At 40.7% G+C, this 576,716-nt stretch overlaps 3 protein-coding genes across 14 annotated transcripts; 2 read left to right on the top strand and 1 right to left on the bottom strand.

The window, feature by feature from the left end:
- On the top strand, window positions 105,644-258,755 carry ATP2C1 (ATPase secretory pathway Ca2+ transporting 1). 5 transcript variants are annotated; one of them, XM_018051417.1, is made up of 29 exons: window positions 135,709-135,824; window positions 136,092-136,270; window positions 180,137-180,200; window positions 181,382-181,492; window positions 182,781-182,897; window positions 186,584-186,673; window positions 188,890-188,925; window positions 192,489-192,550; window positions 192,904-193,012; window positions 210,012-210,167; window positions 211,694-211,762; window positions 212,684-212,759; window positions 215,166-215,232; window positions 221,932-222,056; window positions 227,224-227,321; window positions 229,364-229,459; window positions 229,548-229,637; window positions 231,404-231,508; window positions 237,241-237,397; window positions 240,065-240,235; window positions 242,318-242,415; window positions 248,958-249,008; window positions 249,889-250,055; window positions 251,234-251,302; window positions 251,952-252,068; window positions 252,868-253,015; window positions 253,959-254,054; window positions 254,976-255,117; window positions 256,603-257,689. In XM_018051417.1, exons 3-29 carry the CDS (start codon window positions 180,189-180,191, stop codon window positions 256,731-256,733), a joined length of 2,766 nt encoding a protein of 921 aa, XP_017906906.1. In that variant the 5' UTR covers window positions 135,709-135,824; window positions 136,092-136,270; window positions 180,137-180,188; the 3' UTR covers window positions 256,734-257,689. The 5 variants fall into 5 exon arrangements, with proteins under 5 accessions (XP_017906898.1, XP_017906925.1, XP_017906906.1 ...); XM_018051427.1 differs by having other exon boundaries at window positions 135,757-135,824; window positions 136,203-136,270; XM_018051432.1 differs by lacking the exon at window positions 180,137-180,200.
- Window positions 267,121-289,299, bottom strand: ASTE1 (asteroid homolog 1 (Drosophila)). 7 transcript variants are annotated; one of them, XR_001918374.1, is made up of 8 exons: window positions 288,776-289,293; window positions 288,106-288,277; window positions 286,639-287,961; window positions 279,239-279,449; window positions 277,291-277,480; window positions 267,927-267,993; window positions 267,493-267,729; window positions 267,173-267,210 (listed from the first exon to the last, which is right to left on the bottom strand). XR_001918374.1 is itself a non-coding variant. In XM_005675619.3 (7 exons), the coding sequence occupies exons 3-6, from the start codon at window positions 287,941-287,943 to the stop codon at window positions 267,939-267,941; spliced, it is 1,761 nt and encodes a 586-aa protein (XP_005675676.2). In that variant the 5' UTR covers window positions 287,944-287,961; window positions 288,106-288,277; window positions 288,776-289,293; the 3' UTR covers window positions 267,121-267,729; window positions 267,927-267,938. The 7 variants fall into 7 exon arrangements, 5 of the variants coding, with proteins under 5 accessions (XP_005675676.2, XP_005675674.2, XP_005675673.2 ...); XR_001918375.1 differs by having other exon boundaries at window positions 267,179-267,213; XM_005675619.3 differs by having other exon boundaries at window positions 267,121-267,729.
- On the top strand, window positions 289,386-576,294 carry NEK11 (NIMA related kinase 11). 2 transcript variants are annotated; one of them, XM_018051495.1, is made up of 17 exons: window positions 289,386-289,600; window positions 292,382-292,657; window positions 357,141-357,306; window positions 371,566-371,684; window positions 384,856-384,920; window positions 385,878-386,004; window positions 404,931-405,080; window positions 405,174-405,252; window positions 409,440-409,525; window positions 421,656-421,775; window positions 424,787-424,884; window positions 427,657-427,754; window positions 429,587-429,701; window positions 485,029-485,192; window positions 508,996-509,056; window positions 528,115-528,211; window positions 575,528-576,294. In XM_018051495.1, the coding sequence occupies exons 2-17, from the start codon at window positions 292,488-292,490 to the stop codon at window positions 575,817-575,819; spliced, it is 2,007 nt and encodes a 668-aa protein (XP_017906984.1). In that variant the 5' UTR covers window positions 289,386-289,600; window positions 292,382-292,487; the 3' UTR covers window positions 575,820-576,294. The 2 variants fall into 2 exon arrangements, with proteins under 2 accessions (XP_017906984.1, XP_017906975.1); XM_018051486.1 differs by lacking the exons at window positions 289,386-289,600; window positions 292,382-292,657; window positions 357,141-357,306; window positions 427,657-427,754 and having other exon boundaries at window positions 371,581-371,684; window positions 424,787-424,880.

The raw sequence follows: 576,716 nt of genomic DNA, 5'->3' as shown, positions 1-576,716 counted from the left end.
ATTGGACATTTTATATTCAAGCTTGTGTTAGGGATCCATATGTGATTATGATTGGCACTATAACCATTAATCAAACAGAAAGGAACCTGTCCTTCCAGGATTGCAAACTATGTACCTGCTTGAACTGTTCATTATTTAACTCTAACTATTGAGAGAGTCAATTCCTAGGCAGGTTGATAAGAAGCCCGGGGCCCCTGAGAAGAAGAAAGGGGTCTGAGGTTCTCAAGGAGAAGGTAGGGGTTTGGAATTCTCAAGGAGCAGGAAAGGACAAATGCCTTTTTCCCCCTCTACTTTCCTTAGTCTTAGTCACATAAAACGGTTTTTTCTTTAAGCGCAGAACTGATGATTACACAACAAACAACTCAGTTCAAACTCTGTACTAGGGATTATAGAACAGATGACTGGATTATAGTATAGGACTGGAAAAGGCCCAGTTTTCATTCCAGTCCCAAAGAAAGAGAATGCCAAAGAATGTTCAAACTACTGCACAATTACACTCATCTCTCATGCTAGCAAAGTGATGCTCAAAATTCTTCAAGCCAGGCTTCAACAGTACATGAACTGTGAACTTCCAGATGTTCAAACTGGATTTAGAAAAGGCAGAGGAAACAGAGATCAAATTGCCAACATCAGCTGGATCATCGAGGAAGCAAGAGAGTTCCAGAAAAACATCTACTTCTGCTTTATTGACTACACCAAAGTCTTTGACTGTGTGGATCACAATAAACTGTGGAAAATTCTTCAAGAGCTGGGAATACCAGACCACCTTACCTGCCTCTTGAGAAATCTGTATGCAGGTCAGGAAGCAACAGTTATAACAGGACATGAAACAACAGACTGGTTCCAAATTGGGAAAGGAGTACGTCAAGGCTGTATATTGTCACGCTGCTTATTTAACTTATATGCAGAGTAAATCACGAGAAATGCTGGACTGGATGAAGCACAAGCTGGAATCAAGATTGCTGGCAGAAATATCAATAAGCTCAGATATGCAGATGACACCACCCTTATGGCAGAAAGTGAAGAAGAACTAAAGAGCCTCTTGATGAAAGTCTTTCTCCTTTTTCAGGAGAGTGAAAAAGTTAGCTAGAAACTCAACATTCAGAAAGCTAAGATCATGGCATCTGGTCCCATCACTTCATGGCAAATAGATGGGGAAACAGTGGAAACAGTGGCTGACTTTATTTTTTGGGGCTCCAAAATCACTGTAGATGGTGACTGCAGCCATGAAATTAAAAGATGTTCGCTCCTTGGATGAAAAGCTATGACTAACCTAGATAGTTTATTAAAAAGCAGAGACATTACTTTACCAACAAAAGTCCATCTAGTCAAAGCTATGGTTTTTCCAGTAGTCATGTATGGATGTGAGGGTTGGACTATAAAGAATGTTGAGCGCCGAAAAATTGATGCTTCTGAACTGTGGTGTTGGAGAAAACTCTCAAGAATCCCTTGAACAGCAGTGAGATCCAACCAGTTCATCCAAAAGGAAATCAGTCCTGAATATTCATTGGTAGGACTGATGCTGAAGCTGAAACTCCAATACTTTGGCCATCTGATGCTAAGAACTGACTCCTTGGAAAAGACCACGATGCTGGGAAAGATTGAAGGCAAGAGGAGAAGGAGATGATGGCTGAGATGCTTGGATGGCATCACCGATTCTATGGAGATGAGTTTGAGTAAACTCAAGGAGTTGGTGATGGACAGGGAGGCTTAGCGTGCTGCAGTCCATGGGGCTGCAAAGAGCCAGACACAACTGAGTGACTGAACTGAACTGAACTAAACTCAAAACAGGCCTTGGGAACTCTCCCCTGACATGCACACTTTGCTCACAGTACTAAATACCATTTTGAAAAGATCTGAATGTTTTACTGGGCTCCATATTGCCACCATAATGGGCATGATTGCCGTCACCACCACAGCGGCAGTGGCGGGACTAGCTCTCCATCAGGTGGTACAAACTACCACCTTTGTTCAGGAGTGGCATAAAAATGCCAGTTCCACTTGGGGAGCCCAAACTCATGTAGATGAGGAGATTAACAGCAGGTTGGTGGATGTAGAAAGGAACCTACATCCTGCACTGCTACTCTTAGAAGAAGTATAAAATCTTAAATTAAAATACATTTAAAGTGTGACTGGAACTTTACTACTTTTTGCGTGACCTCCCCAGGAATATGACCAAACTGAACACTCCTGGGAAAAAGTTAGATGGCACTTACAGGACCATACAGCCAACAGCCTTACTCTAGATATTAAAAAGCTAAAAGTAAAAATCATTGGCATGCAGGATGCTTCTCTTAGACTATTATCAGGTACAGATAAACTTCAAGGAATAGCAGAGGCCCTTAACTCATTGAGTCTTCCTGAGTGAACCAAAGGCATCTGAGGTGGTCTCATTGGAACACTAGCTATGTTTTGCTGTTTCACTATAATATTCTGTTTTGTCCTCAGATGCACACGAAAAATCCTCTGAGAACTAATGAAGAAAGAGGTTGCGAGATCAGCATATCTTCTACTACAAAAACAAAAAGGGGAATATGCAGGAGTTAATATAATGGTTAGCCAGCTATTGCTCTGGCTATGCCATGAGAAAACCACCACAGGAAAAGACTAAAAGCAAAATATAGCAATACAGCATAACCCAAATAAAAGTAAATCAGGTTGATTAGTTGGGATCGTCATGCCCTGCTAAGCTAAGGAAAAACAGTGTGGACCTTGGAACGCGAGGTCAGCTCAAGTTCAGAATGCTGCTTGTGCACACACCAAGATGCTTTCCCAAGGCATGTGCAGGTCTATGGCCTCCAGCTAGGTGATACCCGTTGTACAAGAAAATAACAAAGATAGTTAAAAAATAGTCAATAAAATGGGAGACGTGATTGGAGACACAGGAGGCTGACTTCACTGTAGCACAACAGATCCTTTCTGCTTGCCAAGACACTAAATAAAAGTGATACGACTCCGAGGAATGTGGCTCTTGATCCAAGGAGGTCTTGAGTCCACCGGTCTCATCTTTAAATCTTTAATTCTGTCTCTAGTTTCTTTTTCCTAAATTGTGCTGTTGACCACTTTCCATCCCTACCTGCTGCCCTGGCTGCTGTACTGCGAAAACAACCTAACAGAATTTAAGCCCCGAGATCCAACGCCTGTGTACAGGGGCACAGAGGGCAGAGGAACATGCTAGGAGGGAAATATATCCAGAAAATTCAGGCTGTGGAAGCTACAGGAGGAATCAGCATGTTTCTACAATAAATAATTACGAAGGGGAAAAAAGAGTTGAAGAGGAAATCTGTAAATTAAGAGGCTCAAAGACAAATCTTAGAAAAAAAAGTAGGCCAAACTAAAGAGTTTAGTTCAGCACCAATGGGCTATGAAACTGTCCAAAAAAATAATTAAGTAAATATCATGAGGTCAAGATATTTGCTTGGTATAAGTGTTACAAGTTTGGTACAAACTTGGTATATGTGTTATAAGTTTGGTACAGCGTTTGGTATAAGTATTAGTCATTCAGTTGTGCCCAACTCTTTGTGACCCCATGGACTGTAGCCGGCCAGGCCCCTCAGTCCATGGAATTCTCTAGGCAAGACTACCGGAGTGGGTTGCTATTCCCTTCTCCAGGGGATCTTCCCAACCAGGGATCAAACCTGGGTCTCCGGACTTGCAGGCAGATTCTTTACTAACTGAGCTACCAGGGAAGGTGTTTAGTTGAGGTAAGGATGAGCTGAGATTGAACAGGACATATGTTAGAAAGTCTGTCTTCTGACATAAATGGTGGTTTCAAGGATACTTGCCCCATTATAATTCATCAAGTTACAATGACCATTGGTTAAAGACAGATAGCCTACAGAACTTAAGTCTTGAAATACAGTAAGATGATAAGAGGGAAAATAAAACTGCTACTAATTCACCTCAAGTGGAACTTCAGTAAACTGCCTGATTCTCATCAAAAACTTTAACATCATGTCAAGTAATTACAAAAATAGTATTAAAACAGGGAATATAGTGGCAGTTATATTCCATTTGGCTTTTAATTTGCTAGATATAAAAAGCATGCATATGTGTTATGTACTAAGAAAAATCTTAAACCTTGTCTCTTACGTCATTTAAAAAGTCAAACATAAAAAGATAAACATAAACCTATTGATATTTCAAACTGTAAAAAAGCAAGAATTCTAAACATCAGATCATGAGAAGAATTTTAAGTCTTTCTGATGCCATAGAACAAAATTAAATTTCATTTCCACGTTTTAGTGTCCTCAGACACAGTACAATAGGTTATATTGGTACCAGCCAGGGTTCTTGGCCTTCTCCAATCAATAGAACCTGATCAGAGACCAGACAAGAAATTCAGGCAAGACTTTACTGGGGCCCCTACTGCAGCAGGGGAGAGTGAAAACAAGATTTCTTTGCTGGCTCACTTCTTAAGTGGGGGTGTGAGCTGTTTCCTTGTATGGTATTAGGGCAGGGGTGTGTCCAGGGGTTGGCCTGAGGGGTGAATTAGATGTTTTGCCCACCCATTTGGTGGAATTGAGTATAAAGTCCGTGCACTGTATACCCTTTTGCTCCAGACACTCTGTTTTTGCTCCAGCCTCTTCAGAAATGGCAGTTAGGCTTTTTGGTCTTTGCATCTTTTGTCCAGAATTTGCCCCAACTGCATGTGTGCACAGTTGCTTTTAGTCCTTTGTAGCTCCTTTGAATTTTACAGCTCAAGGAGATGTTTGTCCTGACACAATTGCAGCACCACAGCAAAAGGTCCTCGATCCCTGCTGCTGCTGCTAAGTCGCATCAGTCATGTCCGACTGTGCGACCCCACAGACGGCAGCCCACCAGGCTCCCGTCCCTGGGATTCTCCAGGCAAGAGCACTGGAGTGGGTTGCCATTGCCTTCTCCGATGCATGAAAGTGAAAAGTGCAGGTGAAGTCACTCAGTCGTGTCCGACTCTTGGCGGCCCCGTGGACTGTAACCTACCAGGCTCCTCCGTCCACGGGATTTTTCAGGCAACAGTACTGGAGTGGGGTGCCATTGCCTTCTCTGGTCCTAGATCCCAGCCTGTCTCAAAATCCTATTTATTAAGTGATAAATCACACTTCTTATATTAAACAGCATGGGAGACAGCCAAGATTCGTCTTTGTATATTACTGTTATTAAGGAGTGTATTTAAAATAAACTTTATAACACAATAGTTATATGTTTTTGTTTTTGCTCATTCAGTTACATTATACCATAAAAACAATTTAAAAAATGAATCCCCAAAAGACTAGCAAGTTTATACACTTCTGTGAAAGGGATTCCAGAGTTTCTTTTTAAAAGATGGAGGTAGGAAGAGGCTGGCAAATACTGGTGTCCTGGGTAAAAACTCCTCTTGGCAGCCTGTATGCAGGATCCTTCTTTGTCTGACGCTGCTTGCGGTCTCATTTCTTCCTGCTCCAGATACTGTGTCCCCACAGAGTTCTCAGGCACTAAAGCCTCCATGACACTAAAGGTCATCCTATTTTCCAAACCCACCCAAATCTTTCCACAATTCTATCCTTTGTATATTCCCATTCCTTCCATTTTCTCTAATTCCAACTGTCAGACTCCTATTCATACACTGAGTCCCTGGGCAGATGTCTGCTTTGTAAGCTTTTCCTGATTCTGCCTGGTGAACTGTCAGTTTCTACCCTGTCGTCCTTTGACCTGTGCCCTGGCTTCCATGACTGCAGACCCAGTACAAGATTGTAGCACATCATTCTCAATGTCTGCCTTCACCCAGGGCTGGCAGAAAACACACAGGGTACCCAGTTAAATATGATGTCTAGAGAAGCAAATAAACATTTAGAAGTATATTAATGCAATATTTGGGCACACGTACACCAAAATATTTTACTTGCTTATTTGAAATCCATATTTAACTGGACTCTGCATTTTTATTTCCTAAATCTGGCAATCTTACTCTCTACCATGAGATCATAAGCAACTTAAAAGTGTATGTTTTCTATGATGCCGTTTGTGTGTGTGCGTGTATGTTTGTATGTGTGTATGACTGTCTAAATTCTGGAAGGATACAGAAAAGCTACTACTAATAGTTATTCCTAAGAAGTCTTGGTCTTGGAGAAGCAGCGACTTTCTCTTCTGTACTGTTTAACTTTCTATCATTAACATGTATTAATTTTGTGATAAAAGTCCATATTTCAAAATGATCATAAACAACTTGAGTGTAGGAATAATTATTCTTCTTTATATCCTCATAAAGCTTGGAATATTTTCATAGTTCTTAGTAAATGTGCATTGAATAAATGAATGACGGAAGTGAAACTCCTTGAGAGCACTTCGTAAAATCTATACTGCTGTTTGCTCAGCAAATACCTATTAAGAACCTACAGTGTTCCATGCACTTTACTAATAGTAGCAATAAAGCTCTTTTACATATGTATCAATAATCTAATATGCAGCTTTTAAATATTATTTCCTAGGCTTTTGACTAATGGTTTTCAGGAGGTCAAATCATTGTGTCTAGCCCTTGATCTATACTGCTAAAATGTCTGTATTGACTATGAACCAAACAAACAAAAGATCCACTCTTTGGAGTCTATATTCCAACAGAGATGAACAGATGATAAGAAGATAAGCAGGGACTTCCCTGGTGGTCCAGTGGTTAAGACTCCATGATTCCAGTGCAGGGGAGGCTGGGCTCAATCCCTGGTCTCGAGCCTAATATCCCAGAAGGTGCATGACATGGCCAGAAAATAAAAATGAATAAAATAACAATAAGAATAATAAAATATTTTTGAAGATGATAAGCAAATGCGTAAGTAAAATAATTTCAGACAGAAGTTATATAAGTGTTATGAAGGCAACCAGACAGGATAAGATGCTGAAGAGTAGCTGAAGGCTTCTCAGAGGAGGTGACATTCATGGTTTCACTGATGAGAAGGAGCCAGTCTGTGACAATCTGGGGAAAGAACTTCAAAGCAAACGCATTGCAAGGTAATGAGAGTGCGGAGGAACCAATCAGGAGTGTTTAAAAAATAGAAAAAAGGCCCTGAGCTACAAAACAAAACAGTGCTAGAGCTTCACAAAGAAGATATATGCATATGAAAACACGCCCTCCTCAGCATTCAGGCAAATCAAATTAAGACCACAATAAGATATCCCTAGTCCATGAGGTTGCAAAGAGTTGGACAAGACTGAGCGACTAAGCACAATACAGCACAGGATAACAAAAATTTAAATAACTGATAAAACCAAGTGTTGAGGATGTGAAAGGAATGTCTTGTCCACAGCTGGTGGAGTTGAAAATGGTACAATCACTTCTTTCAGCAGTTTTCTTATAAAATTAAACATATGGTTACCATATAATCATATTTTTGTGTCTGTGTACGTGTGTATATACCAAAGAGAAATAAAAATATATATCCACACAAATGTTCATGGGAGCTTTATTCACAATAGCGGAAAAATGGTACCAGCTCAAATCTCCAACAACAGGTAATTGGACCAACTAATTGTGTATATTTGTACAATGGAATACGACTTAGCCATCAAAAGGAACAAAATACCGACACACACAAAGACATAGATAAATCTCAGGAATATTATGCTGAGCACATGAACTGGATACGGAAGTATATACTACATGCTTCCATTTATGTGAAACTTGGAAACAGGGAAAACTCATTTATAGTGACAGACAACTGATCATAAGGGGACTTTCTGAGACGATGGAAATATTTTCTACTTTTATTACTATGGTGGTTGTAGTGATGGATACATTTGTCAAACATGTCAAACTTACATTCAGTATGGGTGCATTTTTATTATACATGAATTATAGTTCAGGGAAGTCAATATTTTTTAAATGTGCCATCAGAAACTATGTATTAATAATGCTAAAAGGATTTAGGATTTATGAGGCCAGTGGGTGCAGGGGGAAGCGGGAGGGTGGTAGTGGGTGGCTGGCATGGAGTTGGCATGCTCCAATCTCCAGAGAGGGCTTCCTGAAACAAGTATTTTGAGAGGAGAAAAGGCAGACCAGGGAGAAGAAACCGCAGGAGTAAAGCAGAAAAGTGGGGAATTCACATATTGAGAAAAAAGAAAGCTCATCACTATATTTTGAAGCTTTTTTTTTTTTTTGACAAATTAATGTTGCTAAGGATTTGACTTTTATTATTTTTTCAACATTATTTAGCACATTTTAAAATGCACCAATGATTAAATATTGCCGCTTTTAAATAATGTTTCTTAAGATTTTGCCTAATGGATTTGCAGGAAGTTGAATGGTTGTGTCTAGTCCTTGACCTACACTGTTTAATTATCCTTATCGACTGACTCATGAAATTCTATTGTGCGCAGGGCTGTGCTGTAAATGAGCTTTGTTCCTTTTGTGAAATTGAGTGCACACTGCGTTTTCTTCTGGCCTGTGACCAAGAATTGAGCTGCATCTTCTCTCGCCACCTGAGACAGAAACCTAGCAAAACAAATGACCACGAAAATGGCATCTGATGATCTTCTATCAGAAAGTCACACTAGCACCTCTCATTTGAGATTTTTTAAAATTAAGCAATGAAACCAGATTCCAGAATCAGGGCCAACCACACCAGTAGGAAGAGAGGTGGCTGAGATGGGGTGATTTCTGGACATTTGGAAGAACAGGCTGTCTCTTAAAATGTATTCCCGCTGAGTGGTGGCCAAGAATCCATAAGAAAGTGCTATTCCTGTAGCTTGAGAGATTTTTTAACTAGATGATCTTTGAGGTCCCTTAATTATTCTAAATCAGCACTTGAAAACTAAAGGTTCATGGATTAAAACAGGATTATATCTATGTTTTATCAGGCTTCCTAGTGTTAAATTTATGTGTGTGTGTGCATGTATGTACTTTTTATAGATGTGTGTGTGTGTGTGTGTGTATATATATATGTATATACTCAGAGAAAGTTTAAAAGATTAAACAGTGGTATCTTCTGTAGCTCACTCACCCAGGTTAACTCATCCTTTCACCATATTTGTTTAGTTTTAAAAATAATTCTGTTAGTAGAAAACTGATAATATAAGTGATTCTTGTCTAGAGAAAGGCAAAATAATTGTGTCCAGTGAAATGCACTAATACTACATAGATGAATAGATAGACCCATTCTGTGGATAGAACTATTTTGTATTAACTTAGAAATCCATTGCAGAGTTCTTTATTCCCTATAGGTCTCTACTCTTTAAATTGACTTTCAAACTGCTTGTAATTCTTACTGGGTACCTCATTAATGAGTTCAATGAAGTAGTATTTGATGGCTTTTCTTTTTCATTGTCTTTTCATTATCTTTTCATTTCTTCTCAATATATATATTTTGTTGATGTATGGTTGACTTACAATGTTTCAGGTGTACAGCAAAGTGATCAGTTACATATATACACATATATTATTTTGAAATTATTTTCCATTATGAGCTTCCCTTATAACTCAGTTGGTAAAGAATCTGGCTGCAATGCAGGAGACCCGGGTTTGATTCCTGGGTTGGGAAGATACGCTGGAGAAAGAAATGGCAACCCACTCCAGGATTCTTGCCTGGAGAATCCCATGGACAGAGGAGCCTGCTGGGCTACAGGCCATGGGGTCACAAGAGCTGGACACGACTTAGCAACCAAACCACCACCACCAAAAGATACTGATTATAGTCCCCTGTGCTCTACAGTAAACCTTTGTTGCTTATCTACTTTTTAAACTAGCAATCTAGAATTCTACTCATACTAAGTCAAACAAGTGAAATTAATGTCATAGTTAGGAAAAATCCATAAGTTTTCTAAAATATTTATATAATACATATTATTTATATACATGTAATCAAGATTGCTGGGAGAAATATCAATAACATCAGATATGCAGATGACACCACCCTTATGGCAGAAAGTGAAGAGGAACTAAAAAGCCTCTTAATGAAAGTGAAAGAGGAGAGTGAAAAAGTTGGCTTAAAGCTCAACATTCAGAAAACGAAGATCATGGCATCTGGTCCCATCACTTCATGGGAAATAGATGGGGAAACAGTGGAAACAGTGTCAGACTTTATTTTTTGGGGCTCCAAAATCACTGCAGATGGTGACTGCAACCATGAAATTAAAATATGCTTACTCCTTGAAGAAAAGTTATGACCAACATAGACAGCATATTCAAAAGCAGAGACGTCACTTTGCCGACTAATGTCCGTCTAATCAAGGCTATGGTTTTTCCTGTGGTCATGTATGGATGTGAGAGTTGGACTGTGAAGAAGGCTGAGCACCGAAGAATTGATGCTTCTGAACTGTGGTGTTGGAGAAGACTCTTGAGAGTCCCTTGGACTGCAAGGAGATCCAACCAGTCCATTCTGAAGGAGATCAACCCTGGGATTTCTTTGGAAGGAATGATGCTAAAGCTGAAACTCCAGTACTTTGGCCACCTCATGCGAAGAGTTGACTCATTGGAAAAAACTTTGATGCTGCGAGGGATTGGGGGCAGGAGAAGAAGCGGATGACGGAGGATGAGATGGCTGGATGGCATCACTGACTCTATGGACACGAGTCCGAGTGAACTCTGGGAGTTGGTGATGGACAGGGGGGCCTGTCGTGCTGCGATTCATGGGGTCGCAAAGAGTCAGACACGACTGAGCTGAACATCTGTATTTTTCAAAAAAATTCCAAGATAATTCTGATATGCCTCTGAATTTTAGAAAATGATTGCAGGTTTTTCTAATAAATCATAGTTTTGGTGATATAGAATTCTATTACTTTTCTGCTGACCAATCATGATACAATGGTATTAAGTGAGTAGTTGCATAATCACAATAGTAAAATATGTTTATCAGTTTTCACAATCAAAATTAAAAAAGAATAGTTTTCACAATCAATAGCCAGACAAAAAATAAAAGATCCTTTTATTTCTTTTTCTGCCCTGATTTCTGTGGCCAAAACTTCCAGAACTATGTTGAATAGTATGCAAACTAGTACAGCCACTATGGAGAACAGTGTGGAGATTCCTTAAAAAACTGCAAAAAGAACTGCCTTATGACCCAGCAATCCCACTGCTGGCCATACACACCGAGGAAACCAGAATTGAAAGAGACACATGTACCCCAATGTTCATTGCAGCACTGTTTATAATAGCCAGGACATGGAAGCAACCTAGATGTCCATCAGCAGATGAATGGATAAGAAAGCTGTGGTACATATACACAATGGAGTATTACTCAGCCATTAAAAAGAATACATTTGAATCAATTCTAATGAGGTGGATGAAACTGGAGCCGATTACACAGAGTGAAGTAAGCCAGAAAGAAAAACACCCAAACAGTATACTAATGCATATATATGGAATTTAGAAAGATGGTAATGATAACCCTGTATGCGAGACAGCAAAAGATACACAGATGTATAGAATAGTCTTTTGGATTCTGTGGGAGAGGGAGAGGGTGGGATGATTTGGGAGAATGGCATTGAAACATGTATACTATCATGTAAGAAACGAATCACCAGTCTAGGTTCGATGCAGGGTTTAGGATGCTTGGGGCTGGTGCACTGGGATGACCGGGAGGGATGGTGTGGGGGGTGAGGTGGGAGGGGGTTTCGGGATTGGGAACACGTGTACACCCGTGGCGGATTCATGTTGATGTGTGGCAAAACCAATACAATATTGTAAAATAAAAAAAAATAATAATAATAATTAAAAAAAGAAAAATAGGAGAGGAAAGAAAAAAAAAGATCATTACAATTGCAAGCCACTATGGGAACATGAGTAACTTAACAGTATAAAATAATTACATACAATTTTGGGGGGTGGTCAAGCAGAGTGATGTGGTAAGTGGAAGAGCATACATGCACAAGTTTTCATCCACCCAGCCAGCCTATGTCTTTTGGTTGGTGCATTTAATCCATTTATAAGGTGATTATTGCTATGTATGATCCTATTTACCATTTTCTTAATTGTTTTGGGTTTCTTTTCTGTAAGTCTTTTCCTTCTCTTGTATTTCCTGCCTAGGAAATTCCTTTAGCATTTGTTGTAAAGCTGGGTTGATGGTGTTGAATTCTCTTAATTTTTGCTTGTGAAAGCTTTTGATTTCTCCATCAAATCTGAAGGAGAATCTTGCTAGGTAGAGTATTCTTGGTTGTAGATTCTTCCCTTTTGTCATTTTAAATATGGTGCCATTCCCTTCTGGCTTGTATAGTTTCTGTTTAGATATCAGCCGATAGCTTGATGGGAGTTCCTTTATGTTATTTATCATTTTCCCTATGTTGCTTTTAATATTTTATATCTTTCTTTATTTTTTGTCAGTTTGATTACTATGTGTCTCTGTGTGTCCCTCCTTGGGTTTATCCTGCCCGGGACTCTCTGCGCTTCCTGGACTTGGTTGAATATCTCCTTTCCCATGTTAGGGAAGTTTTCAGCTATTATTTCTTCAAATATTTTCTCAGGTCCTTTCTCTCTTCCTTCTCCTTTTGGGACCCCTGTAATGAGAATGTTGGTACATTTAAGTTGTCCCAGAGATCTCTTAGGCTGTCTTTATTTCTTTTCATTTTTTTTTCTGTATTCTGTTCTGAAGCAGTGATTTCCACCATTCTGTCCTCCAGGACATTTAATCATTCTTCTGCCTCAGTTATTCTGTTATTGATTCCTTCTAGTGTATTATTCATCTTGGTTTGCTTGTTCTCTAGTTCTTCCAGGTCTTTGGTAAACATTTCTTGCATCTTCTCCATTGTTTTCCCGAGATCCTGGATTATCTTCACTATCATTATTCTGAAATCTTTTTCTGGAAGATTGCCTATCTCCACTTCATTTAGTTGTTTTTCTGGGATTTTATCTTGTCCTTTCATCTGGGACATAACTTTCTACTTTTTCATCCTAACTTTCTGTAAAATGGTTTTTGTTTTAGCCACTGTGGGAGTGTGGTTTTTCTTGCTTCTTCTGTCTGCCTATTGATGGAAGAGGCTAAGAGGCTTGTGTAAGCTTCTTGATGGGAGGGACTGGCTGTGGGAAAACTGGGTCTTGCTCTGGTGGGCAGGGCCTTGCTCAGTAAAGCATTAATCCAATTATCTGCTGATGGGTGGGATTATCTCCCTTCCTGGTAGTTGTTTGGCCTGAAGTGACCCAGTCCTAGGGTCTAAGGACTCTATGGTTGGGTTAATAGTGACCTCCGAGAGGGATTAGCCAAAGGGGGACCTTCCTGGACTGTTACTACCAGTGTCCCCATCCCTGTGGTGAGCCCCCACCCACACCTCCACAGGAGACCCTTCAACACTAGCAGGTATTTTTGGTTCAGTCTCCTGTGGGGTCACTGCTCCTTTCCTTTGGGTCTTGGTACAGGCAAGATTTTGTTTATGCCTTCCAAGTCTGAAGTCTCTCTTTCCCCCAGTCCTGTAGAAGTCCTATAATCCTGTAGAAATTCCTCTGGCCTACAAGGTCAGATTCCCTGGGGATTCCCAGTCCGTTTGTCAGATTGCCAGGCTGGGAAGCCTGACATAGTGTTCAGAACCTTCACAACAATGGGAGAATGTCTGTGGTATTATTGTTCTCCAGTTCATGGGTCACTCACCTAGCAGGTATGGGATTTGATTTTATCATGATTGATCCCCTCCTACTGTTCTGCTGCAGTTTCTTTTTTTGTCTTTGGACTTGGGGTATCCTTTTTCTGGTGGGTTCCAGCATCCTCCTGTCAATGGTTGTTCCACAGCTGGTTGCAATTTTGATGATTTCACAGGAGGAGATGAGCACACATCCTTCTATCTCCACCATCTTGAACAGGAGTCCACAGACATATATTTAAAAATAGCTTCTTGTTGATGGTCCCAGTTCTCCTGAGTCTTGGCTTCCAGCTTCACTAGGAATGTTCAGTGATTTCAAGGAAACAGACACAGTGATTTGGACTAGAGAGGGGGCCAGTCAGACCCTGATTCTTTGCAGCAGGGCCTCTGACTCTTGGCATTTACAATCCAGGTCAGAGTCATCCTGAACAGGTTCTTTATTCAGCTGCATGTCAGCCTCTTTCTTTTTGCTCCTCTTCCTACTTTATCTGCTCCTCTTCCTTCTTTATCTGCTCCTCTTCCTCACAATTTTACTTTTTCTTAAAACTCATCTTTTGAAAGTGTATAATTTTGGATCTCAAGAGGAGACAGTTGAGTGGACCATTATGCTGCTGTAGTTCTGGATGCACTGTCCTCTTTGATTCTTACAGGTCTCTTTTTTGTTTCCATGGTTTCCTTCTATCCACATACTTCACTCCTATTCCTTTCTTACCTGCACCATGGACAACTGTTTTCATGTATATACTGCATATTTTATCTTTGAATGTGTTCATATGTTTTAAAATTGAAGTTAAAACATATAAATTAAATGAAAAATATACTGAACTGAACTGAATACTAATCTTAGGTATGGAGCTCAATGGATCTTCATCTAATCGCCATCCAGACATAGAATGTTTCCAACACCCTGTAAGAAACATTCCCAGATGAGACTATGACTATCAGCTGTTCCTCTCCCACAGGGGCTAGTTTTCTCTATAGCTTAGTTGTGCCTGTTCTTGAACTTCTAATATATTCTTAAACATATCATACAATATATTCTCTTCTGCATCTGCCTTCTTTCCCATGTTATTGTATGTAGAAGTCGTTTATTCACTTTTTATTGCTGAGTAGTATTCCTGTTGGTGTCTCAGATGGTAAAGAATCTGCTTCTTTTTTCAGTCCCCAGCAGTGTCTTCCCAGGTTTCTGCTGTGCCAATCAATCTCCAACTTCAGCTTTTCAGTCAAACTGGACCCTCATGTTTCAGCTCACAGATGTCTTCTAGAGCATCACCATCTCCTTTATCGTGGGTTCACGTTCCAAGATGTCTACCAGTCAGCTTGACCTCCTTGGATCTCCTGTTGAGAATTATCTCAATCAGCAGCCAAATCAAGCTTCCTGCTTCCCATGTAGCAGGAAAAAATTTTAAATGAACAGCACCTCCAACCTAAATCAGAAGTCTATGATCCTTTATATAGTTTTTGCTAATGCTTAAAAAGTTTATTGGCTGCTTTTTTTTTTACACCAAGTGCAGGACTAAATGTTGGTTTGGGCATTATCTCATTGAATTGGCATTTCCATGTTTCTAGGGATGTATTCCCAACCCACTTCAGTATTCTTGCCTGGGAAATCCAAGGAAAAAGGAGACTGGAGTGCTGCAGTCCATAGGGTCTCAAAAGAGTTGGACATGACTGAGCAACTGAACAACATGATCCTATTTGACTGAGTGTTCTAAACACTTTTGAAATTTATTGATAAAACTTTCTAAATCAAAATTTAATAAAGTCCTTTGATCTCTAGTTAACTTTGAGATTAGGTTCATTTGATATGTTGAATTACATGGGAAGTAGTGTCAAATGTGGAGAAGGCAATGGTACCCCACTCCAGTTTTCTTGCCTGGAAAATCCCATGGACAGGAGAGCCTGGTGGGCTGCAGTCCATGAGGTTGCTAAGAGTTGGAAATGACTGAGCAACTTCACTTTCACTTTTCACTTTCATGAATTGGAGAAGGAAATGGCAACCCACTCCAGTGTTCCTGCCTGGAGAATCCCATGGACGGGGGAGTCTGGTGGGCTGCTGTCTATGGGGTCGCACAGAGTCGGACACGACTGAAGTGACTTAGCAGCAGCAGCAGCAGTGTCAAATGAGTAATAAATCTTCTTAGGTTAGGTTCAGTTCAGTTCAGTTCAGTTCAGTTGCTCAGTCGTATCTGACTCTTTGTGACTCCATGAATCGCAGCACGCCAGGCCTCCCTGTCCATCACCATCTCCCAGAGTTCACTCAGACTCACGTCCATTGAGTCAGTGATGCCATCCAGCCATCTCATCCTGGGTCGTCCCCTTCTCCTCCTGCCCCCAATCTCTCCCAGCATCAGAGTCTTTTCCAATCAGTCAACTCTTCACATGTGGCCAGAGTACTGAAGCTTTAGCCTTAGCATCATTCCTTCCAAAGAAATCCCAGGGTTGATCTCCTTCAGAATGGACTGGTTGGATCTCCTTGCAGTCCAAGGGACTCTCAAGAGTCTTCTCCAATACCACAGTTCAAACGCATCAATTCTTCGGCACTCAGCCTTCTTCACAGTCCAACTCTCACATCCATACATGACTACTGGAAAAACCATAGCCTTGATTAGACGGACCTTAGTCGGCAAAGTAATGTCTCTGCTTTTGAATATACTATCTAGGTTGGTCATAACTTTCCTCCCAAGGAGTAAGCGTCTTTTAATTTCATGGCTGCAGTCACCATCTGCAGTGATTTTGGAGCCCCCCAAAATAGTCTGTAGGTTAGGTTATATTATACGGTAAATGTTACTAATATAAATATCATAGAGGGTTTCCCAGGTGGTGCTAGTGGTAAAGAACCCGCCTGTCAATGCAGGAGACATAAGAGATAAGGGTTTGATCTCTGAGTTGGGAAGATGCCCTAGAAGAAGGCACAGCAACCCACTCCAGGTTTCTTACCTGGGAAATCCTGCGGACAGAGGAGCCTGGCAGGCTACAGTCCATAGGGTCGCAAAGAATCGGACACGACTGAAGCTACTTAGTACACAGGCATAGCATGAATTCTCCACAAACTAATGCTTGGAATAGTTGAGACGTTTACAGTGATGGAAACGTTTACATTTTTAAAATGTGGAGAATAAGCCAATTTCCTAAGCTACCTCAGTCATCATCTCCAGTGGACTAAAATCAAGCAAGGCCTTTATGGATGAGTTTGTGGGAAAGGATACAAAACACATTTGGGAGAGATGAGAGGCATCATAGAGAGAATTAGGTTTAATGTCCTTCATTTTCTGTGTAATAATCTAGCTTCTGCCCCTCAAAACTCATCAGGTTTCAGCAGGACCAGATAATTCTCGAGATCATAATCACACTTAAACATTTACATTGTGCTCTGCAATTTAATAAGTTCGCCCCCCTCATTTCCCTGTGGAGTCAGCCTACTGACCCACAAGTTAAGGTGCTGGATGAAGCAGCTTCCCAGACTAAGCAACCCATAGAGAGAAGAGACTTGGGTGCTACCTGCTCTCTCTCATGACTAGCTCTGAGATCTCAAGAAAGTCATAACTGCTTGGAACATCCTTTCAAAATCTGTGAAGTTAAGTGAGGGGGCCAAAACTCTAAGTCTCTTTAGATCTGACATTTTATGGTGCCGTTAATCTTCCATCATACAATTATGAAATTGCCAAAATGAAATGGCTGTAGGGATCAGGCCAAATAAATGAAGTGCCAAATAAAATGGCGAAGAGAAGGGTGAGTCTTGGGAAGAGAGTACTTTAATCCCAACTCCCATGATCTCCATTGCATGAACAGTCAATGTTTTTTTCATCTTGTAATGTAATGTTGTATAACTTGTATTGTCATGCCAAGCAAGCAGAGCCTCAAGTTGGGGGTCCTGACTCAAGCACCCCACTTCCAACCTGTCTATTATAGAAACCTTGGTACTGCAGCTAGCCAAGGACAAGTGTTGGACTTTGGCAAACTGGAAAGCATGCATCCTATTTGTAATGGACTCTTGCTAACGCTGTAACAGGAACCCCCAGATCACTTTTACCAGCTCTGTGTGCCCATCTCCCAGCTCCTACATGATTGGCTACTAGAGTTTCGCCTCTGTGACCTTGAGAGATTTGTTCTTGGGCCTTAGGGTTAATCCCTGATAAGGATAGAAGTGCCTAGAGGTGATGGCCTCCCCTCTTTCTGGTCATCCATAGCCAATGGGGTGAGTGTATAAAAGCCCACCTCCTTTACCTCTGGGAGGTGTAAACCCTAGATGAGAAAAACATCAGTTCTGCTCTACTGTGCCCTGTGGGGTCAGGCTGAACATGGGGTGCCACCTGAAATCACACCTAATTTGGCTTTTTCTATTGCTTTCTTCTGCTTCCTGACCCCATTGGTTTCTGTTGGAAACATGTTCTTAGTAATTTACCTGTACCCAAACCCTTGGGACTTCCCAGGTTGCTCAGTGGTAAAGAATCCACCTGCTAATGTAGGAAACGCAAGTTGGATCCCTGGGTCAGGAAGATCCCCTGGAAAAGGAAATGGAAACCCTCTCCAGTATTCCTGTCTGGGAGATTCCATGGAAAGAGAAGCCTGGTGGGCTACATTCCATGGGGTCACAAAAGAGTCGAACATGATACCAACTAAACAACAACAACAACCCAAATCCTTGGCTAAGATACTGCTTCTGGAAAAATCCAACCTACAATATTATCTAAATGTATTCACATGTAATTTTTAAAAAGGTCATTTTTCTGTCAAACAAAATATATTAGAATGCCAGAGCTAGCCAGTAAACCACCAGTTTGCAATCTATGGTTTAATCTTTTATTCCCAGTCTAGTGAAAAAAGCAGGAACTTGAAGAGAGTGCAAAAGATTTTAACAAAAATGCTGAAAAAGTGCAGAGACCTATGTGTATAATGCCTGCAGCTATTATATGCTCTGTTTTCCTAATGTACTTGCTTCTTTCTGCTCTATATAGCAACACTGGCTATAAAGATTAAAGAACAGGAACAAAGTGGCTAATTCTTGGGCTGGTTTACAATGCACAGTGGAACTCACTTATTCTTTCCATATTTTAAAGACACCCTAGTGTTCTCTGTACTAATAATGCCTAACATTTGTTTAGCGTCACATAGTCCTCAAAGTGCTTACCAATGCGTGATCTTGTATGACTCCTACTGTCCTTATTTCACAGATGAGGAAACTGAAGTTCTGAAAGTTCCAAATCAGACAAATATAACTCTAAAATGTGGATGTTTTTCTAGCATATAGAGAGTTGGTGAAAGATCTTTTATCTTAGAAAACTGGTGATTCCAAACCAGATAGTAACAGGAGAAAAGTGTGTAAAAATAGAGATAAACAGGGCACTGCAATGCAAAAGTAGGAAGTCAGCCACTTTCTGCCATTTGAGTGGCATCATCTGCATATATGAGGTTGTTGATATTTCTCCCCACAATCTTGATTCCAGCTTGTGATTCATCCAGCCAGCATTTTGCATAACATGCTCTACATAGAAGTTAAATAAACAGGGGGACAATATACAGTCTTGTTGTACTCCTTTCCAAATTTTGAACCAGTCAGTTTTTCCATGTCTGGTTCTACCTCGTTTTTTGCAGGTAAGGTGGTCTGGTATTCCCATCTCTTAAAGAATTTTTCACAGTTTGTTGTGATCCACACAGTCAAAGCTGTAGCATAGTGAGTGAAACAGAAGTAGATGTTCCTCTGGAATTCTTTGCTTTCTCTATTAATCCAACGGATGTTGGCAATTTGATCTCTGGTTCCTCTGCCTTTTCTAAACTCAGCTTGCTCATCAGGAAGTTCTCAGTTCACATACTGCTGAAGTGTAGCTTGAAGAATTTTGAACATAAATTTACTAACATGTGAAATGAGCACAATTGTACAGCAGTTTGAACATTCTCTGGCATTGCCCTTCTCTGGGATTGGAATTAAAACTGACCTTTTCCAGTCTTGTGGCCACTGATGAGTTTTCCAAATTTGCTGACATCTTGAGTTCAGCACTTGAAGAGCATCATCTTTTAGGATGCTGGAAATCCATCACCTCCCCTAGCTATGTTTATAGTAATGCTCCCTAAGTCCCACTTGATTTCACATTCCAGGATATCTGATTCTAGGTGAGTAGTGACCACATCATCGTGGTTATCTGGGTCATTAAGATCTTTTTTCTTCCATTGTATAATCGTAAGGAATTTGATTTAGGTCATACCTGAATGGTCTAGTGGTTTTCCCTACTTTCTTCAATTTAAGCTTAAATTTGGCAATAAGGAGTTCATTATCTGAGCCAGTCAGCTCCTGGTCTTGATTTTGCTGACTGTATGGATCTTCTCCATCTTTGGCTGCAAAGAATGTAATCAATCAGATTTTGGTATTGACCATCTAGTAATGTCCATATATAGAGTCATCTCTTGTGTTGCTGGAAGAGGGTGTTTGCTATAACTAGTGTGTTCTCTTGGCAAAACTCTGTTAGCCTTTGCCCTGCTTCATTTTGTACTCCAAGGCCAAATTTGCCTGTTACAAGTATCTCTTGACTTCCTACTTTTGCATTCCAGTGCCCTATGATGAAATGGACATCGTTTTGGCGTGTTTGCTCTAGAAGGTCTTGTAAGTCTTCATAAAACTGTTCAACCTCAGCTTCTTCAGCATTACTGGTTGGGGCAAAGACTTGGATTACTGTGATATTGAATGGTTTGCCTTGGAAATGAACAGAGATCATTTTGTAGTTTTTGAGACTGCATCCAAGTACTGCATTTCAGACTCTTTTGTTGACTATGATGGCTACTCCATTTCTTCTAAGGGATTCTTGCCCACAGTCGTAGATATAATGGTCATGTGAATTAAATTTGCCCATTCCAATCCCTTTTAGTTCACCGATTCCTAAAAAGTTGATATTCACTCTTGCTATCTCCTGTTTGACCACTTCCAATTTACCTTGATTCATGGACCTAACATTCCAGGTTCCTATGCAATATTGTTCTTTACAGCATCAGACTTTACTTCCATCACCAGTCACGTCCACAACTGGGTGTTGGTTTTGCTTTGGCTCCATCTCTTCATTCTTTCTGGAGTTATTTAACCACTGTTCCCCAGTAGCATATTGGGCACCTACCTATCTGGGGAGTTCATCTTTCAGTGTCATATCTTTTTGCCTTTGTATACTGTTCATGGGGTTCTCAAGGCAAGAATACTGAAGTGGTTTGCCATTCTCTTCTCCAGTGGGCCACGTTTTGTCAGAACTCTCCACCATAACCTGTCCATCTTGGGCGGCCCTACATGGCATGCTCATAGTTTCATTGAGTTAGACAAGGCTGTGATCCATGTGATCTTTTTGATTAGTTTTCTATGATTATGGTTTTCCTTCTGTCTGCCCTCTGATGAGGAAGGATAAGAGGCTTATGGAAGCTTCCTGATGGGAGAGACTGACTGAGGGGGAAACTGGGTCTTGTTCTGATGGGCGTGGCCATGCTCAGTAAATCTTTAATCTAATTTTTTGTTGATGGGCGGGGCTGTGTTCCCTCCCTGTTGTTTGACCTGAGACTAAACTGTGGTGGGGGAAATGAATATAATGGCGACCTCTTTCAAAAGGTCTTGTGCCTGCACTATTGTATTCAATGCTCCTGACCCTGCCACTGTTGACCCACACCTCCACTAGAGACTTCTGGACACTCACAGGCAAGTCTGGGTCAGTCTCTTGTGGGGTCACTGCCCCTTTCCCCTGGGTCCTGGTGTGCACAAGGTTTTGTTTATGCCCCCCAGGAGTTTCCCCAGTCCTGGGTAAGTTCTGTAATTAAATCCCCCCTGGGGGTTCTCAGTCCCTTTGCCAGATTTCTAGGTTGGGAAATCTGTTGTGGGTCCTAAAACTTTCTTAACAGTGAGAGAATTTATTTGGTATAATTGTTCTGCAGTTTGTGGGCCACCTGCTCAGTGGCTCTATGATGGGGTTAATGGTGACTTCCTCCAAGAGAGCTTATGCCACATGCTGTGTGACCCAGGTCTGCTGCACCAAGAGCCCCTGACCGGGAGACAGGCCACTGCTGACCTGTGCCTCCACTGGAGATACTCAAACACTCAAAGGCAGGTCTGTCTCAGTCTCTGTGGGGTGTCTACATCCAGATGCACACCAGGTTTTACTTGAGCCCTCCAAGCCTCTCTGGCAGGTATGGGGTTTGATTCTAAACATGATATCATCCCTCCTACCAGCTTGCTGGGGCTTCTCCTTTGCCCTTGGATGTGGGGTATCTTTGTTTGCTGGGATCCAACATTCTCTTGTCAATGGTTGTTTAGCAGCGAGTTGCAATTTTGGCTTTCTCGTAGGAGAAGATGAGCACATAAGATCTGATAGACAGAGTGCCTGAAGAATTATGGACAGAGGTTCACGACATTGTATAGGAGGCAGTGATCAAGACCATTCCAAAGAAAAAGAAATGCAAAAAGGCAAAATGGCTGTCTGATGAGCCCTTACAAAAAGCTGAGAAAAGAAGAGAATCAAAAGGCAAAGGAGAAAAGGAGAGATATACCCATCTGAAACCAGAGTTCCAAAGAATAGCAAGGAGACATAAGAAAGTCTTCCAAGGTGATCAGTGCAAAAAAATAGAGGAAAATAATGGAATGGGAAATACTAGAGATTTCTTCAAGAAAATTAGAGATATCAAGGGAAATTTTCATGCAAAGATGGGCTCAATAAAGGACAGAAATTGTATGGACCTAAGAGAAGTGGATGATATTAAGAAGAGGTGGCAAGAATACACAGAAGAACCATAAAGAAAAGATCTTCATGATGCAGATAATCACAATGGTGTGATCCTTCACCTAGAGCCAGACATCCTGGAGTGCGAAGTCAAGTGGGCCTTGGGAAGAAGCATCACTATGAACAAAGCTAGTGGAGGCGAAGGAATTTCAATTGAGCCATTTCAAATCCTAAAAGATGATGCTCTTAAAGTGCTGCACTCACTATGCCAGCAAATTTGGAAAACTCAGCAGTGGCCACAGGACTGGAAAAGGTCAGTTTCATTGCAATCTCAAAGAAAGGCAATGGCAAAGAATGTTCAAACTACTGCACAATTGCACTCATTTCACATGCTAGCAAAGTAATCCTCAAGATTCTCCAAGTGAGGTTTCAATAGTATGTGAACTGTGAACTTCCAGATGCTCAAGCTGGATTTAGGGAAGGCAGAGGAACCAGAGATAAAAATGCCAACATTTGCTGGATCATCAAAAAAACAAGAGAGTTTCAGAAAAACATCTACTTCTGCTTTATTGACTATGCCAAAGACTTTGATTGTATAAGCTGTGGAAAATTCTGAAAGAGATGGGAATACCAGACCACCTGACCTGCCTCCTGAGAAATCTATATGCAGTTCAAGAAGCAACAGTTAGAACTAGACATGGAACAACAGACTGGTTCCAAATTGGGAAAGGAGTATGTCAAGGCTGTATATTGTCACCCTGCTTATTTAACTTATATGCAGAGTACATTATGTGAAATGCTGGGCTGGATGAAGCACGAGCTGGAATCAGGACTGCCAGAAGAAACATGAATAACCTCATATATGCAGATAACACCACCCTTATGGCAGAAAGCAAAGAGGAACTAAAGAGCCTCCTGATGAAAGTGAAAGAGGAGAGTGAGAAAGTTGGCTTAAAACTCATCTTTCAAAAGACAAAGATCATGGAATCTGGTCCCATCATTTCATGGCAAATAGATGACAAAACAATGGAAACCATGACATACTTTATGTTTTCAGGCTCAAAAATTACTGCAGATGGTGACTGAAGCCATGAAACTAAAAGACATTTCCTCCTTGGAAGAAAAGTTATGACCAACCTAGACAGCATATTAAAAAGCAGAGACATTACTTTGCCAGCAAAGGTCCATATAGTCAAGGCTATGGTTTTTCCAGTAGTCATGTATGGTGGTGAGTGTTGGACCATAAAGAAAGTTGAGTGCTGAAGAATTGATCCTTTTGAACTGTGGTGTTGGAGAAGACTCTTGAGAGTCTCTTGGACAGCAAGGAGATCCAACCAGTCAATCCTAAAGGAAATCATTCCTGAATATTCATTGGAAGGACTGATGCTGAGGCCTAAACTCCAATCCTTTGGCCACCTGATGCAAAGAACTGACTCATTGGAAAAGACCCTGATGCTGGGAAAGATTGAAGATGGGTGGAGAAAGGGAGGACAGAGGATGATACGATTGGATGGCATCACGGACCCGATGGACATGAGTTAGAGTAAGCTCCGGGAGCTGGTAATGGGTAGGGAAACCTGGCATGCTGCAGTCCATGGGGTCACAAAGAGTCGGACACGATTGAGAGACTGAACTGAACTGAAGATCTTTTTTTGTATAGTTCTTCTTGTCACCTCTTATTAATCTCTTCTGCCTCTGTTAGGTCCTTATCATTTCTGTCCTTTATCATGCCTAATCTTGTATGCAATGTTGGCTTGATATCTCTAATTTTCTTGATAGCTCTCTATTCTCTCTCATTCTACTGGTTTCCTCTATGACTTTTCACTGTTCCTGTAAGAAGGCCTTCTTATCTCTCCTTGCTATTCTCTGGAAACCTGTATTCAGTTGGATTTATCTTTCCCTTTCTCCCTTACCTTTTGCTTCTCTTCTTCCTCAGCTTTTTGTAAAGGCTCTTCAGGCAACCACTTTGCCTTATTGCATTTCTTTTCCTTTGGGATGGTTTTGGTCACCACCTCCTGTACAATGTTACAGACCTCCATCCATAGTTCTTCAGGTTCTCTGTCTACCAGATCTAATCCCTTGAATCTTCTCATCACCTCCACTGTATAATCACAAAGTATTTGATTTAGGTCTGGCCTGAATGGCCTAGTGGTTTTCCCTACTTTCTTTAATTTAAGCCTGAATTTTGCAATAAGGAGTTCATGATCTGAGCCACAGTCAGCTCACAGTCTTGTTTTTGCTGACTTTGTAGAGTTTCTCCATCTTTGGCTGCAAAAAATATAATCAATCTGATTTATGTGTTGACCATATGGTGATGTCCATGTGTAAAGTCATCTCTTGTGTTACTGGGAGAAAGTGTATGTTCTCTTGGCAAAACCCTGTTAGCCTTTGCCCTGCTTCATTTTGTACCCCAGGGCCAAACTTGGTATCTTTTGACTTCTACTTTTGCATTCCAGTACCCCACGATGATTGCACTCATTGCACACATCATCACATGCTAGTAAAGTAATTGCACTGATCTCACATGCTAGTAAAGTAATGCTCAAAATTCTCCAAGCCAGGCTTCAGCAATACATGAACCGTGAAATTCCTGATGTTCAAGCTGGTTTTAGAAAAGGCAGAGGAACTAGGGATCAAAATGTCAACATCCGTTGGATCATGGAAAAAGCAAGAGAGTTCCAGAAAAACATCTATTTCTGCTTTATTGACTATGCCAAAGCCTTTGACTGTGTGGATCACAAGAAACTGTGGAAAATTCTGAAAGAGATGGGAATACCAGACCACCTGACCTGCCTCTTAAGAAACCTATATGCAGGTCAGGAAGCAACAGTTAGAACTGGATATGGAACAACAGACTGGTTCCAAATAGGAAAAGGAGTACGTCAAGGCTGTATATTGTCACCCTGCTTATTTAACTTATATGCAGAGAACATCATGAAAAACACTGGGCTGGAAGAAACACAAGCTGGAATCAAGATTGCTGGGAGAAATACCAATAACCTCAGATATGCAGATGACACCACCCTTATGGCAGAAAGCTAGAGGAACTAAAAAGCCTCTTGATGAAAGTGAAAAGAGGAGAGTGAAAAAGTTGGCTTAAAGCTCAACATTCAGAAAACGAAGATCATGGCATCTGGTCCCATCACTTCATGGGAAATAGATGGGGAAACAGTGGAAACAGTGTCAGACTTTATTTTTCTGGGCTCCAAAATCACCGAAGATGGTGATTGCAGCCATGAAATTAAAAGATGCTTACTCCTTGGAAGGAAAGTTATGACCAACCTAGATAGCATATTAAAAAGCAGAGACATTACTTTGCCAACAAAGGTCCATCTAGTCAAGGCTATGGTTTTTCCTGTGGTCATGTATGGATGTTGAGAGTTGGACTGCGAAGAAAGCTGAGGGCCGAAGAATTGATGCTTTTGAACTTTGGTGCTGGAGAAGACTCTTAAGAGTCCCTGGACTGCAAGGATATCCAACCAGTCCATTCTGAAGGAGATCAATCCTGGGTGTTCTTTGGAAGGACTGATGCTAAAGCTGAAACTCCAATACTTTGGCCACCTGATGCGAAGAGTTGACTCATTGGAAAAGACCCTGATGCTGGGAGGGATTGAGGGCAGGAGGAGAAGGGGATGACAGAGGATGAGATGGCTGGATGGCATCACCAACTTGGTGGACATGCATTTGGGTGAACTCTGGGAGATGGTGATGGACAGGGAGGCCTGATGTGCTGTAATTCATGGGTCGCAAAGAGTTGGACACAACTGAGCAACTGAACTGAACTGAACTGAACCCTACAATGAAAAGAACATCTTTTTTTTCTTTTGGTGTTAGTTATAAAAGGACTTATAGGTCTTCACAGAACTGGTCAACTTCATCTTCTTTGGCATCAGTGGTTGGGGCATAGACTTGGATTACTGTGATGTTGAATGCTTTGCCTTGGAAATGATCTGAGATCATTCTGACATTTTTGAAATTTGCACTCACATACTGTGTTTCAGACTCTTTTGTTGACTATCAGGGTTACTCCATTTCTTCTAAAATGTTCTTGCTCACTGTAATAGACATAGTGGTTGTCTGAATTAAGTTCGCCTATTCCAGTCCATTATAATTCACTGATTCCTAAGATGTCAGTGTTTACTCTTGCGTCTCCTGCCTGACCACATCCAATTTACCTTGATTCATGGATTTAACTTTCCAACTTCCTATGCAATATCATTCTTTACAGCATCAGTCTTTATTTTCATCACCAGTCACATCCACAACTGAGTGTCATTTATGCTTTGGCCATCTCTTCTTTCTTTCTGGGAGCTAGTATTATTATGCTCTTCTCTATTAGTATATTGGATACCTTCTGACTTGGGAGGTGCTCATCTTTCAGTATCATATCGTTTTGCCTTTTCATATTGTTCATGGGGTTCTTGTGGCAAGAATCTTGGAATGTTTTGCCATTTCATTCTGCAGGTGAACCATGTTTTGTCAGAACTCTCCACTACGACCTGTTCATCTTGGGTGTCCCTGCTTCTTAGAGTTATGCAAGTCCCTTCACCATAACATGGCTGTGATCCATGAAGGAGAGGATTTGGGTGGTACATGCATATTCAGGAGGGGGCTTGAGCAGAGCAGAATTCAGTTTAGAATTAGGGCAAATTTCAACAGAGTCCAAGCTATGGTTGACTGAAGCCACAAGGCTAAGAAAATATTATCATTACCATCCCTTAGGTTTCAGTGGATCTGGATGGTTGAGCTCAGACAAATCTTTTTCTTTGAAATAGAACTGGAAGCCTTTATACTTGTTCTGTTATCTTTGCTATTATTACTTCTCTTGCCTGATTTTGTCCATTGTTTACACAGTCCTTTGTTCCCTAAGTTCATTACTTACTGAGACCTGTTCAAGGGCAAGTACTGTGGCCAGGCTTAGATCCCAAAACGGTTTAGGCCAAAAATGGCTTCTCTATTGTCAAGAAAGCTGTTCATGGTTCTCTTTTTCTGGAGACTCTCTACTCTTTCTGCTTACAATTAGGCAGACAGCCATCAAGAATTTCCCAGCATAAACTTGAAAGAATCCCAGAGAGTTGTCCTCCATCCCTGAGAATGATAGATGCTAACAAATTGGGTAAATCAGGCACAGAGAGGCCTGGTGGTGAGCCACAGGCAGAAGTAAGCAGCAGAATCTGCAAAGTGGTGTCAGCTTATAAAAGGCACAAAGTGAGTCACGTTGTATCTGGGGCAAAGTGAATACTGCATCATGGGAGACAGCACCTCAGATGGCTCTGAGAAACTGCTCCCAAGAGGCAGGGAGGAAAGTCAGAATATATGTGATTTGGGGGAAGGGGGAGTACACGCAATCAAGCACATATTGTTTTGCAGAAGGTTTCTGCTAGTCACGAGGAACAGATGTCACCATGGAGGATTTTAGTGTTTTTCTAGACATGAGGAGATACAAGAATTGGGCTCATAAAATCAGCTCCTGAAAATATCTAACTGAAGACCTATTTTGCCAGTTTTTCCAGAGCAGAGTCCCTCATGTCTGCTCTTCAGCCTGAACTCCTTTCAGAGGATGTTGAATGTCAACAGCTGCAGCAGCACATGATTTAATTCTTGCAGAAGTGGATGGCAAATGCCAATTTGTAGTTGACAGTGGTAAGGAGGTAAAAAGTGCTCAGCAGGCTAGGGTCAGGCAGCTTCCACGTCAAGTCTTGGGGATTTTATCCAAAACATTATTTCTAAAGGATTGGAAATATTAGGCAAAGACCATGGCTTGGGAAAGAAAGCAGTGATGTTGAAGTACTGACCTGATAATGGAAACTGAGCTCCAAGGCAAAACTGCAGCCTTGACAGATTGCTGATCTGGCCTTAGAATTGTTCCTATTTGATGGTCAGTTTGAGTCTCAACCCTGAGGTTAGCTGTGAGACAGTGGAACATGGTGATTTAAGTATAGACTCCTAGAGCTAGTCTTACTGGGCTCAAACCCTGATCCTACCACTTGCTAGCTCTATGATCTCAGACAAACCAACAGTTTCCCTATCTGTGAACTGAGGCTAATAAAATAGTATTTACTTCTCAGGGTTATTAGGAGAATTGAATTAATATATGCAAAGTGTCTAGAGTGGTTCATATATAATAGAATTTGCTTAGTCCAACTGTTTACAACCCTATTGACTAGCCAGCCAGGCTCCTCTGTCCATGGGATTTTCCAGGCAAGAATACTGGAGTGGCTTGCCATTCCTTTCTCTAGGGGCTCTTTCTGGCCCAGGGATCTAACCTGAGTGTTCTGCATCCCCTGCACTGCAGGCAGGGTCTTTACCACTGAGCCACTGGGGAAGTCCATGGTAAGGATTCAGGTCAGTTCAGTTCAGTTCAGTTCAGTCGCTCAGTCGCATCCGACTCTTTGCGACCCCATGAATCGCAGCATGCCAGGGCTCCCTGTCCATCACCATCTCCTTATGTAAGTGTTATTGAGGGTGGAGGCTGAAGCTATTGGGTTGGCCAAAAAGTTCATTCTGATTTTTCTGTAGCATCTTACGAACAAGCTTTTTGGCCAACATAATAGCATGGGAGAGGGGCAACATGGCCAGGAAATCAAGTGAGTTATTTCAAGTGAGGAGTTAGGAAAAATGCTTAAGAGCAGAATTAATATGGTATCTTACCAAAGTTTGTTAGATGGCTTCAGAAAAGTATTGTGGACACTGTGATGAAAAATCAGTCAGATTTGATAGTTTCATTTTTCTTTGTGACCTTGATTCCACTATTTGAGAACATGGTCTCATCTTTGCAAGTTTTAAAATAATCAGAAACTTGGCCACGAGCCTGAACTCTGTCAGCCCTGGCTCTTTATTCTATGTTAACACAAAGAACTTTAATTCTATTAATATCGTGAGTCCTGCAAACCAGGACATTTTTTATAACCTGTCCTGAGTCCTACAAGCTCCCACCTGGAACTAGAGAAGCCTCTCATTTTGGAAAGAACAGAAAGGTGCTTTCAGTGTCAGTGGTGTGTGTTGGTTTCATGGGGGAAATGATGGAGGCAGTTTTTGTTATGTCAAGGTAACTTTAGATAAATGAAAAGAGTTAGCTAAATTATTATTACATATTGCATAAATTAATTACAAAAGCTTTTGGTCATGAACTTTCTTGGAAGGAGAGAAAGAGAGCCTTCTACATGATGGAACATCCAGCAATAGCAGGACATTTTAGGAACCACATTGGGCTTGCCAGGTGGCACTAGATGTAAAGAACCCACCTTCCAATGCAGGAAACATAAGAGAAGTGGGCTTGATCCCTGGGTTGGGAAGATCCCCTGGAGGTAGGCATGGCAGTCCACTCCAGTATTCTTGCCTAGAGAATCCCAAGGACAGAGGAGCCTGGCAAGCTACAGTCCATGGGGTCACAAAGAGTTGGACATGACTGAAGCATCTTAGCATGCACGCACACACATAGGAACCAGTAGGATTAGTATCTGACATTCACCCAATACTGATTTTTGGAGCCCATGGTATGTGATAAACTATGCTAATCACACATATGCCACACATAATTTCTGCTGCCATAGACATTTTAAACACTCATGTCACAAGCCATTTGAAGGAGAATTAATGGCTCAGCTTTTCTATTTATATATAATATGGCAATAGCAAGCCATGCATAAAGTTGAATTAAAATACTAATTTTCCAAGAGTTCTGGGAATTGTAAATTTCATTTCTATAGATATTTAGCACATTCTGAAAATGAGCTGTGACTATGGTGAAGGCTTTAGTAGAATTCTCCTAAAAAATTTTGTTTTTTCCAGACAGTCCAAGTTTTGGCTAACACTGGAGGAGCAGAGAACTCAATGAGAGGCCAAAACTCATTTGCTGAAACCATTTTCCCATCAGAAAAATAATGACAGTGAGAGCCCAAGGTGGGAAGAGGGTTTGAAGATAAGCTAAAAATTAATCTGTGCTCCTGCTGAGATTTGTAGGACACAATATGATTTGAAGATAGGCCAGACAGCCACAATCCTCAGTAAACAAACATTTCCAGAGGGTCTACTGCACAAAGGGCAGGATATTAGATATGACAGGAAATCCAAAATAACTCATAACTGCTACTCTGGAGGATGCCTGTAGCCCATTTGGAGGCAAAGAAACACACTTGAGAATGAGATAAACCTTCAGAAAGGATGCCACCATGCCACTTTTAGGACATTCTCTGCTGCAGTAAGACAAAAACCACTGGAGTAGTCAAGGGAATTTGGGGTCATGTACCTGCCAAGACTGAAGGTCTTTGGGGCTACTATTGATTTGGCTGGTCAGTGATGCAATGTCATCAGAGTCCTAATTTCTTCTGACCTCTCCCCACTCTTACTCTCTTAGGCTGTCCTCTCTCATAATCCTGAGATGGTTGCCACAGTTCCAGGCTTCCCATCTGAATGTCAAAATGACTGTTAAATTAAAAAAAATTTTTAAATATGAGAGTATAATAACACATTTACAGGAAACTTGGAAAATACAGAACAAAGTTACATATAGTTCCACTATATAAATTATTAAAAAATTTTATTGACATATTATTGATATAAAATGCCATATTAATTTTGGGAGTATAGTATAGTGATTCAGAGCTATATATATGTGTGTGTGTGTTTTATATATTATATATATATCTATTATATCATAAGGTATGCAATGACTATTCTTGAAGAAAGAATTTATTTCCCAGCAGTTTAAGTAGAGTTCTAAACTTTGCTTTTAGGCATGTTAACTCCCATTACTCCTTGGGTGATAGATATGTCCATTATCATAAGGCAATTGCAAATCTACTCTTAGAAATAGGAGAAGAGCGACCTTCTCTTCCCAAAACTTTCAGGTTGCATGAAGGAGAGTTAGAAAAGCAGAAGAGAACCTGGACACTGTTAAGAAATGGGGAGGGGAAATGGACATCATGTAGGCAACTGCTCATATCCACCCAGGAAATTCTGAAACCTCTCAAAATTGATTCTAACACAAGGATCTACTGTACAGCACAGGCAACTACATTCAATATCTTATGATAACTTATAATGGGAGGACTTCCTTGGTGGCCCAGTGTTAAGAATCCGCCTGCCAATGTGGGGGAAATGGGTTCAGTCCCTGGTACAGGACGATCCCATTTGCTGAAGGGCACCTGGGCCCACGTTCTAGGAACAAGAGAAGTCAACCACAGTGAGAAGCCCACACAAGGCAACAAAGAGTAGCCCCTGTTTGCTGCAACTAGAGAGAACCTGTGCATAGCAAGCAAGATCCAGTGCAGCCTAAAATTAATTAGTTAATTAATTTTTAAAAACTTATAATGGAAAAAAATTCTAAAAGTTATATATATATATATATATATATATATATACATGTATCAGTTCAGTTCAGTTCAGTTCAATCGATCAGTCTTGTCCAACTCTTTGTGACCCCATGAATCGCAGCACGCTAGGCCTCCCTGTCCATCACCAACTCCTGGAGTTCACTCAGACTTGTGTCCATCGAGTCAGTGATGCCATCCAGCCATCTTATCCTCTGTTGTCCCCTTCTCCTCCTGCCCCCAATCCCTCCCAGCATCAGAGTCTTTTCCAATGAGTCAACTCTTCACATGAGGTGGCCAAAGTACTGGAGTTTCAGCTTTAGCATCATAACTTCCAAAGAAATCCCAGGGTTGATCTCCTTCAGAATGGGCTGGTTGGATCTCCTTGCAGTCCAAGGGACTCTCAAGAGTCTTCTCCAACACCACAGTTCAAAAGCATCAATTCTTTGGTGCTCAGCCTTCTTCACAGTCCAACTCTCACATCCATACACGACTACTGGAAAAACCATAGCCTTGACTAGACAGACCTTAGTCGGCAAAGTAATGTCTCTGCTTTTGAATATGCTATCTAGGTTGGTCATAACTTTTCTTCCAAGGAGTAAGCGTCTTTTAATTTCATGGCTGCAGACACCATCTGCAGTGATTTTGGAGCCCCAGAAAATAAAGTCTGACACTGTTTCCATTGTTTCCCCATCTATTTCCCATGAAGTGATGGGATTGGATGCCATGATCTTCGTTTTCTGAATGTTGAGCTTTAAGCCAACTTTTTCACTCTCCTCTTTCACTTTCATTAAGAGGCTTTTTAGTTCCTCTTCACTTTCTGCCATAAGGGTGGTGTCATCTGCATATCTGATGTTATTGATATTTCTCCCAGCAATCTTGATTCCAGCTTGTGTTTCTTGCAGTCCCACATTTCTCATGATGTACTCTGCATAGAAGTTAAATAAGCAGGTTGACAATATACAGCCTTGACGTACTCCTTTTCCTATTTGGAACCAGTCTGTTGTTCCATGTCCAGTTCTCACTGTTGCTTCCTGACCTGCATACAGATTTCTCAAGAGGCAGGTCAGGTCGTCTGGTATTCTCATCTCTTTCAGAATTTTCCACAGTTTCTTGTGATCCACACAGTCAAAGGCTTTGGCATAGTCAATAAAGCAGAAATAGATGTTTTTCTGGAACTCTCTTGCTTTTTCGATGATCCAGCAGATGTTGGCAATTTGATCTCTGGTTCCTCTGCCTTTTCTAAAGCCAGCTTGAACATCAGGAAGTTCACGGTTCACGTATTGCTGAAGCCTGGCTTGGAGAATTTTGAGCATTATTTTACTAGCATGTGAGATGAGTGCAATTGTGCGGTAGCTTCAGCATTCTTTGGCATTGCCTTTCTTTGGAATTGGAATGAAAACGGACCTTTTCCAGTCCTGTGGCCACTGCTGAGTTTTCCAAATTTTCTGGCATATTGAGTGCAGCACTTTCACAGCATCATCTTTCAGGATTTGAAATAGCTCCTCTGGAATTCCATCACTTCCACTAGCTTTGTTCGTAGTGATGCTTTCTAAGGCCCACTTGACTTCACATTCCAGGATGTCTGGCTCTAAGTGAGTGATCACACCATCGTGATTATCCGGGTCATGAAGATCTTTTTTGTACAGTTCTTCTGTGTATTCTTGCCACCTCTTCTTAATATCTTCTGCTTACAATTTCTGTCCTTTATTGAGCCCATCTTTGCATGAAATGTTCCCTTGGTATCTCTAATTTTCTCGAAGAGATCTCTATAGTCTTTCCCATTCTGTTGTTTTCCTCTATTTCTTTGCATTGATCACTGAAGAAGGCTTTCTTATCTCTTCTTTATGTGTATATATATAAAATTATATATATGATTGAATCACTTTGCTGTATCCCTGAAACTAGCAAAACAGTTTAAATCAACTATACTTCTATTTTTAAAAAATATTAGTTCTAACACTTCACAGTTAAGATGGTAGTCTGACCATTTCATTTTATTTATTTATTTTAATTGGAGGTTAGAAACACAGATGTATAGAACAGTCTTTTGGACTCTGTGGGAGAGGGAGAGGGTGACCATTTTATTGAAGCCAAATCACTTGTTGAAATTACAACTAATTTATTTTTCTGAAAAATCTATCTGTAAAAACATGAACTTCTTTTTTTCCTTCTTTGATATCCTTCATGTATCTGAAGTTAAGCAGGGTGACAATATACAGCCTTAACATACTCCTTTTCCTATTATGGAACCAGTCTATTGTTCCATGGCCAGTTCTAACTGTTGCTTCCTGACCTGCATACAGGTTTCTCAAGAGGCAGTTCAGGTGGTCTGGTATTCCCAGCTCTTGAAGAATTTTCCACAGTTTATTGTGATCCACACAGTTAAAGGCTTTGGCATAGTCAATAAAGCAGAATAGATGTTTTTCTGGAACTCTCTTGCTTTTTCGATGATCCAGCAGATGTTGGCAATTTGATCTCTGGTTCCTCTGCTTTTTCTAAAACGAGCTTGAACATCTGGGAAGTTCACGGTTCATGTATTGTTGAAGCCTGGCTTAGAGTATTTTGAGCATTACTTTACTAGTGTGTGACACTGCAGATGGTGACTGCAGCAATGAAATTAAAAGACGCTTACTCCTTGGAAGGAAAGTTATGACCAACCTAGATAGCATATTCAAAAGCAGAGACATTACTTTACCAGCAAAGGTCTGTCTAGTCAAGGCTATGGTTTTTCCAGTGGTCATGTATGGATGTGAGGGTTGGACTATAAAGAAAGCTGAGTGCCGAAGAATTGATGCTTTTGAACTGTGGTGTTGGAGAAGACTCTTGAGAGTCCCTTGGACTGCAAGGAGAGCCAACCAGTCCATTCTGAAGATCAGCCCTGGGATTTCTTTGGAAGGAATGATGCTAAAGCTGAAACTCCAGTACTTTGGCCACCTCATGCGAAGAGCTGACTCATTGGAAAAGACTCTGATGCTGGGAGGGATTGGGGGCAGGAGGAGAAGGGTATGACAGAGGATAAGATGGCTGGATGGCATCACAGACTCGATGGACGTGAGTCTGAGTGAACTCCAGGAGTTGGTGATGGACAGGGAGGCCTGGCGTGCTGCGATTCATGGGGTCGCAAAGAATCAAACATGACTGAGCGACTGAACTGAACTGAACTGAACTGATGTACCTGAAGAGGGCTATGACAATGCACGCAGTTGTCACACACCCTTTCCAAATAATTTGAGTTCCTCTTATCTTAAAGCCTGCTTAAGAATTACCTATTTTTCCACTTCAGGATTTTTATTTCTCTTATCCAAATGCTCATCAGTGTTTCAGAATATCTTGTTAAAGCAGAAGAACAATCTCATAGGGCTAGTGGAGCCCAATGCTTGCTATCGCTGCCATTAATCGAGAACCTATTACATGCCAGTAAGATATATGTGTTTTCCATTCTTTAGCTAATTAGCTAATTCTTTAGTTAATTTCATTCTTTAGCTAATTTTCATTCTTTTCATTCTTTAGCTAATTGGTAACAACAATGCAATGAGATATGTGATGTTACTTTTATTCAAGTTTAGGAACCTGGAGTTCAAAGAGGTTAAGTAACTTACTATAAAGCATGGCATAGTAGGGACTAGATTAGAACCCACTGTTCTATGATTGCAAGGCCTGCTTTCTTTTTGTGAAGTCAAACAGTCTCTAAAACACCGCTAGTCTAGCTTGAGCAATGCTGAGTATAATTGGTGAATAAAAGTTATTCTACACATTATGTAACTATAAAGTCAGTATAAATGTCAGCACCAGCACTAGTAAGTCTATCAGTTGAAAATTATTCCAAGGTTAATATATTAAGACAAACAAACTATCCTTCTTCAGTATTCAGCTTTTGTTCCACCCAAATCACTTAATTTTCCTCTATAGCCAAGTTTATGAACTGATAAAGGTCAAATGTATTACAATATAGAAACTGTTAATGATTTGCATATGCTAATAACATGCTTATAACTCCAAACCTTGCTTATTAACTAATCTTAGATAAGGTTGTATAGATTTCAAAATACAGAAAAACGAATACCTTTTGCTTTCAAAGTGAGTAGACATTCACTAACTAAAGCAATCTTGGAAGGAGTTAAAAGGGAAAAAAATGCAAGCAATTATGTAAGGTTGAGTTTAAGGGACAAAGGGCCTCAAATTAAAGCCATGCTCAAAAAGGTAATTAGGCTGCACATCATTACCAGAATGAACTGCAACAAGAAAAATGAAAAATCTGGCCAGGAAAAAAGAGGGAAGTGCCATGGTGTTGTCACCCAACATTAGCACAAAATTATTCTCTTGGTGACAGTTTTTTCTTTTCTCTTTGGGTGCAATGCATTCACACATTTGCAAATGTTTCTGACAGTCTTAACCAGGTCTTTCTTCCAACAATCAGAGAACTCATTTCATTTCCAAATGCCTTTCTGATCTCTTTTTCCCTAAAGCCACCAGCAGAATATAGAGTTAGTAGGATATGTGGCCCTAAGGAAAACACTTGGCCTTGGTACAATTTTAGATGGAAAAGAAGTTTTACCCTATATTACATGGATACCCAGTTAATTCAATCCAAGTATTGTAATTTACTGATATAATTTTCATTCACTAAAAGAAAATTTTAAATGTTTCCACTCTCTAACATGCTTTTCTAGTTCACTGTATATTTATTTATCATACAAACATAATAAATCATAATACTCATAATATAATAACTGTTCATTATAGAATCAGAGAAGGCAATGGCACCCCACTCCGGTACTCTTGCCTGGAAAGTCCCATGGATGGAGGAGCCTGGGGGGCTGCAGTCCATGGGGTCACTAAGAGTCTGACACGACTGAGCGACTTCATTTTCACTTTTCACTTTCATGCATTGGAGAAGGAAATGGCAACCCACTCCAGTGTTCTTGCCTGGAGAATCCCAGGGACGGGGGAGCCTGGTGGGTTGCCGTCTATGGGGTTGCACAGAGTTGGACACGACTGAAGCGACTTAGCAGCATTACAGAATAATTATACAACATAATGTCCCCTTTTTGTTAAGTAAACACATTTACATTTCCACTAGTGTAACAAATAAACAATTTTTCTTTTTTATGTTCATTTCCAGTTCATGTCTATATGTATACATAATTTAAAATTTGTTCTAACTGTATACGAACATCATTTTGTATACTGCTTTATTCATTTAATATTGGGTGGCAAACAGTTTACATATTGTTATGTGAGCATCATTAGTATTTTTAATAATATCATGATATTCAATTAAGACTATCCTTTCACTTTTTCAAGCATTTTCTGCTGTTCTATATACAAATTATTTTAAATACTTTCCTAATTATAAATTAAATTGCCATGAATTTCATCTAGCATAAAACTTTCTCTGTATTTTGAGATTTTCTTACAGCAAATTCCCAAATATCCCACTGTAATTTATTTTAAATGTGCCTGATTCAAGCAGTCACTATCAAAATGTCTTCAAAATTAGCACAATGACTTTAAATTTCACTATCTTGACATAAAATAATAACCATCTTGCTTTTTTATCTCTTTACATAGTAGTTTTGATAGATTTCAATGAATCTTGGAACATAAATATAAAAACATAATGTAAGCTACAAGTGTACCTAGAATATTTCCAGTAGCCACCTTAAAAAAGCCAAAAAGAAATAGGTGAAATTAATTTTAATAATATATATTACTTAACCCCATATATTCAAATGATTATCATTTTGACATGTAGTGAGTATGAAATACTATTAATGAGATATTATACATTCTTTTTCATAACAAGTCTTCAAAACCCATTGTTTATCTTATACTTACAGCACCTCTTAATTTAGGTGCTAATTTTCATAAAAAATTCTTGATCTGTATTTATAGTACATAAAACTTACAGTTAAAAAAAGTAAATTTACCTACTCTAGTTGTTCAAAACTTAAGTTCTTTAAATTTAAATTAATGAATATTGAAAGTGAAAGTGAAAAGTGAAAGTGAAGTCACTCAGTCGTGTCCGACTCTTCGAGACCCCATGAACTGTAGCCTATCAGGCTTCTCCGTCCATGGGATTTTCCAGGCAAGAGTGCTTGAGTGGATTGCCATTTCCTTCTCCAGGGGATCTTCCCGACCCAGGAATTGAACCCTGGTCTCCCACATTGCGGGCAGACGCTTTACCGTCTGAGCCACCAGGGAAGCTTAATGAATATTAAATACAATTAAAAATTCAGTTCTTTGGTTGCACTAGCCATATTTCATTGTGACTAAAGTATTGGACAGCACAATGTAGATAGAGGTCTTATAACTCATGGTTTTTCTGAATAAGGTCTATAGTATACTGAACCAGTAATATTTATTTCTTCCTAGAAAAATAATTTATATTGACTTTCTCAAAAGCATTTCCCCTCTCTCTCAACAAGAAAAATCACTCAATCATTTGCATTCATTTCAGTCAAAATGGCTCCAGTAAGTGGAATACCAAACTCTGCTTAATGAATTGACTAGATGGATAGTCACTAAAATAAGATTTTTGTGAATAAAATGTTCCCATTTGAGAAGAAAATGGGCTCTTTTAGAAGCTTTTTCTGAGGGAGGTGGAAAAATTCAATTAACTGTTTTCGTAGCACCAGCTGGCTTTTTGGAGCAGAAAGAAATAACACCTCCCAGGAGTGAACATTTATTTCACTTATAGTCAGAAACTCAGTCACCCTGATTCCCTAGGAAATCAGACTACCTGTTAAATATTGATGGTAATTAGGATGACAAATAACAACACATAATAAAGACATGAATTCTCACCCCTGTGACTCTCCTCTAATCTTTGTCTATGTTTTTTTCTCTTTTTTTGTTATCTAATGAGATTTTTAAAAAATCTATTTCAAGTCCAGGCTCACTTCCTGTCTTGTAAGAGTGCAGCATTTGCGACAGTTACATAATGCTAAGAATAATAATGAAAGCTTCTATTTAATTTCAAGAAATTTCATTTTAAAATGCTTACTATGCCCTAGATACTATTATACGTATTTCATAGTGTATTAGAGTATTGATATTCACAACTACTAGATGATGTAGAGGTTAGGTGACTGTTATGTTCTTAATTGACATTTTAGGTGGGAAAGTTGTCATTGAACACTATATATTGCTTTATTATTTATTTGGCCACACCAGGTCTTAGTTGCAGCTTGCAAATCTTTCATTGCAGCATGCGAACTCTTAGTTGCAGTATGTAGAATCTATTTCCCTGACCAGGGATCTAATCCAGGCCACCTGCATTGGGAATGTGGAATCTTAGCCACTGGACGACCAGGGACATGCATGCTTAGTCACTGAGTCATGTTTGACTCTTCGTAACTATAGTCTGCCAGGCTCCTCTGCCCATGGGACTTCCAAGGCAAGAATACTGGAGTGGGTTGCCATTCCCTCTTTCAGGGGATCTTCCTGAACCAGAGATTGAACCCACATCTCCTACATTGGCAGGCAGATTCTCTACCACTGAGCCGCCTGAGAATCCCAGACCACCAGGGAAATCCCCATATATTTCTTTCTAAATGACTTCTTTCCACACACACCATACTCATCTTCCCTTCCTCCCTCACTAGCTTTCATCTTCCTTCCTTCCCTCCCTTCCTTCCTCCCTTTCTCTCTTCCTTTCTTCTCTCCCCACTTTCACTTTTCAGTCCACCGCAGTGTGGTCTCTACTATCCTATGCTGCTCTTGTTTAGGCCATGAATGACCTCAGTGCCAAGACCCAGGGCTCAGCTTCCTGTTCTCAGGAGCAGTTGGTCTGGATTTCTAGAGCACTCTTTTCCCCTCATTGTCTCCACACTCCTATTCAATCGCTTTTGCTGTGCTCTTCTCCATCTCCCCATTAAAGGCAAATGTCTCACTTTTACTTTAAAAGTTCAAGTTTCATTTATTCATAGATATTTATTAATATATATATAAATAAATGCCAAAGAATGCTCAAACTACCACACAATTGCACTCATCTCACACGCTAGCAAAGTAAAGTTCAAAATTCTTCAAGCTAGGCTTCAACAGTACATGAACCATGAACTTCCAGATGTTAAAGCTGGATTTAGGAAAGGCAGAGGAAGCAGAGATCAAATTACCAACATCCTCTGGATCATCAAAAAAGCAAGAGTTCCAGAGAAACATCTACTTCTGCTTTATTGACTATGCCAAAGCCTTTGACTGTGTGGATCACAATAAACTGTGGAAAATTCTGAAAGAGATGGGAATATCAGACCACCTGACCTGCCTCCTGAGAAACCTGTATGCAGGTTAGGAAGCAACAGTTAGAACTGGACATGGAACAACAGACTGTTTCCAAATTGGAAAAGTAGTATGTTAAGGCTGTATATTGTCACCTTGCTTATTTAACTTAAATGCAGAGTTCCTATTTCATGGGAAATGCTGGGCTGGACGAAGCACAAGCTGGAATCAAGATTGCTGGGAGAAATACCAATAACCTCAGATATGCAGATGACACCACCCTTATGGCAGAAAGTGAAGAACTAAAGAGCCTCCTGATGAAAATGAAAGAGAAGAGTGAAAAAGCTGGCTTAAAACTCAACATTCAGAAAACTAAGATCATGGCATCTGGTCTCATTACTTCATGGCAAGTAAATGGGGAAACAGTGGAAACAGTAACAGACTTTCTTTTCTTATGGTCCAAAATCACTGCAGATGGTGACTGAAGCCATGAAATGAAAAGACACCTGCTTCTTGGGAGAAAAGTTATGACCAACCTAGGCAGCATATTAAAAAGCAGAGACATTGCTTTGCCAAAAAAGTCTGTTTAGTCAAAGCTATGGTTTTTCCAGTAGTCATGTATAGATGTGAGAGTTGGACCATAAAGAAAGCTGAGCACTGAAGAATTGATGCTTTTGAACTGTGGTGTTGGAGAAGACTCTTGAGAGTCCCTTGGACTGCAAGGAGATCCAACCAGTCCATCCCAGAGGAAATCAATGCTGAATATTCATTGGAAGGACTGATGCTAAAGTTGAACCTCTGATACTTTGGCCACCTGATTTGAAGAAGTGACTTCTTGGAAAAGACCCTGATGCTGGGAAACATTGAAGGCAGAAACAGGAAGGGATGACAGAGGATGAGATGGTTGGATGGCATGAGTTTGAGTAAACTCTGGGAGTTGGTGGTGGACAGGGAGGCCTGGCATGCTGCAGTCCATGGGGTAGCAAAGAGTCGGACACGACTGAGCAACCGAACACAACTCAACTCAACTCATATAAATAAAATGACTGGTCTGTCAGTCCTCAGGGTAATCACAAGGGAAAATTTTACCATCAACATTAATTTCCTAAAATCATCTAATCTGTCTTTAAATAACACAGACACAATGTCAGCTCAATGCTCAGTTCAGACTGAATCCAAAACTTACATATCCAACTGCTTATTTGACAGCTTCACTTGGATTTTGACTAGGAATTTCCCCAGCTTAATATATTCAAACCCAATTCTTGAAAGCATGCCCACTACTTACATACAAACAAACCCAAATCTGCCTCTCCTCCCACGTCTGATTCAAATTGCTGCATTGGATTAACATTATCTCACAAATCTGTTTCCCATGTCTGTTATCTCTGTCTTACCCCAAGACACTGTTGGCTCTTGCTGGGACCAGAATAACAGCGTCCTAACTGGTGTTGGAGAAGACTCTTAAGAGTCCCTTAGACTGCAAGGAGATCCAACCAGTCCATTCTAAAGGAGATCAGCCCCGGGATTTCTTTGGAAGGACTGATGCTAAAGCTGAAACTCCAGTACTTTGGCCACCTCATGTGAAGAGTTGGCTCATTGGAAAAGACTCTGATGCTGGGAGGGATTGGGGGCAGGAGGGGAAGGGGACAACAGAGGATGAGATGGCTGGATGACATCACCACCGACTCGATGGATGTGAGTTTGAGTGAACTCCGGGAGTTGGTGATGGACAGGGAGGCCTGGCGAACTGCGATTCATGGGGTTGCAAAGAGTCAGACACAACTGAGCGACAGACCTGAACTGAACTGGTCCCAGGGCTCAGTCATGCTACAAGCTTCTCCCGGTTCCATCTTAATTCTCTTGCCTCATCTCTGTTTTTTTCTTTTTTTTTTTTTTTTCCACTCACACTATGCACTTCTATTGTCCTGTATATTGTGTGTGTAATGTGAATTTTAAAAATACTCCAAATCCTCTCTTGCCCCTGGAACTTCAAATGCAATTTTCTTTACCTGGGAGATTCTTTCTTGAGTTTCTTTCTACTCTTCTTGGGCTGGGCACAGGAAAAGCACCTATACATAAAGACCTTAGAACTGTTCTTTGTACATAGTAAATGCTATATACTTGTAACCTTTTATCACTACTATTAGTATTTTCAGAGCTCTTTCCATGTCAGTTGTAATTCTCTTCAGAAGCCACATGGTTTATTTCACCAGTCCTCTACTGCGGGCATTTAAGTTGTTAATCTTTTGCTATTATAAATCTTTGTGCGTGTGTTGTTTCAAACATGCCTTAGATTCATTCTCAGGAAATTGGCTGTCAGATGGAGAGTTGTGTGTGAAAGGTACATTAAGGTATTCTCAAGAGCTACACCTATAAGGGAGTAAGGAAAGTACAGGCAGACCTCATTTTATTGTATTTTGAAGATACTGTGCTTTTCACAAATTGGTGAAAATTTGCATCAAGCAAGTCTATGAGTACCATTTTTCCATGAGCATTTACTCACTTCATGTCTCTGTGTCATTTTTGATTATTCTCACAATATTTCAGACTTTTTCATTATTATTATATTTGCTATGATGCTCTGTGATCAGTGATCTTTGATGTTACAACTATGACTTGCTAAAGGCTCAGAAAATGGTTGGCACTTTTTAGCAATAAAGTATTTTTCGTTAGTGTATGTATGTTTTTAAAGACATAACTCTATTTCACACTTAATAGGCTACAGTATAGGGACTTCCCTAGTGGTTCAGTGGTTAAGAATCCACCTTCCAATGCAGGGGACGCTGATTTGATACCTGGTTGGGGAACTAAGAACCCACATGCCTCAGAGCAATTAAGCCCTCATGCCGCAACAAAGACCCAGCACAACCAAAAAAAAATGATTAAAAAAATTACTTTAAAAAATAGACCACACCGAATGGTCTGGGAAACCGAAAAAATTCATGTGACTGATTTATTGTGACACATGTTTTATTGCAAGTGGCCTGGAACCAAACCTTCAATATCTCCATGGTACGCCTGCAAAATTGGGCAGACAAAGATGCTGACTTGCAATGTGGTGACCACTGAGGCTTTAGCTGATCCATGGAGAACTCTGGAGTTGAGAAAGCTCTTTAGAATTGTCCCAATTTGAGACAAGAGGTTGGATATTTGTATCCTTATGTCAGCCAGCTATTGGTCATGGACCACATGCTGGTAGGGAGTGTAACTTTGGGCAAGGTGGGTCCCTGATGTTGAGGGAGTTTCCAGTGAGGAACACAGCTATGTCAGCAGCCAAGATTCCCTGCAGCTTGAGGATGGGTGCCTTGGCCCTTAAGAAGAGATTTGTGCCCAGTAGTGCCATATTTAATAGAGCATGGTTCTCAAACTCTAGGTTGAATCAGAATCACCAGTGCAGCTTGTTAAAATACACATTGCAGGGCCCCACTCCAGGTCCCTGATTCATTAGAGCTAGAGTGAACTGAAATGCAGATATGACACTCACGAGATGGCTTCAACAGTATGGAAGAGGAAGACTGCAATAGCCACAAATGTATCCCACCTGTATATGGATGCCTTTTTGTAATATGATTTTGCTGCTTCTCCTGTCAAAAGGTGAAGTCTCTTTCTCCTTTTTAATCTTCTTTGGAAAATACAACGGTGTACAAGTGATAATATCAGCTTCCTAAGCCTAGGTCTTAAGGTGCTATTCAATTTTTAGGTTTTTTTTTTTCCTTATAATGCTGTGACCACCATTTAAACATACTGGGGTTAGCCTCCTTGGCAATAAAGACACCATGTGGAGAGAGATGCCCAGTTGACAAGTGAGTAGGCGATCTTGGACTACACAATCCCAATCAGGCTACCAGGTGACCATTTCTGCATGAGTGATCCCAGGTGAGACCAGTGGAAGAAACGTCCATCTGAGCACAAACCAATTTGCCGATTCTAAGAACCATGAACAAAAATTAAGTGTTTTAAGCCATAAAGTTCTGGGGTAGCTTTTTATGCATCAATAGTTAACTGATATAGGGAACAATATTCTAAGAGGCGGAAGAAGAACAAGATGAAAGAAATGTAATGCCTAGTTCTCCTCATGGAGCAGAAAGACCTGAATGTTCAAAGTATTATGTGAGAAATAAACTTCTATCTAGTTTGAATCACATGTTATATACATTATTTCATTGCATACTCATAACATCTATGGAGAAAACATTAAGATATTATTTTTTTTACTTTATAAATGATGAAACAAGAACTCCTAAAGATGAAGGGTAAAATACTGAGGCACCTCAGAAGCCTCTTTGGCAAATGTCTTTGGATTGGACTGAAAGGACGATTTTAGCACTATGTTTTGAATTGCATCTTCCATGCAGGAAAAACAACAAAAACAACTTATTTAGCAGTAACTGTTTGAGTAATAGATTAACATATTCATCCAACAAATATTTATTGAACAGTGGCTATACGTGCCTAGGTACTTGGGATACATCATCAGACAAGATAGAAAAAGATGTCTGGTCTTGTAGAGATCATATTTTAGCAAAGGGACACTGTAAACAATAAACATAATGTATGGATAAGAATAAAATATTTGCAAATCATATATACCTGAACTACAATTCAATAACAAAAAAACAAACCACACAATTAAAAATGGGTGAACAAGTTGAATACGCATTTCTCCCAAGAAGGAACACAAATGGCCAACAAGCACGTAGGTGTAAAAGATATCTAACATCATGGGTCATTAAAGACAGGCAATTCAAAACCACAATAAGAGACTACTTCCCACTCACTAGTATGACTAGAATCAAAAAGTCAGACAAGAATAAACGCTGGAGATAATGTAGAGAAATTGGAACCATCATACTTTGCTGCCGGGAACGTAAAATGGTGCCTACAATCTGGGTAATATTAGGTTGGTGCAAAATTAATTGCAGTTTTGCATTGCTGAATTTTGCTGTTTGATATCAGAATATATTCTTAAATAAATGCACTAATGTTATACATCATTTTACTGTGCACTTCTTGCTTTATTTTTTGCTAGTGACTCATTACTTGCTGTGTATTTTATATTTATTTTAGACTAGGGAAATGATGTTAGACAAAAGCCAATTTGAGCAATTTTCTTTCTTGAGTTCAAAATGGGACGTAGAGCAGCAGAGACAACTTGCAACATCAACAACGCATTTGGCTCAGGAACTGCTAACGAATGTACAGTGCAGCGGTGGTTTAAGAAGTTTTGCAAAGGAGACAAGAGCCTTGAAGATGAGGAGTGGAGTGGACAGCCATTGGAAGCTAACAATGACAAAGTGGGAGGATCATCAGAGCTGATCCTCTTACGACTACACGAGAAGTTGGTGAAGAACTCAGCATCGACCATCCTATGGTTGGTTGGTATTTGAAGCAAATTGGAAATGTGAAAAATCTCTATAAGTGGGTGCCTCATAAGCTGAACAAACCATTTCTTGATTGGGTTGTGACATGCAATAAAAAGTGGATTTTATATGACAACTAGTGATGACCAGCTCAGTAGGTGGACCGAGGAGAAACTCCAAAGCACTTCCCAAAGCCAAACTTCACCAAGGAAAGGTCATGCTCACTGCTTGGTGCTCTGCTGCCCTTCTGATCCACTACAACTTTCTGAATCCCAGCTAAACCATTACATCTGAGAAGTATGCTCAGCAAACCCAAGGGATGCACTGAAAATTTCAATGACTACAGCTAGAATTGGTCAACAGAGACAGCCCAGTTCTTCTGCATGACAACACCTGGCTCAAAGTGGTACAACCAATGCTTCAAAAGCTGAAGGAATTGGGCTACAAAGTTTTGCCTCATCTGCCATATCCACCTGACCTCTCGCCAACTGACTGCCATTTCTTCAGGCATCTCAACAACTTTTTGCAGGGAAAATGCTTCCACATCCAGCAGGAGACAGATAATTCTTTCCAAGAGTTCGTCAAATCCTGAAGCATGGATTTATATGCTACAGAATTGAACAAACATTATTTCTCATTGGCAAAATTTGTTGATTATAATGGCTCTTTTTTTGCCTAATAAAGATGTGTCTGAGTCTAGCTATAATGAGTTAGAATTCACAGTCCAAAACTGTAATTACTTTTTCACCAACCTAATAACGGGACACTTCCTCAAAAGGTTAAATAGAGAACTACCATGTGACCCAACAGTTCCTTCTCTAGTTATATTCCCTGGACAACTGAAAATATCCGTGCATACATAAACCTATACACAAAGTCCATAGTAGCATTAGCCATAACAGTCGAATGAACTGATTAATGAATAAATTGTGGCGTATCCATATAATGAAATATTGTTTAGCAATGAAAAGGAATGAAGTACTGATACATACTACAACATAAATGAACCTTAAAAACATGCTAAGTCATGTTTTTGTATGACTTTATTTACATAAAGTGTCCAGAACAGGCATACTCATACACACACACATATATACATGTACATATATATGCAGAAAATGGATTAAACATTGTATGGGGATGGGATGGATGAGGAAATAGAAGAATGATATCTAAAATGTACAGTGTTCCTTTTGAGTTGATGAATATATTTTAAAATGGATCAAAGGGAAATTTCCCCTCTCCTCATGAGTTCTTAACAATAAAATTTATACAAGACAGGCTAACAGGAAAAAAAGAAACAAATTTTACTCTGTGCGTGGAGGACTCACAGAAAAGGGAGCACAGAAGTGGCCAAAGCATGCAGCTCTTATACTTTTTAGACAGAGAAACAATACATTGGTGAAGATTGACTGGACAGTGACACAGATTTTTGGGTGTGCAGCCAGTGACTAAGAATCTGCCTTGAAATGCAGGGGACACTGGTTCAATCCCTGGTCAATCCCTCCTCAGGGAACTAAGATTCCACATGCCGTGGAGCAAGCACAAGGGCCACAATTACAGAATCTATGGGCCACAGCAGAGGATTCCACATGATGCAATGAAGATCTTAAGTGCTGCAACTAAGACCTGAAGCAGTCAAATAGATACTGCAAAAGAAAAACCCTCTGCTTGTAAACTGCCTTATTAATGAAAACTTCCTGTAGTTATTTTTTCTTTCTTCCTTTTTCCCCCTCTCTTTAATTGGGTATCTTGCCAGCTTCACCATGCCCACTTGTTTTATAGGAACTTGGATTCAGCTCTTGTCCAGTGCAAGCCAAGTAAGACTGGCTGGGACTATCAACCCCAAAACTGGACCTGCATAGGTGTCTGAACAATGGCCTTTTGAAGTCAGAAGGCCAGGAACCTTCACCCTCAGATCATGTTAAGGGCCTCCACTTTTGAATGTGCAGAAGCATCTAACGCAGATGTAGCAACACAAAACACTGATTCCCTCACCCTTCCCCCATGTTTGTCCTATAGCGATCCCAACCCCTTTGCCTTCAGGGAGGCAGACTTGTTCTCCCATCTCATCTCTCGCCTGCCTCAGGAACAAACACTTTCTCAACTGCAACCTCGGTGTCTCAGTGTTTGGCTTGTTGTGCACTGAGTAAATGGACCTGGTTCAATAACAGGAGGGCACTTTTCACATGAGAGATTTATTTCCTGCTTTCACAGAGACAGAAAGAAGGGTTAGAGTGTCCCTCTTGGCCATTTCTTAAGTACTTTACTTAAAATAATCCACATACCATTAAGGCACATTTTGGGGCCCTGGGTCCCAACAGAGTGATGGCTGCACAACTCTGTAAATATACTATAAGCCAGGGGTCCCCCAGCCTCCAGGATCTAATGTCTGATGATCTGAAGTGGAGTTGATAAAAATAATAATAGAAATAAATGGCTGAATAAATGCAATGGATTTGAATCATCCTGAAAACACTTCCCCCTTCCCCCTGCTCATGGGAAAATTGTCACCCATGAAATCAGTCCCTGGTGCCTAAAAGGCTGGGGACCACTGCTATAAGCCACTGAAGTGTGTAAAACAGGTAAATTTTACGGCATGTGTCAACTGAAAAAGTACCCAACTTAAAGCTGAGAATTCTGTTTTATTTGGCAGACACTGAGGATTTAGGCCCAGAACACAACCTCTCAAATAGCTCTCAAGGATTGTTGTGAAAAGATAAGGGAGGATCCAGGATATATAGGAGTCTTTTGCAAAAGAAAACAAACAAACAAATAGAAAAAAGTTATTTGGAACATCCAAACGTTACTGTTAATTAGAAAAAAAAGAATCAGCTATCTCAAGTTAATGAATTTAGCACTTTGCAGGGCCAGTAACCCACTTTTCCGAATCCTGAATTCCTTCAAATTAGATCACGAGATACAGTTATGGTGGCTGATAACTTGACGACCACAACACCTATTGTTACTGATATGGCTGGTGACCCTCCTGGTTCACAGTGCCTCCTCTTGGTCATGCATTTGACCAACATTTGGGAGGCAATTTATGGGCATTTGGGCATATTGTCCCATTCTGCTAGGAAGGTTCATTCCTAGATCAGGTAGAGATTCTGTTAATAGGCTGCTCAAGGTGCTAATTCTTTGAATCAGAACTTTTTGAAATCTAAAATTCTCTGGGTCATCTGTCTTACTAGTTTATTATGATCTAGGAAATGTTCTCCCTTGTTGCTTCTTCCCATATTTAAGGTTGCACTATTACAATTAGGGGGCTTTCCAGGTGGCACTAGTAGTAAGGAACCCACCTGCCAATGCAGAAGATGTTAACAATTACATGTTAAGAGTTATATGATCAACTGCCTCAAGACTTTTAGCCATCATTAATTTTACTAAAGACCTGGCCCCAGTGGGTAATGAAAGAGATAGCCTTATTTAGGTGAGGGAGCCTTTCCAGTGGTTTGAGTTTAAAAAAGATCTGCCCTCCCCTCCCTCTTCCACCCTCCCCCATTTTTTCTCCCTGAATTTCAGGTTTTATTTGATCCACCTAATTAGGCTCTGACAGATTAAAGTAGGCTGTATTTACATTTCTAATTTGTTGAGATTTGCAAGACAAAGATAGTTGCCTTTAATTTCCCAAAGGATTGGTCTGCTACCTAAATGATATTAAAAGATTGATTGGCTCAATTCTACTTTCTTCAATTTGTTTTTTATATTGGTAAGAATATTTCCAACTAAACAGAAAATTAAAAGTTCCATGTTCTAGAATTTTAGGGTTTGATTTACCATGTTTTCAAAGGCTTGTATAAGACATTCAACAAAGGCCCTCTTTCTAAGTGCATAGGTTAGACACGGAGTAAAATCTCTATTAATTTTTGTATTAGCCCTTGAACATTGGCTCTCAGTTTTACTTCACAGGTTCGGGTAACTCTATTGGATTTCTTTAGCATGTTTAGTTGATATTTCCTGAGGGGTAGATTCAAATGACCTGTTTTATAACACCAAGCAAATGAAGCATTCCCCAGTGAAACATGTCTATCCTATAATATAACTAAGCAAAAGAGTTGTAACTATCTTGTATAAAGCTTATTTAAATTTTTATAAACTTTCATCTCAATTCTATCAATGTTTATAGCTTTGCCTCTAGTTTCCCTTAAGAACCAATCAACAAATCTTGGTCTTATAAGGAGTCCTGGAAGCTTTCCTTACTTTTTATCACCCAATTATTAAATCTATGTTGTATCAAAGGCTCTGGGGGCCCCATTGAAGGGTTGAGCCAAGGAACTCAGACCCTTTTGTCAATAGTTTAACTTGAATAATTGGCCTGTTGCTTCAAGTAATTGTTGTTGAGGTATTTCGCTCAGCCTTTTAAATGTAATTGGATTGCTTTATTTTTTAACTTTTTATTTTGTATTGGGGTATAGCTGATTAATAAACAATGTTATGATAGTTTCAAGTGATCAGCAAAGGGACTCAGCCATACATATACATGTAAACTTTCTCCCCCAAACTCCTCTCCCATGTAGGCTGCCACATAACATTGAGGAGAGTTCCAAGTGCTATGCAGTAGGTTCTTGCTGGTTATCCATTTTAAATATAGCTGTATGTACATGTCCATTCCAAACTCCCTAACTACCCCTTCCCCCTGGCAACCATAAGTTCGTTCTCTACGTCTGTGCTTCTCTTTCTGCTTTGTAAGTTCATTTGCATCATTTCTTTTTATATTCCAGGTATAAGGAACGTCATATGATATTTGTCTTTCTCTGTGTGACTTAACTTCATTCAGAATGACAATCTCTAGTCCATCCACGTTACTGCAAATAATATTATTTCATTTCTTTTTTCACGCTGAGGAGTATTCCATTGTGTCTATGCACCACATCTTTATCCATTCCTCTGTCAATGGATATTTAGGTTGTTTCCATGTCTTGGCCACTGTGAACAATGCTGCAGTGAACACTGGGGTACAGTCATCCTTCCATATCATGTTTTTCTTCAGATATATGTGCAGGAGTGGGCTTGCTGGATCATATGGTATCTCTATTTTTAGTTTTTTAAGTAATCTCCATACTGTTCTCTATGGTATTAAACTAAAGGAGTTCTTAGGTTAACAATTATATATATATAATATATATATTATATATATATATATATATATAATGGTTCTCCAATTTAAAGGATCCATCATCTATCCTTGAGAGTTGGCAAGTAAGACAAAAGCCTGCTCAGAATCAGTTGACTGCCAAATGTACACTATATATGTATCCTCCAGATAGCAGAGATCAAGTTGTCAACACACACACACAACACCTATGAAAATCAGGTAGACCGTTTATATCTCAAAGGCACAGGGAGAGAAATGAGAGTTCCCACTTAGAAGTGCTTTTGTTTCTTTAAGAAGTCAGAATTTTGAAAAGATGTTTTAACCAAGCTAGGGTTCTCTAACTTAACTGCATATGCGATAAAAGAGCCACATCTTAGTCATTTTCAGGGCAAGATTTCCTTGAATTCCCAGTTAACTGAGGATAACCTACTCAATGTCCAAAGTGAGCAAAATCTCCCTAGAGCCTTTCAACTGAGGCTCGGTTACCTCTTCTTGAAACTGTTTCAATGATAACGTATTCTTCCAGAGAGAAGTTTAACATCACCATATAAAACTTTGGATCAGCAGCCAGTAATGGGAGATCCAAGAACCAGGAAAGACTTGCTGAAATTTGTCTGGACTCTCAGAAGACACAGAAGGACGCAAGAGGTCTCTTTTGGTACCACACTCTGGATCCTCACATGCAAAGGAGAGAAGACTGCTCTCTTCATAGTCTCTAAAACTGTCAACTGAAAAAAAAAAAAAGCACAACCTAAAGATTGAGAATTATGTGTTATTTGGCAGACATACTGAGGACTTAAGCCCGAAAGACAGATTCTCAGAGAACTCTGAGGGACTGCTCTGAAGAGGTACAGGAAGAGCCAGGATATATAGGAGTTTTTGCAAAAAAAAAAAAAAAAACAGAACACCCCAATGGCAGAGATAAGAGATTCCTGTTAATTAAAGAAAACCAGACAGCTCAAGTTAATTGATTTGGCCCTTTTCTTTGTGTGGGAAGATGCAAGAGTCTGGGTCCATTGAAATCAGTCCTTTGATATGCACCTTAACAGTATCTTACTCTTTGACATCCTGAATCTCCTTAGGGTGCACATTTGGGTTTGGGTGCAGTGGATGATGGCATGATAGCTGTAACATCCTTTGTTTACTGACACGGTAGGTGACATTCTCCAAATACATATGTAAATTGTATCTCAATAAAACTGTTTTTAAAAAAGAGAAGGGGTGATGAACAGTGCAGGTATCTGAAGGAAGAACATTTGCTACCCTCAAACCTAGTTTGCCTGGGTGTGTGTCAAGCCAAAAGACACAACCAAGCCAAAGAGCAGGAAATGGAAGGATTTATTATTTGCAGCAAGTTAGGAAAACTCGAGGGATCTTTCTCAAAGCAGCAAAACTGGGGAAGTTTTAAGCTAAATGTATATACATATTCATGAAGAGGCTTGGGTGGTATATACATATTCATGAAGGGGTTTGAGCTGAAGAGAATTCAGCATAGAATTGGGACAAAAGTCAAGAGAGTCCAAGCTTTAGTTGATTGAAGTCACAAGGCTCAGAAAATGTCAGCAGCAGCATCCCTTAGGTTCCAGTATATCTGGTGGTGGAGCTGCTGGAGGAGGGTTTAAATTCTGCAAAATGGCGCAGGAAAGTGCTTCAGACTAGTCTTTACCATTAAAACAGAACTGAGAGTCTTTACAGCTGATTCGTATCTTTGCTATTGTTACTTGTCTTTCCTGTTTCTTTGTTCTTTTGTTTCCTTACTGCTACTGCTAAGTCGCTTCAGTCGCATCCGACTCTGTGTGATCCCATAGACGGCAGCATTCCAGGCTTCCCTGTCCCTGGGATTCTCCAGGCAAGAACACTGGAGTGGGTTGCCATTTGCTTCTCCAATGCATGAAAGTGAAAAGTGAAAGTGAAGTCTCTCAGTCATGTCCAACTCTTCTCAACCCCATGGACGGCAGCTTAGGACCGTTAATTACTGAGAATTGTTCAAGGGCTAGCACTGTGGCCAGGCTTAGATTCCAAAATGGTTTAGGCCAAAAATGGCTTATCTTATGTCAAGAAAGCTGTGCCTGATTCCCTTTCTCTTTTTTCTGACCCTGACTTCAATGAACTAACACTTGGTTTCTGTCCATCTTTGTCCAAATTCTATGCTGAATTCTCCTCTGCTCAAGCCCCTTCATGAATATGTATATCGTCCTAGCCTAAAACTTCCCTAAGTTTGCTGTTCAGGGAGACACTGCTTTGAGAAAAATCCCAGGTGTTCTCCTTACTTGCTGCAAGAAATAAACCATTCCTTCTCCCCTTCTTTGGCTTGGGTATTTCTTTTTTTTTTTTTTTTTTTTTTTTACTTTATTTTACTTTACAATACTGTATTGGTTTTGCCACACATTGACATGAATCCACCACGGGTGTACATGCGTTCCCAAACATGAACCCCCCCTCCCACTTCCCTCCCCACAACATCCCTCTGGGTCATCCCCTTGCACCAGCCCCAAGCATGCTGTATCCTGCTTCGGACATAGACTGGTGATTCGATTCTTACATGATAGTATACATGTTTCAATGCCATTCTCCCAAATCATCCCACCCTCTCCCTCTCCCTCTGAGTCCAAAAGTCTGTTATACACATCTGTGTCTTTTTTTTGGTATTTCTTTTGACTCAACACCCATCAAGAGGGAAACCCCGTTTCAGAACACATGCTGTACTGGGAAATAAACCATGGCCTGGCAGGGCAAAAGCTGAGAGAGAGTCTGGTTGGGAGACTGTAATCGGTAAAGAGATTGTAGGGGAGCAGAATTTGCCAACCCCAAAATATATCTGTTTGGAATGACATATTTTAAGCTGGTTATCATTATTATTTTAAGCCAGTTATTGTCTAAGAAGCAACAGACATGGAGGAAAATCTGGAAACCCAATAGGAGTTACCCTTTTGTGAGAAACACTCACATTTGTAAGGGAAACCTCCATTTGTAAGAGTCTCTCTTGCTGTATCAGGAAGAGAAGGATGATAAATCTCTAGAAACTCTTAATAGAGAAGGCTTTGACTTAAATCTGAATAACAATTTTACTCTTGTTTACTGTGCTTTTCCTGGTCATCTTTCCAAAATGACTATGCCCACTCCCAACATTCTCTTCTGTCTTTAGCTGAGGATGGTATTTAAGGTGAGGGCTTTGGCTGTTTTGGCATACTACAAAGTTTTTTGGGTCTTTCCCTTGTATACATGTTATTCAAATTTTATTTAATTTTTTCCTGTTAATATAGATATGTATTATAATATATGTGTCAGTTTAACTCATAGAGCAGCTAGAAGAACCTAGAAGGGTAAAGGAAAATTTTTTCTTTCCTGATAAGGTGATGGTGAACTCAGGCAATGTTGATAGACAGTAATGGAGATAGTAAGTAGCTGGATTCTGGAAACATTAATTCATTTAATCCTCACAATAATCCTGCTGCTACTGTTGCTAAGTCGCTTCAGTCGTGTCCAACTCTGTGTGACCACATAGATGGCAGCCCCACCAGGCTCCCCCGTCCCTGGGATTCTCCAAGCAAGAACACTGGAGTGGGTTGCCATTTCCTTCTCCAATGCATGAAAGTGAAAAGTGAAAGTGAAGTTGCTTAGTCGTGTCTGACTCTTAGCGACCCCATGGACTGCAGCCCACCAGGCTCCTCTGTCCATGGGATTTTCCAGGCAAGAGTACCTGAGTGGGGTGCCATTGCCTTCTCCGCATGATAACCCTAGGAGATATCTAATAACATCATGCCTACTTTTCTGATGAGGAAACTGAGACACTGTAATTTCATAGCTTCCAATGGCAAGTAAGGAATAATTGGTGAAACTGGGAGTTAAACCCAGGCAGTCTGGGTGTGAAGTCTGTGCTTTTTCATCACCCTATTCTTTCCCTCCGACAGCTCATCTATGGTCACCTGTGCTTTTCAGTTCCTGTATGTGAAAATACGGAAAATTTTAAAGGCATGAAGGCCACAGCTGCATGCTAGACTTCTCTTTCCTATAATGATCAGTGTTCCTGGGGCTTGGTTTAGCAACTTAGTACCTGTATGCTAAGTCAAGTCACTTCAGTCGTGTCCAACTCTGTGTGACCGTATGAATTGTAGCCTGCCAGGCTTCTTTATCCATGGGATTCTCCAGGCAAGAATTTGTCCAGTTTCTCAGTTGTGTCTGACTCTTTGTGATTCCATGGACTGCAGCATGCAAAGCTTCCCTGTCCTTCACCATCTCCCAGAGTTTGCTCAAACTTATGTCCATTGAGTAAGTGACGCCATCCAACCATCTCATCCTCTGTTGCCTGCTTCTCCTCCTTCCTTTCACCTTTCCCAGAATCAGGGTCTTTTCCAATGAGTTGGCTCTTCATATCAGGTGGCCAAAGTACTGGAGCTTCAGCTTCAGCATCAGTCCTTCCAATGAATATTCAGGGCTGATTTCTTCAGGATTGACTGGTTTGATCTCCTTGAAGTCTAAGGGACTCTCAAGAGTCTTCTTCAACACCACAGTTCGAAAGCAACAATTCTTCAGTGCTAGAATGCTGGAGTGGATTGCCATGCCCTCCTCCAGGGGATCTACCTGAGCCAGGGATAGAACTAGCATCTCTTATGTCTCTTGCACTGGCTGAGGAGGGGGGGCGGTTCTTTACCACTAGCACCACCTATATGGAAACAATTTTTTTCCATGAAAAATGAGCCAGCATCACTATTAAACTAGGCAGGAAAAGAGCTGAGGTCTAAAATTAGAATTAAAAAAAAATGTTGAAAAATAGGCAGTGCTCTAACAAGGAATAAGAAAATAAACGTCATGGAAAGAGAAACTGACAAGTAACACAATTTAAAATTAAACTGTGAGCCTTTGTGAATCAGAAGTTTTAGTTCTACTAAAAGCCTAGATAATGGGAGTGAAATCCTTTTCACTTTTTAAAGCTGTTTGAGTTGAGCCATTGTGTAGCTCTTACTATTTGCTCTGATGACATACCTTAACTGCAATCCTGTCAGCTCATTCTGGCTCCAGGCTGGCCCATGTCCAAGTTTTCTATTAATCCAAATTTTTGAATTGGAAGGAAATTGCATGTGATTGTTTTCTCTTTTGCTTCCTGTAAACAACGGTCTACCAAAGAGAAATCAGAGCATTTCACCAGAATCTGTACATTGCTCCTCCTTCTTCTCCTCCTTTTTCCCTCATCCTCTTTGAGTCTCATCCATACTCCCTCCATTTGAAAAAGAATACTCCATTTCCAATTCTGCTCTGTGTTTCAGCTCCTCTTGGTCATGTGAGACTCACCTCTGTTACTATTTCCGTGTATCCCTTCCCCCATACCCAGGGTAGCAAGTGCCATCTTGCAGCTGGAGGGGAAAGCCAAGAAGAAACCTGACCTCCGTCCTCTACACTTGTATGTTCATTATTTATTATTTTTAAAAAATATTTTAAAAATATTTATTTGTGTTTATTTATTTTGTTGTGCCAGCTCTTAGTTGTGGCATGTGGGATCTTTTAACTGCAGCATGCGAACTCTTTGTTGCATGCAGAATCTAATTTCCTGATGAGGGATTGAACCCAGACCCCCTGCATTGGAAGTGCAGAGTCTTAGCCACTGGACCACCAAGAAAGTTCCCAGATGTTTCAATTATTTCACTGCTTCAATTTAGCTTTCTACTAGATAAGAAGGTATCTTCAGGGATTAAGTAATTAGCAACTTCACCTCCTTTCTTTCTTTTCCCTGGTGTTGGGCTAGGAAAGGGGTGGGATGAAAATAGATGATGGTTTTACCTCCAGTTCACCTGGTACCCAGCTGCAGTGGGTCTGAAACCAAATTCCCTTATTGAGCTTATGATTAATCTCTCTATCCAAAACTATTCCTTTTCTTGACCTCTCTAATCTCAATCCTGTGCTGACTGAACGCGAATTAGAATCTAGTGAGTAAAAATGCTGTTGTAATCATCACATTTTAATTCAAACTCAGAGCTTGTTCCTCCAAGGCAAGACAAGCTAACAGACCCTAGAGCCACGGACCACCTGGCCAGAGAACCCTGAACTGAGACATCCTCATTCTCAAAACTAAGATTAAGAAATGTCACAAGATGATGAGTAACCCCAGCTACTTTGTTCTTCCCCTTTAAAAACCTGCAAACTCAAAGACAGTCTGAGTGGATCTGAGGCTTGTCTCCCATTCTCTCGCTTAACCTCCTGCAACAAACCCTCACTTTGCTGCAAACACCTGCTGTCAAGAGTTGGACTTTCTATGCTGTGGACATGAAACTGCACACATCAGATTGAGACTCAAGCCCAGTTACACTTTAGATGAAACTTGTACCCCAATCTCTAGCTTAGAAGGGGACTCAAACCCACAATCTCCCAGCTGAAATTGCATGGACACCTGGTCTCGGGACTTAATGAAACTCAGTTCCTGCATGTCTCAGTGCAGAAGGAATTCAGCAAGAGGCAAATGATAAGCAAGAAGTAAATTTATTAATATAGGATACTTGTGAGGGATACAAGCAGGCGGCCAAGGGAGTTCTGTCCCAAGAACTAAGTGGGAAAGCAAGTTTATTGAAAAAGATCCACACTCCATAGACAGAATGCAGTCTGTCTCAGTGGGCGAGAGGCCTTGGGAGAAACACACTGTACAGAATGTGGGCCATCTCAAAATATGAGGTGATTCGTTTTTGTGGTCAAGGTTATCTTATAGGCTAATGTGTTTGAGAGGATAATTCCAACTATTTTGCAGAGGGGAGGTGATTTCCAGGAATTGGGCCGCAGCCCAACTAACTGCTCTTTTATGATAAGCCTTGGAACTAACATGGTGCCTATGGAAATGTCATTTAGCTAATGTAGTACAGTGAACATATATTGAGGCTTAAGTTCTCTGGAAGTTGATTCTTCTGCCATCTTGGGCCTAATCAGTTCTAACCAGTTTATGTCATATTCTCAATGGCTATGTCATTCTGGAAGAAACACAAGCTGGAATCAAGATTGCCGGGAGAAATATCAATAACCTCAGATATGCAGATAACACCACCCTTATGGCAGAAAGTGAAGAGAAGCTAAAAAGCCTCTTGATGAAAGTGAAAGAGGAGAGCAAAAATGTTGGCTTAAAGCTCAACATTCAGAAAACGAAGATCATAGCATCTGGTCCCATCACTTCATGGGAAATAGATGGGGAAACAGTGGAAACAGTGTCAGACTTTATTTTTTGGGGCTCCAAAATCACTGCAGATGGTGTCTGCAGTCATGAAATTAAAAGACGCTTACTCCTTGGAAGAAAAGTTATGACCAACCTAGATAGTATATTCAAAAGCAGAGACATTACTTTGCCAACTAAGATCCGTCTAGTCAAGGCTATGGTTTTTCCTGTGGTCATGTATGGATGTGAGAGTTGAACTGTGAAGAAGGCTGAGTGCTGAAGAATGGATGCTTCTGAACTGTGGTGTTGGAGAAGACTCTGGAGAGTCCCTGGACTGCAAGGAGATCCAACCAGTCCATTCTGAAGATCAACCCTGGGATTTCTTTGGAAGGAATGATGCTAAAGCTGAAGCTCCAGTACTTTGGCCACCTCATGTGAAGAGTTGACTCATTGGAAAAGACACTGATGCTGGGAGGGATTGGGGGCAGGAGGAGAAGGGGATGACCGAGGATGAGATGGCTGGATGGCATCACTGACTTGATGGACGTGAGTCTGAGTGAACTACGGGAGATGGTGATGGACAGGGAGGCCTGGTGTGCTGCGATTCATGGGGTCGCAAAGAGTCAGACACGACTGAGCGACTGAACTGACTGACGTCATTCTTTTAAAGGTTGCACCCTCCCTCTTTCCTTCTTGTCTCAGGCACAAGAGCCCATTGCTCAATTGCAAGTTTCTCTACATTTGAATTCGCTTGATTTCACTGTCCTCAAGCAATCAAGCCCTGCCCTCCAGAGTTCAGAAAACAAAGAACCCTGTAGGAATCAGGAACGACTTTCCAAAATAAAAGCTACATTTTCCCATTGTGACCTGAGGTCATGGTAACGGTAACCTCAACACCACCATTAGTCACTAATCTTCCTTCTTTATGGAACTGAATCCAGTTTCTAGTTTTATAAAATACTGTAGATACTTTTGTCATTTATTTCCTTAGTTTAACCTGTTTAAATATTTTCCCTGTTCAAAATAAATAAATAAAGCAGTACAATTTTGTCAGTGGAATATATATATATATATATTTTAGTTGGGTGGCAAAATATAAATATCTTGTCTTCTCTTGCATGTATGTGTTTTTGAGGCTAGAGCTTTGCATGCACAGCTGATATCTGCTTCTACAGCTTTTGTTAAATTCAGTTCAGCTGAAGTCCTTGCTTTCTCCAAGCTCTTTCTTTATGGTGACATTATTCTGCTGTGATTGATGGAAGCACCCAGCAATGTGCTGGTATATTAAAAAAAATTGTATTTGGGAAGCCTAACTTACTCTGATTTAAAAACAAAACAAAACACAGTATGTCTACTAAAGCAATTCAATTCTCTGACACATCTGGCTTATGTTGCTATTGCTTTCTTGAGTTTTTTAAAAATGCATTTGCCTGCATTTAGAATCTATCTCAGACTCAGGAGGAGAACATACTTTATGTTTCTGCAGAGTTGTGTTTCATCACAAACTAAAAAAACAGTAGACAGAACTCTGTGGTATCTGCTCACCATATCAAATCTCTACTGTATTAATTGGAATTAAAGGAGGGCCAAGAAATCAGGCACAGCCATCGACACATGGCTGCCTCTGTGATAAAGTTGTTTTATGAGATTGATAACAGGGCCTGTTTCCTCAGAAATAAAAGGACGACGTGACACTGTGACAGACAAGTGTCTGATCTGTTGACAATTTTCTTCATGGATGCTGAAGATCTGATCTATCTCCTTTGCATTTCACTGAGAAAGGAATTTAAGTTTTATCCAGATATAGCATTTCTGAATTGATTAAAATTGAAAAACAGCATTACATCTTTTTGTTCTACTTTGGATATTTTTAAAATCTTTGTTTGCATGTAGAGAAGCTGTCCTTAAGAGAAGCAGAATTCAGCACCATGTACCACTGTACTGAGTTAATACATGGTCTGCTCCACTGGCTCTGCTGGGGTTTTTCTTACTGTCATAAACCATATAGAATCTCCCAACAAGACTGAATATTGTGTAAATGGCATTTCAAAACAAGCAGGTCTGCTTTAAACCCACTTTAAGATGGTTTGTACTGGAAAACTGAAAGATTGCTGCTGTCGTTTTTGTTCAGTTGCTAAGTCGTGTCTGGCTCTGTGTGACCCCATGTACTGCAGCATGCCAGACTCCTCTGTCCTTCACTGTCTCCCAGAGTTTGCTCAAATACATGTCCATTGAATCACTGATGTTATATAACCATCTCATCCTCTGCCACCCTCTTCTACTTTTGCCTTCACTCTTTCAGGTGACTGAACTATTGGAGCTTCAGCATCAGCATCAGTTCTTCCAATGAATATTCAGGATTGATTTCCTTTAGATTGACTGGTTTGATCTCCTTGCAGTCCAGCGACTCTCAAGAGTCTTCTCCAGCACCACAGTTGGAAAGCATCAGTTCTTCGGTGCTCAGCCTTCTTTATAGTCCAACTCTCACATCTGTACATGACTAGTGGAAAAACCATAGCTTTGACTATACGGACCTTTGTTGGCAAAATGATGTCTCTGCCTTTTAATACATTGTCTCGGTTTGTCATAGCTTTCCTTCCAAGGAGCAAGGGTCTTTTAATTTCATGTCTGCAGTTACCATCTGCAGTGACTCTGGAACTCAAGAAAATAAAATCTGTCACTGCTTCCACTTTTTCCCCATCTATTTGCCATGAAGTGATGGGACCAGATGCCATGATCTTTGTGAATTTTTCACTCTCCTCTTTCACCATCATCAAGAGGCTCTTTAGTTCCTCTTCATTTTCTGCCATTACATTGGTATCATCTGCATAACATTTCTCCTGGCAATCTTGATTGCAGTTTGTGATTCGTCCAGCCTGGCACTGGTCATAGCAAACACCCTCTTCCAACAACACAAGAGAACAGTCTACACATGGCCATCACCAAAGTGTCTTTACTGAAAGCAGATTGATTATATTCTTTGCAGTTGAAGATGGAGAAACTCTATACAATCAGAAAAAACAAAACCTGGACCTGACTGTGGCTCAAATCATGAGCTCCTTATTGAAAATTCAGGCTTACATTGAATAAAGTAGAGAAAACTGAAAGGACTTGATCATACAAAACTGTGAACCGGACCCTGAGGGTAAGGTCAAAAGTATTTCCAATCTTCATAACTTAAGACCCATGAGACAGAACAATTCCATGTGGCAACAATGGCAGCTGGAGAAGGAAGGTGCCTGGGCCGCAGGGAGGCAGTGTGGCAGGGCTCTAGCCCCTACTTGCCACTTAGCAGCTCTGTGGCACATCCTCCAGTAACACCTGTAAGATCCTCTCCCCTGGAGGGTAGGGATGATCTATGACTTACTTGTAATCCATTAAACATGGTAAACATGATGAGATGTCAATTATGGCACATTATATGGTGAAGGTGATATGATGTCACCTTTAGGGACTTCTCTGGTGGCTCAGAGGTTAAAGCATCTGCCTGCAATGCGGGAGACCTGGGTTTGATCCCTGGGTTGGGAAGATCCCCTGGAGAAGGAAATGGCAACAGACTCCAGTATTCTTGCTTGGAGAATCCCATGGACAGAGGAGCCTGAGAGGATACAGTCCATGGGATTGCAAAGAGTTGGACACGACTGAGCAACTTCACTTTCACTTAAGACTACTTGAGTAGACTGGAGTTTTATAGTGTTAGGTTCCCTTTCAGGCCTTGAAAAAATGAACAGTCATCTGAGCTGCCTATGTGGTGGCCTTGAGTGAAGCCTTGAGTGAGGGTGGCCTTCAGCTAATGTCCAGGAAGAAGCTGAGGCCCTGCCTCAAGTTTGCAAGGAAATGAACTTTGTCAACAAAGAGACTGAGCTTGGAGGTGGAGTCTTCCCCAGGCAAGAATCCAGACAGGAATGTGGCCCATCTGACACTGTGACACAGCCTTGTGAGACCCTGAGTAGTAGACCCTGGGCACAGCCTCCAACCCAGCTGTGCCCAGACCCCCACCTCCCTGGGAAATTTAAGGTAGCTAGTGTGTTGTTGAAAGGCACTGTTTGTGGTCATTCTTCATGTAGCAACAGAAAATTAATCGTCCAGACCAAGTATTTTCCAAGTCTCAGTTTCCTCATTAATGTAATAGGGATGACAGTACCTACTTATAGATAGGTTTAACCAGCAAGTGAAATAATGGCTGTTGATAACATGTCCCTGTTTTGTGGTATTATTAGTAATCTCGTTGTTTTTCTGGGTCAGTCAATTTAGTTCCGTCACTCAGTCGTGTCTGACTCTTTGTGACCCCATGGACTGCAGCATGCCCGGCTTCCCTGTCCATCACCAACTACTGGAGCTTACTCAAACTCATGTCCATCAAGTCGGTGATGCCATCCAACCATCTCATCCTCTGTCTTCCCCTTCTCCTCCCACCTTCAATCTTTCCCAGCATCAGGGTCTTTTCCAATGAGTCAGTTCTTCCCATCAGGTGGCCAAACGATTGGGGTTTCAGCTTCAGCATCAGTCCTTCCAATGAATATTTAGGACTGATTTCCTTTAGGGTGGACTGGTTGGATCTCCTTGCTGTCCAAGGGACTCTCAAGTCTTCTCCAACACCACATTTCAAAAGCATCAATTCTTCGGTGCTCAACTTTCTTTAGATGGACCTTTGTTGGCAAAGTAATGTCTCTGCTTTTTAATATGCTGTCTAGGTTGTTCACAGCTTTTCTTCCAAGGAGCAAGCCTCTTTTAATTTGATGGCTTCAGTCACCATCTGCAGTGATTTTGGAGTTCCCCCCAAAAAAGTCTGTCACTGTTTCCACTGTTTCCACATCTGTTTGCCATGAAGTAATGAGACCAGATGCCATGATCTTAGTTTTGTCAATGTTGAGTTTTAAGCCAACTTTTTCACTCTCCTCTTTCACTTTCATCAAGAGCCTCTTTAGTTCTTCTTTGCTTTCTGCCATAAGGGTGGTGTCATCTGCATATCTGAGGTTAATATTTCTCCTGGCAATCTTGATTCCAGCTTGTGCTTCATCCATCTCAGCATTTCTCATGATGTACTGTGTGTATAAGTTAAATAAGCAGGGTGACAATATACAGCCTTGACGTACTCCTTTCCCAATTTGGAACCAGTCTGTTGTTCCATGTCCAGTGCTAACTGTCACTTCCTGACCTGCATACAGATTTCTCAGGAGGCAAATCAAGTGGTCTGGTATTCCCATCTCTTGAAGAATTTTCCACAGTTTGTTGTGATCCACACAAAGGCTTTGGCATAGTCAATAAAGCAGAATTAGATGTTTCTCTGGAACTCCTTTGCTTTTTCGATGATCCAACGGATGTTGGTAATTTGATCTCTGGTTCCTCTGCCTTTTCTAAATCCAGTTTGAACATCTGGAAGTTCATGGTGTACATACTGTTGAACCCTGGCTTGGAGAATTTTGAGCATTATTTGCTAGCGTGTGAGATGAGTGCAATCGTGTGGTAGTTTGAGTATTCTTTGACATTGTCTTTCTTTGGGATTGGAATGAAAAATGACCTTTTCCATACCTTTGGCCACTGCTGAATTTTCCAAATTTGCTGGCATATTGAGTGCAGCACTTTCACAGAATCAGCTTTTAGGATTTGAACTAGCTCAACTGGAATTCCATCACCTCCACTAGCTTTGTTCAGTGATGGTTCATATGGCCCACTTGATTTCACATTCCAGGATGTCTGGCTCTAGGTGAGTGATCACACCATTGTGATTATCTGGGTCATGAAGATCTTTCCTTTATAGTTCTTCTGTATATCCTTGCCACATCTTCTTAATATCTTCTGCTTCTGTTAGGTCCATACCATTTCTGTCCTTTATTGAGCCTATCTTTGCATGAAATGCTCCCTTGGTCTCTCTGATTTTCTTGAAGAGATCTCTAGTCTTTCCCATTCTGTTGTTTCCCTCTATTTCTTTGCACTGATCACTGAGGAAGGCTTTCTTGTCTCTCCTTGCTCTTCTTTGGAACTCTGCATTCAAAAGGGTCTATCTTTCCTTTTCTCCTTTGCCTTTCACTTCTGTTGTCTTCACAGCTATTTGTAAAGCCTCCCCAGACAACCATTTTGCCTTTTTGCATATCTTTTTTCTTGGAGATGGTCTTGATCCCTGTCTCCTGTACAATGTCATGACCTCTGTCCATAGTACTTCAGGCACTCTATCAGATCTAACCCCTTGAATCTATTTCTCACTTCTACTGTCCATCAAATCCTACAAAGGGATTTGATTTTGTTCATACCTGAATGGTCTAGTGGTTTTCCCTACTTTCTTGAATTTAAGTCTGAATTTGGCAAGAAGATGTTTATGATCTGAGCCACAGTCAGCTCCTGGTCTTATTTTTGCTGACTGTATAGAGCTTCTCCATCTTTGGCTGCAAAGAATATAATCAATCTGATTTCAGTATTGATTATCTGGTAATGTCCATGTGTAGAGTCTTCTCTTGTGTTGTTGGAAGAGGGTGTTTGCTATGATCAGTGCATTCTCTTGGCAAAACTCTGTAAGCCTTTGCCCTGCTTCATTCTGTACTCCATGGCCAAATTTGCCTGTCACTCCAGGTGTTTCTTGACTTCCTACTTTTGCATTCCAGTCCCCTATAATGAAAAGGACGTCTTTTTGGGTGTTAGTTCTAGACGGTCTTGTCGGTCTTCATAGAACCACTCAACTTCAGCTTCTTTGGCATTACTGGTTGGGGCATAGACTTGAATTACTGTAATATTGAATGGTTTGCCTCAGAAATGAACAGAGATCATTCTGTAATTTTTGAGATTGCATCCAAGTACTGCATTTCAGACTCTTTTATTGACTATAAGGGCAACCCCATTTCTTCTACAGGATTCCTGCCAACAAGAGTAGATATAATGGTCATATGAATGGTCATCTAAATTCACCCATTCTAGTCCATTGTAGTTTGCTGATTCCTAAAATATCAATGTTCACTCTTGTCATCTCCTCTTTGACCACTTCCAATTTGCCCTGATTCATGGACCTAGCATTCCAGGTTCCTATGTAATATTGCTCTTTACAGCATCGGACTTTACTTCCATCACCAGTCACATCCACAACTGGGTGTTGTTTTTGTTTTAGCTCCATCTCTTCATTCTTCCTGGAGTTATTTCTCCACTGATCTCCCGTAGCATATTGGGAACCTACCGAGGGGGGAGTTCATCTTTCAGTGTCCTATCTTTTTGCCTTTTCATACTGTTCATGGGGTTCTCAAGGCAAGAATACTGAAATGGTTTGCCATTCCCTTCTCCAGTGGACCACGTTTTGTCAGAATTCTCCACCATGACCCATCTGTCTTGGGTGGCCCTACACAACATGGCTTATAATTTCACTGAGTTAGACAAGGCTGTAGTCCATGTGATCAGATTGGTTAGTTTTCTGTGATTGTGGTTTTCAGTCTCTCTGCCCTCTGATGGAGAAGGATAAGAGCCTTATGGAATCTTCCTGATGGGAGAGACTGACTGTGGGGGACACTGGGTCTTGTTCTGATGGGCGTGGCCATGCTCAGTAAATCTTTAATCCAATTTTCTGTTTTCAGGGTACATGACCCTATTAGACATACCGTACGGCTGGACAGGCATTAGAGGAAATGACCCAACTCCTGGGCCAATCGAAGAAGTTGAGGAAGAGGCAAAGCATGGGGCCAACACACCCAACAGGTAATGCTGAAGACTGGAAAGGCTAGGGTTGAAGCCTGACAGGTGGATGAAACACTGAGTCAGATCAGAATTCCAAATGGGTGATGCTGAAAAATCTCATAGCAGGCAGTTAGGTGAGCTGTGGCCAGACCAGGGCAGAATAATGAGGCCCAGAGCACCAGGCTGGGTGTCAGGAACTGAAGTCTGCCCTGGGCCCTAGTCCTCAGGCACCCAGGGAAAACCGTGATGAGTTAAGGGAGATACGGCCAGCTGTCCTTCAGATTCAGCTCCCTCTAAGGCTGATGAGGTGGTCTTCAAAATCTTTTTCTGACCACCTATTGTATGCCCAGCAGTGTGTTAAGCACAGACCACACGGAGAGGAGGTAGAGGGTTCCCCCCACTGGAGATGGCCCAGGCTGGTGGACACAAGTTAGATTCCAAGACTAACATTGCAGTTCTATGTTCAGGGCTGGGAGGCCAAAATCTGAGGGCAACCAATGGTCCAGCATATTTGGGTTGCAGCAGAGGTTTTCAGGATGCTTGCATCCTTGGCTGTCTGACACCTGGAATAGGTAAGGCTGAGCTTCCTGGTAGAACATGAGTGACCTTCCTGGAAGGAGCAGGTCAGGGATAAAGCCAAGGGGATCAGGTGATACCAACAGGTAGGACCTCTTATCAGCTAGAATCTCCCAATGAAGGCGGGAACTGTGTAAACCACATTCCAAGACAAGGCAGGTGTGTTTTAAACCATCTTTAAGAGGACTCACCTCTTACTTCTTTGCTGTGCTGTGGGGCAAAAAGCAGGTTTACTCTTCATTTTGAAAATGAAAGTGTTATTCACTCAGTCATATCTGACTCTTTGTGATCCCATGGACTGTAGTCTGTCAGGCTCCTCTGTCCATGGAATTCTCTAGGCAAGAATATTGGAATGGGTTGCCATTTCCTTCTCCAGGTGGTCTTCCTGACCCAGGGATCAAACCCAGGTCTCCCACATAGCAAGAAGATTTTTTACTATCCGAGTCCTTGCTGGAGTTATAAGGGCTTGAGAGGTTGGTCATTCAAAACATCACAAAATAGAAAAGTTCAGAAACTCTTGAAATTCAAATGTTAGTGGGTATGGAACTAGCAGCTTTGTGAGGTGCCTACAATAAATCTTGAGAGTTGTCAACATATTCCATGGAAAAAATAGAAAGCAGCACGTAATTACAAGTGGAATCTTGACAACTTGAGAGACAGACGTGCCTGTCACAACCAGACCCTCCTGCTCTGGGTAAGCCGACATCTCCTGTCTCATTAACATCAACTTCTTGAGATGTTCTTGGTTATCTGTCTGTCTCCACAGAGCCATAGAAAATTTACCTTTTTCCTGACTTCTTCTTCATGATAGATGTGAAGGCTGCGACATGTGGGGGTTAAGAGCCCAGCCTCTAGAGACTGCATGCAGGATAAATCTAGCTCTGCCATGACCAGTCCTCTGCGCCTACACAAGTCGACTTAATCTTTCTGAATTTGGCATCAGGCTGGTAGAAGAAAAACATTCATCACATGAATATAGAGCCTTCATTAATGACGGTTGCTGTTATAATTATCATTAAAATGACTATTGCTTTGTACTTAGATTTCCGTTTACTGTGTAATCATTAATGTCTCTAAGACTGTGCAGACCAAGTGACACCAGGACTCCCAGAAGCTTGATTCCATGAAGCGAAATTGTTTATAATTATGCCCTAGCCCAGGGGTTTGCAAACTTTCTCTACAAAAAGCCAAGTAGTAAATATTTTATGCTTGGAATCCATATGGTCTGTGTTACAACTACTCAACTCTTTGGTCACAGCTCAGAAACAACCATAGACAATATATATGCAAATGGATGCGGCTGTGATCCAATTAAACGTTATCTACACAAAGAATTGGCTGATTGGACTTGAGCCATAATTTGTCAACCCCTGCTGCAGCCCTTGCCCATGTGCAGCGAGGCATTCCTAAACAGAGCTCTGAAGGCAAGGGCACACGACAGAGTTGGACGCAATGACACTTGAGTCTCCATTTTGTCATTCTGAAAATATGATTTATTTTCTCCATGGGTCAGCTTCTTCTTCTGCAAAACCTACAGAATAATACCTCCCATACAAGGTTATTGAAGATAAAAGATCTCAAGTATATAAGAGATAAATGGGTAAAAGATGTAATGTATGTAAATAAGGTGAAATAAGTGGGTTTATTTCAGGTATTTTCACATGAATTTACTTCTTCCCTGTCCAGCTGGATTGTGAGTTTGTTGAAGGCTGAACGCTTGTCATCTGCTTCCTTTGTTTTTCTCAGCCTCCTCTCTAGATCCTAGAAAAGTCCTCTGCACAAAGCAGGGCATTGTCTGCATTCAAACTCTGGTAATTCTGTGAAGATCAATTGTTCTTAGTTGCAGACAATAGGAACCAGCACTTGCTAAGTGAAAGAAAATGCATTTGTTGGAGGAACATGTACAAACCAGGGGAGTTAGGCTGGAGCAAGGCAGGGATTCAGGCTACATCTGTACATGGACTCCTCTGCTCCTGAACTGCAGCATCAAGAACAATTCCCCACAGTTCCTGCATCTCCAGAAGATTAGCAGTCTATCATGACCTGAATGTTTACATCCTCCCAAATTCATATGTTGAAATTCTAACCCCCAAATGTGATGGTATTAGGAGCTGAGGTCTTTGGGGTGGTTAGATCATGAGAGTGGGGCCTCAATGAACAGGATTAGTGCCCTTATTTCCCCCATTTTTTCCACCATGTGAAGATATAAGAGGAAGACTACAGTCTGACATTCAGAAGAGGATTCTAACCAGAACTCAGCCGTCTGGCACCCTGATCTTGGAGTGTCAGTGTCCAGAATTATGAGAAATAAAAATCTATTGTTTATAAGCCACTCAGGCTGTGGTTCTTCATTATGGCAACCCGAAACTGACTAAGAAGAAATCCCAGGCAGGAATCTCTGAATGGCTAATCTCTGCCAATACCCTGGCTAGAAGGAGACAAAGAAAGAAAACTTTATTCAGACATTTTGACCTCTGGAATGAAAGCACTTTACCAAGTCCCTTAATGACAGAGTCCTCCAAATGAGAAAGATTTGGGGGAATGGACAACCAGAAGAATGGCAAATGTCTACTGTACTGATTATCCATTAACCTCAGCACTAGTTTGTGGGGAATTTTTGGATCACAACAAGGGCTACTACCACTGTGAATTTCAAAGTGGTTGCTCATCAGGTAGTTGATGGGATGAACTAAGTCCTCTGAGCTCTCACCTTTGGTCTCTTATGGCAGTTTTCACAATGCCCTCACTCTTGTGCATGTCAGACTGATTTCTAACAGCCAGAACCTACAACATTGTCAGAGGGTTGTCCTTGGGACAGCCTGGAACCCATCCTGCCTACATGTAAGGTTAACTCAAGGTGCCTGGGTAATTTAAACCCACAGGACCATCCCTTAACCAATAATTTATAGGGTTTGAATGTAAAAATACTTCAGCTCCCTTGCCCCTTGAATAAGATCATAACGGAGTATTCATTTTACATCATTTCTTCTTCAAAGGATTTCACTTTAGTTGCACACTATGGTAGCTGCCTTAATAGTGTACCCCTTACAGACTGCATTCCCTTCCTTATATTACTATTAATACACACATTCTTCTGCCCACATCTCCCAAGATTGCAAATAAACTGTGTACTCAATCTGTGTCTCTATATATGAATGTTGGCACACTATTTTACAGACATACCAGGAATGTTGAAGTGACTCACCACAAAGCTTTGCAGTCTGCAAGAACAATTGCAGATGCCTAACTAGACAAATCAGAGAATGCTATTTCTTTTCCCTATTAAAGAATTAGCATTAGAATTAGAGTGTCTGTGTTCATTAAAAAAAATGATGCTATGATGCAAACACTGATGTTAGGAAGAAAGGAAAAGAAAGAGGAAGGATATTCAGCAGAATCAGAAGGACAAAAAAGAATAGGTCTTGGACTTCTGAAAGATGATAAGGCAAGTTGCTTTGAGGCAACAGGGTAAGAGGGAACTCCCTAAACCCCAGAAAAACAAGATACGAGGAGCAAATGAGAAGGGCTGAAAACCACTGGGTAATCAAAGCCAAAGTTATTCTTCAAGGCCCTTCAGAAGAAGCAGTCAGGTCAACTCTGGGACTAAAAAAGCACAAAGCTGTCAAGTCCCCAAACTGAAGGGATTCATCTCCATGTTTCTGACGGTACGCAGCAGCTTTTAGGGCTGCTATTTTCTCCTGGGAATTAGGAAGAATAAGAGGCTCTTGTTAGATGTTCCTGTACCAGAAGACTGATAACGTGAACATATTTTCTCTCTCCACTGCATCCTGAAAATTGAATTGTAACAATAACGATCAGATAATTGTGCTAAAGCACTGAACTCTTTATGAAATAATAGCCTGAGTGTTGAACTCTAATCTCATTCCCCGCTTTGTTGTAAAAGGCAAGGATTTGGCTGTCACCTGACTCTGAACAGGTAGGAGGACGGAGCATTAGCCAATGTGTGCTCTGAGGTCAAATTTCCCTCTGGTGAAGGGAGTCATTACGGAAGGGCAAAGGTGACCATTTCTCAGAGGAGAGAAAGGTGCTTGGAATTGAAGGAGGGCTAAGAATAGAGGTGGAGAAGGAATAATGAATAATGAACTGGTTGGCTGTGGAGATGAAAGGCACCAAACAATAGCTGGATTCTTGCTTTCACCCAAAAAGCATTTAGGAAGGAAAAAACTTGGAACCAAGTTTGGGTGAGCAATCCTTAAAGCTGTTGGTGTCCCATCCTCCTGCAGAAGTAAAGTAAATAAATTTGGGCAGCAGAGACAATCTGGTTAATACAGGAAAATCTGACTAGTTGTTATTGTTCAGTCACTAAGTTGTGTTCGACTCTTTGCAACCCCATGGACTACAGCAGCCAGGCTACCCTGTCCTTCACTATCTCCCAGAGTTTGCTCAAACTCGTCCATTGAATTGGTGTGGGTGATGCCATCCAACCATCTCATCCTCAGTCATCACCTTCTCCTCCCACCTTCAATCCTTCCCAGCGTCAGGGTCTTTTCCAATGAGTAGGGTCTTTGCATCAGGTGGCTAAAGTATTGGAGCTTTAGCATCAGTCCTTCCAGTGAATATTCAGGACTGATTTCCTTTAGGATTGACTGGCTTGATCTCCTTGCTGTCCAAAGGATTCTCAAGAGTGTTCTCCAGCACCACAGTTTAAAAGCATCAATTCTTCAGTGCTCAGCATTCTTTATGGTCCAACTCTCACATCCAGACATGACTACTGGAAAAATTGTGGCTAAAACATATTTATTTGTGGACTTAGAACTGAACAATGTCATTGTCATAATGTACAATTTATATTTTGGACTAGATGCAAGGGCTGCAGGGATATATCACAGTGGTCCCAGCTAAAACATGCAAGGCTGATTACAGATAGATTTTTTCCACTGATGATAAAGACCATGATTCCCTTTCCTGAGTCATAGCTGAGGCCTCATTAGCACTTCTGATGGAGAGGAGAGCAGAAATCCATCTTGAGTCTTCTTGAATGCCAAGAAGTTCTCATGGAAAGAGGTGTGATCCAGGTGCCCTAGGTCATATTAGTTCACCTATGGGTGCAGGTAGCAACTTTTTTTTTGGCATCGTTGTGTGGCTTGCAAGATTTCAGTTTTCAAAATAGGGATTAAAACCAGGTCACTGCTGTGAAAGTACCAAGTCCTAGCCACTTGAACACCAGGGAACTCCCCCAGTAAATATTTTTTATAAAGATTCAAAAACGTGGTTGACTCTCTCCCTAGGCTGGTCACTTCTCTTTCTGAAATCCAGGCATGATTTCTCCCAAAGTTTAGGTGGAGTGGTTTTATATTCTGGTCAATACATGCACAGGTATGCAAATGCAATGCAAATCATACTAGGTCATTAATAACTGTAGGCACTGGTGGGTGACAGATGGGAAACAAATGAGTTCCTGCACATTTCTTTACTTAATCTTTAAAAATGAGTTCTGAACTTTCTGTAAGCTACACTTCAAAATGTGTCTTCTCTTCTGAACTTAAGGTAGTGTTTATAAGAATATTCTACTAATATGAATGTGCAGTTACTCAATAATTACTCAAAGAATTGTATATATTCATGTAATTCTAGAGAATTATTTGCCTAATCAAATATGGAAAATTTGATTCCATATTTAAACATTTGTTTAAATGTTTAAAACATCAAAATGTTTAAAATGTTTAAACAAAATGTTTAAAATATCAAATGTCAATGTCTAAACTCCAGTGAAACTTTAGTTAGTTCAGTTGCTCAGTCATGTCTGACTTTTCGCAGCCTCATGGACTGCAGGATGCCAGGTTTCCCTGTCCATCACCAACTCCTGGAGCCTACTCAACCTTATGTCCATCACGTCGGTGATGCTATCTGACCATCTCATCCTCTTTCGTCCCCTTCTTCTCCTGCCTCAATCTTTCCCAGCATCAGGATCTTTTCCAATGAGTCAGTTCTTCACACCAGGTGGCCAAAGTACTGGAGTTTCAGCTTCAGCATCAGTCCTTCCAGTGAATATTCAGGACTGATTTCCTTTAGGATTGACTGAAACCTTAGAGAAGAGATTAAATAGATCACAGACCAAAAAGCACCAGTGACAAGGAAGACAGACATCATCTTTGAAGAAAAGGATGAAGAAATGAAAAGTGCAAAAGAAATGAAGAGTGAACACAGTTTTCTCTGAGAGTTCCTGTATTAACCAGGCTGTCTTTGCTGCCCAATTTCATGTTGACTGGGGCATGAAGAGCTTTTACTGTTGTTCACCTGAACTTGGTTCTAGACCTTTTTTCTTCCCTAAATCCCCTTTGGGTAAGAGCTGGAATCCATCTATAGATAACCAAATAGAAAGAATGAATTTGAATAACCAACAAACAGTAATCAACAGAGGTGCCATTAACATTAGGAAGTGGCAACAAATGGGAAGGCTTCAATGAACTTGTTCTCTTTCCTACAGCATCCCCTTTAGTTCAACTTATTAAAAAAATAAATCCCTTTCCTGTATAGAATAGAGCACTTCCCTGGTGGCTCAGACAGTAAAGAATCCATCTGCAATTCAGGATACCTGGGTTCAGTCTCTGGGTTGGGAAGATTCACCTGGAGAAGGGAACAGCTACCCACTCCAGTATTCTTGCCTGGAGAATTCCATGGACAGAGGAGCCTGGCAGGTTATAGTCCATGGGGTCGCAGAGTCAGACACGACTGAGTAACTTTCACTTCATTTCAATGTCCCATTACCTTAGCCTTTTCATTGTCATGAACAAATTATAGGAAGAAAAAACCCACTTTGACAGAATCTGCTTATTCTGAAATGCTATGGCGCTTACTCAAAGCAGTCAACCATGGGTCTCATTCAGTGCTGTTATTTAAGAATAGAATTGTCTGTTAAACTTACAATTAAGCTTATGGATCAGTAGGTAGAATATGTGAATTCATTAATTTTCAGTTGTTGCGTGACAAATTGCCACAAGCTCAGTGACTTGTGGCACACGTTTCTTATAGTTTCTTGGGTCAGGATTCCTGGCATAGCTTAACTAGGTCCTCTGTTTGGGATGTTACAAAGCTTCACTCAAGGTGTTGGGTAAGGCTGTCTGGAAGTTCAACTGGGAAAGATTCCATTTTCAATCAGAATTGACAGAATTCATCTACTTGTGATAGGAAAGATAATCCTGGTTTCTTGCTGGCCATTGACTGGAGGACATTCTCAATCCTAGAGGCTAATACCTGCAGATCTCTATCATGCGGATTTTCCAATATGGCCATTTACTTCATCAAGCCAGCAAGGAGCATCTCTAGAACAAATCTGCTTGCAAGACAGAGGCTTATCCAACATAACATAATCATGAGAGTGACATCTCATTACTTTTACCATATTGATCAGAAGCATATCCCAGGCCTCGTTTTCACTCAACGGGAGAAGATTACACATAGTTGTGAATGTCAGGAGATCTAAATCATGGAGGGCCATCTTAGACTCTGTCTGCACAATAAATACTCAACTGCTAAATACTGAGATCTTCTGAAAGGATGTATATTCTTCTCAGGAGTTAAGTAGGGTCATCTGATGGCATGAACCCCAAGCAGCAATGACTGCTCTCCTCCAGTGCTCTCTCATACCTCTGTGATCTGCATTTCCATAGTTCAACTTGGAAAGCATTCACTTTCTTAGACATCAGTACCTGCAGTTTCAGTATCTGTAGCAAACAAATCAACCTCTGGATGGCATCTTAGCAGATGCTAGGTCAACACAGAGAAAGACCAAAGAGGCTTCCTTTATCCCTGTATTTGAAAGTGTATAAGTAGCAAAATCCATAAAAACTAAGCTGTTTTAGATCCACAGACATGGAGAATAGACTTCTGGTTGGCAAGGGAGAGGGTGGGTGGAGGAGGGAAGGATTGGGAATTTAGGGTTAACAAATGTAAACTATTACACATAGGGTGGATAAACACCAAGATCCAACTGTATAGTATAGGGGATGATATTCAACATGCTGTGATGAACCGTAACGGAAAAGACTATTTAAAAAAAGAATGAATGTATATGTACAACTGAATCACTCTGCTGTGCAGCAGAAATTGACATTAAAAGTCAACATACTTCGAAAGAAAACACCATGCTTTAAAAAAAGAAGCTGTTTTTGCCTGAGAAGAAAGCTAAACAAACAACTATTGGAATCAATTCATCCATTGATTTGTGAGTAATATAGACTTACTATGGCATCAACTTCACCTTATTTTTACCTTTTCTTCAAAGAAACTCTTGTTTCTGATTTTTTCCGTGAAAATTTTTCACAGAAGTGCTTCATGACTGGCTTTACATGGGTCTGGCTCCAAACTTGTTTTATCCTTGAAAACATTCTCAAGTGTCAAGTAAACCAACAGTCTAAAGTCGGGAAAGATTCTAGCCCCAACAATGCCAAGATTGTTAATAAAAAAGAGATTGCTGACTGGAACTGCCATAGATTTCTGGAGTCATTACATGGTTGTGCTTCAGTGATCTGAAATAATGGTACTTTAATCTCAGGTTCACTCATCACCATCTGAAGAAGAAAAAAAATGCTAAAGATATAAAATACTCAGGAAAGCTTAAGGTGCTGCCTCTTTGCAATAAAATATGGTCTTATTTCAACACAGCAATGTAATTTTTTTTTTCCCTTTTCAACACAGCAATGTAATTTTTTTTTCCCTTCTAGTACTGAGTTACTTAGTCTTACGCACTCAAACTTTGATTCATGGCTTAATGTGAGAAAGTCTCACTTTGCTTTGAAATTCCAGCTTTTGTGAAACTGTTTTCTCTATAAATAATGGGTTTTCTTACTTCTTCCGAAATGCACTTATTGTCTATAATAGAGATTCAGTTGTGTCCTTGGTGCTCTGCAGAGGGAAATGCGTGCAGGCCAGCGACATGTAGCCCAGGCCGCATTAAAGTCTGAATAGGAAACATCCCAAGGAATGTAATGGATCAGAAATGAGATAATTGGATATTCTTATGTGCATATGTTTTGCATTTAATTGACCCCTTTGTGACAGTTGGCATATTTGACAACCTCCTAAACAAAGAACAAACAAACAACTCTCTCTTATTCTGGAACACTATGTGTTGTCTATCCCATCCTGTTACAATTAATAGTATTCTCTTTTTAAAAATCTACCTCTAATCCCTTACATTTTTCTCAGTTTGTATTAAGGTTGCATTAAGGTGGTCTGACTTCCCTGGTGGCTCAGATGATAAAGCATCTGTCTACAATGCGGGAGACCTGGGTTCGATCCCTGGGTTGGGAAGTTCCCTGGAGAAGGAAAAGGCAACCCACTCCGGTACTCTTGCCTAGAAAATCCCATGGACAGAGGAGCCTGGTGTCTATGGGGTTACAAAGAGTTGGATACGGCTGAACGAACTCACTTCAAGCCAACATTAAGTCCTGGCCCTGTTATATACCAGTTCACATGCTTAACCTCGGTGGGCCTCAGTAGCCCCATCTACAAAATGGGGCTAATAGCAACCACTCAACTGTGAGGTGGTGATTATATTGGCGGCACAGCTAACTCACAATCCTAGATAGTGTTTGGCTTATGATATGCCTCTTGTATTCCCTTCTTTCCATCTGTTATCATCCTCAGAAACTTATCTCCCAGCAACGTTAACAGTCACTGCATTTGGATGATGGCCGAGTGGAAATATCTAACTTTGGCATCTCGTCTGGGCACTACTGCTGCACCTTCAGCTTTATGGTGGGCATTTCTCCCTGACAATTCAGCTGCCCCTCAACAACAGTATGTCTGAGAGCAATCTTACCATCCTACTCTTAGAAAAAACTCTGGGAAACCTTTGGCAGTTCCTTAAAAAGTTAAACATAGAGATACCATATGATCCTACAATTCTACTCTTGGGTATATAGCCAAAAGAACTGAAAACATATCCAAACAAAAACTTTTACATGAATATTCATAGCAGTATTATTCATAAAAGTAAAAAATGGAAATAATCCAAATGTCCATTAACTGATGAATTGATACACAAAATGTGGTCTACCCATACGGTGCAGTAATATTCAGTTAGGTAGAGGAATGGAAGCCTGATTCATGCTACAACACGAATGATCTTTGAAGACATGCTAGGAAGCCAGTCACATTGTTCGTTTATTATATGATTCCATTTACGTGAATGCTGCTGCTGCTGCTGCTAAGTCGCTTCAGTCATGTCCGACTCTGTGCGACCCCAGAGACAGCAGCCCACCAGGCTCCTCCGTCCATGGGGTTTTCCAGGCAAGAGTACTGGAGTGGGGTGCCATTGCCTTCTCCGATTTACAGGAATAGTCAAATTCAAAGTAGGCAAATGCACACAGACAAAAAGCATACCAGTGGCCTGGAGAAGATGGGGGAGTTGGGAGGCGACAGATGATGGTTACAAGTTTTCATTCACAGTGATGGAATGTTCAGGAATTAGTTCTAATAGCTGCACAACGGTGAACATGTTAAAACCCACTGAAGTGCATGCTGTAAAAACACTCAAATGGTGAATTTTCAGTTATGTGAATTTCATCTCAATTTTAAAAGAGCAACCTCTTTTAAAGGTGGTCAGAGCAGTGTCACTAGTCCCTGGAAGCAAAAGGAAGTGAACCAAAGAGGCAAAAGGGTCTCTCGGCCACCAGCAAACCAAAATGTTCTTTAACGTTACCAGAGCAAGTCCCTGAGGGAAAGTCACCACATTCACCTCCAGGTAGAATCTGACCCCTGAGGCTCAACCAAGTGGGTCGAGCACTTAATCATTAATGCAGATTTATTGAAATATATTCAAATCCAGACTTAAAAGTCCAAAAAATTGGGGGGAAGAATTGAAGCAGGAAAATAGCCCAAGGAGGGACTTGAAATAGAAGAGAAGTTCCTCGTGGGACACATTTACTATATTCTTTATTGCCAGGTTCAGCTGGAAGAGCAATAAATCATGGTCTCTGAATCCATTTAAGATTCCCAAAGTACTTTCTGTTTATGTCATTCTCTTTCTTCCTGTTTTTCCCTCTTTAATCAAAAGTTTGACCATCAAGACAAGTAGGAGTTCTGAAACTTCACAGCATTTTGCAAATAAAGCAAAATGCAGTCCTCACAAGGACTCAGCTTGAAGTTGGTTCTTTGAAGGTTATCTGCCGGGTTATCCGATTAATGGTGATGAGTATACTTCAGGGAGGTTTCAAGACATGCTGTACTGCCTCTATCAAAATTGTATTAATCTTCTGGTTTTGGAAAAGTTCCCAAGAAAAGGGCCTGAGAGAAAAACATTCCCAAATGCACCCCCCCTCCCCAAGACTGTGGAAGAGACCTTAATAGCCACTAACTGAAGCAGTTCATGCGTTCTCACAGATGGCTAAGAAGTGAATCAGGCTTATCAATTTGTGAAAACAGAAAGAACAAGGAGTATAGAACTCCACTATGTAGCCAGGTCTTGTTCAAGGTCTCGTGAATGGCCAGATAATCTGGAGTTAGTGTGTTGTTCTCCAGTTCTTCTCTCCCCAGCCTCGGTTTTTGCAGCAGGGTTTCTGAAAGGGCAGCCACTGCACTCTGATCTGCTGTCATACTCCATGTGATCTGAAGACCATTAGGAAAAGCTGACGCACCCCACCTGGTTGTTAGTTTGCGAGGGCTGCTCTAACAAAGTAGCACTAACTGAATGAATCGCTTCAGCAGAAATTGATCGACTCAGAGTTCTGGAGACTGGAAGTTCAAAGTCAAGGCGTCAGCAGAGTTGATTCCTCCAGAGGGCTGTAAGAGAAGGGTCTGTTCCAGGCCTCTCTCCCTGACTTATATGTAGCCACCTTCTTCCTATGTCTCTGTGTTGTCCTCTCTGCATTAGTGTCCTTGTGTCCAAATTTCTCCCGCCTCTTTTTAAAAATATCTGCTCTTTTATTTTTCACTTAATGGTTGCACTGCACAGCATATGGGATCCTAGTTCCCTGACCAGGGATCATACTGGCTCCCCCTGCATTAAGAGCCTGGAGTCCCAACCACTGGACCACCAAGGAAGTCCTCCCCTTTTATAAGACCATAATGTTATTGGATTAGGGCCAGCTCTTAATGATGACATTTTAACTTGATTACCTCCATAAAGGCCCTATTTCCAAATATATTCACATTCTAAGGAACTAGAGGTTAAGACTCCAACATATCTTTTTTTGGGAGAGGACACAATTCAACCCATAATAGTGGTCTATGCAACTTAAAATCTAAGGGAGAGGCCCTTTCTCTTAACACTAGGAAACCATCTGTTGGAATTGGGCCTCAGGGAGTTTGGTTCTATGCCAATCAGGAAGGACTAGGACCAGAACTATAGGGGTTCAAAAAAAGAGTGTTCAAAGAATAGGGGATAAAAGGAAATGTGGAATTACCAGGAATTCTGAGGACAAAGCTGCAATCAGAGGACCTGGAGTCGAGCTGAACTGACTCACACAGGCAAAGGTCAGGGTCTGCGTTCCTAGCACAGATTGTAGATACCTAGCAAGCATCTAGCAAAATAAAAAGAAATGCAGAAGACCAAGCTGGACACAAAGACAAAAATATAAAATGGGGTTATAGCAACTAGCAAGTCTCATTCGTAAACAATAGACACTAACTCTGGCTAATTTAAATAGAAAACAGATTCATTAAGAGAATTTGGGACCTAGAGATTATCATACTAAGTGAAGTAAGTCAGACAGAGAAAGACAAATATCATGTGATACCACTTACATGAGGAAACTAAAAAACTGATATAAATGAACTTATTTACAAAATAGAAATAGATTCACAGACAGGAAACAAATTTGTTACCAGAGGGGAAAAGGTGGGGGAGGGATAAACTAGGAGTTTGAGATGAAAGTATACATATTACTAAACATAAAATCAATAACCAACAAAGATCTCCTGTATAACACAGGGAACTATACTCAATATCTTGTAATAACCCATAATGGGAAAGAGTCTTAAAAAATAATATGAATATAACTGGGGCTTCCCTAGTGGCTCAGCAAGTAAAGAATCTGTCTGCAATGCAGGAGACCGGGATTCGATCCGTGGGTTGGGAAGATCCCCTGGAGAAGGAAATTTCTACCCACTCCAGTATTCTTGCCTGGGAAATACCATGGACAGAGGAGCCTGGAGGGCTGCAGGTAGTCAAACTGTGAAATTTGGCACTTTGCTATGTTTGAGAAAATGCAAGAGTCTCAGCTCACTGAAATCATTCCTTTGATATTCACCTCAGCTATCCCCTCAGGGCTCACCATCAAGGACTGCTGTGGTGGTTGATGGCTATAACATCCTTTGTTTACTGATCTGGCAGGCAGCGTTTTTAGTTCACAGTTCCCTCAACACAAGTACATAAATGTATTATAGTATACTTATAAAATGGAATGCTTTACTATTCCAATAAGAATAAACAAGCTACAACTACACAAAACAATAAGAATGAATTTCATAAGTTTAATGGTGGATGTGAAAAGGAAAGATATACCCATTTGAATTCAGAGTTCCAAAGAATAGCAAGGAGAGATAAGAAAGCCTTCTTCAGTGATCAGTGCAAAGAAATAGAGGAAAACAATAGAATGGAAAAGACTAGAGATCTCTTCAAGAAAATTAGAGACACCAAGGGAACATTTCATGCAAAGATGGGCTCAATAAAGGACAGAAATGGTCTGGACCTAACAGAAGCAGAAGATATTAAGAAGAGGTGGCAACGATACACAGAAGAGCTATGAAGAAAAGATCTTCACGACTCAGATAATCACAGCGGTGTGATCACTAATCTAGAGCCAGACATTCTGGAATGTGAAGTCAAGTGGGCCTTAGGAACCATCACTATGAATAAAGCTAGTGGAGGTGATGGAATTCAAGTTCAGCTGTTTCGAATCCTAAAAGATGATACTGTGAAAGTGCTGCATTCAATATGCCAGAAAATTTGGAAAACTCAGCAGTGGACACAGGACTGGAAAAGGTGTTTTCATTCCAATTCCAAAGAAAAGCAATGCCAAAGAATGTTCAAACTACTGCACAATTTCACTCATCTCACACGCTAGTAAAGTAATGCTCAAAATCCTCCAAGCCAGGCTTCAACAGATGTAAACCATGAACTTCCAGATATTCAAGCTGAAAACTTCCAAAAATTCAAAAAAATGCAGAGGAACCAGAGATCAAATTGCCAACATCTGTTGGATTATCAAAAAAGTGAGAGAATTCCCGGAAAGCATCTACTTCTGCTTCACTGACTGTGACAAAACCTTTGACTGTGTGGGTCACAACAAACTGTGGAAAATTCTGAAAGAGATGGGAATACCAGACCACCTGACCTGCCTCTTGAGAAATCTGTATGCACAGGAAGCAACAGTTAGAAGTGGACATGGAACGACAGACTGGTTCCAAATAGGGAAAGGAGTACGTCAAGGCTGTATATTCTGACCCTGCTTATTTAACTTATACGCAGAGGACATCATGAGAAATGCTGGGCTGGATGAAGCACACGCTGGGATCAAGATTGCTGGAAGAAATCAATAACCTCGGATATGCAGGTGATATCACCCTTATGGCAGAAAGTGAAGAAGAACTAAAGAGGCTCTTGGTGAAAGTGAAAGAGGAGAGTGAAAAAGTTGGCTTAAAGCTCAACATTCAGAAAACTAAGATCATGGTATCTGGTCCCATCACTTCATGGGAAATAGATGGGGAAACAATGGAAACAGTGGCTGACTTTATTTTGGGGGGCTTCCAAAATCACTGTAGATGGTGACTGCAGCCATGAAATTAAAATATGCTTACTCCTTGGAAGAAAAGCTATGACCAACCTAGACAGCATATTAAAAAGCAGAGACATTTCTTTGCCAACACGGGTCTGTCTAGTCAAGGCTATTGTTTTTCCAGTGGTCATGTATGGGTGTGAGAGTTGGACTATAGAGAAAGCTGAGTGCCGAAGAATTGATGCTTTTGAAACATGGTGTTGGAGAAGACTCTTGAGAGTCCTTTGGACCGCAAAGAGATCCAACCAGTCCATCCTAAAGGAGATCAGTCCTGAGTGTTCATTGGAAGGACTGATGCTAAAGCTGAAACTCCAATCCTTTGGCCACCTGATGGGAAGAATTGACTCATTTGAAAAGACCCTGATGCTGGGAAAGATTGAAGGTGGGAGGAGAAGGGGAAGACAGAGGATGAGATGGCTGGATCGCATCATCAACTCAGTGGACATGAGTTTGAGTAAACTCTGGGAGTTGGTGATAGACAGGGAGGCCTGGTGTGCTGCAGTCCATGGGGTCTCAAAGAGTTGGACACGACTAAGTGACTGAACTGAACTGACACATAAGAATATGTGGTATGATTCAATTTTTACAAAGTTAAAAAAACCTGCACAGCTAGTCTTTGATTTAGGAGTCATGATTATAGTTATCCTTGGATGGCAGAGGGTAATGACTGGGAGGGAAATAAGGAAGTTTGTAGGATGTTGCTAATATTCTGTTTCTTGACTTGGGCACATGTTTGGCTGATGAAAATTCAGGTTGTGAAAAATCATCACTTATGTGAGATATATATTTATAAACACAATAATGTAACATGCACACCACACACACATATACTTCAATTGTCAACTAAATAAAACGCATAACCTAAAAGTTGAGAATTATGTTTTATTTGGCAGACTTGCTAAAGAACTTAATCCCGGGAGGCAATCTCTCAAATTGCTCTGAGGGACTGCTCTGAAGAGGTAGTGGGGAGCCAGGCTACATAGGAGTTTTTACAAAACAAAACAAGCAAACAAAAAACAGGTAGTCAGAACATCAAAAAGTTATTGTTAGTGAGAGAAAATCAAACATGTTGCACAAAAGACATTCTTTGTCCACATGATCCCTGGGTTGGGAAGATCCCCTGGAGAAGGAGATGGCAACCTACTCCCGTATTCTGATCTGAAGGATTCCATGGACAGAGAAGCCTAGTAGGCTACAGTCTACGGGGTTGCAAAGAGTTGGACACGACAAAGCAACTTTCGCTCACTCCTTGTCCATGGAATAATTTAAAATGTTAAAGAATATTGGATGGCATGTAGTATCTTTAGAAAAAACCAGACAACCAGGTTGGCAGACTACACAGTTGGAAAAGAGCCCAAAATCTCACCACAGAGCAGGTTTAGTGAAAATCCCACTGGTATGCTCCTGGGTCCCAGATGGCCAACTGCACTGTTACTATGACCACTGGGAATGCAGCCTCTAAAGACTGCCTGTAGCTGCTCCCACTGCTGCTACTGCTTTCTGTTCCTAGTAGGTATGAGAAGTGTGTTTCTTCACTGAACCTGCTTCTTCTTTAAAGTGTAGAACAGGTATGGGTATGGGTCATCATCACGGCTAGGGCAAGGCCTTTCCTCCACACTGAAAGGATGCTAGAAAAAATGAGTCTGGCATTTTCAGTTTCTATGATGGGATACAAACTCTGCCTCATTAGAAGGCAGATGCTGGGTAGTCAAAAGAATAACCGTGAATACAAAAATATTCAGCATCCAACAAGGTAAACTTTACATTGTCTGGTATCCAAACAAAGATTACCAGGCAAAGAAGTAGGAAAGCATGATCCATAATAAGGAAAATAATCAATTAAATGAAACTGACTCAACCGACATAGACCCAAGATACGAGATGAGGACATTTAAACAATTGTTTTAACTATATTCCACATGCTCAAAATCTAAAACACGAAGAAAATCTAAAAATATAATAAAAGTAGAATTTCTAGAGAGGAAAACTATAATTACTGAGAAAAAAAGCGTTTTTGTATGAATGACTGATTAAATATGACAAAACAGAAGACTCAGTTCGACTCAGTTCAGTTCAGTTCAGTTCAGTTGCTCAGTTGTGTCCGACTCCTTGCGACCCCATGAATCACAGCAAGCCAGGCCTCCCTGTCCATCACCATCTCCCGGAGTTCACTCAGACTCATGTCCATTGAGTCAGTGATGCCATCCAGCCATCTCATTCTCTGTTGTCCCCTTCTCCTCCTGCCCCCAATCCCTCCCAGCATCAGAGTCTTTTCCAATGAGTCAACTCTTTGCATGAGGTGGCCAAAGTACTGGAGTTTCAGCTTTAGCGTCATTCCTTCCAAAGAAATCCTAGGGCTGATCTCCTTTAGAATGGACTGGTTGGATCTCCTTGGAGTCCAAGGGACTCTCAGGAGTCTTCTCCAACACCACACTTCAAAAGCATCAATTCTTCAGCACTCAGCCTTCTTCACAGTCCAACTCTCACATCCATACATGACCACAGGAAAAACCATAGCCTTGACTAGACGGACCTTAGTCGGCAAAGTAATGTCTCTGCTTTTGAATATCCTATCTAGGTTGGTCATAACTTTTCTTCCAAGGAGTAAGCATCTTTTAATTTCATGGCTGCAGTCACCATCTGCAGTGATTTTGGAGCCCCCAAAAATAAAGTCTGACACTGTTTCCACTGTTTCCCCATCTATTTCCCATGAAGTGATGGGACCAGATGCCATGATCTTCGTTTTCTGAATGTTGAGCTTTAAGCCAACTTTTTCACTCTCCTCTTTCACTTTCATCAAGAGGCTTTTTAGCTCCTCTTCACTTTCTGCCATAAGGGTGGTGTCATCTGCATATCTGAGGTTATTGATATTTCTCCTAGCAGTCTTGATTCCAGCTTGTGTTTCTTCCAGTCCAGCGTTTCTCATGATGTACTCTGCATAGAAGTTAAATAAGCAGGGTGACAATATACAGCCTTGATGGACTCCTTTTCCTATTTGGAACCAGTCTGTTGTTCCATGTCCAGTTCTAACTGTTGCTTCCTCACCTGCATACAGGTCTGGTATTCCCATCTCTCAGAATTTTCCACAGTTTATTGTGACCCACACAGTTAAAGGCTGTGGCATAGTCAATAAGGCAGAAATAGATGTTTTTCTGGAACTCTCTTGCTTTTCCCATGATCCAGCAGAGGTTGGCAATTTGATCTCTGGTTCCTCTGCCTTTTCTAAAACCAGCTTGAACTTCAGGGAGTTCACGGTTCATGTATTGCTAAAGCCTGGCTTGGAGAATTTTGAGCATTACTTTACTAGCATGCGAGATGAGTGCAATTGTGTGGTAGTTTGAGCATTCTTTTGCATTGCCTTTCTTTGGCATTGGGATGAAAACTGACCTTTTCCAGTCCTGTGGCCACTGCTGAGTTTTCCAAATTTTCTGGCATATTGAGTCCAGCACTTTCACAGCATCATCTTTCAGGATTTGAAAGAGCTCAACTGGAATTCCATCACCTCCACTAGCTTTGTTCGTAGTGATGCTTTCTAAGGCCCATTTGACTTCTAGAACCTGGAATGTCAGGTCCATGAATCAAGGCAAATTGGAAGTGGTCAAACAAGAGATGACAAGGGTGAACATCGACATTCTAGGAATCAGCGAACTAAAATGGACTGGAATGGGTGAATTTAATTCAGATGACCATTATATCTACTACTGTGGGCAGGAATCCCTCAGAAGAAATGGAGTAGCCATCATGGTCAACAAAAGAGTCCGAAATGCAGTACTTGGATGCAATCTCAAAAATTACAGAATGATCTCTGTTCGTCTCCAAGGCAAACCATTCACTATCACAGTTATCCAAGTCTATGCCCCAACCAGTAACGCTGAAGAAACTGAAGTTGAATGGTTTTATGAAGACCTACAAGACCTTTTAAAACTAACACCCAAAAAAGATGTCCTTTTCATTATAGGGGACTGGAATGCAAAAGTAGGAAGCCAAGAAACACCTGGAGTAACAGGCAAATTTGGCCTTGGAATGCGGAATGAAGCAGGGCAAAGGCTAACAGAGTTTTGCCAAGAGAATGCACTGGTCATAGCAAACACCCTCTTCCAACAACACAAGAGAAGACTCTACACATGGACATCACCAGATGGTCAACACTGAAATCAGACTGATTATATTCTTTGCAGCCAAAGATGGAGAAGCTCTATACAGTCAGCAAAAACAAGACCAGGAGCTGACTGTGGCTCAGATCATAAACACCTTCTTGCCAAATTCAGACTTAAATTGAAGAAAGTAGGGAAAAGCGCTAGACCATTCAGGTATGACCTAAATCAAATCCCTTATGATTATACAGTGGAAGTGAGAAATAGATTTAAGGGCCTAGATCTGATAGATAGAGTGCCTGATGAACTATGGAATGAGGTTCTTGACATTGTACAGGAGACAGGTATCAAGACCATCCCTATGGAAAAGAAATGCAAAAAAGCAAAATGGCTGTCTGGGGAGGCCTTACAAATAGCTGTGAAAAGAAGAGAGGTGAAAAGCAAAGGAGAAAAGGAAAGATATAAGCATCTGAATGCAGAGTTCCAAAGAATAGCAAGAAGAGATAAGAAAGCCTTCTTCAGGGATCAATGCAAATAAATAGAAGAAAACAACACAATGGGAAAGACTAAAGATCTCTTTAAGAAAATTAGAGATACTAAGGGAAATTTCATGCAAAGATGGGCTCGATAAAGGACAGAAATGATCTGGACCTAACAGAAGCAGAAGATATTAAGAAGAGGTGGCAAGAATACACAGAAGAACTGTACAAAAAAGATCTTCACGACCCAGATAATCAAAAGGAAAGACTACTGAATTTAAAACATAGCACTTGGAACTCAGACTCTGTGCTCACAGTGCAGGAGATCCACTTTGATTCCTGGTCAGGGATCCCTGGTTTAATCCCACATGCTGCAACTAAAGACCCCACAGAGCCAAATAAATAAAGAAATATCTAAAAAATAGCATTAGAAGGTGTACAAAGTGAAACTCTGGGAGAAAGAGAATGAAAAATGTTGAATCAGTGTGCTGTGAGACAAAAAGTGGCCCAATATATCTTGGGGTCCCTGAAAGTAGATGCAGAAGAAATATTGGAAGAAATGATGGCCCCCAAATTTCCAAACTATGAAAACTATAAATCCAGAGATCCAAGCTCAGTGGAAAATAGGCATAAGAAACCTGAGGTAAACAGCACAAAACACACCATCAAGTTGCTCATCAGTTCAGTTCAGTTCAGTACTCATTCGTGTCTGACTAGTTGTGACCCCAAGGACTGCACAGCACACCAGGCCTCCCTGTCCAAAACCAACTCCCAGAGCTTATTCAAACTCATGTCCACTGATTCGGTGATGCCATCCAGACGTCTCATCCTCTGTCGTTCCCTTGTCCTCCCACCTTCAATCTTTCCCAGCATCAAGGTCTTTTCAAATGAATCAATTCTTCCCATCAGGTGGCCAAAGGATTGGAGTTTCAGCTTCAGCATCAGTCCTTCCAATGAATACTCAGGACTGATCTCCTTTAGGATGGACTGGTTGGATTTCTTTGCAGTCCAAGGGACTCTCAAGAGTCTTCTCCAACACCACAGTTTAAAAGCATCAATTCTTCGGCACTCAGCTTTCTTTATAGTCCAACTCTCACATCCATACATGACTACTGGAAAAACCATAGCCTTGACTAGATGAACCTTTGTTGGCAAAGAAATGTCTCTGCTTTTTAATATGCTGCCTAGGCTGGTCAGCACTTTCCTTCCAAGAGGTAAGCATCTTTTAATTTCATGGCTGCAATCACCATCTGCAGTGATTTTGGAGCCCCCCAAAATAAAGTCAGCCATTTTTTCCACTGTTTCCCATCTATTTGCCATAAAGTGATGGGACCAGATGCCATGATCTTAGTTTTCTGAATGTTGAGCTTTAAGCCAACTTTTTCACTCTCCTTTCACTTTCATCAAGAGGCTCTTTAGTTCTTCTTCACTTTCTGACATAAGGGTTGTGTCATCTGCATGTCTGAGGTTATTGATATTTCTCCCAGCAATCTTGATTCCAGTTTGTGCTTCATCCAACCCAGCATTTTTCATGACGTCCTCTGCATATAAGTTAAATAAGCAGGGTGACAATATACAGCCTTGATGTACTCCTTTCCCTATTTGAAACTGGTCTGTTGTTCCATGTCCAGTTCTAACTGTTGCTTCCTGACCTGCATAAAGATTTCTCAAGAGGCAGGTCAGGTGGTCTGGTATTCTCATCTCTTGCAGAATTTTCCATGGTTCACGTATGGCTGAAGCCTGGCTTGGAGAATTTTGAGCATTACTTTACTAGTGTGTGAGATGAGTTTAATTGTGCAGTAGTTTGAACATTCTTTGGCATTGCCTTTCCTTGTGATTGGAATGAAAACTGACCTTTTCCAGTCCTGTGGCCACCGTTGAGTTTTCCAAATTTGCTGGCATACTGAGTGCAGCGCTTTCACAGCATCATCTTTTAGAGTTTGAAATAGCTCAACTGGAATTTCATCACCTCCACTAGCTTTGTTCATAGTGATGGTTCCTAAGGCTCCCTTGACTTCACATTCCAGGATGTTTGGCCCTAGATGAGTGATCACACCATTGTGATTATTGGGTCATGAAGATCTTTTCTTCATAGTTGTGCTGTGTATTCTTGCCACCTGTTCTTAATATCTTCTGCTTCCATTAGGTCCATACCATTTCTGTCCTTTATTGAACTCATCTTTGCATGAAATGCTCCCTTGGTATCTCTGATTTTCTTGAAGAGATCTCTAGTCTTTCCCATTCTACTGTTTTCCTCTATTTCTTTGCACTGATCACTGAGGAAGGCTTTCTTGTCTCTCCTTGCTATTCTCTGGAACTCTGCATTCAGATGGGTATATCTCTCCTTTTCTCCTTTGCTTTTCGCTTCTCTCCTTTTCACAGCTATTAAAGGCCTCCCCAGACAGCCATTTTGCCTTGCTTGCATTTCTTTTTCTTGGGGACGGTCTTGATCCCTGTCTCCTATAGGATGTCATGAACCTCTGTCCATCCTTTTTCTGGCACTCTATCAGATCTAGGCCCTTAAATCTATTTCCCACTTCCACTGTATAATCATTAGGGATTTGATTTTGTTCATACCTGAATGGTCTACTTTTTTCAATCTAAGTCTGAATTTGGCAATAAGGTGTTCATGATCTGAGCCACAGTCAGCTCCTGGTCTTGTTTTGGCTGACTGTATAGAGCTTCTCCATCTTTGGTTGCAAAGAAGATAATCAATCTGATTTTGGTGTTGACCATCTGGTGATGTCCATGTGTAGAGTCTTCTCTTGTGTTGTTGGAAGAAGGTGTTTGCTATGATCAGTGTGTTCTCTTGGCAAAACTCTGTTAGCCCTTGCCTTGCTTCATTCTGTACTCCAAGGCCAAATTTGCCTGTTACTCCAGGTGTTTCTTGACTTCCTGCTTTTGCATTCCAGTCCCCTATAATGAAAAGGACGTCTTTTGGGGTGTTAGTTCTAGAAGGTCTTGTCGGTCTTCATAGAACCACTCAACTTCAGCTTCTTCGGCATTACTGGTTGGGGCATAAACTTGGCTTACTGTGATATTGAATGGTTTATCTTGGAAATGAACAGAGATCATTCTGTAATTTTTGAGATTGCATCCAAGTACTGTATTTCAGACTCTTTTGTTGACTATGATGGCTATTCCATTTCTTCTAAGGGATTCCTGCCCGCAGTAGTAGATATAATGGTCATCTGAGTTAAATTCACCCATTCCAGTCCATTTTAGTTCACTGATTTCTAAAATGTTGACATTCCCATCTTGCCATCTCCTGTTTGACTACTTCCAATTTGCCTTGATTATAACCAGTGATAAAAAGAAAAATCTTAAATGATTCACAGTTGCAGGAGAGTCTTTCAGATTTGCTGGATAGATCTGGGATTATGTCCTGAAAATGACATGTTTTACTTATCTTTTTAGTTTATTTAAGAGCCAAATACACTCAAGAAAGATTATATTGAGAGGGAAAGACTTGGAAGCAAGGAGACAATAGGAGGGTTTTATAGTAATGCAATGAGATCAGTGGACCTGAAACAGGGTCATGAAATACGTCTGGAGAGTAGGAAACATTTTGGGAAATAAAATGCTAATTCGCTTCAGTCATGTCTGACTCTTTGCAGTGCTATGGACCGTGGCCCACCATGTTTCTCTGTCCATGGGACTCTCCAGGCAAAAATACAGTGGGTTTCCATGTCCTCCTCCAAGGTATCTTCCCAACCCAGGGATCAAATTTGCATCTCTTAAATCTCCTGCATTGACAGGTGGGTTCTTTACCACTAGCGCCACCTGGGAAGCCCCAAATTGACAGTATTTGGAGACTGAGAAAGTAAAAGGTAGTTCTTGCTGGAAAGTGGTAGATGCTGTCAACATTCACCGAGTTAAGGAAGAAGACAATAATTTAACTGTAGACATTCTGAGTTTGAGGCACATACAGGCTCTCTGCTTAAACCTGAGGAAAATGTCTGGCCTACGGATACAGTTTTGTGAGATATTAACAAGTAATCTGAATGTTCCCAAGTCCTCCAGTCTTCCTGTGGTGCCTTTACTCTTAACATTCAAATAAAATGACCTGAATTTCAATTCCATGCATGCAAATGCAAGGAGTCTGGGCCCACTAAATATTCTTAGTACCAAGTGAGGAAAGAGGCTGGAATGCAGCCAGCTGGTTCTTTTGTCTTTGGGCTCAGAGGAAGGTCCTGGGGGCTGGGCCTCTGACCTCGGAGGACAGGGCACTAACTGGATGTGCTGGTACCACTGAGACGGAAAATAATGCTGGCTCTGAGAGTGACGGAAATCTGCAAGCTGGATTCAACCTCCACCATAGAAATAATAGAAATAAATGCTGCTGCCAGGGTGAGGGAGCATCCCTGGTGTGATTCTCAAGAACAGGAAGCAAAACTGAAACAGAAAGGAGCAAGTCCCTTTTCATTCCTTCAACCTTGCAGTCATCCTCTACTTGAAAAGCCTAAAGAAGGAGCAGCTGGCAAAGTGGTAAATGATTTGTAGAAACCAAGCATCACTGAAGAGGGTAGAGAATGATGTGTTTGGAGTTGAGAGGCAATTGCATAATAACTAGCACACTCTGCCTGGGCGAAAGGGGGAGTCTGCTCGCTCTTTTCCTGTGACTCTGTTAGAAACTGCGGTCCCAAGGAATGGTTGTGTTAATTCTTGCCTGGTGATATTATGGAGCTGGTTGTGTGACCCTATGGGACCTTCCTGGAATAGACCCCCACCCCCATGTCCTCTGCCTACCTCTTGCCTGTAGAAAAACTTTAGCCTCCTAGGCTTTTCCTGAATTCCAAACAGTACATTTAATCATAGAAATGAGAAAATGCAGGAAGATGGGAAACCAGGCAAGCTAAAATAATATTAGCAATTTAGCCATTAGACAAAGTCAAGGACCCTAGTTCCTCCTAGATAATATTCTGAGCCATGTCCTTTGAGCTGTTTTGCAGATACTGAAACCCTCACCAAGAAGAAAAAGTTAAGTGTCTGCTGCCCACAAGCACATAGACCCCAGACAGATTGGAACCAGAAGGTTGATGATGTTGATTAATCTCACCATCAAACAACCAGAAAAATGTCCATGAGCTGACCACATGTCCCACAACACCCCTCTTTCTCACTCTGTCTTTAAAAACCTTTTCTTGAAAGTCTTTGGGGAGTTCGGGCCTTTTAAGCGTTAGCCACCTGGACTCCTGCTTGGCACCTGTGATAAACCCTCTACTTTCCTGCGCCACAACCTGGTGTCAGTAGATTGACTTTACTGAGTGCAAGCAAGTGGACTCAGGTTTGGTTAAAACTTGCAGAAAAATAGGCAGAATGTGAACTCTGTTAGAATGCCTCTTCCTCTTCTAGGGACAAGGTGAACTCTCTATATTTCAGGAGACAGAGGGAGAGAAGCGGGAGAGAAGACCTCAGCTATCCTGAAAGGATGTTATCCCGTAAAAAATTTAATTGTGTTATTGAACTCAAATGTTTAAAATTAGAAAAATGAAATTTTTCTTTCAGACGTTATATCCAGTCCAGTGCATACTGAATTTCAAATGGTAGTCTCAGCATTGCATCTGCTTCCACCATAGCAAGAAACCCAGCCACAAGTTTCCGCGGACTCAGTAGCTCTGGCAATCTAAAGCTGCAGAGTGAGGGCACCTGTTACAAGTTTGGCTCTTTGGAAAACAGAAAAGACTCTCCTAACAAGGACAGAAGTGTAAGAAACTGTGCAGACGGAGGTGGAGAGTTGAGCACCTGCTGTTAAGGGGCTGGAGAGTCACTTTGTACAGATAAGATATGTATGGTAGAAAGCCATCCAAAACACTTGGGGGAAAAATCTTGGGTAGGAGGAAACCTTAGCATGCTCTTGGAAAACAACTTGTTTATGAGTTTACAGCGACATGAAGGAAGGTGACTCAACTGTGCTGTCATTTTGAACTACTTTCACAATTTTACAGAACAGTAACCATAACAACACTTCCATTGCTCTCTTTATTGCTTCATCATTATATTCTTTTTGCACTCGACACGTCTAGAGTTTAAAACATTGCTTTCATCATGGAGCATCTCCGAATTGTAGGATGTCAGATCCAGACAGGACCTCAGCAAGAGAAATCACAGAGCCAAAAGGAATTCTGTAGCAATAAAGATTTTATAACTGTAAACAAAGGCTTCTGGGAAGATAGAGTTATATGTAATTGTCTGAAAACTGATATTAAGAAAGGAATGAGATTGTGTTACCATCCAGGGTTCTTGGCCTCTTTAATCAATAGAAATTGATTAAAGGCCAGACAAGAAATGTAGGCAAGGCTTTATTGGGGCCACTGCTGCAGCAGGGAGTATGAAAACAAGTAACAGCTTCCCTTGCTTGCCCCTGAGGGGATGTGAGCTAGTTCCTTATCTAGAGGGTAGGGATGTGTCCAGGGGTCAGGCTGGAAGGGTGGCTTAGGTGGTCTACCCACCCGCTTGGTGGTGCTGTTTGCAGGGGGCATGTGCAGTACTCTGATTTTGCTCCTGAAACGCTGTTTTTGTTGGTCTTTTTGTATCACAATGTTCATAATTTGCCCCAGTTATGCATGCACGTGGCTATTTTTAATCCCTTATAGTTTTTTTTTTATTATTATTATATTGCTTGAGGAGACGTTTATCCAGGTGCAAGCACTTCAGCAAAGGTCCCAGTCTGTCTCAATTGTTTAGGATAGTTCAAGGAAAGAACTCAAAATAACAATTTTAAATAAAGCAACTGTGAATGAGGATGAGAATTCTATTTAATGCTGAAGATAGTAATGGAGACTTTATTCATTTTGATTAAATTTTTATTGCATTAAATAATACAGAGATCTTTCATCCAGAAAACTCAAGCATTGCAAATAAACCCTGAGTAGGCAATATTGTTCCAAACTTTGTAGAGATGTAGGTCCTCATATGTAGGAAAGAGGAAACAGTTTAAGCAGAAACAGGCATTGTTCTGACCGTACTTCCTGCGCCCAACAATGTACTGAGATCCTCAATGGCTTGTTTCTATCCTGAGGAAACTTGACCCATCATTATGGGCTGAATATTTCTTCTGTCTGCCCCTAAATTAAAATGTTGAAAGCCTAACCTTAAGATGGAGTCTTAAAGTTTTGTTGAGGTCAAAAGTGTGGGGCCCAAATCCAATAGGATTAGTGTTCTTCTAAGACGAGACCCCAGATGCCCTCAGTGTCTTTCTGTCTCTGTGTGCACCAGCCAAGGAATGACCATGTGCGGACCATAGTGAGAAGGTGGCTGTTTGCAAGCCAGGAAGAGAGCTTTGACCAGACACCAGATTTGTTATCCCTTTGATCTTGGATTTCTCAGCCTGCAGATCTGTGAGAATATAAAGATCTGTTGTTTAAACTACCCAATCTGTGGTTATTTTGTTACAGCAGCCCAAGCTGACTAAGATACCCACCAAATCATATACATCGTTATGCAGTACACTGCTCTAGGTAAAGTGAAAGTGTTAGTCGCTCAGTCGTGTCTGACTCTTTGTGACCCCATGGACTGTAGCCTGCCAGGCTCCTCTGTCCATGGAATTCTCTAGGGAAGAATACTGGAGTGGGTTGCCATGCTCTCCTCTAGGGGATCTTCCCAATCCAGGGATTGAACCCAAACAGGGCCTCCTGCATTGCAGGCGGATTCTTTACCACCATAGCCTCCAGGGAAGCTCGTAGATAAACCAGTGTATAAATTCTCTAGTCATAAAGGAGAATTATCATTTGTTGACTGCCAGTATGATAATCTTCACAACGGTTGTTTTATTTCTGACCTTTCAGTAAGAACTTTTTATGGCATTAGCTTGGTGTTCTAAGGAATGGTAGCATTAAGTGAACAGCTATAATGGAACTTGGTTTGAGCAAAGTTATGTTAAAGACCTAGAGTACACAGGCTGGAAAAGATGACAGTCTTTATTTGGAAGTACAGGCTCCATGTGTAATGGGAATGGAGAGATCTCTGACCACATATCTGTTACTTCAACCACCATAATCCAGACCTAAAACAGCTCACTAGTCACAGGGCTTTACATGGAATGGATGACATTAATGTTGATGGGTGTGCTCTTCAGCTTAGTTCATTCTATAAGCACATTCTGTGCACCAAGCATTCTGCTTGGAGATGGAGGAAGATATTAAATAGCTATGAAGGCAATATTGTGTAATAGTTAAGAGTTTGGGATTTGGAGTTAAATAGAACTGGACTGGAACTGTCAATTGGTCACTTAAATGCTGTATTCCCTCAGGCAAGTAACTACTTCTTTGAGCCTTATTCCTACTCTCAGATCAGTTCAGTTCAGTCACTCAGTTGTGTCTGACTATTTGCGACCCCATGGACTGCAGCACGTCACACTTCCCTGTCCATTACCAACGCCCAGAGCTTGTTCAAACCTATGTCTATCTAGTCAGTGATGCCATCCAACCATCTCATCCTCTGTCTTCCCCTTCTCCTCCTGCCTTCAGTCTTTCCCAGCATCAGGGTCTTTTCAAATGAGTCAGTTCTTTGCATCAGGTGGCCAAAGTATTGGAGTTTCAGCTTCAGCATCAGTGCTTCCAGTGAATATTCAGGACTGATCTCCTTTAGGATGGACTGGTTGGATCTCCTTGCAGTCCAGGGACTCTTAAGAGTCTTCTCCAGCACCAAAGTTCAAAAGCATTAATTCTTCATTGCTCAGCTTTCTTATAATTGAACTCTCACATACATACATGACTACTGCAAAAAACATAGCTTTGATTAGATGGACCTTTGTGAGCAAAGTAATGTCTCTGCTTTTTAATATTCTGTCTAGGTTGGTCATAACTTTTCTTCCAAAGAGCAAGTGTCTTTTAATTTCATGGCTGCAGGCACCATCTGCAGTGATTTTGGAGCCCAAGAAAATAAAGTCTATCTGTTTCCATTGTTTCCCCATCTATTGGTGATGAAGTGATGGGACTGGATGCCATGATTTTAGTTTTCTGAATGTTGAGCTTTAAACAAGCTTTTTCATTCTCCTCTTTTACTTTCATCAAAAGGCTCTTCAGTTCCTCTTTGCTTTCTGCCATAAAGGTGGTGTCATCTGGATATCTGAGGTTATTGATATTTCTTCCAGCAATCTCGATTCCAGCTTGTGCTTCATCCAGCCAGGCATTTCACATGATGTACTCTGCATGTAAGTTAAATAAGCAGGATGACAATATACAGCTTGGACTTACTCTTTTCCCAATTTGCAACCAGTCTGTTGTTCCATGTCCAGTTCTAATTGTTGCTTCTTGACCTGCATACAGATTTCTCAGGAGGCAGGTCAGGTGGTCTGGTATTCCCATCTCTTGAAGAATTTTCCACAGTTTGTTGTAATACACAGTCAAAGGCTTTGGCATAGTCAACAAAGCAGAAGTAGATGCTTTTCTGGAATTCTCTTGCTTTTCCTATGATCCAGGGGATGTTGGCAATTTGAGCTCTGGTTCCTCTACCTTTTCTAAATCCAGCTTGAACATCTGGAAATCCTCAGTTCATGTACAACTGAAGCCTGGCTTGGAGTATTTTGAGCATTACTTTGCTAGCATGTAAAATGAGTGGCATTGTGTGGTAGTTTGAACATTCTTTGGCATTGCCTTTCTTTGGGATTGCAATGACAACTGACCTTTTCCAGTCCTGCGGCCACTGCTGAGTTTTCCAAATTTGCTGGCATATTGAGTGCAGCACTTTCACAGCATCATCTTTTAGGGTTTGAAATAACTTAACTGGAATTCCATCACTTCCACTAGCTTTGTTCATAGTTATGCTTCCTAAAGCCCAGTTGACTTTGCACTCCAGGATGTCTGGCTCTAGGTGAGTGATCATACCATCATGGTTATCTGGGTCATGAGAATTTTTTTGTGTAGTACTTCTGTGTATTCTTGCCACCTCTTCTTAATATCTTCTGTTTCTGTTAAGTCCATGCTGTTTCTGTCCTTTATTGAGTCCATCTTTGCATGAAATGTTCCCTTGATATTTCTAATTTTCTTGAAGAGATCTCTAGTCTTTCCCATTCTATTGCTTTCCTCTATTTCTTTGCATTGATTATTGAGGAAGGCTTTCTTATCTCTCCTTGCTATTCTTTGTAACTCTACATTCAAGTGAGTATATCTTTCTTCTCCTTTGCCTTCTTAGATTCTCTTTTTTTCTCAGCTATTTGTAAGTCCTCCTCAGACAACCATTTTGCCTTTTTGCACTCCTTTTTCTTGGGGATGGTCTTGATCACTGCCTCCTCTACAATGTTACAAACCCCTGTCTATAGTTCTTCAGGCACTCTGTCTGTCAGATCTAATCCCTTGAATCTGTATGCCACTTGCACTGTATAATCATAAGGGATTTGATTTAGGTCATACCTGAATGGTCTAGTGGCTTTCCTTACTTTCTTCAATTTAAATCTGAATTTGCAATAAGGAGTTCATGATCTGGGCCACAGTCAGCTCCCTGTCTTGCTTTTGCAGACTGTATAGAGCTTCTTCATCTTCAGCTGCAATGAATATAATCAATCTGATTTCGGTGTTGACCATCTGGTGATGTCTATGTGTAGAGTCGTCTCTTGTGTTGTTGGAAGAGGGTGTTTACCATGACCCAGTGCATTCTCTTGGAAAAACTCTGTTAGCCTTTGCTCTGCTTTATTTTGTACACCAGGGCCAAACTTGCCTGTTACTCCAGGTATCTCTTGACTTTCTACTTCTTTACTCCAGTCCCCTATGATGAAAAGGACATCTTTTTTGGGTGATAGTTCTAGAAGGTCTTGTAGGTCTTCATAGAACCGTTCAACTTTAGCTTCTTCAGCATTAGTGGTTGGGCATAGACTTGGATTACTGTGATATTGTGTCCTACTCTACAGGGTACTTAGGAGACGTTGCAAGCAAAACTCACAACACAGTCTTTGAAGTACTGTAAGTCATTAAAAAACTGTTAACAATGTCAGATATGAATTTTCAAATGATAATTTTTGGATGTTAAGTATTTGAGCCCTAGGAGTTTGCAGTTGAGTTTTGTATTGTTGACCCTGTTTGTGATGCCAGTTGTCTTGCCGTTCACACTGTCAGCTGAACCCAGGGTAGGCAAGGCACAAGTTTAAGAGTCTGGAGGAAGAGTTGAGGAGCCATAGGAACTGCAGACACGTTTATCCTCTCCTGGCTGATGCAGCAGCCATAGCAGCTACCATAGCCTAGCCTAACCCAGCACAACCTCTCTTCTGGCTGGCACAGTGGCCAGAGACTTGATGCAGTGTAATGCTGCTGCTTTCTGGGTGGAGCTCATATATCCATACAGCACAGAGTAGCCCATGATCGTAGCCGTCACAGGTAGCTGTCATGAGTACTTCATGACGCACATGCGCGGTGCTGTAACAGGATCTCAGTTGTTACATAGTCATTATTTACAAAGCATGGGACGAGAGAGTCTGAACACGCCAACTTGGCTAATTTGTTCTCTTCCCACAAGTTTGAAGCAAGAAGTGGACACATCTCTTTATGAAGGGAATATTGTTATCACATGTATTCAAGTAAAATCCAGTGGAAGATATTTGTTTCCAGTAGGAGAAGGAAGGGATTGGAGAAAGTTTTAGGAATGCTGTAAACCATTAAGACAAGTTACTTTCTATGTAAAACAGATAGCCAACAGGAATTTGCTGTATGGCTCAGGAAACTCACACAGGGGCTCTGTATCAACCTAGAGGGGTGGGATGGGGAGGGAGATGGGAGGGAGGTTCAAGAGGGAGGGGATATATGTATACCTATGGCTGATTCATGCTGAGGTTTGACAGAAAACAACAAAATTATGTAAAACAATTATCCTTTGATTAAAAAGTAAATTAATTTTAAAAAGAGAAAAGTTAATTTCTAATAGTATGTTGTTTATACCTGTGATAACATAGAAATGGATAAGTAGAGCATCTGAAAATAGATCCAAGTTGTTACTGACTGAATTAAGTCTCCCCACCCTCACCCAGACCTTCCCAAGTTCATTTGTTAGAGTCCTAATCCTTTGTCCTGCGGAATGTGTTTGTATTTGGAGATAAGTACATATAAGTGTTAGTTAGTTTACAATGAGATCATTAGGGTGGGTACTAATACAATATGACCAGGGTCTTTACAAAAGAGGAAGTTTGGACACAGGTCATGTGCAGAAGGAACCCCATGTGGACAGAGTGACGATGGCCGTCTATAAGCCAAAGAGAAAGGCTTCGAAGAAACCAGCCCTGCTGACACTTTGATCCCAACTTCTAGCCTCCAGAGCTGTGAGAAAATACTTTTCTTTTGTTTAAGGCACCTGGTCTGCGGTACTTCATTGTGGCAGGCCTAGTAAACTAGTAAACAGCATAAATTAGAACTGAATACAGCCGTCCCTCAGGATCCACAGGAGTTTGTTTCCGGGTCCCTGAAGACACCGAGATATGCAGATTTTATAAAACTGTAATATACAAAATAACATAACCACGGTTGGTTGAAAATGCAGATACAGAGTGCATGGATGTGGAGGGCTGATGGTACTATACCATTATAAACATATAAGAGTCTTGGGCATTCACAAATTTTGGTATTTGAGGTGGCTTCTGGAACCAATCCTTCATAGATGCCAAGGGATGACTGTACAAAATAAAATTTTAATGGTATTAAGTATCTAAATGTAAAAATTAAAGCACACTAGAAAATATATAGAAATACTTTATATATCTAAAAAGGGCCATAGAAGTCTCATTAAGCAATTTAGTAAGTCTTGACATCTGTTACAAGATGGTGGCAGGCCTGGGGTAGAGAGGAGAACTTGAGCTGGTGCTAAAGGCTTTAATGAATGAAAAACCATCAGGGGAAGATAAAGTTCTAAACAACTCCCAGGCCCAGAGAGATAAGGAAATCTTACAGCAGCATCAGCCAAGAAAGAACTTTCCATCCATATTACTTCTCTTTCTATCCCCTGCCTTTGCACTGGCAGATCCAGAAATCTCAGCAATCAGAGGGATGAGGAGAAATGCTAGACTGGGAACACGAGCAGGAGGACCACTCCTCTCTCTTCTACTGCAAATAGTCAGTGCTTAGCGGGTCTCAGCTGGAGGGAGGGGAGAAGACTGAGATAAATCAGGTTGAAAATATTTTCCTGAGATGAGGCAGTATAAAATTGAAACTGTGCTTGTGACTTAAAGTTATTGTAGGAATTTCCAGTTCCTAAAAACATCCTGGGGAGGGCCCAAAAGTTTACTCCTGTATAGAGGAAGGTAAGGCTGCGCGCGCGCGCGCACACGCACACACACACACACTCCTCATAGAACACATTTAAAGGGACAGTAGGCATCTAAAATAATGTTTATTTTTATGTCACCCTATGAGTTCACTGTGTTCAGTGAACCAGTTACACCAGAAAGGACTCAGCTAGTGAGAAAAGTCAGGGGAAACTTAGTCTAGGTATTCCACAGAACATAGATTCTCTATGAAAACCCTCTCCAAGGAGGTGTTATTTAAGCTGAGATGTAAAGAATGAAAAAGGTGGCAGCTGCACACAGGGAGAATTGGTCTTCACCTTTGTGTCTTTCCAAATGACAGTCAACGTCTTAAAAAAAAAAAAAAAAAAAAAAAGGAGGGGCACAAACCCAAAGAACCAAATGAACAGGAGAGAAGATAGACACCAATCTTCTGAAAGGAAATTTCAGTCCCCTCCTTAAGGAAGCAAGAAGGGGTCTGGTCCAAATGCTGCTTCTTCCTCTTCTTTTAAAAGGGCTATTATTTATTTATTTATGGCTGTGCTGGGTTTTTGTTGCTGCAAGCAGGGTCTAGTTGTGGCGAGTGGGGGCTCCTCTTGGTGGCTGTGCTCGGGTTTCTCATTGCAGAGACTTCTTGTGGTTGACCATGGGCTCCAGATCTCAGGCTCAGTAGTTGTGGTGCACAGGCTTGGTTCTTCCCGGACCAGGGATCGAACCTGTGTCCCCTGCATTGGCAGGTAGATTCTCAACCACTAGACCACCAGGGAGGCCCCCCCAAATGCTTCTTAAAGCTTTCCAATTGACCTTCCTATGTCCATTCCCATTTCCAAAGTTACTCACTCTGCCAATTCCTGAGCCTCTGGGGAATTCTGCAGACCATGTTGGATTTCTTCTCAGTTTTCTGTGTTGTCTCAGGCTTCAGCTCCTCTATTCTCTAAAGTCAGAGGCCACTTGTTCTGTGCTCTGGCTTCCAATTTGTTGCTGTTTGTTCTGGGTGTTAGGAATGACTGATATGTGGGTGTGTTTCTTATCCTCACGGAACTTACATTGCAAGGGAGGAGATAATAAAAGAAACAAATGAATAGAAAAAGAGCAAACTGCGATGAACATAATGGGGGAAACTCACCTGACAGGACATCAGAATGGAAGTTTCCAATGGAGGCTCTGAGATAGTGTTGGTTGTGTATTCCAGGACAGGTGCTGGAATCTCGCCAGCCAGAATGGCGGCGGGGGTGGGGGGCGGTGTTGGGGAGGGGGATGCGGAACATTGGCATCACCCTGCAACTTGTTAGAAGTGTAGAATCTTGTACTCATGCCAGGCTTACCAGGTGGTTTATATGCATATGAAAGATTGAGAAGCACTGTACTAGAATCATGTAAAAAGTTCGGAAGACATTAACCCAAACATGTGTTACAACTCTCTTGAGCCTCTTACCTACACTGTGATAGAGAAAAAAATTATTCATGACTTGTTAAAGATGATAAAGGAGACTTTATTCAAGAGGGACTACCACAAGGGAGGCCTGACCGTGGGGCAGAGAGATTGCACTCAACTCTGAAATTACCAAGTACAAGCGGAGACTGCAGGATGGTCAGGTCATACAAGATGGCAGTTCTCTTGTTCTCTGTAATACCCTGCTTGACCAAGCCCTGTTCCACTCAAATGACTCTCCAAATCCTCTTAATTATAGGATATCTGTCTTTGTGCTTGTCCCCTGCCCTTGATGTTGATTTCCCTGGTAACTGATGAGTCAACCTGGCATCAACTGCCCCTAAGAATGGTAGCCTCCTATCCCAATCGTGAAGATTGCTGTCACGTCTTGCCTCCCATCTGCCATACATGATGGGGTGTTGCCCCAGGACCTTTTGTTTCAGTCTCATAAGATCCAATAAACTATTGATGTCTTTGTCACTGACCCTGGGCTCTTTCTTTGGTCTGAAGGCTGAGCAATGAGAAGGCTTGCAGGCCCTCAGGGTGCAGCCCAACAGCAGCCAAAGAGCAGGGTTGGGGGTCAATGGATGGAAAATTACTAAGAGGAAATATCAAGGCTAGGAGAGTCTTACTAGACCAACTCAATAGGATTCTTCCTGAAGACAAGTCATGGTGATCAGATATGAAGGTGAAAGATTTAATCTAAACTGACCCAGCAGGACTTTTGCCAAAACTAAGCAGTCAATCTTGGGACATAGTTAAAAAGAAAACTCAAAGGAGCTGACCCAGGTTTGGCCAAGATGAGTTCCCCAAGCCAACAGCATCAGCGTCATCAGGGAGGCCAGCCCAACCGCGGGAGGCAGCAGACCTACTACTCTCTCCTAAGAGAGTGTCACCACTGTGGAAGGCAGGCCAAGACTTTTCGAACTTCTAATCTTTCAAAAGAAATCAGAAACTCAAATATTTATGTCAAATCTGACTTTAAACGCTTGCATTTAATTTTTAAAATGTTACCAACCAAATTGTTTTATAAACAAAATTAGCCTGTGATGGCTAGTTTGCAACTCTTTTCTAATCTGGAAAATGAGAAAGTTTACCAACAGAGAGAGATATACTAAAGTTGCAAAGAGGCTCCTGGGACTTCCCTGGTGGTCCAGTAGCTAAGACTACAAACTCCCAATGCAGAGGACCTGGGTTCAATCCCAGGTCAGAGAACTAGATCCCACGTGGTGCAGCTAAAGATCCTGCATGGTGCAATGAAGATCAAAGGCCCCTAAGTTCTACAACTTAGACCCAGCACAGCCAAAATTAAATAAATAAAAATAAATACTAAAAAAAGTAAAAGCACTCCATTTCCATTTGGTAGAAATTAAGGAACAACTCTCATGGAAAAAGTAGATGATTTTTATGACCTTGGGGTAAAGGACCAGAGAGTAAATATCTTAGGAGTTCTGAGCCCTGCTGCTGTAGCAGGAAAGTGATCACAGACAACACGTGAAAGAATGAGCATATCTATGTCCTGATAAAACTTTATTTACAAAAATAGGCAGTAAGTCTGCTTTGAACCGTGCACCCTCGTTCATAGAACCCTGAGGTAATTCATAAAGGAAAAGACTGGTACATAACAAAATTAAAATTAAGAACTCTTCATCAAAACAAGCAAATAAAAAACTCCATCTCCCTCTGGAAAACAAACGTCAAACCAACAGTGAAGTGAGCCACAAACTAGGAGAACATATTTGCAATAATTGACAAAGAATGTATCGATAAAAGATTAGCACCTATAAAAAAGTACATATGTGAAAGTGTTATTTGCTTAGTCATGTCTGACTCTTTGCAACCCTGTGGACTCTAGCCTTCCAGGCTCCTCTGGCCATGGAATTCCCCAGGCAAGAATACTGGAGTGGGTAGCCATTCCCTTCTCCAGGGGATCGTCTGGACCCAGGTATTGAACCCAAGTCTTCTGCACTGGCTGAACTGTGGTTATAATAGGAACTTGGGTGGGAGTTGAACATGCATTCTGGGAAAGTAAGAATGTACCATCAGGCGTGTGTGCTAAGTTGTTATGGACTGAAGCCTTTCAGGATCCTCTAACCACGGGACTCTCCAGGCAAGAATACTGGAGTTGCCATGCCCTCTTTCAGGGGATCTTCCTGATCCAGAGATCAAACCTGTGTGTCCTGCAGCTCTTGCATTGCAGGTAGATTCTTTACTGCTGAGCCACTGGTGAAGTGAGTGAAGTCACTCAGTTGTGTCTGACTCTTTGCGACCCCGTGGATTGTAGCCTGCCAGGCTCCTCTGTCCAGGCAACAGGGATTTTCCAGGGATTTTCCAGGCAACAGTACTGGAGTGGGTTGCCATTTCCTTCTCCAGGGGATCTTCCTGACCCAGGGGTTGAACCCGGGTCTCCCGCGTTGTAGGCAGACACTTTACCATCTGAGCCACCAGGGAAATCCTCAAATGCACCATTCAGTTCAGGAGGCCTGCAGCACCTCAGGCCTCCCTGTCCATCACCATCTTCTGGAGTTTACTCAAGCTCATGTCCATTGAGTCAGTGACGCCATCCAACCATCTCATCCTCTGTCGTCCCGCCTTCAATCTTCCCCAGCATGAGGATCTTTTCAAGTGAGTCAGTTCTTTGCATCAGATGAACCATAAACAGATACAATTACCCCTGCATGGTGGGGGCACCGAGAAAATGTCATAGGAAGTGGTGCAAGTGCTTTAAGAAAAGCTTTAAGAAAGTGCATAGAAAAGCAGACTTTGGTGCTGTGTACTTGTCCTGATGACCAATGGTAAATGCCTCCCTTTCCTCTCTTCTGATTTCATGTAAGACTGTCTTTGGGGGACGAGGAGGCTGGGCCAGTTTCCACAGACCTAGTTGGAAGAGTGATTTCTCAGTGGTATTCATTATAAAAAATGGTTTCTGTTTCTAGGGCTAGCTGCTTCTCCATCATCCAAACTGCCTGCCGGTCACTTGGTATCTGGGCTGGAGTAGCTCCCAGATAACGAAACTCTCAACTCTGATGGTTTTAAAAGAAAAAGAGAAAGAAATTGATGCGGTTTTAGTTTTGTCCTGATGCAATTGGGAAACTCCGCCCACTTAAAGGTATCCTGGAGATATGTTTTCTGTTTTCCTTTCCTGTTTCTCATCAGAAATTTAACACTTGGGTCCCATTCTTTCCTTTTTGCCTTTCCCCTTTAACAAATTACATTGGCATGCATTAATGAAATACCTAATGTTTGCAATGCATGCTGCTAGGTGGCTTCACAAACCCGCATTTTTATCTCATCTTCTCCGATGTTTGAAAAGGAATAAACTAAAATCTCTCTCTTCACCACATTGTCACCATTTTTTCTGGCTTTGGTTTTGCCTCTTTATATTCCTCTTCAAGTGAAGAGACTGAGATTCCCCATATTTTAAGCTGCTTATGAAAAACCAGGTAGTTCTTAGAAATCAAAGAGAACACATGAATATCCTTTCCTAGTGAGACTGCAGCCTCCATCAGTACCTTTCCTGATCTGTGATTTCTGCTGGTTATTTTTCTGTTGAATAGAGGACAAGGGGTGGGAGGGAGTCCAAACAGGTCGTCATTCCGCTCTTTATTGTGTTCTTTGCAGGGAGTGGAATAAACCTCTTATCACTTGAAGCAGCTACACAGAGTTCTTCTGGTTCTTGCAGACACACTGCAGACATCAGCACTCTGACCGACCGCCTTTCGCCAAGGCAGCTGAGTCATGGTGGTGATCAACATGGAACCCCTCCAGGCTGAGATGCCAGGGGTGGACACTGTGAACACAAAGGGATGATGACATTTACCTGAGAAACTGGGTGTGTCAAATCCCATACCATGTTTGTGTTAAATATTCAGAGAAATGGACCACTGCAGCCTATGTCAAACAGAAACAGATTATAGCAGTTTTCAACATTTGCAAAGCAGAAAACCTGTATCCATGGATACAAACTCTTTAAGATCACCAGAATCATTTCACAAAGAAATCTTGAAGAGGTAAATAATAATTCTCTCTTATTTATAGAGAATCCAGGGTAGGAAGGTGTATGATTCTTCACGAAGATGCACCTGGTCTCAAACCTTGTCATCTTGGTCTGTAAATTCCCACAGTTGACATTTGTGTTTTCCTTTTACAAGGCATAGCCACACCTTCCCTTTTTCAGTTAATCCTTAGAGGAGTCCTCAGAATCCATTTCTGTAATGGGCTGAGAGGCTGTGCATTGTGCTAATTGGGAATCGATATTCTGGGGTCAGACTATTTGATTGGAATCTCTTCTCTACTTTGTAGCTGTGTGACCTCAGCAAGTTGTTTATCCTCTCTGAGCTTCAGTTACCCCATAGAGGGTTATAGGATTATATGAGATGATACATGTAAGGAATCTAGCACAGTACCCAACCCAAAGGCCTAGTAAATGTTAGACACAATTTGTATTTATTACCAACTAAACACCTAAGGGAATTTTAATTGCATTTGCTTCACCAGTTTTTCTTTTCATGCTCAATCTAGTCAGGATAGTTTTTGGTTTGGAGGTTTTTTTCCTCCCTCCCCATCTCTTTTCATCACTCTCCTCAATCCAGGAAAAGATGACCGTGAAACAACCATTTGAAATGAGGTCTGCTTTGCGCTGCTCCATTGGGAAGAGGCTTTGATCACCAGCCGTGCTGTGGGGGTGTGGCCCTGCCCGCATAAGAGGCCTCTGTGAAGCTTTTGATAGTTTCAAAAAGAGAAGCCAAAGGGCAGCTTGTGGCTTCCTGGAGCATGTGTATAAATGGACCTATGCCTGTGCCCAGTGCCCTGAGGGCCACCCCTCTTCCCGGGGCCAGACCAGGCTGGGAGGGCACAATACACATGCCCTTAGCCTTCTGGTGGCTCAAAAGCATGGTGCTTCTCTGCAACTATTAGAGTGGGCTGTCCCCAGCCTGTGAAGGAAGAGGGCTGCAAGAGCCTCCGTGAGTATGTAGCAGTGCACCTGGAGGGGGGTCATGAGGGCAGGGCCTCCTCCGAGGAGCCAGCCTTAGCAGTATTATGCAAGGGACCTCTTGGAATTGCCAGCCTGGCCCTGGCGAGACTGGAAGATCACCTTGCAAGTGGGCTGACGCCAGCCTGACAGATGGCCTGGCTGCTCACAGCACAGCCCATGTTAGCTGATCGAGTGTGTTCCCTGAAGGCAAGTAGCCCAACCAGGATGTCAGGGAGGCTATGCAGGGGAAAGGCGCAGGCTGCAAAATGAGTTCCCCAAGCTCTGCTTGACCTCCGCACTCTGGCCTTCAGTGTTCTCTCTGAAGGGGAAAAGACCAGCTTTCCTCTTTCACCTGAAAGCAAATCACTGGCTGATGTATACTCTGGATTATGTATGACTGCCCCTCAGAAAAGTGGCCAAATGTTTCATCAAATAAACCAGCTACTGCAAAGATAAAAAGGGTAATAAAATAGCAAAGCCTACTAGGGAACTTTGTTCAGAAACCCTGTGACTTCCATAGAGAATTAAGAAAATATTGAACTACAAATTTTAAGATTTCATGTCCTTTATGACCACAGACCTCTTACCATGTTCTCTTTTTTAAGCATGAATCCTTTTCATAAGAGTTAGAAAGTAAATTTATAACATTTTTCTTCCTTAAGCTCAGAATAAAGTCTGGAGAAATTTAATGTTCCAGGATTCAGCCTGTGAGTATGTGATAAGGATTCATGGAGAGAAGCCTTTTAACTCAAAACAAAATCTGTTTGCAGCTATTGTTCAGCTGACATAAAGTATCTGGTTACTGGGCAAGTTGCATAATGCATGATAGTGTAAACCAACCGTTTTAAGTGCTGACATTGAACTCCTTGATAAGGATGAAGACTGAAGTAATTTGTTAATTTTTTTTTTAGAAATCCTCTGAAACAATGCTTCTCAAGGCTGAATGATTCAACACTTTAGAACTGAGATGCCGCCGAGGGTGTGTGTGTGTGTGCTCATGCTGATAAGAATTCTGGAAAGAAACAGGAAAAAACCATGTCATGTCCTCTTTAAGAGCTAGAAAAGCTGTCAGAAGAATTAAGATTAAACCTCATGAGAGTCTGTGGGTGTGGAAAGTCACCAGCTACCTAATATTAACATAGCTTGCAACAGAACGCTGTTGCTAGAAATAGGACAGTCACATCACTACCACTAAGCAATTTGCATCCGGCAGACCAGCCCCTGGATTCCTCCTGGCTCCTGCTGCCCTCTGGGTATTGCATTTCTGGAAGCTTTCAGGCGGCCCTGGGACTCGGCTCTTTGCTTTCACCATGAATTCCACCTGAAAGAGGAAGCAGCAAGGAGAACATCTGCTTTGTTTGCAGGAAAGTGGTCAAGCTACAAGCAAATCTCTAGGCATCTGAGGAATTGTGAAGCTTCTAGATTTCATGTGGTTGCTGACAGGGAGGGGCAAATAAGGATCTTCGTGATCTCCTCATCATGGATAATCTTTTGCCTCAGTCAAGATTCTCTTATTTCAAAAAATATCCTCTCCATGCAATTAGAAAATATTTATCGATGCTGAGAAACCAAAGAGAGGAAGAACAGGTACCATTTTGTTTATTTTACCTTTAAGGTTAATGGGGGTTTGCTTCTGGGTGTTGCTTTTATGTCACTTGGTGATTTAGGTTCTGCTAATTTACCTGTTTGTAGGCGCAAGTCGGCATTTGCTTTCAGCTGTTCAGACTTGGCAGAGGAGCGAACAGGCATGTGGGGGGTTTATTTGAACTTGGAACATTTGGATCCCGAGATTAAGCTCAAGTTCGGTAATAAAACCTTGTGCTTTCTTTTTTTTCAGAATAGCTAGACTAAACTACTCTGAGTTAAATTGTGTGGATTCCTTGATAATTTTCTAGGGCCTCAAACACAAATTTTGAAACTGTTAATATTTTGACAGACAATAATATCAGGCCCCAGAAATATACTTGGCTTTTTGTATATATTTATATCTAGGTGAATATCACCAGGATTTGCCAAACAAAGAAACATTTCGTAGACTGTAAGGATGATAGCCTCAAACAGATCACTAATTGTGAGGATCTTTCAGAGCAATTAGTCACTTTTTTGGTGGAAGTCAATCGAAAGTACTTCTAGCAGTGCATGTGGGAGTTTAAACACAAAAAAACAAAACCAAAAAAAAAAAAAACCTGCTAAAATGTTTGATCATTTCTTTTTAAAAACCATGCATTCATTTTACTGTTTTGAGATTTATCTTATTCTATCCCTTATAATCTATGAAAAGGCATTTCCTAAAACTATTTTTCTGAATCATACCAAAGTGTAAGAAGAAATAGCTGTGTTTGATTCACTTAAATCTAGTTTAGGAAAAAGGATGGTAGTGGTAAAGGACAAATGTGGAGCCACATCGAAGACCCCAAAAAGTCATAAATTGTGTATGTATCACGCTAGTAACTAGAACTGCAAAACCTCATGGGAGATAGGAGCAGTGACCTGTATTTAAACAAGGTGCCCTACTTAATAAAACACTTCCAAGATGAGAAAGCAAAGGTCAGCAGACAGAAAATCCTCTAATGATAGGTTTCCCCAAAAGTTGATGCATAATTCAGAAAAATAAGAATTATTATTACTGTTTGAGGGGAAACTGCTCTTATGCAGTTCCTTTAAAGATTTTACAAGTGCTGGAAATTCAGACCGTGCTAACTAAGAGGGTTAGGCTGGTCTAGATTATCTCTTATTTAGGCAAGGTGTTGGCATTACAAGGAGATCTCTTGGTTTCCAAGTCTCAGTATATGCTTGCTTTTTAAGTGGAAAGCCAGAAACACAAGTGCTGTTTCTGGGTTAGCCACATTGGCTAAGTCCACACCCACAGGCTTCTTCAGGCCTCATGAAGCGGGGAGGGGAGGGAGAGGAGGCTAAAAGGATGGGGCTGGAACTGTGGAATGTGGATTAGGTAATTGCCGCGCCCTTTTCTCAGTATCTGTAAATTTTTAGACATGTGGCTATATGGCTTGTATATTTTTTTTTCTTTAAGTTTATTTTTTAAATGCTGCAAAATACATTCAGAGGACTGTTAGAATTTAATAGGATCCTCTGTCTTGGGCTGAGTGGATGGTCCCCTCCCCAGTTGACAACCATTTGGGATGACCTGAAATAGCAACGAGCATTGTGCTGATTTCTTAACTCACTATGTAAACTAATGGAGACAGTAAGAAAAATAACATATTCAGTTCCTTTCTGAAACCAGTTAACAGCTCTGCAGCATAAGGTCTCACAGAATTAGAGAAATGAGGTCAAAGTCAGTCATGGCTAACCTTGGAAAGCTCATTGGAAAGTTAGAAAGGAGGTTGCTAATGTGTATAGTTTTAGGACCTGCATTAGCTATCTCTAATCCTTATATTCCCATAGGATGGATCCTCAATACAAAGGTGAGGGAAGGCAGACTTTCAGACTGTAAGAGGCCTTGCCCAAGGCCACCAGCCAGCAAGTGCTGAAGGCAAATTGGAACTCTCATACGCTTGGCTTTAAACTGATCCATTTTACCATGCTTGATCTCTTAACGATCTAGTGATAGCAACACAGATTATACTGCCCTGAGGTGGCTTCATCAACTTGAATCTCTTCTTCCATGTATCCTACAGATGAGGGATCAGGACATAGAGGATGACTGCGAAGAGTTGACTCATTGGAAAAAACTCTGATGCTGGGAGGGATTGGGGGCAGGAGGAGGAGGGGACGACAGAGGATGAGATGGCTGGATGGCATCACTGACTCGATGGACGTGGGTCTGAGTGAACTCCGGGAGTTGGTGATGGACAGAGAGGCCTGGCGTGCTGTGATTCATGGGGTCGCAAAGAGTCGGACACGATTGATTGAGTGACTGAACTGAACTGAACTGAATAGACAAGAACTTGGGAAATGACCTGGGGCCTTCCTGTCTCTTGAACAGAAAGACTTCTTTCTGAACAAGAAATTAGATCTAAGAGCTGACCTGACAGGTCTTGCCTATTTAATGGCAAATTTGCTTAGGAGAAGGAGAGTGATCTTGGGGGCCAGAGGGCACTTACAATAGCTATAAATAAATATACTTTTTGGAATTAGACCCTTGAACTAGTATAATATCATCTTCCAACAAAATTAATACCCATAATTTTTTTGCTATCTCTCCATATTCTTGTTATCTGAAAATGTAACCATGTCACCAATGATGTCCTCATATATAAATATGAATACAAATGGTGACCTAGCGAGGACTGACTGCCATGTTAACAGAGCTCTGCTTTGTCATCTTGTTTTGTGGAATTCTTTTGATGATTAGGCAAGTTTCTCATATATATTGTGTGTGGAGCATTTTTATGGGTGATGAGGATCAGGTGTAGTATACCCCCTCTGTGATGTTTGCAGTCTTAATTAGTAGAAAGAGCTGTTCTCAAGTGTTTATAATATGAGGCAAAAACCATACACTGCTATCATAGCAAGTATTTTGTGGCTCAAGACCTGCCCTGATTAGTTTGTTTAAAATGAGGAGAATGGTCTTTGGAGGGGGGGTCAGGGGTTATGCGCAATATCTATACTGTACAGATTAGAACCGGATTTTGTTTTGTAGGCTGTTCTAAAGTTTCTCTTCAGTGGCTTAAGGAAAGTTTTCCAGTTAAACAGGATCACTCAAGTTTTATTTCTTGCTTTGTTTCTTAGTAAATACCAACCTTCTTGGTGGGTTGTTAAATAAATATTTGGATTTAATTTGAATCTTAGAAACTTAGTTCCTCATTTTGGCTCTTATGTCTGTTCTGAATGACAGAATAAAAATTAAGGAGTCTCCTCAGATGCCCCCAAAAAGCTATGTTGAGATTTGGAACACTGCATAGGGTGTTGGGTTGCTGATGCAGGCTTTCCTCTCTAGGTAAAATGATAGAAACTTTACTACAGCTTGGTTTAAGAAATATTAAGAATTGTTAGCTTCTTAAGTAAGTATATTATTATATTTTGATAGTATACCAAAGTTATCCATTTTTAAAAGCCTCCAAAAAAATTCATGAATTGCTATTGGTACTTCAAATGACATCTCAGGGGAAAACTAAAGCCATTTCCTCCTTGTCCTTGTGCTTGGGTAGAGAAAAAGTTTTAATACTTTAAAAGCAGGAAGAAAAGATGATCCTTGTAGAATTTAAGGTAGAGGGCAGAGACTCTACCCCATTTCTGTAGAGGAATTTGCATGATTGTATACAAAGCAACACTGATAGTTAAATTAAGCAACATTGACAGTTAAATTGCTGTGATAATATGAAGCGGAACCTTAATATTTGGGACTATTAAATATGACATCAAAAGTTGAACTAGTTTATCATGGTAAATTCAACAGTCTGTATCTGAAGGGAGAAATTTTAAAAAGAGAGCTGTTTATTCACCAAATAAAAAGTCTCCAGTGGTTTTCTTCATGCCTCAGTCTGTTTGGGCTGCTGTAACAAAATATCATACACTTATAAACAGCAGAAGTTTATTTCTCACAGTTCCGGAGGCTGAACGTACAAGATCCAGGTGCCAGCTAATCTGGTATCTGGTGAGACCCGCTTCCCACGTTCAGATGCTGACTTCTAGGCTGTGTCCTCACATCGCAGAAAGAGAGGAGGGAGCTTTCCAGCTTCTCTTTAATAAGGTCACTAATGCCATTCATGTGGGCTCTCTTCTCATGACCTGTCACCTACCAAAGGCCCCTCTCCTAATGCCATCACACTGGGGTTAGGGTTTCAGCATACAGGCTTGGGGGACACAAACAAGTGTGTCTGCAGCACTTCAGAGCCTATAAACACCCAAGGACTGTGATTGATGGCTTGGATGAAGATGAATCTTCTTCTGGTCATGGCACACACTCTCATACTCTCTCTCCCAAACCTGTCTTCTCTGAGAGAATGTACCACCATCCATCCTGCTACTCAGGCAGAGACCTAGGAGTCATCTCCAGCACTTTCTGCTCCCTCAGTCAATATCTAACTTATCAGCAAATCCTTTCAGTCTTATCCCCAAGTATGCCCTCAATTCAGAGAAGGCAATGGCACCCCACTCCAGTACTCTTGCCTGGAAAATCCCATGGATGGAGGAGCCTGGTAGGCTGCAGTCCATGGGGTCACGAAGAGTCGGACATGACTGAGTGACTTCACTTTCACTTTTCCCTTTCATGCCTTGGAGAAGGAAATGGCAACCCACTCCAGTGTTCTTGCCTGGAGAATCCAAGGGACAGGGGAGCCTGGTGGGCTGCCGTCTATGGGGTCACACAGAGTCGGACACGACTGAAGCGACTTAGCAGCAGCAGCAGCAGCAGCAGCATGCCCCCAGTTATTCAATCTACTTCTTCCTCTTGCCACCCTAGCCCAGGAGGCCAGCTCTCTTCTTATCTGAAATATTGCGACAGCCGTTTCATTGGTCTCCCTCCAGCCACTGCTCTCCTGTCTAATGGGTTCTTCTCACTGCAGTTAGGGGGTCTTCCAGAGACAAACTGACTGTGAAACTCCCAGCCTCACCACGCTGCCAGCCCCCATGCGCTTTCCTGCTGTGAGCCTGCCTTTGGTCTCTGCACCCCAACTCCAGGCTCCTTCTCCACTCTCTGCATCCCTGTCACATCCTGGTTAGGCCTTGGTCCCAACTGTTACTCATTATCTTCCCATAGTTAATACCTACCCTCCGTCAGGTGTTAATTCAATATGCGGTCCCTGAGGGCAGCCTTTTCTGACTCTCTTACCTTGTCCCCTCTCCTCAGCATGTATTACTTTGGAGGCACCTTATAGCTCCCTGTTGCTGTGCTCATCCCAGTAGCAACTGAGCACCTATTTGGCGGCCACTTGCTTCCCAGTATGTCCTGGAGGGCAAATAAAGTGCCTTTTGCCTGGAAGGCACTAAGAACTCATTTGTGGAATTGGTTCTCAGGGGCTGGGTGGTGAGGGTGGCAGTGGGGAGGGGTCTAGGCAGATAATGAATGCTATTCTGAGCTGTTGGAAGGAATCCTGAATTTTAGGCTCTGTGAGGAAGAAATGTAAGGGGTGATTGTTCTGTGTATGGACTTGTTCCTTGTGTGTTTCACAAGACACATAGGGCCAATTTGTGGAGGAAAATGGAGGTGGTCTTTGGGAGGTCCCAGAGGAAATAACCATAACTAATGAGTAGAACCGTAGGGAGAGTTGGGATACAATAAAAAGGATGAACTTTCTAAAAAAGTGAGGCAAAACAAGGGGCCACCTTTTGCGGAGTGCAGGGTATGTGACCCTCCTTGAGAGATGGTGTAGTGATGGTTTCTGCATCATGAAAGAGAAGAGTGAATGACACATGAGGCCCATATCAGCACCACTATTCTGATGCAGTGAATAGAAAGATGATTCAGACCCCTTAGGAATGAAGGTGACTCATGCAAAATGCTGGAATCTAGCATTGCCGGGAGAAATATCAATAACCTCAGATCTGCAGATGACACCACCCTAAGGGCAGAAAGTGAAGAGGAACTAAAGAATCTCTTGATGAAAGTGAAAACAGGAGAGTGAAAAAGCTGGCCTAAAACCCAACATTTAAAAAACCTAGATCATGGCATTTGGTCCCATCACTTCATGGCAAATAGATGGGGAAACAATGGAAACAGTGACAGACTTTATTTTCTTGGGCTCCAAAATCACTGCAGATGGTGACTGCAGCCATGAAATTTAAAAAACCCTTGCTCCTTGGAAGAAAAGCTATAACAATCCAAGATAGCATATTAAAAAGCAGAGACCTTTGCCAACAAAGGTCCAAATTGTCCAAGCTATGGTTTTTCCAGTAGTCATGTATGGATGTGAGAGTTGGTTCATAAAGAAGGTTGAGTACCGAAGAACTGATGGTTTCAAACTGTGGTTTTGGAGAAGACTCTTGAGAGTCCTTTGGACAGCAAAGAGCTCAAACCAGTCAATCCTAAAGGAAATCAACCCTGAATATTCTTCAGAAGGACTGATGCTGAAGCTGAAGCTCCAATACTTTGGCCACCTGATATGAAAAGCTGGCTCATTGGAAAAGATCCTGATGCTGGGAAAGACAAAAGGCAGGAGGAGAAGGGGATGACAGAGGATGATATGGTTGGATGGCATCACTGACTCAATGGACGTGAGTTTGGGCAGACTCCAGGAGATAGTGGAGGACAGGGAAGCCTGATATGCTGCAATCCATTGGGCTGCAAAGGGTTGGACACGACTGAGCAACTGAACAACAAGGAACAAAGACGATGCAGGTACACAAGCTAGAGTTCATTTGTTTGACTCAGTGGTAAATACTCCACAGTCTGAGCATGCCACTCTGGAATCAAAAGCCGAAGAAAACAGAATCCAACATCTTTGGAGATTCATGTAGCGTGTAATCCTCCATTAAGGAAGGGAAATATAGCTACATCCAGAAAACACCTCAGGGGAAAAGCTTAGGCACCAATGACTAGCTTTTCTGAGCCTGATCCACCACTGAACTACCTGCACCCATAGTTTTACAGGTTTTATAACCTCTTCAGTATAAAGATAAATAACTAAGTATACTTCTGCAGTCATTGATGAATGGGTACATGGAAAAATTTTAGTTATTGCATGACATTTTAATGGAGAAGGCAATGGCACCCCACTCCAGTACTCTTGCCTGGAAAATCCCATGGGCAGAGGAGCCTGGTAGGCTGCAGTCCATGGGGTCGCAAAGAGTCGGACACGACTGAGCGACTTCACTTTCACTTTTCACTTTCATGCATTGGAGAAGGAAATGGCAACCCACTCCAGTGTTCTTGCCTGGAAAATCCCAGGGACGGGGGAGCCTGGTAGGCTGCCATCTATGGGGTCGCACAGAGTCGGACACAACTGAAGTGACTTAGCAGTACATTTTAACCACTTTCCCCGCTTGATATCAAGCCTCTTTTACCTTCCTTTTTTTCTGCATTTAGTGCTGAAAATCAGTTGCTTATTATGGTCTCTTTGGAAAGTGTTCCTCTCTTCTTGTCCATGTTGTCATAGCTGTGGAGTTTTAGACACGCCTGGGAGACACCTGGACCCTGAGTTAACTTCTGAGTTACTTCTAATCTTGTTATCTGCTTCTAAACTTTCCTAATCTACTGTGCTCAGATGTCTTTGAACCATAGGATGAAATGGATAAACACCAAATCCTTTGCTTTTGAAAAAAATCACATTAACTCAAATATGAAGCCCTTTTTTTTTAAACTACAATGTAGCTTTTTTTAATGCAGATTCCTAAATTTGCTATCCTATCCCACTTCTCAGACAGTTTGTAACATTTTATTTGCTAACTTTTGTTCAGAATGAAAGATGACATATTTTCTCACCTTGTACAAATAGTTTCATGCTTTAGCAGAAAAAGAAATGAGCTTCCCACATGTGTTGTACTGCTCATAGTGTGCTGTGAAGAGAGCAGGAAAAATGCTGAAATTATCTCTTTCCTGTGCATCCTAAAGGTAGCATATTAGTAAGATTATTTCAAGAAATACAACTTGGATTATTCATTCAAGAATAAGGAATTTAGGGATGTCCCTGGTGGTCCAGTGGCTAAGATTCCAGGTTCCAACTGCAGGGGGTCCAGGTTCCATGCCTGGTCAGGGAACTAAGATCCAGCTTTCCCTGTGGTACAGCCAAAAAGTTAAAAAAAAATAAGAAGAAATTAAAAATTTCTACTAAATGTCTTATGTGCCAGGCACTTGGCAATATACTTTATATATGTTGTCATTTATTATCCTCACTTTATGAGTGAGAAAACTGAGGTTTCAGGAGGTGAGGTTAGGGTTAGCATATAGCTTGGCACATAGCTTACACATGATTGCAGTAAGATTTCAGCTCCAGGTTTGCCTGTCTGACTCCACAGTCTGGTTCACTGCCTCATACTGAGATACCTCCATCAGTAAGGGCCCTTTCTTCCCTTCTTTCCCTTGCCTCTTCCTTTCTTTTCGTCCTTTTTCTCCTGGTGTTTTCTCTCATTAATTGAGAATAAAGGAGTTAAAAAATAAAACCATCATAACTACGGTGTAGGAAAGACACATTAAATCCCTTTAGGTAGAGATCTATGTTTTTGAAAGGTTTGAAGGTTAGTCAATTTGGGGAAGCTTCTTTTAAGAAAAAGAATACAAAATTATAGTATTAAATCGGATATAAAGTGAAGACTTAGAATGGAATAAGAAACCTCAATGAATTACAGATTTGGGTGACAAATATAATAAACATCACAAAATCTAAAAAAAAATATGCATTTTTGCTAAATCATGGATACATCCTAAGATGTTTTGTTCCTACATTTTTAGACTACAGAGTTTTTGATCACCACTTTGTGTGAAAATGATTTTCTAATATTTTCTAAAGAGATCATCAAAAGATAATTCAGATATTCCTAACAGGGTTAATTTATATTTGGTTTTTATTAGAGTCTAGAAAAGTTGATTAGTTTCTGGCTCTGTTTCTCCTTTACCACCCATACACTTCAGGTGCTGGGCACCACTGGACACACTTATGTAAAGATTTCAGGTCTTGTGATTTAGGATTATAGGTAGTGAGAATATTCCTAGATGTCCTACCAGGACAGCTACCAATGACTTAACCATACACAGACATGACTACAAACCACATTTATATGTCACTAAATCCAAATACAATCTAAATGTCTCCTCATCTCAACTTCCTTTAAGCCAGATTCAGAATTTTGCCCTTGGCTGCATCAGTGCTATGACAGGAGACATGTGAAGGGAGAAAAGTCAGCAAAAAGAGTGGTCTAAAGTCATTTGCAGTTAAAATATCTTTTGTAAATTTTACCAAACCATGAGACCTAGCAGTCTTTTAGGACCTTAAAAGGTACATCTGCAAGCGAGGGGCCCTCAAACTTAATTTTTTTCTTGGTTTCCAAGAAAATCCAGCTCTGGAAAGATGGTATAACAAACAGGCAAAAGAAACAAAATAGTGTTTTACTACAATATGCAAGAGTATATGCCATAGGGTATATGCTTCCATAGGGTATAGGCTTCCAAAGTAATGAATGAGGTCCTGTTCTGAACAGCCTGAGCTCCCCAAATCATTGAATGAGGCAAAGGATATTCTTTCAGTGTATTTTGTACTATAGTAAATAGTACCATGGAGATGAAGATGTTCTGGAACTGCTCAAACTCAAAGATTTCCTCACCCCCACCCCCATTTATATTTGCAAAAGACATTATTTGTAATGGGGTTATATGTTTTACAATAGATCTCAAAACTCCCATTTTGGTCTAATTAATATTAAATACACCATTTGCTATCCTTCCAAGCAGGCCAGTTAATACACATAGAGAAAGAACATGTTATTGCTGTTAAAGATGACACAGTAGAAAAATTATAGGAACACTAAAGAAAGTCTTTAAGATTTCACTGAGATGTAATCAAGCTTTTGTAAACTCACTGTTATATGCAGTTATAACATAGTTACTCTAATTTGTGTCTGGATAAAATCACCTTTATGTTGGGTCTCTTTACTGAATTGTTCTCACTGGTAATGTATTTGAACACCTAGCTTTCTTGGGTATGTTTTCCTTTTAGTGGAAACTGTTGACTCATCTTGCTTCTTTTCCGTTGTTCTAAATGAGTAACTGTTCTTATAACTGTGTCCTGTACCATTAAGTTTATTATAATATTTATCACTAAACTAGAGTATGGCCTATAAGTACACCTTAAAATAAGTTTATTATCATTTTTTTTACTGTTAATATAATCTTTGTTTTTACCAGAATGATTTTGGTAATCCATTGTGAACAATATCATTAATAGATTATATTATTGAAGTATTTTGGTCTTATATAATGAATACATAGTTTATAATCAAATTGTTTAAAGTGATTGATTAGTGTCAAATCCTATTTCACCAAAGCTGAAAAATTACACTTTTGCTCTGTATCCACCATATAATTTCTGTATAATGTACCGAAAATTTTTTTTATAACCTCTGAAATACTACATAGTTTTTTGTTGCTGTTGTTTTGTTTTTGAGGGATGAAACTGTTTCTCTGACGAACACACCATTTCAAGAGTAACGGCATTTTTGTCTATGAAACTTCCCCCACTTTATAACTGGTGGTGCTAAAACCTGATACACCTGGTCAAAGAAGCGTTGTTCCAGAGGTCTTCAAACCTGAAATAGGAGAACAAGGGTTGAATTCATAGCTGAGAACCCAACCATAGCTCCCCTGCCGCTGCACTGTGCTTCAGTTCTGTCCCATATGAAAGTTCTATCGCTATACACATGCGATGCTCAGCGTTACTTAAGAGGGGAGAAGAATCATCTCTTCTGTGCCCTTTCCCTTAGTCTTTTAAAATAACTGGTCTTAGGCCAACAGATAACTAATCAAAGGTCAAAGCCATATATGATTTAAGAGTGCTGGAAGAGGTTTACGGATTTCCCTGGTGGTCTAGTGGTTAAGATTCTGAGCTTCCACTGAGGGGAGTTCAGTTCTGATCCCTGGTTGGGGTACTAAGGTCCTGCATGCCACATGGCCAAAAAAAAAAAAGAGTGCTGGAGGAGGCTTAAAATTCAGATATACATTCTCAGCTGTTCTTTGGAATTGAGGACTTTTTTACACAGAAGTTTTATATTTCTTGTATATCAGTACTTAAACCTAAAATACCATAATACAGACTGCAGGGCCCTACCCGTACTGTTGCTAATTCAGCAGGTCTGAGGGCAGAGCCCCAAATCTGCATTTCTGAGAAGTTCTAAGGTGACAAGGAACATAGTTTGAGAACTACTGATATAGATCATTTGATGACATGTATTTCCAAAATCAAGGTTGACAGGGGTTGCTCTACTTTTTCAAGAACAGCACATGTGCCCTTTAGAAGATGGAGAGTCATTGCTAAAGCCAGGGGGATAGTGATGATGACTTACAGCTTCACAGGTTTCTGTCGAAATCTCCAGCTACAGTTGTCCCAGCCCTACTAGTTCAGTTCAGTTGCTCAGTTGGGTCCGACTCTGCGACCCCATGAATCGCAGCACGCCAGGCTTCCCTGTCCAACACCAACTCCTGGAGTTCACTCAGACTTGCGTCCAACGAGTCAGTGATGCCATCCAGCCCTCTCATCCTCTGTCGTCCCCTTCTCCTCCTGCCCTCAATCCCTTTCAGCATCAGAGCCTTTTCCAATGAGTCAACTCTTCGCATGAGATGGCCAAAGTACTGGAGCTTCAGCTTTAGCATCATTCCTTCCAAAGAAATCCCAGGGCTGATCTCCTTCAGAATGGACTGGTTGGGTCTCCTTGCAGTCCAAGGGACTCTCAAGAGTCTTCTCCAACACCACAGTTCAAAAGCAGCAATTTTTGGCGCTCAGCCTTCTTCACAGTCCAACTCTCACATCCATACATGACCACAGGAAAAACCATAGCCTTGCCTAGACGGACCTTAGTGGGCAAAGTAATGTCTCTGTTTTTGAATATGCTATCTAGGTTGGTCATAACTTTTCTTCCAAGGAGTAAGCGTCTTTTAATTTCATGGCTGCAGTCACCATCTGCAGTGATTTTGGAGCCCAAAAAAATAAAGTCTGACACTGATTCTACTGTTTCCCCATCTATTTCCCATGAAGTGATGGGACCAGATGCCATGATCTTCGTTTTCTGAATGCTGAGCTTTAAGCCAACTTTTTCACTCTCCACTTTCACTTTCATCAAGAGGCTCTTTAGTTCCTCTTCACTTTCTACCATAAGGGTGGTGTCATCTGCATATCTGAGGTTATTGATATTTCTCCCGGCAATCTTGATTCCAGCTTGTGCTTCCTCCAGCCCAGCGTTTCTCATGATGTACTCTGCATATAAGTTAAATGAGTAGGGTGACAATATACAGTCTTGACGTACTCCTTTTCCTATTTGGAACCAGTCTGTTGTTCCATGTCCAGTTCAAATTATTGCTTCCTGACCTGCATACAGATTTCTCAAGAGGCAGGTTAGGTGGTCTGGTATTCCCATCTCTTTCAGAATTGTCCACAGTTTCTTGTGATCCACACAGTCAAAGACTTTGGCCTAGTCAATAAAGCAGAAATGGATGTTTTTCTGGAACTCTCTTGCTTTTATCATGATCCAGAGGATGTTGGCAATTTGATCTCTGGTTCCTCTGCCTTTTCTAAAACCAGCTTGAACATCTGGAAGTTCATGGTTCACGTATTGCTGAAGTCTGGCTTGGAGAATTGAGCATTACTTTACTAGCATGTGAGATGAATGCAATTGTGCAGTAGTTTGAGCATTCTGTGGCATTGCCTTTCTTTGGGATTGGAATGAAAACGGACCTTTTCCAGTCCTGTATCCACTGCTGAGTTTTCCAAATTTTCTGGCATATTGAGTGCAGCACTTTCACAGCATCATCTTTCAGGATTTGAGATAGCTCCACTGGAATTCCATCACCTCCACTAGCTTTGTTCATAGTGATGCTTTCTAAGGCCCACTTGACTTCACATTCCAGGATGTCTGGCTCTAGATGAGTGATCACACCATCGTGATTATCTGGGTCGTGAAGATCTTTTTTGTATAGTTCTTCTGTGTATTCTTGCCACCTCTTCTTAATATCTTCTGCTTCTGTTAGGTCCATACCATTTCTGTCCTTTATTGAGCCCATCTTTGCATGAAATGTTCCCTTGGTATCTCTAATTTTCTTGAAGAGATCTCTAGTCTTTCCCATTCTGTTATTTTCCTCTATTTCTTTGCATTGATCACTGAAGAAGGCTTTCTTATCTCTTCTTGCTATTCTTTGGAACTCTGCATTCAGACGCTTATATCTTTCCTTTTCTCCTTTGCTTTTTGCCTCTCTTCTTTTCACAGCTATTTGTAAGGGCTCCCCAGATAGCCATTTTGCTTTTTTGCATTTCTGTTCCATGGGGATGGTCTTGATCCCTGTCTCCTGTACAATGTCATGAACCTCATTCCATAGTTCATCATGCACTCTATCTATCAGATCTAGGCCCTTAAATCTATTTCTCACTTACACTGTATAATCATAAGGGATTTGATTGAGGTCATACCTGAATAGTCTAGCAGTTTTCCCTACTTTCTTCAATTTGAGTCTGAATTTGATAATAAGGAGTTCATGATCTGAGCCACAGTCAGCTCCTGGTCTTGTTTTTGTTGACTGTATAGAGCGTCTCCATCTTTGGCTGCAAAGAATATAATCAGTCTGATTTCGGTGTTGACCATCTGGTGATGTCCATGTGTAGAGTCTTCTCTTGTGTTGTTGGAAGAGGGGGTTTGCTATGACCAGTGCATTTTCTTGGCAGAACTCTATTAGTCTTTGCCCTGCTTCATTCCTCATTCCAAGGCCAAATTTGCCTGTTACTCCAGGTGTTTCTTGACTTCCTACTTTTGCATTCCAGTCCCCTATAATGAAAAGGACACAGGGACCACAGCCTTGTCTAACTCAATGAAACTAAGCCATGCCCACGGGGCAACCCAAGATGGGCGGATCATGGTGGAGAGGTCTGACAGAATGTGGTTCACTGGAGAAGGGAATGGCAAACCACTTCAGTATTCTTGCCTTGAGAACCCCATGAACAGTATGAAAAAGCAAAATGATAGGATACTGAAAGAGGAACTCCCCAGGTCAGTAGGTGCCCAACACGCTACTGGAGATCAGTGGAGAAATGACTCCAGAAAGAAAGAAGGGATGGAGCCAAAGCAAAAACAATACCCAGTTGTGGATGTGACTGGTGATAGAAGCAAGGTCCGTTGCTGTAAAGAGCAATATTGCATAGGAACCTGGAATGTCAGGTCCATGAATCAAGGCAAATTGGAAGTGGTCAAACAAGAGATGGCAAGAATGAATGTTGACATTCTAGGAATCAGCGAACTAAAATGAAATGGAATGGGTGAATTTAACTCAGATGACCATTATATCTACTACTGCGGGCAGGAATCTCTCAGAAGGAATGGAGTAACCATCATGGTCAACAAAAGATCCTGAAATGCAGTACTTGGACGCAATCTCAAAAATGACAGAATGATCTCTGTTCGTCTCCAAGGCAAACCATTCAGTATCACAGTAATCCAAGTCTGTGCTCCAACCAGTAACGCTGAAGAAGCTGATGTTGCACGGTTCTATGAAGACCTACAAGTCCTACTAGTGTGATACAATACTTTAATGGAAGACATCATTAAACCGTGTCTTTGTCTTATTCTTTTAAGAAAATAATTGAAAATACATTTTATCTATAGTTCTTTTGTAGCTATTTACTGGCTGAACTGATACAGCAACTGACACCTTTAATTGTTGGTTTAAACTGCAGAATATAGAAAAGGTATAATAGTTGTTATGTCCTTCATGCTATCTGAAGCCATTATGAGGTCTTAGCATTTAAAAATATATCTCTCAGTTTTTTCGTTACCCCTACTCTGGTAAATATGTAAGTATAATTATAAATACTAAGGACAAAGGAACATTTTACAAGTTGGAAAGATGAAATTAGTATTCCTAATACTATTTAGTGCCTCTTGTTTAGATCCTTAGAACACATGCTTAAAATGTATTCTGTTGATTTTCCAATACAGCATGTTAATGAACATGTCTCAGTTACTTATTGAATAATCTCTCTAAAATGCCTGTTTGTGATTATTATAACAGTTTCATTTTAATAGTAATTTTCAACTGTGAGAAGATAAATCCAAGGAATTCTAAAACATCTTCTACTTGGAGCATGATTTTCCCGTTGATGGTGTCTGAAGGTTAGATAAGAACAAATGAATAAATGTAGACAATGACCAAGAATGTTCTAGAATCAAGTCCCTATTAATTAATGCACTCTTGAATGTCTCCAAATGAGCTATGAAAGTGAAACTGTTAGCCGCTCAGTCATGTCTGACTCTTTGCAGCCCCATGGACTCTACTCTGCCAGTCTCCTCTGTTCATGGGAATTCTCCAGCAAGAATAGTGGAGTGGGTTGCCATGCCCTTCTCCAGGGGATCTTCCCAACCTAGGGGTCGAATCTGAGTCTCCTGCATCGCAGGCAGATTCTTTACTGACTGAGCCACCAGGGAAGTCCCTGGTGAGATATTCTAGGCTCAGGATTAATGGGCTTGAAAGATGCCAATAATTTAATGAAACAAAATGATAAACTATAAAAGATAATTCAATAGAGAGGATACCTTCTTCTGTATTTCTAATGGCCACTGTGGAATTTTTAAGGAAATTGAAGCCAAGGTGGATATTTGGCTCCTGGCTTTGACATTAAATAGTGAGAAATTCTTTATACAAGAAACTTCACCTATGAGTCTCAGACTTGTCAGCTATAAAAAAAATAGAGCTAGTCTGCTAACATCGTAGGGTTGTGAGGATTAAATTTAATAATGTACATGAAACGTTATGTCGACTGAAAAATACTAAACAGATGTGTAGTTTTGATGGCTGTTCAGTGAAAATTGATTCTAATTTTCTTAAAAGCAATTTAAATTCTCTAATCAAATGTGCAATGTTGGCATCTTTACCTTGGCAGCATTTTTCCAGGATTCAAATGAGCAGTTTAATCATGTAAATTAGTTCAGTTCAGTTCAGTTGCTCAGATGTATCTGACTCTTTGCAACCCCATGGACTGTAGCACACCAGGCTTCCCTGTTCACCACCAACTCCCAGAGTTTAATCAAACCCAGGTCTATTGAGTCGGTTATGCCATCCAACCATCTCATCCTCTCTCCTCCCCTTCTTCTCATGCCTTCAATCTTTCCCAGTATCCAGGTCTTTTCAAATGAGTCAGTTCTTAGCACCAGGTGGCCAAAGGATTGGAGTTTTAGCTTCAGCATCAGTCCTTCCAATGAATATTCAGAACTGATTTCCTTTAGAATGGACTGGTTGGATCTCCTTGTGGTCCAAGGGACTCTCAAGAGTCTTCAACACCACAGTTCAAAAGCATCAATTCCTTGGCACTCAGCTTTCTTTATAGTCCAACTCTCACATCCATACACGACTATTGGAAAAACCATAGCTTTGACTAGATGGACCTTTGTGGCAAAATAATGTCTCTGCTTTTTAATATGTTGTTTATGTTGGTCATAGCTTTTCTTCCAAGGAGCAAGCTCCTTTTAATTTTATGGCTGAAGTCACCATCTGCAGTGATTTGGGAGCCCCCCAAAATAAAGTCTCTCACCATTTCCATTATTTCCCCCATCGATTGACCATGAAGTGATGGGACCAGATTCCATGAGCTTAGTTTTCTGAATGTTGAGTTTTAAGCCAACTTTTTCACTCTCCTCTTTCACTTTCATCAAGAGGCTCTTTAGTTCTTCTTCACTTTCTGCCGTAAGGGTGGTATCATCTGCATATCTGAGGTTATTGGTATTTCTCCCAGCAATCTTGATTTCAGCTTGTGCTTCATCCAGCCCAGCGTTTCTCATGATGTACTCTGCATAGAAGTTAAATAAGTAGGGTGACAATATACAGCCTTGACGTATTCCTTTCCCGATTTGGAACCAGTCTGTTGTTCCATGTCCAGTTCTAACTGTTGCTTCCTGACCTGCATACAGATTTCTCAGGAGGCAGGTCAGGTGGTCTGGTATTCCCACCTCTTTGAGAATTGTCCACAGTTTATTGTGATCCACACAGTCAAAGGCTTTGGCCTAGTCAATAAAGCAGAAATAGATGTTTTCCTGGAACTCTCGTACTTTTTTGATGATTCAATAGATGTTGGCAATTTGATCTCTGGTTCCTCTGCTTTTCTAAATCCAGTTTGAACATCTGGATGTTCATGATTCACGTATTGTTAAAGCCTGACTTGTAGAATGTTGAGCATTACTTTGCTAGCATGTGAAATGCGTGCAATTGTGTGGTACTTTGAATATTCTTTGGCATTGCCTTTCTTTGGGATTGGAATGAAAACTGACCTTTCCAAGTCCTGTATCCACTGCTGAGTTTTCTAAATTTGCTGGCATATTGAGTGCAGCACTTTCACAGCATCAGCTTTCAGGGTTTGAAATAGCTCAATTGGAATTGCATTACTTCCACTATCTTTGTTCACAGTGATGCTTCTTAAGGCCCACTTGACTTTGCATTCCAGGATGTCTGTCTCTAGGTGAAGGATCACACCCTCGTGGTTATCTGGGACATGAAGAACTTTTTTGTATAGTTCTTCTGTGTATTCTTGCCACTTGTTCTTAATATGTTCTGGTTCTGTTAGGTGCATACCATTTCTGTTCTTTATTGTTTCCATCTTTGCATGAAATGTTCCCTTGGTATCTCTAAATTTCTGGAAGAGATCTCTAGTCTTACCCATTCTATTGTTTTCCTGTATTTCTTTGCATTGACCATTGAGGAAGGCTTTCTTATGTCTCCTTGTTATTCTTTGGAACTCTGCATTCAAATGGGCATATCTTTCCATTTCTCCTTTGCCTGTTGCTTCTCTTCTTTTCTCAGCTATTTGTAAGGCCTCCTCAGACAACCATTTTGCCTTTTGCATTTCTTTTTCTTGGGTATGGTCTTGATCCCTGCCTCCTCTACCATGTCACAATGCTCCGTCCATAGTTCTTCAAGCATTCTGTCCATCAGATTGAATCCTTTGAATCTGTTTGTCACTTCCACTTTATAATCATAAGGGATTTGATTTAGGTCATACCTGAATGGTCTAGTGGTTTTCCCTATGTTTTTAACATTAAGTCTGAATCTTGCAACAAGGAGTTCGGGATCTGAGCCACAGTCAGCTCCTGGTCTTGTTTTTGCTGATTGCATAGAGCTTCTCCATCTTTGGCTGCAAAGAATATAATCAATCTGATTTCAGTATAGACCATCTGGTGATGTCCATGTGTAGAGTCTTCTCTTGTGTTGTTGGAAGAGGGCTTTTTAAACTAGAGAAGAATATAAATAGATTTTTTTTTAATGTCACATCTTTTTAACTTTTAATTTTATACTTTGAGTCATAAAATGGAAAAAAGATGGTGTCCAAACTTTAAAGTAATAAATATCTTTTTTCAAGATTTTTTTCAAGTGTGTGAAAAAAAATGACTGTCATACTTTAAGAAGGTGTAAACTTAATTTTTAACAATTTCCTAGTAGAATCTTTCACTTGGTAGTTATTCGTTGAAGAATTAAACAAGAAAAAGTCTATGTTAGGAAACACAACTACATTAAAAAAATAAAAATTCTAAGATATAATGTTTCCAAATATAATGCGTAGCTGCATAATTTTAAAATACTCCTAACCAGTAATAAGAAAAACTTCCCAAAGCAGTTTCTGCAATCAACAGCTATTTTAAAACTTTCTACACTAGTATGGAAATCTGTTAAAAAAACAGATGTCACTCTTGTTCAGTGGTTTTTACTTACATCTTATTCTGTAGCTTCCTATTAATTAACACTGCCTTTAGCATTTTAAGTAATTTATTTAACATTTTATCATTTAAATATGTCATATGATATTGAATTTTTAAAAATTTGTATAGGAGCAGTCTCGGAAAAGGCAATGGCACCCCACTCTAGTACTCTTGCCTGGAAAATCCCATGGACGGAGGAGCCTGGTAGGCTGCAGTCCATGGGGTCACGAAGAGTCGGACACCACTGGGCGACTTCACTTTCACTTTTCAGTTTCATGCATTAGAGAAGGAAATGGCAACCCACTCCAGTATTTTTGCCTGGAGAATCCCAGGGACGGGGGAGCCTGGTGGGCTGCTGTCTACGGGGTTGCACAGAGTCGGACACGACTGAAGTGACTTAGCAGCAGCAGCAGCAGCATAGGAGCAGCCTAAGCCTCAACCAACTAACTTTTACCTACTTATTTAAAGTAAAATATGTTTTCTCATTTAGCTTCCCAGGTGGCGCTAGTGGTAAAGAATCTATCTGCCAAAGCAGGAGATGTAAGAGACATGGGTTTGATCCCTGGTTTGGGAAGATCCTCTGGAGGAGGGCATGGCCACCATTCCAGTATTCTTGCTTAGAGGATCCCATGGACAGAGGAGCCTGGGGGCTACAGTCCATAGGATCGCAAAGAGTCGGACGGTACTGAAGTGACTTAACTTGCACAGGCATCAATGACTATCTTTTAACTTATGTATATGAGGTAAACTATTTTTTCTCATTTAAGATTCTATCAAGTAGGATGTTTCTAGCTGAAAGTAGCTGAAAAGGTTTATTATCTTGTAGTAATGGAAGTCTTGTGGTAGGACAGGCTCCAGGGTTGGCTGATTGATAGCTTGATTATGCATTAAAGGCCTTGACTTCCTTGGTATTGGCTTTTCCATGAAGAAGAATGGTAATAAGAAGGCTATAGTACTTCCAAGCATTCAGAATCATGGGGAAAATAGGAAGGCTTGTTAAGTCATTTATTGCTGAGCCCAATACCCAGAATTTCTGATCCAGTAGGTCTCAGTTCAGTTGCTTAGTCGTGTCCGACTCTTTGCGACCCCATGGACTGTAACACATCAGGCCTCCCTGTCCATCACCAACTCTCACAGTTTATTCAATGGACTCAATGGCTCAATGGACATGAGTCAGTGATGCCATCCAACCATCTCATCCTCTGTCCTCCCCTTTTTCTCCTGCCTTCAATCTTTCCCAGCATCAGGGTCTTTTCAAATGAGTCAGTTCTTAGCATCAGGTGGCCAAAGGATTGGAGTTTCAGCTTCAGCATCAGTCCTTCCAATGAATATTCAGGACTGATTTCCTTTAGGATGGACTGGTTGGATCTCCTTGTGGTCCCAGGGACTCTCAAGAGTCTTCTTCAACACCACAGTTCAAAAGCATCAATTCTTTGGTGTTCAGCTTTCTTTTCAGTCCAACTCTCACATCCATACATGACTACTGGAAAAACCTACACTTTGACTAGATGGACATTTGTTGGCAAAGTAATGTCTCTGCTTTTTAATATGCTATCTATGTTGGTCAGAACTTTTCTTCAAGGAGCAAGTGTCTTTTAATTTCATGGCTGAAGTCACCATCTGCAGTGATTTGGGAGCCCCAAAATATAAAGTCTGTTGCTGTTTCCACTGTTCCCCCATCTATTCGCCATGAAGTGATGAGACCATATGCCATGATCTTCGTTTTCTGAATGTCGAGCTTTAAGCCAACTTTTTCACTCTCCTCTTTCACTTTCATCAAGAGGCTTTTGAGTTCTTCTTCACTTTCTGCCATAAGGGTGGTATCATCTGCATATCTGAGGTTATTGGTATTTCTCCCAGTAATCTTGATTCCAGCTTGTGCTTCATCCTATCTAGCATTTCTCATGATGTCTTCTGCATATAAGTTAAATAAGCAGGGTGACAATATACACCCTTGATGTACTCCTTTCCTGATTCGGAACCAATCTGTTGTTCCATGCCCAGTTTTAACTGTTACTTCTTGAGCTGCATACAGATTTCTCAGGAGGCAGGTCAGGTGGTCTGGTATGCCCATCTCTTGAAGAATTTTTCACAGTTTGTTGTGATCCACACAGTCAAAGGCTTTGGCATAGTCAATAAAGCAGAAGTAGATGTTTTTCTGGAACTCTCTCGAGTTTTCAACGATCCAACCTATGTTGGCAATTTGATCTCTGGTTCCTCTGCCTTTACTAAATCTGGCTTGAATGTCTGGAATTTCACGGTTCATGTATTGTTGAAGCCTGGCTTGGAGAATTTTGAGCATTACTAGTAGGTCTGGGCAGGATCTAAAAATCTGCATTTCTTATAACTCTACAAGTGATGCTGAAACTGCTGGTAGGTGGATGTTTGAGGATCACTGTAACACTCATTACAAGATGTGCTTTATCATTTGGAGTAGAACAAAGCTCTTTTTACTCTCCTCATGGTGCCTGATGCCATTTCTAGTTTGTCAGCTCACTGTTAAATATTTTGTTAGGTTGGTGCAAATGTAACTGAAGTTTCAGACTGTGAATTTTAAATAATCTAAACGAGTCTCAAATGCATCTTTATTAATCAAGATAGGAATAATTACAATTCACAAATTTCTGCCAGACAACATGTTTGTTTATTCCCAGAGCATAAAAACTGTGCTTTGGAATTTGACAAACGCTTGGAAAGCATTTTCTGCCTCCTGATGGTTCTGGAAGAATCTTCGCTGCAAGAAGTTGTCAAGATGCTTGAAGAAGCGGTAGTCAGTTTGCAAGAGTTCTGGTGAATATAGCAGATTAGGCCAAACTTCATACTCCAATTCCTTCAACTTTTGAAGGCTGGCTGTGCCGTATGCGGTCAGGCTTTGTCGTGGAGAATTGGGCACTTTCTGCTGAGCAATGCCGGTTGCAGGGGTTGCAGTTTTCAGGACATCTCATCAAGTTGCTGGGCTTCCCTGGTGGCTCAGATGGTAAAGAATCTGCCTGCAAGACAGGAGGCTCAGTTTCGATCCCGGGGTCGGGAAGATCCCCGGAAAAGGGAATGCCCACCCCCTGTAGTAGCCTTTCTTGGAGAATCCCCATGGATAGAGGAGCCTGGTGGGCTTTGGTCCATGGGGTCACACAGAGTTGGGCATGACTGAGTGACTAACACTTTCACTTTCACTTTCCATCAATTTGCTGAGCATACCTCTCAGATATAATGGTTTTACCAGGATTTAGAAAGCTGTAGTGGGTCAGACGGGCAGCAGACCAACAAAGAGTGACCATGCCCTTTTTGGGTGCATGTTTGGCTTTGGGAAGTGGTTTGAAGTTTCTTCTTGGTCCAACCACAGAGCTATTCATAACCAGTTGCTGTATAAAATCCACTTTTCATCGCACATCAAGAGCTGATTGAGAAATGGTCCATTGTTGTTGTTTAGACGATTTTTGTTTATTTGCAGTCAGCTCATGAGGCACCCACTTATGGGGCCTTTTCACCTTCCCAATTTGCTTCAAATACTGAATGACCATGGAATGGTTGACATCGAGTTCTTAGGCAGCTTCTTGTGTAGTTGTAAGGGGATCAGCTTTTGATAATACTCTCAGTTGGTTGTTGTCAACTTCCAATCACCCACCACTGCTGCACTCCTCATCTTCAAGGCTTTTTTCTCCTTCGCAAAAGTTATTGAACCACCACTGCACTGTATATTCATTAGCAGTTCCTGGGCCAAAGGCACTTTGATGTTGTGAGTTGTCTCTGCTGCTTTACAACCCATTTTGAATCTGAATAAGAAAATCACTCAAATTTGCTTTTTGTCCAACATCCTTTCCCTAGTCTAAAACAAAGTAAACAGCAAATAATAATGAGGAAATGAGCGGAAAAAAAAAGCCATAAAGTGAGAAATGTGCATTAAAATGATGTATAACAAAACCACATTTATTCAAGAATGTATTTCAATATCAAATGGCAAAATTCAACAATGCAAAACCTCAATTACTCTGCACCAAACTAGTAGAGTGGACCACTGCCCAGTATTCCCAGTAGTTGTGAAGCATGTTTCTTAGAAAATAGTTTGGGTCTCAACTCTTTGAACTGAGGACTGGTAGGATTGGTTCAAGCCACCAGTCTGTACTTCAGTTTACTTGTTCCTGTCTTGTAGAGAGCTCTTTTTCTTTCTAGAATCTGCATTTTCCTACTCTCCCAAATAAAGGGGGATAATTTGGCAATATTAAATTATTTAAAATACCTTCTGAAAGATGCTACGTGATCATTGTCTTTTATAATGAAAAAAGCAAAAATAAAGTTGTCTGAGCTTATATTGTAAGTGCTGCTAATCTAATTTTCCATCTGATCTTTTTTTTAAATATTTAAATATTTTTTTTACTGCATTAGTTGTGGCACATGGGATCTTGGTTGTCCCATGTGGTATATTTCGTTGCATTGTCCAGGCTCCAGAGTATGTGGGCTAAGTAGTTGCAGCATGGCATGTGGGATCTTCATTCCCTGTCTGGGATCTAACCCATGCAGGTGGATTCTTAGCCACTGGACTACCAGGAGAGTCCCTGGTCTTTATTTGTAGTGACAGATTTTCTAACCTGAAGTTTTTATTCTTTAAAAGTTTGTTTGTATTGTTAAAGCTTCTTCCTGCCAATTGGCAATTCTCCTCCTCTATCACCCATCTTGCACCATCCCTTTGGTGTGGGTCCTCCATTTTGTGTAGGATGCTCAACAGAAACATGGTCTGTTTGTTTGATTGTCCTAGGCTAACCTTCAGCATCTTCATAAAGCTTTGGGAAATTTCTGGGCTGTGGATTTCTCTTTCATTTATTATCATAATGGCATTTTGGTGCCCTTTTTCTCATTTGTTCTCCCAATGGGAAGCACAGTGGAGGGAAATAATTTCTGTGGGTGGCCTGGAAAGACAGGGGACAAGTTCAGGTAAAGATGCAAGCTTTGCAAAAGTGTTTCACTTCTAGAAAATGGTTGGGTAGAAAACTTTATGTGTAAAATGAATCATTTTGAAGGTCTGAAGAAAGCAGCCTTTCCTAAGGCTTTCTCAGATCCCAGTGTGCAGCAGAGTAAAGAGAGATTGAAGGTGTTACTGATGTGAAATTGAGGAAGCTTTTAAATGGAGGGGGGAGGCCGAGGCTATTACTGCTAACACAGCAGGGGCCTGGCAGACACACTATGGAATCTGTCCAATAATTTCAACTACTTATGACGTCCAACCCATAAGCAAGGCTTTCAAAGTTAGTAGGAGGTATTGGCCAATAGCAATTTAAGTTTCTTGGTTTTTCTAAGTCCTATGGCTTACACCTCATCTCTGAGTCGTCTTTTCCAAGAATTAAGAGTAGATGCAGTGGATCTAAGAAAATAACTGATGAGTAGATGTCTCTAAAGAATTAACTGAAGATTGTACTGAGAATTTGAGTGTTTTTGGCTTTCTCAGGCATTGATATGCATGCCATTAGAATCTAAAGCACAAGCTCAGCTGAAATTTCCTACTTGCACAGAAGAAGCCACCTCAACATTGATATTTTTAAATTTCAAATGGTTACCTGAGTTCAAAATCCAAGTGTGAAATTTCACCTGTTCTGGGCAGTACTCAATACTTAATACTCATGTTAATGATTAGTACCTCTTTCCTTTAGATCAAGTTGTCCTGGCTAACACTTTCGTGGTTTGGAGATGTGAGTTCATTTTTAAACCTTTGAACCATGTTTTTTTTTTTTTTGCTTTAAAGGAAAGCAGAGACTCATGTTTTTGTTTGTTCATAGAAAACAAGAAGCAAAGTAACAGTGGGATTATGTTTATTCACTCAACAATGAAATTTTTTTATGATGACTCTTTTCCAGATATTCACAGTTTGTTGTGATCCACACAGTCAAAGGCTTTAGCATAGTCAGTGAAGCAGAAGTAGATGCTTTTCTGGAATTCTCTTGGTTTTTCTATGATCCAATGGATATTGGCAATTTGATCTCTGGTTCCTCTGCCTTTTCTAAATCGAGCTTTAACATTTGGGAGTTCTTGGTTCACATACTGTTGAAGCCTAACTTGGAGAATTTTGAGCATTACCTTGCTAGCTTGTGAAATGAGTGTAATTGTGCATTAGTTTGAACATTCTTTGGCATTGCCATTCTTTGGGATTGGAATGAAAAGTGATCTTTTCTAGTCTTGTGGCCACTGCTGAGTTCCAAATTTGCTGGCATATTGAGTGCAACACTTTCACAGCATCATCTTTTAGGATTTGAAGTAGCTCAGCTGGAATTCCATCACCTCCACTAGCTTTGTTCACAGTGTGGAAAATTCTTAAATAGATGGGAATACCAGACCACTTTATCTGTCTCCTGAGAAACCTGTATGCAGGTCAAGAAGCAACAGTTAGAATTGGATGTGGAACAACGGACTGGTTCCAAATTGGGAAAGCAGTACATCAAGGCTATATATTGTCACCCTGCTTACTTAACTTATATGCAGAATACATCATGCAAAATGCCAGGCTGGATGAAGCACAAACTGGCAACAATGGAAACAGTGACAGACTTTATTTTGGGGGGCTCCAAAATCACTGCAGATGGTGACTGCAGCCATGAAATTAAAAGACACTAGTTCCTTGGAAGAAAAGCTAAGGCAAAGCTAGATAGCATATTGAAGAGCAAAGACATTACTTTGCTGACAAAAGTCTATTTGGTCAAAGCTATGTTTTTTTCAGTAGTCATGTATGGATGTCTGAGTTGGACCATAAAAAAGGCTGAGCACCAAAGAACTGATGCTTTTGGACTGTGGTTTTGGAGAAGACTCTTGAGAGTCCTCTGGACTGCAAGGAGATCAAACCAGTCAGTCCTAAATGAAATCAACCCTGAATATTCATTGGGAGAACTAATGCTGTAGCTGAAGCTTCAGTCCTTTGGCCACCTGATGCAAAGAACTGACTCATTGGAAAAGACCCTGAAGCTGGGAAAGATTGAAGGCAGGAGGAGAAAGGGATGACAGAGAACGAGATGGTTGGATGAAATCATCAACTCAATGGACATGAATTTGAGCAAGCTCCTGGAGATGGTGAAGGACAGGGAAGCCTGGGGTGCTGCAGTCCATGGGGTTGCAAAGAGTAGGACACAACTGAGTGACTGAACAACAACAAAAGTTTTCAGATTATCCATTTATTCAATAGGTCTTTTAATATATATTTACTATAAACAATATGTTTTGGGACTAGAGATGAACTATGCTAGCCTGAAAACTGGACAGAGTGGCTTTTAAACGGGTACATTTGAATCTCAGATCTTACATTGTATAGGTAATGTAGAATATTCTATGGATATTTTCCATGGAAATAATCAAGTGCAGAGTTGGTTCTTGGACGTGAAGTCACACTCACTTTTCCTCCCTCTCTTTCTTTCCTCATTCACCTGCATCCCGACCTGCCCTTATCTCCAACCCAGGAGATTGGTAGTACTATGTACCAAAGATCCCAAATATCACTGCATGCTCAGAACCCTTGAACAAGGGACCTGAGTCATATTTGGAATAAACTGCTTTAAAAATTAAAAGAATATACTTTAGATTCCCTTGTTTCTACTGCTCATTTTTGAGCCCATTTGATTTTTATTCTTGCTTCCAGCTTTTACACTTCTCCTACTGCTAAAACATAGAACCAAGGAGATCTATAGCAATATTGGCAGGTTGTTGTTATGACATTCATTTCATAGGACATTTCTTGGAATAAGACTGTATTTTCTCAAATGTGACCCTTAGCATGTCCTTTAGTGTGTTCTTTATCCTGTAAGAAGAAAAATACTTCTCTTGTGCTGTTGGAGTGGATCAACTTACAAAAATAAAGTATTGTCTTTATAAGCTTTTAAAAGATTCAGTTTCAAATATGACAGCTTTTTCTTCCAGCAGTTATGTATAATTTCTTAGTTACTAACTTTAAGTAGTTTAAACAAGTTAAAAGTCAAGACATTGAGGAGAGATTTAAAAAAATAACCTTTCCTAAGTTAATTTTAAATCCTAAAGGCCACATATATCTTTATAATCCAGGTTTATAAAAATGCCAGCTATCAAATTTGATACTGAAAACAGGATACCTCACAACCTTTGTGTAATACGGTACAGTATAAATAAAATTAGAACATCATGTCTGTCCTTCCTCAACATTCCCTCTTTGTAATACTCCCCAAAGAAGAGATGTCTGACAAATTTCCCCTCTATTGCTCATGTACGACCACCTTTTGCATTAGACATATTTAATTTTATAGGTTAAATATTTTAACAAAATGGGGGTAAAGATTTTTAGAACATTTATTTCTAAAGAAGAATTAAGAGGAAACTTGAACATAATACCTTTTGTTGCCATCAATCTTATTTTAGCTCCTTATAGTCCATACTTTAGCTGGTTTTTCTGTATGATAATCTTAAACTTTCATAGCTCATAATTCACAACCTGTCTTCATCTTTATCAGATAGTCACAATGATCTTTTGAGGGAAAAAAAGGGTGGATATTATGTCTAGATCTAGAAAGTCTCATAATATATATGCATGTTGTGTGTATATACACACATAAATGTAGGTAATGCAGTGTTCCTACATTTTAGTCCCCTTCCTGCAGAGATGAGGAAGTGAAGACTGCTACATCAAAGTTTCATGCAGGTTAATTTATCAGAGGAGATGCTGAGAGAAGGGAGATTGCTGAAGCTTGTGGCCAAAGCATTCCCTATTGATCCTATTTGAATATCGTTAACAAATGATACTTTTCATATACACAGGAAGTCAAAGTTGGTGTTACCAATATTGGCCAGCTTGGTGGAGGTGGTGTACAGGCATAGAATAGAGGATGGGAAGGACTGATGTTAAAGCTGAAACTCCAATATTTTGGCCACCTGATGTGAAGAGCTGACTCATTTGAAAAGACCCTGATGTTGGGAAAGATTTAAGGCAGGAGAAGGGGACGACAGAGGATGAGATGGTTAGATGGCATCACCGACTCAATGGACATGAGTTTGGGTAAACTCTCAGAGTTGGTGATGGACAGGGAGGCCTGGCATGCTGTGGTTCATGGGGTCACAGAGTCAGACATGAACTGAACATGAGCGACTGAACTGACTGACTGTAGAGATATGTTGATGAAGCTTAAGAATCAGCTTAGTGGTTGAAAGCTACCCTTTACAGGTTTTTCTTATTGCCATGCCCGGGAATTCGTGAGATAACTGCCAATGGGTTAAGAATGAAGTATGTAACAATTTTTCTGGACAACGCTGGTGTTAATCAGGTTTTTTGTCTTGGCAATACAGATAATAGCTTTTACAACTGAGGCAACCAAAGAGTAAAATTCCATTGTAAGTTACTTTAGTTATAAACCATGGAGTGATAAATCTATGGAGGAGGTATTAACTAGGAATTCAGTAGCAATGCAGGAGTATTGCAGTTTACAACAGATAACTGTGAAAAGTTGCCTTCGAAAAAATTTTTCAGCTCATCAAAGCAATTTAATGGAGAATTACCTTCTATTTTGTAAGATCACACGTTAATAACAAATAATGTCTATACCTGTGCATTTCCTACTTTAGATATAGGTCCACAGTAACAATCATTCCAAACTGATTAAAACATTGAGTTAAGAGATAGAACTTTCATTGTTGTACCGATCATAATCTTACACGTATCAGCCCTAAACAAACAAAAAGCATACAAGCCAAAGATGGCTATATATATAGTGTGATTTTAGGGTTTCACTTTTGAAATTTTAAAGTGACCTCACAGAATAAAATCGCGATGTTTCTTCAATCTATCCTTCAATCAGGATTTTTGATCCTAGACTAGTTCCACTTATCCTGGGGCCAAACAGAATAGGTAACCCTGTCCCTTTGTTTATTTTGATGCTGAACATGTGGTAAGAGCACATAAGGACATGTTACAGGACCTGAGCGGTAAGGGGCAAAATTTTCAACAGGCCTAAGTGTAGATGAAGAAAAACACTTCTAAGTATACAAGGAAAGACGTTTCTTTTGCCATCTCCTGAGTTCTTTGCAGGATGCGCTGGAACTCAGCAGGTATAGACCTGCCCTCTAGTGGATTTGGGGGCGAGAGGATTTAGGTTCAACTTCTGCTATGTCAGACTTGACAAGGATTACTAAACTCAACTGTCCATCAAAACTGACTTGATGGGGGTCTAGGTTAGGTGCTGAGCAAGCGGAAATTTCAAGTGCCAAAAGAGGCTGAAGGTAACGGCCGGTTCCTTAGCTTCCATCTGGGGGCGCGAGGCCTTTAGCTGTTCTAGCCTCTCCGGTTGCACACTGGAACCGATGATCTCGGCTCCTCTGCCCGAGTGCGCTGAGGCTGAACCCCATCGGGATGGAACTTGGAGACGTGACCCCGCGGGGACCTGTCCCACGGTCAGCGGAAAGCAGCCGTGACAAGCCTGCAAGCGAGGCTGCGGGTCCGCGCGTCGCCCGCCCAGATTGTGACGGCCGCCCGGGGCGGGGGGGGGGGGGGGGGGCTCCCTGTCTCATCGTCCGGGCGCTCAAACATCTCGTGGGCCACGAACATGGCTGCGCCTGCCCGCTCGGACCGACCCCGCGGCTGCCTCTTGAGAAGGCGCGGCAGGCGCGGGGGAGCGAGTGGCTCTCCCACACTTGCGCCCGGCAGGTGCGTGGAAAGGCCGAGCACGTCTCCGGGGTAGGATAGGGGTGAGAGCGGGAGAGATGGGATCGGAGCGGGCGCCCCTAGCCGCAGCCCCCTCCGGACCGGCAACCTGGCCTCCGCTCACTTCCGCCGTCCCCGCCCGGGCGTGCTAGTGCGCCTGCGCCCGCGCCCCTCACGGCGGAAGTGGTGCGACAAAGCTCGGTCCGCGGGCGCCCGGGGGTGCGGGGCGGACCCGGGGTGCGGGGCGCGCCGGGGCGGCGGGCGGCGGGGAGGGCGGAGCCCAGGAGGCGGAGGCGGGAGCGGACCGGCACGGCCGCATCGAGCCCAGGCCGGCTCGAGACCGGTCTCCTCACCTGCTCCCCTTCCCGGCCCGCCCGCCCTCCCGGTCACCGCCCTCACGCCGGGAGAGGCGCCCGTACGGCGCCGCCGCTTGGCAAGCCGCTCCCGCGAGCTTGCGGGTGAGTACCCGCAGCCCAGAGAGGGGTCTGGGGCTTTGAGGGGGAGGGCGCCCGGATTACCCACTGTCCCCCCGTTTCCGGAAACTTCTAGGTCCGGGGGGGCGTCCATAGTACCCGGCTGGGGGCGTCTCCGGGGCGCTGCCCGGCCGGCGTGAGTTGGGGGATGCGGGCGGCCAGGGCGCGGGCGCGGGGCCTGGAGCTCCTGGGGCGGTGGGCGGTGGTCCCTCCCCGCCCCCGTCAGCGCTGCTTCTCCGGTTTCTCTTGCAGATGCTGCTGCTAGGGGTGGTGGGCGCAGCCGCGGGCCGCGTGGCCGGGAGCGGGGGTGACAGCCTGGGATTCCGGGGGCTTCTCTTGTTCTCCTCCTCTCCTTCTTCCCAGTGTGGCCGTGGCTGACACTAAAGACTTTGTAGCCATCAACCCAAGTGCAGTTTCGATGGAAGATGAAGGTAAAGGCCCCCCGGCAGGCGGGTTGCAGCGCGGAGTTGAGGGTGTGGTGGTTGGCTTTTAAGTTGTCTTTTCCCACGGTTTTGGTTCCGATTTTATTTTTTTCCTTCGATTGTGAAGTGTCCAAGGAATCGCCTTCCTGAGATATCTAGCTTGTATTTTCGTAACATAGGGAGTTTCAGAAATTAAGGTTCTGTAGGGTGACTGAGCTTGATAATGCTTTCCGGAGGAACCTGCTTTCTTTAGCTTGGGGTTTGGAAGGGAAGTTTTCATTTCAGATGGCATCTCTGCTGTTTCCATAGCTCTCAGAGAGGAATCACTCCAGGGGAGGTGGAGATGGGAAGGGAAGGCTCTGCACTGCATCCCTCTGTATTTGCCTTTATTTGATTTAACTGGATTTCTTTATAAGAAAGAAATAATTTTTTTTTATTAAGTTCAGTTTTGGGGAAAAAAATTCAGTGTTTTTCAGTTCACAAAAATCAACTCTGACTTTAGCTAAATATTATGAGGTGATTTCCTTTCTTTAAAAAGTTCCTCCTCGTTTCAAAACATGCTTTATAGGAGGTTGACAGTGGAACCTGTTCGTCCACTGGACCCTGCAAATACACCGGATTATCATTCACATGTTACTTGATTCCTTTGGCCTTATAAAGTATCTAGTGCTTTCATACACAGCACTGTTTTTGTTTTTTTTTTTTTTAAATCGTTGAACAACTCTAAATAAATGTCGTTGTTTTTTCTCTCTTGAAAGAACCACACTATTTGGACTGACTTGTGTGTGATCATCTTTTTAAATTTATTCCTTTTTTTTTCTTTAAATAAAGTGGGGCTGCAAGATGCTATGAAAGATGTTTACAGATCACATTTTGTCCTCATGTATCTTTGGTTTTTAAAATCTGCACCTGGTACAGTGGAGCTGCAATTGGGCTTTCTGGCTGCTTTCTAATTTGTTTTTCCATTGTTGAAAACCTAAGGTTGATTGTACTAAGTAGGACTAGTTATTTTAAAATAGACGTTTCTTATATGTGATAATCTATTTTGTTGTCTGAGACCCTTGGGATGTGAGAGAAATATGACAAAAGGCATGATTATCTTGCTTGATTAATTTTACTCTGGATGGATAATTGGTAGAAGACATTTTCTGAAATACTAATGTAAATAACTGCAGAGGATGTTTACTGTCTAATTGGATCTTTAGAAACAGCATTTGAAAGCAGTGATTTTTGCTGGTAGTATGGAAAATCACCTTTCTGAATTTTTTCTGCCTTGTCTGTATTAGTAGCTTTAAGGAAGGCAGATCTTTTCCTCACAAGAGACAAAGAATATTAAATGCATTGACATACCTGTTTGTTGGTAGTTGCATCTTAAATAACATGTGAAACTTGAGCTTCTGCTTTTAGAATGTTACCAGAATTAAGAGTATAGCCTAAAGTCAGTGGATTGTTACATGTTGCTTTTCTGTTTCTTGCTCTTTCTTGAAAAGGAGTATGACTAATAAAGCTGATTCTCATTGTCTGTTGGGGTGGGAGGGAGTGGTTGTGAGATGGGATGAGGTGGGAGGGAGTGGTTGTGGGTTGGAAGCTTGGTGTACACTTGTGGCTGACTGAGTCTTGGTTACTTTATGGTTAAATAATGATTTGGCGTCACAGTAAAAGGTTATTCAGTTCTTAAAAACTGGTGGTGGTTTCTGCCTCATAATAATCGAGGCCATTTTTGTCAGCTTTTCATTCCCATAACACTGTTTTTTCCTTTTTCTTAAAACATTTTTAAGAACTTGTATATAGCCTAGAAATTTTCAAAACCGATTGGCTGTTTTGAAATACATAGATCGCTTTCCTTTTTATAGACAGTGTTCTCTGTCAGATAAGATATATTAGCATCTTATGGGTGTGAAACAAATGAATTGGAATTATACCTTAACCACTAAAAGTTGTGTGACTTTTAAGTAAATTCATCTTTCTGAGCCCCTTTGGAAACATCTATAAATGGGATTGATAATATTTAGCTTACATATTTCGGAGAAGGCAATGGCACCCTACTCCAGTACTCTTGCCTGGAAAATCCCATGGACAGAGGAGCCTGGTAGGCTGCAGTCCATGGGGTCGCTGAGGGCTGGACACGGCTGAGAAACTTCACTTTCACTTTTCACTTTTATGCATTGGAGAAGGAAATGGCAACCCACTCCAGAGAGAGAAAGGCTAACATTGAAGATATGCATTGTGGAACCAGACAACTTGATTTGAATGCTGGATCCCCACTTACCATCATGTGGCCTTGTGCACATTAATACAGCTGGTTTTATTTCGGTTTCTTTATCTGTGAAATAAAGATATTGATAAGAGTTTACCCAGGTGATGCAGTGGTAGAGAATCCGCCTGCCAGTGCAGAAGTGCAGAAGATGCCGGTTCGATCCCTGGTAGGGTAGATGCCGTAGAGTAGGAAATGGCAACCCACTCCGGTATTCTTTCCTAGAAAACCCCATGGACTGAGGAGCCTGGTAGGCTACAGTTCATGGGGTCTCAAAGGATTGAATATGACTGAGCCACTGAGCATACACACCACACCATTTGAGTAGCATTTAGGTTGTTAGTGTTTAGAAAAAGTATGTGGCAGTGCTCAGTAAATGTTAATTGTAAGTAGCCTTGCCTAGTGTTTACATAGTAATGTTGTTATAACATTGAATATTGAAAGGGGGTACAGTTGTGGCCAGAATGCTCTGTATGAAGTTGTCATTATTGTTACGGAATGGGTAGAGTTAAGGGCAGAATTTTCTTTAGTGTTAAGGCCTTAAGCCCATAGAGAAAAATTGGAGCTCTGCCAACAAACCAGGGGCCAGTGTAAAAAGAGGCAGGCTTAGATTTGAATCCTGTCAGGTACTTTTTTTCCCTCTCCTAAAAGTCTCACGAGTTACTCAGTTTCTAAAGCTTTCTTAGGTGCTAAGTTTTTCCATCTGTAAATGGGCTAAATGCCTTTTTTTGGAAGGTTAGTTTAAGGAGAGAATGAAGCCTGGTATGTAAAGTGCCCAGGAGGATGGCTGATACACAGCCTGGTGAGTGTGTGAGTGATTGCTTGCTGCTGTTCCCCAGAAACAGAGATAACTCTGGTTGGTGTGTAGGTAAGTTCCCCCTACCTCTAGGTGTGCGCAGGATGGAATTGCCAGTGGCCCCGAGCAGGAGCCTTGAGGTCCTAGGGCGTGTGCCATGTCTACAACTTCATCTGTTTGACTCCTTTCAGCCATGGTGCTCATTTCTTTCTGTACTTCAGTTTTGATTCTTCTGGACCTTTCTCCCACTTTATCGGCAAATCTTGACCAGTTTTTAGCCTTAGCCTCCAGGATGAATACTCCAGTCAGTCACTGGAAGTATCTGAAGTGTCAGTTTCCTGGAATTTCAAGGACTGATCCTATACTTCCCTTCGTGGGTTAGGATTTTATCCACATCCTAGATCAAAGCAGATAGCATGTAGGAATTGAAGATGCACAAATAAATGGCTCTTTTTTTGATTTTTAAAAAATTTATCATTTGGATGTTTAAAAGGATGATTTATTAGACAAGCTATTTCTAGCTGGATAATTTGCAAATCCTTCCCAATAATGGATTTTTTTCCTTTGGAACAGAGCTGGTCTTTTCTATAGAAAAACCACTATAAATTTAATATACATGAAACTATTTAACATAACCTTAAATATAGAGATTAATAACCTTCAAGATTTTAGGACATGCTTAATTTAAGGTTAGAGGATAGGCTAGTCCATCTAGAATAAAATCACTTGAGCTTTTTGGATAGCATTTGAAAATGTTAGTATGTTTCTTTGCACTTTTTAAAATAGTTTCTTATTCAAGTTCAAATTGTTAATCGCTGGAAATGTGTTAAGAAAAGATTGTGTTAGGATCGTTGGAGGAACTGTAAAGAAAAAGGGATGAGAAGCCATGTTAATTGTATTTCTTTAATAGGAAATAATAGAAAACCAAGTTGTAAAAATATTTCATATCTTTAGCTGTGGAAAATAATTTATTATGTTTGTCATTTTGTTAACAAAATAAATTAGTATTTCTAGAAAAGAGTTGAAACTAAAAGAGATCATGTGGTAGAATTTTATAAACTCTAGTAATTTAACCCAGAGTTAGGATGCTGCAGAAAACATTGGTAAAATGTAGTCTTCTGACAATTCAGCCCTAAAGACATGATTTGTCTTAATGTTTTTATTATTCATTTAATGTCAGTAGAATTCAACTCTGTTAAATGAAGCAGTGTCAATCAAAATATTCTAGGGAACATCCCCCTTGAACCTCAGGGCTGATTTTGTTTTGTGATCTTGGTTAACCATAATCTGTTTAAATTTCATAATCAAGTTTAAATTTTGTTTTAAAGTAGGAAGGAACACCTTGGTGATGGTTTAGTCGCTAAGTTGTGTCTGACTCTTTGTAACCCCATGGACTGTAGTCTGCCAGGCTCCCCTCTGTCCATGGGATTCTCCAGGCAAGAATACTGGAGTGGGTTGCCATTTCCTTCTCCAGGGGATCTTCCCAACCCAGGAATTGAATCCAGGTCTCCTACAATCAGGCAGATTCTTTACCAACTGAGCTACAAGGGAAGCTCTAAGAACACCTTAGCTTGATGGTAAAATTAGCTGGGATAATTTTAAATTACACCATTGTTACATGTAACATCTTAAAGATCTCTTTCTACGTTCAAAAGTTCTTCCCACCTTTACTTTGTTAAAAGATAGATTTTCTTTATAGTAATTTCAGGCATCAGTTGTGACAAGATTATTTTTACAGTTTTCATGAGGACAAGTGTTGGTAAAAGACAGTAAAGTAAAAACTTGTTGGGTGAACTCTTGGTTAATGCCATTGTTTCTTGCAGGAAAAGATTTCTCAAAAAAAAAAAAAAAAAGGCCTTTAGTGCAATTTCGTCTTGAATTTATATGGCTGGTATTTATATGCATTGGTTAATATGTCTTCCAGCTTTAAGGTTTTCAGTTAATACCGACAAAGGTATACATCTTAGAACTTGTCTTTTCTTAGTATCTGGGGATTGGTTCCAGGAACCCAACAGATATCAAAATCTGAGGATGCTCAAGTCCATGATCCAGAATGGTGTCATAATTTACATATAGCCTGTGTACATGCTCCCTTACACTTGTAAGTTATCTCTAGACTGATTATAATACCTGCTAAGTCGCTTCAGTCGTGTCCGACTCTGTGCGACCCATAGAAGGCAGCCCACCAGGCTCCCCGGTCCCTGGGATTCTCCAGGTAAGAACACTGGAGTGGGTTGCCATTTCCTTCTCCAATGCTGGAAAGTGAAAAGTGAAAGTGAAGTTGCTCAGTTGTGTCCGACTCAGCGACCCCATGGACTGCAGCCTACCAGGCTCCTCCGTCCATGGGATTTTCCAGGCAAGAGTGCTGGAGTGGGTTGCCATTGCCTTCTCTGTTATAATACCTAATGCAATCTAAATGTTATATAAGTACCTGTAGAAACAATGCAAATAGTTGCTAACATGCAACAAATTCAAGTTTTGCTTTGTGAAACTTTCTGAAATTTTTTTTTTTTTGATATGCAGTTGGTTGAATCTGCCATACAGAACCTGTGGATAAGGCGAGTCGACTGTACAAGGCAATTACTCATATTAGGTTAGTTTAGGCTAAGCTTACTGGATACATTTAGGAAAAAATGGAATGAAATAGAGATGGGAATACCAGACCACCTGACCTGCCTCTTGAGAAATCTGTATGCAGGTCAGGAAGCAACAGTTAGAACTGGACATGGAACAACAGACTGGTTCCAAATAGGAAAAGGAGTACGTCAGGGCTGTATATTGTCACCCTGCTTATTTAACTTCTATGCAGAGTACATCATGAGAAACGCTGGACTGGAAGAAACACAAGCTGGAATCAAGATTGCCGGCAGAAATATCAATAACCTCAGATATGCAGATGACACCACCCTTATGGCAGAAAGTGAAGAGGAGCTAAAGAGCCTCTTGATGCAAGTGAAAGAGGAGAGTGAAAAAGTTGGCTTAAAGCTCAACATTCAGAAAACGAAGATCATGGCATCAGGTCCCATCACTTCATGGGAAATAGATGGGGAAACAGTGGAAACAGTGTCAGACTTTATTTTTCTGGGCTCCAAAATCACTGCAGATGGTGACTGCAGCCATGAAATTAAAAGACGCTTACTCCTTGGAAGAAAAGTTATGACCAACCTAGATAGTATATTGAAAGGCAGAGACATTACTTTGCCGACTAAGGTCCGTCTAGTCAAGGCTATGGTTTTTCCAGTAGACATGTATAGATGTGAGAGTTGGATTGTGAAGAAAGCTGAGCGCTGAAGAATTGATGCTTTTGAACTGTGGTGTTGGAGAAGACTTTTGAGAGTCTCTTGCACTGCAAGGAGATCCAACCAGTCCATTCTAAAGGAGATCAGTCCTGGGTGTTCTTTGGAAGGAATGATGATAAAGCTGAAACTCCAGTACTTTGGCCACCTCATGGGAAGAGTTGACTCATTGGAAAAGACTCTGATGCTGGGAGGGATTGGGGGCAGGAGGAAAAGAGGATGACAGAGGATGAGATGGCTGGATGGCATCATGGACTCGATGGACATGAGTTTGAGTGAACTCTGGGAGTTGGTGATGGGCAGGGAGGCCTGGTGTGCTGCGATTCATGGGGTCGCAAAGAGTTGGACACGAGTGAGCAACTGAACTGAACTGAGAGAGGTTTTCATTGATCACAACCGTAGGAGGATGCTTTTGCCATGCAGTGGATAGAGGCTAGTGATTCTGGTACACATCCTGTGATTTACAGGACAGTCCCCCTGTCCCTACCAGAACAAATAATTACCTGGCCCCAAATGTCAGTGCTGCTGAGATTGAGAAACATTGTTCTAGCCAAAGCCAAGGAAGTTAACTCCTCTAAGCCTTGGTATCCTCACTTGTGAAGGGAGAATGATGACTCTACCTCAGACTTGTTTGGATCCAGTAGGGCAAGATGTGTAAGTCCTTGGCATGAAAAAGCTGCTCAACAAATACAAATTTCCTTTACCTTGGTTGGTAAATAGAATTGAGGACATTACTTTTGGCATTGATCTTTCTTCTAATTTCAAAGCTTCACATATTTTTCTGTGAGATGAGTGGTATGCCTAGCAAACTATAGCCGCTTTTATTATCTTAATGCTTTTCTCGTAGTTTCTTCAAATTATGTTGTTTTTGACTCTGTTGGCTTGGGGTTTGAGTATTTCATGGTTTGTTTCTATTAGTAGGCAAAAGTGTTAAAATCGGGATTAAAAGTTTTTAATCTAGGTTAAATTCATTATTTCACTAGCTTTCAGAAATTCTACTGTTTGAAAGCATTATTACTGTTGTTTGAAGTGCTCTGAGTTATTTGTTTCAGAAAATGGCAGGCCTCCTGTCTGTGATGTCCTTTTCCTTTTTATCCAGTTACAAAATTTCAAGTAGCCTCCTCTTAGAAGTCAGTGATTTCTTTCAGATTTGATTATTTAGGTTTGGATAGGTGGGACTTTCATTTGCTTGTCAGGTATCCTTTTATTCTCTTTTGTTAAGTGTGGACATTACCACCAGCTCATCCACACATGTTTGGGACAGGAAACATGTATTTTCAGTTCTAATGCAAGGGACCATTCTGATATTCTCACTGTGTTTAATGTTTCTTTACGTGTATATAGTTGTGTGGCATTGTCATTTTTGAGGAATCTTTTACTGGTATCTCTGTAGGAAAAATGGAGAAGGTAATGGCAACCCACCCCAGTGTTCTTGCCTGGAGAATCCCAGGGACGGCGGAGCCTGGCGGGCTGCCGTCTGTGGGGTCGCACAGAGTTGGATACGACTGAAGTGACTTAGCAGCAGCTGTAGGAAGAAAAACAGTTCTGTTTTCCTATACATTAATTTCCCCATTTGTCACAAGAGATTAATAAAGCAAAGGTGACTTTCTGGTAGCAAAGTAATTGTCATTCAGCTTTTAAATCTTAAGATTCAAAGTTGGTAGCTTTTGATGCTATTGTATCTGACCACAAATTGCCGAAAGGGCTTTTACACCTCCCTGCTGTACCTATAGCCATTTAAGTCAGGTAAGTACAGAGTGTGAAGAAGGCTACAGTCATGTCTTTGATTTCATAAGTGATTGGTTTGCCATAGCCTGTAAAATTAAGTCCATCGGTTGACTACTGTGTGAAATGAGTGTCATTGACATAGGAGGAAGGAGGAGAAGGAATCTACCATTTGTCTGTAAATTCCAAGGAAAGTGATTCCTTTAAAAAAGGAGGGCTGCAGTCTGTTTTTAAACTCTTGTTATTACGGTAAAAAGTTGGATGTTTTATAATCTGTGATTTTTCTTCGTAATGTAATAATTCAATTGTAATTAATACCTTCCTTGTGTGAGGAGGTACTTTGAAACTGCAAGCATCCTGCATCTCATCATACTTTTCACAGGTCAATTTTTGCCTCTGTTGGAGGCTCTTGCTGGCGGCAGTTAATACTGTGGTGATTATTTAATGATGATTTTCTGTTTCTTCTGTCAGAAAGGAAGAACACTTTACCCTTCTAGGTTTTTCTGGCTGGTCTAAGAATTAGAATGGCATGAGACAGATTAACAGGAGAAAATCAAATTTTAATTTGTATGTACAGGAACCCCACAAACAGAGACTGCACATATATGAGAGGTTCAAAGACAGGAAAGTAAAATGAGATGAGTATGCCATTCTGAGCCAAGGAATGGGGTTAGGGGCCTGGGGCTTCCAAGGACAAGAGGGTCATGTTTGGTAATTAGATATTCGCTTTGCCATATTGATAAAGCAACTTAATCTCTGGTTGTAACTCTTTTTCTGGGTAAAATCGCTAGTTCAGATTTAGTAGTAGGTTGTCAAGGGTTGAGCAGTAGTATCCTTTGAGCATACTGGATTGCATTTGCCTTTAGCTCAAAAAAACCCACATGCCAAAGTGGAATATCTTGGGGAGACCTGTTCTGAGCTCCTGTAGTCTCATTCCATCTATATTTGTTAATTGCAGTTCTGTGTTAAGAAAGAATTGATCTTTTCCCTCCATTTACTAATTGCCCAATTATTTGTTTACATGGATCTGTGGATATTTATTTTTACTGTATGAGTTAAAACATAATGCTTTGTTGCTCAGATCATTCCAGCTTTTGTTTTTGAGAACAATTACAAATTTGCCTGCTGTGTCCTTTATACAATGCATCTGTAATTTTGTGAGTACTAATTCACTTTCTGATACCACAGTTTCTAGGTACATTTCATGTTTTACCTGTTGGCAACAGCCATGGAATCAAACCATTTTTTCAAAGAAGGCAGATTCATTTTATTGGAGATTGGTGTCTAGACGCCAAGATCTGGGGCCAGGTGTGCTCAGTACTGTTGGGATGTTAACTGTTTCTAGGTCCTCTCAGTAGACAGAGCTAGCACACATATGTATAGTAATACACATTTGTATAATAAACATACATTTTTATTTCCTTATCTATCAATATGTAAATAAAAATCACGAGTTCTTACTGATGCTGCCACTTCCCATCCCATACCTCAAGCCTCATTTAGTTCCACTACCCTCTGGCCAGCTTTTTTCTCCCCTTTCATTTCCTTCTCCAAAGGTAGGAACCCAGATTCTTATCCACAATATATTGGCTTCTTTGCTCAGTCCTTGTGCGCACAAGGTACCCACAAAAGTAGTTTCAGAATTGCTAACCTTTCCCCGTGTGAGAAACATTAATTTCTTTTTCCTGCTAAGATGAAATAATCACCTACATAGTTTCCATCCTTTTTTTCATTGTGTTTTTGTTGTCTCTGATTTTCTCTGTTTATGTTGCGTTTGTTAGTAAATTGAAGTTTCTGTAGTTATTTTTTGTTTTTTTCCCCCTTTAACCTTTATGATACAGTGAAGTGTTAAAGAACGTATGCTCATGAAGAGTTGCACTTTTCTGAGTTTGTTGCCTTACTCAAAGTTCTGTGTATTTATGCCTTTTTGTTTCTGGTAGATGCAGGTCTAGTGTAGGTGAACTCCCTCAACTTTACTTGTCTGGGAAAGTATTTCTCCTTCACATGTGAATGATAACTTTGCTGGCTAGAATACTCCTGAGTGACAGGTTTTATCTTTCAGTATTTTGAGAATGTTATTCTACTTCCTCCTGACCTTTCTCTGCTGAGAAATCTGCAGGAAGCCTTACGGGTTTTTTTGGTAGGTTAGCATCCTTTTATTCCTGGCTGCCTTTAAAATACCTGGCTTTTGGCAATTTTAATAAAGAGTGTCTTGGAGAAGGTCTTTTTGCATTGAGCTAATTAGGTGTTCTCTTAGTTTCATGGACTTGTTTATCTAGTTCCTTCTCCAGGCTTGGGAAGTTCTCACCTATTATTTCTTTAAATAAACTCTGCTCCCTTCTCCCTCTCTTCTCGTTGGATGCCTATTATCCTAATGTTGCCCTTCCTGAAAGATTCTGATAGCTCTTACAGAATTTCCTTTTTTTTTAGAGTACCTCATTTCTGTTTCCTCTTCTCGTATCATTTCTAGGTTTCTGTCTTCAAGTTGGCTAATTCCTCTTCCATATGGTCTGCTCTATTTCCGTTTTAGAATTCATTCTTCGTCGTGTTTGTTGAGTTGTTCTTGGCTCCAGAATTTCTGTTTGGTTCCTGTTTAGAGTTTTAGTCTCTTTGGTTAAGTGTTCCTTCTGTTCATTAATTTTATTCTTGAGCTCATTGAACTGCTTTGATTTTTCTCATAGCTTGTTGGTGTGTTGGGCGGAATCACGTTTTGTTGGATTGTGTAACTGTCTAGTGGTTGTAGATTGAAGGGGAGAAGCAAAGGTAGCTTTTCACTCTGATGTCTGAGAAATACATTTTTAAACTACAGTATAGCATTTTTCTTAGGTTTACAGTACATGGTCTAAATCTGTTTTCCAAAGTTCCTTAGGCAAGTTCTTTTCTTCCCTGCATAATTTTGTGCAGTTGGGTCACCCATTTGCAATAAAATTCGGTTCGTTTATTAACTGTTTGTATTCTCTTTAGTTTCTTTTTACATCCTGTTTGATTTTTAATTTTTAAAAATCTTTTGAAGTAAATGGTGATTTTATCCCTCTTCTATATATCTGTAATGAAGATACGTTCATGAAAAGGACTGGATTTGATTAAAGTTAGGTACAGCTATAGTGCGCGTTGACTCATAGCAGTTTATCTCAAAGGAACTGTGCTCTGGAAATAACTACCTTGTATTTGCTCATCTGGTTTCTTAGTTACAAGTTTCATTTCTCTATCTTCTACACTTGGGAAATTGTACTGTCTATGGTCCCATGACTATAAATGCTTGAAGTAAGTCCCCCAATTAATCTTTATTCAGGTTGTGTAGTTTTAAACCCAAAGTCACCTAGAAACTGAATACTAACTCTGTTTTTGCTGAGGTAAATCATGACAAATTATTTAGCAGATCCTGTCCTTTACTTTTTTTTGAGATATAATTCATATACTGTAGAATTTGCCATTTTAAAGTACACAATTAAGTGTTTTTAGCATAGTCACAAAGTCTACATTAATCTAATTCCAGAACATTTCCATCACCTCCAAAAGAAACCCCTTTCCCATTAGTAATCACTTCTGTTTTCTCCTTTCCCCACCCTCTGGCAGCTATTAGACCACTTTTTGTCTCTGAGTTTGCCTGTTCTGAATATTGCATGTAAATGGATAAATGTGACGTTTTGTGTCTGACTTTTTTCATTTTAGGGTGTTTCCAGTATTTAGCCATGTTATAGAATGTCATTTCATTCTTTTTTTTTGGTTGTTGTATGCATATGCCATGTTTTGTTTATCCATGTATCAACTGAGGGACATTTGGGTTGTTTCTGATTTTTTTTTTGCTAATATGAATAATAATGCTGTGAACTTTCTTATACAAGAAAGTTATTATATTAATTTCTTCTCTGCCTTTCCAATACTTGTTATTTTCTTTCTTTTTTTTTTTAAATTGCCATCCCGTGGGTTATGAAATGGTATTGTTTGATTTTGATTTCTATTTTCCTAATGACTGGTGATATCAAGCATCCTTTCATGTGCTTTTTGACTGTTTGCATACCTTTGGAGACATGTTTATTCACATCCTTTGCCTCTTTCATGATTTTGGTATTTGGTTTTTTATTGTTGAGTTTTAAGATTCTCTCTGTATTTTAGATCCTTCATAACAATATGTACTATGCCTCTACTTGCACAATCATACAAACAGGTTGATGTGAAAGTGTTTATTGCAGCATTTATAAGACCCTTTTAAGAGGGTTTTCAGATATTTCTCTCATTTTATATTGTCTTTTCACTTTCTTTGGGGTCTTTGGTGTTTTGTAGCACAAGCTTTTAAAATTTTGATGGAGTCCAGTTTATCTGTTTCCTTTCTTTTGTTGTTTGTGCTTTAGATGTTATATCTAAGAAACCACTGCCTGCTTCAAGGTGACAAAGATCTGTGTTTTCTTCTAGGAGGCTTATAGCTTTCAGTCTTGATCCATTTTGAGTTAATTTTCATATATGTGTTAGATGAGGGTCCTGCTTCATTCTTTTGCATGGAATATCCAGTTACCCAGCACTATTTGTTGAAGACTATTTTTTTCTCCATTGAATTGCCTTGGTACCTTTGTTACAAATCGTTTGACCATGGATGTATGAATTTATTTCTAGATTCTCAGTCCTGTGGCATTGATCCATATGTCTGTTTTGATACCTGTACCTCACTGTTTTGATTTTTGTAACTTTTGTACTGAGTTTTGAAAGAGATTGTGAACCTGTCAACTTTTAAAAACAAATTATTATTATTATTTATATTTTGGCTGCACTGAATCTTCATTGTTGTGCACAGGCTTTCCCTAGTTGTGGCTAGCAGGGACTACTCTCTAATTGTGGAGCATGGGCTCAAGGGTGCTTGGGGTTCAGTAGTTTTGGCTCCTGGGCTCCAGAGTGCAGGCTCAGTAGGTGTGGTGCATGGGCTTGGTGGTTTTGTGGCATGTGGAATCTTCCTGAACCAGGGATGGAACCAGTGTCCCTTACATTGGCAGCAGATTCTTAACCACTGGACTACCAGGGAAGTCCTGTTCTTCTTTTTTGAGATTGTTTTGTTTAGCCTTAGCCCCTTGCATTCCCATATGAATTTAAGAATCAGTTTGTCCATTGCTGTAAAAAAGACAGAATTTTCATAGGCATTGCCCTGAATTGTCCTTTACTATGAAGATATAATGTTCTTTTATAGGTGCAAACATAATAAGATTTTTTTGAACATTTGGGTATCATTTTATTCTAGCTAACGTTACAAAGTGGCTTTAAAAGTTTGAGTTAGTAATATCTTATTCTTTGCCCTTCTCTCCAGAGAATCACTTAGTGCTTGGGGAGCAGTGAGGGAAGCTGTATTATTCAGTAAATGGTGTTGGGGCTATTAGCTTACTTTTGGCAAAAAATAAAAAACAAAACAGTAAAGCTGGAATAAGAAAGACTTTTTATAAAAAACTAAGCATGAGATAAATATCAAAAACGTAGTGCAAAAGGGTAATCATATAAAATTTTAAAAAGAAAGAAAAAAGTAAATACACTGTAAATCAGTGATAAAAACACTTGAAACAAATGATAAAAGTTTACTTTGTGCAGATTGCTCTTTAAATCTATAAGAAATAGGCAGTAACTTTTAGGAGAAAGTGGCCAAAGGATATGGACAAGTGTTTTACTGCAGAAGTCCAATAGATACGTGAAAAGGTCCCCAACTTCAGTAATGAAGAAATGCAAATTAAAATAATGTTTTCCACTCATCAGACTGGCAAAGATTTCAAAATGTGGCTATGCTTAATCTTGGCTAGATTGCAGGGGAAATAGAATCTCCTGACAGGTGTTGGCGGAGAAGGCGATGGCATCCCACTCCAGTACTCTTGCCTGGAAAATCCCATGGATGGAAAAGCCTGGTAGGCTACAGTCCATGGGGTCGCGAAGAGTCGGACACGACTGAGCGACCTCACTTTCACTTTTCATTTTCATGCATTGGAGAAGGAAATGGCAACCCACTCCAGTGTTCTTGCCTGGAGAATCCCAGGGACAGCGGGGCCTGGTGGGCTGTCTATGGGGTTGCACAGAGTTGGACATGACTGAAGCGACTTAACAGCAGCAGCAGACAGGTGTTAGGAGTTCATTCAAAAAAATTCTTTTGAGAGCAACTTAGTGATAGTTGTCAGAATAAAAAATATACCCAGCAATTTCACATTCAGGAATTTATCTTCTATTTGTACTTGCATAAGCACTTCATGGGAAATAGATGGGGAAACAGTAGAATCAGTGTCAGACTTTATTTTTTTGGGCTCCAAAATCACTGCAGATGGTGACTGCAGCCATGAAATTAAAAGACGCTTACTCCTTGGAAGAAAAGTTATGACCAACCTAGATAGTATATTCAAAAGCAGAGACATTACTTTGCCGACTAAGGTCTGTCTAGTCAAGGCTATGGTTTTTCCAGTAGACATGTATGGATGTGAGAGTTGGATTGTGAAGAAGGCTGAGTGCCAAAGAATTGATGCTTTTGAAGTGTGGTGTTGGAGAAGACTCTTGAGAGTCCCTTGGACTGCAAGGAGATCCAACCAGTCCATTCTGAAGGAGATCAACCCTGGAATTTCTTTGGAAGGAATGATGCTAAAGCTGAAACTCCAGTACTTTGGTCACCTCATGTGAAGAGTTGACTCATTGGAAAAGACTGATGCTGGGAGGGATTGGGGGCAGGAGGAGAAGGGGACGACAGAGGATGAGATGGCTGGATGGCATCATGGACTCGATGGACGTGAGTCTGAGTGAACTCCAGGAGATGGTGATGGACAAGGAGGCCTGGTGTGCTGCGATTCATGGGGTCGCAAAGAGTTGGACGCGACTGAACTGAACTGAACTGAAGCATATAAAGAGATTTGTGTAAAGATATTATGTAAATATAATACAGCATTTATAATAGCAAAAGGTGGGAATGACCTAAACATCTGTCATCAGGAGGACTAAACTGGGGCACTACCGTATAATGAAGTGCTTTGTGAGCCATTAAAAAAAAAAAAATGGAGCAGATCAGTGTGTGTGTGTATGTGTGTGTGTGAAGTCACATTAGTTGTGTCCTACTCTTTGCTACCCTGTGGACCATACCTCTGTCCATGGGGTGCTCCAGGCAAGAATACTGGAGTGGGTTGCCATTTCCTTCTCCAGGGGATCTTCCTGACCCAGGGATTGAACCCGCGTCCCTTAAGTCTTATGCATTGTTAGGCAGGTTCTTTACCACTAGCGTCACTTGGGGCAGATCAGTATGTATGGTGAAATAGAAAGAGGTCCAAGATGTATTGAGTGAATGTATTGTAGTTATGTGATTCCATTTGTAATTAAAACAAAACTTGTAACATGGGCATAGAATGGCTGGCAGTGTACACAGAGTTAACAGAGGTTACTCCTGGGCAGTGGGATTGGGGAGATGTACTAGTTACATTAAACCCTTTCTTATTACTTGATTCTTAAAAACCAATGAGCAGGTTTTAATTTTTTTAAAAAAATAATTAAAAATGACTTAGTAATATAATTAGGAATTCATACTATGCTAGTAACAAAATATTTGTTTTTTTCTCTCAAGTTGATTATTTTGTGTATTATCCCTGTTGGTCTGCAGAGGTAAATGGATTTGTGTGTGTGTGTAATTTATATTGCTTTACTCAAAATGAATTAGAATTAGCTCTTGGATGCAAATATTTAATAGCATTTAGAACCTACTGTTTCATTCCCCAAGTATTCTAAGTATGGGAGAAAAACAGGATTTGCAGTTGTACTAGTTTTTGTCAAATGAGGAATGTTTAAGTGTTGGTCTACATTGGAGCCAGATTATGCTCTGTTCTTTGGGTCCATGTTCTGGAACTTAAAGCTCAGTGTGGGAGATAACCATTTCACAGTATTTTCGTTAACTGAGGTTACCTATTCATTGTTGGAAACCCCACAGGCATTAAGAGCCAGTGGAATCTCCCTGCACTGAGGGGACCAACTTCCCACCCTGTGTAAAAATCACCAATGTTCACTACCAGAAGGTTTTGATGATCGGAAACTACGCTTTTGTCTGTTGGTACTAGTTCTTTCCTTAATCTCAGCAGAATGTTGTATTTCGTGTAACAGCCTTAAAATATTTGAAGGTGCCTGTCATATCCTTTATTAATATTTAGAAACTTTTATTGAAGTTCAGTTAATGTCATGCACTGCTCCTTCATAATTTTCTTCTCTAGGCCAAATATTCCCAACTTATTCCACTAGTTGTTTTAAGACCTCATTTCCATAGTATGTCACCACAGTATGCACACTTTTGGGCAGACCGTAATGATGGTGTAACTGCATATAGAGTTGTTAGGGTGTGGTTGGATCAGATAGTACTCTGGGGTTCTTACTCCCTTGACTTAAAAGTTGTATTTCTCTTAATGCGGTTTAAGATGTTGCTTACCTTTTCAGCAGTTATAGAGCTTTAGTAGTTGCTTTTTGAGTTTTGGTTTTTACATTTATCTCTATAAAGTATATATATGTATATGCTTTTGTAAACGTGAAGATGGTGGCATATTGTCTCTACCTATCAGTTTATTAGCCTGATTAGTTTGTTTGAATTATGGGGCAGAGTGGCTAACCCTCTCTGGCTTCGCATTGGTGTCATCTTGGATAAGCATGCTATTTAGGTCTCTGAGTTGTTGATACACTATTAAACAGGATAGAGCCTAGTGGTACACTTGGTGGCACTGACTTGTTAATACTTTTGGCCCACCTAGCCAGGAGTCTACCTAGATTATTAGCCCATGTGTTTTCTGTTTTTGTCATGTGACAGAATTTAAATCCTGTCTTTTGGTATCAGGAGATTGTACGATCTTAGTGTTCCTTGTGAGAAATGTTCAGATAGACACTGGTCATTGTTTTCTCTTTTCCACTGTTTTCAAAATTGTCTCTATATCTCTTCAAGATTTTTTTGAGCATGTGTTGGGAGGGGGAAGATGAAAAGCTTCTTTACACCTAGATTGTTTTTAGTTAAAAAGAAGCTTTGTTAGATTTTAAGTGTGCAGTTCAGTGGCATTAAGAATATTTGCAGTGTTGGACAACCATCACCACTGTCCATTTCCAACATTTTTTCATCACTCCAGAATGAAACTTGTATCAGTGAAACAATAATTTCCTGTTCCATCCCTTCTTCCAGCCACTGGTATAACCCCTAATCTACTTTCACTATGAATTTACTTATTTTAGGTACATCATATAAGTGGAATCATTTATTGTGACTGGGTTGCTTTGCTTAGCATAATGTCCTCAGTTCAGTTCAGTTCAGTTGCTCAGTTGTGTCCGACTCTTTGTGACTCCATGAATTGCAGCACGCCAGGCCTCCCTGTTCATCACCATCTCCCGGAGTTCACTCAGACTCACGTCCATCGAGTCCGTGATGCCATCCAGCCATCTCATCCTCGGTCGTCCCCTTCTCCTCCTGCCCCCAGTCCCTCCCAGCATCAGAGTCTTTTCCAGTGAGTCAACTCTTCACATGAGGTGGCCAAAGTACTGGAGCTTCAGCTTTAGCATCATTCCTTCCAAAGAAATCCCAGGGTTGATCTCCTTCAGAATGGACTGGTTGGATCTCCTTGCAGTGCAAGGGACTCTCAGGAGTCTTCTCCAACACCACACTTCAAAAGCATCAATTCTTCGGACCTCAGCCTTTTTCACAGTCCAACTCTCACATCCATACATGACCACAGGAAAAACCATAGCCTTGCCTAGACGGACCTTAGTCGGCAAAGTAATGTCTCCGCTTTTGAATACACTATCTAGGTTGGTCATAACTTTTCTTCCAAGGAGTAAGCGTCTTTTAATTTCATGGCTGCAGTCACCATCTGCAGTGATTTTGGAGCCCAAAAAATAAAGTCTGACATTGTTTCTACTGTTTCCCCATCTATTTCCCATGAAGTGATGGGATTGGATGCCATGATCTTCGTTTTCTGAATGTTGAGCTTTAAGCCAACTTTCTCACTCTCCTCTTTCACTTCCATCAAGAGGCTTTTTAGCTTCTCCTCACTTTCTGCCATAAGGGTGGTGTCATCTGCATGTCTGAGGTTATTGATATTTCTCCCAGCAGTCTTGATTCCAGCTTGTGTTTCTTCCAGTCCAGCGTTTCTCATGATGTACTCTGCATAGAAGTTAAATAAGCAGGGTGACAATATACAGCCTTGACGTATTCCTTTTCCTATTTGGAACCAGTCTGTTGTTCCATGTCCAGTTCTAACTGTTGCTTCCTGACCTGCATACAGATTTCTCAAGAGGCAGGTCAGGTCGTCTGGTATTCTCATCTCTTTCAGAATTTTCCACAGTTTCTTGTGATCCACACAGTCAAAGGCTTTGGCATAGTCAATAAAGCAAACATCCTCAGAGTTCAGCTATCTTGTAGCATACTTTAGAACTTCTTTTTTAAGAATGGTGATGAAAGTAAAATCTGATGCTACAAAGAACAGTATTGCATAGGAACCTGGAAGGTTAGGTCTATGAATCAAGATAAATTGGACCTGGTCACCCAGGAGATGGTAAGAATAAACATCAACATCTTAGGTATCAGTGGACTGAAATGGATGGGAATGGGCAAATTTAATTCAGATGACCATTATTTCTACATTTTGGACAAGACTTCCTTAGAAGAAATGGAGTAGCCCTCATAATCAACAAAAGATTCCAAAATGCAGTACTTGGGTGCAACCTCAAAAAAAAAGTTCTATTCATCATTGGGTATTTGGAATGCAAAAGTAAGAAATCAAGAGATACCTGGAGTAACAGGCAAGTTTGGCCTTGGAGAACAAAATGAAGCAGGGCAAAGCTTAACTGAATTCTGCCAAGAGAATTTGTCACAGCAAATACCATTTTTCAACAATACAAGAGATGCCTTTATGCATGGACATCACCAAATGGTCAATACCAAAATCAAATTGATTACATTCTTTGTAGCCAATGGAGAAGCTGTATACAGTCAGCAAAAACAAGACCTGGAGCTGACTGTGCCTTCAGTCATCAGCTTCTCACAGCAAAATTCAGTTGTAACCTAAAGAAAGCTGGGAAAACCACTAGGCCAGTCAAGTATGACTTAAATCCCCTATAAATATGCAGTGGAGGTACAAATAGATTCAAGGGATTAGATCTAGTAAACTTTGGCTGAAGAACTATGGACAAAGGTGTGTAATATTGTACAGGAGGGAGTGAATAAAACCATCTCAAAGAAAAAGAAATGCAAGAAGGCGAGTGGTTATCTGAGGAGGCCTTACAAATAGTTAAAGAAGAGAAGCGAAAAGCAAGGCATAAAGGGAGAGATCTATCCAGCTAAACACAGAGTTCCAAAGAACAGCATGGTGAGACAAGAAGGCCTCCTTCAATGAACAGTATATAAAACTAGAAGAAAACAACAGAAGGGAAAAGACTAGAGAACTCATCAGGAAAATTAGAGATATCAAGGGAACATTTTGCCCAAGTATGGGTGTAGTAAAGGATGGAAACTGTAGAGACCTAGTAGACACTGAAAAGATCAAGAAGAGATGGAAAGAATACACAGAAGAACTGAACAAAAAAGACCTTAATCAACCAGATTACTATGATGGTGTGGTCAGTCACCCAGAGCCAGGCATTCTGGAGAATGAAGTCAGTGGGCCTTAGGAAGCACTGCTGCTAGTGGATGTTACGGAATTCCAGTAGAACTATCCAGAACCTTAAAGGATGATGCCATCAAGGTGTTGCATTCAATATGTCAGCAAATTTGGAAGACCCAGCAGTGGCCACAGGACTAGAAAAGGTCAATCCTCATCCCAGTTCTCAAGAAGGGTAGTAAAGAACATGCTAACCATGAGGCAGTTGCACTCATCTCCCATGCTTGTAAGTTCATACTTAAAATCTTGCATACTAGGCTTTAGCATTGTGTGAACCAGGAACTTCCAGAGGTCCAAGCTGGGTTTAGAAAAGGAAGAGGAAACAGATCAAATTGCCAACAGTGGCTGGATCATAGAGAAAGCTAGGGAATTTCAGGAAAACATCTGCTTCTGTTTCATTGACTCTGCCAAAGCCTTTGACTGTGTGGATCATAATAAACTGTGGAAAGCTCTTAAAGAGATTTGAATACCAGACCATCTTAACCTGTCTCCTGAGAAAGCTGTATGCAGGTCAAGAAGCAATAGTTAGAACCCTGTATGAAAGAACTGATTGGTTCAAAATTGAGAAAGGAGGATGACAGGGCTGTCTGCTGTCACCCTGTTTGTTTAACCTGTATGCAGAGCACATGGTGAGAAATGCCAGGCTGAATGAGTTACAAGCTGAAATCAAGATAGGCAGGAGAAACACCAACAACCTCAGATATGCGGATGATACTACTCTAATTGCAGAAAGCGAAGAGGAACTAAAGAGTCTCTTGATGAAAGAGCCAGCTTGAAATGAAATAGTAAAAAGAACTAAGATGGTATCTGGCCTCATTACTTCATGGCAAATAAGAAGGGGAAAAGGTGGAAGAAGTGACAGATTTCCTCTTCTTGGGCTCTAAAATCACTACGGATGGTGACTGCAGCCATGAAATCAGAAGATGTTTGCTTCTTGGGAGGAAAGCTCTGACAAACCTAGATAATGTGCTGAAAAGCAGAGTCATTGCCCTGCCAACAAAGGTCCATATAGTCAAGGCTTTGGTCTTCCCAGTGGCCACATATGGTTGAGAGAGCCAGACTGTAAAGAAGACAGAGCGCCTGGAGATTGATGCCTTCAAACTGTGGTGCCAGAGAAGACTCCTGAGATTCCCTTGGATAGCATGGAGATCAAACCAGTCAGTCTTAAGGGAAATCAACCCTGAATACTCGTTGGAAAGACTGATCCTGAAGTTGAAGCTCCAGTATTTTGGTCATCTGATACGAACAGCTGACTCATTGGAAAAGTCCCTGAAGCTGGGAAAGATTGAGGGCACTAGGTTCTAGAAGGGGGCGTCAAGAGGATGAGATGGCTGGATAGCATCACTGATGCAATGGACATGAACTTGGGCAAACTTCAGGAGATGGTGAGGGACAACGAGGCCTGAAGTGCTGCAGTTCATGGGGTCACAAAGAATCGGACATGACTGGGCGACTGAACAACAAATAACCTCTAATCTGCTTTCACTATGAATTTACTTAATTTAGGTATATCATATAGGTGGAAAGGGCTTCCCTGATGGCTCAGAGGGTCAGGAAGATCCCCTGGAGAAGGAAATGGCAACCCACTCCAGTACTCTTGCCTGGAAAATCCCATGGACAGAGAAGCCTGGTAGGCCACAGTCCACGGGGTCGCAAAGAGTGACACAACTGAGCGACTTCACTTTCACTTTTATAAGTGGAATCATTTATTGTGACTGGCTTGATCCACATCATACTTTAGAACTTCTTTTTTAAGCCTGACTGATGAGCCTTCGGTTCTTTTCCTGTTTATTTTCTGTATGTCATTACTTCCTGTGTTTAGTTGATTTGTTTGTTTGTTTTGTAATGAAGCATTTACGTTCTTATCTTACTGACTGTTTTGTATTTTTTTGACTATTTTCTTTGTGCTTATCATCAACATTGCATTTAACTTTCTGAAGTACTACACTGTGATTTGGATTTGTACCAGTTTAACTTCAGTAACATAGAAAGTCTGTTCTTCTGTATCTCTGCCCTCATTCCTTTTAGTTGTTACGTACCCAAATCACATTTTTATACATTGTGTGTCCACAGGCTTAATTAAAAAAATACATTAGTGTCTTAAATCACGTAGAATATAAAATGTGGGGTTACAAACCAAAGTTTTAACAATACTAGATTTTACTGTTTTCTGTATATTTATTTTTACTCAGATTTTTATTTTTTCATATGACTTCAGGTTACTGTCAAGTGTCGTTTTATTTTAACCTGCAGGAACCTCCAGCATTTCTTGTCAGGCAAGCCTAGTGGTAATGAACTCCATCAACTTTTGTTTATCTGGGAATATCTTAATTTCTCCCTCACTTTTGAAGGACAGGTTTTCCAGATATTGGATTCTTAGTTAACTTTTTTTCTTTTAACACTTTAAATACATGTCTGCTTTCCTTTGGCCTCCATACTCTGTGATGAGAAATCTGATTATATTATTGCTGATCCCTTGTATGTGATGAATCACTTATCTCTTGCTGCTTTCAAGATTCTTTATCATGTCTTCTGATTATAATGTGTTTTGGTGTAGGTCCCTTGGAGTTCTTTCTGCTTGGAGGTTATTGAGCTCCTTGGATGTGTTTGATCAAATTTGCAAAGTTTTTGGTCATTAAGTCTTCAGATATTCCCTCTGATCTTTCTTTTTCGTTCTTGTTGGTGTCCCACACGTCATTTATGCTTTGTTCACTTCAATTATTTTTCTTTCTTTCCTCAAATTCTAAATTTCTAATTTCATATCTTGAAGTTTGCTGGTACCTACTGTCAGTTCAAGTGAGTTTTTGAGTCCTCTTGATGAATTTTTAATTTCAGTTACTGTACTCTGCAGCTCTTGGATTTCCTTTTGGTTTCTTCCTGTGTTTTGTATCACCTACTGTTTCTACTACTAGTTCTTTATCATATCTCTTCCAACTACTTCTGTGGTAACATTTATTAACTACTATTATGCTGAATCAGTTTTTAGGCTTTTTCTTCTTTTAAAATCAAAGCTTCAAAGTAGTAAAAACACCATATTTCTTGTAGATCTTTCAAGGACAAATAATTTGTCTTTCAATGTGAGAATGCACTGCATAGTCTTGTAACTGGAAATTTTGGTTTTTTATAGTTTAGGGCTAAAGTCCTGAATATTCGTTAGAAGGACTGATGCTGAAGCTGACACTCCAATACTTTGGCCACCTGATGGGAAGAGCTGACTCATTTGAAAAGACCCTGCTGGGAAAGATTGAAGGCGGGAGGAGAAGGGGATGACAGAGGATGAGATGGTTGGATGGTATCACTGACTCAATGGGCATGAGTTTGAGTAAACTCTGGGAGTTGGTGATGGACAGGGAGGCCTGGCATGCTGCAGTCCATGGAGTTGCAAAGAGTCAGACAAGACTGAGCAACTGAACTGAACGGAACTGAAAGGCATTAGGTTTACAACCGAAAATTCATTCAAGTTAGTGATTCATGCCAAGTTACTTTTTGCCACATTGGGTTCAGTGGTATCATTTTGAAGTGTCTTTGATTATACCTTAATAAAAGAATTGGAAATTGAAGCAAGGAGTTAAAAACATACATGTGAGTTACTGATGAAGTTATTAAAGTTTTATAGAAGTAGATGCTGAGGGATGAATACTTCAGAGACTTTACATTGCTCTTCTATCTTTCACCTTTCTTTTCCAGGGCATACTTTTAGCCTGAAGACATGCATTTCAATAGAAAGAAGCTTCAGTTCAGTTCAGTCCCTCAGTCATGTCCGATTCTTTGCTACCCCATGGACTGTAGCATGCCAGGCCTCTCTGTGAATCACCAACTCTTGACGTTTACTCAAACTCATGTCTGTTGAGTCGATGATGCCATCCAACCATCTCATCCTCTGTTGTCCCCTTGTCCTCCCGCCCTCAATCTTTCCCAGCATCAGGGTCTTTTCAAATGAGTCAGCTCTTTGTATCAGGTGGCCAAAGTATAGGAGTTTCAGCTTCAGCATCAGTCTTTCCAATGAACATTCAGGACTGATTTCCTGAAGGATGAACTGGTTGGACCTCCTTGCAGTCTAAGGGACTCTCAAGAGTCTTTTCCAACACCACAGTTCAAAAGCATCAATTCTTCGGTGCTCAGCTTTCTTTATAGTCCAGCTCTCACATCCGCACATGACTATTGGAGAAATCTAAGCTTTGACTAGACTGACCTTTGTTGGCAAAGTAATGTCTCTGCTTTTTAATATGCTGTCCAGGTTGGTCATAACTTTTCTTCCAAGGAGCAAGCATCTTCTAATGTCATGGCTGCAGTCACCATCTGCAGTGATTTTGGAGCCCAAAAAAATAAAGTCCGTCACTGTTTCCCCATCTGTTTGCCATGAAGTGATGGGACAAGATGCCACCGTCTTAGTTTTCTGAATGTTGAGTTCTAACCAACTTTTCACTCTCCTCTTTCACTTTCATCAAGAGTCTCTTTAGTTCTTCTTCACTTTCAGCCATAAGGGTGGTGTCATCTGCATATCTGAGGTTATTGATATTTCTCCCGGCAATCTTGATTCCAGCTTGTGCTTCTTCCAGCCCAGCATTTCTCATGATGTACTCTTCATAGAAGTTAAATAAGCAGGGTGACAATGTACAGCCTTGACATACTCCTTTTCCTATTTGGAACCAGTCTGTTGTTCCATGTCCAGTTCTAACTGTTGCTTCCTCACCTGCATACAGATTTCTCAAGAGGCAGGTCAGGTGGTCTGGTATTCTCATCTCTAAGAATTTTCCACCATTTGTTGTGATCCACACAGTCAAAGGCTTTGGCATAGTCAATAAAGCAGACGTAGATATTTTTTTTGAACTCTCTTGCTTTTTTGATGATCCAACAGATGTTGACAATTTGATCTCTGGTTCCTCTGCCTTTTCTAAAACCAGCTTGAACATCTGGATGTTTACAGTTCATGTACTGTTGAGGCCTGGCTTGGAGAATTTTGAGCATTACTTTACTAGCGTGTGAGATGAGTGCAATTGTGTGGTAGTTTGAGCATTCTTTGGCATTGCCTTTCTTTGGGATTGGAATGAAAACTGACCTTTTTCCAGTCCTGTGTCCACTGCTGAGCTTTCCAAATTTGCTGGCATATTGAGTGCAGCAGTTTCACAGCATCACCTTTTAGGATTTGAAATAGCTCAACTGGAATTCCATCATCTCCACTAGCTTTGTTCATAGTGATGCTTCCTAAGGCCCACTTGACTTCTCATTCCAGAATATCTAGCTCTAGGTAAGTGATCATACCATTGTGATTATCTGGGTCATGAAGATCTTTTTTGTATAGTTCTTCTGTGTATTCTTGCCACCTCTTCTTAATATCTTCTGATTCTGTAAGTCCGTACCGTTTCTGTGCTTTTTGTGTCTGTCTTTGCATGAAATGTTCCCTTAGTATCTCCAATTTTCTTGAAGAGCTCTAGTCTTTGCCATTCTGTTGTTTTCCATTTCTTCCCTGAGGAAGGCTTTCTTATCTCTCCTTGCTGTTCTTTGTAACTCTGCATTCAAATGGGTATATCTTTCCTTTTCTCCTTTGCCTGTGGCTTCTTTTCACAGTTATTTGTAGGGCCTCCCTCATATAACCATTTTGTTTTTTTGCATTTCTTTTTCTTGGTGATGGTGGTACCTCTGTCCATAGTTTTTCAGGCATTCTATCAGATCTAATCCCTTGAATCTATTTCTCACTTCCAGTTTGTAATCGTAAGGGATTTGATTTAGGTCATACATGAAAGAAGCCTATTCATTCATAAACTTAGGAATCATCTAAATACTCTGCAGTTTTATGTAATAAAAATTTGTCACTGAATAAATCAATAATAGAGGATACACCATTCCTGCATGGTGCAGGATTATTGGGACAGGTAAAGAAAACTTATTTGTGTCTCAAGCAATGAAATATTTAAGAATAGCTAATAGTATTCTTTCGGTCCTATTGGGTAACATTCCTTTTAGAGATACTTATGGGTTGTGAGTGTTTAAAGTGATGTAGGAACTATGATTTCCTTGGGGGTTGGGTTAGAATGTGATTGTTTAATAGAGTTAGTCAGAGCTTAGACTCGTATTATTATTATTTTTCTTTGTTTTTCAAACCATTGTGTATTACTTCAGTACCAGTTTCTTTTGGCTTGGAAAAGAAGTAGCTGTTACCAGTGCAGAATTCACGTTGTCTGGCTAATGAAGTGGGAGACTGAATCTGTGATATCTTAGCTTTTGGTGTAACTTAATCCCCTGATTATCTTTATGTTTTGATTGTCTGTATACAAAAGTGGTATTTTCTTGCCTGCTCTTTTCATTAATGTTGGGGATTGGATTTTCGAAACATGGCTTTTGTTAGTGTATACTGATTATGAATTCATTCCTCCTAATTTTGTTGGTAGAAAGCAGCTGAGGTCATTAGTTAGCAGAAACAAAGTATTGAGCAGTGGATTTTACAAAAAATAAACCTAACTAACTTGGAAAGAGGGTTTTTTTTTAAAGGTGGCATATTAAAAATGTGCGCTTTTTTGGATTGTTCATTTTATGTAATACTTTAGTCTCAGTTGGATTACAGATGGTTTACAACTGTATTCAACAGACAACAGTTGGGATTGAATGCCAGAATGTATTTCTGTATCTTGCTTAAAGAGTTCTGTGTGCTGAAAATTAAAATGAAACACTTCTGCTTTATTTTACTTGAATATGTTAAAAAAAAAAAGTGCTGAAACTTGGGATCAGATGGATGAAATTTGGCAAGAGAATCTGTGTGATTATTTTTTCTTTAAATGGCATTGTTGAAGGAGAAAAGCTACACATATACCTTACAAAGCACTTTAAGAAGGACTTTTGTTCAAAGAAGTATGTATATTGGAGTTTTTTTCAAGTTGAAGGTAATATGGCTAATATAAACTTGAAAAGGGTCAGTGATCCTGTTCTTTACCCCTGTGTGTATACAATAAGAAATATTTGCCAGAGAAAGGAGGGAAGAACCAAGAATTCTGTCTGGTGGGTCAGAGGAATTCCAGAGGGCTGCCAGCATTAATACCAAAGTTAAACATTGACTGCTGCTGCTGCTAAGTCGCTTCAGTCGTGTCCGACTCTGTGCGACCATAGACGGCAGCCCACCAGGCCCCGCTGTCCCTGGGATTCTCCAGGCAAGAACACTGGAGTGGGTTGCCATTTCCTTCTCCAATGGATGAAAGTGAAAAGTGAAAGTGAAGTCACTCAGTCATGTCCGACTCTTAGCGACCCCATGGACTGCGGCCTACCAGGCTCCTCTGTCCATGGGATTTTCCAGCCAAGAGTACTGGAGTGGGTGGCCATCGCCTTCTCCAAAACATTGACTAAATGGCCCCAAAAAAGAATGCCATCATGTAAAACATGATTGAATATATAATGAACTAGATATATAGCAAGGTAGGTAGGTGGGATTGTAGCTGTCATATTCTTTACTGTTTTTACATTTTTTAATTTAAGGAACTATTTGGCAGTCCTAGCCCGCCCTTGCAAGTTGGAGCTGGCTGCCCTATTGTGAAACCTTCTTGACCCTTGGGTCTGCTGTTTCTGTCTGAACTTGGCTTCCCTGGTGGTTCAGGTGGTAAAAAATATGCCCTGTGTCTGGAAGATCCCCTGGAGAAAGGAATGGCAACCTATTCCAGTATTCTTGCCCGGGAAATCCCATGGACAGAGGAGCCTGGCAGCCTACAGTCGTGGGGCTGCAGAATTGGACATGACTGAGTGGCTAACACACACACATAAGCATGAATTAATAGATAAGCATGATGATGAAAATGTTTTCCTTGGGAGAGGCAGAAAGTTGTAATATGTGGGGCAAAAACAGATTGAGAACATAGATTTAAATTATCAATAAAACACTTAATTGTAAGCAATAGGATTAGGGAAGGAAATACCAGGACTTTGATGGAAACTGTTTCAGACTGTGCTTTCATTTTGAAGAACAACCTTCACCTTTGCATTTTCTCTCAAGACTAGGAATATATGAGGAACAAACCTTTACGTTTCAGCTCTTGGTAACAGTGATCATGGTGTGGGAAGTCTGCATTGCAGGTTTCAGCTTTAGGGAGTTGACCAAACCATCCTTCTCTGTTGCTTGTATAGTGGTAATCCTGATTTGAAACATTCGTGGCATTGTGTTCCAGAGTAGTAAACTAGATTCACTTGATTAATTTGTAAATGTCATAACCTAGTACTATAGATTGGGAGGGATAGTAACATTGAAATATTTTTATGTATGAAGCATTTTTAAAATCGTGAAATATATTTAATATAAAATTTGCTATTTTAACCATTTTTAAGTCTACAATACAGTGACATTCATTACATTCACAGCATTTTACAACCATTATCACTGTGTATTTCCCAAACTTTTTCCTTAAATGAAAACTGTATATATATTAAATAATAAATTACCCATTTTCTCTTTATTGCTACCTGTGGTTACTACTGATCTACTTTCTTCCTCTGAATTTGCCTGTTCTATTTCACCTAAGTGGACTCTTATAGTATTTGTACTTTTGTTTCTGGCTTATTTCAGTTAGCATATTTTCAGGCTTTATCTGTGTTGTGTATGTATCAATTTCATTTCATTTTGTGGCTGAAGAATAATCCATTGTATGTTTATACCACATTTTGTTTATCTTCATCTGTGGATGGATTCTTGAGTTGTTTCCACCTTTTGGCTATTGTGAATAATATTGCATTAGACATTGGCCCTATTTTAGTGTCTGTTTTTAATTATATTGGATATATATCTGAGAGTCAAATTGCTGGGTCATATCATTATTCTATATTTAGCTTTTTGAGGAACTATAAAACTGTTATCCACAGTAGCTGCATTATTTTACAGTCCCACCAGCAATAAACAAGAGTTTCAGTTTCTCTGCGTCTTTACTGGCAGAGTAAATCTTTTATCATTTTTCTTTTTTTAGGAAAAAAATTCTTGCTGCCTTAGTATATATGAAGAAGGATGTCATTATGGTTTTGATTTCCATTCCTTTATGTCTAATTATGTTGAAGATCTTTATATGTGCTTATTGGCCATTTGTACATATACAAATGGAGGAATGTCTATTCAGGTCCTTTGACCATATTCTAATTGGGTTTTTGTGTTTTTGTTGTTTAGTTTCAGAAGTCCTTTATATATTCTGGATATTAAACTCTGATAATCTGTAATGACATCTATAGATTCTCTTTTCATTGATAAGAGAATAATATATCTTCTCTTTTGATAATATCTTTTGATGCACAAAAGATTTAAAGTTTGATGAAGTCCAGTTTATCTAGTTTTTCTCCTTTTATCGATTGTGATTGTACTTTTGGTATCAAGAGTCAGGAATCCAAGGTCATGAAGATTCATTCTTTTTTCTCTGACAGTTTTATGGCTTTTAGTGCTTATATTTAGGTAGTTGATCCATTTTGAGCTAAAAGTTGTAGAATTATGTGAGATTGATCACTGAATTTTGTAGTTATGAATAAGACATACTGGTTTTTTTTTCTTTAACGATTTTGCATTGTTAAATTTGGTAGTTACTTTCTAAGTTCTACTTGTGTAATGGTTAGTCATTATATATACCCTAGTTATGGAGTATCACCTAGTTAATGGAATTGATAATTTTAGCTCTTAAAATACAGAGACAGTAAGAGGATTGAGAAATTTTGTTGCATGAAAATGAAATTTTTTTTTGCATGACAAAAAACATAGTCAAGACAGTTGGTAGACTAGAAGAAAATATCTGCAGTATATCAAGATAAAGGTTTGAGATCTGTAATATATAAATAACTCTTAAAAATTGAGAGAATAGACTGCAGTAATCTGATAGAAAAGTGATCAAAATACAGTAAGGACAGTCCCCCCAAAATGTATGAAGATGGCTCCATATGCCATTTTTTAAGCTGTTGGATAGACAGAAGTTAAAGTATAGCAGTTGATGAGGGTGTGGGGAAACTGACGCATGCATTGCTGACGAGGCAGACTGGTGCAACTCACTGACGATCTGGCAAAGCCCTGCCTATGCATTTGCCTTTTGACCTATCAGTTTCAGTTATAGGAATTTTTCTTGAAGGTACAAGTCCAATGATATGAAAATCCATATACAGGGTTATTTATGGGTCATTGTTTTCAATCTCCTACATAAAAGAGTAGTTGAATAAACTATGGTATATATATAATGTGTGTATGTATACGTGTGTGTGTGTGTGTGTCTGTAAGTGTGTGTATGCAGCTGTGAAAAGAATGAAGAAGATATCTGAACTGGACTCTGATGAACTGATCTCCAGGATATATTGTTAAGTGACAAAGAGAATATCTATAGGTTGTTCATGTTCAGTCCGCCCAGTTGTGTCTGACTCTTTGACCCCATGGACTGCAGCACCCCAGGCCTCTCTGTCCCTCACCATCTCCCGAAGTTGGCCAAGTTCATGTCCATTGCATTGGTGATGCTATCCAGCCATCTCATCCTCTGGTGCCATCTTCTAGAACCTTCTGCCTTCAGTCTTTCCCAGCATCAGGGACTTTTCCAATGAGTCAGCTGTTTGCATCAGATGACCAAAATACTGGAGCTTCAACTTCAGGATCAGTCCTTCCAGCGAGTATTCAGGGTTGATTTCCCTTAAGATTGACTGGTTTGATCTTTGTGCTATCTGAGGGACTCTCAGGAGTCTTCTCCAGCACCACAGTTCAAAGGCATCAATTCTTTGGCGCTCTGCCTTCTATACAGTCCAGCTTTCACGACCATATATGACTACTGGGAAGAACATAGCCTTGACTATGTGGACCTTTGTCGGCATACTAATGTCTTTGCTTTTCAGCACACCATCTAGGTTTGTCATAGTTTTCCTTCCAAGAAGCAAATGGTTTTCTGATTTCATGGCTGCAGTCACCATCCGCAGTGGTTTTAGAGCCCAAGAAGAGGAAATCTGTCACTACCTCCACCTTTTCCCCTTCAATTTGCCAGAAGTAATAAGGCCGGATGCCATGATCTTAGTTTTTTTTAGCTTTTTAAGTTGACTCTTTCACTCTCCTCCTTCACCCTTATCAAGAGGCTCTTAAGTTCCTCTTTGCTTTCTGTCATCAGAGTGTTATCATCAACCTTTCTTCTAGGTTATGTTACTATAAGCAGAAGAGGAGGAAATAAAATACAAACACATAATGATCATTTGAACAGAAGGAAATATAGGAAAGACCCACTGGAAAGGAGATGGTTACATAAAGATGGTGGGGTAGAGAGAGAATGAAAGGATGGAATGGCCTGACGCTTGTCTGTGTTTACCTCTTTGACTAGTTTTAACTGTTAGAACTAAATTAATGTTTCATATTCTCAAATAAACAAGATTTACAAGGATAGGGGAGAGAAGGGGAGAAAATAACCTTCAAATTCTAAATGAAATAATAAACACAGAAGCAAATGAACCTAACTATATTTCAAATGAATAACATAACTCTCTGAAGGATGACCATGGGAAGAACTAGTCTAAATACTTTGGGAATACAGGGGTTTGACTCTGTAACACTATTGACAAAGAACTCTAAACAAACCTGAGACTAAAGACAAAAAAAGCTGCACACAAATATTGTACTTGACTTAGTAGATTTTTGTTTTTTACAGTGATAATAGTCAGAACTCCCAAAACTACTCTGTGTATTCTAGATTAGAGCAAGTAAATATGTATAAGGGTGATTATAAAAGTCAGATGTTTCAGTGTAAGAGAAAAGTGTTCAGATAAGGAAAGGGAAAAGGTAGAAATGAACTTCTGTAGAGTTAGATTGGCATTGGCAGTTTCAGTATGGACTCACGGTTTTTAACATATTTACAGATAAACATAAAAGTAGATACAGACATGAGTTTGTGCATATATGTATCTATTCCTTAACTCAGTCTGTTGATAAGGCCTTAAAGCTGTGATGCTTCAAATAATACTTGTCAATGAAAGGAACTAAGGTTCCATGGAGAAATGATTGATTCTAATGTAGGGGCAGAGGAGATACAAAGATAAGCTTGGAACGTATTTTGGTTGCCAGAAAGTTGTGCTGAATCACTCATCGTGTGTGACTCTTTGTGACCCCATGGACTACAGCCTGTCATGCTTCTCTGTCCATGGGGATTCTCCAGGCAAGCATACTGGAGTGAGTTGTCCTCCCCTCTTTGAATGTTGAGTTTCAAGCCAGCTTTTTTGCTCTCCTCTTTAATCTTCATCAAGAAGCTCTTTAGTTCCTCTTTGCTTTCTGCCATTAGAGTGGTATTACCTGCATATCTGAAGTTGTTGATATTTCTCCTGGCCATCTTGATGCCAGCTTGTGGTTCACCTAGCCTGGCATTTTGCATGTTGTGCTGTGCAGAGCAGTTAAATAAACAGGGTGGCAATATACAACCTTGACATACTCCTTTCCCAGTTTTGAACCATTCTGTTGTCCCATGTCTGGTTCTAAACTGTTGCATCGTGACCTGCATAGAGGTTTCTCCGGAGGCAGGTAAGGTGGTCTGGTATTCCCATCTCTTTAAACATTTTCCACAGTTTGTTGTATTCCACACAGTTAAAGGCTTTAGCGTAGTCAGTGAAGCAGAAATGGATGTTTTTCTGGAATTGTCTAGCTTTTTCGATGATCCAGTGAATGTTGGCAATTTGATCTCTGATTCCTTTGCCTTTTCTAAATCCAGCTTGTACATCTGGAAGTTGTTACATACGAATTAAATTACCATTACTGTGACCTTTAGTAGTGTTCATCTCTTGTTGGAAGTACTTCCTTGGCATGTCTTAGACATTCTCTGCCATCCATTCTTCATGGCTTAACTCAGGAAAGTTTTCCTTGAAACCTGAGTCTGCAGACATGAATTCCTAAGTAACATGTAAAAGACATATTATGTCTTAAAATGGTTTACTTTTAGATGATTCAGATGGTTACATTCGACTAAACTTCTGTGAACTTATTTGCATTTTGTAATTGTCAAATTGAAGCATTATTAAGTGGCTCAAAAGTTTTTAAGCTGAAATGTTTGCATAATAACATAATAATAATATGTAGTAGCTGCCAAACTTTTCCATAGTGGTTGTAACTTTAAGCACTTCACCAACAGTGTATGAGGGCTCCAGTTTTTATGCATTCTCTCCAGCATTTCTTATTGTCTGTTTTTTTAAGTGTAGCTATCCTAGTGGTTGTGATGTTACCTCATTGTGGTTCTGATATCTATTTGCCTCATGACCGTATGACCTAAATCAAATCCCTTATGATTATACAGTGGAAGTGAGAAATAGATTTAAGGGACTAGATCTGATAGATAGAGTGCCTGATGAACTATGGACGGAGGTTCATGACATTGTACAGGAGACAGGGGTCAAGACCATCCTCATGGAAAAGAAATGCAAAAAAGCAAAATGGCTGTTGAAAGAAGAGAGGTGAAAAGCAAAGGAGAAAATGAAAGATATACGCATCTGAATGCAGAGTTCCAAAGAATAGCAAGAAGAGATAAGAAAGCCTTCCTCAGTGATCAATGCAAAGAAATAGAGGAAAACGACAGAATGGGAAAGACTAGAGATCTCTTCAAGAAAATTAGAGATACCAAGGGAATATTTCATGCAAAGATGGGCTCAATAAAGGACAGAAATGGTATGGACCTAACAGAAGCAGAAGATACTAAGAGGTGGCAAGAATACACAGAAGAACTGTGCAAACAAGGTCTGCGACCCAGATAATCGTGATGGTGTGATCACTCACCTAGAGCCAGACATCCTGGAATGTGAAGTCAAGTGGGCCTTAGAAAGCATCACTACGAACAAAGCTAGTGGAGGTGATGGAATTCCAGTTGAGCTATTTCAAATCCTAAAAGGTGATGCTGTAAAACTGCTGCACTCAATATGCCAGCAAATTTGGAAAACTCAGCAGTGGCCACAGGACTGGAAAAGGTCCGTTTTCATTCCAATTCCAAAGAAAGGCAATGCCAAAGAATGCTCAGACTACCGCACAGTTGCACTCATCTCACATGCTAGTAAAGTAATGCTCAAAATTTTGGAAGCCAGACTTCAGCGATACGTGAACCGTGAACTTTCAGATGTTCAAGCTGGTTTTAGAAAAGACAGAGGAACCAGAGATCAAATTGCCAACATCTGCTGGATCATGGAAAAAGCAAGAAAGTTCCAAAAAAATATCTACTTCTGCTTTATTGACTATGCCAAAGCCTTTGACTGTGTGGATCACAATAAACTGTGGAAAATTCTGAAAGAGACAGGAATACCAGACCACCTGACCTGCCTCTTGAGAAATCTGCATGGAGGTCAGGAAGCAACAGTGAGAACTGGACATGGAACAACAGACTGGTTCCAAATAGGAAAAGCAGTATGTCAAGGCTGTATATTGTCACCCTGCTTATTTAACTTACATGCGGAGTACATCATGAGAAACGCTGAGCTGGAAGAAGCACAAGCTGGAATCAAGATTGCCGGGAGAAATATCAATAACCTCAGATATGCAGATGACACCACCCTTATGGCAGAAAGTGAAGAGGAACTAAAAAGCCTCTTGACAGAATGAAAGTGGAGAGTGAAAAAGTTGGCTTAAAGCTCAACATTCAGAAAATGAAGATCATGGCATCTGGTCCCATCCCTTCATGGGAAATAGATGGGGAAACAGTGGAAACAGTGTCAGACTTTATTTTTTGGGGCTCCAAAATCACTGCAGATGGTGACTGCAGCCATGAAATTAAAAGACGTTTACTCCTTGGAAGAAAAGTTATGAGCAACCTAGATAGTATATTGAAAAACAGAGACATTACTTTGCCAACAAAGGTCCGTTTAGTCAAGGCTATGGTTTTTCCTGTGGTCATGTATGGATTTGAGAGTCGGACTGTGAAGAAAGCTGAGCACTGAAGAATTGATGCTTTTGAACTGTGGTGTTGGAGAAGACTCTTGAGAGTTCCCTGGACTGCAAGGAGATCCAACCAATCCATCCTAAAGGAGACAGTCCTGGGTGTTCATTGGAAGGACTGATGTTGAAGCTAAACTCCAATACTTTGGTTACTTGATGTGGAGAGCTAACTCGTTTGAAAAGATCCTGATGCTAGGAAAGATTGAGGGCAGGAGGAGGAGGAGAAGACGGCATCACTGACTCAGTGGACATGAGTTTGGGTAAACTCCGGTAGTTGGTGATGGACAGGGAGACCTGGTTGCTGGGACTCATGGGATTGCAGAGTCAGCCATGAGTGAGGGACTGAACTGAACTGTATGGTGTTGAGGGAGCTCTCATGCTTATTGCTCATTTGTATATCTTCTTTGTAGGAATATATGTTCAAATGTTTTACTCATTTTTAATTGGATTATTGGTCCTTTTATTATTGAATTGTAATAGTTTAATTATTGAGATATAAACCCCTTAACAGATGAATGACTTACAGCTATTTTCCCCCATTTTGTGAATTATCTTTTTAAATAACTTTCTTGATGATGTCCTTTGCAGTACAAAACTTTACAGTTTTTCTTGTTTCTTGTACTTTTTGTGTTATGTCTACGGCATCGTGATCAAGAAGATTTAAGTCTTTGTCTTCTAAGAGTTTTATAGTTTGAGCTCTTACATTTAAGTCTTTGATCAATTTGAGTTAACTTTTCTATGTGGTTGGAGGAGGGGTACAGAATTATTTTATTTTTTTGTATGGTTTGCCAGTTGTCCCAGCACCATTTGTTATAAAGAGTCTCTTACTATTTTTTAGCATGATGAATAGTGCTACTATTTACCATATAAGACAAACTAGAAATCTAGTTCATCATTATGGGGAGGTCTGGTATTCCCATCTCTTGAAGAATTTTCCACAGTTGCTTTAGCCTAGTCAATAAGGAGAAGTAGATGGTTTTCTGGAACTCTCTTGCTTTTTCTATGATCCAGCGGATGTTGGCAATTTGATATTTGATTCCTCTGCCTTTTCTAAATCTAGCTTGAACATCTGGGAGTTCTTGGTTGATGTACTGTTGAAGCCTCACTTGGAAAATTTTGAGCATTACTTTGCTAGCGTGTGAGATGAGTGCAATTGTGCGGTAGTTTGAACATTCTTTGGCATTACCCTTCTTTGGGATTTGAATGAAAACTGACCTTTTCCAATCCTGTGGCCACTGCTGAGTTTTCCAAATTTGCTGGCACATTGAGTGCAGCACTTTCACAGCATCATCCTTTAGGATTTGAAATAGCTCAACTGGAATTCTATCACCTCCACTAGCTTTGTTTGTCGTGATGCTTCCTATGGCCCACCTGACTTCACATTCCAGGATGTCTGGCTCTAGGTGAGTGATCACACCATTGTGGTTATCTGGTCATTAAGATCTTTTTTGTATACTTCTTCTGTATATTCTTGCCACCTTTTCTTAATATCTTCTGCTTCTGTTAAGTCCATATGTTTCTTTCCTTTATCGAGCCCATCTTTGCATGAAATGTTCCCTTGGTATCTCTAATTTTCTTGAAGAGATCTCTAGTCTTTCCCATTCTGTTGTTTTCCTCTATATCTCTGCATTGATTGCTGAGGAAGGCTTTCTTACCTCTCCTTGCAAGTCTTTTGAACTCTGCTTTCAGATGCTTATATCTTTCCTTTTCTCCTTTGTCTTTAGCTTCTCTTCTTTTCTCAGCTATTTGGAAGGCCTCCCCAGACAGCCATTTTGCCTTTTTGCATTTCTTTTCCATGGGGATGGTCTTGATCCCAGCTTCCTGTAGAATATCATGAATCTCCACCCATAGTTCTTCAGGCGCTCTGTCTGTCAAATCTGATCCCTTGAATCTATTTGTCACTTCCACTGTATAATCATAGGGAATTTGATTTAGGTCATACCTGAATGGTCTAGTGGTTTTCCCTACTTTCTTCAATTTAAGTCTGAATTTGGCAATAAGGAGTTCATGATCTGAGCCACAGTCAGCTCCCGGTCTTGTTTTTTGCTGACTGTATAGAGATTCTCCATCTTTGGCTGCAAAAAATGTAAACAGTCTGATTTCAGTATCAACCATCCGGTGACGTCCATGTGTAGAGCTGTCTCTGTGGTAGGCTTAATGGTGAACTCCCAAGAGGTTTTACACCAAGTGGGACCTTCCAGTGCCCCTGTCTCTGTGGTGAGCCCCTCCCGACCCATGTCTCCACAGGAGGCTGTCCCACTACTAGCAGGTAGTTTTGGTTCATTCTCCTGTGGGGTTGCTGCTCCTCTCCTCTGGGTCTTGGTGCATGCAGAAGTTTGTTTGTGCCTCCAAGACTGGAGTCACTTTTTCCCCAGTCCCCGGGAAGTCCTGTAATCAAATCCTGCTGACACTCAAGGCCGGATTCCCTGGGAAATGCCAGTCCGTTTGTCAGATCCGCAGGCTTAGAAGCCTGACATGGGGTGCAGAACCTTTTCAACAGTATGAGAACTTCTTTGCTATGACTGTTCTCTAGTCTTTGGGTCACCCATCCAGCAAGTATGTATTCGATTTTATTGTGATTGTACTCCTCCCGCCGTCTCGCTCCGGCCTCTTCTTTGTCTTTGGACGTGGAGTATCATTTTTTGGTGGGTTCCAGTGTCCTCCCGGAGAAGGCAATGGCACCCCACTCCAGTACTCTTGCCTGTAAAATCCCGTGGATGGAGGAGCTTGGTAGACTGCAGTCCGTGGGGTCGCCAAGAGTCAGACATGACTGAGCGACTTCTCTTTCACTTTTCACTTTCATGCATTGGAGAAGGAAGTGGCAACCCACTCCAGTGTTCCTGCCTGGAGAATCCCAGGGATGGCGGAGCCTGGTGGGCTGCCGTCTCTAGGGTGGCACAGAATCGGACACGACTGAAGTGACTTAGCAGCAGCAGCAGTGTCCTCCTGTTGATGGTTGTTTAGTAGCTAGTCGCACTTCTGGTGCTTTTGCAGGAGGGGATGAGCTCATGTCTTTCTACTCTGCCATCTTGAACCAGAAGTCCAGCCTGTTAATTTGTTAATTGCTTTCATGTTTGTTTTCCACACAAGTGGAAAAAGCCTTCCTATTTCCTCATGCAGTTCTCTACTGTAATGAAAATGTTTCATTTTTACAACAAATTGTGATGGGTGAGGAAAAGTGAATATTGTACAATAATGTGGAACAGAAGAGGCCATGGGGCAAATGAAATGGACCATGACCAACCACACCAGCGGCCAGTCTTCATCCAAAGAAGGTGATGTTGTATGTGATGGGATTGGAAGGGAGTTCTCTATTATGAACTCCTTCTGGAAAACCAAATGATTCATTGCAACAAGTACTGTTCCCAATTAGACCAACTGAAAACAGCACGGAGTGAAACATGTCTGAAATTAGTGAACAGAAAATGCATAATCTTCTATCAGGATAGCACAGAACAATGTTTCTTTGATGACCGGGGGAAAAAAAGTGTTACATCTTGGCGGAGACGTTCTGATTTGTCCCTGGTATTCACCAGATGTTGCACCTTCAGATTTCTATCTGTTTCAGTCTTTAAAAAATTCTCTTAATGGAAAAAATTTCAGTTCCGTTTTTTCAAAAGACAAAAAGTTTTGGGAAGATGGAATTATGAAGTTGCCTGAAAAATGGCATCACCTTACTGGAAGGTTCGTGCCCTGCCATGTCCCACTTCCCCTCATGTAAAGTGAAACAGTTCCCCTGCTTATCCTTCTTTTCTTGTTCCCTAGAACATTTATTGTGTAACGTATCATTCATGGTCTTTTGCTCCCTGTTGGTATGTGCTCCACGAGGCCAGAGTTCTTACCTCTTCAGTCACTTTTGTGTCGCTAGGAGCAAGAATAATAAGCATTGATGATGTGTCAAGGATCTGAGTGAGTGAGTGGATGAATGCTGACTCACTCTCGCAGTGCTCCCCCTTCCTCCCGTGCTTAGTTCCCTCTGTTCTAACCATCCTCTGCCTCAGGCAGCTTCTTGCCGCTCAGGTCCACAAGCATCACTTCCTCATCAGACCTTACCTGCCTAGGTTGGAGTTCCTTATGTCTCTGCTTGCAAGTGCCCTTAGCTGTGGACTTCTCCTTCATGTGTGTGTGTTAATCACGCGGTCGTGTCTCACTCTTTGTGACCCCATGGGACTATAGCCCATCAGGCTACTCCGTGTGTGGATTCTCCAGGCAAGAATACTGGCGTGAGTAGCTATTCCCTCCTCTGGGGATCTTCATGACCCAGGGATTGAAGTCCCTGCATTGCAGGGAGACTCATTACCCTGTGAGCCACCAGGGGAGTCTTCTTCTTGTTGTTTTTTGGTCACTCAGTTGTGTCCGACTCTTTGCGACCCCACACACTGCAATATGCAGGCTTCTCTGTCCTTCACTGTCTACTGGAGTTCATTCAGACTTATGTCCATTGAGTTGGTGATGCCAACCAACCATCTTATCCTCTGTTTCCTCTTTCTGCTGCCTTCAGTCTTGCCTGGCCTTAGGGTATTTTCCAGTGATTAAGCTCTTCCCATCAGGTGGCCAAAGTATTGGAGCTTCAGCTTCAGCATCAGTCCTTCCAGTGGATATTCAGAGTTGATTTCCTTTAGGATTGACTGGTTTGATCACCTTGCTGTCCAAGGGACTCTCAAGAGTCTTGTCCAGCATCACAGTTTGAAAGCATCAATTCTTCGGCCCTCAGCCGTCCTTATGGTCCAACTCTCACATCCATACATGACTGCTGGAAAAACCATAGCTTTACGTATACGGACCTGTGTAGGCAAAGTGATGTCTCTGCTTTTTAATACAGTTTAGGTTTGTCATAGCTCTTCTTCCAAGGAGCAAGCATCTTTTAATTTTTTGGCTAGTCACCATCTACATTGATTTTGGAGACGAAGAAAAAGTCTGTCACTGTTTGCATTTTTTCCTCATCTGTTTGCCATGAAGTGATAGGACCATTATCTTGGTTTTTTAAATGTTGAGTTTTAAGTCTGCTTTTTCGCTCTCCTCTTTAATCTTCATCAAGAGGTTCTTTAGTTCCTCTTCACTTTCTGCCATAAGGGTGGTGTCATCTGCGTATCTGAGGATATTGATACTTATCCCAGCAATTTTGATTTCAGCTTGTGATTTATCCAGCCTGGCATTTCTCATGATGTACTCTGCATAAAAATTAAATAAGCAGGGTGACAATATACAGCCTTGATGTACTCATTTCCCAATTTTGAACCAGTCTTTTGTTCGATGTCTAATTCTAACTATTGCTTCTTGACCTTGCATACAGGTTTCTCAGGGGGCAAATAAGGTGGTCTGATATTCCCATCTCTTGAAGAATTTTCCACAGTTTGTTGTGATCCACAGTGTCCAAGGCTTTAGCATAGTCAGTGAAGCAGAGGTAGGTGTTTCTCAGGAATTCTTTTGCTTTTTCTGTGCTTCAACGCTTGTTGGCAATTTGATCTCTTGTTCCTCTGCCCTTTCTAAATCCAGCTTGAACATTTGGAAGTTCACAGTTCACATACTGTTGAAGCCTAGGGTGAAGGATTTTGATCATTACCTTGCTAACATGTGAAATGAGTACAATTGTCCAGTAGTCTGAAGATTCTTTGGCATTACCCTTCTTTGGGATTGGAATGAAAACTGATCTTTTCCAGGGCTGTGGCCACTGCTGAGTTTTCCAAAGTTGCTGGCATATTGAGTGCAGCACTTTCATAGCATCATCTTTTAGGATTTGAAACAGCTCAGCTGGAATTTCATCACCTCCATTAGCTTTGTTTGTAGTAATGCTTCCTAAGGCCCACTTCACTTTACACTCCAGGATGTCTGGTTCTAGGTGAGTGATTACAGCATTGTGGTTTTCCACGTCATTAAGACCTTTTTGTACAGTTCTTTGTATTCATACCTCTTCTTAATCTCTTCTGCTTCTGCTAGGTACTTGCGTTTCAGTCCTTTCTTGTGTCCATCTTTGCATGAAATGTTCCCTTGGTATCTCCGATTTTCTTGATGAGATCTTTAGTCTTTCCCATTCTATTGTATTCCTCTATTCCTTTGCATTGTTCACTTAAGGCTTTCTTACCTCTCTTTGCTGTTCTTTGGAACTCTGGGTTCAGATGGGTGTATCTTCCCCTTTCTCCTTTGCCTTTTGCTTCTCTTCTTTTCTCAGCTATTTGTAAGGCCTCATCAGGCAACTTTTGCCTTTTTTGCATTTCTTTTTCTTAGGAATGGTTTTGGTCACCGCTTCCTGTACAGTGTTATGAACCTCCGTCCATAGTTCTTCAGGCATTCCATCAGATATAATCCCTTGAATTTATTTGTCATTTCCAGTGTATAATCGTAGAGGATTTGATTTAGGTCGTACTTGAATGGCCTAGTGGTTTTCCTTACTTTCTTCAATTCCAAATCTGAATTTTGCAGTAAGTCATGATCTGAGCCACAGTCAGCTCCCAGTCTTGTTTTTGCTGACTGTTTAGAGCTTCTCCATCTTTGTCTCAAAAGAATATAATCAATCTGATTTCAGTGTTAACCATTTGGTGATGTCCATGAGTTGCCTCATGTCGTTGGAAGATGTTTGCTATGACAGTGTGCTTTCTTGGCAAAATTCTGTTAACCTTTGCCTGTTCATTTTGTACCCCATGGCCAAACTTGCCTGCTACTCCAGGTATCTCTTGACTTCCTGCTTTTGCATTCCAGTCCCCTATGATGAAAAGGACATCTTTTTTTGATGTTAGTTCTGGAAGGTCTTGTAGGTCTTCATAGAACCATTTAGCTTCAGCTTCTTTGGCGGTAGTGGTTGGGGCATAGACTTGGATACTGTGATGGTGAATGTTCTGTGTTGGAAATGAACCAAGGTCATTCTGTAATTTTTGAGATTGCACCCAGGTACTGCATTTCGGACTCTGTTGGCTATGAGGGCTACTCCATTTCTTCTAAGGGATTCTTGCCCACAGTAGTAGATATAACCGTTATCTGAATTAAATCCACCCTTTCCCATCCAGTTTAGTTCAGTGATCCTGAAATGTTGATCTTCACTCTTGCCATCTCTTGTTTGACCACTCCGATTTACCTTGACTCATGGACCTAACATTCCAGTGTTCCTATGCAGTATTGGTTTCTTTACAGCATCAGACTTGACTTTCTCCATCAGATGCATCCACAGCTGGGTGTCATTTAGGCTTTGGCGCAGCATTAATGACTATTTCAGTTTCTCTTCCTTTGTGCTATTCTTGTTAATGTCTGTCTTCCCTCCAACTGTCCTCCCCCTCATTTTGCTCTTTGTTAAATCTAAGGGCCGAGCACAGTGTCAGATTCTCAATAAATGCAAATGTTTGTTGAAAGAGTAATAAATTAAAATATTCTTTTTTTAAATTGAAGGATAATTGATTTACAGAATTTTGTTTTCTGTCAAACCTCTACATGAATCAGCCATAGGTATACATATATCTCCTGCCTTTTTGAACCTCGCTCCCATCTCCCTCCCCATCCCACCCCTCTAGGCTGACACAGAGCCTCTGTTTGAGTTTCCTGAGCTCTACGGCAAATTCCCATCCACTGTCTGTTTTACACATGGTAATGTAAGTTTCTGTATTACTCTGTCCATACATCTTGCCCTCTCCTCTCCTCTCCCCATGTCCACAAGTCGGTTTTCCATGTCTGTCCCTCTATTGCTACCCCACATATAAATCCCTCAGGACCATTTTTCTAGATTCCACATATATGCACTAGGATACAATACTTACCTTTCTCTTTCTGACTCACTTCACTCTGTATAATAGGTTCTAGGTTCATCCACCTTATCAGAACTGACTCAAAGGAGTTCCTTTTATGTCTGAGTAACATTCTATGGTGTATATGTACCACACCTTCTTTATCCATTCATCTGTTAATGGACATCTAGGTTGCTTTCTAGCCATTGTAAATAGTGCTGCAGTGAGCAGTGGGATACATGTGTCTTTTTCAATTTGGTTTCCCCAGGGTGTATGCCTAGGAGTGGGATTGTTGGGTCATATGGTGGTTTTATTTTATTCCTAGGTTTTTAAGGAATCTCCATACCATCTTCCATAATGGCTGTATCAATTTACATTCCCACCAACAGTGCAAGAGCGTTCCCTTTTCTCTACACCCTCTCCAGCATTTATTGTTTGTAGACTTTTTGATGATGGCCATTCTTACTGGGGTGAGGTGATATCATTGTAGTTTTCGATTTGCAGTTCTCTAATAATGAGCGATGTTGAGTATGTTTTCATGTTTGTTAGCCGTCTGTATGTCTTCTTTGGAAAAATGTTCTTTTTCCCACTTTTTGATTGGGCTGTTTGTTTTTCTGGTATTGAGTTGTATGAGCTGCTTGTATATTTTGGAAATTAATCATTTATCCGTTGTTTCAGTTGCTATTATTTTTTCCCATTGTGAGGGATGTCTTTTCACCCTGCTTATAGTTTCCTTTGCTGTGCAAAAGCTTTTCAGTTTAACCAGGTTTGACTTGTTTACTTTTGTTTTTATTTCCATTACTGTAGTAGGTGGGTCATAGAGGATCTTGCTTTGATAAAATATTCCTATGATCTATATAACTAACAATCCATCAAAGTTGGTCATTGTCAGTAACATTTGCTTAAAAAGATTATAGGATTAAAACTTAATGAACTCATAGTTTTAAGTTGACCTGGAGTCTAGGGAGCATAAATACAGTTAGCATCATTGCCTTTCAGCAAGAGTTTTCTGTGCTGTATCCCCTATGTGTTGTGGAAACCGGTTCTTACCGTGGATGGCCATCCAGTTCTGCCACCATCCCTAGCATCGGGCACTCTTCCTTCTAAGTCTGATGTTGGTCTTCTGTACAGTCACCCTTTGGTTTTTGGTTGACCTCTTCCTTTCTTATATTTAGAGAATTATCTTATCCTTTATTAAATGAAATAGTCTCACTTCTTTCTTTTGACCTCTTTTGGGCCCATGTAATGCTCCTGAGTGGTTTTATGTAGTGTATTCCAACATAGACCCTATTTATGTATCAAATACCAAAGGATAACTTTTTAAAAAGTGTTTTTATGAGTAGTGATATATTTAATAGAAGAACTGTTGCAAATCTAGCTTTATTAACTTTAATGATTTGCTTCTTTACTGAGCTCATTATATTATTGTGAATGTACATATAAATATTAGTTTTGGGAAAAACAGCTATTTCAGTGCATATTACTAGTTGGGTGAATACTCCATAAATGGATGTAATCCTCAAACAACTTTAGGCACTATTTATCCTCATATGTGAAGAAACTGACATATATGAACCTTAGAAATAAAAGATTTTCTTAATCTCATTGTCACTGCAGGCAACGGAAACCTATTTGATCCTTCTTAATTATTTCACAAGATAAAATAACCATGTTGAGAAAGGTAATCTGTTTTCAATTTCTTAAGAATTTTTGGTCACTAATATCTTATCATTAAAGAAAAAATTATTATGGTCTTTTCTTTAAAATAGTTAAATATTTATTGCCTTTGTAATAGGTGGGATTAGAAAACATGCATATGATTGTTCCAAAACTTGGTTGTTTACATTGCTATTGCTATTTACTACTAGAGTAAGTACAGCTTTTTTTTTTTAAATGAATAGAGGCCTCTATAGTGACCCTTTATGATAGTAGAAACTTAAATTATTATTCTTTGACCTTATATGTTGTCTTAAAATTGTCTTTAGGGGAATATTTTATCCTAAGTTTGTTGATTATTCAAGATTGAAAACATTTCACCTGATAGCTTAAAGATTTGTGTCTTGGCATTAAGATGATCACTTCATTCTCAGTATTGTTTAAATCAGTGGATGTGGGGCAGGCAACTGAATTCTTTTCTTCTCTAAAGTTTCAGTGTGTAGCTTTTGTCTCTTTTTCACATACTTTGTCAAAACTTTGTCTACAAAGAAGTGTGGATTGGGGATTTATTTCTAGAACTGTGTTAAAACACTTTCTGTAGATACTTGTTTATGAAGCTACGTCAAATAGGTGTCATGGTTACCATCGTCTCTAAGACTCATTCTGCTTGTCCCTTCACTCTCACCTATGTGTCCTCTGCTTGTCTGGTCTGTCTGCTTTCCATTTTCTCTAGTTTGGGAATGGATCTATAAGTCTCACGTTCTGTGTTGGTGCTTTGGCAGAGTAGCCTGGTGTCTGGATAGTTAAGAAATGAGCTGATCAACAGTAGTGTTAAAATGGAACAAGCTTAGCTGTTCCTTGTACCTCATGTTAAACGTAATGAGTTTAGAGGATTATGACTCTAATGATTGGAATCTGCTAGACAGGACATCTGTTTTACTTTTTACTGATTAATTTGGTGTAGAAATAGCATCCTTTTTTGCAGTATGAAAATTATTTTGTATTCTAGCTTTCACTGGTAGCTTATTTTCTGAAATGTACTTTTTAGAATAGCATAATAGGACTCACTGGATACTCTTTATTAGTCTGAAAATATTTGTTTTCTGTGATAAAAGTTTCTGGGAACATATGAATTTTCATTTATTCTGGACAGCATTAGAATTGTTTAGTATATGCAAATATTTTTCCTTTGGTTTTGTTTCCTAGGTTGCACGTTTTCAAAAAATTCCTAATTCTGAAAATGAGACAATGATTCCGGTATTGACATCAAAAAAAGCAAGTGAATTACCAGTCAGTGAAGTTGCAAGCATTCTCCAAGTAAGTTCTTGGTGGGGAGGAAGGGAGTGTGTAGTAGAATGAGCCACTTAGCTAAGTGCTATCTAGTAGAGTTTTCTTTTCTGCAGGTGTGTGTGGCTAGTGGTTCCCTGATAGGACGGTGCAGCTCTGGATCATTAGTGTTGCGGAAACTGTTAGTGCTCTGTGAGGATTAGTTGGATTAGGAAAGTGATCAATTTAATTATTAACATAAGTGGAGTTAGGAGTTTTATCCTTTTTTATGTTTTCTACTGTAAAAGCTAAATATAAGTTCAGAACTGTGAGTAAATTTTGCTTATGTAATTCAGTCTCTTCCTAGTTTTTCACAGTCTAATGGAACACGAGGAAAAGAATATTTAAAATTTTCTCTTCAGAATTCACATATTTTAATGATGGCATTAAAAGCATTGCATACCCCCCCCCCCCACCGCCTTTTTTTTAAGGTTTTTTTGGGGCGGGTTGTATTTATACTCTTTGTTTTAAAGCCACTTACTCTAAATATATTTAGGTATCACAAGACTATTATTGACCTCTATTATAAAGCTTTTGGTCAGAGAAACTACTTCAGAGATGCAAGTAATTTCATTCTTTAATGATAGTTTCAAATAACAAGTCATGAGAGGTAGTGACTGAAGAATGTAGGTGGTGTTTGAGGACTTAACTTCATTATTTTCAGTAATTTAGGAACTGCAGATTTTCTCTTTGGAATAAATGTACAGTCTAAGAACAAAAGGTAATACCAACCTCAGTTTTGATAGGCTCAGAGAACAAGAAAGATGCATAATCTTTTGGAGAAACTAACTTTAGAAGACAGTAAGACAACAGTGGGAACCAAGAAAACTAGTTAAAATGTACTTATAATTTGCTTTCTGTACATTGTCACTTTTGTGTTACTCCTCTTTCCGCATAAAAATCATAATTTTTTGTTTATTAATCTAGTTGCTTACATTAACATGTTTTATTGAGGTTTAATTTATATAGACTACAATTAATATACAATTTATATAGACTACAATTAAATATACACTTGGATTTTGGCACATATAGCCATCATCACAATGAAGATGTAGAAAATTTTCATCACTCTATATAGATTCCACGTGTCTTTTTTGTAGCTAATCCTTCCATTGCTCTTGGCCCCAGGCACTCACTGATATGCTTTGTCCCCATAGATTAATTTTGATTGTCACAGAAGTTCCTATAAATACGACCATACATATGTACTTTTTTGTGTTTTCTCATTTGTTTTCTGCTAATATTTTCAGTAACTTTTATATATAAAATCTCATAGGCTGATCTTCAGAATGGTCTAAACAAATGTGAAGTAAGTCATAGGAGAGCCTTCCATGGCTGGAATGAGTTTGATATCAGTGAAGATGAGCCACTATGGAAGAAGTATATTTCTCAGGTATATTTTTATTTTCTCATGCTGTGTAGTTTAATTGTATTTTTGTTAATGTAGTTTTTTACTTTTGTGAAGTTATTTATGGAGAAATGAAATAATATTAAAAAAATTTTTTTTTAACTAGTTTCATTTGTTAGAGTTTACTATTAGGTTGGAATTTCTATAATTTTTAGTGTGTAAATCTTTAAGGGCTTATATCACATGGAGGTGATAATAGTAGTTTCCTTTGGAAGTGTCTTATATATATATATTTTATTACAGAAATGCTAGTATTTTTTAAAGTAATATGACTAGTTTAGAAAATTAGCAAAAGGTCATTTGAATCCAGACTGCCTGGTTACAAATTCCACCTTTCTTTATTACTGTTAATAGCTTGTGTGTACCTTATTATCCTCTGAGTCTTAACTAGAAAATGGAGATAATAATCTTAGGCGATAGTAGCTAATAGAAAATAGCTATTTTAAATTATTAGGTTGGTGAAAAAGTAATTGCGGTTTCAGACTGTGAATATCAAATCATTATAACTAGGCTCAAACACATCTTTATTAATCAAAATAGGAACTATTGCAATCAACACATTTTTTTCAATGAGAAATGTTTGTTTATTCTTGTAACATAAAAATCTATGCTTTGGGATTTGACAAACTCTTGGAAAGCATTTTCTCCTTCCTGCTGGTTGTGGAAGCATTTGTCCTTCAAAAACTTGTTGAGTTGCTTGAAGAAGTGTCGTCAGTTGATGAGTGGTCAGGTGAATATGGCGGATGAGGCAAAATTTTGTAGCCTAATTTGTTCAACTTTTGAAGTGTTGCTTGTGCTCTGTGAGGTCGGGTGTTGTTGTGCAGAAAAATTGGGCCCTTTCTTCTGACAGATGCTGGCTTTAGGCAGTGGTTTTTGGTGTGTCTCATGGATTTGCGGAGCATACCTCTCAGATGTACTGATTTAGCCAGGATTCAGAAAGCTGTAGTGAGTCATACCTGTAGCAGACCAGCAAACAGTGGCCATGACCTTGTTTTGGTCCGAGTTTGGCTTTGGGAAGTGCTTTGGAGTTTCTTGTGTCTTCCCTGGTAGTTTCTTCTTGGTCCATCACTGAGCTGATTGTTGCCAGTTGTCATATAAAATCCGCTTTTTGTTACACATCACAGTCAGATCAAGAAATGGTTTGTTTTCATTGCGTAAGAAAGAGAAGATGACACTTCAAAATGATGATTTTTTGATTTGCCGTCAGCTCATGAGGCACCCACTTACGGAGTTTTTTTCACCTTTCCAATTTGCTTCAAATGCTGCATGACCATAGGATGGTCAGTGTTGAGTTCTTTGGCAATTTCTTGTGTAGGATCACCTTTAATGATCCTCTCAGTTGGTTGTTGTCAACTTCTGATGACCAGTCACTGTGCTCCTCACCTTCAAGGATCTTGTCTCCTTTGCGAAACTTCTTGATCCACCTCTGCACTGTACATTCATTAGCAGTTCTTGGGTCAAATGCATCACTGATGTTGTGAGCTATCTCCGCTGCTTTACATTTTGAACTCAAGAAAATTGCTCGAATTTGCTTTTTGTCTAACATCATTTCCCTAGTCTAAAATAAACATAAACAGCAAGTAATAAGTCATTGGCAGAAAAACAAAGTGAAATGTGTATTAAAATGATGTATAACATAACCACATTTATTTAAGAATGTATTCCAATATCAAATGGCAAAGTTAAGCAGTGTAAAACTGCATTTACTTTTGCACCAACCTATTATATTTTATTAATATTTTAATCTTTTCAGAAAGATTTGCTGTAGGATTTTTCTTATCTTGATAATAAGCATGTTAGTGAAAAGCTACAAACTTCCTGTGGCCAATTTTTAGCTAGTAGAGTTAGTTTGTCAAACAGATTCTTTTTAGTAAAGAAACTTTGTAATGCCTTCTAATCTTCAGATTCTTTTTTAAAAAAGATCTATGTTTAACTTTTCTAAGGGGGCTTGCTTGTTAATGAAGCAAAAGTTACCATGTTGTTAAATGAATTTGTCTAAAGTAGAAAAACTGAATTTTTAGGGACGAACTTTGTGTCCATCTTGTTTTTAATGTAATAATTTGTATGTGTATTTTTGTATTCTCACCTTTACCGTATTTCCACATCATCCAGAACTTCAGAAGTTTATTCTGGATTTATAAATTACAGTGATTTGACTTATCACTGGGTAATATGATTTAATGTTTTACTTTCTTGATCCTGTTTCAAAGCCGGAGTACTTGCATCATGGTATTGCTGTGAGAATGAAATGAAATATAGTGCCTGTAATATAGTTAAGTAATAATTAGCATTAATTATTAATGCTATTAATTATTGCTAAGCAGTAATTAGCATTAAATATCAGTTTTAAATCATAAAGCACTGAACGACTCTTCACTCCTCTACAGAGAACAGCATCTTTGTTGTTCTACAGACATTTGTCTAGAGGCTGCCATCTATCAGGTAGTGTCCTTAGTACCACGGCACAGCTCTTTTAGGGGCAAATAAAATGATTGTGAAGCTTGCTTTCAGAGTGTGATAATAACAGCTAACGTTGGCGGGTTTTATAGTATACACAGTGCTTTAATATAAATTCTTGGTTAATCCTTACACAGTTTTTAGTACAAGGTAGTATTTTAGTAGATGAAGCACCTCTGGGGCTTAAAAAATTAAGGAATTGGATTCAAAACAGGTATTCTGACTCAGTTTGTGTGTGGTTTGTCAACCCTGAACCACATTGCAGTTTTAGTTTGAGTTTGTTAGAGCAGTGATTTTCAATCCTCTGTGCATTAGAGTCACTTGGGGGAATGCTTTAAAAATGCTAAAACCTGGGTCCTGTGCCCAGAGATTCTGATTTGATTGCTGTGGTGTGAGTGTGGACATTTGTTGGAAGCCCTTCACAAGATTCTGATGTGAAGCAGAGTTGTAGACGCTGTGCCAGAGAATGGAACCATAAAGAAAGTAGGAGGTGGTGGTGTCTAATTTGAGAGTTAATGATATCCAGAGGCTGAGGCTATCCGCTGTGATGGATTCTTTGCAAAGTGACCTTGCAGCTTTGACGGCTATTGGGAGCATTTCATCAGAGGAAGGCACTCCAGCAATGGAGCTCTGACGTTTAACTGGGATGTCCAACTGGAAGGATTTGGGGTTGTTCTGATGCTTGTTTGTTTTAAGAGCTTCTTGATTGAGTTGGTACTGTGGTTTTTATTTCTTTAGATACTGTTGTCTCTGCTAGCTAGATGTCAGGGAAACCAGTGTTGGGAAAATATTCAGCTTCTTCTGTGGCGAACGAGGATCTTACTGTATGCTCTTAGTTGCACTGGTGGGTGGGATCTAGTTGTTCCTATGGTGGGTGGGTCAACCACAGAATTGTAATTTATGCCCATTTACTTAAAATATAGGAATGATGAGAGTGTTTGAAGTTCATAATTTAGGTATTCTAACCAGTGCTTAATATAAATCTTTATTAAAGTCATTTTCCATTTATTCTAGACCCAGTAGAGATTCAGAACAGCTTATTGGTTAAATTAATAAGTACTAAAAATACATGTGTATTCTAAGAATTGGTCAGTTCTTAGTTTTACATAGTAATGCCCTGATAGTTGTTTTCTTTTTTTAAGGCTTTTGTTGTGATGGTATACAACTGTCATTCATGCAAAACTGTTTGAATTGCTGTTTGTTTTCACTTTCAGTTTAAAAATCCCCTTATTATGCTGCTTCTGGCTTCTGCAGTCATCAGTGTTTTAATGCATCAGTTTGATGATGCTGTCAGTATCACTGTGGTAAGAAAAATATATGTATTTTTAACTTGTTAGTTAATTGTATAAATTAGGATTGGCTTTTATTTTAGAATATGAATTGAGGGATGCCTTATTGTTTTCTTCAGGTTTGCTTTTTTTTTTTTTTTAGATTCTGGTTTTAGTTGCAGTGATCTCAAGTAATGTTCAAGGGTCTGTGATTGGCACCCTTGGGAATTATTTAACAACCTGATAATTTCATAGATGTGAAACATTTTATAATAATTTTCCAATTAAATATTTAATTTCTTTTACTTTCCAATTCAGAGTATGTTTGACTAGTTGTGAACTGAAGCCTGACATTTTTGAAATTAAAAATATTTAACAATGCACTGTATGTTTACTATGTAAGATTTTGTTCTCTCCAGCTAGGTTATTCTAGTTTTCATCTTTTTTTTCCTTGCCCTCTGCTTCATTGTAGTATAAAAATTTATAGTAAGTCTAGGCATTGATTAAAGCAAATGTGTTTTGCTTAACTGCACAGGAGAAATGAACACAGAGCTTCAAAGTCTCCAGCTTTTGCTTGTGGACTCCTGGGAGTCTATGAGATTATTTTAGGGAGATGTGAGGCCAAAACTACTTTCATAAAGCTAAAATGTTATTTGTCTTTTTGCTGTAGACATTTGCATTAATGGAGCAAAAGTGATGTGGGTAAAACCATTTGGTCTGAGTCAAGATAGTGGCACCTATCTAGTAAACTGTCTAGTACTTAATGTTTTTTTTCACTGTTTCTCTTAGTAATGTTTTCGATAAAACAGTAAAAAATAATTTTACTAAATCTTGATCCTTAGGTATATAGGTTTTAATGTTCTGTATGATGAAATAGGAAGTACTGATTGAAGTATGGTGATTGTCCCAAGGAAAGGCTGTGTGCTGAAGTGAACTAGCCTTTTACTCCAAAGAATGACTGATACACAAACTATGGGTATTAAGACTTGAATAATTGGCATACTTTTTTTTGAAAGTGAGTGAAATAACCTTTCACTACAAGAGAAACAACTGACAGAATTTGTTACCAATGGTAAACTTCAAGCTTTCAGTAGTAACTAGAACTTTGCAAAATTTTTATGCTGGATAGCTCCCCTATTTTAAGACCTTATTCTAATGAGATCAGTAGTGATTTCAGTGAATGTGATTTTTTGGGAACAATTATAAAATGTGTCAACACTTGGAAGATTTGAATAACCCAGTGAATCAACCTTTTCTAAATGACCTGTGCATGATGATACAAAATATTCATTCACAATAGTAAGGAGACTGATTCTAATATAACAGACTATGAAAAGTTCACTGATCTAGTTTTAGATTCTACATTGCAAATTACTTTTAAAGTTAGTAGCAGTTGTCTAATTTTGCTGTAGTAGCTAAGAATAAAAACCACAATTATTTGAAAAGGCTTTTAAAATAAACTCCTCCCTTTCCAACAGTATCTGTATGAGGTTGAATTTTTTTCATAAACTTTAGCCAAATTAACATGTCAATAAATTAAATGCAGAAGCAGATAGGAGAATGGAAAAACCCAAATTTTTTGGCCAACCCAGTATTAAAGCGAACACCAAAGATAGAAAAATTGAAAACACTGCCACTTTTCTCACAATTTTGAGGAGTGATATATTTTTCATACGGCTTCCCTGGTGGCTCAGTGAGTGGTAAGGAATCCCACCTGCCAATTCAGGAGACATGAGTTTGATCCTGAGTCGGGAAGATCCTCTGGAGAAGGAATTGGTAACCCACTCCAGTATTCTGGCTGGGAAGTTCCATGGACAGAGGAGCCTGGTTGGCCACAATCTGTGGGATTGCAAAAGAGTTTTTCATAAAAAATATTGTACGTGTTAACATGTAATGCACTTACGTTTTTTTGATGAAAGTGGAAGTTAAAACCCAGTAATTAAAGAAGTATTTAATATGGTAAATATCAGTAGCTATTAGTCACATAAACGAAAGCTGGTCCTCAGTTTGTAAAGGGATCCTGAGATCAGAGCGTTTAAGAAACAATCCTGGGGAGGCAGACTCCTGTCGGCTTTGGGTTTTTCCACCCCTAGGCCTCAAGGCAGAATTGTGATTCCTTCCCTGGCTGTCCTGCGCTTAGTGTCTGGTGTCTTGGGGCTGCAGATAGAGTCAGAAAAATAAAATACGATTTAATAATTATTTCAGAAGCTGCAGTGTCTGATTTAAAAAACTTGTTTCTTTGTTTTGTTTAGGCAATACTTATCGTTGTTACGGTCGCCTTCGTTCAGGTGAGTAAGTCCATTTTGATAACATTATAAAGTGGTATTTTAGTTAATTGCTTCAAAAAATCAAGTTGGTTTATGTTAAAATGTTTACTTATTGGGGGATGGGTATGTTCAGAATAATTTGCTCTATGTTTTTGAAATGATTTCAGAAACAATAACTCTTAAAGGAAGTTTGTGGAACCAACACGACTGCTTTGATTTAGTCAGTGGCATGAAGAAAATCTAGTTTTCTATTTGATAGTGTTTCTATTTAAAGTTGACTGAAGCAGATGGAAACAAAAAGTACAGAAACAGAAATAAAATCCAGCAGTAGACTTTTAAATTTTTTCTAGTTAAAAAATTGGGTCAGGGTTCAGGCTCCTTGTTCATCCATGGAAGGGATGTTCCGATCTGGATCAAACTTCCCCATTCAGCACAGGCACTGAGACAGTAAAGAAAATTTATGAAAAGGAACCCTGTTTAAAAAAATTAATAATGTAGAGATAATGTCTGAATTTCTATTGACTAGTGTAGACATAAATAAAAACATGGGCTTAGTTTTATGTTTCTTTAAATATCTGATAACTTCTGCAGGTTTTAGAACAATGTTGGCAGGTGTCATTTGATGGTTAAAAATTTGAAGCACTGTTAATAAAACTAGAAGAATTATTCTAATTTAAGGAAAACTGTAATATGTCATTTGAAGTTCATGTTTATAATTGAAAGAGCATATTTTAAGTGGCTGTGGTTATTTTCACATCTGTGATATATTCCTTGGATATTTCCTGTCATCATCCAGGTGTCCTGTGATAATTTCTAATTTAGTAATTTGTTTTATAGCCACCCAGTGTAAAACAGTCGGTTGGAATCAGATTATCTGCAACAACTTTGTGAGTTGCATTAGTACACCATCAGGGATCCTGTATGTAGGAAATGCTCTTTTATGTTTTAACATAAAAATTACCTTAAGGCAGGTTGAGGGCTAGTTTAGCAGAGGTCATTCCAGGCTGGGTCTCATTCATGGTCACTTGCATGGTATGCCCGACCCATTGGACCAGTAGCTGGAATGCTTTTGCATCACTAGTAGTGCTACAGATGTGTGGAGTGGCTTGCTTCATAAGAATTCTTAGAGAATTATCATTTTGTATGGAAGACCTTATGGGCTTACCTGGTGACTCACTGGTAAGAGAATATGCCCGCCAATGCAGGAGATGCAGGGTTTGATCTCTGGGTTGGGAAGATCCCCTGGAGAAGGGAGTGACAACCCACTCCAGTAGTCTTGCCCGAGAAATCCCATGGAGGAGCCTGGCGGGCTACAGTCCATAGGATTGCAGAAGAGTTGGACATGACTTAGTGACTAAACAACAACAAAATCGAAGACCTTAGTAGCTTGGTAAATAACTCCCACCCTCAAAAAAAGTTCCACAAAATGACAATTTTAACATTGTATGGACTTTTACTAAAAATGGTGTTGCACACCTTAAATCTTAATGGCTGAAACCATCTGCCAAGTATCTTTATGATAGGTCCGTTTGAAGGAAAACTCAAGAACAAATTGAAACATTTATGAAAAGCCCAGTTTCAGATTGGCAGTTCTGATTTTTTTATGCAGATGTGAGCCTTTTCCCCAAATGTGCTTATGACAGAACAAAATATTCTGCAAGTGACAATTAAAAATCCTCTCTACACGGGTCTTATTTACTCTTTGTTGAATTTACATTAATGCTTTGTCAGAAAACTGTCAGAAATCTTTCAGAAAGTCGTCATTTTTTAGTATTATTTATATTTGTGTTTTTACCTGTATTTTTGAAGAGTGCTTTTTATAGTCCTTTAATGTTTGTATCTGACTCCACTATCCTTTCTAATCTCCATTTCCCATCCCTCTTATACCTCCTTGCAGCCATAAAAATAGCTAATTGTTCTGTATAATTACATATTGATGCTGCCTTTACAATAAATTTAAAATTTAACTTTTAGGTGTTCATTTGAGATGGCTGTCAAGTTTTTGGTGGTATGTTGAAGGATCATTTTGATACAGGGGCTTCCCTGGTGGCTCAGAGGTTAAAGCGTCTGCCTACAATGAGGGAGACCTGGGTTTGATCCCTGGGTCGGGAAGATCCCCTGGAGAAGGAAATGGCAACCCATTCCAGTACTCTTGCCTGGAGAATCCCATGGACGGAGGAGCCTGGTGGGCTACAGTCCATGGGATCGCAAAGAGTCGGACACGACTGAGCGACTTCACTTTGTAGTTGTAGGGAGTAAAGGCTAAGAAGTTTAAAGAGGGAGGTAAAAATTGGGCAGCTTTTATGTTTTACATGGCTAGGATCTAGGACTGGTGAGTATTTTCTAGCCTTTTATGGAATTTTTGGAAAACTTCTAAACTCCTTAATATCCTTGATATAGTTAGGGGAAGGGTGTCTAATTTTTTTTTTAAATTGAGGTATAGTTAACATACAATGTTGTTAGTTTCAGGTACCCTACATAGTGATTTGATACTTGTATGCCTTATGAAGTGATCACCATGATAAGTCTAGTAACCATCTGTCCCCATACAAAATTATAATGTTCCTTATGCTGTATATTGCACTGGGTGTCTTGTGATTTTTATATTTACAGATTTACCTTACTCTCACATTTGTTCCTCTTGTCTTAGTAGTAAAGACAGATTTATTTCTAAGTTATTCTTATATAGCTTTGCATTTTCTATTTGAAAATGTTTGTGATGGATGTGCAGTTTTGATTTTTGCTAGAACTGCAGTCATTTCAGAACTCCCCCCACCCCAACTTTCACTTCCATTACTCTCCCTACTCCTCCTCCTCCCTTTTTAACCTTAGATCAAAAAGTTGGTGTACTTAGTGCAGAATGAGACAAAAATAGCAGTGACGTTGCATGAAGTGAGACAGTCCATTGAAGTTGGACTAAATAGGATAGTGTGTTGAAGGATGTCTCTGACTGTCAGCTGTGATTATATGGATGGAGGAAGACTGAGCCTCACAGAGTTAGGGCTCCTGAGAATTTCCCCTTTGGGTGAATCAGAGTCTTGGGAAACATGTCTTTTGGGGTAGGGCAGCCATGTCTCACTCCTTGTTTAATTCATGTTTCTCCCACAGACATATTTCACAAACCTTTACAGTTGCCATGGCATGAATCTTCAGTGCCAGTGTTATTTGCATTTAATTGTTTGACTTCCTTGGTCATTAAACACTGAAAGTAAAATTATCTTAATTATGAGGCTCAGTAATCTTAACTTTTTAATGACTGAAAATTACATACTCTTTGGTTATACTAATATTAGTTTTCTTCACTTTATCAGTAACTTGACCTTAGGTTTGTACACTGAATATTGAAATACAGAATTGAGAATATATAATTATAAAAGATTGTTTGGTCCCTATAATATAACATTTAATAAAGGACAAGTGTTTTTGCATGGGAGTATAAGTAAACAAAAAGATAAAAATTTCGAGAAATGTTAAAATAATGGTTTATGTAAATGTTTAAGTCTAACATAGCATATGTTCTTAAGAATGTGCTTATTGCGTTTCTTTGTAAATATTGTTTACTAATATTCTTTTTTTTTAAATAGGAATATCGTTCAGAAAAATCTCTTGAAGAACTAAGTAAACTTATGCCACCAGAATGCCATTGGTATGATCCTTGTTTCTGATAACGGATTTCTACTCTTAAAAGTAGAAATTAAATGTGACTAGTACAATATACCTTGTGGCCCAAGATTTGTCTGAACATAAGGTAGAAACCATTAATCTGACATGAAAAATTCATGGTCTATTCATTATAGCAAGTTGTACTATTAAAACTTTTGTTACTTCTGATTTTATTGAGATTATTGAGACATGGATTTATTTAGCAGATACCTTTTGTATGTGACTGTGTGATAATGCAATATATTTTTCCCAGGCAAGCCCACTGGAAGGAATTTCTTAAAGTAAGGGGTCTTGCTTGCTTTCTTCAGCTGTGGCTATTTCTGTTTTATGTTACAGTGTGCGTGAAGGAAAATTGGAGCATACGCTTGCACGAGACTTAGTTCCAGGTGATACAGTTTGCCTTTCAGTTGGGGACAGGGTTCCTGCTGACTTGCGCTTGTTTGAGGTGAGTTTGATGTCTTAGTCTGTTTGAGCAGCTCTAACAAACTACCACAGAGATAAATTTACTTCTTATAGTTCTGGCATCTGGAAGTCCAAGATCAAGGGGACCAGCATGGTTGCGTCCTGGTGAGGACCCTCTTTCTTGTTCATTGCTGGTGCCTTCTTGCTATCTCCTCATGGAGGAAGGGGCTAAAAAATATATCCAGATAAACCTATAATTCAAAAAGATACATGCACCCCTGTGATCATACATCACTATTCACAATAGCCAAGACATGGAATCAACCCAAATGTCCATTGACAGGAGTGGATAAAGAAGATACTTGTTCACAATGAAGGTACATATATACAAGAAAATACTACTCAGCCATGAAAAAGAATGAAATAATGCCATTCGCAGCAAAAAGAAAGACAGATAACCCCATGTGATATTGCTTATATGTGGAATTTAAAATATGACCCAAATGAACCTACCTTTGAAATAAACAGACTCAAACAGAAAACATACTTGTATTTGCCAAGGGCATGGGGATTAGGGAAGGGATGGAACAGGAGGTTGGGGTTAGCAGATGTGAACTATGATATGCAGAATGGGTAAATAGCAAGGTCCTACTGTATAGCACAGGGAACTATATTCAGTATCCTGTGATAAATCGTAATGGAAAAGAATAGGAAAAACAATAGAATGTATAACTGAATCACTGTTGTATAGCAGAAATGAAAACAACATTAAAATCAACTGTGTTGTTGTTCAGTCACTAAGTCATGTCTGACTTTTTGTGATGCCATGGACTGCAGCATCCCAGGCTTCCCTGTCCTTCATTATCTCCTAGAGTTTGCTGAAACTCATGTCCATTGAGTTGGTGATGCCATCCAACCGTCTCATCCTCTGTCTCCCCCTTCACCTCTTGCCCCAATCATTCCCAGCATCAGAGTCTTTTTCAATGAGTTGCACTTCACATAAGTTGGCCAAAGGATTGGAGCTTCAGCTTCAGCATCAGTCCTTCTAATGAATATTCAGGGTTGATTTCCTTTAGGATTGACTGGTTTGATCTTAACTGTTCTTTGAAATCAACTATACTATTTTTTGGGGCTCCAAAATCACTGCAGATGGTGATTGCAGCCATGAAATTAAAAGACGCTTACTCCTTGGAAGGAAAGTTATGACCAACCTAGATAGCATATTCAAAAGCAGGGACATTACTTTGCCAACAAAGGTCTGTCTAGTCAAGGCTATGGTTTTTCCAGTGGTCATATATGGATGTGAGAGTTGGACTGTGAAGAAAGCTGAGCCCCGAAGAATTGATGTTTTTGAACTGTGGTGTTGGAGAAGACTCTTGAGAGTCCTTTGGGCTGCAAGGAGATCCAACCAGTCCATCCTAAAGGAGATCAGCCCTGGGTGTTCATTGAAGCTAAAGATGAAACTCCAATACTTTGGCCGCCTCATGAGAACGGTTGACTCATTGGAAAAGACTCTGATGCTGGGAGGGATTGGGGGCAGGAGGAGAAGGGGACGACAGAGGATGAGATGGCTGGATGGCATCACCGACTTGATGGACGTGAGTTTGGGTAAACTCTGGGAGTTGGTGATGGATAGGGAGGCCTGGCGTGCTGCGATTCATAGGTTCGCAAAGAGTTGGACACGACTGAGTGACTGAACCGAACTGAACTGATACTACAATTTGAAATCAACTATAGTTAAAATTTTAAAAAATGTATAAGAAAAGAAACAACTTTTAAAATTTAAATGAAGGCAAAAAAAAAAAGAACAGAAATAGGAATAGAATAAGTAGTTGGCTCAAGTGGAGAACAAATAGTAGGAAGATGTATAGAATCCCATTGTATTAGTGCTTATTTTAATTGTAAATGTGTTAAATATTTACTGAAAATACTGAGATTATCAAAGTAGATATAAAGAAGTGACATATCTAAACATGTTTAAAAATTTTTTTCCTTTAAATATACATCTTTCTCATAGAGTCTTTTGAGGTGTCCCTGTAGTGAATTGGTAGATCTTTATGGGAGTATTATGTATTGTGGGAAACACAGAGAAGGTGTGATAGAGTTCATACCCTCAGAGATCTCACCATAAGATTTAAAACTGGGTGAATGAAACAGAAGTACAAAAAATGGAGTAGAAAATTTCGGTAAGGGAGAGGTTACTTTAGACTGGAGTGAAACGAGAGAATGCCTCAAGACAGCGATTGGTCTGGTGGTGATAACTGACAGGTGGTGGTGGTGGTTTAGTTGCTCAGTCATGCATGGACTGTAGCTCATCAGGCTCCTCTGTCCATGGGGATTTCCAGGCAAAAATACTGGAGCGGGTTGCCATTTTCTTCTCGAGGGGCCTTTTGCAAGCCAGGAATTGAACCTGAGTCTCCTGCAAGTCACCTGTGCTACAGATGGATTCTTTACCATTAAGCCAGAGCCACTGGGGAAGCCCAGTCAGAGGGTAGTACTGGGTAGAGATGGAGCAGCTGCAGAATTTAGAATCTGCAGAGTCACTGTGAGTGTTCTGGTATGTGATCCAGAGCTGGAGTAGTTAGGAGTAGATAGAACATATCTGGTGGGATCAGAATCCAGTGGAGTGTTGGAAACCAAGCTCTGCTTCAGATGTTATTGGTTGGGATTTGTCTTTGAAGGTCATAACCAGCTGGCAATGGTGTTACCTTTAATCTTGCCACTAGGTGTAGGATACATTGAAGGGGCAGAGTTAGACACCTAGTGAAAGGAGACCAGAGTCCATGAGCCATACCAGTCTCATCGATAGGAATTGACGTGTCTGCAGCTTTCATTCTTTGAATGCCTACTGTGTCCCAAAACATGGGTTCTCATATGGAGGTTATGGAAAGCCTGAAGGACATTTGGAATTATAATAAGTACAAGCTTCATTTAATCTTGGAATAGAGAGAAGTCTTTTTTCCAAATACTTAAAAATTTATCCTTTGAAAGATACCAGATTGCTTTAATTGTTGAGTGGAAATAATACAATACAGTAAGTATTGGGAATGTTAATTTTACTTTATTACCTTCTTTCTCCCCTTAGTAGGTCTTTCTATATCTTTCTTACTCATTCTTGTCCCTTCCTCCTATCCCTGATACTTAGTTACTGACAAGACCTTGAATTATTTTTCCTTAGAGATGTAGTAGGCCTGTCACTTAATATAAATCCTCTTCTCCTCTGCCTAAGAACCCTTATTTGAATCTGGGAAGTTTTTGTTACCATTTATTCTGGAGTGCTTCTTTTATTCAGAAGCAGGCTTCCTCACTCGGATAGATAGAAGAAAATGTTTCCCATTACAGTATAATGACATAGAGACTTCAGAACACCATTTGATTTGGTCAGGTATTTAAGGGCTTTCATTTACACAAGGGTGGTGCAGTGGTGAAGAATCCACCTGCCAGTGCAGGAGACACCAGGGATGCAGGTTCAGTCCCTGAATTGGGAAGATTCCCTTTGAGTGGGAAACGGAAACCCACTCAGGTTTTCTTGCCTGGAAAATTCCATGGACAGAGGAGCCTGGTGGGCTACAGTTCATGGTGCTGAGAAGAGTCAGACACAACTGAGCACACAAGGGCAGCAGCACTTGAGAATTATTTCAGATAACTAACATTATCTCATGCATGTAGAAGAAAAATTGTCAGAATGTGGATTAGTACATATTTTATCCATTCAGCAAATATGTATTAAAAGATACAGTGTGAATTTAATAGGAGAATATTTTCTACTTTTTAATGCTTGATGCTGTGAAATTTAGAAATATATACTTTGTGGAGTATTTGATTAGTTGTGATTGTTTCCCCCCTATCTGTTAGCTTTTCAGCACTTCATCAGCACATGTTTTATTTGGCAGTGTTGTGCTGCTTAGGTTGATTTTGTTTTGGTTAATCCACTTTACATGTATAGTTGACCATCTTTAATTCCTTCTGATAACTTCTTTCTCCTATTCATTTTACCTACTACTTGGTACCACAGGCAGGTTTTTACAACTACTTTGACAGTAGATTGAGGCAATTTTACTGAAAGAGTTGAGCCTTTTTTTTTTTTTCTAGACTTAAATGTGTTGACTGAAGACATAAGAAAGCTAATGAGGTACATTTCTTTTCTAGACACAGGTTACTACCTTTGATGTAATTAAATTGGCTTATTGGAGTGTTGTTGTTTGCTGAATATGGTTATGGTGAAAGATTATCTAAGGCTAGCTGGTTGGTACAAATGTAATGTGGTTTCGGACCGTGAATTTTAAATCCTCGTAACTAGACTCAGATACATCTTTATTAATCAAAATAGGAACCATTACAATCAACACATTTTTGCCAAGGAGAAATAAGTTTGTTTATTCCTGTTGCAAAATGTTGGACTGAGAAATGCCAGGCTAGATGACTCAAGCTGAAATCAAAATTGCCAGGAGAAATATCAGCAATCTCAGGTATGCAGATGATATCATTTTAATGGCAGAAAGTGAAGAGCAACTAAAGAGCCTGTTGATAAGGGTGAAAGAGGAGAGTAGGAACTAAGATCCTGGCATCCAGTCCCATCACTTCATGGCAAATAGATGGGGGAAAAGGTGGAAACAATGACAAATTTTCTTTTCTTGGGTTCCAAAATCACTGTGGACTGTGATTGCAGCCATTAAAAGACACTTGCTCCTTGGTAGAAAAGCTATGACAAACCTAGACAGTGTATTAAAAAGCAGAGATACCACTCTGCCAACAAACACTCATGTAGTCAAAGCTATGTTTTTCCAGTAGTCATATATGGATGTGAGAGTTGGACCATAAGGAAGGCTGAGCACTGAAGAACTGATTCTTTTGAATTGTGGTGTTGGAGAAAACTGTTGAGAGTCCCTCGGACTGCAAGGAGGTCAGACCAGTCAATCTTAAAGGAAATCAACCCTGAATATATTCATTGGAAGGACTGATGTGCTGAAGCTCCAGTACTTTGGTCACCTGATGCAAAGAGCTGACACTATAGAAAAGACCCTGATGCTGAGAAAAATAGAGAGCACGAGGAGAAGAGGATGGCAGAGGAGGAGATGTTTAGATAGCATCACCGACTCAATGGCCATGAATTTGAGCAAACTCTGGGAAATAATGAAGGCCAGGGAAATCTGGCATGCTGCAGTTCATGGAGTTGCACAGAGTCAGGCAGGACTTAGCGACTGAACAAGAAAAATGAAAATGTTCCTTTGCATAAAAATCTGTGCTTTGGGATTTGACGAACTCTGAAGAAAGCATTTTCTGTCTTCTGCTCGTTGTGGAAGCATTTTCTCTGCAAAAAGTTGTCGAGATGCTTGAAGATGTGGTAGTCGGTTGATGAGAGGTCAGGTGAATATGGCAGATGAGGCAAAACTTTGTAGCCCAGTTCATTCAATTTTTGAAGTGTTGGTTGTGTGACCTGTGCTCGGGCGTTGTCATGGAGCTTGGTTCCTTTCTGTTGACCAGTGCCAGCTGCAAGCCTTGGAGTTTTCTGTGCATCTCATGGATTTGCTGAGCATACTTCTCAGATGTAATTGTTTTACCAGGATTCAGAAAGCTGTAGTGGACCAGACAGGCAGCAGGCTATTAGACAGTGACTATGACCTTTTTTTGGTGAAAGTTTGTTTTTGAGAAGTGCGTTGGGGCTTCTTCTAGGTCTGACCACTGTGTTGGTCATCACCAGTTGTTATGTAAAATCCACTTTTTGTTGCATGTCGCAGTCCAATAGAGAAATGATTCATTGTTGTTGTGTAGAATAAGAGAAGATGACATTTGAAAACGATGATTTTTTTTTTTTTTTGATTTGTGGTTAGCTCAAGAGGCACCCATGAACTTTTATTGGAGTTTTTTTCAGATTCCAGTTTTTTTCACATTCCAAATGACTGTCAAATGGTTGACATTGATTTCTTCAGCAACTTCTCATGTAGTTGTAAGAGGATCCGCTTCTATGATCCTCTCAGTTGGTCACTTTCAACTTCTGATGGCCAGCCACTAAGCTTCTCATCTTCAAGGCTCTTGTCTCCTTTGCAAAACTTCTTGAGTTACCATTGCACTGTATGTTCATTAGCAATTCCTGGGCCAAATGCATTGTTGATGTTGCTTTATGACCCATTTTGAACTCAGAAAATCCCTTGAATTTGCTTTTTATCTAACACAAATCCCTAGTTTAAGATAAAATAAACACCAAATAATGTCACTAACAAGAAAGCATAAAGCAAGAAATGTGCATTAAAATAATGCATAACAGTCACTTTTATTCAGAATGTATTCCAAATGTATATCAAATGAGAAATTAGAACAGTACAAAAACCGCAGTTACTTTTGCACCAACTTTATATATGAAACAAACTTTTCATTAAAGTGTAAGGGAAACAGAAGACTCCTCAGCCTTGGGATATTATTAATTTCTCACAATAAAGAACTTGGATTTCACTTAGGAAAAAAAAAGCCCAGGACTTCTGCTGTATAATTTTTTTCTTGTGGACGTGGACTGTGGCCAGGGTTGCTACTTCAGCATTGTCACTGCTGCAACTCCGGGGTTCCTGTCATAATTTCTTTGGTTCATATTTTAGCTATAATTCTTACGTGGGCCTGCAGTAGCATCTTGTCAGTATGTTCAGTGACCTGACTGCTATATAACTTTTTTCCGGTGTGTTTTGGCTGTGTCTTAAGTCAGTTTAGGCTGCTGTAATAAATATGACATACTTGGTGGCTTATACGACAGACATTTATTTTGTTTGTTTCTGGGCAATGGGAAGTCCACAGTCAAGGTCTGGCAGAATTGGGTTGTTGGTGAGGGCTCTCTTTGTCTTTAAACCTTTCTGCTATATCTTCATATGGTACAAAGAGTGATCTCCATTCAGTGCCACTGATCCCATTATGTGGGCCTCACCCACGTGACCTTCTCTAACCCTGATCACCTCCCAAGGCCTCATTTCCAGTTACCATCACTTCACATTGGCGTTCAGGTCTTCAACATGAATTTTAGGGGGACAGAATTCAGTCCATAGCAGGATGAGCCTATCTTTTGTAAAACCCTTTTTAAAGAAGATTAATATTGATAACTTAAAGATTTTTGTATTGTGTTTTCTTGCTTGAGTCAGTTTCCCATAGCCAGGGAAAGAGCGAGTATGTGTTGGTGACAGTAACCTTATCAGCATAGGAAGCTTAGAATCATTCATGGAGCTGGGATAGTAAGACCTAGAGGAATTGAGTTATGGGCATGTTTTCTAGTCTTTTTACCAAAGGATTTTTATTTTAATTTTTAAATAGTAATTGAAAAGAGGTACCCTGGCCAGTTAATTGGTGGCTGCCAAAGGATTGGGCTTCCCTGGTTACTCAGATGGTAAAGAATCTGCCTGCAGTGTAGGAGATTTAGGTTTGATCCCTCAGTAGAGAATATCCCCTGGAGAAGGGAATGGCTACCCACTCCAGTATTCTTACCTGGAGAATTCCATGAAGAGAGGAGCCTGACAGTCTATAGTCCATAAGGTCACAAAGAGTCAGACACAACTGAGTAATCAACACTTTAGAGGGATTGGTCCCATAGCGACTTTAGATAAAGCAATCTTATAGACTGCATGTACTTGTATAGTAGTACATTTTGCCTTTTTGGAAGCATAAAATATTTTCCATAATCTTCCAGGTATAGTCTATATCAGTATTTGAATAAGGAATTCTTTGTAAGAGAAAACAATGTAATAGAGGAAAAGCAGATTTGTTTTGACTGTTGAAAATATTTTACCTCTTAGCTGAAAATTTCTAACTAAACCCAAAATGTTGACTGAAATAAACCAAGATTTTTCTTTACTTGGAGTTCGGAAAGATTAATTCTGTTGACACTTTCTTTTGTGGCTCATGTGCTGCATATCATTCTTTGAAACTGTCCTCACAATCTACACACAGGGTACAGTTGCTACTTCTTTTTTTCCTAATCCCAATTTTTGATAGAATGTTTTTCTAAATGTATCAAACTTCTATTAGATAACTACCACTTATGTGGTTGAGAGCCACGAAGCCATTTTTATGACACTAGATCAGACCTTTCAAATCTGTGCAGAAAGGCTGTTTCCACTAGGAGTCAAGATTGACTTGGGCCAGGCTTGGAAGTCTAAATGTAGAACCAGCCAGTTGGCATTGTGTAGAGACCCTTTTTACTTCAGGAATCCACGCAGTTTGTTATAGGACAATAGTTCGGCTCACTGAGTAGATTCTGGTGTCTTTAGGGTTGTTCCTTAGTACCCAGGGCGAGTAAAAACCAGAGACGATGAGCATGATTGAATAAGCACAGACCTCCCTTGGCTATAGTCAGAGGTAGTCTCTGGCTGAAACCTCAGTTATGCATTATGTCCCTTTCTGTAAGGCTCACGTTCTTGCCTGCTCTTTTGTTAATACCCACTAGCAAGCAGGTTCCTCTGTGTTGGGTAACTCCATTAGTGGAGCCATCTTTCTATGTCAGAGCATCTGACTTCCTGAGTTACTAAGTAAATTCTCCATTTACTCAGTGGAAAACTTGATATTCTGACAAAACAGATTCTGCTTTGATTTGCTATTCTTTTTCAAAAGAGATTTTTTTCTGACATTTGCTAGCATATTTAGGCAAAATGTTGTCCCTCTTTTCAGAAATCAGTCTGTGTTACGAAGTCATTTTTTTAGCCATTCAACAAATGGTTAAGTACTGTGTATAGACTGCTATACCAGGTTTCAAAGTTAGGAAATGCAAAAGACAGTTTTTTGCCCTTTCTACTGGGAGACACCAACTTGCAAGCAAAGTAATTAAAAGAATAAAATGTGTCTTCTTATGTAATGAATTAACTGTGTGAGCTTTCAGGGCTGTTTTCTTTCTGTAGCATAGAATGGCCCTAGGGGAGTGCATCCTAACTTTCAATATGAGCAGGACTCATCTGGGTTCTGTTTTGGCAGATCTGAGGTGGGGCATTCATAACTAGCTCTTAGTCTGTGCCAAAAGTACTGGTGCTTTTACCACATGTAAAAATATATATATTTTAAAAGACAGCTTGATTGAGATATATAGTTCACATACCAAACAATTAACCATTTGAAATGTACAGTTCAGTAGTTTTCAGAGTTGTACAGCCATTACCACAAGTGTATAACATTCTCATCATTTCCAAAAGAAAACCCTTACCTTTTAGCCTTCACCAACTTTGTCTCCTTGCCCCAGAGCCTGGTAGCTACCAATCTACTTGTTCTGTTTGAATAAATGTGCCTATTATGGACATTTCATATAAATGGAAGTATACACTGTGCAGTCTTTTGTGTCTTGCCTCTTTCAGTTAACATAATGTTTTCATGGTTCATTATATTGTAGCGTGTATCAGTACATCACTGCTTTTTATTGTCAAATAATAATATTTTGTTGTATGACTGTATTACACCATTGTGAATCTATTTACATTTAAAGAATTGATTACTGGCAGAGAACGACTTTTTTGTGCCATTTTGCTGTTTGTTTTCTGTGTGTGCTTTATTTTTTATGTTTCTGATTTTCTCCAGTCTCCCCTTTTTAAATTGCTTGATTCACTTAAAAATTATTTATCTATTTATTCAGCTATATCAGGTCTTAGTTGCACTGCAGCATGGGGGCTTCTCTCTAGTTGTGGCGTGTCAGCTCCAGAGCATGTGGGCTCAACATTTGCTGAGGGCCACTCACTAGTTGCAGTGTGTGGACTTAGTTGCCCCGTGGCATGTGGGATCTTACTTCCCTTAATCAGGGACTGAACCCGTGCCCCATGCATTGGAAGGCAGATCTTAACCACTGGACCACCAGGAAAGTCCCTGACGTGTTGATTCATTTCGCTCATTCATTTATTTTACTTAAACACACAGCATTCTTTATTGTAAATTTCAAATAGCAAATTGGTTTTCATTGATTTTTGGGGGGTCTTAATTGAAGTAAAATTTGTATGTAATGTTTTTTAAGTTTCAGCTGTATATCATTATAATTTGATACCTGTATATACTACAAAATGATCACCACAAAAGGTCTAGTTACCATCCATTACCATACAGTTGACCCCTTCATCCCTTTTGCCCACTCTCAAACCTCCTTTCCTTCTGTTGACCACCAGTCTGTTCTCTATGAGTTTGAATTTATTTTATTTATTTTAGTGTGTGTGTTAAATTTCATATATGAGTGAAATAATACGCTATTTGTCTATCTCTGTCTTATTTTACTTAATACTCTCAGAGATGATATGCATTGTTGCAAATGGCAAATTTCATTTATTTTTATGGCTGAGTAGTAGTCCATTGTGTGTGCATATGTATGTGTGTAATCATTTTTATCCACTTATCTATCAGTGGATGCTTAATTTTGTTTCCATGTCTTGGCTATTGTAAATAATGATGTAGGGAACACATATGGGTGCATATATCTTTTCAAATTAATGTCTTTTGTATTCTTTGGATAAATACCAAATATGGAATAGTTGCGTTTATGTGGTAATTCTATTCTGAATTTTTGAGAAATCTTCATACTGTTTTCCATAGTGCCTGCACCAAGTTACATTCCCACCAATAGTGTATGAGGGTTCCTTTTTCTCCCAAATCCTTGTCAAGGCTTGTTATTTTTTGTCGTTTTGATAATAGGCATTCTTATAGGTGTGAGGTGATATCTCATTGAGGTTTTGATTTGCATTTCCCTAACAATTATTGAAACAGCTGGCTTGAAACAGCATTAAAAAAACTAAGATCATGACATTCAGTCTCATCAATTCATGGCAAATAGAAGGGGAAAAAGTGGAAACAGTGACAGATTTTATTTCCTTGGGATCCAAAATCACTGCAGATAGTGACTACAGCCATAAAATTAAAAGATGCTTGCTCCTTGAAAGAAAAGCTATGACAAACCAAGACAGCTTATTAAAAAGCAGAGAACTCACTTTGCTGGAAGGTCCATTTAGTCAAAGCTGTGATTTTTTTAGTAGTCATGTATGGATACGAGAGTTGGACCATAAAGAAGGCTGAGCACTGAAGGATTGATGCCTTTGAACTATGGTGCTGGAGAAAACTCTTGAGAGTCCCTTGGATTGCAAGGAGATCAAACCAGTCAATCCTAAAGGAAATCAGCCCTTAATATTCATTGGAAGGACTGAAGCTGAAACTATGATACTTTGGCCACCTGATGTGAAGAGTCACTTATTGGAAAATAGCCTGATACTGGGAAAGATTGAAGGCAAACGGAGAAGGGGCTGCCAGAGAATGGGATGGTTAGATAGCATCACCGACTCTATGGCCATGAGTTTGAGCAAACTCTGGGAGAGTGAAGGACAGGGAAGTCTGGTGTGCTGTAGTTGATGGGGTTGCAAAGAGTCAGACTGGACTTAGCAGCGGAACAACAGCAGCAGTTAGTGGTGATGATCTTTTCATGTGCCTGTTGGCCACCAGTATTTCTTCTTGGGAGACTGTGTATTCAGATGGTTTGTTCATTTATTTTTGTTGTTATTATTTTTACTGAAATCTTTATTTCTTGACATGGCTTTAGTATTTTATTTTATAAATTCTTTCATTTTATCTGGAAGGACTTAGTATTTCTTGTTGACATTTCTAGTAGTGATGAATTGTCTTAGCTATCTAAAAAATAGGAATGTCTTAAATTTTCATTTTTGAAAGATAATTTTGCTGGATATATAATTCTGTTTGATTTTTTTCCCCCTCAGTGCTTTAAATATGTCATTCTACTGGTCCTATCCTCCATGGTTTCTGATAAGAAATGGGATGTTAATCTTACTGAGACTTCATTGTACATGTTGAATTGCTTTGTTGTTGCTGTTTTCAAGATTCTGTCTTTGTCTTTCAGCAGTTTGGTTATAATATCTCTCCGTATAGATGTCTTTGAGTTTATCCTGTTTGGTGTGTATTTGTCTTCTTTGATGTGTAAATTCCTGTCTTTCATTCAGTTTAGGAAGTTTTCATCTAATATTTCTTCAGATATTCTTTCTGCCCATTTCTAGGTTATTTTCCCCCCCCCTTCTTTTGGGATTCTTCTAATGCTGAAATTGATATGTTTGATAGTGTTCCACAGATAGTTACGTTCTGATCATTTTCCTTCATTTTCTTTCTCTGCCTTTCAGACTGGTTAATTTCAATTGTCCTATCTTCAGATTTGCTCACTTCACCCCCCACCCCCCCACCACCTTGTTCAGACCTGCTGCTGAGCCCCTCTAGTGAAATTTTCATTTATTGTACTTTTCAGCATCAGGATTTCTTATTTTGACCATACCACACTGCTTGTGCGATCTTAGTTCCCTGACCAGGGATCAAACCCAGGCCTCTGGCAGTGGAAGTGCAAAGTCCTAACCGTCAGGTCACCAAGGAATTCCTAGATTTCTTTTTTTTTTCTTTTACAGTTTTTAAATTTCTTTATTGATATTCTCTTTTTCATTAATTGCTTTTCTGATTTATTTTGATACTTCATCCATCCTTTTTGAGCACATTTAAGACAGGTGACTTAAGGTTTTTCTAGTAAGTCTAATGTCTGGCCTGCCTCAGGGATAGTTTCTGTCAATTTAGTATTTCCTGTGAAAGGACCATACTTCCCTATTTCTTTGTATTTATAATTATTTGTTGAAAAGTAGGTATTTGGGGTATTATGACGTTGTAACTCTGTACATCAGATTTGCTCCCTTCTTAGGGTTTGTTCGTAGTAATGCTTTCATCCTGGAATGTGAAGTCAAGTGGGCCTTAGAAAGCATCACTATGAACAAAGCTAGTGGAGGTGATGGAATTCCAGTTGAGCTGTTTCAAATCCTGAAAGATGATGCTGTGAAAGTGCTGCACTCAATATGCCAGCGAATTTGGAAAACTTAGCAGTGGCCACAGGACTGGAAAAGGTCCGTTTTCATTCCAATTCCAAAGAAAGGCAATGCCAAAGAATGCTCAGACTACTGCACAGTTGCACTCATCTCACATGCTAGTACAGTAATGCTCAAAATTCTCGAAGCCAGGCTTCAGCAATACATGAACCGTGAACTTCCTGATGTTCAAGCTGGTTTTAGAAAAGGCAGAGGAACCAGAGATCAAATTGCCAGCATCCGCTGGATCGTGGAAAAAGCAAGAGAGTTCAGAAAAACATCTATTTCTGCTTTATTGACTATGCCAAAGCCTTTGACTGTGTGTATCACAATAAATTGTGGGAAATTCTGAAAGAGATGGGAATACCAGACCACCTGACCTGCCTCTTGAGAAATTTGTATGTAGGTCAGGAAGCAACAGTTAGAACTGGACATGGAACAACAGACTGGTTCCAAATAGGAAAAGGAGTACATCAAGGCTGTATACTGTCACCCTGCTTATTTAACTTCTATGCAGAGTACATCATGAGAAACACTGGACTGGAAGAAACACATGCTGGAATCAAGATTGCCAGGAGAAATATCAATAACCTCAGATATGCAGATGACACCACCCTTATGGCAGAAAGTGAAGAGGAACTAAAAAGCCTCTTGATGAAAGTGAGAGAGGAGAGTGAAAAAGTTGGCTTAAACCTCAACATTCAGAAAATGAAGATCATGGCATCTGGTCCCATAGATGGGGAAACAGTGGAAACAGTGTCAGGCTTTATTTTTGGGGGCTCCCAAATCACTGCAGATGCTGACTGCAGCCATGAAGTTAAAAGACGCTTACTCCTTGGAAGAAAAGTTTTGACCAACCTAGATAGTATATTCAAAAGCAGAGACATTACTTTGCCGACTAAGGTCCGTCTAGTCAAGGCTATGGTTTTTCCTGTGGTCGTATATGGATGTGAGAGTTGGACTGTGAAGAAGGCAGAGCACCGAAGAATTGATGATTTTGAGCTGTAGTGTTGGAGAAGACTCTTGAGAGTCCCTTCGACTGCAAGGAGATCCAACCAGTCCATTCTGAAGGAGATCAGTTCTGGGATTTCTTTGGAAGGAATGATGCTAAAGCTGAAACTCCAGTACTTTGGCCACCTCATGCGAAGAGTTGACTCATTGGAAAAGACTGTGATGCTGGGAGGGATTGGGGGCAGGAGGAGAAGGGGACGACAGAGGATGAGATAGTTGGATGACATCACCGACATGATGGACATGAGTTTGAGTAGGCTCTGGGAGTTGGTGATGGACAGGGAAGCCTGGTGTGCTACATTCCGTGGGGTTGCAAAGAGTTGGACACGACTGAGCGACTGAACTAAACTACTGGTGCTTGCCTTGTTGGAGTTGCTAGTAGCTAAGTAACTGTTTGTAGTTTATTTGGTATAAGTATGTTGCTTTGTGCCTACCAGAGAGTGAGCAGCAAAGTGTCAGCTGGCTATTTTTAGTGTTAGTATCATCTTTGAAGACAAAGACCTAACTTTTTTCTTAGTCTCTTAGTCACTCAGTTGTGTCTGACTCTGACCCCATGGACCTTAACCTGCCAGGCTCCTTTGTCCATGGGATTCTTCAACCAAGAATGCTGGAGTGGGCTGCCATGCCCTCCTCCAGGAGGTCTTCCCTACCCGGGGATTGAACTCATGTCTCTTACTTCTCCTGCGTTGGCAGGTGGGTTCTTTACCATTAGTGCCACCTGGGCATCTGTACTTTTTTCTTACTTATTAATAAAGTATGAAAAATCAAACAGTCCTAAGATTAATTTGGGAAGAAAAGTCAAATAAATGTGTTCTTTTAATTTCAAAAATTGAAATAAAAAGTCCATTACCTTTTAGCATGGCAGGTGTTTTTTTTATTTGTAGTTGAGGTGAAGTAATGAACCCAAATTTGGGGCTTCCCTGCTGGCTCAGATGGAAAGAATACGCCTGCAATTCAAGAGACCTAAGTTTGATCCCTGGGTCAGGAAGATCCCCTGGAGAAGGAAATTAGGGCTCTGCAAAAGGCTCATCTGCCTTTAGAGCTTTTCTCTATCTAAAGTGCCACTCTCCATTTTTATCATGTTATTTCCCCCCACTATCAGGCATTATATTATATATACACTTGTTTATTTTTTCAAATCATTTTCCCATTAGATTAAAAGCTGAGGACAGGACCTTTGTTTTGTTTACATGCTGATTCCCATTGGATGTGATATACTATAGGGCCTGAGACATTATAAGCATTCGTAAATAACTTTTTAAATGAATAAGTCAAAGTTTTATTATGTAGGTGGGAGGAAATAATCCATGAACTCAATTTTTAATAATTATTTTCCATGAGATTTTTTCTAAGGTATTTGTGCTCATAACAGAATGACTCATTTAAAAAGATGAGATTTATTCCCCTTCCCCACCCTCTAAGAAAAGAAAAAACACAGGATTTAAATTTAGAATGGGCTTCCCAGGGGACTCAGTGGTAAAGAATCTGTGTGCCAGTGCAGGAGTTGAAAGAGACATAGGTTTGATCCCTGGGTTAGGAAGATCCCCTGGAGTAGGAAATAACAACTGGGAAAATTTCATGGGCAGAGGAGCCTGGCAGACTACAGTCCATAGGATTGCAGAGTCAGACACGATTGAGCACACAGATTTAGAGTACTTTGTACATAGTATGAATTGTCAATCAGGAGGCCTGATTCAGAACACCAGCTCAGTTGATAATAGCGGTGAGACTGCACAATCATCTAATTGCTCTGGATTCATTTTCTTATTTTCTTTCTTGGATCTAACTCAGTGTCTGGTACATAGTTAAGGTAGTCAGTAAATGTTGGTTGGGTGAATGAGTAAAGTCATGAACCAGGTTGTAGTTTTCTGGAGATTGTCCTACTGATCCTTGAACAAGAGCTTTTGGAAAATAGATCAGAGATGTTTGCTGCTACTGTTGCTGCTAAGTCGCTTCAGTCGTGTCTGACTCTGTGTGGCCCCATAGATGGCAGCCCACCAGGCTCCTCCGTCCCTGGGATTCTCCAGGCAAGAATACTGGAGTGGGTTGCCATTTCCTTCTCCATCAGAGATGTTTGGGAAACACTGTTCTATTGATTCTCAGGCTTGAGCTTGCATCAGAATTATGTGGAGGGCTTGTAAAGGCAGTCTGTTAGGTTCACTCTCCCAACTCTGCGGTAGGGCAGTAAATGTCTTAATAAGCTCTGAGGTGTTAGAGGTGTTGCTGGTTCTGCTAAGGTCACTCTTCCACAATTCCTGCTATATCTGTATTCCTTTTGAGGTGATTGACACTGATGCCTTGCAAGTTTTGAGAAACAGTACCGTAGGGGAAGCTGTTTACCTCTTAATACAGTGTTTCTAAAACTTACTTAACCATAGTACTCCTCCCTTGTGTGTATGTGTAAATATGTGTGTGCTGGTTTAATCAATGATCATCTGTCTATAACATTATATACAATGCCTATTAATATCCTTGGAATTATTGTTCTGTGGGCCATACTCATAAACAGAGCCAGGTCATATCTGCAGTATTTTCCACATATAAAATGATGTTTGTATTTTTCATGCTTGGATAGGTGAATTCTTAATTGTGTTAGAAGTGCAGCCCTCAGTATTGAACCCTGTTGCAGAGTTGGATGATGATATGATATTCATGATCTATTTGGAAACATTTATGTGCATTTTTGATTCTTGCTGACATAAATTTAAAATAAATATTAGGAGTGTATAGCAAGAATCATGAAAATTAAACCCAAATTATGAAAGTATTTATTTCTTTGTACCTTTTATACCTTTTTAGTTATATTTCTCTTCTTGTTACAGTTGGTTTAAACCTGCCAAATCCATTTTCAGGACTTTAGGATATGGCAAAATTAGGAAATAATTTTAGAAAACTCATGAGGGTTGAGTCTTCTCTAGATAGAGATTGTTTTAGCTAATGTCTCCTTATTCCTACTTGTATTTTGAAGTTCAGGCTAATTTTGTCTCATGGGTCTGTCAGCCTTGCAAGTCAGATTTTTTTGACTTAGCTTCATTTTTAAATATGATTGTTGAATAATGTATATGGTAAAAGTTTTGGCTAATTTGTAATGGGGAGGATATTTGCAGAAGAAATGGTGATTACAGACTCCTTAGATTTTAATTTTAGCAGAAAGAGTTTTCAGACTTGAACTGACTAGAGTGCTTTATGTTCCCCAAGGCTGTGGATCTTTCTGTTGATGAGTCCAGCTTGACAGGAGAGACAACACCTTGTTCTAAGGTGACAGCTCCTCAGCCTGCTGCTACTAATGGAGATCTTGCATCAAGAAGTAACATTGCCTTCATGGGAACACTGGTCAGATGTGGCAAAGCAAAGGTAAATTTCCGTTCTTGTTTTGAAGATAACAGTTCCATCATTTTCAACCATTTTCTCAGTTCTTTTTTTGGCTAATTTTACACAATGGAGTATTACTCAGCCGTTAAAAAGAATTCATTTGAATCAGTTCTGATGAGATGGATGAAACTGGAGCCGATTATACAGAGTGAAGTAAGCCAGAAAGAAAAACACCAATACAATATACTAACACATATATATGGAATTTAGGAAGATGGCAATGACGACCCTGTATGCAAGACAGGGAAAGAGACACAGATGTGTATAATGGACTTTTGAACTCAGAGGGAGAGGGAGAGGGTGGGATGATTTGGGAGAATGACATTCTAACATGTATACTATCATGTAAGAATTGAATCGCCAGTCTGTGTCTGATGCAGGATACAGCATGCTTGGAGCTGGTGCATGGGGATGACCCAGAGAGATGTTATGGGGAGGGAGGTGGGAGGGGGGTTCATGTTTGGGAACGCATGTAAGAATTAAAGATTTTAAAATTAAAAAAAAAAAAAAAATTAAAAAAAAAAAAAAAGGTAAAAAAAAAAAAAACAAAAAAAACATATGAGGAAGAAATAGTAGAATTGAACATAGTCCTTGGCAGCTCTTTGTGTAACTAGGGGTAAGCTGTGTCCCTGAGATAAAATACAACCATAGTTCTTTTATTTACCAGGCAATTTTTTTTTTAAAGATAGAAACAGTGGCTTGTGGATATGTTCACCGTTGGTTGAATAAAATTTCAATTTAGTTGATATGGTACTAGCTATAATATTCTGACTGTATATCACTCACCTACTAATTGATTTCAAATACTGTATTTACTGGATTCTGTGTTGTGCTGTGGTTAGTCGCTCAGTTGTGTCTGACTCTTTGTAACCCCATGGACTATAGCCCGCCAGGCTTCTCTGTCAGTGGGGATTCTCCAGGCAGGAATGCTGGAGTTGGTTGCCATGCCCTTCTTTGGGGGATCTTCCCAACTCAGGGATTGAACCCAGGTCTGTTGCACTGCAGGCAGATCCTTTACCATCTGAGCCACCAGGGAAGCCCAGGAACACTAGAGTGGGTAGTCTGTCTCTCCTCCAGGGGATCTTCCCAACCCAGGACTCTTAACTGGGGTCTCTTGCGTTAAAGGCAGATTTTTTACCAGCTGAACTACTAGAGAAGCCCTTACTGGATTCTAATGTTTCACAAATATAAAAGGCATTATTCAGTAGTATTTGGTGGGGAAACTACGTTAAATGTCTGAGTAATAAGAAAGGTTCAAATTTCAGAAATATTAATATAGACCAGAAAATGGGCCTCAGAACTGAGTCATTGATAAGTTTAATGAGGGGTTTGTTTTTAGGGATCTATAGTAACATCGGAAGTAAATTTCTGGAGGGAATCCTGGATATATTATGTCAGACATGTTGACTATGGGTAGCTTTGGAGAAAAGAAATGAAGGGGTTTTGTTTTCATTTGAGAAAGGTGATTCCATCTGAATGTAAATATGATTTCTTGTTTTTTCCTTTAGGGTATTGTCATTGGAACAGGAGAAAATTCTGAATTCGGAGAAGTTTTTAAAATGATGCAAGCAGAAGAAGTGAGTATTTCGTTTGTTGATATTTTGGTTTCAAATCTGAAATATTCTCCATTTTAAGTAGGGGAAAAGAGAACATTGGAGGATTATTTTATTACTTTCAAAAGTAGTATTTTATTCAGAATATCAATTGTCTGTGCTTAAAAGCATAATTGGAAAGCCTGTAATTGGAAGGGCTTGAATTAATATTGTTAATATTTTGAAACATTCTGATATTTATTCATTGTTTATAGGAGAAGATTTATGGCCAGTTATTTATAAGGTTTATTATTTTTAAAATTACTTTTATCATATTGATTTTAAAGATTACTAAATAGTATAGTTGTGCTTTAGAATATATCTTCTACCAAAATTCCCATCTTGACATAATTCCAGGTATCTGGAGAAAAAAATGATTGCAAAGTGAAATAAATAACTTGTACGATATCCTTGTTTAAGGTTATTGAAAATCAGTTCTATCATTTAAAATACCTCCTTATATATAAAAAAGAAAGTGCATTTTACAATATCATTTTCTCAGGTAACCTTCTGAGATTCCCAGATATGATGCAGTGTGTAAAATCATCTCAACCTTGGCAGTAGAGGGATTGCCAGAGACCAGGGAGCCAACAGGATAAAAAGATGGGTTACAAGCACGTTTGTGGATCTAGAAAGGAGAAAGAGTAGAAAAGTGAGGAGCAGCTGATGCTATTGAAATCCTGGGGAAGCTGCTAGGGAGAATAGATTTTTCTCCAAAGAGGCATAGAGAGCACAGACCTTTTCAAATAAACAGGTTTTTAAAAGTCTAGGTCTCTAGGCCTCCCAGTTTCCTTGCTGAAGGAGTTGTGCATGTCATGAGTGTGTTAAGCACTTAGAGTCCCTGGCACGTGGTAAAGCTGACTAAATTTAGATAATTGTGGTGACACTCTTCTCCAATTTGTCAAGGCACCGAAAACCCCTCTGCAGAAGAGCATGGACCTCTTAGGAAAACAACTCTCCTTTTACTCCTTTGGTATAATAGGTAAGAGAAGAGTGAGTATGTATATCTCATAATATTTACTTAGGTTTTCTTTTGAGTGGGAAGTGGGAGTTAGGTACATACTTAAAAAATCCATTAATTCATTCATGTGTTAAGCTACTATTACTTTTTTTAAACTATTAAACTAATCCCCAGCCATTGTCCTTTTCTGCAAAGATAGAAAGCTGTAATTCCTGTAATCAAAGAACCTTTCCATAAACATTTTAGTATGTCTTTCTAGTCTTCAATAAAATATGATAGTATTGTGTTATGACTGCTTTTCTTTTTTGTTTCATGTATACCATCATAAACATCTTATCATTAAATAGATGCTCACCTTAAATAAATTTAAAGATTATGTAGTATTATGAGTGTATGTATACATATGTAAAAAGTCAGCACTCTTTTTAGATGTTTGTGTAGGGCTTTAAAAATTTTTTAAATTGTATAAGTGATTGTTCAGTGCAGCTATCTTATTATAAACTACTCTTATTTCCTTAGGATAAATTCCTAAAAGTGATATTATTGGGTCAAAGCGTGGTGGTTTTAAAATTTTTGGCATGTTTTTAAAGGCTTTTCTTTCCTGTTGCTAAGTAATACCCTCCTTCAACAACAACAAAAAAGTGTTGAAACGCGCTCTTGCCTGAGATTCTGATTGCACCCTCCTGTTGATAATCTCTGCAGTTAGGTTTCTGTGTTCCATTCACAAAGGCTTTTCCAACTCCATGTGGGAAAATGTTTATGTTTATTTAAACCTCACTATTACTTTTTACTTTTGACACTTAATTTTACTATTTTATTTAGAATTTATTTTAGTATAAGATTTAAGGTAGAATTGGTACTGTTTTACTCAAAAATTATTTATGCTGGTACCAGCAGTTTTATATTCCATTCTTTATTCATGGAGTTGAAATGACATCTTTATCATAGCATTAAACACATCAATTTTGGAGTCTTTTTCTTTAATTCTTCCACAATATTATTTTACTTTTTCTTGCTAACTTAAAAATAATGCAATTTTAAGACATTTCTGCTGTACAGGTGCAAGAAAATAATTCTTTAAGTGTTAATTCTGTGATCCATTTTTTATTACTGTAAGCAAAGTAAAAAGTGGGAAGGTTATTTTATTCATTTGTTTAAATGGTATGTCTCATAGCTTCCTTCATTTGGTTACTGCTGTTTATTTTTCTAGAATTTATAGTTTGATAAATTGAAAGGCAGTTTAGCCAATTAAACCTTTCCAGTTTATAGTAACACTTTACCATGAAACCACGTCAAATTTTTTGAAAAAAATTTTTCAGCTTTTTGATTCCATGGTTCTAATATGATGCATTGGGCATATTTTTTCTTATTAGGATGGAATAGGAGAAGGGTCAAGATCAAAATCAAGGGTCAGCAGACTTTTTGGTAAAGGGACAGATTGTAAATATTTTAGCCTTTGGTTCATACTTTCAATGATGGAAATACTCAGCTCTTTTGTCAGCACAAAAGCAACCACAACACAAATGGATATGGCTGTGTTCCAAAAAACTATTTACAAAAACACATAGGAGGGGCACAGATTGTAGTTTGTTTGACCCTGGTATAATTCATCAGACACAATTCCTTTTATCAGGGTAGTATTTGGGATGGGATCTAAGAAGATCACAATCTGGATCATTATTTTTATAATTGCAGAAAGAGGAAGGAAATCTTGTTTTAAATGTACATGTTGATCTAGAATACAAAGTTACTTTGTTTTATTAAAACTCTGATGCTGTGTTTTTCCTCACAAAACCAGTGGTACATCCCTTCCCCTTACCTTCTTTTTCAAAGATAAAGATTAAAAAAGAGAGTAAAGAATCAGTTGTTTCGTTTATATTAATTGCTTTTTAACTTTCAAATGCTGCAAAGGTAGTAATTTTTAAATATTAATTACTATTTTAGCTGTCTTACATCATCTTTGGGCTAAGTCCTAAATACTTCTTGGTTTGCAGTACAAATTTAATATGTAGTATCTGGGTATTGAGTTATGAGAAGTAAAGTTCTAGGGTTTATTTTTGCAAACCTCACAGTTAGTAGAAAACCTACATGTATGTGCCGCCTTCTTTTTTTCCCCCATTGTACAAAAATACTGGTAATGTTCTCTTATATTGGGAATTCTCAGATATTATTGCTTTAAAGGATGGGTGGCAGCAGTGGCAGCAAAAGGTAAAACTGTAGGTGTGTGCATGCACACACAGCTTTAACCTTAATATTAATTTAATCTTCCCTGTTTAATGGAGTTTTGTAAAATCTTGCAGCTGTGATCTGATAAACTTTCCCTTTTATATCAAGGAACTTTTGCTGCCCTCAGCTTGTTGTTCTATCCCTTGTATGCTCAGGTGATTTTATATAAAAGGGGAAAATAGCTGTTTGATTCTGTTACAGGTATCATCATGTTAGTTGGCTGGTTACTAGGAAAAGACATACTGGAAATGTTTACTATTAGTGTAAGGTAAGTTCTAATTGTTTGTTTATAATTTCAAGTCTTTTGACTCATTTTTTTGTTTGGCATAGCTTATGTTTCATTATGGGTTTTATATGAGCACATAAGAGTATATTAACTGTACTTAAATAGTTCAGAATTCATATATTGAAATGAGCTCTAGGAAAATGAAAACCTACATGTATGCAGTGGAGAAACTCCACACTACCTATCTGGTATTACCAACCAAATATGCATACTTAGACAATTAAGGATTACCAAACTGAAAACTAGGAGCATGAGAAAGAAAGACCACAATATGGAAACTCAGAGGAAAACCAAATATGTAGGAATAGAAGAAAAATTGAAAATGAACAGAAAAGTATTCATATTTTCAGAGATTTGCAAAGAAATTGCATTTGTGATAAATTGTTGTAGAAAAGGATCACAGGACCCACGTTATTTTTCTTTTTTAGTTATTAAGTTTATGATTTTTAAGAGGCATCCCTGGTGGTCCAGTCATTAAGACTTTGCCTTCCAATGCAGGAGGTACGAGTTCGATCCCTGGTTGGGTGGCTAAGATCCCACATGCCTTGTGGCCAAAAAACCAGAACAGAAACAATAGAAGCAATATAGAACAAATTCAATAAAGGCTTTAGAAATGGTCTACATCAAAAAAAATCTTAAAAAGTAATGATTACTGAAATTAAAAACTCAGCTTAAAAATTGTGAGTCAAAATGGTCTCCCCAAAATAGAATAAAATGTCCAAAACAGAGGAGATAGAAGTGTCAAAGAGAATAATTCAATAAATGCCATATCTCAGTAAAAGGAGTTTTAAAAAGAGATAAGAAATTATATAAGAAATGAAGCAAGACATGAATCTTTATAGATCGAAGGGATCCTCCAGATGCCAAGCAGGAGGGCCAAAACTCCAGCCTAGAAACATCATTGTGAAAGTCAGGAAAACAGGTCAGGTCATGTGTAAAGGAAGGAAAATTTGACTGGTATCATACTTCTCATTAGCAACTGCAGTTTCCATCACAGGGTGCTTCTAGTCTCCACTAAGATTTCAGCTCACCAGACTTCCCTAGGTCATACCTGGTACCTGTGTCCTGAACACCACAGGGCAACTTCCTCTCCTGAGAGTGTCCCTGCAGCAGTTCCTGCAGCAGTTCAGACAAGCAGGTGAGATGACCATGTGAGAGCAGGAGCTGTCCTGGGTTAAAATGCCTCACATTCTGTAGGAGCCAACATCTCTGGAAACATACACTTTCCAGGATGCCTGATAGGACCATGTCCAGTTATGAGAGTCACCACAATCAGGAAACCCAAAGCTATGGCTTCCTATAAGATAATTATAATTCTTCCAGTCCGTAGATAATTTATTGGTCAGGAGATCCTTTTATCATAATCAGTGTTGCCTAGCAACATAGTTGCTGTACTGTCACCACTAAGGGAACAAAGCTAGAGATTTAACCAAATAGAGAAGGGAAAAAGGATTTTTTAAAAACCTTCATCCGCAACCACTTTGAATTAAATTAGAAGACAGTGGGGCAGTACAATTAAAACATGGGGGGAAGTGATTTTAAATCTATAAATCTAGGACTAGCCAAAGTATCAATTCAGGGTAAGCAAGTAGTCAGAAAATATATTCCTTACCTACTCTTGTACGAATTCTAGCAAATCAAGAGTGAAAAAAAGGAAAAGAGTGTTGTATAGGGTGTAAGAAAAAGTGGGACTCACTCAGTCCTCTGTGGAGAAATTCTGGATGACAGCTCTGTGATAGGTCTAGCAAGTAATAGTTCAACTTTTAGAATAAAAACCAGTGGATTAAAAAAAAATCAAATGGAGTATAAGGAATAACTAGGATGAATAAGAAGTTAAAAGATATTTGTGATAGAGTGAAGGAGTATAGTTTTTCCTTGGAGGAGCAAAAATGCAACTTGAAATTCTTGGCTTCAATATATGTAAAAAAGTATTGGGTTAAATATGAAATGAATTTAAAATTGGGCATACATTTTATTAATCATTGGCATATCATCTATTGGACTCATGTTTTTTAGAGTATTTTTTAAAGAGTACTTCATGAAGATTAACACATCATGACTTTTATTCCTACCTCGGGGTCATCCAAGAGATCAAACATTTAAACAGTTTTTTAATAGAAAACTCATTCTATTTCACAATGACCGTATGGGTCCATTGCATTTTTATAAATTTTAAAATACACATAGGATCTTTAGTGACTTTATTTTTCCTATGTCTTGAAATATCTTGCTTTCTTATTACCCTAACAGTAATTTTAACAAGTATTTCCAACTGTGCTAAAAATGAGTAAAACAATGAGAAAGCAGAAATCAGTCAGTTCAGTTCAGACGCTCAGTCATGTCCGACTCTTTGCGACCTCATGAATCGCAGCACGCCAGGCCTCCCTGTCCATCACCAACTCCTGGAGTTCGCTCAGACTCATGTCCATCGAGTCCGTGATGCCATCCAGCCATCTCATCCTCTGTTGTCCCCTTCTCCTCCTGCCCCCAATCCCTCCCAGCATCACAGTCTTTTCCAGTGAGTCAACTCTTCGCATGAGGTGGCCAAGGTACTGGAGTTTCAGCTTCAGTATCATTCCCTCCAAAGAAATCCCAGGGCCGATCTCCTTCAGAATGGACTGGTTGGCTCTCCTTGCAGTCCAAGGGACTCTCAAGAGTCTTCTCCAACACCACAGTTCAAAACCATCAATTCTTCGGCGCTCAGCCTTCTTCACAGTCCAACTCTCACATCCGTACATGACCACTGGAAAATCCATAGCCTTGACTATACGGACCTTAGTCGGCAAAGTAATGTCTCTGCTTTTGAATATGCTATCTAGGTTGGTCATAACTTTTCTTCCAAGGAGTAAGCGTCTTTTAATTTCGTGGCTGCAATCACCATCTGCAGTGATTCTGGAGCCCAGAAAAATAAAGTCTGACAGTGTTTCCACTGTTTCCCCATCTATTTCCCATGAAGTGATGAGACCAGATGCCATGATCTTCGTTTTCTGAATGTTGAGCTTTAAGCCAACTTTTTCACTCTCCTCTTTCACTTTCATCAAGAGGCTTTTTAGTTCCTCTTCACTTTCTGCCATAAGAGTGGTGTCATCTGCATATCTGAGGTTCTTGATATTTCTCCCGGCAATCTTGATTCCAGCTTGTGCTTCTTCCAGCCCAGCGTTTCTCATGATGTACTCCGCATAGAAATTGAATAAGCAGGGTGACAGTATACAGCCTTGACGTACTCCTTTTCCTATTTGGAACCATTCTGTTGCTCCATGTTCAGTTCTAACTGTTGTTTCCTGACCTGCATATAGGTTTCTCAAGAGGCAGGTCAGGTGGTCTGGTATTCCCATCTCTCTCAGAATTTTCCACAGTTTATTGTGATCCACACAGTCAAAGACTTTGGTATAGTCAATAAAGCAGAAATAGATGTTTTTCTGGAACTCTCTTGCTTTTTCCATGATCCAGCGGATGTTGGCAATTTGATCTCTGGTTCCTCTGCCTTTTCTAAAACCGGCTTGAACATCTGGAAGTTCACGGTTCACCTATTGCTGAAGCCTGGCTTGGAGAATTTTGAGCATTACTTAACTAGCGTGTGAGATGAGTGCAATTGTGTGGTAGTTTGAGCATTCTTTGGCATTGCCTTTCTTTGGGAAGAGAAGAAAGAAGAGAAGCAGAAGAACAAATAGCTTTTAAAGCTACTGTCCAACTCTTTGTGACCCCATGGACTGTTAATCCAAGCCAGAATATTGGAATGGCCTTTTGCTTCTTCAGGGGATCTTCCCAACCCGGGGATCTAACCTAGGTCTCCCACATTACAGGTGGATTCTTTACCAGCTGAACCACAAGGGGAGCCCTAAATGGAGTGGGTAGCCTATCCCTTCTGTAATAATAAATAAATCATTATTATTCTTTTATCCTTTAATTTTCTTGTTATTTTGCCCAAAGTATCATTTAAAAAGGTATAAAAGGAGTCTGGGGATAAAATTTTGGGTTTTTTTTTTGCATTCATTAAATAAAATTGAGAAATTGAGGTTTTTTTTTTTTTTTTTTTTTTACCATAATGACAAATAAGAATTGACAGAAGAGTTTTCATATTTATTACACAAACCAGAAGATGAATGCAAAGCAGCAACCACTCTAAGCTATAACAATGAAGGTGAAATTGAATCATTATATAAGTGAAATCTCGGTACCAAACCCTTGGATGATGAAACTATAGGTTTTCTCAGACTCCTGAATTACTGACTAAACTTTTTTTTTTTTTAATCTGCACTGTGTGGCTTGTGGGATCTTAGTTCCCTGACCAGAGATTAAACCTGGGCCATGGCAGTGAAAGCGCTGTGTCCTAACCACTGGACCACCAGGGAATTGACTGAACTGCTTTATTTTTAAGGATAAAAGGAGAGGGATAGGCATTCTCTTATAGGTAATCATTCTATAGCAAGGAATTTGTTGTGTGGTATTGTGTTACAAAGAAGATGACTATCCTAAAAGTTACGAGTCATCAGCATTTTCAGAAGTGTTACATTTTAGATGCAAACAGAGGAACCAGAATTGATAAACCTACAACCTGTTAAAAATGGTTTTTAAATTTGAAATCACTATTTTGTAAGGTAAATATGTTCTGGGTTTATTCATGACAGTTCATGAGCAGTTGCATTCAGAGGACATTATCCAGTTCAGATATATATACTTTCAAATCCAAGAGTATAGTTTGGGGTGAAAATTCAAATAAAAATTTATGAAGTTTTTCATAATCCATTCTGTTTCTTTGTAAGTTATTTATAAAATGATTTTAATACAAAAGAATGAGAAGGTCCATTGGATCTAAGTTATAAATGATGATAGCTGTCTTTGCTGATACAGTGAGAGTTAATGGAAGCATAAGTAAAGAAGTTTCTATTTGTACTTAGAGGTTCAAAAGAGAAAATGAAGTATTAATGATAACACATCTTTCTTGGTTATACAGTGTCTGTACTATTCAGCCAGTAATTATAAATATTATTTATTGGATTTTAGCTTTTAGAATCAACCTATAAAAAATTGATGATGGTTGTGGAACACGATGTAATGATAGGCAGGTTAAAAGTGTGAAAGTGAAGTTGCTCAGTTGTGTCCAACTCTTTGCGACCCCGTGGACTGTAGCCTACCAGGTTCCTTTGTCCATGGGATTTTTCAGGCAAGAATACTGGAGTGGGTTGCCATTTCCTTCTCCAGGAGATCTTCCCGACCAGGGATAGAACCAGGGTCTCCCGCATTGTAGGCAGACATTTTACTGTCTAAGCCACCAGGGAAGTCCATTGGCAGGTCGGTATAAACCCCCGACAGGGTTTCTGCTATAAGCCAGATGAGGTCACTGCGGAACCGCTGAGCAGGGCTCCTCATTTGCTTCGGGCAGAGTCTGTGGTTCATTCACACAAGCACACTGTAGAGTTAGTAAAGTACGGCAGAAAACATGTTTGTTAGGAGAATAAAGAACTAGAGCTCCAAGCCTCCTTTCCTTTTCCTGAAGAATCTCAGATGAGCCCTCAAGATGAAAGGTTGCTGCTGAACCACAAATGACGCCAGGATTCTTGGCCTCCGGAGGAGAAGAATTAAATCTGGGGCCAGTGACCAGGCTTGATTGCTCAGAGCTTTTGTGTAATAAAGTTTTATTAGAGTATAAAAGAGATAGAGAAAACTTCTGACACAGACATCAGAAGGGGGCAGAAACAAGTTAGATCATGCTAAAGAAAAAGTTGGTAATAGAAATTGAGCAGTAGAGGGGAGTGCAGGGAACAGTGTTAGAACGAAGGATGGATGTGTACCTGTCCTCATCTGTACCAGAGTCGGGATATTACCTGGAATGGGACAAGTAGAGTTTTAATTTGAAGATTTTTAAAAAATATTTTGAAGGGAATTAATTAATTTTTTGTGATAAAATGCACATACCAATAAAATATTTCTTTTTAAAGTATGCAGTTCAGTGGTGTTAAGTACATTCATTCGTATTGTTAGCACCATCACCAACATCTAGTGTTGGAACTTTTAAATCACCCCTGAAAGAAAACCCTGTGCCTGTTCATTCCCCATTCTGCCTTCTCCTTGCCCACTGGTAGCCACTAAACAGTGGCTGTCTTTTTGGATTTGCTTATTCCTGACATCTCATATAAGTGAAATCTTGCAACATGTGTCCTGCTGCTTTCCTTAGCATGATGTTTTCAAGGTTTTTCCATTTGTAGCATGAATCAGTACTCTATTCTTTTTTATGTGCTCCTTTGTATGGGCACACATCACAGTTTAACATTCATCAATTGATGAACATTTGGGCTCTTTCCATCTTTAGAGTGTGAATAATGCTGCTCTGAACATTCATGTACAAGTTTTTGTGTGAACACCTGTTACTATATTTATGGATGAGGAAACTAAACTACAGGGGTGGTAGAATAATAGCTTAAGGTCACACAGGTAAAAATTGAAGCTTGGAGTAGAAATCTAGGCAGTGTGATGTAAGAATGTATATTTTTTTTAATCACTGTGCTTAATCTGGTAGCTTGTAGGTGGTCAATGTTAATCAATTTTTCCTCACACTAAGGCCTTTTATGGGTTTGATAGCATTGATTTTACATTATTTAGTCTTAAGTAACAGCTAATTGAAATTGTTGTTGTGGGTACAACTGAATTTATACTTAAATGCTGTGTCTTTATTGGCTACAGTTTGGCTGTAGCAGCAATTCCTGAAGGTCTTCCCATTGTGGTCACAGTGACTCTAGCCCTTGGTGTTATGAGAATGGTGAAGAAGAGGGCGATTGTGAAAAAACTACCTATTGTTGAAACTCTGGGTAAGTCTCTGGTTAGAGCATACTTGTCCATTGACATGTTAGTTTACATTAGCAGAGATCTTGGGGTTTTATAGCTTTTGTCTTAGAGGTTTACATGGTACTGGTGGACATACAGCAGTATGGTTTTACTAGCCAAAAAAGGTCATTAAAAATTCATATCACTCAAGTAAGGGAACTTTAAATCTTTCTGCATCATGGAGTGTTCTAATGCTCAAATCATGTTTAAAAAAATAAAGTGACTTTCAGTTCAAGATGGCAGAGTAGAAGAAAATGCACATGCTCATCTCCTGTGTGAGCACCAGAATTGCAACTAGCTGTTGAAGGAGAACACTGGAACCCACCAAAAAATGATATCCCATGTTCAAAGGCAAACAAGAAGCCACAATGAGATGGTAGGATGGCACAATCACGATAAAAACCAGAGCCCATACCTGCTGTGTGAGTGATGCACAGTCTAGAGAACAATAATACCAAAGAAGTCCTTGCACTGTTGTGAAGGTTCTGAACCCCACATCAGGCTTCTGACCCTGGGGATCCAACGAAGGGATGGGAATTGATAGCTTATGGTGAACAGTTCAGATTCGTGATCTCTGAAGGAGACAGTTTTGCTTTGGGACCAGAGACTTGGCTTCAGTCACTCAAAACTTGGTGTGGCAAAAGATTTATTACAGTAAAAAAGCGATAGAGAAAGCTTCTGACACAGACATCAGAAGGGGGCAGAGAGTGCCTCTCAGGCTAGTCTTGTCAAGGCCTTACATACTTTCTGGTTACTTTTAAACCAGAGGTCAAATTGCCAACATCTGCTGGATCATGGAAAAAGCAAGAGAGTTCCAGAAAAACATCTATTTTTGCTTTATTGACTATGCCATAGCCTTCGACTGTGTGGATCACAATAAACTGTGGACAATTCTAAAAGATGGGAATACCAGACCACCTGACCTGCCTCTTGAGAAATCTGTATGCAGGTCAGGAAGCAACAGTTAGAACTGGACATGGAACAACAGACTGGTTGCAAATAGGAAAAGGAGTACATCAAGGCTGTATATTGTCACCCTGCTTATTTAACTTCTATGCAGAGTACATCATGAGAAACGCTGGACTGGAAGAAACACAAGCTGGAATCAAGATTGCCGGGAGAAATATCAAGAACCTCAGATATGCAGATGACACCACTCTTATGGCAGAAAGTGAAGAGGAACTAAAAAGTCTCTTGATGAAAGTGAAAGAGGAGAGTGAAAAAGTTGGCTTAAAGCTCAACATTCAGAAAACGAAGATCATGGCATCCGGTCCCATCACTTCATGGGAAATAGATGGGGAAACAGTGGAAACAGTGTCAGACTTTATTTTTTGGGCTACAGAATCACTGCAGATGGTGACTGCAGCCATGAAATTAAAAGATGCTTACTCCTTGGAAGAAAAGTTATGACCAACCTAGATAGTATATTGAAAAGCAGAGACATTACTTTGCCGACTGAGGTCCGTCTAGTCAAGGCTATGGTATTTCCTGTAGTCATGTATGGATGTGAGAGTTGGACTGTGAAGAAGGCTGAGCGCCGAAGAATTGATGCTTTTGAAGTGTGGTGTTGGAGAAGACTCTTGAGTGTCCCTTGGACTGCAGGGAGATCCAACCAGTCCATTCTGAAGGAGATCAACCCTGGGATTTCTTTGGAAGGAATGATGCTAAAGCTGAAGCTCCAGTACTTTGGCCACCTCATGCGAAGAGTTGACTCATTGGAAAAGACTCTGAGCAACTGAACTGAACGGAACTGAACTAACAACCAACAATAGAAAGGTCTTACCGGACCCACTCCCACAACATATATCTTAAGATAATAGGATTAGTCAGAAGGTTCTTAAGAAGAAACATGTTCTGGAGCAACATGCATTGTTATTATATAATCATTTGTACAGAGTTTAAGGAAAAACATACCCTTGAGTAAGATGAGTTGTTTTCTTGTGTAATCATTAGCTCTGGGGTTAAAGAAAGTTAGTCTTAGAAGAAATAGATTGTTGCCGTAAAAACTCAAAGCTTAAGAAAAAAACGTGACTATGATGAAGGAATGTAGAGGGAAAAAAAGTTTGTCCCTTTTTCCTCTTTGAGGGCCCTGGACTCCTTATAACTTACCTAGGAATTAACCCTTTCAGAATCCCCAGGTAATCTGACCTTGAAGGCCAGAATAATTTGATTGTAGTACTTCCACAAAACTGAGGGAAAGAGAGAGACTCCAGTTTTGGAGGGCACACAGAAAATCTTGCCTGCACCAAGACCCAGAGGAAAGGAACAGTGACCCCACAGGAGACAACCAAAAATACCCACTAGCGTTGGAGGGTCTCTTGTGGAGGTGTGGGTCGGGGCTCATCACAGGGATGGGGCCCCTGGTAGTAGCTGTCCGGGAATGTCCCCTCTTGGGTTAATTCCTCTTGGAGGTCACTATTAACCCTACCATAGAGTCCTTAGATCCTAGGCTGGGTCACCTCAGGCCAGATAACTACCAGGAAGGGAGACAACCCCAACTGTCAGCAGATAATTGGATTAATGCTTTCCTCAACAAGGTCCTGCCCACCAGAGCAAGACCCAGTTTTTCCCACTGCCAGTCCCTCCCATCAGGAAGCTTACACAAGCTTCTTAGCCTCTTCTGTCAGTAGGTAGACAGAAGAAGCAAGAACAGCCACAGTCCCACAGCAGCTAAAACAAAAATCACCTTAGAGAAAGTTAGGATGAGAAAGTAGAAAGTTGTGTCCCAGATGAAGGGACAAGGTAAAATCCCAGAAAAACAACTAAGTGAAGTGGAGATAGGCAGTCTTCCAGAAAAAGATTTCAAAATAATGATAGTGAAGATTCTCCAGGATCTCGGGAAAACAATGGAGGAGATGCAAGAAATGTTTACCAAAGACCTGGAAGAACTAGAGAACAAGCAAACCAAGATGAATAATACACTAGAAGGAATCAACAGCAGAATGACTGAGGCAGAAGAATGGATAAATGACCTGGAGGACAGAATGGTGGAAATCACTGCCACAGAACAGAATACAGAAAAAAGAATAAAAAGAAATAAGTACAGCCTAAGAGACTTCTGGGACAACTTAAATGCACCAACATTCTCACTACAGGGGTCCTAGAGGGAGAAGGAAGAGAGAAAGGACCTGAGAAAATATTTGAAGAGATAATAGCTGAAAACTTCCCTAATATGGGAAAGGAGATATTCAACCAAGTCCAGGAAGCACAGACAGGATAAAGCCAAGGAGGAACACACCAAGACAGACAAAAAGACATAGATCAAATATATTAAAAGCAACAAGGGAAAAATGACAAATATCACACAAAGGAACTCCCATCAGGCTATCAGCTGAAATTCTCAAAATTTCTCAAGCCAGGAGGGAATGGCACCACATTTAAAATGATGAAAGGGAAGAACTTGCAACCAAGAATACCCAGCAAGTTTCCCCTTCAGATTTGAAGGCGAAATCAAAAGCTTTCCCAGACAAGCAAAAGTTAAAAGAATTCAGCACCACCAATCCAACTTAACAACAAATACTAAAGGAACTTCTCTAGGCAGGAAACACAAGAGAAGGAAAATACCTACAGAAAATAAATTCAAAACAGTTAAGAAAACGGTAATAGGTTTATACATATCAATAATTACCTTAAATATAGATGGATTAAATGCACCAACCAAAAGACATAGACTGGCTGGGTGGATGAAAACATGTGCATGTATGCACTTCCACTTACCACATCACTCTGCTTGACTCCCCACCCGCAAATTGTATGTAATAATTTTATATTGTTAATCATGTTCCTATTATGGCTTGCAGTTGTAGTTATCTTTTATTTTTTGTCTGGCTATTGAGTGAAAACTGATAAACATCTTTTACTGTTGTGATTATGCAAAACTGTTACTTAATACCCTTGTCTCATGATTGGTCAGCAGAAGAATAGTAGAACTCTGTATCACCAACATTAGGCTCTATTAGAAAAACCTATGACCACTTTTTGAAATCCAGATGTATATCAGAATTATCTTGAAATGTTTTGAAAAGTCCAAATGCTCAGGTATTGCTTTCTGTCTCCAGAGCTCGAGATAAATTTCAAATGAGCAGTCATCTTTAAAAACAACCTGACTATATGATGATCTTACCTAGTTTGTTTCACTTTTTCTAATTCACATTCAGTGCCCTCATTTCATTTAGTTTATGTTCTCCAATGTATCCAGTATTTTTTGGATGTTCTTTTTCAAGTCTTTATCAAGCAGTGTAGAAAAGTTTTGGTATACATAATATATAATATATATGCTTTATAGTTTTTTGAACATAACATGAATTTTTGCCCAGTTAAAAAAATTAACAACATTTTAGTTCTGCTTGTTTGACTTATTATGAATAGAATGCTAGATTTCTAATTAAAAAATAGTGTACAACAAGCAGCAAAGGTGTACTATATAGCATAAGGAACCGTGGTCAATATCTTGTAACAACCTATGATGGACAATAATTTCAAAATAATAAATATGTATTTGTATAACTGAACCTCCTTGCTATGTGCTTGAAACATTGTAAGTCAGCAATAAAAAAATATATATATAAAAATGAAGTAACATGAAACTGTGGAATTAGAGAATTGTTTGACATCTCAAGAAAAATAATTGATAATGATAGATCCTAAATTGACATTCTTGAGTTGAATTTATTAAGAACAGTAAGTATACAGTAGTCATATTGCTCTAGTGTAATTTTATGTATGAATGAAAATTTTGGTAACTTTATGTATAGTATGAAGCTTCTTATTTAGGAATTCAAAAATGTTAAATTTAGCTTCTAGTTTGTAGTTTAATATTGAGAAGGCAAAAGTTGCTTAAAATACTTGCTGAAAAAATTACATGAGTTTATATGTATTATATAAAGTTGCTATATAGAGTTGACATCAAGTAGCTTTGTAGAAATTCAACTAAATAAAAAGTCAGCATGTATCAGTATCTTTTTAATTCCAGAAACTACCTTATGATAAAGTAAACACGATTAGAGGAAACAACCTAAAATTATCCATGAGCTTGAGTTTTACAATATTCAGAGAAGCAAGGCAGTTTTCTAGAGTCTTTAATTTGTTTTCAGTGTTAACTTTCATTTTAAAAAAATGATTTTTGGTAACTTGTAGTGATTTATTCTTCAGGTTGCTGTAATGTGATTTGTTCAGATAAGACTGGAACCCTGACCAAGAATGAAATGACTGTTACCCACATATTTACTTCGGATGGCCTGCGTGCTGAGGTACTCTGTAGATGTTTTTTTTAACAGCAGAATTCCTTTTTAGGAGTCTTGGTGTTTAGAATTCCTAACCATTCCAGTGTCTTCACAAGGGTGCAAGTTAGTTGACAGCTGAGTATTTTTCCATCCCGTGTGATTCTCCCAAGTCTTGATCCTGCTCCAGCTGTGCAGTGCAGAAATGTTGATCTCTCTCAACACCTGTCTGTCTGTCTCTCTACATCCATCTGTTACCAGACTCTGGACCCTTGCTCTATCTGCAGCAAGGGAACCTCTCAGAATTCCCTAAATGAAGATGCTTTAGTGGCTTCCCATTATAACCAGGGTCCTGAAGTGGGGCTGCTTACGGCTCTGTGGGTTCTGTCCCATACTTCCTTCCTCAGTCTGTATCTCTCCTTGGCTTTCGATAGACCAGGTACACTGACTGTATGGTTCTTGCAGTCTGACAGAATTCCTCCTACTTAAGGACCTTTGGTGCTGTTCTCACTGTTTAGGACAGTGTAATGCCTCTTCATCCTTTGCACCTCATTTCTAACCCATTTCTTCAGAAAAGCTTTGCTGATCAGTTAGAACTCATCCTGTGTTACATGTTTTCATAGCTCCCTACCTCTTTGTTTAGGTGAAATCCTCTGTCTCTCTTTCCATGATACCCTGAGCATAATAGAGCAGAAATTCTGGTGCCCAACACAGGGTCTGCTTTGTAGCAGTACATACTTGTTGAAAGAATAAATGAATGCCTGAATTATTCTACTTTAAAAATTGTATATGAATGGCCCTGAAGTGCAGGTTAATGTATGTGCATTGTTTAATTTTGAAGCTGTATGAGGACAAGTTTCAATCTCAGCTAGTCGTGGCAGAATTTCTGACTGGAATTTTTATTAATACTCTTTGTTATGGGAACAGTATATTAAAATGTGTTTATAGCTAGTTCTGTGACCAAAGGAAGAATTTCAGAAATTAACAGAAGTTGTACTTGGGTCTGTTTATCCTGTTTTACTAGGCATTAAAATGAGACTGTATATTTAGGGTGTTAGATTTGGTTAGGATACCCAGTGCTGTGTTGTTGGATGTGTCTTTTCTGGATGATTCAGAAGGGTCATTGGGTTTACATGTGCTTATACGGTCTAGGTATGAAAGGTAGGATATAAATTTATCTTTTGTTCTAAGCCCAGAATTTTGTATGTCAAGCATAACTCTTAAACTGCCTTATTTTTATCGTGAAATTTAGCTTGTATTTGGCTTGGCTTGTTGTCACCATTGTCTCTGTCTCTGATTTTTAAAATTGATGTGTAGCATACTATGTTAAAGAACTTGGTAAGTGCTAGGGTAAATCACTTATCTCTGAGCTTTGCATATTTACAAAAAGAACTCTGTTTTTGTTTAGGTCATAGATTTGTCACGAATGTCAAATGTAATAGATTGCAATTCTTTGCAAATTGTAGTGTTACATACATGTAGGACTTCCCTGGTGGTTCAGATGGTAAAGAATCTTCCTCCAGTGCAGGAGACCTGAGTTCGATCCTTGGGTCGGGAAGGTCTCCTAGAGAAGGGAATGGCAACCCACTCCAGTATTCTTGCTTGGAGAATTCCATAGACAGAGGAACCTGATGGGCTACAGTTCATGAGTCACAAAGAGCTGGACACGACTGAGAAACTAACACACACACACACCTATAAATGTAATGTTATGTAAATTTAAACTCATTTATATAGAGAGATTTTCATGGTTTATTTTCCCTTTTTATAGTGGGTTGTAAGTAGAAGCAATAGAAGGTTATATTAGCAATTATATTGTTTACTTACAATGTACTATGTATTATAATTACTAGCATAATAGTTAATTATTTGTATGGAATTAACTGTGGGTTTATCATTGTAGTGAAAATTACTATCTGTTCCTTTTACTATTAAATATTCTTTTAGATAAATTTAAATGCTTCTCTGCTTTTAATAGTATCATGATGAACACAGCCCATCAGTTTTCTGTTTTCATAAGTATTGTCACTGCCTACTGTAGTGTATTATTAACTCTACTTTATGTTCTGTAGGTTACTGGAGTTGGCTACAATCCATTTGGGGAAGTGATTGTTGATGGTGATGTTGTTCATGGATTCTATAACCCATCTGTTAGCAGAATTGTTGAGGTAAATCCTGCTTTCTTTATAAGAAAGTGGCTTTCTTCATAATGACTTAGGATGATGTGATGGGTTCACAGTTGTGTATTTCTCTTAGGCTGGCTGTGTGTGCAATGATGCTGTAATTAGAAATAACACTCTAATGGGGAAACCAACGGAAGGAGCCTTAATTGCTCTTGCAATGAAGGTATGTGCCTGGTCCTCTCTTTGACATTTGAAAACTTCACTCTCACAAGAGAATATGAAGCCATGGATTTGAGTATTGCTGGCTTTTAGGTGTGGAGTGAAGAAGATGCACAGGATTTCATAGTTTGTACTGCCTTTTGGGAACCAATTGTAGTCTTTCTGGAAATACAGAGCATGAGGGTTTTCCCTATAACTTTCTATCTCCTACATGCAGCATACAAACTAATGACCAGTGATGGGTTTATTCTTACAAAGAAATGTTGTTGTTTTTCATAATATTCAGAGTGTTGTATGAAAAGTTTTATAAATATGTGTAATTGCTGATAAATGCCAATTTTCAAACATGAAATAGGCAACATTTGTAAAGATATCAAGGCCAAGATGAGAAGTCAGCTTTTCTTTTTCCAGTCTTCCCTTTCCTTCCATTATTAATTTCTTAAAATGAATGTAGAGATAGCGTTTCTGTTGGGAAGATAGGGTGCTAATCTCAGTGACTCTACCCTAGTTGATCTCCTTTTCTAAGGCCTATAGTTGAATAAATGAGAAACCTAAAAGTCCAACCTGACACTCCCATAACAAAAGTAAAACTGCTTTTAAGAGCGGTTTTAGGAAACACGTATAAAATAGGATACCTCTGAATGAGGTTGCTTCTGTTGAGATTCAGTATAGAAATGTAGGTTGTTATAATAGTAATTTGATAAAGTCAAATTGGTGGGTTTATAATGTATATACTTCTTTAACGAGAAGTCACTTTCCTTTTTCCTTTACCATTTGTTTTTCTTGTAACTAAAAATAGCATAGTATCACTTTTTAAAAGATATTGAAAAGTTAAATAATGAGTGTTTATTGTGTTTGACTTTTTGAGAAATAAAGAACATGAAACCACCTCTTTATGGGTGGGGACCTCACAGTTTAGGTAGGAAGTCAACAGTGACAGACTGGAACAAACAAAAGGCAGACCAAGGTAGTGGACAGTCTTAACACTGAGCCACGTATAAGAAGAGTGCACTTTAAGACCTGGAACCTGAACTTTGAAAGGAAGGAGGGATGGAGGCGGGTGTAAGCTAGGGGAAGAGCAAGAATAAAAGCTTGAGGGATACGTAAAGGTAGATTGGATTGTGACTTTTGAATTGGTTAGCCTAGGTGAAATGAACAGTTTGAGTGGCCTAGCAGCTTGTTGAGTTGGCTGTGTGGTGGGTTACTGCCGGACCTTTAAAAGCCAGGAAGGAGCAGTAACCTTGATTTTTGAAAATTTGAAGAATATTTTTGAGTGTTTGCTGGGAAATGAAAAGGGTACTAGGAAGTAGAGCTGCATGGCATTAGTAGGAGTCAGCGTGTCAGTGGTGGGGTGAGAAGGGGGTAGGATGGCAGCAGCAGGCAGGGTAGATTTGAGTATCTACCCTGTTTTAGAATCGAGGAGTTGAGTTTGAAACTTCTGTTGATTATATAGTATGTATTGGCTGGACACCTTTATTTCTTACCCTACTTCCTCCCAGAGTTTGATCCAGTTGAGATTTTAATATAGTCAGTGTTGAAGTTTTGCTCTGCACATAGTTCAGTAGTGTGCCCTGGACTATCTGTATACCCAGGCTTCCACACTGAACATGTGTGCTGCTTTTCAGAGAAGTATGGTATGTATAGGTGGAGTGCTGCTGTTTGAAAATAAACCAGGTATCTCTAACCTGCTTCCCTGCAAGTTGTGACTCTTGTTTCTTTGTTAAAGGAAAAAAAATTAGTGAGAATTAACTTTTCTTTTGTGCCATATAGATGGGTCTTGATGGACTTCAACAGGATTATATCAGAAAAGCTGAATACCCTTTTAGCTCTGAGCAGAAGTGGATGGCTGTTAAGTGTGTACACCGAACACAGCAGGTATCCTTCCGTTTACAGAAAACTACTCTGTATTGTTTAACTAGACTACTATTTTTCATTTACTATGCACCTTTAGAGTTAAGCTGTCATAGACCATAACTCAGACCCGCTCTGAAGTGTGTGTCATTCATAGTAGACTCAGCCCTGGTTGTTTTGTGTTCCCTTTGAATTTATGCACAAACATGTCAGTTTTGCTACGTGAGCAAACCACTGAAATGAGCTGGAGCCTGGTCTCAGTGTCCTGGAGCTTGTGACATCAGTCTTTTGACAACGTTTTTTATTCTTGGTGACAGGTCTGCTGACTGACTGTTGTCTGTGTTTTTCCACTGAAGAATGTCTTGTCTTCTGACTGAACAGAACCACATTCTCTTGTGGAAAAGTGGTTACCAAATGTGTATGATTCATGTTAGTTGGTCCAGCTTACAAACTGGCAAAATGAAATACACTGATATATCAAAATTCTACCGTATTTCTAGGTGCTTTAGAAATTTTTACACAATGTAAGTCATGAAATCTACAGTGTATAATCATCACTTATAGTTCCTATTACCAGCTTCATGTGTAAACTTACTTTGCCCTGAAAAATATATAGTTGTTATTTTTACATTTTCTTTATTAGGAGTTAGTAATTGGTTATGTTTCTACCTGTGAACAAACATTTGAAACCAATTACATCTCTGAAGATGGGAATTAGGGAGAGGATTTCCTCTAACTTATAATAAGTAGGAAACTTTGGTTTTAAATTGCCCAACACTAAACTTGTGCCAGAAACTGATGAGGAGGGGAAGAATAAATTTCTGTTTAGTGTTTAAAGGAACTTCTATGAACCTAAGAGAAGGGGGACAATTGGAAACAAAACTATAAAAAAATAAAATGTCTGTTACTTTAAGCTTTGTAATCTAAGCTTTCAAAATTGCATCAGAATTAGGTAATTTTCAGTTGATGTCCCTTGTCCATAAAGTGATATAGAGAGAATATGTATATGAGTTTATTTGGAAGGTCTGTTTTTTATCTTTTATGTATGATCACACACTACTTCAAGGTAATGTGGCCCATGTGAAGTTTTAAGATTTGACTTCAGCAATTTAAAATGTACTAGCCTCACTTGTATATTAAATCTTTTCAGTTGGGGGATAGAAGTATGGAGTGGCAGATAATAAATCTGGACAGATTGCTTGACTTTTCTTCCTATTTGTTGATGAGTTTTTCCTGTAAAACAAAATTAACCAGTGTAACTAACAGAACCCAAATCCATTGACCCGACTCAGGTTCTAGAAGAAGTCAGCCTGGCATAGACAGGAAAAACTTGCCAATTTAAAAGCTGCCCAGGATCAAGTAGTTTGTCTTCAGAGGACTTTCACTTGAATTCAACAGCCTGCATTTCCTCTTCACGGATCACAGCCTTATTGTGGTGAAGGGGCTTGCATAACTCAAAGAAGCTATGAGCCATGCTTTGCAGGGCCACCCAAGATGGACGAGTAATAGTGAAGAGTTCTGTCAAAACATGGTCCACTGGAGGAAGAAATGGAAACCACTCCAGTATTTTTGCTGCAAGAACCCCATGAACAGTTTGAAAGGGCAAAAAGATATTACACTGGAAGATGAGCACCACCCGCCCCCACCCCAGGTGGGAAGGTGTCCAGTATGCTACTGGGGAAAAGCAGAGTACAATTCCAGCTCAGCTATTTAAAATCCTAAAAGATAATGATATTAAAGTGCTGCACCCAGTATGTCAGCAAATTTGGAAAACTCAGCAGTGGCCACAGGAATGGAAAAGATCACTTTTCATTCCAGTCCCAAATGCCAAAGAATATTCAAACTACTGCACAATTGTACTCATCTCACACACTAGCAAAGTAATGCTCAAATTCTCCAAGCTAGGCTTCAGTAGTACATGCACCAAAAATTTCCAGATGTTCAAGCTAGATTTAGAAAAGGCAGAGGAACTAGAGATCAAATTGCCAACATCCATTGGATCATCAAAAAAACAAGAGAGTTCCAGAAAAACATCTATATGTGCTTCATTGACTGCATATGCTAAAGCCTTTGACTGTGTGGGTCACAACAAACTGGAAAATTCTGAAAGAGATGGGAATACCAGATCACCTTACTTGCCTCCTGAGAAACTTGTATGCAAGTCAAGAAGAAACGGTTTGAACCAGGCATGGAACAATGGACTGGTTCCAAATTGGGAAAAGAGTGCATCAAGGCTATATATTGTCACCCTGCTTATTTAACTTATCTAGGGTACATCATGCGAAATGCCAGGCTGGATGAATCACAAGCTGGAATCAAGATAGTGGGGAATAGTATCAATAGCCTCAGATAGATGATACCACTCTAATGGCAGAAAGTTAAGAGGAACTAAAGAACCTCTTGATGAGGGTGAAAGAGGAGAGTGGAAAAACTGGCTTAAAACTCAGCATTCAAAAAAACTAAGATCATGGCATCCAGTCCCATCACTTTAGGGCAGATAGTTGGGGGAAAACTAGAAACAGTGACAGATTTTCTTTTCCTGGGCTCCAAAATCACTGAGGACAGTGACTGCTGCCATGAAATTAAAAGACGCTTGCTCCTTAGAAGCAAAGCTATGATAAACCTAGACAGCGTATTAAAAAGTAGAGACATCACTTTGCCTGCAAAGTGCTGTATAGTCAGAGCTATGGTTTTTCCAGTAGTCATTTACTGATGTGAAAGTAGAACCATAAAGAAGTCTGAGTGCTGAAGAATTGATGCTTTTGAAATGTTGTGCTAGAGAACATGTTTGAGAGTCCCTTGGACTGTAAAGAGGTCAAACCAGTCAATCCTGAAGGAAATAAACCCTGAATATTCATCAGAAGGACTGATACTGAAGTTGAAGCTCCAGTATTTTTGGCCATGTGATGCGAAGAGCAGACTCATTGAAAAAGATGATGCTGGGAAAGATGGAAGGCAAATGGAGAAGAAGGTGACAGACACTGAGATGATTATATGGCATTACTGACTCAGTGGCCATGAATTTGAACAAACTCTGGGAGACAGTGCAGGACAGGGAAACCTGGCATGTTGTAGTCCAGAGGGTCACAAAGAGTCGGACACAACTTAGTGACTGAACAACAGTCAGTCTGTATTTATCTCTGCTCTCTCCCTGGAACCTACCAAAATGACAACCAGTGAATAAAAGATAAGACTTTCCTATACTTCCTCTTTTATTAGTTTATCTTTTAAAGGTGGGGCCTAAAATACAGAGCTAAAAACAAGAGATCAGGTTGAAATTCTTTGTAAGGAGCCCGTAGAAATGTTCCTCGTACCTTTTCTATTTTTTGAGGCCAGACTAGAAATCTATCCAGAACACAAGCATAGAAGGCAGAATTAAGCTTTAAGACTAAACACAGGATGATTAAGGGAAAGTTGTTGTCCTGGCTACTAACTCTACATTCTCAGAATGCCTGCAGGGGATTCCCCATATCCTCATTCTCTGTGTCAGAAGATGGGAGAGTTTCAGAGAAGCTGACTGGTTCTGGGGAGATCCCTACAGTATGGAGTGGTCCTGCGTAAGCTCTTTGTTCACCAGAAGAGTCTCCCTGCTCCTGGCCTTTGTCTCGTCACTGTGAGGGCCATCAGTTGATAAACCCTGCAGTACCCATGGAGTTTCTAGACCTTTATTTGCTTCGGTCTTGAATGTAAACAGACAGACAGGGGTTGTGAGAGCCTTGGGGAGAGTCTTCAGCATAAAAGAAGCAGACCAAGCCAACAGAGAAAGGGGTCTCAGAGAAACAAAGGTTCCAGGACCATGAAAAAGGACAACAAAATACTTTAAACGGATTGTATTTCAAGTAAAGTCGAGGAGTCTATCAGAAAGTAGAGAAGTCAAAAAGGTGGACAATATAAAAGATGAGGTGTGAAAATCAGAAAATAGATGTAGGAGTTCCAGCATCCACATAATAGTGGTGACAGAAGATGACAAGAGTTTAACAGATAACACCAGGAGATTTTCTAGAGGAAGAGCTTTAGCTTCCAGAATAAAATTGCCCACTGGTGGCTTTGCACAGTGGGTGGGTTACAAAGGGGTGGGGGGGGGAGGAAATAAACACACCAAAGCCCCTGATTCACGTAATTTGAGGGCACTGAGAGAGAATTCTGAACAATTTCAGAGGTTGTTAGGGTGGGGAGGAAGGGCAAGGGGGAGGGAGTATACACAAAGATTAGGAATTAAGTGGCTTCTTAGGCTTTCCAGATGCAACTCTGCACACTAGAGGCTGGAAGGTGATAGAGCCTTCAACTGAGAGGAAGTCTCTTCGCAGCTGAACTTACATATGTGGGGGATGAAATAAAAATGTTTTCACATAGGTCTCAAAATGCATAGCCCACATACCTTTTCTTAGAGCGATATTGACGGATAAGTTATTCCAAGGTAAGAGTATACACTAAAGGAAAGGGAGACTTAGAACCTAGTGAGCTCTGACCAGCGGAGGGGTGAAGGGAGCTCCAAGATGCCAGTTGTGTAGCAAGCCTGGAAATGAGCTAGAAAAGGAAAGGCGGGAGGTCCTCATACGGGAGGAGTAATAGCTTACCTGCTCATTGGATCATGTGCAGAATACGTTGAGAGGTGCTTCATAATATGACATGGAAGAGCTTGGAATTAATTAGTAATAAGAATAAAGAAAACTAAGCAAATAAAGGCAATTATTAACTGTATGAAAGACAAAACTTGAACAGGAAGAAATGTATTTGGCTTATATAGGCCATGGAAAGAACATTATACCTTTCTGCTGCATCTGCTTACCTGGGGACCAGGGAGGTGGATGCTCCTCTCAGTGTCAGCTCACAGGGTTGTACCAGGGACAGAGGAGGCCCACATTATGGACTGGTTCATAAATCACCACTTGGAAGAGACACAAGTACTGCTTATGTTTATTCGCCAAAGCAAATCACATCTGACTTCAGAGCAGTACAGAGGGGCAAGGAAATACATTTCTGCCACGTGCCTCCAAGGAGAGCTGAGACATTTGTGAACTGTTCTGGTGGCCGCTTGGCTCAGCAGTGAAGAGTTAGAACGTGAGCAGAACACTGGTGATTCTTGTTCTGTGTGTGTTAGAACAATGGAGAGAGAAGGAATAGGCAGTGGGGGTGGCCAGACTATCACTTGTCACAGCAGACAGTATAAAATTGACAAGTAGAAAAGTAGCTATAAAAACGTAATTAAAAACATGATGAAAAGTACCCAGGACAACAGCCGGAAGAGTTAAAATTGGTTTGCCTCTGTGGAGCATAGGACTGGAAGTGAGGTTGGGCAGGGGACTGCAGGTTTTCATTGTAAGCTTTTGAATATTACATAACCAAGATAAAAAGTCTACTAATACCCACAATTGCAAGCTTGTTGTGAGCATTAAATGAAGTCACATATATGCATGTAATAGCATTGTAGAAAGCCTGAACCATTGTTTGTGGGCTGATGTTAGACCTCTTTTGTTTTCTTATTATGCCATGAGCTTAGATCTCAGAGTATGGAGCTGAGTGTAGACGTACCTTCAGTATGGAGGTTGAAGGGGTAGAGTAGATGCTGTGTTCTAAAATGGATGCAGAAAGCTCTCTCATGAACTTTTAATCATCAGAGTTCAAGTGCTATTCAAAGCCTTAGGTTTGAGTTACTTCTGTGTATTATGGGAATCCATGCTGCTTATTTTTGACCCCAATGGCTGATATATACGAATTAAAACTAACTTGAATTTATTTGCTCTGTTTTTTCTTAGGACAGACCAGAGATTTGTTTTATGAAGGGTGCTTATGAACAGGTGATTAAGTATTGCACTACATATCACAGCAAAGGGCAGACCTTGACACTCACCCAGCAGCAGAGAGATCTGTACCAGCAAGAGAAGGCCCAGATGGGCTCTGCAGGGCTCAGAGGTAAGGCCATGTCAGCACAGTCACCTCGGTGGAGAGGTAGTGCTGCTAACTGCAGATGGATTCGTGCTTCACATCTGAGCTGCCCAGCTCTACCCAGGCTTCGTAGAGCCCTGCCATTTCTGAAATGCTAGGTTTTAGTTGACTAATTGTCCCCCAGAACATAGAAAGTTGGAAACATAGCTAAATATGAAACTTCTAGTTGTTAGAGATCTGCCGTGGTCTCTGAGCAGCTGACAGAAATTTCATTTTAGACGTTTATCTTGTGAGAATGGTAATGAACGGAAGTAGAGCGATGTTTCTCCTTCCTTATGTCATCACTTGGTCTTGTTTATTAATCTGAAATTCTTTACTAAACATCAAGAGACTTAAGTCTGTAATTCTTTAAATTGAGGTAGTTGCTGACTCCTTCCCGTCTATCACCAGAGAGGAAAGAGGTGTCCAGACTTGGCTTTGTGAAATGCTGCTGACTGGACATTGATAGGGAGAGGGGGTCAGCTGGGCACACAGCAGCATGGGTAGGGTTGAAGATCAGCGGTCAGGGCCATACCTGGTCTTTATGTTCTGGCTTGTGGGGAATATGTGCCCACGGGTGCATGCACACATACATGCATGTACTTCTGTAGTCTCTCAAGGAAATTAGAAGAGTTGGCTTCCTTAATTTTATTATTATTTACAAAATGAAAGTCAAGCACCACAGTTCTGGGAGCAGGAAACAAGTAGGTAAAAACTATTATTCATGGTTTACTTAAGCAGGGTGAACCATAGATTTACAGGACTTCTGTTCGTATAATGTAGGTTTAGAAAGATATTCTTGTGGCTTCCTTTGATGGCAGTGTTTTGTTATTCTTAGTAGCTCACAGCTAGAAGGTTTTGAATTGACTTGCATTTATAGTCTTAAAAGTATGATATGTGCTCCCTGTTTTCCTTAATTCTTTTTAACAGAAGCTTCACACTCTTTTTTTTTTTTTTTTTTTTGGCCTAGTTCTCTTAATCTGAAAGATTGTGGAGCTTTGTGTATGTGTGGTTTGGTGTGGTAACTTTGTGAAATAGACCAGACATGGTGTGGAGCACATCTTTGTTTCACAGGCTCTGGGAAACATTCTGGGCATCTATCTCTTGCTTCACATCTCTTCTTCTTCTTATGCTCCATTTTCCTCCCCCTGCTGAAATTGCCATGATGAAGAGTAAAGAATAAATGAATAAAGATTTGAAGTTTACCTTGATAGGAACTTATCTTATACCTTATAAAACCTGAGTTTCTTAAAATACATGTGGTTGTTAATTTTAAAATTGGAATATACTTTGTTTTTATGTTTCAAATATAAAGGAGGGAGTTAGAGATCCTTCACATGAAAAGGTCTACATACCTATGTCCCATACAGTAGCATTAGATCTTCATTTATGCTAAAGAAGCAAACAAATAAATACAAAATACTGACCTCTGGGCTGATACCACCCGTCCACTGAGGGTGCCAGGAGCTGGTGTCCCTTGCTTAGAATTTGTTGACACATGGGTTGATACTCGCTTCCCCCTTCTATTGCCATCTTCCTCTGTTCCAACACAGGAACTGTCAGGTGGCTTATTCCCTCCAGAGTGAAAGCTTTTGGTGGGGCTCATATCTCCATAGATTTTGTGTTGGAAAAAGAAGTAATTTGCCTCTAACCATGGTTTTCCAAATGTATCTTATCCTTCATACCTTCTGCTTGAGTAAGAATGGATACTTCCTGTGGTCTCTGGGGCTTTTTAGTTATCCCACGAGGTACATATGTTTAGTTTGTGTGCTGTGTGTGTGTGTGTGTGTGTGTGTGTGTGGTAGGCTGTTCAGTCTTTTAGTATAATATCCCAGATGTAGACACATCCCTCTGGCTTAAAAGGTAGCTACTGCTAAAGTTCTGGAATTCTGAGAATAAAGCTTAATGATATTTGGAAATGAATAGTACTTTGTCCTGTATCTTAAGTTCCTAAGGGTGATAGGAAACTAACTATAAAGGGTGGTATGGTGGTATTATTCACGTAGTTTTAAGAGAACCAAAGGTACAAATAAGAAATACCTGTTAATACAGAAAGAATGAAAGAATATACACTCTTGTTGGTATTAGTGGTTTTACAGTTACTTTACAGATTAACTACCTTCCAGAGTTTGTTGTGTATAAAATTGTTACATGTTGTCTAATTAATATAGCCTTCTAGAACTTCAAGCTATTGAATTATTCTGGAGGCCTCCAAGATGGAAAGATGAAGATACAGTAGTGGAAATCACCTTCAAAGGTGTCTGTTTAAAATTGACTTTAAAGCTCAACAAACCTATACTTTTCCAAATAATTAATTGTATTTTGTTAAGAGTCAATAGTTTCTACTGAAAGGAGCTGCAGGTTTGCTATGTGAAAACATTCCTATTTGTTCCTCTCCTGCTTTCTCTACTTAACAGTTCTGTAGTCTTATTCCTTTTAATTTTTAATAATTTAAAGCAATCCCATACAAGAACCATTAAACTGTAGTATCTTTGCATGTAATAATTTTTGATTTTTAAAATTTGTTATTACTGCAATGACATTCTAGTCCTAAGTGATTTATCTGAGTGAGAAGTGTTATGGCCTCCAGATTTCGTAAAGTAAATTTTGATGTTTTTGTGATTCACATTTTCTTTTTGGATTTTATCTTCCAAGTTCTTGCTTTGGCTTCTGGTCCTGAATTGGGACAACTGACGTTCCTTGGCCTGGTGGGAATCATTGATCCTCCTAGAACTGGTGTGAAAGAAGCTGTTACAACACTCATTGCCTCGGGAGTGTCGATAAAAATGATTACTGGAGACTCACAGGAGACTGCAGTTGCCATCGGTATAACTAGGCTGCTTCCTTTGTTTTTGTTAGTTTTTCTTAAATTACTGCAGTGCATAGAGGAGCATTAGACGTGAAGTGTGTTTACAAAACATCGAGCTATACAGTAAAAAGTGATGCTTTTGTTTGCTCATACACTATAAAATTGTGGGTGAAATTTTAGTTAAAAAAATACTTTTAGTTGAAAATAGCTAAAATCATTGTGAAATCAATTATTATATTCATAAAAGGATAGTTGATTATTTTTAGTCTCATAGGACACCATTCTGATGACTAAAAGCACTAGATCATGGATGTGAACGAATGCATGAGATGACGATACTTAGTTTTTCTTTCAACTTGAATATAATTTTTTAAAAGCAGACTTTGTACCTAACTTGAAAGAAGATAGCTTGTATCTATATTTCCATCGTCTGATCACATATATGCCTATGTTGTTTGAATGCCATTTAAGATTCAGTTCAGTTCAGTCACTCAGTCGTGTCCGACTCTTTGCAACCCCATGAATCGCAGCACACCAGGCCTCCCTGTCCATCACCATCTCCCGGAGTTCACTCAGACTCATGTCCATCGAGTCCGTAATGCCATCCAGCCATCTCATCCTCTGTTGTCCCCTTCTCCTCCTGCCCCCAATCCCTCCCAGCATCAGAGTCTTTTCCAGAGTCAGCTCTTCGCATAAAGTGGCCAAAGTACTGGAGCTTCAGCTTTAGTATCATTCCTTCCAAAGAAATCCCAGGGTTGATCTCCTTCAGAATGGACTGGTTGGAGCTCCTTGCAGTCCAAGGGACTCTCAAGTGTCTTCTCCAACACCACACTTCAAAAGCATCAATTCTTCGGCGCTCAGCCTTCTTCACAGTCCAACTCTCACATCTGTACATGACCACTGGAAAAACCATAGCCTTGACTATATGGACCTTAGTTGGCAAAGTAATGTCTCTGCTTTTGAATATACTATCTAGGTTGGTCATAACTTTTCTTCCAAGGAGTAAGCGTCTTTTAATTTCATGGCTGCAGTCACCATCTGCAGTGATTTTGGAGCCCCCCAAAATAAAGTCTGACACTGTTTCCACTGTTTCCCCATCTGTTTCCCATGAAGTTATGGGACTGGATGCCATGATCTTCGTTTTCTGAATGTTAAGGTTTAAGCCAACTTTTTCATTCTCCTCTTTCACTTTAATCAAGAGGCTTTTAAGTTCCTCTTCACTTTCTGCCATAAGGGTTACTTTACCAAATATTAGGGGAAAATAATGGACATGGAAGTTAATCTTCCAGAACCTGTAAACTGTAATTCATACTGATAAATTTAAAATGTGCTAAAGTTCATTAATTCTTCTAATATGGAAAGAGACTGAAACTAGAATTTCACACTTTAAGAGGAATACGTCACTGAAAACATACCATTGTTGGGAAGATTAATTCTAGAGAAATTTCTCAATGTTTATTTTCATTTACATAAAACTACATGATACCTCATGGGATTCCCAGGTGGCATGGCACAGTGGTAAAGAATCTGCCTGTCATTGCAGGAGAGGTGGGTTCCATCCCTGGGTTGGAAAGAGCCCCTGGAGGAGGAAATGGCAACCCACTCCAGTATTCTTGCCAGGAAAATCCTGTGGACAGAGCAGCGTGGTGGGCCTCAGTCTTTGAGGTCGTAAAGAGTTGGATATGACTGAGCGACTGAGCAGACACGCACATAATACCTCAGATGAGCCACCGTCTTGCCTGGTTTTTAGTTAAAAAGCACTCTTGATCTTCATTAAAATTGAGCTCCTGAGTAGAACCCACATGGCCTTGTTTAAATTCTTAGGTATGGTACCTGAGTTTAAATGCTTAGGGTTGAATTGAGAAAACTGTGTATTCTTGAATTTAAGCAAAAATACTCAGACAGAAAACTCAAGACTTTTTACTAAATCAGTTTGATCTGTCTTACCATAGTCTTGTCTTGTAATCCCTTGATGTAAGGACATTTTATACTTTAAAGAGAAAGTGAGTTAATAACATCATTAAGTGAGCATTATGTTGACTAGCCTATCAAGCAAAAGCAGTTTGGTTAATTATGTTTTCTTTCCCATTTCACTTTAGCTAGTCGTCTGGGATTATATTCCAAAACCTCCCAGTCAGTCTCAGGAGAAGAAATAGATGCAATGGATGTCCAGCAGCTTTCACAAATAGTGCCAAAGGTAGGCGTGAACCAGAGCCTTTCAGACTAAGGCTTTATTGTAGGCATTACCTCTTCTCCTGCAGTGTTAATGAAGCTATTCATTTGAAAACAGTTGGGACATGGCCACCACATTTGTTGGTCTAAATCATGAGGCAGAATCTTATCATTGAGATCTGTCTTATCGTTGAGAGTATCTATGAGGTGATCATTATGAATATCAGTGCAGATTTGTTAACTTCAGCAAGAGCTCAGTTTCCTCTGAGAAAGATACTATGGAAAGTTAACAGTGGTGCTTGTATTTATAAAGTACAGAATGGAGACAGATCATTACTTTATACTTCTTATCCTTGTGTTCTGTTTTAATTGAATGTGGGAATGATTTTTTAAAGAGCTGTCATTTGCATACAGTAAACTTTTCCCTTGTTAATGTACAGCTCTTATGTTTTGATGGATGCCTGTGGTCCTTGTAACTACCACACAGGTTCCTCCCATGCCAGATCCTCCTGTGGTCAGTTCCTCCCTCTGCTTCCAGTACTTGGCAACAACCATTGCTTTTGTTTTCTGTCCCTGTAGTTTTGTCTTTGCAGAATGCTGAAAATGGAATCATACAGCATGAGGCCTTTGAATCTGCTTTTTTTGATTTAACATAATTTATTTTTAATTGCTGAGTAGGATTCCACTGCAGTGAGTGTATGTTACCAATGCACCAGTTTAAAGACATTTGGATTATTTTCCATTTTTGCTGATGATGGTTAAAACTACTAAAAACATTTGTGCATAAGCTCTGTAAGAAAATAAACATTCATTTCTCTTAGATAAATACGTGAGAGTAATTGCTGGGTCATATGGTTAATGTATGTTTAACTTTGTAAGAAAATGCCAGATTGTTTTACTTGGTGGCTTTATTGTTTTGCATTCCCATCAGCAGTGTTTGAAAAGTGGTTACCAGCACGTGGCATTGTTAGTTTCCCCATGCCCATTCTAATAGGTATTCATGGAGTCCTGTTGTGGTTTCAATTTGCCTTTCCCTCACAACTAATGATTTTGTGTACTTTTTCATGTGCTTATTTGCCATTCATATATTTTCTTTAGTGAACTGTCTAACCATCCTATTTTTAAAAAATTTTTATTTTTGGATTTTGGAAGTTATTTTGTGGATAAAAGTGGATATATTGTGGATAAAAGTCTTATCAGATATTTGACTGGAAGAAAGTTTTTTCCATTTTGGTTTATCTTTTTAGTCTATTACCATTTTACTTTAAAAAACAGTTTTCAATTTTGGTGAAATCTAGTTTATCATTTTTTTCTTTTATGGATCATGCTTTTGATGTGTTATCTAAGGACTCTTTCTAACCCAAGGTCACAAAGATTTTTTCCTATTTTTTAAAATAACAGTCTCATACTTTTAGGTTTTATACTAATGTTTCTGATCTATTTTGAATTATTTTTGTCTGTGAGAAGTGGGTTAAGGTTCATTATTTTAATGTATGGGTATTTAGTGATTTTAGTTCCGTTTGTCGAAAAGACAGTGCTTTTTTCATTGAAATGCCTTTTTAGAGCATCTGGGAGCAGTATGGATGTGTGTCGTCCCCGGATAGTTTTTACATTTATTTCTAAAAGAATAAATCCTGTAGTAAGTTCTCTGAGGGTATTGAGACAGAATGTACAATAGCAAATATATATGAAATCTGCAGTTAATTAAACATTTTCCCATTAAATCTTTGTTTAGCCTTTTCCCAGAGATGCTAATAAGTAGTGACATCAGACAGACTGGAAGTTTCATTTTATTTGCTTTCTTCAGTTCACTGTCCGGCTTTCTGATAAAAATGCTAATGAACTCTGGAAACCAACCTAAAGGCAGTTAGAGAAGGAAGAAAGGCAGTTAGAGAAGTAAGTTATAAATTGCAGTATTAGCATGAGAAATTACATCATTGGTCATTTCCAAATAAGAGTTTTTTGCATCAGTTGTGGCAGATGCTCTGATGTTATTCCAAAGAGAGAAGCTCATTGAATTGCTTGGAGTCATCCTATTCCATAAATACTGGAGCTTCTTTCAGGTTTACCATGTCTTTTGAAAACACAAGTCTGTTCTTCAAATACGATCAATGAATTATTTCAGTCGTTTCAGCTGAGCTGAGCTGGACTTCTCCCCATGACCCCCCGTGCCCTTTGGCCTTTTCCCCCATTTTTATTGTGCATTCATGTAACTCTTTAATCATGGTCTTAGGCTTTTACTTTAGAGCAATTTGAAAAGCTTTTCATTTATTAGTGTTAGAAGCAAAACAAAACTTTTTTGTAAATTGCCAGCTCAGTGAGGTTTTCCTACATGTACTAAAATCATATTAATTGATTATTTTCCTTTATAAAAGGTTTTTTGGCTCTCTTCCCATAATTCAATCAATTCCCAATCCCTTAACATTTTTCTGTCCTTTTTGACCTAGGACAATTAAAAAATAGTATGGAAATGGAATTTCCATATGGGAATTGTCCATGTTTTTTAATTTATGATTTCTTGGGTGTGTTTGCTATTGGTAAAAATGGATGTTCTCTTTTCTCGTTTGTTTTTTATAGCACTGCCTCCATTTGTATTTTTACTAAACTAATCAACCAGGTCCCTATAATAAAATCCCAGTTCATGTGATCTTTAATTTTTGGTACGTTGTCAATACTTATTACAACACATCAGGTATTTTTAAATCTATACTGGAAGATTTGGAGATCTTTGGGAGATTATTTTAATGCCAAAAATAATATTTCTTTCATTAGCCTCTCCTATTTGTATTTACCTACTTTCTTCTCTTTATAACTTTATTTCTGTTAATGTTGATCACAAGAACTATGAGTATGGACCACAAATATGACACTGAAAAGGCAGATCCATGAGAAGAGAAAAACCCTTTTGTGGGTTCCTTTGAAAGTACGCAGCCTTTCTCCATTTCCCTCCACATTATTCCCTGAACTTTCTGCTGACAAAGAGTGCTGCTTCTTTCCTGTTGTCCTTGTGCTGGTCTGCTGTGCTCATTCTGATTTGCCCTTCCTGCTCCTATACTGAGTGATTGTATTCTGTGCCTATTCACCCCCTTTCAGATAGAGAAACAGACATAAATGTTAAAAAGATTATAATAGAGGAATTTCAGTTACCCCCAGTTTAGTCCTAGCTCTGTGATAAGTACTTCAGTTTTTACTCACTTCTAGTTTCTTTTTAATACCTAATTTCTTCAGGCCATAATTTTGTGTCACTAAATTTCAGTATTTTTACTCAACCAAAAAGATTGATGCGCTAATCTTGGTGCTTTAAGGAGACTTTACTCTGTGTTGCATTATATTCCATGTAAGTCTTCAGCTTTGTATTGGAGATCTGCTTAGTCTCAAGGAAGCTGCTTTTGTTTTTGATTTTCCATCAAAGCTTTGAAATGCTGAAATATCTACATCAAGCGATAGGTGTACTGGATGCATGCCAAAGTAATTTGTGACTATACAAAAGAAGTATGTTTTCAGCCCAACAGTTGATCTGTTATCCTCACTGCCATTGTTAGTGATAACCTGTAGTGGCTGTGAAGGGGTGATTTGAATGTTTTGAATGATTTGCTGTGAAACAAAGGCAAATTTTTACTCTGTATGACCTGAGTGTTTGTAATTAGTAATGAGTCTTTTATTTAAAAATTCTGTAAAATCTGTAGTCTTTGCTAAATGCTCTTGTACTCCGTGCTGTGTGCTACATGATTAAATTTTTGCAATAATGTAGAATTTTCACTTAGAAGGTAACTGGTACATTTTAAATACGTATGTAGCTGAGTCCTTTTTATTTTATTAAAAAATTGTTTTTAATTGAAGTGTAGTTGATTTGCAGTGTTGTGTTAGTTTCAGGTGTACAGCAGAGTGGTTCATTTTATATATGTGTGTGTGTGTAAGATTCTTTTCCCTTATAGATTATTAGAAAATACTGAGTATAGTTCCCTGTGCTGTAGAAGTAGGTCCTTGTTTATCTGTTTTGTATATAGCAGTGTGTATTTGTTAATCCCAAACTCCTAATTTACTCTCCTTCCCTTTTCCAGGTGGCACTAGTGGTACAGAACTCACCTGCCCAGTGCAGGAGACACAAGAAATGTGGGTTTGATCCCTGGGTCAGGACGATCCACTGGAGGAGGAAATGGCAACCCACTCCAGTATTCTTGCCTGGAAAATCCCATGGACAGAGGAGCCTGGTGGGCTACAGTCCGTGGGGTCACAGAGAGTTGGACACGACTGAGCACACACACATCAGCACCCTTCCCCTTTGGTAACAAGTTTATTTTTTATGTTGTTGGGTCTGTTTCTGTTTTCATATAAGTTCTTCTTATATAAGTTCATTTGTATCATTTTTTGGTTTTAGATTCTACATGTAAGCAATATAATGTGATACTTGTCTTTGTCTAGCTTACTTCACTTAGTAGGATCATCTCTAGGTCCATTCATTTTGCTGCAGATGGTATTATTTCATTCTTTTTTTATGGCTGAGTGACTGAGTATTTCTCTGTGTGTGTGTGTGTGTGTGTGTGAATATATGTATGCACTCATTCACGTTTGACTCTTTGCAAACCTCATGGACTGTAGCTCGCCAGGCTCCTCTGTCCATGGGATTTTATAGGTGAGAATACTGGAGTGGATTGCTGTTCACTTCTCCAGGAATCTTCCTGACCTAGGGATCAAACACGTGTCTCTTGCATTGGCGGGTGGATTCTTTACCACTACACCACCTGGGAAGCCCCATATATGTCTATGTGTGTGTGTATGTGTGTGTGTGTGTGTGTGTGTGTGTGTGTATACCCCAAGTGGCACATATTTATATATACTATATCTTCTTTATCCATTCAACTATTGATGGACATTTAGGTTGATTCCATATTTTGGCTATTACTAATAGTGCTGCAGTGAATATTAGGGTACAGTTGCCCAGAAGTGGGATTAAAGGATCATATGTTAGCTCTGTTTTGTTTTTTTTAGGGAACGTTCATACTGTTCCCCATAGTGGCTGTATCGGTTTACATTCCCACCAACAATGTAGGGAGGGTTCCCTTTTTCCCACACCTTTTCCATCATTTATTATTTGTAGACCTTATAGTGATGGCCATTCTGACTGGTGTGAGGTGATAACCTCACAGTAGTTTTTATTTGCATTTTTCTAATAATTAGCAATGTTGAGCATCTTTTCACGTGCTTTTTGACCATCTGTGTGTATAGTACTTTAAAGACACACTAAAGAATTTCCAAATGGATTTTGAACCTTTTTAAAGGAAGAATGCTTTCCACATATGTTATGTGATTCATGGTACCTAGAGGATATAAGGGTAATCAATAATGTGATAGTATAGTTAACCCCTGAGAAAGTTTTAGACCTTTATTAAAATTCAGAGAGAACCTGGGAATTGTCTTTATTGGTGATCCTAAGATTCAGTCACTTATTCATTCATTTCACACGTGTTTATTGAGCACCAGAGGTACAGGGCCAAATCTCTGCTTCATGGAGCTTTTAGTCTTAAGTAGATGTATATATTATGTTGCTGGTAGGAATTGTGGAAGCTTTCTCCTGACTCTGTTGCTTTGAAATAGGAAATGAGGTTGTTAACTGAGAGTGGGACTAGGAAAGGGATACATTGGGAGCATGAGGAGAGAAGGCTAGTGTAGACATATCCTCTGGGAGAGTAGGAGAGAGAATGGTGAGTCCCGTAGGTGTTAAAGTCACCTGGCTTGGGTGTGTTGGAAAGAGTGATCGGGAGGCAGTGGTTAAAAATCCTTGTGAACCATGGCAGGTAGCCCCCGGAGCAGCATTGGCTGCAGGTAAGATTTGTCACTAAAGAAGGGAATGGAAGACACCTACCCCTCTCCTCTCCTCATGGTGCTGTTGGGGAGGACTGGGGAACAGCCATGTCTTGTGGATGAGCAAGTTAGAGCAGTGTGGGAGGGAGTGGGCGTACAGGTGATTTGTGGATGACTAGCTGGGGCACAGTTGGGAGCATTTAGGAGACCGGGAGGTGGCATGAGGAAAAGGGATTAAATACATTCTTTGGAGAGAAGATCATATAAGCAAGTGGAGACACAAAGGAAGACAGCCTAATGAATCAAACTAAGTAGAAGAGCATAAGCAGTCACTTCATACTGTTTAACAGAAAAAAGGGCTCAACAGACATTGAGAAGCAGCTGTTCTTTAAATCTCATGAAGACAGAAGAAGGGAAAAGGCCATATTGAGTGTCAGTGTTAAGGAAACATGCAAGAGAGCTTTTCCTTACTCTGTTTCTGCAGTGTTTCAAGAATAAAGCTATTTTCTTTTCAGAGCTTAAACATGGTTGGGATAAACTGGGTGAATTGTTTAGATTGTGTATTTCCTTTAGTACCTAAAAGTTTGAAATGGCCCTGTCGAATGAGTGTCCTAACAAGTGTATGGCATTTTCTTGAGTTTGATCTCTATGACAAAACAGACAGTTCAAATTGGTAATTTAAAAAACATTCTTAGTTATATGTACATAGGATATTCTGATAATTCTTAATGTTGAAGATTTTTAGTATATCTTGTGTTTTAACAGGTTGCAGTATTTTACAGAGCTAGCCCAAGGCACAAGATGAAAATTATCAAGGTGGGTCTTTAAGAATCACAAATGCTTCTGTCGGTCTGCTTTACTACTGGGAATATGTCGAGTACTAAAGTCAGAAGTGTTGTGAAGCAAAACAGGTTTTTTTTAAAGCCTGAGATGGAAACATTAACAGAATTTTGTTAGCAAAGGAAGATGTAGAAGAAAGCTTTAAGGAAATATCTGCAAATATAATCTTCTTTTAACATTTGAATAGTGTCAGTCTGTTCTGATAAGAGTCTACAGCCAGATCACTCCAGTGTGAATAGGAATAATTACTATAAATACAAAAAGAAAAAAATGTTTTGAGATTGTGTATAGTTTTAAAGGGGTATGATATTTATATTAGTCAAATATATACAAAGCAGCTGACATGGTATCCATACATTCATCGGCTTATTACATATAATAGTGCCCCATTGTAGTAAGGTCAGGGTTTCTCGCCTTGGCAGTGTGACACTTGGGGGCTGGATAAGTCTTCATTGCAGGAGGCTATCCTCTGTGTTTTAGGTTTAGCAGCACCCTTGGCGCCTGTCCTCTAGATGCCAGTAGTGTCCACAAAGTCATGACACTCAAAAATGTCTCCAGACATTGCCAGATGTGCCCTGGGAGACACAATTGCCCTGAGAACCACTGTGTAATTGACTGTACATCAGGCTTTACACTTAAGAGTTCTCACACATGGGAATATTAATGGCAGCTTTTTCTAAGCTTTATCCTAAGACCTCCATATACTGAAGTTTTTTGAAAAAGTGATGGTCTATATTATTTCCAGTCTTTGATTATGTGGGAAAGAAAAAGAGGGGATTTGTATACCTCCTTATCTGTGTGAAAGCAGCATTCTAATCAGAACGCCTCCCTCCCACTTCACCCCTCCTACCCCCAGTCTCTGCAGAAGAACGGGTCGGTTGTGGCCATGACAGGAGATGGAGTAAATGACGCAGTTGCTCTGAAGGCTGCAGACATTGGAGTTGCGATGGGTCAGACTGGCACAGATGTTTGCAAAGAGGCAGCTGACATGATCCTGGTGGATGACGATTTTCAAACCATCATGTAAGTTTTCCTTCACTGAACGCACATCAGAGAGTTTCTGCCTATCCTTTTCTGCACCTCATTGCAGAAAAGTGTTTAGCAGTTTTAGATGTTGGATGAGCTAAACTATTTTACTAAACTAAGCAATTTTGTTTTGTGTCCTGCTGTGTAGTTTTGGGGGAAATTATTTGTATGGAATGGACTTTAAAAATGGCAGGGCTATTCATTTAAGAAATATTACTGAGTACCAGCCAAGTTTCACGTTTCCTTGCCATTAGTGTGGTGGTACAGCAGTGGACCTTCATGTGGTTTTATTCAAGTTAAATTCAGGCTCTCAGGAATAAGCATGTGCCTGGCTTTATGAAAAGATTATAAATAAAGATCCCATCCATATCTGTTTGCTTATGTCAGGAATTCTTCACATTGTCAATGATGCAGTTTATCATTTGAATTGATTTATTTCATCCATAGTTTCTAATTGATTTAAGATTCTTCCATAATAACCTGCTGGTGTCATTAACCCATGTGGCCTCAGGTGGAACATGTGGGCCCTCAGGACGCAGAATTGCAAGGTTCTTCTAAGGATAGAAGATACTTAATTTCCATTCTTAGAACTGTATAAAAATCTCAGAAGATAGGATAGTTTGTTTATAAAATACATGTTTTCCTAGACTGAGCAAAGTGAGTGAGAGGATTTTCATGAATCTTTGTAAAATATATTCTTTTTATAATTCTGGTACAACATATACCTAATTGTATCTAGGAATAACAGATAAGTTAAATTCTGTAATTCTTATGTCATTGCCATTTAATTTCTGACCTGCATTAACTTAACCCCTTAACATATATACATCTGTACCTTTAAGAAAAATAAGCTTGGGAGGGTTAAAGAAGATAATTGTTTTAGTATTATAAATGTGTATTATTATCTTGTATAGAAATACAGTATGTGATTTTAATGTTGAAATGTCTTTAAGAATAAAAATTGTTATGAAATTAGTTCAGGTACAGTAGGAGGCTTGATTTTAATGCCTTGCCAGATAGTGTTTCTGTATTTTAATTATGTAAGTAAAATTGTTTTATTAATGTATGAGTTTTATCAGTTGGGAGCTTGTTTTCAAAATTAGTTCCACAGTACTGCTGTATCCTTATTTTTTTGTGATTATATTTTCTCACCTAATTTTATTTTTAACTTTCAGGTCTGCAATTGAAGAGGGTAAAGGGATTTATAATAATATTAAAAATTTTGTTAGATTCCAGCTGAGCACGTAAGTTTGTAAGAAATTGTGACAAACTTATGGGTCTTATAGATAAATGATTCAAAAAGTAGAATTGAAACAGAATGCCTATAAGCTTCTGGGCTCTGTTTCTCGTATATAAGTTTTCCAGTGTGAAAACTGAATTCTGTCCTAAAACTAAACATGGCATGATAAAGAGGTTCTAAATATAATTACTTGTCTATATCATCATCAAAATATATTAACTATTGTGGCTTATTTAATACCTTCTGAAGTAACTAAGAAAGAGGTGTCAAATTTTAATTTTTCTTCTTGGTATCTTTTTCCAAAAGCAGTGGCTTTTATTGTAGTCTATTACAAAACACAGTTATGAAAATATCATTGAAACTCTTAACTGTTATCTGAACTCAGTTAAAAAAATCTTCCTCTATTTGTTGTTGTTATCTAAACGCTTTGCAAATCCTTTATTAGATTGCTGTGGATTTTAAGGGCTAACTCTTTAGATCATAAGGGCTAAATGTCCACACTAGTGAAGCAGTAGCTTACTTGGAGATACAGGCTTCCTTTAAAAGAACAGTAGTAACGTGAGAGTTTTAAATGCTAAGAAAGTGATTTCATAAAATTAGCAAGAATTATACAATGTTGATCCATTTTAAAAAATAACTCTTTCTTTCGATAGGAGTATAGCAGCATTAACTTTAATCTCACTGGCTACATTAATGAACTTTCCCAATCCTCTCAATGCCATGCAGATTTTGTGGATCAATATTATTATGGATGGACCTCCAGCTCAGAGGTAAGAGTTTCCTCATTTGTAAACTAGAAGGACAGAGATGGCCTTATATCCTGATAGTTAAGCTCTAAGACTTCATTCCCGGGCAGCATCAGAAATCTCTGCAGCATCATGTTTGTTTTAAGTCGTGTGATGTGAGCATATCATTTATTCTTCTGGGATGCTCATTCATGCATTATGATATGGGCTTTTACACTGAGATCAGAGCAGGGAATAGGTATAGTCCCTGTCCTTGAAGTAAGCTGTTTGTTTCTTAGAATAGAATGTAATGGAGAAATCTCTCTTTGGCTTTAGTGCTATTACCAAGGTTCCACAATTCTTAGAGACTCCGGGAAAGTATTGAAGGACTACTTCAATACTGTAGTATTGAGCATCTAATGTTTTCTTTTATAATAACCGGGCCCTAGATACAGCTTTCTTAACAGAGTAATTAATATGTATCAGTGTATAACAAATTATCCTAGTTGAAACTTCCTTGCATGAAAGATACTTCAAAATCCAGTTGGTTAGTCATGTATTTCAGGCCATATTTGAAATAAGTTATATAAATGAAATGGGGCAGTTTTTTGAAATTTGATTATCAGGCCTCTACCAAACTGTGGCAAATAAACAAAACAGCCAAGAGTGATAAAATTTATGGGTGTTTTTGAGTGATCGTAGCCAAGGTTTTCTTCATAATTCAACATTTTGTTTCCATAAGAAGGCATTTAGTTTCTGGGATAATTGAGGTCAATGAACTTGTGAAAGTAATAAATCCAAATTTTACTTAAAACTTTAATTCACTTTTCTGTTTGTTTTGAAGCCTTGGAGTAGAACCAGTGGATAAAGATGTCATTCGTAAACCTCCACGCAACTGGAAAGACAGCATTTTGACCAAAAACCTGATACTTAAAATACTTGTTTCCTCAATAATCATTGTTTGTGGGACTTTGTTTGTCTTCTGGCGGGAGGTATACTCACTGGATAAGTTGTTATATTAAATGCATTCTGTATGACACGATTCCATTATTTTTGTATATTAAACAGAAGGCTGGAAGTTAGGATAACCTTCAAAAATAGAATAAAACATTTAAAAATAGTTTGATTTCAGTATTTATGGGTTAATAGAATTCCTGATTCATATTTTAGAATTATTTAAATATGCAGAGAAATATCAAATACAATAAAAATCAGCATGAATATTTGGGTAGAAGTTAGAAAATCTGAGCCTTTAGTATAGCTATTTTAATGTCATTAAAAAGGAAAGTTGTTTTTAATGTCCAGTTTACAGTTTGGGAGAAGACTTTTTTCTTTATGTAGACTACAGTCCATGGGGTCGCTGAGGGTCGGACACGACTGAGCGACTTCACTTTCACTTTTATGCACTGGAGAAGGAAATGGCAACCCACTCGAGTGTTCTTGCCTGGAGAATCCCAGGGATGGGGAAGCCTGGTGGGCTGCCGTCTGTGGGGTTGCACAGAGTCGGACACGACTGAAGTGACTTAGCAGCAGACTACAGCTATTCTTTAGGTGACTTATTTAAAGGGTGTATGGGAAATTTAAGTTGCTTATATGACTTATGGGCTTCCCTGGTGGCTCAGAGGTTAAAGCATCTGCCTGCAATGCAGGAGACCTGGGTTCGATCCCTGGGTCGGGAAGATCCCCTGGAGAAGGAAATGGCAACCAACTCCAGTATTCTTGCCTGGAGAACCCCATGGACGGAGGAGCCTGGTAGGCTTCAGTCCATGGGATCACAAAGAATCGGACACGACTGAGCGACTTCACTTCACTTTCACTTATATGGCTTATATCTTAGACTAAAGCTTTTTTAAGAGAAAGAAAATATTAGCCCTTTAAAAGCATGTAGTATTTGTCCATTAAATTCAGCCAACTGAAAATCTTTTTCTCTAACAGCTGCGAGACAATGTGATAACACCTCGGGACACAACAATGACTTTCACGTGCTTTGTGTTTTTTGACATGTTCAATGCACTGAGTTCCAGATCTCAGGTACGCTTGAGTGATTGTAGCTGGCTAATTCAATTGGGTAGAGTACTCTCTGTAAGTGGGCAAGGTTTTTAGCTTTGCTTGCTTTTGTAGCCTTGATTACGGGTCCAGATATAGCCTTCCTACAGACATGTGTTCTAACAGGGGTAGGAGATTTGGGGAGATAAGCCTTAACCTTGGCCAGAAGATTAAAGTAACTCACAGATGTCATCACCTGATTTTTCCTCCTCTCATTTTCTTATTGTCTGTAGCTACGTGATAGGTTCAAGTTAACATTATCTGAGCATAGGACAAAGTTCATGGCCACTATTAAGATGGTGTACTTTCTTAACTATTTATTACCATTCACCATGCTTGAACTTTCCAAGTACAATGCATTAATTTAGACTAATTTTTAAAGAAGCTATAGTATTTGGGTTTTGTTCTGTGAAAGGCATTTTTACTTTTTCAGTATACATGTAACTAAGTCCAATCTTCAAGAAAGTTTCTTAGATTATGTACCTTAATGAAATGATTTAGAAAAGAATCATATACAAAGAAAGTTTTATGCTCTGGAATGCTAAAGGGAGTTTCTGTGGCCTTTATTTTTTAATAGAATCACTTTTCTGGGGGGGCGTGCTATGTGGCATGTGGGATTTTTAGTTCCCCAACAAGGGATCAAACCCAGGACCCTTGCATTGGGAGCATAGAGTCTTAACCACTGGGCAGCCAGAAAAGACCTAGTATCACTTTTAAAGAAAGTCCTTGATAAAGGAAAGGTGCTTTAAAATTCACCCTACTCCATGTGAATTATTTCAAAATATAATTAAGAAATTTCATATACTAGTATTGTAGAATTCAGTCCAGCTTACTAAAAATTAGAGGTGAATATAATAGTAAAGAAGTTGTTTCTAGTAATAACTGAACTCTCTGCTCTGCCAACAGACCAAATCTGTGTTTGAGATTGGACTCTGCAGTAATAAAATGTTTTGCTATGCAGTTCTTGGATCCATCATGGGACAGTTATTAGTTATTTACTTTCCTCCACTTCAGAAAGTTTTTCAGACTGAGAGCCTAAGTATACTGGGTAAAAAAAATGTTATGTTTTATAATTTATAAATGAGTTGTAAATATTTTCTAATGCATTTAAGAAAACTTTTTAAAAAGTGAAATAAGTGGCTTGCTTTGAAAAATATGTGTGCTGTTTCTATTTGGAATCACATTTAGGGGAGTCACTCCCCCAAATCTGGTTTTAAACTTTTCTGGTAATTTTTTTCTTGTTAATTTTTTATAGGTTATCACTCATCAAAATCATATTTGGTGATTCTGAAAGAGTAATTGTAGTTGATAACTTTTTAATTTTGTGTGAAGAAAAAACTAGATTTAAGCTCACTAAAAACCAGATGGCTCGTCTTTAAAATTACCATTTTGGTTGTTAAGCTAACATTTTCCTATTTGCATGTCTTATTTTATGAAATAACAGCCCTAAAAACAGAGTTTTACTAAGTTGATGTGGAAAGTGAAAGTGAAAGTCACTCAGTTGTGTCTGACTCTTTGCAACCCCATAGACTATGTCCTTGGAATTCTCTAGGACAGAATACTGGAGTGGGTAGCCCTTCCCTTCTCCAGGGTATCTTCCCAACCCAGGGATTGAACCCAGGTCTTACGCATTGTGGGTGGATTATTAACCAGCTGAGGGCCACAAAGGAAGCCCAAGAATACTGGAGTGAGTAACCTATCCCTTCTCCAGCAGATCTTCCTGACCCAGGAATTGAACTGGGGTCTCCTGCATTGCAGGCGGATTCTTTACCAACTGAGCTATCAGGGAAGCCTGATGTTGGAAAACAGACATTATTTTTTCATACACTGTGGGTGAAATGTATCATCATATAGTACATTTAAAAGTTAATCTTCCTGTGTAAGTGTGAGGATGGATGCATTTTATTATAATGCTAGTTCTCACTCTTGGGTTTTTAAAGTTAATTTGGATATTTTTGATCACTATTTTTTGCTGTAAGTTAATCTTAATGTCGAACTAGTTTAATTTCAGGATTTTAATTTCATACTCATATTCTTTCCTCTTTTTAAAAAAATGGAGTTTTAGGAAGACAGGTGAAATTTTTTGGAGCAGTAAATAAGAATGAGCTAGTGTGAAACACCATTGTAAAGACATGGTCTTTTAACAGTAACTTGCAAGTGGAATACATGCAGATTTCAATCAAGTTATTCCCCACTGCTTGAACAGCCTTTAAAAAACAGGAAACTCTTGGTTGTGTTGCTGTTAAAGTTTGTGATTCTCAGGTTATTGTTCAGGGAAAGCAGTCAGAGGACTTGTTCTCTGGGTTCTAGTTCTCTGGTGCTGCTTGTCCTTGCTGTGTGACTTTGCCTAAGTCATTTGGTGCATTTGAGCTTTACTTTCCTTATTTTTAAACTGAGGCTAATTGTGGCTACTCAAGGAATGGTTGAGAAATAATGTATTTTAAAAGCTGTGGTAAAATGCTAGAAAAACATAAGCTATTAACCTCTGAAATTATAAGTTCAAAGAATTGTAAAACTCTGTTTTTTCTTGCAGATTTACTGTTTCTTCTGGGTCTCACCTCATCAGTGTGCATAGTGGCAGAAATTATCAAGAAGGTTGAAAGGAGCAGAGAGAAGATCCAGAAGCCTGCTAGCTCAACATCGTCGTCTTTTCTTGAAGTATGATGCATATTGCATTCTTTTATTTGCAAACTAGGAATTGCAGTCTGAGGATCATTTAGAAGGGCAAGTTCAAGAGGATAAAATGAAGATTTGAGAACTTTTGAACTTTTTATTGACTAAAAATGAGTGTTAAAGACTTGAGACTTTAACCTGCTGAGAGTCCCAAATGAAATTATGCAACTTTGGTAACATTTTCCTTGATTTAAATTGGCTTTTGCAATTGAATGGAACTTCATAAAGTGTATGGGCAGTTATTTAATTTAAAAAAAAAAAAAAAAAGGTAAAACCTGAACCACCTTCTGCACTTAAAAGAGGTCTAACAGTTCAAATACACTATCTATTCTAGATAGACATGATTTTTTTTTTTAATTTTTAAATATTGTACTATTTATGGTGATGGGGCTTTCTTACTAATACACAAATAAATTTAATCATTTCAAAGGCATTCTGTTTGGTTTAGGAAGTTAATTCCCAGGAGTGCCATATTTCAGCTACTGTATGTCCTTTTCCCTGCAGTGTAAGCAGTTCAGCTACCTTGTGTTATCATTTTTGTATCTCACGTTTTTTTGCACAGGATGTGACCACTGTCAGATCACTGTTCTTTTCTTTCTTTTTGTGATTGAAAAGCCTATACTGCAATTTGAAGTAAATGTTTGCTTTTCTTAGTAAGTGTAAATGGTTGCCTTTTTTCTTCCTTTTTTTATTTTTGGTATGAGTCTTTGGTCTAGCAAAATTAATAAATATAGAGCTGTTGAGTAGCTTTCTAGGTAGGGTAGCTAGGGTAGGGTAGTAATTAACATTTAGTCATGGAGTTAAAAATATTTAAGACTGTTTGGGCTGAAATTGATAGCAGATTTATATTAACTTGTTATGCCTTTTTTTAGAGTTAATGTAAATACATATTTTGTCAAGTATCATCTTGACGAAGTCACCTCCTAAATATAAATCCAAGTACCTCACCTGAATATCTGAATTGTATTATTTCAATGTCTTTTTATGTGTACTTTAAAGAATCTTTTTTAGAAAGTATAGAGTGGGAAACCAAGAATTGAAAAGCCTCAAACTTAACTAAACAGACAGTTTATGGACCAGAGTATAAGTGGGAGATTCTGTGCTGACCTTGGTTTCCGTGAATCTGCAGCTTTGGGGCCTAGGTGGAGCACAGCCCAGAGTCTGTCCCTCTCCTGCTTCCACCAGTATCTTCTGTCTTCTTTCTGCTTTACTGGGCAAGCTAAAGAAATAGATAGATTTGCTCGGAATGCCATCAGTTTTTGTAATAGCTGGATGGGGTGTAGGTAATTTGTTTTGAGCGTGTGGCAAATTTGGGCCAGAAATTCAGAATTAGAAATACATTTTCTGTTGAGTATTTCTCTCTGAAACAGAAACGGGTCTCAACTTCTTACATGTTTAATTCTTCCTAAAGGTTACTGAATTTTGTATTTTATAATTATACTCTCCAGTTTTTATCTCGAATATTAAACTGCACTGTTAGCAACACAGTACTTTTGTTGGCGATAGGAAAGATACCTGTTCTGTGAGTCTGTGGGGATATAACTGAAACAATTTAGTATAAGGACCTGAAATGTCTGCAGTTTATTCTACTTTACTCTTTAAGGCTTGATAGTCAAATGTACATGGAAGCCATTGTCTAATCAACTTTTTCTTTAGTGATGGTGATGTTTCATATCTAAATTTTGTAATAAGTTTTCTTCTCTGTTACAAAGACTTCAAATACGTATTAAGTGCACGTCAATCTTTTGCTTTGCATTTTAGGTTCATATGAAATAAATGTGCCTATTCCGATATATAAGATTTTAAACCTCCCCCCAGAATGATTTATTTTCAAAAGTTAAGGTTCTTCCAGTTGGGACTGTTAATGTTAAAATCATATGGATGTTGAAGATACAGAAATTGCACAGTACTCATAGGACACTGAATCTGTGATTTAAAAAGAAGTGAAATGTATAATACAGATATCCATCTGTATAACAGATTTCCCACAGTAAAACAACAAATTAGTCTGTCTCTGTGTGTATTTCATATAGCATATTATCTGAATTAGCATGGATAATCCAAATGCACTAGTTATCTAAATTTTTATTTTTTCCCCCATTTCTTGGCCCTAAGACCTGCTAGATGTAGCCCCTAACAACACTAACTTGATTTTTCCATGTTAGACTACCTCATGAAGTTTTTTGTCCTCAAAGTGATTAAATGTCAGGGAAGAAAAGGAACTTTAATTCACCAACTAGGTAGACAGTCCTCAGAGGAGTCACACTGACTGCAGAGGAACGAGACTTAGCATGTTCTCTCAGATTTGTGCTTAGCATCGCATGACCCGGCGATGAAACAGTGTGAGACGAGGCAGACTACACAGCCTCCCCCCAGGACACAGACTTCTTTTAATAGCAGTAACTTCACTGACAAGAATAAAGCACATTTTTGTGTCTCTTGCCCTAGCAAGGCATACCTGTTACACTGAAAGTCTTTCTGAGTCATTGCACATTTTGATCTGTTTCATGTAGCACCTAGTAAAGTGAACACTGGCCATACTCACAACAGATTCTCAGTGACAGGATCTGGTTTGTGGCAAACAATAAATATAAGATCTAAGAACCTCAGTTAACTTTACCTTGCTTTCTGCCTCTGTCACTCGGCAATTTGTGTGCATTTTATTTCTACATATGACTCCCCTGAACTTAGATGGATGAATTGACTGTCATTTGAGAAAACTTTTCTTTAGTACTTAGACGTACTAGGAATAGAAAGGTGGTGGCATCTGTGCCCTTCAGGAGTTCATGCAACAGGTTAGCTGAGGATATAACGTTAACAGGCTGTCTGATCAAAGTTCATAGTGGTATTTGCATGTTTATTTTGAAAATACACATACATTAAAAATGAATACAGTGCACATTTTACTGAAAGTTTCCGTTGACACTGACTTTTGGAAATCTTTGAAATGCCTTTTTAGAGTAAGCTGCGACCCAAATAGTAGCTGATTTGCATACTAAAACATGGTGTGGATAAATGTTAATCCTAACTGGTATATGGGTAGACAGACAGATTATCCTGATAATTAAGCTCGCTTGAGCTCAGTTAGTACTTGCAATGACTATGAACTCTTGTTGGGTTTGGGGGTTTGGTTTTCAGAGTTGGTGGTTATTAATAATGGATAATGGTTAACCAGTCCTTGATATTAATGTAGGTATAATAGTCTTCAAATAGTTTGGTAGGTTTCTGTTTGGGAAGTTCTCAGTCTTAACTTGGAGACGAAAGTGAAATACATTAAGTACAGTGGTTAAGTGCTACCCCAAGAGCTACAGCAGCAAAAGGAGAAAAATAACTTCATTGGAAGATGTGATCAACGAAACTACCTGGAACTAGTGGCATCTTAATCATACCGTAAGTTGAGAAACTCCAGTCAAGGACAGCAGGATGTGGCAACCAAAAGGCATAACGTCTGCAGAGCGTTGGTGGAGTCTGGAAGGGACGGATGAAAATCACAGGAGTTTAGGGCTACGGTAAGGCCTAGCCTAATTGGAGGGCAGGACAGACAGGCTGGAGCCTCGTGAAGGAGGTGAAGGAGAAGAATCTGAGTTATAGCCTGCTGGAAGATTTCAAGAGTGTGGAGTTGGGGTTTTTGTCTTGTAACATGCTGAGGGGGGAGTTCAGAGGGTAAAGACAAAACAGAGAGACTGATTAGAGAACTATAGATGCTTAAGGCTTAGAGGGACCAATTGAGATGTGGCAATTAGTATGGAGAGGAGAACATGGAATTTCTGCCTTCTAAGAGCATTTGACATGACCTGATAGGGGGACGAGAAGACACTACATCTTCTAGCTTTTCGGCTTGGGTACTAGAGTGTTGGGAAAATTTCCAGAGCTGAGCAGCTTTTAGTGGGACACAGGTTGATTTGAAGTGTGAAGTCTGTGATGTTCTTTTCATATTAGATGAGGTTTCTAGCTTGGGATGAATTAAACCATGGCTGACTAATTATAGGTAATAGGAAAATAATTTCTTGTTACACACATTGATTTTATACGTATGTGTATGTGTAAGTAAAATGATTTCATTCCAATCCTAAAGAAAGGAAAAGTCAAAGAGTGTTCAAACTACCACACAGTTGCACTCATCTCACACATCAGCAAAGTAATGCTCAAAATTCTTCAAGCTAGGCTTCAACAGTATGTGAATGGAGAATTTCCAGATGTTCAAGCTGGATTTAGAAAAGGCAGAGGAATCAGGGATCAAATTGCCAACATTCGTTAGATCATAGAAAAAGCAAGAGAATTTCAGAAAAACATCTGCTTCATTGAAGACTATGCTAACGCCTTTGACTTTGTGGAACACAACAAACTGTGGAAAACTCTTCAAGAGACGGAAATACCAGACCACCTTACCTGCCTCCAGGGAAATCTGTATGTAGCTCAAGAAGCAACAGTTAGAACCAGACATGGAACAATGGACTGGTTCAAAATTGGGAAAGGAATATATCAAGGCTGTATATTGTCACCCTGCTCATTTAACTTATATGCAGAATACATCATGCGAAACGCTGGGCTGGATGAACCACAAGCTGGAATCAAGATTGCTGGGAGAAAAATCAATAACCTCAGATATGCAGATGACACCACCCTTATGGGAGAGGGTGAAGAAAAACTAAAGAGCATCTTAATAAAGGTGAAAGAAGAGAGTGAAAAAGCTGACTTAAAACTCAACATTCAAAAAACTTAGATCATGGCATCTGTTCCTATCACTTCACTATGGCATCTGTTCCCATCACTATGGCAAATAAATGGGATGCAATGGAAACAGTGACAGACTTTATTTTCTTGGGCTCCAAAGTCACTGCAGATGGTGACTGCAGTCACTAAATTAAAAGATGCTTGCTCCTTGGAAGAAAAGCTATGACCAACCTAGACAGCATATTAAAAAGCAGAGACATTGCTTTGCTGACCAAGGTCCGTATAGTTAAAGCTATGGTTTTTCCAGTAGTCATGTATGGATGTGAGAGTTGGACCATAAAGATAGCTGAGAATTGATGCTTTTGAACTGTGGTGTTGAAGAAGACTCCTGAGAGTCCCTTGGGCTGCAAGGAGATCAAACCAGTCAATACTAAAGGAAATCAGTCTTGAATATTCATTGGAAGGACTGATGCTGTATCTGAAGTCCCAATATTTTGGCCACCTGATGTGAAGAACTGACTCATGTGAAAAGACCCTTATGCTGGGAAAGATTGAAGGCAGGGAAGGGGACAACAGAGGCTGGATGGCATCACTGACTTGATGGATATGAATTTGAGCAAACTCTGAGAGTTGGTGATAGACAGGGAGCCTGGCATGCTGCAGTCCATGGGGTCACAAAGAGTCGGGCACGACTTTACAACTGAACTGAAATAAAGCGATAGGAATCTAGAAAAATGTAGTGATGAACCTATTTGCAAGGCAGGAATAGGAAATAAGTAAGTGTATGGAGTGATAAATACGTCCATAGAGAATGGACTTGTGGACACAGTGGGGGAAGGAGGGCTGGGATGAAGTGAGCAAGTAACAGTGACATATATACACTACCATGTGTAAAACAGGCTGCTGGTGAGTGCCTGTGATAAAGCGCAGGAAGCTAAGCTTGGGGCTCTGTGAGGACCTAAAGGGGTGGGATGTGGGGAGTTGAGAGGGTGGCTCAAGCAGAGGGGTATATGTATACATATCACTGATTCACACTGTTGTACAGAAGAAACTAATACAACATTGTAAAGCAGTTATTCTCCAATTAAAAACACATTATAAAAAAGCAATAAATGAATGTAACCTCAGCTTTGAGAGAGTAAGATACTTTTTGAAAGTAATTTCTTTAGTTATTAAGAGTTATGGTAAGAGTAGAAAATAGTGCTGATTTTTGTTTTTGTTTGCATTTTATGCATAGTTCTTCTTTGGATCTCGAACCTCATATCTCAGTGTTTCAACACAATCCACTTACTGGTCTTTTTGGACAGTAGTTCTTCAACTTGAAATCCTTTTTGCTCTGTTTTAATTTGAGAATCAGAGATTTTACCTGTTCTTCAAAGCCCAGTTGAAGAGCCAAACAGGATGGCCTTTTTAAATGGCTCTAATGGTATGTGTATGTATGTGTGTGTGAGGTAAATACTGGTTAAAATAAATGCAGCCATAAGTTTGCATATACAACTGTGGGATTTTATTTTTTAGAAAGCATTACAATTTTAAGTACAAGTCACTTAAGTGATAAATGAAGACAGAAATTTGCTATAATCTTCTCTTTTCATTCAGAGTAAATTTAGGTGGTGGAAGTTTGGGTAGGAAAAACATTTTGAGGCTTTAGTTTTGATCCTTATAAATTCCTCTCTGATGTAGACCTGCCAGCACTCCATGTATCTGAGAGTGTGGGGCCTGCTCGTGTCTGCACTGCTCCAGGTAGGCAGTGTTTCCTGTGTGGATCACAGGATGTACCTGGTTCTGCCATTCTGTTCCCTTTGTGTTTGAGTCTAGCCAAATTGGCAGATATCCTGGCAAAGGCCTATACATCTACAGTGGCCCCATGGCTGCTGGCCTGGCTGAACTGCCTTTATACATCAGTCCCAGTTGCCCCATCACCATTATTACTTCAGCAGTAATTGCATTCTTACTACTTAGATGAGGGTAGAAATTATATCTCACAGTATTAAGAGCACACAGTGTGGGAAATTGGGCACACTGTCCTGCATGACCCTAAAGATCTATTTTTGTTTTCTGAGTATTTTCAGCCTTTGAATTAAAAAAAAAAATTCGCTCTTTGATACAGGTTTTTTCTTTTTTTTAAATACCAATTCACTCAGCTATACTAAAATAGTTTTCTATTGAGGCCTTCCCTGTTATACAGTTAGAAGTGACAATTTGGTGTCATCTGTGGTTATAAAATACCATAATGCCTTGACCATTTGCTCTTTTTCATCAAGTCTGCATCTTAAAAGCCAATATGAAACAACTGGTTATGTGAGTCTCACAAAATATTATCTTTGAGCAGTACAGAGCAGACCCCAACCAAAGGGCAGAAAAACGTATGCTTGGTAAAAAGGACACAACAGATTTCATATTGAAGCATTGCTAATGGATTTTCAGTTTAGTTCTGTCACTCAGTCATGTCCAACTCTTTGTGACCCCATGATTGCAGCACGCCAGGCCTCTGACCATCAGCAACTCCCGGAGTTCACTCAAACTCACGTCCACTGAGTCAGTGATGCCATCCAGCCATCTCATCCTCTGTCATCCCCTTCTGCCCCGAATCCCTGCCAGCATCAGAGTCCTTTCCACAGTCACCTCTTCGTATGAGGTGGCGAAAGTACTGGAGTTTCAGCTTGAGCATTGTTCCTTCCAAAGAACACCCAGGACTGATCTCCTTTAGAATGGACTGGTTGGAACTCCTTGTAGTCTAAGAAACTCTCAAGAGTCTTCTCCAACACCACAGTTCAAAAGAATCAATTCTTCGGCGCTCAGCCTTCTTCACAGTCCAACTCTCAACAACCATACATGACTACTGGAAAAACCATAGCTCTGACTAGACGGACCTTTGTTGGCAAAGTAATGTCTCTGCTTTTGAATATACTATCTAGGTTGGTTGTAACTTTCCTAGAAGTAAGCATCGTTTAATTTCATGGCTGCAGTCACCATCTGCAGTGATTTGGGAGCCCAAAGTCTGACACTGTTTCCACTGTTTCCCCATCTATTTCCCATGAAGTGATGGGACCGGATGCCATGATCTTCGTTTTCTTAATGTTGAGCTTTAAGCCAACTTTTTCACTCTCCACTTTCAGTTTCATCAAGAGGCTTTTTAGTTCCTCTTCACTTTCTGCCATAAGGGTGGTGTCATCTGCGTATCTGAGGTTATTGGTATTTCTCCTGGCAATCTTGATTCCAGCTTGTGCTTTTTCCAGCCCAGCGTTTCTCATGATGTACTCTGCATGGAAGTTAAATAAGCAGGGTGACAGTATACAGCCTTGACGTACTCCTTTTCCTGTTTGGAACCAGTCTGTTGTTCCGTGTCCAGTTCTAACTGTTGCTTCCTGACCTGCATATAGGTTTCTCAAGAGGCAGGTCAGGTGGTCTGGTATTCGCATCTCTTGAAGAATTTTCCACAGTTTATTGTGATCCACATAGTCAAAGGCTTTGGCATAGTCAATAAAGCAGAAATAGATGTTTTTCTGGAACACTCTTGCTTTTTCCATAATCCAGCGGATGTTGGCAATTTGACCTCTGGTGGTTCTGCCTTTTTTAAAACTAGCTTGAACATCTGGAAGTGCATGGTTCACGTACTGCTGAAGCCTGGCTTGGAGAATTTTGAGCATTACTCTACTAGCGTGTGAGATGAGTGCAGCTGTGCGGTAGTTTGAGCATTCTTTGGCATTGCCTTTCTTTGGGATGGGCGTGAAAACTGACCTTTTCCAGTCCTGTGGCCACTGCTGAGTTTTCCAAATTTCCTGGCATACGTAGTCCAGCACTTTCACAGCATCATCTTTCAGGGTTTGAAATAGCTCAACTGGAATCCATCACCTCCACTAGCTTTGTTCGTAATGATGCTTTCTAAGGTCCACTTGCCTTCACATTCCAGGATGTCTGGCTCTAGGCGAGTGATCACACCATCATGATTATCTGGGTCGTGAAGCTCTTTTATGTACAGTTCTTCCAGGTATTCTTGCTACCTCTTCTTAATATCTTCTGCTTCTGTTAGGTCCAGACCATTTCTGTCCTTTATTGAGCCTATCTTTGCATGAAATGTTCCCTTGGTATCTCTAATTTTCTTGAAGAGATCTCTAGTCGTTCCCATTCTGTTGTTTTCCTCTATTTCTTTGTATTGATGGCTGAGGAACACTTTCTTATGTCTCCTGGCTATTCTCTGGAACTCTGCAGATGCTTATATCTTTTGTTTTCTCCTTTGCTTTTTGCTTCTCTCCTTTTCACAGCTATTTGTAAGGCCTCCCCAGATAGCCATTTTGCTTTTCTGCCTTTTTTTCCATGGGGATGGTCTTGATCCCTGTCTCCTGTACAATGTCATGAACCTCTGTCCATAGTTCATCAGGCACTCTATCAGATCTAGTCCCTTAAATCTATTTCTCACTTCCACTGTATAATCATAAGGGATTTGATTTAGGTCATATCTGAACGGTCTAGTGGTTTTCCCTACTTTCTTCAATTTCAGTGTGAATTTGGCAATAAGGAATTCATGATCTGAGCTGCAGTCAGCTCCTGGTCTTGTTTTTGCTGACTGTATAGAGCTTCTCCATCTTTATTAGCTGCAAAGAATATAATCAATCTGATTTCGGTGTCAACCATCTGGTGATGTCCATGTGTAGAGTCTTCTCTGGTGGTGTTGGAAGAGGGTGTTTGCTATGACCAGTGCATTCTCTTGGCAACGCTCTATTAGCCTTTGCCCAGCTTCATTCTGTATTTCAAGGCCAAATTTGCCTGTTACTCCAGGTGTTTCTTGACTTCTGACTTTTGCATTCCAGTCCCCTATAATGAAAAGGACATCTTTATTGGGTGTTAGTTCTAAAAGGTCTTGTAGGTCTTCATAGAACCATTCAACTTCAGCTTCTTCAGCGTTACTGGTTGGGGCATAGATTTGGATTACCATGATATTGAATGGTTTGCCTTGGAAATGAACAGAGATCATTCTGTTGTTTTTGAGTTTGCATCCAAGTACTGCATTTCGGACTCTTTTGCTGACATGATGGCTACACCATTTCTTCTAAGGGATTCCTGCCCGCAGTAGTAGATATAATGGTCATCTGAGTTAAATTCACCCATTCCAGTCCATTTTAGTTTGCTGATTCCTAGAATGTCAGCGTTCACTCTTGCCATCTCCTGTTTCACCACTTCCAGTTTGCCTTGATTCATGGACCTGACATTCCAGGTTCCTGTGCAATATTGCTCTTTACAGCATCGGACCTTGCTTCTATCACCAGTCACATCCATAACCGGGTATTGATTTTGCTTTGGCTCTGTCCCTTCATTCTTTCTGGAGTTATTTCTCCACTGATCTCTAGTAGCATATTGGGCACCTACTGACCTGGGAAGTTCCTCTTTCAGTATCCTATCATTTTGCCTTTTCGTACTATTCATGGGGTTCTCAAGGCAAGAATACTGGTTTGCCATTCCCTTCTTCAGTGGACCACATTCTGTCAGACCTCTCCACCATGACCCACCTGTCTTGGGTGGCCCCACATGGCATGGCTTAGTTTCATTGAGTTAGCTAAGGCTGTGGTCTGTGTGATTAGATTGACTAGTTTTCTGTGAGTATGGTTTCAGTGTGTCTGCCCTCTGATGCCCTCTAGCAACACCTACTGTCTTACTTCGGTTTCTCTTACCTTGGACGTGGTGTATCTCTTCACGGCTGCTCCAGCAAAGTGCATCCGCTGCTCCTTACCTTGGACGAGGGATATCTCCTCACTGCCACCTCTCCTGACCTTGGATGTGGGGTTGCTCCTCTCGGCTGCTGCCCCGGATTGATGGATTTTAGGGAGTTATTATAAATGAGTGTGTCTTCATGGTCCTTTATCATACTCATCCATATAGTTGCATAATATGACTGCATTGGAATTTATAAGCATGTTTCTCATGGAGTAGATCTAGGTAGCTAGCCCATGAATTAGAGGTGCTAAAAATTAAGAGATACTGTTTAATGTCTTCCTAACTCACCCACATAGGGCTGTTAATTTAAACTAGGGGATGAGAGACCATGGCCCAGAAATTTTATTGGCACACAAGTACTCACATTCACTTCCATATTGTTTCCACTGCATTCGTGTTGGTCTTTCATAGAAGGTTGTCTCTGATGTAGCTGTTCACAAAGAGCAGAATAAGGCCTCTGCAGTGTGTTCAGTGGACCAGAAAGGAGGAGGCATCAATCTTCTCTATCCTCCAGTTTCTCAACAAAGTGTTCTGTCTGATATGGATGCAGCTGATACCAGATTTGCTGTCGTGACTCCTGGGTCTCCACCAAGGCTCCTGTCTGTGGAAAAAGTCAGAGACGCAGTCTGTTCTCAGAAGATCATCAACAGGAAGGACATGGCAGCTGTTACGGGTCCACCTCATCACCAAGGCTCCCTCTTACAATGGGCTGGGCAGTTCTGATCTGCTGTCCCATCTGAGTTAGGCTTTTTCATACACACAGGGCCTCCTCCCCTGCCCTACACACACCCCACTCACCTGCTCCTCTGTCTACTTGTCCTTCTCACCCCCTTGGATGGACTTCCTTCTTGTCAGTTGTTTCCTCCTAACACAAACACAAAAACGGGCATCATTGTTTGAGCAGGCTGAAGTATATTATCCAAAATATACTATCAGTCCAGTCTTACAGAGAAAGAACATTCTAAACCAACATGTTTGCAAAATATATTTCTACAGTAAAGTTATGACAGGATTTCTTAGTGAGTTCTCCTTGGCTGTTCGACTTACCAAAATAGCTTTACAAAATGATTTATGATGATCATAATAGGGTCAGTGTGTTTAAAGAAAACTTGCATAAATCTGGGAGCTTACAGAGCTATAGTGCTTTGATTGGGAACTTGGATTTGTGAATGTCACCATTCCCAGGTTTCAGGGCCAAAGGCCCCCTGCCCACGATTTTTGCCTCGTTTTCCTCAGTTTTGGGGGGCTAGACAAGGGACTGTCAGAAGCTTGCTTTCTTAATGGCATCCTTCCTAGAATCTTAACTGTTACAAACAGTTCTCTAATTATAATAGTTGCTGTTGTTCAGTCACCCAGTCATGTCCAACACTTTCCGACCCCATGGACTGCAGCATGCCAGGCGTCCCTGTCTTTCACCATCTCCGAGAGCTTGCCCAAACTCATGCCTGTTGGGTCCGTGATGCCATTCAGCCATCTTTCCCATCATCAGGAACTTTTCCAGTGAGTTTTCTGTTCACATCAGATGACCAAAATACTGGAGCTTCAGCATCAGTCCTTCCAGTGAATATTCAGTCTTTATCTCTCTTAATATTGACTGGTTTGACCTTGCTGTCCAAGGGACTCTTGGGAGTCTTCTCCAGCACCACAGTTCGAAGGCATCAGTTCTTTGGCGTTCTGCTCTCTTTATGATCCAGGTGTCACAACCATACGTGACCACTGGGAAGATCATAGCCTTGACTATACGGACATTTGTTGGCATGTTTTCAACATGCTGTCTAGGTTTGTCATCGCTTTCTTGCCAAGAAGCAATCATCTGATTTCATGGCTGCAGCCACCATCCACAGTGATTCTGAAGCCCAAGAAAAGGAACTCTGTCACTACTTCTACCTTTTCCCCTTTTTGCCATGCAGTAATAGTGCCAGATGCCATGACCTTAGTTTTTTAATATTTAGTCTTAAGCCAGCTGTTTTCACTCTTCCTTCACTCTCATCGGGATGCTCTTTCGTTCCTCTTTGCTTTCCCATTAAAGTGTATCATCTGCATATCTGAGGTTGTTGATGTTTCTCTCTCCTATCTTGATTCCAGTTTGTAACTCATCCAGCCCGGCATTTCTCATGATGTGCTCAGCATATAGGTTAAACAAACAGGGTGACAGCAGACAGCACTGTTGTACTCCTTTCTCGACCTGGAACCAATCGGTTGTTCATAGGGGGTTCTCACTTGCTTCTTGACCTGCGCATAGGTTTCTCAGGAGATAGGTAAGATGATCTGTGTTTCCGTCTCTTTAAGAGCATTCCAGTTTGTCACAGTCTACACAGACAAAGGCTTTAGTGTAGTCAGTGAAACAGACAGATTTTTCTGAAATGTCCTTGCTTTTTCTACAATCCAGCAAATGTTGGCAATTTGATGTCTAGCTCCTCCTTCTTTTTCAAAGGATTACAATAGTACAGTATACTTATTGGAGATATTTGTAAACAGAGGAGGAGGAAAACACTTCATGATCTCCACACTCAAAGACTTTAATTCAGGCTTCTCTCTACTTAAGTGCCTAAAAGCTATGTTTAACTTAACATATCCACCAAGGTGGATATGTCCCTGGTGCCCCAGTGGTAAAGAATCCACCTGCTAATGCTGGAGACACAGATTCAATCCCTGGGTTGAGAACATCCCCTGGAGAAGGAAATGGCAACCCACTCCAGTATTCTTGCCTGGGAAATCCCATGGACAGAGGAGCCTGGTGGATTACAGTCCTTGGGGTTGCAAAAGAGTTGGACACAACTTAGGGACTAAAAAACAGCAACAGTCTGCGACAGAACCCCCAGTTCCCTCATTTTCAACTATACCCCATCCTATAGAAATACTGAATGACAGCTGAATAGGAAATCTGAAAATAAGGTTTTTTCTTTTTAATGAAAACATAAAAATGCTGTGTTGTTATGGCAGTTTGAATTGATTTTAGCTGTTCTCATTGGTATGTTTATTAACTCCATTTTTTAGAGTAATATTAATATGTATTTACTCAAAGGTTTCCATAGCAGAACAAGTTCACTTTTAATAGGATTAATCTACCTATTGTGAAATAGAGCTCATTACTCTGCATCCATGACAGCATGCATTGAGACACTGCAGAGTAGACTTGTTTTTCCTGTCCACATCCTTTGATTTATTCCATCATTACAAGGAACACACATAAGCCAGACACAGGAAGATGGGGAAGGGGGTGATGGCTGGATACACACACAGCAGTTTTTCAAGAAGAACAAGCACTTTAGTTAATCCTCCGAAAAACCCTTATTATATATATCAACATGCCTGAAAAGTTTTCCCAGTCCTGTATGCTAGGTCATGTGATGCTTATGTTTCCACAGAGACAAATAATTCAGTCTTACAAATTATCACAAATCCAGCATTGATACATTTTTATTGTTTTTTTGCAAAAACATTCCTAGGTATTCCTTGATCCTGATGATAGTGGGTTATATTGTACACAGAAATCTCCAAGTATCTCCTAAAGCGATAATGGGAAAATTTCTTAAAATATGTACAATTTAGCTATTTTAATAAAAACTTTAGCTATATTAACCAAATACCTAAAATGCTACCTATACTAGTTAGGAATAAAAGTGATTGCATGTGGGGGAATTCCCTGGTGGTCCAGTGGTTAGGACTTGGCACTTTCACTGGTGGTGCCTGCGTTCAGTCCCTGTTTGGGGAATTGAGATCCCACAAGCCACATTGTGAGGCCAAAAAAAAAAAAAGTGACTGAATGTGCATATGTAACATATGGAATTTCTCTCCCTGAACACTGAATCCAGTGAAACTAGCTAGAACAATTCTCCATGTTTTACCTCTTCATTTCTTTCACCCATTTTAACAGACTGGTACACTGCCTAGGGGCAGTACATGCCTTTGAAATTTAAAATGCTCTTCCTCAGCAGGAAGTTCTCATCTTAGAATTATTATAGCTGGATGGGCTTGAATTATACTATTATTCAGACCTGGAAAGAAATGCTAAAGCAGTGTATCCTGTATGGCTCAGAAAGCTGTTGCTGCAAGTGGAGAGCCATCTTTTTAATAGACATCTCTCCAGAAGAAAGAGTATTTCATTTTAAATTGGTACAAGTACAGAATCATTTCTAGCTGCCCTGACTGAAATGCACCAATGAAAGACATTATGAGGTAAATATTGAGTACTCCACTAACACTGCACTAAGAATCCAGGGTCACTGTATCTGGAGTCAGATATGAGAGTTTGTCCTTTTACAGAAGTGGAACTATATCTCCTGGTCTTGCGAGTGACTGCTTGCTGGGTGCTGCCAGGTTCGTGGTGTGCAAACCAGCCAAATAGCATGTGCTAGAGATCAATGTTCCATGAACTCTGACTGGTCTCCTTAGGGTTACGGGATAGGGCCAGGATATAACCCTTGCAGCTGCAGGAAAAGGTAACGCTTGCTCCTAATTTTCTCTTGTCTCTAAACATGTCCTGAAGTCTCAAATTGGGTTTAAAAACACTACAGAAAATTCCTTGATAAACAAGAAAAAAGGACAGAAGCAGCAAAATGCTCACACAAGGCCTGTTCCTTCTGGTCTTTATTCATTGTTTCCTGGAGTTGAGCTTGGATGCTGCTTCGCACCCTCCCAGCACTTCTCCACTTTCCAGTGTGGCTTCAGCCTGGCAGCTCTGCTAAAGCTGTGCTAATGTTCTCACATTCTTGCCCTTCTCAACTCGGCCATATTTAACAATGTTGACCTGCTTTGCCTCTGCAAGAGTCTGCCATGAGCTCTGGTAGCCACTGGTTTCATGATGCCGTATGTTTCTGCCCAGCACCCTCATTTCTCCCAGAGCCCTTGCTTTGCTCTTGGCTCTCAGGTGTAGATTTAATAATACCTGTCATTTGCAGCATGTTTTTAGTGCTGGCCACTGTGTTAACTAACTTAAAAGTACACATCATTTTATCCCTTGGACAACAATGTGAACTATTCTGATTCCAGTTTTACAGATAGGGTGTGTGTGTATGCTCAGTCATGTCCAACTGTTTGCAGCCCCAGGACCTGTAGCCATCAGCCTCCTCTGTCTATGGAATTTTCCAGGCTAGAATACTGGAGTGGGTTGCCATTTCCTACTCCAGCAGATAGGGTAACTGAGGCATAGTCATTGGTTCATTTATTTTATGCACAAAGGAGGAAAAGATAATTGTAAGATCTTTCTAGCTTCTAAAACTAACTGGTTTGAGTTAGAAATTCAAACATGAAATTAATTTGAATTCCTTTTTTGTCATAATTATTAAGGCCTTTAAATTTATATTTATAGGATATACATATTCAACTCCCCACGTCCAGGTATCTCAAAAAGGACTTGCACAAATAAAAGTTTAATCACAGCTAAACAGAACAACATCACATTATAGTGTTTTTCTCTCTCCAGCTTTATTCCTAAAATTTATTGATCTTAGCTGTCCAAAGTTCTTTTTATTACTTAAATTGCTAATTGAAGACTTAACATCCCCAAAGACTCAAGTGAAATTTCAGTAGCTAGAACTGAATCAGAAAGAGCAAGGTCTAAAGACTTGATTAAAAAACATAGGAAACAGGTTTTCCAAGTGGAGTATGTGATGTTCTACATGCGCTCCCATCCCCACCTGTACTTCCTCCAAATCACAGCTCTACCTCTCAGCCAAGCTCAAAAGCCACGTCTGAGAATCCTCAGGTTTTGCCTCCTTGTCTTCATGGCTGCTCTCTCCTGACTGTAGCCTTCAGTCTGTACTTTGCCATTTTGCATCTGATGAACTGCATCATAAAATGTTCTCATTATTTCCCTGTCTCACCTCCCCTTGCAGCCTACACAAGTATGACTTTGGGGGTCAGGTACTGTGTCATATTTCTTTGGTAAACCCCCTCGGATGTACTGTGGAGCACTTGTGACCTCTTGCTTAATATACACAGGAGAAGATACATACCACAGTAGGTAACTTTCCTGAATTCTCACAGTAAGAGTTAATGGACATTATTAGATTTTAACTTTACTGCAACGCTATATAGTTTCAAGTGAATGGGCCTAATTCCAACAGTGAAAGAAAGGAACCTGTTTTTTACATCTACTGAAAGAAGGAAGGCTCCTTCGATTGAAAAATTCCTGTTAATGAAAGAAAAAGGTAAATGATACAATTCAATTTTGAATTGTAGCTGTACACAATTAAATTAAGTAGCCCTACACTCTTCAGTTTGGTGCCTATCAAATCAGTACACTTGCCAAAGCAGAACTGCGAAAGAATGGTTTTTCATGCAAGGTTGGTGGTTTTAAAAAGCAGCAAAATATTGTAAAGCAATTATCTTCTAATTAAACATTTTTTAAATAAAGCAGTGTTGATGATAAGCCAGGAAATAAGACACTGCTACTAGTATAATTTCTCGACTGGCCCCCAGCTCCAAGAATCAAGGAAGAGAATTTTGATATGCCAAAGATCTTACATGCTTGTGTAACTCAATGAAACTATGAGCCATACTGTGCAAGACCACCCAAGATAGATAGGTCATAGTGGAGAGTTCTGACAAAACGTGATCCACTGGAGGAGGGAATGGCAAACCACTCCAGTACTCTTGCCGTGAGAACCCCATGAGTAGTACAAAAATAACAAGATAGGCCTGCTCAAAAAACAGCTGAAACCACATTTAGCTGCTGATGGAATATAGCAATGAGATAGCAAAGACAGCAGAACACCATTTGCATGAATACATAAAAGATGAAGGTTGGAGTATACTCTCAGACTTGCCCAAATATATTCATTCCACTTTCTTTTCTATTTTCAGTTCTTTATTTAGAACTGGCCATGTCTTCACTGTTCTGTAGGTGTTTCTAATGTTGGTAGCCTCTAGTGTGTTCCAGAGCAGTGCCTTTCAAAGTCTTGACTGCAGTCCACAGTAAGAAGTTGCACAATCCATGATATGTATATCTGATAATTCCATTTAAAAATGCTGGCTAAGACATCAAATTACTTGCACATCTCACCACCAGGATGCTGTTTCTTCTCTTGTTGGGACCATTAACAGTTTCAATTTCTGTTCTAAAAGTGCTTATCAGCCCTGCCATGGGCTCTTGTCAAAGTACTTAAGAGTCTCATTTTCTGTCTGACAGCTTCTATCTTCCAGGGCCTAGACCTTTCCTAATAAAGGATGAAGAAGACACAGTTGTAAAAAAGTTGTTTTAAATGATGATAAGTCAGCTTCAGCTTATAGGAAGTAACTGACATAGGATTTCAGTTCTTTTTGAAAAAAACATAGCTTGGACTGAGTTGCTACAATTTGAAGACTGTAGACTATTATTAACTTACTGAAGTGGAACGTGGCAAGTACAAACATGTTTTCACATGTGTTTAAGAAATACAAAAAGTTTACTTAAATCACTATAAAAAGCATTATAAAAAATACTTTGCAATTCAAAGTACTGCAATGTTTATCCTCTCACAGATTAATTCTAAAGAAAAAACTATCATTTCAAGGGAGGTAACACAAACTCTTGATAAGAATTATAAACTGAGTTTATTCGAGCTCCGGGGCCTCCTCATTCTCCAAGGTCTCCACCATCAACAGCTCAAACCGATTGCTTCCTTCATGCCAACTCCTAGCATTCAGGGTGGTTCCCACTCTATTCTCTGACCAGCTGATACCTGATTTCTTCTGCTTTCTTCTTTTTGAATTTAATTTAACCTTTGGTAGGAATAGTTCAGCAGGGGCACAGGATCTTGTGGCATTGAATAGATTTTCGTAGAGTTGCTGGGCCTCAGGACACAAGCGCAGGAGGCTCTCCACCGAGGCCGACGTCAGTAGTTGTCGGCACAGACCATGCACCAGGCTCCCACTGTACAGTCTGCTCAGGGAAGAGGAGAGGGTATCATTACAGTCGAGGCTCCTGCGCTGGGACAGCTGTCACTAACGTGGCTTCAACAGATGCATCAAATACTGAGAGCACTGCTTCTATAAAATCATTATTACTTACTCAAGGATAATCTGTTTCTTGAAAGAAGGAACTGAATTGTTAACAAAGATTACTTCTTGGCTGGTAATACTTGGAACTTTTTATCTACAAAGTAAATGATGGGTGCTTGCTGGTTCTGCAACTGGCCCCAACTTGAGCAGGCCTCTTAATACTTCAAAGAAAAGGAGTTAAAATGCCTCTGATTAAACAAACAGGTAGGCTGTTGAAATATGAGAAAATTTAATTGCATCATTTGTGAGGTCATTGGTTCACCTGGATTAAAAACTACACAAATACAAGCTGAGATGAACTGGAAGCCACAGATTTAATATTAATATACAGCTTACTGCCAGGGTTGATTGGTACCTTAGCAAATGATGGAGAACCACCATTCATTTAGTATAAATCATCACTTAAAGAGCCTTTGATGCTGACATGCAGAAACAACTCTCCTGCTGAAATCACTATTAAGGGAACTGTTTCTGCTGTTTTGTTTTAAATAGATCTGTGGTCACTAGAGAGGATCCAGTCAAGGATGGCCAAAATTATTAAAGGAAAGGAATAAAGAATCCATAGGTCAAAGGGCAATTAATCTTACTTGGTAGAAAGTGCCAGGGTGTATTAATGTAATAGGAACCTGGCTGGGTTGGCAGGTTTATGTGGCCACCTGTGATTGCTGGGGGTCCCTGGGGGCAGCTGAGGCTCAGGTGCTGTCAAGCTGGCAGGCCTGATGGGCCGACGTGCTAGCAGCAAGAGCTTCAGCACTGCCAGAGCCTGGACCTCAGAGGATGAAAGTCAAGCCTTGGGACTTTGAACAGTAAAATGAGGGGTAATGCCATCACTTTGCTTAAGGAGTTAGGTGTTAAAAGCTGCAAGAAAGCAAGGAAACAGAATTTAATGCCTCTCCTTCCCTTTCTCAAAACAGAGAATAACAACTGTTTTGTTATGAGTGTACAGGAATATCAGGATCTGACCAAGAACAAAGGATCTGACACCAAGAAGTTTGCAACAACTAACCGTGCCCTCCCTCACTTTTCCTACAAAAGGGCTTTGCTGAAAGCTTTTGGGGGAATTTTGGGTTTTTAAGGCACAAGCCACCCATCTCCCTGCATGGCCCTGCAATAAACCCTTCTCTGCTCCAAACTCCAATATTCTGGTATTGTTTGGCCTCACTGTGTGTCAGGCACACAGACTTACCTTCAATAACATTAACAACAGTATTTACTGCTAGGAAGCTTTGAACTTGAAACATTTCAAGTCATACCAGCATACATGAAATGCCTCCATATAAAACTAATTTATTCAATAAATACCTGAGTACTTACTGAATGTCAGACTCTGGGGCTGTAACAGTAAACACAGCAAACAACTCCTTAGCCCTCCCAGGGCTTATAATCAAGTGCAGAGATATATGTAGCTGCAAGTCTATTTTCTAATCATCTCCCTTTTGTCTTTCTCACTCATTCCCTCAAATATACAAATCACTCAGATGTCCAGTCTGTTGATCCTACCACCCTTTTTACTGGCCCACACCCTACTGCTAGCCTTTCCTTATACATTTTACACTCCACAGTCAAATGTTAACCCACTTCCTAGCATGCAGGCTGTCTCTCCCTTCTACACACTTGTCTGGCAAAACAAAAGCCCCAGACAAAAAAATCCACATAAGCGTCTAATAGTCACATCACTAAAACTCTGTGACAACAGACTATTTAGATGTTTTGCTCACTACACCCTAGCACAGAGTAAATATTTATTATCTGAATGAATGAATGAATAATATGCCAAGGGGTAAGAAATGCAAGTACAAAGACAGAAGAACAGCAGGACTACAGAGACTGGAAGTAGGGAATATTTCAGTAAGATCATCAGAAAAAGCCTTTATACTGTGATATCTGAAAGAAATGAGGGGAAGAGTTATACTCTACCAACAACTGCCTCTTACCTTTACTTTAAGGAATTGATTTTTTTTTTTTTTTAATTTGGAAAGCTTTAAAAAAAATCATGGAAACTTTCTTTGGAAATATGGAAATAATTTAATATTTTTTAAACTTAGCATTATAGTTCTTCAGGTATAACAGTGATCCAAGACCAATTATACTAAATTTGGTTTTGTTAAAAAAAATCTTTGCTTTAAGTGTAAATAGAACTTTGACATGTGGCCACCTGAACCGGTTTCCTGGTACTTACCGAGTTAGGTCTGGCTCCGGAAGAGGCGTGGATAGCAGTTGGTTGAGATACAGCCCCATCTGCAGGCAACACTGCCACTGACAGAAGACGTGAGCTGTGTCCAAGTCCAGCCGTGTGCCTGGTGGCGCCTTCACTCGCTGAAGCTCTTCATACAGAGTCTCAGCACCACCGCCCCGCCCAGCTTTCTCCTCTAGATAAGAGACACAGCCAAAGGGCAGGATTTCCAAAAACACTGTATCTTCTTGTAATATTTTTCCATACATAAAACTTCAGATTTCATAAAGAAAAAAACTATTTAAATAACCAAAAAGCTTTTCTTTTCTGGCTCTTAGCTATTTTCATGTAAATGAAAATGTAAAAGCCTTTCGACGTATAAACTGAAATATTTACACTGAGATGCCATTTCAGTGACAACCTAAGCTTATTCAACCCCAAATTCTTTACTTTTCCTTAAAATAATATCTCTTCCTCTGATCTACTACCTGACCTTAAACATATCTGCATTTGAACTCTCCAAACCCTTAATCTGTCTCTGAAAAATACCAATTACTATGAAAAATCCCACTCTCTTTACTATTCTCTTTCGCTAAATTTCCCCAAAGAAACAGTCGTGTGTTCAAAACACGCTTTAATTTCTGTTTTATGGGGAAAAAACAAAAGTAAGACTCTTAAGAGAATCTGGCAAGTCATCCACCTGCTCAACGTTGAAGGAAAAGCAGCAACCACCCCAGGAGACCTGCCTGTGCCCAGGTCCACACCAGCCTGCCTTCCAGACCAACTTGGAAGGGAGGAAAAGGAGGCCCGCCTTTCACCAGTGAGCGAGCAGCGAGGCACTGAGCCTGCCTCGGTGGGGGTAGGGGGTCCACACTCCTAAAAGAAAACAGACAGACCCTTGACATGTCCCTTCTGTTGGACTCAGGTGAAAACCTAATAGGCTGGTGCTCTGACAATCTTAAGCTATGTTTATATTCAGTGAGGGGAAACACCCCAACTTCTGTCCTAATTGGTAGCAGGCTGGAACTTACTTGCTTTGCAATAGTCCCCTGTGACAGAGGCTCTCACATTCTGGGGTTTCCTGGAGTCTGTGTTGGCTCATTGTTTCATGAACTTAATTTAAACAGCAAATGTCAGAGTAGTGCTGTCCAGAACTTCCTGCCATGCTGGGAATGTTCTACATCTGTGCTGTCCAGTACAGCAGCCTCAGGCACTTGTGGCTCCGGGGCATTTGAAATGTGAGTTCACTGAGAAGCTGAAGGTTCAACTTTAAATAGCCACATGTGGCTCACAACTATCATGTTAGATAGTGCTGTTCTAGAGTGTGACAACTGTTACACATGTTGGATAAAGCTCATAATCTTGTACAAAGAGTAATTTCATTAGAGGATTGATAGGCTCCAATGCTGCAATATTTATTTCACCTGGTGTTTAAATGAAGATGAGAGTGCCTCAACGTGTATTTCTCTAATAGAGAAATTACTGTTTCTACCATCATTAACTTATATACTAACAGAAACTTCCAGTGGAGAAAACAAAAAACAAAAGCACAAGCATTAACGTTTCCTGTTATTGTAGGTGTTCAGAAGTTCCACTAATGGGCAATTTGACATAAGTCTCCAGGGGAGATGCTGCTGCTGCACTGAAGAGAGGGACAGGGAACATGGAGTACAAAATGCACACGGAAGTCGTGCTTTCAGGACTCAGCCTCAGGTGCCGTGGGGCAGCTGCGTGAGGCAGCATCAGCACATCTTCACTGCTGTGCCCTTGGGGTCAGGGCACATGTGGTGCTCAGAAAGATTGATCAAGGAATCAGAGACGTCTGGGTGCCCCACTTCTAAATTCAGATACAACTGATGGAAGTAAATAATCTGAGAACTTTTGTTTGTTTCAACTGTTGATTATATGCACATAACTCATGAAGACATACTCCTGGAACATGCAGGTAACCTACCAGGGCTGCTGACCATGGCACGCAAGGGCCCCAGAAGCATCCCCAGCAGTAGGGCCTGTAGGTGATGCAGCTTCAGTGTGGCCTCCGTGTGCTGTACCCAGTAGCAGCTGACAGCGACAGGCAACTTCAGCGCGGCAGGGACTGGGTCCAGGAGGCTCTGTTTCACCTTCAGTGTTTCTAACAGAAGCATCTGCCGGCTAGCCAAGGAGAGCTGAAAATACGCACCAGACATTCTGTAAGTTACTTTGGGGAATGTTGTTTTTTTTTTCCCTAATATGAAGACACTTTCATGCAAATAAAGATAGGTCAGTTTCTTATCTTCCTGTGGAAAAAAATCAGCCCCACTAAAAGCGTTTAGAACCTTTGTAAGGGGTGGCATAAGTTTGGTGACTGGCTGGATGTGCTGTCGTCCTTGTTCACATCAGTCCACGCCTCCCCCCCAGTCCACAACCCGTGGGGGCTGCTGGTTATCTTCAGTGTGCCTGTCACCTGGGAAGCTAGTGAAAACAATCCTCAGGCCCTATCCCTTAAAACTGATTCAGTAAATCTGAGGGGAGCTCAGAAATCTGCATTTTAATACTTGTGCTTTAAGAGACAAATATCTACATTCAACCCTCCCCTTACCTGCCAATGACTGTGCCGGCCTCCTCCTCCATGAGGGCATCACTGACCACCTCTGGAAGGCAGACTGGGACGGCATGCAGCCTCTGCAGCATCCCACGCAGCCTTCTGTTTGTCTGGGTCATGACTCACATGTATGTCTTACTGTCTGTTTTCTTCCACAAGAGAATTGCCCCACTTCTAGTGGTGGGTATATTCCCGGGGAACAGCAATATTTAAGGACTCACCACACCAACTTTTACTCCAGGTTTCACACAAAGGGAAGTAATAAGCTATGAGAGCTTCAGGCTCTGGTTGAAATAATTTTAACTTAATGAATATCTTTTCTTCTTTCTTTTTGATTTTTATTCTTTTTTCATTGAAGGATAGTTTTCTTAAGATTTAAGAAACATAAGGGACCCTGCAGGTCACAGAGTTTCACAGATAAGGAAATTAGGACTATGAAAAGAGCACCTCAGGGCGACTTCACCATCAAACGCTGAGAGGAAAAATAATAGTTTGTATTAGTGGTGTCTGCACAAAGCCAGAAAAGACTTCCTTCTTAATTTTCTGGAAAGATGAGTGCCTGGCATGTTTCTCGGCATATAACGCCTCGCCAGTAAGTAAGTGTGTTGACAGCTGAAAATGTTACCTTGAGATGTTACCTTGAAGTAAAACACATTGTAACTGACAACAGTTTCATTGTCAATGTATGACAGCTTTAATACAATGATTTATAGGTACTGGTTTTAATAACTAAATACTCTGATTAAATTTTTTAAATTAGAAATACACAAAGTGGTTTACAGCACAGTCAACCACCCCTTTGGGAAGTAGCATTATTTAAATTGAAATATATTCCTCATAATCTCCTAAACTGATCAAAGGAGATACCAAGCAAAGCTAAGAAAATACATGAATTCTTTTTTGACATAATGCTTAAATTATTGAATTCTCTAGCCAAGTTAAGACTTTCATGAACCAAGCAGAGACTGGGCTTTGACTTCAGACAGGTTCTCCCCTCACTAACACTGCAGCCGTGAGCAAGTCTCTGAACTTTTCTACAGTCAGGTCTGATCATCTGTATAATGGACACTAGTCTGAGTTACACAAGATGTTTCATAAGACTCACTCATCCATGTTCCCTTCCCAAAGGGGAACTGCTCTGCTCACAGCCCTTAAATCTAGTGAGGGTTCATGCTGCCACAGAGGCAGAGGAGAGAGGCTGGTCCTGGCACACTGCCTTACTCTCCAAGAATGACCCCTTCCATCCCTCCTTATGGATAGCCTCTTGAGGGTTCACTTGAATGGTGCTCTGTCCACAAGTAACACAGCAAAAATGGAAACACTATCCTATGTGGTTACTGTGGGAACTAAATAAGAGATTGTTAAAGTTTCTATTACAAGAGCTGGCACAGAGCAGATGAGGTATTATTATTTTTTAAACTAAAAAAAATATTTATATATTTGGCTGCATCGAGTCTCAGCTGTGGCATGCAGGCTTAACTGCAGCATGTGGAATCTTCCTGGACCAGAGATCAAACCTGCATCCCTTGCACTGCAAGGCAGATTCCCTACCACTGGGCCACCAGGTAAATCCCAGGTGAAGTACTATTGCCACATCATGTTAAGCAAACAAAAGGAACAGATACTATCACAAAGTTTCCATATCTTCACATCTCTGGAATCACATCTACACCAATACCCTTTAGAATTACCATGGGCCAGTCAGCGCTAACAGCCTTGAATTAGACTACAGAATTGACTGTGTCAATGGAACCCAAATGACATCACTGCAGACACAACCAAGATCTCATCTCGCCTTGAATACAGGTACATGATGAGAATACCTGCCACCTCCACTGAGGCAGGATTATTATCACACTGCACTCACTGACTCAACTTGATTTTCAGGCAGGAAAAGTGTCCCAACCCCTGTGTCATACTATATACACACACAAATATCAGTTCCAGATAGATTTCAGATCTAAAGGTGAAAGGCAAAAATTTTTTTATGACTTTGGAGCAGGCAATAAGTAGGTCGCAAAAGTGATAGGTATAAATAATGAAATTTTAGAGTGTATTAAGAACTTATGTTCATGAAAACATACTCGAGTGAAAAGACAATCCACAGTATACTCCCCACAATGCATGTTATTTGATAAAAGACCTGTATCTTTGGCCACCTCATGTGAAGAGTTGACTCACTGGAAAAGACTCTGATGCTGGGAGGGATTGGGGGCAGGAGGAGAAGGGGATGACAGAGGATGAGATGGCTGGATGGCATCACCGACTCGATGGATGTGAGTTTGAGTGAACTCCGGGAGTTGGTGATGGACAGGGAGGTCTGGTGTGCTGCAATTCATGGGGTCGCAAAGAGTCGGACACGAATGAGCGACTGAACTGAACTGAACTGATATAGGAATAAACCAAAAAACAGGAATACGGGAAAAGACTTTGAATAGAAGCTTAACAGAATATGCACACAGCCAATGAACACATGAAAAGGTGTTCAAATAAAGTCCTCAGAGAAATGCAAATTAACACCCATCAAATTGGCTAAAATGATGGCAACAATAATAGCTAAAATTTTTTAAAAGGATAGACGACACCAAGTCAGGGTAACAGTGTAGAGTCAGAGGAATGCCCATAAACTGCTATGGGAATATTTACTGGTGAAACCACTGTACAAGAGCACTTGGCAGTCTCCTAGGCAGAACATATGTGTGTCTTACGTCCCAGCTACTCCACTCCTAGTTGACGTCTAACTAGGAATGGAGTAGCTGGGACATATGACAATGTGCAACTGTCACGTTCTGTTGAAATGTGACCATATTTTTACTAAATGCTGTACACTCAGATGTTCATAACACTATTCATAACAGCCTAAACTGCAAACTGCCCAAATGCCCATCAGCTATTAAAAAAAAAAAAGCTGGAAAAATCAATTGTGCCATATTCCCTCAATGCAAAAATGCACAGCAATGAGAAATCAATGATCTGCAACTACACATAGTGATATGAATGAATCTCATTAATCTCATGAACATGATGTTGAATAAAAGAAGACAGATGATTTATAAAGTGTAAAAAGTAACTATTCAATGTTGTTAGAGATTAAGACAATGATTACAGGAGGTGAGGGAGAGAGTGACTGGAGCCACACTGGGGCAAGCAGGGGTGCTGATAATGAGTCTTCATCCAGGTTCTCCTTATGTGGAACTGTCAAGCTGGTCAGAACTCATCAAGGTATAAATTATCTGTGCACTTTGCTATGTTGACACACGCAGGGAAGGATGAAGGGCAAAGAGGCAAAGGAAATATTTAGGGCTGATGGATGCACTCATTAGCTTAATTGTAGGATGGATTCACGGATGTAAATGTACATTGAAACTCATCAGAGTGTGCCCACTTAAAATAGACATTTCATTGTACATCAGTTACTTCTCAATAAAGCCATAGATTAAAAAAAAAAAAGGCCTCCAACATTGCACCATTTATGTTGTGAGTAGAAATGTAATTTCAGCAACACATCCTTTAGAATGTTGCTGTTGGAGGATGGAGGGAATGAGAAGGCAACTTGAGACTCAAAAATGAGGCATGTGGCTCCATATAATCAATGGATTGTTTTATTGGGTAACTCGCTCAGGGTGGGATCAGGATCTGCTGGACAACAATCGATCAGAAGCATTTGCAGGGGCCATTGGGACAATTTATAGTTAACCTGGGGGTGAGTACTTGGAAACAGGGTATGCATTCCTAAGTCAAAATTCATGAATGGGTAACTGGTCTCATGGGCATAGTCAGACTGCTTCAGAAAAGATTTCCATTGTTAGTGACTAGCAGAGCATAGAGGCCACCTGGTCCTAATGATTGTTAAAAAGTCTCTATTCACCACAGAGACCTTATGACAGAGGAGTGACTGATGGCCCTCCAGTACACTCCTGGGAAGGGCCAGTGGAAGAACAGGAAGAGCTGTAAGGATTCAGCATCAGTCATGCTAACAGCCACACTTTTTTTTATTGGTATGGGTAAAGTTTTAATAAATCCCTGTTTGGAATCTGACCTATGCTCAACTCTAGTCAGTTGTGCTACTTAACAAGATAAGAATGTCTCTCATCTAAACTTAAATGATGAATGAATTGTACACACCAGATGTGAATGTCCAATCTCACGCTTCCCTGAGCATGGTGACTTGTAATCAGGCATGTCCCTTTCAGGGACCTCAGAAGTTATGTACACGGAATTGTTACAAGAAAGATCAGATCCTGTGGAGAAGCAGGCCAATGGGACTTTTTCGTTCTTTAATTGAGATATAATTCCCATGTCATAAAATTCACCCCTTTAAAATGGTTTATTTGTGCCATGCCATGCCTTGAAAGAGGAGAGTGAAAAAGTTGGCTTTAAAACTCAACATTCAGAAAACTAAGATCATGGCATCCGGTCCTATCACTTCACAGCAAATAGATGGGGAAACAGTGGAAACAGTGACAGACTTTATTTTGGGGGGCTCCAAAATCACTGCAGATGGTGACTGCAGCCATGAAATTAAAAGACGCTTGCTCCTTGGAAGAAAAGCTATGACCAATCTAGACAGCATATTAAAAAGCAGAGACATTACTTTGCCAACAAAGGTCTGTCTAGTCAAAGCTATGGTTTCTTCAGTAGTCATGTATAGATGTGAGAGCTGGACTGTAAAGAAAGCTGAGCACTGAAGAATTGATGCTTTTGAACTGTGGTGTTGGAGAAGACTCTTGAGAGTCCCTTGGGCTGCAAGGAGATCCAACCAGTCCATCCTAAAGGAAATCAGTCCTGAATATTCATTGGAAGGACTGATGCTGAACCTGAAACTCCAATCCTTTGGCCACCTGATGCGAAGAACTGACTCACTTGAAAAGACCCTGATGCTGGGCAAGATTGAAGGTGCGGGGAGAAGGGGACAACAGAGGATGAGATGGTTGGATGGCATCACTGGCTCAATGGACATGAGTTTGAGTAAACTCTGGGAGTTGGTGATGGACAGGGAGGCCTGGCATGCTGCAGTCCATGGGGTCGCAGTCGGACACGACTGAGTGACTGAACTGAACTGAACTAATGCCTGTGCTGTGCCATGTCATGCTAAGTCACTTGAGTCATGTCCGACTGTGCGACTCTATGGACATAGCCCGGGGGCTCCTCTGTCCATGGGATTCTCCAAGCAAGAATACTGGAGTGGGTTGCCATGCCCTCTTCCAGGGAATCTTCCCAACCCAGGGATCGAACCTGGGTCTCTTAAGCCTTTTGCACTGGCAGATGTGTTCTTTACCACTAGCAATAAGCATGTGCAACCATCATTAATTCCTGAACATTTCATCACCCCAGAAAGAAAACTTTTCCTATAGGAGTCATTCCTCATCGCCAAGAAGGCTCCTAGACCCACCAATGTGAATCCTATTCATCCTGCCTGAGCTGTTACCAATGGGGAGGCTAAAAGGGCTAGTTCCTGGTCACCTGTGCAGGCATTCTGGGCTGGATGATTTTTGGTTGAGGGTGCTGTTTTGCCAAATATAAGATGTTCAGCAACATACTTGGCCTCTCCTAACTAGATGGCAGTAGCAACAGGCCTCTTCCCCAAGTGTCCCCAGTCAAAAGTGTCCCCTGACATTGCCAAGTGTCAGCTGGGGGCAAAATCACCCCTCATGGAGAATCAATGGGGTATAACCTTGGGAGGACTCCAGACCCTGATTCAATCCCCCGGGGATGCTGTCCTGAGGTCCTATATCCTGGAGCTGACGGGCACTTGGAGTGGGCTGGGAGACTCCTGAGTCTGGATACTGAGTTGGATCTAATGTGCTTAGTTGCTCAGTCATGTCTGACTCTGTGCAACCCCATGGACTGTAGCCAGCCAGGCTCCTCTGTCCATGGGGTTCTCCAAGCAAGAATACTGGAGTGGGTGGCCATTCCCTTCTCCATGGGATCTTCCCAACCCAGAAATCCAACCCACATCTCCTGCATTAAAGGCAGATTCTTTACCATCTGAGCCACCAGGGATCCAACGCCACGCCCCCCCACCCCCCACAAATAAGTATTGCAATTGGAATTGTGAATTTACCTGCATTTAATTTGTAAATATAAGCAGCTTCATACCTATTTCTGATTTTTAGTATATTTATGTAATATTACTAAAAAACAAAGTGAAGACTGGGATCCATGAGACTTTCTTTTAACTTGAAAAGGGGGTTGGCCTGCTATTCAGGTTTAACCAACAATGAGTTAGGTTAAAACTCATGTTTTCAGTATCAAACTAAGCAAATCATCCTGATGCCATAAACCTCAAGTCTAAAAAAAATTTCTCATCAATAAACATGAAAAACTAGGCCCAAGCATCAGTATCAATTTTGTTAATTGCAACTCAGTGCAGTCTGAGATATTAGTTATGCCTTTGGTCAAGGCCTGAAGGCAAACTTTCCTTTTTCTGCAGCTCAGAATTTTTTTCCCTTTCATTTTTAGTCACTAACCCCATTCTATTACTAGCCAGTTAACAACACACCAGTAGTAATAACCACAAAGATAACACATGCTACTGAAGTACAGTGGAAATGGTAAATTTGGCACTAAAGGATCTAAGTTTGAGGCCTAGCATGGATAACTCCCTGGCTGATGATTCACACAGTTACTTATTTAGAGTCCTAGTTTTCTCAGCTACGAAATAGAGGCAATATAGCAACTGACCTCAGCTTGACATACTGACAGCTAATATATTTGAAAGCACTTTGTAATCTGTAATTTACAGAAATTGCAGTGGTATTACAAACACTTACCTCAGTCAATTTGCTTAAGTCAGAATGATCCTTGGGTAGTTCTACTGCATGAACAATTGATGTTTTGATATTTTTATTAATCCTTTCCACTTCGCTGAAAGTTGGAGGCTGAGGAGGCAGTGCATTCCAGGCCACATTACGTACATGTGGAGGAGCATTCACAAGGAGCCCATAGATGACTTGCCGGATGGGCAGAGATATTCTGTGGGCATTTGGTTGCTGCATGTTTTCCACCTGTGTGTGGAGAATGGTCCGTCTCAGCACCAGAGCATCACTGATGAAAGGGGACAGTTGGCCCCTGGCTAAGGCCTCAAGCACCCACGGTGGTAAACCGGGATTCCAGGTGTCTGGGCAGGTGTAAGCACCATGCTGGAAGAAGTCCTGAATCCTTCCCTGGGCCTGCAGGTACTCCTCCATGGATCTGCACAGAAGTTCCTTCACGGTTCCTCGTCTCTTTTTGGGGAGATGGTTCAGAACGCTGTCTAATGCTTCGGTAGGGTCAGCGAAACGAGACAACCAATTTAGAAGTCCCAGCACCCGGTGATGTCTCCTACCCTTGGAAGTGGCAGCCCCAAGAGGGAGTCGTACTTTACTCAAGAACGTCTCCATGACAGGCAGATTAACATGGTCATTTCCACACAGCACCGCGAAAAGAGGCAGCAGCGTTTTGTTCATATTGCCAAAGTGACAGCACAGCGCATCGAGGAAAAAGCACTTGGCAGGGATGTAGCAGTCTCGTGTGCCCTTGATGGTGTTCACACTTCTCCACTGAAAGCCATTCAATGGGCAAAACCCACTTTTCAGGTCAAAAATGCAAAAGTCACTATCGGACGATAACACGGGGCAATTCCAGTGATTAGCAAGGGTCATAATGTCCCGATCTGCTTCCGAAAAGCACTGGACGAAACATACCTGCAGCTTGATCAGAACCTGTATGAACACCTCTCGGATGAGTAAGGGGCACACATACCCACCCCCGCCAACAGACAGGGAATGGGCCATCTGGATCTTCTCCCTAGCTCGATCCTTTAAAGTGTTAAGCTTCTTATCTGAAATGTCACATCCTCCATCTAAGACAACATATGGGCAGATTTTACAAGCAAACAGTGATTCAAAGAATTTTTGTACAACATCTGTAAAAGAATCATAGTCCCCTCCATATCGCAGCTCCAAGTTTGAATTGAAGTAAAGCCGGTGGAAGAGGGCATAGCCGTCAACGATAATTTTTGTGTCTCGCAACTTAACATCAGTGAAAAACTCATTACTATGATCTTCTACAAAACTCATTAGACCTCGGATACCCATGATAGTCTGAAGAATTGCCTGTTTAAAACAAGAGAAGACATTTTTAATTGATGTCACAGATGGGGAACAAAGTTACTGTTTCCAGCACCATCAAATGAACAGTGGAGATTATGAAGAAATCTTTAAATAGAACACATTAGGTGTTAGTACCTTAGTTCTTACCTAGATTCTGAGCCAACACCACCTAGTTGAGTTCTTTTTTATTCTCTCTCGCTTTCCCCAAGTGTTACAAGGCACAAATTCAATAGTTTCGTGGAATCTGCTCTTTGGACAGGGATAGAGGCTGCCAACGTACAGAACTTCTGCAGGCTTTAATATTGAGACAGTCATCATCCTACAACACAGAATATTTGTTTTGTTGGGTCAAAGTAAAAGGTCTTAAGCTACAAAAATGATAGCCTCAATCACTTAATATATCAGAAAACATAGGCTTCAGTTAACTAGTGTGCAGGGTCCCTGATATGGATCCAGTTTTTCTATTTTGATAATCAGAGTCTGAGAATTTCTTTGAGGCCTTGGCTCAAGGGCCTGTCTTAATTAGCATAGTTCCAAGTTTCAAGTCGGGAGGAACCGAATTCTCCAGTTTCACCCTAACAAGGGACTCTTCTCATCTGTCTCTGCCTATCTGCCAGATTACTGAACATATCCTTCCCCAACCAGCTAAGTCCCAGGATACGAATGGCTAGTTTCTCCTTTGCCCTCAGGCTCCAACATGGCTCAGCAATGCACGGTTACTAATGCTGTGTTTATTTAAAATTGTGAGATTTTGTCAAACATGGGTTCTTTCTTTTGCATTAGTTTTGATTTTTAAAGAAACTGTGTTAGAATTTACCTTGATTGCAGAGTTTTTGGGCTTCCTCTTGCATTCAGTGCCCAACTCACTTCACCTCAGTATTGGCCCTGTGTGTTTCAACACCTTATCCTGTAGGGTACCTACTTCTCTGCAAGTCTCTGTTCTAAAGCAAATGAAAGTAGAGACCACATCAACTCATCCCAGGCTAGTTACAGCATCTTGCAGAGTAGATGTTCAACAAATTAATGCTGGATAGGAGGGCGCACAAAAGGTCTGCTCCAAGCCCTCAAACACGGGCCTTCACACCCGGTCCCCAGGCCGGCAGCGGCCACCTGCTTGGTCCTTTGGGAAGACCCGCGGGACCCCGGCGAGAACTGGAGGACCTAATAACTGAGCCAGACCTCCCGAGCGGAATTCTCCGCGTTTGACGTCACGGAGCCCCCGGGTACCGGAAGTCAGTGGCGCAGACTCCGCGGGATGTGAGGGGTCCACAGGCTTCGCGCGAGGTCATTCAGGAAACACGCTCCGAATGGCTGCCGTTAAGATAGGATAGCAAGGCCCGCAGGATGGGCCGTCTTTTCCCCGCCCACCTGGGTCTGCGCACACTTCCGCTTAAATGACCCTCTAGGGGCCGCCTCCGCGACTTCCCGGTATGCCCCGCGCCTGCTTCCTGGCAACGGCTGCCAGCAGCCGCGCCCGACTTTCTGGTACGGCCCGCGCTGTCTCCTTGACAACGGCCCACGCAGTCTGGGTCTCCAAGCTCGCCTGGCTTGGCAATCGAGGTGTGAGGCGGCACCTCCGGACTCCGGGTTACCGGAGGGACCCTGGGAGTGCGCGACGCACCCTCGCCCTCCACCCGGAAAGGTACGGGGAGACTTCTCAGGGCGCGGGCGTTCCGGGAATGTGATGGTTTCGAGGCCGCCTCTCCGGGACTCCGAATCCGCGCCTCCTCGCTTCTCTTGGCTCTTGACCTTCTGGAACTGCTCCGGGCCTGAGAGGATGTGTGGCTCGTGCCTCCTCCGTTTGTGTTAAGCTGCTTTGCGAAAATGTAAATTTAAAAAATTTACGGCAAAGAATTATTCGTTTGACCTTAGGGTTAAAGTTTCCCTTAAGATTAGAGTCCTGCTTCAGCCGAATCTGGTGTCAGATCTGCTGCTTCTCCATTGTTGTTACTGAGCCGAGATTGATATAACTGCCAGCCACACAGTTCCACCCCCAAGAGTCAAAGTGCAGCTTTCAGATTCTTATCTCTTGTATCCCGCCAAACACACTTTGGGTAGCAGCTGCTGGACATTTAGCTGCTCTGACAGAGTTTACTGAACACCTACTCTGTGCCAGTCGCCGAGGACACAGAAAGAAGGTGTGCTCCTTGCGCTCAGGTTCCTTCATAGCCTCTGTAAGGTGGAGGCAAGGGGACACTGACCAGTTCTCAGGTGGTTGTGCAGTCGCACAGAGGAGGCTGATGAAACCAGCGGCCCAACGTGGGACTGAGGAGGGGGCGGCGGATTGTGACTGAGAGGCTGGGCTGGAGGGAGCTTAGTCTGGAGTCCTCTGTAGCGCTGGCCGCATTGCTTAGACACTGCTGGGCTTAAATGCTCATTTACAAATGAGAGCTCCTGGGAAATTGGACTTCCTCAGAACTATTCTGACCTTCCCTAGGCCGGGACCTTTATCTCATCTCTCCAATAAGGAGGATTACTGAAAGGGTCTTTTCAGTTGGAAAGGTTATGAGTCCATGCACTTTTAAAAAGCTTCATTTGGCCAGAAAGCATCACTTTTATGGAATCAGAAGCAAACAAAGATACATTGGGAGTCCTGTTCTCCAGTTGTTTTTTCATCAGTAGATTTCACTAATATTTTCTGTGATCTTGATAATCCCACATAATATAGGGATTTCCAGGTCTGGGCCCCAGCTCTGAAGTTCCAGTCCAGTGTGTTTTAGTGTTGTCATGATCACCTAGCCACTTAGGTGATTTGCCTCCTCCTTCCCTCCAGCTCTCCCTTCTTTGCTTCCTGCCTTCTTTTCATCCTTCGCTGGTTACTAGTTTTCCTTCTCACCGGCATTAGGAAAAACTTAACTGATTAATACATTATTTCATGAAAGGAAGTGGTGTAAATACACATTTCCTTATTTATGTTGGATTCCAAGGATGTTTGTAATTGGCCACCACCATGATGAAGCCCGTTGGCCATATACCTCAAACTACACAGGTAACATTTTGTTTTCTCATTATGCACAATAGGTTTTTGTTTTATAGCTTTGGAATTGATCTGACTCCAAGGCCCAGTATTCAATTTAAAATCATGCTTTCTTAGCAATTTAAAATGAAACTCATTTTTCATAGTAATTAGCAAAACATTTTTCATTTTGATGAAATAAAAGTGATTTTACCATGCACATACTCATATGAAACAGTCCTGCTTTTCATAAGTCTGCTATGCATATATAGTTTCTTGAGGAATTACAGCTTTACCTATAACAAATTTATATTTAGCTAATAAAAATACAATTTTAGATTTGAACTGCATTTGTGAAACTTCTTGTTTTCAGTCCAGGGAGATTATTCTATACACAGTGTGTATAATTAAAAAAAACTTCAGAAACTGGATCAGAATTTGCTTGGGATGGAAAAAAATTCATTTCAAATCCATATCCCTCTTCACATCTATAAAAACAAATGCAAATATCCTGGTTTAAAATCTACAGGAAAAAATAAAATCAAACCAGCATCATGCTAATTTCTGGTTTAATCCTAACTCATCATTTGTTTGGAGAATGCAATGGGAACCCACTCCAGTACTCTTGCCTGGAAAATGCCATGGATGGAAGAGCCTGGTAGGCTGCAGTCCATGGGGTTGCTAAGAGTCAGACGTGACTGAGCGACTTCACTTTCATGCATTGGAGAAGGAAATAGCAACCCACTCTAGTGTTCTTGCCTGGAGAATCCCAGGGATGGGGGAGCCTGGTCAGCTGCCGTCTCTTGGGTCGCACAGAGTTGGACACGACTGAAGTGACTTAGTGGCAGCAGCAGCACCATTTGTTCGTCAAAATAGACATAAGGGACTTCCCAGGTGGTCCAGTGGTTAAACCTTCCAACACAGGCGGGTGGAGGTTTGATCCTTGCTGCAGTAGCGAAGATCCCACATGCCTTGTGCCAACAAACTGAAAACATAAACAGAAGTAATATTGTAACAAATTCAGTAAAGTCTTCAAAAATGGCGCATATTAAATAAAAAATAGACACAAGGTGGGAAGAATTACATAAAACTTGATGGAGATGTGTATATTTTAGGGAATTATAAAGTTCTTTTATTTGGATGTTTTTTGAAAAGTAGGCAGGGAGTATAAAATCTTAAACAGATTGTTGATTGTAAAACATATATACATCTCAGAACTTTGGGGAAATTTGACTGTTACTCAGTTTTGTCAAATTTAGCTATCTGAGGAAAGGCTCTGTTTATGTGAAAGACTGCCTTATATTGGAATCTGCAGTATCTCTACCTTTTAACATTTTCTCAAGTAGTTAACCAACATTGGGTCATTCAATCCACTAATCAAGGAGTCAGTATCACTGTCACTTACATTTTTTGTTAGGAATAGTTCAGCACCTATTAGATCTGACCTCTGGATCTTTCCTCTTTAAGGCATTGACCAGTACTACTTGGATGCATTTGACCATCTCCTAGGAGACTTGAATGAGACTTGGAGTTTCTATAAGCAAACAAGCAAACAGTTCTCTCGTTTGGAGCAATGCAGAAATTCCAAGAGGCTGCTAAGTGTGTGAGTGGATCAATAGCTGTTTCCACATGTCCAAAGTCCTTGATTGCGAGAAGATACATGCTTCAACAGAAACTTGGCAGCGGAAGTTTTGGAACCGTCTATCTGGTGTCAGACAAGAAAGCCAAACAAGGAGAAGAATTGTAAGTAAAAAATATTTCATGCAAACCTTGAGTTGTCTGCTGTGTGTGTGCAGCTCTTATGAAGTACTGTTTACTTTGCTCTTTGCATTAAAATAAGAAGTTAGTAAGAGATAGAAAAGCTCCTTGAATGGTGTCTTCAGAGGAGATTGTTAAAGGCATTTCAGCTGATGAATATAATATAATGGGGTTCAGTTCAGTTCAGTTCAGTCACTCAGTCGTGTCTGACTCTTTGCGACCCCATGGACCACAGCACGCCAGGTTTCCCTGTCCCTCACCAACTACTGGAGTTTACTGAAACTCGTGTCCACTGAGTTGGTGATGCCATCCAACCATCTCATCCTCTGTCGTCCTGTTCTCCTCCTGCCTTCAATCTTTCCCAGCATCAGGGCCTTTTCCAAGGAGTCAGTTCTTTGCATCAGATGGCCAAAGTATTGCAGTTTCAGCTTCAACATCAGTCCTTCCAGTGAACACTTAGGACCGATCTCCTTTAGGATGGACTGGTTGGATCTCCTTGCAGTTCAAGGGACTCTCATGTGTCTTCAACACCACAGTTCAAAAGCAACAATTCTTCGGTGCTCAGCTTTCTTTATAGTCCAGCTCTCATATCCATACATGACTACTGGAAAAACCATAGCCTTAACTAGATGGACCTTTGTTGGCAAAGTAATGTCTCTGCTTTTTAACATGCTGTCTAGGTTGGTCATAACTTTCCTTCCAAGGAGCAAGTGTCTTTTAATTTCATGGCTACAGTCACCTTCTGCAGTGATTTTGGAGCCCCCCCCCCAAATAAAGTCAGCCACTGTTTCTACTGTTTCCCCATCTATTGGCCATGAAATGATGGGACCAGATGCCATGATCTTCATTTTCTGAATGTTGAACTTTAAGCCAACTTTTTCACTCTCCTCTTTCACTTTCATCAAGGGGCTCTTTAGTTCTTCTTCACTTTCAGCCATAAGGGTGGTATCATCTGCATATCTGAGGTTATTAATATTTCTCCTAGCAATCTTGATTCCAGCTTGTGCTTCATCCAGCCTAACATTTCTCATGATGTACTCTGCATATAAGTTAAATAAGCAGGGTGACAATACACATCCTTGATATACTCCTTTTCCTATTTGGAACCAGTCTGTTGTTCCATGTCCAGTTCTAACTGTTGCTTTCTGACCTGCATACAGATTTCTCAAGAGACAGGTCAAGTGGTCTGGTATGGGGTAGATTATATGAAAGTAAGATTTTTATGCATACCAAAGTCTCAGTAACAGCCTTGCTTCTGCTTAACCTGATTGAGATTTGAATGAGAAAATAAAAATTGTTTATAAAGACTGCATTTTTAGAAGGCTGAGAAGGCTGAGTACTGAGGAATAGATGCTTTCCAGCTATGATGCTGGAGAAGACTCTTGAGAGTCTTTTGGACAGTAAGGAGATCAAGCCAGTCAATCCTGAAGAAAATGTAGAAATGTTATGAAATGCAAATGGGTGGTAATTCACATTTGAGGTAAATAGAGTGTACTGAAAGTGAGTGAAAGTCACTCAGTTGTGTCCAACTCTTTGCGACCCCATGGACTAGTCCATGGAATTCTCCAGGCCAGAATATGGAGTGGGTAGCCTTTCTCTTCTTAAGGGCATCTTCCCAACCCAGGGATAGAACCCAGGTCTCCTGCATTGCAGGTGGATTCTTTACCAGCTGAACCACAAGTGAAGGAAATATAACATTGACTTTTTTTGGCTTTTTTCCATGGAGGAGTTGTTCAAAGTCTGTAGTCATACAGCCCTCAAAGTAGACATTTAAACCAAACAGAGGTTCCCATCTCAAGTTATCTTGTATTTATGATGCACATGTTACTTTTTTCCTTTTGATTTTAATTGAAGCCTATAAACTTCCATGGTAGAGAAAACCTGTTAATGCTGTTGGACAGTACATCTCTTACAAATAAAGATGAATCTTCATTTTTAGCTTAAAGTTGTTTGAATTTGCTGCAGTGATAACTTAGTTGGAACTGAAAAGAAATGTGTACATCAGAAACGCAGGAGGAAAAGAAAGGAGAAGGGAAAGTAATCTGAGAAATTAGTCCTTAACTTGAGAAGAACAAATTTCCATCCCATAATCTACTCTATCTTAGAGGTTTTGATGCTACTCTGAATTCTTCCAGCTTTTGCCCATTGGTTTAAAATCAGTGTGATAAACTTCTTTCTACTTCTTAATATGCCATAAAAGCTATAAAAGTAATTGTTGCACTGATACTACTATTTTATTTAAAAAAAAATCAACCTTTTAAATGGTCTCTATGTCCAGAATTTTTAAAAGTAAGTATCTAGACTTAATAATTTTTGATGAACTCCTATGTGAAGAATGGGAACAGTGCTGGCACTTTTCTGGTGTCCTTAGAACATGCTTTAGGACTCAAAATAATAATTTTTTACCTTAAATACTAGAAATACCCAAGACATTTAGAACAAGATGATAAGTTTATGAAAATTACTGGAGATTCTTTATGGAGACATTAAGAGTAGACCTAAATCTGACCCAAGAGTTACAAAATTCACAGAGTAAAGAATGTATACAGTTTTGGGTTCTTCAACTAATGAGAAATGTGAAGAATTTTAGAGTTAACAGGAGGCCTAAAAAGTTGTATGAAGACTAAACTTGAAAATTTCAAACTTGAGATAATGGGTGATAATGGGTCTGTGTATGTGTGTAAGTGTGTAGGGAAGTGGAGAGGAGATTGGGAGAGAGGAGGGGGCTGGGGACGATTGGGTGGGAAGTGATTTGTTAGTGACCTTTATAGTATCTGAACTTAAGAATTATGACTTGAGCTGAGGAAAGCCTGGATGTGTAGAATGAATTCAACAGTGAGGATAACTGACAAATCATTTAATAGGAAAGGTCTAGTCTAGAATCTCTCAGACAGGAATCATTCATCATCAGAATCTCTACAACATATTATATACTGGTCATAATCACTTTAGATATGTTTGGTTTGGCTGCAGAGTTGTTTCTTTTAAAATCTAAATTAGCTGCCAATATTTAAAAATGGGCAGCTCTCCTAACAACTCTCCTAAAGTTGAGCTTTTCATCTTCTCTTGAAAAAAAATTAGAAGATTTGATCATCTTTGCTAATGCTGCTGCCTGTGTAGCCAGTGCAGACGGAAGCTGCAGGCAGTGGCCTTCTTTAGGCAGATCCTAGAGTCCTCTCCAATTAGCTGCATTCTTGCCCCTTCTTACTGTCTCTTACACTTTCCACTACTTGCCTGCTTTTGTAGACGTTTGACTTTAGAGCTGCTGAAATCATGAAGGATTGTGAATATGGCTGCTCATGGAGTCTTAGAATGCTCAAAGAAAGGCAGTGTAGTGTCATGGTTAAGACCACAGGTCTTGAAGGTGAACATATCAGTAAGTAAAGCCAGTCTTGTTCTTAACCGAGATTTAAGATTATACAGGTTCCTAATCTGAGCTTCAGTTTTCTTAGACACCACCTGGTAACTGCAACTGGAAGTGAAAAAAAAGTGTTAGTCACTTAGTCGTGTCCAACTCTGCGACCCCATAGACTGTAGCCCACCAGTCTCCTCTGTCCTGGGATTTGCCAGGCAAGAATACTGGAGTGAGTTGCCATTTCCTTCTCCAGGAATTTTCCTGACCCAGGGATCAAACCTGGTGTCCTGCATTTCAGGCAGATTCTTTACCATCTGAGCCACCAGGGAAGCTCAACTGCACCTGGAACTCTCTAAGTAGAAGCTTTTCTTTTGCATTCCTCTTTCTTTCTTTCTTTCTTTGTTTCATTCTCTGTTTCTCTTTGGCTGTGTCTTTGTTGCTGAGCTTTGGTCTTTTGCTACAGCAGGCTTTTTCTAGTTGCGGTGAGCAGAGGCTATTCTTTGTTGCAGTGCATTGATCTCTCATTGTGGTCACTTCTCTTGTGGAGCACTGGCTCTAGGCACGCAGGCCTCAATAGTTGCGGCTTGCCAGCTCTAGTATGTGGGCTCACTAGTTGTGGCACACAAGCTTTAGTTGCTCCTCAGCACATGCATATTCCTGGACTAGGATCAAACCCATGTCCCCTGCATTGGCAGCTGGATTCTTAACCACTGGACCATCAGGGAAGCCCTTGCATTCCACTTTTAAGAGAGAAAAGTCTCCAAGCAAAGCTATTTGATATTAGGTATGTGATCTTAGAAACTTCTAGAATCTTTCTTGAGGTCATAATGCTTCTGTTGTCATCTATTCTTTCCTGTCTCCATGGCTGTCTGAAAGAAACTGGTCCTCAGAATGCTGACCTTTTAGCTGCGTAGGGCAGCAGCTCACCATTGATTGTTGTTTTTAATGCACACATAGAGGCAGGAGACTAAGCCCATATTTTTAGCATCCTTTCCCAGGAGTGTTGACAGTTGTACCTTTGGTTTGTGATCAAACCGCATTAACAAGCACCGCCCATTCTCCAAGCAGTTTCGTTAGTTTATGTTTTTTATTCTGCTTTACATGCTAGGTCATAAACATAGGAAATTGGTTTAGAGATGGGTAGAAAATACCTCCTAAAAAGATTTCTGTAATGTTATGAATGCTGTTCCCTTAACAGATCAAAGTTGATCTGACTTTCTTCATGTTTTCAGATACACTAACTCTTTGAGATGATAAGGAGAAGGTGTGGTATCTCTGGATTCACAGGTGTCTCAGTAAAGAATCTGCCTCCAAATCAACTTGCCTGACTTCAGGCTCTACTACAAAGCCACAGTCATCAAGACAGTATGGTACTGGCACAAAGACAGACATATAGATCAATGGAACAAAATAGAAAGCCCAGAGATAAATCCACACACATATGGACACCTTATCTTTGACAAAGGAGGCAAGAATATACAATGGAGTAAAGACAATCTCTTTAACAAGTGGTGCTGGGAAAACTGGTCAACCACTTGTAAAAGAATGAAACTAGATCACTTTCTAACACCGCACACAAAAATAAACTCAAAATGGATTAAAGATCTAAATGTAAGATCAGAAACTATAAAACTCCTAGAGGAGAACATAGGCAAAACACTCTCAGACATAAATCACAGCAGGATCCTCTATGATCCACCTCCCAGAATTCTGGAAATAAAAGCAAAAATAAACAAATGGGATCTAATTAAAATTAAAAGCTTCTGTACAACAAAGGAAAATATAAGCAAGGTGAAAAGACAGCCTTCTGAATGGGAGAAAATAATAGCAAATGAAACAACTGACAAACAACTAATCTCAAAAATATACAAGCAACTTCTGCAGCTCAATTCCAGAAAAATAAACGACCCAATCAAAAAATGGGCCAAAGAACTAAATAGACATTTCTCCAAAGAAGACATACGGATGGCTAACAAACACATGAAAAGATGCTCAACATCACTCATTATTAGAGAAATGCAAATCAAAACCACAATGAGGTACCACTTCACACCAGTCAGAATGGCTGCGATCCAAAAATCTGCAAGCAATAAATGCTGGAGAGGGTGTGGAGAAAAGGGAACCCTCCTACACTGTTGGTGGGAATGCAAACTAGTACAGCCACTATGGAGAACAGTGTGGAGATTCCTTAAAAAATTGCAAATAGAACTACCTTATGACCCAGCAATCCCACTTCTGGGCATACACACGGAGGAAACCAGAATTGAAAGAGACACATGCACCCCAATGTTCATCGCAGCACTGTTTATAATAGCCAGGACATGGAAACAACCTAGATGTCCATCAGCAGATGAATGGATAAGAAAGCTGTGGTACATATACACAATGGAGTATTACTCAGCCGTTAAAAAGAATTCATTTGAATCAGTTCTGATGAGATGGATGAAACTGGAGCCAATTATACAGAGTGAAGTAAGCCAGAAAGAAAAACACCAATACAGTATACTAACACATATATATGGAATTTAGGAAGATGGCAATGACGACCCTGTATGCAAGACAGGAAAAAAGACACAGATGTGTATAACGGACTTTTGGACTCAGAGGGAGAGGGAGAGGGTGGGATGATTTGGTAGAATGGGAATTCTAACTTGTATACTGTCATGTAAGAATTGAATCGCCAGTCCATGTCTGACGTAGGGTGCAGCTTGCTTGGGGCAGGTGCATGGGGATGACCCAGAGAGATGTTGTGGGGAGGGAGGTGGGAGGGGGGTTCATGTTTGGGAACGCATGTAAGAATTAAAGATTTTAAAATTTAAAAAAAAAAAAATCAATAAAAAAAAATCAATAAAAAAAAAATAAAATTAAAAAAAAAATAAATAAATAAAGAATCTGCCTCCAGTGCAGGAGAAATAGGTTTGATCCCTGGGTCAGGAAGATAGCCTGGAGGAGAAGATGGCAACTCCTCCAGTATTCTTGCCTGGAAAGTCCCATGGACAGTGGAGCCTAATAGGCTGCAGTCCATAGGGTCACGAAGAGTCAGACACGACTTAGCGTCAGCATGCATGCACACATACATGCATAGTACCTTCAAATGCCAGACTACTGCCTTGGTACCCGTATTAAAGGAGTTACTTGACAGTCCATGAGCCTCAGCTGGTCTGTAGGTCACTGTTAACAGTTCCTGTGAACTCTAGGTCCAGGAAATATGCACTTTAGATTTAATTAAAGAACTTTCTTAGACAGTTGCCATTTGTTACTGTGCCTCTTGAGGGCATCACTCTACCATCTGTATTATTCATATACTATGAATTTATGAATTTGAATTACAATGTAAATATCACATTCCTTTACATTTTTGTTGACTTTCTGCGTTTACTGTGAAATTTTTTAAAAGACTATGGGCATTATACTTGATTAATAAATGTGTGGAGAGAGGGGTTTTTTTGGGCATAGAAATATCTGGCATTCTTTTTTAGTTACCAAAGTAGAATAAAATTAAGCTTAAAATGATTAGTGAATGAGATAGGGGATTTTACTTTATTATGCTCTGTGTCATGAAATTCATAAAACAATATTTGGGAATATTTTCTTTCATAATAAATTATAGAAACTCTGGTCTAATGATAATGTGAAGGTGTGATAAAGTTAATGCATATTCCTAAAGTTTATTCTAATTCTGGCTCATAATTTTATATTTTTTGTTACGCTTTCAATTTTTTATTATGCAAACCAAAGGTTTTGATAAGCTAGGACATTACTTTGATACTTAGAATAGTATGTGTAATTTAATAGGAATCATGGGCCGCAGTTGGTGAATTTTAGCGTTAATCTTATCAGCATAGAATGCTGGTTTTTAAAAAAAACTTTTATCACATTTAAGATTCAGTGACATTATTATGTGGAGTTGATTTTCTGCTCTAGTCTTTTAGTTTGTCAACTCAAGTGTGTAATACAATTTATGTAATAAATCTTTGGTTTAGACCAAGAACCAGGAATGAAGCTGAAGCAATAGGATACAAGCTTTGGCTCTTAGGAACTTCCTTTCTAGAAGAGACATGAAACAACCAGCAGCCAGTGCAGTTATTCAGCCTTTGCGTGGCAGGTTGCTCTTGGAGATGTGGGAATGGCCACTGCCCAGCTTCCTCTTAGCTACGTGAGGTCATTATTTTGCTAGTTTCTGTGCTTTATCTCAGAGGTTTCATTCTCTCCCCCTTTGGTTCTATTCATGAAAATATCTAAATATTTCCTTCCATAGCTGTGCACCTACACTTTGGTCTTTGCCTGAATATACTCAACATGGTTAACATGGAAATGCCTTTTCTCTCCACAGGACATGTTTTTCCCAGTATCAAGTCTGTTTAGTATGAGATGAGGATCCTAAATAGGAAAGGCCACCAAATCCTTGGAGAAATGTCCCCAAGCCCACACAGTGAGGCCCAGGACCTTGCCTCACAGGAAAGCTCTGGGGCCTGTATTAGAGTGGATTTTTAAAAGCCTTAACAAGCAGATTTCCCTCTCAGCCATGGAAACAATATAGGAGAGATGAAGGCAGGGGGCTGCTGATAGAATTAGTCGTATTGACAGTAAGAGCAGAGTGGTCTTAGACCTTGAGAATAAAGGAGATGAAAAGTTATAAAGAGGCAATAAAAAGAAACCCAGAACAGTCCAGGTCCTTTATTGTAAAGCTAGAAAAATGGCTGTCCTTAGCCCAGTCCCTCCTGAGAATATCTCAGGTCTATAGCCCAGTTCCAAAGTGTTGTGTTGAATTGTAACCACCAACAGGGGTAGGGCCAGGGGGGTCAGGGCTTTTGAAGGACAGAAGCATGCTAAAGCCATCACAGTAAGATCCATTCCTTGCTTTCATCTCAATACACCTAGAGATGATCAGTCTAGGTGAGGAACAAATTCAGATAAGACGACTCTATAAATCATGATGCAACTTCTTAATTCTAGGCTTAGAATGAATAAGCATCTCCTTGCATGTACCTCCCCACTATTTTCTGGGGTGAGTCTGGAGAAGCTGAATGTCTAATCAGAAGTGAAAGTATAACTAAAATGAAATAGGTGGAAGAATTAGACAGTTACTTGATTTAATCAGATGAAGGATCTCTTCTTCATAATAGGGAACATTGTTCCCAGCGACTGTTTTCCTGGGAACCCTCAGAGCCAGTGTATGTTTCCTGAACACTCCAGAGGCACGTACTTACAGTTAACCCTTGGCTACCTTCTTTTCCAGTATTGAAGGTAACATGCATACATTTTACAAAAATACATGTGTGCATAAAGCAGGGAAATGATCTGTAATCCTGCCATCCAACTTGTGGTGTTTACTGTATCCACTGACAGACATTTATTCAGTCTTCAAGGAAACATGGCATTGGTCATGGTAGTTGCCTCAAAGACTGAGGACAAGGAGTCAAGGAGACTCACTTTCCACTGAACCATTTTGGTACATTTGGAATTTTGTACCATGTGCAAGTTTGAAAAGATCCTCATAATAAATAAAAGAAACTCGATATTCATTCAACAAATCTGGTGACCAGATTCTGGTACTCTCTTTGAAGTGGAAGTGAAAAACTGTTGTCCCTTTTTGTATGCTCAGAGATATTATATAATAACTATTTCAGTGTATCCTTTCTGTTGCTGGTATAAGTCTGGGACACTAATGAATAACCAAGCTTCAGTCACTGATAAGTGATGGGCATTCTATGCTTTAGTTGAAGAATATTTGAGCCAGTTGAGTTGGTAAAGAATCCGCCTGCAATGTAGGAGGCCATGGTTTGATTCCTGGGTCGGGAAGATCCACTGGAGAAGGGACAGGCTACCCACTCCAGTATTCTTGGGCTTCCCTTGTGGCTCAGCTGGTAAAGAATCTGCCTGCAATGCGGGAGACCTGAGTTCAATCCCTGGGTTGGGAAGATCCCCTGGAGAAGGGAAGGGCTACCCACTCCACTATTCTGGCCTAGAGAATTCCATGGATTATACAGTCCATGGGGTTGCAAAGAGTCAGACATGACTGAGCGACGTTCACTTTCACCTTCAGTGGATTATAGCCACTTTTGCTGAGATGCTCAGTGTAATTAGAAAAAAAGGACTTCATCCATTTTCAAGTTTGTTTCCAACACATTGAGACATGGAGAAATCAGTTTTCTTATTATAAGGAATGAACTAAAAAGCCTCCCTTTCTGTGTATATGTTTTCACTGTTTATGGAAAAGGACATTATTTCCTCTTAGAGAATTAATAAATTGATTTTAGTAACCTGCCAGTGTCAAAAATTATTAAAAATGAGTAATAGTTCTTTATCAGAATGTATAGATTTTATAATATTTGAAACAGCTTTCAGTGACTCAACGTGAAGTTGCTCAGTCGTGTCCGACTCTTTGCGACCCCATGGACTGTAGCCTACCAGGGTCCTCTGTCCATGGGATTTTCCAGGCAATAGTACTGGAGTGGATTGCCATTTCCTTCTCCAAGGAATCTTCCCAACCCAGGGATCAAACCCAAGTCTCCCACATCGTAGACAGATGCTTTACCGTCTGCGATCAATGACAGTAATTTCTGCTATTTAATAGCAGATAGCACCCCACTTCAGTACTCTTGCCTGGAAAATCCCATGGACAGAGGAGCCTGGTAGGCTGCAGTCCATGGGGTCGTGAAGAGTCGGACACGACTGAGCGACTTCACTTTCACTTTTCACTTTCATGCATTGGAGAAGGAAATGGCAACCCACTCCAGTGTTCTTGCCTGGAGAATCCCAGGGACAGAGTTGGACACGACTGAAGAGACTTAGCAGCAGAAGCAGCAGCAGCTTTCAACAAAGCTACTATTTATATATTGCACCTACTAGCACCTATTTATGGATTTTCTGTCGATTTACTTAATTATTTGAACATATCTTTACTTTCAGTTTTGAGTCATTCTAAATAAAAACATCAATAGATTTAATGAGTCTTGCTTTGAGTCTGTTCTCTGTACTCTTATTAAAGCTATTATTTCTATATTATGACCAAGAGTTCTCCCCAGCAGGTGTCTGTGATGATGGAATTGGATTGTTGAGTGAGCTGAGTTAATTTAATAGGATTCAATGGTTTATGCAGTGGAGAGTTATAAAAGCAATTTGGAGGAAACTAATGATTTCTTTCCATTTTTCCATGCCAGAAAATATGGTTTTCTTCTGTTTTTTCATTGTAGTGATCAGGTCTTTTCCCCTTAAAATCTTCAGTCTTTTTATAGAGCGTATAATATGCTGCTAAGTCACTTCAGTCGTGTCCGACTCTGCGATCCCATAGACGGCAGCCTACCAGGCTTCCCCATCCCTGGGATTCTCCAGGCAAGAACACTGGAGTGGGTTGCCATTTCCTTCCCCACTTATAATATGAGTGCATCTTAAAATCTCTTTTTAAGTAGTTCATATCCTGGAACATATTGTGTGTAGGCTCCTTCTAGGTAAATCTGGACGGGGTAAGTCTAAACTTAGACCTCACTTTGAGCTTTGCCACTTGGTCTGCAGTAATTCAGATCCTTTGAGATTCTGACCATCTTATGGCATTAGGGTTTGGGAGCTGGAAGGGAAAGGGGAGGAGAGAAGGTGGGTGCATACTGGCTTACCCCAGTTGTAGTAATGAAGTTGACCTTCTGAGGTAAGCGATTCACATCTTCCCGAGGCTGCATGTATTAGCAGGAAAGAAGCCATGAGCTTTTATCTCCGATGTAATACTTAGGAATGAGGGATGACTAATAAATACAATACCTTAGGATGAGTAGGTTGCAAGGAGACCCTCCACTTCAGGAGCCAAACAAGCCTACCTTGAAGACGGAGCCACCAAGAAGCTTTCAGAAGGAAGACAACAACACACAAAAAGCCTTTTTAAAAAATCCTTTTTTTTTCTTACATTACTGTTGTTTGAAAGAAAACAAAAGTGATTTATGTAAAATATGTTGACAGGAGAAGAGTATAGATAAATTACTTTAGTATATTTATTACATTTTTAGACTATTTAATTTCTTTCCTTATACCACTCTGTTGTTCCAGTGTATTGCTTTGGTGGATTTGTGAGTAGAGAAGCTAATGGTTTTGCTAACACTGGATAATACCCCCAGGAAATAGGGAATATTATTCTTTATAAATGTATGAGATGGGGGTAGGGATATCTAAGCTATTTTAATAAATAATATTTTTAAATGTATTTGGATATGCTGGTCTCTTTAATGTTGTCATTGCTGACTACTTCAAGTTTTAAAAACACAAGATTTGTGTAAGCCTATTATTTTAAATGTGACTTTTGTCTAATTTATTCAATGAATTGGAGATGGAAATGGCAGTCCACTCCAGTATTCTTGCCTGGAAAATTCCTTGGACAGAGGAGCCTGGTGGGCCACAGTCCATAGGGTCGCAAAGAGTCGGATGCAACTGAAGCAACTTAGCATTTGGTGTTCAGTAAATACAACAAAATGCTTTGAGAATGAATGTACGATATACAAGAAAAAACTTTATAGGTGTAGGGCAGTTCAAGTTTTCATCCCCTAACAAATAAAGGAAATTTTTTTTTTTCTGCAAGATGTGTTATAGCAAAGACTGAGATGAGTTTTGATAGATTCCAAATCCAAGGTTTTTAATGGTTGATGTCACAATATTCTTTGGGCTAACTTTATAGTTTCCTGATGCCAGAACAAAGTGTAACTAGCCCTTCTTGTTCTTGATTCTATTAAAGCAGCCTTCCTTCTTGAGAGAACCTTTCTTCCAGCAGTGTTTGTTGGAACAAGCCAGCTAGCACTGGGCCTGGCACACAGCTGGCAGTTCCCTGTACTGTCACTTGCTCCTGAGGATCATCTGAGAGGGTATCTTGTTTTCCCAATCCTTTCCCTTTTGAACTGATCTGCATCCTTTTTTGACACGTGCATTGACCTGGAAGTAGGTATGGGCAGTTTTGGCCAGTACCCACCTCTATAATATTTTGAGCTGAAAATTTGAGTTGTGATACCATCCACCTTTAAATAACTTGGAAAATGAGATTCATCTATAACTTAATCGTCAAAGAAATGAGAAAGCAGAAAACTCTCAGGTTAAAATTAGTTTTGGCTTACTTTATTACTCCTGAGCAGATTTTCCTGGGGAAAAGTTTGGTTGCCATGACATTCATGTCTAAATAGTAAACTTAGATTGACCTGTGTGATTTGAAAGTCAACAAGGGAGAAAACAACAACAACCTGTTTGTTACTATTAGCTTCTTGGTCAGTTATTCCTAAGCTTCACTTTTAGAACCAATGATTGGTAGGTTTATATTTACATGGGAAATAGATATAGTTAACACCAAAGATTTCTAAAAGTAGCTTGTGTACTACATTAATTGTGTATAATTTCATGTAGTTTTAAAAATATGCAGTAATATTATGTGACTCATTGCTTTAAAATACTATGAAATTGAATTTCTGTTCCATAGTCTTAACAGGGATAAAATCACTTTTTATTTCTCAGCTGCTCTCATAGCCCTCTTTACCTGATAATTGTAAGTATGGATGAGCAGTTATGAAACCTTTGACAGGTAGGACATACTAATTAGGACAGCATTGCTATTATTTAGTAATCATGTGAAAAGTTTACCCAAAGTTTTAGTTATTTAAAAAGCAAATCCTGAGCATGAGGAAATTTTTGGAGCTGATGGGCATCCTTGTTGTCATGATTGTGGAGATAGTTTTGTGGGCATATCCAGATGTCAAAATTTATCAAATTACACACCTTAAATATGTGCAGTGTATCACATGCCAATTATACCTTAATAAGTGTGTATAGGGCTTTCCTGGTAACTCAACTGGTAAAGAATTCGCCTGCAATGCAGGAGACCCCGCTTCTATTCCTGGGTCAGGAAGACACCCTGGGGAAGGGATAGGCTACCCCACTCTAGTATTCTTGGACTTCCCTGGTGGCTCAGGTGGTAAATAATCTGCCTGCGCTGAGGGAGACCTGGGTTTAGAAGATCCCCTGGAGGAGGGCATGGAAACCAACTCCAGTATTCTTGCCTGGAGAATCCCCGTGGACAGAGGAGCTTGGCAGGCTACAGTCCATGGAGTCACAAAGAGTCAGACACAACTGAGTGACTAAGCACAAAGCACAGTTGTGTTTAGAAAATACAAACCTTGTGAAAAGACAGCTTTCAGAATGGGAGAAAGTAATAGCAAACAAAGCGACTGACAAAGAATTAGTCTCAAAAATATACAAGCAGCTCATGTAGCTTAATACCAGAAAAATAAAACAACCCAATCAAAAAAATGGGCCAAAGAACAAAACAGACATTTCTCCAAAGAAGATATATAAGTGACTAACAAACACATGAAAAGATGCTCAACATCACTCATTATCAGAGAAATGCAAGTCAAAGCACAATGAGGTACCATCTCATGCCAGTCAGAATGGCTGCTGTCAAAAAGTCTACAAACAATAAACGCTGGAGAGGATGTGGAGAAAAGGGAACCCTCTTACACTGTTGGTGGGAATGCAAACCACTACAGCCACTATGGAGAACAGTGTGGAGAATCCTTAAAAAACTGGAAACAAAACTGCCATACGATCCAGCAATCCCACTGCTGGGCATACACACCAAGGAAACCAGAGCTAAAAGAGACAATGTACCCCAGTGTTCATCACAGCACTGTTTACAATAGCCAGGACATGGAAGCAACCTAGATGTCCATTGGCAGACGAATGGATAAGAAAGCTGTGGTACCTATATACAATGGAATATTACTCAGCTATTGAACACATTTGAGTCAGTTCTAATAAGGTTGATGAAACTGGAGCCTATTATACAGAGTGAAGTAAGTCAGAAAGAAAAACACTAATACAGTATATTAACACATATATATGGAATTTAGAAAGATGAGAATGATAACCCTATATACGAGACAGCAAAAGAGACTCAGATGTAAAGAATAGACTTTTGGACTCTGGGAGAAGGTGAGGGTGGGATGATTTGAGAGAATAGCATTGAAACATGTATATTACCATATGTGAAATAGATCGTCAGTCCAGGTTCAATGCGTGAGACAGAGTGATCAGGGCTGGTGCACTGGGACGACCCTGATGGATGGGATGGGGAGGGATTTGGGAGGGGGGTTCAGAATGAGGGACATATATATACCCATGGCTGATTCATGTCAATGTATGGCAAAAACCACTACAATATTGTAAAATAATTAGCTTCCAATTAAAATAAATAAATTAAAAAAAAAGCAAACCCTGGACCACGGTACATGGAATCTCTGAGGTTGTTAAGCTGGTTGATTTTGCAGTTGCTAGTGATAATCTTGTGAAATCTGATAGTTTAAGCTTAATGTTGCTTTCTTAATCTTTGAGTTCAGACCAGTCAATCTTGTTTTTAGATCAGAGAAAAATTAAAGGCTTTGTTTTTCAGGACCTTTATTGAGCAAATGAGGAAGGAAGGTTAAATACATATGTTCTAAGTTTCCAAATTTCTAATAGAAAATTTGGAATATTGAAGCTTTGATTAAAATGTGTCTGGATGTCAGTTTCCTCAAATTCCTATATGTAGTTGGCACTCAGCGTTTTAATTTGAATGGATATTTCCACTTCCCTATTAATTTGAGTTTGGGGAAACCTCTAGAAACCTAATCACGTAGCTATACCTGCCTTCCCTCAGGAGAGATTTGAGGAAAGTTGTAGCCTGGCAGCCCTTGATTTCCTCTCTCCTTCATCTTCCTTCTCATGGGCCTCACTCAAGTACAGATATTGTGGGTTTGGAGGCAAGATCAGACAATGCAGTTTTTACAGTAGCGGATTTGCTATTTGTTGATCAGCTGCTTTTATTTCATGTGCTCTTTGAAAGATATTTCAGAACAATGATTATTGAGCTTTAACTATTAATAATTTACATTATTTTCAGAATTATTTTATAAATGAAAATTATAAGATGGTTCAATGACAGATGTTATATGCAAGGCAGTTTAACATTGCTTAGGAATGGGTGTTTGATATGGATGGGACTTGACACATACCTGAAGTAAGCCTTACTCTCTTTAAAAAGGTTGAATTTTGAACTCAGAAGGGGTAAGGTGTATTCAACAGGTTTTGAAAACCAAGAGCAGTAGATAATGTCCTCCAGGTAAAGCTTATTTTAGCATTATTTTGCTCTCTGCACAATGACAGAAACTTCATGTGTGTGTCTTTGTATATATGTACATAAACACAAAAACTGTGGATATGTATATATGTGTGTGTGCATATATACATACACATAAACACACAAGTATGTATGTGTGTGTGTGTATTCACACATGTGCATTCTTGATTTCATAGTTTTTCAGTTCAGCGCTAGTTTCAGCAGCAGAGGTTGTACTCAGCTGACCACAAATATCCTGGTCTGATGGATGAAGTGGTTAGGGCTCAGTGTTTCATATATTGGAGAGACACTGGAGTGCCCTGTGGGGAACTTCCACTTTATACTAATTCAAAAGGTGGTAATATGGCCCCCTCATTGAAAAGCACCTGCTGGGACCCCTGACTCCCCTGCCACCGCTGCGTGGGGTGATGTGGGATGTCCCTTCGGTAGCTGCCTGACTCATCTCATGCCATTAGCTAGACTCTCTCCAGGATTCCTTGGAAACTGTGTGCTTGCCTGAATAATTTACTACCTAGAGATCAATTATTCATAACTCATTATTACAACTGATATAAAACCTAAAGGTGGAGTCATTCTGCCCCTCATGAATATCCAACAGATCATCAGGAGATTGCAGCAGAGTTTTAAGTCCTCATGGTCCCCACTGCCTGTTTGTCTGAAGGGATCCCAGAGAGAACAGCCTTCTGAAATAGAACCAGAGAGGATGAAAGCAGCAGATGACTCCCTGCTGGTCATGCTGCACTGCTTCATCTCTTCACGCTGTTTGTCCTTTTAATTCTGGCCTTATTTACACCTAGAAATAAAATTTCAGTTTGGGAGAATTTAGAAGACATTTATAGCACTGTTGGTTTATTAAACTACTCCTGGGAGGCAAACAATGATGCAAAACTTGTCCTTAGAATATCTTTTCTGGGACAAAATGCACTAGGTACATATAGTACCTTTTATTGACATTAGTCATGCTGCATTTGCTTGTTCCATCAGTTATATCTGAGTTGTATTTTATTTATTTTTTAGCCCATATCTTTTATATAAAAAAGAAATGCTATATTTTTTCACATATAATGTATAAAAAGCATTCTAATAAAAGTGTGGAAGTATAACCAAAAGAAGCCTAATTATTTTTTTCTATTAAGGAAATAGGAAATTGTTTGACTTAAGCCAGACTGATTAATTTAAAAAATAATCACCAGTCTTTTAAATACGTGTAGAAAATAGTTGAAGAGTTTGAAGTTCAGTTACTTTCGCCATGAAGCAGAGGTTTGCTTTTGGTGTTTGGCTGCTGCTGGGTTCACTAGCGTTGATGAATGGGCAGAAGTCTGTGAGCTTCGCATTCTGGGAGCCATCTCAGTGTGGTGGCCCTTTCTTAATTACCAAAGATAGAGAGGTATTGATTTTGAGCATAAGATTTCTAAGATGCTGGGGTTAATCTTTCCCTGATTAAAACCCCCAGCCTATAGATAAAAATCCCAAACTGTTGAGAAGCATTTTTTAGTAGCATTCTCAGATTTTTTGTGTGCTGATGTTGGTTTTCCAAATGAAATGAAGGCTAAATATCTAAGCAAGATTTAAATGGCCTGAACCTGTACTTTTCACACTGAACCATACATATGATGTCCCAGATGACCCACGAAGCAGGATTTTAAATATGGATTTCATTTTACAATTGTGAAAATACATGTGTAATTTTTAAAAATTTAGGGCAAATATGACTATGTCATGGAGTAGAATAAAATTTGCATAATTTTGAAATTTTAATATAATTTTAATAGACTATATATTTATATGGCTCAAAAAATATAAAAAGCTGTGCTGTGAAAAGTCTCCTCTCATCCTTGTCCCCCTTTTTCTGAGTTCCCATTCTCTTCCCCGAGATATAATGGGTTTGTTTCCTGTGGATCCTTCCAGAGATCCTTGTGCATCTACAGGCATATCTGGAATACAGATTCTTATTTTTGTCCTCTTCTGATAAAAACTAGCATATTATACACTTCTGTTTCATGCTTTTTTTTCGTATGCCAAGATATCTGGGAGAGCTTTGCATGTCAGTATATAGAGAATGGATGGAATCACTGGTTCAGTGGACATGAACTTGGGCAAACTGCAGGAGATATTGAGGGACAGAGAACCTGGTGTGCTGCAGTCCATGGGGTCCTGAAAAGCTGAACACAACTTGACTAAACAACAACAACATATAGAGAATGTTTCCATTCTTTAACAACTATATAGTTATTACATTCCACTATATGACTGCAGTATAATTTAGCTACTTTCCTGTTGCTATACATTTGGGTTGTTCTTAATCTTTTGGTATTAAAAACACTGTTGCAATGAATAACCCTGAACATTTATCTTTTCACAAACACGTCAGTTTCTTACATGAATTTTTAAAGTAAAGCATGAGATTTCAGACATGTTCTGCTTTTGGCAGTTCTGTTCCAGGGTATAAGTTTTTCCTTCTTTGCTACTAGAGGTATTTTGCTGGAAAAGTTTGAGAAGCACTGCTGGAAACTTCTTATAGAGGTCTCATGGCAAGATGATTTTTTCACTTTTTGAAATAAGTTGGCTGTGATGTGATAGTGACAACAATATTACTTTGCCATCCTGTGTGTCTTGGAGGTGATGTAAGAAAGGGTGTAAATCTGGTGGCAAGTCATTTATAAACGAAAATCATGTTGTGAAATTGTCTAGTTTGTGGCGTAGGCAAGCATTCGATACCATGAAACATTTACAGCTGTGATTTTTGGGGACTAGCTCAGCCTTTAGAGTACCTGAAGATGTGGATAGGTGTTCTGTGTCAAAAGTGGTTACATGATTAAATGAGTTTGGAAAACGTTGGATTCCACAGAGTTAAGACAGTTTGCTAAGGAACTCTTCAGAGCCTGAAATCTGCTGGCTACGCTGTGACCGTTCCAGAGCTTTTACCGAGTGTTCAGCCACTGGACTCCCTTCCCCAGCCTCTCTGACTAGCACTGGTGTTCTGAGGAGACATCTCAGGAGTTGCTACCCATGTTGAACACCGTGGTACCAAGTGGAAGTTGTTGGTCACAAGGATCTGTGGTATCTAAGTTCACAAGAGATTCAGAAAGAGGAATAGGAATGAAAGTCACGGTTTTAATGACGCTGTTTCGCGACGCTGACCGTCATGACCAGCAGGTGGCGGTAAAGTGACATGCAGACCGGCTACTGACAGGGCAGCATCTCTACCTGTAGGGTTAACTCAAGTCCTCACGCCATCTTCGCTTGGTTATAGTCTACTCATATTTTAACTTCACCGGTAAATGAATGAGGCTAAAAATAGATCATTAATGTACTTTTAATTTCTCTCTAGGAAAGGAAAAGTAAGCTGAAAGAAAACCTCTTATCTTCACAGACTATTTTAACTGACCTGAAATAGGTTTGTTTTTTCTTGCCATCCTGTAGTTTCAGTCTATATTGAAAGAAAAAGCCATACATTTGACTAAACTTCACTCTACTGTCCTAGAGCATGGCCAAGAGCAGCTTCATCTAACGAGCATCCAGCTGAGGGCTGTGGCCACTGTCCTCCAGGAGCTTGCATTGGGCTGAAAATAGGATTTGAATGCAAATAGCTCTATCAGATGGGCCAGGGGTTGGAAGGGGTCAGGGTCTCTTAAAGGTTAAGAGAGCTCTGGACCACTTCTATTCTTTGAAACCTTGTAAAGCAGGGTAGCAAAAATGGGATATATTTTTAGTTTAAACACAAAAAAATTCAAAATGCAAACATGTGATGCAGTGTGACTGTATTGCTCACAAGATAATTATAGAATTACTATAAATTATAATTCCTAGTGTGTTATAGCTGGAGTGGCCCAGAAATGGGAAATATATTTAAAGTTGGGTAGGGACATAGTTCGGAGCTGCCAGTGTATATGTGTGACAGAGGGTGCAATTGGGCTTACAGCTCTGGTCAAGAGACAATGTTCAAAGCCCTTGAGGAATCTGCAGCCCTGAGCAGGACATTTTAATTATTTTGGTGAGAAGTGCTGATGTAGGTGATAAACCCAGAGGAGCTGCAAGGAGGAGAGGCTCTTCCAGGGAAGGGCACCTGGTTACCTGATGGGTGTTGCATTGCTGGGATGGCCTAGGGAGTGGTTATAGCTTAGGTTGATGGGTGTCTCCTGATGTGTAGGACCAGTTTGATGACCCTCCAGAAGTGCAGCTGGGCAGCCTTTCCTCCTGTCCCTCCCTCCTCCTCACTCCAAGGCTGAGCTGGCTTTGCCTCTCTTGTAGCAGAGTAGGGCTGATGTCCTCATTAACTAGCTAGACCATATCCCACCCCAGGGACAGGAGGGCTACGATGCCTCTCTGTTCCCGGGTGAGGAGCGAGGTCTCTCTTGAGGATCTATTTCGCTGAGTCCCACAGGGAAAAATAAAGAGACCCAGTTTATATCAGCCAAATGCTTGATGCCACAGAGTCGTTCAGTCAGGGGCGATTAGGAAGCAGTGTGTACCTTAAGTAATGCGTGGAGTGAGTGGGTGGGTTCCTCACTGTCAGGTGCTGCTCTAGGCCTGGGATATAGCGGTGAACACAGCAAAGTCAGTTCTCAGTGCGAGTTGGGGAGCATTCTGGTGGAGCTGAGGAGAGAGGGAGATGAGGAATAAGGTCATGTAATGTGGTGAAATGTGATTAAGTGCTATGGAAAGAATAAGATGTAGAAAGACAATGGGAGTGCTGGGTGTGTATCTGTCTGATCTGTGCTTGTCTATGGTTCATATTATGTTTGGTATTAGAACGGTAATCAATAGTGACTCTAACAAAAACAGCTGAGATAAAAGACCATCAGAAGGCATTTTGGAGCAAAACCTGTCACTAAAGCTCTTGTTTTCCTAACAGCAGAGGGATATAACATTTTTGCATATGTTTATATTTCTAATGTGTGTTATTCAGTTCCTTTTTTCTGGAAGTGGGAACCAGGTTACAGGGGAAAAAAGATGACTGTGGGCTGGGAAGATGGCCCTTGAATTTTCCTCTGAAGGGTTTTAACCTCATTTCACTGACTTGAGGTTCAGTGGAGACTTCTATGACATCTCTGGCTGGTTCACACTGCCTCTGCCTCGTTGTGTGTCCTTTTCTGCTGCAGAGATTTTACACCAGGATGAATGATGCTGTGCTGTTGGGTTGAGTGAGATCTCAAAGGGGATAGCTCCCCTCTATTAGGAACCAAGTGTTTTTAGACGGGCATTCAGCTTCACATAGTGCCTCCATCAGCAGTCAGCTGCATACTCTTCGTTTTCTCATGATCAGGGTCAGTGATGGGGGCCCTCAGGAAGTCCTCCATGTGGGGCCTGAAAGCCTCCAGACACCTTCATTAATGATTTCTCTCAGAGAGCGCATGGGTCTAGTGCTCAGTGACTACTTTGTTATTTTTAATTGTCGCCCTGAGATATAGGTGCCTCCTTTCTGAAAGATGGACTGTGCACTGCAGTGAGGAAAACATGCCGCATTTGACGGGGTCTCTGAGCAGAGCCCCTCTTGGTGGGAGGGCAGGCCAGTGTGCTGTCCATGGTGCTGGCCTCGTCACTGAGCTTCCAGATATGGACCTGCTCTCTGCCTTGAGAAAGGATAGCCCGACAGAGCCAGTGCCTTCCATGGGTGGGCACCTCCTTCTGTCCTCGGCTCCCAATCTCAGAGAAAGCCAAACTGGCTCTGAGTCAGGGCTATTTATTTAGACACTGAAGAATCTCCTCTTCAGGCTGAGGGCTGAAAGCTGCTGCTGATAAGCTGACAAGCTGTCATTGTAGTCTGTATAAATGAAACACATGGACTCATCTCCATCTCGTTATGTCCGGAAGTCTCCATCACAGTTCCCTTTCCATAGCGGTAGTCACTGTGGAGAGGTGATGGGCTTGGCTCTAGGGGGTGCTAGAGAGCCGAGAATAAACATAAGATGTCCTGTCTCATAACTGAGTATTTAACTTTGAAATACTTCAAAATTTCACTTTGAAAAGAATTTCACTTTGAAAACAAACTCTGTAATTAATTAAGGATGAAGTGTTTTATTTTCCTTTGTTTTAACTTTCTATGAATATGAAAGTCATCAAAGTTGATCCTGAAAATCCCAGAAATTTGTTTTTTTTAATATTGTTTCCCATTAATTATAGTAAACTTTTTCATTTGAAAAAACAAAGTACTTCAACAGCATCATTTCATTTGAGTTTTCAGTAATTCAATGAGGATGCTTCAAGTAAAAACTTCTTTAAAAAATTCTAGGTAAACTATAAGATATTACTGATCTCTAGTTCAGGAGGACCTGTAATACTGAAAATACATTTTCAGATTATTTTAAGGAGAAGCATTATTATTCTTGGGTCTCAGGAAAATAGAGTTTAGTTCATTGAAACTACTATGAATTGCATCAGTTTTATTTCAGGGTATTTTTTCTGAAGCTGGAGATACAAATAAAGAGGAAATTGTATTATATATGTCAATTTTGCTTTTCACCTGTATTCTTGAAGAGCTAGGGTATAGATTTTCTAACTTAATAGTATATTTCCCTGACATAATTTAGAATTTTAGAGGTGCAACCCACAAGAAATAAAGCCTAATTGTAAAATGTAATAAAAATCCCATCAGAGAGTCTCGTCCTTCATGGGAGCTCTGTCAATGTACTTAATCCTTCCATATAGTTCCTTCAGGAACTGAACCAAATTAAGATCTCTCCACATGGTGTAAGGTGTATGTATTTAATGGCACTTGAATCAGAGTTTGCACATAGTTGATTCCTGTTTGACCTTTTCTACTGACTTTAGAAAGTCAGTTTTTAAGTGAGCCCGCTGGTGGTAGCGTTGCTCTGAGTACCTGATTTGTGTGAGCAGATAAAGACATTTCAGTTTCTGTAAATGTTTCTATGGCCTCCTGACTTCCTCACCTGTGACTGTGGTCTCATAGGCCTTCCGTGTTAAGAACATTTACAGCAGCGATAGACACATAGATAACTGACTGATTTGAGCCCTGCCTCACTTTATCAAACGTGTAAAAGCAAAATTGATCCAGTGACCAAGAACGAGTTTGGTCCATTTAACAAGAGTCAGTTATATACAGCTTTTATGTTTGAATATGAAAGGTGGGGCTGGCTATAAACTTTTTGGGGTGCAGTAAAAAATGAAAATGTGGAGCCCCTTGTTAAAAATGATTGAGAATTTTAAGCTTGTGATAACAGAGTGGTAAATCAAGGCATCCCTTCTGGTCATCAGGTCGTGTGCACCTGCATAGGCCCCGTGCCCAGGAAGCCAGCCCTGAGCACAGCCTAGCAATGGAGATTGCTGTGGAGGAGGGGGACCAGCAAATAGAGTCTCCCCAATATGACAGACCTATGGCAAAGTTCAGTAGCTTCAGGGGTCTAAAGATAATTAGCAAGGGTGAAGTAATCTTGTTTGAACAGATCTCTATAACCTCACATGAAATCTTAACATAAAGGCTTGGGAGGCCATGTTTAACAAGAGGGAATATGCTTTGTTTTGTTCTTTGTCAATGGACTTTCATTGCTTTCCTCACTGAGGCAATTTGTCTAGCCTTCTGATGATTAACGGAGTTGAAGTTTATCTGTACAGTGTTCTCTGGGGTGAAGGACGGTAGATTAATCATAGGCAGTGTTCCACATTCACTCCATTTACTTTCCTAATTTTTCCTGTTACCTGAGAGCAAATGGCCCTAGCTTTGCTCCTTCACCTGTTATGCAGGTTTATATTTCTAGAGTCTAAAGGAAATCTCTATTTGAATATCTAGGCAGTGTCTGAAATTTATCAAATCAAGTGGAAAGTATCCTTTTCTGGTAGTTACCACTCCCAATTCTGAATAATGCTAAATAGTATCACATGTGACTGCCTTCTCTGCCCACCACATATTCAGTTACCTGCCAGTTCTTCCTTAAGAATCTTTCAAATTTACCTTTATTCTCCACTGTGATCTCACTATAAGCATTTGTGATTTTTACATCTGTAGTTGCTTCCTGGCTGATGGGCGACTACTTTTGCCTCAAGCTCAAAGGTAACTGTTTTTCAAAATGCTATTTTTGTAATGTCACTCTCTTGCTAAAGATCTTACAGCTCTCGAATCCCTTCTGCCAGACAAAATGCAAATTAAGCCTCATGTTCAAGACATTCTGTCAGCTGGACCCTCTCTCTTTCTGTCTGAACCATATCAGTAATTATTCCCCAACATGACCAGTTCACTTCCCCTCCCCACACTTCTAGGAGAGAATGTGTGCAAAGGCATTTTAGCCTTTAAGCTGAAAAGTTTTTCCGGTTCATATTGCAAGGTTAAAAATGTCCTTTTTGTTGACCAGAGAGCCCCAAGACCAGTGGCAAGCTGCCAAGTGCCATCTGCTCTTTGGTTATATGGTGATGCACAGACTGCCCCATAGCACTGTGGGTACACTGCTACATACAGGTTCTGTCACCTTGAATTCGGTTCCGTAGTTATGCAGAACCTTGTAATTGTCCCTAACAACAATTTTTGTACATGGCAGCTCTTCACGTAAAATCTAAGCTGCTAGGACTTCCCTGGTGGTCCAGTGGTTAAGAATACACCTGCCAATGCAGGGAACAGGGGTTCAATCCCTGGTCTGGAAAGATTCCAGATTCTTCAGGGCAACTAAGCGCATGCACCACAATTACTGAGCCCACGCTCTAGAGCCCACAAGCCAAAGCTACTGAAGCCCACCTGCCTAGATCCTGACCCCGTGCTCTGCAATAAGAGAAGCCACTTCTTGCTGCAACTAGAGAAAGCCCACACAGCAGTGAAGACCCAGCACAGCCAAAAATAACTAAATAAAATTAAAAAATAAAAATCTAAGTTCCTAGAAGACATGAATGGAGCCTTTGAGGTTTTTTTGTTTTTGCTTTTTGCATGCCTCATGGCACCCAGTGAGAACCCCATGAATGGTATGAAAAGACAAAACTATATGACACTGAAATGTGAACTCCCCAGGTCGATAGGTGCCCAATATGCTACTGGTGAAGAGTGGAGAAATAGTTCCGGAAGGAATGAAGAGACTGAACCAAAGCAGAAACAAAGCCCAGTTGTGGGTGTGTCCAGTGGTCAAGTGAATTCCAATGCTGTAGAGAACAATATTGCATAGGAACCTAGAATGTTAGGTCAAGGTAAATGTTAGGTCAATGAATCAAGGTAAATTGGAAGTGGTCAAACAGGAGATGGCAAGAGTGAACATTAACATTTTGGGAATCAGTGAACTAAAATGGACGGGAATGGGCAAATTTAATTCAGATAACCATTATATCTACTACTGTGGGCAAGAATCCCTTAGAAGAAATGGAGTAGCCCTCATAGTCAACAAAAGGGTCCAAAATGCAGTACTTGGGTGCAATCTCAAAAATGACAGAATGATCTCTGTTCGTCTCCAAGGCAAACTGTTCAATATCACAGTAAGATATGGCCCAACCACTAATGCTGAGAAGATAAAGTTGAATGCTTCTATGAAGACCTACAAGACCTTCTAGAACTAACACCAAAAAAGATGTCCTTTTCATCATAGGGACTGGACTGAAAAAGTAGGAAGTCAAGAGATACCCGGAGTAACAGGCAAGTTTGGCCTTAGAATGCAAAATGAAGCAGGGCAAAGGCTAACAGAGTTTTGCCAAGAGAATGCACTGGTCATAGCAAATGCCCTTGTCCAACAACACAAGTGAAGACTCTACACATGGACATCACAAGATGGTCCATACCAAAATCAGATTGATTGTATTCTTTGCAGCTGAAGATGGAGAAGCTCTATACAGTTAGCAAAAGAAAGACTAGGAGCTGTCTGTGGCTCAGATCATGAACTCCTTGTTGCCTAATTCAGACTTAAATTGAAGAAAGTAGGGAAAACCACTAGGTCATTCAGGCATGACCTAAATCAAATCCCTTATGATTATACAGTGGAAGTGACAAATAGATTCAAGGGATTAGACCTGATAGACAAGAGTGCCTGAAGAACTATGGACAGAGATTTGTGACATTGTACAGGAGGCGGTGATCAAAACCACCCCCAAGAAAAATAAATGCAAAAAAGCAAAATGGCTGTCTGAGGAGGCCTCACAAGTAGCTGAGAAAAGAAGACTAGTGAAAGGAGAAAAGGAAAGATCTACCTATCTGAATGCAGAGTTCCAAAGAAAGCAAGGAGAGATAAGAAAGCTGTCCTAAGTGCACAATGCAAAGAAATAGAGGAAAACAATAGAAAGACTAGAGATTTCATCAAGAAAATTAGAGATACCAAGGAAACATTTCATGCAAAAATGGGTACAATAAAGGACATAAGTGGTATGGAACTAACAGAAGTAGAAGATATTAAGAAGAAGTGGCAAGAATACACAGAACTGTAAAGGAAAGATCTTTATGACTCAGATAATCACGATGGTGTGATCACTCACCTAGAGCCAGATATTCTGGAGTGTGAAGTCAATTGGGCCTTAAGAAGCACTATGAACAAAGGTAGTGGAGGTGATGGAATTCCAGCTGAGCTATTTCAAATCCTAAAAGATGATTCTGGGAAAGTATTGCACTCAATATGACAGAAAATATGGAAAACTCAGGAGTGGCCACAGAACTGGAAAAGGTCAGTTTTCATTCCAGTCCCAAAGAAAGGCAATGCCAAAGAATGCTCAGACTACTGCACAATTTCATTCACTTCACATGCTAGTAAAGTAATGCTCAAAATTCTCCAAGCCGGGCTTCAACAGTACATGAACTGAGAACTTCCAGATGTTCAAGCTGGTTTTAGAAAAGGCAGAGGAACCAGAGATCAAATTGCCAATATCTGGTGGACCATAGAAAAAGCAAGAGCATTTCAGAAAATTATCTTCTGCTCGATGGACTACACTGAAGCCTTTGACTGTGTGGATCACAACAAACTGGAAAATTCCTCAAGAGATGGGAATACCAGACCATCTTACCTGCATCCTGAGAAAGCTATATGCAGGTCAAGAGGTAGCAGTTAGAACCGAACATGGAACAATGGACTAGTTCAAAATTGGAAAAGGAGTGTGTCAAGGCTTTATATTGTTACCTTGCTTATTTAACTTATTTGCAGAGTAAATCATGTGAAATGCAGGGCTGGATGAAGCACAAGCTGGAATCAAGATTGCTGGCAGAAATATCAATTACCTCAGATTTGCAGAAGACACCACCCTTATGGCAGAAAGCAAAGAGGAACTAAGAGCCTCTTGAAAGAGGAAAGTGAAAAAAGCTGGCTTAAAGTACATTCAAAAAATGAACATCATGGCATCTGGTCCCATCACTTCATTGCAGATAGATGGGAAATGATGGAAACAGTGACGCTTTATTTTCTTGGGCTCCAAAATCACTGCAGAAATGTGACTGCAGTCATTAAATTAAAAGATGCTTGCTTCTCGGAAGAAAAGCTACGACAAACCTAGACAGTGTATTAAAAAGCAGAGACATTACTTTACTGACAAATGTCTGTCTAGTCAAGGCTTTGGTTTTTCCAATAGAAATGTATGAATGTGAGAGTTGGACCATAAAGAAGGGTTAACATCAAAGAATTGATGCTTTTGAGCTGTGATGTTGGAGAAAACTCTTTTGAGAGTCCCTTGGACTGCAAGGAGATCAAACCAGTCAGTCCTAAAGGAAATCAGTCCTGAATATTCATTGGAAAGACTGATGCCTAAGCTGAATCTCCAGTACTTTGACCACCTGATATGAAGAGCTGACTCTTCAACTCTCTTAGGAAAGACACTGGTGCTGGGAAAAATTGAAGGCAGGAGAAGGGGATGACAGAGGACGAGATGGTTGGATGACATTACTGACTTGATGTACATGAGTTTGAGCAAGGGACTCTCAGGAGTTTTCTCCAACACCACAGTTCAAAAGCATCAATTCTTTGGTGCTCAGCTTTCTTCACAGTCCAACCATCTGGCAGATGGTGAAGGACAGGGAAACCTGGCATGCTGTAGTCCAAGGGATTGCAAACAGTCAGACACAACAGCAACTGAACAACAACATGGTACCCAGTGTTCCCAGTGTCCATTAAATTCACTTATAGTCAAGTCAGTCATCAGTTGAACATTGTAGCTCTACAACCTGATGCCTTGGACTTAAAACTAGGCACTGATCAAGAATACATCAAGAATCAGAGATTCAGGACAGTCACTGTGGTTTTGGCAGTGGCCACAAGATGCAGTTCCCAGGGCCAGTGATGTCAGCAAGGAGGTTATCCCTGCTCCAGTCCTCCTGAAATTCCTGGTGACTCTGTGACCCACCCACTAAATTTGTAATAAATTCCTTTTGAGCTTCACTTAACAAACTCTTATTTTGTTGCCTGGAACCAAGAAATGTGGCACACGACAGGAAGACAAAACATGCATTATGGTCTCTAGAGTGATATAGTTTGTGTAAGTCTGGGGGACTCAGAGAAAAGCAAAATGTAGAAAAACCATCCAAAAGGGAGGAAAAACATACACATTCTTTTTCAGTAGAAACTCAGTCTATTTTAGATACAGCATATACCAGGATATGTTATCATATGACAGAATATTTTTTATTTTTTATTATAAATTTATTTTAATTGGAGGCTAATTACTTTACAATATTGTATTGGTTTTGCCATACATCAACATGAATCCGTCACGGGTATACATGTGTTTCCCATCCTGAACCCCCCTCCCACCTCCCTCCCCATACCATCCCTCTGGGTCATCCCAGTGCACCAGCCCCAAGCATCCTGTGTCATGCATCGAACCTGGACTGGCAATTCATTTCATATATGATATTATACATGTTTCAATGCCCTTCTCCCAAATCATCCCACCCTCTCCCTCTCCCACAGAGTCCAAAAGACTGTTCTCTACATCTGTGTCTCTTTTGCTGTCTCACATACAGGGTTATCATTACCATCTTTCTAAATTCCATATATATGTGTTAGTATACTGTACTGGGGAGAAGGCAGTGGCACCCCACTACAGTACTCTTGCCAGGAAACTCCCAGGGACGGGGGAGCCTGGTAGGCTGCCGTCTGTGGGGTCACACAGAGTCGGACATGACTGACTGTGATGTGATGTGATATGATGTGTGATACTGTATTGGTGTTTTTCTTTCTGGCTTACTTCACTCTGCATAATAGGCTTCAGTTTCATCCACCTCATTAGAACTGATTCAAAAGTATTCTTTTTAATGGCTGAGTAATACTCCATTGTGTATATGTACCACAGCTTTCTCATCCATTCATCTGCTGATGGACATCTAGGTTGCTTCCATGTCCTGGCTACTGTAAACAGTGCTGTGATGAACACTGGGGTACACACGTCTCTTTCAATTCTGGTTTCCTCGGTGTGTATGCCCAGCAGGGGGATTGGCTCCAAAATCACTGAAGATGGTGACTGCAGCCATGAAATTAAAAGATGCTTACTCCTTGAAAGAAAAGTTATGACCAACCTAGATAGCATATTCAAAAGCAGAGATATTACTTTGGCAACAAAGGTCCATCTAGTCAAGGCTATGGTTTTTCCAGTGGTCATGTATGGATGTGAGAGTTGGACTGTGAAGAAAGCTGAGCACCGAAGAATTGATGCTTTTGAACTGTGGTGTTGGAGAAAACTCCTGAGAGTCCCTTGGACTTCAAGGAGATCCAACTAGTCCATTATAAAGGAGATCAGCCCCGGGTGTTCTTTGGAAGGAATGATGCTAAAGCTGAAACTCCAGTACTTTGGCCACCTCATGCGAAGAGGTGACTCATTGGAAAAGACTCTGATGCTGGGAGGGATTGGGGGCAGGAGGAGAAGGGGATGACAGAGGATGAGATGGCTGGATGGCATCACTGACCCAATGGACGTGAGTCTGAGTGAACTCCGGGAGTTGGTGATGGACAGGGAGGCCTGGCATGCTGCAATTCATGGGGTGGCAAAGAGTCAGACATGACTGAGCGACTGAACTGAACTGAACTGAACTGAACTGAAGGCAGTTCTATTTCCAGTTTTTCAAGGAATCTCCACACTGTTCTCCATAGTGGCTATCCTAGTTTGCATTTCCACCAACAGTTTAAGAGGGTTCCCTTTTCTCCACACCCTCTCCGGCATTTATTGCTTGTAGACTTTTGGATAGCAGCCACTCTTACTGGCATGAAATGGTACCTCATTGTGGTTTTGATTTGCATTTCTCTGATAATGAGTGATGTTGAGCATCTTTTCATGTGTTTGTTAGCCATCTGTATGTCTTCTTTGGAGAAATGTCTGTTTAGTTTTTTGGCCCATTGTTTGATTGGGTCGTTTATTTTTCTGGAGTTGAGCTGCAGGAGTTGCTTGTATATTTTTGAGATTAGTTCTTTGTCAGTTGCTTCATTTGCTATTATTTTCTCCCATTCTGAAGGCTGTCTTTTCACCTTGCTTATAGTTTCCTTTGTTGTGCAGAAGCTTTTAATTTTAATTAGGCCCCATTTGTTTATTTTTGCTTATTTTTCAAAAAAATAAATTTTAAAAATTAATTTTAAATTTCCTTTTTTAAATGTTATTTTTGCTTTTATTTCCAATATTCTGGGAGGTGGGTCGTAGGGAATCCTCCTGTGATTTATGTCAGAGAGTGTTTTGCCTATGTTTTCCTCTAGGAGTTTTATAGTTTCTGGTCTTACGTTTAGATCTTTAATCCATTTTTAGTTTATTTTTGTGTATGGTGTTAGAAAGTGTTCTAGTTTCATTCTTTTAAAAGTGGTTGACCAGTTTTCCCAGCGCCATTTATTAAAGAGATTGTCTTTTCTCCACTGTATATTCTTGCCTCCTTTGCCAACGATACGGTGTCCATCAGTCGGTTCAGTCGCTCAGTCGTGTCCGACTCTTTGTGACCCCATGAATGGCAGCACGCCAAGCCTCCCTGTCCATCACGAGCTCCCAGAGTTCACCCAGACTCACGCCCATCGAGTCAGTGATGCCATCCAGCCATCTCATCCTCTGTCGTCCTCTTCTCCTCCTGCCCCCAATCCCTCCCAGCATCAGAGTCTTTTCCAATGAGTCGACTCTTCGCATGAGGTGGCCAAAGTACTGGAGTTTCAGCTTTAGCATCATTCCTTCCAAAGCAATCCCAGTGCTGATCTCCTTCAGAATGGACTGGTTAGATCTCCTTGCAGTCCAAGGGACTCTCAAGAGTCTTCTCCAACACCACAGTTCAAACGCATCTGTTCTTCGGCGCTCAGCCTTCTTCACAGTCCAACTCTCACATCCATACATGGCCACAGGAAAAACCATAGCCTTGACTAGACGGACCTTAGTCAGCAAAGTAATGTCTCTGCTTTTGAATATACTATCTAGGTTGGTCATAACTTTTCTTCCAAGGAGTAAGCATCTTTTAATTTCATGGCTGCAGTCACCATCTGCAGTGATTTTGGAGCCCTCAAAAATAAAGTCTGACACTGTTTCCACTGTTTCCCCATCTATTTCCCATGAAGTGATGGGACCGGATGCCATGATCTTCGTTTTCTGAATGTTGAGCTTTAAGCCAACTTTTTCACTCTCTTCTTTCACTTTCATCAAGAGGCTTTTTAGTTCTTCTTCACTTTCTGCCATTAGGGTGGTTCCATTGATCTATATTTGGACAAAATACTTTAAAATCGAATCTACCAGGTACTTTCCTTACAAAGACCGCCCTCTGTTCTACATCCCAGCCAGTCGGACTCCCTTCTGCAACTTTCATAGCAAATAGACCAGCCTAATGCCAAGCTTAGTCAACCACATAATGAAGTGATATAGTCCTGTGACTGTTGTCCACCAGCCCCACACCTGCATTCTAGAACAGTGTAGATCTCAGGTTTACCTCTGAATATATTATGGCTTTCAGATGTTTAAAGAATCTTTCATTCAATTAAGGTAATTCAATTAATTTAGTTCAATCCAACTTCAGTGTGTGGTGGGAACCTCCCCAGACCTTATTTATGTGTGGACTTGGTGTCCTGAGCATGGAAAGTTTGACCCAGTAGGTCTCAGTAGGGACCTGGGAGCTCTGGATGATTCTACTGTAAATGGTTTGTGACTTCTGTTTGTCGAGTCCCAGCTGTATGCCCAGTTTGGACCAGAGGCTGGAGAGTAAAAAATAAATAGAATATATATACATTTTTTTTCCAAAAAAGATACAAATATGGCCAACAGGCACATGAAAAATACTAGACATCATTAGCCATCAAAGATATTCAGGTTGAAACCACAATGAGAGATTACTTCATACTCACTGGGATGGCTAGTATAAAAAAGATAAATGTCCGTGAGGATGTGGAGAAATTATAAACCTCAAACACTACTGATGAGAATATAAAATAGTGCAACCACTTTGCAAAACAATCTGCCTGCTCCTCAAATGGCACCTCACTCCAGTATTCTTGCCTGGAAAATCCCATGGATGGAGGAGCCTGGTAGGCTGCAGTTCATGGGGTCGCACAGAGTTGGACACGACTGAGTGACTTCACTTTGAACTTTCACTTTCAAGCATTGGAGAAGGAAATGGCAACCCACTCCAGTGTTCTTGCCTGGAGAATCCCAGGGACGGGGGAGCCCAGTGGGCTGCCGTCTATGGGGTCACACAGAGTTGGACACGACTGAAGTGACTTAGCAGCAGTAGCAGCAGCTCCTCAAAAGGTTAAACATAGAATTACCACACAACCAGAAATTTTACTCCTAGTCTAACCTCAAATAAAAAACATATGTCTACACCAAAACTTGTACACAAAAATTTGTAGCAGCATTATTCGTAATAGCCAAAAATAGAAGTAATCTAAATGTCCAAAAACTGAAGAATGGGTAAACAAAATGTGGTCTAGCCGTACATGGGAAGCTATTCAGCCATAAAAAGGAGTGAAGTACAGAAACACATGGATAAACCTTGGAAACATTAGTGAAAGAAAGCAGTCACAAAATATCACATTGTATTATTGCAAGTACCTGAAATGTCCAGAATAAGCAAATCTATAGAGACAGATTAGGGTGTTCATTGGCAGGACTGATGTTGAAGCTGAAACTCCAATACTTTGGCCATCTAATGTGAAGAACTGACTCATCTGAAAAGACCCTGATGCTGGGAAAGATAGAGAGCAGGAGGAGAAGGGGATGGCAGAGGATGAGATGGTTGGATGGCATCACTGACTCAATGGACATGGGTTTGGTTGGACTCTGGGAGTTGGTGATGGACAGGGAGTCCTGGTGTGCTGTGATTCGTGGGATCATAAAGAGTCAGACACGACTGAGGGACTGAACTGAGTCAGTCAAGTCAAGTGGGCCTTAGAAAGCATCACTACGAACAAAGCTAGTGGAGTTGATAGAATTCCAGTGGAGCTATTTCAAATCCTGAAAGATGATGCTGTGAAAGTGCTGCACTCAATATGCCAGCAAATTTGGAAAACTCAGCAGTGGCCACAGGACTGGAAAAGGTCAGTTTTCATTCCAATCCCAAAGAAAGGCAATGCCAAAGAATGCTCAGACTACTGCACAATTGCACTCATCTCACATGCTAGTAAAGTAATGCTCAAAATTCTCCAAGCCAGGCTTTAGCAGTACGTGAACCATGAACTGCCTGATGCTCAAGCTGGTTTTAGAAAAGGCAGAGGAACCAGAGATCAAATTGCCAACATCTGCTGGATCATGGAAAAAGCAAGAGAGTTCCAGAAAAACATCTACTTCTGCTTTATTGACTATGTCAAAGCCTTTGACTGTGTGGATCACAATAAACTGTGGAAAATTCTGAAAGAGATGGGAATACCAGACCACCTGACCTGCCTCTTGAGAAATCTGGATGCAGGTCAGGAAGCAACAGTTAGAACTGGACATGGAACAACAGACTGGTTCCAAATAGGAAAAGGAGTACGTCCAGGCTGTATATTGTCACCCTGCTTATTTAACTTCTATGCAGAGTACATCATGAGAAACGCTGGACTGGAAGAAACACAAGCTGGAATCAAGATTGCTGGGAGAAATAGCAGTAACCTCAGATATGCAGATGACACCACCCTTATGGCAGAAAGTGAAGAGGAGCTAAAAAGCCTCTTGATGAAAGTGAAAGAGGAGAGTGAAAAAGTTGGCTTAAAGCTCAACATTCAGAAAACGAAGATCATGGCATCTGGTCCCATCACTTCATGGGAAATAGATGGGGAAACAGTGCAAACAGTGTCAGACTTATTTTGGGGGGCTCCAAAATCACTGCAGATGGTGACTGCAACCATGAAATTAAAAATCACTTACTCCTTGGAAGAAAAGTTATGACCAACCTAGATAGCATATTGAAAAGCAGAGATATGACTTTGCCGACTAAGGTCTGTCTCGTCAAGGCTATGATTTTTCCAGTAGTCATGTATGGATGTGAGAGTTGGACTGTGAAGAAGGCTGAGTGCCTAAGAATTGATGCGTTTGAACTGTGGTGTTGGAGAAGACTCTTGAGAGTCCCTTGGACTGCAAGGAGATCTAACCAGTCCATTCTGAAGGAGATCAGCCCTGGGATTGCTTTGGAAGGAATGATGCTAAAGCTGAAACTCCAGTACTTTGGCCACCTCATGCAAAGAGTTGACTTATTGGAAAAGACTCTGATGCTGGGAGGGATTGGGGGCAGGAGGAGAAGGGGACGACCGAGGATGAGATGACTGGATGGCATCGCTGACTCAATCAACGTGAGTCTGAGTGAACTCCGGGAGATGGTGATGGACAGGGAGGCCTGGCGTGCTGCGATTCATCGGGTCGCAAAGAGTCAGACATGACTGAGCAATTGAACTGAACTAAGTGACAGTATACCCTTTGAAATTAGGTTCCTAGCCCGGAAAACAGGGTGCTGGATGGGACCAAGTTTATTGATGCTAAAACTTTTCACACATTCCAAAATCTGTTTAGAGTCTCAAGAGCTCTTCTAGTGGTCACATTGTATTGTGGTCCCCTATTGAATTTCGGAGGGCGGCTACTCTTCTCCCCATGCATTACTTCCAGAATGTTTATAGATGAGACAGTCTACTCATCAGCCACATTTTTTTTTCTATTTTTTTTAAATTTTTTAAATTTTAAAGTCTTTAATTCTTACATGCGTTCCCAAACATGAACCCCCCTCCCACCTCCCTCCCCACAACATCTCTCTGGGTCATCCCCTTGCACCAGCCCCAAGCATGCTGCACCCTCCGTCAGACGGACTGGCGATTCAATTCTTACATGACAGTATACATGTTAGAATTCCCATTCTACCAAATCATACCACCCTCTCCCTCTCCCTCTGAGTCCAAAAGTCCGTTATACACATCTGTGTCTTTTTTCCTGTCTTGCATACAGGGTCATCATTGCCATCTTCCTAAATTCCATATATATGTGTTAGTATACTGTATTGGTGTTTTTCTTTCTGGCTTACTTCACTCTGTATAATTGGCTCCAGTTTCATCCATCTCATCAGAACTGATTCAAATGAATTCTTTTTAATGGCTGAGTAATACTCCATTGTGTATATGTACCACAGCTTTCTTATCCATTCATCTGCTGATGGACATCTAGGTTGTTTCCATGTCCTGGCTATTATAAACAGTACTGCGATGAACATTGGGGTACATGTGTCTCTTTCAATTCTGGTTTCCTCGGTGTGTATGCCCAGCAGTGGGATTGCTGGGTCATAAGGTAGTTCTATTTGCAATTTTTTAAGGAATCTCCACACTGTTCTCCATAGTGGCTCGTCAGCCACATTTCACTCATCTTCGATTTGAGGATTTGATTTTCCCACCTGGGATTGGAGAATTTCAGGCTTAGCCTTGCAAGTCTAACTTAGGTGGCTTCCAGATCACGTTTCAGCATCTTACATTGCTTTGGAAAATTGACTCAGGCTATGGTTTTTCCAGTGGTCATGTATGGATGTGAGAGTTGGACTGTGAAGAAAGCTGAGTGCTGAAGAATTGATGCTTTTGAACTGTGGTGTTGGAGAAGACTCTTGAGAGTCCCTTGGACTGCAAGGAGATCCAACCAGTCCATTCTGAAGGAGATCAGCCCTGAGATTTCCATGGAGGGAATGATGCTGAAGCTGAAACTCCAGTACTTTGGCCACCTCATGCGAAGAGTTGACTCATTGGAAAAGACTCTGATGCTGGGAGGGATTGGGGGCAGGAGGAGAAGGGGACGACAGAGGATGAGATGGCTGGATGGCATCACTGACTCGATGGATGTGAGTCTGAGTGAACTCCAGGAGTTGATGATGGACAGGGAGGCCTGGCGTGCTGCGATTCATGGGGTGGCAAAGAGTCAGACATGACTGAGTGACTGAATTGAACTGAACTGTGTCTACTGATGCTGCTGCTTGGCTTTGGATATTTTGCAAACTTGGCTAATATGTCCTCTGGGATCTGCATCTGAGTCATTAGTAAAATGTTGGCAAAGATGTCACTAGGGATGGAACTGAGGGTCTTACAAGAGGGTGCACCTGCAAAATAGCCTGAGGCCCAAGGCTCCAGGACGTCTGGGCTGCTTGTTCAGTCGGCCATGAGTCCACATGGAGATTGCATCTCTCCCACATTAAAGGATGTCATAAGACTCTTCACTGACAGCTGTTAACATGCCTTCATCAGATGGGCTGGAATCATACATATCTCATGACCCATTGCTTCTCTCTGATCTTCCAATCAAATAGCTCTCTCACAAAAAGGAATTAGGTTAATTTAGTATGGCTTCTCCAATACTTTGGCCACCTCATGCAAAGAGTTGAGTCATTGGAAAAGACTGATGCTGGGAGGGATTGGGAGTAGGAGGAGAAGGGGCCGACAGAGGATGAGATGGCTGGATGGCATCACCAACTTGATGGACATGAGTTTGAGTGAACTCTGGGAGTTGGTGATGGACAGGGAGGCCTGGCGTGCTGCGGTTCATGGGGTCACAGAGTCGGACACGACTGAGCAACTGAACTGAACTGAACTGATTCTCTGTAAGCCCATGTGAGCCTCTACTGGCTACTAGTTTGTGTTCTAAATGCTTACAAGCCACGTGTTTAATTGTCAGTCATTCAACTTGGCCAGTGATTGGCGTCAGGCTTATTGCTCTACAATTTCTGTAAGACACTTTTCCTGAAAATTGGAATACTACTTTTTTGTTAGGTGAGGCCAGAGAGCATCTCTCCCTTTTTTTCCTAATTATTCAGATTATCAACATTAATGCAGAGAATGTATCTTCAAATTGTGTTCTTGGCATGCACCTCAGCTGGGTCTTACTCCATAAACTTGGAAGGCAGGATCCCAGGGTGGTGCGGGGTCCAGAGTCAGATGTGGGGGTCTCAGTTTCATTATTACCAGGTGTGGTTTGTCACTCACCTAACTATGTACCTTTAAGTGAGGGTCATAAAAAGTGTTAGTCGCTCAGTTGTGTCCAACTCTTTGAAACCCAATGGACTGTCACCCACCAGGCTCCTCCATCCATGGGATTTTCAGGCAAGAATACTGGAGTGGGTTTCCATTTCCTTCTCCAGGGGATCTTCCTGACCCAATGATCAAATCCAGTTCTCCTGCATTGCAGGCAGACTTGACCATCTGAGCTACCAGGGAAGTTCAACTGTATCTCAGGTTCTTCATTTCAAAAATGAGATTTGTAGCAATCTCTTTGCAGTGGATGTGGTGTCAAGTAACTGTTCCTTATATGGCACCTGCCTTTGTCGCAGTTAATATCAGTGTCACTATTTCAGTGCTGGGTGTTTTCTTAGGTTGGGCTAATATCTTGGTCTTTGGTTCTCTTTTTAGGATATTCATTTCATCCCTTTAAGGTCCATGACACTTTCTAATAACTTGCTATGCTTTGTTTCTGCCCTCCCACTGGACTGCAAAGCCCTCATAGACAGAGGCCATGTCTTGGACAAAGAGAGTGTCTTGCACACAGCTCAGGTGCTCTGTACATAGCTACTGAGATTAGAGAATAGAATTAAGGTAAGAATTGGGACGCTTTTCTCGTAAGTTCAGCATCAAAGTGCATTATTCCATGTAATTGGAAATCTGTTTCTGAATGAGTTCTCTTTAAAAAGAATCACTGATGTCTCTTGGGGACACCTCCACTGGTATGTGACTAAAGTGAAAACTGCTTTATGTCACAAAGGATACAGAAGATAGTGGGATCATCTTGTAATCTTGTAAGATCATCAGTACCATTTTTCTACAAGAGATCATCTTGTAATCTCTCGTAACAGGCAAGAATTACATCTACAACATAACCAACAACAACAGCAACAACAGTAATAGTCATTATCATCATCATACATACCATCCGAAAAGTTGGGAATTGAATTTGATGCTCAACCATAGCAATAAATTTTGGTCAGCACACTCGTGTTTTTCTTTTCCTCATTTTTATTTCCACCTACTCTGGAAGGTGGAAATCACCTTCTGGTCTCAGTTTTCTATTTTGTTATATAGGTTGTGTCAAATCCTCTGTGGAATGAGGCTGAGTACAAATACATTAAAGTAGTAAATTATGTAGAAGACATGTTCGGAGGGTCAGCGGGAAGCTATACTTTATCCCTGCTGGGAACAGAACAAGAGGTAACCCATGCAAACCAGATTTAGGACATGGGCCAGAATTGCAAGGGAGATTTTCCTTGTGATCTTTTAAACCTAACTGGAGTTTCATGGTCCTGTGGGTGTTGACTGTGGAACAGTCTCAGAAGAGCACATGGTCGAGTCTCATAGCCTTTCTGCTTCCAGGGTCTTCATCTGGAAAGGGAGGGGGCTGGACCAGCAGTGGGTTCCCAACTTTGTGCCAGAGGAAATCTTGTGCTTCCTGTAGTGGTAAAGGGACACAGGCTTGGTCTGCTCTTCAGACCATCCCCTACCCCACAGCCTTGCAGCTTCTTGAGAGTGCTGGGACCCTCCAACATTTGCAGCCCCAGCAGCCCTATGACCCAACTCTACTCCTAGGTTTGCCGTTCAAAGTGTGCTCCCTAGACTAGCTGCTCAGGGTGCCACCTAGGACCTTGTTAGAAACGTGGGTCCAGGGCTCACCCTGGACTATATTGGGATAGATTTTTATTTATTTTTTAAAGATTTATTTATTTTTAATTGACAGATAATTGCCTTACAATATTGTGTTGGTTTCTGCCATACATCATCATGAACCAGACATAAGTATACATTTGTCCCTTCCTTCTTAAACCTCCCTCCCACCTCCCATGCAATCCCACCCCTCTAGGTTGGCACAGAACACCAGTTTGAGTTCCCTGAGTCATATAGCAAATTCCCACTGGCTACCTATTTTACGTATGATAGTCTGTATGTTTCCATGCTTGTTCCTCCATTCATCCCACCCTCTCCTTCCTCTACTGTGTCTGCATGGCTGTTTTCTGTGTCTCCACTGCTGCCCTGCAAATAGGTTCATCAGTACCATTTTTCTAGATTCCATATAGATATGTCAATATACAATATTTGTTTTTCTCTTTCAGACTTCACTCTGTATAATAAACTCTAGGTTCATCCATCTCATTAGAACTGACTCTAATGCATTCCTTTTTATGGCTGAGTAATATTCCGTTGTGTATATGTACCACAACTTCTTTATCCATTCATCTGTCAATGGACATCTAGGTTGCTTCCATGTCCTAGCTATTATAAATAGTGTTGCAGTGAACATTGGGGTACATGTGTGTTTTTCAATTATGGTTTTCTCAGGGTATATGCCCAGTAGTGGAATTCTTGGGTCATATGGTAGTTTTATTCCTAATTTTTTAAGGAATCTCCATACAGTCTTCCATAGTGGCTGTATCAATTTACATTCCCACCAGCAAAGCAAGAGGGTTCCCTTTCTCCAACCCTCTCCAGCATTTATTGTTTGCAGCTATTTTGATGATGGCCATTCTGACCAGTGTGAGGTGATATCTCTGTAGTTGTTATTTGTGTTTCTCTAATAATGAGCGATGTTGAGCATCTTTTCATGTGTTTCTTAGCCACCTGTATGTCTTTTTGGAGAAATGTCTGTTTTGGTCTTCTGCCCACTCTTTTTTTTTTTCTGGTTTTCAGTTGCATGGGCTGCTTATATATTTTGAAGATTAAGCCTATGTAATTTGTTTCATTTGATAATAGTTTCTCCCATTCTGAAAGTTATCTTTTTACCTGGTTTATAGTTTCCTTTGCTGTGCAAAAACTTTTAAGTTTAATTAGGTACCAGTTGCTTATTTTTGTTTTTATTTCTATTATTCTAGGAAGTGGGTCATAAGGATCTTGCTGTGATTTATGTTAATAAGTATGCTGCCTGTATTATCCTCTAGGAGTTTTATAGATTCTGGTCTTACAGTTAGGCCTTTAATCTGTTTTGAGTTTGTCTTTGTGTATGGTGTTAGGAAATGTTCTAATTTCATTATTTTTCATGTAGCTGTCCAGTTTTCCCAGCACCACTTATTGAAGAGACCACCTTTTCTCCATTGTATATTCTTGCCTCCTTTGTCAAAGATAAAGTGTCAAAATAGTTGCCTGGGTTTATTTCTGGGCTTTCTATCTTGTTCCATTGGCCTATATTTCTATTTGTGGTAGCACCGTACTATCTTGATGATTGCAGCTTTGTAGTATAGTCTGAAATCAGGAAGGTTGATTCCTCCAGCTCCATTCTTCTTTCTCAAGATTACTTTGACTGTTCATGGTCTTTTGTGTTTACACACAAATTGTGAAAGTTATTGTTCCAGTTTTGTGAAAAATGCCATTGGTAATTTGATAGGGGTTGTGCTGAATCTGTAGATTGCTTTTGGTAATATAGTGATTTTCATAGTATTGATTCTTCCAACCCAGGAACATAGAACATCTCTCAGTGTGTTTATGTTGTTTTTGTTTTCTTTCAGTGTCTTAAATAGTTTTCTGTATATAGCTCTTTTGTCTCCTTAGGTAGGTTTAATCCTAGATATTTTTCCTTGCTGTTGTTGTGGCAATAGAAAATGAGATTGCTTCCTTAATTTCTCTTTCTGATTTTTTATTGTTAGTGTATAGGAATGCAAGTTATTTCTATGTATTGATTTTGAATCCTGCAACTTTACTGAATTCATTGATTAGCTCTAGTAATTTTCTGATCATATCTTTAGAGTTTTCTATGTATAGTATCATGTCATCTGCAAGGAATGAGAGTTTTACATCTTCTTTTCTGATCTGAATTCCTTCTATTTCTTTTTCTTCTCTGATTGCCATGGCTAGGACTTCAAAAACTATGTTGAATAATAGTGGTAAGAGTGGGTACCATTGTCTTGTTCCTGATCTTAGAGGAAATGCTTTCAGTTTTTTACCATTGAGAATAATGTTTGCTGTGGGTTTATCATAAATGGCCTTTATCAGGTTGATGTATGTTCCTTCTGTGCCCATTTTTTGAAAGGTTTTTATCACAAATGGGTACTGAACTTTGTTGAAAGCTTTTTCTGCATCTATTGAGATGATCATATGGTTTTTATTTTTCAGTTTGTTAATATGATGTATCACATTGATTGATTTGCATATATTGAAGAATCCTTGCATCCCTGGGATAAACCCAGCTTGATCATGGTGTCTCATCTTTTTAATGTGTTGTTGGATTCTGTTTGCTAGAATTCTGTTGAGGATTTTTGCTTCTATGTTCATCAGTGATATTGGCCTGTAATTTTCTTTTTTGTGTGATGTCTTTAACTTGTTTTGGTATCAGGGTGATGGTGGCCTCATAGAATGAGTTTGGAATTTGGAAGTTTTCCTTCCTCTGGAATTCTTTGGAGAAAAGAGACATGGGTTTGATCCCTGGGTCAGGAAAACCTCCTGGAGGAAGGCACGGCAACTGACTCCAATATACTTGCCTGGAGGATCCCATGGACAGAGGAGCCTGGGAGGCTACGATCTGTTGGGTCACAAAGAGTCAGATACAACTGAAGTGACTTAGCAGGAAGGATAGGCATTAGTACTATTATTATGTTACTGTCAACTTTTATGTCAGTTAGTGTTTGCCTTATGTATTGAGGTGTTCCTATGTTGGGTGTGTAAATATTTACAATTGTTATATCTTCTTCTTGGATTGATCCCTTGATCATTATATAGTTTTTTTCCTTATCTCTTGTAATATTCTTTAAGATCTATTTTTTCTGATGTGTGCATTGCTACCTGACTTTCTTTTGATTTCCATTTGCATGGAATATATTTTTCCATCCTCTCACTTTCAGTCTGCATGAGTCTCTAGGTCTGAAGTGGGTCTCTTGTAGAGAGCATATATATGGGTCCTGTTTTTGTATCTATTCAGTCAGTCTGTGTCTTTTGATTGGAGTGTTTAATCCATTTACATTTAAGGTAATTATTGATGTGTGATCCTATTGGCATTTTCTTAATTGCTTTAGGTTTGTTTTGGTAGGTCTTTTCCTTCTCTTGTGTTTCCTAACTATAAAAGTCCCTTTAACATTGGTTGTAAAGCTGGCTTTGTGGTGCTAAATTCTCTTAGCTTTTGCTTGTCATAAAGCTTTTGATTTCTCCATTGATTTTGAATGAGACCCTTGCCAGGTAATCTTGGTTGTAGATTTTTCCCTTTCAGTACTTTAAATATATCCTTCCATTCTTTCTGGCCTGCAGAGTTTCTTGTGAAAGATCAGTTGTTAATTATATGGGGTTTCCTTTATATGTTATTTGTTGCTTTTCCCTTGCTGCTTTTATTATTCTTTCTTTGTGTATAATATTTGTTAGGTTGATTAGTATGTGTCTTGAAGCATTTCTCCTTGGGTTTATCCTGTATGGGACTCTCTGTGCTTCTTAGACTTGATTATTTCCTTTCTCATGATAAGGAAGTTTTCAGCTATAATCTCTTCAAAAATTTTCTGACCCTTTCTTTTTCTCTTCTGCTTCTGGGACCCCTATAATTTGAATATTGGTGTATTTAATATTGTCCCAGAGGTCTCTGAAAATATCCTCAATTCTTTTCATCCTTTTTCCTTTTTTTCTGCTCTTCAACAGTTATTTCTAGCATTCTTTTTCATTCTGGCTCACTTATTTGTTCTTCTGTTTCAGTTATTCTGCTATTGATTCCTTCTAGAGTATTTTTACTTTCAGTAACTGTGTTGTTCATTTCTGTTTATTCTTTATTTCTTCTAGGTCCTTGTTAAATGTGTTAATTGATTCTTGCATCTTTTCCCATTCTATTTTCAAGGTTTTGGATAGTCTTTACTATTGTTATTCTGAATTCTTTTTCAAATAGTTTGCCCATTTCCTTTTTATTTGTTTGGTCTTGTGAGTTTTTACCTTGTCCCTTCATTTGCACCATATTTCTGTCTTTTCATTTTTCTTGTAACTTAGTGTGTTTGAAGTCTCCTTTTCCCAAGCTTTAGGATTGTATTCCTTCTTTCTTTTGGTTCCTGCTCTCAGTGTGTGGGTTGGTCCAGTGGTTTATGTAGAGTTTGTGCTGGGAGTGACTTGTGTCTGTGTTCTGATGGAGAAGGTGAATTTTTTTCCCTCTGATGGGAAGGGCCTATGTGAGGTGGTATGATGTCTATGGGAAGTGGAAGCCTGTCTGCTGATGATTGGATTTGTGTTTTTGTCTTGCTTGTTGTTTAGGTGAGGCATCTTGCATTGAGTGCTGCTAGCTGTTGTGTGATACTTGGTGTTGGAACAGGTGGAGGGCTTTGTGGGAGTCCTCACTAGTTAGTACTACCTGGGATCACTTCTCTGACAGTCTAGTGTCCAAAGGCTCAGGCCTGATCTCTGGCTGGGAAACCAAGATCCTACAAGCTGTTTGTTATGGCATCAAAGAGAATTAAAACAAAACCAAACAAGAAACAACCAAACCCTAGACAAATGGTAAATATAAAATCAGAGAAATAATAACAAAAGCAAAGGAATACACACAGACACACACATACACACAAACAAAACCAAAATAGTCCAAAGGAAAAAAAGTACAAGGGAGTGACCCAGCAAGCAAAGAAAACCAAAAATGATATTGACTAATTAAAAACAAAACTAACTAAAGCACAAATCAGAAAACAAGATCAAAGCAGAATGCCAACTGGGGATTAAAGGAAAGAAAACAAAACAAACAAGCACGGTGAGATACAGAAAGAAAGGAAGAAAAGAAAAAAAAAGGAAAAGTTAAACAGAAGTATGTAAAAATGATTATATATATTGAAGGATAACTGCAACAGGAAAAGAACAATAAGAAAAACAAAAAACTTAAAATAAGAAAAAACCCTCAGAGAATCACAAAAAGCCAACATAGAGGTAAAAGTATATAAAGGAAATAGAAAGTGAGATTAAAGCTTTGAATTAATAATACTAATACTAATAATAAAATCAACAACCATAGCAACAGAGAAAAAAAGAAAGAAAAAATTCAGAACAATATAAGAATATTAATAAATGTTTTTCTCAGATCTCAGCCATCAGCATCCTTTCCTTCCCTGTGCACAGCAGAATTTGAGAAGCACTGAGGCTTCCTCAGATATCATGCTTTATGAGTCTAAGGGTTCTTCTTTCTTTCACTATATGAACATGAAAACACTTTGATTGATCCTTGAATAAATTCAATACTCTAGAAACAATACTGGTGGAAAACCATGCTTAATACTCTTTTTCAGTGTCCTTTGTTCAACATGGTAGCCTGAGAAGCTGGCCTCCCTACTGGGCTCCTGCAGACTCCTTGGGCAGATGGGAAAGCTTGACATAGCTACCCTGTGAGATGCAGCAGACATATGTTTCCAGAGCATGTGTCTCAGCCAGGCTTCCCTCAGCCTCCTGACTCTGGATAATGAAGCCTTGTGTTGATCAGGGGTGGGCCAGCCCCAATTCCTCTGTCCCTTCCTCTCCTTAAACAGCCCATTGTGACTTTTTTGTGTGTTACAGATCGATGACTAAACCCATAAGCTGTCATTCAGGGAAACTGGCTCCTTCCTAGTAGCAGATTCTTGTTGGAGCTTTGTCAGTAGATTAAGCCCTAGCTTTCTTGGTCATAAAAACAGATTTTTTTTCAGCATTGGCAAAACTCATCAAAAAAGTAAGACCCCAAAACCCAGTTGCTTAAATCCTCTAATGGGAGTATGCTAATCCAGAGCTTTATTTCCCTTCCTTTCTCTCTCAAAATTAAATGCAGTAACATTTGACTCTCTCTTTGACTAATGCTATAGTCAAAGAGAGAGTTTTAACTTAAATCTCTATAAGTACTATGATGATGAAATAGGGAATCAAATGCATTTTACACAGTTGAGCTTTTTAAAAATACAAACTTTTTCCCATTTGGCTGTCTTCATTTTACCCTGAGGCCAGTCAGCACCTGCTACAAATATAATCAGATGACTTTATTTCACTGAAACCCTAGATTTTTTTTTTTTTTATGGTATTATTTTTGGAGCACCAACTTTCTTCTTGCTTGGATCCTAATTTAATTTTACTTTAGGGTTTATCCTTTGTTGGCTTTACCTAGTCCGGGAAATGGAGCTAATCAGTTTTTGTTGCTTCTTAAAACTCAATTTGTTGTTATGTCTTGATTTCATGGTAGGCTTTGCATCACATCTGATTATCTCATTGAAATCTGCAGTTCTAGGATATTTGTAATATTCAAAATAAAACCTGGCATGAATTATGCATTAGAATTTTGCATTTTGAATATTAACCTAACAGTAATTGTAAATTTGGAGCATAAAACAGTCGTAACAAGATAGGCTAACCTGATTATCTGTGGTAAATTATTCTTTCATGTCCTACTGACATTGTCATCCTTAATTTCGTTGCTGACTGAACAGGATATTTGTTTGCTCTAAGATCAGTACCTTTCAAAGTGTGATAAAGCAAATGAATGATTCGTTGCATTGAATCTTATGTTCAGTTCAGTTCAGTTCAGTTCAGTCATTCACTCATGTCCGACTCTTTGCGACCCTATGGACTGCAGCATTCCAGGCCTCTCTGTCCATTACCAACTCCCGGAGTTTACTCAAACTCATGTCCATTGAGTCAGTGATGCCATCCAACCATCTCATCCTCTGTCGTCCCCTTCTCCTCCCACCTCAGTCTTTCCCAGCATCAGTCAGTCAGTCAGACTATGTCAGGGACCCAGCTCTTCTGTGTCAGCCTTCAGTTCAGTTCAGTTGCTCAGTTGTGTCCGACTCTTTGTGACCCATGAATCACAACACACCAGGCCTCCCTGTCCATCACCGACTCCCGGAGTTCACTCAAACTCATGTCCATCGAGTCGGTGATGCCATCCATCCATCTCAGCCTCTGTCGTCCCCTTCTCCTGCCCCTAATCCCTCCGAGCATCAGGGTCTTTTCCAATGAGTCAACTCTTCGCATGAGGTGGCCAAAGTATTGGAGTTTTAGCTTAAGCATCAGTCCTTCCAATGAATATTCAGGACTGATTTCCTTTAGGATTGACTGGTTGGATCTCTTTGCAGTCCAAGGGACTCTCAAGAGTCCTCCAACACCACAGTCCAAAAGCATCAATTCTTTGGCGCTCAGCTTTCTTTATAGTCCAACTCTTACATCCATATGTGATTACTGGAAAAACCATAGCTTTGACTAGATGGACCTTTGTTGGCAAAGAAATGTCTCTGCTTTTTAATATGCTGTCCAGGTTGGTCATAACTTTTCTTCTAAGGAGCAAGTGTCTTTTAATTTCATGGCTGCAGTCACCATCTGCCGTGATTTTGGAGCCCAAGAAAGTAAAGTCTCTTACTGTTTCCATTATTCCCCATCTATTTGCTATGAAGTGATGGGACCAGATGCCATGATCTTAGTTTTCTGAATGCTGAGTTTTAAGCCAACTTTTTCACTCTCCTCTTTAACTGTCAGCAAGAGGCTCTTTAGTTCTTCTTCGCTTTCTGCCATAAGTGTGGTGTCATCTGCATATGTGAGGTTATTGGTATTTCTCCCAGCAATCTTGATTCCAGCTTGTGCTTTATCCAGCCCGACATTTCTTGTGATGTACTCTGCATATAAGTTAGATAAGCAGGGTGACAATATCCAGCCATGATGTACTCCTTTCCCGATTTGGAACCAGTCTGTTGTTCCATGTCCAGTTCTAACTGTTGCTTCTTGACCTGCATACAGATTTCTCAGGAGGCAGGTCAGGTGGTCTGGTATTCTCATCTCTTGAAGAATTTTCCACAGTTTGTTGTGATCCACACAGATAAGAATTTATTAGTTACACTTGTTACTTCTAAACTTTCCTCATGGCCTGAATGGACCAGCAAACATCTTAAGCAGTAGCTGGGTGCAATGTCTCTGAATCTTATGTTATTGATATTTATTTTTATTCTCAAGGCATGTTACTGCATTGTTGAACAGTTTTGAATCAAATGAGTTTTACACAATTGAGCTTTTAAAAAACTGGCCCTCACACACACAGTGTCACACTTACAGGTTTGTTGTACCCAGGACAACCTCAGAAATGTAATTTTACCACTTTGCTAGGAAAGGTAATTCCTGGAGAACATTGTCTTCCTTTTCTGTGTGATCTTATCACAACTTTCAACTCTGGGGCTCTGGAACTGACAAAATTGTTGACTCTTGGTTAGATTTTCCATAGCACTCAAATGAAAATTAATGAAAACAGACATAGCTTTGGCAGTGCCTCATCAGGAGCAAGACTGTTCCTCTAGTCGTTTTGTTTTCTCTTCTTTGTTGTTAAGGAACAGGTAAGCAGAACATATGACAGGAGTTTTTGTTCTTTGGTAAATGGTTTGAAAAATGAGAAAGTATGCGGCTGTCTTAGCACTGTAGATTCTATACACAAACGAGAGAGGGTAAACTTAAACTTGGAGATGAATGTCTGTTCTTCGGAGCTGTGGTCCCTTTCCTCCTTCTCTATGACCTTGGATGCATTACTCAATCTTGGATACTATAAAGAAATGAAAATCAAAACTACAATGAAGTATCACTTCAATACCAGTCAGAATGGTCATCATCAAATGGTCTACAAATAATAAACACTGGAGAGGGTGTGGAGAAAAAGGAACACTCCTACACTGTTGGAGGGAATATAAATTGATACAGCCACTAGGAAGAATAGTATGGAGGTTCCTTAACAAACTAAATATAGAACTACCATATGATCTGATACTCTTACTCCTGGTCATATATCTGGAGCAAAACATAATTCAAAACATGCACCCTAGTGTTCATTGCACCACTATTTACAATAGCCAAGTCATGGAAGTAACCTAAATGTCCATCAACAGATGAATGGATAAAAAAGATGTGAGGTATATATATAATGGGATATTACATAGCCATAAAAGAATGAAATAATGCCATTTACAGCAACATGGGTGGACCTAGAGATTGTTATGCTGAGTGAAGAGAGTCAGGCAAAGACACAATATGATATTGTTAATATTTGAAATCTAAAGAAAAATGGTACAAATGTACTTATCTACAAAAAAAAAAAATAGAGTTACAGAGGTAGAAAACAAACTTATGGTTACCAGGGTGTAAGGCTGCAAGGAAGGATAAACTGGGAAATTGGGACTGACAAATACACACTACTATATATAAAACAGATAACCAATAATGACCTGCTGTATAGCATAGGGAACTCTACTCAATACTCTGTAATGACCTATATGGGAAAAGAATCTTAAAAAGAGGGAAAAGAGTGGATATATGTATGTGTATAACTAAATCACTTTACTGTACAACAGTAAGTAACACAGTGTTGTAAATCAACTATACTCCAATAAATTTTTTTTAAAAAACTGAAAGTCAAAACAAAGCATTCAATCCTCAGAACTTTAATAGGTTGAGCTTCTCTGATGGATCTACTTGAGGGTTTTACTAGCTTTAATGTTCTATAAATATATAAAATTAATTCCATGATTGGGAAAGAGGTTGAGTGAGGGAATAGGATTAGAAACTGGGCAGTTTTGTGCTTCTCCTGGGCCAAGTCATCCAGTTCAGTTCCGTTCAGTTGCTCAGTCGTGTCCGACTCTTTGCGACCCCATGAATGGCAGCACACCAGGCCTCCCTGTTCATCACCATCTCCTGGAGTTCACTCAGACTCACGTCCATCGAGTCCGGGATGCCATCCAGCCATCTCATCCTCGGTCGTCCCCTTCTCCTCCTGCCCCCAATCCCTCCTAGCATCAGTCTTTTCCAAAGAGTCACCTCTTCGCATGAGGTGGCCAAAGTACTGGAGTTTCAGCTTTAGCATCATTCCTTCCAAAGAAATCCCAGGGCTGGTCTCCTTCAGAATGGACTGGTTAGATCTCCTTACGGTCCAAGGGACTCTCAAGAGTCTTCTCCAACACTGCAGCTCAAAAGCATCAATTCTTTGGCGCTCAGCCTTCTTCACAGTCCAACTCTCACATCCATACATGATCACAGGAAAAACCATAGCCTTGACTAGACGAACCTTAGTCGGTAAAGTAATGTCTCTGCTTTTGAATATACTATCTAGGTTGGTCATAACTTTTCTTCCAAGGAGTAAGCATCTTTTAATTTCATGGCTGCAGTCACCATCTGCAGTGATTTGGGAGCCCCAAAAAATAAAGTCTGACACTGTTTGCACTGTTTCCCCATCTATTTCCCATGAAGTGATGGGACCGGATGCCATGATCTTCGTTTTCTGAATGTTGAGCTTTAAGCCAACTTTTTTGCTCTCCTCTTTCACTTTCATCAAGAGGCTTTTTAATTCTTCTTCACTTTCTGCCATAGGGGTGGTGTCATCTGCATATCTGAGGTTATTGATGTTTCTCCCAGCAATCATGATTCCAGCTTGTATTTCTTCCAGTCCAGCGTTTCTCATGATGTACTCTGCATAGAAGTTAAATAAGCGGGGTGACAAGATACAGCCTGGACCTACTCCTTTTTCTATTTGGAACCAGTCTGTTGTTCCATGTCCAGTTCTAAATGTTGCTTCCTAACCTGCATACAGATTTCTCAAGAGGCACGTTAGGTGGTCTGGTATTCCCATCTCTTTCAGAATCTTTCACAGTTTATTGTGATCCACACAGTCAAAGGCTTTGGCATAGTCAATAAAGCAGAAGTAGATGTTTTTCTGGAACTCTCTTGCTTTTTCCATGATCCAGCAGATGTTGGCAATTTGATATCTGGTTCCTCTGCCTTTTCTAAAACCAGCTTGAACATCAGGGAGTTCATGGTTCACGTACTGCTGAAGCCAGGCTTGGAGAATTTTGAGCATTACTTTACTAGCATGTGAGATGAGTGCAATTGTGCGATAGTTTGAGCATTCTTTGGCATTGCTTTTCTTTGGGATTGGAATGAAAACTGACCTTTTCCAGTCCTGTGGCCACTGCTGAGTTTTCCAAATGTGCTGGCATAACTAGGGCAGCACTTTCACAGCATCATCTTTCAGAATTTGAAACAGTCAACTGGAATTCCACCACCTCCACTAGCTTTGTTCGTAGTGATGCTTTCTAAGACCCACTTGACTTCACTTTGCAAGATGTCTGGCTCTAGATTAGTGATCACATCGTCATGATTATCTGGGTCGTGAAGATCTTTTTTGTACAGTTCTTCCATGTATTCTTGCCACCTCTTCTTAATATCTTCTGCCTCTGTTAGGTCCATACCATTTCTGTCTTTTATCGAGCCCATCTTTGCATGAAATGTTCCCTTGGTATCTCTAATTTTCTTGAAGAGATCTCTAGTCTTTCCCATTCTGTTGTTTTCCTCTATTTCTTTGCATTGATCACTGAAGAAGGCTTTCTTATCTCTTCTTGCTATCCTTTGGAACTCTGCATTCAGATGGGTATATCTTTCCTTTTCTCCTTTGCTTTTCGCCTCTCTTCTTTTCACAACTATTTATAAGGCCTCCCCAGACAGCCATTTTGCTTTTTTGCTTTTCTTTTCCATGGGGATAGTCTTGATCCCTATCTCCTGTACAATATCACAAACCTCATTCCATAGTTCATCAGGCACTCTATCTATCAGATCTAGGCCCTTAAATCTATTTCTCACTTCCACTGTATAATCATAAGGGATTTGATTTAGGTCATACCTGAATGGTCTAGCGGTTTTCCCTACTTTCTTCAATTTCAGTCTGAATTTGGTAATAAGGAGTTCATGATCTGAGCCACAGTCAGCCCCTGGTCTTGTTTTTGTTGACTGTATAGAGCTTCTCCAACTTTGGCTACAAAGAATATAATCAGTCTGATTTCAGTGTTGACCATCTGGTGATGTCCATGTGTAGAGTCTTCTCTTGTGTTGTTGGAAGAGGGTATTTGCTATGACCGGTGCATTTTCTTGGCAAATCTCTATTAGTCTTTTTCCTGCTTCATTCCTCATTCCAAGGCCAAATTTGCCTGTTACTCCAGGTGTTTCTTGACTTCCTACTTTTGCATTTCAGTCCCCTATAATGAAAAGGACATTTTTTTGAGGTGTTAATTCCAAAAGGTCTTGTAGGTCTTCATAAAACCGTTCAACTTCAGCTTCTTCAGCATTACTGGTTGGGGCATAGACTTGGATAACTGTGATATTGAATGGTTTGCCTTCGAGATGAACAGAGATCATTCTGTCATTTTTGAGATTGCATCCAAGTACTGCATTTCAGACTCTTTTGTTGACCATGATGGCTACTCCATTTCTTCTGAGGGATTCCTGCCCGCAGTAGTAGATATAATGGTCATCTGAGTTAAATTCACCCATTCCAGTCCATTTTAGTTCTCTGATTCCTAGAATGTTGACGTTCACCCTTGCCATCTCTTGTTTGACCACTTCCAATTTGCCTTGATTCATGGACCTGACATTTCAGGTTCCTATGCAATGTTGCTCTTTAAAGCATTGGATCTTGCTTCTATCACCAGTCACATCCACAGCTGGGTATTGATTTTGCTTTGGCTACATCCCTTCATTCTTTCTGGAGTTATTTCTCCACTGATCTCCAGTAGCATATTGGGCACCTAATGACCTGGGGAGTTCGTCTTTCAGTATCCTATCATTTTGCCTTTTCATAATGTTCATGGGGTTCTCAAGGCAAGAATACTGAAGTGGCTTGCCATTCCCTTCTCCAGTGGACCATGCTCTGTCAGACCTCTCCACCATGACCTGCCTGTCCTGGGTTGCCCCGCAGGCATGGCTTGGTTTCATTGAGTTAGACAAGGCTATGGTCCTAGTGTGATTAGATTGATTAGTTTTCTGTGAGTATGGTTTCAGTGTGTCCGTCCTCTGATGCCCTCTAGCAACACCTACCATCTTACTTGGTTTTCTCTTACCTTGGGCGTGGGGTATCTCCTCACAGCTTCTCCAGCAAAGCACAGCGGCTGCTCCTTACCCTGGACGAGGGGTATCTTCTTACTGCCGCCGTTCCTGACCTTCAAGGTGGGATAGCTCCTCTAGGCCCCGCTGCTCCTCGGGATGCTCCTCCGGGCTGCTGGCCCTGTCCTCGGGCGTGGGTGGCTCCTCCCAGCTGCCACCCCTGGCCTCGGGCTCGAGGTGTCTCCTGCCAGCTGCTGCCCTTTGCCTCGGGCTCAGGGTGGCTCCTCAGGTCACCGCCCCTGGCCTCCGGTGAGAGGTGGCTTCTCCCGGCTGCCCCTGACCTCGGACGCGGGGTGTCTCCTCCCAGCCGCCCCTGACCTTGGATGCAGGATAGCTCCTCCCGGCTGCCGCCCCTGACCTTGGTCGCGGGTTGTCTCCTCCCGGCCGCCACTGACCTCGGACACGGGGTAGCTCCTCTCAGCTGCAGCCCCTGACCTCGGACACAGGGTAGCTCCTCTCGGCTGTTCCTGCGCTGTCGCAGCCTGGCACTCTAGGCCACTGCCCCTGACCTTGGACGTGGGGTAGCTCCACTCGGCCTCGCTTATTGCGCCGGCTCTCAGTGGATGTTATCTCTCGGATGTTATGAAACATCTGAGCAGAACCATTTTCAGGTTGAAATATCTCTTTGCTATTTTTCTCTGTGCAAATGTTACTATCAGCTCCCATGTGTAAGTCATTACCAGATGAGGGCCATTCAAGCAGTGATGTTAGGAAGCACATTTTTAGAAACTTTCATTTTCTGATGGATGCCCAACATGCAAGTTTTTATGCTTCCATAAGGGGAAAAAGTCATAAATAGGAATTGTGTCTCCCACCATCTATGCAACAGTGCTTAGTGTTAGATCATATCAACAGTGCTTAATTTGGATCATTTAGGAGTCAATGGGATATCCACTATGTGCTAAGACTTGTGCTAGACACCGAGGGTATAGAAAGGAGCAAAATGTTAATGTTCTCAGTATGGAGTTGGAGACCAAGAAATAAATATTTAACATAGTTGTCAGAGTGATAGTCACTATGGTGGAGGCAATGAATGAGCTGAATTTTGAAGCATGGGAAGTGCATAAGCTTGGTTCCATTCAGAAATATCAGGTCTGCCAGGTGCTGGGAATCCCACTGAATGGACTCTGAGCTGACTTTGGGTACTTGCAGGCCCATGTGGGAGCTCATATGTGACTAGAGGTTGTCCTAGGACCTAGCCCTGAGGGGTCAAGAGAGATTTCTCTTGCATGGATGCTTCTCATAATGCTGCCACATGAATAAAAATCACCTGCACTTCTTGAAACTTTGTCCTACTTTCTAAAAATTATAATGATCAGCCTTGTGCCTCTAACACCTAATGATATCATCCATAATTTCTTAAGTTTGAGGCTTCAGCCTATGAAAAACAAAATAATTCCTTACATTAGCAACTTTTTCTATCTCCAGAGAATTATAGAAAAATGTGTATATATTTTTATTTATTAAAATATGTTTTCTTAATTTGTGGATGGGGAGCAGGAGTGGAAAGAGACCAAATATTTTAGAAATTATTTTTTTTCCCTTGGTATTTTCATCTCATTTTTTTTTATTTGTATATTTTGTCTCATTTCTATTTTTTGATTGCTGGACTATCCATGCCCTTTACTTCACTCTTTTCCTCATTGTCCTTTATTTTAGAAACTTCCTATCTGCTAACACAACTCCAATGTCTCTACCCAAGGGAAGGAAAGAAACAGTTGTGAAATTTTAATTTTTCTGAATCCTGATACATTTTGGTAACTGCTAAGATTTTGGCATATGAGAATTTTGAATCAGTGAATAAAATTGTTTTCAAATTATTTAAAGAAATCCCATGTTATCTTAGTTTCCAGATTCACTAGCAACAGATAATTTCTAGTCCTTTATTCAAATACTTTTTTCTCACAATAGATCCATTTTTGTATAGTTCATTGTAGTTTACTTTGTCATGATTTTTTTTGTTTGTTTTGAAGTTTCGTACCAATGTCTAAAAAAAGAGCCAAATTATCTTTTCTAGTTTAAGATAGGAGACTTAGCACTTTCTAAGGAAAGAACACATAGCCCCTGTTTTCAAAGGGCTTCTCTCTGTTCTAATCTTTATGTACAACACAGCTAAACCTAACCTCCATCCTTTGGGTTTTCACAGCTTGAAGTCTGTATAGATGAGTGGAATGTTCACCACACTCTCCACTTCTGCTTCTAATCTCTTTTAAAAAAGTATCCTCTTTCTTCTTGTAGCAAAGTGTTGGTATGAGGCTATCTTTGGCCACCAGGATGGCTTAAAAATAAGAAAGATATATCTGCCTAGCAGGAAGTCCAGAGGGAGAGTAGGTACTGGTGATAAAGTCAGCAGGGTGTTGGTGCCTTCCCATCACCCAGGCTGCTATCTCAGGGCAGTTGCTCCAGGATGCCAGCCTGCTGCCAAGGCTGACGGACTCACAAGCAAATGATAGCAGTGCAGAGAAGGAAGAAATGAGACTTTCCTCCCATGCTTCTCTCTCTCTCTCTCTTTTTTTTAAATCATCAGTGAGGAGCATCTGTCCCAGGAAACCATCATGAGACTTCTCCCCATATCTCCCAGGTCAGAATTACACCACATGTCTAGACTGATCACAGGCAATGGATTACATGGTAGGCTTAGATCAGTTACAAATCACCCAGGGACTGGGAGAGAGCCACTGGTGTCTCTTAATTAAGCCACAATGTTTAATGACTTAGCTCAACTGTGTGAGCAGAAATAAGAATAAGTGAATAAGAAAGACAGAACTGTCTGACCATTGTTGGGAGGTGTGTGGGAGAAGGAGAGGGTGGAAGAGTCCTCACTGGTTCTGAAGAGAATTAGAATTGGCTCTATTACATCCCTGGTGGTAAAGATAACTTTGCCAGGCTGTGGAAAGGAGCTCCAGGATGCTGCTCATCATGATGGGAACCCACTCATTTTTTAGCTGAAAGGAGAGGGGGAAGGGCTATTTGTTCTCAGTAAACTCTCAGGAGATAGTCCTAGCAGCTTTGGTGGAGACTGAGACTTACACACAGGGAGGCGAGCTACCTGGCCATGAAGGCACAGATACACAGCCTCTCAACCCCCATCAATTCACGCTCACTCACGGATTCCTGGGCTCAGCCATAGACTCTGTCAAGCCGTTGGAGGGGGGGCTTTGCACAGCAGAGCAAAGCTTTCTCTCTTCCCCATGTGACTTCGAAGAAGCCCCCTGGGAAAAGGCTGGTTGGGGTCTGTCCAAAATCCAACTCTATTCTTACATTGACACCAGAGGTTCCCTGTGGACAATCTCCACTGAGCACCAGTGCCATTCCAGTCTTGAGATGTGTGTTCAAGCCATTTCTGTTTTTTAAACTTGCATAGATAGGAAAAGTCATTGAATTCACATGATTATTAGATACTTTTTATTTGGGCAATATTTATCTTCAAAACTCCTACTTCTAAAGTTTCTGTTTACTCTTTTTTGTTCCTTAAAAATAAAAGGCAACTTGTATAATTTGCTAGGATACCAGCATTGAAACGCTGCATGGAACTTGTCACCACAAATGAAAATATAATCTAAACAGGAGCCAGGAATAGCATATTTGCCAAACAAAAATATCTGAAACACTTCTGCTCTTATTTGTTCTTCATTTTTATCTGTATTATTACTATTCATTATGTTTTTATTATCTGTATGTAATACGCCTATATGCTGCTAATGTGTTTGTAAACTAAGTCTTGAAAAGCATTGTTGTTGTTTAGTTGCTAAGTCATGTCTGACTCTTTGCCACCCCATGGATTGCAACGTGCCAGGCTTCCCTGTCCAGGACTATCTCCCAGTTTGTTCAAACTCATGTTCATTGAGTTGGTGATGCTATCCAAACCATTTCATCCTCTGTCATCCCCTTCTCCTCCTGCCCTCAATCTTTCCCAGCTCCAGGGTCTTTTCTAATGAATTGGCTCTTTGCATCAGGTGGCCAAAATATTGGAGCTTCAGCTTCAGTTCCTCCAGTTAATATTTAGGGTTGATCTCCTTTAGGATTGACTGGTTTGATCTCTCTGCAATCCAAAGGACTCTTAAGAGTCTTCTCCGGCACTACAATTCAATAACATCAATTCTTCAGTGCTCAGCCTTCTTTATGGTCCAACTCTGACATCCATACATGACTATTGGAAAAGCATAGGAGATGGAATTTACCTATAGGTTTTAGTTGATTTGCGCTTTCATTATTCAGTATAAGGAATTCCTTGGTAGCTCAGTTGGTAAAGAATCCCCGGTTCAGTTCCTGGGTCAGGAAGATCCACTGGAGAAGGGATAGGCTACCCACTCCAGTATTCTTGGGCTTCCCTTGTGGCTCAACTGGTAAAGAATCTGTGGGCAATGTGGGAGACCTGGGTTTGATCCCTGGGTTGGAAAGATCCCCTGGAGAAGGGAAAGGCTACCCACTCCAGTATTCTGGACCAGAGAATTCCATGGACTGTATAGAATTCCATGGGCTTGACTGAGTGACTTTCACTTTCTTTCACTTTATTCAGTGTTACCAACACTGTATCAGAATCATGCATGCATGCTAAGTCACTTCAGTCATGTCTGACTCTTTGCGACCCCATGGACTGTAGCCCTTCAGGCTCATCTGTCTGGGATTCTCCAGGAAAGAATACTGGAGTGGGTTGCCATGCCCTCCTCCAGGGGACCTTCCTGACCCAGGGATCGAGCCCAGTCTCTTATGCCTCCTGCATTGGCAGGCATGTTCTTTAACACTACTGCCACCTGGGAAACCCTCAGAATTGCTATATCCTAGCTCTCTTCAAGCGTATAGATAAAATAGAGCAGCATTTAAAGTGGAGGAAATTTCCTTTATTCATCCTTGTGGAAGACGTTGTTGGGGCCCCACCTGTCCCCTGACTGATTAGCATTTCCTGTACATGGACCCAGCTGCTTCTTGGGCAGCTCTGCCTGAGATATCCCTGGCTGTCAGGACCTCTGTGCTCCAGCAGGGGAATTGATACTTGCAGGAGCAGCCTGAGCCAGTAGATGAAGGGAGCTGGTCCCTGCCCTTGGACAGAGGAGCCCAGAGGTGTGTTCTATGCCTGCCCCCAGGGTCTTCCACAGAGTTAAGCCCCAGTCATCCACTGTGATAACTGGCTTGATAACAGGCCTTTGAATGGCTCCCTTCCCTTTACTTCACTTTGCTACCCCCTTGCCTGGATTGATTACCTGCTTCATATTCTGTCTCAATGTTTGCTTCCTGGGGACACCAAACTAAAGAGAGTTCTCTAGAACAGAGCTTGTGTGGCTCAATACCCATATTATCTTTTAAAATCTAGCTATATAAAGCTCAAATGCTTTTGGGGGGATAAAAATTTGGATAGATAAATGGCAGGGGGAAGGGAGGAAGGAGCAGTTTATGAACCTACCAGTTTTTTAGATCTTTTAAGAAACACCCCTTCCTATAACATTTTTATTCCACATTCCATAACATATACTGTGGTTGTGTGTCTGTATATGCATTACTCTAGAGAATGATATATAGATGCTGAAATTCTCAGGTAGTTTTCTTTTTTTGAAAAATCACATGCTTATTAACTCTCATAGCCTATTCAGGTAATGCAAACATAGAGCTCCCTCTGCAGACTGTTGGTTTGTAGAGGGCAAATAGTGTGTGTTAGTCGCTCAGTCGTGCCCGACTCTTTACAACCCCATGGACTGCAGCCCACCAGGCTCGTCTGTCCATGGGATTTTCCAGGCAAGGTTTGTCTAGGGCAAATGGTAAAGAATGGTAAATTCACGTCTTATGCTACTTGGAATTCACTTGGGGAGAAGGCAATTCAGCTAACTACAAAGTAGTTTCTGTGTGCAAAAGTGAATGTCCTGGGGCTCCAGTCTATAGATTTTGTCTTTTTTCTTTTCTCAAAGGAAGGTTAGAGGTCCTCACCCCAATCCCCGGCTCTGTTATTGCATCTGTGATGAAGTTGTTCAACTATTTTTACATTTGTTGGCCTTCCTCATGATTATGAGGTTTCTTGGAGGGCAGGAGTTTTGTCCTTTCCATCTTTGTATCTTTGTTTTATCCTTTTCATCTTTGTGTCCCCAGGATATGGCATTATGTTTGGCATATTGATAGCAGTCAATAGATGATGAAATGAAAGAAACATGGAACTTTTGATGTGAAGGTATTTGGCAGTGGCTGGCTGGTGCCTTGTGTGGACCCTGAAGTCAAGCTCAGCAGAAGAACTTTGCTCCCTAGTTGCTGGTGTCTGCTGTGGGCACTTGTCCCTGCACTCTATGGTGATGTCATTTGAGCCCCTTCTGTGTCCAAAACCTGCAACATGCCTGTGATCAGGGGTGGGGAGGAAAAGACCAGATGAATCAGAGTTTTTGCCCTGAAACAAACTGGAGTCAAAAATTTAATTGTTAAAAACAAAGGCAGCTCATAGATTATAGCATATGATGATGATCTGTAAAATAATTTTATCCTTTTCTCTGACCATAGACATTAAAAATGTTTCTGAATTGCTGAAAGGAAAAACAACTGCAATGAAATAAAATTCTACCTGTAGTATAGTCTTCACTAACACCTACAATTTTTTTCAGCTACTTCGTTAGGTATGTTTAGTTCCTGGTTTTTCCATTTTTTATTAATGTGCCGTGTTTTTTTTTTTAATAAATATCACTCTACCATTTTTCATGTCCCTTTAGATTTTAAAGGGGATTAAATAACTTTTAAAAGGATGTTTATCCACTCTTATGATCCTTCTACCCATAAATGGCCCTAAATCCCTCAGAAGATCCTAAATTTTAAGACACAAATAAAGGGAACAAAAATTAACCTAAATGGGTCAGAGTTTTGGAGGTTCAGTTTTAATTATCTCAAAGTAAGAGCTTTATGGGACTACCTCATGGTGCTTCTGTGACGCATAATCACGTGGGTCAGGACTCCAGATGCTGATATGAGCAGTCACCCGCTACACAGTGGATGCAGAGGGGGATGTGTGCTGAACACAGATGGCTCTTACAGCTGAGGGGGTTGGGGAGTCAGTGAAAGCCAAATTTCCAGGGACGTCAGCTGGAACCATGCCATGGAAGTGGCCCACTACCACTGCCCCCAAGCCCACGCCATTTCTTAGGGTGGTGTGTGTGTGTGGGTCCTGTGCCCACCCTGTCCCTCCACAAGCTCACCCCCAAGGCAGGGTCCCAGGTTGGTCCAGTTGACTGGCAGAACCTATGTCCCACATTGGCATCCCAACTCAAGGCAGGCGGGAGATGGAGGAATTGTTTGCTGTCTGTTTGCTTTTATCTAGGGAAGGCAGGACCCAGAGCCCAGGGATCTACTATAATGTAGGGAGGCTGTCTAAAGATGCTGTGCAGCTAACATGACAGATGTCTGCTACAGTAACGTCTCATGACAATAGCAGGCAAGTTGTCTAAATTGTTAGGCCTCTAGTGTTAAAAAAATATGTAGCAAAAAGATGAGAAGGAAATATACAAAATTGTTAATGTTGATTATCTCTGTGGTAGATTGTGGCCTATGTTTTGTTTTCAGATTTTTCTATAATAAAGCTATATTTTCTTATAAACTAGAAAAATAAAAGCTGACAATTAAATAAAGGATTAGATAAAATAATTGCTGCCTTACTAGATGGATGAAAACTCTTGGAAGTCCTGAGCAGATTGAATAATCTGTTAAATAGGTGAATATTTAAATTTTTTCAAAAAGCAAAAAGTTACTCTCTTATTTAAGCTGAGGTTAAAATCTATTTCCTGTGACTTTGCCCTCAGTAGGTGCAGTAGCTGCTGAGTCATGGCAGTTTAAATCAGGAGGGCCTCAAGCATCACTCACCTTAACTTTATAGCACCCATCTCAGTTTGAAGTTTTAGAAAACAAACATAGACACACATTTGTGCACACTGATCTATTGGCTTCTCCAAAAGACCCAAGGGCAGGGGTCACGAATTCTCAGAGCTCACCATACCACAGACACACAGCAGGTGCTTTTGCACTCCTCACTGAGGTTCCAGGGTTCTTAGGCTGTTTGACTTACTTGCCCCTTGAAGATCTTTCCTGCACTTCTATTCCTTGCTGGGCACAAGGAAGTGTGCAGTTCCTGCTTTGGAAAGACAGCCATGACTTCTGCTCTGGGGCTCCCCTCCCTGTCTGGGAGTTCTGTGCCCCCCGCCTCTTCTGGACCTAGTCTGGGGAGCATGAACTAGTTTCAAGGGCTCAGTGTACCTAATGTTCTTGCCCCTGATCCATCTGGTTATGAGGGTCTCTTTCTCACTTCAGGCAGGGAGGACCCTCATCCCATTGGTCAGGGGCTCCTTCAGATCTTTTCTCTTTGGCCTTGGTCTCTCCTTGGAGAATCAAAAGCTGGGAATTTGACTCATGTTCTCTGCAGTTTGTGGTGTCACCTTTTTTCCTGACACAGCCTATGCTGCTTGTTCAATGGGAAATATGTGAAAGGCTACAGAGAAATTTGAGGGAAAACAACCCTGAACATCTCAAAGATATCACCTACCCCATTTATATGGAAGCTGGGCCAATTTGACGGGAGTGAAATTAGCTATAGTTATCCAGATTTCCAGTCACTCTCCAAAGTTTGTCAGTTCACTAGTGATTCTAGAAAGAAACATTGCCACTCAGGAAAGAGAACAGAAACTTTGCAAAATTAGTGAGTCTGAGGGGGTGCCTGTCTTTGCAGCTGCTAAAAAGTTTCTCCCAAATAGCTGAAGTTCTGATAAAATAAATATCTGTCATGTTACTTAGCAGTGGTTGACAGACTGTGTCACTGAGCAAGGGAAGCTTCTTGACTTGGTAAGTTTCTTTGCTCTCAGCTGATATGACTCTCACACTGTGTGACATGCAATGAGTTTCCTCCATCAGTTTTAGGTAAGAAAGGTCATGTATCTTTGCTTCTGCTAAAGATGATTGTATTAGATGTTACCTGCCTTGATAGCCCTTCCTTTATCTGCAAACCTGTGGACAAATGAGATTTGATGCTCCATCATCAGGCTGCCAGATGGGGCTGAGATAACTGTATGTAAAATCCCATGCTCTGTTGCACAGTAGTTGATGTTTGCAAGGAAAAAGTAAGTATCCTAAAGCTTTTGATAGCATTTGTTCCTTCCCAGTAACAGAATATTGCAGGTTTGTGTGTGGCTTTGTATCGCCATGCATGTTAACCAGTGTGACTTTTACAACTGCAAGTTGGCTGGGACATGGTGAGTACTGGAAAAACACCATGAAGATGTCATTTGGCTGCAGCTTCACACATCCGTCATTTCAAGCCCCTTTATTATACCAACAGTTTGAGATGCCACTCTTAATAACATGAGGTCATTTTAAGCCAAATTCTTGCTAGAACAGTCTCTCTATAGAACATGATACCAAGCAAGAATTTCTCTAGAATCCACTCCATTATCAAGTAGGGGTCTGGTAGGGTGTTCAAGACCTAACAAAACCCATGTGATAGCCCCTGTCTGATGTGACTGGAGGTGGTCCTTGGTTATATAAGGGAACAACTTTAAAATGATGAAATGCCATATAACTAAAACATTTATACCCAATTTAAGGAAAATATTATTGTACATTTTCTCTCACTTTTTGATGTGCAGCAATGTCTAACATCTTCTCATGAGATGTCTCATCATCTTTTTTGCATACACTTGATTAAGTTTTCTAAGTTTACCTTCTTTAAAATGAAGTGAAAATTTAGCAATCTCAGTTCAGAATGCTAGATCTTTTTACATTTTTAAATGAATGTATTGAAACTGTCTTAACAGTTACTTAACAGCAATTTTTTTTGCAACTTGTCATTATTAACCATTGTGGTAAACATTTGACCTAGTTTTTCTAGCAGAAACAACACTCACTCACCCTTCATCAGTCTGTCACATTTAAGTTACAGATTTATAATACTGGGTACAAGTGGCACAAACAAGTTTGGGAATAGATGCTGTGACTTGGGTAAACACATATCTCAACTGGAAGGTGGTCCAGAGAGTGCCTGCTGGCTGCAGCATCCCTAGTACAAACAAAGGCATCCCTGGGCATCTGTTAGAAAGGACGGCAGAGCTCTGGTTAATCTAGGATTAGGTTATAGGGCCTTTAATTAAGAGTTTCTACTATAAATATATTTTCAGTAATATGCATAGGTAGAAACTCTTAAATAACATTACTACAAAATGTATTCTAGTACAGGTCCTACAGAACTTATCTTAATGAACAGCTAAGGCTCACTTCTAATCAGTGGAATCTGTCTGCACACATAATTGGTGCGCTAAAGTGCTTCTCCCTGGCAATCTGTTTACACGTGGCACTGTAATTGGTTTGTTCATCAGTCTTTCTTTCAGGAGATGGGAAGAGATAATGTTTTGGTCCACTCCTCATTAGTTATCACAAATTTTAAATTAATAAATTGGGGAGATGATGAGCTCTTGTTCCACTTATACATGCTTGAATGCGTCTGTCAATGTTTTTATATTTTTTTTCCTTCTCCTCAATACTGATAGCTCCTAAATACTCCTAAATAAAGTATGATATGCTAAGGATAGTTTTAAAAAGAAAATAAATAGATATTAATTCTGCTGATTTTGAGTTGATTTGGAAAATATTAGTGCTGAGAGACAAAGAGAAGCATGTGTATTTATACGCAGAGTCAGAAAGGAAAGGAGAGAGTCAAAAAGAGAATCAGATGCAGAAACACAGTAACAGATTTTATAATTATATTCACACACACACACACACACATATATGAATTAATATACAGTTTGTGAGAGAGAAAGAGAAACACCAAGATAGGAATAGCGAGAGAAATAGAAAAGCAGACAGAAACAGGAAAGCAGATAAGGAGATGCAGGTAATATACAATGAGACAGAGAAAGACAGAAACAGAGATGTCCTGAGAGGCAAAGAGAAATGGAGACACCTAGCAGCTGAGGGAGAGCCACCTCGGCCATGCCCACTCAAGGTTAGTTCTGTCTCTGCTGGTTTGAGCAGAGGGGAGGGAGGCAGGTGCAGAGGGCCCCACCAGGACAGAGGCAGGCCAGGTCCCCAGGAGTCACAGGCCGGAGCAGACCTCTGAGTAGGTTATGGGCTGGGCATTAATTAGATGGTCCTGTACTGCCAGGGTCCAGCCCTGGTGGATCCAGGGAATTCGAAGTGGGGACAGAGTCAGAGTCTGGGAAAGGACTATTAAGTTAGAAATATAAAGAGATTAGAAAAGAATAATGTAGTAGGAAAATTACTGGAGAAAAGAGGCTGAATAACTTGGTTTACGTGGAAAACTAATAAAACCTCGAGACAAGAGGTTTGCACCATCTGCATCAGGCCACCGGTGCCCACTTGAATAGTGGAGGGTGCCCCACCTTGGGCTCCCTCTCACATGAATCTTAGAAGCCAGGGCAAGTAAGTAGACTTGGCGAGCCTCTGTGCTCCAGATGGGAATTCAGCTGGAAAAGGGGGGAAAAGAACAACAAGGGGGAGCCCAGCATCGGTGCAAGACTCACAACTTTATTTTCAAAATCAGCTTATATACCCCAAGTTGTGCATAAAGAAATAATGGAATATGCAGAGTTATGCAGGGGCAGCAGTCCTGACCCTCATTGAGACCAGGCTTTCTTTTTGCATACCTTCCCGTATACAAAAGGTCTCAGGTGGTTTACATTATCTTCTGGCCAAGAGGCCTGTTAACGTTTTTATGGCTCTCTTCCTAGATAAATGTCTATCAACCAGAAAAACTCTTTTTCCCTAGAAGTGTTTTTTCTTTATTCTGCATCACCCTCAAAGTACTAAATAAAGTTACATTCCTGTAGAACAAAGGTGCAGTGGGTTATAACAAAGAAAGTACTTAACTCAAAGATCTAATGGTGCTAATACCAGATCTACTACCTGTTTTTTCTATATTCCAACTATATCTACAAATAAAAGATATGAAAATTTGGCAGCAAGTATTGGCTCAACAAATGAAACCTTTAATCAGTCCTATTCTAATGATTTTGACTCCTTGGAAGCCCCTACATTCCTAGGATGTTTTAAGCCTCCTGTGCCTCTCGCAGTTGGGAGGCCACAAACAATCACATGCACAGCTGTAAAAGTCCGGCAGGCAGGCTAGAAAGCCATCAGAGGGGTTTTTGGATTGAAACACTCTTATTATGCCCAGGAGATTTATTATCTAAAAGCTCTAAATTAACTTTTTCCAGAAAAAGGTGGTGGGGGGACAGCCCCCTGTTTATGTCAGAAGAGTAGGTGCAAAGTATAACACAGTAAAGCAGGCAGACTCTGGTTTTTGGGGGTGGGTGCTCAGGAAATTCCAGGGGGAACCCCTGAAGCCTGATCACGCCCTTGTGTTTTGTCAGGCTTCCTTCCTCATGACCTTTGCCACGGGCGGGATTCCTCATGCTGGCTCCCGGCACTGTACCACTGTTCATATCTATTCAATGTGTATTTTAGTTCTCAGTTCAGTTTAGTCGCTCAGTCATGTCTGACTCTTTGCAACCCCATGAACCGCAGCACGCCAGGCCTCCCTGTCCATCGCCAACTCCCAGAGTTCTCCCAAACCCATCTCCATCGAGTCCTCTGTCATCCCCTTCTCCTCCTGTCCTCAGTCTTTCCCATCATCAGGGTCTTTTCAGATGAGTAAGCTCTTCCCATCAGGTGGCCAAAGGATTGGTTTCAGCTTCAACATCAGTCCTTCCAATGAACACCCAGGGCTGATCTTTAGGATGGACTGGTTGGATCTCCTTGCAGTTCAAGGGACTCTCAAGAGTCTTCTCCAACACAACGGTTCAAAAGCATCAATTCTTTGGCACTCAGCTTTCTTTATTTTAGTTCTAAATGTATTTAATTTTTTTTTTTTTTTTTTTTTTTTTTTTTTTGCTGCAGAAAGGTACTGAAGGAAATCTGTATTGGAGAACTCAATCCAAATGAGACTGTGCAGGCCACTTTGGAGGCCCAGCTCCTTTCCAGGCTGAATCACCCAGCTATTGTCAAGTTCCATGCAAACTTTGTGGAGCAGGATAAGTTCTGCATTATCACAGAGTACTGTGAGGTGAGACTCTGCTTCTGGTTTTGAGGTCTTAATAAAAATCTGTTTCATAGTAAAAAGGTGTCTGTAAAGAGATACCTCAGAAAGTTGAATGAGCCAGCCACAAAGTGTATATAAATATTACCTGGAATATTGTGTCTTGCTGCTAAGAGTGATCATCTCTATATAACTGGCAAACTGTTTTCTGACCAAGGGTTCCTTTTTTGGGGAAAACTCAGAATCAATGTATTTTAAGGAGGAATTGCTGCATAAAAATGATCCAGCATTTTTTTGGTGTGTGTCGATTGGGGGGTGTATACTTAAGCCTCTTAACAATGGTTCAATTATTAGATGGACATTTAAAGCCATAACAGAGGCCTGGGCAGAGCAGAGGGATACTGCCGGAGTCCTGGATTCTAGCTCTGTTCTTCATTTTCCCCAATGGACACGTGAAAGTCAGAATACAGCTCATTCTCCCCATGAAAAGTCTTCATGTTAACTGACTTGTGATTCATGGCTTCAGGTATTTGCAGTTTTCCCTGCCATTCCATGTTTCCCCCAAGTGAATGTAATAATTGTGCATTTTACTGAGCCCCAAGTGAATATGAAGTTGCTGAGAAAGATGCCAGGGGTGGGGCTGGCAAGGTGCAGTGTAATGTGGGTCTGTGTGTTCACTCCTGAGAGGCTAGAGAGAGGGGAGTTACAGGAGTTGGGTCAGAAAGAGAATATCCAAAATTGACCCTGCTCAGGAAGTATCTCCTAGAACATTCCGAGAACTAGCGTAAGTCAAATACAGCAAAGAATCTTGTGTTTAGAATGTGTTCAGTTCAACATCTGGGTGTTGCTGGAGCCCAAGAGAAATGATGCTAGGAAGAAAGAAGTTGCTCTTTAGAGTGGGTGGCAGGCCTGTTTGGCTCAGAGAGTGCTGGGTATTTGAGATGCAGAAAAGAAGAGGGAGGAGAAGCAACTTGGAAGGAGTAAAGATAGCAACAAAACTCAGCCTTGATTTGCTTTACACAGTAGCTGGTGTGTCATGCGAAATGAAACCAGTAGCCAAGTTAGAATATTTGAAAATTTGATACTGTCCAGGTCTTAGCTATTCCCCTTCAGGACAGTCTCCCTGGCATAGCCTTGCTGGGAGTTTGCCCATCAAATCTTGTTCCTCCTCTGCTTGAAGGAGAAGGAGGAGAAAAAAAAGAAAAATAACCAAAACATTTAAGTGCTTATTTCTCCTTCATCCAAGGGATTGTTAAGAAAATCAGTAAAATGATGAGGTGTTCAGAATGTGGCTAAGAACACCTACTCCCGTAATTATGTCACTGATCCATGAAAAATCCAGGGATTTACAAATGTAGCTACACTGTGATCCATCAGCCATAATTTGATCATGTTTTCTTTTTGTCCCATTCAGTTAATAAACTACCTTCTGTGGGAAACAACTGACTCCCATTGCTTTTACTGTTACTGCTACCTCTGCTGCTGCTTTCAGCACACTTAATTTTCCACAGAGACTTTCTCAGTTGTAAAATATTTTTCACTGTAGTAAGAACTGTTCGGTGGAACTTTGTGTGATGATGGTAATGCTCAATATTTGTGCTGTCCTGTCGGAGTCCAGCTCCAGCAGCCAGGGGATCAGCCTGAAGGGATAAGCAGTGTCGGCAGGAAATGATGTAGCCTCTGGATCGAGGTACGGGACTACATGTTTATTTCAAGTATCAGGTTTTCTTTTATACTTTTTCAAAAGCATTAGGTCAGAGGTTTGACATTTTCAGTTTCCCCTCACCCAGATTATTGTCTCATTGTTGCCCTTCAAACAGAGTTCCTGCTTCAGCAATTCTTTCAGAATCATGTTTACTTGTGATTACATTGTAACTTATGTTTATGTCTGGGCCACATACCATATTCCTCGGTTTATTTCTTGTCTTTTTAAATGCTGTTTGCCCTAGTATCTAAGCTCACTGTCTCCTAAACAGGCTTCTGACTATTCTTAATTATTCCTAAACCCTAAACTCAGCAAACTTCTTTTGCCATAAACATTTCCCTCACAAACAGGTCTCAGATAACAGTTTTTCCCATGGCCTCAAGCTGTGGCCTACATGCTCATCCTGGGACATTCTTTGCAAAAATCCTTGAACAAATGTCAATGGTTACTTTATAGATTATTTTCTGGGCACAACTGTAGAAGGCTTTGTGCTTTCTCATGCTTCTCTCAAGAACAATAAGCACCTTAACATTCTTTCCAGCCAACTCAACTGAAGAAAGGAAGAAACAAGTCAGAATCACAAGAGCTAACTCCTTCATCCCGGGTCTGTGCCTGTGGAATGAGGAGAAGGGGCTGGGGCCGTGCCTTCATTTTGTCAGTAATGCCTAATGCAGCTCCTCACACTGTCCAATATGGTAGTTGCTAGTCACATATGACTCTTTAGCACCTGATGAAGTATGGCTAGCGTGGTTGAGGAGCTGAATGTTGAACTTTGCTGCTAAGTCGCTTCAGTCATGTCCGACTCTGTGCGACGCCAGAGACGGCAGCCCTCCAGGCTCTCCTGTCCCTGGGGTTCTCCAGGCAAGAACGCTGGAGTGGGTTGCCATTGCCTTCTCCAATGCATGAAAGTAAAAAGTGAAAGTGAAGTTGCTCAGTTGTGTCCAGCTCCTAGCGACCCCATGGACTGCATCCTACCAGGCTCCTCCATCCATGGGATTTACCAGGCAAGAATACTAGAGTGGGTTGCCATTGCCTTCTCCAATGTTGAACTTTATTTAATTTAAATTAATTTAAATGTAAATAACCATGTGTAGGTCGTGGCTACCATATTGAACAGATCTTGATGATAAACTATAACTTTCTTTCCTTACATTAATTTTTAATTAATTTAAATGTAATTTGGATCTACTAGAAAAGTTGCAGAACATAGTGAACTCCCATATATCCTCCATCTAAATTTCAGTTCAGTTCAGTTCAGTTCATTTCAGTTTAGTCTCCCAGCCATGTCTGACCCTTTGTGACTCCACAGACTGCGGCACGCCAGGCCTCCCTGTCCATCACCAACTCCCGGAGTTTACTCAGACTCATGTCCATTGAGTCAGTGATGCCATCTAACCATCTCATCCTCTCGTCCCCTTCTCCTCCCACCTTCAATCTTTTCCAGCAGGGTCTTTTCAAATGAATCAGTTCTTTGTATCAGGTGGCCAAAGTATTGGAGTTTCAGCTTCAGCATCAGTCCTTCCAATGGATATTCAGAACTGATTTCCTTTAGGATGGACTGGTTGGATCTCCCTGCAGTCCAAGGGACTCTGAAGAGTCTTCTCCAACACCACAGTTCAAAAGCATAGATTCTTTGGTGCTCAGCTTTCTTTATAGTCCAACTCTCACATCCATACATGACTACTGGAAAAACAATAGCCTTGAATAGATGGACCTTTGTTGGCAAAGTAATGTCTCTGCTTTTTAATATATGTTGTCTAGGTTGGTCATAACTTTTTTTCCAAGGTGTAAGCGTCTTTTAATTTCATCCAGGTTTACCAGTTGTTGTTTCCCACATTTGCTTTGTTATTCTGTTTATCTATCTACTTTTTTCCTGAACCACGTGACAGTAAGTTGCAGACCTGTTGCCCCTTTGTCCTAAATCCTCCTGTTTTCTAAGATGAAGGATATTTCCTTAACATAACTACAGTAAAAAGATCAAACTCGGGAAATGAACATTGATGCAATGCCAGTGTGTCATACAGTGATTCTCAGTGTGCGACCCCATACCAGCAGCATCAGCATCATTTGAAATCTTTAGTGAGAAACACAGATTGTTAGCTTCCTCCTCAGCCATAATGAATCTGGAAACTCTGGGGGTGGGGTCCGGCCATCTGTGTTTTGCCAAGCCTACCAGGTGAGCCTGAAGCACACTGAAATTTGGGAAACGCCCATCTAACCCACAATTCACACTCAAATTGAGCCCATCTGTCCCAATTATATCTTTAAAGAGGACATTTCTATAGGAATTTTTTTTCTCCCGCAGGATCCAATCCAGGATCATTTGTGTTACTTTTTAAATGCTGGTGGTTTCACAGGCTAAGCTGCCCCTCCCACCCCAGGGGCGTTGCCATGGTAATGGCCTTGGCCAGCAGCCAGGGAACAGCTGCGGGGCTTCCTGGCTCCACCTGCTGAGCTGTCAGCAGGCACTCATGACTCGGAGGGATGACGACGACGTGTGGGTCGCTATTTTTCCTTGCTAACCGAGATATTTCTCATCTTCACACCCAAACTTCATCTTAACTCACAAAAGCCTGGTATTATCCTCTTTTTATTGAGGTAAAATAATAATATTGGAAATGGCAGATGGCCAGACTTGTACCTCATAGGGAATGTTATCACCATTGAAATAGCTGGTGTTTTTTAATCTCCAAGTTTCCTCCTCTGTAATTTAATCTGAGGCCTTTCAAGATTGAAATACATATTAATGCATTCACAAGGCCCCCAACACTTTGGACTCATCACATCAGGTTGTGAGTGTTGTGTTGTTGTTTAGTTCAACATGGTGTTTGGCTGTTTGTGACCCCAGGGACTGTAGCCTGCCAGGCTTCTCTGTCCATGGAATTTCCCAGGTAAGAATACTGGAGTGTGTTGCCATTTCCTTTTCTAGGGGATCTTCCTGGCCTAGGGATTGAACCTGAGTCTCCTACATTGCAGGCAGATTCTTTACCACAGAACCACTCAGTTATGAATGTAAAAAGCAAATAACCTGATTCTCACAAGTTCCTGTCAAGATGTAACCAAATTTTCAATGGGGAATAGTACCCAAACTACAAAGTGACAGACTATTTCAAATATTAGTGTCTTTATTCTCTTCCAGCCTGGGGAATAGGACTACCTGCCGTCCCCTGCCTCCTCTCCACAGTCTCACACCTCTTTATCTCTGCCCTTTCACAACATCCTTCCTCTTGGCTCCAAGTTTTCACTTCCCACCCATCCTCCCAGGCCCTGTGAAATGCCACCCCCTCTACAAAGACTCCTGTTATTTCCTGGCTGAAAACCACCCCTCCCTCAATCCCTAACTCTCATAGCGTTTCAGCTGGGTGACACTCAGCACATTATTCATAGTATAATCCATCTCAGACTCTCAGCGTGAGGGACTGATCTTTTTCTAATTCAGTTTTGTGTCACATCATGAACCCGTGTAGTGAGCCACAAAGAAGTTAGTACTCAGGAAATTTCTTTCCTTTTGACGAATTCTTAACCATTTGCTTCCAGCTGCTTCCCCCCTTATTTCTGTCAAGTGCCGATGTGTAAAAGATTAAATATTGCGTCCTTCTATCTGTCATATGTGTTGAAATCACTTTGCCAGAAAGCAGAGAAGGTTAGACTTGTCTTTTTCCTGCACTGTGATATTAACATGGCTAAATAAAAATTATTATATAGTGGTAGTGCTCAACCTTGGCTGCACTCTGGAATCATCTGGAAAGCTTTCAAAACTCCTGAGGGCTGAGGCCCTCCTCCTGAAAGTCTGATTTAATTGTTCTGGGGTATGACCCAGAAGGACTTTTGAAAGCTCTCCAGGTGATCTAATGGGCTACCAGGACAAAGAACTGCAAAAGAGGGAGGATGGCCAGTGTAGAAACAGAAAGGCAGAGTCATAAATGAAAACTGGGTCAGCATTTATGGGTCACTGAGCAAAGATGAAGCTCAGCTGTGAACAGGGTGGGGTGGGGGAGCGGGGAGCTGGTGAGGGGGGAATCTGGTGGGCCCTGCTGGTTGGTGTGGTTTTTCTCTCAGGCCATTAGCTGGGTGCTCTTATTCATGAAAATTACCCCGTCTTGTTCTCCTGGTTCCCTGAGCAACTTTCTATCCTATTTCTTTTCAAACTTTCATGCCCTGATATTTGCATTTTTTTTTAGTGGTAGTTGCCTGGAGCTGCTTTACTGTTCGGAGAAGGCAATGGCACCCCACTCCAGTACTCTTGCCTGGAAAATCCTATGGATGGAGGAGCCTGGAAGGCTGCAGTCCATGGGGTCGCTGAGGGTCAGAAACGACTGAGCAACTTCACTTTTACTTTTCACTTTCATGCATTGGAGAAGGAAACGGCAACCCACTCCAGTGTTAATTGCTTGGAGAATCCCAGGGATGGGGGAGCCTGGTGGGCTGCCGTCTCTGGGGTCGCACAGAGTAGGACACGACTGAAGTGACTTAGCAGCAGCAGCTTTACTGTTATGTTTGCCTAATTTTGATTATGGATTTTCCTCATTCTTTCTACATTTACTAATTAGGGTTCTTCTGTTAGAAAGAGCTATCCCATTGTTCCTTACCTTCCGTTGATGTCTTTATTCAATTATTTGTATCAGTATGGACTCATGGATATTTATTTTATTCTATGGGTTATTGCCCAATGCTATCATTATTATTTTGTTTCTTAACTTGGCACAGCTTTGGCTGGTGGGGCTTCTTCAAATTGGCTCCTGTGTCCTCTAACCATGCCCCCATTCTTTTTCAAAGGGAAGTAGTTTTTTTAAATTTTAATTTATTTATTTTAATTGGAGGCTAATTACTTTACAGTATTGTATTAGTTTTGGCATACATCAACGTGAATCCACCACGGGTGTACATGTGTTCCCCACCCTGAACCCCACTCCCACCTCCCTCCCCATCCCATCCCTCTGGGTCATCCCAGTGCAACAGCCCCAAGCATCCTGTATCATGCATCGAACCTAGACTGGCGATTCGTTTCTTATATGACATTAATGCATGTTTCAATGCCAGTCTCCCAGATCATCCCACCCTCTCCCTCTCCCACAGAGTCCAAAAGACTGTTCTATACATCTGTGTCTCTTTTGCTGTCTCGCATACAGGGTTATCATTGCCATCTTTCTAAATTCCATATATATGCATTAGTATACTGTATTGGTGTTTTTCTTTCTGGCTTATTTCACTCTGTATAATCGGCTCCAGTTTCATCCACCTCATTAGAACTGATTCAAATGTATTCTTTTTAATGGCTGAGTAATACTCCATTGTGTATATGTACCACAGCTTTTTTATCCATTCATCTGCTGATGGACATCTAAGTTGCTTCCATGTCCTGGCTATTATAAACAGTGCTGCAATGAACATTGGGGTACATGTGTCTCTTTCAATTCTGGTTTCCTTGGTTGGTGTGTATGCCCAGCAGTGGGATTACTGGGTCATAGTGAAAGTGAAAGTGAAGTTGCTCAGTCGTGTCCGACTCTTTGCAACCCCACAGACTGTAGCCTGCAGGCTCCTCCGTCCATGGGATTTTCCAGGCAAGAGTGCTGGAGTGGATTGCCATTTCCTTCTCCAGGGGACCTTCCTGACCCAGGAATTGAACCCGAGTCTCCCGCATTGCAGGCAGATGCTTGGAATCTCCACACTGTTCTCCATAGTGGCTATACTAGTTTGCATTCCCATCAACAGTGTAAGAGGGTTCCCTTTTCTCCACACCCTCTCCAGCATTTATTGCTTGTAGACTTTTGGATTGCAGCCATTCTGACTAGCGTGAAATGGTACCTCATTGTGGTTTTGATTTGCATTTCTCTGGTAATGAGTGATGTTGAGCATCTTTTCATGTGTTTGTTAGCCATCTGTATGTCTTCTTTGGAGAAATGTCTGTTTAGTTCTTTGGCCCATTTTTTGATTGGGTTGTTTACTTTTCTAGAATTGAGCTGCAGGAGTTGCTTGTATATTTTTGAGGTTAGTTGTTTGTCAATTGCTTCCTTTGCTATTATTTTCTCCCATTCAGAAGGCTGTCTATTCACCTTGCTTATAGTTTCTTTTTTTGTGAAGAAGCTTTTAATTTTAATTAGATCCCATTTGTTTATTTTTGCTTTTATTTCCAATATTCTGGGAGGTGGGTCATAGAGGAGCCTGCTGTGATTTATGTCTGAGAGTGTTTTGCCTATGTTCTCCTCTAGGAGTTTTATAGTTTCTGGTCTTATGTTTAGATCTTTAATCCATTTTGAGTTTATTTTTGTGTATGGTGTTAGAAAGTGTTCTAGTTTCATTCTTTTACAAGTGGTTGACCAGTTTTCCCAGCACCACTTGTTAAAGAGATTGTCTTTTCTCCATTGTATATTCTTGCCTCCTTTGTCGAAGATAAGGTGTCTGTAGGTGCGTGGATTTATCTCTGGGCTTTCTATTTTGTTCCATTGATCTATATGTCTGTCTTTGTGCCAGTACCATACTGTCTTGATGACTGTGGCTTTGTAGTAGAGCCTGAAGTCAGGCAAGTTGATTCCTCCAGTTCCATTCTTCTTTCTCAAGATTGCTTTGGCTATTTGAGGTATTTCGTATTTCCATACGAATTATGAAATTATTTGTTCTAGCTCTGTGAAAAATACCATTGGTAGCTTGATAGGTATTGCATTGAATCTATAGATTGCTTTGGGTAGTATACTCATTTTCACTATATTGATTCTTCCAATCCATGAACATGGTATATTTCTCCATCTGTTACTGTCCTCTTTGATTTCTTTCACCAGTGTTTTATAGTTTTCTATATATAGGTCTTTAGTTTCTTTAGGTAGATATATTCCTAAGTATTTTATTCTCTTCGTTGCAATGGTGAATGGAATTGTTTCCTTAATTTCTTTTTCTATGTTCTCATTATTAGCGTATAGGAATGCAAGGGATTTCTGTGTGTTGATTTTATATCCTGAAACTTTACTATATTCATTGATTAGCTCTAGTAATTTTCTGGTGGAGTCTTTAGGGTTTTCTATGTAGAGGATCATGTGTTCTGCAAACAGTGAGAGTTTTACTTCTTTTTTCCAATTTGGATTCCTTTTATTTCATTGTCTGCTCTGATTGCTGTGGCCAAACTTCCAAAACTATGTTGAATAGTAGTGGTGAAAGTGGTACCCACTTTCACCCACATAGTTTGTTCCTGAATTTAGGGGAAATGCTTTCAATTTTTCACCATTGAGGGTAGTGTTTGTTGTGGGTTTGTCATATATAGCTTTTATTATGTTGAGGTATGTTCCTTCTATTCCTGCTTTCTGGAGAGTTTTTATCATAAATGGTTGTTGAATTTTGCCAAAGGCTTTCTCTGCAGCTATTGAAATAATCATATGGCTTTTATTTTTCAATTTGTTAATGTGGTGTATTACATTGACTGATTTGTGGTTATTGAAGAATCCTTGCATCCCTGGGATAAAGCCCACTTGATTATGGTGTATGATCTTTTTAATGTGTTGTTGAATTCTGATTGCTAGAACTTTGTTCTTATTTCTTAGTTATATTTTGTAGATGAGAAAATGGGACTCTGGAGAGGTGGAGTGATTTTCTGGCAATCTCATGTCTGGAATGTTGGATTTCATCCAGAGCAGGACCAGGGTCACAGGGGAACAGGGAAAGCTGCTCTTTTTCTTTTTTTTTTTTTTACTTGGCTTACTCCTGTTCCTCCCTTAATATTTAATGAGGTCAACCAAATAGTTCATGGTTCCTATCTTCCCAAACATGAAATTATCTCTTTCTACCTGGACATGAATTAATATAGTTGGATTGTTTTATTGTTCATATTAGCAGTGCTAACCAAACATGTTTCAGATGGTGGCTCTAAACTAAAGATAGATTTTAACACAGCCACACTAATCAAGCCTGTCTTTGTGAATTGGTGCAAAAATATGAAAATAACACTTTAACTTACAAGATGAACAAGTTCTGGGGAATCTGATGTACAGCATGACCATGGTTAGCAATACTGCTGTGTACACCTGAAATTTGTCAAGAGAGTAGATCTTAAGTGCTCTCAACACACATGTATGTGCATACCCACACACACACACAGAGGCGTGCACACACAAACCATCTGAGATATTGGATGTGTCAATCAACTTAACTGTGGCTGTCATCTCACAGTGCACGTGCTCACCAGATCATGTTGCACATGAAAGCTGCTCCTTCCCTTGGCTTATTTTCACTTATGCTTTGTGTCTTTATCTACCTCTATTTATATAATTCATGCATATGCATAGACACAGAAATACATGTGTATCAATTTGAATACACAAATATGTCTTAATGTAATGATGATTTAGTTATTGTATTTTCTATCAATAGGAGACTAGATAGGGTTTGAAAGTAGAAAGTATGTGGACTTTGGCATCACATTTATAGATGAGAGCATTATTTCATGTCACTTCTTAAGAAAAAGTAAGTTGTACCATTTTATTCTAATTCATGTACATTTACCTCAGCAGGAAGAAATGTACACTAAAAAGATTTGGAAGAAAATTGGCAACTAAACCCAAGAGTGCTCAGTTATATTATCAGACATAAACAGCATGATACTACGTGGTATTCTTTAGTAACTATTTAGAAACTGGGTCTCCTTATTTTGAGAACATAACATGATTTGACATTTTCCCCACTTTTTATGAACTCCACTTACAAATTTAAAAACATATCATTATAAAGTCTTATTCAACATTGACTTTCTAAAATACATCTTTTGCCTTTGAAAATATTCAAACTATTGGACAAAATGTTCCCATTAGTAGGTGAGATATTTGGCCTATCTGTGTTATTATCTAACAGCATTTTCTTAAAGTGTGGTCTATAACCTGTCCCAGAGTCACTTAGGATGCTTGTTAAAAATACAGAATTCTTTGGCCCTCTCCTAATTTACCAAATCAGAGCCTCTGTTGATACAGCCCAGGAATATACATTTTAAACATTCTACTTGGATGTGTCTGGCACATGCAAAATTTAGAGGTCTACTGGAAGAATGTGTCAGAACATTATTTAAAGGAGATGTAGAGTGTGAGGGAGTGATGTAGAGTGTGAGGGAGCTGAATCTTAAGATGTCAGCCCAGAAAATTAATCAGGGGCAGCTCTTTCATTTTAAAATGAAGAAGTAGGGCAGAACAATTTTTCAAACTGCTTCTAGCCCTGAAATTCTGAGATTATTTTGCCCTTTGTGTATGCTCTGAACATTGCAGTTGCTTTGTACTCAGGCTCTGAGAAGGCTCTCCTCCCTCCTTTAAACCGGACATAAGTGCTTCTATTGATGACTTAAAAAAACAGATTAACTTTTAAAATGAAGTCCTTTTAAGATTTAAAACTTTTTAATGGCAATCAAAGATGGACTTCAGACATTGTATTTGAGTTGCTCTTCATTTCTTCAAGGTTTTGGCATTTCAATCTCATGTTGGTTAACTTGGATGGCGGAAGAAGGCAAGACCATTAATCCATCAAATGGCACATTTTGGGTTACAGATTTTTGAAACCTTAGAATTTAACATCAGGGCTTTTATTGCAACTTTCAAGGGGATGACGTTAGGGAAGGAAAACATTTTCTGTCAGCAGCATAGACTTAGAACAACATTAACGTTGGCTCAAGTTAAAGTCTTCTTGAACCTTCTCATTAGAGTTGCTTTAGGAATGAAAGTTATCGTTAAATATTTCTCAAATACAAAGTCAAGGAAACAGAACGGGCCTACAGATACTGTAATAAGAACTTGTGAAACCAAACTGTGACATTTCATCCAAAACATTTGATTTTTGTTTCGATGATGGCTTAACAAAAGAAATAAATGCTTTTCATATTGCTCAATTAAAATCAGACTACTTCACAAAAAATTGTTTCTTTCTTTTTGTATGAAATTCCTTGTGTCTTAATTTGTGAGTGATTTGACCACCTTAATTAAATCCTAAGAAAATCTACAGAGTGTTTATTAAAGAACAAAGTAAATACAAGACAAATAGCTTTTCTTACAGATAAACATGCAGAATGAAAACTTCAGGGTGGGGAATAACTTAAGGAGGATAAGACCCAGCTCTCCAATTAATTTAATTTTTTGGCATTCTGTCCTCTTGTCAGTAGAATATGTCCTTTGCTTAATGCTAAAAACTAGTACATTTGTTGTTCTTATGTGTCTACCTGAGAAGAGTGTTTGTGTACACCCTTCTTTTGACATTTCACTTTGAAGTGTCAATTATATTATTATTATAGCTTTGACTAGATGGACCTTTGTTGGCAAAGTAATGTCTCTGCTTTTTAATAGGCTGTCTAGGTTGGTCACAACTTTCCTTCCAAGGAGTAAGCGTCTTTTAATTTCTTGGCTGCAATCACCATCTGCAGTGATTTTGGAGCCCCAAAAAATAAAGTCTGACACTGTTTCCCCATCTATATGCCATGAAGTGATGGGACCAGTTGCCATGATCTTTGTTTTCTGAATGTTGAGCTTTAAGACAACTTTTTCACTCTCCTCTTTCACTTTCATCAAGAGGCTTTTTAGTTCCTCTTCACTTTCTGCCATAAGGGTGGTGCCATCTGCATATCTGAGGTTATTGATATTTCTCCCGGCAATCTTTATTTCAGCTTGTGCTTCTTCCAGCCCAGCATTTCTCATGATGTACTCTGCATATACTTTAAATAAGCAGGACGACAATGTACAGCCTTGACGTACTCCTTTTCCTGTTTGGAACCAGTCTGTTATTCCATGTCTGCTGGCGACGGAATGAAACACCAACACTGCAGAGTGGTTTGAATCTTTATATTTTTAACACTTGCTTCTTACAGCTGCTTTATTTTATATCCCTTGCACAACAACCTACAGGGCAAGCTGCCAAGCACTATGATTCATAGACTATACAGTGCGCAGGTGCAGGGCGAGATAACCTTTACCTTGACTTATTTACTGCAGCTAAGACTTTGTTTTGGGGAACTTCCTTATCAACTTAGAATCCGTTTGTCCCAAGGTCTGCTCCTTTTGAGGAATCAGAGAAACATCCTTGTGTGCAAGAAATGTTCTTTTCCCATGGGAACAAACAGGATTCTTAGCTGAACATCTCGTTTGCAAGAATGTTCAGCCCTGGTTGAAAGTCTCGTTTGCAAGCACTTCTCAACCTTCTTTATACCTTGTTCCCTACACATGTCTAGTTCTAACTGTTGCTTCCTGACCTGCAGACAGGTTTCTCAAGAGACAGGTCAGCTCATCTGGTATTTCCATCTCTTTAAGAATTTTCCACAGTTTATTGTGATCCACACAGTCAAAGACTTTGGCATAGTCAATAAAACAGAAATAGATGTTTTTCTGGGGGTTTTATAGTTTTTAAAATTCTAAGCATAAGGAGAATTATCCTAGTTTTATGTGGTTGCATATTAATATGTAATGTAATATAATAAAAACAATTTTAGGTAATATTTAGGTAATATATTAAAAGCTAATACCCTTTAGAAGAATTTTGTTCTGGCATGAGATAAAGTGCTAAAGACAGAGTTTCTTCAGTAAACACTGATGGGATTAGAAAGAATTGAGCTCTACTGTGCTGTGCACAAAGTGACTGGGCAATTTAAAGGGAGAGTAATGGAATGGATAGAGTCCACATAAAGTGGACACAGTGCTGACAAACGTCCCTATAGTCAAAGCTGTGGTTTTCCGGTAGTCATGTACGAATTTGAAAGTTGGACCATAAAGAAGGCTGAGCGCCGAAGAACTGATGCTTTTCAACTGTGGTGCTACAGGAGACTCTTGAGAGTCCCTTGGACTGCAAGGAGATCAAACCAGTCAACCCTAAATATTCATTGGAAGGACTGATGCTGAAACTGAAGCTTCAGTACTTTGGCAACCTGATGTAAAGAGCTGACTCACTGGAAAAGACCCTAATGTTGACCCTAAGATTGAGGGCGGGAGAAGGGGGCAGCAAAGGATGAGATGGTTGGATGGCATCACCTACTCAATGGGCATGAGTTTGAGCAAAGTCTGGGAGATAGTGAAGGACAGGGAAGTCTGTTGTGCTGCAGTCCATAGTGTCACAAAGATCTGGACATGCCGTAGCGACTGAACAACAATGGAGTGGAGGCAGAGGAGGCAATGAAGGCAGGGGCCTGAGCTGTCAGGGAGCTGAAATATGACAAAGTAGGAAGGCAGTTGGTTCCTCTGAACCATCTGATTTTGCTAGCTGGCACTTATTGAAGTTGGGCTCCTGCCCTCCCCAGTGAGTAGGGAACAGGGGCTCCATCTTGAGGTGTGGCTGGAACAATTTTTTTGGGCAGCCTTGGGTTTTCTCAAATAGGTACATTAAGGGGGACTATGGTCATCCTAGGAATGTGACTTTGAGCTGTTAGAAATATGTTAGCATTTGTTCAAGTCTTTTTTGCCAAAGGAGATGCCTAGTTGAGAAGAGGGCTCCAGAGGCTGGCAGCTTTTGGCCAAGTTGAGAGGTCTTGCAATGATAGTATTAATAACTGAAGGAAACATATATATATATATATATATATATATATATATATATATATATATATATATGCACACACACACACACACACTGTTTTGTTTCAGGGTCGAGACCTGGACTGTAAAATTCAAGAATATAAAGAAGTTGGAAAAACCTTTCCAGAGAGTCAGATAATAGAATGGTTTATCCAGCTGTTGCTGGGAGTTGACTACATGCATGAAAGGTATGTTCATTTGTTACTGAGGCACAGGGTTTTTTTTTCACAGTCATGTCTAAACATGAAAAATGAAATTTGGGAGGTAGTTGGGAGGGAGCAAGTTTCATGTAACTTGCTTCTGTGAAAAGGAAGGAAGTCCAAAGTTAAATGACTATACTTAGACATCTATGATATGTTTTTTTATGAAGAAACTGTCGAATAATTATACCTAGAGGATTTACTTGATTACCTTTTTTGTTGTTCTAAAAATCACACTGACTTTAAATACAAAACAGAAACTTGTATTAAACATATTTCTCTATATCTGATCCTATCCTGTGAGCCATAAGCATTTTTCTGGTACCTTAGCATACTATGAATTTATTACATCTTCCAGCAGGCTTGAGCTGTGAATACCCTAGCATACTTCAGATAGATTGTGGGGTTACTTTGGAGTATGTCAGTGCACATCTAAATGTGCTCACATCCCAAGATGAGCTAAAGAATTAAGGCAGACAATATAAGTGTTTGGACCAAAAGTCAGTTTTGACATTAAGTATCTGATAAAGAAGGTCAAAGTATGCTATATGGGTTCAACTATTTATAATTTGGCCTTTGTAATATTGACCTCAATTTTTTTTTAATGTTATACTATTTTTCCTACAGGTCAAAAGCAAGATGTTTTAGATGTTAAATGTTTTATAAACCCATAATATGATAAGAATGCATTTGGAAAGATGACCATACATAGACAAATAGAAGTAAATGCTTTGAGGGATCCATGTTAGCTTTCAACTTAGGAGTGGTAACAGTCTTCTTGAACAGAAGTGGAAATTTGTAGGGTACACCAAGGCCTGGCAATCCATGAATGTCAAATAGTTTAAATGTGTCATCTGTGCTTTCTGATAGCATAAAAAGTAATCTAATTATTTGGTGCTTCTTCTTCTGCTGATTCTGTATATCTTCTGAAACACATGCTTGATGAGACAGCCACTGACTTATTGACAATTCACAACAATCTTTTGAATGGTATCAAACTATCCTAAGAGACAATGATAAAATATGAAACAATCTTTTAATAAACTACCAAAACTGATGAATATAAGACTTCTATATACATACAGTTATATTTGTATTCCTTTTATTTTCTCTACTATTCCTTGGCATATTTGTTAACTTAGACATAGGGAAAACAACACCTATAAAGATGCCAACTTTGATGTTCAGTGTACAAAATACAAAAGTGAAATCTGGTTGATTTAGGAACCCAAACATTTTTGATTTATCTTGGATTGGCTAGGTAATAGTTAAAATAAATGAGTTAAAAATAATCCTTTAAAGAGAGGATTTAAATTTGCTTTGAATCCTTCAGCATTCTAAGAAAGTCATTAAATAGGGCTAGATATTTGGGTATTTGTGGATATATAGATCTGAAATACCATAATTTGAGATTCAGATAATAAATGATGCATCGTTCATTATTTTTTTGTACCAGTTATTGCAAAGTTTTTCTCTACAGATCGATAAATTTCAATTTTATACTTAAATTTATTTGTTCGCTTATTAAATGATGTTAAAAGTCAGGAAGATCCCCTGGAGAAGGAAATGACAACCCATTCTTGCCTGGGAAATCGCATGGACAGAGGAGCCTGGTGGGCTACAGTCCATGGGATTGCAAAAGAGTTGGACATGACTTAGTGACTAAACAACAAAGTAATAAAACAAAAAATAAAGCCTAACTTCTTCTGGTTCAAGATGGAAGAGTAGAAGGATATGCATTCATCTCCTCCTGCAAGAGCACAAAAATCACAACTAGCTCTTGAACAACCATCTATAGGAGAATGCTGGAACCCAGCAAAAAAAGATATCCCACATCCAAAGACAAACAGGAAGCCACAGCCAGATGACTAAAATCATGATAAAATCAAATCCTATACCCGCTGGGTGGATGACCCACAAACTGGAGAATAATAATGCCAAAGAACTTCTCCCACTGTTGTGAAGGCTCTGAATCCCATGTCAGGCTTCACAGCCTGGGGATCTAACAAAGGGACTGACCTTGAAAGCCAGTGCAATTTGATTACAGGACTTCCACAGGACTGGGGGAAACAGAGACTCCAGCCTTGGAGGGCACAAAAAAATCTTGCATGCACCAAGACCCAGAGGAAAGGAGCAGTGACCCCATAGGAGACTGAACCAAAGCCACCTACTAGTGTTGGAGGGTCTCCTGTGGAGGTGTGGCTCGGCAAGGGCATACCTAGGGATGGGGCACTGGCCACAGCAGTCCTTGAAGGTCCCCTTTGGTGTAAGCCCTCTTGAAGGTAGCCATTAACCTTACCAAAGAGCCTGCAGACCCCAGGGCTAGGTTGCCTCAGACCAAACAACTACCAGGGAGGGAGTGTAACTGCACCCACCAGCAGATAATTGGACTAAAGCTTTACTGAACAAGACCTTGCCCACCAAAGCAAGACCTTTTTCCCACCACCAGTCCCTCCTTACACAAGCCTCTTAGCCTCCTCCATCAGTGGGCAGAGACATTACTTTGCCTACAAAGGTCCATATAGTCAAAGCTATGGTTTTTCCAGTAGTCATGTATGGATGTGAGAGCTGGACAATAAAAAAGGCTGAATGCCAAAGAATTGATGCCTTCGAACTGTGGTGCTGGAGAAGACTCTTGAGAGTCCTTTGGACAGCAAGGAGATCAAACCAGTCAATTGTAAAGGAAATCAACCCTAAATATTCATTGAAAGGACTGATGCTGAAGCTGAAGTTGCAATACTTTGGCCACCTGATGCAAAGAGCCAACTCAATGGAAAAGACCTGACTCATTGGAAAAGACCCTGATGCTGGAAAAGATGGAAGGCAGGAGGAGGAGGGGGCAACAGAGGATAAGATGGTTGGACAGCATCACCGACTCGATGGACATGAGTTTGAGCAAGCTTTGGGAGATGGTGAAGGACAGAGAAGGCTGGTGTGCTGAGGTCTATTGGGCTACAAAGAGTCAGACACAACTGAGTGACTGAACAACAACAAATCAGAGGGCAGACAGAAGCAGCAAGAACCATAATCCCACAGCAGCTAGAAAAAATACCACATTACAGAAAGTTAATAAGGATGAAAAAGCAGAAAGTTATGTCCCAGATGAAGGCATAACATAAAACCCCAGAAAAACAACTAAAGAATTCAGAATAATGATAGTGTAGATGATCCCTAGGATCTCAGGAAACAACAGAGAAAATGCAAGAAATGTTTGCCAAAGACCTAGAAGAACTAAAGAGCAAACAGAGATGACTAATATGCTAGAAGGAATCAATAGCAGGATAACTGAGGCAGAAGAACAGACAAACGACCTGGAGGACTGAATGGTGGAAATCATTGCCACAGAACAGAATATAGAAAAAGAATGAAAAAAAAAAAGAGGAAGAAGAAGACAGCCTAAGAGACCTCTGGGACATTAAATCTGCCAACATTTGTATTATAGGGGTCCCAGAAGGAGAAGAAAGAGAGAATGGACCTGAAAAATATTTGAAGAGATAATAGGTGAAAACGTCCCAAACATGGGAAAGAAAATAGTCAATCAAGTCCAGAAAGCACAGAGACTCCCAGGTGGGGTAAACCCAAGGAGCAACACATCAAGACACACAGTAGTCAAACTGACAAAAATTAAAGACAAAAATAAAATATTAAGAACAATTTAAACCCAAAAGAATGATTCTTTTAGCACATGGCATGGACACTTATGAATAATGACATGTGAAGCTAAGAGTATTCACAGTTCATTCAAAGCTACCTTGAAGGTATAGCCCTGAAACTCCTTCCTTATGCTGTGTTAACACAAAACCCCAACCTCGGTGACTTAGGACAGTCACTTCTTGCTTTTGTTGCCTATTAGCAGCTGCAGATCCACTTTGAGTCTTCCTGTCTCACTGTCTACACTTGGTGACTGCAGACATGAAATTAAAAGATACTTACTCCTTGGAAGAAAAGTTATGACCAACCTAGATAGCATATTGAAAAGCAGAGACATTACTTTGCCCACTAAGGTCTGTCTAGTCAAGGCTATGGTTTTTCCTGTGGTTATGTATGAATGTGAGAGTTGGACTGTGAAGAAGGCTGAGCACCGAAGAATTGATGCTTTTGAGCTGTGGTGTTGGAGAAGACTCTTGAGAGTCCCTTGGACTGCAAGGAGATCCAACCAGTCCATTCTGAAGGAGATCAACCCTGGGATTTCTTTGGAAGGAATGATGCTAAAGCTGAAGCTCCAGTACTTTGGCCACCTCATGCGAAGAGTTGACTCATTGGAAAAGACTCTGATGCTGGGAGGGATTGGGGGCAGGAGGAGAAGGGGACGACAGAGGATGAGATGGCTGGATGGCATCAATGACTCGATGGACATGAGTTTGAGTAAACTCCGGGAGTTGGTGATGGACAGGGAGGCCTGGTGTGCTGCGATTCATGGGGTCGCAAAGAATCAGACACGACTGAGCGACTGGACTGAACTGATATCTTCTGTTGGTTTTGTTTCTCAGAAAACTCTGACTAATAGAGTGCAGGGGCAGAAGATATAAAGACCCTGGAGAAACTAGGAAGAATGAGGTTACAGAAGAAATGAAGGTTTTGTTTACTCCTTTGGAGCTTTCCTGTGCTTAATTTAATTCAGTTTATTTATACATTTGTAATATTCTAAATCTATGGCATATGGCATACACAGTTATAAATAATGATATTAAAAGCTGAAAATATTCACAGTTCGCTGAAAGCTATCTTGAGAATGTAGCACTAAAACTCCTTCCTCCCCCTGGACCTGCACCTCTGCCACATAGACAGAACTAAGTTTGTGAAAGGTGTTTGTATCCTGTGAGGTTTATCACCAACTCCTGCAATGCTCCATAAGCTGGACCAGTATATGAGGGACTCAAAGCCTTTTTTCTCTTTGGTTCAATTAAATGGCCAGTCTTTGAAATACCATCATCTCTGGATGCCACAGCAGAACTGGGCATGAAGGAATTCCTTGGGGGACAGAAACAGTGTCTTGCTTCTCCTTTTTTGCCCCCAGAGATAACACAGAAACCACTAAACAAAACAAACTCCCCCCACCCCAACTTAATCCTATTGAAGTGATTCTGTTCAGTTAGCCTAGATTTTCTAAGATGAAGTACAGAGCAGCCTCTCTGAAGAGAGCTCATTTGGTGACATCATTTATGCTTTCACAGTGGAGGAGAGAACAAGCCTGGGGCACTTTCCCTAAGAGGAATGCCTCCTCACCTAGCAGCCCACACCTTTCCCCAGCGAGCTTGGTGCATGCCAAGTTGCTTCAGTCGTGTCCAACTCTTTGTGACCCTACAGCCTGTAGCCTGCCAGGCTCCTCTGTCCATGGGGTTCTCCAGGCAGGAATACTGGAGTGGGTTGCCATACCCTTCTCCAGGGATCTCCTGACCCAGGGATCGAACCTGTGTCTCCTATGTCTCCTGTATTAGCAGGTGGATTCTCTACCACTAGCACCACCTGGGAAGCCTGAATGGCTGTTTCCCAAAAGATTGTGTGAGAGATTAATTTTTAACATAGTGAGGCTCCTAGGGAAAGGACCTACTTGGGAATCCAGGTCAGTAAGTGTGACGGGGATGGAGGCATGCTTCCCCAGATCTAGAGATGGTGTCAGCAACTCCTACTTTGTAGCTGCATTCGAGAAGGACCTGACATCACCCCTGGCTTACAGCATAGAGGCTCATCATGGTCCTGGGCACCCAGGACACTGATGAGGAAGCCAGGCATGAGCCTCAGTAGCTAGGACAGTGGCCATGTGGCAGAGACCAGCAACAGGGGTTGCCTGGTCCATGCATCACCACAGAGCCATTGCTTGTGCCAGGACCTTTGGCAAGAAGAATCTGCAGGCCACCCTGAGACCCTGTCAGATAAATACAGGTCTGTAGGGTGGAGCTAAGTTTTCAGAAACTACTCAGATAAGAACTTAAAGGGAAATGAAGACTGAACTGTCCATACCATCTCCACAGTCCTACTCTGGCTCAGGGCCTGAGAAAACCCTGCTGTAGCTGCCTCCACAGACCTCACTCTGCTGTGGTCCTGGAGGCTGAGTGTATGGAGAATAGCGTGATGGAGGCAAAAGCTCAACCATGGATTTGATCACCACCGTCATCCAGTCTTAATCAGGGCACTTAAATCTCTTGGGAATCATGAAACATAGAAATGACAGGGACAGGTGGAGAGCTATTTGAAAGCTATCTTTAGAAGAGAGATTTTATATCAACTGCTTAAATTGCTAGTCACCTTGTCATTTCTTGGATTTGATTTCTATATACTTCAAAGGAAAGGATACTAATGAAGTACATGACAGGACTTTTTTTTCTGGGCCCATTTTTGCTTACTGTAACCACAAAGTCAATAAATTATACTTAAAAAAACCTTAATCAAGTAGCTTGATATCTGGTTGCTTGCACAGAAATAATTGTTCTGTTACAACAGCTCCAGCCAGTTACTTCCCATAACTGCTACGGTCTAGTCAAGGCTATGGTTTTTCCTGTGGTCATGTATGGATGTGAGAGTTGGACTGTGAAGAAGGCTGAGCACCGAAGAATTGATGCTTTTGAACTGTGGTGTTGGAGAAGACTCTTGAGAGTCCCTTGGACTGCAAGGAGATCCAACCAGTCCATTCTGAAGGAGATCAACCCTGGGATTTCTTTGGAAGGAATGATGCTAAAGCTGAAGCTCCAGTACTTTGGCCACCTCATGCGAAGAGTTGACTCATTGGAAAAGACTCTGATGCTGGGAGGCATTGGGGGCAGGAGGAGAAGGGGACGACTGAGGATAAGATGGCTGGATGGCATCACTGACTCGATGGACGTGAGTCTGAGTGAACTCCGGGAGATGGTGATGGACAGGGAGGCCTGGCATGCTGCAATTCATGGGGTCGCAAAGAGTTGGACACGACTGAGCGACTGAACTGAACTGAACTGAACATAATGTTTGTCTTGTTCATAAAATACCTAGTGGTGATTTTCTTATTTACATTTTTATATATGCGGTAGCTGTTAATGTGTTATATCTAAAACTCATCACCTACTTGCCTAGTCTAAGTATCAATATTATTTTTCAATTTTGTTGTTCTTCAGTTGCAAACTCATGTCCAACTCTCTGCAACCCCAAGGACTGCAGCATTCCAGGCTTCCTGTCCTTCACTATCTCCTGGAGTTTGCTCAGAGTGATGCCATGCAACCGTCTCATTCTCTGTCATTCCCTTCTCCTCCCGTCAATCTTTCCCAGCATCAAGGTCTTTTGCAATGAGTTGGCTCTGAATATCAGGTGGCCAAAGTATTGGAGCTTCAGCCTCAGCATCAGTCCTTCCAATGAATATTGAGGATTGATTTCTTTTATTATTGATTGGTTAGATTGCCTTGCAGTCCTAGGGACTCTCAAGAGTCTTCTCCAGCATTGTAGTTTGAAAACATCAGTTCTTCGACCCTCGGTCTTTATGGTCCAACTCTCACATCCGTACATGACTACTGGAAAAACCCTAGGTTGACAATATGGACCTTTGTTGGCAAAGTAATATCTCTACTTTTTAATATGTTGTCTAGGTTGGTCATAGCTTTTCTTCCAAGGAACAAGCATCTTTTAATTTCATGGCTGCAATCACCATCTGCAGTGATTTTGGAGCCCAAGAAAATAAAGTCTGTCACTGTTGCCATTGTTTCCCCATCTATTTGCCATGAAGTGATGAAACCGGATGCCATGATGTTAGTTTTTTGAATGTTGAGTTTTAACCCAACTTTTTCACTCTCATTTTTCACTTTCATCAAGAGGCTCTTTAGTTCCTCTTCGCTGTCTGCCATAAGGGTGGTGTAATCTGTGTATCTGAGGTCATTGATATTTCTCTTGACAGTCTTGATTCCAGCTTGTGCTTCCTCCAGCCCGGCATTTCACACAATGAGCTCTGCATAGAAATTATATAGGCAGAGTGACAATATACAGCCTTGACATACTCCTTTCCCAATTTGGATCCAGTCCATTTTTCCATGTTGGATTCTAACTATTGCTTCTTCAGGTGCATACAGATTTCTCAGGAGGCAGGTAAGGTAGTCTGGTATTCCCATTTCTTGAAGAATTTTCCACAGTTTGTTGTGAGCCACATGTCAAAGGCTTTAGCATAATCAATTCAGCAGCAGTAGATGTTTCTCTGGAATTCCCTTACTTTTTCTATGATCCACTAGATGTTGGCAATTTGGTCTCTGGTTCCTCTGCCTTTTCTAAACGCAGCTTGTACATCTGGAAATTCTTTGTTCAAGTACTGCTGAAGCCTAACTTGTAGGATTTTGAGCCTTACCTTGCTAGCATGTGAAATGAGTGCAATTGTACATGGTTTGAACATTTTTTGGCATTACCTTTCTTTAAGATTAAAAGGAAAACTGGCCTTTTCCAGTTCTGTGACTACTGCTGAGATTTCCAAAAATGCTAGCATATTGAGTGCAGCACTTAAACAGTGTTATCTTTTAGGATTTGAAGAGATCTCTAGTCTTTCCCATTCTGTTTTTTTCTCTTTTTCTTTACATTTTTTCATTTCAGAAGGCTTTCTTATCTCTTCTTACTGTTCTTTGGAACTCTGCATTCAGTTGGGTATATCTTTCCTTTTCTCCTTTGCTTTTCACTTCTCTTCTTTTCCTCAGCTATTTGTAAGGCTTCCTCAGACAACCATTTTGCCTTTTTGCAGTTCTTTTTCTTGGGGATGGTCTTGATCCCTGTCTCCTGTTATGAACCTCCACCCATAGTTCTTCAGGCACTCCGTCTATAGATCTAATCCCTTTAATCCATTTCTCACTTCCACTATATAATCATAAGGGATTTGTTGTAGGTCATACTGAATGGCCTAGTGGTTTTACCTACTTTCTTCAGTTTAAGTCTGAATTTGGCAATAAAGTGTTCATGATCTGAGCCACAGTCAGCTCCTGGTCTTGTTTCTGCTGACTGTATAGAGCTTCTCCATCTTTGGCTGCAAAGAATATGATCAATCTGATTTCAGTATTGATTATCTGGTGATGTCCATGTGTAGAGTCTTCTCTTGTTTTGTTGGAAGAGGGTGTTTGCTATGACCAGTGCCTTCTCTTGGCAAAACTCTGTTAGCCTTTGCCCTGCTTTGTTTTTTTCCAAGGTCAAACCTGTTACTCCAGGTATCTCTTGACTTCCTACTGTTGCATTCCAGTCCCCTATGATGAAAAGGGCTTCTTTTTTTGGTGTTAGTTCTAGAAGGTCTTGTAGGTTTTCATAGAACCGTTCAACTTCATCTTCTCAACATTAGTGGTTGGCCCATATCTTGGATTACTGTGACACTGAATGGTTTGCCTTGGCAATGAACCAAGATCATTCTGTTGTTTTTGAGAATGCACCCAAGTACTACATTTTGGACTCTTTTTGTTGACAAGAGGGCTACTCCATTTTGTCTAAGGGATTCTTGCCTTAGACATATCTTAGTAATAGATCTTATTACTTATATCTTAGTAATAGATATAATGGTCATGTGGATTAAATTTGCATATTTCCATCCATTTTAGTTCATTGATTCCTAATATGTCACATTCACTCTTGGGTGGTTGACAGTGGGCCTGGTTGACCAATTCCAATTTACGTTGATTCATGGACCTAACATTCCAGTCCTGTGCAATATTGTTCTTTACAGCATCGGATTTTACATTCACCACCAGATACATCCACAGCTGGGTGTCATTTCCTCTTTGGTTCAGCCTCTTCATTCCTTCTGTAGCTATTTCTTTGCTCTTCCCCAGTAGCATATTGGACATCTACTGACCTAGGAAGTTCATATTTCAGTCTCGTATCTTTTTGCCTTTTCATACTGTTCATAGGGTTCTCAAGGAAAGGGGGCTGAAAAGGTTTGCCATCTCCTTCTCAAGTGGACCACATTTTGTCAGAAATCTCCACCTTTCCAAAGATGGTGTAGTAGAAGGATGTGCCCTCATCCTCTCCTATGAGTGTTTTTGGAGTCTCTGGCAGAGGCATGGGTCAACAGTGGCTTGCTGCAGGGTCACGGACACTGACAGCAGCCATCCTGGGAAAGCATGGCATGCTGGCATAAGTCCTTTTGGAGGTGGTTGTGTGGTCGCCTTTTCAATACTTGAACTGCATTTTTCACTAACCATTATTCCAGTTTCTAAATTTTCTTTTTTGCTAGTTCTTATCTGTTTTCAAACATATGTACTGAATTCTTAATTTTGGTAATTATATTTGTTTCAGTTTAAAAATTGACATCCAACTCTTTATAGAATCTAGTTCTCTCATTGTGTCATTTATTTACTTGAACATATCATAGTTACTTTAAAATTCATGTCCAACAATTCCAATAGGTGGATCACACACGGATTTGTTTCTCGTTGTTGTTGTTTGTTTTTGGTCATTTAGTCTTGTCTCTTGGCATACCTGGTCACTTTTGAAGGAATACTGGAGAATCAATATATGTAAAATAGTGCAGACATGTTGGATGATATTATGTTCCTCTCAAGAGGATATGATTTTTTTTTCTGGCTGGTAGTAGTTGCAGATCCCCTTAATACAGTTAGGACTGAGATAGTTAAGGCTAGGTTTCTGAGGACTGGTCTGTTTCATTTGCTTTTATTTCCAGTGTTCAGGGTATTCAGCTGAAGACTTCAATTATTTACCTAGACCCCTCCTCAGCTTTGTGAATGTGCTGAAAGCTCTGCCTCTTAGCAGCTACTTTCTCCTGACTGTCTTGCCCCTGAGCTTCATAGGATTCAGCAAGTGCCTTAGGTTAAAACCCATTCAGAATGTCAGACTTACTTTTCTTTTGTTCCCTTTTCTCTGGAGAATTTGCCCCTCAAGTCCTGGCTGCCTTTGTAGCTCTAGGTTTTTTCTTTCCAGACCCAGTGAAACTGCTGCAGGCTCTGGCCACAACACTCTGCTTCTGCCGGTGCCCCAGAGGAAAATGCAGTGGGAAGTGCTCACCTCCATGTATTTCCCTTCTTTTAGGTTCTGGCCCCTCAAGTGCTGCCTACCTTTGTTCACCTTGACTGATCTCTGGTATCTTCAGAGAGTTGTTTTAAAAAACTTATTCACACTTTACATGGTTTAAATTTTGCAGTGTTCTCTGTACAACTGTTGAAGGTGGATGATTTAGTGTGGTATAAATTTACTTCATCACAGTTGAAAGTGTGTGTTAGTTGCTCAGTCATGTCTGACTCTTTGTGACTTGATGAACTGTAGCCCGCCAGCCTCCTCCATCCATGGGATTTTCCAGGCAAGAATACTGGAGTGGGTTGCCATTTCCTTCTCCAGGGGACCTTCCTGACCCAGAGATCGAACCCCAGTCTCCCACACTGAAGCAGACGCTTTACTGTCTGAGCCCCCAGGGAATCCTATCACAGTTGAAAGCTGAGATCTCAGTCTTGAGTTTTTATGTCATGATCACATTTTCCCCCTAAATATTCTATTTGGTTGTTTTTCAAATTAGCATCATCTCTCTTTTTTTGGATAGTATTCTGTTTCTGTTTCATGTTTTCTATTCTTTATTGTTTTAATCACTTGAAATTCATTCATTTTATAGTTTGTATCCTATTAAGTTATCTGAAATTCTCCAGGGATTTAATTTTATTATATATTATCTGCTGACTCAGTTTGCATTTGCTTCTGCTAGATGCCCCAAGAGATTATTAACAGCAGAGAACCAACTTTTATGTTAATTTCTTGGGTTGAGATATCTCAAAGCCATAGAGCCATAGAGCATATTTGAATTCCAAATGTAAGTGAGCAGACACATGGTTAAAAAATATGAAGGGAAATATTTTTTCCTCCACTCAAAGTTCAGATCTGTACAGATAAGCTTATGATTTTGTTTACTTGTGAATGAATGTTTCTTGGATTATATTTTCTCTTAAGATACGGACCATATATGGGATTCTGACTTTATACATTTCTGTTAGTTCCTACTCTCCACATTACATGGGCTCAAGGTCTTGGCTCCGTGGGTTCTGAGTTCCTTGGGCTGCTGAGAAATCAGCACCTATTGCTCGCTCTGATTTTCAGTTTTCTTTGTGCCTAATCCCCAAGGATTTGCCTCATTTTCTTGTGGACTCAGCTGTTTATATATGAAGACACTCATATACTTTATTCAGCATTTTTAAGTGTTTTTTTAGACAAAAGGTTTTCTAGTTGTTTCAGTTCAGTTCAGTTGCTCAGTCGTGTCCAACTCTTTGCGACCCCATGAATTGCAGCATGCCAGGCCTCCCTGTTCATCACCATCTCCCGGAGTCCACTCAGACTCACGTCCATCGAGTCAGTGATGCCATCCAGCCATCTCATCCTCGGTTGTCCCCTTCTCCTCCTGCCCCCAATCCCTCCCAGCATCAGAGTCTCTTCCAATGAGTCAACTCTTCGCATGAGGGGACCAAAGTACTGGACTTTCAGCTTTAGCATCAGTCCTTCCAAAGAAATCCCAGGGCTGGTCTCCTTCAGAATGGACTGGTTGGATCTCCTTGCAGTCCAAGGGACTCTCAAGAGTCTTCTCCAACACCACAGTTCAAAAGCATCAGTTCTTCAGCGCTTAGCCTTCTTCACAGTCCAACTCTCACATCCATACATGACCACAGGAAAAACCATAGCCTTGACTTGACGGACCTTAGTCGGCAAAGTAATGTCTCTGCTTTTGAATATGCTATCATAATTTCAGAAATGAAATTTTCACTGACATAATTTACATTGCTTGTTTACTTAAATGTTATCTGTTATTAAATACCATCATCAACATTTTTCCCACAGGTATATAAAATGTTAACAATTGGATTATAATGTTTAATATATATAGTATATTTTGAATATATAAGATATATATACCATGTAATACATTATATATAGTATATAATAGATTATAAAGCTTTATGATAACTGCTCTGTGAACTGGGTATAAAAGCACGATAAAATCTGGCCTATTGAAATAGTTGGAAGTACATCACACTCTTTCAGCTGCATGTTTCCCTGTATCTGTTTTGAAACTTTGATTTTCTCAGTGAGATTAAACAATGCTGTGGCTTTGATGCTTTCAAACATTGAAAGATATATCTCTGGGAATGTATATTTATGTGTGAATCACTTATATATTACTTATATTTGGATTTTAAAATTTTATATTTGCATTAATTTGAATATCCTTTTATTCCTTCTGTAGGAAGATACTTCATCGAGATTTGAAATCAAAGAATATATTTCTGAAAAATAATAAACTTAAAATTGGTAAGATTTTAAAATATGTATTCCATGAAAGAATGTACTTTATTATTATTATTTTATTATTATATATCAAATTGTAATATAAAGTAACTAAAAGTGGTAGAATAATCATTGGTTTATTCAAATTTCTTAAATTTTTGTGCTTGATTGGTTGTGCCCAACAACAACAGCAAAAAGACCAATTGTTTCTGATTATCTGATAGAAACTGAGGTATAAAACGTTTGCTATTTATTAGATCCAACAAATGTCTTTTGAGTTCCTATTCCATGCCAAGCACTAACCATTAACAAATGATTAGACTTGTTTGATTACGATAGGTTTCCTACTCCCACATTTATTTTATCATAAGCAATTAGGAGTTATCACAGATTATTAAAGTGTTGATATAGCGAGTTCTCCTTTAGAACTGTATCTATACTCCTAACAGTCACAGAATTGCTTGATCTTCATGTAAGATGTTCTTAGAGGGGAAGACATAAAACCATAAACAAATTAGGCAACTATACTGAAACTGGTGGATTTTATAGTCATGTTCTTGAAAAGTCTCAGTTTTTTATTTAAAATTTCTTCTTTATTATAAATGAAGAACAAATTCCCCCCTCACTCAGATAAAATTGCAAATCATATATTCAGTGCTTTCAGAATCATTCTGTTTGTTGTTACTCAAACTTGAAATATCTTTTTGTTTCAAGTTGTTTGTTTTCCCTAATACCAGGAGAAAAAGCAGTTTTAGCTTACATAGTTCACTTTCCTATCATCAAACTCTTCTTTCTCCTATAAGGCTTTTATTTTTAAACTTTTCACCAATATTATATAATTTAAAATGTATAACTTTTTCTTCAACATGGTATGAATGATTGTATATTAAAATTGTCAAATTAGACACACTGTTGTTAATTTCCAGTACAGTACTGGTTTTCATGTTTTAAGTATTCATAGAAGTTAATTATTATTTCAAGGGGATTTTGGAGTTTCTCGACTCCTAATGGGATCCTGTGATCTAGCCACCACTTTAACTGGAACTCCCCATTATATGAGCCCGGAGGTTCTGAAACACCAAGGCTACGACACAAAGTCGGATATCTGGTGAGTGGGCATGGGCCAGTCCAGGCACCTTATTCATTTTGCTACCTTGAGATATGGTGCATTTTTTTTTTAGGCTCATTTACTTACTACATCCACTCATTTATCCTTTTTAAATGTTAGCTATTCTGTGAATAGTGTAAAGAAGATCTTTTAGGTTGGAAATGTGATACATTCATTAAATTGATTTCAAAAATTCTCTTTATTCAGATTAACTGGTTGATTTAGATTTTTTCTTCTTGAACCACAAGGGAAAGTTCCTGATGTATCATAAACATTAAATTTTGATACATTTCTGCTAGCCTATTACATAAAGCATTTGCAATTCTAATCACTCTGCCTTTTTTTTTTTTTTAAGGTTAACTTCCACCTCTGTGGGGAATATATAGCTTTCTTTTATTTTTTGTCTTCTTATTGCCTTTAAGAATTTTTACTAAAGGTATTCGCTTTAAGGATACTTAAATTTTAAAAATTCTGGGTTTTCAGTGATAGCTACATCTGAGATTTCTCAGCTTCTTTGAGCTCTGTTCCGAAAGAATTTCTCCTTCCTCATCATGGAGCCAGATTAAATCTCAGTACAAGAAACCAAGTGGAAAATTGTATTCTATTGTTAGTAATAGATCCTACTTGGGAAAATTTCCTTTCCTTTGAAGAGGAATCTTATATAATTTTCAACTTGTTAAGGGTTGAAAGGACAATTTAGCTGAGAGCTTGTTAATTAAGTAAATAATTATTGTATGCAAATCAACTAAAGTAGTTCAGAGCTATCAGCAGTGTTAAAGATTGTGCCTGCTTCATTCTTCTAAAGAAGATAAAGTAGAAAGTTACCTTTTCTCTGGTAGGGAAAAGTAAGCACAATAGGGATTATGTGTTGGGATTTTCATCAGGGTTATTACTCCTTTTTTGTTCTTATCTCTCCCAAATGGGAGAGAACACTACTACAGTTAGATCTACCTAGGGCAGATCCCCATCCATCCTGCCCTTTTAGTCATTTTTGAGATTATGCATTTCTAGGATCTTCAGTGTTTTTTTTTTTTCATTGTTAACTGTTTTCTGCCCTGGTGATCTTTCCCAATTCACCTATTATCTTTCCTCAATCATCTCCTTCCCTTATTCCCTCCAAAACCCAAAACCAGACAAAACCCACAAAGATATGCTATGAATGAATTTTTTAAAAATTTTGCTTTATTGAACATCTCTTTGCCCATGACTGTGTAATAGCCCTTAGGGTGTAAAATCAAAGGTGATAGGATTCCTCCTCCTCAGGAGAAATTTTCTTGCTCATTTTGGTGTAATTTTCTCAAGTTAGAGAAAAATCAGTCTTGAGCTTTGGAATGAATTCAAGATACATATCTAAATTTCTCTTCATATTTATTATTATGGTCAGTTAAAAATAAACAAATATAAAATATATTCATGATTATAGTTACATGGTATCTCAGGAAGATATTACATCATGTCATTTGAATGAAGAATAGATTCATTTTATGTAGCTCATTATTTAAGTCTTTAGAATTACATATAGCAGGAAAACTGTATGTAATTTTTGACTCCTTTTGACAAGAATCTATATTTGCTTGCCAAATCAGATTGATGTCACCTAGAAAACCGAGTCTATGGAACCCACTTTTGTTTCAGTTGTGTCTGCATTAAACTTTTTTTTTAAAAAACTGCTCCTCATGTTGTATAAAGAATCATAGGAATATCAGACAGTATTGCTATAATATCTTAGGCTTACAAAAATGATATCTGACTCAGGCAAAACTTTAAAAAGCTAACACCTCCCAAATATAGAAATGTAGGAGAAGGTCAACTCTCCTTGCAAAGATTACTAACTACTCAGCAAATTCTAGCTAAGGATTCATCATCATCCTGACCTCAAATAACCACCATATTATGAATTTATTGATTACCTTGGTTGTATCTGAATCAAATGGGCTTATCTAGTAATGAAATGCAGAGAAGGCAATGGCACCCCACTCCAGTACTCTTGCCTGGAAAATACATGGACAGAGGAGCCTGGTAGGCTGCAGTCCATGGGGTCGCTAAGAGTCGGACATGACTGAGCGACTTCACTTTCACTTCTCACTTTCATGCATTGGACAAGTAAATGGCAACCCACTCTAGTGTTCTTGCCTGGAGAATCCCAGGGGCAGGGAAGCCTGGTGGGCTGCCGTCTATGGGGTCGCACAGAGTTGGACACGAATGAAGCGACTTAGCAGCAGCAGCAGCAGCAGCAGTAATAAAATGTCTATTGCTAAACCTAAAGTGGAAAGAATAACAGAGAATTATAAATTATAGTGAAGGATATATAAGTGTGATGAGTAATCTTTGGGAGATACTCCTAGAAAACTTAGATTGAATGGGGTTGAGAATTTTTCCACTGAATCTCAGTTTGTAGCATCTGTTTACTGTGGGATATTTTCTTAGGATTGGAAACACTTATGAATAATTGACAGGTGTTTAGATTCAGCGCTAATGACTGTACATATTTATTTATAATGCTTAAAGAATTGCTATTACTCTAATGCTGTTATTTTCATTTGTTAATGTTTGCCCATATGTAACATTATCCTTCTTTTGCAATCTGCCTAAACCTTTCGAGATTCATTTATTTACAGCCATCAAGTACAGGAAGTTTCTTTCTTAAAAGTGAGTCAGGTTACAAAAGTTTATGAATAGTTATTTAGAAAGTTAGGATAATTAGGTTCACTGAGGGCAATACTTTGAATATGACTGATTTGTATAAGCTATTGCTGAACATCTTTCCCCCATAGGAAAAATAAATGTGAGTTGGGTTCCTAGACTAGCTCTTTAAATTGGTTTAAACTATGGATAGTGGTAGCAGTTTAGTCGTTAAATTGTGTCCAACTCTTGCAACCCCCATGGATTATAGCCCATTAGGCCTCTCTGTCCATGGGATTTTCCAGGCAAGAATACTGGACTGGGCTGACATTTCCTTTTCCAGGAGATCTTCCTGATCCAGGATTGAACCCACATCTCCTGCATTACAGGCAGATTCTTTACTGCTGAGTCACCAGGGAAGCCATTAGAATGTGTTGTTTTTGTAGGAGAAACAAATGAAGGACAATGATCATACTGTTGGAATAAGGGTGCAGAAAGGAAACAGACTATTCATTGTTGGCCTTATTTGTCATGTTGTGAGAGGTCAACCAGATAGCCATACATTCAGTTCAGTTCAGTTCAGTTCAGTTCAGTCGCTCAGTCGTGTCTGACTCTTTGCGACCCCATGAATCGCAGCATGCCAGGCCTCCCATTCTTTAGGTAATTTAAATGGAGGTTATGATTGTAGGGATGTAGGGGTGTCAGAGCATTATGGGGTACTCTCAAAGTTTTGTTCAGGGGTCTGATCTGATAGTTGGCTGGGTGGAGGACACTGGAGAAGTCCAGTTCACACTCAACATTAGAGTCAGACTGTAGTGATCTTGGATGGAAATGTTAGACAAGGCTTACCTTCAGGTGGAAGACAATAGAGAGGAACCAACAGCTGTCTGCCCTGCCAAGACTAAGTATCTTCCCAGAAGAGCATTCCTATAGTGAACAGGGGGAAGTGGGGAGGGAGGATTTAGGAAAGGGAGAAATAGGCAAACCTGACAGCACATTCTGTAGCTGATGTGGGGCCTCCAAGTGGCTGGCAGCCAGCAGCACCATCAGCTGCCTCTCCGGGAGGAAGCTCTAGGGCAGAGAGCCCATTTCTCTCACCTGCTATGGTCTGGTCACTTCTTGTTTGGGTTCAGAGCAGGTTGTTGGGCAGCTTAACCTTCTTGGGGAATGATCCTTCTTGGCAAGTGAGCACACCATGTGGTTCACTCAGCAGAAGCTGAGTAGGGGAACACTTCACTTAGAGGCAGTAAATTTGAGTATTAATATAGTTTTTCATGATGAGCATGCAAAGACTGATACAAACTCTGCAGATAATGTCAGTCTAGCCTGGTGGATATTTTTTAAAGAGCTTAATACAACAACAACAAAAGAACCAGGAATAGCTACCCTCTGTAGAGTGCTTTCTCTATGATTGACATTTAATGTGCTAAGTGCTTCATGTAGTACCTATCTAACTGTATTTGTTCCTACAAAAAAAAATCACACTATGTATAATTTTATGAACTTCTTTTTCTCACTCAGGAAAGTGTTGCTCTGTATCAGCAAAATATATCTATGTATCATCTAGATGTTTGCATAATATTCTATCCCTGAATACAATAGTTTTTCATTCAAGGCCTTAATAATTTCTCTGAAGATTTTTTCTTTTTCTTTCTGCATTTTTACCCTGATGAATCTCAATGTAGCTTTGCATTTATCCTACCTGGGGTTAGTTGAGATTCTTGGACATGTAAATGAACTTATTTCAGAATGGATGCATGCATATGTACGGCTGAGTCCCTTTGCTGTTCACCTGAAACTATCACAACATTGTTGCTGGCTATAAAACAAACAAACAAAAGACATTTCATCAGACGTTACCAGATTTGGAAAAGGAAGCTTTCAGCTCTTCCTTTTTTGAATACTTTTTCTCCTCTTTTCCCTCTTAGCTGTCTTTCTGTTCTTCCCACTATGTGTATGCTGGTATATTTCTGGGTTTCCTACCTGCTCTGATGCAATGATAATTTTTCTTCATTTTGCTCTCTATTCTTCAGATTGCATAATATTTTTCAGTCTATCTTGATTCTTTCTTTTGTGACTTAAAATCTACTGTTGAGCCTCTCTGGAGAATTTTTTGTTTTAGTTATTGTACTTTTCAACTCTAGAATTTCTATTTGATTTTTAAAATAATTTCTCTCTCTTCAGTGATAAAACATGGTCCAGTGGAAAAGGGAATGGAAAACCACTTCACTTCACTATTCTTGCCTTGAGAACCTCATGAACAGTATGAAAAGGCAAAATGATATGATACTGAAAGATGAACTCCCTAGGTCAGTAGGTGCCCTATATATGCTACTGGAGAAGGGTGGAGAAATAACTCCAGAAAGAATGAAGAGACAGAGCCAAAGTGAAAACAACGCACAGTTGTGAATGTGACTGGTGATGGAAGTAAAGTCTGATGTTGTAAACAACAATATTGCATAAGTGGAACCTGGAAATTAGGTCCATGTATCAAGGTAAATTGGTAGTGGTTAACCGGGAGATGGCAAGAGTGAATATTGACATTTTAGGAATCAGTGAACTAAAATGGATGGGAATTGGTGAATTTAATTCAGATGACCATTATATCTACTACTGTGGGCAAGAATCTCTTAGAAGAAATGGAGTAGCCATCATAGTCAACAGAAGAGTCTGAAATGCAGTACTTGGGTGCAATCTCAAAAGTGACAGAATGATCTCTGTTCGTTTCAAAGGCAAACCACTCAATATCACAGTAATCCAAGTCTATGCCCCAATCAGTAATGCTGAAGAAGCTGAAGTTGAATGGTTCTGTGAAGACCGACAAGACCGTCTAGATCTAACACCAAAAAAAGATATCCTTTTCATCACAGGGGACTGGAATGCAAAAGTAGGAAGTCAAGAGATACCTGGAGTAACAGGCAAGTTTGGCCATGGAGTACAAAATGAAGCAGGGCAAATATTGACAGAGTTTTGCCGAGAGAATGCACTAGTCATAGAAAATACCCTCTTCCAACAACATGAGATGACTATATACATGGACATCACCAGATGGTCAATACTGAAATCAGATTGATTATATTCTTTGCAGCCAAAGATGGAGAAGCTCTATACAGTCAGCAAAAGAAAGACTGGGAGCTGACCATGGCTCAGATCATGAACTCCTTATTGCCAAATTCAGGCTTAAATTGAAGAAAGTAGGGAAGACCACTAGACCTTTCAGGTATGACCTACATCAAATCCCTTACGATTTTACAGTGGAAGGGAGAAATAGATTCAAGGGATTAGATTTGATAGAGAGAATGCCTGAAGAACTATGTACAGAGACTCCTGACTTTGTACAAGAGGCAGTGATCAAGATCATCCCCAGATAAAGAAATGCAAAAAGGAAAAATGGTTGTCTGAGGAGGCCTTACAAATAGCTGAGAAAAGAAGAGAGGCTAAAGGCAAAGGAGAAAGGAAAGATATGCCCATCTGAATGTAAAGTTCCAAAGAATAGCAAGGAGAGATAAGAAAGCCTTCTGAGGTGATCAGTGCAAAGAAATAGAGGACCCAGAGGGATGGGATGGGGAGGGAGGTGGGAGGGGGGTTCAGGATGGAGAACACATGTACACTAGTGGTGGATTCATGTCAATGTATGACAAAACCAATACAATATTGTACAGTAATTAGCCTCCAAAACAATTAATTAATTTTGAAAAAAAAATAGAGGAAAACAGTAGAATGGGAAAAACTAGAGATCTCTTCAAGAAAATTAGAGGTACCAAGGGAACATTTCACACAAAGATGGGAACAATAAAGGGCAGAAATGGTATGGACCTAACAGAAGCAGAAGATATTAAGAGGTGGCAAGAATACATAGAAGAACTATATAGAAAAGATCTTCATGACCCAGATAACCATGATGGTGTGATCACTTATTTAGCATCAGATATCCTAGAGTGGAAAGTCAAGTGAGCCTTAAAGCATCACTACAAACAAAGATAGTAGATTGATGCAATTCCAACTGAGCTATTTCAAATCCTAAAAGATGAAGATGTGAAAGTGCTGCACTCATTATGCCAGCAAATTTGGAAAACTCAGCAGTGGCCACAGGACTGGAAAAGGTCAGTTTTCATTCCAATCCCAAAGAAAGGCAATGCCAAAGAATGTTCAAACTACCACACAATTGCACTCACTTCACATGCTAGCAAAGAAATGCTCAAAATTCTCCAAGCCAGGCTTCAACAGTACATGAACTGAGAACTTCCAAATGTTCAAGCTGGCTTTAGAAAAGGCAGAGGAATGGGAGATCAAATTGCCAACATCTGCTGGATCATTGAAAAAGCAAAAGAGTTCTAGAAAGTCATCTATTTCTGCTTTATTGACTACACCAAAGCCTTTGATTGTATAGATCACAACGAACTGTGGAAAATTCTTCAAAGATGGGAATACCAGACCACCTTACCTGCCGCTTGAGAAATCTGTATGCAGGTCAGGAAGCAACAGTTAGAACTGGACTTGGAACACGGACTGGTTCCAAATCAGGAAAGGAGTACATCGAGGCTGTATATTGTCACCTTTTTAATTTAACTTCTATGCAGAGTACACTATGCAAAATGCCAGGCTGGATGAAGCACAAGCTAGAATCAAGATTGCCGGGAGAAATACCAATAACCTCAGATATGCAAATGACACCACCTTTATGGAAGAAGAAAGAACTAAAGAGCCTCTTGATGAAAGTGAAAGAGGAGAGTGAAAAAGCTGGCTTAAAACTCAACACTCAGAAAATGAAGTCATGGCCTCTGGTCCCATCACTTCATGGCAAATAGATTGGGGAAACAGTGGCAACAGTGGGAGACTTTATTTTTTTGGTCTCCAAAATCATGGCAGATGGTGACTGCAGCCATGAAATTAAAAGACACTTGTTCCTTGGAAGAAGACCTGTGACTAACCTAGACAGCATATTAAAAAGCAGAGACATTACTTTGCCAACAAAGGTCTGTCTAGTCAAAGCTAAGGTTTTTCCAGTAGTCATATACGCATGTGATAGTTGGACCATAAAGAAAGCTGAATGCCGAAGAACTGATGCTTTTGAACTGTAGTGTTGGATAAGACTCTTGAGAGTACCTTGGACTGCAAGGAGACCCAACCAGTCAGTCCTAAAGGAAATCAGTCCTGAATATTCATTGGAAGGACTGATGCTAAAGCTGAAGCTCCAATACTTTGGCCACCTGATGCAAAGAGCCAACTTATTAGAAAAGTCCCTGATGCTGGGAAAGATGGAAGGCAGGAGGAGAAGGGGATGGCAGAGGGTGAGATGGTTGGATGGCATCACTGACTCAATGGACCTGAGTTTTAACAAGGTCCAGGAGTTGGTGATGGACAAGGAAGCCTGGCGTGCTGTGGTCCATGGGGTCGCCAGGAGTCAGACATGACTGAGCGACTGAACTGAACTGATAATCTCCATTTCATATGACATTTTATCATACTTTATTCCTTTAAATACTGTTTCCTTTAGTTCATTGAACATATTTGAAATGGCTACTTGGAAATCCTGTGTGTTAAGTCTGACATCTGGGCTCTGTTGGGTAGTTCATCTTGCCTGCAGTTTTTCTCCTATATGGATCATTTTTTTCCTATTTATATGCATGTTTCATAACTTGTGAAAACTGGACATTTTAATTTTTTAAATTTATTTTTATTCATGATCAACTGGGATTTATTCTAGTTTTGTAAGAATAGTTCAACATTCACAAATCAGCCAATGTGAAACACTGCATTTCCAAAATAAGGATAAAAATCATATGATCATCTCAATAGATGCAGATAAATACGCTTGACAAAATTCAACATTCATTTGTAATAAAATCACTCAACACAATGAGTATAGAGGGACCATACTTCAACATAATAAAGGGCTTATATGACAGGTCCACAGCTAACATTATGTTCATACACAATCGTGGAAAGCTGAAAGATTTTCCTTTGCGATCAAGAACAAGACAAAGATACCCATACTTTTATTGACCAAGGAGTGAAAGACCTGTACACTGAGAACTACGATGTTAATGAAAGGAGTTGAAGAGAAACAAATAGATATTTTGTGCTCGTGGGTTGGAAAAAAATAATATTTTTTAAATGTCCATCCTACTCAAAGCAATCTACAGAGTCAGTGCAATTGCTATCAAAATTTCAATGGTGTTTTTTCACATAATAGAATAAAAGTTCTAAAATTTGTATTTTCTGGTGTTATCTTGGGGCTTCTCAGGTAGTATGGTGGTTAAAATTCCACCTGCCAATATAGGAGATGCAAGAGACATGGGTTCAGTCCCTGGGCCAGGAAGATCCCCTGCAGAAGGAAATGGCAACCCACTCTAGTATTCTTGCCTGGAACATTCCATGGACAGAAGAGCGTGGCGGGATACCATCCATGGGGTTGCAAAGAGTCAGACATGACTGATCACACACATACACACAGTGTTATTTTATGTAATCATTGTGCATTTATCAATACTAAGAAATTAACATTGATACATTACTATCAACTAAACTTCATTTGAATGTAAGTCATTTTTTCACTGATGTCCGAAGATTCCACATTGCACTCAGTCATTTCCTAAGTTTATCAAAGTTTTAAGTTTATCAGACATGTCCTTGTTGCTCCTGATGGTTTTGAAGAATACCAGTCAGGTGTTTTGTAAAAATTTATTCAATTTGGATTTGGCCAGTATTTTCTCTTGATTCAACTGGGTTTGGGTGAAAAACCAATTTTTGTAAGAATACCATAAAAGTGATGTGTCTTTCTCATCACAGTTTTATCAGGAGATGTATGATGTCAGCATAACTTAATACTGGTGACATCAGCTTTGGTCACTAGGTTAATTGATGTCTGCCAGTTTTCTCCATTTTTTCCATTTCTATTCTATTTCTATTCTACTTTCTATTCTCTGTTTATTAGAAGACTCACTAAGTCCAGCCCACACATAACAGGAAGGGAGTTAAGCTTCACCACCTAGTGAGAGAAATAAAGAGCTTTCAGACATATATTACAATATGTGTGAGCATACAGTAAGTTTTTGAGACATATCTATAAGGCAATGTCAAAGTCTAGCATATCCAAAAATTCTTACAAATGAACTACTGAGACAACAGCAACAGCACAACGGGAAAGCTAAGGAGTTCCTACTTTTAAAATCAACAAAGGATATGGATGGGAAGTTGCCAGAAAAGGACTTTAAAACTCCATTTGATGAAGAGAAGTTCAATTTACTAGTAAACCAAGAAGTGTGAATTAAAGCAATGAGATACAAGGATTCATGCCAGTCACTCTTAAGGACACGAGTATGAGTTACAACGTGGATATGAAACTTCTGTTCTAGCTCAACTTCAAGAAGATTGTTGACACACAAGTTGGAATGGTTCTAATAGCCTACCCTGAAAAATGCTTCAGAATGACTGGGATTCATTTGTAAAAACAACAAGGGAAGTGTCAGAGTTTTCCATTTAGATCAACAACTTTAAATTCTTAGCCTAAAAAATTCAGAGACATCAGGGGTTCCCCTTGCTTGTGGTTTCTTAATCCACTCCTCAAGATGCACCTTAGATTGTTTGAGCTGGCCAAGGACTACATGAGTGAAAGCTACAGGAAAATATAGTTAGGCACAATTTCTTCTGTCAGCAAGGCATATAAGAATCACCGAACACATCTCTGCCCATTGCTGTGTTATAGCAGATCTTGCCACCAAGAGTCTAAAGGGGATGGAAGTGGATACACAGGAAATTATTCAGGAAAACTGGATATTTTAGATAATATATTGTAGCAACTCTTCTCACTCCCCCTTCTCTGGGGCTTGTTATTTGCTTGTTTATTCGCTAAGTGAATAAAGGGATTTATTGACTGTGATTATGGAAGAACTGATATTATGTGACTTCTGAGTCTGGGTCACAGAAGATGACACTGTTTTTGTCTGATTCTCTTGAGATCTTTGCTCTTGGAATTCAGCTGCTATGCTGTGAGAAACCTGTGTATAGCACATTGGGGGTCTAGTGTAAGGAATCAAGGCCTCTGGCCTTTAGCCCTGGCCGAGCTTCTAAATGATGGCCAACACCTATCAGCCAGTCATGTGAGTGACTTGGATCTTCCAGCCTCAACTGAGCTTGCCCAGAAAATGCCATGGAAAGAAGATTCAAGCTGTCTTTGTCAGTTTCTGAGAGAATAAATTCATGAGCAGAATTAATATTATTGTTTGAAGGCACTAGGTTATAAGGTGCTTTATTATTTATTATTTTTAGTGGCAACTAAAATAGGCTTTGTCAGGAGGACAGTAAAGCAGAGTTGAGACTCAACTCTTGGTCAGGGTCTCCATTATAACAAGCTGACACTGCTCATTTTCTTTATTTAAGAAGTTTAAGAAATGGCTTAAGAGAAGTGGCTTGTGCCAGCATGGCGGTCTGGTCCTCTGCTTGCAGGTGCATTTGATGGATGGAGCCCAAGAACCTGGGCCTCAGCTGAGAAACTGGATCAGCAGCCTCTTTGTGTGCCTCAGACCCTCCCTCCATTCTTCCTGACTTCTCTTCTCCTGCTCGCCCCAGCCTTGGACCACCTTCTCACCCCTGCACCATCTTGCCATCCCTTCCATAATTAAGTGGTGTACAGGAGCCAGCTCAGACCAGTTCACAAGACTCCGCTATCCACATCTCTTCTCAGCCTCACAGAAACCAATAAATGCTTCAAGTTAGGGCTTCCCTTTCTATCCAGAAGCCAGTTTATCAGGATGTCCAGCTCCCTTAGGCTTACTCTGTCTTGCCCATGAGGTGTCCACAGAAAGAAAGAAAGATCAAGATAAACATGAAAGTTCTAGACTTTGTCTTCAAAAGATTGGCGGACATAAATTGCCATTTGCACAAGGCTCTGATGTCAAAGGGGTGAGCCAGGGTGAGTGTGCAGAGCATCAGCTGCAGTCTCAGAGAGTGGATGATGCTGCTTAGGATGGGAAGGACAGAGAAAAGTCTGACAAAATGCCTTTCAGGCAGAAAGATCCAGTACCCATACTGAAGGAGGGGGGTGTCCACTGGGGGAGGAGGGGTGAACATGCATGGAAGTAGGCTGCAGTGTTAATTTATTAGATGTAAAATTTTCAAAATCTAATTTTTCAAACTCCATTTTGGTGTTTTTTCATTTTCAAAATATACTGAGAATTTGAAAGTAGTTGCAAGTGACCTGGGCCTTCTCTGACTGCTGAAAGCCCCTGAGAGCATTATAAGGACATGGAAGTATAGTCCTTCCAAAGGGAAGCTCTGCTCAGTGTCTTCCGGCTAGCTGAGGACAAAGTGTGAATGTGTGTGCATGTGTGCGTGTGTGTGTGTGGATGTGCAATAAATCCACGAGGCTGAGGAAGCAGTCAGGGTTCATGTGGTGAATGACCATAGTGAGGACCTTGGATTTTACCTTCTGTGGGATGAGAAGCTGCTGAAGACTGTTACATGAGGAGATGGTGCACAAGTTGGTTTGGCTGAAAAATAACAAACAGCTCCAAAAATCTCTGAGGTACTTATAAAATGTATTTCTTCTTCACATTACATGAGAACTGCAGGTGACCTGAGCCTCTGCTCCAGGTTGCAGGCCTGCTCTGCTCCTGCTCCAGTGTCACAGGTCCAGGACCCAGGCTATGTCCTGGTCTGAAATGAGGCTGTCTAGTGCTTAGAGAAAGAGCAGGGGCATGCGAGATCTTTCATTTATGTGCATGGATTATTCTCTAGTTGTGGCAGGAGGGCTCAGTAGTTGTGGCACAAGGACTTATTTGCTGTGTGACGTGGGATTTGAGTTCCCTGACCAAGGATGGAACCTGCATCCCCCCTACATTGCAAGGCAGATTCTTAACCACTGAACCACAGGAAGTCCTAAGGTTAAGGCCATCTTAAAAGAGCCTCGGGAGACTATCAAAGATGATGAAAGCCATTGGAACACAACCATTCACTCAAAGTGTAAAGTATCTTTTTTTAAAAAAGAATTTTATTGGAGCGTGGTTGATTTACAATGTTGTTAGTTTCTTATGTACAGCAAAGTGAATCATTTATTTTTGTCGTTGTTGTTCAGTTGCTAAGTCGTGTCTGATTCTTAGCGACCCCATGGACTGTAGCATGCCAGGCTCCTCTGTCCTTCACCATCTCCCGGAATTTGCTCAGATGCATGTCCATTGAGTCAGTGATGCTGTCTAACCATATCATCCCCTGCCACCCCCTTCTCCTTTTGCCTTCAATCTTTCTGAGCATCAGGGTCTTTTCCAATGAGTCAGCTCTTCATATCGGGTGACCAAGGTATTAGAACTTCAGCTTCAGCATCAGTTCTTCCAATGAATATTCAGAATTGATTTCCTTCAGTGTTGACTGGTTTGATCTCCTTGCAGTTCAAGGGGCTCTCAAGAGTTTTCCAGCACCGCAATTCAAAAGAATCAATTCTTCGGTGCTCAGCCTTCTTTATGGTCCAACTCTCACATCCATACTTGACCACTGGAAAAACCATAGCTTTGTCTGTATAGACTTTTGTCAGCAAAGTGATGTTTCTGCTTTTTAATACACTATCTAGGTTATGCATATACATATACCTACTCTTTTTAAGATTCTTTTCCCATATGGGTCATTACAGAGCATTGGGCAGTTTCCTGTGTTATACAGCAGGTTCTTATTATTACCTGTTTTATATATAGTAGCGTGTATATGTCAATCCCCAAATTCCAATTTACCCCTCCTCCCCTTACCCGCTGGTAACTGTAAGTTTGTTTTCTACATCTGTTAATTTTATTTCTGTCTTGTAAATAAGTTCATTTGTACCCTTCTTTAGATTCCAGTATGTGAAGTCTCTTATGTCACATGAGCAATACATGCTGCTGCCACAAGCAGCCTCTGTGCAGCGAGGGGCTGAGAAACCGCTGGCATTGGGAAGATGCTTTCATCATTGTTGCCAACCCACCTCTCGACCCAACTTTGAATGCTATCCATGTTTATTTCCCAGACTTTATGGTTTGTGTGGAGTCTATGACCATGACCCCAAGAACAGCTAAAGATCAAACAGTCTTTCCCTTTTGTTTCCCCTCTGCCCTGTGATTTTCCTGCTCCGGTCCCTTTAGGCCTTACCCTGGGGTTTTCTCACATTCCCTCTGATTTTGGATTGGGCAGAACCCCTGTGAGTTTTAGCTGCTGTTCTTAGATTGGCCCCTGTGCTTTTCAGCGAGTACCTGTTGACTGTTTTGAGGGTCTTTCATTGTTTCGTCTCAGTCACTGACTCCACTGACTCTGCTTCTTCTCACACAGATGCTGACATTATGCAGGTCACATGGCAATTGTGATTTGTCTCCATATACTTGTCCCTTGAGGCTCAAGGAGACACTTTGTCACCTCACTTTGTTAAAAATGTTGGCCCTGGTTTTAAGTTTTGCTATCTAGCTGCTCTGTTTTACATGAGGATTCAAGGAAGATACAGAAACTATGCTCCCAATGTAACCACCATTTCTCCCCAAATACTCAGAACTAGCATTCTAACAAATTCCTTGGGAGATTTGTATGCATATTAAAGCTTGGGAAGAACCACTACAGATTCTGGGATATGATTGGCCCTTAATAGATAGTAGTTATTAATATATACTTCTTAAAATTTGTTCAAGCAGCCCCAGAGTCATTCATCATATTGACTGAGTTTATGTTGATTTTCAACATTACTACACTAAAGACTTTTATTTAGGGTAACATATTAAAGCAAAACCTGCTATACTTGTATTAAATTGCTATTACTCTACTTATTCAGCTGCTTAAATTATATATACTTTTTCCCAGATATGGATATGTTAGGGTAGTCCTTGCTTATACCAAGTAAACATATTATCTAGAAGATCAATAAAATTTCCATCACTAAAGTCATGCACCACTGTGGGGTAGGCTCCTCTTTGCAGAATCAGGGCAAATTTCAAAGAGTAAAATTTATTCATCTCGAGATAAGACAAAGTCAGAGTTACATTTGCAATTCATTATCAGTCTGTGCTTCAGAAATCCTCTGAGCAGTTCTGGTCGATTTGGACAGATGGCAAGTTTATGGAATTCAGGTATAATTTGCTTCATACACCTGATCCCAGTCTTCCCTTTCACTGCCACATTCACCCCCTCAGGGATTTATTTGTTTACTTCTTCACAGTTGGCTGTATTTTGCAGGGGGTGGGGGTGGGGGGAGGAATGCAAGTTGCAGACTTCTAAGTAAGATATCTCTCTTGTTTTTTTTCAACTCATCTCCTGGCCCCTGACCCTTCCCTGCTGTTGCATTGCCATATTTAAGACCTGGGAGTCAAATAAGAGAAAAGCCTTCAAAGAGGATAGAAGTGATAAGTTTGAGATAATGTAATTATTCCCACGTAGATATGCCTGGTTAGAAACTGCTAAGTCACTTCAGTCGTGTCCAACTCTGTGCGACCCCACAGATGGCAGCTTACCAGGCTCCGCTGTCCCTGGGATTCTCCAGGCAAGAACATTGGAGTGGGTTGCCATTTCCTTCTCCAAGGCATGAAAGTGAAAAGCGAAAGTGAAGTCACTGAGTCGTGTCCAACTCTCAGTGACCCCATGGACTGCAGCCCACCAGACTCCTCTGTCCATGGGATTTTCCAGGCAAGAGTACTGGAGTAGGATACTGGAGAAAATTAAAACATAGACATATAGCTACATATATGTATAGTTATTAGAATGCAAAGTATACATAGTAGATAGATTGTAAAACTGGTACAGGATAATCAAAACATCTTTTGCCCCAAATGTCATCAAAGTTTCTACATCATATTGGCTCATATTTCATTTGCTGACTCCCGTGCCAGATAGGTGCGCTGGGACTGGAGCAGATCCCTTTCCACAAGTTAGGAAATAAAGGAAGTCTTCATGTGCTGCGGCGCAGCCCATATCAGTAGCTCAAGATAAAACAGGTAAATGGACAGCAGCATGCATTCAGCGTAGCTGAGAGGATTTCCAGAAACGGGAGTAGTTTTGCATCAAAATTGATTACCACGTTGTCCTCTAAATCTAATTGTTCCATGGTCTATCTAGCCAGATAGTTCCTCATCTTTTTATAACCCCAATACATTCATCAAGTATGACTCAGGTAGAATTATGTCTTCATGAAACCCAGATGTGACTTTGTGAATAGATGTTTATTATTTTAATGAAGTCCATTTATCAGTCCCTAACTTTATTGTTCATGCTTTTTGCATTTTACTTAAAAAAAATCTTTGCTTACACCAAGATCAGGCAGATGTTTACCTGTTTTTCTTAAAATTTTATGACTTGATTTTCATTTAGACCCACCTTTAATTGGTTTTTGTGCTTGAATATGATGTGAGAGAGGCATTCGTATGTAATAATTTCCGTATGGTTGTTCAATTGTCCTAGCATAATTTATTAAAAAGATCATCTTTCTCTCTACCACAGTGCATTTATCTTTGAATTAGTTAACTAGTTGACTATGTGCAGATCTGGTTTGATCTGTATTTTGTTCCACTGCTATATTTTTTTCTTCCTCGCCAGTATCATACTTTCATAAGAAATGCAACTTCATAATAATCTTGCTGTTTGGTAATACAGGACCTCCAAACTTATTCATCTTCAGTTGCCTTGGCCACCCTTTTCCTTTTGTAATTCCATGTAAACTTTAGAGTCAGCTACAAAAAGGTCTGCTAGGATTTGGATTTACATTGCATTAGATCTATAGATCTTTTGGGAAAAGTTGATATCTTCAGAATATTGAATGTCCCAATCCAAGAGTGTGAATTTATCCCTCCCTTTTTTTTTTTTAAGATCTTCTTTAATTTCTCTCAGCAGAGTACTAAGGCCAGGGTTTTACATATGTTGTGTTTAATTTATTCCTACATATTTGACATTTTGTGATGTTAATGTAAATGACATTTAAAATTTTGTTTTTAAAATTTGTTTGTCGCAGGCTTATAGAAATGACCTTTGTATCCAACGACCTTGCTAAATTCAATTGTTAATTCTAGTAGTTTGTAGTGTCTTTTGACCTTTTTGATATACATAATCATGTTGAAATGCTTAATGACAGTTTGTCTTCTTTTTAATCTTCACATCTCACTTGTTTTATGTTCTTTTGTCCTTTCTTGCTTTTTTGGTTTTAATTTAATTTTTATTGTTTGATTTTTTTTCCCTCTAGTAACTGGTTAGTTTTACCCTTGTCAGTTATACATTGTTTTACCATTCTTCTGGTGGTAACTCTAGCGGTTAAAATATGTATTCTTGACTTGGCTTCCCTGGTGACTCAGACGATAAAGAATCCTGATTTACTACAGTCTAGTAAAAATTACCAGGGCTTCCCTGATGGTTCAGTGGTAAAGAATTTGCCTACTAATGTAGGAAACGTGGGTTCGATCCTTGAGTTTGGAAGATCCCCTGGAGAAGGAAATGGCAACCTGCTTCAGTATTTTTGCCAGGAAAATCTCATGGACAGAGGAGGCTGTCGGGCTACAATCCATAGGGTCACAGAGTCAGACATGACTTAGTGACTAAACGACAACAAAAATTACTACTTTTACCACTTTCCCAGTAATGTTAGGATCTTATGATACTGTAACTCTATTTACCCTCTTCTGTATTTTGCATTATTTTTGTCCAAAGTGTTATTCTATGTCATTTTAAATCCCACAAGATAGTTAATATTGTTTTATTGAGTTCATGTTGATTAAACGTATTCAAAAGTTACTTTTTCCAGTGTTCTTCATTCCTTCTTTCATTTCTTATTTCTGCCTGGGATCATTGTCCATCTGTTGGAAGAACTCCCTTTTGGGATTTTAGTGCTTTCCTGTTGCCAAGAATTTTCTCAAATTTTCTTTGTCTAAAAATGTGTTTGTTTCACCTTTATTTGAAAGAAATTGTTTTTCTGGTTATAGAAATCTAAATATGTGCATCTATACCAAATACCATTTAATAGTCTTACAGATAGATGAAAATTTATTGAGCTTCAAATAATTTTCATAGTTTATAAAGTTGACATTGAGCTTGTAGTTCTAGTCAATATCATGTAATTTCTCCTAACATCCCCATATTTCTAGTGTTCTATAATGGGAATAGTCTCAGATTTGAAAAGAAAAATACTTAACTCAGGAGTCAGTTTAACTTAAACCAAGTCATTTAACTTCTCTGAGCCAGTTTCGTCATGTCAAAAAGGGGGGAAATATATTATTGGCTCTATTTCACTGGGAAATTATGAGGCTCTGTTGAGATCTGTATGAAAGTGCTTTGTAATATGTAAAGTACCAATCATTTAAACATTTTTAGTGTTATTATTGACTGGAACAGAAACAGTTTCAATGTATGCATCCAGGATTTTCTTACAAACGCACATTTTGTTGAACACCCATAAAATGGTTAAAAAGACAGTATTCATGTATGTATGTATATATTGATATATACTTTGCCTTTTATGTTTAAAGTTATATAAAACACAGCTTACACAAGGTCAGTGGCAAATTTATTTCTGATCTTTCAAACAACTAATAAGAAAAGGGAGACCTGGCTAGTTATATAATTCAAAATACCCAGAAGGTAAAATTAACCCATTGTTCAGGAGAAAAGTTCTTTCCTAACACTAAGTTCAGGCAGAAATCTCCCCTTAGTTTTCTTAATGATGTAGATTATTTAAAATATTTTTCTACTGGTTTAGAGATGAGTGATTTGCATAGTTATTACAAATTAGTGTTGAACTGATCTAGAACCTTAATATTCTGTTTCATACTCCTAAAGGGAGAATTTATACACATTAATATGAGCTTCAGGCAACCACTCTCCCACCCTATTTGCAAATGGATTCTGTTTAGAAAACTAATAAAGATGCCAGCTTCCTTTTCAAAATTCTTGGGGACACATTAGAGGGAAGGCTAGGCTAATAAATTTAAATTTCATTTTGCATATATAACACTAACTGAAATGCCTTAGGAAGACAGTATTTATCTGCATTTTATTTTTCCTTCAAAGAGGTTAATTCAAAGATTCCTTACTACATTTATCAAATATTTATTGAGTCCCTACTCTGTATAGGCATATTCCTTTTGGATTGTTTGCTCTCCTCTGACAAAAGGTGTTCATTCAGACTTGCATTTTGTGCTTTCTTCTTTCAGTTTTTCCTTTTTTTTTTTTTTAAATAAACATGTATTTAAGTAGAAAGCAAAGTGTATGTTAGTGCCTCACATCCAGTGCCCTAGCACATCTGAGATTTTTTACTTTGTATGATGATCAAATTTAAAAGAGGACATTTATTCCTCATTCAGATTCTTTGACTGTGTCTTCAGGTCCCTGGCATGCATTTTGTATGAGATGTGCTGCATGAATCATGCGTTCACTGGCTCCAATTTCTTATCCATTGTTTTAAAAATTGTTGAAGGAGACACTCCTTCTCTCCCTGAGAGATACCCAAGACAGCTGAATGCCATTATGGAAAGGTACGGAAAGAAATGTATTGCTGCATAAACAGTTTTAAATTGTACTTACATTTTAGTTCATTTGAAAAATAATCTTCTTTTTAAACATTACAGCATGTTGAACAAGTGTCCTTCATTGAGACCATCTGCAATAGAAATTCTAAAACTTCCTTACATTGATGAACAACTACAGGTATTTAAAATGAAAGGGATACTGGGAAGTGCATATTAGCATTTATATATCTTCTAGGACTTGAAGATGTGCTGCATTAAAGAATCAGTCAGAAAGGAGAAACAAGACATTTTTTAAAAGCTGAGGGAAATTGTTAGTAGTCAGTCTCTTTGCCAAAGAAGGTGTATGAACTCCAGTTCCCTGGTGCCCCAGATATGAGAAGTTAGAATTGTAATTTTCTCCCTAACAGCAACATCCCCCCTTAGAACTCTTGACTCACAAATCTTTCCTTGATACTTTGTAAGAGTGTTCCTGCTAGTATAACAATGTACTACTAATGATGCAAAATCTGGAGGTTTCATTAGGCCTTTATTATTCTACTCCTTTATTTTATATCCTAATAATACTTCTTATTGCTTAGCTGAGTTTATTTTGTTTTCCTGAAGGTTAGACATTCTGATGCAGAGAATCTGCCTTCATGGTAAGAAAACAGAAAACGATATCCTCTCAGGAGGTTTTGTTTTTGTTTGTTTGTTTTAGTTTTATAAGCTTTTATAATCCAAATCCCTCAAGCAGATTTCCTTTAATTTTATGAATAATTTTAAGTGGACCCACAAAGCAGTCATTCACCTTCACAAATGAGCATGTCTTTCCATCAATATCCAGTTCTCAGTCCACAGGAAGCAAGGATGCTGACTTGATGTGCAGTTGTTAGTTGAGCATCCAGCACTGTGCTGGCACTCCAGGGCTGTGGGGGAGGTTGGTTAAATGACAGGCACAGATATGGCTTCTGTCCTTTGAAGCTTGACTACTAGTAAGAGGATTCAATAACCGGGTAAAAGTAAGCAAGTAAATAAAATAATTGTAAACTATCAGAAGCACTAAGAAGAAAGAAAACAGGAGGCTGTGAAATACAGTAAAGGAAGGGCTTTGTTGGCCAGAGAAGGAGCAGGTTGACATTGCAACATCAGTGAGACAGTGAGAAGCAGCCAGCCCTACAGAAGCCTGAGTGAGAATGTTGGGATCACATGGAGTGGATGCTACAAAGCTCTGACTTAGGTGATATTCCCTGGAGGAGGAACCCCTAAAGATGTGGGATGAGCATGACAGGAAGGGGAGGTGGTAGGAGCTCCCTGCTGCTTGTAGCTCTCCCTGAACATAGCTGTCCTCTTGTCTGAGGGCATACTTCTGAGAAGAGGCTGGTTATTGTGATCAAAACCACAATGAAGGGTATGTGAGCCAACAAACAAACAATTCACAAGGTATCCAATAGATTCCCTGGGAATAGGGTGAGACAAGTGAGGCATTTGCCCTGATGCAAAATTAAAGAGGATGCCCAAAACTCAGTAATCAAGATAAACTGTGTTGTAATGCAATGTTTAAAAAATCCAAAGTGATGCTAATAAAAAATCCATAGTAGCAAAGCACCAAAAGTTCAAGGACAGAATCCAACAAGGCTAGGATTAAGGTGAAGCTAAAATGAAGCAGGACACTGCAGAGCTTTCCCAGGGATGAAAGTCCCTCCATGTCCACTGCTACGGTAGAAAAAGGCTTTTTTAGTCTCTTAGCTCTTCCCTGCAGAGAAGGCAATGGCAACCCACTCTAGTACTCTTGCCTGGAAAATCCCATGGACGGAGGAGCCTGGTAAGCTGCAGTCCATGGGGTCACTAAGAGTAGAACACGACTGAGCGACTTCACTTTCATTTTTCACTTTCATGCATTGGAGAAGGAAATGGCAACCCACTCCAGTGTTCTTGCCTGGAGAATCCCAGGGACAGGGGAGCCTGGTGGGCTGCCGTCTATGGGGTCGCACAGAGTCGGACACGACTGAAGCAACTTAGCAGCAGCAGCAGCAGCAGCTCTTCCCTGAGTTCCAAAATGCAGACTCAAACATTACTAATTAGAGAAATGAGGGAATGCAGAAACAAGAGAAAAGCAGTCAAGCAAGAAAAGTAGGATAGCCTAAACAATAGTTCCGTGAGTCCTAGGTCTTCCCCCAAGGGATATATATGATGATGTGTTGCATACCTTTGAGTTGTTCTGCAGAAACTAAGACCCCCTACCCAGGTGGCAACTATATGATGACCACCAGTACGTAGACCTCAGACTGGTTGATGATTAAGATTTCCAAAACACCACCCTACTTGTCACCTCACCATCTACCAATCCTAAGAAAGTCTGTGAGCTGCAACCCTCACCCCAAATGTTGCCTTTAAAAAACCTTCCCTAATGTCATGTACACACTGCTATATTCAAAATGGATAACCAACAAAGACCTATTGTGTAGCACATGGAACTCTACTCAAAGTTATGTGCCAGAGTGGATGGAGGTAGTGTTTGGGGGAGAATGGATACATGTACATGTATGGCTGAGTCCCTTCACTGTTCACCTGAAACTACCACAACATTGTTAATCAGCTATATGCCAATATACAAATTTAAAGTTTGGGGGAAAAAAAAAAAAAAAAAACCCTTCCCTAAAAGCTATCAGGGCTTTTGGGTCTTTTTAATATTAGGTGCCCATTCTCCTTTCTTGGCACCCTGCAACAAACACTGTACTTTCCTGCACCACAATCTGGTGTTAGCAAATTGGTTTTGCTGGCAAGTAGACCTAAGGTCAGCTTGAAAAGAAAGTGAGGTGGAATGGTGCAAGTTCAGGACTGGGTTTGATATTGTATTCTCCAAGGCTTTTTGTCATTAATTTAAAAAATTATTGTATTAAAATATTATTTATCTTAGTTACTGAGTTTCTTGTGCCCCTTAAATTTGCACCTGAGAGGTGAGTGCCCTCTTACCCTAGTCCTGGCCCTGGTGATGCTGAAACTTGGCCTCTGTGCACCAGTGCTGTATCAAATGTTGGAGACAAGAGTTTTGGGTGAGGTAGAAAAGAATAGCTTTATTGCTTTGTCAGACAAAAGAGGACACGGTGGGCTCATGCCCTCAAAACTGTGTGTTCCAACCCAGGGGTCCTGGTGGCTCAGACAGTAAAGCGTCTGCCTACAATGCAGAAGACCCAGGTTCAGTTCCTGGGTGGGGAAGATCTCCTGGAGAAGGAAATAGCAACCTACTCCAGTATTCTTCCACTCCAGTACTCTTGCCTAGAAAATCTCATGGACGGAGGAGCCTGGTAGGCTGCAGTCCATGGGGTCGCTAAGAGTCGGACACGACTGAGCGACTTCCCTTTCACTTTTCACTTTCATGCATTGGAGAAGGAAATGGCAACTCACTCCAGTGTTCTTGCCTGGAGAATCCCAGGGACGGGGGAGCCTGGTGGGGTGCCATCTACAGGGTAACACAGAGTCAGACACGACTGAAGTGACTTAGCAGCAGCAGCCAGTATTCTTGCCTGGAAAATCCCATGGTTAGAGGAGCCTGGTAGGCTACAGTCCATGGGGTCGCAAAGAGTTAGACTTCGCTTTCACTTTATAGCAAAGGCTCAAGGGTGGGGTTACTGATAAGGGTCAGGGTGTGTGCAGGGCCTTCACTCCTTTAGTCTGGTCTCAAGTGATCTCCTGATGAGCTTCTGTGGTCCCTGAGATTACCAAACTGTGATCTTCTCTGTGGAATGAGGAATGCTTCCTCAAGTAGTTAACATCTTCCATTTATTCAGGGTTTTAGTTCTGCAGAAGAGCTCAGAGATACTGTTATACGCATCCCTCGAAGGGAACCAGGACTCTGCCCCAAGGCTGCACTGTTGTTTTTTGCCTACTCCTCCCTTGTCTCTGCATCCCCTCCCTTCGCTGATCAACAGCTATTTGAACCTGCCCTTTGGAATCAGGGAAGGTCATGGAGGCTGAGTCTGTTCCCTGTAAACAGGTAACACAGAAAGACTTTCTTGCCCAGGAGCCCCACAGGTTTCTGCTTGGTTTCACTGGGAGTGAAGACATTGTCCACTAACAGCCCTGAGGTGGGAGAAAGCTGTGTGTTCTTGGAGCTGAGAAAAGGCCTATCTGTGTCTTTGTGACTGGAAGTGAGAGAGCAGGCAGAGCAATATGAGGTTAGAGAGGTGGGCAGGGGCCTGACCCCATAGGAGCTGCTCTGTAATGTTTTAAACCCTTTACAGAAGGCAAAATGTTACTGGTGGGTTTGATTTCAAGCCTCAGACACGGTCAATAGTATTACACATCAGAAAAGGCCCCTGGTCATTTTATGCCTCTTCATCCCTGAAGAGGATTCTCTAAGGCATGTTATGGCTGTTCTTTTTTCAGGACCTGATGTGTCGGTATTCAGAAATGGCCCTGGAAGACAAGAATTTGAATAGTCAGGAGGAGGCAGCTTATATAATTAATGCTGTGTAAGTAATTGCTTTATTTAAAAAAAGCCTACTGAGTATAAATGTTAAATGCATTTATCTTAAAAAATCTATTAGTGGTAAGCTGACTGCATGGAGTATCCTAGAATTCACTTAAGTCTTGCCAAAAAATTAAGGCGCTTCAGTAACTTGATGTTTCAAATCCCTTTGCCCCAGGTGGTAGCAAATTGAAACCATAAAAGGTTAAACCTCTACAAACCTCTACAAACCATAAAAGTTTAAACCTCTACAAAGCTACAAAGCTTACAGATCTGCAGGGTAGCTCTGCAGTTGCACTGTAAGTATATAAAGAAATTTATCTTTCAAGCATTTTGTGACAGTTATGCTTACGAACATTCAGATTAAGCATAAGTGGCTGTCACATATTATTTGTTTAACAGGAACTGGCAGAGTATCTATTGAAAAGATGACATTGTGGAGTCTTGGGATGATTGAAAATAAGCCAGAATTTACTTTCTTGAGATGTACATAAGAACTACAGAATGTGTGTTTCATATTTCTCTCTCCTGCCTGATTCAGAGTTCCTATGCCATAACTTACAAGAGCCCAGAATACTAGCTTATGTCAGAAGAGCCATGTGCAGCTGTGCAGGCTGTTACTGCACAAGTCCAAAGGGCACCACTGATAAGACCAAATCTATAATTTCGCTACCGGAACTATATCTAATTTTGTGAGGACCCAATGAGAGTGACAGTCCCTCCCAGAGCTGTGCAAGGCTGTGAAGAAAGAACATGAGCCATTGTCAGCTTGATCTTCAAGGCCAAATTACACAAATATGCTTCTCTATCTCGCAGTCCAGTGGATTCTCAGCTGTGCTATGTTTGTCTTCCATATCCACATTCAGACTGAGGGAACTGGTCCATCAAAGGTATTCAGTCATTTTTTACTGCATGGTTTCCAGTTAAAATACCCTGTACCTTAAGAGGTATATCTTTAGGCATGCTCCTGTAACCTAGTTTTCTTGGGTTACTACCTAATTTTTCAAGAATGCTTGGAACTTCTCATTTTATTTTATTAACAGGATACGTGAGAATAGTAGATACCTGGAATAATGGACTTAATTTAGCTATCAATTTGCGCTGTAATTGTGAAACAGTTTGCCTGACTGTGCTTACAGTTTTAGTGTGCTCAAATCCAATTCTTTGGGTGGTCTTTCACATTATGAGATATTGATTTCAAATCGTCACTCTTATTTTCAAGATATATGACTCTGTTTTCAGGGTTCTTTTTGGTCTTACAAAGACTAAGGGCATATGTATTCCTGAAAACTGCATGGCCCCTGGAGGTTCTGGTCCAAACTATATTCCAGAAGAATGAGAACTGCCTAGCAATCATTAAAATTTCCTTATAGTGTTTCTTCAGGAGGGAGTTGAATGCAAAAGGCATTCCACTATTGGGCTATAATCAAGCCAAATGCCATTAAGAATGTGGCTGCAGACCTTTCAGTACATTTAACATATGCACATTACTTTAACTGAAGAAAGAGGCTCTTGAATAATAGTGGCTAACATTTTCAGAGGTAATGATTATATGCTTTGCTCTGTTATAAGCTCTTTGCCTGAATTAGCTCGTTTAACCTCAAAGTGACCCTATAAAATAGGTCAGTCAGTCAGTCAGTTCAGTTGCTCAGTCGTGTTTGACTCTTTGCGACCCCATGAATCGCAGCATGCGAGGCTTCCCTGTCTATCACCAACTCCCGGAGTTCACTCACACTCACGTCCATCGAGTCAGTGATGCCACTCAGCCATCTCATCCTCGGTCGTTCCCTTCTCCTCCTGCCCCCAATCCGTCCTAGCATCAGAGTCTTTTCCAATGCATGAGTCAACTCTTCGCATGAGGTGGCCAAAGTACTGGAGTTTCAGCTTTAGCATCATTCCTTCCAAAGAAATCCCAGGGCTGATCTCCTTCAGAATGGACTGGTTGGATCTCCTTGCAGTCCAAGGGACTCTCAAGAGTCTTCTCCAACACCACAGCTCAAAAGCATCAATTCTTCGACACTCAGCCTTCTTCACAGTCCAACTGTCACATCCATACATGACCACAGTAAAAACCATAGCCTTGACTAGACGGACCTTAGTTGGCAAAGTAATGTCTCTGCTTTTGAATATGCTATCTAGGTTGGTCATAATTTAAATGATCATAGAGAGCTTAAGTAACTTGTCTAAAGGCATATAGCATGTAGCCTAATGTAGGAAACCCTGGTTAAATTCCTGGGTTGGGAAGATCCGCTGGAGAAGGGATAGGCTACCCACTTCAGTATTCTTGGGTTTACCTGGTGGCTCAGATGGTAAAGAATCCACCTGCAATGTGGGAGACCTGGGTTCTATTCCTGGGTTGGGAAGATCCTCTGGAGAAGGGAAAGGCTACCCACTCAGTATTCTAGCCTGGAGAATTCCATGGACTGTATATTCCATGGGATTGCAAAGAATCAGACACGACTGAGTGAATTTCACTTTCACTTTCACTTTAAGAGCTAGGATTTGAACCCAGTGAATGTTCTTAACCATGCAATTAATCACTATGCCATGAAAATACCTACTGGGGAGGGGGGACTTTCAAGATGGCAGAGGAGTGAGATGTGGAGATCATCTTCCTTCCCATAAATACATAAAAAATACATCTGTATTTTTTCTTCCTACAAAACATCTACTGAACACTGGCAGAAGACCTCTAAGCTAATCTCCATGTAACAGGGTAGAGCAAAAGAAATCAGAAAAACAAAACAAAACAAAACAAAACAAAAAGAGCCAGAGAGATCAGAACAGCACCTGTGCTTCAGGGAGGGATCTATAAAGGAGGAAAAATTTCCACACACTTGGAAACCCCCTTGCGGAGGGAAATGGGGGCAGCTTCAGGACCTCAGAGGGGAGTACAGCAACAGGTGAGCAGAAGGCAAAGGAGAGAGAATTCAGCACAGGGATCAGCGCCGACCAGTACCTCCCAGCCTCAGATGCTTGTTTGCCTGCCTGCCATGGTGAGTGGGGGCTGGGTGCTGAGGCTCAGTCTTTGGAGTCAGGCTTCAGGAAAAGGACAGGTTTAACTGCAATGAAGACAGACTGAGGGGCTACTACAACACAGTTGAGGGAGTCCAGGGGAAAGCCTGGGCCAGCCAGAGAGACAAGAGACTTTCTAACTCCAAACACTTGCAGATGGCAGGACACCACCTTTATAAGTGCCAGAGGCAGGATGGGCCACTGCTGCAGTCCGTGACCTCAGGAGTGGGTGTGAAGGCTGCTGCAACTGCTGCCAAGCTGTGAGCAGGCAGGTTACTGCCCATACCTTACTGGGAGCCTGTGCAGTCTGGCACTGCCGAGGGACGCATGTGCGTGGGCCAATTCCCCTGGGAGAGCATGTTACTTGCCTCAGGCTGTAGCAAATCTCTGCAGGCCTCTCTACCACAGACACTCCTCACACATCCCAGCTATGTCTGGTGTACCTCTCCTGCTCCCCAGCCCAACTGAGCAAGTGAGCCCTGTGTAGCTGCTGCATTTGCTTCCCTGGTCGCTCAGCTGGTAAAGAATCTGCCTGCAATGCAAGAGACATGGGTTTGATCCCTGGGTTGGCAATATCCGCTGGAGAAGGGAACTGGCTACCCACTCCAGTATTCTGGCCTTGAGAATTCCATGAACTGTACAGTCTATGGGGTCACAGAAGAGTCGGACATGACTGAGCGACTTTCACTGTCTGGGCTGGGAACAAACAATGCAATGTGGTCTACAAACAGAGATGGGGCCAAAACCAATGCTGAACATGAGAAGCTGTGTGACCAAAGAAGAGAAAGGGAATTCACTTCTGTAGCTGCAGGTGCAGCAGGTTAAATCCCCGCAATTAGCTTGAGGCTGTGGACTTTGGTGGCAATTGTGGACTTTGGGGGCAATTGTGGACTGAAGTGACTTAGCAGTAGCAGCAGCAGTGGACTTTGGAAGCAAGTACAAGCTGGAGTAAGACCAGATCCCAGTCTGAGCTGACTCCACAGTGCCAGCAGGTCCAGAGACCTTCCTAGAAATATTAGAAGACTTTCTGAGTAGACAGATTGGCTGGAGCTCACTACATGGCAAGGACAAGTGAGGCCATAGGAAAATATTCTTCTTACTACCATTCTCTCTGCCTTTTTTATTTTTTCATTTCAGTCTGTTGTTCATTTTTTTATTAGTTCTTTAATTTTTTGTTTTTACTTACTTTTTCCTTTTATAATGCTTTTAAAAGTTATTTTATTGTATTTTCCCTTTTTCTACAGTAGTTTTTCATTATATTGTATTTTCCCCTGTGTTTTTGGTTTTGTATTTTTGCTACTCTAGTTTTTAGTGTTTGTTTTCATCTGTATGTTTGTTTATTGGTTTGATTGCCTCTTCTTTGTTGGTTCCTCTTTTTTTTCTTTCTTCTTTTTTCTTTGTGTGAGTTTCATTGTGTGTTCCTGTATGTTTAGTGTTGCTTTTACCATTTGTCATGGGTTTTTGTCCATCCATTCTTTTTGTTTGTTTGTATGTTTGCTTGATATTTATTCTATTTCTTTCTTTTTCTCTTCTGTGCTATGTGGCTTGTGGAGCCTTTGTGCTCCAGCTAGGGTTTGAGTCTGAATTTCCAAGGTGGAAGACTGAGTCTGGAACATCGGACAACAGCAAGCTCCTGACTGCATGGAATATTAATCAACAAGAGCTCTCCCAAAGGTGTCCATCTCAATGCTAAGACCTGACCCCACATGAAGACTGGCAAGCCCCAGTGCCAGACGATCACACCAAACAACTAGCAAAACAAGAGCACAACACTACCTGTTCACAGACAGGAGGCTGCCCAAAGGCATACTGAGCTCACAGACTCCCCCAAACATGCCACTGGACATGGAATTGCCCTTCAGAGAGACAGGATCCAGCTGCACCTACCAGAACACAGGCACCAGCCCCCCGCCAACAAGAGACCTTCACAAGGCACTTGTCTGCCCCCACCCAGTGGAGGCGGAAGTAATAGGAATGACAACCTTGCAGGCCGAGGAAAGAAGACTCCAAACAAGGTGAATTAAACAAAATTAAAAGAGAAATATGCGGCAGATGAGGGAGGATGCTAAAAACGAAAAGGCCAAACAAATGAAGAGGAATAGGCCGTCCGCCCAGAAAAGGACTCAGAGCAACGGCAGTAAAGGTGATCCCAAATCCCAGAACTAAAATGGAAGCATGGACTGAGAAGACATGGGGACCGACAAGAAACAAAGGAGAAAGAAAGCTCAGGGCTCCCTTGCTCAGTCGGGCTGGGGAATAGGAGAGGTACAGCAGACACAGCTGGGATGTGTGGGGAGTGCCTGTAGTGGCAGAGGCCTGTGAGCATTTGCTACAGCCTGAGGCAGGACATGCATTCTTCCAGGGGAACTGGCCCCAGTTCGAGGGTTCCTTGGCAATGCCAGATGGCACAGGCTCCCAGGAAAGTGTGGGCAGTGGCCTGACGATCAACGATGAACACCATAATGACTGAAATAAAAAGTATGCTAGTGGGAACCAATAGCAGAATAACTGAGTCAGAAGAGTGGATAAGTGAACTGAAAGAATGGTGGAAATAACTGAGGCAGAGTAGAATAAAGAAAAAAGAATGAAAAGAAATGAGGACAGTCTCAGAGACCTCTGGGAAAACATTAAGTGTACCAACATTCGAATTAAGGGGTCCCAGAAGAGGAAGATTAAAGAAAGGATATGAGAAAAAATTTGAGGAGACTATAGTTGAAAATTTCCCTAACATGGGAAAGGAAATAGCCACCCAAGTACATAAAGCTCAGAGAGTCCCATATAGGATAAGCCCAAAGAGAAACATGCCAAGACCCATATTAATCAAACTAACAAAAATTAAACACAAAGAAATATTAAAAACAGCAAGAGAAAAGCAACAAATGACATACAAGGGAATCCCCTTAAGGGTAACAGCTGATCTTTAAGCAGAAACTCTACAGGCCAGAAGGGAGTGGCAGGATATACTTAAAGTGATGAAAGGAAAAAACCCACAACCAATATTTCTCTACATAGCAAGAGTCTCATTTAGATTTGATGGAGAAATCAAAAGCACCACCAAACCAGCTTTACAACAAATGCTAAAGGAAATTCTCTTGTCGGGTAACACAAGAGAAAGAAAAGACCTACCAAGGGAAACAAAACAAAACAAAACAAAACCCTGAAAACAATAAAATAAATGGTAATAGGATCATATATATCAATAATTAATTCATTTACATTGTAAATGGATTAAATGCTCCAACCAAACGACATAGACTGGCTGAATGGATACAAACACAAGACCCCTATATATGCTGTCTATAAGAGACCAATTTCAAACCTAGGGACACATACATACTGAAAGTGAGGGGCTGGAAAAAGGTATTCCATGCAAATGGAAATCAAAATAAAGAGACAAAGAAGAGACAAAGAAGGACACTACATAATAGTGAAGGGATCAAGAGATCAATCCAAAAAGAAATTATAACAACTATAAATATATATGCACCCAACATATGAGCACATCAATACATAAGGCAAATGGTAGCAATTATAAAAGAGGAAATAATAAGTAACACAATAATAGTGGAAGACTTTAACACTCCACTAACACCGATGGACAGATTATCAAAACAGAAATTAATAAGGAAACACAAGCCTTAAATGACACAGTAGACCTAACTGATATCTTATAGGACATTCCATCCAAAAGCAGTAGCAGTTTTTTATCTGGAACATTCTCTGGGGTAAATTATTTCTTGGGTCACAAATCAAGCCTTGGTAAATTTAAGAAAACTAATACTATATCAGGCATTTTTTCTAATCACAATGCTATAAGATTACATATCAGTTACCGGGGGGGGGGGATGTAAAAAACAAAAACACATGGATGCTAAAAAGTACACTTCTAAATAACCAAGAAGTCACTGAAGAAATCAAAGAGGAAATTTTAAAAATACCTAGAAACAAACGACAATAAGAACAGAACAACTCAAAACTTATGGGATGCAGTAAAAGCAGTGCTAAGAGGGAGGTTTGTAGCAGTACAAGCCTACATCAGAAAGCAAGAAAAACATCAAATAAACAACCTGGCCTTACACCTAAAGCAGCAAGAAAAAGAAGAGCAAACCCCCCCCAGATTTAGTAGAGGGAAAGAAATCATAAAGATCAGAGCAGACATATTAAGGACAGGGAAAGACAGAGGGCAGGAGGAGAAGGGGGCATCTTGGACTCAATGAACATGAGTTTGAGCAAACTCTGGGAAACAGTGAAGGATAGGGAATCCTGGCATGCTGCAGTCCATGGGGTCACAAAGAGTCAGACATGACTGAGTGAACAACAACAACAAGAGCAGAAATAAATGAAAAAGAAATGAAGAAAATAATAGCAAAGATCAATAAAATTAAAAGCGGGTTCATTCCAAAGGTAAACAAAACTGACAAACCATTAGCCAGACTCACCAGTAAAAAAGGAAGACTCAAATTAATAAAATGAGAACTGAAAAAGAGTTTACAACGGAAAACACAGAAACACAAAGGATCCTAAGAGCCTACTATGAGCAACTGTATGCCAATAAAATGGACATCCTGGAAGAAATAGACAAATTCTGACAGAAGTATAACCTTCCAAGACTGAACCAGGAAGAAATAGAAAATATGAACAGACCAATCATAAGCACTGAAATCGAAACTCTGACTTAAAAATCTTCTAACAAATACAATTCCTGGGCCAGATGGCTTGAAGTCAAATTTTATCAAATGTTTAGAGAAGAGCTAACACATATGCTGCTCAAACTATTTCAAAAAATTGCAGAGGGAGGAAAACTCCCAAACTCATTCTACAAGGCCACCATCACCCTGATACCAAAATCAGACATAGATGTCACACAAAAAAGGAAATCACTGGCCAAAATCTCTGATGAACACAGATCCAAAATCCTCAACCAAGTTCTAGCAAACAGAATCCAGCAGCACTTTAAAAGTATTCATACACCATAATCAAGTGGGTTTTATATCAGAGATGCAAGGATTCAGTACACACAAATCAATCAAGGTGATACACCATATTAACAAATTGAAAGATAAAAACCATATGATCATCTCAGTAGATGCAGAGAAATCTTTAGACAAAATTCAACACACCTTAATGATAAAGAAAAAAAAAAACTCTCCAGAAAATTGGCATAGAAGGAACTTACCTCAGCATAATAAGGGCTGTATACATCAAACCCACACCAAACGTTACTCTCAGTGGTGAAAAATTGAAAACATTTCCTCTAGATTAAGAAAAAGACATGGATGCCCATGCTCCTCACTGTTATTCAATATAGCTTTGGAAGTCCTAGCCACAGCAATCAGAGAAGAAAAAGAAAAAAAGGGAATCCAGATTGGAAAAGAAGAAATAAAACTCTCACTGTTTGCACATGACATGATGCTATACATAGAAAATCCTAAAGATGCCACCAGAAAATTACTAGAGCTAGTCAGTGAATTTAGTAAAGTTGTGGGGTACAAAATTAACACAAAGAAATCCCTTGCATTCAGATAAAATGCCTAGGAATAAGCCTACCTATAGAGACAAAAGACCTGTTTGCAGAAAACTGTAAGACACTGATGAGCAAAGTCTGTGATGATGCAATGGAGAGGGATACTATGTTCTTTGATTGGAAGAATGAATATTGTGAAAACAACTAGAGTACCCAAAGCCATCTACAGATTCAATGCAGTTTCTATCAAATTACCAAGGCCATTTTCCACAGATCTAGAAGAAAAAATGTTATAGTCTGTATGGGAACAGAAAAGACTCCCAATAGCCAAAGCAATTCTTGAGAAAGAAAATTGGAGCTGGAGGAGTCAACCTTCCTGACTTCAGACTGTACTTCAAAGCCACAGTCATCAGTACAGTATGGTACTGGCACAAAACCAGAAATAAAAAACAATGGAACAAGATAGAAATTGCAGAGATAAACCCTCACACATACAGACACGTTATCCTTGACAAAGAAGGCAAGAATATACAATGGAGAAAAGACAGCCTCTTCAAAAAATGGTGTTGGGAAAACTGGATAGCTACACATAAATTAGAATACTTCCTAACACCATACACAAAAATAAACTCAAAACGGATTAAAGACTTAAATGTAAGCCCAGAAACTATAAAGCTCTTGGAAGAAAACATAGGCTCTTAAAAGAAGCATAGTGTATTAGAAAACATAGGCTCTTAGAAGAAACATAGGCTCTTAGAAGAAACCATAGTGTCGAAACACTCTTTGACATAAATTGCAGCAAGATCTCTCACTCACCTCCTTGAGTAATGAAAATAAAAATAAGCAAGTGGAACCCAATTAAACTTAACAGCTTTTGCATAGCAAAGGAAACAATAAACAAGATGAAAAGACAACCCTCAGAAGGGGAGAAAGTAATTGCAAATGAAACAGCTGACAAAGAATTAATTTCCAAAATGTATAAGTAGTTCATATAACTCAAAATCAGAAAAACATACAATGCAAAAAAAAAAAAAATGAGTAGAAGACCTAAACAGATTTCTTCCAAAGAAGACATAAAGATGGCCAGTATGTACCACAGCTTTCTTATCCATTCATCTGCTGATGGACATCTAGGTTGCTTCCATGTCCTGGCTATTATAAACAGTGCTGCGATGATCATTGGGGTACATGTGTCTTTTTCAATTCTGGTTTCCTTGGTGTGTATGCCCAGAAGTGGGATTGCTGGGTCATAAGGCAGTTCTATTTCCAGTTTTTTTAAGGAATCTTGGGGGGGCTGGTGCACCGGGATGACCCAGAGAGATGGTATGGGGACGGAGGTGGGAGAGGGGTTCAGGATTGGGAACATGTGTACACCTGTGGTGGATTCATGGTGATGTATGGCAAAACCAATACAGTATTGTGAAGTAAAATAAAGTAAAATTTAAAAAAAGGCCAATAAACACATGAAAAGATGCTCAACATCACTCATTATTACAGAAATGCAAATCAAAATCACAATGAAGTATTACCTCACACCAACCAGAATGGCCATCATCAAAAAATCTACCAACAACAAATGCTGGGGAGTTTGTGGAGAAAAGGGAACACTTTTACACTGTTGGAAGAAATGTAAACTGCTACAGCCATTATGGAGAACAGTGTGAAGGTTCTTTAAAATCATGAAAAAAAAAAAAAAAAACCAGGAATAAATCTGTCATACAATGCAGCAATCCCACTACTGAGCATGCTGCTGCTAAGTCACTTCAGTCGTGTCCGACTCTGTGCGACCCCGTAGACGGCAGCCCGCCAGGCTCCCTGGTCCCTGGGATTCTCCAGCCAAGAACACTGGAGTGGGTTGCCATTTCCTTCTCCAATGCATGAAAGTGAAAAGTGAAAGTGAAGTCGCTCAGTCGTGTCTGACTCTTAGCGACCCCATGGACTGCAGCCCAGGCTCCTCTGCCCATGAGATTTTCCAGGCAAGAGTACTGGAGTTGGGGTGCCATTGCCTTCTCTGACTACTGAGCATATACCCTGAGAAAACCACAATTCAAAAAGACACATGTACCACAATGTTCATTGAAGCACTATTTACAATAGCCAAGACATGGAAGCAAGTTAGATGTCTACTGACAGATGAATGGATAAAGATGTGGTATGTATATATATTACTCAGCCATGAAAAGAAGGAATTTGAGTCCGTTCTAGGGAGGTGGATGAACCTAGAACTTGTTATATAGAGTGAAGTAAGTCAGAAAGAGAAAAACAAATATTGTATATTAACACATATATATGGAATCTGGAAAAATTGTATTGATGAATGTATCTGCAGGAAAGGAGAGGAGACACAAACAGAGAGAAGGAGTTGTGGACACAGCAAGGGAAAGAGAGAGTGGGACGAATGGAGAAGGTCGCACTGACATATATACAACACTATCATGTGTAAAATGAAGAGCTAGTGGGAAGCTGCCACTATATAACATACAATGCCCAGTCTATCACTCTGTGATTACCTAGAGGGGTGGGATTGGGGGAGGGGAGGGAGGCTTATGAGGGAGGAGATATATATATATATATATGTAATTATGACTGATTTGCATTGCTGTATGACAGACACCAACACAACATTGTAAAGCAATTTTCTTCCAATTAAAAAATAAATAAAATATTAAAAAATGTCTACTGTGTGAAGCCTAGAAGACAGGGCATATTCAATAACATTTAGCTATTATAGTACTGGGGCTTCCCAGGTGGCTCAGTGGTAAAGAATCTGCCTGCCAATGCAGAAGCTTGAGGAAACACAGGTACGATCCCTGGGTTGGGAAGATCTCCTGGAGAAGGAAATAGCAACCCACTCCAGTATTTTTGCCTGGAAAATCCCATGGACCGAGGAGCCTGGCAGGCTACAGTCCATGGGGTTGCAAAGAGTTGAATTTAACTGAGCATGCACATTATAATAGCACCATTTTGAGATACTTTTATGTGTCAGGCACTCTATATACATTATCTCATGTAATACTCATGATAGCCCATTGGTGGCTCAGATGGTAAAGCGTCTGCCTACAATGCAGGAGATCCAGGTTTGATCCCTGGGTTGGGAAGATCCTCTGGAGAAGGAAATGGCAACCCACTCTAGTACTCTTGCCTGGAAAATCCGATGGATGGAGGAGAGTGGTGGGCTACAGTCTATGGGGTCTCAAAGAGTCAGACACGACTGAGCGACTTCACTTTATAGATGAGAAAACTCAGGTTCAGAAAGGTTCAGTAACTCGCTCAAGGATGCAGAGCTAATGAATGGGAGAGATGGGATTCCAACCCTGTCTAATTCTAAATTTGTGTCTTATCCACGTCATTATTTATGCCTTAATAGTCAAGATCCTAATTTATCCTACACTATGAAAATCAGTCATAGTGAAATGAGCAGAAATTTGCAAAGTACAAAACTTGCTTTTAAACAGAAATCTAATTTTAAAAATATTGCCAATTAACCACAGTACTGCTTGGCTAATTGCCTACCCAGGGTTTATTAGTTTCTGCTTGGCAAGTCTTGAGATCTTTTTCCCGTCTCAGTAGTGTAATGATACTTCTGTAAAATACTTGTTTAATTTTTCTGAGCATGTTTGAGATGGGTTGCATGTGAGAATCTTTATTCTTATAGGCATAAAAAGATTCACCTGCAGACCCTGCGGGCACTGTCTGAGGTGCAGAAGATGACACCAAGAGAGAGGATGCGGGTGAGGAAGGTCCAGGCAGCTGATGAGGAGGCCAGGAAGCTGAAGTAAGTGACCTTCCCTTAGTGAAGGCTGCCTCTCAGGGCTCTAAAAGAATGTGCTAAAGAAAAGCAGAAACCACAAGAGAAAATTAAAATGTACATTCTTATATATTTATCAATTTTTTCTTTCACTCATTTGCTCAAAATATGGTGATTAGATGTCAGACACTATTAATATCAAACTTTCAGTCTTATGTGAAAAGAACGATTGACTATCAGGGACGTTATTAGGAATGAAAATACAGAGACAACCTCCAGACAAAGCAATCAGCAATTTTTGCTGATACCTTCTTTACATAGCCCTGTGAGGGGTGATAAGGTGGCCTCACTATTCTGTCCATACTCCCCAGGTGTTTGCTAAACCCCCTCTGCCTGGAGTCCTGGCTGCTCTGTAGGGAGAAGAATGTGCCTGCAGGAAATTGTCTGTAGAGACAAGACTGAAGATTGATGCTGAAGCTCCAATACTTTGGCCACCTGATGTGAAGAACTTACTCCTTGGAAAAGACCCTGATGCTGGGAAAGATTGAAGGCAGGAGGAGAAGGGGATGACAGGTGATGAGATGGTTGGATGGTATCACCAACTCAATGGACATGAGTTTGAGGAGGCTCTGGTAGTTGGTGATGGACAGGGAGGCCTGGCATGCTGCAGGCCATGGGGTCGCAAAACGTCAGACACGACTGAGCGACTGAACTGAGAGAGAACACTAGAAGCAGCTCTGTTCTGCGAAGTGAAGCCCTTCACAGTCTGGGGCAGTGCTGCTTGTATGAGATCACTAGTGTTCAGAGTTTACACATGAAAGGGTGCTTCCAAAGAACCCAAGACTCCCGATTTCTCAAAAACTGATTTTTCAGCTGGTAAGTGACCCAACTGACTGATTTTTGTTCTTTCTTCCTCTGCCTTTTTTTTTTTTTTTTTTTTGGTGGCTTAGAAGCCCCAACCAAGAACTAGAGAGACGAAAAGGCCTGAAAATAAAATCTGTCCATTATATGATCTTGTTAATGTCTGACCTCTTAATGAGGGGAAAAGAAGAGAGTGAAAAAGCTGACTTAAAACTCAACATTAAAGAAACAATATCGTGGCATCTGGTCCAATCACTTCATGGCAAATAGATGGGAAAAAGTGAAAGCAGTGACAGATTTTGTTTTCTTGAGTTTCAAAATCACTGCAGATGGTGACTGCAGCCATGAAATTCAAAGAAGTTTGTTCCTTGGAAGGAAAGCTATAACAAACTTAGACAGAATGTTAAAAAGCAGAGACATCAGTTTGTTGCCAAAGGTCCATATAGTCAAAGCAATCGTTTTTCTAGTAATCATGTACGGATGTGAGAGTTGGACCATAGTGAAGGCTGAGCACTGAAGAACAGAGGCTTTTGCATTGTGGTGCTGGAGAAGACTCTTGAGAATCCCTTTGAATGCCAGGAGACCAAACTAGTCAATCCTAAAGGAAATCAACCCTGAATATTCATTGGAAAGACTTATGCTGAAGCTCCAATACTTTGGCCACCTGATGCAAAGAGCTAACTCTGATGCTGGGAAAGATTGAAGGCAGAAAGAGGAGATGGCAGCAGAGGATGAGATGGTTAGATCACATCACTGACTCAGCGGATGTGAATTTGAGCAAACTCTGGGAGACAGTGAAGGACAAGGGAGCCTGGCATACTTCAGTCTGGAAAGAGTTGGACATGACTTATCAACAGAACAACAGCAACAACATTGTATCTGAAAAATGATTCAAGGTGTCCTTGTACTTAAAGGGTCTATCATGATGAACCATGTAAGAACCTGAGAGACCACTTCCTCTTATCAAATGTTTTCTTTAATAAATATGGGAAAAGATTTCTGTCACAGTGCTTCATGGGCAATAGTGTGCTGATGAAGCTTCTGGGCCTGCGGGGGCCAGAGGAGTAGCTACTATTAATAATTTGTTTGCTGATTCTATGGTGTAAATGTTCCAACAATGCCTTTTCAAGGTACCAATGTAGTATTATTCAGTGTTCAGCTAGAAGATATGTACAATCCAGTATACCACTAAGTGTGGATTGGTTGATAAAATGTATTCATGAATATTGTTTGAACAGTTGCATCAACTCATAGCCCCAGATCTAACACCTCAGGAATGCAGATATTTCCAGGGTACCATGGTTCATGTAATTGGTTGAGGGTGAAAGGAAAATTAAATGTCTGACAGTAACAGATTAAAAAAGCAATATAATAACTTGCACATTACAAATTATTTCTCAGGTTAAAACTTCTTTAATATGCAAAAAGTCATTGATCTTCCTCGTGGCATTTAATATTTTTGTTATTAACGGCAATAGTTTGTTAAATAAAGTTTGTTCTTGATTTTATGAATGAATTACATCAGAGTTGTTTTGATTATTGTTTCTAGGATTCAAGAAAGGATGGCTGTTAGCTAGACAATGACTTCATTTTCATGAGGGTTATAATGTACCCACCCACTTTAAAGACGAGAAAATTTGACGACAGGGATGTTCAGTGATTTTTTCAAGAAATCTAAGTATAAATAAGTACAAGTAATCACAAGGACTCAAATCTTTCCTCCAGTTTAACAACAGGTCTAGTAAATTCAATTCCTATTGTAGAGGAAACTGGAAATGTCCAAGAAAAATTCCTCTTCACAGTGGCTCTCATATTCTTTTCCATAAATTCTTTGAAATGTGGGTCTATTTTCCATGTCTGTGACTTTGTTACCTAGTTATTGGTATGTGTTGGGCTCTCAATCGGGCATCTGAGACACACTCCTGTCAGCACAGGCCAGAGCACACAGGGATGGCACTGCCCTCCCACGCTGAGTCCTGGGGGAACAAGGAGCTGGCATCCTGCATGCCTTAAAGGAGAACCCACTGAGGCTGCGCCACCCTCATCCATTGAGAGAGAGACTGCAGGCTGGCTGCCCAACACCCTGGTCTGCCTGTTGAAACAGGGATCACATTTACTTATGAAACATATGTCGTCTTAGCAAATTGCAGGTCTTTGCCTATGTTCACTTTATGCAGAAAGCTTGTGGAAGAAAAATATGAAGAAAACAACAAACGAATGCAGGAACTGAGAGCTCGGAACTTCCAGCGGCAGACTGTGGATGTGCTCCACGTGAGTGCGCTTCTGTTTTAAATTTTACAAAAGACCTTTTCTTGCCTCGGATTCTTCAGATTCATAGAGCCAATTGGATAGGAAAAGGGACAAGGTAGGGAAAAAAACATCCAGACCAACTTTGCCCAATTCCAGGATGTACTGAGATTTGTTTAGAGTGCTAACTGTAGGCCAAAAATTAGAGACAACACTATTTCAGAGCAGCTGTACCAAGTGCCTGCTGTTTAAGGGTGACTTCATCAGGACGGAATGAATAGCTGAGTTACAGGTATGACTTTGCAGAACAGATACGTGTCTATCTAATTTTGAATTTCAGCCATGCTTTACCTCTCTAGTCCATTGTTCTTTTTGTCTTATTTTTTGTTCTTTCCCTCTTTATTTTCTGTCTCCCATCCTTATCATCATACATTGTGTTTAGCTCCTTTGGCAAATTACCCTAGATATCCAATAATAAATAAGGTTGCAGACTTACGTGAAATGCATCCCAAATTCACGTCCTCTGCATCCCAAGCACCTGAATAACAAATACCATTCCCTAATGGTTAAAAATATCTTCATTGACCTTGATGTGGGCTTTCATACTTAACGTAGTTTTTCTTCAGGGTTGTATTTGGATAATGGACATCAACACCAGCCTTACGGCTCTTTTGGTAAAAACAACTTGGGAAAGAGTCATTTTCTGGGAGAAGTTTACTGTTTCAAATTCTGGTTATTTGTTCATTGGCGATTCTTGCATCTGAGGGAGAGTCTTTCCTTTAGCAGGAAGGGCCAGGCCCCCTGAAGTTGTGGGGGTGATCCCTAGGCCTGCAGACACCCTTTCTACTACTGTAGCTCAGTCAACAAAGGGCTCTGAATCTGGGGCGTGCAGGAGCGCCTACCAGAGCTCACTTGCAGACAAAGCAGAGCCTGGGAACATTGTTTTCTGCTGCTCTCTGACTGAGGAGTCACCTTTCTCGATGACTTAGTGGTTGTGAGTTCTCTCAAGTTCTGAAAACCCAAAGCTAGAGCAGATGGGGGCCCAGCCTTCTCTGACCTTAGGCGTCTCTATCAATTAACCCCTCAGCAGACAATGTGGGTGTGCTGATGCTGCTCTATCCCAACCTCCATTCTCAGGGAAGCTGGCCTCAGAGATGTAGGGGTTGGGAGGGTTTTTTTTTTTTCCTGGAATGTTCAGAGTCCCCTGCTTCTAAGGGATTTTACCCTCAGAGACTGGAAATTGAGAAGTACAGATGTGGTAATATTTTGTAGTATAAAGCCTGCTGCTGCTGCTGCTGCTGCTAAGTCACTTCAGTTGTGTCCGACTCTGTGCGACCCCAGAGACAGCAGCCCACCAGGCTCCCCCGTCCCTGGGATTCTCCAGGCAAGAACACTGGAGTGGGTTGCTATTTCCTTCTCCAGTGCATGAAAGTGAAAAGTGAAAGTGAAGCCGCTCAGTCATGTTCGACTCTTAGTGACCCTGTGGACTGTAACCTACCTGGCTCCTCTGTCCATGGGATTTTCCAGGCAAGAGTACTGGAGTGGGGTGCCATTGCCTTCTCCGATTATAAAGCCTAAATAACTTTATTCTAACCATAGAAGTCGCTCAGTCATGTCCGACTCTTTGTGACCCCATGGACTGTAACCTACCAGGCTCCTCCGTCCATGGGATTCTCCAGAAACGAATACTGGAGTGGGTTGCCATTTCCTTCTCCAGGGGATCTTCCTGACCCAGGGAATGAACCCAGGTCTCCCGCCTTGCAAGCAGACGCTTTAAACTCTGAGCCACCAGGGAAGCCCATATTGAAGTTAGCATATAGTAAATAAAATATAGTTTCAAGTATAATCTTACATTTTAGTGTCTGATAATGTCTTCTTTACTTTTCTTCATGGGCCTTCAAAATTGCCATTTTTGTGTTGTTTTTAATTTCTGATATGATTATTATCAGTGTGAAGCAACTGCACTATATGAAGTCCTATTCATCCTATAAAAATCAGGGCCCTTGGGGGATTGTAAAGTCACTTAAGATTTTATTAACTCTATATTATCCTACAGAACATGGGATTCCAGATCTTGGCTCAGTTCAGATGAGGAACATGAGGATTTCACAGATTTTATGGAATCCCAACTCATAACCTCCACAGTGTCTGCCTAGTTTCTCCCAATTCCATCCCCATCCATCAGCAAGGAGCAGAGGCAGGAGGAGGTGCCTGCAGCTGTCTTGGTCAGAGACGGTGGTGGTTCATTCTTTGGTTGTTAGGGTTCAGTTCAACAACGTCTTTGGTCCTGAGCTTTTCAGAAGCAGCCTTCTTCAGCTGCATAGTGATAAGGATGGGAAGCACTGATTGCGCCCAGTGCATGGTGTTGCTCAGCACTCCAGTTCTCTCACCTTCCTTTGTGCCAGTCAGCTGCTTCTCTCCAGCCCGTTGGTTCCATCCTACCCTCCCTCTTCCAAATGTCACCTCCTCTTCAGGAGAACCATCTTTGACTGCTCAGCTCCACAGTCAGCTGGCGCTATTTAAAATTCTTATGGCTTCTAGCAGCGGTTCTCAAACTTCGAAATGCACCTGAATCACTGGTTAGTTTTGTTGAAATGCAGATTCTGACTTGCCTGGTCTGAAGTGGGGCCTGAGATACTGCATTTCTAACAAACTGCCTGGTGATTCTGACGCTGCTGGGCCAGGATCACACTGATGAGTAATGAACAAAAATTGGGTTCTTGAAAGCAGCTTCAGATGGAGGAGGATCTGGAAAAGCCATGATGAGCAGACCTTCTTATTATCTCTTTAGAAAAAATAGAACATTTAATGGGAATGGAAGAAAAGGAGAGGCAGCCTGAGCGAAGGTTCTTGTTCCCCCTGGAGGAGGATGGAGAGAGGAGGCCAGGCAGAGTGGAGGCCAGTCTGATCACATTCACAGTCTCCAGCATTTCAGTCAGATTCTTTACTGACTGAACCAGTAGGGAAGCCCAGGAGTGAGGCAGGTGTAACATATTCAGAGAACCAAGGACAGAGAGCTGAACACTTTGCAGATGGTCTAAAGGGTCTAGACATCTTGTGGAGAGGCATCAGTGAGCTGAAAAGGATGAAGTATAGTGTGAGAAATCAATTGGATCATTCAGGTGCAAGAAGCTAAAGAAAAACATAATTGAAAAGGAGAGAAGGAATGAAGAGGCACACACACTCCTGTCTTTCCCCAGATGTGCATTTGTGGTTGAATTTCTTCCTCCTCTCACTGGGCTCTGTTCTCCAGTTCTCTTGCTTCTGTCTGGTGAGCTGAAGCAAACCTCATTATATTTCAAAAGCAGTAGCTGGAGATGGAATCAGAGTTCAGAGAGAGACAGGCTGGTTGTGTCACCCCTTAAACTTTATAAAAATTCTTTGAGGCGTTTAGGAGAGTGGCTTGCTTTGTTTTTCAGATCCTGACTGACGGGGCCTTTTTCTCTGGCAGGCATTTTCTGCTCTGCTGGATTGGGGCTTTGAAATCTTGAAGTGCAGTTGACTGTGGAATCATGCTGGCACCATTTCTTAAAGGATGGTAGCTTAAAACAACTAGATGCCACGATGCACACACTAAGCCCAGTCTTTCTTTTATCCTGGGGTATATGCAGGTGCGAAGGTTTTTGTGAAGGGTGTGGCAGGTCAGGCCTGCAAATGTGAAATAGTCTTGGGGATCAAAGAGCAGGTCATATCCTGCTCCTTCTAAGACTATTATAACAGTTCTCTTCAAAGAGAACCTCAGAAAATCGAAGTCAATTGAGAATTCAAATACTTGTTTTAAAAAAATTTCTGAAATAGATGCAAAGGCACATTTCACACAGTCTCTGTTTTTTTGCATTATTGGTGATCCTTTGAAATTTGGAGCCCCAGTTTCACCTCCTGCAACAATTATTATACAGTATAAAAAATGGACTATTTTTCTTAAAAATATTTATGACTATATTTCCAGAGATGCCACATCACAGTGTAGCACAGCTGTGTTTTACTTACTTATTTAGGATTAGTTTGAACTTTCTCCTTTTGATAAGAAGGTGCTCTTGGACTAGTTCTTCATGAAAACCATTTATCCTGGAAAACAGGTCAATTCAGCAGTAGGTCTGGGTGGCAAACACACGCACACACACACACACACACACACACACACAGACACAGTGATTAGCTGAAATGCCTGTTGATATATTTGAGAAGTTTAACTTAACATTTTTAACTATAAACTCTTATGTCACCTCTTAGATCTCTTTCTTTTAGGGAATTGAAATTCATAAAATCACAGAGCTATAAAAGCTGGAAGAGAGCTTGAACGTTATTGAAGCCAGCACCTGTAGTCTTGAGATGAGGAAGCTGAGCAGGGCTGGGCTAGGCTGTGGGGAGCATGAGGCCTGGGTGCACAATGGAAGGAGATCCTCATTCTCAGCAGCTGATGCTGCAAGTCAGTACCTCCTTCCATGTGCGCCCTGGGCGTCCCACCTGCCTCACCTTCACCATGACCCTGACACTCAGGCCAAGGGAGGTTACATGCTTTGCCCAAGGTCACCTGCCAAGTTAATTCAAAGCTGTTTCTCGCATTCCCAGCTGCCTTCCTAAGATCTGAAAATGTTATCATGTTTAATGGAGAGGATTAGGTAGGCTTTTGTTTCCAAATCATTTTCCAAACAAGAATCTTGTTTCATTTGTGGTAATGCTGTTTCCTCTGATCAGCTTCTCATGAATTGTTCATTACTTTTTGCAAGGAATTTGATGACCCAGCTTCAGACAACCTGCCTGAGTCTCAGCCCATTCCTTCCCTGGATCTCCGCACCCTTGGGTCAAATGTGGAGGACACCATAGCTGACCTTGGAGATCATGGTATGAATTTGCATCAGTGTTCAGAAGGCTGCTCTTGGATAACAGGTGGGCTGGTGTGGCTGACTGTCCAGTGGGCCTGGTGGCCTCTGGGGAAAGCTTTGGGTGTATGCAGCCACCTTCTATCAGTTTGCCAGAGCTGAGCTGAGGTGATACAGAGCAGGAAACTGAGGCTTTGTCTATCCTCTCTGTCTTCTTGACATGGTGAAGATGAACTAGAAATTCACACTGGACAAGGGACCTCCCCTTCTGTATGAGTTAAACAGCATCACCACTAACCTGTGTAGGACTATGAAAGCTCTGAAATACAGTTTCCCTCTGTAACTGGTTTTCCTGGCCCTCATGAGCCAGAAAAGAAAGTGCTCAAAGCTGTCAGCCAAACTGGGTTATCATAGCCTAATGGTAAAAAAAAACATGAGTTGTAGAGTAAAAAGTCTGGTCCAGTGGGGGAAGCCCCTGGCAACAGTTTCCTTAACCATGAAGCAATCCATTAATAAAGTGAATGAGCTGAGGCTGTTATGTGCTCTCAGCACATTATGAAAGCCAAAGAGAGGAAGCAGTTCATGACCCCGAGAGGGAGGGCTCGGAATGTGTGGCCTTCCAGTCCGGTACCCTTCTCCCCAGGGCTATGGACAAGTGCCAGAACCAGTGTGTGTGCGTACATAGTCACTTCAGTCATGTCCAACTCTTGGCAACCCCATAGACTGTGTAGCCCACCAGGCTCCTCTGTCCATGGAATTATCCAGGAAAGAATACTGGATTGGGTTGTCTTGCTCTCCTCCAGGGGATCTTCCTGACCCAGGGACTGAACCCACGTCTCTTATGTGTCCTGCATTGGCAGGCGAGTTTTACCACTAGTGCCACCTGGGAAGCCTAGGACCATTGTAGGCACTCAGTTAACATTCCTCAGGTGAATGAATGATACGTTGTTTGGACCTCTGAGAGGCAGGTGCCAAGATGGGGCTAAAAGTACAAAATGTTATCAGGAGAGTTGGGCAAGGAGCCTGGAAAGGCTGAGAGAATGTCAGACTGTGATTCAAGTTTCAGTCCGAATGCAGAGAGGTTCCTGGGCGAGCACCAGTCTGCAAGGCAGGCAGAGGCAGCCGGGACGTCAGGAGGTGCTTCAGGAGACTTAGGCCTTAGTGTGCCTGCTGCGGAGGTCCTAGGATGGGGGTGGGGGCATGGGAGCCTCACACGTCTTGTGGTCGAAGGTCTCCAGGTACATCCTTGTGGCCGAAACTCTCTTTGGCAGGAGCTGAATTCTCTTTTCAAAAAAAGTGGAGGTAGTGGCGCTTGGATTGGCTGGTCATTTCAGCCCAAGCGTGCATCTGATGTCTTCCTGTTGGAGCTGATAGAGCTGGTACTGCCTCCTTCAGCTGTGAGGAGACCAGGACCTGAAAGTCTTCAGGTACTATCTGCCAACTTTCGAAAGGATGTTTTGGAAGCCACCTGGTAATGGGAGTTGTTGGCAGACAGATATATGTATCAGATGGATTTGCATCTAGGTTCTTTGCAGGTGTTTCTTTAGTACATTATTTGTTATTTTCCAAAGGTAAAATTTGGAAGCATAGAACTATCCCCTGGGCTTTTCTTTCCAAGACTATAAAACTGAGGACCAGACAGCAACCAAGTAGCACCAATTCTGACAGCCTGTGTGTTGCTCAAGGGCCATCGCCATCTAGAAAGAGGGAGCCCCAAGACGGGGTGTTGAGCAGGTGGTCTAGGAGTGAGAGGCCTGGGCCCAGCCTCCAGATTTCAGATAGGAAAGGTATCTATTATTCATTTCACAAATGAGAAACCAAAGACAGAAATTAATTTGCTCAAGGACTCCAGAGTTCCTGCTTCCATTGCACGTTACTTCTAAGCTAGCTCAGACCACAGCGCTGCCAGGACTCTGGGCTGGCGGCCTCCGTACCTCACGCTTTGTCCTCTGTCAGGAGGCTCTGCTATGGCAGACCATGTGTTGAGTTACCAACCAAACTGAAAATAGGCCATTCCTTTTCCCACCTTATCCATGCCGTAAGGAAACACTATTTAAATCCCCATTATAAGCTGTGAGAGCCAAAAACACATAGTAGTTTTAGTTTGGCCAAATGCCTTGGAAAATACTTATAAAATTTCCCTTTTTTTTTCTGTAAATTTGTATTTTCTAATTTCTGTTCTTTATTAAATATTAAATTGAAAAGGGAGACTATGAAGGACTATGAACATGTAGCCCTTGGCTTGATGATTGGTTAGTAACTGCAGGATGATTAGTGACCTCATAGCTTAATTGTGAAATTTTGAGACAGGAGATTTTAATTTTTTCATGAACTCTGAAGTGGCTCATTATTTCTCCCATTCTCTGCCTTTTAGAAGATTTGACTACAAACTTTGAGCACCCAGAAGAAGTTTTTATTTATTTTTTGTCTGGTTTGTATATGTAAAATAAAATCACACAATCATTTTTTAAGCTCCTTTACCAAATGTTTAATCAGTCTTTGATGTTGAATTAGGAAATTCCAGAAGGAACTGAGGAGTTAGTTGCAGAGAAACAGGACAGGGTGATGCATTTTACCTCTGATATGTGTTTAGTTCACTACGGTGGATTTAATCTAGCTGAAGTCATGAGTAACCATTATAATCAAATGAAAAAGCATGACTGGAACACTGAAGAAATTATCCTCATTTAACTCCTTGTGTGTAATACTGATGATTTCTTGCACATTAATTCTTGCCAGAAACTTTATTGCACTCTAGCCTTATTTTTAGCAACCAACAGCTGAGTTTCAGAGTAGCATTTCTTGCAAAGCTGGAATATCCTGGAACTCAGGGGCCCCAGATCCACGCAGAGCATGGCTCTCACGATGCAGAAGCTGCACAGTTGTCCACCTTGGCTGCCTACCTAGAACCTGACCAGCTGCCACTTAATTTCCTTAGTTTCAAGCCACTCCTTGAGCCAGTTCTGAGCTCCTTCCCTGTGCTCAGAGAAAGCTTGGACCCCAAGAATTTCATACTTTGCTTGCCCATAGGAAGCCCACATGCCCTTTTTTTAGTTGCAGGTTGACCTTTGATTTATGGTGCTATTTCTTCCCTTTAAATGTCTAAGTGGAAATAAGGTGATTAACGATGACATTTTAAAATTGTTTTTCTTTTTAAAAAGAAAATGTTTACTTATTGCAACTGCACTTCTAGATGGTTACCAAGAGAAATGCAAGCATGTCTATAAGGATGAACACAGATGTTCTTAGCAGTTGTATTTATAGTACCAAAAAGTAGAAGCAAGTGTCAATCAATAGGTGAATAGATAAACTAACTTGTAGTTTATCCATACAATGTAATACTCGTCAATGAAAAGAAGCAAACTATCAATATACACTAGTTTGGGTGTATATCTAAACACTGAGCTGAATGAAAGAAGATAAAGACGAAAGAATTCCTATTGATTAATTCCATTTATATGAAGTCCAGAACTAGCAGCACTTACCTCCAGTGACAGAAATGAGGCCACTGGTAGCCTGGGGATCATGGTGTTAGAAACTGACTCCAAAAGTACCCAAGGAGCTTCTTGTGGTGATGGTAACCCAGATGTATATATTTGTCAGAACTTATTAAACTCTATTTTTTTAAGTTTTTTTAAAATTTAAATTTATTTATTTTAATTGGAGGCTAATTACTTTACAATATTGTATTAGTTTTGCCATACATCAACATGAATCCGCCACAGATGTTCCCAATTGTATTGGAGTATAGCCCATTAACAATGCTGTGGTAGATTCAGTTGGACAGAAAATGGATTCAACCAAACATATATACGTATCCATTCTCCATGAAACTCCCCTCCCATCCACCCTGCCATTGAACTCTATAATTTAAATGAATGCATTTTATTGTCCATAAATTATACCTCAATAAAACTAATACATTTTTTAGAAATGATAAAATATCCAGAAAAGAATACATGAGTAATGCCTATTAGCTTGTGTTTTAGCTAATGAATGGCTGAGAGAGATTGGCATGAAATCATGGAGCTAGAAGGCATCCAAGAGGATCTCTGGATATTATTTGGGACACAGGGTCCTTAGTCCAAAAAAATGATTGTGGGGTTTTCTCCTAATGTCAACCAAGCAACATTGTCTTCCACGAGGAATGTAGGAATGTTAATAGAGTTTGTAGTCTTCTGTCAGGAGGCGAGAAGATGAGGGCTGGAATCCTTTGGCTCCTCTCTCAGTCTTTTTTATTGTGGGACTCATGTTGTGAGGTTGGAGACCCATACCAGTAGAGCTAAGAGGACCTGGGACCTACAAAAGCAGCCTGAACATTATAGGACAAAATGTAACAGTCCAGACTCCAAATGTATCTGAAAACCTGCCATATCAGCCCTCAGAAAAGATGACCATGTGCTGGAGGTCGTGTCCACATTCCCAGATGTCCTCTCACTTTCAGAGCTCTGTCTTAGAGACTTGATTGATGAGTATAAATTGATGGTGCTTCTGCTTCATATTTGTCATGTATTCTGCTGAGTTACACTTGTGTTTGCTACTGACTCTCACATTTACTCCCAGGAATAGGCACGTGCAGTCACTCCCTAATTTTCTGAGCTCTAGAGGATAATTAGAATGAATCTAATATCAAATGAAGATGTACTGACTCCCCACCCTTCAGTTCAGTTCAGTTCAGTCGCTCAGTCATGTCCAACTCTTTGGGACCCCATGAATCGCAGCACACCAGGCCTCCCTGTCCATCACCAACTCCCAGAGTTCACTCAGACTCACGTCCATCGAGTCAGTGATGCCATCCAGCCATCTCATCCTCTGCCATCCCCTTCTCCTTCTGCCCCCTATCCCTCCCAGTATCAGAGTCTTTTCCAATGAGTCAACTCTTCGCATGAGGTGGCCAAAGTACTGGAGTTTCAGCTTTAGCATCGTCCTTCCGATGAGCACCCAAGACTGATCTTTAAAATGGACTGGTTGGATCTCCTTGCAGTCCAAGGGACTCTCAAGAGTCTTCTTCAACACCACAGTTCAAAAGCATCAATTCTTCGGTACTCAGCTTTCTTCACAGTCCAACTCTCACATCCATACATGACCACTGGAAAAACCATAGCCTTGACTAGAGACAGACCTTTGTTGGCAAAGTAATGTCTCTGCTTTTTATTTTATTTTTTCATTGAATATTGTTCAACTTTATTTGTATTTTTTAAATTTATTTATTTTAATTGGAGGCTAATTACTTTACAATATTGTATTGGTTTTGTGGTCATAACTTTCCTTCCAAGGAGTAAGCATCTTTTAATTTCATGGCTGCAGTCACCATCTGCAGTGATTTTGGAGCCCCCCAAAATAAAGTCTGACAGTGCTTCCACTGTTTCCCCATCTATTTCCCATGAAGTGATGGGACCAGATGGAGTGATCTTAGTTTTCTAAATGTTGAGCTTTAAGCCAAAATTTTCACTCTTCTCTTTCACTTTCATCAAAAGGCTGTTTAGCTCCTCTTCACTTTCTTCCATAAGAGTGGTGCCATCTGCATATCTGAGGTTATTGATATTTCTCCCGGCAATCTTTATTTCAGCTTGTGCTTCTTCTAGCCCAGCATTTCTCATGATGTACTCTGCATATAAGTTAAATAAGCAGGGTGACAGTATACAGCCTTGATGTACTCCTTTTCCTATTTGGAACCAGTCTGTTGTTCCATGTCCAGTTCTAACTATTGCTTCCTGAAGTGCATATCGGTTTCTCAAGAGGCAGGTCAGGTGGTCTGGTATTCCCATCTCTTTCAGAATTTTCCACAGTTTATTGTGATCCACACAGTCAAAGGCTTTGGCATAGTCAATAAAGCAGAAATAGATATTTTTCTGGAACTCTCTTGCTTTTTCCATGATCCAGAGGATGTTGGCAATTTGATCTCTGGTTCCTCTGCTTTTTCTAAAACCAGCTTGAACATCTGGAATTCACGGTTCATGTATTGCTGAAGCCTAGCTTGGAGAATTTTGAGCATTACTTTACTAGTGTGTGAGATGAGTGCAATTGTGGGGTAGTTTGAGCATTCATTGGTATTGCCTTTCTTTGGGATTGGAATGAAAACTGACCTTTTCCAGCCCTGTGGCCACTGCTGAGTTTTCCAAATTTGCTGGCATATTGAGTGCACCACTTTCACAGCTTCATCTCTCAGGATTTGAAATAGCTCAACTGTAATTCCATCACCTCCACTAGCTTTGTTCATAGTGATGCTTCCTAAGGCCCACTTGAGTTCACATTCCAGGATGTCTGGCTCTAGGTGAGTGATCACACCATCATGATTATCTGGTAAATTAGAAGTGGTCAAATAGGAGATGGCAAGAGTGAACATCAACATTTTAGGAATCAGTGAACTAAAATGGACTAGAATTGGTGAATTTAATTCAGATGACCATTATATCTACTTCTAAGAATCCCTTAGAAGAAATTGAGTAGCCCTCATAGCCAACAAAAGAGTCTGAAATGCAGTACTTTGGTGCAATCTAAAAAAAGAACAAAATGATCTCTGTTTGTTTCCAAGGCAAACCATTCAATATTACAGTAATCCAAGTCTGTGTCCCAACCAGTAACACTGAAGAAGCTGAAGTTGAATGGTTCTATGAAGATCAACAAGACCTTCTAGAACTAACTCTATACATGGACATCACCAGATGGTCAACACTGAAATCAGATTGATTATATTCTTTGCATCAAAAAATGGAGAAGTTCTATATAGTAAGCAAAAACAAGACCAGGAGCTGACTGTGGGTCAGATCATGAGCTCCTTATTGCCAAATTCAGACTTAAATTGAAGAAAGTAGGGAAAACCACTAGACCATTCAGGTATGACCTAATAAAATTCCTTATGATTATCTGGTGGAAATGAGAAATAGATTCAAGGGATTAGATCTGATAGACTGCTTGAAGAACTATGAATGGAGGTTCGTGGCATTGTACAGGAGGCAGTGACCAAGACCATCCCCAGAAAAAGAAATGCAAAAAGGCAAAATGGCTATCTGAGGAATGCTTACAAATAGGTGAGAAAAGAAGAGATGCTAAAGGCAAAGGAGAAAAGGAAAGATATACCCATCTGAATGCAGAGCTCCAAAAAATATCAAGGAGAAATAAGAAAGCTTTCCGAGGTGATCAATTAAAATAAATAGAGGAAAGCAACAGAATGGGAAAGACTAGAGATTTCTTCCAGAAAATTAGAAATACCAAGGAAACATTTCATGCCAAGATGGGCACAATAAAGGATAGAAATGGTATGGTCCAAACAGAAGCAGAAGAGATTAAGAAGAGGTGGCAAGAATATACAGAAGAACTGTACAAAAAAGATCTTCATGACCCAGATAACCACAATGGTGGTTAGAGCCAGACATCCTGGAATGTGAAGTCAAGTGGGCCTTAGGAAGCATCACTACGAACAAAACTAGTGGAGGTGATGGAATTACAGTTGAGCTATTTAAAATCCTAAAAGATGATGCTCTGAAAGTGTCACACTCAATATGCCAGCAAATTTGGAGAACTCAGCAGTGGCCACAGGACTGGAAAAGGTCAATTTTCATTCCAATCCCAAAGAAAGGCAATGCCAAAAATGCTCAAACTACTTCACAATTGCACTCACTTCACATGCTAGCAAAGTAATGCTCAAAATTCTCCAAGCCAGATTTCAACAGTATGTGAACCAAGATTTTCCAGATGTTCAAGCTGGTTTTAGAAAAGGCAGAGGAACCAGAGGTCAAATTGCCGGCATCCATTGGATCATCGAAAAAGCAAGAGAATACCAGAAAGACATCTACTCAAAGACTGTGGTGTAATCACAACCAACTGGAAAATTCTTCATGAGTTAGGAATACCAGACCACCTTACCTGCCTCCTGAGAAATCTGTATGCAGGTCAAGGAGCAACAGTTAGAACTGGACATGGAACAATAGACTGGTTCCAAATCGGGAAAGGAGTACATCAAGACTATATATTTTCACCCTGCTTGTTTGACTTATATGCAGGGTACATCATGCAAAATTCAGTGCTGGATGAAGGACAAGCTGGGATCAAGATTATGGGAAGAAATATCAATAATCTCAGATATGCAGATGACACCACCCTTATGGCAGAAAGCGAAGAGGAACTAAAGAGGAGAGTGAAAATGTTAGTTTAAAACTCAATATTCATTTTCATTCGTTTCGTGTTGATGTATGGCAAAACCAGTACAGTATTGTAAAGTAAAAAAAATTATAAAAAATGAAAATTTCATTAAATACTTTCACAAAAACCAAAAAACCCCCCAAAACTCAATATTCAAAAAACAAAGATCATGGCATCCAGTCCCATCACTTCATGGCAAAGAGATGGGGAAATGATGGAAACAGTGTCAGACTTTATTTCCTTGGGCTCTAAAATCACATCAGATGGTGACTGCAGCCATGAAATTAAAAGATGCTTGCTCTTTGGAAGAAAAGTTATGACTGACCTAGGCAGCATATTGAAAAAACATTACTTTGGCAACAAAGGTCCATCTAGTCAAAGCTATGGTTTTTTCAGTAGTCATGTATGGATGTGAGAGTTGAACCATAAAGAAAGCTGAGTGCTGAAGAATCAGTGCTTTTGAACTGTGGTGCTTGAGAAAACTCTTGAGAGTCCCTTGGACTGCACAAAGATCCAACCAGTCCATCCTAAAGGAAATCAGTCCTGAATATTCATTGGAAGAACTGATGTTGAAGCTGATACTCCAATACTTTGGCCACTTGATTCAAAAAACTTACTCCTTTAGAAAAGACCCTGATGCTGGGAAAGATTGAAGGGGGGAGGTAATGGGGAGGATAGAGGATGAGATTGTTGGATGGCATCACCAACTCGATGGACATGACTTTGAGCAAGCTCTGGGAGTTGGTGATGGACAGGGAAGCCTAGCATGCTGCAGTCCATGGGGTCTCAAAGAGTCGGCCACAACTGAAAAACTGAACTGAACTGAACACCTTAGCTAAGCATAAATTGTGTGTTAGTCACTCAGTCGTGTCCAGCTCTTTGTGATCCAGTGGACTGTAGCCCACCAGGCTCCTCTGTGGGATTTCCCAGGCAAGAATACCGGAATGGGTATCCATTTCCTTCTCTGGGGGAATCTTCCTGACCCACGCGTTGAACCTGGGTCTCCTGCATTACAGGCAGATTCTTTACTAACTAAGCCACCAGAGAAGCCCAGTATTTATTAAACTATGGGCTCTGCGGGTAGAGCAAAGAGGTTTTTTCTTGGCCATACAGTAGCATGGCAAGCAAGATCATAGTACTGGCCCGAGATTGAACCCCTACCCCCTTCAGTGGAAGCACAACGTCTCAGTCATTGGACTGCCAGGGAATTCCCACCCAGAGAACATCTTTAAGTGACCTCATTTCCTGTAGCATGGTTCAGGTTTGGAATGAATCAATTAAGCAGAAAATTAAGCATCCATCATAGCTTTAAGGTAGAATAGAAACAAAATACTATAGACTAAAACCTTGTATAATGTGTGTTTCAGATAGCGTTTTGGACATACTATGGTATGTGAAAGTGAAGTTGCTCAGTCGTGTCCGACTTTTTGCGACCCCATGGACTGTAGCCTATCAGGCACCTCCATCCATGGGATTTTCCAGGCAAGAGTGCTGGAGTGGATTGCCATTTCCTTTTCCAGGGGATCTTCCCAACCCAGGAATCGAACCCAGGTCTCCCGCATTGCAGGCAGACGCTTTACTGTCTGAGCCACCAGGGAGGATTATACTATGATATGGTTTTCCTTTTATAAATGAAATTGTTTTTCTTGTATGCAGTTTCACAGTTGTGCTCAGGGCTCCTGTGCCCACCACCTGGAGAGCATCATCGTGATGATGAAAGGAAGCTAAGAGGCCATAGAAAACGAGCCTAGCAATATTGGACAGTGCTTACTTCCAGTCTCATGAGCATCTTTGACTCACTAATATTTTTGTTGAAGTGATTGAAGTCTTCTGCTCTGGTGTTTAGGCCAGACTTTAATTTAGATATTTGTAATAGGCATTTAAATTTGTCCTCTTTGAGTTTTGTAAAGGCAGTCTCTGTCCTGTTGTGTGGCAGTGAGAGCCTCCTCAGTATCAGCTCTAGCTTTACTTGTCAAACTTGCACTTTTTTCAAGTGAGATAACATATTTCCAGAAAAAAACCCCAGTAATAACAAAACCTTTCTGTCAAGGAACTGCAGTAGTAATTCCTCTGTCACTCATGACTAACAGCATTTTCCACTGATTTCTCTTTTTCTTTTGCTTCTAAAAAATTCAAAATAGAAAAATAAGAAACATATAAAAAATATCCAAAATGATTATTTTGTTTCAGAGTAGTATGTCTGTGTGTGAGCAATAATATGAATTTGACCTACTCTTAAAAAATCCGTTTTTCCATTTGCCTTCAGAATGTTTGTGATATTGTCAGCATTTACAGCTTCTCAGCTAGAATCGTCTCTGAGGCTGCAGGATGGAGTCTTCATAAATTCCTCTTGCCAATCTGTGCTTTGGCATCCACATGTCAGAATGAGTTTCATACGAATCATGAAAGTGTAGTGTGATTCTACGTGCTCCACTTTACAGCTGACCTTGACCATCCTTTCCTGCTGATTCTGGACTTATTTGGGTTTCTTTTTCTGGCATGACTCCTTTAAATTATTAATGGGCATTTCTTCTGACTATTAAAGATTAGCTGGCTAAGTACAGAGTTGTAGATGAGTGTAAGATGCCTGTTATCTTTCAACACATTTTGCACCTGGACATTTGGGGTTGTAGAGATCAGTGACTTTACTCTCTTATATCTCAGATTAATTTTTTCTTTTGAATCTAGGAATAATGAGCAAACCCACTCCTCTCCTCAGCTTAACTCCACATGGCCTGTTTTCCTGGCTTAAAGCAGCTTAGAATTAAATTAACCCCTCTCTTTCTCTATACTTCCACCACCCCAACCCCATTTTAAGGTATAATTTGACAGTTTGCACAAGCAATTGCTTATGAACATGTGGCCTCTAGTTGTAGAGGCCTCCCTTTATTTGTGGAATTAGACATTTTGAACAAAACTAACTTTTGTGGGTTTATGGTCCCCTGAATGAGAGATTTTAGTGATGTATTTGAAAAGCAGATCAAGGGAAAAAGCAGATCTGGGGAAAATTTTAAATGCCTAAAATGTATCTTTGTGTCTTTTCTGAGAAGCCAGTGCCCTGGGTGTGCAGGCATGTTCATAGGCCCACATGTATGCTCCTGGGAGCACCGGCATTCTTTCATCCTGATATCATTTTATACCGTACCTCCTAGTTTTTTCTTGATAAATCACATTTACATTTTGTTGATCTCTGCTCCAGATTCTACCTAGTAGGTATCCTTGTGAGAGTGTATGTTTCCCACTGTATTGACAGTATTTGTTGATTGACATGTGATGATGTCCCTGAGAGGCATTCACATACAGGAGTGTGTCACAGCCCCTCAGCTGAGAGCCAGTAAGCCGGTCCCTTGCTATTTAAAGCATGGTCTGTGGACTATGGTGGGGCACAGCATTCCTGCCCAACAAAAGATTCCTCTATGGGAAATCTTTGATTTCCCTCGGTACATCTCTTGTACTTCTCAGTCTCAGTGTCTGCTTCCCAGAGGACCCTGTCCCACCATCGCCGCTAGCTCTAAGGCTCAGCAGGTCTGCAGGATGCTGCAGTTCAGAACTGGTAGCTCCCCGTATGCCCTGCAGCTCAGCAGGAAGTCTGTGGGAGGAGAGCTGGGAGGCACCCTCTGTAGATGCCACAGTGGTTCATCAGAGTCACCCATCTGCTTGATGAAAAAAAAGCAGATTCGGATAAACAGTCTGTAATTCAATATTTTTCTCCAACTTCAAGTAACCTTATCTCTAGTATGTTAAAAGTAAGAATGACTGAAACTTCTGGAATAACCACACACATTTCACAAAACTCCATTAGACTGGAAGTCATGAGTTGAAAGAGGTTTGGAGCCAGAATTCATCTTTTCTCCAGTTCTTCTTTTCACCAGCTATGTGAACTTGGGAAAAAAATTTATATTTCCTAGCCTCGGTTTTCTCATCCATATAATGGGTAATAGTAATACCCGGACTTCTGGGGTTAATAAGGAATAAATTAGATGATATACAAAGAACTTAGCATAGTACACAAAACAGAAAACATACAACAATCTCTTACTAAAAAAACACAGTGTCAAAGCAAGTTGCAGTATTTTCTCAACTTCCGCATAAAACCTTTACAGTTGGTAATGTGATAACCAACTATATCTCATCAGTTTTTAACCACCCAGGAGACCTTCTGATTATAGTTTTATAAGCACCTTCACTCTATAAATTAAATATGATTTGGAATATATTACTTTTTTTTGCTCTAGTTTTTGCATATGGGAAATGTAAAATCACTTAGGCTCATTAGTTCCCCCTGTCCAATTATGGTCTTAATTATACTCATCTGGGCCAAGTATTTTAGCACCAAGAAAAATTGCCTTCTTTGTCAAGACCATAGACAAGAACCAGAACCAGCCCCCAGAACCAAAGCCGAGTCTCTGCAGATATACATGTTCTGATTTGAGTCAAGGGTGCCATTGTTATACCCAGAAGCAGAACCTGGGACAAAGTTAGTGCTTTAAAACATGCTCCTTTGCCAGCCATCCTCAGCCTGTAAACTAGCAGCTAAAATATCCAGCTATTTTCTCTAAAAACATTATAAATGTGAAAACATTTTGTGCTAAGGAGCGTAATAAGGGCAAGAATATACATTCATTTTTCCACTGTAGTCTCATTTGGGATTTAGGCCAAACTCAGTAGATTAAAATAAAGAACTCGGTAGGCATAACTATGACTTTTGCAATGGAAATATTCAAGTAATGCATGCAATTATTCTAATGGAACTTTTCTGCTCCGGTTTATAATGAAATGAGGGAGCTTTTCTGAATCACAGGGATTTGTTCTGTACTCTGCCTCAGAGGCTGTATGTATGAGTGACCTCTTGGTTTTAGACAAGTTGCCCTGAATTCTGTTATTTTCTCCTTTAGTTAGGATATAAAGGAATTTCAGCAGGCCACTTTTCCAAAGCATAGATTGCTAAGTTAGGGGAAAGTCTATGCTTATTTCAAACGAATGTATGATTTTGCCTCTCCTAGGGCTGCAGTGGGATCAGAATATTCCTGATATGATTTTATGTTCATGGTGGTCATGGTGGTGGTTTTGTTGCTAAGTCGTGTCCAACTCAATCCCATGGACTGTAGCTCGCCAGGCTCCTCTGTCCATGGGATACCCTAGGCAAAAATACTGGAGTGGGTTGCCATTTCCTTCTCCAGGAGATTTTCCCAACCTAGGGATTGAACCCAGGTCTTTTGCATCTCAAACAGTCTCCTGCATTGCAGTAGGATTTTTTACTGACTGAACCACCAGGGAAGCCCTTTATTTGCTAGTTAAATCATTTGATTCAATCATTTGATTCTTGCCACAAATCTGGTGAGATAGGCAAGTCATATTTATTTTAAAGAAGGGCATATATGTCCTAGAAGTGACATAGTAGCTTGTTCAAAACAGTGTTTTTTGACTATTGTATGTCATAAACAACTATCTTCAGAATATCTTCAGAAGTTTTCAGAATATATCTTCAGAAATTTTACATTCAGATATAAATTCAAAAATATCTTCAGGAACTTTCTGAAATTTCTATATTTTCTCAAAAATTCTAGATTGTCCTAGTAATAATATAATTCTCAATTCTCTTTTTATGTGGGAGAGTAAAGCAGGAGCTCTGGTTAGAGGGCCAGGATTGCCTACACCTAGGGCCCGCCCTAGAGTTGGCTACATCTCTGATGTTGTTTATCATATCAGAGAGTGGGAGGTTTGGAATGGTGGCTCGAAGAGAAGGGAAGGCAGGCTGACTCTGACCTTTCATCTGAGAGACTGAGACTGAGGCTTGTACATGCTCAGGAGGGAGCAGGTCTTAATAGTCTATGTCAGGCTACCTCATGCACAGGAGGCTGAGGAGGCCACCTTGCTCCACAAGTCAAGGTGCACTTGCTCGCATGTGTTCTGAGTCCCGACTTTCCAAATGGGCTGATGAACCCAATCAAAAAAAGGGCAGAAGATCTAAACAGACACTTCTCCAAAGAAGACATCCAAATGGCCAAAAAATCACATGAAAAGGTGCTCAACATTGCTAAACATTAGAGAAATGCAGATCAAAACTACAGTGAAGTATCACTCATTCAAGTCAGAATGGCCACCATTGAAAAATCTATAAGCAGTAAGCACTGTAGAGAAAAGGGAACCCTCCTACCCTGTTGGAGGGAATGTAAATGGGCGCAGCCTCTATGGAGAATAGCGTGGAGGTTCCTTAGAAAGCTAAAAACAGAGTTACCATATGATACAGCAATCCTACTCCTGGGCGTATATCTGTGAAAACTATATACTTCGAACAGATATGTGCGTGCCAGTGTTTATTGCAGCACTATTTACAGTAGCCAAGACATGGAAGCAACATGAATATTCATCAACAGATGAATGGATAAAGAAGATGTGGTATATATATACAGTGGAACTTTACTCAGCCATGAAAAAGAATGGAATGATGCCATTTGTAGCAACACAGATGAACCTAGAGATTATTATACTATTATAGTAAAGTAAGTCAGAAAGAAAAAGACAAATATCATGATATTTTAAGCATATATATGTGGAATCTAAAAAATTTATACAAATGAATTTATTTACAAAATAGAAACAGACTCACGGGCTTAGAAAACATCTTACCAGAGAGGAAAGGAGTTGGAGGAGATAAATTAGGAGGATAGGATTCACATATACACACTGCTGCTGCTGCTAAGTCGCTTTAGTTGTGTCCGACTCTGTGCGACCCCATAGACGGCAGCCCACCAGGCTCCCCCGTCCCTGGGATTCTCCAGGCAAGAACACTGGAGTGGGCTGCCATTTCCTTCTCCAACATATACACACTGCTACATATAAAATAGAAAATCAAGAAGGACCAGTAGGTCTTAATAGCACAGGGAACTCTACTCAACAGTTTGTAATAATCTATATAAGAAAATAATCTGAAAAAGAATTGATATATATAAATGTATATGTATTATGTGTGTGTAACTAAATCATTTTGCTGTACACCTGGACATTAACTATACTCCAATATAAAATAAATGCAATACTATACATTAACTGTACTCCAATATAAAATAAATTTAAAAAATTAAGGAGATTAGCTCAAGATGGCAGAGTAGAAGGGTATGAGCTCATCCCTTGTTATATAAATACAAAAAGCACAACAAATCACTGAAAAACCATTGACAAAAGATTTCTAGAACCTACCCAAAAAGATACCCTACATTCAAAGGCAAAGAAGAAGCCACCAGGTGGTAGAAGGGGCACAATCAGGATAAAAACAAATCCCATACTCAGATGAGTGACCCACAAACTGGAAAACAATTATACCACAGAAGTTCTGCCACAGGAGTGAATGTTCTGAGCCCCACATAGGGCTTCCCAGGAATAGGAGGAGGAGCCCTAGAGAATCTAGGTTTAAAGACCAGTGGAGTTTGAGCCCAGGAATTCCACAGGGCTGGGGGAAGAAGAAACTCAACTCTTTGAGGGTGCATACAAGGTCTTGTGTGTGCCAGGATTCAGGGTAAAAAATAGTGACCACATAAGAGCCTGAGTGAGAACTACCTACTGGTATTGGAGGGTCTACTGCCAAGGTGAGGCGAGCAGCTGTGGCTTACTGCAGGGACAAAGACCCTGGCAGCAGCAGATCTGGGAGTACTCATTGGCATGAACCCTCCCAGAGGCTGTCATTAGCTCTACCCTACAGCCTGTAGGCTCCAGTGCTGGGATGCCTCAGGCCAAGCAACCAACAAGGCAGGAACACAGCCCCACCCATCAGCAGACAGGCTGCTTAAAATCTTCCTGAGCACAGCCCTACCTACCAGAGGCACAAGGCTCAGCTTTACCCACCACTAGGCAGGAGCCAGCCACTCCCATTAGGAAGCCTGCACAAGCCTCTTCGAGAGCCTCATCCATTAGAGGGCAGATAGTAGAAGCAAGAAGACCTATGATCCTGCAGCCGGTGGAACAGAAACCATAGTCACAGAAAGATAGACAAAATGAGATTCCAGAGCAATATGTCCCAGATAAATGAACTAGATAAAACCCCAGAAAAACAACTAAATGAAGTGAGACTAGGCAACCTGCCAAAAAAAGAAAAGAAAGAATTCAGAATAATGATAGTGAAGATGATTGAACATCTTAGGAAAAGAATGGAGGCACAGATTTAGAAGATACAAGAAATGTTTAACAAAGACCTAGAACTAGAGAACAAACAGATTAACAATATAATAACTGAAATGAGGAATACACTAGAAGGAATCAATAGCAGAATAACCAAGGCAGAAGAATGGATAAGTGACCTAGAAGACAGATGGTGGAAATCACTGCTGTAGAACAGAAAAAAAAAAAAAAAAAGACAAGAAATGAAGATAGTCTAAGGGACCTCTGGGACAACATTAAATGCACCAACATTCACATTAGAGCATTCCTAGAAGGAGAACAGACAGAAAGGACCTGAGAAAATATTTGAAGAGAAATATTGCTGAAAACTTCACCAACATGGGAAAGGAAACAGTCACCCAAGTCCAAGAAGCAAAAGAGAGTCCCAGGCAGATAAACCCAAGGAAGAACACATCAAGCCGTGGTAATCAAATTGACAAAAATTCAAGATGAAGAAAAATATTAAAAGCAACAAGGGAAAAGAAACAACATAAAAGGGAACTCCCATAAGTTTATCAGCTGATTTCTCAGCAGAAACTCTGCAGGCAAGAATGGCATGGCACAATATATTTAAAGTGATGAAAGGAAAGAACCTACAACCAAGATTACCCAGTGAGGCTCTCATTCACATTTGATGGACAAATGAAAAGCTTTACAGAGAAGCAAAAGCTAAATGAATTCAGTACCACCCAACCAGCTTTGCAAAAAGGCTAAAAAAGTAAAAATGAATTGTCATGGGAAAAAAAATAAAGCGTATACAACAAAAAGAATGAAAACAGAAGCCTGCATTTATAAGCAAGGTATGGCAGAAAACATTTTACACAGGTACGTAGTGCTGAATGGAAGACATGATTGCCTCCATTTGATTCATTTACTTTAAAAATTTTTATTTTCAAATAATTTTAGACATACAGAAAACTTGCAAAAAATAGTACAGTGAGTTTCTATATACTCTTCACTTAGCTTCTTAAGATGTTAACATCTTAACCAAAGTAGAGTAATCAAAGCCCAAAAAAGTAACAACACTGTTAACTAAATACAAATCTTATTCTAGTTTATCAGTCCCCTCCCCAAAGGTCCCTTTGCCATTTCAAGGTCCAGTCCAGCATCCACACTGTGTTTATTGTTATGTCTTCTTCATCTCCCCCTATCTTTGACAGCCCCGTGTTCATCATCCTCTTTCCTGATCTTGGTGCTTTTGTAAGTAATGTTCACTTACTTTGTAGCATGTCTCTTACTGTGGGTTTGTCTGATACTTCTGAGTTAGGTAGAGGTTACTCATTCTAGTCAAGACTGGCACAGAACTGATATGTCCTCACTATATCACATCAGGTAGAGTATGGGAGAGTGCTGGGAGGATTATCAATAATATATCAATATTATATAGTGATATATAATATATATAACATGTATATTATGTCAATAATATATCAATGAAATAATATATCAATATAATAATATTGATATCAATAATGTCAATAATGCAGATATGCAAATGATACCACCCTTATGGCAGAAAGCAAAGAACTGAAGAGCCTCTTGATGAAAGTGAAAGGAGAGTGAAAAAGTTGGCTTAAACTCAACATTCAGAAAATGTAGGTCCATGGCATCTGGTCCCATCACTTCATGGCAAATAGATGGGGAAACAATGGAAACAGTGACAGATTTTATTTTGTGGGGGCTCCAAAATTTTTAACTGCAAATGGTGACAGCAGCCATGAAATTAAAAGATGCATGCTCCTTGGAGGAAAAGTTATGACCAACCTAGACAGCGTATTAAAAGCAGAGATATTACTTTGCCAGCAAAGGTCCATCTAGTCAAAGCTATGGTTTTTTCCAGTAGTCATGTATGGATATGAGAGTTGAACTATAAAGAAAGCTGAGTGCCAAAGAATTGATGCTTTTGAACTGTGGTGTTGGAGAAGACTTTTGAGAGTCCCTTGAACTGCAAGGAGAGCCAATCAGTCAATCCTGAAGGAAATCAGTCCTGAATATTCATTGGAAGGACTGATACTGAAGCTGAAACTCCAATACTTTGGCTGCCTGATGTGAGGAACTGACTCATTTGAAAAGACCCTGATGCTGGGAAAGGTTGAAGGCAGGAGGAGAAGGGGACAATAGAGGATGAGATAGTTGGATGGCATCACCAACTTGATGGACATGAGTTTGAGCAAGGCTTGGCAGATGGTGAAGGACAGGGAAGCATGGCACGCTGCAGTCCATGGGGTCACAGAGTCGGACACGACTGAGTGACTGAACAGAACTGAGAGTGTGTGATATGTGTCACCCTGATCACTTGAATGGGGTGACATCTTTCTTGCAGAGGTGGTGTCTCCCTGTAAATATACAACATTTTTTCTTTTGTAATTACCAAATTTGTTGAGGGAAATAGTTTGATAATATCACCTCTCTTTTAGATGAGGTGACTAATGTTCAGAGAAATTAAATGATTCACGTGAAATCACACAGCCAGTAATAAGAAAACCAGAATTTGACATTAGTTTTGCCTGATGCAGAAGCCCACTTTCTTCCCATTACCTGTTTTGTGAGTTTGTTCTCAGTGATGATGAACAAAAGAGTAGGCACAGTCGGCTATTTAATAAACCCTCAGTTCAGTTCAAATGCTCAGTCGTGTCTAACTCTTTGCAACCCCATGGACTGCAGCATGCCTTCCCTATCCTTAACCATCTCCTGGAGCTTGCTCAAACTCATCATGTCCATTGAGTTGGTTATGCCATCCAACCATCTCATCCCTTGTCGTCCCCTTCTCTTCCTGCCTTCAATCTTTCCCAGCATCAAGGTCTTTTGAGTCAGCTCTTTGCATCAGGCGGCCAAAGTGTTGGACTTTATGCTTCAACATCAGTCCTTCCAATGAATATTCAGGGTTGATTACTTTTAGGATTGACTGGTTTGATCTCCTTGCAGTCCAAGGGACTCTCGAGTCTTCTGCAGCACCACAGTTCAAAACCATCAATGCCTCAGTTTGGTGCTCAGCCTTGTTTATGGTGCAATTCTCATATCCATACATGACTACTGGAAAAACCATAGCTTTGACTATATGAAGCTTTGCTGGATTCTCATATCTGTCTTTCATTTAGACTATTGTGATGTTACATGTCACATAGTGTCTAAAAGACTCCACTGTGTACCCCTGAGTGGATTAGAGTGAAAAAGGAAAATAACATCTTGGTATTATTATGAAGTTAGTCTTGGAATCCCTTGAAAGTGTCTCAGGTACTCCCAGAGTCCCTTGACCACTCTGAGAACTGTTCCTCTGGGCATGAAAGGAGACACTGAAAGAGCCAGGCTTAAATATTCCTGGATCTCTTGAATAATTTCTCCAGTTGTGCTGCCCTGTTAAATAAAATTTTAATAAGCTAGAAAAAAGATAGTTAAGCAGCAGAAGCCCTTTTCATGAATAAGGTGCTCTAAGGTAAAAACTCTATTTGAATTTCATGGGTGTGAGATCATTAATAAGCAAAAGTAATGCTGCCAGTGTTATTGTAATAGTTGTAAAAATCTGCAGCCTTACTGAGATGATGCACTTTTATGCTTTAATTGACATCATTTTATGTACTTAGTGGATGCAAGATCTTGAAACTGTTTGAGGGTCCTCCTGCAGGGTTAATTGTGCAACACATTCACTCACTACATATTTCCTCCAAAGAGCCTGGGAGTTTCTAAATCAGTCACCCAAAATCTGGGCTCCTGCATTCTCTATGCAAACAGTTTTTCATCACTGAAGAGTCCCAAATATGATGCAAATTATCTGATTGATTATTTTGTGTTACTCTTCAACTTCTCAGAAAAATAGTTCTTAGAGAGCTGTAGCATCAGCATAATGCAGTCAATGCTTTAGAGCAGGTTGATTTCTGGCTCTCATGGTCATGGAGATAAAACCTTCAGACACAGGGAGTTATGGTGATGGTAAACCATGCTCTTTCCCTGGTGGCATGGATTTTTACAGCTTGTCTTTTGATGAATTTTTCTATGTCACTGTTGATAAATTACATGTATAGCAATCTATGTTTTAATTTATCTAGCTATATTCTTAAATTATTACATTTCTATTTTGTTTTACCTTCAGGAAGATATAAAATTATTTTTAGTTAAATGGCTTGTGAAAAATTAGGTGCGTTTGACAAAGGTACTTAATGTACTGATGAAATAAATACAATTCTAGTTTTCTAGTTGGATGCACAGAAAAGGCACTGCTGGGTCCAAATTTGCATTTCTATATATGTACCTCATCCATTGTCAAGATTTATTAGATCCTATAAGTTTCTTTGGGGCTTTCCAGTAGGACCCTATTCAGATTCTGAATCAGAAATGCATAATATTTTTTTACTTTAACACTGATTATTTTACCCTTCCCCTTTGTTTAAAATAATCATTTTCATTTATTGAGTGAAGCAATATAATGCTTATGCTATTTGCATTATAAAACATTGTATACATTGTCTTTTCTAGTTAAATATTTTGGTAATGTCCCACCATTTTAACTCTGAAATTTTCTTATGTTTTAAATGTTTATATAGGAGAGACCACAATGATTTATAAGATATAAAATATACTTTCCCTTTTTGGTTCTCTAAGAAAATTTCATCCTACTTAGAGTCATGCAATTGGATGCATCCTCTCAACTTTGTATAAGATAAACACAAAGAATAGAACATATGGATTGATTGTTCTGCCCCCAATTTCTGACACAGAGCTCCTAAAACCCTTGCAATTTCCTAAGTGACAAGAACACTAGGAATATCTTTTGTTCTAATATTTTCTCTTTGACACTGGTTCCTGACACCAAACTCCTAAATCCCCTGGAATTTCCTGACAGACGGAAATGTCTTTTGTTCCAATGAGGTGAATCTTGGTGGAGTCCTGCATGGGTCACTGGAAAGACCAAGCCATGGTTAGAAGCTTAGAACTTTCAACTCCACTTCTCATTGTCCAGAGAGGGAAAGGAGGCTGGAAATACAGAGTTAAGCCCTTCCCTGCCAAAAATCTCAAAAGCATGTGGTTCAGAGAGCTTTTAAGTTGGTGAACACACAGAAGTGCTGGGAGAGTAGGGTACCCAGAGAGGACATGGAAACTCCACGTCCCTTCCCATATTCCTTGCCCTACAGTCTCTTCCATCTGGATGTTCATCTCTATCATTTATCATATTCTTTTACAATAAACTGGTGTGTTTCCCTACATGTGTAAAATGTGCTTAGTAAATATTTTCTTAGTAAATGAATGGGAACACATTTCATATAGTGACTATTATGTGAGGTAATATGTTGAAGGCCTTTTGTAAGTTGAAATGATGTGAATTTAATATACAAAAATGGCATTGTTTTATTTAATGAAAAAAAATATTTCAGTAAGTGGTCTAAAATAGTTGCATGTTTGATAACAAAATTAGATTCCTGTCTTATATAATAACACAAAAATGAGTTATAGTGGATTCAGATTTTAAAGGTATAAAACATTCATTCAGTTCAGTTCAGTCGCTCAGTCGTGTCCAACTGTTTGTGACCCCATGACTGCAGCATGCCAGGCCTCCCTGTCCATCATCAGCTCCAGGAGTTTACTCAAACTTATGTCCATTGAGTTGGTGATGCCATCCAGCCATCTCATCCTCTGTCGTCCCCTTCTCCTCCTGCCTTCAATCTTTCCCATCAGGGTCTTTTCAAATGAGTCAGTTCTTTGCATCAGGTGGCCAAAGTATTGGAGTATCAGCTTCAACATCAGTCTTTTCAATGAATATTCAGGACTGATTTCCTTAGGATGGACTGGTTGGATCTCCATGCAGTCCAAGAGACTCTCAAGAGTCTTCTCCAGTACCACAGTTCAAAAGCATCTATTCTTTGGCCCTCAGCTTTCTTTGTAGTCCAACTCTCACATCCATACATGACTACTGGAAAAACCATAACTTTGACTAGATGGACCTTTGTTGGCAAAGTAATGTCTCTCTGCTTTTTAATATGCTGTCTAGGTTGGTCATAACATTAACCAAAAAAAAAAAATATTGAAGAATCAGTTCATAATCTTGGAGTAAGACATTTCTGATAATTTTAAATAAACCCAGAAGGCATAAAAAACATACAGATTTGCCTATATAAAAACAAACAAAAAAATTTCTAGGTAATAAAAGCCATAATAAGCAAAATTAAAAGGCAAGTGAGAAATAACAAAGTGTTTATAATTCTTATAATGTTTATAATCTTTAATATATAATATGTGATGTCTGTGTTCCAATTTATAAATCAATAATAGAAAGAAAAATAACCCAGTAGAAAAATGAGCAAGGTATGAGCACCTAAACAAATAAAACAAATACTAACAGACATAAAGGGAGACATTGACAGAAATACAATAACAGTAGGAGACTGTCACACTGCACTGATGTCAATGAAGATAAAAATTATTTCAATCATCTTTTCTGACCATAATGGTATGAGACTAGAATTCAACTGCAGAAACAAAAATGGAGGGAAAAAATCACATGGAGACTAAATAACATGCTAGTAAAAAGCCAAGGTCTCTTGATGACTCAGTCCATAAAGACTCTACCTGCAATGTGGGAGACCAGTTTCAATCCCTGTGTTAGGAAGATCTCCTGGAGAAGGAGATGGCAATCCACTCTAGTATTCTTGCCTGGAGAACTCCATAGACAGAGAAGCCTGGTGGGCTCTAGTCCATGGGGTCACAAAAAGTCATACACGACTGACTGACTTTCCCTCACTCAAAAGATCAATGGGTCAACAAATAAAAAAGGAAAGCAGAAAATACTTCAAAACAACAACAAAGAAAATGCAACTTATTAAACCTATGAAAGTGAAAGTGAAGTAACTCAGTCATGTCCAACTCTTGGCGACCCCATGGACTGTAGCCTACCAGGATCCTATGTCCATGGGATTTTCCAGGCAAGAGTATTGGAGTGGGTTGCCATTTCCTTCTTCAGGGGATCTTCCTGACCCAGGGATTAAACCCAGGTCTCCCACATTGTGGGCAGATGCTTTATCGTCTGAGCCACCAGGGATGCAGCAAAAGCAGTCCTCTAAGAGGGAAGTTCATAGCAAGACAGGCCCTCTTCATAAGTAAGAAGTATCTCCAACAAACAACCTAACCCAGCACCGAAAAGAATTAGTAAAGGAAGAACAAACTCAGAAAGAAGGAAGGAAATAATAAAGATCAGAGAGGAAGTAAATAAAAGAGAGATAAAAAAATAGAAGAGATCAATAAAACCAAGAACTGCTTTTTTGAAAGGATAAACAGAATCAACAGACCTCTAACCAGGCTCACCAAGAAGAAGAGAGAGAGGACCCAAATAAAGAAAATAAGAACTGAAAGGGGGAAAACAACAAGTACTGCAGAAATTTTAAAAATTGTAAGAAAATAAATAGTTTTATGCCAACAAATTGGATAACCTAGAAGGAATGGAAAAGTTTCAAGGAATCTGCAGCCCACCAAAATTGAGTCAAGAAGCAACGGCTAATTTGAACAGACCAATCACTAGAGGTGAAATAGAATCTGTAAAAAAAAACAAAAACAAAACAAAACTCCCTGAAAAGGAAGTTCCCTGGTGGCTTAGTGGTTAGGATTCCAGGCTTTTACTACTATGGCCTGGGTTCAATCCCTGTTCAGGGAACTGAGATCCCATCCCACTGGCCATGCAGCATGGCTGACAAAAGTCAAAACAAAACAAAACTCCCTACAAGCAAAAGTCCAGGACTGGATAACTTCTCTGGTGCATTTTACCAAAAATATAAGAAAGAACTTCTACCTATTCTTATCAAACTATTTCAAAAGATTGAAGAGGAGGGAATACTCCCAAAGTTGTTCTATGAAGCCACCCTTACCCTGATACCAAAACCAGACCAAGACATTTAAAAATAGAAAATTACAGCCCAATATCTTTGATAGATGAGGATGGCATGGAAACCCACTCCAGTGTTCTTGGCTGGAGAACCCCATGGACAAAGAAGCCTGGTGGGCTACACTCCATGGGGTCACAAAGAGTCAGACATGACTGAGTGACTGAACATGCGTGCACTCACACTCGCATCTTTGATGGATGTAAATGCAAAAATCCTCAACAAAATATTAGCAAACCAAATCCAACAATACATAAAATGGATCATAAACCACATTATGATCAAGTTGACTTTATTTCAAGATTGCAAGGATAGCTTAACGTATGCAAATCAATGAATGTGATACACCACATCAACAAAAGAAGACCAAAACCAGATCATCTCAATATATGCAGAAAAAGCATTTGATAGAATTCAACATCCATTAATGATAAAAACTATCGCCAAATTGGGCATAGAGGGAACAATTCTCAGCATAATAAAAGCCATTTATGACAGACTCACAGCTGGTATAATACCCAATGGTGAAAAGCTAAAAGCCTTCCCACTAAATTCTGGAATAAGATAAGGATGTCCCCTCTCACTACACTACTTCTATTCAATATCAAAATTTTAGTTATAACAACCAGACAAGAAGAAACAAAGTTATCTGAATCAGAAGGGAAGAGGTAAAATTGTCATAATGACACTATAGTGACATGCAGGCAACTTGATACTCTATGTCAGTCAGTCAGTTAGGTCGCTCAGTCGTGTCCGAGTCTTTGCGACCCCATGCATGCCAGGCCTTCACCAACTCCCGGAGTTTACTCAAACACATGCCCATCAAATCGGTGACTCCATCCAGCCATCTCATCCTCTGTCATCCCCTTCTCCTCCTGCCCCCAATCCCTCCCAGCATCAGGGTCTTTTCCAATGAGTCAACTCTTCGCACGAGGTGGCCAAAGTATTGGAGTTTCAGCTTCAGCGTCAGTTCTTCCAATGAACACCCAGGACCGATATCCTTTAGAATGAACTGGTTGGATCTCCCTGCAGTCCAAGGGACTCTCAAGAGTCTTCTCCAACACCACAGTTCAAAAGCATCAACTCTTTGGTGCCTCAGCTTTCTTCACAGTCGAACTCTCACATCCATACGTGACCACGGGAAAAACCATAGCCTTGACTAGATGGACCTTTGTTGGCAAAGTAATGTCTCTGCTTTTGAATATACTATCTAGGTTGGTCATAACTTTTCTTCCAAGGAGTAAGCGTCTTTTAATTTCATGGCTGCAATCACCATCTGCAGTGATTTTGGAGCCCAAAATAATAAAGTCTGACACTGTTTCCACTGTTTACCCATCTATTTCCCATGAAGTGATGGGACCAGATGCCATGATCTTCGTTTTCTGAATGTTGAGCTTTAAGCCAACTTTTCACTCTCTTTCACTTTCATCAAGAGGCTTTTTAGTTCCTCTTCACTTTCTGCCATAAGGGTGGTGTCATCTACATATATGAGGTTATTGATATTTCTCCCGGCAATCTTGATTCCAGCTTGTGTTTCTTCCAGCCCAGCGTTTCTCATGATGTACTCTGCATATAAGTTAAATAAGCAGGGTGACAATATACATCCTTGATGTACTTCTTTTCCTATTTGGAACCAGTCCATTGTTCCCTGTCCAGTTCTAATTGTTGCTCCTGACCTGCATATAGGTTTCTCAAGAAGCAGGTCAGGTGGTGTGGTATTCCCATCTCTTTCAGAATTTTCCACAGTATATTGTGATCCACACTGTCAAAGGCTTTGGCATAGTCAATAAAGCAGAATTAGATGTTTTTCTGGAACTCTCTTGCTTTTTCCATGATCCAGCGGATGTTGGTAATTTGATCTCTGGTTCCTCTGCTTTTTCTAAAACCAGCTTGAACATCTGGAAGTTCCTGGTTCACGTGTTGCTGAAGCCTAGCTTGGAGAATTTTGAGCATTACTTTACTAGTGTGTGAGATGAGTGCAATTGTGCAGTAGTTCAAGCATTCTTTTGCATTGCCTTTCTTTGGGATTTACATGAAAACTGACCTTTTCCAATCCTGTGGCCACTGCTGAGTTCTCCAAATTGGCTGGCATATTGAGTGCAGCACTTTCACAGCATCATCTTTCAGGATTTGAAACAGCTCAACTGGAATTCCATCACCTCCACTAGCGTTGTTCATACTGATGCATTCTAAGGCCTACTTGACTTCACATTCCAGAATGTCTGGCTCTAGGTGAGTGATCACACCATCGTGATTATCTGGGTCATGAAGATCTTTTTTGTACACTTCTCTGTATTCTTGCCACCTCTTTTTAATATCTTCTGCTTCTGTTAGGTCCATACCATTTCTGTCCTTTATTGAACCCATCTTTGCATGAAATGTTCCCTTGGTATCTCTATAGAAAACCCTGAAGCTTCCACACAAAAAATATTAGAGCTAGCAAATGAATTCAGCAAGGTGACACGATACAAGATTACTATACAGAAATTTGTTGCATTTCTTTACACTAACAATGAAATATCAAAAGAGAAAACAAACAAAAATCCCATTTAAAATGGTGTCGAAAAAATAACTAGGAATAAACCTAACCAAGGAGATGAAAGACCTACACACTGAAAACTACAAAGTGTTGATAAAGGAAATTGCAAATGATGCAAAGAAATGGAAAGATAATCCCATGCTCTTGGATCGGAAGAATTAATATTATTAAAATGGCTGTAACACTCAAAGCAGTCTACAGATTTAATGTAATTTCTATAAAATTACTCATGACATTTTTCTAAGAATGACAATAAATAATCCTAAAATATGTATGGAACCACAAAAGACCCAGAATTATCAAAGCAATTTTGGACAAATAGACCAAAGCTGGAGACATAACTCTCCCAGGTATCATATTATCTGGAGAATAGTATGGAGATTCCTTAAAAAAATAAACACAGAGCTACCACATAATCCAGAAATCCCATTTCTCGGCATATATCCAGTAAAAACAAAAACTCTAATTTGAAACAGTACACACACTCCAGTGTTCATCAGTTTAGTTCAGTCGCTCAGTTGTGTCTGACTCTTTGTGACCCCATAAATCGCAGCACGCCAGGCCTCCCTGTCCATCACCTACTCCTGAGTTCACTCAGACTCACGTCCATCGAGTCTTGTGATGCCATCCAGCCATCTCATTCTCTGTCGTCCCCTTCTCCTCCTGCCCCCAATCCCTCCCAGCATCAGAGTCTTTTCCAGTGAGTCAACTCTTCTCATGAGGTGGCCAAAGTACTGGAGCTTCAGCTTTAGCATCATTCCTTCCAAAGAAATCCCAGGGCTGATCTGCTTCAGAATGGACTGGTTGGATCTCCTTGCAGTCCAAGGGACTCTCAAGAGTCTTCTCCAACACCACAGTTCAAAAGCATCAATTCTTTGGCGCTCAGCTTTCTTCACAGTCCATCTCTCACATCCATACATGACTACTAGAAAAATCATAGCCTTGACTAGACAGACTTTAGTCGGCAAAGTAATGCCTCTGCTTTTGAATATGCTATCTAGGTTGGTCATAACTTTTCTTCCAAGGAGTAAACTTTTAATTTCATGGCTGCAGTCACCATCTGCAGTGATTTTGGAGCCCCCCAAAATAAAGTCTGACACTGTTTCCACTGTTTCCCCATCTATTTCCCATGAAGTGATGGGACCAGATGCCATGATCTTCGTTTCCTAAATGTTGATCTTTAAGCCAACTTTTTCACTCTCCTCTTTCACTTTCATCAAGAGGCTTTTTAGTTCCTCTTCACTTTCTGCCATAAGGGTGGTGTCATCTGCATATCTGAGCTTAGCAGAACTATTTACAATGGCAAATTCAGACTCAAATTGAAGAAAGTAGGGAAGACCGCTAGACCATTCAGGTATGACCTAAATCAAATCCCTTATGATTATACAGTGGAAGTGAGAAATAGATTTAAGGGCCTAGATCTGATCGATAGAGTGCCTGATGAACTATGAACTGAGATTCGTGACATTGTACAGAAGACAGGGATCAAGATCATCCCCATGGAAAAGAAATGCAAAAAAAGCAAAATGGCTGTCTGGGGAGGCCTTACAAATAGCTGTGAAAAGAAGAGAGGTGAAAAGCAAAGGAGAAAAGGAAAGATATAAGCATCTGAATGCAGAGTTCCAAAGAATAGCAAGAAGTGATAAGAAAGCCTTCTTCAGTGATCCATGCAAAGAAATAGAGGAAAACAACAGCATGGGAATGACTAGAGATCTCTTTAAGAAAATGAGAGATACCAAGGGAACATTTCATGCAAGGATGGGCTCGATAAAGGACAGAAATGGTATGGACCTAACAGAAGCAGAAGATATTAAGAAGAGGTGGCAAGAATACACAGAAGTGTACAAAAAAGATCTTCATGACCCAGATAATCATGATGATGTGACCACTCATCTAGAGCCAGATATCTTGCAAAGTGAAGTCAAGTGGGCCTTAGACAGCATCACTACAAACAAAGCTAGTGGAGGTGATGGAATTCCAGTTGACTGTTTCAAATCCTGAAAGATGATGCTGTGAAAGTGCTGCACTCAATATGCCAGCCAATTTGGAGAACTCAGCAGTGGCCACAGGACTGGAAAAGGTCAGTTTTCATTCCAATCCCAAAGAAAGGCAATGCAAAAGAATGCTCAAACTACCGCACAATTGCACTCATCTCACATGCTTGTAAAGTAATGCTCAAAATTCTCCAGCCACGCTTCAGCAATATGTGAACCGTTAACTCCCTGATGTTCAAGCTGGTTTTAGAAAAGGCAGAGGAACCAGAGATCACATTGCTAACATCCACTGGATCATGGAAAAAGCAAGAGAGTTCCAGAAAAACATCCATTTCTGCTTTATTGACTATGCCAAAGCCTTTGACTGTGTGGATCACAATATACTGTGGAAAATTCTGAAAGAGATGGGAATACCAGACCACCTAACCTGCCTCTTGAGAATCTGTATGCAGGTCAGGAAGCAACAGTTAGAACTGGACTTGGAACAACAGACTGGTTCCAAATAGGAAAAGGAGTATGTCAAGGCTGTATACTGTCACCCTGCTTATTTAACTTATATGCAGAGTACATCATGAGAAACGCTGGGTGAGTGAAAAAGTTGGCTTAAAGCTCAACATTCAGAAAGTGAATATCATGGCATCTGGTCCCATCACTTCACGGGAAATAGATGGGGAAACAGTGGAAGCACTGTCAGACTTTATTTTTTTGGGCTCCAAAATCACTGCAGATGGTGACTGCAGCCATGAAATTAAAAGACGCTTACTCCTTGGAAGAAAAGTTATGACCAACCTAGATAGTATATTCAAAAGCAGAGACATTACCTTGCCTACTAAGGTTCGTCTAGTCAAGGCTATGGTTTTTCCTGTGGTCATGTATGGATGTGAGAGTTGGGCTGTGAAGAAGGCTGACTGCTGAAGAATTGATGCTTTTGAACTGTGGTGTTGGAGAAGACTCTTGAGAGTCCCTTGGACTGCAAAGAGATCCAACCAGTCCATTCTGAAGATCAACCCTGGGATTTCTTTGGAAGGAATGATGCTAAAGCTGACACTCCAGTACTTTGGCCACCTCATGCGAAATGTTGACTCATTGGAAAAGACTCTGATGCTGGGAGGGATTGGGGGCAGGAGGAGAAAGGGACGACAGAGGTTGAGATGGCTGGATGGCATCACGTACTCAATAGATGTGAGTCTGAGTGAACTCCGGGAGATGGTGATGGACAGGGAGGCCTGACGTGCTGCGATTCATGGGGTCACAAAGAGTCGGACATGACTGAGCGACTTAACTGAACTGAAGTGAAGACATGGAAACAGCCTATAAGTCCATCAACAGATGATTGGTTTAAGATGTGGGAGGGAAATGGCAACCCACTCCAGTATCTTGCCTGGGAAAAACCATGGACAGAGGAGTCTGATTGGCCTATAGTTCATGGGGTTGCAAGAGTCTGACATGTCTTAGTGACTAAGTCACCACCAGCATATATACATATAATGTAATCTTAACCCAGTCATTGAAAAATGAAATATTGGCATCGGCAGAAACATGGATGGCCCTGGAGAATATCATATTAAGTTAGACAGAGAAAGAGAGTATATGATATCACTTATATGCGGAATCTAAAATACGATACAAATGAATCTATATATGAAACAGGAACAAACTTACAGACATAGAAAGCAAACTTATGGTTACGTAAGCGGGATAAAGGGAGGTATAAACCAGGAGTATGGGATTAACAAATACAAACTGGTGTATGTAAAATATACAAGAATTTACTGTATAACACAGGAAACAATATTCAGTATTTTATAATAAAATGAAAAATAATCTGAGAAATATATAAATAACTGAATCACTTTGTTGCACATATGAAACACAATATTGTAAACCAACTATACTTCAATCAAAAAAGAAAAATGAACAAGGGAAATTACTGATTTCATGAAGACCTGTTACAAATGGTTAATAAGAGGGCTTCTACCTCATTGATTATTAAATAAATAAAAATTAAAATAATAATATTACTTTTTGTGGAACAGGTAAAGATTTATGAGATTGAGATTATACAGTGTTAGCAAAAGTGTGGGGAAAAGCCAGGATTTTCTAATCCATTGTTGGTAACATGATATAATAATTCTGAAGAAATATTTATAGTATTTTTAAGTAATTAATGTTTTTATTTAACAATTTAAAATTTTCATGCAAACTAATATTCTAGATGTTGAGGATTAGTTCAGTTCAGTTTCTCAGTCTGATTTCTTACAACCCCATGGACTGCAGCACGCCAGGCTTCCCTGTCCATCATCAACTCTCGGAGCCTACTCAAACTCATGTCCATCACGCCAGTGATGCCATCCAACCATCTCATCTTCTGTCATCTCCTTCTCCCGCATTCAATCTTTCCCAGCCAGTATCAGGGTCTTTTCCAGTGAGTCAGTTCTTCACATCAGGTGGCCAAAGTATTGGAGTTTCAGCTTCAGCATCAGTCCTTCCAATGAATATTCAGGACTGATTTCCTTTAGGATGGACTGGTTGGATCCCCTTGCAGTCCAAGCGACTCTCAAGAGTCTTCTCCAACACCACAGTTCAAAAGCATCAATTCTTTGGGTGCTCAGCTTTCTTTATAGTCCAACCAACTTTCACATCCATACATGACTACTGGAAAAACTGTAACTTTGACAAGATAGACCTTCGTTGGTTAAGTAATGTCTCTGCTTTTTAGTATACTGTCTAGATTGGACTTTTCTTCCAAGGAGCAAATGTCTTTTAATTTCATGGCTGCAGTCACCATCTGCAGTGATTTTGGAGCCCCCCAAAATAGTCTGTCACTGTTTCCATTGTTTGCCCATCTATTTGCCATGAAGTGATGAGACCAGATGCCATGATCTTTGTTTTCTGAATGTTGAATTTTAAGCCAACTTTTTCACTCTCCTCTTTCACTTTCATCAAGAGGCTCTTTAGTTCTTCGCTTTCTGCCCTAAGGGTGGTGTCATCTGAATTTCTGAGGTTATTTCTCCTGGCAGTCTTGATTCTAGCTTGTGCTTCATCCAGCCTGGCATTTTGCATGATGTACTCTGCATATAAGTTAAATAAGCTGGGTGACAATACTTGACGTACTTCTTTCCCAATTTGGAACCAGTCTGTTGTCCCATGTCCAGTTCTAACTGTTGCTTCCTGACCTGTGTACAGATTTCTCAAGAGGCAGGTCAGGTCGTCTGGTATTCCCAGCTCTTTAAGAATTTTCCACAGTTTGTTGTGATCCACACAGTCAAAGGCTTTGGCATAGTCAATAAAGCAAAAGTAGATGTTTTTTTGGAACTCTCACTTTTTCCATAATCCAGCGGATGTTGGCAATTTGATCTCTGGCTCCTCTGCCTTTTCTAAACCTATGTTGAAGATACAGTGATTTAAAAAATGTAACTTACAGAATGTAACATTCTAGAAGATAAGTTAGAAAATGAATTTAAAAAATAAAAATAAAAGAATTTTAAAACACAGCAAATTTCTGCTTTGGATAAAGCAGGCTTGCTAATACCCACAACTGTTCACTAGACTAGACATACATATGCCATATACCACCAAAGACTTGAGGTACTGGAATTGTCAGACATAGGCTATAAAGCAATACTGCTTCTTATGTTTAAGTAAGCAAGCAAATGAACATTTGAACATATTTTCTAGAAATAAGAAACTATAAAAATCATATGCTGCTGCTGCTGCTAATTCGCTTCAGTCGTTTCCTTTTGGAAAAAGAAAGAATTTCTATAAATGAAAACTATAACGTAATAAAGCTATAAACTAAAGCTATAAACTAAAACTATATTACAGTAAAAGCTCAATGAATGAGTTTAACCTCAGATTGCTGCTGCTGCTGCTGCAGCTAAGTCGCTTCAGTCATGTCCGACTCTGTGCGACCCCATAGACAGCAGCCCACCAGGCTCCTCTGTCCCCGGGATACTCCAGGCAAGAATACTGGAGTGGGTTGCCATTTCCTTCTCCAAATCTCAGATTAGACACAGCTAGAGCAGAAATTGTGGTCTTTCCTAGTAGCTCAGTCAGCAAAGAGACCACCTGCAATGCAGGAGACCTAGGTTCGATCCCTGGGTTGGGAAGATTCTCTAGAGAAGGAAATGGCAACCTGCTTCAGTATTCTTGCCTGGGAAATATCATGGACAAAGGAACTTGGTGGGCTACAGTCCACTGGGTCACAAAGAATTAGACACGACTGAGTAACTAAATTACCAAAGTAGAAATTAATGAATCGAAAGGAAATTTGAAGACATTACAACGTGGACAGATAAGGCATGAAAATTACAGAAGGAAGGGGAAAGAACATGGACAATACAGTGAGATCCCAAATCATTTAACTGGAGCTCCAGAAAGAAACATAAACATATTTCAAGAAATAATAAGTGAGAATTTTCCAGAATTGATGATAGAAATCATTCATTAGATTCAAGAGATCCACCAATGCCAAGTAGGAAAACAAAAATAAATCTGTAGCTTGATGCACTTTACTAAACCTCAGACAACCAAAAGTGCAGATATTTAGTCCAGAGAAAAACAAAGAAATTATCTTTCTTCAAGGGAGTGATAATTAACTAACTGCAGAGTTAATAGCAGTAAGTGAAAGTAGCCTCAGTCATGTCTGACTCTTTGCAACTCCATGGACTGTAGCCTGCCAGGCTCCTCCATCTATGGAATTCTCTAGGCCAGAATGCTGGAGTGGGTAGCCGTTCCCTTCTTCAGGGGATCTTCCCAACCCAGGAATGGAACCCAGGTCTCTTGCATTGCAGGCAGATTCTTTACCAACTGAGCCACCAGGGAAGCCCAATAGCATGTCATTGACATCTTCCATGTACTAAAAGAAAATAACTTCCAACTTCCAATTCCATACAGAGTAAATCAGAAAATGAACACTAAAATCCACTCTGAGATACCACTAAATACTATTCAGATGGACAAAAATTTAAAGTTTGACAGTACCATGTGTTGTTGAGGAAGTGAAACTGCAAGGACAAATTCCACTTCCACTATTGGGAGTATGCATCATCTAATAAAGATGAAAATACACACACTGTATGGCTCAGCAATTTCATTCCTGGGTCTGTTCCACGGAAAGCCATATGCATGTGTGCACGAGGACATACACAAGAATGCTGTAATGGCCCCAAGCTAGAAACAATGCAAATATTTATTAATAGTAAAACTAATAAGTTGTATATTTATACAGTAGGATGTTATACAACAATAAAAATAAACAGACTTCAACTGTTTGTGACAACACAGATAAATCTTGTAGGATTTATCTTCAAGGAGGATAAAAGGAAGAACCAAGAGAAACCCTGAAGAAAATTCTTTTTTAAAAAAATATTTATTTATGGCTGTGCTGGGTCTTCATTGCTGCACAAGGGCATGCTTAGTTGCGGCAAGTGGAGGTTACTCCCTAATTGTGAGCACTTCTCATTGCAGCTTCTCTTGCTGTGGAGCACAGGCTCTAGGGCGTGCGGGCTTCAGTAGCTGTGAGCCTCAGGCTCTAAAGTGCTGGCTCAGTAGTTGTGGCACACACGTTCAGTTGCCCCACAGCTTGTGGGATCTTCCTGGACCAGGGATGGAACCAGTGTCCCCTGCATTTCCAGGTGGATTCTTAGCCACTGGATCACCAGGGAAGCCCTGCAATGAATTCTGAACCTTCTGCAGATGCGGTTACCTTTGTGAGTATGTGACCAAACTGAGTGGTAACCTTCAGAGAGCAGCCAAGCAGAATTATGTAATCAATACGATTTGATACAAATGAGCACTAGATTTGGAATTTGAAGACATGATTTGGGGTCCACCACTTTCAAATTAAGTTGGAAAGGTGAGGGAACTCTAACTTTTATGTTCCTGTGTGGACTTGAGGGGATATTGCCATCCATCTCACACCACATAGTGAGGGAGCCTTAGGTGAGGGAATATGTTTGAAATCATTTTGAGAATCATGACGGGTCATATAAAAGGAAGTAATTATTATTTACTTTGGGAACATGTAAATGGAAGCATTTCCAGATTTTACAGGGCATGAAAGAGTTCCTTTTTGTTTTTAATTGAAGTATAATTGCTTTACAATGTTGTGTCAGCTTCTGCTGTACAGCATCATGAATCAGCCATTTGGGTACATACATCCCCTCTCTCTTGAGCCTCCCTCCCACCACCCCATATCCCACCCCTCTAGATCATCACAGAGCACTGAGCTGAACTACATGTGCTACATAGCAGCTTCCCACTAGCTTTTTACACATGATATTTTATATTTTACACTATTTTACACATGATAGTGTATCTATGCCAATATTATGAAAGAGTTTCTTTTAAACTTGAGTTTACCTTGCTCTACGAGACCATATCACATCCAACAGGAAGTCCCTGGTCATGCAGGAAAATCCAATATGGATTGGGTTAGCACCTGAGTAGAACCATGAACATTTGTCTAAACTGATGTGTATGATATGTACTTCCTTTAATTAAAACCATTTAAATGAAACCATGTCCATATTATCAATGCAGTAGATTTCCCTTGTGTTTGTGATCATTAGCCCATGTTGCCATATTCAGCTTGCCTGTTCACACTGGCAAGCTTAGAACATCTTAGCATAAGCAAGCAGCTTCTGGCAGCTTCCTGAGTGCCTCCAGCTGGACAGTTAACAGAGGGATGCTGCCAATGGGAAACAAATATTTGCCAGGAGCAATGAGGTGGAAAAGAGAAATTATCACTCTAAGATTTCATCAGAGAAGAAATCCTACTTGGCTCACAAGGTGTTCTCTCTGCCAACAAACAAATTGCTAAATGCATTCTGATGTCTTCAAGCCTCTTGTTAAAGAGGAAAGGAAAACCAGAGAAAAGGCAGAGGCTTCGTTTTGACAGCACTTCAAATTCTACAATTTCATGAAAATCTTAGTTGTAATCTCACTTCTTGACAAACATTTGGGGCCTCTTCAAAGTGTGGTTTGAGGAGCATGTCAGCAGTACAGACTCTTAGCCTATGCACAGACCCACTGATCAAAATAGTATTTCATCAAGATCCCCCCCCCCACCACGATTCATATATACACCTGTCTGGTTCATTACTCCATATTGTAATTTTGCAACCCTTAGAGCAGGAGATGACCTGTAATCATCTAGTTTGGGCTCCTGTTTTTAGGCTGCCAAGTTATTACTATCTGCATGTTGCAGATGAGACTTCTAAAACCCAGGGAGCATAAGCTAGTAGCCTGAAGTCACAGAACTTGATGTCTTCTGCCACAAACACAGCATCCAGTCATAGATACCAGCTTCTTCAGGGTCTGTTCAATCTACCTGTATTTCCCTTTGCGAGAATAGATTTCTTGGCCTGTATTCATTTCTGGAGAAAAGATAGACTTTACCTACTTATTTTGGCTTTTGCTCTTCAGACCAGAAAAAAATGTTTCAGAGAAATGTTATGATTTTGCCTAAGGAAGAATCAATCCTGACATAGAATCAAGGCATTGAGACTTGAGAGCCTAAGGGAGACCTACTTCTAAATGGGTCATGGAGCTTCTTTCTGTTCTGTGTGTGTGTGTGTGTGTGTGTGTGTAGCAGGGAGCCCCTTTGGTGCACTTGATCTTATAGACACAAGATATGTCTCTCTAAGAAAAACTTACAGCAGAAGCTGCTGTTATATCTATATATATATGGCATTGTACTGTACTTAATTTAGCTTTCCATACAGAAAGGGTCATGAATATGCATTTTGCCTAAGAAAATTATTTCTTTTCACAGCCTCATGTGTGACGGTGCAGGCTAAGCTAATTAACATAGCTAATTTTAGTCTTAGTTTGAGGGTTTATTTTAGAAAAGGTCACAGTACTGGTGCTAACTTTTAGCTTATTGTGTGAGAGAAGGAAGCATCAAAAAGCTATACAGCCAAGCAACTGCTGCACTCCTACTCCCAAGAATATAAATGTATTATTGTATTTGAGATTTAGTTCTGCTTAGAGTTAGTGGGACTTACAGGGTAGCTCAGCAGGTAAAGAATCCGCCTGCAAGGCAGGTGACCCTGATTCGATTCCTGGGTTGGAAAGTTCCCCTGGAGAAAGGATAGGCTACCCACTCCGGTATTCTTGGGCTTCCCTGGAGGCTCAAACAGTAAAGAATCTGCCTGCAATGTGGGAGATCTGGGTTCAATCCCTGGATTGGGAAGATCCCCTGAAGGAGGGCATGGCAGCCCACTCCAGTAGTAGACTTGCCTGGAGAATCTCCATGGATAGAGGATCCTGGCATGCTATAGTCCATGGAGTTGCAAAGAGTCGGACATGACTGAGCGACTAAGCACAGCACAGCAGAGTTAGTGATATGATTAGTAAAGTGGACTTATCCCTGCTGTGTCAATGCCTGCTGTAGGGAGCTGGGGGTCCATGAGCTGCCTTTCTCTAGGGTTGAAGGGTAAGGGATGGACACCTATGAAAGTCCTGCTTGCAGAAACTGTATAAAGAAGGTTTGCACAGGTGAGAAGTCTCGGTATGATGGATCCTTTGGCATGGTCTCAGGGACAGGTGAAGGAGGCCGAGGCTAGAGTGGGATGGAGTCACTGCCCGTCTCTGCTGAGGCCAGGATGGTGAGGGCTGGAGGCACTACAGGGCCTGTGGTTTCACCCTCCCTTTCACAGAGCATGCTGTTGGAGCTGTCTCCAGTCAGTGGAAGGACAGAGGGCCCAAGAGGGGAAGGGACAATACATCCTAGGTTTTCAAGAAATCTGGCCAAATTCCAACTGGGGACCGTGGGCCATCCAGTGGATGCCTTGTGAGGATAGAATGTTCTGTGTTCTTGTCACAGGAGACTTTCAAGCACTTGACATGTGGCCAGTGTGACTAGGGGACTGAATTTGTCATTTGCTTCCTTTTAATTTTAGTGAGTGTTTTAGGTAACATTTATTGAAGCTTGGATAAGACTGAGGCGGTCACAGAGCTGAGTATTCATTTCTCCCTCAGGTTCCAGAGTGCTTGTTTTACCAGGCACTGTGAAAGCTTCTACATGCTTCCCTGGACTGAGCATTGGTTCAAAATATTCTTCAGCAAAAATGCTGCTGCAAGCCTTCAGCCCCACTAAACTGTGACTGAAAATTACAGTTCTCTCCCATGGGCCAGAAGCGGGCTGCATAATGAAATGCTGCTTCTGCAGCAGCCCCTTGGCATATGGCATATGGCCTCCCCAGGACCTCCATCTAGGGCCCCTGGTCCCCATAAAAGGGATGACTTGCCACAGGGAAGCAGTGATCACTGGTCTTAGCGTACACCCTTCTCCCCTGTAACTTACAATCTCCAATGACCAGTCTTAGTAGCTGCTGATGGAACTGTATTTTAGGCCCAGCTGATGACTCACCTCATAACGCTGATAAACTGGTTCACTGCGGGGGTGGAGATGGCTTTTAAAAATTGGAAAGGAAAAATAAAATCCAATTTAAGTTGAGGTTTAGAAATGGACAAAATGCCTTTTCCAAAAGAGCAAAATTTCAGGGTCAGTTCTTTCCTTCTAATAGTGTAGGGAAGATGTGTCCAGAGGTGAGAGACTGGTACCTTTACTAGTTCCCAAGAAGACAGAAGCCTGGCGTTTAGGAATGATCCTTGTTTACTTGATGGCGTCAAGCTGCCTTTTCTAAAGGAGTAGTTTCTTTAGCTCTGCAGTTGGCCCTTTTTATATAAATGCTGCTTTTATAAGATTGCTGGGAGAAATATCAGCAACCTTAGATATGCAGATGATACCAATCTTGTGGCAGACAAGAGAAGAGAACCTTTAAGCCTCTTGATGAGGGTGAAAGAGGAGAGTGAAAAAGCTGGCTTGAAACTCAACAGTAAAAAAACTAAGATCATGGCATCCAGTTCCATCACTTCATGGCAAATGGAAGGGGAAAAAGTGGAAGCAGTGACAGATTTCCTTTTCTTGGGCTCCAAAATCACTGCGGATGGTGACTACAGCCATGAAATCCAAAGGTGCTTGCTCCTTGGAAGGAAAGCTGTGACAAGTCTAGACAGCACGTTAAAAAGCAGAGATATTGCTTTGCTGACAAGGGTCCATATTGTTAAAGCTATTGTTTTTTCAGTAGTCCTGTATGGATGTGAGAGCTGGACCATAAAGAAAGCTTAGTACTGAAGAATAATGCTTTCAAACTGTGATGCTGGAGAAGACTCTTGAGAGTCTCTTGGTCTGCAGGGACATGAAACCAGTCAATTCTAAAGGAAATCAACCCTGAATATTCACTGGAAGAGTGGTGCTGGAGCTGAAGCTCTAATACTTTGGCCACCTGATGTGACGAGCTGACTCATTGGGAAAGACCCTGATGCTGGGAGAGACTGAAGGCAAAAGGAGAAATAGAGGCAGAGGATGAGATGGTTAGATAACATCACTGAGTAAATGGACACGAATGTGAGCAAACTCTGGGAGATAGTGGAGGACAGAGAAGCCTGACATGCTGTAGTCCATGGGGTCACAAAGAGTTGGACACAACTTAGCAACTAAACAGCAACAAATGGTAATAATAATGGTCATTTATTAGTACCTACTAGGTGCAGAACATTATGCTATATAGAAAATTTTAAGAAGATCTTAGGCAGGACAAGTAGACTAGACCTCAAGAGATAAAAGATATAGCTGTCTGAAATATAACTGATAGCTGAAAAAGGACTTCCTTTTGCAGTATCTATAGATAAGGGCTCTATTGTTTTCTAGAAAATCTAAGGATTAAATATATAATATAAAAGAATATAATCTTGCTGGCATCTGGTTGTTTTCCTGTAAGGAGTGTTTACATTATTAACTTTTATAAAATTTTACATTGTATCTATGATTTAAGGTATTCTTAATATTGTTTTAATACCCCTAATCTTTGGTTGGGGCTTCCCTGGTGGCTCAGAGGTTAAAATGTCTGCATGCAATGCAGGAGACCTGGGTTTGATCCCTGGGTCGGGAAGATCCCCTGGAGAAGGAAATGGCAACCCGCTCCAGTACTCTTGCCTGGAGAATCCTATGGAGGGAGGAGCCTGGTAGACTACAGTCCATGGGGTCACAAAGAGTCGGACACGACTGAGCGACTTCACTTTCACTTTCAATCTTTGGTTGGGTTGCTTAGAAGCAGAGGCTGAGATGGTTATTCTGTAGTGTGTGTCTTCTTGGGTAGAGTAGGGTAAGGGTTGTGTCAGGGCAGGGCAGTGGAGGTTGCTGAGCAAAAATGTGGTCCAGCTACAGACTAGCCCTGCCTGACCCCACAGTAGCTCAAACATGAGTGACACCTCAGAGTTGGTTCCATCTTGAGTTAGTCAGCCATTGGCCAGAACTCTTCCTGGGTGGAGGTGAAACATAACCTCTTTGATAAGGCATTCTTTGATCTAAAAGCAGATGTCTAGAGAAGGAGGCATCTGTGCCCTGTTAGAAGTAGGTATGGACTGAACTGTGTTCCCCTAAAACTTAGATGTTGAAGCCCTAACCCCCAGGACCTCAAAATGTGAATGTGTTTGGAGACTGGGCCTTTAAAGAGGCAGTTAAAATGAGACTGTTAGGGCAAGGCCCAAATCCATTCTGACTAGTGTCCTTATGAGAAGAGGAGACTTGGACACAAGAGACGCTGACACACTTGCAAGCCAAGGAGCAAAGTTGCCAGCACCTTGATCTTGGACTTCTAGCCTTCAGAACTATGAGAAAATACATTTCTGTTGTTTAAGCATTCTGTCGTGGCAAACCTAGCAGACCATAACTCAGCATCTGGAGGATGAGCAGGCCGACACACACAGGTGGAGTGTGTTTGTTACGGAGCTGTGGGTGGAACATCAATAACATTCACCACACCCACTTACAAATCAGGAAACCATGGCCACAGGTGTGAAGTGGGTGCCCAAGGTGATACAGTCAATAAACTACAGAGGTGAACTTCAGTCCATGTAGCTGAGCCTCTTAATCACTATTCTGCAGTCTTTCTAAGAAGCAGCAGGTATTACCAGTTAACTTGGGCTCCATTTCTGTCTTTTTTTACCCTAGTTTGTGCCCACCTTAGGTGAGATGAAGCTCCTTAGGGAAACCTAGCCAGCTCAACATAGACAATGTCTGTATCTAAGTGCCTTCTAAAAGCATTGTCTTTTACCCTGTTGTTTGAGAATGCTGTAGCATATTAACTTCAGGTTTTCCCTGCATATGGGATGATGTCTTTATTTAAAATGTTTTTCATTAAAAAATGAATTAGGGCAATCTTTTTCATATCCACACATGCTGTTTTAGGGAAATAAACTCTGAGATCTGCCTTGTCAGTGTAATTATGATGTCATTCTGAGTACTGGCACTGAACGTGGTCTTTGGAGAGGTCACATCATGATCCAACAGTAAGTCATGGTTTGTGTTTATTATAACTTAGCTCAGTATTTTCTGGCTCAGTGTAATAAAGCCATTGACTCCTTCAGAAAATTAGGAAAGAAGGGAAAAATAAAGAAGGGTGTCTCTGGGCAGCTGCCTGCTACAAAGACCCCAACTTGCCTCACTGTAGCTAAAATGCAGATAATCCTCTCTTTAAGAAGAGATTCTCCCCCACCACACATACCCCCTATATACAGGATATGACAAAAACATCTTAAAAAGTGTCTTGTGGATATTATTGACTTCCTTAGAGAAGAGGCAGAAAAGTGCAATTTAAAATGCATTTTAAATGTTGGATTTCACAAATCACAAGTCATTTGGTCCTCAAACAGTCAATTCCAACAGTATTGTTAAATATGCAGAGAGAGTCAGAGTGTTCTTGCAGCTGGAGTAGTCTGGGGCACCTGACAGAAGCGGCTGTCTAATGTGAGTGCCATCACAGGCTGGGCAGTATTAAACTGAGTCCTCAAACTTGCAGGCCTGTGGAATATAGCTGGAGACGGTAGTATGAGGAAGACATACTTTACTGTTTAGAGTTATAACTCCATCTGAGATATAAGGTCAGAAGATGTGAGAAACTGGGAGAGAATAGGTCTTTCATGGGAAAAATTTCCTTATCTTTTACTGATCTTCCTCCTCCCTTCTGACCCTCCCTAAAATAAACATCAGAAAATTCTTTGCAGGAGATACTGTGTGATCGTTTGAAAATTCTCATCTCTTGGAGATGTAGACATTCCCTTCTTCAACAAGAAGTTTGGGTGTCTGCTTTGAAACATGGATTTGAGATGCCATGAAGAAAAAGATGAGCACAACTCCTGCCCTGTGGGAGCGTACTGTCTACATTGTGCTAAGATAGTGGTTCTTAAATTTAAATGTGTGTCAGGATCCTCTGGAGGACTTGTTAAAGTGTGAATTGCTGGATCCTCACTGCAGTTTCTGATCCAGTAGGTCTGGGAGGCCCAAGAATCTGTGTTTTTAATAAGATCCTGGGCAATGCTGCTGTTATTTCTCTTCTGGAACATGCTTTTGAGAACCACTGTGCTAAGCTTGCTCCCTGCATTTGCTCAAAGCATATATATTAGATGGCTAGAATCGTTTAGGGTAGTGGTGAGCTCACAGGCTGAGAAATTCCTCCCACATAACTAAGTTTCTTTAAAGGAAATTTGGTTTTGCCTTTAAGCAAAGTTCTTACCTTATTGGCTCTTTACAAAATTCTTTAATACATTCATGATCATTTTAGAAGTTTAAAGTGCTGGTGCAATAATAGACAAAGTATTGGGGAATTTATCTTTAAATAGTTGTATGTCATTTTCTCCTTGAAGGTCCAAACGATAGAGCAGTAGTTCTCATAATATGTTGCAGCATCTTTGTGTAGAGTTCAGGCCCCACCTCAGAGCAGCTAAATCTGAATCAGTGGGCTTTGGGGCCAAGAATCTGTGTTGCAAATGCCTCCAGGTGATCCTGACCCACAGTCCACCTTGAGCATATCTGAGACAGAGCTGGACTGAGTAACAGTGGGATTGAGACTGAGAGAGGGCCCCTGGCATTCAATAGTCTTGCTCTCTTCATATGATTTACCAGGATGACTATGCTTCAGTTTTTCTAGCTCATTAAGTCAAAGGTCTGGCCCTTGTTGTATGACATCTTTCAGAGGTAAGAGGAAGATAATCACAATTATTATTTATGACATTTAAATTTCATAAATGATGATGGAAATATGAAAATAATGTCATAAGTGGATGAAAATTCCTAGCTAAGCATAAAATTTCTTTGTCTTGTTCACTTAAGGCATTCTTATCTCTCTTTGCTTTTCTTTGGAACTCTGCATTCAATTAGGTATATCTTTTCCTTTCTCCTTTGCCTTTTGCTTCTCTTCTTTTCTCAACTATTTGTAAGACTTCCTCAGACAACCATTTGCCTCCTTGTATTTCTTTTTTCTTGGGATGATTTTGGTCACTGCCTCCTGTACAATGTTACAAACCTCCGTCCATAGTTCTTCAGGCACTCTGTCTATCAGATCTAAGCCCTTGAATCTATTTGTCATTTCCACTGTTTAATAAGGGATTTGATTTAGGTCATACCTGAATGGCTTAGTGGTTTTCCTACTTTCTTCAATTTAAGTCTTAATTTTGCAATAAGGAGCTCATGATCTGACCCACAGTCAGCTCCTGGTCTTGTTTTTGCTTACTATATAGAACTTCTCCATTTTTTGATGCAAAGAAATAGAGGAAAACAATAGAATGGGAAAGACTAGAGATCTGTTCAAGAAAATTAGAGATACCAAGGGAATATTTCATGCAAAGTTGGGCACAATAAAGATGGGCACAGAAATGGTAAGGACCTAGCAGAAACAAAAGAGATTAAGAAGAGGTGGCAAGAATACACAGAAGAACTGCACAAAAAGGCCTTAATGATGTGGATAGCCATAATGGCGGTGTCACTCACCTAGAGCCAGACATCCTGGAGTGTGAAGTTAAGTGGGCCTTAGGAAGCCTTACCATGAACAAAGCTAGTGGAGGTGATGGAATAGCAGCTGAGCTATTTCAAATCCTGAAAGATGATGCTGTGAAAGTGCTGCATGTGATATGACAGCAAATTTGGAAAACTCAGCAGTGGCCACAGGACTGAAAAAGGTCAGTTTTCATTCCAATCTCAAAGAAAGGCAATGCCAAAGAATGTTCTAGCTACCACACAACTGTGCTCATTTCACATGCTAACAAGGTAATGCTCAAAATCCTTCAAGCTAAGCTTCAACAGTATAAGATCCAAGAAATTCTAGATGTACAAGTTGGATTTAGAAAAGGCAGAGGAACAAGTGATCAAATTGCCAACATCTATTGGATCATAGATAAAGCAAGTGAATTCCAGAAAAACATCTACCTCTGCTTCATTAACTGCACTGAAGCCTTTGACTGTGTGGATCACAACAAACTGGAAAATTCTTAAAGAGTTGGGAATACCAGACCACCTTGCCTGCCTCCTGAGAAACCTGTGGCGGACTGAGAAACAACAGTTAAAACCAGATATGGAACAACGGACTGGCTCAAAATTGAGAAAGGAGTATGTCAAGGCTATATATTGTCATCCTCCTTATTTAACTTATATGCAGAGTACATCATGCAAAATGCTGAGCTGAATGAATCACAAACTGGTATCAAGACTGCTGGGAGAAATACCGATAGCCTCAGATATGCAGACGACACCACCTTAATGGCAGAAAGTGAAGAGGAACTAAAAAGCTTCTTGATGAAGGTGAAAGAAGAACGTGAAAAAGCTGGCTTAAAACTCAACATTCAAAAAACTAATACCATGGCATCTGGTCCCATCACTTCATGGCAAATAGATGGGGAAACAAGGGAAGCAGTGACAAACTTTATTTTCTTGGGCTCCAAAATCACCATGGATGTGACTGCAGCCATGAAATTAAAAGACGCTTAGTCTTTGGAAGAAAAGCTATGACAACCTAGAGACATCACTTTGCGGGCAAATGTCCGTCTAGTCAAAGCTACGGTTTTTCTAGTAGTCATGTTCAGATGTGAGAGTTAGACAATAAAAAAGGCTGAGAATTGATGCTTTTGAACTGTGGTGTTAGAGAAGACTCTTGAGAGTCCCTTGGACTGCAAGGAGATCCAACCAGTCCATTCTGAAGGAGATCAGTCCTGAATATTCATTGGAAGGACTGATGCTGAAGCTGAAGCTCCAATACTTTGGCCACCTGATGCAAAGAGCTGACCCATTGGAAAAGACCCTGATGCCAGGAAAGACTGAGGACATGAGAAGGGGATGAGAGAGGATACCATTGGATGGCATCATTGACTCAATGGACGTGAGTTTGAGGAAACTCCTGGAGATAGTGAAGGACAGGGAAGGCTGATATGCTGCAGTCCATGGAGTCACAGAGAATTGAACACAACTGAAAACTGCACAACAGCAACCATAAAATAGCACTAATGCAGTGGAATAAAGATAGGATTCAGGTAATTTACATTCCAGTCTGCCATGTATTCAGCTGTGTGACATGTGGTTGGTTATTAGCCTGTCTCTCACTTTATTTAAAATTGAGATAAAAAGGTTGTCCTGGTCTGAGCTGAATCCCTGTTGCAATGATAAATTAGAATAATGGATACGAATGTGCATTTAAAAACAATCTATAAAGTGCTGTGACTCTGGCCTGCTAATTCATGGGTTTGTTATTCCCCATCATTAAAATGGGAATAGGCCCCTATAACTCTATAGAGATTGTGAGTAGTGAGACAACTAATATCACGATTTGAGTTCAGATCCCCTGGAGAAGGAAATGGCAACCCACTCCAGTATTCTTGCCTGGGAAATCCCATGGACAGCGGAGCCTGGCAGGCTATAGTCCATGGTGTTGCAAAAGAATCAGACACAACTTAGTGGCTGAACAATAGCAACAACAAAAGTAAAGTTTATTTCTTCATTTATTGTCTGTAACATATAAATGTTGTAAGGTGTGGAGATATTATAAAGTCTTATGCACTTTATTATAGTGCTTCTATAATAGTATATGTTAGTACTTTCGTTTGAACTAGTCACATCCTGGAGCAGAAGTTTTCACATTATGGCCCTCAAGCCAGCAGCACCAGCACCCCCTAGGAACTTGTCAGAAATGCACATTTCCAGGCCTCCTGACCTGCTGGATCAGGGCCCTATGTGGGTCCCAGCGGTCCATATTTTAACAAGCCCTGCAGGTGATCTGCTGCTCACTTAAGTCTTAGAGGAAGGGCTTTATTAGGGTCTCTGTTGAAGGGTCTGAAAAAGAGCAACCTTTTCCCAGGACAGGGTAACTGTCTCTCTTTGTCTCCAGCATGGATATGCAACAACTGTGTCCAAGCTCGGGCAGCCATTGTTAAATTCCTGCATAAATGTATCTGTCACCACCGCCCAGTGTAGTGGAGATCTGGATGCTGCTCCCAAGCAACTGTCAGGAGGCTGACTTCAGGGTATGAGAAAATGAAAGCTATTTATCTCAGACCACTTTCCCTTCCGTGACAGCAGTAATGAGCCTTAGCCTAACAAGGCTTCACACTGGACCAGTGTCTGAAAAACACACAATTTGACAAACAGCATGAGCTGACTTCTTTCTTCTGATTTTTCCATTTGAAAACTCACCCTTTTCTGAGCCTCACCAAGTTAGTGGTGTTTGAGTAAGAAATACTGGTGATGGGTTCATCCTGGTCTATTTCATGACTTCGACACCTGTCCATTTCTTCCCTCCTCTTCTCCCTGGGAGGGGATGCTTGAAGGAGAGAGAAAGGGACTGGCTGTGCACAGGGAGCCATGTCAGGGGAAGGGCTCAATATTTGGTAAGAGAAACACTTGTCTGCAGGGTAGAGCTGTGGTATGATCCAGCTGCCACCTGCTTTTCTGAATAAACTTCACAGCCAATGGAGCACAGCCATGCTCATGCATTTATTGTCTATCTCTGCTTTCACACTACGAGTTGGGTAGTTGTGACAGGGACTGTATACCCTGCAACACCTAACACTTTTTCTGTCAAGCCCTTAAAAGAGCAAGTTTGTTCACCCCTGTCATAGAGGTTCCCTCTGAGCTGCCTGGAGGAGCGAGGATGGAACCAGAGACAGGAAGGGGATGGGAGGAGAGGAGGGTGTAAAATGCCCAGGGTCCCTCTGGAGTCCAGCAGTCAGAAGGGCAGTGGGAGGAGCCACTCCTTACTGCCTTTGGCTTTGGGTACTGTGTGAATTTTGAGAAGTGATTCTATTTAAAATATTGTTAAAAATTTTAACTTGGCATCCATTTGTGATTGCCTGATATTTATTTTTGCTTTGGCTCCATCCCTTCATTCTTTCCAGAGTTATTTCTCCACTGATCTCCAGTAGCATATTGGGCACCTACTGACCTAGGGAGTTCCTCTTTCAGTATCCTATCATTTTGCCTTTTCATACTGTTTATGGGGTTCTCAAGGCAAGAATACTGAAGTGGTTTGCCATTTCTTTCTCCAGTGGACCACATTCTGTCAGACCTCTCCACCAGACCTGCCCTTCTCGGGTTAGTTTCTCTGAGTTAGACAAGGCTGTGGTCCTAGTGTGATTAGATTGACTAGTTTTCTGTGGTTATGGTTTCAGTGTGTCTGCCCTCTGATGCCCTCTTGCAACACCTACTATCTTACTTGGGTTTCTCTTACCTTGGACTTGCAGTAACTCTTCATGGCTGTTCCATCAAAGCACAGCCGCTGCTCCTTACCTTGGATGAAGGGTGTCTCCTCACCACCGCCCCTCCTGATCTTGAACATGGAGTAGCTCCTCTAGGCACTCCTGCGCCCGCACAGCCACCGTTCCTTGGACGTGGGGTAGCTCCTCTCAGCTGCCGCCCTTGACCTTGGAGGGGGGTGGCTGCTCCTGTGCTGTCACAGCCTAGGATCCCTGGCTGCCGCCCCTGACCTTGGACTCGGGGTGCTGCTGCTGCTGCTGCTAAGTTGCTTCAGTCGTGTCCGACTCTGTGCGACCCCATAGATGGCAGCCCACCAGGCTCCCCCGTCCCTGGGATTCTCCAGGCAAGAACACTGGAGTGGGTTGCCATTTCCTTCTCCAATGCATGAAAGTGGAAAGTGAAAGTGAAGTCACTGAGTCGTGTCCAACTCTCAATGACCCCATGGACTGCAGCCTACCAGGCTCCTCCATCCATGGGATTTTCCAGGCAAGAGTACTGGAGGGAAGTGCCATAGCTCCTGCCAAAGCAAAAACAATACCCAGTTGTGGAGGTGACTGGTGATAGAAGCAAGGTCCAATGCTGTAAAGAGCAATATTGCGTAGGAATCTGGAATGTCAGGTCCATGAATCAAGGAAAATTGGAAGTGGGTCAAACAGGAGATGGCAAAAATGAATGTCGACATTCTAGGAATCAGCGAACTAAAATGGACTGGAATGGGTGAATTTAACTCAGATGACCATGATATCTACTATTGCAGGCAGGAATCCCTCAGAAGAAATGGAGTAGCCATCATGGTCAACAAAAGAGTCCAAAATGCAGCACTTGGATGCAATCTCAAAAACGACAGAATGATCTCTGTTCGTTTCCAAGACAATCCATTCAATATTACAGTAATCCAAGTCTATGCCCCAACCAGTAATGCTGAAGAAGCTGAAGTTGAACAGTTCTATGAAGACCTACAAGACCGTCTAGAACTAACACGCAAAAAAGATGTCCTTTTCATTATAGGGGACTGGAATGTAAAAGTAGGAAATCAAGAAACACCTGGAGTAACAGGAAATTTGCCTTGGAATTCAGAATTGAAGCAGGGCAAAGTTAATAGAGTTTTGCCAAGAGAACACACTGGGCATAAAAAACACCCTATTCCAACAACACAAGAGAAGACTCTACACATGGACATCACCAGATGGTCAACACCAAAATCAGACTGATTTTATTCTTTGCAGCCAACGATGGAGAAGCTCTATACAGTCAGCAAAAACAAGACCAGGAGCTGACTGTGGCTCAGATCATGAGCTCCTTATTGCCAAATTCAGACTTAAATTGAAGAAAGTAGGGAAAACCACTTGACCATTCAGGTATGACCTAAATCAAATCCCTTATGATTATACAATGGAAGTGAGAAATAGATTTAAGGGCCTAGATCTGATAGATAGAGTGCCTGATGAACTATGGAATGAGGTTCATGAGATTGTACAGGAGACAGGCATCAAGACCATCCCCATGGAAAAGAAATGCAAAAAAGCAAAATGGCTGTCTGAGGAGGCCTTACAAATAGCTGTGAAAAGAACAGAAGCAAAAAGCAAAGGAGAAAGGGAAAGATATAAGCATCTGAATGCAGTGTTCCAAGAAATAGCAAGAAGAGATAAGAAAGCCTTCCTCAACAATCAATGCAAAGAAATAGAGGAAAACAACAGAATGGGAAAGACTAGAGATCTCTTCAAGAAAATTAGAGATACCAAGGGAACATTTCATGCAAAGATGGGCTTGATAAAGGACAGAAATGGCATGGACCTAACAGAAGCAGAAGATATTAAGAAGAGATGGAAAGAATACATGGAAGAACTGTACAAAAAAGGTCTTCACTACCCAGATAATCACAATGGTGTGATCACTCACCTAGAGCGAGACATCCTGGAATGTGAAGTTAAGTGGGCCTTAGAAAGCATCACTACGAACAAAGCTACTGGAGGTGATGGAATTCCAGTTGAGCTATTTCAAATCTTGAAAGATGATGCTGTGAAAGTGCTGCACTCAATATGCCAGCAAATTTGGAAAACTCAGCAGTGGCCACAGGATTGGAAAAGGTCAGTTTTCATTCCAATCCCAAAGAAAGGCAATGCCAAAGAATGCTCAAACTACCACACAATTGCACTCATCTCACACACTAGTAAAGTAATGCTCAAAATTCTCCAAGCCAGGCTTCAGCAATATGTGAACCATGAACTTTCAGATGTTCAAGCTGGTTTTAGAAAAGGCAGAGGAACCAGAGATCAAACTGCCAACATCCGCTGGATCATGGAAAAAGCAAGAGAGTTCCAGAAAAACATCTATTTCTGCTTTATTGACTATGCCAAAGCCTTTGACTGTGTGGATCACAATCAACTGGAAAATTCTGAAAGAGATGGAAATAACAGACCACCTGACTTGCCTCTTGAGAAACCTATATGCAGGTCAGAAAGCAACAGTTCGAACTGGACATGGAACAACAGACTGGTTCCAAATAGGAAAAGGAGTACGTCAAGGCTGTATACTGTCACCCTGCTTATTTAACTTATATGAAGAGTACATCATGAGAAACACTGGACTGGAAAAAACACAAGCTGGCATCAAGACTGCCGGGAGAAATATCAATAAACTCAGATATACAGATGACACCACCCTTATGGAAGAAAGTGAAGAGGAACTAAAAGCCTCTTGATGAAAGTGAAAGAGGAGAGTGAAAAAGTTGACTTAAAGCTCAACATTCAGAAAATGAAGATCATGGCATCCAGTCCCATCACTTCATGGGAAATAGATGGGGAAACAGTGGAAACAGTGGCAGACTTTATTTTGGGGGGCTCCAAAATCACTGCACATGGTGATTGCAGTCATGAAATTAAAAGTCACTTACTCCTTGGAAGAAAAGTTGTGACCAACCTAGATAGCATATTCAAAAGCAGAGACATTACTTTGCCAACAAAGGTCTGTCTAGTCAAGGCTATGGTTTTTCCAGTGGTCATGTATGGATGTGAGAGTTGGACTGTGAAGAGAGCTGAGCGCTGAAGAATTGATGCTTTTGAACTGTGGTGTTGGAGAAGACTCTTGAGAGTCCCTTGCACTGCAAGGAGATCCAACCAGTCCACTCTAAAGGAGATCAGCCCTGGGTGTTCTTTGAAAGGAATGATGCGAAAGCTGAAACTCCTGTACTTTGGCCATCTCATGCGAAGAGTTGACTCATTGGAAAAGACTCTGATGCTGGGAGGGATTGAGGGCAGGTGGAAAAGGGGACGACAGAGGATGAGATGGCTGGATGGTATCACTGACTCGATGGACGTGAGTTTGAGTGAACTCCAGAAGTTGGTGATCGACAGGGAGGCCTGGTGTCCTGCGATTCATGGGGTCACAAAGAGTCAGACATGACTGAGCGACTGAACTGAACTGAACTGACTTATATTTATTTTCTCCATAATGTTGAACATTACAGACAAAACTGCAGAGTTTTATGTTCAATCAGTAGCTCACATTTCCCGGACACATACTATGTGTACTGATAGCTGCATTGTCACACTATGTAATGTTCACCTTATTCAATGAGATGAGTGCTACCATCCCCACTCTACAGACGAGAAAACTGACGGGCAGAAAGTTTACCTAACAACCAACATTAAGAGCCTCAATTTAAATGTGGGCCTTTTTGATGCCAAAGTCAGCATTCTCAACCAGTGTTTTTCAAATTCTGGGTTGAGAAATCAGTTTAGTAAGTTGCAACTAGCGTTAAAAGTAAAAAAAAAAAGAAAGGGAGAGAAATCATTGAATAGTATGCAAAATGCCAGAGTGTGTCATTTGTAGTATGGGTAAATCTTGATGCATGAAGCGTTTGTTTCAATTGTAAAGATGTTTTTATATAAACACAAATCCAAGCACATTTCTGTACCCTGGGCAACAATGTAAATGACATGTCTTACTCTTTCAGAGTCAGTCTTAAAAGGAAATATTCTTTCCTGAAAGTGGGGCATGGGGAACAGAGAAACAGAGGGAGAAAATATGAGTGAGTCAGTGAATGAATAACTGTCAAAGGGAGACAGACTCATGGAGAGGACATGGGGGGAAGTGGGATGACAGAGAATGGACATCTCTGTGGAAGAGACACAGAGACCCAGGGAGAGGCCAAGGATGGTGGGGATGAGAGGCAGGAAGTCCACTCAGCAAGTGCGTGCCCCTGCTTGAAGGCAAAGCTGGAGACCTGAATTGTCCTCTTGGTAGATTTTGGTTTTCATATACTTCTCTTGCTGTGATCCTTTTGTCATTCTGAGTGTGAATCAAATAAAGATTTTTATAAAAAATAGCCCCTATGTACAAATACTCTTGTTTCATCTGCTGCTCAGCTGATAATAGGTGATTGGAGGGGAAAACAGACTGTGTTGGAGTTACTGAAAGAAAGTGTGAGTTTCCTGAAGAATTGGCAAAGGCGTTTTTGAATATGTGTATTAATAATTCTTGTTTTTGAGCTGGCCAGTTTTAGTTCCATGGTACTGCCTCTTTTGTTCTATGCAAAATCATAGATAGCAAAGATTTTTAAACATTCAATTGTCAGGGCTTTCTACATCGACTAAGTATTTTACTTTCAAGGGATTCTGAAATCAGTTAATCAAAAGTTCAATTTTACAGATGTGGAAATTGATGGAACACTTGATAAAGTTTCCCTATACACAGATGCTTTCATAAGAATCATATTATTGAATCTTCATAGCTACCCTGTTAGATTACCTTTTGTCTGCTTCACTAGAAAAAAAATAAAGCTCAGTAAATTCAAATCCCTCACTCAAGTTTCTTATTTAAGAGGTGGCAGAGCTAGATTGAAACCCTGATTCTCTAACACCAAATTCCATATTTTCCCCACTAGACATAAAATAATAGGCTCAGGTGGCACCAGTGGTAAAGAATTCATCTGCCAATGCAGGAGACATGAGAGATGCTGGTTCGATCACTGGGCTGAGAAGATCCCCTGGAGTAGGAAATGGCAATGCACTCCAGTATTCCTACGGGGAAAATTCCATGGACAGAGGAGACTGGCAGGCTGCAGTCCATGGAGTCTCAGAGAGTTGGACATGACTGAGCACAGATGCACTAGACATAAAATAGCAACAATGGGATGAAGACCAGTGCTCTGTGTCACAGTTTAGAAGGATAATTTTGTTTATAAGCCGGTCAGTTCAGTCACATAGTCATGTCCGACTCTTTGCAACCCCATGGACTGCAGCACGACAGCTTCTCTGTCCATCACCAATTCCTGGACCTTGCTAAAACTCGTGTCCATCAAGTCGGTGATGCCATCTAACCATCTCATCCTCTGTCGTCCCCTTCTCCTGCCTTCAATCTTTCCCAACATCAGGGTCTTTCCTAATGGGTCAGTTTTTCACATCAGGTGGCCAAAATACTGGAGTTTCAGCTTCAGCATCAGTCCATCCAATGAATATTCAGGACTAGATTTCCTTTAGGATGGACTGGTTTGATCTCCTTGCAGTCCAAGGGACTCTCAAGTGTCTTCTCCAACACCACGGTTCAAAAGCACCAGTTCTCTGGCACTCAGCCAGAGATAGTCCAACTCTCATATCCATACATGACTACTGGAAAAACCATAGCTTTGACTAAATGAACTTTTGTCAGCAAAGTAATGTCTCTGGTTTTTAATGTGCTGTCTAGGTTGGTCATAACTTTTCTTCCAAGGAGTAAGCGTCTTTTAATTTCATGGCTACAGTCACCATCTGCAGTGATTTTGGAGCCCCCCAAAATAAAGTATTTGTTTTCACTGTTTCCCCATCTATTTGTCATGAAGTGGTGGGACCAGATGCCATGATCTTAGTTTTTTGAATGTTGAGTTTTAAGCCAACTTTTTCACTCACCTCCTTATGGTAGAAAGTGAAGAGGAACTAAAGAACCTCTTAATGAAGGTGAAAGAGGAGAATGAAAAAGCTGGCCTAAAACTCAACATTCTAAAACCTAAGATCATGGCATCTGGTCCCATCACTTCATGGCAAATAGATGGGGAAACAATGGAAACAGTGACAGACTTTATTTTCCTGGGCTCCAGAATCACTGAAGATGGTGACCGCAGTCATGAAATTCAAAGATGCTTGCTCCTTGGAAGAAAAGTTATGACCAACCTAGACAGCATATTGAATAGCAGAAACGTTACATTACCAACAAACATCTGTCTGGTCAAAGCTATAGTTTTTCCAGTAGTCATGTATGGAAGTGAAAGTTGGACCATAAACAAGGCTGAACATCAAAGAATTGATGCTTTTGAACTGTGATGTTGGAGAAGACCCTTGAGAGTCCCTTGGACTGCAAGGAGATCAAACCAGTCCATCCTAAAGGAAATCAGTCCTGAATATTCATTGGAAGGACTGATGCTGAAGCTGAAACTCCAATATTTTGGCCACCTAATGTGAAGAACTGACCCATTGGAAAAGACCCTGATGTTGGGAAAGATTGAAGGCAGGAGGAGAAGGGGACAACAGAGGATGAGATGGTTGGATGGCATCACCGACTCGATGGACACGAGTTTTAGCAAGGTCCGGGAGTTGGTGATGGACAGAGAAGCCTGGTGCAGTCCAAGGGGTCACAAAGAGGTAGACACAGCTGAGCGACTGAACAACAACTACTAACGTGTATGAAGCCTAAATGCCCATGGTTTTAATAAGGTAGAGAGAGTACCATTATTTAACTTCCTCCCTTCCCCAAGGATGTTTCTTATTTCTAGGCTCCCATTAGCAAATTGGAATTGATATCACTGTGCTTTTTTGGGATCTTGGATTTTGAATGGACCGACAGATCCATTCTTAGCCTTTCTTGGTTGAAGACCATTATAAGCACCAACCAGACTTTCCTGGTGGCTCAGTGGTAAAGAATCCACCTGCCAGTGCAGGAGACACAGGTTCAATCCTTGGATCAGGAAGATCCCCTGGAATAGGAAATGGCAACCCACTCCAGTTTTTTTTTTGCCTGGGAAATCCCATGGGCAGAGGCACCAGGCAGGCTGCAGTCAATGGGGTTACAAAGAGACAAACACAACTTAGCAATTGAACAGCAACAATATTTCTAGTTGGTAATAATATTTCATCAAGTAACTTAAGTAGCACTTCCTGGCAGCAGCTTAACTGGGTGGCCTTTACTTGTTTTTTTTTTTTTTTTTTTTTTTTTTTTTTAAGAAATGCTTCATATTCATGTGAGTAAGTAGAACCTTTGTGATCTACAGCTCAAAAACATTCATAGCCTTAGAATTTTAACATTTCCCTCAGCTTGCCAATAATGACATTTCTATGTATTCTATCCCTCTTGCCTGATCTCCCTACTAGTATTTTCTTTAAAAGAAGAAATTCCCAGGAAGAACGCTTATATTTGTCCCCTCCAATGTGTCCACAAAAACTTTATGTGGATAGAAGAGTCTGGTGGCCAAGGCATCTTACTTTGCTTTTGGTCCTAAATCCCCTTATTTGTAATAATGATTCATGCCTCTGAATGTAAAGACTTTGCTGCTAAGTCGCTGCTAAGTCGCTTCAGTCATGTTTGACTCTGTGCGACCCCATAGATGGCCTCATACCAGGCTCCTCTGTCCCTAGGATTCTCCAGGCAAGAACACTGGAGTGGGTTGCCATTTCTTTCTCCAATGCATGAAAGTGAAAAGTGAAAGTGAAGTCACTCAGTTGTGTCCGACTCTTAGTGACTTCATGGACTGCAGCCTACCAGGCTCCTCCATCCATGGGGTTTTCCAAGCAAGAGTACTGGAGTGGGGTGCCATTGCCTTCTCCTATAAAGACTTTAGAAGAGGTCATTTCTTTTTGTTTCATGGTTTTATTCTTACAGTTTCAAAAAGTGGTTGCAGATAGAGCCATCCCTCCTTTCCTCCCTGGTTTCTGCTGAGTATTTATTACATTCTACTAGGTGCATTCAGGAAGCTAAGATTCCACTCTGAACTCCATGAAAGCTTTGTTAGTGTCAACAGAATACATATCTCTGGGATATGGGGGTCCTAGACTCATTATAATTTTAATGACCAGCAGGACCTGACTTTTGCTTATTCTTTATTTCAGAGATCCCAGCAGACCCACTTGTGGCTGAAGAGTATTATGCTGATGTATTTGATTCCTGTTCTGAAGAAAGTGAGGAGAGTGAGGAAGAGAAAACAGTATTCTCAGTCAAGGATGAAGAGGTTGAGGATGAAGGACCCCAGCCTGTTTACAGGACAAACCAACAGGTAAACGTTGCTGCCTGCAGAAACAGTGGAGCTGTCCAAGGTGCTGACCAGGCTATGCCTTCCCAGGAAGAGTCAAGGGAGTCTTAGACACCAAGTAGGAGAACTAAGGTTTGTTATACAGGCTCTACATGATGTGTCTTGATTTTCAAGGCCCAGGGGCAGACAGGGCCCCATGGGATTGTGTGAATCTGGATATGTTGATGAGGAAAGGGCTGGAGCACTCAGTACTGATTCAGGTGAGAGGATGAAACACACTACACTGTTTATACACTGAGGAGCACCCCACATATAGCTGCTGAATAAACATTTCATGTGTCTGTTTAGAAGAGAGAAGAGGATATTTAAAATTATACTGTTCTGCCTGGTAATCAGATTTGTGAGTCATGTCCCAGTGCATTAATTAGTTCTGGGGTTGAGGTCCAGAGATCTTGGGCTTAGGAGATGGTCTTCCTGGCCACTCCAGCCCTTGAAGTTCCCCCTTTACATACAGTGCTGGAATCTCTGAGTCCATGAACTTGCCATAGATTCTGTAACAATAACAATACTAGCTTCATCTGGGTCATACACCAAGAAACAGCCCTGCATGTGATTTCACTGTTGGTGGCCTGCAGGAGAGAGGAAAAGCAAGAGTTGTGTGAAGAAAAAGCAGATAACTCTGGGCTATTTATTCAATTTATACTTGATTTTCTTCTTAGGCCATAATCTGATAATCTTCCTAGCCCTAACTTTCATAAGGTACAGAAGCTTTTCACTAACTGGAAACATTAAGCTAGTAAAATAACAGTCAATCAAAGGGCATCTGTGTTAATGGAGACTTAATTCAAAAGGATTAACTGAAGGTTGTCCACAATCCATTCAATCCTTTTTAATGAAGACTAGGCAATTCATCAAGATTGCCAGGAGAAATATCAATAACCTCAGATATGCAGATGACACCACCCTTATGGCAGAAAGTGAAGAGGAACTAAAAAGCCTCTTGAAGAAAGTGAAAGAGGAGGGTGAAAATGTTAGCTTAAAGCTCAACATTCAGAAAACGAAGATCATGGTATCTGGTCCCGTCACTTCATGGGAAATAGATGGGGAAACAGTGGAAACAGTGTCAGACTTTATTTTTTTGGGCTCCAAAGTCACTGCAGATGGTGACTGCAGCCACGAAATTAAAAGACGCTTACTCCTTGGAAGAAAAGTTATGACCAACCTAGACAGCATATTGAAAAGCAGAGACATTACTTTGCCAACAAAGGTCCGTCTAGTCCAGGCTATGGTTTTTCCTGTGGTCATGTATGGATGTGAGAGTTGGACTGTGAAGAGAGCTGAGCGCCAAAGAATTGATGCTTTTGAACTATGGTGTTGGAGAAGACTCTTGAGAGTCCCTTGGACTGCAAGGAGATCCAACCTGTCCATTCTGAAGGAGATCAGCCCTGGGTGTTCATTGGAAAGGATGATGATAAAGCTGAAACTCCAATACTTTGGCCCCCTCATGCAAAGAGCTGACTCACTGGAAAAGACTCTGATGCTGGGAGGGATTGGGGGCAGGAGGAAAAGGGGACGACAGAGGATGAGATGGCTGAATGGCATCACTGACTAGATGGACGTGAGTTTGAGTGAACTCAGGGAGATGGTGATGGACAGGGAGGCCTGGAGTGCTGCGATTCATGGGGTTGCAAAGAGTTGGACACAATTGAGTGACTGAACTGAACTGAACTGAACTGAGGCAATTCATCATAATACTCAATGAATAAATCCGGTAAGAAATGTTCTCAAGTTCTCCATAAGAAAAAGAAACAGGCAGGGAGAAGGGGAAAGAGGGAGTGATAAAGAGGTGAGCAGAGAAAGGGATGAGAAAGAGACAAAGGATGAGAGAGAGAAATTGAGAGAGAAATACATGAAGAAATAAACAAATAAATATTGAGAAAAGCAGAGTCCAGACAGTGAGGATTCAGCATACCAAAATAAAAACACTTCCCTTTCACCATTTCCTTATTTTCTCCAGTGGACTTGTTAACAGAAGCACCTCCTACCACAAATTGAAAATATAATCTCTGCTTCTGTACCTCTGTCCTAAACAGCAGAGACTAATATTGTTACATTATTACAGAAACTTCACTCTGTGACTTTGGGTGCAAACCACACAATATGCAAAACACATCTGTTTCTGTCCAAAGCATTAAGTGGTAAAATTTTAGCTACTAATATTCAGTTCAGTCACTCAGCCGTGTCCGACTCTTTGCGACCCCATGAATCGCAGCATGCCAGACCTCCCTGTTCATCACCATCTCCTGGAGTTCACTCAGACTCATGTCCATCGAGTCCGTGATGCCATCCAGCCATCTCATCCTCGGTCGTCCCCTTCTCCTCCTGCCCCCAGTCCCTCCCAGCATCAGAGTCTTTTCCAATGAGTCACCTCTTCGCATGAGGTGGCCAAAGTACTGGAGCTTCAGCTTTAACATCATTCCTTCCAAAGAAATCCCAGGGCTGATCTCCTTCAGAATGGACTGGTTGGATCTCCTTGCAGTCCAAGGGACTCTCAAGACTCTTCTCCAACACCACAATTCAAAAGCATCAATTCTTCGGCACTCAGCATTCTTCACAGTCCAACTCTCACATCCATACATGACCACAGGAAAAACCATAGCCTTGACTAGACGGACCTTAGTTGGCAAAGTAATGTCTCTGCTTTTCAATATGCTACCTAGGTTGGTCATAACTTTTCTTCCAAGGAGTAAGCATCTTTTAATTTCATGGCTGCAGTCACCATCTGCAGTGATTTTGGAGCCCCCCAAAATAGTCTGACACTGTTTCTACTGTTTCCCCATCTATTTCCCATGAAGTGATGGGACCAGATGCCATCATCTTCATTTTCTGAATGTTGAGCTTTAAGTCAACTTTTTCACTCTCCTCTTTCACTTTCATCAAGAGGCTTTTTAGTTCCTCTTCACTTTCTGCCATAAGGGTGGTGTCATCTGCATATCTGAGGTTACTGATATTTTTCCTGGCAATCTTGATTCCAGCTTGTGTTTCTTCCAGTCCAGCGTTTCTCATGATGTACTCTGCATGGAAGTTAAATAAGCACGGTGACAATATACAGCCTTGACATATTCCTTTTCCTATTTGGAACCAGTCCGTTGTTCCATGTCCAGTTCTAACTGTTGCTTCCTGACCTGCATACAGATTTCTCAAGAGGCAGGTCAGGTGGTCTGGTATTCCCATCTCTTTCAGAATTTTCCACAATTTATTGTGATCCACACAGTCAAAGGCTTTGGCATAGTCAATAAAGCAGAAATAGATGTTTTTCTGAAACTCTCTTGGTTTTTCCATGATCCAGCGGATGTTGGCAATTTGATCTTTGGTTCCTCTGCCTTTTCTGAAACCAGCTTGTACATCAGGGAGTTCACGGTTCATGTATTGCTGAAGCCTGGCTTGGAGAATTTTGAGCATTACTCTACTAGCATGTGAGATGAGTGCAATTGTGCGGTAGTTTGAGCATTCTTTGGTATTGCCTTTCTCAGATGGTAAAGCGTCTAGATTTAAGGGTCTAGATCTGATAGACAGAGTGCCTGATGAACTATGGAGTGAGGTTCATGACATTGTACAGGAGACAGGGATCAAGACCATCCCCATGGAAAAGAAATGCAAAAAAGCAAAATGGCTGTCTGGGGAGGCCTTACAAATAGCTGTGAAAAGAAGAGAGGTGAAAAGCAAAGGAGAAAAGGAAAGATATAAGCATCTGAATGCAGAGTTGCAAAGAATAGCAAGAAGAGATAAGAAAGCCTTCTTCAGTGATCAATGCAAAGAAATAGAGGAAAAGAACAGAATGGGAGAGACTAGAGATCTCTTCAAGAAACTTAGAGATACCAAAGGAACATTTCATGCAAAGATGGGCTTGATAAAGGACAGAAATGGTATGGACCTAACTGAAGCAGAAGATATTAAGAAGAGGTGGCAAGAATACATGGAGTTCAGTTCAGTTCAGTTCAGTTCAGTCGCTCAGTTGTGTCCGACTCTTTGCGACCCCAGGAATCACAGCACGCCGGGCCTCCCTGTCCAGCACCATCTCCCGGAATTTACTCAGACTCATGTCCATCGAGTCTGTGGTGCCATCCAGCCATCTCCTCCTCTGTCGTCCCCTTCTCCTCCTGCCCCCAATTCCTTCCAGCATCAGAGTCTTTTCCAGTGAGTCAAGTCTTCGCATGAGGTGGCCAAAGTACTGGAGCTTCAGCTTCAGCATCACGGAAGAACTCTACAAAAAAGACCTTCATGACCCAGATAATCATGATGATGTGAACACTAATCTAGAGCCAGACATGTTGGAATGTGAAGTCAAGTGGGCCTTAGAAAGCATCACTATGAACAAAGCTAGTGGAGGTGATGGAATTCCAGTTGAGCTGTTTCAAATTCTGAAAGATGATGCTGTGAAAGTGCTACACTCAATATGCCAGCCAATTTGGAAAACTCAGCAGTGGCCACAGGACTGGAAAAGGTCAGTTTTCATTCCAATCCCAAAGAAAGGCAATGCCAAAGAATGCTTAAACTACCACACAATTGCGTTCATCTCACATGCTAGTAAAGTAATGCTCAAAATTGTCTAAGCCAGGCCTCAGCTACTAATATTAGTACTTTAAAGTATTTTCAATAAAATAAAACCGATTTCAGAAAACCAGCGGGATCACTTGTAGATCATGTGACCTTGTGCTAGTCACTAAACCCCACTGTGCCTTGGTTTCCCAATCTAATGAAGTAATTAATAATGAGATATTAGCTGTTATTAACATAAAGCTATATAGCCATTTTGTGGCTTTTTTTATGGTACTTCCAAAACTCCTTAATTCTAAACTGAAAGTTTATGGTACTGCCCTCATGGTCCAGTGGTTAAGAATCTGCTTTCCAGAGTCCAGTTAAAGATAGTGGAGTAGAAGGGTGTGCGCTCATCTCCTCCTGAGAGAGCATCAAAGTTGCAACTAGTTGTTGAACAACCATCAACAGGAGGACACTGGAATCCAACAAAAAAGAGATACCCCATGTCCAAAGACAAAGAAGAAGCTGTAGCCAGACAGCCAGACAGGAAGGGCTCTATCATGATAAAAATCAAATCCCATACCCATTTGTTGTATGACCCACAAACTGGAGAACAATAATACCAAAGACGTTCTCCCACTATTGTCAAAGTTTTGAATCCCATGTCAGGCTTCCCAGCCTGGGGATAATACAAAGTGACTGGGAATCCCTAGGGAATCTGGCCTTGATGGCCAGCAGGATTTGATTATAGGCCTTCCAGAGGACTGAGGGAAACAGAGACTCCAGTCTTGAAAGGCACAAACAAAATTTTGCATGCACCAAGGCCCAGACGAGAGGAGTGACCCCACAGGAGACTGAGCCAAAACTACCTGCTAGTGTTAGAGGGCTTCCTGTGGAGACATGAGTTGGTATGGCTCACCACAGGGATGGGGGCACTGGAAGGTCCCCCTTGGCATAAACCCTCTTGGAATTCACCATTAACCCTATCATACAGCCTGTAGACCCCAAGGCTGGGTCACTTCAGGCCAAACAACTACTAAGGAAGGAGTATAACCCCACCCATCAGCAGATAATTGGATTAAAGCTTAACTCAGCAAAGCCCTGCACACCAGAGCAAGACCCAGTTTTCCCATCACCAGTCCTTCCCATCAAGAAACATACACAAGCCTCTTAGCCTCATCCATCAGAGGGCAGATAGAAGAAGCAAGAAGAAGCACAGCCTCACAGTGGTTAAAACAAAACCATATCACAGAAAGTTAATCATGATGAAAAAGCAGAAAGTTATGTCCCAGATGAAGGAACAAGATAAAATCCCAGAAAAACAACTAAATGAAGTGGAGATAGGCAACTTTTCAGAAAGTGAATTCAGATAATGATAGTGAAGATAATCCAGGATCTCAGGAAAAGAATGGAAGCAAAGACTGAGAACATGCAAGAAATGTTTACCAAAGATTTAGAACTGAAGAACAAACAGAGATGAATGATACACTAGAAGGAACCCATAGCAGAATAACTGAGGCAGGAGAAAGGATGAATGGCCTGGAGGACAGAGCGGTGGAAATCACTGCCTCAGAACAGAGTGTAGAAAAAAGAATGAAACAAAACGAAGACAGCCTAAGAGACATCTGGGACGAAAACACACCAACATTCGCATTATAGGGGTCCCAGAAGGAGAAGGAAAAGAACAAGGACCTGAGAAAATATTTGAAGAGATAATAGCTGAAAATTCCTGAATATGGGAAAGGAAATAGTCAACCAAGTCCAGGAAGCTCAGAGAATCTCAGGCAGGATAAACCCAAGGAGGAACACACCAAGACATAGTAATAAAACTGCCAAAAAGACAGAGATAAAATATTAAAAGCAACAAGGGAAAAATGACAAATAACATACAAGGGAACTCCCACCAGGCTATCAGCTGATATCTCAACAGAAACTCTACAAACCAGAAAGGAATGGCATGATACATTTAAAGTGATAAAAGGGAAGAACCTAACAACCAAGAATACTCTACCCAGTAAGACTCTCCTTCAGATCTGATGGAGACATCAAAAGCTTTAAAGACAAGCTAAAGTTAAGAGAATTCAGCACCACAAATCAGCTGTACAACAAATGCTAAATGAACTTCTCTAGGCAGGAAACACAAAAGAAGGGAAAGCCATACAGAAAATAAACTCAAAACAATTAAGAAAATGGTAATAGGATAATACATATAGATAATTGCCTTAAATGTAAATGGATTAAATGCACCTACCAAAAGACATAGACTGGCTGGGTGGATGAAAACATGTGCATGTATGCACTTCTCCTTACCACATCACTCTGCTTGACACCCCCAAATTGAATGTAATTATTTTATATTGTTGTTAATCATGTTCCCATTATGGCTTGCAATTGTAATTATCTTTTATTGTTTATCTCCCTATTGATTGTGAAATCACAATCTGTGTGGATCACAGTCTGTGTGGATCACAACAGACTGTAGAAAAATCTCAGAGAGATGGGAATCCCGACCACCTTACCTGCCTCCTGAGAAATCTGTATGCAGGTCAAGAAGCAACAGTTAGAATTGAACATGGAACAACAGACTGGTTCCAAATAGGGAAAAGAGTATGTCAAGGCTGTAGATTGTCACCCTGCTTATATGCAGATTATATCAGGTAAAATGACCAGCTGCATGAAGCACAAGCTTAAATCAAGATTGCCAGGAGAAATATCAATAAACTTAGATATGCAGATGACTCCACCCTTATGCCTGAAAGTAAAGAAGAACTAAAGAGACTCTTGATGAAAGTGAAAGAGGACATGGAAGCAACCTAGATGTCCATCAGCAGATGAATGGATAAGAAAGCTGTGGTACATATACACAATGGAGTATTACTCAGCCATTAAAAAGAATACATTTGAATCACTTCTAATGAGGTGGATGAAACTGGAGCCTATTATACAGATTGAAATAAGCCAGAAAGAAAAACACCAATACAGTATACTAATGCATATATATGGAGTTTAGAAAGATGGTAATGATAACCCTGTATGCGAGACAGCAAAAGAGACACAGATGTATAGAACAGTCTTTTGAACTCTGTGGGAGAGGGAGAGAGTGGGATGATTTGGAGAATGGCACTGAAACATGTATAATATCATATGTAAAACGAATCACCAGTCCAGGTTTGATGCATGATACTGGATGCTTGGGGCTGGTGCACTGGGACAACCCATAGGGATGGTACGGGAGGGAGGAGAGAGGGGGGTTCAGGTTGGGGAACACGTGTATACCCGTGGCAGACTCATGTTGATGTATGGCAAAACCAATACATTATTTTAAAGTAATTAACCTCCAATTAAAATAAATAAGTTAAAAAAATTTCAAACGGAAAAAAAAAGTGAAAGAGGAGAGTGATAAAGTTGGCTTAAAGCTCAACTTTCAGAAAACAAAGATCATGGCATCCAGTCCCATCACTTCATGGCAAATAGATGGGGAAACCATCGAAACAGTGACAGACTTTATTTTTGGGAGTCCAGAATCTGCAGATGGTGACTGCAGCCATGAAATTAAAAGACGCTCCCTGGAAGGAAAGTTATGACCAACCTAGACAGCATATTAAAACACAGACATTACTTTGCCAACAAAGGTCCGTCTCATCAAAGCTATGGTTTTTCCAGTAGTCATGTATAGATGTGAGAGTTGGACCATAAAGAAAGCTGAATGCCAAAGTATTGATCCTTTTGATCTGCAGTGTTGGAGAAGACTCTTGAGAGTCCCTTGGACTGCAAGGACATCCAAACAGTCCATCCTAAAGGAATTCAGTCCTGAATATTCATTGGAAGGACTGATGCTGAAGCTGAAACTCCAATACTTTGGCCACCTGATGTGAAGAACTGACCCTTTGGAAAAGACCCTGATGCTGGGAAAGATTGAAGACAGGAGGAGAAAGCACAACAGAGGATGAGATGGTTGGATGGCATCACCGACTCAATGGACGTGAGTTTGAGCAAGATCTGGGAGTTGGTGATGGACAGAGAAGCCTGGTGAGCTGCAGTCCATGGAATTGCACAGAGTCGGACATGACTGAGGGATGGAACTGAACTTATTTTGAAAATTGATAAGCATATTTTACTATTGTCATTATGTAACTGTTACTCATTTAATATCAATGTACTTATCAGAATTAATAAAAGCATCAATTCTTCAGTGCTCAGCTTTCTTTATAGTCCAACTCTGACCTCCATACATGACCACTGGAAAAACCATAGCCTTGACTAGATGGACCTTTGTTGGCTAAGTAATGTCTCTGCTTGTTAATATGCTGTCTAGGTTGGTCATAACTTTTCTTCCAAGGAGTAAGCATCTTTTAATTTCATGGCTGCAGTCACCATCTGCAGTGATTTTGGAGCCCAAAAAAATAAAGTCTGACACTGTTTCCACTGTTTGCCCATCTATTTCCCATGAAGTGATGGGACCGGATGGCATGATCTTAGTTTTCTGAATGTTGAGCTTTAAGACAACTTTATCACTTTCCTCTTTCATCAAGAGGCTCTTAGTTCTTCTTCACTTTCTGCCATAAGGGTGGTGTCATCTGCATATCTCTCCTGGCAATCTTGATTCCAGCTTGTGCTTCATTCAGCCCAGTGTTTCTCATGATGTACTCTGCATATAAGTCAAATAAGCAGGGTGACAATATACAGCCTTGACGTACTCCTTTCCCGATTTGGAACCAGTCTGTTGTCCCATGTCCAGTTCTAACTGTTGCTTCCTGACCTGCATACAGGTTTCTCAAGAGGCAGGTCAGGTGGTCTGGTATTCCCATCTCTTGAAGAATTTTCCACAATTTGTTTTGATCCACATAGTCAAAGACTTTGGCATGGTCAGTAAAGCAGAAATAGGTGTTTTTCTGGAATTCTCTTGCTTTTTCGATGATCCAGTGGATGTTGGCAATTTGATTTCTGTTCCTCTGCCTTTTCTAAAACCAGCTTGAACATCTGGAAGTTCATGGTTCACGTATTGCTGAAGCCTGGCTTGGAGAATTTTGAGCATTACTTTACTAGTGTGTGAGATGAGTGCAATAGTGTGGTAGTTTGAGCATTCTTTGGCATTGCCTTTCTTTGGGATTGGAATGAAAACTGACCTTTTCCAGTCCTGTGGCCACTGCTGCATTTTCCAAATTTGCTGGCATATTGAGTGCACCTTTGTCAGTTGTTTCTCTGCATCAATAAGCAGAGCATCAGTAACCCTTTTATCACAAGCCCGTATCATGCTGTTGATGGCTCCTCTGTGAAGTCTGTGGTCACTGAATTGGAACCAGCTTCTCAGATCTCAAGAGAATGGAGTTTATAGCTGTCATCATAACAAGGTTCTCAACAGTATTTGTGGGACCTGTCACTGAAAAGTGTTTCCTGTGCCCTGATGGACATGTTTTAGGGCTGCAGACTGAAGGTGTTTCTGTAGACTCTTGTCTTCCCCTTATTGCCATGACCAGTGCTTCCCTCTCCACCACCAGTCAGCACTTTCATAGCATCATCTTTTAGGATTTGAAATAGCTCAACTGTATTTCCGTCACCTCTACTAGCTTTGTTCGTAGTGATGCTTCCTAAGGCCCACTTGACTATGCATTCGAGGATGTCTGGCTCTAGGTGAGTGATTACACCATTGTGGTTATCTGGGTCATGAAGATATTTTTCATACAGTTCTGTGTACTTTTGCCACCTCTTCTTAATATCTTCTGCTTCTGTTAGCTCCATACCATTTCTGTCCATTAGGGCCAGTGATTAATTCTGGGCAGTAATTTTGCTCTGTAGGCTATGCCTCCATAGCATGTGGTATGATAGATTGTGACTGATTGTAAATAATTATTGTCATCTGTAAAGCTGCTCACATACATGTTGGTGTTTGGTCTCACAAAGCCCTGCTGGGTAGTTATTCTTGCCCCAATTTTCCAGATGAGGAAACTGAATTTCTAAGGCTATGCAGCTGGGGTAGGGTTGGAACCATGTTTCAGGCCCAGGTTCATCACATTTTCAAGCTGTTTTTTCTAGGACCCAAAGTATACCATCCTAGAATGGACTTGGACTAAGAATGGACTTGGCATGAGGAGACATGTTAACTGAGTAGATTGTATTAGAGACAGGTAATTATAGCCCCATTTGTCCTTCAATATAGTTTCCCCTTCCCCAAAGGTTGTGAGCGTGGGATTGTGGTGAGTACTTACCCTTCTCTTTTTAGGTTATTTTATTAGCAGCACACCATTTGAAGTTTTAGAATCCTGGGCTGAGACCCAGTCACTGTTGGCTTTGTGAACTGGATGATACCTCCAGCCACCTCCTCCCCTGCTCCCTAGTCTTGCCATTGGCCTGAGCACCCAGAGTCTGCTTAGGTGATCATCTTACTTGTGTATTTCACTTGAGTCATCGGGTCAGAGTTGAAATTCTCTTCCTTCAGATGGAACAGAAGTCACATGGTTTCTATTTTGATGAAAGAAGTGCTTTATAAAAGAAAGACAGCCACAGGCTTCACTGGGATTGATTGCAGGGTCCCTTGTGCCACCCATGACAATCTTTTCAGCAGCAGTTTCTCCAGAGCAATTTTGTGAAGCACCTATTTGTCAGTTGTTTCTCTGCATCAATAAGCAGAGCATCAGTAACCCCTTTATCACAAGCCCTTATCATGCTGTTGATGGCTCCTCTGTGAAGTCTGTGGTCACTGAATTGGAACCAGCCTCTCAGATCTCAAGAGAATGGAGTTTATAGCTGTCATCATAACAAGGTTCTCAACAGTATCTGTGGGACCTGTCACTGAAAAGTGTTTCCTGTGCCCTGACTTACATGTTTCAGGGCTGCGGACTGAAGGTGTTTCTGTAGACTCTTGTCCTCCCCTTATTGCCATGACCAGTGCTTCCCTCTCCACCACTAATCAGTATCCTGAATCCCCCTGTAATGCAGACACGAGGTGGGCCATGATGACGTGACACAGAGCTCCCTCAGGAAAGACCCTCCTGTTTAGGGGCTGGCTTTCATTGACACTTGTTTGAGGAAAGCTCTTAGGACCATGATGTCTGTTCTTACTAAGATGGAAAGCTGTAGAGGCCCATTTCTCAGCTACTTCTGAAATTTTCAATACTTTTTCACTAAATCCTCCGCTGATTTTGAAATGCTCTGCACAGTGAAACATTAGGAAAAGCAAGAATGACCTTGGAATGGTCCACTGAGGACTCCTGGAGCAGATCGTTATGGGAGAAGGTGCCTCTAAGGGTGTCTCCTGCTAGTGGAGTCATTTGTTTAATCAAGGCATAATTATTATAATAATAAGAGCTAATGTTCCCAGAACCTTTACTCTATGTCTAGTACTTGATGTGCTATGTCTGTTTAGGTCCTTTGGGAAGCTTTTTGTCTATAACTGATTATTGTATGAAGTACTGACTTTAAGACTCAGGTCCCTTGGAAGATGAGACTGTTGGGCTTTCCTCACTTTGCATAAGAGGAAACTGAGGCCTGATAAGGTGAAGGACCTCTCCAGGGCCACACAGCTAGTAAGTAGCAGAGGCGGACTCTCTGCCCCTGTCTGTAGCCCTTCCTTAGATGGTCTCCTGCTTGGCAGTTACTGCTCCTTTGCCTTGAGGAGAGGATAGCCGAGGGGCTGCTACAGAGGGTCCTCTGCAGAGAGCTGCTTTACTGAAGACAATTACTGATCTGTGTACAAGGCAAAGTTTGTCCCAGTTTGAGGAAAAGTGCTGAGTTATGAAAATTAAACCTCAAATGAACCTGCTTCCCACATCTGTTGTAGGATACAGATTTCTCTCCTCCTACTCTTTTTTAATTTTTTATAGAAGGTGCCAGAACTCTTGAGTCCAAATGGTAAGACTGATTTGCCTCCTGTTTTGCATAGTCAGAGCTCCTTAATCGAGCTATTTGCATCTTGCATTGCATCAGTTGGAGTCAGTTCTGAGAAGCAGCCAGCACTGCTGCTGAGTCATCTCTCCATCAATATCCCCTGGCCTGTGGCCCAGGTGGTAGAGCAGCCAGCCCTGCTGAAGGCTAGTGAGATCACAGTTTAGGTGTCATTCCTTCCAGGTAACAGGCCTCTGTAGACTCAGCTTATGTTGCTGAAAGGAGTGACTTTGATGTTACAGTTTTCACCCCAACCCCATACCAGCCCTCATCGGCATAGTCATTCCCCCTTCCCTCTCTGCCATTTCTGGTCCAGGGTAAAGCACAGTGCATTGCTGGTCAGATGGGGGCCAGCAAAACCTTGCTCTTGTCAGGACACAGCACAGCAGGCTTTGCAGAAGGCTGTAGTCCCTCCATCTTTTTAATTAGATCCATTCTTGTGTTCAAGGTCATACCTACCCCTCTAGCCCTAACACCAAAGCACAGAGGGCAAAGGGAGGTGATAGATGGATTACGACAGAGCACACATGCAGAAGGGCAGATCTATGTGGTCCTTCTAGGGTGCTGGAGGCCTCTGCCACCTCCTTGTTGATGGTCACCGAGGTGCACAGGTGGGTGGGGGGTGAGGGCCCAGTGGCCTGCATGGCGCTTGGCTGCTGCATGTTCCTGAGGCCAGGGTGAGAGTGGTATAGAGGTGTGTGCTGGTTTGCACAGAGCTGACTGACTTGAAGTGGCACCTTCAGGGCTTTTCTCTCCACCCTCTCCCCGCACCCCTGCATACACACCAATTCCCGTCCCTCTCTGCCGTCAGAGCTGGGATCCCTGACCATAGGAGAATCTGCAAAGAATGAAAATCCTCCTAAACAGCCCTCTCAAACAAAAGGTCCATCCCAGGTCCATCTCACTATTTTGTGATTGAATTACGCAGAGAAATTTAATTTTCTTTCCTCAATAAGTTTTTACATCTGGAAAGCATCTGGGTGTTCAGTCTGGGAGGAAGTGGGTGTGGCACATCTGGGATGTTGTTGGAGGTGCTGTCCTTCCATTAACCTGCTGACCTGGGAGCTCATGGGTCCATGTCATATCAGAGAAAGCGACAAGTCTTAGTGAAGAATAAACAGCCACCTCAGCTCACCTGGCCCCGCACTAAGTCCTTTCTGTGCTTTGTCCCATGTTGTGCTCACCAGCACTGTCTAGGAGTAGGTTTCCTCATCTGCCAAATGAGGAAACTTAAAGTAGAAAGAATAACCAATTTCCTAGGTCACTCAGTGTACTGGAGAGCTGGAATTCAAACCAGCAAGCACCCTGTATCCACTAGACATTCTGAGTGAGCACAGCACTTACTGGAGAAGCTGGCAAAGGAGACGATGAGGAAATGCTGGGGACCCAGCTTTGGATGTGTGAAAATGGAGCATCTGATGATTTAAAATTATGTTCAAAACACAGGGCCAAGTTCCCACTTCCTCTGTGGGGTTTATATAGGAAGAGAGCTAGAAATGGAGTCAGAAACAGGAAGCTGCAATGAGGCAGTGTGTGCCTCGAGGTCCCTTTTGGAACACGAACATTCTTTCTCTTTCTGCTCCAGGAAACCTCCTCCAACTGCAGGACTTTCTCCCATGGACTCTTGGGCTGTGATGTGTGAAGAGACAAAGCTTGTGAGCTGTTGGGAGGGAGGGGAGTGGTGGGGGCAGCCCCCTCCAGCTGCTGGAACCGGGAACAAGGCAGTAGGGGAGCACCCTCCTAACCAGCTCCTTAAACCCCGCTGCCCGTGGTCCTGGTGGGCTTCGTGGCACCACTCTGTCAGTCCTGTTTCCTTTTTTCTTCTCTCCACTCTTTACATTTCCAACTATAACCCAGAATATCTGACGAGTAGTTCTGTAATGAATTCCCATGCGTGTCTGTGAAACCCTAAAGCAACCGCGGATGCTGACTTGCCGCAAACCTGACGCTGACAAGCAGCAGTGCAGCTAGGAGGCTTTGATGATGTGGAGGGAACACGTGAAGTGTGGACACCCTGACAGTCATGTCCAGCTGTCCCCAGTGCAGTGACAGAGGCATCCCGTGTTTCAGGAGCTGGGTGGGGCGGGGGAGGGGGCTTGTTTGCAGTTTAAGCTTTGCAGATGTGGCTCTATACAAACTACAGTATTTGGGGTTGCCTCTAAGAACTGAAGATAAAAATGTAAGATGCTGTGTAGCTCTAGTTTAGTATAAACCTTATAACTATATTTTTACTATTGTGTCCTATTAAGATCATCCAGATGAGAATATTTTTAAGATGACCCAGCAATCCCATTGCTGGGCATACACACCGAGGAAACCAGAATTGAAAGAGACACATGTACCCCAATGTTCATCGCAGCACTGTTTATAATAGCCAGGACATGGAAACAACCTAGATGTCCATCAGCAGATGAATGGATAAGAAAGCTGTGGTACATATACACAATGGAGTATTACTCAGCTATTAAAAAGAATACATTTGAATCAGTTCTGATGAGATGGATGAAACTGGAGCTGATTATACAGAGTGAAGTAAGCCAGAAAGAAAAACACCAATACAGTATACTAACACATATATATGGAATTTAGAAAGATGGCAATGATGACCCTGTATGCAAGACAGCAAAAGAGACACAGATGTGTAGAGCAGACTTTTGGACTCAGAGGGAGAGGAAGAGGGTGGGATGATTTGGGAGAATGGCACTGAAACATGTATACTATCATGTAAGAAATGAATCGCCAGTCTACGTCCGATGCAGGATACAGGATGCTTGGGGCTGGTGCACGGGGATGACCCAGAGAGATATTATAGGGAGGGAGGTGGGAGGGGGGTTCATGTTTGGGAATGCATGTACACCCGTGGTGGATTCATGTCAATGTATGGCAAAACCGATACAGTATTGCAAAGTAAAATAAAGTAAAAATAAAAATTTAAAAAAAATTTACAGTTAAAAAAAAAAAAAGAATTTGGTCCATTGTGCCTATCCAGGTATCAGATTCCAACAAAATATTGCTCAGAGGAAACCTTCCTGGATTGCTTTATGAGATTTTTATGTTTTCTAGGAGGCAGAATCCTCTCATTTTATGTGTACATACATATATAGTTGTGGCCAAGGTGCATAAATCTGTGATTCAGATAATAAGGGGTCCAGTTCCTGGGTCTATAGGAATCTATAGGATCACAGAATCTGTAGAAAAAAAAATAACATGGGTTCTGCCAGAATGTGAAACTGGGAGGATTAGTGAACCTGTTCCAGAGGGGACAAGCCACAAAGCCAGGAAAGCCTGGGAGACCAGCGAGCGCAAGCCTCAGTTGTGCTGAGAAAGCAGCCTGCTGCTCATGTATCCCACATGTGGCTTTCACCTCTTGAAAGCTGTGTGTCCCCTCAGTGCCTGAGAGTGTACACCCCATGGTGGCCACAGGGGACAAAAGCTTGTAGCAATGGCTTCAACCTACAGAGGGGCCATCATCTGAAAGGTGATGTTCTTCATCTGGGGCCATTTGGGAGGCTGCAACAGAAATTTTCCCAGAAGGCTCATGACAGGGATTTCACCAAAGGAAGTTCTAGTTTGTGCGGAGCCTGTGAGGTCATGTCTGTCTCTGGGGTTACCTCAGAGGCAGACGGAAAATAGCCTTATCATAGAACAGCTGGGAGCCAAGAAGAAAAGGCAGATGGAAGCAGAAGATACACAGTCCACTGGCCTGGAATGAAGCTTTGCAAATAAACACCTCTGAAAGAATTCAGTGGGAGAAATGTGTCCAAAGTTTTGGCAGGATTGAGAAGCTATGAATTTAGGTAAAATCTGCTGGTGAGGTAGAAACAGAGGAATATTTTATTTGACTACGTTGCCTTGATGTTTGCTTTTCTTTCATCAGCATATTCACAAAGGGTTTATTGGTTGCCAGCTCTGAGCTCAGAATGACTCAACAGGCACGGTCCCTGCCCTCATGGAGCAAATACTAACAAACAAAGCTTTAATTGTATCCTTGGGTAAGTGTCTCAAAAGAAACAGGCACTGTGATATGTCGACTGGATTGGTGGCAGAAACAAACTCAATTCAAACAGGGGGATCTCCGAGCAGGTGACCTACAGTTGAGGTCTGAGGGATGAGAAGGACAATCATGTCGTATGTGAGGCAAGAGCACTGTCACCCAATGAGAAGGCCTCAAAGTGGGAAAGATCTTACATGGCTGGAGCACTGTTAGTCAGAGAAGCGGAAAGAGATGATATTGGAGGAATGAGCAGGAGCTAAGTTATACAGGTTGTGGCCAGCTGTGAGGGGATTTTATTCTGTACATAGTGACAAAGTCGTGGCTATTGTGAAGGAAATGGATTAAAGCAACACCAAGGCGGAGGCAGAGAGTCAAGTAAGGAGGCCATGCAGGCTCCAGGCAAGAAGTGGACTTGAGCTCTGGTAGTTGTTGGGTTTTTATTTGTTTGATTTTGATGTGTGTCTCAACTTGGCTTGTGTAATCCAACCAGCATGGAAAACATTGATCAGAGGAGTTGATGGGGGAATGTACTGCTGAAAGACCAATGAGTCACTAGGGTACTGGCAAGAATACCCCTGGGGTGTGGAATGGATTACCTATCTGAAATGGTGGGTTGAGGCCATATCTGTCTCCCTCAACTTTGTACACATCAGTACATAACTGGCATTTAATACACATCACCTGAACTGAACAAAGCTAAATAATGAAATGGCTTTGTGTGAGTATATACGTTCATGTGTGTGTGAACTAAATTACCACAACTCAAGTGAAAGCTCTAAAGTGAGGAGATACTCTGGATTATTTAGTCAGACAGAACTGGCTGATAATTAAATGAGGAACTGTGATTTTTCCAGCTCTGTGACAATATCACTTGATTTCCTCCTCTGGTATGCCTGCTATTAGAAATGAATGCCTCTGCTGAAGCACAAGTATCCTGAGATAATTTATAAGCCTTATCAATCATCTTTGTATTAATGAAGCTATCATATCTTTTCTTGAAGGAAAGGACATTTAATAGGAAGGAAGTTGAAAAAAGTATGAAGACATTAAAACTGATTATGGAGAAAATAAACTGCTCAGAATGGCTGGAATGTGAAGAAAAGGGCCAGAGCAGAGAAAGAGGGGGTTTCCTAATGTTCACACTCTTTGACTCACTAATTTCATTTCTGAACAGTAACCTAAAGCAATAACAGCAAACATGGGGCAAAGATAGACATTGCAATATTATTTATGAAAAAAAATGAAAGCAATCTAGATGTACAATAACAGGGCATAGAGAAATAAATTCATACGGCTTTAGAGCAGTAGTGTATAGCTATTAAAATTATGTTTCTGAAGAATTTTTAATAACATAGGATGAAAATCCAAACAAAGGTGTATGTGTGTCTGTGTATTCTATGTATACCATACATATATATTATAATCTCAAATAGCTAATAAATCTACCTAGAAAAGACCATGTATATATTTTTGTGGATGTGTATGTTTACATTATGGAATTTGGGGTATGTATTTTTCTTTTTCCAGATTAAAAATAAATATGGATTATTAGAGAATATATTATAACAACTACCCTTTCCACTTAGAGGGTATCTTCCTAGAGGCTCAGCTGGTAAAAAATCTGCCTGCAATGCAGGAGACCCGGGTTTGATCCCTTGGTTGGGAAGATCCCCCGGAGAAGGGAATGGCTACCCACTCCAGTATTCTTGTCTGGAGAATTCCATGGACAGAGGAGCCTGGCGGGCTAGAGTCCGTGGGGTCACAAGAGTTGGACACAACTAACTTTTACTTCTGCTTAGAAGAAATTTCTAATTTATTAACCAAATTACCGCATCTGTTTCTGAAACAAATCTGGGTGTTTGACTGAACTTGAATCTGTGGGAGAGTTTTTCAGAGCTGAATCTTAAAAGATGTTCCTCAAGCCTCTAAGGCATGATCTCATTAGAGAGGTTGATGGTTAGTAGGGAAGGAGACTTGAAAAATATCTAAGGAACCATTGGTCAGCAGGGAGCACTTAGGTTTTTTCAACAGCATTTGAAAATGAGATTCCTAGCACTTGGCTGGTGATACCATGATGTGGCTCCTAGGGAGACACAAGTGCTCCACAGGCCACTGAGCTTAGGCAGAGATCAATTTAAACTGTGAAGCAAGGAGAAGATTTAGAATTTCCAATCAGCAGCATAATTCCTGCATTGCGCCAGCCATGATATATTACCAAAAGGTCTTTTTCATGACTGCAATTCTTGCTGAGTCCAAACACGGTACAGACCCAAGAAACATGGAGTTCATTTCCATTTCCCCCTTTTTCTCATGGGGTGAGTGTATTTCAATTGAGATCATTCGTGTTCATTAAATGATAATTTCCAGAACACTAGGAACGAGCTGATTGCCACATTAAATTGTACTACAGTAAAACAAGCTCTTTAACGCCTTTCCTAAACTACTATGTGAAAAATGCAGAACCTGAAATTTGTAATAAATTGTCTCCTTGTCAAAATAGACAAAATTTCATTCTAATATTAAAAGATGTAAGTGTTAGTTGCTCAGTCGTGTCCAACTCTTTGCAATGCCATGGACTGTAGTCTGCCAGGCTTCTTTGTCCATAGGATCCTCCAGGCAAGAGTGCTGGAGTAGGCTGCCATTCCTTTCACCTGGGGCTCTTTCTGACCCAGGAATTGAACCCAGGTCTCCTGCATTGCAGGCAGATTCTGTACCATATGAGCCACCAGGGAAGCCATTTATAACCATTAGTATTGTTTATGTTGATCCTTAGGCTTTTCCAGATTTGACCAGTAGAGAAAATATGTATGTGGAGAGAGATGGACATAGGTTGGTTTGTCTCAACCAGGGGAGATTTGCCCTTTGTAGGCATTTGGCATTGTCCAGGGACATTTTTGGTTTTCCAATTTCAGAATCAAAGGAAGGGCTGATGGGAGTGTCTTACTGGCATCAGGTGGTCAAGGGGAGGGATGTTGCTAAAACTAAACATCTCTCGGTGCACTAACCAGAATTGTCCAGCTCAAATGTGAGTAGTGCCTGGTTGAGAAACTTTGATGTAAGTGGATAGATGGAGTGATAACATAAGTATGGTAGAGCAGTGACATCAGGGAAAAAAGGTAAGTGGGAGTTTTCACACTATTTTTCAAGTTTCCTGTAAGTCTGAAAATATTTCAAAATTTTACAAAGTTTTCAATAGGTACTGGCACCTTAAACTGTAATACCCTGTTCTGCAGCCTAGAGATAGAAAATGATGTGTCTCTTGTTGAGAATGAAGGTTCAGCTTGGTCATTGCCCATGACCTCTGGCATTGCAGTCTCCAGGGGCAGGAAGGGAAGTCAGCAAAAGTCCCAAGTGCCCACAGGGATCATGGCTGGATTTGGTTACTCTGCTATGAGACATCATGCCCCTTGGGTTGAGGCCATATTTAGATGATCATTGTTGTTCTGCTTAAACTGCTCTTTCCATCTGGAGTCAGAGGCTGCTAATGAAGAGCCCACCCCTCCCACCTCTCCCTCTTTAGCTACATCTTATTTCCAGGCTATACCCTGTTATATATATATATATCCCAAGGAATTGTTCTTAGGTCTTCTCTTGAGTCAATACCCTAGTTTCTCCAACAACGTCATGAGCTCCTCTGGGTTAAGAACCCCAGTTTCTACTCTGTGCACATATAATGGAATGGCTAGGAGGTCAGGCCCTGGAAATACTGCCTGTTGCACGTCTAAAGAGTTGCATGAACTTGATGCTATTATGGAACCAGGTTTGTGCCTCAGTTTTCTCAACTGTTAAATGGGGAGAAAAATAGCAAACCTGGTAGAGTTTAAATTAATTGATTTCATTAGAGTTTAATTAATTAAGCTGGTACAACAATGGCAGATATTAATACCTTAATTAAAGTTAGTATTCATTCATCCATCTATAGTATTAGAGTTATTTCTTTCTGCCCTCCCCACCCCCATGAGCAGCGCTCCTAACTTCTGTGTTGGGAAGATGTGATTGATGTGTCCAGTCATTTGGGTGCTTCCTGCAGTCCTGTCTCTGGTTCTTGCTGTGTCTGTTGCATTGGTTCAACTCAGTGCTTCCAAGACTTTTCATGCTGTGAGTGAGTGAGCACAGTGAGTGTCTCTGTCATGTGTCCATCCTGTCCTCTTCTACTGAACTCTCTTTCTGACTGTGTATTTCCAGTGAGCCATATACTATAGTAAAGGCTTTGTATTACTTCATGTGTCTCATAAGAGCCCTGAAATGGAAACTGTAATTCTCATCACTTTAATTAAGGAAACTGAGGCTTGGAGGGGTTAACTTGACCAGGCCACAGGATTAAGAAGCAGCATGCTTTCAAAAACCTCCATTCCTCCATGTCCCCAGGAATGAAATACTTTGAGTAGGGGAGAACCCAGAGTTCAGGCCATTCTTCTGTTTTCCTTCCTTGCAAATCACAGAAGTTGAGGTGACCCAAACAGATGAGACTTAGTGTTTGCCATATGCCAGGGTCTGTGCTGGTGCTGGGATATAAATGTAGAAAATACAGTGTTTGGTCAGTGACCTCAAAGTCCTACTTCAGTTATCTTTCACTGTACAACAAAATGCCCTGAAACTTAGTGGCTTGAAATATGATATCTTGTTTCTAATGACTCTGTGTTTCCAGGGCTGCATGTGACAGCTCTTCTGCTCCATGTGATGCTGAGTCCCTCCTGAGGCTACATGTAGCTGAGAACTTGTCTTGGGGGTCCACAGTGGCCTTACTCCTATGGCCAACGGTGGTGCTAGCTGTTGGCTGGGGGGTCTCTGTTTTCCTCCTGTGGCTTTTCATGTTCCAAGGGCTCTCCTTAGGGGATCTCTCCAGGAAGACAACCTGGACTTCTTTATGTGGTTGGTGGCTGCCAAGAGTACAAAACAGAAGCTACATGCCTCATGAAGCCTAGTTGTAGAAGTCACAGCATTACTTCTGCATCTTTCTGTGGCCCAAAAGCAAGCTACGGGCCCAGCCACAGGGGTGACAGAAGATCGCCCCCTCTTGATGTGAGGAACGGCATAGAAGCACAGGGATGGGAGGGTGGTTGCAGCCACTTTGAAAGCAATCTACCATGCTTTTCTTGTGCATATGGCCCAGATGCACAGGAAAATAGGGTTTGAGAGCTGGAAGGCTCTTTAACCATCATCTGATTTAGCCTCTAATATCACAAGCTGGAATCAAGATTGCCCAGAGAAATATCAGTACCCTCAGACATGCCACTCTAATGGCAGAAAGTGAAGAGGAACTAAAGAGCTTCTTGATGAGGGTAAGAGAAGAGAGCGAAAAGCCTGGCTTAAAACTCAACATTCAAAAAACTAAGATCACGGCATCCAGTCCTATCACTTCATGGCAAATAGATGGGGGAAAAGTGGAAACAACGTCAGATTTTATTTTCTTGGGCCCCCAAATCACTGTGGATGTTGACTGAAGACATGAAATTCAAAGATGCTTGCTCCTTGGAAGGAAAGCTATGACAAATGTAGACAGCATATTAAAAAGCAGAGACATCACTTTGCCAACAAAGATCTGTAGAGTCAAAGCTGTAGTTTTTCCAGTAGTCATGTATGGATGTGAGAGATGGATCATAAAGAAGGCTGAGTGCTGAAGAATTGATGCTTTTGAACTGTGGTGTTGGAGAAGACTCTTGAGAGTCCCTGGGACAGCAAAGAGATCAAACTAGTCAAAAGGTTGATTTCTAAAGGAAATCAACCCTGAATATTCATTGGAAGGACTGAAGCTGAAGCTGAAGCTCCAGTACTTTTGGCCACCTGATGCAAAGAGCTGACTCATTAGAAAAGACTCTCATGCTGGGAAAGTTTGAGGGCAAAAGGAAAAAGGAGAGGCAGAGGATGATAGTTAGATAATATCACCAACTCAATAGACATGAGTTTGAGCAAATTCTGGGAGATGGTGAAGGAGAGGGAAGCTTGGCATACTGCAGTCAGCAGGGTCACAAAGACTCAGACACAACTTAGCACCTGAAAAACAATAATCACAGATGCAGAAACTACAACCTGGGAAGTCAAGCTACTTGGCCTCGACCAGCACAGTCAGTGGAGCAGCCAGGCTTGGATCCAGCTTGTCTGGTTGGCACCATTACTTGCGTATGCAGATGTGTGCTTTGCTTTGCTTCCTGCAGAGGATGTCTCTGCCAAGTTCCTGTCTCAAGACTGCCCCTGTTAAGTCTGGAGACCACAAGAGTATAGAAGAAGGGAGGGACCTGTTTTTCTTACTTCTGTTTCTGTGCCTGATACCTGCCTCCCTGTTCCTGGGTTGCACACTGGGGTGTTCAATTAGTGCTTTGGCCTTGCTGACCAACACTCACCAGGGATACCTTCTTCATCACTCTTCTTTGATTTGAGAAAATGAAGCAATGCAGGGTTTTACCACATGCATAAAAAGTGGCTTCCCAACACCCACCACATGTTATAAAATGAAACCCAACACATTTACGTAATGTTATAGGGTAATCTATTATACTACAGGGCTTCCCTGGTGGCTTAGATGGTAAAGCGTCTGCCTGCAATGCAGGACACCTGGGTTTGATCTCAGGGTTGGAAAGATCCCCTGGAGAAGGAAATGGCAACCCAGTGCAGTACTCTTGCTTGAAAAATTATACTACAGTGCATTTTTCTAAAATCCACAGTTACTACGATATGAAATGTGTAGCTTGTTTTGAAATACAGTAGGTGAGCCATAAATTATTAATTTCTCTCAATATAACAAACCTGAAAATAATTAAGATCTTACATTCCCCTGATCATTATGATGCTGCTTTGGATATTTCCAGCCTTAGATGTTTATTTTGCACTAAAGATGGTATTTGTTATCAAGTACAGCTCTGGGATTCTCCCCCTCGAAATCCTCATGGGGGTGCTTGACTCTTATTGAGAGTTAAATAAGAAGTACAGTTCTTAGACTTATGACTCCTTGAAGACCGTGGATTTCCAAAGAAGAATGGTAGAGATGCTGTCTAGAAAAAAATGTTCACTTGATTTCTGTGGTATTTAGTATAGATTGAATGAAACCTTTTTCTCTTCATTATAAAGTATTTACCATTTTTATAGTTTAAATAATATTTATTATAAAAATTTACAAAAGACAGAAGCACACAAAGGAGAAAATAAATATATCCCCTTAACCGCACCTTATAGTCACACTGCTGTTAACATTTTTAGTGTATGCTCTTCCTATCAGAGAGGCAGACAGTAGACACTAATATATAGATTGCCATGAGAGAGAAGATGTGGCTACCCATATAGAGTCTTCTTTTCAAAAAACGCAATCATACAATAAGTTTGCAACTAGATTTTCGTGTGTTTTCTCTTGCCTGCATGTAGCGAGAACATTTTTCCACATTTACCCCCCAGAGAAATAAATCTCTCTTGTTCTGACAGGACAGTGATACTGAAGCTCTGGCCAGGTGTTTGGAGCATGTGCTGGGCTGCACCACTCTAGGTGAGTAAGTCTCTTCAGATTCCAAAATATACTGATACCTACTGAATCTACTGGAATATCCAACAAGTAGAAAGCTTAGATATTTAGTCTAACCTCCTCATTTGACAGATGAGACAGGCCAACAGAAGTTGAATGTCTGGCCCACGGGCCAGGAAATGCAAAGAAGAATTGTTTATCCTTGTTCAGTGACCCTGGGTGTCCAAGGGTGAAATCGTTAAATTCAGTGGTCCATTGTGATCCAGTGGTGGTCTGAGTGAGTGAGTGAAGTTGCTCAGTCATGTCCAACTCTTTGCGACCTCATGGACTGTAGCCCACCAGGCTTCTCTGTCCATGGAATTTTCCAGGCAAGAATACTGGAGTGGGTTGCCATTTCCTTCTCCAGGGGATCTTCCCAACCTAGGGATTGAACCTGGGTCTCCAGGATTGCAGGCAGATGCTTTACCCTCTGAGCCACCAGGGAAGTGGTGGTCTAGGAGGATGCAATAATAGGTTTACAGGTTTTCTGGGAGAGGAGTCTTTCTACCTCGCCGGTCCTGTAGAAACACTACGTTCATTCAAGCTGGAAGTATCATCATTCTGAAGGTCAGCCAATTACTGGAAGAGATTTGGTCTGAAAAACAGAGCTAAAATTTCTTTAGCATTGTTGGTCTTGAGGAATGGGATTGCTGTGCTTCAAAGATAAAACCCTATTTCTTATTTTCTTCCTTTTTTAACCCAACAAACCCAGCTGGGATCCCTTCCAGCACTGATGACAATTGTCACCTGACAGAAATAGGATATCAGAGGATGCAGTCTGCTGTCTGCAGGTTTCGCTTGCCCAGGTGGAACCTGCCCTGGATGGATGCGCCTTCAGCCCTGAGGGCCACCTGTATGCACTGTGCCAGGCCTTTGTGTGCAGGGGCTTGAGGGGCCCCAGGTTTTGTTATTCATGAGGGCTCAGTCTCTCAGGGATGCCAAGGGATAATTTTTATAGGTCCTGGGTGAAAAGTGGTAAGATCTTTTTTCTTTGAAATTTGATGGTGAATTTTTACTTAAAATTTTTTAATTGTGTGACCAAAAGCAGTCCCTTCAAAAGGAATCACATAAAGATGAAGTTTTCATGCGTGCCAGCATTCACAAATATTTTGTTAGGCGTGTATGCACAGTTTATAGCTTTTTATAGCTTCTTCTGCACCTGTATGTGAGAAGCCTCACTCATAACACAGCTCCCTGGTTTTTTCTCCTGGTCATCATCCTGTGACCTGTTTAGTTGTCCAACAGTAACACTATGAGGTGCATTTATCCCAGGTTTCAAATTAGCAGACCAGGCAGGCTGTCCTTTGGCGAAGCACTCTCTATCTCTCTGGACCTCAGTTAGACTAGCTCAGTAATTTTCAAATTGGGTTCCTTGGGGATCTGCAGAAGCTAGCAAGGAGGGGAGGGGGACCCTGAGAAGAACAGGGACAGAAGCCCTGTCTAACATAGACCTTGGTACGAAAGAGGCCCTTAACAAATATTTTTAAATATTTTAAGAGAAATGAGATGCAGACTCTGCTCCTTTCCCAGCTTCAACCAAAATAGTTTCACTCTTATCTGTTTTATAAATTAGATTTCAACATAAGATTGTGTCTTAAAAAAAGATTCCACTGCAAAAAAATAAAATGCTGGATTGGATAGATGATATCTAAACTCCCTTCAAGGCTATATGATTTTATAAGTGAGCATTAGAACTTGGAATAAAAATACATATTCATCTCTGCTAGGAGTGCCACCAAAGTGACAGCAATGGAATAAAGCTGATATAAACCTTCAGAATGGACTTCCCTGGTGGCTCAGATGGTAAAGCGTCTGTCTACAATGCAGGAGACCTGGGTTCGATCCCTGGGTTGGGAAGTTCCCTGGAGAAGGAAAAGGCAACCCACTCCAGTACTCTTGCCTAGAAAATCCCATGGACGGAGAAGCCTGGTGTCCACGGGGTCGCAAAGAGTCGGACATGACTGAGCATCTTCACTTCACTAAACCCTCAGAAACAAAGGGAACCAGAGAAGAGGTGGGAGCAAATGAGGGCTGTTAGTGACTTTGAGAATACAGAAAGCAGATGGGTGAGTGGTGAGTAATTTAGGAACAGGGAAAGGTGAGAGCTAAACTCCTAAGTGTGTGTAGGAGGCCGGACAGGGAGGAATGGCCTGCGAGACACAGATATGAGGGGCAGCAAGCCTCAGAAACACCTGTCTGGGGAGGTGCTCATTGCAGATGAGAGTATGATGGCTTTTTGGATTCCAGGAGCTTCTTTGCCATTACACAGGAGCCGTGAAGACATCCCCTCATGCGGTCTCATTGGGCATGAGATTGCTCAAGTAGACAGTAGTTGCTTTGCTCTAACTGCACTTTGGGAGATTTGTCAACCACAATCGCAGTTAGAGCTTATTAACAGTCATGGTTTTTGATATATGTCTGAATGTTAGCAGGATCCAAGGGGCGATAGAAGCTTCGGTATGTCAGAGTAAAAGCCCTGTCACTTAAACGGGAACCTTCCATGACTGACACTGAAGGCAACTGTGTGGTAGTTCTATAGATTTCAAGCTACTGCACAATTGCACTCATCTCACACACTAGCAAAGTAATGCTCAAAGTTCTCCAAGCCAGGCTTCAACAGTACCTCAACTAAGAACTTCCAGACATTCAAGCTGGACTTAGAAAAGGCAGAGGAACCAGAGATTAAGTTGCCAACATCCACTGGATCATAGAGAAAGCAAGAGAGTTCCAGAAAACATCTACTTCTGCTTTATTGACTATGCCAAAGTGTTTGTGTGAATCACAGCAAAGTGTGGAAAATTCTTCAAGAGATGGGAATATCAGACCACCTGACTTGCCTCTTGAGAAATCTGTATGCAGCTCAGGAGGCAACAGTTAGAACCAGACTTGAAACAATGGACTGGTTCCAAATCGGGAAAGAAGTATGTCAAGGCTGTATATTGTCACCCTGCTTATTTAACTTATATGCAGAGCACATCATGCTAAATGCCAGACTGGATGAAGCACAAGTTGGGATCAAGACTTATGGGAGAAATATCAATAACCTCAGATATGCAAATGACTCCACCCTTTACGGCAGAAAGTGAAGAGACTGAAGAGCCTCTTGATTAAAGTGAAAGAGAAGAGTGAAAAAGCTTGCTTAAAACTCAACATTCAAAAAATGAAGATCATGGCATCCATTCCCATCACTTCATTGCAAATAGATGGGAAAACAATGGAAACAGTGAGAGACTTTTTCTTGGACTCCAAAATCACTGCAGGTGGTGACTGCAGCCATGAAATTAAAAGATGCTTGCTCCTTGGGAGAAAAGTTATAACCAACCTAGACAGCACATTAAAAAGCAGAGACATTACTTTGACAACAAAGGTCCGTCTAGCCAAAGCTATGGTTTTTCCAGTAGTCGTGTATGGATGTGAGAGTTGGATGACAAAGAAAGCTGAGCGCCGAAGAATTGATGCTTTTGAACTGTGGTGTTGGAGAAGACTCTTGAGAGTCCCTTGGACTGCAAGGAGATCAAACCAGTCAATCCTAAAGGAAATCATTCCTGAATATTCATTGGAGGGACTGATGCTGAAGCTGAAACTCAAATACTTTGGCTACCTGATGCAAAGAACTAACTCATTGGAAAATACCTCGATGCTCAGAAAGATTGAAGGCCGGAGGAGAAGGGGACGACAGAGGATGAGATGGTTGGATGGCATCACTGACTCAATGGACATCAGTTAGAGCAAGCTCTGGGAGTTGGTGATGGACAAGGAGGCCTGGTGCACTGCAGTCCATGGGGTCACAAAGAGTCGGACACGACTGAGCAACCGAACTGAACTGAACGGATGGTTGACACACTTCACTCACAGGCAGCATCAGCCTGTGCAGTGGCAATATCCAGTTGCCTGTTGAGCATGCCAGGTCTTAATTATCTTCCACAAACATTTTCAAGAGCTTCTGCCAACCCTGGACAAGAGAGGAGGAACAACAGATGCAAATATCCTTCTGGTTCTTTGGACCAAGTATGTTGTAACTGTTGCCCTGAAGATGATGCTGGCAGCAGTTTACTCCAGAATGTTTGATTTCCATGTGAAACAGGGGCAGGGATGCCTCCCCTTCCTGTGTCCCTGGAGAGTTGAGAGGTTGGATAAGAAAACATTTGTGGAACTTCAACGGATCCTCAATTAGAGGGTGGCTTTTTGAATTTCAGGTTCAGTATCTGAGTCTCCTGAACATATCAAGGTCAGGTTACAGCCTTTAAACCGGTAGTTCTCACACTTAAACAGGCATCCGAATCACTTAAAGGCCTTGGGAAGATGCAAGTGTGCTGTGTGCCTTAGAATTTGTTTCTAACAAGTTCCTAGGTGATGCTGATATTCTGGATCCAGACCATACTTTGAGAGCCATGGATTTAATGCCCTTAAGCCCTGAGATTCTTATCCTGCACATCCACCCTAATTTATAATTCAAACAAAAGGCTGCTGCTGCTGCTGCTTAATTCAAACAAAATGCTACTAAAACTAAAAATAAATATATTTCTTAAAATTACAGAGGACTTGATTATAAGCCAAAATGAAAATTGCTTCTTCTAGGAATTTTCTTCTTTTTATAGTGATGTCAGTGTCTGCTGGGCTATCTAGCACTGTATACAAGAGTTACTGAGCTGTGTTGGAACCAATATTGTATTTTTTCATCATCCTAAGCATCTGTGTCAGACATTTAGGGGGTTCAAGGCACTGTATGAAGATTCAGATGTTGAAACCTATTTGCAACATGGTCCCAGCCACCAAGTGTGGTCCTGGATAGACCAGCACAAAGCTTTATAACAGTGTCACCCTCTTGGTGCTTCTTTTATGTATGAAGGACATACCCTCCCAAATGGAGGCACCTCGTTTCTGAAGCCCTAAATTCCCCTTAAAGTTCCCTATGGAGTACAAGAAGGCAAGGCCAGTCATGAACAGAATGCTGAGGGATCCTAGGTAGAATTAGGTGAGGAAAGGAGAACAAAACACTTTTTAAGGGAACAGGAAAGGCCAGAAATGCCTGGGGCGTCTGGGGGACAGCCAGAGATGCAGGCAACAGCCATTTCACTGAGGGCAGATGCTTCAAAACATGAAGCTTCTATGGTGGAAATGTGCTACCTATCTCTCCACCTCTCCTTTCTTCCCTACTATGTTTATAACACACATATGATTAGCCAGGTATCACAGAATGATGGAGAAAACAGGGTCCCTCCCTTGATGAGCTCCCAGTCTAGTGAGGGAGCAGGTAATTACAGGGCATTGTGAAGAGGACAACTCATACTGGAAACAAGGGAGGTGGTTAGGAGGGGTCCACTCTGGATATGCAGCTGGAGCAAAGCTCTACAGAGGAGGAGAAGGCTTATGATTGCCCAGGTCCATGAGGACCAGGACAAGATCTTATTCACATCAGTGTTTTCAGAATCTGGCACATAGCCTGGCACACAGAATTTTCAAGTCATTAGATGAATGAATGGAAAGGTAAGTAGAGTAGCCAAGTGGTCAGAAAGAGGAAGTGTTCCCTACAAAGGATCAAGCAGTAGAGGGCTCAGAAATATGAAACAACTGGGTGTATCCATGGAACTGTCAAGAAGGCTGGTGTTGCTTCAGTGTAAGGTGTGAGGAAGGGATCAACAAATCAGGATGCACAGGACCAAGCCCATGGGGAACCTTGGTGCCAGGTTAAGGATCTTGAACTTTATTGTGTGGACTAGGGTACCACTGGTTCTTAAGCATGGTCAGAAAAAAAAAATCAGCTTTAACAAACAATAAGGAGGATGTTTTGAAAGAAGTGACTTGAGATGGGGGACTGATTATGGGCTCTCATTCCACAGACAACACATGGTGTTGCTATAGTAACTGTTCAGGCCCATCACTAGCCAGTAAAGGCCAAAGATGACCTCTGCTTTACTTTAAAAAGGAAAATTCTGTCTCTGTGTTTCTTAGTAACCAGATTAGGAACCGAGGCAACAAATGAAGTTTAGCCCTTTGAACAACTAGGAAATTAGCTGTACTTCTATAGAGCAGTCATCAGCAGAATGATACAAGTCGGGTGAACTATTTATAAAATGGCTTGTTTTGTACCTCCAAGCAGGATGTTGTCACAGAAGTCATTAGAACACAAGAGATGCTTCCAAACCTCACTCCCCATTATGATTTCTTTAGTGTGTTAACATGTCTGATCAGTTTGGCTTTTTGAAATTTGTTACCCTTCAGTTCTTCCATTGAACGTTGGTAATTACTGTTTAATCTCCACTAAACAATATGACTGATAGAGACCAGAGAAGACATCAGGGCTTTGGAATCCCTTCAAAACTTCCTTTGCTTAAGCTCTTCAGACTCTAAGCTGTTAAATGTAGGGATGACTGACAGCCATTTAACCTTGTACTATTGCGTTTTTCACCTTGACAGAAAAGAATTTCATGTAATAATTAGAGTGATTTCAACATAGTGTCTTATCTTTGGTTACTGACACTTTGAAACCACTGCATTTGGAGGAGAGGAGGGGTATTTTCGATTAAAAACCACTTGGATCATTTTGATGTGCATGCGCAAAACTTGCCACTATCCCTTCTGTCTTCATACATTTATATCTGATAAAAATTTAATAGTTTCTAGAAGTTCTTTGAAACTTGAAAGATTGAAATAGATTCAGAATTAGTGATGATTTACAGAGAAGCTGCTATATGCCTGCTACCATGCACATTCATTTGGCATGTGTGTGGTGATGGGAAGGAGGTAGAGAAAGACTTTGTAATTGAAACACATTCCTAAAACAGTACTATTAATCACTCTTAGTAGCATCTTCTTAGCAAAGAACTTTCTATATTTTCCTATTGTCTACGAAAAAGTTCCAGGAATCAAGTTTACCTAGCTAAGAAAGAAACTCAGCAGTTGTTTATTCCTTTATTACTTGCACATTAGGATTTCATCAAAGTTTATATACTTTGTAGAGGAATAGTAGTAGATGGCAATGATGTGTTAGGTCTGGATCCTGCCATTAAAGGCTTAAGATTTCAGAGAAGAACCAAGACAAGGGCCTAAATAACTATGTAATAAGATAATAAGAATTCAGAAAATGGGGGAATAGCTTTTAGTTGGGGGATGGAGCCACCAAGGTTGTTTCAAGGAGAAGGCAGCATCTGAGACTGTTCATGATGTGAGGATGGATGTGGCCATGAAAAGATGGAGAGGAAGGCCCTGCAGGCGGAAAGGACAGGACAGGGAGAAACAGAGCCAGGAACAGGTAGAAGGAACAGGCTGACTGAGAATGGCGAGCAATTCAGACCATCACACTGGTGAATATGGCATGAACTGTCTTGGTAGCTACTTTTTATTATTTTTCCTAAGCAAAGTCTTTTCTCTGTAAAAGGTAGTTATTAGGATCTTTAATATCCCATGCTCTTTTATGTGGAAATAGTCACTGCTGTTGCACTTGACTTAGTGTTCAATGTATTAAGCTGAATTATTACAAAAATATTAATACCCCCTTTTCTATCATATGTGTAGCAAAATATGTATAGTCTGTTTTATGTCTATTAATTCTGTTTATTGTCTCTTTTGGATTTTTGGTGGGGGAATTTTTTTATTTTTTAAGTAGGCAAAGGTTACTTGACTTTTATATAGTCTAGCTTTTCTTTTTTTTTTAAGTTTTTCAGCTTAATTTTTTCAAATATTGTTGGTGTACAATTGACCAAAACAGTATTAGTATAATCTAAAAGTTTTTCAGATGTACAACATAGTGATTCAGTATTTTTATTTATTCCCTTCTTTCTTTATTGAAGTATAGTTGATTTACAATGTTATGTTAATTTCAGGTACACAGCACATTGATTTAGAATTCAAATTCTTTTCTTGTAGGCATATTGAGTATAGTTCTCTGTGCTATTCAGTAGGTCCTTGTTGGTTATCTATTTTATATATAGTAGTGTGTATGCGTTAATCTCAAATTCCTAATTCATTCCTCCTCCACTGTTTTTTAAGAGTGTTTTCAATATAGCCTCCTAAATTTCATTCTAGAATTGCTATTGTCTTATTTTACACACTTGAGGTTTTTACACCAATAAAATCTATTTTTTCCATTTAAGTTATTTTTTGTATTCCAACTCCTGGATAATATTTAATTCTGCCTCTGTTTTTGGCCCACTAATCTAGCTTCTTAATCTTCTATCAGTACTAGAATGTTCTCATTACACTGCCTTTATGGAATGTTTTAATGTCTGATAAGACATTCATCTTCTAATTTTGATATTTTTTTCAAATATTCCTATCCTCTCACATGCGTTTTCTCACATGAATTTTAAGATTTTTTATCTATCTCCAAAGGACATCTACAAAATGTAGATGTGTATTAAGGTCTTTACAAAAACTTAGCAACATAGTTCTACAGCAAACATGAAATAGAAACATTCTTCATATATTAGTTTCTTATCCTGACCCTCTGTAAAAACTCCGTGCTTAAACTGTGGCTGTATTAATGACTACTCAGAAACACACTGGCAGAAGACAGCAATAGTCCTCGGTACCTCTCGTGGTTTCTGTGGGTCATGAATCCAGGGGCCGCTTGGCTGTGGAGTGCTGGTTCAGGGTCTTCCTCGAGGTTGTAGTCAGATGTCCTTAGGACAGTGATCATGGGAAGACTTGACCGGAGCTGGAGGACACCTCTTGGCAACTCTACTCACTCACTCACTTGCACTGCAAGTTGCCTGGGGCCTCAGCTCCCCTCCACATGCGGCTCCTTAGGGCAGCTTGAGCATCCTCAAGGCTACAAATGATGGTTGTGGAGCGTGGCTGCCAGGCTCCCCCGGCTGGAGCCCCACCCGTCTGCATGGCCTTCTCAAGCTCCACTCCTCCTCCGTGCAACTTCTGATAGTAAGTCTGGGGAGCACCTCAGAGGCTGGCCATGTGCCTGCTCCCTGATGGCGTGGAGGCCGGGAAGTGACCTTCTGGCATCTATAGCTGCTTTTGTGGGTGCTGGACTCTGTCTCATGAAGAAGAGGATTCTCCTACACAGGAAGGGGGAATGTGAAGTCTAGAATAATAATGACTGTGTACTGCAGTAACGATAAGGCTAGACCTTAAAAGGAGGAGAGATGGCCTGGGCAGTGTCCTGTGGATACAGCCCCTCTTTTGTCTTTCACAGGAGTAGGTGATCAGCAACGGGGGGAGGCGGGGTATTCTTCAGTTCTTTTCTGTGCTGCTGACTGCAGAAGAAGCTGTTTGCTTCGGCAGCAGTTTCAGGATTGATGCTGTATGGAAAGGTAAGAAGCTGTCCAGTGTGCTCTCCTGAATAGACACCAACAGCAGTGCCAGCTGGCGATAGACTCCATGAAATGCCTACCTGCAGAAGCAGAAAACGTGGTCCTGAATCTGCTCAGCTGAGTGTCCAGCTGAGACTTGAATTCCACACCATCAGCTTAGAAGGGGTGAAAGGGACATGGTCTCTTGTCATCCCTCTTGGCCCCAGAAGAGGCTCAGTGATGCTCCTGGGAGTGTGTGCAAGTGGCACAGATGGCCATCAAAGTACCTTCCAGAGAGAGGTGGGTGTTCGAGGCCCAGCAAATGACAAGTCATCCTGGCCATTTGAACTTTAGACACAGCTAGTTCTCAAGGGGGCAGTGTCAAGCTATTCTATCAGCAGTGATTACGCACCAGACCAGTTGCTTTTTGAGGCTGCTCTGGTTGGGTCAGTAAAGCTGTGTCACTGACAGAAGACTGTCCACCCATTTTTCAGGGTAGAGGATTTCTTATCCAGTTCATTTAAAAGTTCTATTAGTTTATTTATGTGAAAAGTTGGAAATGTAAGCCTGCATTACAAATGATGACACATCTATCAAGTATTTTCTGACATAAACTATCGTAGGGCTCACAGAGCAATATTAGACACGCTTCATGTTTTCAGGGAACTTCTGGGTTTATCGTTATCTCTAGACCAAATAACTAGAACTCCAGGCAGGAAGCGATGAACTCCACATGAGAACCTGATCGCTGGGTACCACCCCTAGAGATTCTGATTCAATAGGTTTGTATGGGCCCCAGAAATCTGCATCTCTAACATTTTCCCACATGATACTGATGCTGCTGGTTCAGAGACTTTGAGACCACTGGGCTCTCACTTCCAGCTAAGGCTTTATAAAGAAAATGCTTATATTTGATTTTTAGATTTTCATAAATTGAATGAAGTTTTTACTAAAGGTGCCTCACATTGCATCTTTAATGTATTTGTGACCCCCTTGAAAACAGTGTTAATTACAACCTAGAATAAGTTTGGCTTTCAACATCTAGGTTAAACTAACCTGAAAGATTAAAATATTTTTTGACCCAGCAAGTCTGTCTAGGGATTTATCTTAAAGGAATAATCAGAGTTGTGTGTAAAGAGAAATATATACAAAGATTCTCAGGGCAGTGTGGTTTACAGTAGTAAAAATTGAGAGTCAAAATAAATGCCTAGCAGTAAGGGCTAATATGTCTTCTAGAATAAAGAAGTTCTCAGTTTATTAAAAATGATGATGTAGTTACATATTCATTGGGATGAGAGGTGTTATTAAGAAATAAACTATAGTTGATACACACACATGCACACACCAGAAATACCACAGTGATACTAATGGTTCTCTGAGGGACTTTTCCCTTCCATGTTTTCTAATTTATCCACAATGACCATGGATGACCTCTGTAATTCTTTTCTGTTGAAAGAAGAGGGGAGTGCTGATGTACTTACGTTAAACATTTGGGTCAGTTTGGAAGCCAGCTCAATCTTCTGTTATAGAAAAACAGATTTTGTTTCTAAAGCAGATTCTCCATGTAAGCACCCCAGAATAATGAAACTCCCAAACGCTGGCTACTGTCTCCTCAAGGTAAGCACAGCTGAAAAAGTTAGAGTCTGGTCTCCACAAACCTCTTACCCTGGTGGCACATTTAATTGCTCTGCCTCAATCCTAAAATAGACACTCCCTCTTTTTTTTTTTTTTTTAAGTTGAAAGGTACTAATCTTAGAGGCCTCTTCTGATGTATTCAAAAGAAAATGACCATTTGCAAACCCCTGAACTCCTGTTGTTTTTAATCTTCCATGCAATTCTGTTGAATATTTATTGTGTGAAATAACTGTGTAATAAAAATAGAAAGTTTATTTCCTATCTTCTGGTATTTATCATCTCCCCTGTGAGTAGCAGGTTTCATCTCCAAGCCAGCCCACTTGTTTTTCCAACTAATTAATTTTGATAGAGGCAGTGGGGTGCTATTTATTTACTGAGAAACTTCCCTGTGCAAAGCAGTAGGTTGAGGGCCCAGGGGGCCAGGGAGGCAGCATACACGTACTGACAGCAACATACTTTTATATAGATCATTGCATTTAGGCTTTGCTAAAGCCCTAAAATGCAGATTTTTTTTGTACAGGTGAGGAAACTGAGTCACAGAAGTTTTGTAACTGATCAAACATCACAGAGTCAGGACCCAGACCACAGTTGCCTAAGGCAGCTCATGCACTCATCCTTATGTGCCCCGGCTCCCTTCCTACTGGAAACATCTGGAGGTGGTTCTCTCCTGGGCCATCTTCTTCCCTTCCGCCTGTCTGCTTTCTTCTCCAGCCTCCTCCTGGGGTTTGGCTGGGACTCAGCTGCCGCTGCAGGGTTGGCAACAACTTCCATAGCTGCTGACTTCTGCCCTGTTCCTATAGAAACAGTTCTCTGAGGGAGCTAGGGATGGTGATAGGGTTGGGGGAGGTTACATTGTCATTTTTATTATCACTCATCAAATACTCACTGTGTTGAGGGCTTCAAGACAACCACCTGCGTGCCCCCTGTCTGCTAGTCCCCATTCCCACATGTCATGGGTTCTTTGGGAAGAAGCCTCTGACATGGAGCTGGGTGGGAGGACATTATTCAGGATGGGCCTCTGTGGACAGGAAGGAAGGGAAGCAGGATGAGGCGGAGGAGAAGCTGCAAAGTGATGCAGGCCTGACAAGCCTTACTTGAACCCTTGTGGGGGTCAGAACTCAGGTTGTCTGTGCAAGACAAAATGATCAGGCTTTCTACTTCAACCGTGATGAGTTGTTTCATGCCAGGGGCACATGGGAAGGGCATAACTCTGGGCAATGTGGCTCTGCCACTGAGGCCGCTTCTGCAGGGATGGCAGCTGCAGTCTGTCTGTGTCCCCCACTCCCACCAGCTGGGTAACACTTCTTTCCTTGAAAGGAAATTTGGGTGCTACAACTCCACCTTTGGGTGTTGGGATAACATGGTGAAGGCGGAGACCAACCTGCTTCAAAGATTCTTAGCTCATTGTATCGACACCCTGAGGTCCAGTATCATCATGGGAGATACTCAAGGAAAGGTGTCCACAAAGATGTGGGTCAGCTAAGCTTCTCAGTAAGTGGAGCTGCTCTCACAGTGTCCTGGAGGAGAAAGAAATTGTGGGCCATGAAGCTGTACCTTTGCAGTAATCTGGGCAGAGAGGGGTGCCTGTCAAGGACACCCTGAGTATTCTGTGGGCAACTGAGAGAAAGAGAGAGGTTGAAGGAGATGAGGTGAGAAGCATACTAAACATGCTGAGCACCAAGGACAGCGTCTGTGAGGATTCCTGACTAAGCAGTGTCCCAGGAACTTAAGGGAGAGCTCATTTGCCAAAATATCCAGCCCTGCGGTGCCTGCATCAGCTCATTACCCATGTGGTAGGTTGTTCTGCAGGAAGTGCAAATGCAGGTTTTTGTTTTATAATCAAGGTCATTCATCCAGCAACTGGAATGAATAAAAGGAAACTTTGGAAGAAATGAGAGAAGAGTCTCTGCTGGTGAAACGTCAGGATCATCAAGCTGTCACTTCTGCAGGGAAAATAGCTTTGCTATTTAAGAGAGACCATAGAAGTAGGAGGGATCCTGACAATATTACTATCATGAGCGGCGCTTTGCATTCTTAAGAAACACAGTTTCTAGTTGCTTGATGTCTCTTCAGATCATTTTGTTTTCATCTCATTGTCAAAACACTCCCATGGGGTGGTATCAAGCCTCACCAGCCGACATTTCCCAGGTGGGGAGTGACTCCGGAATGATGGTGCCTGATGTTCAGTAATGCCTGTAACTTTCATTGTTGGTCCCAGCCATCTGTCTCTTCATATTTGGTCCCTTTGATGGCTCTTCATCTTTGTTGGTGGTGTGTTACCTTCCCAATTAAAGTCTATAACCCTGGAGGTCTGGGGATGTGTCTTACAGATCACAGAATGTTTGAATTGAAAGAAGGCCCTTAGTCTAATGAAACACTTAAATATACAGTGAGGAAAGTGAAGCCCAGGGAGATGACTGGAGGACCATGCTGCTTGTGATGTTAGAGACAGAATGATGACTGTGGTCCCCAAACCTGAAGGCTGGTACTTTGATTTTAATTCCTACCTATTGAACCTCTAAAATAAATACTTTACCTTATGGAACTTAAAAACTTGAGCAAATGAAACCCAAAGCAAGCAGAAGGGAGGAAATAGTAAAGGCTGCAGTGGAAATAAATGAGATCAAGAAGAGAAAAACAATAAAAAATATCAATGAGACCAAAAATTGTTTCTTTGGAAAGGTGTAAAACATTGACCAGTCTTTAAGAAAGACAGTTAGGAAATCAGGAATGAAGAAGGAGACATTGCTACCAACTTTAAAGAAATTAAAAGGATTAATTACAAGGGGCAAAAAATTAGATAAATCAGATGAAAGAGTAAATTTCTAGAAAGAAGCAAATTAATGAAACTGACTCAAGAAGAGAAAAAAATCTGAATAGGCCTATAACAAGTAAGTCAAGTAGTCATTTTAAAACTTCCAACAAAGAAAACACCAGGCCCACACTGCTTCACTGGTGAATTCCACTAAACATTCAAAGGGGAATTAATACCAGTTTCACAAACTCGTCTAAAAAACAGAATACAATAGAACATTGCCCAACTCATTCTGTGAGGCTGTTGTTTAATACTAAAACAAAAGACATAACAAGAAATAACAAACTGAACCAATATTCACTATGGCTATATATGCAAAAATCATCAGCAAAATACTAGCGAACCAAACACAGCAATTAAAAAAAAAAACAAACGGATTTTAAGGTGCTGGAAGAAGACTCTTGAGAGTCCGTTGGACTGCAAGGAGATCCAACCAGTCCATTCTAAAGGAGATCTGCCCTGGGTGTTCTTTGGAAGGAATGATGTTAAAGCTGAAGCTCCAGTACTTTGGCCACCTCATGCGAAGAGTTGACTCATTGGAAAAGACTCTGATGCTGGGAGAGATTGAGGGCAGGAGGAGAAGGGGACGACCAAGGAGGAGATGGCTGGATGGCATCACCGACTTGATGGACATGAGTCTGAGTGAACTCTGGGAGATGGTGATGGACAGGGAGGCCTGGCGTGCTGCGATTCATGGGGTCGCAAAGAGTTGGACATGACTGAGTGACTGAACTGAACTGAACTGAAGGATTATATAGATTGGCCAAGTGAGATTTATCTCAGGACTGCAAGGATAGTTCTACATCAGAAAATCAATTAATGTAATACATAAACAAAAGGACATAGACTAAGGGACAAAAACTATATGACCATCTCAATAGATGCAAAAAAGCGTTTGACAAAATCTAACTCCCTTTCTTGATAAAAACAGTCACCAAACTAGGAATACAAAGGAATGTCCTAAACCTGACAAAGGACCTCTGTAAAACTACCTACAGCAGCATTAGTCATAACACTCATTTTGTTTGTTCATTTATCTTTTGTTGTGGAAACAATCCAACTGTCCAACCGTTGAATGAATATATATATATACAATGGAATATATCCATCCATAAAAAGGAGGTCCTGACACAGGCTACAATGTGGATGAGCTTGAAAACATGATGCTCGGTGAAATAAGCCAGGCACAAAAGGACACATATTGTGTGCCACTTGTATGAGTTATTTAGAATAGTAAAATTCACAGACACAGAAAGTACTTTAGATATCACCAAGAGATTGGGGAGGGGAAGAAGAGTGAGTTATTGTTTAATGGTTACAGAGTTTCTGTTTGGAGTGATGAAAAAGTTTTGGAGATAGTAGTAATGGTAGCACATCGTGAATGTGCTAACACCATTGAGTTGTACACTTAGAATAAGAAGTTCAAAAAAAGATGAACAGGGCATAATCTCTGTGGTCAAGAAGTCCGTAACTAGTTGAAAACAGTAGGAGAGTGGAGTGAAGAGTGCTGGAAAGTAAAACATGGCAAGGAGCACCTTGGCTGACTCCCAGCACAGTGGTCATATGAAGTGGGTATTCCCTCTGGGACTTTTAAACGTGGGTACCAGAATCTAGGCCTGGTGTCAAGCCCCAGCTGCATAGGGTATTCATTGTGTGAACTGAATATCTTAAACTTTGATTTCCTCATTGAAAAATGTACCTACTTCCTGGGAACCTCCCATGAGATGATGCCCAGGGCACGGCACTTATTCACCAAAAAAGGTTTAGTCATTATGGTCGGTGCTATTGTTGTCCATGATGAATTGGAATGAATTTGCATAGAATTATTTGAGTTTTCTGTTTTGAGAAGAGCAGACTGAACTCAGGACAGCAAACATGGTATTATGGTTTACTTAGGACAGCCAGAAAATGCTCCCTTCTGTAAAAGGGCCCAAAGGAATCATTGCACATTTGGCTCTTTGTTGTACTGAATGTGGGGCTTCCCAGGTAGCCCAGAGGTAAAGAATCTGCCTGCAATGCAGGAGACGCAGGTTCTATCCTCATGTCGGGAAGATCCCCTGGAGGAGAAATGGCAACCCATTCTATTATCCTTGCCTAGGAAATCCCACGGACAAAGGAGCCTGGCAGGCCACAGTCCATGGGGTCACACAGAGTCAGACACGACTGAATGACTGACATTTTCACTTTCTTCAGTCCCTCCTCCAGAGCACACAGCCCAGGCAGGGAGTGGGTGGAAGAGGCAGGGCATGGATGCCAACTGATCTGCTGCTGCTCCCTGGCTGCAATCTCGAAGGCCCCCTGGGTCTCAGCCATGTAGCACACCCCTCAGGACTTTTCTCAGAGTACACGGGACCAAGTACCTTCAGAACTTCCCACAGGAAGAATGGAGTGGTTGCAGTTTTCTCTGAAATCTACCCTCACTGTGCACATACCCTCTTTGAAAAAAATCACTGTAGGTATAAACTCTGTTTGGTGGACATTCCTCAGTCTTAGAAACCCTGAAAGAAGAAGAGTGATGTCTTAAGCCATGCTCCTTGTCAGGATCCACTGTTTTTAGAAAAAGCTCAAGATGAATCAAAGGTGCAAGTGCATGAAAATGCTGTTGAAATTAACAATGAAAAATAATTTAAAAAATCAACCTAGAGATTGAGGATTCATTGTTTTTTAAAAAAACATCAAGACAGCAGACCTTTGGAATCAGAACTTTATGGGCATGCAACCAACACAGGGCTCCAGGCTTGGGAGGGATTTTAATAAATCCCTAATAATCTTATTTTTGAATTTATGTTTTATGAATACAGTCTGCTGAGACAGTGGGACATATGGCAGGGTCTTGAAGCCTCCTCTGGGGCCTCCTCCCTGGAGAGAGTCCTCTGAACAACACCTCCTCCTCACCACTGCCCTACCCCACCACTGCCACCTCTGCTGGGGTCTGGGAAAGGGAGGCCAGACATGACTTCTGGAGGGCTGGAATCAGGGGGCTTTTGTGTCTTTGTGAAGGTTTTCACTCTTCTTGAGAGTAGCTAGCCCAGTTCCCAAGAGAAGATGACATGAAATAAATATCCAGTAAAAAACACCAGGACAGGTTCCTATCCTGAACCAGCTTTTCTCCTGCTTTTTAAACAAAGAGTCCTGCATTGTCAGATAGCACTGGACCCCACGAATTAGTAGCTAGCTTGTCACATTTGCTACTCAAAATGTGGTCCCACGTCCAGCAGTACTGGTACTACCTGAGAGCATATTAGAAACATGTGGGTAGGGCCTAGCAAAATCTGAGGCCCTACCCACACAGACTAAGTCAGAATCTGCATTTTAACAGGATCCCTAGCTGATTCGAATTACACATGAGTTTGAGAAGCAGTGGTCTAGAATGTACTCCAAAACTCAGTGACCACCTATTAGAGGAAGCCTGTGACTCGGCCCAGTTGTTCTTTATTGTGGTTGCTGAACATGTTGTCCTTTTCCTAGACATAAAACAACTGCTATTCCTGTTGGAAAGTGGAAGGAGAAAGGCTGGTGAATAGGAAACACTGTGAAAAGAGTTGCTCTGAGCACCAAGTTTCACCAAGACTGTTGCTTGAAATTCTTTTTGCCCCAATCTCTACCCTTGGGCTCAAAGCTCAGCATCTTTCCCCGTGATGCTGAGGGTCTTATTGAAGCGAGCAGTAACCAGATTAAAATAAGCTGCAGCTCTGGGGAAATTGCTCTGACCTTTCCTTGCATAAACCCTAAGAACTGCCAGCTTGCTCCGGGTGAGACAGGAAACATAGGCTTCCTTTTTACCTTGGAAGAACTGGGTTTTGAGCTTGCATGTTACTTGGCATGGTGCGCTTGTTGTTTTTGTAACTTCTTAGGTTCTAGAAAAGATGGTTATAAAAAGCAACCAACATGAATATGAAGTGAACCGTGTCTGCCTCCCCCATCACCCCCTCACAAGAGCCTTTTCTGGGAAGAAGCAGCCTTTGGGAGAGGATGCTGCTGTGAAGCCATCTCTGGTAACAGAGACTGAGATGGGTTTCTCTCGGAGTTGAAGGGTGGCCTCCTGAGTGAGAGCAAAGGGAGCCATCAGGCCCTAGTACCTACCTATGAAGTACTAGGCAGGACATGCAGTTTACTTAGCTGATTGTAATGTGCCCTTTACAAAGTTCTCACCAGTGACTCCACATCTAGGGATGGAGCCTGAGGAAGGACCAGAGATTCTGACAAAGTGAAGCAAGATTATATTCATCTTGATGGTGGCTGTAAAAACACAAAGTTCAAAGTGGGGCTGTGTGCCCCCAGAGGAGTATACAAAGAAAGTGGAGGTAAAAAATAATAGAATTTGCATTTGGCCTTTTAAATTTAAAAATAGAAGGAAAAAGCTGTACTAATTTTGCTCCCACAAAATGGGAGTTGGCCCTCACTTCCTTGTTTGGTCCAAAAAGCAGACAGTCATGTGTGTCATGAGGGGAAAGCAGGAGTTTCACAGCATGGATACCTGCTCTAACAAAGTCACTGCATGGATATCGTTCCTAAATGAATCTTAGGGCTCAAGAGTTTTCTCCTGATGGGATGAGGCGCCTTGTGGGGGCTCTGAGGGAAGAATACACAAAGAGGACTTTGCCCCTCCTCTCAGGCCACATGAAGATCTGACTTTTGATGACCCAGCCCCTCACTTAGGGGCAGCCTTAGCTTCTTAATGGAAGCAATGTTGTTTCAGTAGGTGAAGTATTTCTCCCCATCAGTTCTCACCTGTTCTGTAAGAGCCTCCAATGTATCTTGGTAAAAAAAAAAAAAAAAAAAACCACAAAAAACTGTGGCTCTCAACAGATTTCCTAACTGCAGCTTTCATTAACAGCTCTTTACCTCCTGAACCCATCTTTGGCCTTCTGCTCCATCCTGCTGAAGTTCAAAGCTTCAGATTACTCCCTGGTCAGCATCTTACCTTCCACTGCAAAAAAGCTAATGCTCAGATGTGAGGTTAGCATAAAGGGAAAACCAAACTTATTAGAAAAAATTCCTCAGTCATCAAAACAAATTCCATAGCTACTGAAAGATAGTGGCAAAGACTATTGGTTCCCCCCACCCCCGTTTAAAAAGGCCATCTTTAAAATAATGGTATTTGCTTAAATAATCCTTCCTGAAAGAGGCTTTGTCCTGGAATTCCTTGTACATATTAAAACTGTAAATAATCTTGTCATTTGGAATAAATTCTTTAATAGGCATGTCATAATTGAATTTATCTCTAATTAATATGGCATTACCTTGTGGCAGAGGTGAAATAGCTTGTTTTCTGGTTGTCCTTGACTGTTGCCTTGAAGTTGCTGAAGTGCTGATGGAGTCAGTAAAGACTGTGCATTGATTTTCAGACACATGGACTGTCACCAGCTCAGCTCCAGACACACCCTCGGAACCAACAATTTTCAACAGTGCCACGGCCAGGACCCGGATGAAACACATGCGGGAGTAAGTAGCCTATGGCCTGACCCCTCAGAGTGTGCAGTGTGTGAGAACACATCAGTCACGTGATGCTGTCCTGTTTGGTCGCCACAGAGACCACAGCCATGCTTTTCTATTATAGAAGCAGCAGTGAATGGAGTGTACCTAGCTCAGCTGAAGAGGCCTGAATCTGCATGGAAGGCACTAGCTGTGGTCTGAACATGTTTTCCCTCAGACTCATATGTTGAAATCCTAAGCCCCAAAGGAGATGGTATTAGTAGGTGGGGGTTTTGGGAGGTACTTAAATCATAAGGGTGGGGCCCTCAGGTGCGGCATTAGTGACATACTATAAAAGAGGCTCCAGATTGATCCCAGCCCCTTCTGCCATGTGACATGGCCCTTAGCTGTGACTCAGAAGAGGGCCTCCACCAAAAGGGGGCCACATTGGCCCCTTGTTCTAGGACTTTCCAGCCTCCAGAACTGTGAGGAAAAAAAGTCTGTTGTTTACAAGCCACCGAGCACGTGCTGCTTTGTTGTAGCAGACTAAACAAACTGTGGCAGCGCCAAGGGACTCAGCCTCCTAACCTAACTTCTCTGCAACTCAGATCTCCAGATCAAGGGTGGGGAACTCTCTTTGTAAGGGCTACATGGTGAATATTTTAGGTTTCATGGGCCAATTATCTCTGTTACCATTACAGCTCTTGTAACACAAAAGCAGCTATGGACAATATGCATTAATGAGTATGGCTGTACTTTAGTAAAATATTGTTTTCAAACTGCAGTCTGAATTTGATATAATTTTTAGGTGTCACTAGGTATTATTCTTCCTTTGATTATTTTCAACCATTTTAAAATGTTCAAACAATTCCTAACTCACAAGATACACAAAAACAAACAGCAGGTTAGCTTTGGCCTGCGGGCTGTATGGTTTGTATACCACTTCTATAGATGTTCCAACTCAGAAACTTCTCTCTAAAATCTACTTCCTATATGGGTGCTGGTTGAATAGACAGTTTGATAAAAATTATTTTCAGTTGATTTGCATTTATGTTGTTCTTATAGTACAACACATTATCCCTCCAGGCTGATATTTGGAAACAAAGGAGAAAAAAAGTACTGAAAATTGTTTCCAAACCTTGAGCTGATAATATGTTTAGATGCCTGTTGTTTTCAAGTCTTGCCTGTACCTGAGTGGTCACCTAGTAACACAGTTACCATGGCACCAAAGATTCCCAGGATCTGAAAGTGAGGGAATTTGGATGAAACTTTCCCATCTGCCCTTCCTTCCACTCATTCTTTCTGGGAGGAGATTATGGAGAAGGCTTGCTAATCTCCCAGTCAATAATCTTCAAAGGCAAGAAGAGCAACTCACTTATTTCACCCTTAAAATTTAATAATGCAGTGTTGTAGTCTTAGAGTTTTGATCTAAGACTTCATCACATTTGCAGAGGACACAATATCTCATTTCCTAGTACATTATGAAATGCTTTAAATAATTAAAATAAAAGCAGTTTTGCTTAAAAAAAAAAAAAGTAAACAAGCTGCATTCCAGTGATTTTATTCCTGGTGTGTTGTTCACTTTTTTATGCTTGACTGAATTTGACCAAGTGCTTCCTGGCTCACTGATAAGTTTCAGCTACTCCCCCATGGATGGTACTGCTCCTCTGGCAGAATAATGTCTTATCCCCTTATATTCCACATCACAAAACCCTACACCATTCCAGAACAGGCCAAGAGGAAATTGAGGCTACAGAGCTAAGGATCTTCTGAGGATGTTTGTTTCCACAGCCAGAAAAAAATGGGAATTGTGGGTTCTTTCCCTACATGGTAATGTACTGGCTGCATCTCCAACATATGGATAGCAACTGTTGGAATTCAAAGAACAATAAATGACATTTGTCCCCAGGGAGATTATAATGTGGGGAAAGCACCGGACTTCAAACTGAAAAGCTAAATAACAGCACAGCGGTTATGTAATCAGAGGTGATGGTTAAGAAAAGTCTCCAACTGGGACCATAGCCATATGCCAAACAGAGCAGATGGTGAGAGTGTCAAGATGAGAAAGGGAATTTGAGGATGTCTCTGGGGGAAATAGGAACTTGGCCTCAGCCTTAACATAGATATAGGATTTGAAGGATAAAGAGAAGGAGGGAGCTGGAGCCCAGCAGATTTGGAGTCTGACTTTTACTTTCACCAGTAGGTGGCTTTCTGAGCTCAGGCAAGTGGTTTTTTCCCAAGGTTCAGTTCTCATCTGCAAAATTGTCATCATGTTATTGCCATAGCTGATTCCCTGGTAAGTGGACTCAGGGGTGGGGATTTCGTGCAGGGGGTAAGTGTAGGGTGTCCTGGAGGCCAACACCTGTAGGAAGGAGGGCAAAGGAAGCAGACAGTCTCGGTGGAAATCTCCACTGCTTTGGCAGAGAGCTCTGAAGCTGGACCTGCCCTGCAGGGCTCCACTGGGTAGAAGTGAGAGGGCTAGGCCCATAAAACCCAGGTTAACCAAGCACTGGATGTGGACCACCCTGGAAAGGGACTAAGACAGGTGTTATTCAGCCAAGGCAATCCCAAGAGGGGCTGACAGCTGAGAGCAGAACCTCAGGGACATCCCCAGCAGCCAGGGAGTGCATGCAGGGCCTGCTGTGATGAGTCTGTAACTTAATGCATGTAAAATTGATACATAAAAGAGGTTCTTAAAGAAAAATCAAGTATCTGGTACCAGTCTCTAAAGGGTCAAAAAGATAGCTTTTTATTTCAAAGACTATAAGGAAGGGAACACAAAGAATGTATTATAGGGATACTAATTACATCAGGTGATTGTATTCATTTTTTTTTAAACTGTCATGCCTAAGAAAATTGTAAGAATAGCACAATAAACCCCTATATCTGCTTCATCTAGAGTCACCAATTATCATTTTGCCACAATTACATAATTTCTTTATATCTATCTATACACGTAAAGTATTATTCTTATTAGTACGGGTTTGAGAATACGTTTCATTCACCACGAAAGTACAGCTCCTAAGAACAAGGACAGTCTTTTATATAATCACAGTAAGTGGCTAAATTTAAGAAATTTCACATTGATATATTATTTGATACACCGATCCAGATCCAAATTTTTACCGATTGCCCCAATAATGGCTTTTACAGCAGTTTTTTTTTTTTTTTTCCTGATCCAGGATACAAACCAGGATCACAGATTGTCATGCCTTTATTAGTGTTATTTATTGTGGAACAAATCTTCAGTTACTTGTCGTCTTTCATGATACTGACATTTTTGAAGAGTACAGTCAGTTTATTTGCCTGATATTTCCTTACAGTTAGATCCAAGTTACTAACTTTTTTATGGTATCCTATATAAGTGATTCTATGTCCCGAATTTTTTTAAACTTAATTTTTGGAAGTTGTAGACATATATGAAAGTCATCAGAAAGTATAATTAATCCCAACAGACTCATCAACCAATTCAACAATCAACAGCTCAAGGCAAACCTTGCTTTGTCTCTACTACCATCTATTCTTCCGTGTTGCTTTTAAGAACATACCATCCAGGGCTTCCCTTGTGGCTCAGCTGGTAAAGAACGTACCGTCCATCAGGGGCTTCCCAGGTGGCACACTAGTGGTAAAGAACCCACCTGCCAGTGCAGGAGATGTGAGAGATGCAGTTTGATCCCTTTGACCCCTGGGACGGGAAGATCCCCTGGAGGAGGACATGGAAACCCACTCCAGTATTCTTGCCTGGAGAATCCCGTGGACAGAGGAGCCTGGCAGGCTATAGTCCATAGCATTGCAAAGAGTCGGACATGACTGAAGCAACTTAGATGCATGCATGTACACACTATTCATCAGATATTGTCATCTTTAATCTTTCAGTAACGTGTGACTTTCAGTAACATCTGAACTGAACTGAACATGTGGCTTTTAACTTACTCTCTGACATCTTCCCTTGGAAGCATTTCAAACTCAGGATGTTCAAACTGAACCCCTGGTTTCCTTAACCAAGTTTGCTTCCTCCATAGCTTTCCCCATCTTCACGTAAAAAAGGTAGGACCTCGGTAAAAATGAACCTTTCTCTGTATGTGACTTCAGGTACCAGGCCTCATCTTGTCCTACTGTGAGAGAGGGAAGCTCTGTAGGGAAGTGGGGAGGAGCAAGTGATGATTGTTCGTCGTGCAGTGGGCTCAGTAAGCATTCATACATGCAGTGTCAGGCAAAGGGTAACCCTAGCATAGCAGTCAGGAGGGAAGGCCTGAGTCTGGGGACAGCAACTGCTGGGATTTATGTCCCTGTTTCTCATTACTAGCTGTGTCCTCGGACAAGTTATCCAACCTCCTTGTGCCTGAGAATTCTTGTCTGTAAAATGTGATGGTTCCCACCTTGTGGGGTTGCTTTGAGGGTTAGTTGGGGTTACCTATATATGAAATGCACTTAGGGTACTTTATGGCACAGAGTAAGTGCTCGATAAAAGTTAATGACTTAAAATAGACTCTGGATATACACGTGGTTGCTTCCTTCTGAAAATCCCTAAGCAAATATCTGAAGGTGTTGTCATGTGTTAGCCTGCTATGTGATGTTTTATACCTGTGGGCATCTGTGGGCAGAGAAGCTGTCAGTGAAGGCATTTATATAGCTTTTTTTTTTTTCGCATGCACAAAGAAGTGTCAGTTCACTGGGGAAATGTCAGGAAGTTGTTGAATATAAAAGCCAGCCATTTACTATCCTCCAACACCTAGCTTCCAGTAGAGGCCACTTCTTACTCCTGCTGAGAGACCATCCACAAATGGAATGCCCTGCTGGGTCCTGGGGAGCACTCACTTTGAGCAATTGTTAGGTGATACCACTCAAAGTCATTGCAATATCTGGAGAATCACAAGGAATAAGTGTGGGCTTCCTTTCTGGCTGAGTAATCTCAATTGACATTTGAAGAGATGTTGCTATTCATACGTAGATGTATGTACGCATGTATAGACAGATGGATGGATAGATGGATGAGTGGATGGTTAGATGGAAGGATGGGTGGATAGGTGGAGGGATGGGTGGCTGGCTGGCTGGCTGGGCGAGTGAATAAATGGGCCTTATGGCTTCGTGGACCTCGTGAAATCTCTGCCTTCAGGACAGGAGTTTCTGGCTTTCTGTTAAGCTTTCTTCACAATCATCTCCTGCATTCAGTTCCACACCTGGCTCCAGGCTTCCACTGGAGACCAAAGAGGAGGACCTAGGGAATGACGGTGGGTCACCTTTCAGCAGTGAGTAAGTGACACTATTGCTGAAGGACAGATCCTATAACTCACACAGCCAAGGCAGTGGGTCACACAAGGAGGCCTTGTTCAATCTGAGTGACTGGTTCTTTTGGCCTTTATATATCAGGTGATCTCACTGTGCCCTGGCCTTGCTACTTAAAGTGTGGCCAGCAGACCAGCAGCATGGGCAACACCAGGAAGCTTGTGAGAAATGCAGAATCAGAATCTGCATTTTAATATGCTCTCTGGAGATTCATGTACATATTAAAATTTGAGAAGTACCTATTCAGGAGGATTCACCCTAGGAGAAGTTTACTACCAGAATACGAGTTGGGTTCAATAAAAGCTAAGTATCATATAAAAATATATTTATATATGTATGCTTTTAAAGCCCTGATTTTTAGACTTTTTTGTTTACTCATTTTCTATTTATTTTATTAAGGAAGAGGTCATTTGTATCTATTAATGGTAAAACTCACCCTATTTAGAGTATGGTTCTATGAGATTTGACAAATGCATCACTTTTTATTTGCATACAGTAAAATCTACTTTTTCAATTATACAGTTCTATCAGTTTTGGTAAGTACATATAGTTACATAAACGTCAACACCATCAAGATTGAAAAATGGTTTTCTCGCTTCTCAAACTTTCCTTATGTTCTTCCTTTGTGTCTGTTTCTCCTGTTAACCTGCCCCTGGGAACTACATATCTGTATTTTGTGCTCATGGTGTTGCATTTTGCGGATATCACATAAGTGGATGCATCGCTTAGCATCTGCAGACCCCACACCTAACTGGGTAGTAGCTGTGGATATGGGTGCAGATCACTGAAGAGTCATGTTTTAGACCTTTGTAGTTCTGAATCCCTTCATGCCCACAGAACTGCCACAAAGAGACCCAGGTTTGGGGTTAAGTTTCAGGCTTCTCAGCAGTTGTCCCTAAGGTTTCTGGACCCATGAAGCCTAGCGTTGGAGACTCACTACCTGGGAAATTCTGAGGCTGAACTTCGCTGTGAGGAACCTGTCAGGTGCTTGTCTTAGTGCCTGTGCGTAGGAGTGGTCTCCACCGTCTCGCTCAGGGAAACCAAGTTTTAGGGCTGGAATCCACCTCACGAAGCCCAGCCTGAGAAGGAGAAGCCATGGAGAACACCTGAAGGTCTAGGGAGCTTCTGGGCCTGTTTCTCCCACTGGATGCTGATGCCCTGAAAAACATCTGGACCTGGAGGGGTAGGATCCCTTTGTGGTGACCGCAGCCCTGAATCACCTCTGCAGTGCCAGTTCATGAAAAGGCCACGGGGAAACAAACCGCTGTCTGCACGTATGTTTGTCCTCACTGTGGGAATTACAGTGACACACATATCAGGCCTCTTGATGTCCTAGAGCTCATGGATGCTCTGGTCAATTTCTTTTTTTTTAGGCATCCCCACCCATCTGTTTCATTTTGTACAGTTTCTATGGCTTTGACTTCAATTTAATCTTTTCTACTACAATGACTAAACTGCTATTAATCCTATCCAGTGTATTTTTTAATCTCAGACATTGTAGTTTTCACCTCTAGAAGTTTAATTTGGGTCTTTTTGAAAAATATGTTCCATGTATCTGATTAACATGTTCAATAGTCCCTCTATTTGAACAAGTAGAGTAGAATTGTAATAACTATTTTAATGTCCATGTCTACTTATTTTAACATTAGCATCATTTCTGGGTTGGTTTTGATGGATTTATTTCTCTCCTTACTACAGATCACATTTTTCTGCTTCTCAGTCTGCCTGGTACTCTTTTACTGAATGTGAGGCATTGTGAATTTTTCCTTGTTGGGTCCTGGGTGTTTCTGTGTTCCAGTAAACATCTTAACCTTTGTTTTAGGATTCACTTAAGCTTCTTAGAAACAGTTTGATTTAGCTTTGTTATGTGGGGCCAGAGCAATAATTAAACTGTCTCTGATTATTGCCCATGACTGAGGAAAGACCCTTCCGTGTGCTCCACCCAGGGGCCAGTGGATTATCAGGTTGGCTTGGCAGGTATGAAGATGCCCTGGCCTGGTCCTGTGTGAGTTCCAAGCACCGTTCTCTCAACTCACCCTGTTCTTTCCTTCCCCTCAATAATTTCCTCACGTACATGCAGTTACTGTACTGAGCCACATCATTAGTTTCTGTGTGGTTATACAGAGGCTTGCTTGTTTTAAATTTTTAGAAACTGCTTTTTTTAACTTTTGTTTCTTGATTATGTGAAGTGTTTCCATGAGTCCAAAATCAAATTCATAAAAAGGCATATTTAACAAAGACTAATCTCTATCCTGATGCCTTACCCTAATGGCCTCCTTTCTCAAAAGGGATTAATTTTTAAATTTTGATGGCTTACTCTTTCTTTTAAAAAAAAATTTTATTTATATTTAACTGAAGGATAATTGCTTTACAATGTTGTGTTGGTTTCTGCCATACGTCAACATGTATCAGCAGTATGTCCCCACCCTCTGGAGACGCCTTCCCACCCACCACCCCATCCCACCCGTCTAGGTTGTCACAGAGCATGGGGTTGAGCTCCCTGCATCAAACAGCGAGTTCCTACTGGCTGTTTTCCATGTGGTAATGCACATGTTTCAGTGCTCCTCTCTCCATTCATCCCACCCTCTTCTTCCCCCATTGCGTCCACAGGTCTGTTCTCTATGTCTGTGTCTCCATTGCTCTCCTGCAAATAGGTTCGTCAGCACCATTTTTCTAGATTCCATATATATGTGTTAATATACGATATTTGTTTTCTCTTTCTGATTTACTTCATTCTGTATGACATGCTCTAGGTTCATCTACCTCACCTAGTAGTGACTCAAATTCCTTCCTTTTATGGCTGACTAATATTCCATTGTATATATACACACATATATATATGTATATATATATACCACAACTTCTTTATCCATTCATCTGTTGATGGACATCTAGCTTGCTTCCATGTCCTAGCTATTGTAAATAGTGCTCTCAGTAAACATTGCACTCATCTCGCATGTTAGCAAAGTAATGCTCAATATTCTCCATGCCAGGCTTCAACAGTACACGAACCGTGAACTTTCAGACATTCAAGCTGGCTTTAGAAAAGGCAGAGGAACCAGAGATCAAATTGCCAACATCTTTTGGATCATTGAAAAAGCAAGAGAGTTCCAGAAAAACATATATTTCTACTTTATTGACTATGCCATAGCCTTTGACTGTGTGGATCACAATAAACTGTGGAAAATTCTGAACGATATGGGCCCACTTGACCTGCCTCCTGAGAAATCTGTATGCAGGTCAGGAAGCAACAGTTAGAACTGGACATGGAACAACAGACTGGTTCCAAATCAGGGAAGGAATACATCAAGGCTGTATATTGTCACCATGCTTATTTAACTTATATGCAGAGGACATCATGTGAAATGCCAGGTTGGATGAAGCATAAGCTGGAAGCAAGATTGCCAGGAGAAATATCAATAACCTCAGATATGCAGATGACACCACCCTTATGGCAGAAAGTGAAGAGGAACTAAAGAGACTCTTGATGAAAGTGGAAGAGGAGAGTGAAAAAGTTGGCTTAAAACTCAACATTCAAAAGATGAAGATCATGGCATCTGGTCCCATCATTTCATGGCAAATAGATGGGGAAACAATGGAAACAGTGAGAGACTTTATTTTTGGGGGCTCCCAAATCACTATAGATAGTGACTGCAGCCATGAATTTAAAAGATGCTTACTCCTTGGAAGAAGAGTTATGACCACCCAGCAGCATATTACAAAGCACAGATATTACTTTGCTAACAAAGGTCCATCTAGTCAGAGCTATGGTTTTTCCAGTAGTCATGTATGGATGTGAGAGTTGGACTATAAAGAAAGCTGAGAGCTGAAGAATTGATGCTTTTGAACTGTGGTGTTGGAGAAGACTCTTGACAGTCCCTTGTACTGCAAGGAGATCCAACTAGTCCATCCTAAAGTAGGTCAGTCCTGGGTGTTCATTGGAAGGACTGATGTTGAAGCTGACTGAAGTGCCAATACTTTGGCCACCTGACGTGAAGAACTAATTCATTGGAAAAGACCCTGATGCTGGGAAAGTTTGAAGGTGGGAGGAGAAGGGGACGACAGAGGATGAGATGATTGGATGGCATCACTGACTCGATGGACATGAGTTTAAGTAAACTCCGGGAGTCGGTGATGGACAGGGAGGCCTGGTGTGCTGCAGTCCATGGAGTTGCAAAGAGTCAGACGACTGAGTGACGGAGCTGAACTGAACTGAGTGAACGTTGGGGTACATGTGTCTTTTAGAACTGTGGTTTTTCTCAGGGTATATGCCCAGTAATGGGATTGCTGGGTCATATGGTAATTTTATTCTTTTTTTTTTTTTTGAGAAATCTACATACTGTTCTCCATAGTGGTTGTATCAATTTACATTGCCACCAACTGCAAAAAGTTTCCATTTTCTCCACATCCTCTCCAAAATTTATTGTTTGTAGATTTTTTGATGATGGCTATTCTGACCTTTGTGAGATCAAAACCTCATTGTGGTTTTGATTTGCATTTCTCTAATGATAAGTTTTTTAGCCATCTGTATGTCTTCTTTGGAGAAACATCTATTTAGGTCTTCTGCCCATTTTTTTTTTAATTGCATTTGTTTTTATGATATTGAGCTGCATGAGCTGCTTGTATATATTTTGGAGATTAATCCTTTGTCATTGCTTCATTTGCAGTTATTTTTTCCCATTCTGAGGGTTGTCTTTTCATCTTATTTATGGTTTCCTTTGCTATGCAAAAGCTTTTAAGTTTAATTAGGTCCCATTTGTTTATTTTTGTTTTTATTTCCATTTATTCTTTCATGTTTTAATTGTATTCAAATATTTATATTCTGAAGAAATGGGTAGCATTATACACACTTTTGTTGGTTTCACTTTGCAGTATATCCTGGCAATTGCTTTGTGGTAGTGTATAGCATTGGAGAAGGAAATGGCAACCCACTCCAGTGTTCTTGCCTGGAGAATCCCAGGGACGAGGGAGCCTGGTGGGCTGCCATCTATGGGGTTGCACAGAGTCGGACACGACTGAAGCCACTTAGCAGCAGTAGCAGCAGCAGTGTACAGCAATATACCTCATTCCTTGTCATAGCTTCCAGTGTTTCCTTGGTGTGAATGGACTGCTGTGCATTCACCCTGTCCCAGTGGGTTTCCCAAAACTTTGCTGTTACGAATAGTTATATAATGAATAACCTGTGCATTCAGCTTTTTTGTTTTGTTTCCTTTTTTATCTTTGAGAGAGATTTCTGTAAGTGGTATTGTCTGGTCAAAAGAAAGATGCATAATATTATTTTGGTAGACATTTCCAAATGTAATTTTCATTCCTACCAGTAATGTATGAGAAAGCCTTTTCTGCAGTTTCCCCTACTTAATATTTATCAAACTTTTCTATTTTATATTACCTTTCTTTGTCTATCTTTTTTTGTAAATGTAGTCTTTCACTGTGAGGTCTAATTTACTTGCTTCTGGTATATTCTTAGAATTTAGGAAGCTGAGTTTCCATGTCTCTCAGCAAACACACTTGAGAGTCGTACAGGAAATGTCTCAAAGTCTAGATTTGGAGTAGAAGGGAAGAAGCCATGTTTGGCCTCAGGTTTCAACTAAGATTTTCAACACAGTTTATCAGAAACACTGCTTATTGTGAGTAAAATAGTGTGGTCACACACAGAAAAAAGTGTTTTTGCATTTAGCAAGTGATTTTTGTGTGATTTGTCTTAATGAGGTGAAGGGATTCATTGAGCTGTAAGTCTCTAACATGCAGGAGAAATCACCTCCCCAGGACACTGACTTTGGCGTTGTGAGATGGAGTGCAGTGATGTGGTGTCACGCTCACATGGGCACTGCTTCTCCTCTAAGGAGGCATTTAGCATGCAGTCCTTACTGAGGAATAGGAAAGGCGGTCCTCAGGGGGCTGCCCCATGCCCTGGTGTGTGGGCTGCTCCCATGGCTTACCTGTGCATGCCCAAAAAAGTGCACGCCCTTCCGATGCTCAAAACCAGCTTGTGCATTTGTGTGTGTCACAGAGGCCTGTCCAGGCCAGATGGCACTAGCTGGTGTGTCAGCTGCTATGGTTGCAGAGCCTTCCTTGAGAGCCTTGGGGCTGTGAACAGTTCCCTGGCAGTTTCATTGCTGAACACTCATGTCAGCTGTTTGGAAAGATCTTATTAAGGTCAGAGCACAGACCTGGTGGAGTGCTGTGATGAGGGCTGAAGTCAACTCTTAGGTGGCTCTAGAAGGCATAGGGAGATTCTGTAAGTAACACTAAGGTCAAACAAAATAATGGGTTCTGTCGTGGGTAGCTTCTCAGAAGTTCTTAAAATTTTTCTTTCACTCTCAATTACACTTTGACTTTGATCTGAGGAAGGTCAAACTGAAGATGAGAAGCCTACAAGCTTCATTGTTCTTTCTCATTAACCTTATATATAGTTCATGGCACAGTACCAATCACAAAAATGATGTTGGAGCGTTAAGCTAGCTAAAAGTGTTTCCAAGATGGAGTGGTATGAGGTTTGTAATATTCTCAGCGCAGGTTCTGAACTGTACCAAAGTTATAGCGACGTTTATGTGGAGGGAAGCTTGCTTCCTCTGTGCCAGGGAGTGAACACCCCATTACGTGCAGGTCTTACCACGTATCTGTAAGGGGGGCAAGACTCTCCATCTTGTAAGAAAGAGGTTAAGGAATGTTCCTACTGTCATACAGCTAGTAAATGCAAAGCTCCATTTCCAATTGATGCCCGATTAATTCTAAAACCAGAGCTGGGAACGACTACCAAGGTGAGACGGTGACAGTGGGAGCGAGTAACCCAAGAGCCCAGGACCCATCAGAAACTCTTAGTTACCACAAGCCTGGCATCGTACTTTGGAACCTATTTGTTCTCATTTGGTAATCATTAGTATGTATGTGCATGCGCTCAGCCACTCAGTCGCGTCTGACTCTCTGACCTCATCAACTGTAGCCCAGCAAGCTCCTCTGTCCATGGGATTTTCTAGGCAAGAATAATGGAGTGGGTTGCCATTTCTTTCTCCACATTAGTATGTGCCAACCCACAAAAGCTGAAGAATTTGTAACCCAGGCCGCAGCTAGTGTCCAGGCTTGGTCTGCTCCTGTCAAATTCTCTGCCTATCACAGGCTTTTCTGAGCCAGTGGGTGTTTGTGTTTCAACAGCATCTTATTTCCTGAACTCAGGCTTCTCCTTGTCAAATGTAGATATTTAATACAAAGAGCTTTCTATTTGAAGCTTTCCAGGTTCTTTATGAACAAAGCTCATTCTGTCTGACTGACTGAAACAACCTTTCAGTGGAGAAATAGAAGCAGCATTGCTTCATTTCTCCTCCACTTTTCAAATCTCATTGAAGAGGGGTTAGTTATGCCTCCAACAGTCCATTTCTGTAATAAAAGGTTATTATCAGGCAGCACTTCTGAAGGAACTGCTGATTGAAGTCAACATTTCAATTTCAAAACAACAAATAAAAGCTTGTGTGTAAGGAAGGCTCGGTGACTGGCAAACGAGGACTCCTTCCCCACAGAGCAGCCTTTCCAAATATACATGTAGGTTTAAGAGATCCTTTAAGGAGCCAGCCAGGCTTCTTCCTGCTCAGCTGCCTTGAGGTCTGCTATCAATTGATTGTGCTTTTCTTGAGGGTCTGTGAGGTGGAAGGTGTGAGGGAGAAGCCTCACACCCTAGCCAGGGAGATTGGACACCTGGGTGTGACTCACAAGACAGGGATGAATCCCAAGTGCTGCCCAAGTGGGGCCAACACCCAGGAAGTTCAGAAGAGCAGCTCCTCTCCTCTGCAGGTGTGGAGAGGCCCTTGCACTGCCCAGATGGTGCCTCCTCCCTCAAGTGGACCTGTTACATCTGTTGCCTGCACCAGGAATGACTTTCCCTTCTCCATGAAGGCACGGTTCAGCCTCATAGCTGTAACCCACATGTCAGCCAGCTTGTCCTGCCCCTTGAGGGCCTGGGAAGTTCTGGCTCAAGTCCTCATCCCGTGTGGTAGTTCACACTCTTCCCGAGATAACCACAAGTCTTCGGTATCCTGAATATCCTTCTCTGTTGCCTCCATTCTGTGCCATGTTGGCTTAGACTGAAAATCTAGGTCCTTTATTCATTTTCCTTCACATCCTTACTCACCAAATCATCTATGAAGGCATTGGACCTTTGCTGATTATTTGGAGGCTAGTGGTAAAGGCTTCATATCACAAGGACTTATGCAACTTCAAATATTCATTAGGCATCCCTGTTGTTAAAAATGTTCTTTCACTTCCTGTTGCAGGTAGACTCACTGGAAAGCAATGAGATAACTTTTCTGGTCTGAGATGATTTTCCTGCAGAAAGCTTTCCTGGTGGGGGGTGGGTGTGGCAGCTCCCTGGATCCACACATGTGGGGGAGGGCAGGAAGCTGGGCAAAGGAATAAGCCAGGATAGGGTACCACTCAGCAAGGCCTTACCCGGGAATGGAGTATGCTCAAGCTGGGGTGGCCCTTGCCTGCAACATTATTGGTGGATGGAAAGGATGCTCCCCACTGCTGGGGAACCAGACTTCACTCCTGACAAGGGATCCTGAGGTACAGACCAGTGACCACCACACCACCCAGGCGTCCCCAATTCCACATTCCTCCCCATTTTCTGGCATCTGTTGCTTTCCTCCCTTTCTCAGGAACAAAAAGCCTTCTCAGGCCAGGGCTGTAGCCTTTCCTCTGGCTCTCGGGCTTCTGCTCAATTCTGTGTCCTCAGGATCTTATCTTACCCCCAGAAGTCTTCTGTACCTGTTTTTTTTTGACACGTGGGTGTGTGTGTGTGGGGGTGTGTGTGTGTGTGTACCTACTGAAGTTTCCATCTGTCCTATTTCAGTAACAGTGGGCGACCTCAGAGGTAAATTGCTGAAATGAACAGAAAGTGGTTTTTAGAATCTGAGCAATCTGAGTTCACAACTTGGCTCCACTTCTTACTCTGTGGTCTCAGATGAGTCCCTTTGCCTCCAGCCTCAGTTTCTGCACCTTGAAATGGGGGCATCATTAGCATACATATCAACAGCACTCTGCTTAGTACTCAGCAGACAACCAGCAAGGGCTAGGAGCCTCCCTGCTCACACCTCTTTCCTGACCTTCCAGTTGCCCCGACTTATGAGCTGGTTTTTAATTGACTATGAAAACACTTGTTCTTTTAAGTTTTTCACAAATTTTTTTTACAGATTTGAAATCCTGCTTCCAAGCAAATGATCCTAAAGAGGCCCTTTAGCTATTGTCAACTGCAGAACATATGTCCATGGTTGCAGGGCTGCTGCTGCTGCTGCTAAGTCGCTGCAGTCGTGTCCGACTCTGTGCGACCCCACAGACGGAAGCCCACCAGGCTCCCCCGTCCCTGGGATTCTCCAGGCAAGAACACTGGAGTGGGTTGCCATTTCCTTCTCCAATGCATGAAAGTGAAAAGTGAAAGAGAAGTTGTTCAGTCGTGTCCGACTCTTAGTGACCCCATGGACTACAGCCTACTGGGCTCCTCTGTCCATGGGATTTTCCAGGCAAGAGTACTGGAGTGGGGTGCCATGGTTGCGGGGCAGGAGGTACAAATTCAAGGACTTCTGGGGCCATGTTCGTGTTCGTGAACCAAGGCTTTTACAGTCTTCCTGGTGTCTCCTGGTTATTCTACTTTGTTTAAGTTTTTTTCTTCTTTGCGCCATAAATCAAATATGTTCCGTGTCTTTGATGCCCATTAAGACCATGCGTGAATTATAGTAAACTTTTATTTCTCCTAGCTTGAGGCAATAGGCATTATTTTGAAACAATTAAGCATGTTTATGATAAAATTGAGTGAATTAACACAGCTGTGCCTATATTATTTTGAAATATCTGCAGTTTGTTCAGTGCTAAAGATCCTAAGCACCACCAGAAACCACAGGTTAAGGAGAAAGTCTTATATTTATTGCTGTATTTGTTCAGTTTTGATATTCATCACTTTTTTCATTCAAAAGACCCCATGTATTTCAATTGGCTAGATACTAGTTTAAAACATTTGAATAGACAATGAGTTACTAATTAGACTCTTGAATGCCTTCAAAACTCTGTACATTTATGTAATCAAATTCTTTATTTAAAAAAAGGTGTTTTTTTTTTTCCAGTTTTATTGAATTAGAATTGACCTACAACGTTGTCATTGTTTAGTCGCTAAGTCATGTCCTACTCTTTGTAACCCCATGGACTGTGGCCTGCCAGGCTCCTCTGTCCATGGGATTTTCCACTCAAAAATACTGGAGTGAATTGCTATTTCCTTCTCCAGGGGATCTTCGCGACCCAGGGATCAAACTTGTGTCTCCTGCATTGGCAGGCAGATTCTTTACCCTTAAACCACCAGGGAAGCTCCATAATTGACCTACATACAGCACTGTATAAATTTAAGGTGTACAGAATAATGATTTGACTTACATACATCATGCAATGATGACTATAATATGTTTAGTGAACATCCATCATTTCTTACAGATACAAAAAAGAAAAAGAAATATTCTTTTCCTGAGATGAGAATTCTTAGCAACTTTTATAACAACATACAGTAGTGTTGATTATATTTCTCATGCTGTACATTACATCCCAGTACTTATGTATCTCATAACTGGTAGTTTGTACCTTTTGACTGCCTTCATCCAGTTCCCTCTTCCCCCATCTTCAGTTCAGTTCAGTTCAGTTCAGTTCAGTCGCTCAGTCATGTCCGACTCTTTGCGACCCCATGAATCACAGCACGCCAGGCCTGCCTGTCTATCACCATCTCCCAGAGTTCACTCAAACTCACATCCATTGATGACATCCAGTGATGTCATCCAGCCATCTCATCCTCTGTTGTCCCTTTTTCTTCCTGCCCCCAATCCTTCCCAGCATCAGAGTCTTTTCCAATGAGTCAACTCTTCACATAAGGTCGCCAAAGTACTAGAGTTTCAGCTTTATCATCATTCCTTCCAAAGAACACCCAGGGCTGATCTCCTTAAGAATGGACTGGTTGGATCTCCTTGCAGTCCAGGGGACTCTCAAGAGTCTTCTCCAACACCACAGTTCAAAAGCATCAGTTCTTCAGTGCTCAGCTTTCTTCACATCCAACTCTCACATCCATACATGACTACTGGAAAAACCATAGCCTTGACTAGATGGACCTTTGTTGGCAAAGTAATGTCTCTGCTTTTCAATATGTTATCTAACTTGGTCATAACTTTCCTTTCACGGAGTAAGCATCTTTTAATTTCATGGCTGCAGTCACCATCTGCAGTGATTTTGTAGCCCACAAAAATAAAGTCTGACACTGCTTCCACTGTTTCCCCATCTATTTCCCATGAAATGATGGGACCAGATGCCATGATCTTTGCTTTCTGAATGTTAAGCTTTAAGCCAGCCTTTTCACTCTCCTCTTTCACTTTCATCAAGAGGCTCTTTAGATCCTCTTTACTTTCTGCCATAAGGGTGGTGTCATCTGCATATCTGAGCGTATTCATATTTCTCCCAGCAATCTTGATTCCAGCTTGTGCTTCTTCTAGCCTAGTGTTTCTCATGATGTACTCTGCATATAAGTTAAATAAGCATGGTGACAATATACAGTCTTGACATCTTGGATAATCACAAATCTGAACTCTTTTTCTATGAGTTTATTGAAGTATAATTGACCTGTAACATTCTGTTAGTTCCAGATGCACAGCATAGTGATTTGATATTTCTATACATTACAATATGATCACCGTGATAAGTCCAGTTACCATCTGTCACCAAAGTTATTACATAGTTCCTGACTATATTACCAGTGTTGTACATTTTATTCCTGTGATTAATTTCTCTTGTAACTCAAAGTTTGTCCCTCTTAACCTCCCTCACCTATTTCACTCATTCCCCCGACCCCCTCCCACATGGCAGCCACCTGCTTATTCTCTGTATCCGTAAGTCTGTTTCTGTTTTGTTACATTTACTCACTTGTTTTTTAGATCCCACATATAAGAGAAATTACATGTTATTTGTCTTTCTTCATCTGATTTATTTCACTTTGCATAATATCCTCAAGGAAATTCTATCCATCTTTAACAAGATTTCCTTCTTTTCTATGGCTGGGTAATGTTTCATTTTATGTATATATATATATATATATATATGGAAATGCATATAATATATATATGTTTATATATATGTATAAACATCTTCTTTATCTATTCATCTATCCACTGACCCTTCGGTTGCTTTCATATCTTGATTTGTAAATAATGCTGCAGTAAACATAGATGCAATGCATTGTGGTTTTGAATTGCGTTTTCCCTGATGATTAGTGATGTTGAGCATTTTTTTCATATGTCTATTGGCCATCTGTATGTCTTCTTTTTTTTTTCTTTTGCTTTGTTTTACTTTACAGTACTGTATTGGTTTTGCCATATATCAACATGAATCTGCCACGGGTGTACACGTGTTCCCCATCCTGAACCCCCCTCCCCCCTCCCTCCCCATACCATCTCTCTGGGTCATCCCCGTGCACCAGCCCCAAGCATCCTGTATCCTGCATCAAACCTAGACTGGCGATTCGTTTCTTACATGATATTATACATGTCTCAATGCCATTCTCCCAAATCATCCCACCCTCTCCCTCTCCCACAGAGTCCAAAAGACTGTTCTATACATCTGTGTCTCTTTTGCTGTCTCGCATACAGGGTTATCGTTACCATCTTTCTAAATTCCATATATATGCGTTAGTATACTGTATTGGTGTTTTTCTTTCTGGCTTACTTCACTCTGTATAATCGGCTCCAGTTTCATCCACCTCATTAGAACTGATTCAAATGTATTCTTTTTAATGGCTGAGTATATTGTGTATATGTACCACAGCTTTCTTATCCATTCATCTGCTGATGGACATCTAGGTTGCTTCCATGTCCTGGCTGTTATAAACAGTGCTGCAATGAACATTGGGATACACATGTATCTTTCAATTCTGGTTTCCTTGGTGTGTATGCCCAGCAGTGGGATTGCTGGGTCATAAGGCAGTTCTATTTCCAGTTTTTTAAGGAATCTCCACACTGTTCTCCATAGTGGCTGTACTGTATGTCTTCTTTAGAAAAATGTCTATTCAGGTTCTCTGCCCATATCTTAATCAGGTTGTTTGTTTTTTGATATTGAGTTGTGTGAGTTCTTTGTATATTTTGGATATTAAACTCTTAATAATATTATTAACCACCAGGCCCTGGTGGCTCTGATAATAAAGAGTCTGCCTGCAATGCAGGAGACCTGGGTTTGATCCCTGGGCTGAAAAGACCCCTTGGAGAAAAGAATGGCTACACACTCCTGTATTCTTGCCTGGAGAATTCCATGAACATAGGAGACTAAAAGACTACAGTCCATGGGGTCACAAAGAGTTAGATAAGACTGAGTGACTAACACTTTCACTTTGGGCTTCCCTGGTGGCTCAGAAGGTAAAGAATCTGCCTGTACTATGGGAGACCTGGGTTCAATCCTTGGGTCAGGAAGATCTCCTGGAGAAAGGAATGCCTACCCACTCAAGTATCCTTGCCTGTAAAATTCCATGGACAGAAGAACCTGGTGGCCTTCAGTTCATGGCGTCACAAATAGTTGGACATGACTGAGCAACTAGCACTTTCACTTTCAACCTTATTGTATATGTGATTTGCAAATATCTTCTCCATTCAGTAGATGTCATTTTATTTTGTAGGCAGTTTCCTTCACTGTACAAAAGCTTTTTGGTTTGAGGTCATCCCATTTGACTATTTTTGCTTTTGTTTCCTTTGCCTGAGGACACAAATAAAAAAAAAATTGCTAAGATCAATGTCAAAGAAAAACTGCCTATGTTTTCTTCTAGAAGTTTTATGGTTTCAGGTCTCACATTTAAGTCTTTAATCCATTTGGAGTTTATTTTTTTATATAGTATGAGAATGCAGTTCAGTTTGATTCTTTCAAATTTAGCTACTGAGTTTTCCCAAAACTTTTTACTGAAGAGGATGTCTTTTCTCCATTCTGTATCCCTGCCATATTTGTTGTAGATTAATTGACCATGTAAGTATAGGTTCTGGGCCCTCTATTCTACTCCATTGATCAATGTGTCTGTTTTCATGCCAATACCATACTGTTTTGATTACTGCAACTTTGTGGTGCAGTTTGAAATCAGAGAGCATGATACTTCCAGCTTTGTCCTTTTTTCTAAAGATTGTTTTGCCTATTTGGGATCTTTTGTGTTTCCATATACATTGTTTATATTATTTGTTCCAGTTCTATGAAAAATGCCATTGGAATGCAATAGGAATCACATTGAATCTGTAAATTGCCTTAGGTAGTGTATTTTAATATTAATTCTTCTAATCTATGAACACAGTTATATTTTCAGCTCATCAACTAGGTCTTTCCACAGACTAATCATGCTGGACATAGGAATAGATTTTCTCAAGCACATCAGAGACTTCTCAGCCTCTGTTTTGCTGTTCTGATTTGCCATGACTTTGGAGCCCTGCTCAGTTACAGACCCAGCCTGGATGACAGCACAGGCAGGAAGCTGAGCTCATGTATTCCCATCTCACTCTTATCAAACTGTACATTCTCATCAATATCAGGGCAGAAATGAAACTGACAAAAGAGATTTCAGAAAAGGCAGGGGGCCTTTGCCTTTGCATCATCTCACAAGAGGAGTGAAGAAAGGATTATTTTCTAACGTATCTTTCAACAGCAGCATTCCAATCCCAGGAAATTATGATGTACATCACAGAGAAAAGCAGAGAACCAGCTGAGATTTGAGGAGAGTGGGGCAAGTGAGAGAAAGCAGCTTACAGAGGCATAGGTTGCTGCCCAGGCACAGGGCTCTGTCTCCCTTGTGGTCAAGTCATTGGTCTTGGACAATTTTCCATTAGGCCATCGTTGTCCCCTGCTGCTGCAATGCTGCCAGACTCTCTGGAACTCCACCAGGCCCCTGGATCCAGGAGCCTCAGGACAGCTTGCAATCATGCACCAGATTTCCACAAGTCTCCCCAACTCTATGAGATCAGAGGACTTACCACGGAAATTAAAACCTTCTTTACTTATCTTCTAATCCTGCAACTCCTACTTTGGAGCCAAGTTCCAGTCCCGGTTTATATCAAATTCTAAGAAATATGGACCTAGCCCTCAATAAGCAGTATAAGTCCTTATTGCCTTCAGTAGCAGAAGGCAGAAGAGAGAAACGAGACACAGTCTTTGTCTTTGAGAGACTGAAATTTTACTTAAAAATTTATTCTCTAACTCTCTGTTGAAGGGATCTGAAAATCAGACTACCAGTTGACACATATGCATATCATGTTATGCTGATCAGACTCTAACTCCTGAGAGAACTTTATTTAATTCATTTTTACATTAAATGAAATATGCAATAAACCTAATAAAATAATATATATAGAACATGAAGATCAGAGAGAAGTGAGGGGCAGTCAAAGTGTGACTGTTGTTGCTATGGCTGAGTGTGAAGTGTGGTCCTGAGCTTCTAGGAGACCAAGTCAAAACAGAGAGACATGATATGGTTACTAGTTCTCGTTAGCAAGAATGTGACTGTTACTGGTTCCTCAGGGGAGACAGAGCTTTTGCGTTTAGTTTCATGTAGAGCATATGGAGGGATGTTACATCCTCAACAATCTTTATACAGGAAATGCAGATGGGAAGTTCATAGAGGTGGCTTCTTTTGGTGATGGTCTATGATGAACTAGACCACATAGTCTTCTAGGGGGTTTAACTCTATTTAAAAGTAAGACTAGAAGTACTTAGAGAAAATTTACAATCTTTTGATTTTAATTAGAATTAAATGTTTCCTTCTTGCATTTTTTTTAAATTAAAAATACGTGACCCTTGAAGAAGAGTTAAGAGCAAAACTGAAGACAGATTTTGATTTGAAGTCTCTGAGGAATAAATGACAGGGATGCCCTTGGCTGATTTGTTGAGTGTGTTTCCCTACTGCCATGCATTAATTAACTATGTTTGACTTGCTATTTTTATGGTCAACTCCTAATAAAGAAGTGTTGAAGTCCAATCACTAGTTTAGATATTCAAAGAAAAGCAGGCCACCCAACAGTAACTCAACATGGAGCCTCTTCAGACTTCAGGAAGGGATTCTGCTGGGTTGGTTTGCCCATGTTCAGGCTTTTTCCATAAAAGACTTATAATATTATGTATCTGTAATAACTGAGAAAGTCTTGACATATTAAAGCATGAAGTGTTTCTTAACACAGAACTGTCTAAAGGTCTCTCAAGTATTTGTGGAGTGTGATCAACTTTACTTTTTGGCATGTGAACGGTATGAATGAAGAAATCTGATGGCTACATGCAGGGGTACAGAGGACAAGATAGAGTGAGCACAACAAGTTTCTAGCTCCTTCCCTAGGATGTGGCAGTTACCTTTCTGCAGCATGACTTGTCCAGTCTGGTCTAGCTTTTTCTCCTCCTTGTATGGCATATATTTTGCTGGTGGGCTTCTGCATGTCCCACTCTATTCTGGACTGAGATGATGTATTCTTTGTATCAGAACCCTTTAACAATTTGTAAAACTTAATTATATTAGCTGCTAATGATTGGTAAGATTCAACTTAAGTACAGTCACTATTGTCTAGTTTTTGTAATTCGTACTTCCTCTATGCATTCTGTAAAATGCTAGGTGCTACTGAATTCCTCCAGAATGCTTTTTGCTGTTTGCTTGGCCTGTAGCTTTCTGGAATATTAGGACCCTTGGTCTCTGTGAATATTTTACCTGCCATGGAATTGGGGAAAACATTTTAAAATTCACTGGTATACATTCTTTCCTAATTGAATTTTTTGGGGAAACCAAAGCAACACAAAGTTAGTCTCTGAAATTGCTACTTGGATTACTTTAAAAATTCATAAAAGAGTCATTTCCTAGTTAGGATGCAGGCTAACATTGATCTCCTGCAATCAGAAGCATGGACACGATGCTTTTTATGAGACCCCATCAAACAAGAAAGGAAGTCCAGGAAAGGGTCCTCATTAAACACAGCTTCCAGACAATGAGGTTTCAGTACCCCTCATATCATACCAAGATTCTTCATAGACTAGGTTATTTGGGTATAAGACAGTGCTCTGTAATTTGTACGTGTGTTTGTATGACACAATTTTTTGCCTAAGTGGAAGGTGGTGAGTAAACTAACTTAGAAGGTTTTCACCAGACAGCCTAAAGAGCATTATAAAGAAAATGCCCCTCATGTTGAGAAATGTGAGGGTGAAACAGTGTGTTTTGAAAGGCAGATATGATTTTTGCATTTGTAAGACTTCCTTATTGCATTTGTCCATGGAAAAAAGATACGGAGATGATTTAAACAGGATGCTTTGATTCCTTGGCACAAAGATTAGGTATTCAATGAGTGTATAAGGATGAGTGAGTGGATGGATGAATGAAATATAGGGACATAAACAAATGAGTTTCTTCCTTCCGGTGTCCCCAAGTCTCCAAAAGATCACTCACTCATCTATAATAATCCCTTGGGTGGACTGTGATTAGACTTAAGGAAAATGGGCTTTAAGGGCAGTTTTCAGACAACCAGAGGTCTGTTTTCTCTGGATAGCATGTAGGGCTGAAGTAAAGAGAAGGGCTTTCATGTGAGGCTTGATACGAGGTGTTCATAGGAGAGAGTGGGGCCTCAAAGCTGACTTCTCAGGACTAGATGGGGAGAAATTTCATAGACAAATTCACTGACGAACATCTTGCTATTACATTCTAAACATTGTATTGTTTTTTATCTCTTGCATCTCATTGTTTTTAATTTTTAACTTTTACTTTGTATATGACACATATTCTTTCAAACTTAAAAGTGAAAAGCAATGTCAGAGGCTCTGGCATATTTGCACCTTTTGAGTGTCAGCTGCAGCAGGATGTTTCTTGGCTGCTTCTGCACATCAATAGAAGGAAGTACAGTCTGTATTATCTGCAGGGAAAAAATGACGAATACAGAAAATACAGGAGTTGGGTAACAACATAATGGGGCATCTCAAGCAGTTTGTATCTTCCAAACTGTGCTTGAGAATGATGTTTCATTTCTTTAAGCTGCTTTTGTCAGCACCCCTGATGGAATGTCTGTAAACACTGACAGCCCAGCCGTTGCATCTAGCTCCACAGCCTGAGGACCACAGAGCTTCTTCCTACACCAAGGTTGGAGGGAAGGAAATACCACTAGCCCTGTTAACTACTTTCCTCCTTCCACAAATTCTGCTGTGTACAGTGGGGTTCTGGGGATCCCTCAAGCTCTGTTTACATGTGTTGGGAACTGTGTCATCCCTGGAAATTTGGCTGGAACTTCCAGATCAACTCTGTGACTTACCTGCTCTGTAGTTTTGAGTGACTTGCTGAGTTTTCTGAGCCTCCCTTTCCTGCTTCATAAAATGGGAAAGATAATGTTGCCTACTCTCATTTGTTTCTTATGACTTTTGACCTAAATTTGATCAAGCACATGGAAGCCCATTGTTGCGCTCCAAGTCGTTGGCTGAATAGTGATGAGTAAATCCTGTTTAGGAGCATGCATGCAAAAACAGAAGTATTAAAGAATGTGCCAAGGTGGCAGATGTTTGTCACTTAGAAGGAACACTGGAGACCAGAATGAAAAGTACAGTTCTTGCAAACGTTTGGTGCATGCAAATCAGTAAGGTCCAGGGATAGATGTACTGGAGAAGAGGAGAACGCAGCAACAGTTGTAAGTTCAGTTCAGTTAAACCACTGGCCAATTCAATGGATGCCCACAAAGACCAGAGAGGCTTTAAACTTACTTTTTATTTTAAAGAACTGGCTGGTTAATCTTAGGAAAATACTAACCTGTCATAATATGATAGCCAGGTCACTGTCACCCAAGGAGTTATGAGTTTTGCCTGTAAAATTGTAATCACCTGAGAAAAGGCTCTTAAAGCCTAAAATTGAGTGGGGAGAGAGGGAGTCAGACGGGGCTTTGTGATTGCCCTGAGAAGGAGACCTGGGTATAAGCTCTGACTTTTTGCCATCAAACAGCTCTATGACCTTGAGCCACAGCTTTACCTCTTTGAGATTTAACCTCATCATCTGTGAATGTGGATAACAATGCCTGTTATTACCTGAGGTAATTAGGTCCAGGGCCTGGGACACAGGAGAAGGGTTAACTGTAGTCACGTCTGTGTCCAGCATCCAGGGTCTCCTCCCCCACCCCACATCAGCAGCACCTCCTGCCACACTGATGCCTGTGTCCAGCCACTGTCTAACACTAGATGCTGACTGGAATGGACTGTGTGGGCATGTGCCATCTCCAGACTGTGAAAACTGAAACGGTTCTCATGCCATCAAGACAATGTAGCATCTCTGTAACCTGTTGATATTTAGTCTGCAGGACATGCAGTATAGCTTTGAGCTCACTCTGCAGATGACAGGAATGTTCTCTAAGCCTCAGCCTGTGGACAGAGCAGACCTAGAATCCAGGGATCCTGAGGACTGATCCAGGCAACTTCCGGGTAGTGTGGGATCCGGGCAGGTATGGGCTGCAGGGATCCTTCCTCTGAAGAATCTGCTCATAGCCTGCCACTGTCTCTCTAGAAGACACTGAATATTTTTCAAATGAATGTTCGGCCAACTCAGCCTATAACTGTAGCTTCTACATCTGTAACAAACACCACAAACTCAAGTTGATCCCTTCCAACCTCGACTAGGGGCAAAGGTGATTCAGTCTCAGGATCCCTATGGTGCTCATGCGTGCCTGTTCCAGGATGGTTCAAATAGAAAGACAAAAAATGAGAGGCAAGAGAAATAGACAAGATTCAGGAGTTATTTCCAGTCCTCACTGTCGTAGACAAAGCAACGCACCTGACATCTTTCACGCAGTGTTTCCCTGTGTGCAATCTTGCTGTGTTAAAGCAGCATGAACAAAAGGTTCTTGGGAACTTGCCTGAGCAAGACTCGTGCAGCACATGACTGCCTCCTGCAAAAACAGGAGTGTTTGTTCCAGTCAGAGTGTTGCCTCCTGGGCTGACATCTGAACAAGCAGCACTTTAGCATTATGCTTTTCCTAAAAGTAAGTGAATTACTGGGAATTTTCCCACTCATTTAAAAGTATTTCAAATCAAGGTGCATTTTCTTTTTAGTCCACTGTATAGGGAAATAAATGTCAACTACAACCCCAACATTGCTGGCATTTATTCTGCTAACGACATCGAATTCTCTTTATCTAACCACATGAACAGAGGAGCCTGACTGGCTACAGTCCTTGAGGTCAAAAAGAGTTGGACATGACTTGGCAACTAAAGCAACAAACCACACGTGGTGTCCTGGCTGTGGCTCTCCAGATTCCTCTCTGGAAATCCCTCTCATTGCTTTATTTTCTCACTGAAGAAATGGCGAAAAACTGTGTATGGTGTGGTGTGTGGGTGTATGTTCATGAGTGTGTAAACCTGCTTGTGAGTGTGTATACACTGAGGAAGTTGTTGTAGAATTCTGTAATTACCCCCTCACAGCCTGTTCATTCCCATTTCCTGTTAGAACGTGGGTAGCAGTGGATGGAGGTGGAAGATCACAGAACAACTTTTTCTTGTGCTCATCTCTGATGCCTTGGTAAGGGCCAGGTAGCTTGACCTACAGCTGATTTAATATCAAATCACACAACAGATCACATGAGGACGTCTTCTGTGTTCAGAGAACACATCTTGGGAAGGACGCCTGCCCAGCCTCTCCGCCAGCTTGTCCGTAGGTAGGGCCTGTTGAGAGAAGGTGCACACCAGTTGCTCTAGGGGAGGGAGTGTAATACTGAGCTGTTAACCGTGTATTAGGGAGCCAAGAAGACACAGGGGATACTGGAATATCTCAGAGTAGCAAGTGCAGGAAATGGTTGCCTGCAAGGTTGGAAGAGTAGAAGGAAGAGCTTGGGATATGAAAACTCAGAAGCCTGGAGGAGGGGCCCTGGGCACAGAGACTCAGACATTCAGGGGGGGACTGCTGGGTCACTCACGCTAATAGCTCTGAGCTTGCAGAGGGGCCCCGTAGTGTGGTGCCCAGGTTGCAGAAAAAGAGAGTGCCAGCTTCTTGCACTGGGGTCTCTGAGGGTTTACAGGAAAGTTGGACAGGTTGGAGAAACCAGAAGTGAATTCACTGGCTGCTGGTGAATTCACTGGAGTGGGTCAGCCTGACATTCACAGGGACGGGAGGGAAGTTCTCCGGCTCACCTGTCTCCCTCTGGCACCCCCTTCTGGCGGAGCCTAGTAGAAAGCTGCCGGCAAAGGGAAAATGGGTCAGCAGAGACATGGGCTCAGCATCCCAATGCAAGTAGGAAAGAGTGGGTTTGAAACAGAGGCAATAGTTTTGGTACTGGTGCAGCCTGCCAGCACACCCATGACAAAGGTGTCCTTGGAGCAGACCAGGGTTATGCACTTCTTGTTCCTCAGTGAAACCTGAGCCGTTCCTTCAGCATCCTTGGTGGAAAAGGGTCTTGACATTCAATGGTCCTGAAACAAGCCTTTCTCTAAGCTCCCATTTCATATTTCTTTTAAATCATCCATATAAATGCATAAAGATCTGTATGGCTTTTGATGTGTTTATATGTAAAGATAACGCTCAAAGAGTTGTCTGTTTTCTTTTGTACACTAGGTAGATAATTGTTTTGTGGTTGTTATAAACATAGAGTTTATACATCCTAATTTCTTGAGAAAGGAAAGAAACATTATGCCTCTCTGATTTTCTACTCAAAACTTTTTAATGCAAATGAAATCATGAATCAAGCATAAAAACAACCCAATTGCTAACCATCATATATTTTAATGATCCTTAAGTAAAGCAAAATTTAAAGTGAATAACAAGCGTATTAGAAATTTTTCTCATGGATCCTTAATTTGTGTCTATTACTCAGAAAGCTGACTCTGAGTATCTGCCAGGCTCTAGAAGAATATACCATTCACTTACACAGAACCTATTTCTTAGATACAAATACTTTTCTGAGTATAAATAAACACAGAGGATACACTGAACAGCTTCATCAGGTGACAAAGTTCTTAAGACTTGTGCTTGTTCAAGTCTTGTTCTCTTGATTATGTTTTGAAAAGGAGAGCAAGCATTAGCTAGTTTCCCTAAGGCTTCAAACCAGAGCTCTTGTTTGTATTGTGTGTGTGTGTGTGTGTGTCCTCAGGTATCATCTGGGCTCCCTATCCTTGCGCAGAAGCTGAGAGAGGTAACAGCTAGCCCTCCAGCATCACGCATTGTCTGCTTGGATCAGGGAGGTGAAGAATGTTCCCGTCAACTGCAGCTTGTGAATTTTTGAAGTTAGCATTTAAACTCCTCTTGATTTACAAGGATTGATGGCAAGGAAACAATCACACAGGAAGACTTAAATATAGCAGTATCCTGGTTCCTACACATAGATTAGCACCCTTAGCTTTGCCGAATGTAACACTTCAGAAGATATCTTGGTGGAATATGGGGAGGTTGCAGAGAAGCTTGCAAGTAGCCCAATCCAGGGGAAGTTGCAGTGCTGTAAGGCCACATGTTAATTCTGGGCCTTCGGGCAGTAGTCGTACCGTGTTCATCTCACCTCATAAAGAAAGTAACAGGCAGGACCTCTGTCCCTCCAGCTGCAGGCTGTGGGCAGACTGAACCAAAGGCAAGTGATTGTTGCTTAAACCCTGCACAGAGTCAGCGACATCAGGTGTTCTTCAAATCAAGGAAATACTGAAGGACTCTGTGTGACAGAAGTTATTACTGACTTCTGGAGATGAAGCAAATAGAATATGATCTGATTTAAAGGTAAGGGTTCCTGTAGGAGGAGGGGAAGTAAGCATAGGTTTCATGCAGCATTTGCTTGGCCCCCTTGCTGCGATGGGCCTGACTGGAGCTGGTGGATGAAATAGCAGTGACAGGCTGAGCCTGCCGTCTCTTTGTCACCTTGTAACACTTGCAGGGGCGCTCCTGACTCTAACAGTAATGCTCACCCCCTCCCCACTGGTTGCTGCTGCTGCCCCTGTGGTTTCTGGCAAGAGGCTTTGTCAACTAAGTGCTGTTCCTCAAAGTGTGATCCCAGACCAGTCGCATAAGTGTCACTTGCAAGCCCATTAGAAATGCAGAACCTCAGGTCTCACCCTAGACGTGCAGAATCAGAATCTGCATCTTAACAAGGATCCTCCCTGAATCCTTTCTGTGCCCAGGAAAATGAGACACATCCAAACTGTCCCGCCCAGCTTGCCCATACTGCAGATTTATTTCTATGTACTGCATTCCCCACAACAGTCTGCTCCCAGGTTTCATTCCTGCTTTCTCAAGATACATTTGACACGCAGTGTTGTTAAGGTTAAGGTGCAGACTAGGTTAATTAAACTGGTAGGTCATGAGTTCAGTGTGGCTCTCATGCTATTGCGGCCGACATCAGCAAGCCAAAATCTAAATTTGTATACGCCTCAAGATTATGAAATTGAAACTCAAGGACAGCTGAGCACAAACCACCCATCAGGCTTGAGGCTGAAGCCAATCATCAATCAGTTCCTCACTCTGCTTTCACCTTTTCTCTAGAGGGTCTCTCCCTGAGCTCCCGTCAGTGGAGGGCCTTCACCGCTTGTAATTTAACACCACTCCATTCAAATCTATTTTTGCTCAATAAACTCTTAAATTTTTTAATATGCCTCAGTTCATCTTTTAACATGTACAGTGTGATGGTTTGTACATCATGATTTAACACAATTACCACAATAAGATTAGGCTTCCCAGATAGTGCAAGTGGTGAAGAACCCGCCGGCCAGTGCAGGAGATGTAAGAGACACGGGTTCAATCCCTGGGTCAGGAAGATCCCTGGAGCAGGAAATGGCAATCCTTGCCTGGAGAATCCTATGGACAGAGGAGCCCGGCAGGCTACCGTCCATTCGGTCACAAAGAGTCAGACACGACTGAAGCGACTTAGCCCAGCACACCGCAATAAGGTTAGTGAGCACATCGTCACATCACAGTTACTGTAACATATGGAATACTTCATGGAATTGTATATCATCCTCAGACAGGGGCCACGCTGACCTCCTCTGTATGGGTCCAGTTTCAACATCTGTCCTGCCAGAGGGAGCAGCCTGTTCCAGCTAAGCCCGTTCCCTGTTTTCTTCTAATTCTCTAACAGGAACATGACCTTCACTCTAATTTCTTGCATGTCTCTCCCGTAACATGGTGGGAAGGAAGAAAGGAAGGGCAGGAGGGAGGGAAGAAAGGAAGAAAGATGGAGGGAAAGGAGAGGAGAAGGAAAGAAGGAAGAAAAACAAGGCAAGAAGGAGGGAAGGCAGAGTGGGAAGAGAATAGGGGAGGAAGGAGGGAGACCCAGTTTTCATGGCACTGTGCATTGCTGGAGCTCATGAACTCTGTTTCAAATACACCCATGCAAATATATCCCATCCATTATTTCAATTTTAAATGAAGAGGTGCCCTTATGCAGTGTTCAAGACAGCGTTCATTGGTGTACCAATTTGGAGCGCAATTTACCAATGTCTATTGGAGTTCTTAAAAAGAACATTTTCTTTGATCCAGCAGTATCAGAATTTATCCCATAGATATAATTGCATAAATGCACAGAAATATATGTCAAAAGTGTCTGTCACACTTAATAGCAAAAGGCTAGAAAGTATCAATACAAGTTGTTTTGAAAAAAGCAGTGCATGTCCCTGCAATGGAATAGTATCCCAGCACAAAAAACGAATTGAGGAAGTTTTGCATTTGCTTCTGTGGCAAGCTCTCTAGATAATGTTGTTAGCTGAGAAAAAGAAGGTGCCAGACAATATGCATATTACCCCATCTGTGTGTGATTTTAGTGTGTGTGCACATGCTCAGTCCCTTCAGTTATGTCCGGCTCTGTGCAACCCCATGGACTGTAGCCCGCCAGGCTCCTCTGTGCATGGGATTCTCCAGGCAAGAATACTGGAGTGGGGTGACATGCCCTCCTCCAAGGAATCTTCTTGACCCAGGGATCAAACCTGCATCTCCTCTATCTCCTGCATTGCAGGTGGACTCTTTACTGCTGAGCCCAGGAAGCTTGTGTACATTTATAAAACACAATTAATAACTTATTGTATTTATATCCAAAGGAACTCTATAGCCATTACAAACACTGCTTTGGCAGAATTTTTAATACTTGGGACATCTTTGTAACGTGATGCTAAGTTTAAAGGGTTTTTTTAAGTTTAAAACAAAAGCAGGACATGTGTCATGATTTTTCTCCCCTTCCTTCCTTGAACATTTTCCAACGTTGTTAAATATTCCAAAAGAATATTTTCCTACTCTTGGATTTTTAAGTTGTTTTCAGTTTTTCCAACTTGTATGTTACATTTTTTTTTAACCAAATGCTGTTTTTGAATTTCAAAGCCTTTCTGAAGATAAATGTAATTACTTGTTCATAGGTTATAATATTTTGTTATGATTATTGGCTCATAGGATATGGCCCTTGATATTTATTGCTAAATTAGCTTCCATAATCCACAAAGATTTTTAATGTAATATTTTCAACTTTTGTTAATGTGATTAGTTACTAAAAGCCATCATTTGTTCTACAAATGTTAAATTTTGCCATATAGTAGTTACTGACACCTACTGTCTGCCAAGCTGCCTTGAAGACACTTGGCACGTCATCACAATTAAGGCATGGTCTCTACCTTCAAGTCAGGGCTTCCCAGGTGGCACTAGTGGTAAAGAACCTGCCTGCCAATGCAGGAGAGGCAAGAGACATGGGCCGGGGAGATTCCCCTGGAGAAGAAAATGGCACCCCTCTCCAGTGTTGCCTAGAGACAGAGGAGCCTGACAGGTATGGTCCATAGGGTCACAAAGAGTCACACAGTTGAAGCAACTTAGCATGCACTCCTTACCTTCAAGTCAAAGTGTGACCCTTGGACCAGCACACTTGAATACATAATTAGAACATGATGCAGTTTGGCCTATCATAGAATTATGCCCACCATGCCATGGAATACAGCAGGCACCGAAGAATTGATGCTTTTGAACTGTGGTTTTGGAGAAGACTCCTGAAAGTCCTTTGGACTGCAAGGAGACCCATCCAGTCCATTCTAAAGGAGATCAGCCCTGGGCATTCTTTGGAAGAAATGATGCTAAACTGAAACTCCAGTACTTTGGCCACCTCATGCGAAGAGTTGACTCATTGGAAAAGACTGTGATGTTGGGAGGGGTTGGGGGCAGGAGGAAAAGGGAAGACATGGCTGGATGGCATCACTGACTTGATGGACGTGAGCCTGAGTGAACTCCAGGAGTTGGTGATAGACAGGGAGGCCTGGCGTGCTGTGATTCATGGGGTCGCAAAGAGTCGGACACAACTGAGTGACTGAACTGAACTGAAGGTGTGACTGTGACAATTAACCAAGAAAGGGAAGAGATTCTTAGCCTTCGCTTTGACTTCACTCCTCTCCTTCCATTCTAACTAAAGAGTGATGCTGACGTAGGGAAGGGGGAATGTTTTCTTTTCTTACTCCTATCAGAGTTCAAGTGTTAACTACACCTGACAGTAGAAAGAAAGTAGAAAAGAAACTTACTCCAGTTTGTGTGTCAACTGTCTATATTTCTGTGTCACCATTTATATATTTCACAGATTCAGAAGGTTATAAGCCTCCTTCAAGGACACATTCATCCTAAATCTGTAACCAAACTTCACCTTCCCACAGCCCATATTCCCCTGCCTGCTTAGAATAGAAAGATAGTGGTCTAGTCTTCAAAGCATTTGCTCCAACTTCCAAAAAATATCCCCAAATAAAAGAAACAACTCAGGACTTCTGTGGTGGCTCAGTGGTAAAAAATCCATGAGCCAAAGCAGGAGACATGAGTTCAGTCCCTGATTCAAGAAGATCCTACATGCCTCAGAGCAACTAAACCCATGTGCCACAACAATTGAGTCTGTGCTCTAGAGCCCAGGAACTGCAACTACTGAGTCCACTCACTCTAGAACCCATGCTCTGCAACAAGAGAAGCCACCACAATGAGAAGCCCAAGCATTGCAACTAGAGAGGAGGACCCACTTGCTGCAACTAGAGAAAAACCCAAGCAGCAAAGAAACCCAGCACAGACAAAAATAAATTAATTAATGAAAAAAATTTTTTTTAAGAGACAACTCAGCCTCCACAAATAGCACTGTCAAACCTCTGAATATTATTTCTTATGTCAAGAAAATCTTAATTGAAACATCCTAACTAGTTTGACTAAATGAAATTGCCAATATTTGACTTTTTTAACCTGTAAAACCGGCAGTTTCACACAGGTCAACTAAAACCTGCAATTTAATTCTTTCTGTTTCTTCCCAAGACTACTGATTATACACATCTACTATATTTTAGAACTAATCAAAACTTCATTTCACACCAAATGATTTTTGCTATATCTGTCCCAGATACAAAGAAAAGGTGGGAAAACTATTAACATAGGTTCATGCTTGCTTGTTACTTCTTAGATCATCAGTAAGATAAAACTGGAATAGAATATTTCCCAAATTGAAGGGAGAGAGGTTTCCTGCTTATCTAAGCAGAGGGGCTTCTAGCCGATGCAGAATTAGGAGTCAGGCAAACATGGGCAAGCAAACCCAGAAAACTACCAAACAGACTATAGTTTCTAGTCTCCAACCCAAACAAGGCTGGTGTCCTCCTCTTAAGACAAACACGATGCTGAGAGTGTGTTATGAATCCAAGATTATTGCTAATGTAAAGCTGCACATCCGAGATTTAGGGAAAAGGAGAGAGAGAAGAGATGAGAGAGAGTCAGCCTGAGACTGATGAAGACTCCCATCAATGGAAGCATTACTGTTATCAGATTTAAACTCATACTGTAAGAAATTTAATTTCAGCAATTCTGTAGAGGGTGTGGTATGGGAAATGATGCCTCAGAGCTTGGAAAGCTGGCCTGATCCCATAAAAACATCAGAATTTTCTTCAAAACTTCATCATAGTTTGAAATGCTTTATGGAGTCCTCCTATTCAAAATGTAAGCCACAGCTCCAGCCCATGTTCTCAGACTCTAAAGCTCACATGAATCACCTGGAGTGTTCGGAAAGGAAAACTCTGATCCGGTAGGTCTGGGTGGGCCCTGAAAGCCTGCATTTCCAACCAGCTCCAGTGAGGGGTGATGCTGCAGGCGGGATCCTGCTTCCAGGGTAAAGTACCCTTCTGACAGCCTTGGTTCCTCTTCCTAAATTGACCATCTCCTCCTGCAGGTCACACACAGAGTGCTGAAGTCAAGAGGCACCGGTCTCCCTCAGTGGCCTTGCTCTCTCTTCTTTCAAATCTTCCTGCCTATAAAACAGGGGCTATCAAACCTAGCTGAGGGTAAAATCTTTGCTTTCCCAGTAGGAGGAAATTTGGAGATGATCCTAATTCAATCCTTTCCCAGCCCATCTGTATCTTAAAGCCAGAGCCTGAGATCTTGCGGACAGAGTTTGCAGCCATCCCATGGGACCTGGGAGCACTCTGCTAGATAAGGGCTTCTTGCAGATAGTTTCAGATAAGTGAAAGTAACTATAAAGCCATTGCTCAAAATTACTCACAAACCTCACCTTAATGAAGGCTCTCCTCCTTTGGGGTTAGGGCAGAAGACAAGAAACCCAGTGTTTCCTGGCAGGAGGCTATAGGGGAATCCCTCCCACCTGTCCCTTTCCACAGCAGGAGAAAGCACAGGGCAAAATTGGTCTGCCCCCACCTGTCAAGAGCAGGTGTCAGCTTCAGTTATTGTTTTGCAAATTCATTTCAGTCCTTTATTGGTTCTCAGCAGAGAATGAGGTGTGATTCCCTGATCTCAGCTGTTTTTCCTCGGGCCTGTGGCACATTGGCATTCCTGGGCTCATCTCCTCCCTCCTTTCCTCTCTGGAATGCATGTCTCGTTGATGGTAAATATACTGTGATAAACCAATCTGTAGTCATCAAGGGAGAGGTACAATAAAGGTGACGAGTGAACATGTTGAGCTACAAAGTGATGAAAATCATGTTTTATTCATGGAGAACTATTTTAATTGGGACATAAAATGATGCAAATCAAATGTAACTATGTATGTCTTGGAGTGGGGGAGGGGTGGAGGGGGAGTCAGGACTGAAAAGAGATGTTCTCATCTAAAGAGTCTGCTCTCTTTTGTCCTTTGTAGTTGCTATAGCACCATTTTGAAGTCCAGTAGGTCCCCTTGTCATTAAGGTCCTCAATGACAATTTAGCCAGTAAATTTCACATCACATGTAGGCGACCATATACTTTATTATCCAAACCAGGACCCTTTTGACAATGGAACGGCGCCACTGGTGACTGTGCTTCTATGTCAGGCAGGCACTGAGACCGTCTCAGGTTAACCAAGACACAGCCCTTCTCACTATGGGCAGTTTCTGCCCTGGACCCAATAACTTTCTGGCACTGAGACGTGAATCTGTCTCAGAAAAATTGCACCAGACAGAAATCAAACAGGTGAGGAACTTTACTCAAGACTACTGCGATAAGGGAGAGAGACTGACCTCTGCTTGAGTACAACAGGGACGGCTGGGGATGTGTAGCCAGTGAGCAGGAAGGAAGTCAGTGGACAGAAGATTGCCAAGGGGAATTGCTTAGGTATGAAGGGCATGGGAATCCTTGCTAAACTGGGCCCAGTGGGACAGAGGCTGCAGCTGAGGACAAGGCCTCCTTAAGCAGAAGATGGACACAGAGAAGGCTAACTAAAGTTTAATCAAGGAGAGAGTTCTTACAGAATCTAATCAAATGAAAGGCAGCTTTTAAAAGTCATTCTTCTCCAAGGAAACCTGTAGTTTCCCAACTATAACAACTTACTCTTGTTCTGAGGAATTCTCCCAAACATATTTATGTTCTAATTTCTTTTCCTTTGTGATTTCTTTTCATTTTCCTTTGCAAATCCAATTATTCTTGTGTTTGATTAGAAAATCTGTTTAATCTCCTGCTCTTTGCTTTGACTCCAGCAAAGCTAGGATGAAACTGACTTTTGAAAAATTAAGAAAGTGGTTTGAATTGACCAAGAGAAGCACAGTCATAATTCAGCCAGGAAGGACTCCACCAAGTGGCCCACGTCTCATGGTGCCTTGTCTACTGGAGATTTGTTTATTTTATGTTTATCTCCATGTATGTCCATCTTCGCAGAGGCCAGTATAGAGTCCATTCTTGAAGCTCAGTGCTCACCACTGGGGAGGCCCCTCCCCCATCCTAGAGTCACTTTCCTCACCTATAAAATGAAGGCATTTGATTGGATGACTCCTTGTTACTTTGCAGGACTTTTTAAAAGTTCTGTAATTCTATCCCTCTCTAGATTGTATTTTCTTATAAAATATCCGTCTTGGATCCATTCTAAAATACAGGATATGAATGATGGTAAGTCATTCTGAAAATAATTACATTGTGTAGGAACTGTCTCTGAAAGGCTTGGTTTTGCACACACACACACACACACACACACACACACACATACACATATATTGTAGTTTGAAGTAAAAACAATCCAAAAAGGGTTTTCACAAATGTTCCCAGCAGCTTTGTTAGTGAAAGTGGTAGTGATGGGGTGGGGGTAGTAGAAACAACCTGAAATGTACTTCATCAGGATAACAAATTCAGGATAGTCATGGGCTGGCACAAACAGAAAATCAGCACGCTCTGGCAGAACAGGGGGGCAAATATCGACAATTTTAGCAAAAAAAGGCAAGGAGAAACCCAAGTATGATACCACTTACTGGAAGTGTAAAAACACACAAAACAGCCCTACCTATTTTTGAGGGATACGTACTTACATATGTAATAAAAGTATGTTTTAAATGCTTGTTTATGATAAAACACCAGATTCAGAATAGTGGTTACCTCTGGGGATTGGGAAGGGATTATAATTAGTGAGAGAATTCAGAGCTTCAGCTTCATTTGCTAATGCTTGAATCCATAAACTGGGAGTTGGATATGCTTGTTCATTGTATTATATTTTACGCTTTTTTGTATATCATAAAATGTTTTATGACATCCTTGTAATAATGTTCGGAGGGCCATGAAAAGCCATGGCATTCATTTGTTTGTAAAGATTAGAAACTGAATGTCAACAAGTTGCTACAATTTTTTAGTATCAAAGGTTAACAGAGATTTAAAAGCTCCTTACTACCTGCCCCTCAATTACAATATACCAAGCAATCAAAAACAAAACACACAAACAACTTCTGGTGTACATGTTGCCAAAGGAACTACTAGTCAGGTACCAGTGTCTTGCATCCCAACTTCTTACATTTCTAACAGTATTGCTGTTTACATATATTATTGGTGTTTTGAGAAAAGTTTGTAAAAACATATATCCGAAGTGATGTATAAAATTGAGATTAGAGGACTTTCCTGGTGGTATAGCGGTTAAGACTCCATGCTTTCAATCCAGGGGTCATGGGTTCCATCCCCAGGTGGGCAGGGAAGTTCTGTATGAGGCATGGAATGGCAAAAAAAAAAAAAAAAAAATAGAGAGAGAGAGAGAGAGATTGGATGCCAGATGATAAATTGAACAGTTTACCCTGCAAATAAGCATCAGCTCTGAGCTTCCAGGTGGCCTGGACAAGAGGAGAAACCCTCTGAATCAACAAGAACCAGCTTAGTAGGAGAGTTTTCTTGGTACTAAAATTTGGGGAAGAACTAGTCACAAGGATCTTTATATCAAGGGCACTGAAGCCTTGTGTGGTGCTCAAATCTCTTGATTTGCCCTTGACAGTGGCTCCTTGTGATTCACTTACTTCACAGAGGACAAGAGTGATCTGGTTATAACAAGGCTCAGATCTTGTCGGCCCTTCAAAGGCCCCACTGCATACAGGTCAAGGCAGGACCCCTTCCTCATCCTCCAAGCTCTCTGTCCTGCCTGAGCGTCTGCCCTCACTGCTTGTCATTCTGCTGCTCTGAGGCTTCCATCACCCCAGTCTTCTTTCCTTCCGCACAAAGCTTAACCTGTCTGGCTACCTCTTCCCTCAGTTGGGAATGCTCTGCTCCCCAGTAAACCTGGCCATCCAAGTCTCCATTTGAATGCCATTCCTACCACTGCCCCCCAGAGAGGCTTTCCTTAATCACATTGACAGAGGCAGCCTCCCTCCTAGTCTCATCCCTAGGCCTCAGGCAAAAAGGCCAGCACTGGGCCTGCCTGTGGACGGTGCCCCTCTGGTCATCCTCCCAGTAGCCCATTGGGCCAAGGGGACTGGCATCCTCAGAGCCTGGGTCTCCTCTTCTAGACTGTGGCCTGGTCACCTGGGACCCTGCAATTCTCTGCCCAAATGACCTAAGTTCATTTCTAGAATCTGTGGGCCTCTGCCTTAGGCCCTCCTCCCATGGGTGGTCTGTGCTACCAGTTCACACTGCCCTAAGTCTCAGGTGGCCACAGGGTGGCTGGCCATCTGCAGAAGGCATCAGTGGCTCTTGGACATAGGGGCTGAGGTGTCAGGCATAAGTGCAGGACCCGTCACAATAGGAGCTGGAGCCAGCTGAGGAGGGAGGGGGGCAGGGGCAGGGTGTGCATCTAGGGATGAGGGTTGGGGTTGGCTCACCCAGCTCTGCCGTGTTCCAGTGCAGACCTCAGAAGTCTGAGAATACTGAAGCTGGCCTTCTAGGTCTCTATGAAGTTAATTTGTCAGGGTAAGAAGGTAGGTCATATTTTATTTAACACTTCGTGAGCTTGGTTCACAACTTATAAATATTTTGACACACGTGGGCCTCCGTTGGTCTTCTTGCTACATCTCCACAAATGTTAGAGGCGGGCCTTGCTTCCTCTACCTGAAGGTCTGTCAGGAAGATGAGGGAGCTAGTTCAACCCACAGGGCCTGGTGGCTACATGCCCCCTAGAAGCACCTTTTCTGCCTCCTCCTTGCTGGGGTATTCAAGCCCTCTTCTAGGCAGCCGCGATCTCACTCTTCTGTTTCCCTGTTTATTTCATTTGCAGCAAAAGGCAAAAATCTGAAATTACCTTATTTCTTTATTTGTTTTATATTTGTCATTTTCCCACTTAAGTATGAGTTCTGTGAGGTCATGGGCTTATGGCTGCATCTTAGAACTTGGCAAGCACTAGGTGCTTATTAAAAATGTGCTGAATGAGTAACACTGGGGCAGTTTTGTGGCTGGAAAATGCTGGATACAAAGATGACTAAGAAAGGCCCTTAGTGGGCCCCAAGCCAGGTAAAGGAGTAGACCAGAAAAGAGACAAAAGTCCTTTGCTTTCAGTTTCACATTCCTTAAGAGGCTAATTAATCTGGAAACAGGAAATGTGAATGTAGCCATTATTGGGGGATTTCTGCTGGGAGAGAAATAGTTTGCAAACCAAATCAGTGCTAGGCAAGAGGGAGACTTTCTTGTTAGACCTGAGAGACAGGACAGGGCTAAGGGAGATTGGAAACCTGATGATACAGCAGAACCGGTGGAAACTCATTCCTTCTCCCTGAAGAGAAATTGTCTGTGGTCTTTCTAGGCAGAGGATGGTGTCAAATATTTTCTGCTGTTAAGCTAAAAGTACTGTTCAGAACAGAGGCAAAAATCCCCTGGATGCTGCTCTCTGCCTTATTTCACTCCCATGGCAGAGAGCGACAGCTGCAGAGCAGCCTCTGCTGCTCACTCCCTCCATCCTTCACCAAGGCCTCCTGGTGGAGCAGGCTGGCTCTCAGCCCTCTCTAGATGCCCCAGTGTGAATGTATGAAACAGACACAGCCACTAACACATAGAATTCTTTTTTAAAGAACAAGGTTCCTGCCTTTTCACTCAAAGAAATATGAGGTCATTTTTATCCAAAGATGATAAAGCCAATCCACTTGAAAAAGGGATGAAAATAAAATAGGAAATACTCAAAACTACTCTTTATGCCAAATGCAGACTTAAATTGAAGAAAGTAGGGAAAACCACTAGGCCATTCAGGTATGACCAATATCAAATCCCTTATGATTATACAGTAGAAGTGACAAACACATTCAAGGGTTAAGATCTGATAGACAGAGTGCCTGAAGAACTATGGACAGAGGTTCGTGATTGTACAGGAGGTAGTGATCAAGATTATAGCCAAGAAAAAGAAATGCAAAAACGCAAAATGGTTGTCTGAGGAGGCCTTACAAATAGCTGAGAAAAGAAGAGAAGCTAAAGGCTAAGGAGAAAAGGAAGATACCCAACTAAATGCAGAGTTCCAAAGAATAGCAAGGAGAGATTAGAAAGCCTTCCTCAGAGATCAATGCAAAGAAATAGAGGAAAACAATAGAATGGGAAAGACTGGAGATCTCCTCAAGAAAATTAGAGATACCAAGGGAAAATTTCATGCAAAGATGGGCACAATACATGACAGAAATGATATGGACCTAACCGAAGCAGAAGATATTAAGAAGAGGTGGCAAGAATACACAGAACTGTACAAAAAAGATCTTTATGACCCAGATAACCACGATGGTGTGATCACTCACCTAGTGCCAGACATCTTGGAATGCAAAGTCAAGAGGACCTTAGGAAGCATCACTCCAAACAAAGTTAGTGGAGGTGATGGAATTCCAGCTGAGCTATTTCAAATCCTAAAAGATAATGCTGTGAAAGTGTTGCACTCAATATGCCAGCAAATTTGGAAAACTCAGCAGTGGCCACAGGACTGGAAAAGGTCAGTTTTCATTCCAATCCCCCAAAAAGGCAATGCCAAGGATGTTCAAACTACCACACAATTGCACTCATCTCATACGCTAGCAAAGTAATCCTCAAAATTCTCCAAGTCAGGCTTCAACAGTACGTGAACTGAGAACTTCCAGATGTGCAAGCTGGTTTTAGAAAAGGCAGAGAAACCAGAGATCAAATTGCCAACATCTGCTGGATCATGGAAAAAGCAAGAGAGTTCCAGAAAAACATCTATTTCTGCTTTATTGACTATGCCAAAGCCTTTGACTGTGTAGATCACAACAAACTGGAAAATTCTGAAAGAGATGAGAATACCAGACCACCTGACCTGCCTCCTGAGAAATCTATATGCAGGTCAAGAGGCAATAGTTAGTCCTGGACAAGGAACAACGGACTAGTTCCAAATTGGGGAGTACATCAAGGCCGTATGTTGTCACCCTGCTTATTTAACTTATATGCAGAGTACATCTTGTGAAATGCCAGGCTGTATGAAGCACAAGCTGGAATCAAAATTGCCGGGAGAAATATCAATAATCTCAGATATGCAGATGACAGCACCCTTAAGGCAGAAAGTGAAGAGGAACTGAAGAGCCTCTTGATGAAAGTGAAAGAGGAGAGTGAAAAAGTTGCCTTAAAACTCAACATTCAGAAAGCGAAGATCATGGTATCTGGTCCCAACACTTTATGGCAAATAGATGGGGAAAAAATGGAAACAGTGAGAGACTTTATTTTCTTGGGCTGCAAAATCACTGCAGATGGTGACTGCAGCCATGAAATTAAAAGACACTAACTCCTTGGAAGAAAAGCTGTGATCAGCTTTTCTAGACAACATATTAAAAAGCAGAGACATTACTTTGCCGACAAAGGTCGGTCTAGTCAAGGCTATGGTTTTTCTGTATGGATGTGAGAGTTGGATTGTAAAGAAAGCTGAGAGCTGAAGAATTGATGCTTTTGAACTGTGGTGTTGGAAAAGACTGTTGAGTGTCCCTTGGACTGTCCATCCTAAAGGAATAAGTCCTGAATATTCATTGGAAGGACTGATGCTGAAGCTGAAACTTCAGTACTTTGGCCACCTGATGTGAGGAACTGACTCATTGGAAAAGATCCTGTTGCTGGGAAAGATTGAAGGCAGGAGGAGAAGTGGACCACAGAGGATGAGGCATCACCAACTTGATGGACATGAGTTTGAGCAAACTCTGGGAGTGGGTGATGGACAGGGAAGCCTGGCGTGCTGCAGTCCCTGGGGTCGCAAAGAGTCAGACACGACTGAGCAACTAAATGAAATGAACTTGGACAACTGGGGAAGCTTAAATGGACTGGAGAATTAGATGACAGTAATGTATCAGTGGTAATTTTGTGATTTTTATGGTTGGTCTGTGGTTATGTAAGAGAGTGTCTTTATTTGTAAGGAATACACACACAGTCTTTATTTGTAAAGAATACACACAAAATACAGGAGAAAGAAACATCAGGTCAGCAAAAAGGCTAGAGTCCAAAAAAGGGTTCTTTGAACTATACCTGTAACTCTTCTATAAGTTTGGGATTGCTTCCAACTAAAATAATATTTAGAATGTGAGCACATTTTTGTGTGCCATCCTTGAACTGATTTTTTGATGGCTCAGGTGGTTGGTAAAGAATCTGCATTCAGTGCTGGAGACCAGGGTTCAATCCCTGCAATGGGAAGGTTCCCCTGGAGAAGGAATGGCAACCCACTCTAGTATTCCTGCCTGAAGAATCCCATAGACAGTGGAGCCTGGCGGGCTACAGTCCACGGGGTTGCAAAGAGTCAGGCATGACTGAGGGACTAACACTAAAGAACTACATTGACATAGCCCTCTTCTTTACAGCCCTGGGAGAAAGAGAGGGCACACAGAGCAATCAGTAGTTGATGGGAAAGTAAATAGAAGTGATAAATATATTGTTTACAAATAACAATTAAACATGAGAAGAGGCTAATGAAGAAGTTTGGAGGATGAGAAACAGGACTTGGAGGAAACAGGAGAGAGAGTAAGCATAGTGCTCCCCCGAAAGACACTCTTTCGGCTGGAAAATCAGCCAAATACATACTGGGTGGTTTCTCCAGGCAGCTGGAGCTTCTTTAGAACCATGGGAGGCTTCCTTCAGCTCCCCGAGTCTGCCACTGTCTCAGCAGGATGGTGATCCACCCAAAGAGCACCCCTGCAAGCGAAGCATCTGGACTAAGATGATATTTAGGGTCCCTTAAACACTTACAATACTTTGAACAAGAGGATAAAATTGATTAAGGATATGAAGCATGGGACAAAATAGATGAAAAAGAATTAAAATACACTTTTTTCCATTTGAGAATGTAAGTTCTTTTTACTTGAGTTATCCGCCTAACTAAAGGGATAGGTCCTCTGTTTGATAAAACTAACCCCCTTTCCCCCTTAAACAACACAGGAAACACTCCCTTCCCTTTTCAAATCTTAGATAATAGCAGGAAAGACCCCTGAAATAGAATATTCTGTTTTGTGATTCCTAAAATACTAGAACACATCATTGCAGGAATATTACAGCCTGTTTTCTGAGTGTCAGAGAAGATTTATGCTGCAATCTTACAACATGTAAATCTTAAAGCACCTGTCAGTTTTCTTTTGGCATTTGTTTACGGCATGCCTGATTTTGTTATTGGCCCACAATTTATTTGGAATAAATAAATTTAAAAACACAGAAATGTTTACCACATATTTTTGTTACAAGTTTCTAACAATTGTACTGTGGTCAGATAACAAGATCTCGTATAAAAATCAGTGTTTGAAAAGTGTAGTAACTTGAATTGTTGTCTAGTATATGGTCAGTTTTTTGTAAATGTTACATGAGAGTCTGGGGAGAATGTGGGTGCTATAATCATCAGATGGGAGAGGGTCCTATATATATCTATTAAATCTAGCTTAATAAGTATATTCAGATTTTCTGTTACTAATTTTTTCCAATGCTTTCCTATATCAATAATTGAAATCCTATATTATGAGAATGTATCTGACAATTTCTCCCTGTACTGCTTGATGAATTTTTTTTTTTCTTTTTTTGGCTTTGGTTTGTTTTGCAGCAAGTAGACTCTCTAGACACATGGGATCTTAATTCCTCAACAAGGGATCAGACGGAGTCCCCTACTTTGCAAGGCAGATTCTTCACCACCGGAGCATATGGGAAGTCCTGCACTTGATGTATTTTTATTCTACTTTATTAGAGGCATGCAGATTTAGAATTTTCATTTCTTCCTGGTGGATTGAACTGTTTTCATTATCTAGTGGCATTCTTTATTCTATTAAGGCTTTTTTGTTCCCCTTAAAATCTATTTTGTTTCATAAAACATATATACTAATGCATATTTCTTCTGGTTTTTATTTGCCTGGCATATCTTTTATTTTTAGATTTGCTTACTGTCAACCTTTCAATGCCCTATGTTTTAGCTGTGTTTCATAAATTATACCTAGATGGATTTTCCTTTTTAGACAGTGAGTTTATTCATCAACATTTGCTGGAGGATGTTTAGATCACAAATAAAATAGCCCTTCCAGGAATGGTTAGCTGTAACTGGGTACCCAACAAGAACCTATTGCACCATCATTTTCAGAAAGGGCCTGAAAGTCACACATCCCATGTAGGAGTGTCACGTGTTGCCCAAGCATGTAAAGTGGCCGTCTGTCTCTGCCCATCAGATTCAGGATGGACATTGGAAATACTAGGCATGGAGAGAAGTGGTACAAAATCCACCTTTCATAAAGGTTCCTGGTACTTGTTAGCACCAATGACCGTTAAGTCAGTGGTATTAAAGGGAGAACTCATGGCCCTCTTCTATTCCTGTGGTGCCTCATACATATTTAATGTGCAGGAATTTATGTTCTTTAAAATCATTTTTCAAGGTTTTCTTAAACTGTGTCTAAAGAATAAACTGTGTTTCTTAATGCTTTCTGTTAAACTCAGTTTTCTCTCTACAAAATTACTTTTTCTTAAATCCCACTGTGCCACCAGTCTTTTTTTGTCATTTTCCCCTCCAAATTCAGCTAGAAAAGATAAAAGTATGTAAAATAGTGTCTCAACTGGCGGCAGAACAACAAAATTACTTGAAGCTCCCAGTTGAGCTGAAGTGGGATTACTGTGTAATTCACCACCGGGGAAGCAACAATAATGTACATGAGAGTAAAACAATGGCTATCAGGTTCCTGGTAGGCAACAGGTGCTCTGCTTAAATGTGTGTGTGTGTGTGTGTGTGTGTGTGTGTGCTCAGTCATTCAGTCATGTCCAACTCTTTGTGACCCCATGGACTGTAGCCTGCCAGGCTCCTCTGTCCATGGAATTTTTCCAGGCAAGAATAGTGGAGTGGGTTGCCATTTCCTACTCCAGGGGATCTTCCCAACCCAGGGATCAAACCTGCCATCACCTGTTTCCTAAACTGGCAGGCAGATTCTTCACCACTGTGCCACCTGTGTGTGTGTAAATACCACTTAAATATGAAAAGCCCAAGGCTCAGAGAGGTTAAGGAACTGGCACGAGGTCATGAGGCCTGTGAAGGGGAGAGCCAGGATCCAACTCTGATCTCTCTGAATCCGAAGTCCGTATCCTAGTGATGAAAAGAATGAGTACTGGAGTGAAACTGCTGGGACTCACATTCCAGCTCCACCACTTAAAAGTTAGGTGCTGGTGGGCAGGTTACATGATGCCCTCTCCCTATATATATACATTCAGTATCTCAGTTTCTTCATCTGTAAAATGGGAATAACAATAATGTCTACCTATACTGTTATGAAGATTTAAAGGGATGATCTGAGATGATGCTCAGAATGGAGCCTGGCACACAGAGAAAGTGCAAGAACTGTTAGTATGGTTTCAGGGGACATTTGGGGCTTCCTTATCATCAGCGGTTAATATTAATAATCACATTCTAAGGTTTCTTTAACGTTGTGTTCGTGTGGCTCTCGCCCACTTCTTTGCGCATCCTCGACACCCGCCAGGCACCTCACTGGTCTCCCGCTGCTCCCACACACGTCCTCCAGCTCTTACAGCTCAAGTGAGATGGTGCCTCTGCCTCTTCCACAAGGTATCCCTGATTTTCCCACCCAGGAACTTTCATGAGACACTATTTGATGGCACTTAGTGGCCATCTAGGTCATTCTTTCATTCCCCAAGTCTTTCCTGAGCACCTACCGAATGCCTGGTCCTGCTCTAGGTGCTGAGTCCCTCCTTTATGGAATTTGTATGCTAATTAGGGAAGTAGGGAGAGGCCAACAGCAAACAGATACACGCAAAAAATGGAAGAAAAATACCAAAAGCAATATGTGCTGTGCAAATAGTTCAGGTGGTGTGATCCTGTAGAACAACTGGATGGATCTCTTAGACTCGGTGGTGAAGGATGGTTTCTCCAAGAAGGTGATATTTAAGCTGAGATGCAAGAAGGAGGCAGCGATGTAAAGATCAAAGGGGGAAGCATTTTAGGGAAGAGGGTACAGCTTGTGCACAGACCCAGAGGTGGGAATAAGCTTGGGTTGTTTTTGAGGAACAGAAAGGAGGTAGGTGTGCCTGGAACCTAATGGCTAAAGCAGACTGTGGACAAGACAGAGCAGGTTGGTGGAGGAAGGCAGGCGACAGATTATGCACAGCCTGATAAATGAGAGTAGGGAAGGGGCCAGACCCTAATGTTACAGGAGTCTGAGACAGTGAAGTGATAGGATCTGACTGTGGTTTGGTACATGTCAGCAAGGAAAGTATGAATTTCTGGGAGTGGCTGAGGTGACTACAGATGTGAAGTATCTTGGGTTCGGTCCTGATAATCTCTTAGCAAATGTGGGAAACCTACACAAGCGGGAGGATGTGGGGCCCTAGGGCTGCCACTCTCTCCAGCACTTGAAGTTCTAAGACCTGTGTTTGAGTTCAAGTGCCGTCCACTGTTAGCTGTGTAAGTTTGTGAAAGCCAACATACTTACTGTCATCTGTAAAATGGAGATGAACATTCAATGTGTTGCTTAGTTTACAAGGGTCATCTGAGAGAATAAATGTAAAAACATTTTGTAAGCTCTGACAATATAAAAATGTAAGTTAAAATTTAATGTGCATATATCTTGCATTATAATTACAAGCCTGTAAACTAGATCAGGATCAGTTACTTCTTTTTATCTGTCATAATACCTAACACAGTTCTATGTGTTCTAGGGATTACAAGGTTGTACAATACTGTACAATAAAAGCTTAAAAAAATAAATGAAAGCATTTGTGATGAATGCCTTCAGTTATTGTTAGCATTACTATCATTATTGTCTAGCAGTAATGCATTTAAGATTCTGGGGAAAAAGAATTGATTTTTCTTTTCACCAAATTCATTAAAATGAAGAGTAAAGAAACATTTCTTCACACTTAAAGTTATAAAAATATTTATACTTGCCCCTTAGTATCCTTGGGCTCTGCATCTGTGTCTTCAACCAACTGGGGATCAAAAATATTTGAAAAAGAAATTCTAGAAAGTTCTAAAAAGCAAAACTTGAATTTGCTGCAAGCCAGCAACAATTTACATATCATTTACATTGTATTTACAAGTATTTACATAACATTTACATTGCATTATGTATTGTAAGTCATCTAGAGATGATATGTGCATGCTGCTGCTGCTGCTGCTAAGTCGCTTCAGTCATGTCCGACTGTGCGACCCCATAGACGACAGCCCACCGGGCTACCCCGTCCCTAGGATTCTCCAGGCAAGAACACCGGAGTGGGTTGCCATTTCCTTCTCCAATGCATGAAACTGAAAAGTGAAAGTGAAGTCACTCAGTCGTGTCCGACTCTTGGCAACCCCATGGACTGCAGCCCACCAGGCTCCTCCGCCCATGAGACTGTCCAGGCAAGAGCACTGGAGTGAGTTGCCATTGCCTTCTCCATGATATGTACATAGGTTATATGCAAATACTATGCCATTTTATAAAAGGGACTTGAGCATCCATGGTTTGGGTATTTGCAAGGGGCCCTGAACGCCCTGCCAAAGGGATGACTGTATAATCATCAACCTAATTCATCGCACAACATTTTTCATTAAAAAAATTTTTTTATACTTATTTATTTAGTTGTCTGTTCCAGGTCTTAGTTGCATCATGTGGGATCTAGTTGTCTCACCATGGATCAACCAGTCCTCCTTCACTGAGAGCATAGTGTGTGGGATCTAGTTCCCTGTGGAGGGATCAAACCTGGGTCCCCTGCCTTGTGAGCATGGAGTCTCAGCCACCAGGACCACCAGGAAAGTCACTAATTAATGATTTTAAAAAGCATGATATCCAAAAAAAACACAAACACGGTATCCACAGAGGATTGGTTCCAGAATATGTGCCTGCCCTCTGCAAATACCAAAATCCGCCGGTGCTCAAGTCCCTTGTATGAAATGGCAGTGCAGTCACTCTTGGTAGCCACAGGTCCCGCACCCCTAGCTTCAACCACCTGTGGACACACAGGGCTGACTGTACGGTTTCTCAGTGTGTAACTTTTCTTGCTCTTTCCTGACTTGCCTGGCAGATCCGCTGTGCAGAAGCTGGGAGCAGAGGTGTTTGAGGAGGTCTACAGTTACCTCAAGAGAGCAAGGCAGCAGGGAGCCAGCGAGGCAGAGGTCTGGGCGGCTCTGGAAACAGTGGTGCCTCGAGCCAGTGACTGTTTTGAGGTTGACCAACTACTCTACTTTGAGGAGCAGTTGCTGATCACCAGGGCAGAAGGGGTCGGTCTTCCCCAGAACCATCATGAAGCAACTGTCAGAAGCAAGCGGGTCCCAGTGGACAAGGCGCCTGTGAAAATCCATCAGCACTGTCGCTGACCTCTGTTCTGGGACATGGGTGCAGAGCAGCGGTCTCGACCTTCAATCCCTTGTCAATCTCCTTCAGAGAGTAGTACACTTGGGCCTCAGTGTTGCCAGGTCTATACTTGGAGACGGGCACATGGATCGGCTTGTCTTCCTGAAGAGTAGTCCTGCTCTGGTGCCTTTGGGTCCCAGCAGGGTTGGCTCACCCTGGCCTTGGTCCGGGAGAAGGCACGTACTCTTCACATTTCCACTCAGTGCCGACTGCTCTGAGTCTCCAGGGACTGTGGGCAGCCTGCTCCTGAGGGGGTTCATCCCCAGCCTCTGACATGCTGAGCTGCTTCTCAGGGACCAGATGTCTCAGGTTACCTGCTTTTGGCCCACTTTACCCTTGAATGCCTAACAAACAAGAAGCACATATGTGTAAGGATAGAGCGAATCCTTTCTGTGATGTCTTCCCCAAATTCATCCAAGGAGTATTAAAGACTTTTATTCGTGGCTATAAAATAAATCACCTATTTTTCTCTTGTCTTATCCAGAAGTATCTTGTTGAACGTAGCACATCCATCTAAGGATAATTACTACTTAGAGGAGCTAAGACTTTGCTTGTTGCCTATTATTGTCCAGTGCTGTGCTCATTACTATAAGAATCTTACTTCATCAAATCTTTTCACCAGAGAGAGAGAGAGTCCTGGTCACATGGGTTGGAGTCCTAAACTGTATTTTGGCCAGGTTTAAGTCCATGTTACTCTGTCTGGTGTCAATTTTATTTTTAGTCCAGTCGCAAGAACTCAAGAGGGGCAGAGGGGAAATTTCCTCCTCCCTGACACTTGGGTGAGTTTTTGGGTCAGAAGAGGAAATAGGTAGATTTTCAACTATTTCACAAGTAAAACATGTCCAGGAAATATCACCCTG

This window comes from Capra hircus, chromosome 1, assembly GCF_001704415.2.
Source record: "Capra hircus breed San Clemente chromosome 1, ASM170441v1, whole genome shotgun sequence".
In the NCBI taxonomy this organism is placed as follows: Eukaryota; Metazoa; Chordata; class Mammalia; order Artiodactyla; family Bovidae; genus Capra; species Capra hircus.
This window is presented reverse-complemented; position numbering and strand designations above follow the sequence as displayed.

Coding starts and splice junctions, on each gene's coding strand:
- ASTE1 (XM_005675617.3), bottom strand. CDS start 287,943: ATGGGTATCCGAGGTCTAATGAGTTTTGTAGAAGATCATAGTAATGAG. Junction 277,481..279,238: donor TGCCATGGTCAGCAGCCCTG/GTAGGTTACCTG, acceptor TCTCTTATCTAG/AGGAGAAAGCTGGGCGGGGC. Junction 274,993..277,290: donor CCGGAGCCAGACCTAACTCG/GTAAGTACCAGG, acceptor TTCCCTGAGCAG/ACTGTACAGTGGGAGCCTGG.
- ATP2C1 (XM_018051409.1), top strand. CDS start 105,948: ATGGATAATCTTTTGCCTCAGTCAAGATTCTCTTATTTCAAAAAATAT. Junction 227,322..229,363: donor CGGATGGCCTGCGTGCTGAG/GTACTCTGTAGA, acceptor TATGTTCTGTAG/GTTACTGGAGTTGGCTACAA. Junction 229,638..231,403: donor TAATTGCTCTTGCAATGAAG/GTATGTGCCTGG, acceptor TGTGCCATATAG/ATGGGTCTTGATGGACTTCA.
- NEK11 (XM_018051495.1), top strand. CDS start 292,488: ATGCAGAAATTCCAAGAGGCTGCTAAGTGTGTGAGTGGATCAATAGCT. Junction 357,307..371,565: donor TTATCACAGAGTACTGTGAG/GTGAGACTCTGC, acceptor GTTTTGTTTCAG/GGTCGAGACCTGGACTGTAA. Junction 405,081..405,173: donor CTGAATGCCATTATGGAAAG/GTACGGAAAGAA, acceptor TAAACATTACAG/CATGTTGAACAAGTGTCCTT.